The following is a 501802-nucleotide window of genomic DNA, read 5'->3' as shown; positions in this document are numbered from 1 at the left end:
CCATGGGCCTGTCTGAAGAGCGCTGCCATGCTGGGTGGTAGCCACAACAACAGGGATGACAATGTGGCCAAGACCTGGGCTGCAAGTGTATGACAAATGGTGGGACTGTGGAGGTATCCCTGTGGAAGGACAGTGAATGTCTGCTGCTGGCCTTCCCACATGAAGGCAAACTGTCCGTAACTTTCCTGTGCTATGTCAATAGAGAAGAAAGCATTAGCAAGGTCCACAACATAATGAGATGTCCCTAGCTCATGACTGAGGATGTCCATAAGGGCTCCTACAGAGGGGACAGCAGCATGAGAAGGGGGTGTGATTGTATTTGATTTCCTGTAGTCTATGGTCATACGCCAGGAGCCATCTGGCTTTTACACTGGCCACACTGGGGAATTAAAAGGGCTATGAGTGGGCTTTATGATGCCCACCTTCTCCAATTCCTGTAGAGTTTCTCCAGTTTCCTTGTGCCCCCCAGGCAATTTATACTGCTTAGTATTTGTCTCCCACTTAGGTATAGGCAGAGCTACAGGTGGGTGCTTAGCATGTCCCCTCAGAACTGCTTTTACCACATGTACCCTCAGTCTAAACTCATCTGCAGTGGTCTGTAACCACATGCCCTGTAGGATATCTACTCCCAAAATATATTCAGGATTGGGAGAAATGTACACAGTTTACTCCTTTGGGGTAAACACCCTATTTTCAATGGGATTTGGGCTTTCTTCACTCTAATTGCCTTACCCCCATAGCCATCTATCACAGCAGGGATCCTGAGAAAATGCTCAGGGTTGCCATGAACCAAAAAACACTCAGCTCCTGTGTCCACCAGCGCCAGGACATGTTGTACATTTCCAGGGGACTGATGAATTGCTAATTCTACATGTGGCCTCTGGTTCCCACCACATCCCCCAAGGTGGGGACTTTGATCCTCCTCTCAGTTGAACCGTGATGCCCAATTGTCCTCCTGTGGGGATGAGGGCCCAGGCGGAGGCTGAGTACTGTCCCCCAGGATACAGACCAGACATGGGGTTTTGCCTCCGGCTTCCATGTCCTGGACCTCAGTGGCTAGAACTGCTGCTCTGGCTTTAACTGGTGCCACAGTTCTACAATCCTATTGGGCTGTTAACCAAGTTTTCCCCAGCCTTTATCAAGTCAACCCACATCTGGGTCCTCCAGACCTTCATGGGGCCCTTTGCACCTCTCCTTTCAGTCGCAGCCTGTACTTCCTCCCGTGCTCTTATTGTTTCAACCTCCCCCAGATCTGCTAAAGTACGAGTAGCCTCACTTATGGGTTGCCCTATATTGGGAACAAGAATAGTCAAGAGGAATGGGGGAGCTGTGTGGAACACCAGGTTTCTCATTCCTATGATGAACAACTCCTCATTGTGGCCCTGAGGGTCCATATTATAGATGGTATTTTTCATGCCTAGCTACCGTAACACCTGCTGGAGCTCTTCAAATGTTTTTCAGCTAGTGGGAAAGAATGGGAAATCATCCTAATTAGGCCAAACTGCCCTGATGGCTGCTGTCAGCCAATCCAGAAGCACCCAATTCCCTGGGGTGTGACGGGCACTTTGCAACCACTGCCAAAGGGAAGGGTGAGTCATCAGGGAAGCCAGTTTACTCAATTCAGAGCCCAACATAACAATGTTTTCCACCAACATATCCCAGAGATGCAAAAGCCATGCAATTCTCCGGCTGCCTCCTCCCTCACTAATAACATATTTTCCAGGAGCATGACCTGTCTTCTCAATAACTGTCTCTCTTTCTTAAGGGAATCCCATAGGTCATTGCCCAGCTCCTCCAAGCGATGCTGTGGTGTGTCTCCTGCCAAAGTCTCTCTCTCTCTCCTCGATTACCCTTTCCACCATCTTGAGAAAAAGACATCCCAGCTGCTACACAGCCACGCAGAGCCTCTAAGTAGTCTTCTATCTCATGGAGGCTAGTTGCACAGCTTCCCGTGCTTCCACCCTTCCCCAGTTCTGGGAAGGCCCCACTCCTCTAGGAGGTGCTGTACCCTAGACCAATTCCCCTCTAGGGGCTCCCCAGTTGGAAGCCCCACAGATAGGGGGCTCCCGAGTGAAGCTGCACCCTCCACCGGGGAGGTTCTGGGCATCTTCCCACCATCTCTGAGTGCAGCCCGCCCAAGGGTCACACCCATGTAGACAGATTTTGGGTTCAGAGGTCCTGCCAACTACTACCAAATGTAACTCTGGGGGAAAATCCCAGGGCAAAATACCTTGAAACCAAAATCAGTTAAAAGGAGAAATAAAATGGGAGAAGCCTGTTTATTGCCTACAAGCAGTTGTCCACTTCTGCGATCCCATGTCTCTTGAGAACCTGCTGCAGGAAAAAGGGAAGCCACCCGACTTCTCTGGTCAAGATACGCGCTAGCTCACTCTTGTAATCACCTACTGATATGGAGATGGACTACTTCTCTCCAACCCTTGGAAACACCTATTGATATGGAGATATACTAAAGCCAGGGGAGAGATTCTGGAAATATTGCAAATTTACCCACAACCTCATAATTCCTTTTTTAAAAATGTGTCATTTTCTATGCTCAGTCTATAGGTCCTGTGCTTTCTGATTTATTTCTAGAATATGGTGTCCTTGTGGTAGCCTTTGAAGCAAATCCTTCCAAATACAAAAGAGAAAAAGGATATTAAGACTGGTACAAAAAGAGAGAGAAATAACAAATGATACAGCTGTTCACAAGAAAGAACTCTCCAGATAAGGTCAAAGGCCAAAATTTACAAGAATAATAACATGTTCTAAACTTAGTAATCATAAGAGTGCCCCTAAAATTGCCTACAAAAGTCCATTTTTGAGGCAGGACTTCAAAAGTTAAAGTTTCTTTTGTGGAATAAAGCCTTTTATTCTTAAAGGTCATTTATGCTCATTTTTCATTGTTAATAACAGTATGAAATTAGCAACCATTGTTTTAGAGTATGCATAAACAAACTCCCATTGTTTTGCTTGGAGCACAGGATCTTAAGACTCTGTCTTTGCTCTTCTTTGATTTATTTCTACCATCTTATTATACACTTTTCATTTCATTTTTTTTTCCCTTTCTTGCCATCTTCTGAATAGATTTTTTTTTTTAATTCTTTTTCTTATTCCCACCTCCAACCCCTACTTAGATGCCTTTGGAAGTAATTATCTCTATTTTTAGAAGTTACCCTAGACATTTTAACACACTTAACTTAATTTCTTGATGTTCCACCCAAACAATGCAAGAAGCTTAGAATATATTAAACAGTTTTTCACCCTGTTCCAATTTTTATTTTGACTCTATCTTGACTCTATATTTGAATTCTATTTTGTTTGTTTAATCTCACAAATTAGACATTACTATTATTTCTGCATGTAGTCAATGTCCATCTAGATTACTCAACATTTATCAGGTTCTTTGCTTGTTTCTTCTTGTATCTCAGACTTTCCTCCTCACAATTTTTCTTCATCAAGCAGTTTTTTATTTCTAAAAGTTTTATTCAAGTTCTTTTCAATCTGCTGGATTATTTCTAAAAGTTTTATTCAAGAAAAATAGCAGATTATTTCTAAAAGTTTTATTCAAGTTCTTTTCAATCTGTTGGATTTGTGTTTTTAAAAACAATCTCTTATTCCTTGCTCACCCACTTTTCATTTCTTTTCCATACCACCCATGCTGATGTGACATTCTGTATCTGATCATCTTTACAGACTGATTTTGCTGCCTGTTCCTTCTGCTGGCTCTTTATTTTCTTGTGTATATGTGGGAGGGCGGAGTATGCCTCTGTGTGTTTTTATGGGCTTATGTTTCTTGCAACTTTATCTGCAGGAATTCTTTGAGACCTGGGTTGAGATCGCATTCTTTCAGCCAAGATTTGCTTTGCTCCTTCCAGTTGATTATACAAACATTCTGGGAATACTTGAATTAAAGTTCTCCTCTTTCACTTTTTCAGATACAGGTGATATATATTCATACAAAAAGCCACCTGAGGGCCTGGATGTCATTATAGATTTTCTGTGAGATTTTCTCCTACTCTCCCCCAGCATAAAGATCAAATCAGGTGGGGTTGCAGCCCCTCTGCATAGCAGGTCATTTTTATTCACGCTCTTCTGAATGTAAAGCCCTTTTAGGATCCATCTTTATGTGGGAGTCTCCCATGAGATTTCCAGTTTTGTGTGGGCCCAAGGCTTTATCTCCTGTCCTTTACTGCCAAAACAGTTCAAAAAAGTTCAAAGTTTCCAGATTTTAACAGAGACACTAAGACAGCTAGTGTTGATGCTCCTCTCCCAAAGTTGCTACTTTTATCTCTGCAGATTCCTTACCTTTGTGTCATCTCAACCATGTCTTTTGAAAGCATTTTCTTTGTCATTTTTATCTGGCATTTTGGTTGCTTCCACTGCGTAAATCTTTTGCATATCTAGTTCAACAAACCAAAGGCAATACTCTGTGGAGACGGCCTTCCACCCTCCAGGACTCAATAAATGGGCTGAGCTGAAGACCTCTGTAAAGCACTGTGCCAGAGAGCATGGAGTTCTGGGAACCAAAGCTGAAAACAGGAGTGGCCCCACTTAACGATCATTCCAATGACCCACTGGCACAAGTTTTCATACTGTTTCTACAATTGTGGGATCTTCAGATTCAAAGTCCCAATCCCCAGAGGGGTGCCCATTCACCCAAAGACATATCAAGAGTCCCACTGAATTACAGGCTACAGCTGCCACTAGGCACATTCCCTGTGTGAATCCAGGTGAGAAAAGGCATCACCCTACTGGAAACCACTAGGACCAGGCGAGGTGACAGCAGAGGGTGGGGGAATTTAGAATGGATAGTGGAAGATGGTAACAATGAGTACCAGTTTTGACCCCTAGACCAACTGCCCTGGCTTCAGTTTGTCCCACTAAGCTCCTCTTTCTAAGTATGCCCTCAGGGAGGGAAATCCATGGGAACTGCAATAGCCAGTTTCCACGATAGCCCCCGGTGATTCATACTCATACCTTCTGTGGTCCCCTCCCACACTGTGTCAAGGTTAGTGAAAACAATAGAATATAATGGAAGGGATGGTATGCAACCTCCAAGATGAGGTTATAAAAGACTATGCCTTCTGTTTCAGTGTCTCACTTTTTCTTGCTCACTCCCATCACTTGCCAACTTTTCAGCTGCTATTCTCACATGAAACCAGAAGAATGGCAAGGCCAGATAACAATCATGGGATTGAAGCTCTTTGCAAGTGACTGAAATAGCCAGTATTCAATTCACGAATCATTCGGGTTATTGCACAACCTATCACACAAGTTAGTCACGCAAGAAGTTTACAAAGTTAGCGAAGCCCTCTGAAGAGGATCAGGGGATGTGGCGTCTCATACATAGTCAGCAGTCCTCTGCAAGCATTGGCCTCATTTGCATCAGGGTGCCTTCTGTGCCAACAGAGCTCTGGCAGCGTCTGGACAGGTACAGCATGGATGGTCCATCAGCCCCGGAGCCTCTGCTAGACAGGTCCTTCTGTTAAGGATCTGCCTAGTTGGGTGTGAGGGTTACACCTGAGGGTCTTTGCCATATCTGCTCAGTCCATTTGGTCTCCCTGAAGTCTTTCCGAAGACATTTCCAAGCAAGTTTTACTTGTTTATCTGTTACATAGCTTATCTATGGGGACACACTTGATATCCTACCTCTGACATTGACAAACAAACAATATGGGAGTTCACACTGGCCACTGTGACTCCATTTTATCCTACTCTAACTTGGCATATTCTCTGTCTTCTGAGCAGGAATCATATTCAAAGTATCACACCATAGCCTCATTAGTTAAACTCAGGCAGCTTTCAAAGAGGTCCACCGGAGGAAGAACAGGTGCCTCAGGCCAACAGCCAGCAAGAAACTGAGGCCAGCCAGCAACCGCATGAGTGAGCTTGGAAGCAGCTTCTTTAGCCCCCCAGGTGAGTCTTGTGATGACTTCAACTCGGACCAACAGAATGAGGCAACCTCATGAGAGACCTTGAACCAGAACCATGTGGCTAAGTTACTCCCAGTTCCTGGCTCTTGGAAACTCTGTGAGATAGTAATTTTGTTCTTGAAGTTGCTAAGTTTGGGGATAATTTGTTACATGGCAGTAGTTAACTGATACAGGAACCATGGTGGATCTATGGCCCAGATGTATAAAGGAAGTAAATCCACGCAGCACAAGGAGTAAACTGTGGCAGCCACATCAGAGTCCTGCTCAAGGCTCCAAGCAGGTGCAAACCCTAAGGGATGCGGGTTTGCCAAGAGCCTCCAGCTTTGGGAGTCTTCATGCTCTGCCTGATTTTCAAGCCCCGCGCTTCAAGGAAGGCCCCAGGCAATGACGGTGCAGTGTCGTAATCTCCTTCCCGTGCAGACTCCTCAAAGGCTGCTGCACCCTGTGGGGCTGAAACTTGCTCACAGCCTGGAGCCCTCCCCACCCCTCCTTCCTGCTCCCTCTCTGTTCTCAGGCCTCAAACCGGCACTGGCTCTTAAGGTTGCTCCCTGCCTGCTCTTTCTCCTCCCCTTTACCTCTTATAGGAATTTACCCCAAATTGTCTTGTGTCTACTTCCCAGAGAACGTGAATTTTAATTTTATTATTGTCTTCCTTTTATTTATTTTCTCTTTAATTTTTCTCCCCATTCCGGCTCATGAAGGTGCAAACTTAGCATAATTATTTTAAACCTTCCTTTGTTTCCTAATTTTAAGAATTCAAAGCTAGAAAATTCCTTGAGTCATCTGTTTCTGGGAGAAACAAATCAATACAGTAGGTAATGTAGATATATTTTTCTGTTTGGAAAAAACCCAGGATATATGTTTTTATTCATTTTGATTCTCCTGTTATTTTTAGTCTATAGAAAATTAGAACAAACATTGCTATCTAAAACTAATCTTGAAAGGAAATGCTGATTTTTAAGTAAAGTTGCCTATACTTTTAACTTTATTCCTTGTCTGTTTATTCATTTATTCATTCAACAATTTTAGTAAGGTCTTTGTGCCAGTCGTTATGCTGAGGTTGTGAATTAAGAAACATCTTTGCCATGTAGTTAATTTTGTGCTTTAAATACTATAAACATTTTTAGAGAGGAAGAGCAGAACTCTGCTTTTCTGCAGATAACAACTCTATGTTTCACCACAAAGCATTGATCCGTCTGGTTTCAAATCACTTGTAAACAATTCTCCAGCACATACTGAAATGAACCCCAGGATCTCTACTGACTGTCATTAATAAACTATTGAACTCAATTATTTTACAAAGAGATAAATGGGATAAGAAATTTCTTTAAGAGATTACCTGTTCAATCAGTAATTCACTAATTCATTCTGTATTGATTCATGGCTTCAGGAAAGAATATAAAAAATAAATTTAATCAAAAAAGTCTACATTAAAAGGACAAAAATTTGTATGGGTACCCCTCACTTTTGAGGCATTTCCAGTCCTTCACATTTCACTTACTATCATTGGCCATGGGCACACACATGGATACTGTTTGCCTTTCCCCTTCTGTGCACATGACAAAGGCCTGAAAATGCTTACCTGTATGCTGAGCTGGGTGTCTGTGTGAGTGGAACTCTCCCTGCTGTACCCCAAATGCTATGTGACTGTGCAGCATGTATTTCTCATTCAAAGTAAACCTAAAGTTATCTGGTACAGAAACCCTTTGAAGTCACCAGGCAAGTGCGGAGAGCTGAGAGAGCTGACACTCTTAACGCTGTCTTGGTTTGGCCCTGGGATTAAACACTACACCTGTCATCTGCAGAACAATAGTATTTTGACTTCTGTCCCTTTATACAGCATTTATGCAAGAAATGGACTCTGTAAAGACTTCTTTATCACACTCTGCCCCATCCTGGATAGTTTTGATGTCATGATATCAATTTTACTTACTTCCAATTATTCTTTAATCTGTATGTCAATAACATGTTCAGATATGCTGGTTTCCCTTCCATAATTAGCAGTTGACTAAATGCCATACCTAACGCTTACTAAGTAACTACTTGGGCTATGTTTTAAGAAAACAACTCTAAACTGCCTGCTCCTACCCCTTTGTCCTGCTCGGTGAAACAGACTCTCCTGTATTAATCTACAAACAATTTTAAAAGTATCAAAAATCAGAGTTTATCAGGTTCATGTTACTATCTTTAGTCATTGGCATTTGGAAATGTCTCTAGTCATTGTTTTCCATTATCACTGTGAATTTTAAAGCCTCCAATACGGTCATTTCGGCAAATGAGTGAATAACAGTAACTGCATGAAACAAAGGGCCTCACTTTGTAATGTGATGTGGGAAATATTTTTTAATTTTCTAACAGGTGCTGGGCTATGAGTCTGACTCATAGTAATTATACCTCTTTTCTTACGTGAAGCAGTGGAGAGAGAACATGCTAAAATTAATGAAGAAAGCAAGACTTGGGTTCATTCTCTCTATTCTCTATCGTGATCCTGGAAGGTTTTTTAAAAATGAATCATTGCTTTGTGAAGTAGAACACAGGAGCAGATATTTGTCTTTGTGTCAAAAACAAGGCCTCTTAGCAAATTGAATCTCTTCCTACCTTTAGACAATTCAAGGAAGATAAAATCTTGAAGGAGTGTTGAGCAGAGATAAAGTCTTCTTACAGATTGGAACAAAGTTTCTATCAGTTTCAATTGGCAGGTAAAGTGTGTTGCAGAACTGATCTTGACATAAAGAACATTTTAATATCAGAACACCCCGTACAGGCAGGGTGCTAATTGTGTAAACATGCTACATTATGCGGAAATGAGCACAAACTGATTCTTGGGGAGCATGTGTTGGTGAGCAAATCCAAACACGAACTGCTTTCTGATTCCTTAAGTGGTGAGAGGAAGGGTGGGGAGAGGGCTTGTGGCCGGCGAGGCAATCGGACAAAGACCAGATGAGGACAAGGGGGACACTGCAGATGAATACACTTGCATTTGACTTGCAAAGGGCCAATGTGCAGCCTTGAACATTTGCTCTGTGGCTTATTCAACACCTGTAGTTCACAGATAAGAGCATAAAATAGTCCCAGATTCAATCCAACTCTGTAGAAGAGTGTGCTCTCCCCCCCAACCCCCTTTCTCTCTCCCAGAACACACACATACCTCATTCTATCGCTCACTTTACTGAGCCTCACAGATACTGCATTTATTTCAAATCGAAGGTTTGTGGCAGCCCTTCTTTGACCAAGTCAGTCAGTGCCATTCTTCCAATAGCATTGATGCCGGGGTTCTTATTCACGGAGCGGAAGAATGAACTTCGCAGACACTCAAGGTAGGAGAGCCAGGCAGAGGCTTTTATTTAGAGAGAAAGCAAGAGGACAGAGCTCCTGGCTCAGGCCAGGGGGGACAAGAGAGCCCCAGGGTGGTACCTTGTCTAGGCATTTTGTAGGCAGTTGAGAGACAAAGGGCTAGGGATTTTCATCTGCTAAGTGGTCTCAAATACTTTAGAAAAAACACTAAGTTTCTTTTAAGTCATCCTGGTTATTTATAAGAATTTTACTGCTCTGATTTCCTCCCAGGATAGCAGCTTCTTGGTCTGGGAGCATATCACTCAAGGCTGCCTGCTTTGCTCCCCAGGTGGGCTGAGTTACTGTCTGTTTGTTAAGAAACTTTAACTAATTGGGTTTTAAGATGGAATCCTTCCTGTTTTTACTATGTTGTTTTGGGTTTGCTTGCTATATTGTCTAAGGTCAACAAATCATTTGTTTAGGGCTGGAGGAAAAGAAAAGCAGCACTTGGGTAAAGTTAGAAAAATAAGCTGGGCCCCTCTCAGTAGGACAAAGCAAATCTCACAATAGTTCTCTTGCTTTGTTTTTTTCCAGAGGCCCTCACCCTACTCTGTCTAAGCCCATGGTCCCTGTCTCAGTATTTGCTCACTTTGTGTCTGTGTCGTATTTTGGTAATTCTCATAATATTTCAAATTCTTTCATTATTAGTATATATATTGTGGTGATCTTTGATCAGCAATTATAACTTACAGCTCAAATGATAGCAATTTTTAGCAGTATAGCATTTTTAATGAAGGTATATACATTTTTTAAGGCACAGTGCTATCACACACTTAAAAGATTACAATATAGTGCAAACACAAGTTCTACAGGCACTGGGAAAACAAAAAATTCACTTGGTTCATTTTGTTGTGATACTTGCTTTCTTGCAGTGGTTTGGAACCAAACCTGCAGTATCTTCTATGTGATATAAAACAATAAAAACAGAAATTGGCAAAAAAGGAAATTGCTAGGAATTAATTGGAGAAGAGAAATTCCAGAGAGTAGTTGCTGGTCACCCTAAGCTCCTGGCATTCCTGCACATCCTTAAATCATTGTCCGATTGCATATGGCAATTTCTTGGCACAAGCCCCTCTACTGATGCTTTTCATTCAGCTTCAGTACATGGATGGGGTGCAATGGGGGAACAGCCACTTCCACACAGCAATGCGTCATGCATCAGTTTGCAGTGCACAGTGTTTGGTGGCTGACAAGGAGAGTGAAGATTTGTTGGAGGTTTCCTTGGGCACCAAACAGAAAACAAGCAAACAGACAAAACCTACATGAAATCTGATCTTGTCACTTGCTGTGGAAAAGGGCAGGTTGTCAGAAGTCTGTCACCTAAGCAGGCTATTATTCAAAGAGCTGTGAGAGTGAGAACAGCAGCAGCCTGGAAGTTACAGCCAGGAAAGTGTTTATGGATAGAATGTGGATCACTGAGTTTATAATTTCTTTTCATTGACATTTGCAGCTCCAGGGAGTGAAAACAATGATTAAGAATCCATTGTGTCCTCTGGTATTATAGATTGACCTGTGTCCCTCTCAGATTCATACATCAAAGCCCTAATTCCTAATGCAACTGTATTTGGAGATATGGCCTTTAAAGAGGTTAAATTAAATGAGGTCAAATGACTGTCTTTATAAGAAGAGGAAGAGACACCAGGCTTGTGTGTGCACAGAGGAGAGGCTGTGTGAGGGCAGAGAGAAGACAGCCCTCTGCATGCCAAGGAGAGAGGCCTCAGGAGCAACCCAAGCTGCCAGGGTCCTTGACCTTGGACTTGCAGCCTATAGAACTGTGAGAAAAGATGTATCTGCTGTTAAGCCACCCAGTCTGTGTATTGTGTTATGGCAGCTCGAGCTGACTAAGACAGTGGATAATTTTCAGGCATAAGGCCACGCCATTGTGCTATCAAGCTGCAGCCCCGAAACGTGGAGGCAGCCATAATTCCATGAAAGCCTGGTGTACACACAAATTTGGCTTCAGTTTTCATCTCTCTTGTGCATTGTACTAATATCAAAAGGAATAGAAGTACCATCAATTAGAGTCGGTGTGCTGGACACTGTGCTCAGGGCTGCGAGCATGCAAAAATGACTCAGTTACTTCCCCTAAGGAATTCATCATCTCCGGGAGAGAGACAAGATGAGTCAGTACCCTGATATAGGGATAAGGAAGGGCTTTTGGAGACAAGCATGACTAATTTTAATTTGGGGCTTGGGACTGGGGGGAAGGATCATAGAAGGTTTCACAAAGAGAGAGAAGTCTGAGGAAGACTGTTTTGGTATCTACTGCTGTCTAACAAACCACTCCAAACTTCATGGCATAAAACAACCACCATCTTAAAATGCCCAGGGCATCTGTGGGTCAGGAATTTGGCTGGTATACAATGTGGACAACCTGTCTCTGATCCATGCTGTCTGGACCCCAGTGGCTGGAAATGAGTCAAAGGACAGGGAGCTGGAAGCATCCACTTCCAGGATGGCTTCTTTATTCATGTACTGGGTGCCTGGGATGAGGGACAGGCTCAGCTGGAATACCATCCAGGGTGCCCCCAAATGGCTCCCCAAGACAGAACTCTCAGGGTTTCCTCTTACACCGAGATCCAGGGCATGGATATCAAGTACTCCCAGCAAACGCAGCAGATGCTGCATTGCCTTTTATGACCGGGCCTCTGATGTCACATGGCATCATTTCCTCTATGCTCATTGGTGGAAATGGTCCCATCCCCAAAGGAGGGGACACCAACCCCACCCCTTTCTACAGAAGGAATATCACTTCTCAGTTGCCATTATTTTAAAATTTGGACCTTGAAGCATAAATAAGGTTTCAGTATTGCACTGAAGCTTTATTGCCTAAAATACTTTCTTCTGATTTTACATGGAATGCACATTCATTATTTAAAAAAAAAGAAAGAAAGAAAACTCATTCATTATTTCACCAGGCAAACTATGTGCCTGGACCTGAGCTACAAATTTGAGCTATAACCTTAAGTAAGACACAGTTGCTACCCTGAAGGAGTGTACAGCCTACTAACCCGCCCATGATCACCCCATCAGGAGATACCACTGCTGGTATGTTGCAGCAGTCCTGCCTAATTTGAATAAAACAAATTGAGATTATCTTGTTCATACAATTTTGTGTCCTGATTTGTTTGTTCCCCCTGGTATACAAGATAGTGTGAGAATTTTTCTTTTATAGAATAGTGTTCAATATTCTATAAAACTGTGGCTTTGAATGGAGGTATCACATATCATCATATAAACAGATTGCTGTTTATTTAATTGTTTTCCTACTGCTGGACATTTAGGTTGTCTTCAAGTTTTTGCTACTACAAAATAATACTGTAATAAATATGCTTATCATCTTTATGCCTCTCTGACAATTTTCTTAGGATAAATTCCTAAATTAGTTGAATTACTAGTTCAGGAAAAAAGGATATTTCAGAAGCTCTTGATTATAGTTTTTCAATTTGGTTTGAAAAATGCCTGGTTTGCATTTGCCTAGCATGTGTTTGGGGAGCCTCAAGCAAGCCTCTTACCCAAGTATGGGGTAAAGAGATTTGGCCGCATCTGAACTGAACTAAAAAATACTAAAAGAAACTGAAAGGTGGGTTATAGCTACAATCAACTAATTACCAACATAGTCTGACAACTAAAGAGACAGATTCTAGGAAATGATTACTCTAGTGTCTGGGTAAATGAAAATACTTCACTGGCTTCTAGAATAGCTTTATGGCAATACATCTGAAAACAAGATGCTCAGAAACCCAGGTTCACTGGGGGTGTGAGTTACGGTTCCTTAGGTGTTAAGCAACAGAAACCCACCCTGGCTAACCTAAACCAAAAGGAAATTTACTGGAAAAACAGCTGATTTCTCAATGGCTGGGAAACCAGGCTCAGAAACTGGGACAGAATGGACAAAAAAAGGAAGAACTCCATGGGCAGGAAGCAGCATAGAATCAAGGATCTAAGACATAGCAACCCTCACCAGGGTCACCTGGGTACACCGTTGTGGATAATAAATGAGCTCCAATTGGTTTCTGGCTTTTGATGGCATTGCCCAAATTTTAGATTCCAGGGAAGGCAGATCCGACTGGCCTCCCAAGGTTTGAGTTTCTGCCCTTGGACCAGGGATAGGCAGGACACCTTGACTAACAGCTTCCCATATGTAGGAGAAGTAATTCCCAGAGGTAAGTCAATGCACAGCCAGCCTAAACCAAAAGCTGCCATAATGTGTTACCTAGAAGGGGAGGTGTGCCACTGTTAACCCCTGAGCCCAGTTTCGTTTACCACACTGCACCCCTGTCTTCACCCCGTCCCCACCCAAGTAGGAATCTGTGAGAAAAACAGAGACCCAGAGATGATTAGGCTCTGATGAGAGATGAATGAGAAACTGTAAAGCTACAACATATGGGAGCCCTGCAGCCCTGTGGTTGGGGGGAGGCCACAGAACCAAGGACGGGCCAAGCATCTGAAGGGGCATCAGGGATGGGCTGTCCCCACAGGAACCTCCTCCTCTGTGACCCTCTGTCTGGCTCAGAGGGCCCCGCGTCCAGAGGTGTCTGTGTTCACCATGCAAGCCCTGCCGCTCTGGCTGTCCCGGGGGGCCTCCTACAGAGGCTCTTCTCTGCTTTTCCCTGGATCCGATCCTGCCCTCCGCGGAACTCAGCCCCAATCCACAGCCACCAAAAGTCCATTACCTACTTCCGACTTTATGGGGCCCTGAAATTCCTCTGACCTCTCAGCTCACATTGTCTGTGGTTACCTTTCCTTTCCTACTTTTGATCTATTTTGGTCTCATGTTCAAAAGTCGACACATATACTCCAGGAAGCCAAAAATGCTTTCTTAATTCTCTGTGTGTACCGCACAGACCCTAACACATGGCAGGTGCTCCTCTGTGCCCCTTTCTCCTCAAAAATCTTTGTTGATAGCAGCTTAATTTTGGGGTGGTTACAGTTATCCATCATATTTTCATGCATGATCCAAACCAGTGGTTCTTCATCTTTTAAGAGTAACTATATTCTTCGAGAATGTAGGGAGAAAGCTCTGATCCTTCTCCCCAGGACGATGGACATACATGCATAGACACAAGTGTTCCTGCTAATTTCAGGGCTTCACAAACCCTGTGAAACCTGACCAGCCACTGACTTCAAGCTAGGAGCTACTGTTTAAACTAGTTCTTTCAACCGTGTGGCAACGGCACTACCACGGGCATTGTGGCCTGTCTTGTCGGTGGGGAAACTGAGTGGGGAGAGAGATCCCTCCAGCCTGCCTGAGAGGTGAGTTGCTGTAGCTCTTTGCCAGGCTCCATGTTTCCTTTGGTACCTGTTTTGCACATTTTCCCTTGGAAAGGCAGACTCAACACGGGAAACACCTCCCCATCAGTACCTGCGCGCAGTGCAGAAACTGTCATTCTTGTCGTTCTTGCCCTTGTTACAAAGTTTGGCTTCTGCATTTCTTACTGGGACTTAAGTGAGATTCTTTCCAGGTGTCAGAGAGGAGAGTGGGATATCAGCCACCTGACTGTCGCCTCAAATACTGGATTCCCTGGCTGGCTCTGCTGCTGACTGCAGCCAACAGAAAGCCGAATGTGAGAGCAGCCAGGTGGTTATCGTTATGCAGGTATGACCCTCATCCCAGCAGCTGTACCAGGCCTTCTTGCGTCTGGGCCTGAGATGCTCTGCACCAAACCACAGGCCTTTCCCCAGCTGTCCACCTGACCCTGCAGGCCACAGACTCTGGCAGGTGAATAATGGGGGTGAGGAGGGGTCCATGCATGGAAGAGCACCAAGCCAGTGCCTTTCAGAACAGCTCCAGCCTCCACCTTCTGCTCATGAAATGTGAAATCCATAACGCCTCAATCACCGCCTCAAGAATCAATCTTCACTGCCTCAGTGACGAGAAAACAGTCCCACAGTGCCCCCAGAACCAGACCTGAGTCTGACCTGGCCACTTGGGCATGACTCAGACTCAGCTCCCTGACATGACACAGTGTAATAGCTACAGAGCAAAGCCAGAGTGGCAGTTTGTTCAAACAGCATTCTCCATGTTTGCGCAAACGCACTCCTTCCCAGCTCCTCCTGCCTGCGGGCTGCTCTGTAGCTTATGGATGGTCCCGGCTGGAGGCCAGGGTGATGGTACACAGGGTCACCACCCTGTAGGCCAAAAGACGCAAGCCATCTCCACCCACAGCACCAGGGCTTGTGCTGGAATAAGTGTGTGCCTCCCCTGAATTCATATGTGTTCATTTATTTAGTGGCGATGGTTCCCCACAACCTGCTAAGGAAAAATAGGCTTCGTGGTCCTCAGAGTAGGCCCCCAGACACCCCAGACAGCTGTTGTGCTATCTCCAAAACGACCTCCCCACAAAATATTCACATTTTGGAGGAGGTGGGCATCACCCAGTTGTCTTTTTCCCCCACCCCACTTAAGAAAATTCCAGTGTTTGACTAGCATGTGGCAGCCTGGCAGGGTGAAATATTTGGCCGGAAGGTACATGCAGCTGCCTTATGCTGATGTATTAAAACAACGATGGCTAGAATAGTAAGAAGCCAGTTGGCGTGGGATCCTCATTGGGCAAACTGTTGATAGTCCTTTCGGCCCCCTTTGGGAATCACCAACATCTATGGTTCTCACCTCAGCCGGTTCTGCCCCCAGGGCACATGGACAATGTCAGGAGAGATTTCTGGTTGTCACAACTCAGGAGGAAGGGGAATGCTATTGGTCTATAGTGGGTAGAGGCCAGGGGTGCTGTGAAACATCCTGCAGTACCCAGGGCAGACCCCACAGAGAATGATCCAGCTGCAACAGTGGGCCAGCAGTGCGACGGTAAAACCCTGAGGACACCAAGTAAGCGACTCCTGTTCCTGTGACATTCCAAGTAACCTGTGGCGTATACACACAGCTGGAGTGGGGGACTGTCACCCTTCTTCTATTCACTTGTACTCCGTAAAAATGTACCTAATGTGTGTAACCTGTGTAAGGGCCTGTGGGGGAATGATGGCAGGAGAGTGTCTCCACCTTCCAGAAGCTGAAGTCCAGCAGTGGAGACAGACATGTACAAACTCCACAAGGTCTTACATGTCCGAGGATGGCAAGAGCTGGCCCAGCATACAAAGGGCTAGGAACCCAACAATGGCAGGTGAGCTCTGCTGGCCTGGAGACTCCTGTGTGGAGTCTTTCCAAAGGAGGATTCACACTGGGGACCTTATCGGCAAGGGAATGTTGGTGGACAAAGTGGGCGGGGAAGGCCTGAAGGCTTGGGGAAGAACTGAGCACACACAGGGGCCTGCCTGGCGGAGGAGGCCTCGGGGGCAGTGCAGTGGCCAGCTGCAGGCTGCCTGGTGCATGGGGATGGATGATGTGGTCCAACTTCCTTCTTTTTGTTGCATTTACCTTTTTGGAATAACAGACCACATATTTCCTGATTTTCATTGTCTCCTCTTCGTTTGCTATGGTAACATTAATATTCAGTGGAGAATCTTGCCAGTTGTATGCAATGTGTAATGGGGAAAAGAGTTTTCATCTAAAAAGCAAATTACAAAGTTCCTCCTGGGGCCAAAACTTAGTAGGATTCCAGACTTGGTTCATCATCAGTAATTTTGTGTGGGCCACAATTGATTTTTAGAAAAACTCACTTTTAATGTGTATGTCTGGAAGGATCTTGGAATCATGGCTCCAGGGATGGAAGAGAGCTGGAAAATGCTCAGGTTCCGTTTTGTTCAGTCCAGCCAGGTAAGCTCTGGTCACCACCATTTCACATCTCTGCCCTGGCCACAGCTTGACCCTAGATGGCCTCAAATTTCCCTGTCAAAAATATACCGCTTGTCATTTCAAAACACCCAGTGGGGGCTCATGGTGACATCATTTGTTGCATTCCAGAGCAGGGCCAACCCAGGGAAAAGCCTGGCTTTCTTTCCAAAGGCCCATCCTAGTTTACAATAGCAGATGGAGTATTCCTTCAATACAAGTCCATTCGGTGTGTGACTCAGAGAGTTGTTTTTGCTTTTGTCAGACCATGAGATGAGGGAGGCAATGGTATGGGGAATTCCCAAACCCTTGGCTACCGTACTTTCAAAAGTGAGCCCTAACCCTGGTGTCATTAATGATTTTGGCAGCCTTCTACCTGCAACAAATGAACACAAAAGACAGATTTGTATAACCAGATCCTTTCTGTGGGACAACATAAATGCTTTACGAGGTCCTTTAAGGCAACCAGCAATCATTGACTCACCTTTTCCTCGACCCAGGGATGGTCCCCTTCTGCTCAGAAGGAAGGCAACTTCCTATAAAACAGGCTTGGATGGGATCCCGGGCAGGGAGAAGAAAGCAGTGAGATCATTCCTGGGCATGGCTTCTAGGGAATCAGAGATAAGGCCAATCTGGGTCAGAGTAGTGCCAGCAGCTGCCTCCTCTTCCCTCCATGCTAAAGAGTCTGTGTCACCCTGTAGACTTTCAGGCTCCTGGTCACCGGCTCTCTGCAAGAAGTCAGTATGAACTTGCACCAGAAGTGAACACTTTGGTCAAAGGGACTGACTGTGACTGGTTGATGTTTCTTTGGAGAATGCACAAGTACCCACAGAATCTGTACACATGGCCTTGTTAAAACAAGAGCCATCTATTGGCCTATCACATTTCTAGCCCTCCTGGTGGCAGAGGAGTGATTAACCCAAAGCAAAGGGGATCTGTTTCCACCTTCCAGGTCTTGGGGGAGTTCTATGGGCCTGTGTCCTTATTCTCAGAAATCACGGTCTCAGGGAGCACCTTCTTCCTCAGACTGATCCTCTAAGTGCTTGGCTGCTATAGCGACCTTGCTTCTGACCATCCCTCCTGGAGTCTGAAATGCAGATTACTTGTCAGAATCTATGTGATGCCCTGAGTGGTCTGGGACGCCCCTGCTCAGAGCTACCATTTACCAAGTGTTGACACTTGCAAGGTGTTTACATATGTCATCTAATTGAATCCTCACAAGGGTCCTGTGCTTGTTTCACAAGAAAGAAACATAGGATGGAATGAGACCCATTACTTTTTCTCATGAAATATACTTTTTATTAGAGTGTATTAAAATTCTCAAAATTCAGAACAAAGTTCTAAAAAAGATGCTTGATTTAGTCACTAGCTTATTTTTCATACTAATGTCATCTCCTATTCATATGACGGTTTCCATAGTGCATCGAGTATCATCCCATGTACTGCTCACAAGGCAGCTGTGAGGTGGACACTGCTTCTGTGGTGCTCATAAGGACACTGAGGCTGAGAGAGGCTCGGTGACTGACTAGAAGCTGATGACCGTGGTGGCAGCCTAAGTTCCAGCCAGGGATTCCTGACTGTGATTTTCACTCAATAAACCTTGATTTTTAGTTTCTTCCACCAATGCTATTATACCAATAATTATTCCACTCCAGGTCACATAATTTTTTTCCAAGTCAGTTGTAGTCTTTGAATAGAAAAGAAGTGATAAATGCCCGTTGAACCAGCACTTAGGTTTTAGTAAGGGGTCAAGAAGGTGGAAGGTGATGGCTCTTACCATGAAGCTGGGGGACCTACGAGTGAGTGGAAGGAGAACCTGAGCCCCCACAATTGTTTGCAGCCTTTTGATAAAGGTGTGTTGAGTCATGTTTTGGGGAAGGGAATCTGTAGCTTTCTTCAGAAGGGATCTGACTTTCCCGGAGTAGACAAGATCCATGCAGGTTTGACCCCAGCCCTTGATCTTTATCAATACTGAATCATAACTTAGGCAACCTTCCTTAATCTGCAAAGCGAATTTCTCCCTAGTGCCTTTGCTCTATCAGGAAGATGTAACTCGGGCAATTTCGAGTTAGGAATTAGTCACCACCAACTAATTTGCTCTGCTGTGTATTAGGAATTAGGACTTTGATATATTTTGGGGGACACTATTCAATTTACAACACTACCCACTTCAGTGGTATGAGGGGGTGGCTTATAACATCTGCTGTAAGCATAACGTTATCTTTGAAGTGTGCATTATCTTTAAATTCACATAAATTGCCCATTTTTTAATTAGATTATTTGTTTTTTGGTGTTGAGTTGTATGAGTTCTTTATGTATTTTGGATGTTAACCCATGGAATATAAAAAACCAGAATCAAACAACCAAACAAAACAGAAATAGGCTCATAAATACAGAGAACAAACCGGTGGTTGCCAGAGGGCAAGTGGGTGAGATTTGGGAAAATAAGTGAAGGGAATAAAAAGGTACAAACTTCCAATTATAGAATAAATAAGTCATTGGGATGAAAGATACAACATAGGGAATATAGCCAATAATATTGTAATATCCTTGCAGGGTGACAGATGGTAACTACACTTACCATGTTGTATACCTGAAACCAATATAATATTGTATACCAACTATACTTCAATTTTTAGAAATTTATACAAATTGAGTGCTCACCTCCACTATTACATCACTATTTAGTATAAAAACATTTTCAAAAGTCTGTGAGTAAAATTAGTGATCCACAGGCTGTTCCATGTTGATCCTAAGGATCTGGGACCCCGCTGCCAGGCCCCTGCACTGCATCTTTCTGTGTCCTTAGAGGACGTTCACACCAAGTGTGAAAGCCCTGAGAGGTAGAGACCCTGTCCGGAGGGAAAGGCACATTTAACCTAAACATGGGGGATGGCTTCTGACTTAGTTTGGTAAGGCTGAACAAGAAGCCATGTGAATCAATTACACAGAAAAAACATGGAGTATCCCTGACCGACGTCAGCACTGAACCAGACCAGCAGGGCACGCCCGGAGCGCCCTCCCGGAACTGTGCAGTTTTTCATCCTTTTCTCTTTCCTTTTTAAAGGAGATCAGAGTCCTACAAGCACTGTTCCTTCTGCTTCCCCAGCACAATGGCTTTTAAAGAGCAGGCTTTTGAAGCTCAGGTACCGTGGCGTTTGGGGACAAAGATGCTGGATGTGGTAGTCACAGGCTTTGTAACACGCTGATCAGATTCATATTTTTCTATTACGGTAAATGTGCCTCAAGTAATAGAACTTACCAGCAGCACTAACTGTGGCCATACTGTTCTTTTATTTGCTAGGAAATAACATTTTCAAAGTGACAAAGGGCTCCAATAAAGGCCCAGCAATGGGGGTGAGAATGACTTAAGTGGTCAGAAGGCCTTCTCAGTGTGGTGGGCTTTTTGTCCCACTTGGTTCATGATAGGAAAGCCAGCTGAGGGTATGCATCTCCACTCCCCTAGAAACCCCTGCTGGCCCAGTGGCTGCTCTTCTGCCAGGGCCCAAGCCAGAGAGAGCCCCTTGGACAGAGCTCAAAGGGCACCACCAGGCACCTTGACAGCGTGGAAGAAGAGGTGGCTCTCCTCCACGGCAAACATGCAGAACCCAGTGCTCCTTACTTTTTCCTGTGTCTCTATGAGGAGAAATAGGAACTCTCAGAGGCATTCGCCATCCACTTAGAAGAAATAGCTCTCAGAGACAGCCTGCAGTCAAGGTGAACACGCCACTAGGGAAGGGGTGCACCACAGGGGCTGGCCAAGCGTCAAGTCTGGAGAACGTGTTGATCCGGGGTTACCACTCTGAGCAGCCGCGGGTCTGCAGCTCCATTAAGGAGAAACCCTTCCCGATCACAGGGTTCTAGAGGCTGTGCTAGGCTAGCACAGAATGCCAGAGGTCACTCATGTGAGACGCAGGGTAACCAGACCCTTGAGTAGAGCATGTGACAGAGGAGTAGGGTGGTCCACAAGGGCAGGCGGGCAAGGGGATGGTGAGCCAGAGCCCACCCGCCAGGGGCGCTCAGCCCCCCTCAGTCCCTCACCCTCAGGCAGCAGTGACCATTCCCAACTCCAAGGAGATTAGCGTTCGCAGAAGCCAGGCTATTTCATCAGGCTTTTCCACAGCCTTCAGAGAGTATCACATGAGATTTCCCGACCCCCTCTGTCCGATTCGTGTCTGCCACAGCTACTGCAGTTTCAGCCATCCTGACAGCGGGAAGCTTGCTGGAAATCTACTCGGGAGGGCAGCTGGCACATGGCCTCAGGACATCGACATTTAAGGGAAGCAGAAATGGAAAGTGAATTCCAAAGGTTGGGCATACATGTCAGCTCTCACTCCCGTCGGGCCCCGGCCTCCCTGCTCTCTCCCCCACTAGCCCACAAGGGCCATCCTCTTTGTGCCAAGACGGACAGAAGGGTCCTGGGGCCGGCTGGCCTGGGGGCCCATGTACACTCTGGACCACACTTCATACTGCCCTTCCTACATTCCAAGCCCTGGTTAGAGCTCCAGGGAGATCCACATTTTAAAGCAGTCTGGTTTGTAGCCTAGTTTCTGGTGAGTTCGGTTTGTGTGAATTATTGTCCAAAAGCCTTATTGATTCTGGGGAAAGGAGAAAAATTTAATTCCCAGATGGACAAAGTGGAGGAGCAGGTCCCAAGCACAGTGTCCTCACTGCAGCAGTGTCCAGGCCCTGGGACAGCGGGCACCCTGCCCAGGGCCTCCAGCCTGCTGCCTCTCTTAGTGGGTTATCATGTGCCTCTCAAGAGTTTTCTGAAAGCCAGCAAGATTCCCTAAACAAGATGGGATCAAGCCACAGAAAGCAGGGCCCAGCCCAGTGGTAATGGTTTAAAAAAAAAAAGAAAAGGTCCTAAGGGGAAAAAAGGGCAAAGTGATGAAGTACTATATAATTTAAATGCATTTTGGGAGACTCCCTAAGGCGGGCTAGGAGAGAACACCGTGCTGGTTACATTAAAAAACACAAACAAAACCCTCCAAAGAGAGGAAGAGCTCCTGCTTAGGATGTTTAATCCCTTCCCAGCCTTTTAGCCCTTAGGGCAGTGGCTCCTAACCAGGATGTCGGCTCCCCTCCCAGAAGGAATGTTGGACTATGTCGGGGAAACATTTTCAGTTGTGGCAGCTGGGGCCTGCTACTGGCACTAGTGGGGTAGAGATGAGGCCTGCTGCTAAATACCCTATAATGTACACGACAGCCCCCACCCCGACCCCTGACCCCCAACGCCCGCGGCAAAGAATTATCCAGGCCCAGATGTCAAAGTGCCGCTGTTGAGAAACCTTGCCTTTAGAAAATGACTCCCCTGATAGCTCACCAACTCACCTGCAGTGAAACCAAATGAAATTTTTGACAAGGGAGGACACAACAGTGACTGAGGACACACAGCAAGTCCTGGACCGGTAAACATTACTTTTAAGAGGACTAGTGATCAGCTCTAGGGAGTTGCTTCCCTGATTAGAGCATCATCTTCTGAAGTCCATTCAAAATCTAGCTGCTCTGTGTTACTGTCAAGTGAGAGGTAAAGGGAGGTCAGGGGACCCCAGTCCCCAAAGAGTTTGCAATATGAGACAAACAGCAATACAAAGGCAAGATGGACAAATAATGAACCTGAACTGTATGGTCCTACCAATTGTACAAGCTGGGAGCTGATTTTATTCTGAGAAATGGTGAGGGAGGATAGAATTATCGCAGGTGAGTCAGGCGCCATTAATGGAATGTAAGAGCAGCCTGCGGAGAGCATACGTCTGTACCTTCATTTACCTGCACTTACACTAAACATGCACCGTGGGCTTCCAGGCATACAAAGATGCAGGAGGCACAGTCCCCGTGCTCCAAGCACTGGCACTCAAGTCAGAGTGATAAGATACATATGCAAACAAGCAAAAATCCAAAAAAGTCAGTTTGAGAGGTACAGCAGGCACACATGGCATAGTGCCCCGTGAAAGCAGTGATGCCAGCGCATGGGAAAACTTGTGTTTGACCTGGGCCTTGCAGCCTGGGAGCTGCTGGGGGAGCTGAGCCTGCCTGAGAACCCCAGACCCTGGTTACTGGCAGGGGGTTCGTTAGCATGCTGATGAGTATCTCTTCTCTGTAAATGGGGTTCTGGCTTAAGGTATTTGTCCTGGCTTATCTCTGGTCACTCAACAAAACCCTCGGTGCTTCAGGTTCTCTCCCCTTCCCATTTCCAAGCAATACGACCATACCTCCTTTGAGGAACCATGGACTGTGTGAAGCCCTGAGGAGCCAAATGGGGCTACGATCAATGATAGTGAGGTTCTGGGGAAGATGCTAGTGGTTATAACTCTCAGGCTATCTAGTGTCACTCTCTTTCATGTGCCTCTGGCCTCACTCAGTAACAGCAACTTAGAAAACTACACAGGCGAAAAGTCATATGCTTTGAAGATGTCCTAATATTTCAATGGCCTAAACGTTTTCCAGGACCAAATGTTCAGCAGAGCTGCTAACAAGCAATCAGATGGACTGCCCTGTGAGCCTTCTCTTCTGACAATGAACTCACAGAAAGGTCAGCAGCTGGACACAGAAAGAAGAGAAGGGTCCTGAATAAACACAGACAGTTTAATCACCCATGAAGAAATCCAAGAATTGACTGGAAGTGCTTTGTCAGGAAGAGGAGTGAGGCCCCTGCCCTCACAGAAAGGCATGGAAGGTTGGAGGTCATTTAGAGACAGAAACAGCCGCTGACCACAGGGGCCACCGTGGAGGCATGCAGGGCCTGGAGGGGATGTCAGTGGAGAGACTTGAGAGCCGAAGGACAGGGAGAGATGGGGGAGCCCGCACTTGGACGTTTTCCCAAGGACCTGGCAAACAAATATTCCCTAGAAAGAAGGTGAAAATTATCTCAATGAGAAAGAAGACACTGTTTTTAAAACTGCTATAATTATTTGAGAGTTGGTTATTCCCTCAAGCTTATGTCCATCAAGTCTGTCATTTCTGATTCCAGACTCCTCGGAGTGTTTGAAAGACTGTTTACTTGAATTACATCAATGTCCTTTACTTGCATCTAAAAAAGCAAGGTCAAGCTATGTTGATATATGAAAGGGAATTTCGAGGAATGAGGGCTGGCTCCCAGTCTCTGGTCCTGTAATTACTTTCTTTGTAAGATTGAATACACAATCAGATGAATGCCTTCTCAATATTTTCTGTCACATTTATGGAATACCCTTAAACAAAGGAATCTGGAAACTCCAGCAACATCTGTGTCCAAATATATCCAAGCCTGTTTAAGGTTTTAATTGAAAATCAAAACAATTTTAGATGAACTAATCTATGGCATCACTGAAAATGCCTTTTTTTAGGTAATTCTTGAGAGCATTTTGCAAACCACTGAAGTAACTTGACATCATGCTTTATCATTAAAAGATATTTCTCAGCTGTGGTTACTATTGGAATGAAATCAGGGGTAGCATTTAAAATGTCTGCAGCATGCAAAGGTTTGCATGAGAATTCTGATTTAGAAAACCACTTCATTTAGGACTGTTCTCCCATTACCTATTGACTCATGTATCTGGTTGGTTTCTTCCCATTCCAATTCAAGATGCAATTCATTATAGAGTCTTTAACTTCATTAAGGCAAAGCCTTCTATTAATGCTATCAAGCCTTTATGGCCTTCTGATCGGACATTGTCAGCAGGCAGGAGAGAATGCTGCTTTCAAACCCTCTGATTTTATTTGAAGCAAATGAAAGTTTGAAACAAATGAAAGTTGCTACAGAGACTTTCATTTGTATGGTCTAGCCTGGTAAAATGTTTATTTCTTTGTGCTCAGTCTAGTTTATTTTAGGCCTAGGTCTGTGAGCCCGATAATTTGTATAGAAGGACATTTGTGAGGTTTTTGTTCAATCCTTGAGGATTAAAAAAGACTTAAAGCAATTAAGGATACTATCACCTGGAGTTTCTTAGGAGGAAATGACTTATTGAGGCATGTGGGAATTATCAAGAAAATAGTTTTCACTTGAAGTGATATGTTGGTACACAAGAGGAGTATTGGGCAGGGTATCAAGAAGAAGAGGTAACTGGCACATAAGGAAATGAGTTGCTCTTTTCAAGGCTAGATAAACAGAAGATCACATTGTCTGCATTTATCTTTTCATTTTAAAAGATGGCGGAATTCAGATACATCTTAATTTTCAGGTTAAGGAAGTGTGCGGGAGGCATGGATAGAAAAATCGCAAATAGAAAAATAAGAAAACCAGGGATCACTTCTTTTCCTGTTTATTAACATTCACACCGAGCTGTGTACTTTTGTTTCCATGGTTGCATAGTATCTGATGTCACAGGCCACACCATATAAAATCACAGAGGCCACGACAGGCAGGAAGAGAGGCCTGGCCTTGTCTGAGTAATACAAACCGCCCAGCGTGTTGGCTATGAGCCTGGGTGTACTGTGGCCTGGTGAGCCCAGCCTAGAGCCGGCTGCCTCGCTTCTTCTCCTGCCTCTGCCTGCCCCCTAGTGGTCAACCATGGGAAAGCGTGGGAGTGTGCCGGGTTGTTGGGGGAGCTGAAATACTGCTCCCTGTTCCTGGGCATTGCCTGTCAATTTCTTGGCGATCCGGGCTCTGCCTAGGATGCTCTGTCTTCTCCCTAGGATGCACACCTCCATTACCTGTGTCATTTTCCTGGGGTCTTTGTCAACCTCTGCCTGCCCTGATCTCCAACTTGCAGGCAGCTTCCCTTGTGCAGACCCCACACGAGACATGCCTTTTCTAGAAAGGACCAATTATTTTTTGGGTCCTACAAACTGTAGAGAACAAACAGAGAACCACGTTATTGAATGCATTCCCACTACAGGAGCCTCCTGTGCCTCTTATATGTCCCTGTAGCCATTTGTTAACCTACCAGATGCCATGCCCTGTGCCTGGCCCTGGAGACATGGAAGAAACTGAGCCAACGTTCCTGCCTGGAGAAGCTCACAGTCCAGAGAAGGGACAGCTTGTCTCAAGTGCCATGTAATGAGGTCCATGCTGCTAAGAAGACATCAACACTGCGTTGCAGAAAAAGGCGGTGGGGGAAGAGGCATTTGGATTTGCTGTGGGTTCTTGCCAAAGCAAGGTTAGCTCAACACTGCTTTGTTCAAATGACTCAGGGAAATAAAAGAGGCTGGCACAGGCCATTCTGACACCGCACACCTCTAGAATACCCTGGCTGTGCTGGGTGTTTTCATCACTGCTCAAGTCACACTGATCTGGTTCCAGCCTCTGTGGATGCTGCTAAGAGGAGCCAGACAGCATCATGAGCTCCCTTAGATGACGCACTGCGTGATCCTCCCACTGGGCGACCCTCGGCTCCTGCCCACATTCTGCTCTGCTTTGCTCACTTCCAGCCTCTCTTAATTTCTCTGAAGTCCCTGGTTTCCACAGTGCTGATTCACAGATGCAGAAGACCTAGAAAGAAGGAAAGGTAATTATCTCAAATGACTCAGGAGCCCTCCTGGACTCTGATCTGTGTATGGACTTGCACTTTTAATGTCAAGAGTAATAATACTGTCATCTGTGTTGGAAACACTGGAAGAAAATTAATGCTCTAAACTCCTAGATCAAAAATTAGTGTAGAGAGGACAGATTGTCAGACCTACTCTGACAGCTGAATGCCTCCCCCGGAGGTGAGGGTGACTGTGAAGAGCCCTGGAGGACAAGGTTCTGGGGTGTGGGCAGCATCTTTCGAATCTCTCTCCTGAAGCAGTAAATGTTTGCAGGGTGAACAGTCACCACCTGAAGTCCTGTCGGGCCCCCTGGGCCCTGGAAGAAACAGGGATTGGGAAATGAAACCAACTGGCAGGCCCTAGACTCCTCTTTTTAAGATTCATGAGCAAACAAGGGGAAATGACTTATCTGCTACAAAACTGCTGAGAGAGGTGACGAGTGAGGGGATCCTAAGGGCGAGGAGAGGTGAATGGATCATCACTCCCTTGTAGCAGTGTCCGCACTGGGAGAACAACACATCGCCCTCCCAGGGCAGGCAGAACCACCAGCAGGGGCAGCCACAGCACACCAGCCCCTGCAGAGGACGGGGGAGCTGTGGATCAGTAGCAGATGATGCCTGGGAAGAGGGCTGTAGGGGCCATGCTGAGCTGGCAGCGACACAAACACATTGAGCCCCTGAGAAAGGGGGCGTCTGGCTCAGCCCATCACCCCTCCCCAGAGGAGAGCTGGCGTGAGTCCCCAGAGAGAACTGGCGTGGCTGGATGGAGTAGAAGAAGGGGGAAGGCAGAGTCAAAGACCTCCCAGACTTGACCTGAAATCCTTGGTTTTCCCTGAGGCCATTGTGGCCTGGGGGAAGGGGAGTTACATAGAACTATAAATGTTGTGCACTCTGCAAATTTTGTCATTAGTCGAAAGAAACTCCAACATCCTATTTTAGAATGGTGTACATTCCAATTATCTTTCTGCGCCCAGTTTTGGGTTCCATGAAATCATCATTCTTCCTGCATTTCCATTTTCCCTCCATGTACCTTCATTAGCACCACCCTTCACTCAACAAATACTGAATGGGTGCTCTTTGCCAGGTCATACTAGGTGTCGAGGATACGATATCAGCCAAAACAGACATGGTCACTGCCTTCATGGAATTTACACAACAGAAAAGAGATCTTGATCACATACCCACATGAATTTACATAACATCGCAATGTGTGGTGCCTGTGTATGTAATAAGGGGTTAGATTTAATAAGGGATGTCAGGGGAATCTCTGAGGAAATGATGTGTGAAAATGAAATCTGAAGGAACAATAGGATTAACTAGGCCAGGCAGGTCCGTGCATTTCTCTGGTGGGATGACACCCGTGTCTGTCTACAAGGCCATGAATGGCACAGGGGTGGCCACAGCACAGACAGCAAGGGGGTCAGGATGCCTGACAAGGCTGGGCTCGAGAGAGATGAAGCACACAGAGCCACAGAAGGGTTAAGAGGGCAGTCACTGTGATCCAATGTGCACTTCAGAAAGATTGTTCTGGCCGCCTTGTAAAGAAGGGGTTGGAGAAGGTCATAAGTGGTTGTCAGGAGCCCATAAGGAAGCTGTGGCAGGTGAGTTCAAGACAGGGAGAGCGACAGAGGAGAGAAAGGAGGACGATGCTCTTCCGGGGGCACAGGTGTCAGGATGTGTGGGGAGGGGGTAGGGTCACGATCACTCCACACCTGCGCTGCCCTCCAGCAGTCTCCCCACAATGAGCGCCTTGCCTCATGGGCTACATTACTCTCTCAGACGCAAGGACAACTTTCCCCTCCTTCAGGTTCATCCCTGAGGATGCTTCCGTGGTTTCTTTCTAGCTTTCTCTGAAAAGGAAGGGAAGGAATGCCCATGACACCTGGAACAAATCAACTCAAAGGTCATGGTTTGAAATGAGGATAAACAGCTCAGATTATAGGACTGTTAACTGCCAAGTTTCCATGACTTTGACTTAAGAGCCTAGGAGTTGGGACTAGACCAAGAGGACTTAACGCCACAAGCTATGCTAGACCTGGATCTGCTGACTGAGTGCTCAAAATTCATGCTCTGTCCAATGAATCAAAGTATTCTACCATACGCTCAGAAGAAGCTATAGGAGGAGCCCTGCATCTTCCGGGGTGGAACCAGCTGCCACGTTCCCTCTTCTGCCTAGGCTCCTTGCTTCGGTCACGGAACCCTTCCAGGAATGGTGTTTCATTGCTGTGCAGGGCTAGGCACCAAGGACTGGAAGATAAAGAAAGGGTTCCTGCCCTCCCGGAATTGCACCCTAGCTGGTCCACCAGTCAGGACAGCTCAGTGTGACATGTGCAGTGTGGGAGAGATGGAGCGCTGTAAGGCCCTACACAGGACAGGAGCTCTGCCTGGCTGCGTCACGAAGGTTTTCCAGAGGCCACATCTAAACCAGGCATCCAAGGGTGAGCAGAAATGTATCTGGAGAAGAGGAGACTGGTTGTTTTAGGCGAATTAAACAGCTCATGCAAAGACACAAAGACACGTAAGAGAAAGGTGGTCCCAGGGATGATGGTGGGGCTGTAGCAGGAGGTGAGACTGGAGTCAGTCTCTGGCGGGGTCACGGGAGGTGCTTAACTACTGCTTTGGATATCAGTATTAGCATTTCAACTGCTGCATAACAAATTGCCCCAAAATTCAGGCACTTTAAACAACAAACAGGCATTATCTCATAGTTTCTGTGGGTTAAAAATCTGAACATAGGTTAGGTGGTCCTCTGGCTTGGGGTCTCATAGGCTGCAATCAGGGTGTTAGCCAGGGCTGTGGTCATCTCAACATTCAACTGGGGGAGCATCACCTTCCTGGCTCACTCATGTGGCTGTTGGCCAGACTCAGGTCCTTGCTGGCTCTTGGCTGGAGACATCAGTTCCTTGCTACATGGGCCTCTCCACAGGGCAACTCACAACATGACAGTTATCAGAGAGAGAGAGAAAGAGAAAACATAGTCCTTTGTATCCAGATCTAGGAAGTGACATCCCATCACTTTTGTCATATTCTATTTCTTTAAAAAGAGTCACCAGGTCCAATTCCCATGAGAGGGGGTATACAAAGGGTGTGACTACTAGCAGTGGTGATCATCGGGTTGTTTTAGAGGCTGCCTACTACATATATCAGAGCTATCTGAGGCCCAATCCCAGCCTCATCCCATTCTGCATAAATTATACAGAGAGATGTATAATTTCACTGCATATTAGCATATTTTTGTTGATGGGTACACTCTGGCCCTAGGAGCCCTGAAGAGCAATGTGTTTCATTTCACATCTCTCCCTGAGGATTTTATACAACCCACTTAGCGCTCACACTGTTATTATTAGATGGATTCCGCCAAAAGCTGCCTGTGTGGGTAGAAATAGGTGGGAACGTAAGAAAGCAGAGTAAGGAAGTGATCAGGACCTCAAATTGAATAAAGGAAAAGGTCACATGCCAACTGAAAATTAGAAATGAATCTGAGTGGAACTAAGTATCGTGGTTGACAGCTCACACGAGATGCGGCGATGCCAGCATGCCACAGCTTGGCAGCGGACCTTGATTTTCCCACATGCAGCTGAAAATAGCTTGCATTCATCCTGAGGGAGTGCTACTAAAATAAGTAACTACTGGGAGCTATACCTCACTGCTCATTCAAGCTGAAAGCAGTCTGCAATTATTTTGCTGAAATTAGATACAAATTAAGTTGCCACTTCTGGAACCCATTCTTCTGTACTATATTACAAAAAAGAAACTCATTTTTGGACTCTGACAGTTTAGATTTTGTTTCTTTTCTCAAAAACAAATCTGATATCTGATAGAATATCCAGAGAGGCAAATTATTGATACAAATCTCTTACGAGACCTAATATCTTCAGGAGCCTGGTTTTCTGCTTTTCAGACCTAGGTTTAGTTGCTATGGACACAGAAAGGCCAGTAAAGGTGACCTGAGAGAGTAATGACTTGCTCACATATGAAGTTTACAGTGTGGCACCACCTTTAAACCTGTTGGGGGGCTGGAGGAGAGCAGACTGGCATAGGACTGTCCCCTGGGATATATGTGGATGGCTTTGCTCCTGCTTTTTATTTTTTGGTGTTCTGAAAGCTGTCAGGGTCTGCACCCATTTGACATAAAAGCTCTGCTATGTTTTTAAAAGCAAAATAGAATAAACAAACACTGAATGAAACAAACAATAGTAGTAATTTTGGGGGGTCTTCCCTCAAACTCAGCTAAGATAATGGGGGTGTTTGGTGGTTTCTGCTGCAAAAGAGCCTCTGAATTGTTTTACCTCCTTAATAAAACACCATCTTCTTTGACCAGCCATTGGAAGAAGTGGATGACTGCGAGCCACTCTGGGCTGGAACCTAGGAGGCTATGGTGGCTTCTAGGGTAGAATGCTTCTGCACAACTTTGAATTCCAACTTCCCTTTGCAGAAGGGAAGATTACTTTCTTCTCATTATTGGAGAATGAGTCAAAGTTGAAGCACATTAAAAACTCCTCCCCCTTCTCATCTGCCGCACACATTCCTACCCTATATCCTTCCTCTGAACTGGGGAATCTCAGGAGTGGCAAATTAAAGAGCTTCCCAGGTACCCTTTCCTCCTTGGTAAAGGCTTTCTTTTATTTTTACTCTTGGTCTCTATAATTCTAATAAAAAGAAAAACTGCTAAAAGTTCATCTAAGCAAACTTAAGATGGTGCATCTCTGCAGCCTCACTTTAATTTTAGGGGTTATTTCATGCCTTCTTTAACTTTCAAAACTATTTTCAGAGTCTCCTTTTCCAGACCTATTAGGGCTTGGGAAGAAATTCAACGAGGTTAAATGAAATCAGAGCAAACTGAGTGATCTGAGGTGAACTGATGTCAGCAGATATTCCCCAGCAGCTCTCTCCCACATCACATCTCCTGAGAGTGGTGAGCTCAGCACTGAATGTGTTCTGACAGAGGAAAGCGCAGACACAGGTTCTGGCTGACCCTGAGCAGCTGAAAATTCAAAGCAGCCGCCCTTTCTGGACAACTTCCTGCCTTCCCAGCACTTACCATGGTCTGAAAATCCCTGTCTGAAGCAGTGGGGACTTTCTTTTGGGTCCTGAGAGGACACTCACAGTGACAGCCTGAAAGGCACCTGGTAAAAGGACTCCTTTCCCCCTGGGCCTTCCAGCCCACGGATTCAAGCCTCCTAGAGGCCATTCCACCTTCTGAGCGGGGAGAAAACTCAGATCCCGTGACTTCCTACCTGGGCATTCAAAAGATGGCAAACGACAGGAGAAAGGGCTGCGGGGATCCACAGGGGCCAATTCAGAATGCTGACATCTCATTTATTTTCATCATTGAGGGAACTTTTTGCTTAGTTTCCTTTTTCCTTCCCAGATTTCTAAAGAATAAATAATTATTAAGTTCTGGGGAGGGACTCTGCAGGAAGAGGAGTAAGACCACAGTATGAGTAGGGAAAAGGTTGCACGTGTTCTCCCCAGGCACACCCACACACACACGCACACTCCGTGTTCCAACCAGTGTAAAAATAGCTGCCTAGGGTTTGTTATTCATCCCTAAGCAGCGATGAAGGGAGGCCCCCCCTCCAGTGCCCGCCGCCCTTTAGCAGCTTGAGCTACGGGATGACGCCTCCCAGCTTCCCTTCCCCACGCCTAGTCGGATCAATGTCCTCAGTGACCTTGTAAGTTTTTATTTCAATCAGCAGTCTCGGCTTTTAAAGGAAAGCCCTCCCGGGTTTTCGGGTGGGCGGGGCATGGGCGGGGCAGGGGGCCCCGGGGCCCCCCCTCCCCTCCCCTCCCCTCCCCCCCCCCCCCCCCCTCCCCTCCCCTCCCCTCAGCCGGGCGGCGGCTCCAGGGCCGCGTCTCCATCCGTGCCGCCCGGCACGTCCCACGCGGAGGCGCAGAGGCTGGAACCCCGTCTCCGCTGCTCTCCCAGGGGCTCTGGGCGAGCCCCTGCCTTTCCTGAGGAGGGCCAGGCGCCTCCCCCGTGGGCCGCGGCCGGTTCCCGGCAAACCCGCCCTATCCGTGCCGGGGGCACCCACTGCGCCCGCGCCAGCGGAGGGAGTCGCTTCAGCCCCCACGCCGTGCCGCGGCGGCCGGGACGTGCGCTTGTGCGGAGGGCGTTCGCGCCGCTGGGGCTGGGGCTGGGGCTGGGCGCCTGCGAGGGCGCGTGCGTCAGCCGCGTGGCCAGGGCCCCCCGCGGGCGGTAGAGCTGCTTGTCCCGTTTCCTGGCAGCGCGCTGGTGACACTGCACAGGCACAGGCTCCTCAGAGGGCATCTGCTTCATGCCTCCATTTCACAGATAAGGGAACTGAGGTCCAAAGAGGCTATGGGAAATGCCGAAAGCTGCATTTCTAGATTCTGGCACCTGGGCCAGGTCCAGCTCTTATCGGCACGAATTAAGACACTCCTTCAGTGAGCATTCATCAAGCTCCTGGATACCATGTACTCGGTGTACGGAAGGTAGGAAAGATAACCACAAGTGCTTCAGCAGTGGTACCATGGCCTCTGGTACTTGGGTATAGAATGAGGCAAACCTGGGTTTGATTTGCAGCACTACACTGCTAGCTGGATGGCCTTAGTGAAACAGTTAACCTCTCTAAGCCCTAGTTCCCTGGTGTGCAAAAGGAGATAAAAATAAGACCTACCTGCTAGGGGTTGTCTGGGCTTAACTGAGATAAGGGGCACATTGCTTACTTAGCACAGTGCCTGCATGAGGAAGGCACTCAGATAAATATTTGTGCAATGTTTTGAGAAGCAGGAAGTACTAGGCACATAGGCATTTGTGAGACAATCACAGTACTCATTTCCAGACACAAGTCATGTGGAGCGGGAGGGTAGGTACTTTCCCGTGTGCAGCCCCTGGGGAGACTCACACAGGGTTATATGACATGGCACCACAGGGAAAGGAGGAAATGGCCTCTGTTTATCTTTCCTGCAGCTGCTCCTACCCCTGCACCCCCCCATCCCCATTCTCACTGTGACTCATGTAGGCAGCAGAGTTACATCAGGACCTCTTATCAGAACAAAATGTGCTCTGCAAGGTGGTGTAATGTATGTTTGAAGTCCCACTTTACCACAGGTGCCTCTCTCCTCTTTTCCTAGGCGAGACAGACACAAGAAGGAGCAATGGAGTTAAGTTGATAAAAATGAATGGTAGTTAAGTACCTAAGGTATCAGATCATAGATCATCAGAGTTGAAGATAATTTGGGACAAGTCCCTCATGTTAATGAAGAAGCAGTGAGACACTGTGAAAGTAAAATGGAATCAAGTTTTAAACTCCAAGTAGAGCCCTGATTTTCTGTGTCCACATAGTCCATCCGTTCACACACTCTGCTGTGGTGTATGTGATATACGCTGCCAAGGGCAGGGTCCTGTCTCAGTGAGCATGGAAAGGGGAAAGGAGCTTAGGAATCCAAGAGGGTCCCCGGGTTCGTGGATGGTGATACCATTTACCGTGATAGTACATGAAGGAATAGAAACTACTCTATGGAGAAGACAGCATGTTTTGAACATTTCTTTTATGTGCCTGTGGGACTTCCAGGGAAGACCCGCAAGAGGCAGTTAGGAACATGGGTGCCAAGCACTGGAGGGAGGCATGGAGTTTCCCACTGGGGAACAATCAACATAGAGGTGGTCACTGAAGCCAGGGCATGTTGAGAGAGAGTGGGCAGGATAAGAGCACAAGATGGATGAGAACCGAACTCTGACCCGCTTCTACGGCTCAAATAAGGAGCCTAGGAGGGGCCAGAGAAGTGGAGATAGAAGGGGACAGAAAGAACACGGCATCAAGCAGTACAAGGGAAGAGATCCTCTAGGGTGGGGAAGTGGTGAGGAGTGGCAAGTGCTGCAGAGATGTCCAGTGCACGAGCGCTGCGGTGTGCCTGTTGAACTTGGCAATGAGGAAGTCATTGACAGCTTGTGCGACCCCAGTTTCAGTGGGAACATGAGAGCAAAACCAAGCCTCCGTGGGGTAAAAACAAATGGAGTCACAGGAGAGGAGGAGCAGGGGGAGTGGGTACAGTCCACTGCTCCAGGAGAGCTGGCAGGGGAGGGGAAGTTACAGCCCGGGCCGTGGGGTGAGTTTGTCATCGTCTTTTACTAAAGGAAACTGAAACACACTCACAGGGTAAGGAGAAGCAGGAAGGGTCAACAGGGAGTTATCGTGTGGGCGTCTCAGCGCGACCTCCACACATGTGAATGGGAGGAGAGGGGTTTCTGACCCCAGATAATCCGAAGGATGGATTCTTCTTCCTTTGTTCTTTTCCTTCTATCATGTGAAAGGAAGCAATGCACTTGAAAGGTTTAGGAATGGTCTTGGGGAGCAATTCAAAACAAGCTTTGTCTGTTTCAGGATCGAGCCATGGCAGCAATCTGACCATCAGATGCATTTAATCAGCCCCATTTGCGTGTGGAGCTATGCCCAATGCCACACAAATAATGTGAAATGATGCTGATATTACCATGTTAGTCAGGACTCCAGGGAGCAAGTGACTGAAACCTAACTCCAGTCTCCTAAACCAAAAATGGAATCCATTGGTTTGCTCAACTGGGTAGTAGACTGGCTTTAGGCATGACTTGGTTTTCAGGTGCTTAAAAGATGTTGTCAGGAATAATAGGGATTGTGTTTTGAAATTACCAATGCGCTTTTTCTCTTTTGCCTTTTAGAGCATAGGAATTTAGGCTCTCAGTGCATTCATATGCCTGGAGGGGAGATGAAGATTCTTTCTAGAAGGTATGCAAAGAGAAAGCAAAGGTAATAACACCCAGCTCCTGATATTCAAAAATAGAGTTTGTAGCAAGACAATAGCCATTTAATTCAAGCTGTTAGCTTCAGAAAATATCTACATTCCATTGCCTTCCTCTTTAGAAGATCAAGAACTGGGTTAGGTAGACTAAATCTTGGGGTTTTATGTGTGGGAGGTCCAAAGAGGAAGAAAGGGCAGGACGTGGGGTGGATTGTGAAAGGACAGAAGCATCAGAAAAAGACAAAAAGCCTAGGGGGAGCAGTTGTTTGGAAAAGTAATGATTAGCCCCACAGGCATGGAACGACATTATCCCCCACACAGTCCCCAAATTATGAGGTGGAAAACCTGGTTGGCCTTGTGCTGGTCAGGCAGAGAGAGGCGCATTAGGGACTTTCCAAGCCGTGCTTGTCGCCATGTAGCCTGGACCCTACCCATACATAGCAGTAAGTCAATGGCCAGCTTGCCAGGGGTGATCACGGCAGCCAGGTGACTCACTGGTATGTGCTGCTGAGTGGACTCCTGGGGCCAGGACTGATAGGAAGTCATGGGCAGAAGTCAACAGCTCCTAAAAGAGCAAAGGAGCTAAGCCAGCCAGGGAGCACCTTTAGGAGCGTTGTCTCGGACTAGAGGACGGACCATCTGCAGATTTCCACATCAGAGGCTGGCAGAACACGCAGGACAGGTGAAAAGTGGACACTGCCCTGAGATGGGTAGGCACCAGAACAAGGCTAGGAGTTCTCTTCCCTCAACACCATGTGGACACAGAAGCCACACACTGCCTTCTACCTCCACCCTGTACACCCTACAGGAATGATGACCAGAACACTTAAAAATCCCACTCAAGCTCTGACCCGTCTGAACAGAGGTATCCTGTTGTGTCCAGTATTATCCTTTTGTTGATGGTTTGTGGGGTGCTTGGGTAAAAGTCCCGGGGAAGGGGCAATATGAGGGGCTCAGGGAACTCAGGGAAGCACCTATTTACCAAATGCTGCAGGCAAATTTCAGTGTGTTATCAACCAGGGCAGCCATAGTGGTGTGTACAGGTGAATGTCGGCCAGACACTGTGATCTTTATTAGCAGAGCAGGAGAAAGGGTTGGCCGTCTGAGAAACTGAACATGGTTTCATAGGGGATGTTGAAACTATTGAACTGGACCGAGATTTAAACCAGTTTCTCCCTTTACTGACCTGTGGACAGCCAGATTGATGATGGGAAAACTAGAGAAATTACTTTTTATTGATACCTCCAAGTTGCAATGTGAGTTGAATTTACCATCCACCAACTTTCCTTTATGTTGGCTTTACTCTTGGGCAGCAGTTCCAAGAGATGCAAACCCAAAGGGCAAAGAGGTCTTTCTCAGTAGTACCAGCAACAATCCCAGGTTACATTCTCAATGGCCCAGTGAGACTCACATACCCATTCTGAACCAATCCTTCCTTGATCAGCTAAGCCCAGGTCACGTGGCCAAGCCTAACCTCATGAACTGAGAGTGGAGAGGGACGTGACTCCCCAGAGGAAAGTTGGGATGCTGTAAGCAGAAAATGGGGCACAAGTTGATGGGCAGGCAAGCCCAACAGAGGCATACCACTTTGCCTTCTGGAGTTTAACTTTCTAAAGACTCTCAGGAATGAGTGGAGAGTCTGCATAGTATGAAATGAATTGGCACCTGAGCACTTATCCATCAATCGATCATTTTAGATAACAAATGTTGAAAATCAGAAATTAAAGCAGAAATTTTCTCCTCCTTAATTTTCCCCACACTGATTAAATCAATTTTTAGTAATTTAATTTGAGGAATATAATCGACTGAATGTCCAGTGTGGTTTAAAGCATAATGTAATCCATAAATAGTTCCATTTAGAAAATGCTCAGTCTCTTCTCCTGTGGATGTGAAGACAACTATCTGCCTTTTTCTGTGTGTAATATTTCCTTTTTAAAGTAAAATTACCCTCTCCTAAATCCAATAGAAACTGGATAATTAGTTATTGCCTGTAAACAGCAACAACAAAAAAAACCTTTTAGTAAAAAATTTTAAGTTGAATTATCCCAGGATAGTAAAGACAACATCAGTTTCTCCTCACAGAGTTTTATTTCCAGTATCATAAACCACTCTACTCCACTCCATAATTCAGAAGAAAAAAAAAAGTCAGCCCAAAGTAAGAGATATTTAAAGGCTAGGGAAAGGAAACACAATCATCAATTTTGCTCTAAAATTTATGCTGTGTCTTTTTTGAAATAGTATTATTCCTAAAGGATATCTTAATATTTACAATAGATAAAAACTTAAATCTCAGAATTGAAGACCCTTTGGGGGAAAAAAATCATTAATCACAATAAGTAGAACTAAACTCATCATACCCTGGCATTTGAATCACATAACTAATTCAGAAGGGTCTGGCTTTCTTTAAACATGAAATCCAGTTATTCATCCATTTATTCATCAAATATTTATCACACCCATCATAGTGTCTCTGCACTATGCTGGGCACTGGGGATGTAAAGGTGAGTAAGACAGGATCGTGTCTGGGAAGGAAGGAGACAGGTGGGTAACAGATCCACTGAGGGCTTGCAAGACAGAACAGCTGATTTTTCAGTGGGGGAGGGGATAATGGCTCAGAGGCTAGCCGGCATAATAAGCTGCCTGAAGGCTTGGCATTTCTCACAGTGCCCAGAGCTGTGCTGGGAAAGTATCTGTGGACATTTTATTGTCCTGGGAAAGATGGAGGATCTTTGGGAATCCTCTTTGCAGCCCTGAGGCAGCTGGGCTTCATCGCAGCTGAGAAATGCAAACTTCTGGTCTTTCCAGTGTGTTGGAATAGCACTCTAGCACTGCCTGCCAAGGCCATGGGCATCTCAGTCTCCCACTCAACAGACAATCATGGAGCTCCAGCCACGGCCAGATGCTGTTCAAGCAAAGCAGACCACACTCTCTGGGAGCTTAATTCCAGAGGAAGGGAGGGAGGACAACACACAGTACATCACAAAGGCAGTAAATGCTATGGAGAAAAAGTAAGAGTGGGCGAAGGGAACATGGGGTAGAGTTGTGTGGTATAAATAGGGTTTTTAAGAAATCCAGCCAGAGGACCCAATCCCTCCAGTTACCTGAGCATCTGAAAGCGGCAGCGAGTGGTGCATTAGGAGCCTGCCAAGGGAAGTGGAAAGCTGCCTGACCAGAGCTCCCTAGAAATGGCCAGCCCAGGCCAGCCCAGGCTCATGTGCATCCCTGCCCCCCAGAGAGTTTCCTTATCTGGTCAGTGGAACTGGTACAGCCAGAGTCTGGGAGCTCATGCTTGGGGAAGAAATGGGGTCATTTATTTTAGAGGTGAAGGGAAGGTTTGTTTAGGTGTAAGCAGTTCCCCTGGCAGCATCTAGGGAAGAAAGACATCAGCTTCCCAGAGAAAGCTTTGGCATTGCCAAGATAGAAGTTCAAGGCCTGGGCCAAAAGGGCTGGGGCCAGGGCTGGGTGTAGACCCCCAAGGTTAGTCAGTAAGGAGGGCCAACACCAGCTCATTGAATGAGCTGGGAGGGTTAGCTGTGTTGGGGTGGGTACATGGGGCACAGACTGACCCCACTGGGGACAGAGTGAAGAGAGTGCAGAGTCCTGGACCCCTAGGCAGGAGCAGAGGGTTGGTGTAGAGTAGCCAGGTGTAGGGGCTTTGGGAACTAAGTCAAGGGATTTGTGTTTTGCTCAGATATGTCAATACTGGCTAAAGTGGCTCTTTGCTTGTAGTCAAGACCTGCCACAGTGCTTTTAACTATGAGCCAAATAACACTGAAATAAACTGTAGATTTATTGGGAGGGCAGCTAGGGAAGAGAAAGAAGGTGAAATGGCAAGGAATCCGCAATTTTTTATGCCTAAACCATAATTCCCGATAGAAACCAAGCAAAAAGAGACTTCAGCCCATGGAGAGAAGATAAGTATGCCCAGTAAACAGTGATCAGCACATCGTGCTCTCCTACCGGGGCACCAGGGTCAGAACAATGTGTCATGGTGCTGCTTTCATCACGAGATTTGGAGCAGAACATGCGATTTGGGCTATGCTCTGGGTTTGGCCCTTATCTCTGCTGCCTGTTGGTTGTGTGGCCTTAGGTAAGTCACTTGACCCCCTGAGCCTTCATTTCTTCAACTGTATAGTGGGAGGGAGTAAGGCGGAGCCTGGGCCAGGATTCAGTTTCCCTGGAGAGCTAGTGGACAATCCCCCTGGGGTTGGAGACGCTGCGGGCCTGGAAGAGCTGTGAGGAGCCGCTCTCAGCTCACCAGGCGGCTGTGGTGGGGAAAGGAGTGGCCCTGAGTGACGGTGGTAACGGTGGCTGCTTCTGTTCTTGCGCCCAGCCCATGTCGGAGCCATGTCTGATTCCTGGGCAGAGCTGTCACTAAAAGTTAAATACTAAATACTCTATAAGACACTGAGGTGCAGGGTCACTGTGATGCGACCTCCATAAGCGAGCGGAAGAGGAAAGGCCTCTGCTCCACAGGGCAGCTTTGCCAGGGCCGATGGCAGTGGGAGGGGTGGCGTCGGGGGGCGTCCGCTGTGGGTGAGCACTGTTGGCGGTCCGTGGGTCAGAGAGGGTCCGACGCAGGGTGGGGCTGGGGTGGACTCAGCCGATGTTCCCACAGCACGCCCAGACGTACTCCCTTCTCCTGCACGGCCCTGGGCCCCTGGGTGAGCTCACTGTGCGGCGCTCCTTGCGGCTCTCAAGACGGGCAGACACCCCCCCTCCACCCCCAGGCTCCGCAGAAGATCACGGGGAAGGCGCTTTGCTGGGACTAAGCTCTACGTGGAGATGGTGGCAGGGGCAACCTCACATTTGGGTTATCAGTCTTGATGTGGCTTCTTTTGCGCCAAAGGAGGTGAGGGAATCTCGGTGGGCACCTATCTCATGGGGTTCAAATGAGGGGCACCCAGGCACGAGCCTAGGTGCGTTGAGTGCCAGTGAGTGTCGGATTCCCCCAGAAACCAACCAGGGAACCCACCAGAGCCCTTGGAGGACTGCTCAAGGCATACCCTGGTGTGTTCAAGAGCTGAACAGCATTTCCACGGCAAAGATTTTAGTCAAAAAGTAACCTGACATACATCTTTGAGCACTTATGTGCCAGTAAGGTATACATGCTAAAAGGCATTTGGATTATCTTGTTTTTTCAGCACTCTACAGTTTATAAAGCACTTTGATATGCATTTTATTCACTTTAGTCTTAACAACAATCTAACAAAATAGGATCCTATTTATAGAAGGGAAGATTGAGCTTCAAAGAGGTTAGGTAATATATCCAAACTAACCCACTAACCAGGGGTACAGCTGGATTCAAGCCTATTTTCTTTCTTTGGTGGAAAGCTGAGACCAAACAAATGAAAGACTGAGGGAGAAACCCCAGCAAATACTAAAACCTGAGGTTCTGACTAGCAGAGCTGGAGAGACAGATCCCTATGGCTACACAGCTGAAAGGGCTCAGCTGGGACTGGAGCTGGATCTAACCCCAGGTGGGAGGCTGCGGAAGGTGTAGGAAAGGAGGCCACACCTGGGGGCGGGGGTGGCTCCTGGGGTCCTTGTCTGTGCCTGTGGGGCTCCCTGGCTTGTCAAATTTCATAGAAAATTTTTATAGGCTTTTCAAAAGGCACCTGCAGCTCACTCTCCCCAAGTCTGTGAAAATCACAGCGGAGGCTCTGCTCCTGTTCCTCTGCCTGGGCCGGCCCAATCCCCTCTCATGACTTCGGTGACTACTGGTCTCAGAGCCTGCACCCCACTCATTCCTAATTCTTCTTGGAGAATTACTTATGACATTCTAAAAGTGTGCAAAGCCACATACTGAAATGTGCATTATTAGAACATTACTAGCCAGAAATGATGTTCATTTCAAACTGCAGGGAAAAAAAATGGAAGAATCAGTAGAAAAAAGTGAGCTTTTATGGGATGGACTCTGTACTGGCACCTTTCACATTCATGATCTCTCTTAATACTCACTACAATGTGATGTGAGAGTTGATATCAATTCCACTTTGGCAGTTGAGGAAACAGATGTTCAGAGAGGTAAAGTAACTTGGCCAAAGTCACACAGCTAAGTGGTGAGCCTAGGATTTGAATCTAGGTCTGACTTCAGCGTATTTTCCAATATGCCACAAGCTACAGTCTGTGGAATTTGTGTGGAATTGAGAGGACCAATCAATACAGTTTAGTTGATAGTAAAAATCTTCAGCCTGTTTTTTTATTATTTCAAATTTACAGACCATGCAGTTTCCAATTACCAGCTTCAGAGAGTTCTTAAATCATTGAGGTACTCAGGAGTCATAGTATCCTGACCTTTAGAACTTGACACTGACTGAGATACCACCAGAGGATCCAGCGTGGTGCTGAGTGACTCTGCATGGAAACTTTCCTTTTAGACAGTAAGCAGGACGCGCATTGCATGGGGTGGAGGATGAGGAGAAGATTCTCAGGTGAACTTGCAGATTTCCTCAAACTCTGTTTAACACAAGTGCCAAAGTCTGACACATCCTAACTCCTTTACTTCCTTTGGCAACTCCACCTTTGATAAGAGAGCAAGAAATACATCTGCCTCTTGACAGGAACAATGTGTGAAATGAAAGACCTCAGGTGCTTTGCTGGTTTTTGACAGGGCTTCAGAAGAAAGCACCTCCTGTCTGTTGCATCCAATCCCAGTCCAGGTAAGTCATCACATTTTCAGTGAGGCAAGTATCTGCCAGGAGCTGCAGAATCAGGCAAGGGTGCTGCCCAGGGGAAATGACTGGACATTGTTAGGCAGCATTGCACAGCCTGGTGTTGCCTGGAAGGACCTCCTTAGCTGGCACCTATACTGCAAAGCTCTGAGCAGCTGCACTGAAGGGGACGAGAAGGCTGGCTTTGAGCAGAAAACAGATACTAGCATAGCCCTCTAAGGATAGGAGCCATCAGGGTGACCTGTGCCCCCAACTCACACTTCCCACTGGGCTGCTGCCCTCTCTCCTGCTCCTCTTCACCAGCCCTTACCTGGGGGACTGCAGTGACAGTGGGGTGGGATGGGGGATGGGGGCTGCCTCGATATTTGGCTTTTCCTGAATCTCCTTAAACTAAACTTTCATGAGATATAAACAACAGGCAGGCCCCATACCTGAGCCCTGTGCTCCCCTCCCCTAAATTCCGACTCAGGAGCTTAAGGCAGGCTTATATTGATTAAGGGCTCAAGTGATTCAATTGCAGGTGATCCTGGATCACTTTGAAAAACACTGGGGCAGCAATAAGCCAGCAAGGGTATGAGATCCATTTGGTATGAGTAGTAATTCATCTACTTTCTTAAAATAGTGTCATGAGTTAGATTCATAAGTTGAAGTGCCCCAGTACCTCAGAACATGGTGCACTTGGAGACAGGGCCTTTAAAGAGGTAATTAAGTGAAAATAAGGTCACTGGGATGGGTGTTAATCTAATATGCCTGATGTCTTTAGAAGAAGAGAAGGGTAGACCATAGGTGCACACCATGTGAGGACTCAGAGAAGACGGCTGTTTGCCAGCCAAGGGGAGGCCTCAGAGGAAACCTGCTGACATCTTGACCTCAGACCTCTGGCCTTCAGAAGCATGAGAGCATAAACTGTGGTATCAGCCACCCAGTCTGTGGTGCTTTACTATGGCAGCCTTACCAAACTCATAAAGATAGGAACCTGATGTCACCGAACAATCCACAGAAGGTAGAGAGATTTCTGCACTCAAAGACCAGAACCTTATCCACTAGCTTTTCCTCTGAGTGACTTTAGACAATTAATATTATAGTTACTTAACAAATAAGTATGTAGTGCTTACTATGTGCCAGTGTTCTAATCACTGTACAAATGTTGACTAATCCCCACTATAAACCATACATATATATATATATGTGGACCTGCAGGTCTATAACCCCTTACTCAGCCCCCTTGGGGTCTGCAGAGGGATTTGAGAAAGATGACACAGTGCAGGTACTGTAGCTGAGTAACATCTGTAGCATGGGCAACAATGGCCTGTAATCAAACATACCAATATTTCTGCAGAGACATGTATATGTTGCATAAGTAAAAACTAAAAGTAGCCTTGTATCAACTCAAGACAGACTTTTCCATAAAATAAGTTTATTCCAAGTCAGGCTTTGCTGTCAAATTAGTTATAAACACAGTTTTTGGGATTTGGAACTTTAGGGTTTTGAAATTGTGGACCTGTATTGTCCGTGTCTAACAGATGAAGAAACTGAGGCATAGGGAGGTAACACAATTTACCCACATTCGTTAACTCACAGGAGGCAGCCTGGCTCCAGACCCCATGTCCTTATGTTGACCTGGCTGTGCCCTTCAGTACTGCCCACCTCTCAGGGCCTGACCCGTCCATTGCCCACAGATTACACCAAGCTGGCAGCCAGATACAGTGAAGGTTCTGTTATGGGTTGAATTTATATGTTGAAGTCCTAACCCCAGTACCTTAGAATATACCTTTGTATGGAAATTGCAGACATAACTAGTTAAATTAAGATGAGGTCACTAAGGTAGGCCCTAATTCAATGTGACTGGTGTCCTTATTTAAAAGAAATGTGGACACAGAAACAGAGATGTACTCAAGGAGAGCCCCGTGTGAGGATGAAGGCAGAGATCAGGCCCTGCCTCTGCATGTGGGGGGTGCCCGAGATGCCAGCGCAGTCCGGGGCCAGGCATGGGGCAGATTTTCTTGCCCAGCCTTCAGAAGGAACCAACCCTGCCAGTATCTTGATCTTGAATTTCTAGCCTTCAGGACTGTGGGACACATTTCTGCTGCTCAAGCTCCCCAGTCTGTGGTACTTTGTTATACCGCCATAGCAAACTAGTACATACAAGTTCCTGATACTACCACTGGATTTTGAGTGAGAGACTAATACGTGGCAGCTTCCAGTCTTACTACTTCATAGCAGAGGCTGCAGAGTCATCACTGAAAGAGAAAGCCAGTGAGTTACATGATTTCCAAGGCCTCTTCCAGGTTCTGAGTCTAATTTTCTATGTCTACATAGAAACATAAGGACAATTCCACTCCCCTTGTCATTTGCACCAATGGTCTGGCTCTTCTTCATTTCTTTACTGTTTTAAAGATGGGCTAATATAAAGATGGTTTTAAAAAGCAAAACAAAAATAAAACAGGACATCTTTTCCTCTGTTGTGGATTATGTCCCTGTACATTAAAACTGAAACCACGTGGGCCCGAATTTGCCTTCTGATGTTCCTGTTTGTCTCATGAACTCACTCAGCTGTGGGTTTTTCTGCCTCCCTTTCACTTGCTTTGGTCTGCCAGGTTTAACCCACAGTATGTGCTGGGGCTACAGATTCCGCAGAAGACAGCAGAAATCTGAGTTAGAGGTTGTTTTCTGTGAGGTAAGAATATGGAACTGCATTTTGGCCTGGAAAAGTTGGGTTCTTAATGTGGAAAATTTTCACCTCACTGCCATCTCACTAAGCAGATAAAAGCTACATTAAAAGAGTGTAAAAGGCTGATAAATACTTTTTCTGTTCATAGAATAGGGCATGGTAGACCCAGTACAGGGACAGAGGTACAACAGCAGTTTTCCTCAAGCTTTAGTGACAGGATGCCTGTGTCCAGGCTGGCTTGGACCTCTAGACCTCTGCCTTTAAGATTCTGCATATCAATTCAGAAAATAATTTTCTGTGGGTGGACTGTGGCCCCCAACTGTCCGTCTGTGGAAACAGGACGTCAGTGACCCTGAGAGTTCAAAGAATGGGCTTCAGGTTACTCTCCAACAGCCCTTGGCAGCTCTTCCCAAGGCTGCTCTCCAACTCCTTGGCAGCTCCTCATCCCCTGTCCCAGAGGCTGCTCCCGGCTGCCATCATGGAAGCACCTCCTCCCCGAGCCAAGAGGCCTCTCTCCACTCCCCGGAGCCAGGCTGCACCCCAGAGCAGGGGCGGCTTCAGCGTCTGCCTACGGAGTTCAGCTTGGCTCCTTGCTCAGGAGAAGTGTGTCTTCTCCTACCACAGACGCAGGCCCCGAGAAATTCTGTTGGAACATGAAGATGGCCGCAGGGTAGGAGGGGCCACTTTGGGGATCTCACGGTGTGAATTCTATCCAATGTCAACATGGGAGATTTAATTATGCAAGTGCAGGGAGCTGCTTGGATGTAGAGACCACATCATATTCGCTGTTGAATCCTCAGTGCCTAGCCCAGAGCGTGGCTCATAGTAGGCACTCAAGGCAATCACTTGTTGAGTGAATGCATTCTGGTTTTCTTCATCAGAAAGGTGTCTGACGTGGGTTAAGTCCAAGAATCATGGCCACAAACAGGGTTGGAGAATGCTTCTGTTTCGTAGTACTCATGTCCAACGTAAAGGCTCTGAGGCCAGGCGGTAGAAGACAGAAGTCTAGGTCCGGCTCAGCCATTATCCAAGGGACCCCAGGGTCTTTGGCCTCCCTGGGCCTCAGTGTCCCCCCACTGAAACATGGACGTCATTGTATCTGCTCTGCCTGCCTCACTGGATGGCTATGAGACACGACCAGAGAAGGGATGTGAAAGTTCTCTGAAAATTTCAAAGACCACACTAAGGTAATGTTTTTGTCATCAGTTCTATTATTACAGATACTAGTAGAGTTGAGCTGCTCATAATTATTTTCAACTTCCTCAATCTCTTTCTTTCAATTTTTTTAATTGAAGTATAGTTGATATACACAATATTATCTTGATTTCTCTTCAATAAATGGTGTTGGGAAAACTGGACAGCTACATGCAAAAGAATGAAACTGGATCTGTCTTACACCATCCACAAAAATAAACTGGAATTGGATTAAAAACCTAAATATAAGACTATAAAACTCCTGGAAGAAAACATAGGCAATAAACTCTTGACCATTGACATTAGTAATTTTTTTCTAGATATGTCTCCCCAGGCAAGGCAAACAAAAGCAAAAATAAGCAAGTGGGACTACATCAAACTAAAAGCTTCCACACAGCAAAGGAAACTGTCAACAGAATGAAAAGGCAACCTACTGAATGAGAGAAGATATTCGCACATGTTGGACACAACAAGGGGTGAATATCCTCAATCTCCTTTCCTCTGCATGCTCACGTGCTCACAGAGCAAAGCCAGGTTTACCTCCTACCCACCTAAAGAAACACCCACCTTGGTAGGCCAGTGCTGCCAGAGCCAGCCTCCTTGGAGCTCAGTCATCTGCTGGATCAGCAAACATTTCTGCACCACAGGTGGCAAGTGGCAAAGTCACATAAGGCTAGCTGGCAGATAGTTGCCCTGGGGCATTTTCTGTGCCTGAAGCCCAGAGCAGAAACAGTAGGGTCTCCTCCCCAGGGAAGGAAGGGACTCTGCTCCTTGACAGCCTCCTTGAGCCATCCAGAGAGCCTTGGCCCCCATCCCATTTACATCAGGCCCAGGGAAGCAGCTTGCAGAGAGCAGCCAGCCGGCGGCCAGCAGTGCCCTGGCAGGAACCCTGGTCCCCTGACCACCCCGTACTCCCTGTGCCTCTCAGTGAATGGATCCGGCCTGTGGTAGCGGCTGCTTTGCCTTCTCTTGTTTCCTGTTGCTAAAGTAACTGGATGGGTAGAAAGCAGAATCAGCCCCTGAGGTCTTGCTGCTCCACCCATGTGGCCAGAGAGTCCCCATCTTAGCCAGAGAGCCCCAGGCAGGCTGACCGATTTGAGCTGAGCCTGTGCTCTGAGGTCAAGGACCCCTTTGGAAGAAACTCCCAAGCTTGATATTCTCTGAACACTCTTCCTAGGCAGACCAGATCTGAAGCTGGGCTGAGCTGAGGAGCAGAGGATGAGGCAGTGAAATTAACTGAGAGGGCCGTCTGTCAGTGTGTGGCATGGCTGAAATTGTCAGAGGCCTGTGGTTCTAGCTGCTCATCACTGGTCATAGAATGAGAGGGCAGGGGGTATGGCCTCTAACCCTCACCTCTGAAATTGTGTCTCCACCCTTCCTGCTTAACCCAAGATGGGCCCTTCCAAGTTTTCAGACAAGGCGGTGCCTTTCTTCAGGAGCAAAGTGGCACCCTGGGGATTAGGACAAAGTCGTCGGAGCACCGTGCAGCTCCATGTGAGCCACAGAGAGGGGAGACTGTCAGGAATGAGAAGAGTGCTGGGTTTGGGGCATATCTTCATGATGATAAAAATAATTATCTCACAGATGTCCACTGCAAGCTTTCTTCCCAACTTCAAGGCTCAGGTCAATGATGGCCTTTTCCAAAAGCCTTTTCAAATCCACCTGTGCTGGAGATAACACTTTACCCACTCTATTCTCCCAGTATTTTCAGCTGCATCTCCCCCTGCACTGCACTTAGCACCTGCTTACCATGGACTCACCTTTTGATTGACTTTCATTACACAAATACTCGTATATGCTCTTTGAAGGAAAAAATTAGAACCACAGAAAGCTGCAAAGAAGAAAATAAAGACCACTCTTAAATCTGCCACCTGGAGAAAATCACTCCATTTGGGGGTTTTAGCACTATTTAGGTTCATGTCTTTTTTCTCTGCCTGCATTTAGCTCTTCAAAAAATAAGTCCACATTTTACCTGCTCTGTGTACCCCAGCAGCCACCACAATGCTTCCCATTCAACAGGGATTGAACTCGTGCCATGTTTTAAACAAGTAGGTGAATAAAATAAAAGAATAAATGACTGAGTGGACAGAAGGTGGGAGGAAAAGTTCTATCCAAAAGTTGCCCCAGCAAAGGAACTAAAAAGAGAAGAGCCAGTAGGCATCAACCCTCAGAGGCCACGTGCAGCCTGCCTCCTCCTCCATCCACAGCTCCTCCTGCTCCCATCAGGGCAGGAGCTGTGCCAGGGAGGGAGCAGTGCCCAGGGAAAGGGCCGGGCTTGGACAGTGATCATTAGTGGAGAGACAGAGACGTTCCCTGCCGTGTGACTTGGAAATATCAGCCATGGCTTAAGGGAAAAGAGGATTCATGGAAACAGGCAAGTCAGGGTCACCACATGTGTGCAGTATTTTAGGCTCAGCAAGCAGTCTGGCAGACTCAAAGCCTCTCATAAATGGGTTCCAAGAAATCTGCTTTTAGCAGCACTGTTGACACAGGAGTGCGTCCCCATGACTTGCCCCTCACTGGGTTGAAGATTTTCATTGATTTATCTGGAGCAGAAACAGCAGGATTCCACATCACATCTTGGAAGGCAGCCAGGGCAAAGGCAGAGAATTAACAGATCTTTATTATTAATTCCAATACTACTCCCCATGGGTTCTGCAGTAAATCAGGGTCTCTCTTAAAAGGAGTTTCCCTTATTTAAATGGAGCTAATGGGTTATTTTTGTTTTTGTTTTTGGCCTTTTTATGGGGCATATCCTCATTCTTAACTGTAAAGACAAACTGGAAATCACAAATATTCATTAATCAATCACAAGTCCAGAACATGCCAGGTGCTGCACTACCAGAGATGCAAAATAAATAGAACAACCCCTGTATTTGGTCCATTCAAACATCAAGCATCTATTGAGGCCCCTCTATGTACCAAATACTGTGCAAGGTGCTAAGCTGAGAGCACATTACACTTACTGTCCTTTCAAGTGAAGAGGTGAGCCTCAGGGAGGTCACACAACTTACCCAATTGCCCATAGCCACGCAGTTTGTAAGAGACTTGGGATTGGAATAAAGAGAATGAATCTGACAGTTTGTTATTTTCATTATCAACTGAGTGCCATTTAAGAAGGCTGAGCAATACTCGGCCAGCCTTTGTGTGAGCCTCCCTCTCACTAACCCAGAACACGCCAGTTCATGCCAGAGGAGCAGGAAATAGGCTTGTGACCATTTTCTCTCCCACCACTGAGCCTCTTACGTGTAAAACCAAATGTCAATTGGCCCTGCTCTGTACTTACTCACAGTGGTCTGTTGATGCCTGCTCTCCCCATAGTGCCCCAAGAAGGCCCTGGTACAGGGGCTGATTATAGGCCTACAGCCAGCAGAGATGAGCAGGAGGAGAGAAGTTTTAGTGCCCCCACAGTGTTTTGCTTCTGACCCTAGTGTTTTTCTTCCTTAAACTCAAAGCAGCATTGGGGTGCTGAGGGAGCCTGAGCTCAAATCCTGCAGATAGGTTCAAACCCCATCCCAGCCTCTTGCAACTTGTATGAGCTTGGACAAATCTCTTTGAGGCTTCCTTTTCTCCCTTACTAAATGGAGGCAATACCTACCCTGCAGAGAGGTTCAACTAGGTAATGTAAGTACAATGTTGTTCAATCAATAGTAGCCATTTATTATTGCCCAGGCTAAATTCCACCCAAGAAGTGGAGCATGATTATTTAAACTGCGAACTAACCAGTATTTATTAAAGATCTATTAAGCGGGAAGATGCAGAGAAATCCTGCCCACAATCTACAGGAGTGAGGGACCTAGGCAGGGAGTAAATAACACCCAACAGTTCAAGATAGGAGACAGGAAATGAGGGAGGAAATTCTCTAGGGGGTCGGCAGCTTTGGCCATAAAGACCGTGCATGTGGGCAGGTGGAAGCTCCTAGTTGACCCCCAGCTGAGACCCCCAAGGCCACATCACAGGTCCCCTTCACAAGCTTTATTTTTATGCCTTGTTTCTTTCTCCTTCTTTCCCGGAGTTTGCCTTTTTGCTCCTGCAGCCACCTTCCTTCACCAGCGCCACCAAGGACCCAGAGCATCCACAGGTTATCTGCTGCCGGGCTCTGACCTCACCTTGGCGTCAGCCTTATCAGGTGTGGACAGCATCGTTTCCCTGCTCCGGGGGCTCTGAGCCCAGGATTCTTCCCAGCCCCTGGGTGAAGGAGGGCCAGGCACCTCTGGGGTGGGACAGGTCAGTCACCTGCCTAATCAGGGGTCTGCAAATGCAGCCAGGAGGTCCAGAACCAGCGGACAGGGGATATCCTCCTAAGTGTTGACAAGAACAGAGCAGTTGCTGAGCTTGCAGAGCAGGAGAGGGAGGAGGGTGTCTGGGAAAGAGCACATTTCCAGCTTGAGTCCTCGTGGGGACACTTGGAACATGCTTCCTCCCAGGGAGCGGGAAACCCAGCTGAGCCCAGCCTTTTGAGAAGTGGGTCTTGAGATGACTGAAACAGGCAGTGAGGGAGCTGGCTGGGGACCAGAGGTGGGCTGGCCCTTCGCTCCAGGTACCTCATTCCATAGTCAATAAGGACATTTCATTTCAACTGCAGCTCTGGTTTGTTCAGTTTCAAGGGCCTGAGGGCTTCTTGGAGTTAACTGGCCTGGGTATGAGGTGTAGGCCACGTGTTGAATTAGAATTCATCCCCCACTGGCTCCTTTGTCTTGCTGCTCCTGCCACTTGTTTGTTTGCAGCTGGCCTCTGGCCTTTCTTGGACTTGTAAGGGTCTATCAGTGAATGAAAACTCATCTGAACTGTCCCCAGAATCACAGTTGTGCAGTTCCCAGAAGCTTTGCACTCCAGTGTTTTCAGGTTTTAGGGAAGGGAGGCAGGGGTCAGACCACCTGTCTCTGCTGGAGTCCCGGGGCTCGCCCAGTCTCCCTCACTCTGGGGCGGTAGAGGGCCAGGTGAGCTGGGCAAACCTGAGAGGGCTCAGCAAAAGAGACAAGTGAGGGCACTGTGGGGCTGTACAACTGGACGGCAGTGGCCCAAAGAAGACTGGGAGTCGAGGAACAGAAAGCATTTCCTTCCCCACAGGTCCCATTCCTGTGTGGCCCTGCTGTGTTCCTATGTTGTGAGCCACAGCCAGGAATTCATCCTGCAGAAATAGTGTACGGGTGGTACTGGGTAAGGTCATTCACCGCAGCATTGTTGGAAAAAGCAGAAGACTAGAAACAATCTAGCTGCCATTAACAAAGGCCTGATTAAATGACTTAGGTTCTGTGCATACAAGGGCCTCCTATAAAGGAAGGTCTCCATGTACTGGTAGATGATGATCTCCAAAATGCATGGTTATACCAAACAAATACAACTAGGGCAGGAAGTATGTGCTATCATTTTTTTTACAAAAGTGGGGGAGTGGGGACAGGAGAGGAATATATATTTATATGCTTGTTTATGCATAGACTGTCTTTGGAAGGACTCACAAGCTGATAATATTGTATTCCCCCAGGAAGGAGGGCAGTGTGGAACTGGGAGTTACTAGTGGACTTGTGCTGTATAACCAACCCAGCCCAAAGTTAATCACTTAAAACTACCACCATTCTATCCAGCTTACATTCCCGTGGGCTGGGGTTTCCTCACATGGCAACAGGAGAGTCCCCGGAAGCCAGAGAGCAAGCCCGTGCACACTTTTCCTGTGTGATGTTGGCCAGTGTCCCTTTGGCCAGAGCAACTCACATAACTGAGCCCAAATTCAAGGTTGAGAAATAGATTCCATGTTTTAGTAGGAGGAGCTACAAAATACAGTAGGCATTGGTTTTTATCTGCCCCATGGTGGAGCAGAGGTGAGGAGGGAGGGAACGAGTTTCTTTTTTAGCCTTTTGCATTTTTAAAATTCGAATCATGTCAACATTACCTATTCAAAAAGCACTAAAATTTTGAAATTAAAATGGATTCCCTGAGATTAATTTTGAAATAATCCAGTTATTGAAGGAAACACAGGGAGAACGGGTTGAAACAAGATTGGCTGTGAGCTGATAATTGCTGAAGTGGGGTGATGAGACTCAAAATACCCTTCTACTTTGTGGATATTAAAATGTCCTGCAATAGCCCCTGTTTACCACAGCACTATTTACAGTAGCTAAGATATGGAAGCAACCTAAGTGTCCATCAATAGATGAATAGATAAAGAAAATGTGGTAGATATACAAAATGGAATTTTATTCAGCCATAAAGAGAAAATAAATCATACCATTTGCAACAACATGGATGGAGCTAGAGGGTATTATGTTCAGTGAAATAAGCCAAGTGGAGAAAGACAAATAGCAAATTATTTCACTCATTTGTGGAGTATAACAACAAGGCAAAGCTGAAGGAACAAAACAGCATCAGACTCACAGACACTGAGAAGGGGCTAGAGGTTACCAAAGGGAAGAGGGTGGGGAGGGAGGGAAAAGGGGATTAAGGGGCACTATAATTAGCACACACAAATATAGGGAGGTCACAGGGAAGGCAGTATAGCACAGAGAAGACAGGTAGTGACTCTATAGCACCTTACTACGCTGATGGACGGTGACTGTAATGGGCTGGCTGTGGGGGACTTAATAATATGGGTGAATGTTGAAACCACTGTGTTGTTTATGTGAAACCTTCATAAAATTGTGTATCAATGATACTTTAATGAAAAAAAATGTCCTGCAACAGAAATTAAAAAATAATAAAAACGATGAACACTCAAATTTATTCAGGCTTACTTACATGGCAAGGGCATGCCTGCATCATCCCCTTTTGCCTTCCCAGCTACCCTGGAGGTGGGGACTGCCTTGGCCCCGATAGCAGCCTTGCTGAGGATGCTGATGCCCGAGGGGCAGCCCCAGGGCAGCTCCAGGCAGAGACACTGGGCCTTGAGGAAGCATGGGAGAGCAGGGAAGAAAGAAGCCTTAGGAGTCTGTCTTTACAGTGTGGGCAGGACCAGCAGCTGATAACTCTCAAGGATTGGGGTGGGGGGGATTGGTGGCAGGGGAGGTGCAAAATACTCAGCTGTTTAAGAAACACACTCAGAGCTTTAAGGGTAGGGAACAAGAAGGGAGCCTTTCCCAGGGTTCCAGACAAAAATTATACAACATAGGGGCGTATCTAAAGGAAAAGAACTCAGTGAGAAAGAAAGGTACATTTTCTTGCCTCTTGCTCATCACTCCGGATGGCCGCGTGTGTGCACGGCCATGTGCTCAGGGTGGCCTGGAGGTACCCCGTGGCCCAGGCCTGACTGTGAGGGCCCCCCCTTGGAGCAGCTCTGAGAATGCTAAGCACCCTTACCAAGCTCTTCTGTGGGCAGCCTGGGAAGTCCTCGCCACCTCTGCCCAGTCATTTGGCGTCCCTAGCTAACCGTAAGAATATCCTCCTCCGTTTCAAACATCTAGTGAGCCTTACCAGAGGCTGTACCCTCTGAGGCCATGCTCGATCCCTGTCATGTGTGTGTCTGTGATTGATTATATATGTCCCTGGACACTAGTCCTGTAGCTGCTACGAGACAGAGAAGAGAGAGAAATGACCATGGCACTTCCTAGGTGTCCATCAGTGTTCCCTAACCCCACTCCCGGTCCGGTTAGGTGACTCTCCTTCTCATAATGCCCTATGCCTGTCTTTATGGCTGAATTTCCACCTTGTTCACCAATTGTTCATCGCTAGTTAGAGACTTAGTCTTAAAGAATTACTATTACATTTTTAGGTGTGCAGTGGTATTGTGATGTTTTGTCTTTTTACTGAAGTATAATGTATACACTGAAACAAATCTGATGTGTTTAGCTGATGAATTTTTTAAAAGGGAAAACCCCTGTATGGCCAGCTTGCAGATCAAGAATCAGACCATTGCATGCATTATAGTATGTTGTTTTAAAAAGAACCAATTGTTTTTTTTAGTACCACCTTTGTAAACATCTACAGATGAAATGATAAGATGTCATCGGTTTGCTTCAAAATAATACCAAGTTGAGGGAAGGTTGGTCACAATTTGATAATTATTGAAGCTGAGCAACGTTTACATAAGGCTTTATGTATCCTCTCTCTCTCTCACACTCTCATATTTAAAATTTCCATGATAAATATTTTAAACCGTCAATAGAGAGCAGTGCCATGACATCAAAGCTGAGCAGTGGAGTGAAAGATGTCTCTTTGGTGTATTACTTTGTAATTAATATGAGAGTCTAAAGAATTATGTAAGTTATTTATTTTTTTAATGAGTTTTCATGTTTCCTCTGTGCAACTGAGAGCTCCTTACAGTGCTGGATTTATTCTTCTCTGTATCCCTGCCCCTTATCCAGTGCCTGGCCACAGCAGGTGAGCATGTTTGTTGAGTGAATGAATGCTTGAATGTTGTATCCTATCTGACACAAGGCCTGACACAACACCAAGATGGCATAGGTACCCCCAACTCCTTGACTTGAATGGAAATCCAAACTTCTTTTCTCCTTTGAAGCTGCTTCCAAATGATAAAATGTTCAAATCTAAGATAACAGAATTGAGAGGGATGTAGAGACCACTTTGTATAAAATGGTCATGTTATAGATGAGGAAACTGGGGTCCAGAGAAGTGAGTGACTTTTTCAAGGTCCCACAACTGATAGGAAAGAGCCCAAGCTGAAACTCAGGCTCCTGGACCCCATTCTGGTCTCTTTTTGCTTTACTATCCAGCAATGAGTTCAACACATATTTGCAACCCTATTTTCCAGGTAAAGAAAGAGAACTTCAAAGAAGTGATTGTAATTTTTCCACGGTCTAGGGTCATGGTGACTCCACAGCTCTCTCAAGAACAGCATTTTCCACATGGGTCTATGTCCCTTACTTCAGAAAATTTTAAATTCAAAACCTTAATTTTCAAACAAACAAAAGGGTGATTATTCTCATTAGAAAGTGCTTTGGTATTCATTTTTTTTTCAAATAGGTGAACTCTCTCAAATGTCTGAAATATGAGTCCATTTTTAACAATTCCATCTGTATGCAGCTTGTTAGGAATGAAGAATCAAATCAGTTACAGTCCAAGCCTCGGCCCCACCGTTCTGTCAAGTGTCACTGGGTGCTTTCAACATGCCCAAGCCAAGAAATAAGTCAGTCCATCAAGAGTGGGAATAATTGGGAGAAAACAAAAGCAAAAAAAAAAAACCACACAACAAAAACTCAAGCTTTTTGTAACATTGTATCTTTTCAGAAACATGCTGATTTTAAATGTCTTTAAATTCAAATGTTAGGATAACTGTGTCTCCGAGTGTAATTTCTTTGGCACTTAAAGCAGCATAGCTCTAGTGGTCTTTTGTGTCATTCATGTTCTGGGCTTTTCCAAGGAAAAGTTTTCTGCACTGCGTCCAGTGTGTCTTTCAAGAATCTTGTGACACTTCCATCCCCCTCCTTAGCCGGGGTGGCCGGATTTCTCTGCTGTTAAGAGGATTACTGAGAAATTCCCCTTTATATAACCCAGAAGACTCTGTGACTAACAGGAAAGACCAAACAAGAGATGTCAAGGAGAGAGGTTACAAGCAAGGGGTGACCTCACTTCAGGGAGGCCCTCTGTGTAAGGAGAGGTCAGAGAATGTTCTTAACAGACACTGATAAAGCCGGGGCCCGAGAAGCCAAGCATTGGGCACCATTTCCGTAGGCAAGCAGGGGGCTTAGCTTACATCCATCCCCCTAGAGTTCAGCTTTAAGCCCAAAACCTTTGGTGAGCCAGGGCCAGAGTCCTGTGAAGAAAGGAGGCAACTTATCTCTAATCAGCCCTGCCTCAAAATAGCTCTGTCTTCCCGCAGGCAGAGACTGTCATCTGCTCTGCTCAGCACAGCAGCCCAGGATGCCTGAGCCCAGCTGAGTCAGAAAGTCAATGAGTATGCCTTATTCATCGCTTGCACAAAGTTAGATCTCGCTGGGTGAAACAATGCATAATTTAACAACCTTCAAGATGGCTTGCAAAGAATCAGGATGCTCCAGCGGGGAAGAACCTTACAATTGACCTGGATCAAACCATCTTTCTACCAATGGATAAACTGAGACCCAGGGATAGGAAGTGATTTGCCCAAGAACACACAGAGGTCCGTGGCTGTGCTGGCACCTCAGTCCCTGGGCTAGAGCAGATGCTGCTTTTCTCTTGGCAGTGCTGCTGTACTCAAGAGTTTCCAAATCTGCACTTTCACAGGCAGCTCTTGTTAAACCCTTTTATTGTGAGTCTCTCAAACTTCCCTTCTATCTTCATAATCCAGACAGCTTTACTTTTGAGGTTCACTATACGGGCTGCTGTTGTTTTTATCCTCTGCTGCGGGAAGAGAATGTTACCAGTGGGGAACTGAAGTACTCAGAGACTTGCTTAGACTGGAGTCAGACAAAAATGCCCACTAGTCTGATAGCTGCTCACCCCTGCCAAGGGCTGTAACTCGTGGCTCAGGACTTGCCCTCCTGGTGGCCATCTATGAGATGGAACAGCGTGGACATTCCTGCTGCCACGCTTCCTACACAGCCATTTGCATACTGTGTCCCCTTTGTGTGTCCTCTACACAGCATGGGCTGTGTCAAGAGCTGTACGAGGCACGCGAGGTCTTAACGAGAGGGAGCAAGCCTGGGGCTTGCAAAGGCTGCTGGAACCCAGACAAAGTTATGGGGATGGAGAACATGGACAAAGAACTGGAAAGTGCTGTGTGGAGAATGCCTGGCTCTATCTTGCTTCAAACGGTTTTGTTTCAGGTTATTACAATCCAGGACTTTGTGTCGGAAACTGAAGAGAAATAAAGCACTAAGGCAAAACTGAATTTCAGCCCCCTTCTGCTCCCCAGTGATTGTTATCTCTGAAAGGTTCCCATTTATGTACTCTTGCATGAATCACTTGGGCTAAAGTTATCACAGCTCTTAGGTGGAAACTGGTCCCTAGGTGTCCCTCGTATGTAGGCTCTTTCTCTTCTAGATATACTCCCCATAAACCCAGGGCTTTGTAATTCCCATAGGGCCTGCTACCCGAGTGCTGGGCACACAGCAGATGCTTAATAAATATTTAACAACTAAGTCCTACTGGGTCAGCATCACAATTTCAGGCTCACTTTGTGCTAAAGTTGTATTGTGTCACAAAGGCCTTCATTTTATTCATAAGAAGGCAAAAGAGAAAAGGAAAATGAGCACCCTAAGTTCATACACAGTTAGTGACAGAGCCAGGTCTCAATCACAGGTCTTTTGAAATTAAATCCAGTTCTATCTATCATAGGGTAGAAACAGAATATATTATGCTAAAGGCCTTAAGGTAAAATCAGCAAAAAGTGGCCAGGCAGAGAGAGACAAATACCATATGATTTCACTTATTTGTGGAGTATAAAAACAAAGCAAAACAGGAGGAACAAAATAGCAGTAGACTCATAGACACTGAGAAGTGACTAGTGGTTACCAAGGGGGAGGGGTTAAGGTGGGTGGAGAGTGTGAGGGGGGCAAAGAGGCACAAAAATTCTCAATCATAATGTAAGTTGGTCACAGGGATGGTAGTACAGCATGGAGAATATAGCCAGTGGTTCTGAAACGTCTTCCTGTGTTGTTAGATAGTAACTGCACTAGTGGGGATGAGGATTTAATCATGTGGGTAACTGTGGAACCACTGGGGCTGTATATTTGAAACCAATATAAGATTGCATTCGATGATGCTTCAATGAGAATTTAAAAAGCTCAATGACAGCCATATTTATGTTAAGATGTGAATTTCAAAAGTAATAGAAGGTGATATACTATCCCCACAAATACTATTTATTAGCCTTGAATGAACTATTCCATTTTAAATTCTCTCACATTCTAGAAAACAGAGCCATATAACCTCATGTCCCCATTACCAATTACTTCTGTCAATGCAGTGCAAATGATCTGTATGGAGAGCTCCATGAGAGCAGGCTGCGTTGCCCTGCCATATGCCCCGTCTCTTAGGCTTCAGCATGTGCAAGGCCCTTTATAAAAGTGTTGAATGGACAAATGAAGGCTCAAAAATAACTATTACATTGATTTAAATAATCTTTGATCCTCAAAGGCTGTCTTTTTATTTAAGTCCTTCATGGATTTTAGAGTGCAAAATCAATGTAAAAAAACACACTTTAAAAATCTCCAACTGTTAGAAATTCTAGAAATGGTTGTATGCAACTGATTAGAAATCTGTTTTCATAAAGCTGCTTGAAACCTGCTTCATTCCACCAGTCCTTTATATCTGTCATATATAACTACAGAGTTAACTGCATTTTAAAATGATGCCCATGTTGAAATAATATTGTATTCCACATTAATGCACATTTTTGGGGATGAAGTTTAAATCCAATATTTTATTTCAGAAGAAATAAAACTGTGTTTACATAAAGGAAAGACAAAACAAAACAAAATCAGTGAGAAGTGAAGTAATATTAGCTCATTGCTCAAGGGGTCTTACAATTTTCCTGTCAGTTTTTCTAAAAAGATATTTTAAGGATATATCCTTAGCTTATTACATGAGTTACATAAACATTCTCATACATTTGTGTAATTATAAAAGTATAACTTTTCTTCTAGCAGTTCAATAATAATCAATTGTTTTATCAGACTAAAAATAGGTTCCTTTTTAGCTGAAGAACGAAAGGCAAGATGCAAATTAATTCCTGGTAATGAGATAAATCTGTCTCTGAGATAACGCCCTATTCTTCTGATTAACATCAACACAGCATGGAGCTTGAACTTCTTGGTAACATGCATATTCATGTTTAAAGATTATCCTACCAAAGGAACATTAGCAGGCACTCACTGGGTGTCTACTGGGTGCACAGCCTGGTCCTGACTGGTCTTCTAGTTCTGCCATTAACTAGCTATGCAATCTTAGGTATGCTCTGAAGGACCCAACATTTTTGAATACCAACCATGAGCCAGAAAACTTGAAATATGCTTTACTGTTTTTTCATTTAACCCTCATGACAATGTTGTGATTTACAAATGAGGACTTTGTGGAGGAAAGAAACCATTAATCTACTCAAAATCGCACAGCCAACTGGGATTTGACCCAGATATTATGACTCAAAAGCTCATACTTTTCCTCCTATACCAGAGCTTTTCAATCCTATCCTAGGTAATAGTAGCATCATGTAGGGAGCTTTTGTACTGATGCCTGGGTCCCACCTCAGACCAGTCACATCAGAATATCTGAGGGTAGAACCTAGGTTTTTGAGAAGTCTCTCCAGGTGATTATAATATGCAGCCAGGGTTAAGAACCACTATACTAGTACTTCAGTTTCTTCAACTGTAAAATGAGGAGTTTAGACAGACACCTCTAGGATCCTTTCCACATGTATATTTACCAAAACTATGACAACAATTAGGTGGGGCCAGTTGGTACTTAAGAAGCCCCAGTTTGCCTTTGGAGTAAGCAGTTGTCACCCACACTGCCAGATACTTTCCCAACTTTCTACTTAAGTATAGGCTTGAGCTGGTTAAACATCCAGGGATAAGACCCTAAAGCACACAATTATTTCATATATTCATGAAATTTTATATATATATTTCAGAACAAAGCCCTAAAGCTCTAGAAAAAGTCCCCATGCCATCCTTCTCTCTTTCTTTTAGCCAGTTGTCAGTCATAGGTATTTGATGAAATCCCCATTGCTCCAAACTATTTTAATGCTACATTATCACATGAAAAAGTCTTTGAAAATGTTCATTATCTTTGATGCAGAATTCCTCTCTAAGAAATCCATTCTAAAGAGGTAAGCAGAGAACAGAAAAAACTTTATGAAGAAAGATATTCACTGCAGTATTATTTATTTGGTGGAAAAATCAGAAACCACTCATATGTCTAACTGTAGAAGAATGATTTAGTAAAATATGGTATGGCCTACTAACTGGAGGAATGGCCATTACAAATGATGTTTACAGACTTGTAAATGATGTGAGAAAATTATTAACGCACGTTGTAATGGTGAGTGAAAAAAATGTAGGGTATAAAATTACTTAATCTATGAGTTAGAGTTGAGTAATCTCAACTATGTACTTATTTTTATACATAGAAAAAAAGGAGAAAAATACTATTATGCAAAGGTTAAAATATCTGAAAGTATTTTCACTATCAACCCAATTCTAAATGTTTGAAGAACAGATAGAAGGGGTTCTGAATCTGGCCCTGTTCAGAGACGTTTTCTGTGTGGCCTTAGGCCTCTGCCTGTGTAGCTGTGGGACTTACAAGCAGCAGAGTAGGAACACTACACCACAGGTCAAGTGATTCTTTTAGGTGTAGGAAGCAGAGGTAGATTTAAAGTTAGAGTCAATATATGGGAAGAGAACCTAGGAAAACCTAAAGTCCAAAATCAATTCTACTTTGATCTAGGAGACCATCAAGAAGGAAATGGGATTCACACGTGAGTTAATGTCAATCAAGGTTGCCATTTTCACGGTATTTTCATATTGGTTGTTTCACAGGAGCCTCTTAACCCTCTTAGTGTTGGTTTCAGTCCCACTTCACAGAAGAGGAAAATAAGCCTCGGGAAGGCGGAGTGACTCCCTTGGCGCCGTGGCGGCGGCTGCGCGTGGCCCAGACCCAAAGCCCCTGCCCCTGGCCCTGCCCCTGCGGCCGAGGTCGGCGGTCGGAAGGCGGGGGGCCCGCGGCCGAGCTGCGTGCGCTCGCGGTGACCAGACCGCCGGGCGCGAGGTAAGGAGCCGCGGCCGAAATTCCGCCCCCGGGACCGTGCTCGGCGGTGAGTCCCGAGCCTGAGGCCCGGCCCCTCCTCCGCGGCCCGCCCGTGGGCCCATTCCTCCCCGAAGCGGCCGCGCGAGCCCGAGGTCCGCTCCCGGGGCGGCATCCCGACCCACCTCAGCGCCGACGACCCCAGACGGCGGTGAGCCCCGCACGCCTGTGCTCCCGTCTTACCAACTGAACTTTGTACTCTTGCAAGCAACCCATGTTTGCTCAGTAATCCGAGCGCATCGGGAAGGTTGCAGGTGGCTGGCCCCGGGCCGCTGGCCGGCGTGAGAGGCGCATTACAGATGAGGGAGGCCCTTGAGTCCCTTGGGGATGCGGGTGGCTTCGGTTGAACCCCAGGTCCCTACTCCCGACTCTGAAGGTTCCTAAAGTTTCCTTTAGGCCAAATTTTATTAGAGAGGGTGTCCTGGGCCACAATTCAGTGACTAGCTACCTAAATTTGACCACCTGCAATCCCTCTTAACCCTTAAGAAGCTAATACATTTAATGATAGTGATAACAATATATTTCAGAAAATTATGGTGACTCTTTTGTTCTTAACTTTTGTCTCACCCTGCTTCTTTTAAATTCAAAACAGGCCCCCCCCATTTTGCAATTGTTAACTTGGGAAACCAAAAGAAAGCTATTCTGGTTTTTGTTTGAAATAGAACTTAATCTACAATTGAGGTTTTGTTTTTTTAGATTTGCAAATCTATTTGGAATTTTCACAAAGGCCTTTCACCTCAATACTTTTTGTCCAAATAAAAAGCACAAAATTGTACTCCTCTTTCCTTCCACAGACTGCATTTCAGATAACTTGGATATACATCAAATTGTTCACCCTTAAACATACTCTTATTAAAGAGCTTATTATAACAAGGTGCCCTCAAATAATGTTTGTCTTTGCATTTAAAAGGGGTAAGATGTTTCCAGAAATCAGCCATGGTAATATGTAAGGTATTTGCAGTTTTCTAAACTTTTTCTCTCTGGAATCACAGCATTCCTTCCCTGGATTACTCTGGTACTCAACAGAACATTCAACATTATGCCCCCAAGCTTTTATCCAGTGTCATTTTAAGAAATGGTCAGGTGAAGACCAACTTTAAATTCTCTCTAAAACTGGCATAGACATTATGTTGCTTAATAAAGAAACCTCTGCAAATAATTTCCACTTGGACTTCAGTACTAGGCTAAAGTTTGGCTATGCTTTCTTTCATAGAGTAGTGACAGCCATGGGATGCATTGTTGAGTTCCTTTTGCCTTCACTGCTGAGTCTCAGAGCTTCATTTTCTGTTCAATTTCAAAGATCCCTCCTAGCCTAGATTTGCTGGATTAGTTCCCATTCCATACCCTTTTTTCTCACAGCCACCACCAGATTTTTCTTTCTCTAATTTACTTACCTCATTTTTGTGGAAGGCACCTCTATCTTCCTTTATGATTCCTCTCAAAACTTAACAGAGGTAAGAGGATATAAAAATTAGTTATTCCAGATTGCTTCAAAATGTTCTTTCAGTCTGTCTTAACCAGAGTATGCAGTCGTGTTTAGTTTTGGCATCTGTCCAGGTGACATTTACTTGCAAGATTCCCAAAGGCCTATCCAGAATTGTGTATGATTCTTGCAAGCGAGGCTCTGCCCCTCTCTCCCTCGGGAAAGCATATGTAGTCAAATGTGTTACTGCTCTGAGTGAGTTGCTACTCACAAGCTTCAGTACTTTTTTTTATTAGTAACAACTGACTTGCAGCACACCTTGTGGCTGTGGGTGCCCCACAGCTGCTCTGGGATATGCTGGGACACCACAGCTTGGGAATCATTCTTTATTTTCCCTCAAATTGGAGCACAGAGTTCCTCAATTTCCAGTGTCATGATTGTTCAACCCATTGTGCAACAAAGCCTAACATCTGTACTTCCTTCCATAGAGAACGAAAACTTTCTCATTTCCCCAGAATTTATTTGTTCAGTCAAAGATGTCTGCCAACTGTGAAAGGAGTATTTGCAAAGTCACACAAGATGCAACTGGGACAAACTCCTTGGGTTCTGAGGACCCTTAGAGGAAAGGCCGGTGGAGCAGAAGAGGGATGAACATTTCTTAAACCTCCGCTAAGTGTCAGGCACTATACGGAGTACTTGGAAAATCTTTTAGCCTTCTCAGCAGGCCTCTGAGGTAGGCACATTTATTCTCATATTCCAGATGAGAAAACAGGATCATCTTAAAAAAACAGGCACATTTATTCTCATCTTCCAGATGAGAAAACAGGGCTAAAGGACTTGCTCGAGTTACATCACTATTAAGGGGTAAATCCTGGATTCTAACCCAGTTTGATAGCTGATGGGGCTCATTCCATGTTTGTCATGAATACTGCTCACAGAGAGCAAAACTGTTAAAATGCTCCCACGGATGGAAGACACAGGTCCCCATAGTACAGGTTTCATACAGGGACTGAGACCACCATGACGGGTTCAAATCCCAGCTGCTAGGGGCATGACCCTGGACTGATCATGTAACTTCACCTGGTGTCTCATACATCTGTAAAATGGGGATAGTAGCCTCCAAAGCCCCAGCCTAGGCAGGGGGGTACTGTATGTGCCTGTTAAGCTATACCCTTACCCATACTTATTGCCACACCAGAGGCAGCTACCACAGGGATACTTTATCTTTGAGCAATGCCACAGGCATGGGTCTAGGGGACCTATAGCCTGTACCCTAGTGGCACTGGAGGCTTTACCCCTGCACGGTCCTGTAGTTAGCAGTTGCTTCAGAAGAATCTGGTTGTCTGACACTAACCTTATAGCTTATTTGACTCCTACCTCTATGATATCACAGGGTTTCCTTTAAGAATGTTTTTTTTTGTGCAAATACAAAGAGCTTTCATAATAACCTAAAAGGAGAGTTGTGCAGGAATAATCAACTCTCACCTACCTCTGAATATTAGTAGCTATTACCTTCCACCAACCAGTGGTCGTGCCTGGCCAAATTGGCCTAGGACAGCTCAGAATGGAACTTCCCTGGAAAAAGCAAAAGGTGAGACTCTGGCTGGAGTTGCCTGGGACAGGTGAGTGGAAAGGAAGGGCTGAAGGAGGGTGGCATGCACTTGCAGTGCTAGGCAAAACAAAGAGGTGCCATCAGCATTGGTCAAGTGGAGACTGTGGAAGGCATAACCACTACAGAGACACCCCCCCCGCACCCCCAGGAGGAGGGAGTGAGGTGCTCATAACAGAAAACTGGCCTCTTTACAGGGTGTGTCGTTGGTGGAGGAGCCGGGGAGGGTGGTTAGGAAGCAGCCGATGGTTGGGACACTTTGCTGGAGAATTAAGTGGTTGGAGGCATCCCAGTGCTCCCGGAGTAAAGAGCTATCATTTGGCCATCTCACACTCCGAGTCACCTGCCTCTGACCTCCCCACCTTGAAGGAACCAGAGCCAGCAAAGCAAGGGGAAGACCCAGGTAGGAAGCTAGTCAGGAAGCTGACCACCTTTGACCCCAGCTCACCCTCTGCACTTGTGCAGGCTTCAGGGACTTCTTCAGGCCCAAGTTAGGGTGGGAAAAAGCTTGATATTCCATGAGTGATTAAAGCTTGGATGTGAGACCAGACTGGACTATCCATACCTAAAAGTGAGGTGTTATACATACCTGAAACTGACCACAAAAGCTCTAGGATATGCCCAGCATTTCACCTAGGAAAGTAGGATAATGCAACAGAAGGGGCTGAAGAGGGTGAGGATGAGTGAAAGACTCGGTTGTTTATTTTTTCTTGTATCCACCGGAGTCCAGCTTGATCAAGTCTCTACAGCTTTCATTATTGAATGAAAGGGACTTGGTTTTTTTACTATAACTTTCCAGATTATTTATTTTTGTATCTACATGGTAATCAAGGGGTGGCAAATTAGTTTTCAAGCATATTCTTCAAAACCACAACTACATAGCAGTGAGAAGGAGAGGTAAAGAGGCATGCATTAACTTTCTATCACTGCTGTAACAAATCACCACAAACTTAGTGGCTTAAAATGACACAAATTTATTCTTACGCTTTTGGAGGCTGGAAGTCCTAATGGGTTTCCCTGGGCTGAAATCAAGGTGTAGGCGGGTCTGTGTGCCTCCTGCAAGCTCTGGGGAGGAATCTGTGTCCTTTTCCAGCTCCTAGAGTCCAGGCCGCCTTCATCCCCTGGAGGGAAGCCCTTCCCCATCTTCAAAGCCAGTAGCTGAGCATCTGACCATTTCTGATTCTGCTTCTATTGCCTCCCTTTTTCACTTATAAGGACCCTTGTGACTGCACTGGATTCACCCAGATAATCCAGAATAATCTCACCTCAAGATGCTTACTCATATCTGCAGAGTCCTTCTGTGTAAAGTGTACATTCAGAGGTTCCAGGGGTTAGTGGGTGGACATCTGGAGGAGGGGGCATCGTTCTGCCTTCCACAGGACAGGCCCAGGTACAGCAGCTGGGCCCTCACTGCACCTCAGAGAATCTCTTATCCTGGCCTACCAGTTGGCAAAGCATAATAGGGCCTCCAGGAAAGAGGCTTTGTGTAATCTTGGGAAAAGCATATAATCTGTCCATACTTTGGTTTCTTCATCTATGAAATCACAGAATTAGCTGTTCTCTGAAGTATCTTCCAAATCTAAACCTTCCTTTTCTTTTTGGCAAAATAAGCATTTGAAGAAATCTATCTGCTTAACTCAAGAAACCAGCTGACGTTGTTCCAGTGCACCACCCTGACCTGGGCCTGCACTGTGGGAGCCCCAGAGGAAGGCAAGCAGCCCTCTGTTTTCCCAAGGGCAGAGGGAGGGTAGGAAGACCCAGGTGGGAGGTGCAGCTGAGAGGCCTCTCCGAGCAAGGAATGCTTGTCCTACCACTTTCTGTGGAGTCACTACAGGAGACCCTGGGCCACAATGCCAGTCTCAGAGATGGCTGCTGACTCAGAGCTGTGGGAGTGGGCCAGGGAAGCCCAGTGTGCTTCTCTCAGGTTGGCACACAGACTCCCTGGGATCCCCTTGGAACCCCAGGCTTTTAGAACAGCAGGTCTCAGACCACTGGGATGGAAACATCCTCAGAAATCACGTCACAGATACCCTTCCCGCCAACCTCCCCCTGCTGTGGGATTTTGAGCTGACTTAGGTGTTTTGTTTCTCTAGCTACTCTGATAAATTGTTTTGGTGGCCTACCTGCCTCTCCGGTCTGGCTTAAAAGTTAAAGTTCACTTTGCACCCTCAGCCCCATGGGCTTCAGAGAGACACCAGAGCTCCTCAGGACTCCTCTAGATGACCTTTATCGTCCATTTTCAAGGTAGTGTCATGCACCAGCAAGAGCTCTGGGCCACAAATCAGGAAAGTAGGAACTTCCTGTTCCTGTCCTCTGAGCAGCTGTGGGGCATGAGGCAAGTCACACCATCCCTTTGGGACACACTAGGGTTTGATTCTATTTCCTCCAAAGTCCCTTTCAGGGCTGATATGAGAAGCTCAGAGTAGGCCATCCTGCAAGTCCTCTTTAGTTCTGGAAGTCAGTCATCCTCCATCACAGAGAACTGAATATGGCTCATCTGGCTCAGCCTGGGGAAAGCCACTGGCACCCCCCAAACACAAGCTTTTGGATTAGGCTTTCCTGCGGCTCATCACCACCACATCTGTCCTTCCCCCAGGAAGGTACTGAATCCAGAGCCCCAGTAATGCCCAGGCATTCTGCTACGGGTTCCCTTCCTCTCCTGAGCAGGCTTCTCTGTCCCTCTCCTCCCACCCTAGATTAAACTGTCACCTCTCCTCACCAGTCCTGTGGGGTGGGGGTGAAGGTGGCAGGATCCAGAAACTGAACTGTGACTCTATTCTTCATCTATGTGACAGGCCTGTCATCCCCCTTCAGGTGGGCATGCCTCAGCAGACCAGCACTGGGGTCTCTATGTGTGAGTGGGGAGAGATTCCTGACTATTTGGTGAGCCCCAAAGGGTGGACACTGCTTGGTGGGTGGTGTGACTCATTCCCTGGAGCTCTGAAGCACCCACCCTTCTACTTCCAGGGCCTCTGTGTAATGCCCCGCCCTCCCGCCTCAGGCCCTGCCACACTTTGCCAAGAACATACTCCCAGAACTTTCCAGGCTCCTTTGAACCACAAAGTTGCTATCTGAAAGAGAACAAACTACCCCAGGATTGCCTTTTGTCACATTCATTTCAAAGTCAGTTGGCATGTTTCCCCCAAAAAAATAGACAATCCTTTTTTGCTCCACCAAGAAAAATTTGCCATTTATTTAGCACATGGGTTTTTGCACCACGCTCACCTCTACAGAAGGAAACTGAATGCAAATGTTGTAAATTAGCTTCCCATACAGCCAAGGCTCTGGCTCAGATGTGGCCTCCTGGGGAGGGTCTCCTTCCTCCTGGGTGTTTTTAGCTATAGAAGGAGAGAGGCCAATTGTTCCTGCCTGGCCAGCTCCCTGCACTCCACCGGGCAACACGCTGGGTGTTTGCCTGGGAGGTAGCCACTTCCAACACAGAGCATCTCATTCCTTGTGTTCTGTTTGGTTCTGTTTCTGGCCTTTCCTTCTTGCTGTACTTCCTTGTCCAGGCACTCAGCGCCCGTGTAGCACTTATTTCTTCCTGGACCAGTTGCACAGTGAATGCCTTGTGCGTGCCGTTGGCATTGTTGCTCAGTTCCCCAGGGAGTGGAATGAACTCTCTCCCTTCAGGAGGCTCATGCTGCCAGTGGGTGGGAGTGAACGTGAACAAAGGCACGCTTGGCTGGAGGGAGGCTGGGGGTAGGGCCCAGTCTGGAATGTAGGGTCCCCTCTGCCTGGATGTGGAAGGCGGGGGCTGCTGCTCCCAGCGAGTGTTGGGTGCGGGGGCGTAGAGCTGAGTCGCCAATATGAGGGTGGGGTTTTAGCCGTGTGCGCTGAGTATCCAGCCCGGCTGACGCTCCGCGGTGCAAGGCTCGTAGGAGGCGCCAGGAAATTCTGGTCGGCCTGTCTCTGCCACTGTAACCTGCGCGACACTGCGCCTCCCAGGTTAGACCTCCCCTGTCTGTCCTGAGTAGGACAGTAACTCCCGCCCCGCCCGCCTGCTTCCCGGGCTTGACGTGCGCAGCAAGCACAGCGCTCTCCGAGAAACCGTGGTGAGAAGCGAAAGCCCTTTGTGAGTCGGCGGTGGGAGCCGTCGCTCATTCCCCCTCCTCCCCCGAGTTCCCGTAAGCATCTACTGAGCTCGCGCTGCCCCCTAGTGGCCAGACTGCTCCTCATAGGACATTTCTTTTCAATTAAATTTAAGGTCTGTAAAAATCCTGAGAAATTAATGATGATGAATATGTAATAATGAACCCAGCGTGGCTTATACCCACTTTCATACCAGTGCAGTTATAAAACATACTTTTAAATATTATTGTAATGGAGGAAGTGACCCACGGAAGCGAAAGTAGGTAAGGCGGCTCTGGAGACCCCAGATGGGAGGCATGTCCCAGCTCGCCCTTCCCCATCTTGCTACTCAGCTTCTGGCTGCTCCTCTGGACCTGTTCCCATGGCCTGAAAGAGGCTACTTGCCAAGGCTTTACCCAAAAGGCCCATATTCCCCCCAAGATGATGGGGATAGGATGGAGGAGGAACAGGTGAGAAATCAAAGTACTTACTACTTTTCTTAAGCCTTTAAGACCTTTTAAAAAGCCCATCGATTTGATTACAAGCTGCCTTGATAAATAGCTATCTTTATTGAGACAGTACTACTTGGCCTGGAGAGAGGTTGGAGTGCCTGCATATTAAAAACAACAAGTGACCCGTAATTGCTATGTTCCCCCTTTGTGATGAGCCTCCTCACACGTGTTCTCACAGACTTCTCACCACAGCCCTGAGGTAGCAACTGTCCTAATTTTCAGATGAAGAATTTGGGGTCCAAGAGGCCATTCTTGGTGGTGAGAGGACAACAGCAGCTTGAACCTGGGGATTCTGCCTTCAATCCCCTCACCTTCTCACTGTGTTGAGCATGTGGTGTTGAACTACCCTGGCACTGCAGAATGAGAACAGTCTGCGTAGTGGCGAGGAAAATGCTGCAGAAAAAGTAACAAGCCTTTTTCCTCATACCTGCGGAAGACCTAATCTAGTCAACAGTCATCCTCTAGTCATGATGAATACCTGGCTAAAATCATGTCCTTTGGCTGGTGAACCATGTTCCTTTTCCCTTCTTATCTGACAGAGATTCCTACAAAGCATTCAACATTCCAGATAATTCTTTACCCCTTTACAGGCCTTTTCCCAGGCCTCTGGGAGCTTCCTCTTAGATTCAGCTTCCTGGCATTGGGATGAGGATATAAAGTCCCTGGACTTCTGGAGGTTTCCCTCTGCATCCTCTTCATGCCCCATGCCCTTTCTCTCCTCTTCCTAAGCAGGCAGAATGACGGGCGTCTAGAAGCTCATCACAGAACTGAGAATAATCTTGCTGACCTGGTGCCAAGTATCATCTTGCTTGGCAGAAAGCAATGAGCACAATGCTGAAAGGCTTGGCGGGGCTGACAGTGGAACGGCCGGTGGACAGCTGTGTCACAGAGGCCTGGGGACCCAGGAAGGCAACCTACAACCCACCACAGGTGCTGCTGCTGGCTGCAGGACCGGAAGTGAGAAAGGCTTCTGATACCCATAGGCAAACAAGTGACATGCAGGCTTACTTTTAGCTGAATGGAGCATGAACATCTCAGCAAGTGTGAAGACAGCCTTTGTCCAGATCTTCTGCATCTGGGAAAGGACCAAGTCAGGTCATCCTTAGGTTCTGACATTTAATAAACATCTTTTGTGTGCTAGCCCGTGGCGGTTTTGTGCATATCATCTCATTTCACCATTAAGAAAACCCTGGGAGGGAGGGATTATTTGCCTTGTTTTACTTATTAGTAAAATAAGGTTAGAGAGGCTGAGAGATTTGGCTAAGATAACAAAGCTAATTAGGTAAGTACTGATTCAGGGCATAACATAAACTCCAGAAAGTACTGTACCCTTGAGATCATAGTTTGCCTGACTCAAGACACCTGGGCTGAAGGAAGTCCCTCACAGGCATGTTAGGTAAGTACATACAATCTTCCAATGGATTGGATTTGTACATGGCATGATCAGTTTACTTAATTATGCAGGTGTGCCTACACCCAGCATTGGCCTTTGTCCCAGTTTCCTGTCCCCATCCTCCACTTTACATGAAGCTAAGTCATGACTGTGTCAGTCCCTGTGCCTCTTTTCTGTCTGCCACCTATGTCTGGGCAGCTGTGGGACTACTGACCAAGATAAGAATAGAGAGAATATGAACTTTGGAACCAGGTGGGCTTGGGTTTAAATTCCACTGCTGCCATATTTTTAAGAAAAATTACCCAATTCTAACCTACCCAGATGGGGTCAAGAAGGATAGTTAGAATTATGTGGTCTCACCTACTTCTGCAGAGAGGAGGCAAGTGCCAGAGCCAGCCCTCTCCCAAGAAGTCCTTCCTGCCCAGAGATGGGGAACAGGGCCACTCTCAGTATTGGCCACCCTCAGCTCACCGGACACAATTTCAGAAGCCTCAATAAGACTCAGGTGGCTTCTGTTCTCCAAATTCTCTTCCACACACTGGTTAAAAATTCACTTTTAAGGCTGGGAGCCACTTATAACAATCCCCAAGAGGGTAGGGTACTTTACAATGCTGAAGAGGAGCAGCACGGAATTAGGGGAGAGCATTTACATGGAGCCCACCAGAATTCTGTCACTGGGGAAGAGAAGCATTCTTCCCACCACCTCCTCTACTGCAGCAAAAGATTTGAGTCCACTCATGGGGTTTGGGGAGCACTGCAGGGTGGTAGGAGGGAGAGGGCGGCTGGAGTGAGGAAACAGGACTGATCTGTTCCAGACCTAAGATAGCCCAGGCCCATACCCAAGCAGTAGCTGCCCCACCCTTGCTCTGGCCTAAGTCATCCACTGGCAAATGGAGAGTGTTTCTTAGAACCCAGAAAGTCTCTGTAGGGTCAGACAGAGCCCAGCTCTATGATGGGGTGTCTCCAAGCTAACCCAGTGCAAACCCGGCTTTCCCAGCACAGGCTGTCTGGGCAAAGGCTGCTGAGAGGCATTCATTTCTGTTTATCAAGATTGCATGCGCCAAGGCCAGGTGTTCCCGGGCCAAAACAAGCAAACCTTGAACGGGCAACATACCAGCGTGTTGGTTTCACCATGTTCTCTCTGAATGTCCCTGAGCTCAGCTGATAGATCGTAATGGGATGGTTTCAGGTGCTGCTCCTGGCTCCCACTTACCTATTTCTGTTTCCAGGCATAGCCTACACATGGAATGCAAAGCAAAAGAAGATTTTTTTCTCCACAAAGTGGAGCCACTGAATCCCAATTGCTTAGGTGTTTTGGGAGTGGTGGTTTAAAAATCCTACCCGCTGCTCTAGTTTGCTCTGCTCTTTATGAGTACAGCCACAACATCAGACTCCAGGAGAGATTAATCCACTGTCCTTTTTCTGTTTCCGTCCACATGACCAGCTGAACCAGGCTTTTCTTGTTCAAGATTTGAAAGGCTAGTCAAGATCCTGCTTCAGTCACTGGCATTTCAGAAGGGTTCTTGAAATAACAAAATGGTTCCTTTGCACTGTCGACATTTTCATCACAAATGAGTTTTTATGAAGTGCCCACTCTGAGGCTGCTTGGCAATTCTGAGCACAGATGAGAGGGAAGGTTCTTTATTCTTCTGCAGAGGGAATCTTCGGCAGTAAACTGCATTTACTTCTGAAAGCCTTCCTTTTCCTGGAGGAAAAAAAGGTCATTTTGTTTTTGCAAATGAGAGAGTAAAGCTTCTGTTAATGCACAGTATTTCTTCAATATATCCTTTGGGTCTTCAGACAGTGCTTGTTTTCTGAAATCCTCAAATTACCTTATTTCTTTGCATTAAAAATATTTAATCAGTCGAACATTAGTTGAACTCATGATTTGTGGCAACTTGTGAATTCCAGAGATGTTTTCCTTTTTCTAACCTGTTCTCTTCTCATCTGCTCCACCAAGAACACTGCATTCAGATACGGCTTTGCCGGAGTAACTGGGGGATCCACCGTGGAGCCAGTCCTGGGCCACCCGCGGTCTTGCTCTGGCCTCCTTGTGGTGAGGAGCCCAGGCTCGCTCTCACCCAGCCGAGCACAGCCTGCTAGGCTGGTCTTAGGGAGCAGGTGGCTAGGAACAGCTTGTGAGGTCCTAAATGGCCCCAGGGTCCTTGGGCACTAGATGCCATGTTGTGTACTCTCCAGGTGGAAAGGCTCTGTGTCATGGATGTGGTTTTTGCCTCTTGTATGAGACACAGTGAGCCAGACTACCTCACCAAAGAAAGCCATTCCCTGGGAAAAGGATGTTTGGAAAGGTGCATGAGCTGTTTCAGGCCTTTGCAGAAACTTTTGGTCAGAAGTTTGGTGGGGGCTGGATTTTCATCATCTTGCTGTTCTCAGAGCTTGACCCATTGCTTGACACTGGTAAATATTCCATAAATACATGTGAACTGACCAGTTAGTCTCTGTCATCAACAGTCATCTGCTGAGTGCTTACTATTTTTGGATCCTTGGCTAAGACTAGGGCTACAAAAAGGCATAAAGACAGTCCCAGCTCTGACTGGAGTCTAGTTGGAGAAATAGGCCAGGCACAAAAGATGATGCTGGCCCACGTAGAGCAATGTGTTTTCACCACTCAAGGAAAAACATGGGCAGTAAGAAGCACTGGTGTCTGGGGAAAAGGAGAGAGCTGAGTAGGACACATCAGGGCTAGTTTGCTGACTGTTGGGACCTGGGGTGTGCCTTTAAGGAAGTGATGACAGTAAAATCTGCCAAGTACTTCCTACCCTATGCCAAATACTCTGTATGTACATTGTTAATTCTCACAGCATTCATGCCAGGGAAGTCTGATCATCTTCTACTCACAGTTGAGGCAACTCCGCCTTACAGGAGTGAAGCAGTTCTGCACAAGGCCACACAGCCTGGAGCCGGAGGACCAGTTCTCACACAGGTCAGTCTATCACGACCGGCCCCCTCCCACCACACCCTGCCAAGGCGGGAAAGTCTGAACCCTAGCAGGTACCACAGGGCTTAATAAAGCAGCTTCTGAAGCAGCTGCTACTGCTTTTAGGAAGCAAGGACTAAGCTGGGGACAACTGGTGGCCTTGGGTGCTCTGAGCACAACACTGAGCAGGGTGGCGTGGAGCCTTGGGTTGCTGGGATCAGCCCCAGGGCCTGGCCAGCCTGTATCTGCAGACAGCAGGCAGGGCTGAGATGTGGGCCTCAGCATGACTCTGCTGGACAGGTTCTCAAAGGCACCCAGTAGATAGCAACATCCACTACAGAGTTCCGAAAGATCTCTGATGATTTCAGATCTCATCATGCAGATGCTTTATAAAGAAACCAGTGATTCCAGGCTGGGAAAGAGTCAATTAAATTGACACACTAGCAAAGTTATGCAGATTGAGACACAGTATCGTGGTTTTAAGTATGTGGACTCTGGAACAAATTGAGTTGAATCCTGGCTGAACCACCTGCTAACTGGGTGAAATCACCTCCTCATGGGCAATTTCCCCCACACTGTAGAGTATTTGAAAGATGTTAAGTGAAACAGAATGGTACCTGGAACATAGTGCTTACATAAATAGGTGTTGCTGTCTTCATTCTGAATTTAGTAAAGACATGTTCCTTTGTAATTGTTTTCAAGAATTCAAGTCTGGACTCAGGGCCTAAATGAAGCTTAAGTGGACAAGTCTAAAGATAGGAGGGGTCTTTTGGAAACAGACAAGGCCTTATTGTGTTCAGAACAAGGCTTTCTGGTCAGCTGATGAGAGATTTACCAAGTGGGTCCTACACAGCCGAACAACAGTGGCCTCTAGTGGCACAAATACCTATTACTAACTTGAACTGCAAATGAAAAGGCTCTCTTAAGGAGAGAACAGATTGCGAGGTTAGGTAGGGCAAATGACCCTGCGTGGGGAAGGCTGTCCTGAGGTGAAATGAACTGACAGCCGTGAGAAAGCCTACACATTGGCTGTGGAGTTATCTTGACCTTTCAAAGTCCCTTCATCCCTCTAAAGCCAGTGCTGATGAGAAAGTCCAAGGGCTTCTAATTATACATACATATCTAGAGAATGTACAAATGGTGTGAATCTTTTGGAAAGTCACACATGTGAAGAAATGTCTTAAAATTTTTTTATTTCAAAGGAAATGACTAGCTTTAAAAAACTAGCTTTAAAAAGGTTCCTACTGTTCACATCTGGGATAATTTAGGCCACAAAAATAAATGATAGTAATGGCTTATAACCCACAAAATGAGCCCATAGCGGTGTATATAAACAGATGAATAAATGAAGGGAAAACTCTTCCTTACAGTGAGAGTCCAACTAATAAAGGTAGAAGGAATGCTGGAATTAGAAAATCATTTTCAATAAATGTTTCAAACAAAATTTAATGGATGCAAAGATTAGTAGGCAGAATTATAATTAAAAACAATATTTGTATGATCTTAAGGTATCTCCCCAATAAGATACTTGTTAATTACAATGGTAAAATAGTCACATTTAAGTGGAGAACACTGGCAGATACCACCTTAATCAATGGTCAAAGTTAAAGCTATCACTAATGGGACAAGCTGACATAATGCCCTGAGGACACAACCTCACCTCTGTGGTATTCCTCCTAAAAACACAAAACGCAAATCTACTCACAAGGAAATAACGGAGAAACCCCAAGTAAGGGACATTCTACACAAGCACTGATTTATATTGGAAGGAGGGAAAGGACCCTACAGTGATGGATTGGAATTAGAGGTGTCATATGACAGGATGGAGAGGCAATGACACCACAGTAGCAATAAGCATATTTAAAGCCAGAATTTGGTCACACACTGAAAGGAATCTGTACTTCTTAGAGGAATGGCTTGTTTCAAGGTTGAAGCAGAGAAAATACAAGGTCAGCCTGGATTATACTGTTGTATAAGAAAGTAGCATAATACCCCCAAATTAATGGGGACATAGCAGAAGGTCACAGGAGTAAGCTTACAGGAGCTCCCACTGGCCTAATTTGGATAATTTCAGCATTATAATGAATGATGATATGAACGGATTATAGCACATTGAATTTTTAAAAATCTTGAGTCCAAAGATACTTAAAATAATAAGAAGTGAAGAGAAAGATCTTCTTTACAGAAGAATGCCAACCAATAAATGTTTAAGCAAGCTAGAAACAGAAAAAACACCATTTCCAATTACTATAGTACAAACAAACAGGAAACAAACAAAACTTGCTCCAGGCAAGACCATTAACAGAAGATAAAGCCACTGGTGAAAATGATCAAGAATAGGGAATTCATTTGGTCTTCATGTGCCATCCCAGACTACAGATTAAAGGTGGGGAAATGTGGTATCACCTTAGTCAAATGATCAAACTCAACATCACTGATAATGGGACAGTGGACATGTGCCCTAATAGTGATACACTGAGGACATAGCACCACAAATGGGATAAGCCTACCAAAGCTATTTCACAAGAATCATATCATGGGGCATTTTCTAGATTAATGCAGCCTAAGAGGTAGTAAACCACATACAATATATAATCTTTGACTGGGTCCTGGGTCAAACCAATCCACAGTTACAAGCTGTATACAACAATCTGGAAAACTGTAGCATAAACTGTGTATTACCTAACTGTGGCTATGTAAGCAAATGTTCTTCATCTTTAGTGATACATACTAAAGTATTTAATGGTAAATGGTTCAAAAAACATGTGTCTACATACATATACATAGAGATGTGATGCAAGTGTAGCAAAATATTAACTATTAGTGAATCTTAGGTAGTAAATATAAAGGCATTGGTTGTACTGATTATAATTTTCCTTAGAGTTGGAGTTTATTAAAATTATAGTATTAGGAAAAATAAATCTCCTCAAAGCAAAAAATGGCAAGGTCATAAAAGACAGACTAAGGAGCTGTTTCAGATAAAAGGAGACAAAAAACAATGTGATTCTAAATTGGAGCCTGGACTAGAAAAGGGCATTAGGAGGAAAACTGGAAATATTTTCATATAGGCCAATCGATTACAGTTTGGGTCAATATGTTAATTTCGTGACTTTGATAATTATATTGTGGACATGTAAGAAAAATGTTTTGTTTTTATGGATTATACACTGAAATACTTACAGGTAAAGGGACATCATGACTGCAACTTACTCTCACATGTACCAGAAAATCCATTAGATACACAGACATATGTAGAGGGAAAGTGATGAAGCAAGTGTGGTAAAATGTTAACATTTGGGGAATGTAGGTAAAGGATATACAGGAATTCTTTGTACTATTTTTGCAATTATGTTATGTCTGAAATTATTTCAAAATAAAAAAAGTACAGTTTCTTTCAACATTATTTTTCTTATGTCACTGTAGCAGGTTGAATAGTGCTTCCCCGCCCCCAAATTCATGTCCACTTAAAATGCAACCTTGGTTGGACAGCAAGTCTTTGCAGATATAATCAGTTAAGATGAAGTTGTACTGGATTGGGGTGGGTCCCAAATGCAATGACTGGTGTCCTTATAAAAGGAAGAGGACACACAGAGAAGATAAGGCCACTGTGAAGACAGAGGTAGGGAATGCAGTGACAGAGCTACAAGCTAAGGAATGCCAAGGATTGGTGGAAGCCACAGAAGCTAGGAAGAATCAAGAAAATATTCTTTCCTAGAACCTTCAAAGGGAGCATGACCTTGAGAACACCTTCATTTCAGACTTCTAGCCTCCGTAAGTGTGGGAAAATAGATTTGATTTAAGCCAGCAAGTCTGTGGTAATTTGTTACAGCAACACTAGGAAATTACTACAGTTACATACCTACTTATAGCAATGGGTCTCTGGTCTGCAAGACACCTTAGTGTGGTATCCACAAGCCTCTGATGATGCTAATCATGATAATACCATTTATTGAACATTCAGTACAAGTCGAACACTGCACTAAGTGCATTATACACATCGTTTCCTTTAATCCTCATAACATCTGAATATAGCAATTTCAATGACAAACTCTTTAGAATGGGAAATGGAAGTTTGGAGTTGTTAAGTAGTGTGTGCAATATTAGAAAGCTACTAAGTTTAGAGGAACTAAACTGACCCCAGGCAGTCTGCTCTAAGTTCACTGTTCCCCACCCACATGAGCACCTCTGGCCAGGGCAAACAGGCCTAGTGTCTCCCAGCACACACTCCAAGTTGCCCGGAATGTGCAGCCCAAACCCTGCCTCAATATTTACCCTGCCTCTTCCTTCTTGGCCTTTTAAGTACTTCCTGTCCTAGGCCAGCCCACGTTCTCTATCCTCTGTGAAAACTCCAGGGTCCTCTAGGCCATAGCGGTTCCTCCTCCTTTCAACTCAGCACACATTGTACTGCTTACTTGGCACCAAAATATATTCAGGATTATTTTTTGGCTTTTAAAAAACTGTTTGCCTCCAAGTGGATAACAAGTACCCTGTAAGCAGGTATTAATTATATGTATTTGCCACATATCTAGACATGGAGACTTTGCTTACCATCATTTTCCTAGGTAGAGATCTTTTGTGATAGCCCTTATCAGGTTATATGCAGTTACAGCAGACACCTGACACTTGCAATTTGACTCTTTTGTCAAAAGTTCATCTTCTGACTCCTCATTTCAATTGGTAAAACGTTGTCTGCTAGGGGCTGAGAGCCTGGCTAATTTCAACATGGCGTTGTTGTACATTGTCAGTCTACAATGCAATAATTGTTAAGTGAATTAAACTTGGTTACTTCAAAGTCCAAGAAAATAGTACTTTTTGAGCAGAAAATTAGTAATTTAGGGTGGAATATTGAACCCCACGGTGGCTTAGAGTTACAATGTGCCTTGTACTCTGTACAAACATCTGATTACATCATGTGCTCTGTATAAGAACAGGAAGGATCCATCTGTGGAATTTTTCTACACATACTCAGACCATATAAGAGCTACTCCAAAATTCTACTTTCAAAAGATTATTAGAAGATAATACAAACCACATTATACTATGGTTGACTAGTGGAGAGATGTTGGGCACGGTAAACAATTTGATTTTCAGCTGGCTCAGGAGCCTATACAACAATGCTACATTCATAGATGTGGGAGGTACATATAGGCCTTTGATTATCCTGAGATGGTGGGGGCCTATCTACTACAAGAGCCAGGAGATAACATCAGTGAGCAAAAGAATTCAAGAAAAATACCACTGGGGCAGCACACTGATAAATGCAAATTGATAACTGGCTTGTGTTGCGATTGAGGAAGTAGGGAACTATAATGGGAACTATACCATAGTGGAACATGCACACCCCAACCAGAGGGCTCCTTGGTACCAATTGCTGCCGTGAGGGATTGTAGATTTCATGTATTCTGATTTCTAAAGAGAAGCTGGAAGTTTAGGTTTTTATGTGACTATATCCAATTAAAAAATATTAGCAGCTAGTTCATTTAAAACAAACAATGCAAAACCAAACACATGTGCAAGCTAGGATTTGGCTCACAGGCCCACCAGTTTGCTACCCCTAGGCTGCTGTGGAATTTTTCTACACGTACTCAGGCAATATAAGAGCTACTCCAAAATTCTACTTTCAAAAGATTATTAGAAGATAACACAAACCACATTACACTTCTATCTGCCTAAAACATACTTTACAAAATACTGTGAGATAAGGGCCAGTCTGCAGACAACTATAGTTATATAAATTATACAAAATAGTTTACATAACTATTTTCCCACTTTAGAATGAGCTCCAGGACCTAGAACTTTGTAAGAGGAATATATACATTCACTAGAAGGGCAGTTGGATGAAGAGCAGATGCTCAAACTTGAAAGATGAGAGCTCAAAGGTGTCACTTGGAAAATTAGCATGATGTGAATGAAATTCATTCAATCCTCAGTACTTACTGCATACCCTATTATGGGCCAGACACTATTGTAGAATTAGGTAAGGGGCATATGGTAATGAATAAACCACTTTTGCAGTTCTCTGGAAACTTTTATTCTGGATATGACAGTCAATGGTAAAACAAAATTAATCTGATAGTGGTAAGCATTATGAAAAAATTAGTGCTAAGGAATAGAACTTGATGGGAGCATCTAGAGTGGCTTTTTTGACTGAGTGTAAAAAGAAGTCCCCTCTGAAGAGACTTCCTAATGGGGAGCTGAATGATGAAGCATATAAGATCTGGGAGAAGGGCATCCCAAGCAGGGAGGGCAGGAAGTGCAAAGGCTCAGGGATAGATTATTTGTGAAGAGAGAGAGGATGGTGACAGAAGAGGCTGGCAAGCATCAGATCACATACAGCCAGTCAGGGGTTTGTAGTCTATGCAGTGAAATGGGAAACCACCGGAAACTTTGTTAACATGTGATGAACGTTTTAAATAGATCATTAGCTGCCATTTGAAGGATTGTGGCAAAGGTATACAAATAGAAATGCTACTACCCATACTATTGATATGAAAGCTGACATGGAGGGAAGGAATTTGATGACAAATAAAAGCAGGCAGGGTAGGAATTCCCTCTGTACTTAGAACTGGGTTGGATTTATATGAGCGGAGGTGGCAAAAGCAGAAGGGTCAAGAGGACACCTGAAATCAAAGAGCCCAATGTTTTCATGGTTTAATTATTAAAATCTTGCACCATCCACAATCAGATCTCATCTCAGTGAGGTAGCATTCTGAAACAGCTGTATTTTGAATTGTGTTCATAGGAAACACAGAATTCAAACTTTTCTTAGGCATTTTTTAATATGAACTGTTTGGATTACAGGGATGGAAATATCCTTCCATCTGCCTAACACATACTTTACAAAATACTGTGAGATAAGGGCCAGTCTGCAGACAACTATAGTTATATAAATTATACAAAATAGTTTACATAACTATTTTCCCACTTTAGAATGAGCTCCAGGACCTAGAACTTTGTAAGAGGAATATATACATTCACTAGAAGGGCAGTTGGATGAAGAGCAGATGCTCAAACTTGAAAGATGAGAGCTCAAAGGTGTCACTTGGAAAATTAGCATGATGTGAATGAAATTCATTCAATCCTCAGTACTTACTGCATACCCTATTATGGGCCAGACACTATTGTAGAATTAGGTAAGGGGCATATGGTAATGAATAAACCACTTTTGCAGTTCTCTGGAAACTTTTATTCTGGATATGACAGTCAATGGTAAAACAAAATTAATCTGATAGTGGTAAGCATTATGAAAAAATTAGTGCTAAGGAATAGAACTTGATGGGAGCATCTAGAGTGGCTTTTTTGACTGAGTGTAAAAAGAAGTCCCCTCTGAAGAGACTTCCTAATGGGGAGCTGAATGATGAAGCATATAAGATCTGGGAGAAGGGCATCCCAAGCAGGGAGGGCAGGAAGTGCAAAGGCTCAGGGATAGATTATTTGTGAAGAGAGAGAGGATGGTGACAGAAGAGGCTGGCAAGCATCAGATCACATACAGCCAGTCAGGGGTTTGTAGTCTATGCAGTGAAATGGGAAACCACCGGAAACTTTGTTAACATGTGATGAACGTTTTAAATAGATCATTAGCTGCCATTTGAAGGATTGTGGCAAAGGTATACAAATAGAAATGCTACTACCCATACTATTGATATGAAAGCTGACATGGAGGGAAGGAATTTGATGACAAATAAAAGCAGGCAGGGTAGGAATTCCCTCTGTACTTAGAACTGGGTTGGATTTATATGAGCGGAGGTGGCAAAAGCAGAAGGGTCAAGAGGACACCTGAAATCAAAGAGCCCAATGTTTTCATGGTTTAATTATTAAAATCTTGCACCATCCACAATCAGATCTCATCTCAGTGAGGTAGCATTCTGAAACAGCTGTATTTTGAATTGTGTTCATAGGAAACACAGAATTCAAACTTTTCTTAGGCATTTTTTAATATGAACTGTTTGGATTACAGGGATGGAAATATCCTTCCATCTGCCTAACACATACTTTACAAAATACTGTGAGATAAGGGCCAGTCTGCAGACAAGAGGTTAAATGACTTGCCAAGTCACCTAAGAGGAATGAGTGGAATGCTGAGCTGACATGGAAGTACATGTTCCTTCCATTCCAGAAATGGACAAAGTTCAAATGGTTACAAATGAAGTTAAGCTGTGCCTTCCAGACACACAAATAACCACTCTAGGGGATATGGGGGAATCAAGGCCCACTCAATGAAAGCTGCTTCCTTTCCAATTTTCCCAGTGGGAGAAGTGATAGTTTTCCTTATCAAATCCCTGTATAGTGTCAATCTCTCAAGCTAAATTGAGTGTCTGTGTTTTTAACGATTCTTGGAAAAATCTGCTCTTTAAAAAAAGCCATTAACCTTCATTAATTATCTGTTACAGCCCACGGTGAGTTAAGAAATGGCTCTTAAGACATAGAATATTTGTTACTATAAAATTACCTAGTTCTTGAAAACTTTCATGAAAGCCAACATAGAATTTTAAAATAAGGCTTTTAATGCAGATTGTAGGCTTAATAATGGGGTTAGTAACCGATGTTAACAGTGACAAAAGCTATAAAGTAAAACTTAATTTCAGTAAAAATGTAGTCATTTTTATGACTATGTATTCTTTCCATTTTATAATGGAACCATGATCAACAATTTCACTGGTCTTCCTTTAGGGTTAAGAGACCAATTGTAAAGGACAAATGTTAACATTCTATAAAAGGAAACTCCATGAAAGGACTGTGTGTTAAAAACAGGGATCATTAGCACAAATACTTAACAACAGCTTTTCCACATTAAGATTTACGGCTTTAATGGAAAACAAACATGGTAATGACACAAGTGGGGAACATGCATACAAGGCTGTTGACTTTCAAGTACTAATGGATTGAGAATTGGGGACTTAGTCAATTATCTGATGAATGAGGCAACAATCTAGTACTAGTTCTAAAATAACACATAGCCTGGGCCCCCAGACATCTGAATTTTAGGCCAGTAAGATTGTCAAACCTGTATCTGATCAAACCTTGAACTCTACTCTACAGGTTTACAGGGAACAGAAAAACAGTAAGTGACCATAAGGTTACAGAGAACCAACAATGTCACAAATGTCTCAGGAACAAATGACCTAATTTCTTTAAATTACAAGGGAAAAAACAAACATGGAAATCTGTGATGAAAACCAAGGCAACGACCGACCTTATTTGAACAAACCAATTATAAAATCATTAGAAACAGTAAGGGAAATCTGGATACTGATGTAGTAGGGCAGTACTGTTAAGTGTATAATCAAAGTACTGTGGCTGTTTGCCTTTACCTTTTGGACTGAAATACTTGATGAAACTATTTGAACGGGATTTTCTTCCAAATAAAGGTGGAAGGTGGAATGAATTGCTGAGGTAAAAACAAGGTTGGCTGACCATGAATTGATCGTTATTTTCTGAGCTGACAGGTACTCTACTTCTATTTGAAATTCTCTTAAGAAAAGTTTGAAGATTGCTTTTTCTGTAACAGAAACATGTTTTTAAAGGCATACAAAGCAGTAAGTTTTTCAGTTTGACAAACACCTCGTAAACTTAGCAACAAAAGTTAGGCCACATGGGAAAAGATACTAAAGCCATCTCTAACATAGAAGCCTCACTCCAGATACAGATCTGTCTCCATTTCCACAAGTCATCCTCAGTTATTCCCAAAGATGAAGGCAAATCATTTTCAAGATTAGTTTGTTAAATAGGGCCTCTGCTGACATCTGCCATTGTCTTTCTTCATTGTTTATCTTGTAAAGGACAAACTGTTTACTATTTAAGGCAGTTGAAGCTCCTCAGAAACTGTTACAGCTCAGCAACATGTACTATAAAATCATACAGAACATTCATAATTGCTTTCCCTCCCTCTTTCAGCTCATTCATGCTAGGCCATATTAGTTGTTTAGAGTTAGATAAAGAACTGATTTAAGTAGCATACCCGGCATTTTTATATCCAAATGAGTCTTGTCTCCGTCACTGTGGTTGCCTTGTGAGGCTTTCTCCTTTCTAGCCCCACTGCCCGCCACTGGTGAACATGTTTGCGAATCTTCTTTGTAATCGTCTTCAGAAGCTGTAACTATTTTTAAGCATCCTTAATGGCAGTAAATCTTCATCTCTCTGTGGGTGTATTTGGTTTTTTGAAACAGCAACAAATCATTTGGAGCCAAGTCTAGTAGACAAGGTAAGTAATCAAGATGGGTAAAAAAATGTAAAGCTTTATGTAACTATAAAGTAATGAAAAATTTTACTATGGCCTTCTAAGATTTCTAAATTTACTTCCAAAATATTGGGAAAATAACTTGATAGGAGTAAGAAAAATACTCATTTGGATATGATTTCTGGCTTTTCCAACAAAACTTTATTTTCTGTGGTCATTTACTTTACCAGCCAGGTCTGGCAAAGGAGGGTGGGGGACAGGCCCCACTTTTAGTTAACTCTCCTAGCCTAGATAAAAATGATCACTAAATACCTAAGGAGATTCTTTAAAGCTCAATAACTGGGTCTAATTTACTATCATGTTAAATGTTTTGATTTGTTCAAGAGCACAGCTCACTTTAGGAATAGATAATATTTATAAAGACTTAAAATAACCTTATGGTACCACTTGTGTGCAAATAGGTTTCAACTTGGAGACTGGTTTAGTGCTACAATAGAACATTTAATATTACCCTGTTTAGCCAGTCCCATTTGTTTTTTCCATATGTAGGGTGAAACTATTACTAGTTCCCTATGCGGATTAGAATTGCATTTTAATAATCTCAAACTATGGCTCATGGAGGAAAGAACAGGTTTATGAGAAAATCAGTACAGACATTTTACTATTAAAATTTTGCTTTTTAATAATTTATTTAAATAAGATATATGAAGCAATTTAGAAAAACAAGATTTGTATTTTATTTCCTTGTAAAAATCTTTACACATGCAGACAAACCAGTGTTAAGAAAGTATTCACCATCATTTAAACAAATAACCACTTAAATAGAACAGTGTCTGCAATTTGATTTGTATAAAAATAAGATACATTTTTACAGAATTCACTCTCCAGTTCTTATAGCAATAAACAATACACAACTATAATAAGCACAATTGAACCTGACCATGGTTTTCAATTAGATACTGCTAGGGCATTTTAATGTGCAAAAAAAAAAAAGTTAACATAGTTCTTTCCAAAAAGAAATATCCCCAAGTGTTCTAGAGACCTAGAGGGTTTTCAGAAATCAAATCCTAATCAGTTTGCTTTTAATGTTCTGATGATGAGTCCATACACCACACTGCAGACAGGCAGAACAAGAGCTGATGCAGGCTTAAAGGAAGAAGGTCAGCGCCTGTGCCTGCCATGTCCTGATCGGCTGCCGCCGTGGTGCTTGCCTTTATGGGACCTCTCAAAGGAGCGAGATCTTTCGCGCCTGTCCCTATGATGTCCCCTTTCATGCCTGTGTTTCTTGGCAGCATCTGAGTGATCTCGAGACTTGCTCTGAGATCGAGAACGAGATTTTTTCCTTTTATGACCATGTCTATTTGAGCTTTTTAACTCATCTCTGGTATGCTTGGCCTTAAGGTGAGGAGAACCATGATTATGATGTCTTCTTGGGCTTTCACTGTGACTGCGGGACCTGCTTCTTGATCTTGAGCTGTATGTTCCAGATCGACTCCGCCTATTATTATAACTTAGATAATAAAAATTTGAGGTTTAGATTCAGTCTCTGCCGGGAACAGATTATTTTTTTGGTGGTGCTAAGAGGTTCAAAACAGAACTACTGACCTGTGTCAACAGGTTAGACTGAAGAATTTTATTAAATTTCCCCAACCCTTTACCTCCCTTCCAGCCTATTAACATACTACACAAATATTAAACAAATGTACTATGTCTATTCCAAGGAGGGGAGCAATTAGTAATTTTTACAAAGTGTCCTAGACAGCTACGCTTATTATTTCCCAAATGCTCAACAACTCCACTAAGAACCCCAAGTAACTATCTCATTACAAAGCTACCTAGGAAGAAGATTCTTTGGCAATGGTTGACTTGATTGTTGGTCACTAATAAATGGTTAATATTTGTATTTTCTAATTGAAACTGGAGAAAGAATGATTACAGAATGCTATTAAGCCACAAGACAAACAAAACTGCCACATACACACAGTGCATATTTCTAAACTCATTTCTCATAATGTGCCTCCTGTTAAATGCCTAAATCTAGCATACCTTTCAAAAAATGAATGTTCAATTTTTTAAAAAAGCAATTAAGTACTCTGGATAAGACTGCTTTCCCTAAGAGTATTTACTTACTGTCTTCTCGGAGTATGTGATCTAGAATGTGATCGTGTTCTTGACCTTGATCGACTTGCACTTCTGCTGTTTCTACTTCTCTTGCTGTCTTTTCTTACACTTCAAAAGAAACAATATTTTAGTTATACACTTACTGTGTTAGAAATTGAATACATAAAAAGACTCCTTAGACCAGTTTTCTAAATTAAGTATACTCACCCATTATAAGGGCTTTTGGAAGCCTGTTGTCTATCCTCAGGTTCTTTTTTGACTGTCTTCACATTAATAGAGATTGGTGACTTCTCTTCAGTTTTTACTTCTCTTGGTGATGCTTTTTTAAAAACATAATAAAGACATGCTAACTATTGGATTTAACAGAGGATCAAAGGTTGTTTTCAAAGTACCATGCTTTCAAGTATTAGTCTTTGGCTGAAGTAATGAAACAGTAACAGCTTCTTAACATCATTGTTGCCGGGCTATTGTTAAATGCTAAAGCTTTCTAATAAACCATACACCTTCAGTGCCAAATTATTTCAATTCTGAATCAATCTTACATGGTTTAGAAGCTGGAGAAAATCCACCAAGGGTCGAAAGGGCTGGAGTTCCATCAGGATTCAATCCCTTTGCTTTTAATTTGGCTTCTTGTAGGGCTACTTTTCTTTTCTCTACTTCTTTTTCCAACAATTCATAGTTTGGCTGTGGCGTAAAATGGAGTTAACACTTCTTTTACAATAGCTTAGATTCTTAGCATTGAGAAAGTACTGGTACACACATACACAAGTAAACAGTTACCTTTTTTCTGGTATAAAGCCTGAGTGTTTCTATGCAGATTTCCTGGATCTCTTCTTCTGTAGTACCAAAAAGAAGAAACCAGTGGGGACGAGTTGGCAGTGGAATCTAAACCACAGAAAAAGAATGTTTTAAATTTTCAGTTTTTATTAGGATTAGTAATTCTAATTCTTAGGATTTATCTACCCTATAGGACAAAACACATTCTAATACCTACCTGAAGTGCTCTAGCTGCAAGGTAGATGCAAGCACATGCTATAGTCTCTGGTTGAAATCGAACAAATACATTGGTTCGAAGACTGTCATTCATATAATTCCTGAAAAATATTTCAACCATAAGCTTTGTGCATAAACAAACCAGCTCTTCTGAAACTTACATAAAATTGGAGACTCAATCTATTTTATTCTTTTTTCTTCTCGTATTTATATCCACATTCTGATATTCTAGCATATCACAATTCTTAACTCAAAAATCAATAATAAGAGATAAGAATTTAACATGAGAACCACCCTTCAGTGTTCTTCAACTTCTTTTGGTATATGAACTAGGACCTTTAAAATAAAATAATTGCAATTATTCCAAACAGAACTTCCAAGTTTTAAATATACTTCTATAAAAAGCATTGCAATGCTTTTTTAAAAAGTCACTTCTGAGAGAACTGGTTTCAGAAATGACACACCACTCCAACAATACTTCAAGCCATTAATTATTGACCATCTCTCCTTTATCCACAATGAAAAGCAGTGTCAACAAGTTCTTTCAAAGACTCAAAAAATAGTGTAACAGGGGTAAAAAGGCATTTTTATTTTTAGTATGCAATCACTAAGTTATATTTCAATTAAGAAATCTAATCTACTTCAAAAAATCTAGGTAGGGAAGTAAACAGCAATAAATATATACAACAGCCTCGTTTACATACCTTTTTGTGTATGACTAGTATCAATAAAGGCGATGAACTACTTCAGTTAATAAATTGCTGGACTATTAGTGAACCCTCCCAACATTCCTAAAGTACTGAAGAAACTGTTTAAAAGGTTAAATTGAAATTAAACACTATGTCTTAAAATTCCTTACCCACAAAAGCTGCTAAAATCTGTTCTATGGAACATATATTAAAAATGACATGCATTTTATAAAAGCAATGAGACTTCCCAGTATTAGTAATATTCACGGAGTCCAAAAGAAGCATGGTAGTCATGTCAAGAATACAAAATTTATGTCCCTTCAGTCCTGCACATCAACAGTCTTGAGAAAGTAGTTGTGGTTGGACCACACTCATTTTACCTTTAAATAAGCGAGTACTCCAAATTACACACCTGCATGTCAAAAGTCCAAGTTCTAAAGTGCTTCTGTTAATATTAGCATCTTTTAAAAATGAAGTATTTCTTACTTCTTTATCATTGCCTGCAACAGCCCAGCAGCTATAAATGCATCCAATATGGGAATGGTGCCCATTTTAAACTGTAAGTTATAGTTTCCTTGGTAGAATTCATGCTATACATACTAAAAATAGAAATCTATCAAACTTCTAACAAAAAAAATCATTTAATTCATAATGGCTGGACAACAAATCTATCAAAAATGAACTATTCATTTTGATAGTTACAAGGTATACATTAAATACATATGCATGTTGAATAGTTACTTCTAGAAGCAAATATACAAATCCTTTAGACACCCCGACAGAACTAGAAGATGCTGCCAGATGGATATGGACCACTTCAGTGAATCTCGGATGAGAGCTTGCACTGGATTGGCTGGAGAGCAGGGCAGCCAATCAGGCCATCCTGAGGTCATGGGCTGAAGTGCAGAGGGCAGAGTTCTATGACTTACCATCATGGACTACCCTTTAATTAAAGAGTAGAAAAAAGAACAAAGTTAAATTGAGTCCTCCATTAAAAGCAACAAGTCAAGCCAAGAAAACAGGAAGCAGAAATAAGCATTATTTACCTTTTGATTAAAAAACAAAAAAACAAAAGCACCAAACCAAACTCATCTCATTATTTTGGAAAGGGAAAATGAAACTTACTTTATTTCTGCTTCTGTTTTCCTGGCTAGGAAAGAAATGTAAAAAAGCAACTTACCAGGCAGTTTGAACCAGGGTTTGATTACGTTCACATTCTAAGACTTGTAAATACATAACAATGATCTGAAGAACAAGGGAAAAAAACTGAATTTAGCATACCAGTGGTTCTTTCAGAGTACAGAGTTCAATGAATATAAGTGAAAAATGTTAGGTCCAAGTTGTAGTTCTTTTATAAACTACAAATAGGACCAACCTAAAATGGACCTGACAGTCAATGTGGGTTTATCATATGCTATAGGATTTTGTAAGAATTATGTTCCAAGATCATACAGGAAAATAATGGGAGTTCAATTAAAAACAATGCCATAACTTTTCACCAACACTTTACTATGTGACAGGTACGGCACTAGATTAATTTTCTAAGGTACAATTCTCATGTTAAGGAACTCTAAAATCAATGCTTTTTTAGTTATAAAATGGGGATCACATTACTGTAACACTCAGAGTGGATAGGACAGTAAGCAATCAAACACAATGTATCTATAATGAAGCTTATCAAACTACAGTGTGATAAATAAAATATATAAACAGCTTTACCTCAGTTCAGGTCAGATCTTTCACAACCTCTATAATCAAATCATTCCCGTTTCACAATTGTATAGAGATGTGGAATCTGAGGACCAGAGGTATCTGCCAGGTCACACAGCTAATGGCAGAGACAAGCTTGTACCGCAGCTAGTTCTGCCCCTAGAGCACCCATTCTCATAACCACTGTGCTATTATGACCACACACAAGCCAAGAGATGCCGGAAAACCTATCTATGTCCAAAAAGAGTAATAACGAGCAGCTACCACTCTGAGGATTTCACCTGGTCACAGACAGTGTGCCAGGTACTTTGCAGGTATAATTCCTTGGAATGAGGTTATTTCAACAATCTCCCATTTTCTAGGTAGCAAAAATAGGTTAATTACAGGGACAAAAAGAACCTAACTATGCTCACACAATAAAGGTGATGATTTGAACCTACGACTTTCTTACTCCCATTTTACTGATAAAGTTCAATATCCAACAGGATGCTTTTTAAACCAAGGTTAGCTCTCAAATATAAACATATGAATTCATGTAAAGTAAAATTTAAAAGAAACCCTAATACTTACGAATGTAATTTCTGCACTCTAAAACTCACCTTATGGGGATGCTTGACATGAACACAAAATCCCAACTCCTTTAGCACCCTTCTCTCTGCCTTGATAACTTGATTTTTGGTGTTAATGTAGTTCTGATCAAGAATCAGGGGGCTTGGAGTCCTATAGTTTGTAAGAAATAAAATCAAAACTGTTTTGCACATCCAAAAAATTTTATTTGTGGCATCTCCGTTTTCCCTTCCAACCAACTATTGGCAACAGAAACCAGCTTTTTAAACTCCTGCAAACAAGTTAAAGCATTAATCTTGTGCTGTCCAAGTTATGCTAATTAAATATATACTTTTCTAGACTCAATTCCTATAGAAAATAACACTGCAGTGAAAAAAATTCAGTCTAATGCTCTTTGGGTTTATTCTTGATTTTTTCATGTAGATTACATTTTAGGTATACATGTTAATTAAGCAATCACTTGATTTATTATCACAAATCCCATTCAGTCTCCAGATCCTTCCAATGACAAAACTAAGGCACTCTTACTGTAAAGATATTTTAAGATCATAGTGATGTTTTCACTCATTCTTATGAAGTATCAACTCTTGGCTAGTTTATGGCTAAAATAAGAATTAGGGGAAAAATGGTGGGTTGTTAATCCAGGTTCCCCGAAACAGGCAATTAATTTAAACAAACTGCTCCAAGAAATCTACCTCTATTAAAGAAAATGATCTGAAAAACTAAAAATTCAGCTCAAATACCAAAGAAATGTTTTTAAAATCAGATTAAAAAGTCAAAATGATCAATAAAAACCAAGCCTAAATTTGGCCAATTGTAGTTACTAGGCCATTTTCTTAAGTATGCAATGCATAAAGAGAAAGGAAGATCACAATGAGTGAACCAGAACACTCAAGGTCTCTGTGCCAGACTAAATTATGACAGCTTCAAAAGTTATGATGCAGAAGGCCATATATGTATCAATGGTTCAATACTTGGGATGTAGTATGTTCAATTAAATAACTATCTTACAAAATTCAAAACTTTTTTTACTGAGAAGTTTGTTTTAAGTCAGGACTTAAGACTTTCATTTAAAAGCCTAGAAACTGTACCAATTATCTTTTATTTGATACATTTTTAGATCTAACCAACAAAAAGTTCATTTTTATTAAGACTGGTTATATGGTATGTTATGTGAGAAGAACATTTAAGTATTTTCTCCCATACTCAAATTCATTTTCAGTCAAAAAAATTCAAGAGTTTTTGCTCTGGGCAAAACACAAGCATCTGTTTTTGAAAGCAAGTCATTCTGAATATTATCCCAACTCACAAATCATTTTACCATGCACACCAAATCCAGAAAAATGTGTTGTAAAACCAAAAAACCTAATTAAACATATTCACTTGAACATTAGGAAACAAACTGAAATGAGCTATATTAACCACCCAAACAGAACATCTCAAGAGTAAAAATCACCTGTTTATTTTTCTTACTTTCACCCACATAAAGTTACAGAACTGGAATGCCTAGTAGGCTATTTCAAATTATTCTACACTGTATGATTTCTATCAAATAACATGAAACAGAAGTTGGCAAAACAGACAAGATGGAAAACAGCTGTCACTCTTAAAAGCTGAAACTGGCCTTTGCTCTCAATTGTCATCACACAGAAAGGTTTGAGGAATGAGGCCACCAATTGGGAAGATGATTGATTTCTAACATAAAAATGTTAACATTGAATTCATTTTATCAGAACAATAGTTTACAACTTGATCGTGTCTTCAGGAAAAAGTCAAATACAACTCAAATGAAAGCAATCAAGCAATACATGAAAATATCCATAAAGATCTTAGGTTTATATTTCAGATTTTATCTTAACAGGAAATTTGGAAAGTCAAATCTACCTCAGACTAATTGGTACTAGTTTTTGATGGCCCTCCTTCAACAGGCATCAGGATAGAATACCTGACATGACAGCTGCACACCACCCTCTGTGATTTGGAGTAAACTGCACCACTACAATCCTTACACAATTTTATCAAAGCAGTTTTCTCATTTTCCCCCATTTATGCTGAGCAAACTCATCTATACCTCTTAACTAATCTTGCTTTGAAAGTTGCCTTTAAATTCTATTAAAATTCATTTTCTTTCACTTAACCAGCTAAATACTTGTTTGAATTACGCCTTATTATCTGACACCAAATCAGGCTGAATCTTTCATTAATTCCACTCAAATGAACTGTTATTTCCTATCTGTCTTGCCACAATCTTTCCTTTTCCTTTTACTCTATCAAAATCTCAGAAAACCAAACCCATTATTTACTGTAATTCAGTTACATACTTTACATTCTTTCTTAGGCCTACTATTACCTACAGTTTTCCAAGTTAACTTTGTGGGTGTGTAATCTGATACTTTCATTTTGTTCAAATCCAGGAAGACTGAATGAACATATAATTTACAATTACCTCATAAAATTATTTTGTTACCAGAAACAGAAAACTGTATCCCTTTAAGTAAGCATAAGAAAAGTTTCAAGGAAACTGTCTCAGCAAGTAGTGGTTTCTTACAGTAACAGTATCAATTAGTACTACTTTCCTTGGCTATAACAAGCAGGTTAAATTGGATTAAAGCTTGCTAGAATTTCTTCCTTCTCAGTTAGGTAAACTTTCCTTTCCAAATGATGTTTGGAGAGGTTCATTTTTGTATCTCTTAAAAAGAAACCTTTGTATATTTAGAGAAAAAAATAATTTTCATTCATCAATTAAACCTAACTCTACCTCCCATGCTTTAAAATTTCTCAGATTAAATCGTATGAAAAGTTTTCAAATTTTAGTCTTAATAGGAAATCATGGGCTTTGGCCATAGCTGTTTTTCCTTTAGCATGATTAACTTAGTTGAAACACAACAAAAAAAAAAGAAACTGGATTAAAAAAGCCAAACATGTTTAGTCTCATGCCTGTTGTACACAGACCAAGATTTGGAACTAGCTCTTCAAAAGATTATACTAAAACGAGATGAGAAGTTTTAAAAGGAAGCAGGCTGCCGCTCAATACTCTGTATATTGAAATTTATGCCTACTTCAAAAAATATTTAGTGATGATTAAACAAACCGAAGGTCACCCCGCCTTTAGAGCCAGCAAAATAAACTGCAGAGGCTGGACTAAATGACAAAATCACTTACGATCCTTCCAACTCCAGTGTGTGATCTATATACATGTTGAAAATACACCATATTCTCCAATGAGTGATTGCACCAGTCTGAAGATTTAATTATCCTCTTTCAGACAAGCCTTATAGCATGAATATGGGCTCCTTAACACTTAGAGAAAACCTTTAATTTGCTGGGAATATGCTGCATCTCAGAAATTGCAACCAGAAACAAATGAAATGAAAAAGCCATCTCCCCTTTAAATTCAGCCATATTCTGATCTTAAAGATAATTAATCAAACTACCAAAAAAAAACTGAAGGGGGAGAAAGAAAATCAAGTAAACCAGGATGGGGCTTGGGCACTGGTACTTTCTAAAAGCTCTTCTGTTGATTCTAATGTGTAGCCAGAACTGAAAAAGTGACCTAAATAAAGACTACAAAAGTGATGCCTCCTCTGTACTACACCACAAGATCACACTACAATTTAAAGCTATGCATAATTTAAGTTAAAACAAATAGCATTATTAAGATAAACTGATATACTACGTTACCTAACTTAAGTGTAATACTGGTACTTTTTAACGACAATCTATGCAAAAAATAGTAAGCAATAGCTCTAATAACTTGGACAGCAAAGAAAAAAGCTTGTAACAAGAAACAGGAGTTTTTCTAAATGGTTCACCAGTGGCCAACCTGTTAGTCCCCGATTCCAGTGACCTATTCTCAGAGCACTGGCTTCTCCTTGGGGATTTTCGATACTTCACTCACTGTTGCCATGACGACAGCTTCATCTCTATGTACCACTCCACATCACCCAGGCTTTGGTAAATGTAGCTGGTCGCTGTATAGTCGGTTGCAAGGGAAAAAAGAGTTGAAGTTAATAACATATACAAGTTACGTGTCTGAGTAAACTTGTAATATGCATAGAAACACTTTTACATCCTGCTTTAAAAAAAAAAAAGGCTTCCATGCAATTAACAACTCCTTTTAAATCTCATGCTTTAAGCAGACTTCTAAGACTGAGACAAAATCAATTTCTCTGTGATAATGACCAAAAAAAACCACTTATATCAGACACAAGTCAGTCAGATAAAGTATTTTAAATTCCAAGGTTAATATAGTTAAGACCTAATCTGATATCAAAGAATAAGAAGAATACTCTAAGTCTCATAGAAAAATTTCTAAGTAGGTAATCGTGAAAACACAATAGTTCGTTCAATGGTTCAAAGAATACTAACAGAAAGTTATTTCCTTTAAACAAATTCCTTTAACTGAAAATAAAGAGCCTTTTGATTAGTGTCATTTTGTTTTAAACATCCCGAGGAATTTAGGTTATCTAAATACAAATTTTAGCTCAAACCATACTAAATACCAACTTGAAATCTTCCCAATTTCCAGTGATTCCTCACCAAGAAGCCAGCAGATATATTTAAGTGAAATAAAAAATTAGTCTATCCCTGGATATGGTTAAGGTGAATGAAGGATGTCGTCAGAAAAAGGAATCTAAGAAAACTGAAAAATGCTGTGGAAACTGAGTAGCAATGTTTCAGACTTTTTAATTAGACTAATCGTTTCAAGGTTACCTTACTATTTGCTTGTCTCTGAATAGGTCCATTACTGCCAACTTACAGATTCAGCCAACGAAGACCACTCAGGTAGGACACTTATTTGGCACCAACCAACACCCAATCCCCCAAACAACTTAAAATCCTTTTCTATCTAACCTCCTTTCAAAGCCAGTACAAGTTTGTCTAACACCCCAATTTCTGAAGAAGTGAACACAAGAGCTAATCTACACCAAAGACATCCTTCTGCAGTATGTAACAGAAATCACCTATAGAAAAGGAAGCTCTGCAACTAAACCTCTTTGGTACAGCCTCACATGAACACAAAGGTCCGCATGAAGTGTTATCACGTAGCCACACCACCTATAAAATGACACTATTTTGGCCCATTTTCTTACAAGATCAAATAAATGGGCCTTATCTAAATGCAACCCCGTTATTTTTCTAACCCACTCACTGAGACTGTATCTGACCAAAACAAAATACCTGTTTAATCCCTTTGACTTCAAACTTCAACCTTTATCATCCTGCAGTCCTTTTCAGATCCGGTATTATGCGATATATCGTAGTTCAATGTTGAGAAGTATTCTAACAAAAGCCAACCTCAATTGATAAAGAATTAACTGGGACTTCGAGTAGAAAAACAATCTACACAAAACTTTGCCACAATAATAACGAGCTGCGGTGTTTCAACTTCCAGCCTTCAGTCTTTCAGAGAGGGGAGGGGAAAAATAACTTACAGAATACACTCACACTTGAGCCAAATGCACTCCCTTTCTTGTTTAATCTTAAACCACAGGACTGGCTTCACAGCACTGTTAGGATTGTCCACAAATGTAACTGCCTCTACAAACTTCAGATAGCTGGTTAATTGTGTTTTTTTCCAAATTAGTTTAAGTATCAGTGTGCTCCTATGTGAACACCTAAATTAGAGTCAGTTTTCCTTTGCATCAGGTTTTAACTTGAGAGGAAAGAATGTTTTGATGATTGGTGCACAGTACAGTAGTAGCAAGAGAGGCTGTTTTCAATAGTGCCAATCTTACCTTTTTCCTCTTAACTGGCGAAGGTGGTGAAATACATTAATCACATCTCTTATTCTTCTTGGTGCTTCTTCAATTTTTGATGCAAGATTAATACAAGCCATGGCAACAATCTGAAAAATAAAAAAATCCGTGATGCATTAAACACAGTTGGTAGTTTATGGCAACATCAGGTTAGAAAAAAAATGCCCTTCTCAAAATCTAACTGCTCTGATGAAGAAATGTAAGGGCATCACTGGGACAACCTCTGGTGAAATAAAATCACAACTGATGCTTCTAGGCCATAGGCTTACTAGCTACATTATTTTGCTTTCTTTTGCTGTTTAATTCCTCTTAATTTTGAATCCAGAGTCAAGCTCAAGTCTCATAAGTTTTCAATTTTGTTTAAAACTGACTCTTGAGAAGAGGGCACCTGGGCTCAAGAGTTACTTTCTAGTTTCTGTAAGTCTGAAAGTCCCTACTTCCCGCTGGGTAGGGCTAGGTACAAAAAACTCAACTAACCACTCCCTTTTTTAGAAAAGCTGGCTGATGATGACACTACCCCTTCCTTCCCATTTCCGGATGAAGAAATCCCCTTTCGCCCGCCCCCGCTATACTTACCTCGAAACTGTGTTTGACGAAAGACTTGGAGTAGAAAAAACGGTGAAACAACACCTGCCCCGTTGCCATCGCCACCTGCAGACAAGAGAGAAGAACGGAAGCGCAGGGGTCAGGCGGGCTCGCACCAGGCACCGCCGCCATTTTGTGCCGCCGCTCGCTCCCCTCCCCCGCCCCGCCGCCAACAGCTCGCTGCCGGGTCCTCTTCTGGCCCCCGCGCCCTTCCGCCCTCGGCACGCCTGGCCCCGACTGGGGGGCCCGAGAGAGTCACCCCACGCCGCCGGAGCACGGCGGGACCGGGCTGAGGCGGAGGGCATGGCCCGGAGGAGAGGCGCGCCCGGTCGGCGCGGGGCCGGGCACTGACCTGCGGTAGCCGGAGGAGAATACCCGCGGCCTGGATGAGCTCGCAGCCCAGGATGCGCAAGTCCGTCTCGCTGGGCAAGTCGAGCCCGTCCTGCATGGACGGGGTGGGCGACAGCCGCTCCTCCGGAATCAGCGAGTGGTCGATGGTGAGTGAAACTTCCGAGTAGAGGCGGTCGCCGATCAGGATCCCTCCCGTCGCAGTCGTCGTCGTGGTCGTCGTCCCGGAGCTGGAGCCGCCCGCGCTCGGGGCAGCCGACGAGGCGGCTGCAGCAACGGTAGCGGTCGGGTGAGGCCCGGACGCCATAGTCTCAGAGAGCCGCACGCACACCCAACGCAGCCGGAACCCGGAGCGAGACTAACCGGCGTTTTCGACGCGACGTATATTCCCGTGACCGCCGGGGTCTGGGCCGCTTCACGCAGCGTGCGCTTCCGCCCTGACGTCACCACGCCCTTTTGGCGCGCGCCAGCTAGTCCCTTCAGGCCTGGCCTTCGCCAGCCGCGCCTTCCCCGGCGCCGCCCGGGGGTCGGTGGCTGCTCCGGGGACCCTCGGGTGACCTGGATGACCTCTCCGCCGGGGCCCCTGAGTGGTCAGGGAGGCCGTGGCTTTAGTTAAAACAAGTCCAAGCTGCCGCGTTTGTAATATTTCTAGCCACAAGAATAGTAAGCGAGCTTTACAAGATACCTCGTTTCCAAGTTAGTCGGCAAAAATTTACAATTTCTGCGTTATTTGGGTCACTTGTCGAGAACGTGCGTCCCTTTGTTCCTATCTCTCCCTCTTAACTTTTCACGTTTGCGTGGCGCAGGTTCAGCGTGTACAAAGGGAAGCGCGTAGGGATGACCTTCTCCCGCATTGGCGGGTGGAAATGGTAACTCATGTCGTGTACGGGCGCACTAGTAATTTAAAGTGACCCTCACGGAATCCGGAGAGGGCTGCTTTATAGTACTTTTAGAAAACAAGAATGTAAACTACATCGGCTCCCAAAAAACGCTGTCCGATGAGCGTGTGGTTCACCGGAGTATCGAAGGAGGGCAAAGGCTTATGACTGGGAGTCTGGCTGCTTTCTCAAACTCAGACCAGAGCCAGTGACAGCGCCACAGCCAACTTTCAGTAATCTGGAAAATCCCTCGTTTGCAAAAATAGGGCCAGAATTTTACAGAAGGAAGTTGATTAGGCCCGGGACTCTGTATTCATACGTAGTCATCTCAGGTAGAATCAGAGAGAACAATCTCATTTAGATTTTTTCCCTCAGTGATACTAACTAGCAATTCCCAGAATTTCCTCACATTTAAAGTAAAAACAATGATAATGATTTAAATTACTGGAGTCTAGAGTTGGAGGGAAAGGGAATAAATCTTGATTTACTCTAACCATCTGTTTTATCCCACACTTGACCCCCTGAGAGTTATCCCCAGATGAGAAGTCCCATTACCTTTTTATTACATAGCTCAGTTTTAAGGTTTAATTTGTTTAATTATGAGAACTGTATTGAAATGTGCACCTGTAGAGCAGAGGGAATTTAAATACATTTCAGTATTTGTCAATGATTGTCATTAAAGCAAAACATATTTAAAAACCTCATTAAAACAAAAAAAGCATTATCAACCTTACTTAGTAAAACCTTACATCAGTAGTTCTGAACCCTAGCTGTACATTGGAATCCTCTGAGGAGCTTTTAAAACATCCTGATGCCTGGGTCTTACCTGCAGAAACTGATATAATTGATTTGGGGTGACCCAGATTGGTTGGATTTTGCCCATCTTCCAGTGATTGCAATGTTCAGCCCCAGCTGAGAAATATTATTCACCCAAGAACGTGTAAACCTGGTGCTGGTTAAAGCACTTAACCTCTCTGTGTGTCACCTCTCTACTTTTCTGACTAGGCTGCTTCCAGGGCAACCTCCCTTGCCAATGATCAGGAGGGTCTTAAAATACTATAACAGCCTATAATCTTTAAAAACTGATTGATAATATGCTATTTCCCTGGTTCTTTTAATCTATGGTTATGTAGGGTAGGGAAAGCTGGGTGAATGGTGCACAGGAACTCTACTATTTTTGCAACTTCTTGCAAGTCTTCAATTATTTAATAAAATTAATTTGTTATATGCTTCAGTGAAATCACCTATGTTTATAATGACCTGAGAGTAATACAGTTTAACTTATTTTTAGGACTATTAATGCAAATTGTTTTTCTCTTTATAGGGTCTTCCATCATGCCTCTCCAAAAAGTTGACTTGGTGATGTCTTGATATACATCATAATATATATTTATTCTCCAAGTCCGTGATTAATCCAAAAAAGTTCACAAGCATACAAAGAAGTTCTGGGAGGAGCAGGGGTTACTTGCTCTACTCTTCATATCTTTTCTCAGTGGACCTCCCTGCTCCCTACCTCCTGTGACCTGGTAATCATTTCCAGAAGATCAGAACCACCACTCTTCCATAGATTTGTGCCTATTTACCACTCCTGTCTGACTGAACCTCAGATTATATCCAAGAAGTAATAACTATTTTCACTGTTCCTCCCTTCAGATTCAACAAATGTGGTTGAGGAGGTGAGCCAGCTGTTTATTTGCTTAGTACTAACTCATCAAACTGATATTTTTTAATTTCTTTTTTTAAAAATCCATGACTAATTCAAAGGATGGAAAGCAATGGGTCTAGTGGCCCTACTCCAGAAGATTGTCTACGGACAAGGTTAAAAAAAAATGACTATTCTTTTCAGAGTCAAATTCCAGAAAAAGCATGGTTTAGAAAAGTTGTCAAAAAACTTCTAAGTCATTTTGAAGAAAGTTGTTTTTCCACATACCTACTTCCAAAAACCAACATTAAAGTGTAGAAAGACTAAGACCTATTCAGAGTTTATAAAGGATCCAGAATCTGTAAGGACAAAGCATGTGTTTCAATTGTATAAAAAGCACTAATACAAATGAGTTCAGGCAAGTGAGACTGTTCCATTAAGAAGGTAAATGACTTGAGTTTTTTGTGGCTTGAAGAAAAAATGTGGAGTCCTAAGTCTGTAATATATTTTATATATTCTTCCTCAACCAAAAGGTCCTTCTAGTAAATCCTGAGTTCACCCCGTCTAAAAGGAAATCAATGATAACTAGAGTGATGTTGCATTTTTAGTATTTCAAACCAGCAGGCTTCAGATGATAACCAAGGAGACAAATGGAATTGTCAGAGGTATTTCTGGGGCTACCAAAGAGTCATATTCCTGATGATTTCAACAGTTCATTCCATTAGTCTTTAAGAACAAAGTCTTTCCAAGGGGCATATTTTTTCATTATTATTTAAACTTTAAGGTTCTTTAATCCTAAAATCACAATTGGTATCATTTCATTAATTTCAGCAATTAATTATTCATCAGCAGACCACCACATTTTAATAATGCAACACTATAATTTAGGCTAAGGGCAAATGAAGTGTAAGTTCCCACCTAAAGGAGCTACACTCTTAATGAAGGAAATGGTACACACAAAGACAAAGGTTAAGGTGACCAGGAAGTGGGAAAACCAGGTAGAGGAGGGAGAAGTCCTCATGGTTAATGTCATCAGAGATTAATTTATAACCTTAAGAAGTTGCTAATGAAATTTCTTTTTGCAGCAGACATCATAGAGTGACTTTACACATGAACTATTCATATAGTTACATGACTGTTTTTCATTTAGTCCCATTGCAGTGATATGACACACATACTGCTCTGGTTGCTCTCATCATTAGAAATGGTCATTCCAAACATGGTTTGCATGTAATTAACACTTAGGCATATAATGCTAGTTAAATCTCATAATAGCACTGGTCTGGGCATTCTTCTGCTGGCTCTGCTGAGAACTAGTTCTGAAACTAAGCAACCACAGTTTTCTCATTCCTTAAAGTGATGGAGTCTGACTTGGACCACTTGCAGGTCTAAAATTCCTTGACTCTGATCATCCAGACATCTTGAACCTCAGACTAATTTTTGGCTTTTCTTTCTTCTGTTTCAAGTCAGTAAGTCCTGTTGTTCCTTCCTTTAAGGGAGGAAATTATTCTTGAATCTGTCTGTTCTACTGTATCTGCTGTTTCCTCATACTTAGACTATTATAGTATCTTTCTAAATGGTCTTCCTGCCTCCACTTCTCTCCTATCCCTCATTCATGCTGGGAAATCTCTAAATTATTCTTGAAATATCAGTTTCCTTACCCCATTTCCTCAAAAACTTTGGAGATAAAGGATAGAAATCGAACATCTTTTGGCAGTTGAAGCTTTCCACGATCTCAATTTACTCTTACCACTCATTTCCTTATTGAATTACCCCCTCACCTTATTCCCTTCTGTCTTCCTGAACCTAAGACCAGCTGGACTTGTCTCCTCACTAGCATACTATTTACACTTTCCCTATTTCTCAGGCCTGCAACATCTTTACTACCCCTCTCTGCTAATCAAATTCTACCAACTTTTTTAGATCCAGATGGTCTACCTCTTGTTAGAAGCCTTCCCCACCAGATTTGGCTGTCATTAATTTTCCCCTTTTTTGGATTCCCTCCTACAATTTATGACCACTGGTACACATTTTGACACGATTCTGTACTATTATGCATTGTTGCTTGATTACTTAATGGTGTGTGTCTTGACTCCTTAAAAAATAGGACTATTTTTGCATTTATTTGGTGTTCTTCACAAAACCTGGTAGATATTATATATATGGAGTAGATACCTTATCAGAATTTGTGGAGTGAATTGCATGTTTTTCTCCTAGTGCCTTGTATAGGCAGCCTGGTTTTGCCTTTTCCTTTCCATCCTCAAGTGTGTCTGTCCTACCACCACAGCCCTCTCTCCCCAGTAGAGCTACAGGTCTCCACTTACCCTGTTTTCTTTGCGGACTTTGTAGCAGATTAGCCATGTTTCCTTTTCTGCCCTTTTTTCTGCCCTGTCAGTGGGCTACTTAGGTAGTTCACAGCTCTGTTCTATGTAGGCATGGGCTGCAGAGACCTGATGAAATTTTTATAACCAGAGTTGTGGGGACAACAGGAGCTCACAGAATGCCTAGGATGTAGTAGTTTGGGGGCTGATTGTGGACATAAGTTCTGAGACAGTTTTTGGAAGAGTACCAAGAAATTGGTCATATGTGACTTAGTTAAGAAGAGTGCCAGTTTGATAAACTGAAATGTAAAGCCAACATGCTTGCTTTTAGAACTAGATTAAAGTTAATATCTAGTCCAATCTCTTCCCTCTCACCCAAGGAACCAAAGTCCAAAGAAGAGGCTGCATATAGGAGCTACTCAATAAATATTTGCTGACTGCAAATAATCCAATCAAGCCAGTCCTTGGATGGGATCATTCTTGATGGTATTCAGTGTCAGAAATTGCCCAGCTAGTCTTGGTTTTAGTCAGAAATTCAAGAGTAAGAAGAGCTTGTTGGCATGCCCTCCAAACAGACCATATTAAGGGAATGTGCCCCTGCTCTCACCTGGAGTTTAGCCTATTGAAACTAATTTAGGACCTCTGACCTAGAGACAATAAGATAATAAATTTGCATTGCTTTAAACCACTAAGTTTATTGTAATTTTAATAGCAGTTACAGAAAACCAATGCAGTGAGATTAGTCATTTCCTGATATTAAGAAATGCTTCTCAAACTTTAAGATGCATACAAATCACCTGGGTGGAGCCTGAGTTCTGTTTCTTAAAAAAACTCCCAGGTGATGCTGAAACTGCTAGTCCAAGGCTATACTAAGCATCAAGGCTTTAAGGCACATTAAATGATTTGTATCTTTAAGCTCAGTATGGGGGAAATAGAGCCCAGCAGTTAAGTGTAGTTGGAGGCTCTGGTGATAACTTACAGAGGAATAAAAAATCCTGTCACTTAATAGCTATTCAACTTTAGGCAAATAACTTAATTTTCTTAAATTATGTAGGTAGTTAAGCTCAGTTTTCTCACCAATAAAATAGAAATTATACCTACCAGAAAATACTGTTGTCAAGTGAGATGGTTATACATTAATTCATCTTCCAGTGGTTGGAAATGCAAATTATTTACCTGATGGTGGAGAAAATGGAAGTTCCTATGGCCAGGATTCTCACCTAACCCTGGTTGGCTCCCTCACTACACACGTGTGGGCAATGCCTTATTATTGACTCAAATAAAGAGCCCCACCCAGTGCTCTGGGCTGCATGGCTGCAGGAGAGTGGAGGCTGGGGTGGTGGCAGGGTGAAGGACAGACTGAGACAGCTGTGGGGGAAGAGAGTCAGAGGCAGAGACTGGCTTGCTGCATGCAGACTTGCTCTGAGGTGGACAGGATTATTGTGCTTGACTTGCCACCATGGGAATAAAGTTGGGTATAAACCCTGTCACCCCGAGAATGTTCCACTGTGAACTTGCCCAGGGCTGAAACCCATTGGCAAGACACCAATAATGCCTGTTGCTCTGGCTGCAGAGACTAGGTTTGCTAGCTATGAAGTTTGTTTTTATTCATTTTTAAGCTCTTATTTATTGACAACTAAATATCAGGCTCTATACCACACATCAGGGTAATGAATAAAACAGATTTTGCCTTTAAGGAGTTTGTAGATGATACACAGATATGCAAATGTGATCATTTTGACTAATGCTTTTGGAAAAAAAGCTGGATCACTGAGATAGTAAGTGAGCAAAAGGAAGTTTCAGCATAATATGTATACTATGACCCTTTTTATATGAAATTAACTGCATATATATGATGAATTACTAATAAAATGAAATTCTAAAAGACATTGAAAATGCAAGTCTAACTTATTAGGTTCAACAGACATGAAGCTGCTGTAATAGTGTCTAGACATTTACTCTTAATTTCTGTACTTAGCTCATTGAGGACCAGTAACAAACAGTTGAGATTTTGGTACCAGTCCATGGGCCACTCTTTCAGTGGTATTACTCTCTGAATTTTCAAAAAATAGTGAATACATATTACTTGTATAATTGCAATTAAATTGTTTTGAAAAAAACTTCTGATTTATTTATGGAAATAGGTTATAAGGATGGGGTCATTTTATAGACAAGCAAAGAAAGTGGCAAAAAAAAAAGAGGTGATCTTGGTTTTATAGGCTATATAGGCATTTGTCAGAAGGTTAACTGTGGAGGAGCATTTTAGGCAGAGGGAAAACATGAGCCAGGGGAGGGAGGTATGAGATTGCTGGGTGTGCTGAGGAATACATCTGTTGTTTCAGCCTGCCCAGCATCCAGTCTCCCTTCTACCATTTTTCCCTTGGGGACCCATAACTTCTTTATTCTCAGGGTAGGTAGTTTGGGTGGGGCTGACCTCTGCCCCAGCTCACCAACTTATCAGCACTTCCCATCCTACAGTCAAGTCCAGGACTTCTGGTGTAACCCTGGCTGGAGAGAGGAGAGAAATGTTTGTTCCTGCTGGGTTTGCTGAGAGGAGGGTGTAAGCCCAGAGCTACAAACTGCCATCTTAATACTGGAGGAGAGAACAAGCTTGAGAATGGAGCCTGCAGAAAAAGAGCACAGACCAGAGATAGAAACTCAATCCAAAAACCTCATTTGTGCCCCTGTATGTAGACATACCTTATATTCTATCCCTGGAATTTTCGGTTACATGAACAAATAACTTCCGTTAATATTAAGCCCATTTTAATTGAAAGACCTAACTCAAGGAATATTATGGTGTGTTAGAATATTTATGTGTGTGTGTATATTAGGGACAAAAGAGGCTGCAGAGGTGGGCAGGGGCTAGAATGTGAAGGGCTGGGGAACAGGCCCTTGTATTTGGAGTCTTACAGGTACTCTGGACATTGTAAAGCAGTATTAAAAAAGGAAACAAGCCCAAATGGAGTCACTTGTACTAAACCCACGTCATCAATCCAAAACTAATACCTAACCTAAATGCAGTTTTAATCTTCTCCAGGAATGTAAACTGAACTGGCCATATAGAATTTCTGGTCAGCACTAATGAGGTAATCCACCTAATAGATCCTACTTGTGCTCCAAACAAAGGTTATGTGCCCCAAACAAAGGTTACCTTACCCCGAATAATCCTTTCTTTCATTTATGACTTCCTTGTCCCACCCCGTCTCTGCCTTTAAAAACCTTTCCTTTTCTGTAGTACTTTAGAGTTCATTTTTGTTTGTGAGATGGGATGCTGCCCAATTATGAGTCATTTGGTAAAGCCAATTAGATCTTTAAAATGCACTCAGTTGAATTTTTGTTATTTAACAGCAGTGATTACCTCAACAAGAAAATCAGAAACTATAAATCAGAACTCTAATATTAACAATATTTACTTTTTCAATCTTTTCTAGCAACATTTTCTAATAACATTTTTGTTATTCCTTGTTTCTTTCCCTCTGGCTAGGGCTAGGCTATTAAAAATAGAAAGGACCTAGAAGTTCTTAAAAATGACATTTAAAAAAATAATTCCATTTTCCTTTTAAGGATTGGGAGTTACAATTTTATTTTGAGCAATGAAGTAATTGACCCCATTTAGTAGTGTTATTTCCAATAAGCATTCAACACAAACAGACTTTCACTGAAGAAACTCAGTAATAATAAGAATTAGCTTTTCTGAAGGTCTCTATACATTAAATTTTCTCAGTAAGAACAAGAAGCAACTCTGGGAATCTGAGGAATCCATTAGCCATTTGAACATTACAAAACAAAAACAAGGCTCATCTCAAGTTCCCTGCGTATAGTTGTCTCTTCAATCTAGAACAGTATCCAAGGGTTTTTGTCTTTTAAGATGTTTCTCATAAATCCAAGCCAACTCAATTTGGATTTGCCTCGTTGTGATTAAATTATAATTAGATTGAAGTTAACTGTTTTTCCAGGGATACTCCATAGATGATGATGTATCCTTCTCCAAGCTTCACAACTAGGGGCACATGATGTCCAGTTGTCAAATTTTGGGTTAGTTTTGATCATTTGGTTAAAGTGGTATCCACCAGATTTATCCACTGTGAAGGTACCTTTATACCTTTGTAATAGGTAACTTATGATCTTTGTAGTAAGTAACCTGTGATTCTTTGACAATAAGTAGCATTCTTAATAGCAGATCTTACATACATTGTTTCAAAGAAGAAAAAATGGCCCGATATGACACTTTCAGCAAACTCCTAATGAGTACACTGTGTTATGCCAGGTGTTAAAACCAAAGTGGTGGACTTACCAGCAGAGTACATCAGATGTTAAAAGGGCAAAATGCCACAGGAGAATTTGGGCGAGTGACAAAGATCACATTAAATGAGGAAAGGGAAGTTCAGAGATACGAAATTGTTTTCACAAGATTTTAGATCGAGTGGCATAAGTGAGATTACTGTTCCGTTTTTTCTGATGCCTGCTCCAGTGTTCTTTCCATGACAGCATCCGAAGGATCTATTGTAATGCTGGTTCTCCAGGATAAGTGTACCATTTGTTATTACAGTGAAAATAAGTTATGATACTTTACTATGCAACTAAGAGAACAAACTTTTTCCACACCTACCATGAAGTGCTTTACAGGAAATTTTATTTGGATTGATTCAAATTATGTACATTGTGACATTAAACTCACCCGAGACCTAGTCTAGTTTTGACTCAGGGAATTGTTTCCTCATGGTGATTGTCACATACATTACAGAACCGGATATTGCTCATACGCCACACCTTAAAACTACCCTGCACAAGATTTGTCTATTTACAAATCAGTAAACAATTCAAACATATGTAAATCCTCTGGCCAGAGAGTACCTGTAGTTCATACATAATTGCTTCATAGTGTACAGAGTGTTTCATAGTATCACTGGACTCTCAGATTCAGTTACTCCTTGAAGTGGGAAGTAGGCATCAGTGGGAGGTATTGGCTGGATTACTGTTTTACTTTGAGATTTAAGAGTTATGTAGTGTCTACCTAATTTTCAGAATAGAGAAATAAGGGAATGGTTTTACAGTCATTCACTGCCTTCCATTCAATCCTAATATGTGTATCTCAACTTCAAACAAAAGTTGGATCTGGAGGTGCGTTTTAGGCATTGTTTGGGTAATGATTTCTTACCATGATATATCAACTTTAGGAGTTTTGGGACTGTAGACGCCGAAATCCCAACCTGGTCTCTTTCCTGGGCTGAGGGAATTCAGGGAGAAAAAGGTGGCTGCAAGGGATGACACAAACTGGAAAAGCGCCAGTCTACTTCCTCAATAGTTTCACGAACTGTTTTTTGTTGTTTTGTTTTAGGCGAAAGCCACGCGATCCTTTGCCCTTTGTTCCCCTTCTCAATAAGGAACCTCGTAACATTTTGCCTGCTTTGGGATAAGCGAACTTAAACAAGGCATTATTATGGCATTTACACTTTTTAGGAGAGAACTCAGGTGATAACTCGCTCCCCCAGTTGTTCAAGCGCGATCTCAGATCTAGAGGACAGGAGTGTTTCCCGAGGGTTGTACCGCAGGAGGACGGCCCGAAGGGGGCCGGTCAGTTGGCAAGTCCGTTTCCTCTTTCAACGAACTCGCACCGTCAGACCCGTGACCTGAGTGTATCCAACCGCCCATCCGGGTCCGGCTGTCCTCACCGAGCCCGACGGTACTCAGCCCTGGAACAGTCGCTATTAGCTCTGCCACTGAACACGGGAAAGACCTGGCTGGGCTGCCCTGGGATCGGGAGGGCGAAAAGATTTCACAACGGTCGAGAGGGCGGAGCGCGCCCACTTCGTCATTTCTAGGAAGCCTCGAGCCTGCCAGGCCGCAGAGGCCAACAGGAAGTGCCGCTCACCGGACCAAGGGACCGTAAGTCTAGGGCCACCTCGCGCACGCGCGCCGCGCCCTTCCTTTCCGTGGCTGCGGCCGAGCGGCTCCCTCCGCCAACTGCCGGATCTAACTTGTCGGCCTTCTCAGTTCCCGGCTTTCCGCCCCAGGGCGGCGCTGACCTGAGCTGTACCCTCCCTTCGCCCCCGCGGCGCCTGCTTCTTGTGACGTCACGCGCAGGATCCTCCCACTTAGTCCTTCCCTGATGCAGAGGGCAGGGCAGGACGGGTGGCCCGGACGGGGAGGTCGCCAGCTTCTCGGCCGTTCACTCTGTTGTAAAGGAAACTTGTTTTGTAATTTCCTAAAACTTCAAATTAAATCTTTAAACTGTGCCCATTTCCTAATAAGGGTGGAAAGACTTCTCACCCCAATTCATCTCTTTCCAAGCTGGGAGTTGTGTTAAAAGTAAACTGAAAAATGTCTTTCTTGTGTTTATTTGGAAGCATTTGCTTGTCGTTTTTATGTGTTTTCCATGTGTAAATTGAAAGAGTGACATCCATAAAGCGACCACTTTGTACATGGAAGCTGGGAAAAGCAGTCGTACCTAGATTGATGAAGTTAAAGTGATTTTAATTAAGTTTAGTTTCCCTTTGGTTATCCAGGAGTGGCATCTGGAAAGGCTACGTATAAAAAGCAATTAAAGGGCTTTGAGGAGTGGTTCATTGTTCTGTTCTCTTTGAAGCCAAATTAAAATGTATCTTAGAAATAAAGTAAGAATTTAAACTTATAAGGGGCAAAGGCTTGTCTACATGTTACAGATAATGAAATAGAGCCAAAGACTTCTGGGACTTGCCCAAGAGGAATGGACTTTGGGACAGCCTGCATAAAGCTCTCTTAGAACCCTTTGGGCCTGGAGCTTTAGTGCCTCTTTTCTTGCCTCCTTCCATCACTCACCTGTTCCCCCTCTCCATGATTTTGGTTCCCTTCCGGAGTTCTTGTCTGCCTACCCACATTTTGCTTTTTCTGTTTCTTTAACTTTCTGTTTTCTTGATACTTGAGCCAGCCTTTCTTCTCGTTGGAATGCCTCTCCTTTAAATGGCCATGAAAAGAAATAGAAGAATTGAAAACGTTTACCTTCTTTTATTAAGGGTTTTTTTTGAGGGGGTGGAGTGTATGGCAAGATAGATATTAAGTTCCTCTCTTTCCCTTCTACTTTCTTCATAGCTGCTCAGTGAAAGAAAGGAGTGTGTGTGTGTGTGTGTGTGTGTGTGTGTGTGTGTGTGTATATAAGAATAGTAAAGAAAAGAGGGAGAGGTAGAAGAGAGGAGGGAGCGTGTGTTGAACTGTTCAGATTCAGAAGCAGGAGTATAAACAGGTGCTCCAAATGATGAAAAACTCAATTCAAACAACACATTACTGTAGGTCCTAAAAAACTCAAGAAAACATAATTTCCAATCAATTTCTGCACATGTCTCTGTGGTGCATTTCCTCATATTATTTGAATCTTTCATGGGATAAACCTGTAGCTTTGGTTGCCCCAGAAGCAGTAGTAACAGGTGCTCTATATGTGAAATAATAAAATAACAGTGTTTTCAGACTACCTGGCTTCTCAACATTGTGGTGTTACGGGTTGAGTTCATTCTCGGTCCTTGTCCCCACCGCAGCAAAGAATTGAAAGGCAGAGACACAGTAGCAAAGCACAGTGAAAGTTTTACTTGAATACACTCCAAGGGAGGAGTGGGTCAGAGTCAAGGTAGACAAAGGCCTCCACAGGTTAAGCAGGAGGCCTATATATTGCATTCTGGCTAGGACGCCCTCTTTGACTGACAGGTGGGTTATTTGATTGACAGGTCCACCTGTATAGCCATCCCTCTCAGTGCACATGGCCTTTCCCATGATGAGGTGTGTTTTGGGCAGTCCTTCGTTTTGTTGGATTGCGCCCACGCTGGAATCAGGTTGGGACCAGTTTGATCTGGTCCTGATGGGCAAAGAAATTATTTCCCTGTAAAGCCTTTGTTGACTTCATGTGGGACCCCCTACCTGGGCAGTTTGGACAACTTTTCCTTGAACTTTATCTTCCCCTTCCCCTGGCTGCGCCTGTCTATCTTTCTATCTAACAGTGGCGCCCGGTTACCAATTCGGCCAGTGCATGTTGTTACTCTGGTGCTCTTCCTGGGGAACCGAAAGCACAGAAAGTCATTTCCCTAAAGTTACAAACCTCCAAGGAGTAGAGCTTCTGCAGCTATTTCCAATTCCCTAGACTTTGAGTGAATATGTCTAGTAATAAGGAATTACTATCTAATTTAAAATGAGTAATAGCATTCACTAAAATATACTAATACCAACTGATTGAAGTATGCTTTATTACCAACTTATCTCCATGGTATTTGTCTTATTCTGCTATATCAAAAGTAACTTGCTGAAATTGATGGGAAACATATTTTTGTATTTTGCTAAAGGCATTTGAAGATGCTACTGAAGTTACTGAAGTTTGGTTTATGTTTTAGTTCCCTATGTTGAGAAAATGCATTGCCCTGAATTCCATAATTTAAAAGTAATTGGAACTTTGAAGGCATTATGCTGAATGAAACTAGTCAGAGAAAGACAAGTACTGTATGATCTCACTTACATGTGGAATCTTAAAAAGCCACTCATAGAAACAGACAGAATGGTGATTGCCAGGGGCTCCAGTGATGGGGGAATTGAAGAGATAGTGGTCAAAGGGTACAAAGTTACAGTTATAGGGGGATTTAGTTCTCTGATCTAATGTACAGCGTGGTGACTGTAATTAACAATATTGTTTTGATATACTTGGAAGTTGCTTAGAGAGTAGATCTTTTTTCCCAGCTTTACTGAGACATAATTGACAAATAATATTGTATGAATTTAAGGTGTACAATGCACTGATTTGATACATTTATAGAATGCAAAATGATTACCACCATAGCATTAGCTAACACCTCCATCCTATCACATAATTACCATTTCTTTTATGTGTTGAGAACATTTAAGATCTACTCCGGCATGATCTCATCTTAACTTAAATATATATGCAAAGACCTTATTTTCAAATAAGGTCACTTTCTGTGGCTCTGGGTAGATGTGAATTTTTGGGAGACACTATTAAACATTACAGACAGGGTCAGTATTACTGATCCTTTACCTTCGGATCCACCATAGCTCAGCATGGCATCCCTAATATTAGCAGCTATCATGGACTGGCCACTGCCAGGTGAGCTGCTTACTACATCAGCTCTGGGACCCAAGACTGGGAGGGCTGCTCTGCATTCTTCTGAGAAGTTTCACTCCACTCACCTGTATACCTATATGATGACTCCAAAATCTCTCCAGCCTCACATCTCTCCTGAGGACTGAACTCCTTTTTCTAATGGCTCCTGGACAGCCCACCTTGTTGGCCTATAAGCATCTCTACTTGTATCTTGCTGAAACTTTTATGTCTTCTGATCTTCTTTCTCTGTCCAGCTTACTGGCATGATCGTCAATCGTGTTCTCCTCCCATCCCCCACCCAACCAATCCATGAGAGTCATTCTCAGCTGGGGTCTCTGCCACTCCCCCAGCGTCTCCTCTGTCTCGTCTGGGTCACCTTCCTCTGCCACGGTTCACAGGTCTTTATCAGCAGATACCAGCCTAAATATGGAGATGTACCTACAGAATATTAGAGTTAGAAAATAAGAGTTGTGACTTTGTCACAGATTTAGATATTAAGTGTATTTTGTCTCAGAAAGTACAATGATTTATAGGTAACTCTGTAGTTGTCAGCATGACTTGGACATTATGTTTTGATGTTTGGTATTGCTAAACTTGATCGCCCTAAGCAAATTTCTTCTATTTTCTCTCTCATCTGTAAATACTCCCTTCATCTTCTCCATTTAACAGAAACTCTGCTCTCCAAGGATACCGCTCCCTGCAACCCTCCAGTGCATAGCTGCTCACAGGTCTGCCACCGCCTCTGTGGTGGATGTCCTTCTTTCTCCTCGTTACTTCCAGACTATTTCTCCCCTTCATGCCTACCCCAGCTCCCAGTTTTTAGTCTTTTCACACTATACCTTGTTCTACTTGTCCACAGTGCAGCTATTTATGCATCCCTGGGTCCTTCCCCCTCATTTTTAGAAGACTTTTATCTTCAACTCACTGCCACCCTCTGAAACAACTCCTTATTTCAATATCCAAGTTGATCTTCCAATGGCCAGGCCTCATGATTCCTTGACTTCTCCTCTTCCAATTTTCATGTCATCTTCCCTTAACAGCTGCTTAGCTCCTATGGGCCTCCCAAAACTTTGTTGTATCACCTCCTCACTATAATCCCAATCCCACTTCACCACCTCCAAATCTTCACAGCTAGCTCCTGGCAGCTCTTTTCATCCTATGTCACATTCTCACTTTTCTTCTTACCTGCATTCAATTCTTTGATGAGTTGTTATAATCATTGCCTTTTATAACTCTCAGCTCCACCCTAAATGCACTCAGCGAGGTGCAGCTACAAGCACATAGCCATGCCAATCAGGTTACTGCAAAGGCATATCTGAAGGTCCCTGGAACATTTACCCCTTCCTAGGTAACCCTTCTGGATAACAGGCACACCTTCCTAGATCACTAGTTTTCACATCTCCCCTTCTTTATTCTGGCCTCCAGAACCTCTCCCATCCTTACTCTTTCAGTTTTCCTAACACAGAAGCAATCTGAATAAAATTTCCACAGCTCCTACCACCCCAACAACCCACCATCCACATCTCAATACTTTGCCTTCTCTCCTGTTTTGGTGGGTGGGTGGACTGTCCATGCTCCTGCTAAGGGTGGCTGCTTCGCTTGTGCCCAAGATCAATGACCAATCAATGGATTATTTTTATCAGTACACAATTTGTGCTTTGTCTAATTAAAAAACAGATTCATTTGGTTTCATATCTCCTTCAGCTACTGCTGCATTTTTCTGTTCTCTTCCACAGCAAATACCTCAACATCCCTCCAGTTTCTCTCTTTCTGTTCTTTCATGGACCCCCACAAACTGGTCTCCATGCCATGCCACCACACCTGCTCTTGTCAGGTCACAGTGACCTCTGCATACTGGCTGACTTTCACACCTTGCCTTTTTTGACCTATCAGTAGCTGTGACACTGTGATCTCCTTTTAACACCTAAGTCATCTCATTTCATTTCTCTGCTCAAAAAATTCAGAATAAAAGTCCAAATCTGTACCACGTCCTAAAAACCTCTCTGAACTGACCTCTCAAGAACTCTGGAAGCTTCTGTTGTGAAGCCACACTAGCTTTCAGCTGTTCTTCCAACAAAGCTGGGTGGGCTTCCCCTTAGGACATTTCTGTAGAGAGTTTGCTCTGCCTGGAAGGCTCTCCACCATTTTTATTTGCTTCTTGCTTTCCTCCCTCCTTCCACACCCACCACTAGAATGTCACCCTTGAAAGGTAGAGAGACTGTTTTCTTCGTTTACTGTAATCTCACTGCTAAAGACGTGCCAGACATGTAGTGGGTTCTCATTCAGTGTTTGTTGAATAACTGGGTGAGTGTCATGCTTTGTTCTGACCCTGTGCCTTCCAACATGTTATGTTGTCTTGACCTGGAATACATTTCTCCTCTGCCTGGAAAATATTCATTTCTTTAGACTCACCTTTTTTTGGTGAAAAGTCTTCTTCCCTAGGCAGTCTCTCTTCTCTATCACCCATATTGGTGATTTTAAATATACTTAACATAATACCTTTATCATACTTAAGAAATTGAATGTTGACACAATAAATTCTTTAATATATAGTCCCTATTCAAATTTCCCCAGATGTCCCAGTAAAGTCTTTATGGCACTAAAGCATTTTAAATCGTGGATCATACATTATCTTGTTTTTAAAATTTGCTTAGTTTTTAATCTATCTATCACTAATTCATGCTCACAATTCCAAAAGAAAAGTAAAATCCCCTGTCAGCAAGGCCAAATAATGCAAAAGTCTATTAGTTCTATTTTTTTCTTTCTCTTGGAGTTGCGCCTCCCGTAGGTCTCCCTCTACACTTCCCTCACCACCGACTAAGAATCCCTTGCACCTCTCTCCTAGGCTGGGTTCCATGTGTCCTGGATCTCAAGTCTTCCCCTGTATTGATTTAGAGCCTTGTCTTGGTAGAAAACATCCTCCAGTAGCTTCCTGTGGCAGGGTGCATCAAAGATAAGTTTCTGAGAACCGTACATGTCTGGAAAGACCTGTGTTCTATCCTCAAACTATTGAGAATTTAGTTGGGGACAGAATGCTAGGTGTAAAAATAATTGGCTCTTAATATTCGGAGGACATTGTTCTTTTGGCTTCTGTTTTCCACTGTGGTTTAGACATCCAGTATGTGGATTACTTGTTCTATATTTGTAACTATTCCCTTCCCCCCACTCCCAGGGCTTTTAGGATTATTTCTTTATCCCTTATGTTCTGAGTTGTACAGTGATGTGCCTTAGGTATTTTTTTTTTTAATTCAATAAACTGGGTAGTTGCTTTCAGTAGATAGATGTTCACAGTAGGCAGATGCTTTCAATCTGGAAACTCATTTCTTTCAGTTTTGGGTAATGTTCTTTTATTTATTTAATAGTTTCCTCCTTTTTTTTTTTGTTACCCTTAAAACTAAGTCAGTTATCCTACCAGCAAAAATAGGTCTATTCAGGAATACCAGAGAACTGTAACCTAGGACATGTCACCTACAGCAGAACCACAGGCATGTCCTGAAAACAAAAGGAGAGGAACACCATTTTATAGAGGAAGGGGTGGAGTTAGGAGCGCTGTTTCTAAGCCAAAAGTCCATTGGAGTAAACTGAAACTCCCATGTATTGTGGCTTCTCATTGGCTGAGCTGTAGCCAGAAGGCAGAAGGTGGAAGTCTTGTTCCTGCTGTGGGGTAGAGTAGATAAAATAGTGTGGCATCTCTCTCTTCTGATGGGATCTGAGATTGATGAGGAATGGTGGGCATGAGACCTTCTGTAGGCCTCCTGACACCACATCAGTGAGGTTTCCCTTAATTAATTTTCACAATTTATTCTCATTTCTTTTTCTCATTTCTTTTTCTAGAAGTTTTATTAGTCTGATGTTGGGGAGCCTTGGACTTACCTTTTAATATTCTTATCATTTTTTTCTTATTTTCATTTATTTATTTATATTATGGGCTGTTTCCTTAAAATTCTTCTCTAAACTTTCTATTGAAATAGTTTTTATTCTTATTATTATACCTTTAATTTCCAAAAGCCTTTTATTTTTCTCTTATTGCTTCTTTATTAAAAAAAAAAACTTTTAAATAACACCTTATTCTGTGTCATGGATCCAACAGCTTTTCTTCTTTTTCATAGGATACTAATTATTATTTTTTTCTGAAATTTCTTCTATTGTCTGCATTATTTCTGTTTCTTTTAAGTTATTTATTTATTTATTTATTCATCTGTCTGTGTCTCTTAAGTTGGAGGCTTTCCTAAAATGTCTGGTGAACTTGACTGTGTACCTGTATTTAAGATCGAGGATTAGAAAAGCTGATTTTGATGGGAAGGGGGAAGCTTGATGAGAGGTGAGCTTCACTAGAGGCTTATAAAGCCAGGAGGGGACAGATTTCTAGAGGGCTTACTCAGTGTTAGAGCACAGAAGGATCCATCACTTGGAGTGAAATGGAGTGTCTGTTTTTGGAGGGACAAATTGGTCTGGTTTGACACCTTTCTGGGAAATGACTAGGTAAAGAGACTGGGACTGGAAGGTCATGTAGACCAATATGAAGATTTCCCCCCATTTTATTCTATTTTCAGTTCACTCCCAGTCCCTGTCTTTCTAGGACTGGGTGATGGCAGGGGGCACTTTAATCTCTGAGCCCCTAGGGTCCTGAGATGGGTAGACTTGCTTCTCACTGGTCCCCTCTCTGTTAGTGCTGGGGTTTCAGATTTTTTCCTAGATTAGTCCTAGATTAGTTACACTCAACCACCGGTTTGCCAGCTTCCTAAAGATGGGATTTGGTCTGCTGTTTTTGTATTTCCTGTTCTTAATTTCATTGTAGATTTATAACTTTTATTTTCCTTTTCTGTCTTTTCAGGGGGATTTGGAAGAGAGTGGGGATAAAAAGCATGTGTTCAATTCTCCATCTCTGTGGGTCATTAATAATGTATAAGATGACCACTGCATGATTTTAGAAGAGAACTTCACACATATAAAATTAAATACGCTGGGTTTTATTATGGCAATAAATGTTCCCTTGTTTAAAGGAGCTCAGTATGTATTAGAGCCATCTAGTGGACAACTTGAATTTAGCACCATAGGTTTAAATTTTGAGAGGGCGCCTTCTGAAATTTATGAAAAAACTAAAAAGCATCATTTACTATGTCCTTGGTGTCTCTATGCAAATTCTCCCCAAATAGAAGTGTCTTCTCTATTAAACGGACAGAACACATACACACACACTTATTTTGTAGTTTTAGTACCTATTTCATCTTTATGGCTATCTCAGTTTTAATGTTGACAATTAAAATGTTTCCCTACTAATATCCTTGTGGGAGATTAAAATAGTTGTCCTAATTGCTCTCCTTTCTTTATAACAGCTTCTTTTTTTATTCAATAAGGATAAGATTCTATTTCTTTCTCCTCTGGGGTGTTTCACTATTCCATGGCTGGCCTAGGAATGGATTGAAAAGTAAATGGCAGATACTATTAGGCTGCTGGACTTGGTCAGATGGCAGAAGCTGGGTTCGGATTACCCATGGCCAGCTGAGACAAGCTGCCACTGAATTATGCTGCTCTGTGGTCATGAAGATGTCATGTTGCACCAGTGATTTGAAAAGACATGTTATCCAGCCTCTCAATCTTACCCTAGATAATTTACTTAAAGAAAAAAAAAACTGATCTAAAGATTTCAGGCAGAAATTTAAAATTACTTCTTTGCATAATTCCAAAAGGATTTTATGTCTGTGGTTGCAGGCTCTGCTGTAGATATTCCAAAGCCTCAATTCAGCCAACTCATGAGAGTTCTTGGAGTGTCAAAATATATGAATTTGACAGTGCTTGAGCCAAGTGCAAACTAATTAAGGTTTTAAATAGATCAAGTGTGAGCTGAAACTTGCTACATAATTTAAATGTCATCTAGTGGCCAAGTGTCATTTTTTTCTCAAACAGTTTTGGTGCCTTCTAGTATTTTTTCTTCGGGTGACTAGACACCAAGTAGTTTTTTGAGTCAGGGATGTTATCGCTGCTTCTGCTCTTGGAGTAAAATGGAATTGGAATATTTCCTCATCATAAAAAATGATTAACAGATTGAAACGTGCATAAGTCCCAGCTTTTATTCAAGGCACATCTGCTCATATGGCTTCAAAACAAAGAATTGTTGCTTTTCTGGCTACTCTATCATTGAACAGCACCAGTAGTTATAATTCATTACTTCGTAATTGAAAAATAAAAAGTATATATGTAATACCAGGTAACTAGTATAGGAACAAGATTCTAAATACTGATGGCCAGAGAATTTAAAGGATCAACCTACAGTCTAAGAAAGTTGAAGAACTGTGAGAGAGACATGTCATTTGTCCATAAATTAATGCCATAAATAATGGACAAGTAGTGCGATAATAACGGTAGTAGCAGGAGCTTACATATATTGAATGCTTACATGCCAGACACTGCTGTGAGTGTTCCACTTGTATTAACTCATTCGATCTTTGAAACAAACTAATGAAGTAGGTACTACTGTCGTACTACTAATTGAGGTACAGAGTGGATAAATTGTGTGGCCACTAGTGAGAGGCTGAGTAGGGATCAGAATATTTGGAGTGTCCTTTGCTCTCTTAGCTGGTTTGAATTTTGGTTAAAACCGGTTTGGTTAAAGCATCCTTGGAGAATCATGAACATCCCTTTACTAGAACCAGGGCACAGTCAGCACCTGATCATCCTGGGCTTGGGCTTCAGGTGGGATTTGGGGATGTTGGTTCAAGGATGAGGCTGAGCAAACAGGGCTTGCTGTGGGTCTTTGCCTTGGTTGACTTGCTCTTTTGGATGGGTTGGGGTAAACTGTCCCTGGACAATGGAGAGTAGATTTTACTTTTGAATAATTGTGGTCTGGGGTTATTTGTAACCTCCTTGTCCAGCTTGTACTTCAGATATTAGAGTTGATTGATTTGAATGTAACCAAACTAGCTGCAGTTACTTAATAAACAGGACACCATTAAGCATTTTTCTTTTTGTTGGCCACAAATCTGGTTCTATTCTTATGCTTCAGGCATGTGACCATTTAAAGCCTTAAGGATAAAAATGAGTTTAATACCTCACATAGTGCTTTGTTGACTTCAGTGAGCCTCACAAAGTGTGTTTGAGTTCCGTAATAATGGGTTTATTATTCTCAGTGTGCAGATAAGGAAGCTGGGACTTATTAAGTGGCTGGCCAAAATTCACATGTCTACAGGCTATAGAATTAAGACAAGAATACTTAAGTACTTAATTGCATTTATTAATATGCATACATGTTTTTCCAAGCATGTAGTATGAATATGTGTGTATGCATAAATGATTGTGCCAATGGGATGTTATGGTAGCCTGCTGTAAAGGTGAAAATGATGCTGATTCCAATTTTATAATCTGTTTCCTACTTTCTCAATTATTGTTCAGAGATCTCTAAAAGAAAGTCAGATAATCAAGTCAGCTATGTAGGACAGTTTAAATGTTTTATAGCCCCAAAGGTGGAATCTAGTTCACCTGTCAAGGTTTATCTTAGTCTTCTAATTTTACTTTTTAATTAAAAAAAGTAGAATTCGTATTCTTTAAAAAAAATATTATTCATAAAATGACACCTCTGTAGCAGTTTCACAAGCTTATCATTGCCTAATGCAGTTTATCCAGAAGGAGGCAGCATATTACTATTAAATTGAAGCTTCTGCAATGATTCAAACAAGTGTTTTGTTTTTTCCTCTTTAAAGATGTAGACTGCCTACTCACACACATCCAAAAACGTTTCAGAGCAGAGATTCTTGGGTATCACTATAGATTTGCATGTTAAATAAAATCCAAATTCTGCTCAGATTAAATTTATCTAAAATTACAAGTAGTATATAGTTGGCCAAATTCATTGGCAGGAGCTGTTTTGTAGTAAAGATATGATCGACTTAGAGAGTTGAACAGAAGATGGAGAAGAAAGGGAAAACATATGATTCAACTACTGGTAACTTGTAGAAAATAAGTAATTGGTGAATTAAAGATCAGCTTTAGGGGGGAAACCTTTAATTCACTCAGAAATAAGGAAAAAGAGTTAGTTTCAGTTATCTACCTAATTTCATATATGTAACTTGCTTCTTTTCTTGTTTCCACGGAATCACAGGATCCTTAGAAGGGACCTTGAAATTTCATGTGACATGAGTCAGTGATTGCAGGTGAGAACTCGTTTCATCCATCTGGGGAAGTGAGAGTGTATCTTATTTCAAAGATTTTGGAAGAAAGGGTTCCCAACATGATAGGGGGAATTCAATTATAAAAATGATGGGGTAAGAAGAGGGAGTTTTTCTGTCTGTTTGACAAAAGGACCCAGAGCTAAAACAGGATTGGGGTCTGACACTTTTTCTAAAGTTTTCCTGAGGGGCCAAAGAACTGGGTATCTGTCCCTATCTATCTATATCCCCTGCCCCTTAGTACCCAGTCTCTGGTCTACAAAAGAAGCCTGGGGAGGAATGGGGTGGGCAATTCTTCCCCTTTCAGTGGGGGCAGACTTCTCCTGACTTCCATTACCAAGTGAAGAAAGAGGCTCCAAAATCTAGACTTCTAGGGACTCCCCCCTGGTGACCTCTGCTTAGGCAGCACTCTTGCTGGGCTACCTACTCTTACCAGGTCAGAGAAGACAGAAGCTGGAGAGAGCTGGCTGGCAGGTGGGAGATGGGACAGGGAACAGTCAGCTTGCCCACCTATTATGTGGCATGACCAGGGTGCAAGAAATTCCTTAGGACAAGAGGACATATGGAAGGCAGCTATTTTTTAGCCACCTTGCTGTACAGCCCTCGTGCTCCCCCCAATCTTTCAGGACTGTGCACCATGAGAGGAGGTCCCTCTCTTCATTCCAATTCTCGAGAGGAGTTGCCCCTGGGAGAGGGAGGTACAGGGGGGTGTTTCAGAGACAGGGCTCCTTCCAGCCTCATCTCATTCCAAGCAGTCAAGGTCCCAGTTTACGCCTTTTTCTAGGTGGTAGGAGATGGAATTTATGTAAGAGTTTGAAACTGAAGTTTTAGATGGTCTTTTTCTTAATAACTAAAGGTGATAAAATAGAAAGTGACACACTCTGCCCAGAATATCATGGAGGGGTAGGAAAGGGAAATGTGGAATATGGATGAAGGCAGCACCATTAGTACCATTCTGTGTACTAACTGTAGTGTGGGTTTTTCCTGCACATCACCAAGCAATTTTTCAGACACTGGCTGGGTGTCCTACAATTCAGTTCTTATAGTATCTACCTGGAGATAGTATCAGATAGGTTTGTGAAACAATAGGTTTGTTAAAAAGAAAAACATGGGGTCGCTTCTGCTAAGCCAAGTCACCAAACTGGGGTTTAATACCCAACCTACTTGCAGTTTCAGCCTCTCTCAGGAGTGGAATTTTAAGCTAGTCAATCTGGAATTTCCTCATCAGTGGTCAGGTCATCTGCATAAGGCCCTTACTCTTCCCCCTAGGGGAGGGTAACCTGGCCTAAAACAATCTCTAATCTTTTCTTTTGGTGATAACTTTTCAGCCCACCTCCTTCCTGCAAAAACCTTCCATTTTGCACAACCTGGGACATCTCTCTACTTGCTAGATGGGGGCTGCCCGTTTCACAAATACTTAAGAAAGCCAATTAGATCTTCCAATTTCCTTTGCTGAATTTTGTTTTTTTAATAGGTTAAGGGCTCATTCTCACAAGACAGCCCCCACTTCAGAAGCCAATTGAAAGTCCAGATCGTTTTCCTGTGCTTCTGCCCAACTGGCTCTAAACTGGAGGTTCCTGCAGCCTCCTCCTTGGGTTTGATTAATTTGCAAGAGTGGCTCAGAGAACTCAGGAAACCAACTTACTCACTGGATTACCAGCCTACTACAAAGGACATTTAAGGATACAAATCAATAGCCACATGAAGTGAGACATAGGGCACAGCCCCAAACAAAGGAGCTTTGTTCCTGTGGAGTTTGGGGCCTGGTGTGGTGGCATGTGGAAATGTTCTGGTTCACCAACCTGGAAGCTCTTAGAACCCCCTTCCTTTTTTTTAATTTTATGGAGACTGCATTACACTAAACCTAAATTACATTAAATTTAAATTACAGTAAAAGGCCTTGGTTGATAGACTCAACCTCTAGCCTCTATCACCTCCCCAGAAGTCACAGGGTGGGACTGAAAGTTCCTCTGATCACAGGGTTGGGTCCCTTGGCAACCAGCTTGCATCCATAAGTGTGTCCAAAAGTCACCTCATTGACAAAACAGAAGACACCTGTACTGCTCATTGTTAAGAAAATTCCAAGGCATTTAGGAACTCTGTGCCAGGAATGAAGAAAGACCAAATACGTATTTCTTTTTTTTTTTTATTTCTTACTATAAATCACAACAGCATAGCAGGGATTAGGGAGAAGATTAATTTACATTTATGCCCCATTAAGCAGAGATAAATCGGTCCCCAAAATATATAATAAGAATGCTATTTTTACATATGTAATTTTTATTTTCCTAATTCCTGTTCTTCCTCCACCCTAACCATTAAGGCTTATTTCCCAGGGAGGGAAAGGACAGTATCAAAGAAGTTCTGAAGGAAATTGTGACACTGTTTCCCATCTAATGGAAAGAGAAAGTAGGTAACACGTCTAGTTTCTGGGAAGCTCTGTGTGCAGTGGGGGTGGGAAGGAGAGAGAGACAGACACAGACGAGCACACACACTCAACACCCAAGACAGAGAGAGAGAGGAGGGGGCAGGAGGAGGAAGGGAGCAGAGCGGTGAAATAAGAGGACTCTGATTTTCTCCTCATACCTTCATAGTGAAAGGAGAGAGGGACTTAAGAATAACCATATAGTTTTTTGGGGTATTCCCAGAGTAGTTTTGTTTTTAGTGTTCCTAGAGAGAGAACAGGAAAATCTCAAGCCTTCTAACAGAATCACTATATCCAGTATGGTACAATCCAGGTAGCAAAGTAGAAACGGCTGAAGGGAGCACCTCAGCATAGAGAGGGAGTCCCAGGGTTCCTTGGCTTCTGAGTGATACGCAAGGATCCGGAAGTTCGCACGGGTCCTGATACAGCAGTTGACAGGCGCCTGCTAGGACTGTGACAGCAACAGAAAGGATGGCCCCAAGCACACCTCTCTCACGTACTGCTGGAAGATGATGTGGAAAGTGACTCGGAGGCCGTAAGGGCCAGCCTGGGCTAAGGTGGAGCCAGTTAACAGAGGAAAAGAGCCCGAGATCCCCAGCTTTGCCAGAAGAACCGCCCATGAATGTCACCAGCAGGGTATGACGAGGTGGTGAGGAGGTCAGCTCGGGCCAATTATCCCCCCTCAGATGCCCTCAGAGATATGTAATCTCTGCCTTACTTTCAAGTCCCCATTTTGGGAAGGAGGAACAAGAGAGATTAGAGGGAGTTTGAACTTTGAACTGACTGTGTATTTATCTGGATAGGATTGTTTAACCAAAGTAACAGATTGATTCTTAAGTGCAAGCTTGTACCTCCTCTTCTCACCCCATTTTACCACCTTACAAAGTGGGAATGAGGGTATGTTAGCTAGCTTGGGCTGCCATAAGAAAATAATAAAATAACATAGACTGGGTTTAAGCCACTAGCAACTCTGTTCTCCCAATTCAAGAGGTTGACAGTTCAAGACCAAGGAAGGGGCCGGCAGATTTGATTTCTGTTGAGCACCTCCTCCCTGGCTTGTAGACAGCCTCCTCCTCACTTCTCATGTCCTCACATGGTGGGGAGAGAGCGAGCTTTGGTGTTTCTTCCTCTTCTTGTAAGGATGATAATCCCATTATAGGGGCCCCATCCTTTCGACCTCATCTAAACCTAATGAACCCCCAAAGGCTGCACCTCCAACACCGTTACAGTGGGGGTTCAGGCTTTACCAAATCAATTCTGGGGAACACAGTTCAGTCCATAGCAGGCGGGTTGCAAGGAAGTTGATGTCATTCATAGAAAACCACGATCCCACATCTTTGCGTATATATATATATATATACAAATTATAGTGTGCCCTTAAAAAACAAATCCCACTACAAGTATTTTGAGCTCCCCACCTCTTTGCCCATGGGAACAACCTGTATGTGGGTAGAGAGACTGAGAAGGTGGAGAGAAGGGGAAAGGAGAAAGTAAAAAGAGCCTATGAGGGAAAAAAAGAGAAAATGAGAGGGAGATGGGTGGGTAGAGAGTGGGAAGGAGGGAGGGGCAAACTGCAGCAGTGCAGTTTGCCAGATGACTGGAGTTTGGAATTAGAGAGGATTCTCAGTGTAACTCTGAGGAAAAAATATTTTCCCAGCCAGGGGCAAATTACCTTTGAAACTGAAATCAGTCAAGGGAGAAATAAAGTGGGAAAAATCCTTTTATCACCTACAAGCAGCCGTCTACTTCTGATCGCCCATGTCTCTCACGACCCAGCTGCAAAAAAGGGACCCCACCCAACCTCTCTGGTCCAGATATGCCCTTGCTCCCCCATGTAATCATCTATTGATATGGAGATGACTACTCTCCACCCCTTGGGAATACCTATTGATAGGGAGATGCACTAAGGCCAGGCGAGAGATTCTGGAAATACTCCAATTTTACCCACACTCAGGTAGTCTTGTTCTGTGATGTGTGATATGACATCCTCCATCTGTGAAGAAACACATTCCCATTCCAGTCTTTTGCAGTTGCTTTCCTGTTTTCATTGTGTTGGGACCTGGTGGCATTCAGGTCACACATTTTTCACACAGTGGTGACCCAGGCTACAATGTGACCAGCCCCATTATTATGAAATCTGCTTGTCTCTACTCCCTTAGGCTGGCATTTATGACATCCCTTCCTGTTTTGTCCCATTGGAGAACACTGTCTCTGACCTGCCTAACAGCCTTTGTAAACTCAAGGCCAATAGGAAATCAGCCTCCAGGCTTTTCTTTCCTGACTGGACTATCCCCAGTTTCTTAGTGCCTTTCTCCTGGGTAGCTGTGGGTTTTCTTTCTGAGTCCTTGAATCAGCGTCAGCCTACCTTGGATTCACCATGTACCTCTTCAGCTCCTCAGTCTGGGGTGGCATTTGCAACCACCACAAAGAGTGCTTGGCTCATGTATTTTTGAGTCACATCCTGTCTTTTTCAACAACTTCACATGCATTTCTTCAGATGATTCGCTTAATTAAATAAAAGATCAAATTTTAGTTACAATGCTCCCAGTGATTTCAATGATTTGATGAGTTTTTCTGACTTAGAGTCCATTTGCAGCTCCCTTTGTGACATTGGCTAGATGACACTGGTGTTACATGATCATTTTCTGAGTCTATTTTCAATGTAAAACTCTTAGCAAACATTTAGAAGTGTGGTTTATTACAAAGTTTAGAGTATATGAGAGAACTTTAAATCCATAATACATGTCTATTTGGGCTGATTACTTGCCTAATGAGGCATAATATATAAAAATGCTGAACATTCCATTCAACCATGTGGGACAAACTGGGAATTCTGAAGGATTAAGTTTCAGCATAAGAAAATGGGAAAATTCCATATAATTAAGAGGAGATGGTAAGAAGGAAATGGTAAGTTTGTAATTTTCTGAGGAAAAACAATTAATGAATTTTTTTTTTTCTGTGTAGAAAAGTAGGGGAAAGAGTTCCAGAATGTATAACATTTATGTCTCAGAGTAGATTTTGTGATCTACTTTAAGGCTTGAAAATAGTGTTTGCAAAAGCTGATTGGATTAGTTCTAATGAGGGCATCTTTCGCAGTAAAAGACTGTCTGGAGATTAGCCCAAAGATGTTTGAGAATATTGTCAAATACTTCAGTACTCATGATCCCAGGTACAAAGTAATAAGAGTAGTTTTAAAGGCTTTCTGGAGGTTATGCTGAAATTTTTTGGACAAGGTTAAAGGTATTTTAAATGTCAAGTATGTGCATTATTTTGGTTTTGATAAAAAGAATAGAGAAGTAAAGCCATGCTAAAGAACATGTTGTTAAGTGCAAAGTAAATTGAAAACGTGAGTGCATTATTTCAGCAATTTATATATGAAAGTCTGAAATATTCATTTGGACACAAAAGCGAGTTCAAATTGAATCTTTTATTGAGGGTGCCTTTGTTCTCTCAATAGAGAATCAGCCTCAAAATTGGGAAGGGATAAGATTAGAAATGTTTTTGTTTGCATCATTTGGTAGCAGATGATTTGATTAGTGGAAGGGTATCTAGCCATTAGAAAATGTTTTCTCTCAATACCCAATTTGGTTGTTTGTCTTTGACTCTTGAATTTCTTTCTGTTAATTCTCTTCAAGATTGAAAGAGAATGGACAGAGATGTGCTTTAGTTCTTAAGTTTGTCTATTTATTTTCCAGCTATCTGTGAATTCATTAATAGTGATGCAATCCTTGGTGAGAGAGGACCAGAGGCATGCATTGTGAGATAAAACAAAAGAGATGAGGGCATAGAAGAAAGATCAGGCAGATTCGTCTCCACTGACAGGTTGGTTATATTAGACTCAGAAAGTATAATTAAATAATTGTATGTCTGTGCCCAGATCACACACATCTACTGGCATACATTTGCCAATACGCAAAATTATTTAATTACATGAGCGATGAGTTACATCTTGCGAAGTATGACATAGATGCAGTTCACCTACCCTGAGTCCTGTCTCTTCTGGCATTTAATTGTGGCTTTTCCATCATTGTAGGCAGACCAGAGGTGACATCACATTTGAGGTATAATCAACATGGTTGGTCAGCACTGAGATGGCTTATATCAGACAGTGCCGGAGAGCTGGACATGAGGTCAAGGGAGAGCAATCCTGTAAACACAGAAGGAATATCAAATAGTGCACTGTTTTGGGGACTTTGACCTTCCAATTAATTGCATCATGGCATACCCACCACTATAGTATTTTACATATAAATAACAATTTTGGTCTAAATATCTTGCATATTTTTCAAGAAATAGCATTGCTATTTCAGTTCTGTCTTTTTTATAAGTGGAAATAGTGGGTTGCAGGAATTAAAGTAGCTTTTAATGATATTGTTTAGTGCTAATTGAGGCTGGTAGTTGATAAGTGTAAATATTGAGGAAAAATGTGTACATATATTATATATATATATATATATATATATACATAAAACAATATTAGTCAAAATAAACCTGAAAATGTGATTCTGACAAGTCTTTACCTTATTTCATTTTTTGCCTTTTTTCCCTTCCCAACAGTTCAAAATTTCTTTATTTCTTTAAACCTGCTCAAATTTGTGAGTTTCAGTCAGTATGTTACCTTTTCCAGAGGTATATATAGTTTAAATATTTTCTTTCCTTGTGAAAGATAAGCTTTGTCCTCAGTAACAGGAATTTCAAAGTCCAAAGAGGGTGAAGCACTCTCTTTTGGAAGTAGAGAGTCCTTTCTACTATGAATACACTTGCTTTGGCTTTTAGTATTGATGGGTTTAGTCTGTAAATATTTCTTCACATAAGTAAGGTTCAAAAAGACAGAGAGTCCCAGTTGATTAAGTAGAAATTCATCAATTAATCTTGAGAAGTTTAACTATTAAAATAACTTTTGTTTATTCCCTGACATAAGCCAAGAACTGTTCATTGGTTTGTTTTCTAGTAACACTGCTGCAATAGCAAATATTACCAAGTTAGTGACACAGTCCCTCCCCACTGCACCCCAAGAGCATTGCGAGAGACTTTTTTTAAATTAACTTTCAATTAAAGGAGAAAGTAGCAATTTGGAAAAAAGAATATGCTAAACATTTTGATTATTTAAGAACACTGTTTCAAAGAAATAACTCTAATATATCTGTAAAACATCACCCATATTTTTTTTGGTAAAATACAAAAGGAAATACTTGGTTGAAGACAGTATTGGAATTCATGTTTTTGTGATCACATATCTCAAAATAAAATATAAATTCATTAAGTTTCTTCCAAGCATTTGTCGGATTCCATATGATTTATTCTTGTTAATAAGGGCGAATACATTAAATTAAAATTTTGTATCAAAACTATGGGATTTAAAATAAACCAGTCTGGATGACACATGGGTATGATGCAGAAAACCACTAATGAAAATAAGGCAGGATTCCAAGTGTATCAGATGTCCATATTTGTGTATGTTCTATATTAAAAAATGGATTTGTTACTTCATAAATCTAAGGCTTTGACTTGGTTTTAAGATTTTGATACTTTAATGACCCGTGCAGACCCTCTCATCATTCCTTGACTATTCCAAAGCCTTCACTTCTCCACTTCTGCCCACCTTTGGCATGTTCATACCCTAGACCCTGTCAGCACATGGTAATACTTCACCTCAGAATTTACTTTTTCCTTTGGTTACAACCTTTTCTCCTTCAACCTTTCCCATTTCTCAACCCCTCTGAAATGGTTATTCTTTCCATCCCTCCCCGGCACTCGGCCACGTAGCCTATAGCAGGTCTGCTGCAGACTCTCTCTCCCCTAACTTGGGGCCTAGAACCCAACCTGGGCCAGACTTCGTCCTCAAATGTGTGTTTAGAATGTGTATTTAGAAAGGTATGTGTAATTCATTGTGTAGAAAGAATGTGTATTTCATTGTGATGTTCCTTCCCTCTTCACCTCCTTCTAGTCTCTTGGCCACCCACCCATTTCCTTTGCTTTCAGTCGCACATGTGGAATGGAGAGCCTGGGGAAGGCACCTGCTACTCAACCACCTTGGTTCAGAAGTGACCCACAGCCCTTCTGCTCACATTCTCGTCTCGTAGAGCTGTAAGGGGGCTGGAAAACGTAGTGGGGCACAGGTATTGGTGATCACTCGTTGACATCTACCTTGTAAGATTGTTCTGAGAATTAAATACAATAACATTTATAAAGTATTTAGCTATATGCTGGGTGAAAAGTTTTCTCAGTAATTATTTAGTATTTCAGTTAGATAAAAGTTCTCTCATTGTAAGCTGATGAATTAGCATTACTCTTTGTATATTTCTGAGTTTGGTTAATGCAAGTCAAAGTCAGAGAGGTTGCTTCATATTCAGAGTATTGATAAAATCACATTTCTGGGTGTTCCTGTACAAAGACCACTTAGAAACCATCTGAAAACACTACTTTGTGAAGTCACACCTTAGGGTCAGTCAGTTCTGAAGTGAAATTGCTCAGTCACAACTGGTGTATTTTTGCTTTCTGATCTTAGCTGGATTTTCCATATTAAGAGCCACAGAGCAGAGTATTTGTTTATCTGTATGGATTTTGGGGTCACCTTTAGTTATCTCTAGTAGGCTCCTTTGTCCATTTCTCATAGCAGTTCCTGAGCTTTTTGTAGGATGCCTGCTATGGCGTTTCTTCCTGGTGTGGCCTGGAATGGCATTTGCCTGGGGGTCCTGCCTCCATAGCCACTAATACTCCAGTTAGCTTACCCTCTAATACCAACTCTGACTGTACCACCCTTTCTAATAATTTCATACCTTTAAAACCTCTAATCCTCCTGCCATTTGCTTCCCAGGTCAGGGTGTGTCTATCCCCAGGACACAGAGTCTATATTAGACTGTGCAGACACACAATAACAGTGTAGCAAATGTTGGAGACCCTCTCCACAGAGAGAGGGGAGAACCCTAGGACTGTGTGCCTGGGCCTGGTGATGCTGTGCTTAATCATCCTATCACCTTTTTTATGTACATAGCCACTGGCCTCTAATTCCTAGAGGAATTTTAAGCTTATTTCAACCTGTGCTTAGTGGAACATCTTGTGAAATTTTTGTATAAATATCTTTAGAGATTTTCCTAGAATAATTTAACAACTTCATCTGAAGGGAATTCTAGGATTCCAGTTTCCTTCTGTACGCTTTTGTTTACGATTCTAAGAAATACGGTGTAGTTGGGCCTCCTCAAGGTTTGTGGAAGTTTGGGAACTTTTGTGCCATGCTTTTAGGTTTCAGCCTGCACTGTCTGTCCTAGAGCCCTGAATACAGGGACGGACTCCACTAAAACCAAGCAAACAAATAAACACGACAGCTTTCGAGGCTTTGGAAGTAGAAGCAAATGCCACTACTTGCATATCAGCAGTTTCTCTTGGAATCTTTCCCAAGTCACATCTCAGGAGGGGGGTTTGGGGGTCACAATTTTATATTCCCTATGAGCTGAATAATTTTGAAAACATACTCATTGCAAGTGATGACTGGTTAGAAATAAATCTACCGAGTGTGAGCTCCATGTAGGAGTAATCATCAGAGCTTAAAATATCAAAGCCATATTTTTTCTTAGAAAACATTTTCTTCATGGATATGAAACTGAGGCTCTTCCTTTTTTTGTTTCTAATAAGAAAGAGCGCTTTTCATTGTAGCAAGTTTTGACTGTCTTGTGGTTCTTGTTTCCTGTGACAAGCCCTGTCTTATTGTGAGTGTGTGTGTGTGTGTGTGTGTGTGTGTGTGTGCGTGCGTGTGCGTGCATGTGGGGGTGTAGAGACACTAACACAGACATGTTTTTTTGGTTGGTTGGTTGTTTGGAATATTTTGAAAAAATATGGTCTCCCCAGTATCATTCCCATGTCAACATTTATTGACTCACTAATGTGGTAAACACACAACTTTTACCATTACCTAACTTGCATCTGATTTTCTTTTTCAAAAACTGGAAATGGCTACACTTGAATTTCTATGATCATAGTCAGAATTATGTCAAAATTATTCTCTCTCCCTTTTTCCCTCATACTCCTGCCCCCTTTCTTCCCCCACCTTCAACACTGGAAACACATCATTGATGTTTTTATAGTCAGAGAGTACCTTGTGGGAGGAAATAGTTCTGTTTCCTCTTGAGGGCAATCTAGCAAATTCTGCTAACACACTAAGAGGTGTGAATCATTACAGTAAGGCCAAGGGTATACTGTTGAATTCAGATCCTGAAGCAGTTACCCTGGATATAAATGACTTTGCCACTAATTGTTTATGATATATTAAGGGCTATGGGCTACAAACATTATAAATAATAAGAATTTATGTTAGTAGATTTAAAGTACTCATTGAGTGTTACCTGTATTAGACAGATATGGTGTGAAAAACAACTGATTCAACCAAAGATCAATGCTTCACATATTCACAATTAGAATATGTATGTATTCATATATATAATACATATGTTCATATATTTATTTATTTGTGGTCTTTTTTATCCCAGAGAGGATTTAAGATTATTTATCAAAATGTACGTGATACAAAAGATAAAACAGAAAGCAAGTGGATGAGGGCGCCAGGCCCTAACAGAGGGCAGGAAAGATGCAGATGGAGCGCATCTTGGGGTGGTCTTAGTATATGCATTGTGTGCTGTAAGGATGGGTCTTTTTGCTCATGTTAGGCTACTAAGTCTTCTCTAAACTTTTCAACAGCCAATATAGAGACATAGGCCCAAACCTGATTTAGCAGAAACAAAACTACTCCTGATACTAAGAAGAACAGTGAGAAATTTTTCATAAAGAGGATGTTGAAAAATAATAGATGAAGTCCTCAGCAATATCCCATGAGCAAGTGTAGCGATGAGTGTCATTCAGCTGCTCCACGATCATGTGCCTCCTGAGTCTGGCTGATGCTCAGGCTTCTAGATAGAGTTTTCCATCCATGGAGCTGCTTGTAGTTTACCATGGCTTGGGAATCATACGGGAGGGAAGTTGGCAAAATACTATTGTTTTTCTAGACTAAAATAGGCAACAGTATTTTGATAGCCCATGTATAGCCAATGTATAATCAGAAGATCTGCATGTGTATTTTTGATCCCAAAAGTAAACTTACTTCTTTTTAATTTCACTGAATAGTTATTTTATTTTTCTTACTGTCAGTTGATGTTTTATTTGAATATTCCTCCTATACCTTGTAGTATGTGCATGAAGGAGAGAGGGCAGAGGTTAAGAGGTTTTCAAAAAGTTCTTACATGTTTCCTATGTTTGCTTTAGATGCTTAAAAAAAATCTGTACAAGTGAGACATGTTCATTGCAGAAGATTAAGCAATGGCCTAAAAGCTCACCATCTAGAAATAACTGATGTGTTATACAGTACATGTCTGTATGTATGTGGTGTATGTATTGGTTCACCTAATCACAGCGATAGAAACTAGCACTATTGTCTCTCTACTGAGGAGGAAGTAAAACTACTGAATTTCTATTTACTTGGAATGCACAGACAGAACTATCCTAAGATACTGTGGAATGGGAAGAAAAACACAAAATAAAGCATTGAATATAAAGCCAGAGCTTTGAGATAAAGTCTGATGTTCTCTAACTCAGCCCCCAATTCCAATTTTTTAAAAATTAAATCCATTAGGTCTCAGTTTCTACAAAGGTAAAACATTACCAAGGTGATGGTGCCTCAGAAAGTGGGATGAACTGTACATGTGCAAATGTTATTGTTCTTGTTCACTGGTATGGTGGCCTGGAAGCTGGACAAGAACCCAATGACCAGGGTCTGGACAACATACTCCTGACCCTTTAATATTGAGGGAAAAGAGCAAGAAAAAAAGCAGAAACTGGAAGAAACACCCCAAATTGGCGACCAAAAGTCAAAGCTGTGTCCTCCACACAAGTCTTTTCTTTGCTATCCTTTCCCTCTTCTTTCTTCAACTCTGTTCCCACTTTTCTCTTTCTTTCTTTTTTTCTTTGTCTTCCTCATCTCCCCCCTTGTTTTTCTTCTCCTCTTCTTTTTTCTCCTTCTATTCCTACTCCTCTATCTTCTCTTCTATCTTTAGTTGACCTGCATTCTAGATATTTTCTGTTCAAATAGGAAAAAAAAGGAAGGACACAGCCCTTAGAATATTGAGTTTGAATTTTGAATCCCAGTGAAAAACATACATAAATCTATGACAATTTTGGCTTTAACTAGGGCCACAGCTAAAAAAAAGATGATCAGTCCTTTCTCCTTGACATGCATATATGAGATTTATGGGTGTGTGTATGTGTGTGTGGGGGGCAATCTATACAATTCCAGTGTCACTGCTGAAGGCCTTAGCCACCTATAGGATTGCTCCCAACTGTGCCTCCATCCCCAGGCCAGAGGTGCTGAAAACCATAACCCTGGAAAAGTTGTCTGACTTTTAGGAAAGGAGTGGACTTTTTCTCTCCTGGACCCTATAGGTAGTCTGCTATCCTCATACATAACGCTTTTCTGGAAGCAGGAAAGAAAACTGAATATCAAACGAGTAGTATAAGTAAGTCTAATTATACCAACTTGAACACAATCTTCAAAGATGTATTTTAACATATCATATATGTGCTCAAATTTTGTGCTCAAATATGTGCTCCTTCCCTCCTGTATTATAGAACACACTGTCACTTGGGTTAAGTCCAATGAACAACTGAATAAGGTTGTAATCTACAGCTTTGGCATTTCTTTCTTTGTCTCAGCAGTATACTTTTATGAAGCATATTTTTCACTAATATCAACCATTCCATTTCACCATTTTCCCATTATTTTCCATAAAATATGAATGGAAAAATAAAATAAAACAGTAAAACTGAAGGTATAATGTATGTAAAATAAATGTGGGTTACATGGATTTTGGATCTTGGAAAACAGAGGACCATATGTATAAGAAGATGGATATGGTAGAAAAAAAATAGCCTAAAGGTAAGATGAGAACAATGATAAAATGACTAAGTTGTAAGCTTAATAAAGACTTAATTTTATTTGGGGGATGAGATGTGTGTTGAAGGAATGAGAGAAAAGTGAGAAATATTTCTTGAGGCTTTACCAATTTAATGTATTTTTGCTGAAGCATCATTAAAGTTGACAGTAAAAACTAACCACAACATGATAACAGTGACTTCAGTGGGGTGTGGGGGGGACTTGGTAATATGGATGAATGTAGTAACCACAATGTTTTTTCATGTGAAACCTTCATAAGAGTGTATATCAAGGATACCTTAATAATAATAATAAAAAGTAACCACAACAAGAAATATAAATAAGGAGGCTGAGAGTGAGACATTCTTTCTCAGCCCAGGCAACACTCTCGAGCACCTACGGTGTTCCAGGCACTCTGGGGTGAAGAGATGTTTGAGATGCAGTCTTCATGGTGGAGGAGCTCCAGAGCTCCAGTATTTGCTCTTTGAGAATACTGAGGGTTCAAAACAAATGGGAACAACCTGAGTTGAATAAAGAGATTTAGTTTGTTTTTAAAATATGTATTTTATAACTGTAATCTTTTAAAATTTGAAACAGCAATTAACTTTCAGAAAAGTTGCAAGTATAGTACAGAACAGAAAACTTTGTGTTTTTCTGAACAATTTGAAAGTAAGTTGCTGACCTGATATTTCATCATCCCTAAGTACTTTAGTGTGAAGTTCCTTACAAGCACATTTTCCTATATAACCACCAAGTGACCATCAAGACCAGGAAATTAACAATACATCATTGCTAACTTCTAATCCTCAGGCTGCATTTAAGTTTTACCAATTGTTTTAATTGTGTACTGAATGGCAAAAGGATGCAGTTTGGAGTCCCATGCTGGATTTAGTTGTCATGTTAACTTCCTTCAGACTTGAGGAAGTCCCTAGTATTTCTTTAACTTCCACAACTATGACACTTTTAAGGACCACATACCAATTATTTTGTGAAATGCACTTAATTTGGAGTTGTCTGATGTTTCTTCATGATTACATCCAGGCTATATGTTGTTGGTAGGAATATTACAGTGTTCTCATTGCATCCTATCAGGTGATGTACAATTTAATTTGTTCCATTACTAATGAGGTTCACTCTGACCATCTGATTAAGGGGGCATCTGCCACACTTTTCCATCAGAAGTTACTCTTATTCCCTTTGGTACTTTGAAACCATGTTTCTCATCAAACTTTCAATTCATTCATTATTTGTATCTTGGACTCATGATTTCCTATTTTTAGTCATTACTTAATCATTATTTTTATTCTGATGCTCAAATTAACCCTGATTTGGCCACTGGCAGCCCCTGCGGGCTGGCTTCTATGTCCTTTTGAGCTTTCCCCATCATTCTTTGAGCACTTCCTTGCTTTATGATATAATAAGATGATACAGGCTCATAGTATTTCTCCCTGCCCCAGCTCTCGAATCATCTATTTCTCCACAAAATCTAGGCTGCTGTTAGTGGACAATCATATTTATATCCCAAGATCTGGGTGCTAAGTGTATTCTTTGCTATTACAGTGTACCTGTCCCCAGGCCCTCTCAGTAAACAGAGCTAAAGAATAATGCACATATATATAAAACATATAGATGTAAATGTGTCTTTGTACACGTATGGCTTTATTTATGCATGTGTATAAAGACACTTTTGCATCCAGATGCTATTCTGGATCTCCATATGCACATTTATTGTAAATCATGGGTTTCACTGATACCTCCAATTCCAATCCAACACCATGGGGCTCATTGTAGGAAGTTTGCTTCTTTCTCTGACAAGAGGAACCTAATTCTTAATATCCTTAATTTATTTACTTATTGCATCAGTTCCCTTATATGGAACCCATTTCTGCTTCCACCCTCTCTGCCCACATGAACACTCACCTCACTCCAGCCGAGTTACCCTGGGCTGGGTTATGCCCACCGCATGGGCACCTGTTCAGCTTCCTTGGGCTTCAGCACTCTATGCTGGTGGCCCCCTATGACTGGGTGCCTCCCCCACCCTGTTTGTTGTGGACACGTGGGACAGCCATCCTGGGTGGTCACTCCCTTGCTTGATTTGAGCTCTGACACCCTGAGCTGGGCCAGTGTGGCTCTCTCCTTCAGGGACAGGTGCTTACCTTACTCTGCCCACTTTGTGGCTTCAGGACTGTGTTGTTGGGCCAGGAAGGCAAGGAAAAAGGGGGAGGGGTAAGAGGAAAAGAAGAGTGATGTCTATTTTAAATTCTAAAGTTTGAAATAAGTAAAGCCATGTACACTATACATTTGTTGTCCCTACAAACAGCAGGTGAAGGTTTCTCTAGGTTCTCTCAAAAGTCTAAAAGATTGAACGTGGCTTTAAACTGTACATTTATTTTATTCTGGGGACTAATGTAATGCTGAATAATTACACTTAGGTTCCTCATTTATATTCTTATTTGGGGCCAAAAAGGGAGTCTTTTTTAATATACAATCTTTCCTTTTTTAATGTGCCCAGAAGGATTGGAAAGTATTGGGAATTAACAATTATTGGTGAAGAGACTAGATTGTAAGCTTTTAGGGTTTAAAATAAGGGTCAGCATTGCTCCCTTTAATCACTTCATGCCCCAAAGGCATTTATCCTTTTCTTTATCTTTTGAAATGAGCTGTAACCTCTATTAATTTAAACCAGCTGAAGTCAGTTATTTCTGAATCCATTTTGCTGTCCTAGTGAGGTAATTACTAACAAGTGATCAGTGATTGAGTCTGATAAAATGCATTCAAGTATTATTAATTGAATAAACCACTGAGTTAATAAAACTCCTAAGATATTATACTGTATATTAATTGGACATTAGCTACCTTCAAGAAATTATATCTGGAGGGAGATAGTAGAGGAGGAACAATTCTTTCCATTTAGGTAAAAAGATAATAGATGCTCATTAAATGAAATGTTTTCTTAATATTTGGGAGCTGGGGTGGCTTAGGAGAATTAAATGCCAATCTTATTTATGTAGATTCCTAATATGGCAAATATCTCAAGTTAATCAACAAAACCAGAAAATCCAGGAATTTTTCTGAGAATTTTAATATCTAGCTGATAAGCTGGATTTTAAAAAAATGTGTCAATATAGTCTGTTATTTATTTTCTTATGTAAACAGTAGTAATAAGGTCAGGTTAAATTAAGGCAAATATCCCAAAGTCAAAAGGCTTAAAAATGGGCACAAACTCACCCCTTTCTTTTTCTTTTAAAACTCAGGAAGTCAAGCAGTTTTCTTAATACAGTTTTTCTATCTCTCATGGGCTTAACTTTGCATTGTTCCATGATTCTGGCTCAGGATTCTTACTAACCACAATGTGGAAGAACTATATGGCCTTAATGTAAGCCATGGTTCTGGAATTGTCTCATAAATGCACAGACCAGAAAGGAAGGGAGATGTTTTGTACTTGGTAATGCAACAAGAGTTTTTTGAGAGGCTTATCACAAGTAAGTTGAGTGCTTTTGCAGAATATACAGAATCAGGAAGCTAAAATTTCTCATGGAAAAGGAAAAATAACAAAAATACCCAATAATGTGTTTGGTGATTCATTGTGACCTTCAAAATGCATTTCACTTTTCTTTAAATGAACGTGTGTGCGTTTTTAAAAACATTAAACAGAGTCTGAATATAGTTTCAAGAATTCAAGAATCCTTGAAGAGCATTGGATAATAGAATCAAACAAAATGAAGGAAACTGTGAGCAAGGCTGAAAAGACTGAGGTCTCTGGAAAGAGTCAAGAAAAAAGATTACTGAGCACTGAATGAGAACCCCCCAAATTCTGGGAAGACAGAAGAGCAATAAAGGAATGAATCAGTGGGAAGAGTACTGTGCTAAGGGGCAAGAACAACACTTTTGCTTGCAGAAGCAAGCAACTCTGAGACGTTGGAAGAAAACTTTTTTGTCTCCCTTTTTCATTTTTTGTTTAAATCTTTAAGAACTCAGCAACATGGCTTAGTAGACTTTGGGAACTCCTGCCTCATACCTTGTATTTTAAGCCAGTTGTCTAAAATATTCCTTATAAGTCCCTGTCCCCTCTTCCCCCAATACCCTCCTGGGCCATTTTCACATGCACCCCATTCTGAAACTCTATTTGAATTAAAAAATGCCTAAGGAAACCAAGTCCTTATAAATTTATAGAGCTCAAGGATTTCAAACAGGGAAATTTTCCAAGTGCAAAACCAGATTAGGAGGGAAGGAAGAGTTGCCTTTCTGAGGGCTAGCTTGTGTTCAGGTCAAATGTTGTACACATGATACCATCTAGCAGCCTGTACAATATTCTGCAAAAGCACTCAATTTACTTGGGATAAGCTCCCCCAAAAACCTCTCGTTTCATTACCAAGTACAAATATAAAGCCATTGGGGGCCATTTAACAACAATTCAACACCAGTTTAGGAGATTAGGCGAGGGAAGGATTGGGGTTCAGACCATTGCTAATTGTTCTCAACCAGAAGTCCCGACTGTTTCTGAGGTTTCAGATAGATGTTATCATGTGTAATATCAAACTCTCATACATATGAAATCCAAGTCATCTGTCTGTGAAGTCTGTGGTTCTCAGTGATGTTAAGAAGCCTATTTTACCAGCAGTAATCAGGATTATTGATCCCAATTCTTTTCTCTCTCCTAAAATAAAATGATGCATCCCATTCTTTGCCATGAAATTTTTAAGTTTCCTGTGTATTATATTTTCACACACTATTGATATTGGGCTTGGCCACATTACTTTCTTTGGCCAGTAGAATGTGGGAAGAGGTAACACTGTACCAGTTCTGAGTTAAGGCAAGAGGTATTGCATTCTTCTGCACCCACCTCTTGTGCTCTCTCATTGCTATGAGAAAAACATGCCATAGGTAGCAGCAGCCACTTCAGCCTGGGCCCTACAAAGAAAACCTGAGGAGCAGACCTGAAAGACTCAGGTTCCACCTGTACCCCACCTAGTCCAGCTAACCTGCAGACCTAGGTAGGGATATATAAAGATTTGTTGGCAAAGCTACTGACTAATAAAACACACCACAAGCTTGCCTTCAAAATTGACTTATTAGTATAAATCCTAAGAATCAAATAACATTATAAATGGCATCATGATCCTTACATATTTTTAATGTTCCTTGAAAATAAGTATTCTCAAAAAATCTCCAAATATACAAATATAATTGAATCTTAGATTAATTTATGCCTAATGTTGCTTAAACACTTCAACTCACTTTCTTACTATGATGGGTAAGTAGACCATAATTGGACTCCCAGATTCAAAATTTGGACATTTTACACACCAAAAGTAGACTGTCATGCAGCTATTATGAAGGGAAACCCTAAACCTGGGGACAACCCTATTTTCTACCTTCTCCACACCTGCACCTGAGCAGCTGAATGTGGAGAGAAGGAGCAGGTGGAGAAATAAGACCAACCAGCAGACTGGATGGTCTGGTCTCACTTAAGTTTGTTACTGCAGTCAATCATACCACACTTCAATAGTAAGTTAACTTTTTATCTCTCCAAGGGGGATCATTTTACATATTCCCTTTACCCCTCACCTCTACCACCTTCTCTCCTAGCCCCACCTTCGGCTGATAACTGCTTCTTAGTTAACTAAGCAGGTAGAGGCAATCAGGAGAGATCTGCCTTGTCTTCCTACCTCCAGCTCTGCCTACCTCTGTGTCTCCACCGTCTTCCCTCTTCTTATATCATCCCAACAGTCTGCGCCTGTGTGGAACAACTTCTCCAGTGCACACAGAATCACTGAAGGCCCCTATCCTGTCTCCTTGGGAGCTATGCCTCTGCAATCATGCCCTCTCCTTTCTGCACCATCAATTTTCACCTCCTTAAGAGATCGTCTCCATCAGCATACAAATGTGTGATGTCTCTGATACTAAAAAAAATTCTCCTTGTCCAAGTTCTTCTCCAGTATAGATGTTCTTCATTGCAAATCTTTAAAACAGTTGTCTGTATTTGCTGTCTTCCCTTCCTCATGTCCCATCTTTTCTCTAACTCACTCCAATCAGGCTTTTATCCCTACTGTTTCAGTGAAACTATTTTCATTAGGGTCAGTGGGGACTTGTATGCTGCCAAGTCCATTGGTCAGTAACAGGTAATGCTGCTGATTCCTCCTTTTTCTTTGAAATGCTGTCCTCGCTTGGGTTCTAGATCTCTCCCATTTCTCCCTACTTTACTGGACACTTCCCATCTCCTCTGCTGGCTTCACCTGATTTCCTGGACCTCTAACTGTTGGAGGACCCTAGGGATAGCATCCTTGGTTCCCTTTGCTTATCTGTCATACCTTTTCTAGGCAATCTTAACCAGACCCACAGTCATCTAGTTGCAGATTAATCCCTGATTTATAACTCCTCTAAGCTCCAAATTTATACACCTATTTGCCCTCTAGCCATCTCTACTTGTATGTCTAAAAGGCATCTCAAACCAGACAAGTCCAAAACCAAGTTCTTAACTTCAATAACCTAATTCTTTCCCAGGCTCCGAATCTCAGTAATAGTAACTCTATTTAATCAGTGACCCAAGCCAAAAACTTGGGTGTCATCTCTGGCACTTACTTTCTTTTATTCTCCTTATCCGATCAGCAAAACCTATTGACTTTTCCTTCAAATTATTTGACATCTGATTACTTCTCACCACCTCTCGTGCTTCTGGGTTCCTTTTGGGTTCTGCTAATGGGATGCACCTCAGGATCGGCAGTGACTGGGGACAGAGAAAGGCCAGTGTATTTCTTCCCACCTCTCTCTTTGCTTCAGGACTGTATCTGTACCAGGAGCTGTGTCTCCATGACTCTGGGGGCCCCTCCTCCATGACCCCAGTGGGCACTGGGCTCTCCTGTGCCCATGCTCTTTCTTGGTTAGAAATATATTACCGTTCCTCTCTGGCCTTGCTCTCCCTTTGTGACTGTAAACAATGCCTTAATCACAGTCTCTTTCTTTGAGTCACCTGAGGGGGGGGGTTCTTTTCCTTCAGGGAGGTATCTCTCTATCTAAAATACCATTGCTCCCCACTTTTTATCCCCAAACTATTTTTTCATAGTACATACTATTAGCTGAAATTTATTACTTATTTTTTCTTTTTTGCTTTTCATTTTCTGTCCCCACTCCCTTCCTCTAAAGAGCATGCTTTCTAAGGGCTTTCCTTTTTTACTTGCACTTTTGTGTCCTCACCACTAGACTGGTTCAAAGTTTCAGGTAAACATGTTTCTAGGAAATATGTTTCTGATGCATTTTTTTTTAAGTAAGTTGAAGAATATTATGGCATCATTGTTTTTTTTTTAAATTTACCTCTCCAGATATAATAAATGAGCAGTAAAAAGAAAGGTCTGGAGCCTATGCATCACAGTATTGACTGGGGTCACTTCCTGGGGAGTGAATGATAACATTTGATTCCCTGCTTTGTACATGTGTGTGTAACCTGGATCTGTGGAAGTCTATGTGAAATTTTTGGGCAAATTAGAAAAAAGTCATCCTCCTACCATAGGGGACTGGGAGAGTAGATTTTATCCTTTATTACCATTTTGAAAATACAACTGTATGACTTTACCTATTGCCTTGGAGAATACATTTTGTTTTTTAAGGTCAGATAAAAGTTGATTTATGTATACTTTCCCCTCAATTTCTTCTCCAGCCCATTTTTCACTTCTTTTTTGAAAAATTCTTGACAGTACAGAACCAAAGTGAAATATATTAATAGTTCCTTATTACCTTTTCATGACAGAAAAAAATACAGTCATGAGCAAGGACCAAAATAACAGAAATCTTATACAACTAAGTAGGGAACCAAGTGTTAACAGCTGAACATAGAAAGCTATTGTAATACCTTAATAAAAAAATCATAAGTTGATAATAAACAATGTTGAAACTGAAAATTTACAAACTCCTAAAAACTTTTTCAGAAATTCCACAGATGGATTATAAGTGGTGAGCAGCAGAAGGGGTTTTGGGCCAGGTTAATGTTGGCAGCAGATTTAATTTGAAACTGTACCTCAGATATTTGATAGAGCTCATAGAATTGTGATGAATTGACTTCTCATTAGACGGTCAACTATATACCCTAGAAAAATTGAGTTCCTTGGAACTCTAATGCAGAAATACCCAATTAGGCTCAATACCTGTTCAGCCCTGGAGAGTTTAATTAGGTGCCACTGAATTTGGTATAGTCACATACATAGGGAAACAAAATTTTTGTATTTCCATTTTTTAATTAAATCCTCAGCCCCTCTTGTGTGGTTACTATCTGTCAATGTAATAAAATGTTACAAAATCATTAACTATATTCTCCATGCTGTACTACCATCCCTGTGACCAACTTATATTGTGACTGTGAATTATTTGAGTTTCATTATATTTATTGTGCTTCACCTTCCCCCTGTGCCGACCCCTCTCCATTGGTTACCACTTGTCTCTTTTTGGTGTCTATTATTATACTGTTATTTGTTCCTTCTGTTTTGCTTTGTTTTAATACTCCACAAATAAGTGAAGTCATACAGTATTTGTCTTTCCCTACCTGGCTTATTTCACTGAGCATAATACCCTCTAGATCCATCCATGTTGTTGCAAATGGGAGGATTTCTTTTCTTTTTATGGATGAATAATATTCCATTGTGCACATGTACCACATCTTCTTTATCCTTTCATCTACTGATGGTCACCTTGGTTGCTTCCATATCTTGGCTATTTTTTTGCATTTCCATTTGATGCAGCTTGGTCAATGCCAGAGATAGTGTTTCTAGGTCAGAGATGAGGCATATGGATTGTGCCTCAAGGGTGGTGTGGGGGAAGTGTGCCTTCTTGCCTGGGCTCTGTCTGTCCTGATACATGCAGAAATGACCAGAGAGCTGGACAGCCTGGGCTGATACTGGATAGTCATGCCTGTCAGGGGACTGGACAGTCTTCAGCAAGACCATAGAGATCTGGTCCATGTGATCAGTGATGGTGACACGTGAGCAGTAGTGATGGCTGTTCACTTGAGTTGTTTTCAGTCTGCCCTGCCACCTGGTCTCGAGCCTTGTACTCTTTCATATTTACTCCATCTTGTATCCAATTTTCCCAAAGAGACAGCCACACTGGTTAAAAGGGAAAATATTTTGGAAAAAAGTGAGTTAATGGGAACTCAAATGCAAAAGCACTGGGCCTTAGGGTGACTGGGGATCAGTTGTCCTACTCGTCAGAGTGGCTGATGTCCTCTTGCACGTTATCAATGGTAACAGCATTTGCTGTTTGTTTGCGTCTAGGCAAGGCACTGATTCTCTCAAGACAGTTCCCTTCTGAGATGCTGATATGTACATTATTCTCCCCATGCATCTCTTAACTACTGCTGCTTTCCTTCATGTGATTCTGCCAACTTCCTTTCCATGTAATCTGCTTTCAGTCACATGGGAGCCTGGGCATTTGCACCCAGATAAGTGGTTAAGTATGTGGTCAATGGTGGGAGTAAATGTCAAAATTATGGGCACAGGGTGATTGAGAGGAAAAGAGGACCATTTGGGATGAAAAAGGATTCTAGAGATGGATGCATGAGACAGTGGAACAATAAGGGCGGGGGAGAAAGTAAGGGGAATCAACTGTCAAAAGGGGAGAAGGGAGAGAGAGGAAGAGAGAAGTGGAGGAAGAGGCAAAAAAATATAGGGGGGAGGGACAACAAGTGGAGAAGAGACTGGCTGCAACAGCTCTAGCTTTTGTTTTTGCTGGTCTAAGCCAATCCTGATCATTTCAAGCTAATGTTTATAATAATTCACTAGAAACATTTTATTCTAACTCTAACCCAATTTAAATAGTGGGCTCTCTGAGAACAGGGACCATTTAAACTAAGAAAAGATTGCTTAGGTGTAATATTTTGAACCAGTGGCTCTCAAGAGAGGTCCCTGGACAAGCAGCAACAGCATTTCCTGGAAACTTGTTAGACATGCAAAATTCAAGGCCCCAACTCAGACCTACTGAATCAGAAAGTCTGGAGTGCAGTCCAGTGATCTCTGACGTAACAAACCTGGTGTGATGCAGGCACACACTAAAGTTTGAGAGCTACTGTATTAAACTAGTTCATTGACCTGATTCCCCATGCATCAGTCCTTCTCTTCCTTCATGGGATTAACGGGAGGATCTCTCTTCTCCATTTCCTTGACATTAGGCATGTGATTTGCTTTGATGAATAAAATGTTAACTGAAGATTCTGTGTGTTCTTCCAGATGGAAGTGTTTATGAGTTAGCATATGATTTCCATGTTCTCTTTCCTGGTCATGGCTATTGTAGAAGGATATTTTGATAGGGACCTCTGTGTGATTGAAGCATGCAGGAATACCAAGACATAATATGAAGAGCAGCTTCATTAAAGGCCACCTGTCCAGCTTCATGTGAGCAACAAATAAACTGTAAAGCCACTGAGATTTTAGGATTGTTTGTTTCCACAGTACAAATTGGTGTATCTTGATTAATATGCTTACTCATTGTAAATATTGTATAATTATACTGCTTGTCCAGTTTCAGGCACTTCAACAATAAATACTAGTTAGCTAAATGAATTGAATGAAGAATGAATTTGACATTTAATCAACAAACTCCTACTACTGTGGGAGAAGATCAGTTATATTAGCTCAGTTCAGCAAGCATTTATTGACTGGAACTGTCTGATGTACATGGGGGATACAGAGATGAATTAAACACCATTTTTAACCTGGAGGACTTTGGTTGGAAGGTAAAATTGGAGGATTTGGTTATTGTCATGGTGTGGAGGACCTTGAACAAAAGACTAAAGAATATTATTTCACCATGTAGACAGTGGTGGGGTTGGGGGTAGAGTGTCAATGGATTTTGAGTAGGGAAGCACTGGTATTGTCATTTTAGGAAAACTAACCTACTGATGGTGGAGGAGGATAAGGAAGATGAATGGAGAGGCTATTTCAGTAATGGAGGTATGAGAAGATGAGTGCTGGCGACTGGAAAGAAAAGGGAGAATCAGAAATAAGAGAGATTAGAAAATGAAAACAGGATATTGGGTATGTGAGGCGGGTAGGTGAGGAAGAGGAATGACTTAAGAATGACTCTGACATTCCATGCCTGTGATGCCCCTGGGGGAGTCTGGAGGAGGGAGAGGATGATGAGATTCTTTTATCTGGTGCTGAATTTGAGGGAGGACAGCTCATTCATGGAGATATGTCCATAGAGTAGCAATGAGTAGACAGGTGTCTAAGGGAGAGCTTGTAGAGACAAGCTTGTAGTGACTGTACAGGGCTTTGGAAGAAATATACATTTAGAAAAAGGAGAAAGGAGAGGTGTTTGGGAAGTAATCAGAAATGTAGGGTAGGTAGTATAGGTAATTTTTATTGAGCACTTACTATATATTGAGAATTTTATATGTATTTTCTTTTCTAGTCATCACAGCCTCACCTAGGAGGAAGAGTTATCCAATTTAACAGATGAGCAAACTGAGACTGAAAGAAGTTTAAGAATTCTCTCCCAAGGTCACATAGCTACTAACTGGTGGTGCCAGACTGCTTGACAACAAAATCAGTTTTTAATCATTGCAAAAACTTAAGTGATCTAAGTTTTCCAAGAACCAGTGCATGGTAGTGTGTTGTTGAGGGAGGCCAGCAGGGAAGATGCTGTAGGGTTCAGGAGGAATGACATTTGAGAGAAAGCCTTAGATTTGATGAACAGCCTATAACTGTTGAGCATGGAATGGTGGGGCCCGGGCTTCAGTGCAGCAGGTAAAGGAGTGGGTGGGAGAAGCTGACATGGAGGAATTTTGTGGAGCTGACCAATCAAGAAACGTTTAGTTAAAGGAACAAGAGAAAGGAATAGATAGGGCTAAGTTAACAGGGATACTTATTTTCAAGCAAAGAACACTGTCAGACAAAATGAAAGGAGACAGAGTCAGAGAATGAAGGTGCCGCAAAGAGGGTGCCAGTAGTGCTGATAATTTTCTGAGGGGGATGGAAAGGCTGGGATTTAAATCTCAGATCTAAAGGGCCAGCTCTGGAAGGGTGAAGGGGAACTGCTTACTTCCAGACCAGAAAGGCAAAGACCAGCTGAGTGAAAGTATCTATTTGAATTTATTTGAATTTACTGAAGTTCCCTTAATTACACTGATACCAAATAAAGCCACTTTACATTAGCTCAGAATTAACATTTCCAGTTGTAAAAAAAGCTGACAGTATGTGAAAATGTGAGGACTATTCTTTAAACTTATACATAAAAATTGTCTATAGAACAAAACTCTTATAATTCTTCCAAGTTATGCTCTTGAGTCCTTAGTAGTTTTGTTAGGAAACAAAATTTCCTTCACCTGCTGAGCTCACTTCTAGCCCCTGTCTGGTTTGTATTCTGACTCAGAAAAAGTCTGTTTCATAAAATACTCTTATTTTGGATACATCTTATGCAGCTGCTTTCAAACTTTCTTTATTAAAAACATATTTGCAAGTTAAGTTTATTTGTCTTGACAGCTTTATGTCACAACATACAGATCTGAATTATTCTTACAATAACTCATTGGCTGCTTATATAAATTCCAAGGCCTGTCTAAGAGTCTGTCATTGCAATCTGAATTTTTTCCATGCCAACAAATAATCAGAAGGATTAATTACACACTTGAACATTTAGTAACTCCTAAAAAAGTCAGTAAATGAAATGTCCAGAAACCATCCCCTCAGTATTCTAAGTAAAGTTGGCCTTGAGGAACGTCCTTGGCTTTGTCAGGGCTTAAGGAACATGAAGAGCGTTGGGAAATTCTTCCGAGATTTAAAAGAACAGGAACACTGTGCTATAAAACTTAAGGCACTCAGTATTTTTTTCAGAAGCATTTCCTCATACGGAAAAGGAAATGTAATTTAACTTGCATGATTTTTTTTGTCAACTCTGGTTTGTTTTGGTTCTTTTTCATTTATTAATTTTCTTGGAAGGTTTTGGCTCTTGTGCCCTTGGACTAAGCCCTGAAGAGCTCTGAGCTCCACAGCCCTCGACTTGTGAAATGGTGTAAGGAAATTGCATCACTCCTGGAATAGATGAGAGTATACCTCTTACTTTTAAAAAGTGTCTGAGTGTTTTAATATTAAAAAGCTAAACTTTTTAAATATAAAAATGTTTTTAATATAAAAAGTTGTCCCCTCCCCCCTTACCCACAGGGGAGACTTTCCAAGATCCCCAGTGGATGCCTGAAACTGCAGGTAATGCTGAACCCAAGTTACACTATGTTTTTCCCTTTACATAGGTACGTGCACCTATGATGACGCTTAATTTGTAAAATAGGCACAGTAGGAGGTGAACAACAACTGATAATAAAATAGAACAATTATAACAATATACTGTAACAAGAGTTATGTGAATCTGGTCTCTCTCTCAAACGCTGTTGTGGTATACGCAGCCTTCTTGTATGAGAGATGATAAAATGCCTATGTGATGAGGTGAAGTGAGGTGAATGACGTAGCCATGGTGAGGAAAAGCGTTAGGTTACCATTGACCTTCTGATAATTCGTCAGGAGGGTCATCTGCTTCCAGACCGTGGTTGACCGCAATAACAATAAAATCATGGAAAACGAAACTGCTGATAGCGGGGGACTACAGTACTTCAAACTCCAGAGAGCAGCTGGAGAGAATCAGAGCGGGGCTGACGAGGCAGCTGCACTTCGAAACTTCGAGGGGGCTCTGCAGGCTTGCCCCGCAGCCCCCAGTCCAGGGCCGGCTCCTCACGTGACTTCTAGAGCACTGCTTTTACTCCACCCTCTCTGCTCCTCTGCAACCCCTTTCCTTGACCTGGCCCTGAAACGCAGGGATTCTCCAAATTTCTACCTTCACCCTCTTTGCTTCTTGCCTAACCCATGCGGCAGACTTTTTCACTCCAGAGCTTCCAAACACAGTTTCTGAATACCAATCGGACATCTATGCCTGAGTGCCCCATGGGTATCTCAAGCCCAGCGCCTCCCGGCTTTAGTATGTCTTCCAACCTTCCACCAAAATACCTTCCCCCTGGACTCCTTATAATAACCAACGGAGTCCACTCCTCATAATCTATGAAACTAGAAATGCTTTCATCTCCTTTAACTCCCACCTCCAATCAATAACTAGGTCTTGTGAATACTATGTCAAAGGACTTCATCTCGTTCACTTACTAGCCATTTCGGTCTGTACCATACCTAAAATGCCAGTTGTTTTCCTAAAATACAAATTTAATAGTAATAATCATACTAATAATACTAATAATAATAATATAATACTGATCACTTGCTGAAAAAGCAATGGCTCCTACAGCATAGTCTGGCTGCAGCCTCACTTTCTGGCTGCACCACTCCCCTCCCTGCACTGTAATTCATATTTGCTATTTTTGGCTCATCAAGCACACCATGAACTTCCATGGGCCCATATTGTTTGTCCTCTTATAATGTCCTTCCTTCCTTTCCTGCTTGTTCAATTTACACCAATCCTTTAAGGTCTAGCTCCAATACAAATACATGATATAATAGGTTTAGAACATAATAGGGCTCTAATAAATATTTTGAGGGCTGAATTAAGTGACCAAGAAAATACAGAAACCTCATGTACAAATAATAGGATTAGCTAATTTTATTAGCTGAGAAATAAAATTGAATTTCACCTCAGTGTAAAGTTTACTGTCTATGATCCTTCTCCTTCCCCCAGGTCCCTGCACTGGTTTGGCCTGCCTTGAGCAATCCATCCCTAGATCTCTACTTAAATTAGGTAATTTCCATATTACTAAAGATAATATTGAAGCAAACATATTTCATGGGCAGCTTTTTCAAGTATATCTGTAGTATACACTCCTAGTACCAACACTGCTGAATAAAAAGAAACATGAATTGAAAAGTTTGATACATGTTGCCAAAATATACCAGGTATCCTTATAGCAAAGGTGTATGAAATGTCTGATTTCCATGCCTTTAGCAAAGGTAAGTATCATTAAACTTAGATTTTTGCCCATTTTATAGATTAAAAAATATTATTTTGGTTTACGTTTCCTTAATCATTAATGATGTTGAGCTTTTTTCAGATGTGTATTGGACTTTTGTATCTATTTTTCTGCCTTCCCTATTCATGTCCCTTGTCAATATTTTATTGGGCTGGTCATCTTTTTCTTTATTGATATTACCTGTTCCTTGTAAATTTAGAAACTTTGCCCTGTAATATGGTGGTAGATAATAGTCCAAGTTTATCAGTTAGCTTTTGATTTTGTTCATTATTACTTTTTATTGCATAGAAATTTAAAATTTTTTTGTAGTCCAGTTTATCAATCTTCTTTATGCCTCTAAGTGTGTGTCATTCTCAGAAAAATCTTCTCCATTCTATGATTATAAATGTATGAACCCAGTTTTCTTCAAGTGTTATTAAAGTTTATTTTTTAGAGTTTAAATCCTTGGCCTATATGACATTTACTTTGGTGTAAAGAGTAAGATGGATATTTGTCTTAATTTTCCCCACAAGTGGTTCCTAGTTACACCAGTTTCACTTATTGAATGATTTTTTTTCTTCAGTGGTCTGAAATGTAGCTTTTATGCTAAATTCTTGTATATAGTTAGGTGTATTTCTAAATTCTGTACAATTTAATTAGAGAAACTTTATGGTCCCCTAAACCACTAGTTTAGGAGATCCAGCATGAGATCGGTATTAATTTGGATCCAGATCTATTAACAGGTGTAAACTTCACGGTCACAAAATTCAGGTATGAAAAGGTATACCTTTATTTAGCTAGAACTGAACCTAATTTAACCCTTGAGCTCCTGTGTCTGTTCTGTGGGATAACGATTCAACCAATTCAAGGTATCTCTGTTTTCCATGGGTGATGCCTAAAATGTTTTCAATTCCTCTTTCCCTATGTTCTGGGGGTTGAGGATGATGACAGCTTCTTTCTTATCCAACATTTGGTAAAGGGGGGATTGATAGCCACCTTCCTCTCCTGTCTTCTCCTGGCATCTGTGAGATGTGACTCAGTCTGTCTGGCCCTTATCACCATGCACTGGCAGCTGCTTATGCCCCTTCCAGGCATCTTCCCTGCCCTAGGCCTCTCTTAGCTTGGTAAAGTCCTTCAGGTGGTGGCCTGGGAACGCCTGGCTGCTTTCCGTCCACCACCCTGAGGTGCTGAGCGCCTGTGAAGCTGTGCTCACGCCCATCCACCTGGACATCTCTCAGCCTTTGCCATGTCTTGGCTCCAGCCTCATGTTGGATAGGGGCTTCTCCAAGAGGCTTTCTGTGTCTTTAGGGTACACCCTGAGAAGAGAGGTGGATGTTTCCTGTGCTCTCAGGTTCTCCTAAAATCCCATCTGGGACTTAGAGGTCCTCACTCTCGCATCATTGATTTGAACCTGGGATGAGACTCTTTTCTCAGGAATTCATATGAATTAATCATTGTTTTACTCTCTTTTCCAAATCATCTTCTTTCCTCCAACCTGTGAAATTTTCCTTTGGTGCAGGAGTGGACAGTGGCTGTGGGGGGAGGAGGAAAATGGCTTATTCATCACTCTGAAATCTTTCCAACTCCACCGTTTATAGCACAAACTTTGGTGATAGTATAAATTTTTTGTTTAGACCTTTGGATCCTGATATTCAAAGCCAAGCTATTGGACCCAAAACAATCTTTTGCCTCTCAAAATCCCAATTCATACAAATAAAAATATTTTGGCTTTTAATAAGATCATCTCTGCTATGAATTTTAAGAGCCTATTTTGCAACTCATGACCAAGCTGATTCTTTCTTCTTGCTAAATCAGGAAGAGTAATGGGAATGAAGAAGTCCAGCGGGAAGAATGCTTAGGAGAGGCTTTTATTAATATCTCAGAAAAGTGTCTGCAACACCAAGTCCTTGATCTGACACCTCGACCCCTATCTCCATCCCTGTGATCACTCTATTACCTATGAGATCTATTTCAAGTAACTGCTCTCTAGTCCTCCTGTTCCTATCCTCTGTTCTTGCTTAGTTCCTACTGTCCTTTGAGCTGGAGTTTTTCTGCCTGCCTTGCCTTATTACTAATCATTCCAGAGACCAGAGGCTCAGAAATGTTTGGCTGAGCCATTATTTTGATTGCAGAGTTGACTACCTTTCAAACTTTCACCTACTCCTGCTGTAGTTCTTCATCTGCCTCCTGTTGCCGCTGCTGTATCTTCCTAGATCACCCAGCCCCTCTGCCTGACAGGAGGGCAGACAGAGTATTCTAGTGTGGGAGGCAGGGGTGCGGGGTGGGAAGAGGGGTGCAGGAGGCAATATGAGAGAGGACACCAGGGAGAGTTATTGCCACAGAGGCTGCGTGGGCAGAAGGTGGTCACCAGGAATGAAGCATCATAGTATTGCCCATGAGTCCAGACTAGCTTAAAAGCGTTAGTCTGTGATTCATTATAGATTATTACTTTGATGTATTTCTGTAGTTAGTGGTCCTTTTTCATGACATCAACCTTTGCTCTCCCATTTCATCTCCTACTCCTGAAGATTCTTCAGGTCTAACTCTGAATATTTAGTCATCAAGGGATCTTACTAACTTCCTCTCAGGGGGTCAGGAGGTAGCCACCATTTTTTTTGTGTGTGTGTGTCATGAGTAGCTATATCTAATTCTCCAGAATTGTATAAATGGTTGGATCTTTAAAAACCATTCTCTGATCACTTGTTTATGCTTTTCTCTTATTTGTTATTCAGTAAAAGGCCTTTAATGCAAGTTTTTATTTTGAAGCAATAATTAGGAAAGAAAGCACTGTGTGTGAGGGTTGGAGATTGCAAATAGCAGTTTTCTTCCTCAGACCAAAATACGTTGCTAAACAGGCGAGTTCAACTGGATCCAATTTCTCCAAAATAGTAATATTCTCTTTCCCAAATTCTGTCTCATGATATCTGTTAGGAAAATTTTGTCTTTTTGCTAAGTCTAGGTTTTAATTTTTTTTGTGTGTGGCTCAGCTGCTTCTTTGGTTCAAAACAAAGTCAAACAAACCTGGAGTAGAACCTTTAAGCAAATGAGCTCCCACAATGAAAGAACATGGAAATGGCTTGAAATCCCCGAATCGCTGCAAATGGCTCTGTAGTTTGTTGCTCCTAATTAAACTTCCTGGTATGTTTGCACAGGATGCTTTCCACATTCGTCAATCTTTAAGTAATCCAGGAACTCTTAGAGCCTGATAAAGTAAAGGGCTTAGGTGGGAACTTTTCAGATACGAGGACAATACAGGATATGTCTGTCTGTTAACTGGATAGTATCCTTTTCCTAGTCAAAAAAGTTGGTCTCTGACTTGGAGAATAGTGGCCATTATTCAAGATGACTTTGGTGGGAGGAAATAACAGCTCGGGGACCTCTGTTTCTGTCATCGTAACAAACTAGATGCCCTGAAAAACCCCTCAAACCAAAATGCCTAGAAATGATGGATCAAATATAACTGATAGTCTTTTAAGTATTGAGCTCTCAAGAAAATAGAAACTTCCAGACATCAAAAGTGGTGAGGTGATGCTGATTCCAACCCCAACTCTGCTTCAGGACATTTGGTTGCCTTGGTAATCAAGAGGTTTGGGTTTCTGACACGCGGGGACAGGAAGCAAGACCTTGAATCATGCAAAGTGGGAAAGTAGAACCAAGACTCTGCATAACTGTTAGCACCTCAAAGGGCTCTGCCACCAGAAAAAAGATGCCCAAGCAAAGGAAATAACAAGAGACATTGTCTGTTTCATCTGGGCTCTGGGTAGAAAACAAGAATTCAGATCTGCCCATATGTGGTTTTGAGATTTAAATTTTTTTTCCATTTCTAAAAGGCTTTATTCAGATTAATTAACTGGTAACGAGTGATCAAACTAGTTAGGTATACATATGTATGAAATGTAAACTCACAGGTATACAACCTGCTGTTAAGACTTTCTCCTGTCTCTCAAAGCAATAGAATGTTGATTCAAGAATTATGTCATATTGTACAATCTTGTTTAAAACAGAGTGTGCTATTTAATTTTAAAAAGTCTTACTCAGCTGCTTACCCATGCTATAGTGCTATTTGAATTCAAGATTTAAATTTCTGCAGAAGCCCTGGACCCCATCCTTATTTCATAGGACATAAAATACCACGAGGTGCTCTGTAGGGTCTAATTTACCTCCTGTCTCCTCATCCCTGAACCTTCCAAAAGGATGAAAAATAGTAATTTATGAGCACTTTCTAACATGAAACCACTTTGTAAATATTAAAAGGTAAATCAAATTCATTTGTTCCACAACCATATGAAATGAACAACATTTTCATTAAGGTAGGAAATTAAAAATCTCGGGAAACCCACACATCCTAGTATGGCTGAAGCAGAGTTACTAGAATTCCAGAAAAAGGAGAACCCGTCAGGGGGTGAAAAGAGGTCTCTGAGGAACACAGAGAGGCACCTCCATCTGCCTACCAGGTCCCCCAGGTAGCACGCCAAGCTAACATGGATACTGCTTTACCTCTCTAGCCCTACCTTTTACCTTTCTAATAGAGGGGAACGAGACAAAAGTGACTAGTGCAGCACTGTAACACCTACAGACATCTATGCTCCCATTGGCCACAGATTTTTTTTTTTTTAGAGGGCATCTCTCATATTTATTGATCAAATGGTTGTTAACAACAATAAAATTCTGTATAGGGGAGTCAGTGCTCAATGCACAATCATTAATCCACCCCAAGCCTAATTCTTATCAGTCTCCAATCTTCTGAAGCATAACGAACAAGTTCTTACATGGTGAACAAATTCTTACATAGTGAATAAGTTCTTACATGGTGAACGGTACAAGGGCAGTCATCACAGAAACTTTCGGTTTTGATCACGCATTATGAACTATAAACAATCAGGTCAAATATGAATATTCGTTTGATTTTTATACTTGATTTATATGTGGATTCCACATTTCTCCCTTTATTATTATTATTATTATTATTTTTAATAAAATGCTGAAGTGGTAGGTAGATGCAAGATAAAGGTAGAAAACATAGTTTAGTGTTGTAAGAGAGCAAATGTAGATGATCAAGTGTGTGCCTGTAGACTATGTGTTAATCCAAGCTAGACAAGGGCAATAAAACATCCACGGATGCAGAAGATTTCTCTGAAAACAGAGGGGGTGAGGTTCTAAGCCTCACCTCTGTTGATCCTGAATTTCTCACCTGATGGCCCCCCTGTGACTGTGCCTGTCTTAGGTTGTTCCTCCCTTGAGGAACCTTACTTGTCTCTGGCTAACCAGTCATCTTCCGGGGCCATACAGGGAGATGTGAAGTTGGTAAGTGAGAGAGAAGCCATATTGTTTGAAAAGGTTAGCTTTTTACTTCTTTGCAGTTTTATGCCCTGTGGCTTCTATGCCCAGCATTTGTCCTGAGGTATCTTAACCACTTGGAGGAATTATGATACTCAGTAAATTCGATATGAGGCATGCATTCTATTTAAGGGTTGTAATTAGGAAGGAAGAAGAAAAGCTATAGAGGTAGCAGAAGGAAGAAAACATGGGAGGATTGATTATTTCTTTGACGTATCTTCTTGTAGAGTAACTTAAGCATGTATAGGTTTTAAACTACTAATTAAATTGCACACACACACTAACATAATAGGAATACAGTTACATAACCAAAGCAGATCTATAATTACCAGCCATCTCCAGTGAAGCCAAGAAAACCAGTTAGGCACCCTAGGCATTTGTGAAAATTTGTCTATGATATGATGGGTATTGTCCAACTGTACTTGAACAGTCTGAGAGAAATCAGACAAATTAAAACAAACCGAGATTTAAATTTATACAACCTGAGTGTCAGAAACCCCAAGCATGATATTAACACAAAGTGGTTCTAGTTTCTAACATCCGTGCCACCTAGTAAAAGGCAAAATGCAAACACCTCTTCTGGCACCTCTCCTTGCCCTGCTCTCCCCCTTGACATCCCCATGAGATTGTTTTGGCTGTCTCCCCACTGAAGGCAGCCCAGGGAAGGCTGGAGTGCCATGACTCCATGTTGTGGATGGGGAAGAAGGGGGCAGGGGTGCACACAGGCTTCTCATTCCCAGACTCAAGGATAGGAATCCCCACCCAAAGGGCCAGATCCCAGGCTTCCCTTTTCTCCACAAAGAAATCTCTTCAGTTCCCAGGGATCCAGGTTAAGGGCAGAAGCCCAGGACTCAAAGTGGGGGTCAGTCACTACCCTGGGCACTAGCACTGTAAAGCGACAGTTTGGTCTCCCCGCTGTCTCCCCTCCTCTGCCCAGCAGGGACAAGGCTCCCAGGAGACAGGGACCTCTAGGAAATCCTGCTTCTTGTTCAGATTAAGTCCTTCCTGCTGCAGGCCCAAGCTCACTCTTCCTCTCCAATTCCAGAATGGAGGGGAGGACAGGTAATTTAAAGATATGTATATTCAAAACAACAGTATAAATCCCATAAATAAATCCCAACAACATAAACTTACAAGCCAAAATCATAGACATATGAGGAAATAAGCTACTAAGACTGAAAGTTAATAGAAACAAGAAACAGTGTGATCAGAGCCCCCCAAAGATCAGAAAATGAGAATATTGAATGTGAGAAGTTTTAGATATTTAAGGCAGTGGAATTAAATGAAACTGAACAATAAGACAAAGGAATTAGACACTATATAAAAATACCCAGAAGACACAAAAAAGAATGACATAGAAACATTGGAAATGAAAATATAACAACTGAAACAAAAACGTGGTGTATGCAGTAAGCAGCAGGGCAGACAGTTAGAGAAAGAATGAGTGACCTGAGAGCTGAATCTCAAGAGATTATCTATAACATAGTATGAAGAGAAAAAAAATGAAATGTAAATTAAAACATATGGAAGATAATGTGTAGGGCAAACACACGTTTAGAAGGTATTTCATTCCATTCTTAGGTGCTTTATCCCAAAGTCACGAAAATATATGACACACATAAAACATTTGTACAAGAATGTCCATAGTAGTCTTGCAATAACACAAGACTGGAAACAACTCAAATATCCATCTGCTGGAGAATGGATAGACAAATTTTGGTATATTTTTACAATGGAATTGAACTCAACATTAAAAAGGGATGAACTACTGATACATATAACCACGTGGATGGATCTCAAAAACATGTTGAAAGGAAGAGCTAGACATAAAGGAATACATGCTCTATGATCCCATTTATGAGAAGTCATAGGAAGGATAAACTAACTTTTGGAGGTTGCCTCTACAGAGGAGCATGAGGAACTTTTTGGGGTGATGTAATATTCCAAATCTTGATCTGGATGTTGACAGCATGGGCTTATACATTTGTTAAACTGCATAAACTGTACACTTATGTAAGTATGGAAATTATATCTCAATAAAAAAATTGAAAACCTAAATCTGAAAAAAAGAAGAGAAACCGACTAGGATGTCTGCCTAGAGAATGTAAATTAAAAAGAATTAACGTGGAAAGACAAGCAAGTTAGAAGAAGGTGCAAAAAACTATAAACAGGATTTTCAATGAGGACAGTATCTGTAGAGCCAATAAATACATGACAGTGTGTAATTTCACCAATAATTAGAGAAATACAAACTGACACAACACCACTTTGACACCTATTAGATATAAAAAAATTTTAATCTGAAACAATTCCAAAACGCTGACAAGGATATAAGCAATGGGCATTCTCATACACTGCAAATGGGAGTTTAAATTGATACAACATTTTACAGAATAATTTGGAAAATACTTAGTAAAGGTAAGTTATAATCTAACAATTTCAGTCTTGGGTATAGCCTATGTCATCAATTATTAAGTGCTCTGATCCCAGTGCCCCTTTAAACCTTTAAAAATTATTGAGGATACCAAAAAAGCTTTTGTTTATGTGAGTTATATTTATTGATGCTTACTGTGTTACAAAAAAAATTGAGAAATTAAAAAATACATTTATTAAGTCATTTAAAAAGAAATAACACAAACTCATTACATGTTCACATGAATAATATATTTTTATAAAATGATTTTATTTTCCAAAACAAAAATTTTAGTGGGAAGAGTGGTATTATTTTACATTTCTGCAAATATCTTTATGTCTAGCTTAACAGAAGACAGCTGGAGTCTGTTTCTGCATTCACTCTATTGCGGTGTATTGCTTTGATTGAAGTATATGACGAAAGAAGACTCACACAGATATGGAATCAGCGAAGGGAGGAGTATTTTAATGGCCTTTTCTATCCTTTGATACTGTACTGAAATCTCAACAAGTGATAGTTTCTTAAAGGTTAGTTGAAATCTGAAATTTGAAACTGTGTTAATGAACTTTTTTTACTCTGTTAAATTAAAATCTATGGTTTAAATTACACTTTGATTGGACTTTTAATTCATGCATCATTTTGTAACATTTTGCATTGGCTATTCAGAAAACATTGGTTTACTGAATTTACGGATTTTCCAAATGTTGATATATTTAACTACATTATACAATATCAAAAAATCACCACCTATCTCATCAGAGAACTCTTGACATATTGAGAAGCTGTCCAGCTCACAGTTGGCTTCAAGCTTTTAAAAATTCTAAATTTTGCTTGAAAGCTCACATTATTAATTTTTTGAGAAAATGTCTGCCAAATACTCAGGAATGAAATAATCAGTTTGCCTGCCATCATTTTTTTTTTCTTAAATGATGTTTCATGAAAAAAAGTTGGTAGTTCATCTTGCAACTTAAACAATTGTACAAGTGTTTTTCCTTAAGACCCTATTGTGTTTCGGCAGGCAACAGAAGTCCTTTGTGCTGGCTTCCCATTTTGACATACAGCATGTTAAGTAGAAAAGTGTGTAAGTGTTGAATCTGAATAAAACTAATATTCTTCAGTGATTTCTTTTAACCCCCAACATGCAGTGGTAAAGAATATAATGATATTAGTACAGTTTGGTGCCATTCCATTATTTGTATAAGGCACCAGCAGTTTTGCCTATCAATGCTTTTACACATCAGTGCAAATGTCAACACAATGAGAAAGGTCAATATGTCTTTGTATTATTATGAAAATGGTTTTGACTTCCTAGATTGCATGAAAGGGTCTCGGGCCTGTGGGCGGGGAGGGGGGTCTGTGGATCATACTCTGAGACTCAGTGGCCAAAGAAATATTTGATCTTGCACATTTTTTTTTTGTCATTGCTGTAAAGGAGTGCAGAGAGCATTAAGAGTCAGGAAAAAGAACTAATAAAACAGCTAAACCTTAACAGCAGACCATTCTGGAATAGTAAGAGATTCAATGTCTAAACTTAGAGAGAGACCAGATCAAAGGAAGAGAGAGCTAGAGGCCAGCCAAGGGCTATTTGAATCCTAGTTTACTAAATCCCCATGGTTTACAACCCTGATATCCACCCTGGCAGGGCCCTTGCTTATTTTTATACTGCTTCTCACTTTAGGTCCCTGTATCTTAAACCGGCTAATAGCCTTTGTTAGGGAAAGAGTGAGTGCTGTTCAGGTGCTAATGCTGAGACCGCAGTATCATTCACTCACACAGCAGGAAGAAACAAACATTCCATGATTGGAATGGTCAAAGGAAAGTGGGGAAATGTAGAATCTAAGCATTAGTAAGATTAGTAAATTAGCATAAGCATAGCCATCTTAGAAACTTAGAAACAATTTCTGAGAGTGTGACTCAGAGGAAAGGAAAAAAACAAAAAAAACAAACCCTGGGCCTGGGTAAGGCCTTGAAAAACAAGTTAATCATGAGCACCGGGTGGTGGGCAGCTGTGACCCTTGGTCAGCTAACCTTGGTCAGTAAATCTTACATACCAAGCTTATCGTGCAGAACCTCTCTAACCATTGAGGAGTAGTCTTACCCTGCCCTTGCTTAACCCCAGGATATATGTCTTGCAAGAATAATGTATAGTTATAGAAAATTGCTATGAGTTAAGTGCTTTGAAATTGCTATATAAACCCTTGGCTCTGAGTGCTCGGGGTCCTTGTTGAGACCCGCTGCATCGGGCTGACTTGGACCTCAGCTAGCTAGCTGAATAAAGACTTTGCTTGAATTTACATCTCTATGCCTGTGTAGTTTGTTCTCTGGGGAAGCCTCTGAAGCCTGGACCCTAACAATTGCAAAGACCAGAAACAACCATCACCCAGAAAATGGATAAAAAAGTGGAATGATATGCAGGAGAATAATATACAGCACTGAAATTCAGCTCGAGATATGTTTAGATAAAGCTCACAAATATGAGACTTAAAAATAGAGAAAGATTCATGCAGAATGACAACATTTATGTAAATATATATAAAATATACTATGTATTTTGTTGTGATATATGTGTGTGTGTGTGTGTGTGTGTGTGGGTATGTAAGGAGGAGGAGACACATAGAGAACCTCCAGTGCATTTGCAATGCTTTTTTTCTTAAGCTGTAATTGTAAGAGATTAAATACATTAGTCTTCATAGCTATTTCTATTTTAAAGAATTTCATAATAAATGGAGGCTTATCTGCAGTCATATTCAGTCATATTCTTTCAGATACTTACTATGGAGTTAAGCAGTCAAATAGGTGAAATATTATTACTAAAACTTCAGAAAAGTCAAGACTAACTTCACAGTAGCTGTGATTCTCCTTAGTAACACCCCAAAATTATTCAGCTGTATGTGTCTGCTTAAAGAGAATGACCACCCAAATTCATGACTTAGATACTTGCAGATCACCCCCAAGTCATCCATTCTCACTGACAGGAACCCTCTCTCGACCCCTCCTTCCAGCTGCGCAGGGACGCCGCGTGTGTCTGCTCCCACAGGGCCCTGCGCCATCCCTTTTGGCTCTTAATGTCGCAGCATTCTCAGCCCGAAGAGCTCTGCGTGCATCTGTTATTTGACTTCCATCTTCAGGGGACTCCTTGCCCTCTTGAACTCTGTAAACAACTGGAGTGGACATGCTTTGCTGTTACCATCACTGTAACCTCCGCAGCCTCTGAACTTTTCCCTCCCCCATAGCCCCAAGGCCTCTCGTTTAGGGTGGTTTGAAATTTAAAACAAACTGGCTGGGCTTAGTTCTAGGTGACAGAGAACAAAATAAACATGGTTTTCATAATGACTTTCCATTTTGGGAGACAACCTTACGTTTTTCTCAGGGGCTTTTATCAGAAACACCACAGAGACCCTCACAACTCTGTGCCTTTTTGAAGCAGACATCCTAAACATGGAAATATGATATAAATAAATAATAGGAACGCCTGACCCCATTGGGAAAGGTTGCTTGAAGGTTGTACAGTCTATTCTCTCATCTCTGAAATGGATTCCTGACTTAATTATGTCTTCCAGGGGCTCTCTGTCTGGGTCACATAGTTCTGAGCCCTCATTCAATTTACTTTCATTTGTTTTACCTACTAGTGTTGGAATATACACTGTGGAATTTTATTTTTAGAAAATGATAATGATCAATCTATTAACCAATATTCTTTCAAAAATAATCCCTTGTTGTTCACTGGATCTCCTATAGACCCTTTTGTTCTTTCCACTTTTTTATCCATTTTCTGGTTGATCAAGTATTTCTTTGGCTACTGAGTCTCGAAGTATGATCCATAGACCCCAATGGGCCCAAGACCCTCTCATGCAGTCCAGGAAGTCAAAACCATTTTCATGGTATTTTCTTCCCTGACAGGCCTTGGGGCCATGGGGGGAGGGAAAAGTTCAGAGGCTGCTGAGGTTACAGTGATGGTAACAGCAAAGCATGTCCACTCCAGCTGTGGCCCCCACCCTGTCATTCAGATTGTACAAGAAGCATCCATAGCTTCAGAAAAGGGATGTTGAAAAGAAATTAGAGAGAAGTAATGGTGAATTGTCAGCCTTTCAATTTCAGAATATACATCTGAAACTCAGAGCAGAGATAAATGCTTTGGGATAACAGGGCTCTAAATCTCAGGAGGCAGGATTTTGAAGATAAAAAATTCCTAACCCCTAAGAACCAGGTTATGAACCTTGCATGAATAAAATATTTGGGAATACTGTGCTGAAGAGGGTCTAGGAAAAACCTGAATAAATGGAGAATCCATTGAGTTGACTTAATTTCCCCTACATTGACTAAGATTATATTTTTTACCATCAGGTGAAATGGGATCCAGGGCTCAAGGCATAAATAACTTTAAATACAAAGGAATAAAGAAAGTCACTCACATCACTAATGTTTGACCTCATGAGTTGTACCCTTACACATCCTTATGAAACCTGCTGATGCCCTTAGTGGGGAGATGTTGAGGCTGTTGTCAGGTTACAGTGAGGCCCCATAGGAAAAAATGTTTGGGTTCAGTATTGAGAGTATTTTCTTCCTCTGGGCAACTGGCTTATTTTTAGTCTGGGAGACTGCTACTCACCAACCTGATGGAATATCTCTCTTAACTTTGGCTGCATGGAAACGCTGAATCAGCTCTGAACCCTCCCTACCTTTTTTGCCCGTGGGTAGAACTTTATAGCAAGTAATTCATGTACTTCCTTCATCCTGGTGACTATTTTTCCAGCCTTGTTTTCCTTTTGCGCTGTGCCTTCACTTACTCTCAATCTGGTTGGATTCTCTGAGAAGCAGATTCTGAGGGAATTTAAGGTGCAGAGTATTTATTAAGGAGTGCACTTGGAATCAGCACCTAGGAAGGGAGTGGAGAGGAATGAAGACTGGGGAGGGAGAGAAACTGAGCATTGATGCAGCCCCAGTGATGGCCTTAGCTGACCCCATTGGGGGCTTTAGATGTAAAATGGTCCCCCAGAGTTGTCCTAAGTTGGGCCTGAATGGCCAGATCTTTATCCTTCTCTAGGAACCACTCATTAGATGTGAGCTGCTCCAGGAAAAGGTGTGACATTGGTCAGCTGGCTCTCTGCAGCTGAGGCCATGCTTGAAGGGAATGACAAGTGAAGGGTGTTTGTCAACAGCATTCCCAGCAGTGGGAGCACCGAGTCCTTCCTTGGAGGAGGGTCCTGAGGTCACATCAGTGCTGTAGCCTGAATGTGTGTGTCCTCTGAAATTCATGGTTTAAACTTAGCCACCAATGGGATAGTGTTTGGAGGTAATTAGGTGATGAGACACAGCCTTCATGAATTGGGTTCATGTCCTTACAAAAAAACCTAGAGAGTTCCCTCCCTCACTCCATTATGCAAGGGCACCATAAGGAGACAGCTGGCTGTGACCCAGGGAGCAGGCGCGCATCAGACACTGAATTTGCTGGCCCCCTGGTCTTGGACTTCCCAGCCTCCAGAACTGTCAGAAATAAATTTCTGTTGTTTATAAGCCATGCAGTATGGGGTAATTTGTTGTAGCAGCCTGAATAGAGGAATACAATCACTTATTTAAAAAATTTGTGTACATTATAAAAGACACTATAAATATTTTTTTGAAACAAGAGCACAAATAAAATAAGAGGCTGAAAATAAATCACCCTTGTTCTCATCCTTGCCCACTTATGTTGTCTCTTCACATTGACCCTGAACATTTGCATATGCTGTTCTCTAAGACTAGAATACCCTTTCTCTTCTTTGACTGAAACAGTGGGAAAGGAGAGGGTTAAAATAGAAGAAAATTGGATTCCTTTATAGGGCCTCAGAATACTGCCACCTCTTTTGCGAGACACTTGCTGTCCCCTCCACAAAGCCAGCTGCCTCTTCTCTGTCTCCACCATGACCCTGCATCAGTGTCATGAAGCCTTCTCCACAGACCAGACTTCCCCCCAAACTTGGCTGCCTGTAGTGTTCTCTTTATCATGAGCAGTGCCACCACCAATCCACTGGTCCCAGAGCCCGGGGGCAGGCTTGCATCTATCACCAAGTCCTGCGATGTTTATTTCCAGGATTGCTCTCTGACCCTCCTTTTCTCTCCACTTGCCGTGCTGTTCTCTTCTTTCAAGCTCTCATCATCTCCTGCCTGCACTGTCTTAACTGCCTCTTATCATTCTCCCAGTTTGTATTCTTGCTTTCTCAACAACCCATTCTCTCCATAGCAGCTGGAGCTCTCTTCTTAAAATGCTGCCCCAATCATACCATCGTTTTAGGCCCACCAGTGGCTCTCTCTCCATGCCTGCATGACTGGCCTCCCTTCCCAGCCTCATGGCCTTTTTCTCTCCCCACTGCCGTTTTCTGGCCACACTGGCCCTTTTTGATTCCTACCATCGGCTGTGTGCCCTTTCTTGCTGGGATCTCCTTCTCTGGTTTGCTTTTCCTCCACCTCTCCCGTAGACTAGTGTGACTCCTATTTATCCCTCAGAACTCAGGTCAGAAAACTTCCTCCAGCAAGCCATCCCTCACTTCCTGACTAGGTCAGACCTCTTGTTCCACGGTCTATCCAGAGTGCTTCTCTATAGGCCCAGTCATGTGGCAATTTCATAGTTAATGGAGAAAAGACTTTCTAACACCTTTCTCTTCTACAAGAATATGAATTCCATGGAGGGGAGAGCATTTTGATCTCCTCAGCATCCCTAATGCCTACCACAGGACTTTATACAGGATGTACTTTATGTTTTGACTCACTTACTGGGTAAATATTTACTTATTTACTGAGTTTCTTAAAGATGTGGTGACTTGTTCATCATCTTTTGGTCCCCATGCTCTAGCATAGGTAGCCGGCACATGGTGAATGCTCAGTGTTTGTTCAATGGATGCCTGAATCAAACTATTTGAAGGGTTGTCTGGGGAGAGGGAGCAGACATTTTGTGTGGCTGCAGGAGGCGGAACCAGGGCTAAAGAAATCAGAGAAAGGCAGAATTTTCCAAAAACTCATACAGTGATGGGTAACCTAATGGGAATCACATCTGAACACTTCTGTGGCATGTTTTGGATTCCGGGATTAGGAATAATTTTCATTATATTTTAATAGCCTTTCTGTGTTATCTGAAAATTTTTACAATAAATATTATTTTCATAATCAGAAAAAAGTTATTTAAAGATCATGTGAACTGGTCCTGTCCCTTAAAGCATTTGAGTAGTTGGAAAGATACCTGCCAGTGAGGACAAGGAAGGGACTTCTCCATGAAGTGGGGCAGTTGGGGCACACATGTTGTAAGATTCTTCCAAACACCATCAGCCAGCGAGACTGCTGACTGATAAATGGTGAGACCTTTTTGGAAGACCTTGATCTCATTGACTTGGCCGCCTTACATTTTGCCTGTGGCTTCCTGACACTGGAACCTCACTGTGACAGTACTGGCTGCAGCAGAATTTGATTTATATTCACCAAGGCTCATGTAACAGCAAGATTTCAGGAGATGACAGTTTTATATTTATCGATGCCAAGAAAATGAATATGTAGGTGAGGGGTAGGGGGTGTGTATGTGGAAAAGCATAAAATACCTATGCTTGCTTTTGAAATGTTTGAGTAAGCCCTGATTAAAATGTTCACAAATCAGCATGTACATCACACATACTTTGAGTATTATACTTAAAAGCTTAATTTTCCAAGATAGACATTTCCATACTGCTTTTTTGGTTAAATTAAAAAGATGGGGCCTTATTCTGATGTTTGTGTGTATGAGCTACTTTGGCAAACAGGATCGTCATTTTTCTCTCTTAAGAGAAGAGACATTTAGACCATTTCCTCCATAATACAATAGTGCTGAGTTACGAGGGAACAGAGTACTCCCAGAGGAAATCTGGTGTGCAGAAGTGAATCTCTGTTAAGAACAGTGGAGCACACATAAAGTTTTTTTGATAACATGAAATCCAAGCCTAGACAGGCAAAGAGGGAGAGAACTCTAGTATAAGATAATGAAGTAATAAGATTGATTTCCATGAAGCACATACGAAGACAATTGCTTTGTTGTCCTAACACCTATTATACTGACAGGAGTGGATGGGTAGTTAAAAAAAAGGCAAAGAAGATTTCTAATATAATTCAAAATGGAAAAACTAGTATTTACTATTACTAACCACCCTCTACTTTCCAGTGAGATCTTAGGGAGCACTATTATTCCTATGAACAGATGAACCTGTCATTTGTTTGGGTGCTTTGTGACTCTTTAAGGTTCTCAGTACAAAAGTGAATTCTCATCATTTCATTAATTGAAAGATAAGGAAATGCATTTTCTTTCTCTTCAATGCAAGCTTTCAAAAGGTTTGTGCACAAAAGCATAAGAAATTATGTAAACACAATGTGTCTGATTATCATTTTATAGAAAAATGCACAAGAAAGTTCCAGGATTTCTGTCTCTGCCTCCCGAGACCTGCAGCAAGTTTTTCTTTGAAGTAGACAGGTTCAATATGTACTGGCTTGGGGGTGTAGAAGATGAAGAGTGTCAATACCAAAAAGGTCTGTAAGCCTAGGGTTCTCACGACAGGACCCAGCAGCTACTGCCTCTGCTGTTCTGTGCAGGGCATGGCGGTCGGGCCTTGCCTAACCTGGTAATAGAAGGATGCACCTGAGGATGTGGGAACCTGTCTCATCAGAGCATATTGAATAGAACCTTCCTCACCTAGGCAGGTGCCTGGAAAACCCTAGCCTGGGGACTGCCTCGCTCCTCTGGAGATAACACCCCGCTCTCCGTCCCACCCCCTCTGCTCTATGCCTCCCTCTGCTCCCCCTCCTTGGTTCCCCAGCTTCCAGCTTGGCTCCAGGCCTTACCTGCCTACTCTGTCTCTGGCATGTCTCATCTCAAGGACCTCTTCTGGAAATGCTCGTCCTACTTGCTCTTGAATTCCTCCTCAGACACCATCCTAGCTTTATAGGCTCCCCAGTCTGGGACAGTGAGTAGAGGCATGCCACAGACCCCTTGCGCTTCTTTCATCTTGGCCCATTCCCTACCTAGCTTCCCTGCCCAGGAAGGGGACTTGGATAAACAGGAGCACAGGAAGGGGGATATAGAGGCACCAGAAATATGGCTTATGTGTGGACATTAGCCATTTTTACTTCCATCAAAAGAGAGGGTGTGATGGTTAATTTTATGTGTTAACTTGACTGGCCTAAGGGATGCCAGATAGCTGGTAAAACATAATTTCTGGGTGTGTCTGTGAGGGTATATCTGGAAGAGATTAGCATTTTGAATCAGTGGACTGAATAAAGAGCTCCACCCTTGCCAATGTAGTGGGTATCATTCAACCCACTGGAGCCCCAGATGGAACAAAAAGGAAGGAAGGGAGAATTCTTTCTTTCTTCTTGAGATGAGAAGTCCATCTTTTGCCTTTGGACATCAGGACTCCTGGTTCTTGGGTTTTGTTTCCAGGATTCACACCATGGCCCCCAGTCCTCAGGGGGACTGGGAGTTACATCATCAGTTCCCCTGGTTCTTGGGACTTTGGCCCTGGTTCCCTGGCCTTTATACTTGGACTGAATTGTGCCACTGGCTTTCCTGGAACTCCAGTTTGTAGAGAGCAGATTTTGGAATTTTCAGTCTACATAACTGTGTGAGCCAATTCCTATAATAAATCTCCTCTTTGTCTTCTCACTATACATCCTATTGGTTCTGTTTCACTGGAGAACGCTGACTAATTTAGAGAGGAGGCACTCACAGGAATGGCTGATCTCGCACCTTTGAGAATGGATGCAGAAGGGGCATCTTAACCATTTTAAAATATTTTAAGATTTCTTACATTTGGAAAATGCTTTATTGTACACAAAAATGTTGCATACAGTTTTGATTACTGTGAAACAAACCTGTAGAACTCTTAAATTAACACTAACTTTTGTGCATTTCTTTATATTTTTTTCTCCTCTATTTTAACAGTTCTGAAACTGGGATGCATCTTACAATCAGTGTTGTGTAATGATCTACCAGGAATGACTACAAATAGGTGTCATTTAAATTTGGTCCCAGCAATTTGTGTTTTCTTCATTTGAGTTATGTGCATGGTCAACATCATGTGTTAGTTGCTGTTTAGTGTGTCTTTACAAAATTAAAATATGATTTGACTTTGAAACAAAAAATCATCACATACACAGAGGAATACAGAAATAGAGGAGTAGGATAAAATATGACATTAGTGAACCAAAAAGCCATCTTTGGAGGAATGACCACAATTCCACAGGGTCATGCAAAGCAATACAAATGTTTTACTGGAGAAAGGAAGACATAACATGTAGCTAAAGTCAGGTTTCATTTTGTTGCTGAAATAGATAAATAAGAATTACCTAAAACATACCATACAAAGTACCTAAAGTCTGAAGAAGCTGCCAAATTCTAAAAGACATTTTGAAGTAAACAATACTCACTGCACTATTGTTAAGGCATTGCATCATAATTTCATTGGTAGAATTTTTTTTCTGTACTAAAACCATTTACATCACAAATGGAGTGTCATTATTAAGCACATTTTAAGTTAAAGGTCCTCTACTGGATGCTTTTACGTGACATTTAAGCCTCATACCAGTTCTGCTCCATAGATATCATTCCCAACCTAGGACAGGACATGAGTAATCTCTTCAGGTTGTAAATTAGCTTTGGTAGAGCTTGGATTTGAATCCTCCTGTGTCCATGCCCACAGAGCTGTGCCACTTTCTCAGCTTTCTACTCAGCTGCTCTGGTAGAATTTTCCCTGAATTTCCAGGCCCTTTATCTCTTACAAGTGTCTTTGGGGAGCAATGGCCCCAAGATGTCCCTACACCGGTGCTATTCTCAAATTAGATGACATCTTGGGTTTTCCTTGGTTTTGTATCTGAAACTTCAGACTTGTGGAGTTGGAAATCCTAAGTAGGCCATTTAAGCCTATCATTTAAAACCCTGACTTGGGTATTTATAGTATTTTCTCTCTGCAGTGCACCTCAGATTTGGCTCATCTTCTCTCATCTCACCTTGCAGTTGTTTTCTAACGTGGGGAATGCTTTTTCAACCAAGTAATCTTTATTTATGCCTGAGAATAAACTCATAATAAATAGGCCCAAACGTGCCTGCAGAAAATAGGCGAATTGAGGACGACACAGTAAATGTCCCCTTAGCATCCCCAGTCAGGGATTTTCAAGAAAGCCCAATATTAGAAAAGTATTGCCCATTTATTTTTTACTAAACCCCAGGTTCTCAAGAAACAACCATATAAAATCCCTCACATAAATGTTTTGGTTTCCATGGCTATCAGGGAAAGAAAATGAGTCAAAATGAAATAAAAATGAGAACCACTTGAATTTCTGTTCACAATTATGATTGTATTTATATCAACATTTTAAAAGGTTTAAACATGTTTAGAAAAGTGGTTTCTTTGTAGATCAGGATGAGGAAGAGCAGTCCTCTTGGGAAAGGCCAGTCCGTGGTAAGTCAGGCTTGAACGGTGGAAGTGCCAGAACTATCGGGGAAGCTGATGATTCTGAAATTCCTAGTGTGATTCTGAGCCCAGGAGAATTTGTTTGCATTTGGAGTTAATACAACAACTGCATCGTGGGGATGAAACCGGCAAGATCGTTACTTACATTTCACATATTTACTTCTTTTTAGATTTGGTTCAAAGGATCTGAGAGTTGTATTCTAAAGTAGAAGCATACAGTTAATTAAATCACTAGGATTTTGTAACAAGTAGCAAAAATAATTCTTTTCCTCCAAACTGAATGGGTAGAATCACTCCTAGAGTAAGCAGTCGGTGAAAATAGAATCAATATATACCAAGCGTTTTAGTATAATCTCTCTATGAAAGGTTTGAGCACATTTAAAAAGGTTTAAACATTTAAACCATTAATAACTAATGAAATATCACATAATACTCTATTTCTCCATGTCACCAATTTTTCTTAATTGGTTAAACTAGCTAGGGCTACTCACTGACTCTTAAAAATGGGCTGGTAGATTTTAAAATAATATTTAGAAGTCATTTACAATATATCCTATTCTCACCCTTTTGCTGCCCAACTTCATACAAATGCCCCTCTAGTCCAAGGTGGATTACCTATCTACACTCTGAAAGTATACATTAAAATTAAGTTTGCCATCTGCCTCTCTTTTGAACTATTGCTTTAGAATTTCCTATCTCAGTGAATGCCACCATCATGCATCATGTTTCCCAAGCAAGCACTCTGGAGTCATTCCTAAACCCCTCCCCATTCCTAAACCCCAGCTCCGTCCTTCCCATCTCTTAACTCCGGCACCATCCAATGCACCAGTGTCCTATCCATTTTACTAATTCATTATTTTTCCCGCATTTCCATTTCCCTCTACCTCTTCTGCTACTAATGTCCCTCATCACCTACCAAATACCTTCCAAATTCGCTCCTTGCTATGATTTTTGGTATCCCTACAGCCCATTCTCTAAACCACTATCAAAATTATTTCTCTAAATGCAAGTCTTAAAACCCTGTAATGGTGCTTCACCATCTTAAGGGAAAAGCTCAAGATCCCTAACATGGAACCAAGCCCTTCATGCTATGGCCCCATAGGCCTTTCCAGCTTCATTCTGAACCATTCCTAAGAAGGTCCTTTATGTTTCAGTCCTAGAGAAGGACTTGCTGTTTTGCAAGCGAACCACATTTCCTCTTCTTTTTTGCTTTTGCAAGGTGGTTCCCTCTACTGACCATTCGCTCCTAGTTAGCCCACAACACTCCTAGTTCTTCAAGACTAGCTCCTTCTCCAACACTTCTGGGAAACAGTGAGAGAGCCCATGCTTTGACTTGGAGTTCAAAGTCAGTTACAGTGGCACCTTCTCTTGTGTTTCCACAGGACTTGTGCAAACTTCCATCAAGGCACTTGCCACATAGCATTTCAATTTTTGGTTGTATGTATCTGTCTCCTCCATGACATTGTAAACTCCCTGAGGAGAGGAGCTGGGTCCTCTGTTTTTGTGTTTCCAGGCTAAATATGGTACCTATTGCTTGGTAGCTGCTCCACAAATTGTGGCGTAAAGGAATTTTAATCTATGTCCATCACTTCTGTGGTTCTTCCTCTTTCTTTCTGTATTTGAAACTTCTCTTCCCTTCAATTGAATTTCTCTTTAAAACACACAACATTTTAGTTTCTCCATTTTAGTCCCCACATCTCAACCCCACTGTTTTGAAAGGATGGTCCAATCAATCACTGCTTTAAATTCCTAATCCCCTGTTGATTCTTCAGCCCACTGAAATTTGGCTTCTACTTCATTGGCCCAATAAAATTGTTCTCAACAATGATACCACTTTTTTCCAATCACAAAAGTCAGTCTCTATCCTAAGTGAGTATTCTTTAGGAGTTTGCATTGTTGATCTCTACCTTTTTTTCTGAAAACCTTATTTATTTAGCTTTTGTGACATTATTTCCTCTGGTGTGTAACATCTCTGAACACGAATCAGCCAATCCAGCCTGGCTTTGCTTAAATGCTGGGTGTCCCCAGAAAGCCTGTATTAGTTTTTTTTGTCCTATTCTCCCAAAGTCCATCTAATTCTACATCTTCAGTGGCCATATTTATATATTCAATGAGCTTAAATTTTGACCTCCAGAACTCTATTTCCAACTTGCAATAAGTTCTATGACTCACACTATCAAACTTAATGCATGAGAATTTAATTGCATCCTTCCTCAAACTTGACCTTTTTTATATTTCCTATCCTAGTGAGTTAGCAGTAAAGTCAAGGTAGAACTAAAGGTATGGACAAATCTGTCTCCAGGTTTCTGTAGTAGACTACATGGCTATTACATTTTGAGGGAAGAAATTATCCTTTATGTGCAGTCCAAGTAACTTTTGTATTAATTATTTATTGCTAATTAAAAAATCACCACACCCTCACGCAACTTAAAACAGCATAGTTTATTATTTCAAAGATTCCATGGGACAGGAGAACATGCATAATTTAGCTCCGTCCTTTGCTCAGTGTTTTGCAAAGCTGCAGTCAAGGTGTTGGCTCGGGCTGGGCTCTTAACTGAGGCTTGGGATCTTCTTCCAAGCTGGTGGTTGGCAAAATTCATTTCCTTGAAGCTGTAGAACTCAGCAGCTTTCTTATTCAAGGTCAGTGGGAGAGAAAGTCTTTGACTTGTTCACCCTCTTTTAAACTGCTGGTCTGATTAGGTCAGGCCCATCCAGGGTCATATCTTTTTGATTCACTCAAAGTCAGGTGATTAAGGACCTTAGTTATATCTGTGAAATCTCTTCATCTTTGCCATTTAATGTAACATAATCATGGAAGAGACAATCCTATCCCTTTTGCCATATTCTATTAGTTACAAGTAAGTTACAGGACCCGTCACACTCAGTGGGAGGAGGCTATACCAGGACGTAGGTCAGTAGGAGTCATCCTAGAATGCTGCCTATCACACCTAAATTTTTAAAAAAAATTATGGGTAATGGCAAACACCAATACACATTTGTCACTTGAAAGTATTAAAATGTTGATACAAAGAAGAAAAGTATAGAACTTTAAAATATCAAAGTTTAATGGAAATGGCACATGTTTTGAAGATGGAGAAAATGGTTTCCTATGCTTATCCTAGCTCACACTTACTGCCTTAAGTAGGAGATATATCCAAGTATCTAAACTTTCTGTCATATTATATAAACCTAAAAGGAATAATCAGATAAGTAGTTCCGAAAAACAGACATTTAATGACATAACAGGTTAAACTTGAGAATCATTTTACCATGTGTTAGCTTCATTTTTATTAGGAGAGGATAAATGGAATGATACATCTATAAGTAAGTTATATGGTTTTCCTGAGTGTCCATTAATTTGGCTTTTCCTAATAGATTTTTTTTCTTTTATTACTTTAGACAGGCTGTGGTTTTCATCAAAAGTGCCTAATGTTTCCTCAGGATAGTTAGCTCAGGTATCATTTTAAGTTGTTTTCTTTCAGTGCACAATGACATATCTCTAGAAGCTCCTAGATGCCCAGCTCTCTCCTGTCTGGCCCCATGCCATCTGTCTCTCTTTTCCTGTGTGTATCACACAGATGTTCTGGAATTAATGAAAATGCAATTAGGATATGAAATGTATTAAGAATCTTGTCACTTTTAGGTCCTGCTTCTTACAGAAAACGGTTCCACTGGTATTTAGTAAAAAACATGACTTGGTGAACTTATCTCTTTTTGATGACTCTGGCAATGGTAACGCAATGCCCATTGTATGCAATCGGGGTGAGGTCAGCTTGCAAATCCCTATAGATATGTGGTTACTTCTCTATTTTCTCTCTCTTTTGCTTGGGCAACTGCCACGTTGATGCACTGGAGCCACTCTTCTGCATTTTTCTCATCCTTGGCCTTGAAAACATAGGTTTTATTGTCTGTGAAGATTTCGAAAGCCCGAGGGAGAGAGTGGTCCCTGCGTTTTCTGGCCACAACCTTCACACTCTGTACTTTGCTGAGTTCTATTGGTGAGTCATCAGGATCATCTTTCTGAAATGCATATGTGAAGGAAAGAACATGAGCTGACTGCCAGAGTATGGAAAGATCTCTGGCTCTTGGAGAATTTTCCAAGATCACAGTTCTTTCAGTTCATATGGCTCAAGACCTCTATTACTGGGTGCTAGGGCTACAGAGTCCTGACAACAATGGAAGGAGTGGGCTATTAGTTCTTTGTTAGTTTCATAAGTTGGCCCAAGATAGCCAATTTATGTAAAATTATTATGCAGTGCGATTAGGAAAAATGATTAATTCATACTTCTTTGATTTCATCTAATTTTTAAATTGATATTAACATTGTTTTAATACAGAAAAGTGCAACAGTACAATTTAGAGTACTATTAACTCAGATTTTGAGATAGTTTGGGAGGCATAAAATTAAATTTTCCTTGGTCCTGTCTGTGAAAGGAGTATTAATTGAATAGATAGGGTTCCAATGCTTAAGCAGATTGAATTGTTTGTGAAACCCTCTGGAGCTTTGGGAGCATGATTTGTTTGTAAACACTAAGTGAAGGAAGCTCTTGGAGAATTTACCAAGATCAGAGTTCTTTTAGAATCCTATTCATTAACTGAGTATTAAATGAATGAGAGAAAGTAATGTTTTCCCTAATCAGAATTAATTTAGTTGACTACAGTACTTAAATATTGGCCCTTGTTTCTTTCTTCCCTCCTACTGTCCCCCTTCCTTGAATGTGTACCTCCGCATATAACCTACACTCATAGAAGAAATCAGTCAACACTGTAAACTGAAATTTATGTGGGTGATCTATGAGGAAGCAAGAGCACAGTGTTCAAGTCAAGATCACTGGGTATTCCTTCAGCAGTTCATCTTCTGAAACTTGAGTCAACAAAGAGAAAAACTCCCATAATAAACTAAAGAGGGAAACAGGATTAACAGAATAGAGAGCTAAAGGGACATGTGTAATAGAATGACAATGCAGAATTGTGGAACCGAGAAAGAAGAAACTATTGGTGTAAAGAAATGCCAGGCTGGCTGGCGGAGATGAAGACCTTAAAAATGCAAGTGTAAAGGACAAGGAAGGAACTTACACACTTTCCTTTTTGAAACAAAAGTTGATTTCCAGCCAGGGTGAAATAACGGGTTTTCCACCTTTTGATGAACTTCCATCTGACTTGCTTCTCTTTAAGTTTTCCTTCTATGAGAGGCTGGCCATCTTGATTTACAACTGTTGAGGTAACAGAATGATAAGCCATTTATTTTACATTATTTGTTTGGCAAATGATCAGAATTCACAGTAAACCAGAATCCAGAAAGCATGTTTGGAAAGTGGGCTAAAAAATTATGAATTTGGTTAACCTTTCCCCTTTGTCGCTAAAAGAATGTCCAATTTAGATATGATAATGGGAATGTGTTGAAAGCCCTCATCAAGATTTTCAAAAGGAGTATAGTTTACAAAGGAGCATCTGGTTAGCAGTTCTTAAGGTGGATCCAGATTTCTGTGCTTCTTAATTCCTTTGTTTATATATTATGTTCACATGAACCCCTTAGAAATACAGCTTTATAAATAATTACAAACCAAGTGTCTTTAGTTATTTGGCAGCAAAAGTCGATGCTGTGCTCCAAGAGATGTGTTTTTCCTGAAGATGTAACCTTGCAGAGGCAAACTTATTCAGCTCTTTTGAACATATTTTCACTCTCTGGAACACACATACTCTCTCTGCTCCCCATATCCCTTTCTCGGCCTAGTCAACACTAATCATTTCATGTTTCAACTAAAATGTTGCTCCCAGACCAGAGTGGTTTTGCCTGCTGTATGTTCCCATAGCATCTGGTATGTTGCTTTTATATCTGGCATCATTTGTAGATAGTTACTGGTGTTTATCTGATCAATAGCTCTCTTTCCTATTCAACTGAAAGCTCCATGAGGGCAGAGTCTTTGCTTTGTACATGTTGTATCACCAGGGAAGAAGTCCATGGAGAGGGCTTCAAGAAAGAAATGTTAGCAAAACTTTAAAATAGCTTTATGGTAGGGCCCTGATTTAGGCATCAGAGACAGCTTCAGATAATTCCATAAAAGCTAGGCTACTTGCAGCTACAGGATTAATTTAAAAATAGTTTTAAGGACAAAAAAAGAACAACAAATTTTTTTCCAGCTGCTACCCTATGTCTTAAAAAAACTTCTTTTTGCAATTATATTTGGTATATGCATGATTGGCCACGTGTTGTTTTAATAGGTCTGTTGCCCTTGTAAGCTGTAATTCTCATATGACATCACAGTCTCTTCATGGACAAAACAGGGAGCTAATTCTTTCTAAGGATGATCATATTCCATTTGAAAAATAACATGCAAAATGAGAACAAGAGAATGATCATGTATCTAAAACCACCTAAATGTCACTTAATGCATACAGGATATTTAAATATTTTCTCACTTGCCAATTAGCACAGTATTTCATTCAAACCACCCCAATTTGGCTTAGACATTCTCTTAAGTTATTAGAGATGAAGGACCCACCTGGATCTGTTTCTTTCTTTAATTGTCAGTTGGCTGAAAAGCTAAGGGATATTTTGTATTTCTTTTGTGCACCAAGAGTTGGAGGTATTTATATTGACAAAAAAATGAATTTTGAAGGTGCTCATCTTATTCAACATGATGCTGGGGAATAAGAGAGAAATAATACCAGACAGAGACCTTAAAGCTGAGAAGCCCCGCAACAGAGAGAGTCAGGCAATAAAGAATATTCCTATATTTATTTATCAACTGTCTGGTCATCCCACACATACTTTTGAGTACAGATAAGCTGTAAGGCACTGTGGCTGGATCTGAGGTTAGCAAGTCCAGCTCAGAGGGGACTTGAATTTATCATCCTGTAGGGGAGGTAAAGCAATTTACAAATTCTACAACTCAGTGTAGAGTGTGGGGAGTGCAAGTGGGGAGGTAGGAGCAAGTATGATAGCACTCAAAGAAGGGCAAGTCTACTTCGAACTGGGAGGAGGTGACACAAGAGCAGGATGCATCCTGAAAATGGGAGAAAGGATATCCTGGCAAGAGGGCAGGAAAGGACTGAGGGAACAGGGGCATGTGTGAGGGAAAGATTGTGGAAAGCAAAGAACCTAGAGAAGCTACAAGAATCATGCAAAGCTGGAGCAAGTTAGTAAAGCAGTTGCTTTGGGACAAAGTCATGGGTGCAAGGCTGAGGGTGTGAAGGCAATTCAAGCATTTCTAGGTGTAAGATCTGGGAAAGAAATTGTGTATCCAAAAGTCATGGGAAAGTCATATTGGACTTGATTTGAAAATTCTTTAGAAACCCTGTTAGAAAGACCTGACTTTTCTTAAGGGACTTAGGAGGGGCCTAGAGTGTGAAGATCCCGCCAGCACAGGCATGAAGCCTCATGGACCCCAGATGGGATCAGCGATTACCACACGGGGTCCTGGCAGGAAGCAGAGAGCATCTCAAGCTGGGTAACTGAGGTGAGTTAATAAAGGGGCTATTTACACAGATGTGGGCAAGATGTAGGAATAGCATCACAGGACTCTTGGGTCAGGGACCAGGGGCAGGCACAGCACCCCTCTATCTGAAGCAGGAAGGTGGTGGACAGTTAGGACCCAGAGGGAGACCAATACAGAGGCCGCTTCCCCACAGGAGCTGCAGTGGTGGGCTGAGGACCGAGGCAACCTGCAGTGGCCATGCTGGGAGGGAGCCGGGAATCAGTCACCTGACCTCACTCTACCCCCTCCCTCCAGTCTCCTGCGGGTGTGCCCGGGGTAGAATGTAACTGAAAGTCAGAGGTAAGGGAGCCTGGAACACACTGGAGACACACTTCTAACCTGGGTGTGGGATGCAGGAAAACGTCCTCACGTAGATGTGTTTGAGCTGAGTTCAGAGGGACAAGAGGTGGTGATGAAGGTGAAGGGAGGAAGGGTATTCTGAAAAAAAAAAAAAAATTACATGCACAGGGCCAAGGCTCAGAGTGAGGGCATGAAATGCATTCTAGGAATTGTAGGTCATTCTGTGTGAGGGGAACCCAGTGGGGCTTGGAGAGCAGGAGATGAGGGATGAGATCCAAGGAAAGACCAGTCCTAAAGCTCCTCAGACATTATGCAAAGTGGAATCTAATGCTTTGTAATGTAACATAATCAAAAATAATTTCTGTCTTCATGCAACCCCTTTTATCTCAAGAGCACCAGAGTTCAGTAATTCAAGGTTTCCATTTTATTTTAAGCCTTGTTGCAATTCTGAATGTGCCTTTAGCCAATTAAAATTTATTTAAGCATAGTGTGCTGAGCACTATGTATATTCCTTATTATAATAAATCATGTATGGCTGTACCAAAACCTTTCTCTGGTATAGGTCTATAGTTCATGGAGCAAGGGCAGTGACTTTGGGGGCTGACGTTAGTTCAAGTCCAGAATCTGCCACTTAACAGCTGATTGGTCTTGGGCAGTTATTTAACTTTACTGAGCTTTGGTCTCCTGCTTTCTAGCATTGTCATGTTTAACGACATACCAAACATCTGTGCAGGTTGTCCACTGCACAAGAGCACTCATCCAAGGTGTGAGTAGGGGCTGAAATCCAGTCTGAGTTTTGCTATTCAAGCCATATATCCCCAAGTGGGCTTCATCCACCATCAATAAAGGCACAAAAGTGTCATAAAGCTTAACAGTGGCCTTGTTTAACCAAGTGCCTGGTACATGGTGAGGGATCAGTACGTTGTGGCTACTATCATCATGATCATGGTGACCACAATCATCAGCAACATGAAATGATCACCATCGTGCTTTTGCGGTGATGATGAACAGGTGCTGATTATAAATTTCCTATGCTAATGTCTCTAGTATAAAACCTGCCTTCCTCCATCCAATCAAGAATATAATGAAACCTACATGAAATCACTCAGGAATAGTGAGAGAATTCAGAGTGAGACAAGCAACTCTTTTTTAAAATTCAAGGACCATAGGTTTTGAATTTAAAGTGTGAGAGGAAATTAGAGTCCCAACAGGGAGGTAAACTCTTGTGTTTTTGAGTGACTGGCCCCTGTACTCACCCAGACTGCCATTCTCAAGCCCCTGTGGCCATGGCCTGGGCTCACCGGGAGTGGTTCCCACATCTGTGCTGGCTCTGCTCCCTTTCTTCCATGCTTCCTGCTTGTTCTTACGACAGTAGATGTAACTCCCACGTAACTACTGTTCACGTCGCATACTGACTTCCACCCCGACTCAGAAATTCCTTTACCTGTGTGCTTTTTGGCTTATGTCACTTTTGTCTTGAGAGCATTGAATTGTGCACGAACAACCCCTAACTGGGACTGTCATGAATCTAATATGTGATGTTTGAATTTTTTGATATTCTTTCCCAATTGTTAAGTATAAATGCCTTCAAAAGAAGGAATGTTTTGGAAGAAAAAATAGAAATCTCCAGTACTTAAGTTTTAAACAAGAGCTGAGTAAAAGTATGTCTTAATTTCCCTTAAAATCACTGTTTCTGGGAATTACAATTACAGTCTGTGGAGAATTTACTTAAAAAGCCTCAAATTTACTTCAATTCCCTTCCATGGTTTTATTGATTTTTGTGTGCATGGCAGTTCTAGTGAAGCCAGCTATAATTACAGAGGGTATGCTTAAAAAAGGACAGAAACATTAAATGAGGAGGTCATGGGAGCCACATTTAGTAGACTCAGCATCTGTGGTTTCTGAAATCACTAAGGATTGTAATGAATGGCATGTTTCTCATGAATATCCAAGCACTACTTTAGAGTGCCATGTCTCCTTACCAATAGTGAATAAATGAGAGGAATAATCCAGCACTGGAATTGTAACATCATACAAGATGCTGTAGGGACCAAACCCAATGTGATGGTTACCCTCGGAGGGCACTTTGAGGGCTTCTTTTCTCAATAATTCATACCCATCAAAATGCAGTATACTTTCTAGGCTTATCTATCAATTGCTGAAATATTGATCTAAAAAGCCTCAGAGCTACTACTTTAAGTGCACACAGCAATGTTTCCCCAACTATGTTTGAAGGGTCACCTATATTGGAATTATACCTGCTGACTTAGTAAATGGCATATTCCAAGGCACATCCCAAACCTACTGAAACATGATTTTGGGGTGGGGTAAAGGGCCTTGCACTTTTAACAAGGTCACCTACCATGTTAGTCACCTTATGGTAGATGGCAGTAATAGATAACCTACAAAATAGGAAAATTGCAAAACCAACAGTGGGAAGAAAATTGCTATGTCCTCTCCATGAAGGTAAAGAATAGAATAGCAGTATAAGATCATATATATGTCCTTTGTTTAAATTAGTAGAGTTACAGAGAAAATGCTCAGAATCAATGTCTGCAGAATTTGACTCATTTATTGTGTTATCAGTGAAACAAAAATTCTAACACCACTTGCTAAGAAGGTCACTTGTTCAGTAGTTCTGAGCATTAAGTATGGTTACTTTTGTGCCTTTATGGGAAGCTATCAAGGAAGATTGGCCCAGATTTTCTTAGTGATAACTGACAGGGACCAATGGGAATAGATCAAGGATGGTGACAATGAATGGAGATAATTGCTCAGTCTTAGAAATGAATGGTGAACAGGAGAGGGTCCATACACACTTCCCACACTGTCATCCCATTAATATGATCACATGGATAGGTTTTACTGGCAATATCTGGCCATAGGATTTTAGACAGTGTTAAATGTTGAGTGCTTTCCCATACTACCTGTACCTTGCAGAGATTTTCTGGCATGGGGAAAACAGATCTGACATGCATGTACCATATGAGGGTCACCTTAAATGGGTTGTATGAACTGAGCAAATCCTAGCCATTTGTCCCACCTGCCTGAACATTCTTGGTATTTTAGATCATTCTAAGGTGTTGTCTACAATGTTTCTGTGGAATTATGTAACACAAGTTGCATCTGTTATGACTCAACATTTGGCGTCAAACTGAAGTTTACAATGTCTGCATTGGAAGGTTATCTGTCAAAGACACACCATCTCTCTCTCTCACACACACACACACACACACATACACTACCTCACCCTCTGTTAAACAGTCTCTCATAGTACTTTTGAAAAGAACTCATTTAAGAGGATATTGTTTATACAAAGGATACACTGACACAAAAGGTACACTGGAAATGTTATCATAGGAATAATGTTTTTCTCTTAAAACAAATCACTGTGAATTCATTAACTTGTTTTTTTGTCACCATTTGCCTGAGAAAAGTTTTACCAAAATTTTTTTGAGAAGTCACAAACGTTGGAGGTTCAGTTATTTGGTAAATATTTATTGAACATCTATTGTGCACTGGGGCTGAAGATGGATGGATGGATGAAGAATGCTCCCTTTACAGTAGCTACTATTTACTGGAGGAAATGACATTAATCAGATAATCACAGGTGAAAAAACAAGACAGCAGCCATACCCAGTGTTATGAAGAGAGCTTTGAGGTGCTTTGAGGCCCTTAGTCTTAGTCATGGAGGTCACAGAAGGCAGCCCTGAAGCAGTGACTCGGAGTTGTAATGGGAAGGCTAAGATCTACATTAACTAGGTCAAGAGGGGAGAAAGGGCAATCAGGCAGAAAATGAAGCACATATAAAAGACCAGTGGCAGGAAGAGGTGCGGTGTATACAGGAAACTGAAAGAAGAAGGTCCTTTGGCCAGAGCAGAGAGAGAGAGAGAGAGCAGATGACATGTGGGACAGGATGAGGCTGGAGAGGCTGAGAAAGACCACTGCATGTGAGGCTGGGATGAGCATGGAGTTCAGTCTTTAAGCTAAGGGCTGTGGGAAAGTACTGCAAGGTTTTATGCGGTGGATGGCCCCATCAGATTTGTTCTCTGACGAGATCATTCTGGCTGTAGTGTGGGTGGCAGATTGTAAGGATCTGGAGTAGCTCAGGAGACTTATTTCCCTTATTTTAGGTAAGAGGTACCCTGAGGTGATGGAGAGAGGTAGACAAAGTTGAGAGCAAATGAGAAGGTAAAATCCACAATATTGGGTGATGAATTGGATGGAGGTGTGAGAGGGGGCAGTGGGTCTTTGGCTGATGCAATGGATGAGTTTACTGAGAATTCTGGAAGAAGACCAAGTATATTTTAAGGGTGGGGCAAGACAAGCATGGGTTTTAATTTAAGTGAACTGAGTTTGGGGCACCTTTGTAGCTGTCAAGTAGGGGATGGGAGATGTAAGTCTAGAGTTCCAGGGAGGGGCCTGGCTGCAGATTTAAGTCTGGAAGTTGTCTCATAGAAGTGGTTCCTGAAGCTGCCTAAACAGTGAAGATGGACTGGGGGTAGTGGGCACAATGCGGAGAAGAGAGGTGCCCTAATGCTGAAGAGTTGGACAGAGAAAGGTGGGCTCAGAAGGAGGCTGGGAAGGAGTGTCTAGAGAGCAGGAGGGAGGCCAGGGGAGTGCTGTGTCCCACCAGCGAAAGGGAGCAGACGCTTGGAGAAGGAGGAATTGGCCTACAGAACTGAATGCTGCCATAAGGCAAGTAGCCCAAGGGCTGAAACACATACTGTGCGTGGGTGACTTGCATGACTTTGACGACCATCAAGATAATGGACTTTGAAGCCAGATCAGAGAGGGCTGAATCAGAAGGGGAAGGCAGCAAGGAGAAAATGCAGAGACTGAGCACTGATACCTCTTTTGGTCTTAAAGCAGAGGCCAGACATAGGGCTGTCAGTGGAGGGAAAGGAGAGGTTAAGCCACTTGAGTGTGTTTAAAAGCCAATGGGAAGATTCAGCTGGGAGGAAGAAACTGAATAAAGAGAGAAGGATCACCTATACTGTGAGATGGTGGGAAGAATAAGATCCGAGGCAAAATATGACCAGCCTATTGAAATGTTTAATGACTTCATTGTCCTTGGTTGCCAAAAGCACCTGTATGTCTTTTACATAGATGACTTTGTGGCTGAAACACAAATTTCATTCCCAATGTATTTACATAGGAAAATAACAAATTAGGATTACTTTGAAAGGTGATGACTAGAGCTCTTTATTTTAAAAACTACATAAAAATTCTTTAAATCAATATCATCTCAAACCTGTATAGTGATAAGAGACTGACTTACTTATTCTAGTCTGCTTTTCTAAAACATGTTTCTCCCCCTCTGTGTATTGGTTTGACTCAGCTTATTCTCCAAGTAGAAAAGGACACATTTTCATAAATGATCTGTTTGTGGATAACCATGGAGTGACTAATGTTTTGCAGCAAGTATAATGCCTATCAGACATGTTAGCCCTATATAGAAATAAGATTATTGATCCAATATGGAAGGGCAGAAGGATGAGGCAAGTGATGCTGCATGAAAAATAGAAATTAACTCCTGAAGGTTGTCAAGTTACTGATCTTAGCATATTTCTCATTGGGGCTCAAAGGTTATTAGCAAGTTTTCTATGGATTCTGTATGTATGGAAATCTTTTAGTAAAATGTTAAAATTGGGTATCCATAAAGTTTTGAAACCTGTACACAGCAACATTTTCTTCTTATAAAAGTTTATTTTGCAAAGGTTGCTTTTTTCAAGGTTTCAGTTCAAAAGTGTTTTTTTAAAATTTTGAGAAAGTATTAGATTTTAAAATTGCATTTCAAAACAAATCCTATTTCTACCATAGCCATTCCATCACTTACATGATCTGTGAATTAATCATTCATCTATATGCCAAATACTTGTTAAACACTACTCTGTTTCAGGTATTGGGCAGAGCGTACAAAAATGAATAATCCAAGGCTCTTCTCCTCAGTCTGGTGGGGAAGCTTGATGGCAACATGCTGTGTACATACTAGAAGAGTGAACAGAGAACAGATTGGCCAGCAAGGAGAGGAATTTATTGTCTGGGGGTGGTGTGTGTGGGTGACAGACTGAGAGAAAGAGAGATGTAAGCCTGTGGGAAGGTTTAAGAGAAAGAGCATGCCCGTGCCAGAGACTCATAAAACAGGAGGAAGAGGAAAGGGGGAAAAGGAAAAATACTTCCGGATAATAACTGATCTGTGTTGATAGGTGTGTATTTACTTTGTCATTAAGTAATTCAAGGCATCTTCGAAAAATAAGCTGGGGTTTAATTTTATATAATCAATGTGTATTCAGCAGTCACTAGCAGTATATAAATGTGAAAATGTGAAGTTATCCTACACAACCCTGCACTGTTTCTGGTATTCTGAAAGCATTTAACATAGAAGACAGTATTCTAACACATGGTAGGAGGGAAGGCATCAGAAGACAAACCTAGCCATTGGGTAATTCCATAATGGGTTTTCTTTTGTCACCTTTAAAGTTCTATGAAAGTTGACATTGAAACCAAGTGGAAAACTTTCATACTAATGGGCTCATGAGACTATTCGGGTCCTACAGGTCAGGGCCTCAGAGGTCAGTTACCCGTTTTCAAGTGGATGTTTGGTGTGGAAAACCCACGGAGCTCATGCTGAAGGTGTGCATCGAAAGAGGGTCACATCTGCAGTTACGAGTTTGTAGTATCTTAAGAAAATCCTGCAGAGGCCTTTCGTTTCCTAATACCATTTGGCAGCCATCTCTATTTGCCATGTGATCTAATGGACAGCAAGCTCTTCTACCACAAATATATGAAATCAAGTTCTCAGGAAGAATCATGACAGAAGATCACCTGGAAAAAAAATTCGCTCATTTTCTTTTATACCTAAGGAGATCTCCCACAGACAATCACATTCATATCTAAATATGTAGTGACTAAGACAGTGATCACACTGGGGAACCGTCAGATTTATAGAGGAGGACACGAGTGCCAAAGCCAGGCCATCTCCCAGTTGTTTTGTGTGGGGCGTAAGAACAAAGGCATCTTGTGTCTCAAGAAACAAGAGTGCAAGTCATGACCTGGTTGTCCCTTTTCTTTTTAAAAACTGTGACTGAATAGAAAGCCAGATGTGTTCCAGGATGGTTCGGCTGACTAACTCTTACTGTTAAATACACCAGTAGTTCCAAGACATGAGAGCAACTGATAAAGAGGACTGGCTTGTTTTCCAGGCACGAGTTCTGTTCTGTCACCTCTACTTGCTCAATCTCTCTTCTCTCATTCATATGGAGTAATGGGATTGGCAAATCCCTGAGCATTCTTGAGTTACTTCAGTGAGTTTTTAACCTTCTACTCTGTACTTTTATACAATGATTATCAGAAACTGAATCAGCAATTGGCAGGATTGGAAATAGCTTCTACTGTGACTATTTCCCTCATTTAAATCATTTCCCAAAGCCCCTGCTCTTCTTAAAGTACAATAAATCATCCAGGAGGTACTCTGCTTCATGGTATTTCTAATAATTACAACATTATGAATAATTGTTCTTGGAATTTCCAATATTCCATGTCCTTAACTGGAATCTACTCTTAGAAGTTGAAATTTCAGGTTCAGGAATTAGCCTGGATTAAAATCCTGGTTCTACCCCTCGATAGCTGTGTGACCTTAGGAAAATTACTTAACCTCTCTGTATTTCAGTTTCCTCATTAAAATGGAGTCAGTAATGATAAGAAAATGAGAAAAATGCATGTGAAGCTCAGCACATAATCAGCATGATAAATGCCAGCAATAATAAATATATCAGGACCTTGAGACTGTTCTAGCATTCATTTTATCTGTGCATAATTGGGTAAAAAACATAGTTTATTGAACACCAGATATCAAACTCCTATAAATTTCTGTGTGTTGATGATGGAGCTGGTGGGAATATGAGTGGGAGTCAGAAGGGTGAAGAGACTTTTATCTGAAAAGGGGAATGTACTTAAGGTGACCATGTAAGTCTGCTGATTTGCTGTCCATTTCTGAATGAGTCTCATAGTTTATATATAGTGTGGAACCATGAATACTTCACAGCAGTTATGGTATCATTTGTTAGTTCCTTAGAAAACACAAACCCAGCTCCAGTTTCTTTGTCCTTTGTCCTAGCCTCCAGTCCTACTTCCATAGCCCCCTCCTCTTTGAGGCTGCCAGGGCATCCGGACCCTACAGGGCTGCTGATGAAACCCAGAGCAGTAACAGGACTCAGGCACAGTACATCAGCTGCAAAGACTGTCGGAACTCATTGTTTTACATATAGTGACTTCGCTCAAGGAGGAAAGAAGCACTGACCTCCATTTGCCAGATTCAGAAGGCACTGGGTATGGTCTAGTGATGCATTTGATGTGGTTAACACATAATCACAATCTTGAAATATTTTAACATTCATGTGGCCATTTCTAAATGTTATTCATTCATTCACTGACTCAACAAGTAATCATTGCATGCTAAAAACTCACAAGGAAGCATGCCAGATTTTTCCGTATATATGTCTTCTGGCCCTAACTGGATGATGAATCCTTTCAGAGCAAAGATATTGTACCTTATTCACATTTTATCCCAAATGAAGCCTGTAGAAGGCATTTAACCAATGCAATAAGCATGCATTATGTAAGTGAAAAGTGGGTGCAATTACTACACTAGTGGTGCACAACCAGATGACAAAATATTTATTCCTACAACTTCATCATCTTTAATCTTACAATTTAAGCAGAACATGAAGGCAAACATCATCTCCATGAATAATATATGTGTCAGCAATATTATGTTAGACATTTCATTTAGATTAAATATATAATCTATGTGCTTATATAAAAATGAGAAGATGAGCTCAACAAATTATATAAACTTTTCAGGGAGTCAAGAGTTTTGGGTGCAAATAATAGTTTGACATAGGATTCCCCTCAGACACAAATCCCCTTCCCCGTAGCAAAAGGAAGTGAGCAAAGAAATCTAAGTACACTGAAGTTTTCAAGGCTAAACATTTTGATTCAATGTTCTGTTATAAAATATTGGGCCTTGTTTGAATTTTTATTGTTATATGTTCTCAGTCTATATTTAACTGTGAGAAACACAAATAAGAAAGAGGGAATGTGCAAAATATTCTTTTCAAGTACATGGCAGTGAATTTGATAAAACATATACTAAAGGAACACTTTGTGTTTTTAACTTTCAGTCCCTTTTCTCAGGCCTCCCTTGGCCAGATACGGTGAAATGTTTATTGAACTAAGGACTCAGCTTACTTGAAATGAAAATTCTTAAAGGCCTCTCAGAGTCACTAAGATAAGCACATTTACTTTGCCATGCTCTCAAATAAAGTTTCTTTTATGCTCTTTTTCATAGGTGAAATAAGGTCTAAACTGTGAAGTTTTAAAATGGAGACATACAATTCCACAATTCCCTATTTGCTCAAATTAACTTTTTAAAAATCGGGGTGTTGGCTCCGGCATCAGCTCAATCCAGATTCTGTAATCAGCCAACAATCTGTGCCTCACAAAGGCTGCCATCCTTAACTGCCGTCTCCTTCCCTCCATACCCTTTCTGTGGTAATACACTTTAATTGGTGCCTCTCTGTGAGCCCCTCACATCTCCATCTGGCCAAATAAACACATTTTTTCAACTCAGCCTCAATGTCTTGGCAGTCAGCAAGAGGATATAGACTTGCCACAATTGGTAATCTTTAAGATGCACAAAAGCCTAAAACTAAAGGAATGGGTACAGTTGGTATAATCAATGGCTCTCGAGAGGATGGCTCATGAACAAAGTGGCTTTGTGCTCAACAGTATTTTTTCTTGGTCTAAACTGCAACTCCTGAGCAGTGTCAGTGCTGAGAACTGTGTCCTCTCAGAGCACACATTAGTGGTGAAATATTCCATTTCTAAGGAGAGCACAACTTTTTGAAGATGGACTTACTATCACCCTATTTGCACTGGTCAGATCCAGGCAAGTGTAATCAGGAGCAGAATGGTGAAACAGTTAAGACAGTGGGCTCCGGAGTCAGAGCGGGTTCAAATCCTGCTGCTGTTATTAACTGTCTCACCTCAAGCAGTTAACCAAATTGCTCCATGCTTTGGTTTCTCCATCAGTAAAATGGAGATAATATTAGGACGAGCATAAGGCATCTGACAGGTCTAGCATACAGCTTGGCTGGTCGGCACTAAGCAAGGTCAGTCCACCAAATTCCCTGGGCAGCAGGAAGGAGGTGGGGAGGGTGAATAACCAGTTGGGAAGTTATTCCTCAAAGAATTCCTCCCTCTTCAAATGTTTCACACCAATCATCAAGCAAAGTTTAAGGAATGACCACGAGATGATATGGTCTGTGCTCATTCATTCCGTTAGTGTGGTTTCATTTCTTTGGGGCTCTGGACAGACTGCGTGTTTTCTCTAACCCTCAGGGTCATCTGGGTTGAACTGAAGAGTGCTTTCAGGACAAAACGGCCAGTACTGCTCTCTTAGTAGCCATCCCGATGGAAGGTAATGTTTCTCTTGCTCATTTCCGGCCTAGGGATCTCTCCCTCTCAACATGTTTGCTTTTCCTCACTCCCACTTTGGTGAGACGGCCTTCTCAGCATGAAGCAGAAGCGATCAGGCTCGCCTCTGTGCATGAGTACAGCTTAGGGTATTTGGGCAAGGAGCGGGCCAGCCAGAACGGCAGGGCCATAGATCCCGGGGAATCCCAGGGGCACAGATCACTCTCAGCCTCAGGGAGGGGGATCTCACCAGTTGCTTTCTCAGGGTTGTTGCACATGAAGCACTGCCATGCTCCTGCTGCGTCGCTGAAGCCAAACACATCAAAGAACCTCACTTCTTCCAGATGAAGCTGTGCCCGGTCCAGGTCCTGTTTCAGGAACACAAAGCACAAAGAAGATAAGCTGATCTGCCTGATACATAGCATTCTGAGCCTGGATAAAGGGGGACATGGAAGCTCAAACTCAGTGCTCAGGACAAGGGGAGAACATTGCCAAAAGCACTCTTGACCCACCTTGGAAAAGAGCCGTCATCCTAAACTCTTCCAAGGGAGTTCTCTTAAATGCAGAGGGCAGCGAGCGTGGGCCCAGGGCTGGCGGGTGAAGTGTCAGAGCCTGAAGTGGCCCAGAATTTTCTTGCATCTAATGACAACACCAAAGTCTCTGAGGAGGGGCACCAATGTGGCAGTGTGGCTGAAAGGAATGCTGCTAGGGGATTTGCCTTTTACTTACACTTTACAGAATTGAGAATCAATTATCCGTATCCAAAAATTATTTTTATTAGCTTGGCTTTGCAGGGGGCTGATGGAAAATGGAGGGACTCTTTTAGTTTTATACTTTATTTTAAAAGCGTATGCAGATTTTGCATTCTATCCCATCATATGGCTGAACTAGTTTTAGTGGAAAATAATGTCTTCAATTACTGATCAGTAAATTAATTAACTTTTCCCTCTCCAAATGGGTGAGTAGGATCGACACACCCAGAAAACTGCCCATGTTTGATGTGCCCTATGGCACCCTGCCAATGGGTTCCTGTGTAAGAGGCAGAGAGAGGTTCCATTACACTGTAAAAGGATGGAAAACTATTAGCCTAACCAAATTAAATAGCTCTACTGTTCTCCTGAGGCTTTCCTATTATGTAAATGACTTGTATCCTTTGCAACAGGGTGGCCAGAACTGTACTCATAAAGGGTTGCTTTCCTAAGAGAGATTTAATGTTTTTGCATTAAAGACATGGGCACCTGCCCCTCTGACTTACGTGTGTGTCCCCTGTTGAGCTGTGATTTTCTTTCTTTCCCTTGGTCCACACATTCTTATCTTCTACCTGTAATAACTGCTCTTAGTATGCCAAGAGCTGAGGCATGGAGGCAGTGTTTGCACTGCTTATGGTAGATCTAAAATAGAAACGGTCAAGTGGCTACCCAGATCCTACCTGAGGGATCTGGCTCCCCATATCTACATCTTTTTTGACAGAGGTGAGAGGTTTTCTAAATGCTAAGCTCTTTAAGAGCAGAAGCATATTTATTTTGTTCACAATTGTATCCCTAGAGCCTAGTCCAACATCAGGAATGGATGAACAGCATTGGTTTGCAGGCTCAGCACAAAATTTTCCAATGAACTGTATGAATGGTATTATAAAATTTTAAAGGGATTTTTTATAGAGGACATTTGCACTCACTGGAATATAAACACAATGAAGGCAGGGACTCTGTTGTATTGGCTGCTATAACCCAGCACTAAAAAAACCTGTGAAATAAGCAAGCATTAAATAAATAATTGTGGAAAAATGGAAGACAAAAACTGGGACTGGAAATGACTATTTTTCAGGCATCTTTTATTAAGACTGTTACGGCTATGTTCCGTAATTAAATATTTTGGAGTTTCAACCTACTGAATATAGATAGCATTTTGAGTTGCAAACATTTAATACCATCTTTTAGGCATTCTAATAGGCACCGTATGTATGAATGTTGTTTTAGCAAAAGTGATCTTGAATGTGTTCAACGGAATAAAAGGTTTTTTTTTTAAAAAAAATCATGTTCCCAAAATAAAGATTGAAGAAGCACCTGGGAGTTTTGTAGGTTTCAAAGGATGAAATCCATATTAAAATTTATGGGGGAAAAGCAGATGTTCATAAATATCAGTTTCAAAACTGCTAAGTCTCTGAAGTCTGTACTTGGCTCTTGGCATGCAGATCACCTCTCTACTTCTCACATAATTAAGGATCAATTTTTCATTCACCACAAACACTGCTAGCAAATAAAGTACTTAAAATAATACTTAAAGGTTCCTTTATTTTTCCTGTTCTGAGACCAGGTATGTCCCAGGTTGTTGCTTATAATTCACATTTGTCTTGGCAAAAAGTTGCTTAAAAGTTTAAGACAGATGGCAAGCTACACCCAAATGTTTGGGTTCTGAAGTCAAAAGCAGGCTTACTTCTTCAGAGGATTTAGTTTTTGTGCAAAAGGAACTGAGTAAAGAAGATAGGCGATAATTCTATTAACTGTTGAAGTCAACAATAACAAGAGACAGATGAAACACACGTAGTTCCAAATATTGGTGAAAATCAAAGCAAAATAAATCTCAAAACAAACAAATGTAAACCAATAGCTAGTGATACCTAAATTTGTGGACTTCTGACTTCTTCAATGTGCTTGGGGTCATCATCTCTTTCTCCTACTTGCCTTCTTTACCCTCCTGGTTCCTGGTTTCTGTAGCTTCCCCAGCTTTGCCCAAGAATTGCAATGTGGCTTCCATTTTCTTTTTTAAGATAAGAGAACTAGAATTGATTTATTTAGTATTAAGAGCAAGCTTCCTTTAAGACAAATAGACTCCAGAAGAGTAATAAAAATCATTCATGTCTAAGTAGAGTCATGCCCTGAGTATTTTAGTTAAATGGGAGGGACTGTGGTGGACAGACCCTATGATATGACCTCCCCAATAATTCTCATCTCTTGGGGTTCATCCCTTTATACAATCCCTTCCCCATAGATGTGGGAAGGACCCGTGACTTGCTTCTCACCAAGAATATGGAAAAGTGATAAGATATTAATCCCATGATTATGTTTTTATGTATACACACACATACACACACACATGCACACACATAAGACCTGTCTTGCTGGAAGATGTATAGGGAAACTTCACTGCTGGCCTTGAGGAAGCAAGATGCCATGTTGTATACTGTCTATGGAGAGGGCCACATGGCAGGGAACTGTGGGTGGTTTCTAGTACCTAAAACAGCCTTCAGCCAACAGCCAGGACTATAACTCCAAATAAATTATTTCTGACAACAACTTCAGTGAGTTTGGAAGCAGACACATCTCACTTGAACTTCCAAATGAAAGCCCAGCCCAGCCAATATCTTGAATGCAGCCTTGTGAGACCTTGTGAGACCCAGTTAGTCATCAGCAGCCTCTTGCCCCAAGGAAACTGTGAGATAATGAACAGGTGTTGTTTTAGTTTGCTAGGGTTGTGGTAAGCTGTTATGTAGCATTAGGAATCAATGTAAAGATTACACCATGAGGAAGGGCAGGTGACACCCTGTTGGCCAGTCCTCAGTGAAAATCGTGTCTCCACTTGGAGGGGTTACAATTCTTCCAAGTACACTCCAAAGCAGGCCTCAATAAAACATGAAGAATATCAAAGTTCAAATAATTTCTGTTGACTTAAAGAAAAAGATGTATGATCATAGTAAGCATGCACTAAGAAAGATTCTCTTGATAAACACCATCTAATTCAAAAGGGATACAAGCCTCTGGAAGTAAAATGATATTTTAAAATAGATGATTGTTTCTATGGTTTAAAAAAAATCATTAATGGGAATTTAAAAAACTATATTAAAAGCTCTCTTGCAAAGCCTTTTAGAGGAGAAATAAGCCAAGCAGCATGGAAAGATGAGAACATATTTGCAACATTATTTTGATTACAATGACAGCATGAGACAATGCTATGGATTCTATGAAAGTGTAAAGTGGCCTCTGGATCTTATAATGTGGTCTATGTACTGTGAGAGGGTACTGAGAGGGAAGCAATTTTCCAGAAATCAGTGAAAGCGTACATCTGGAAGAACTTTGGGTTCTGGCACATTTAAATTCTGTTCTAAAGTTATTTTTGCACAGATACAAAACATGGGATTGCCTCATGAGCTCTGTGTGCCTATGGTTAACAGGACTAATCCTAGGCACATACCTCAAGTATGTTTTAAGAAAAGAAAACAAGGTTTTTTTTTTAATGATCCCCAACATTTTCATGTAATAGTAAGGCTTTGTGTCTTTATGGTTAATTCCAGGGCACATTTTCTAACTATATGAGACAAGGGTGTGAAATAAGCTTATTGAAGGAAGAAAATTAATGGTTTATCTTTATATTATTTATATTGTCTCACATTGTATAAGCAGAGTGTTTTGTAGGAAACACTATGTTGAATGAATAAACTAGCAAAAGAGACTCTAAAGAATCTTATGCTGTAATTTTTAATTGATTCCAATTTCTGAAAAATATTACAATTGAATTCAATTGATAGCACCTGACATCAAGAACCTGTGATAAATAGATGAAGGAGATACTGTCCTGTATTCCAAGGATTGGAAAAGGTAGTTGATTGGGTCAATGGCATTCCTCCCAAAGGAAGATGGGAATACATCTTTGTGTTTGGGTTGTGATTGTTATTAAGCTTCTTTTGATCTGACCCTTTTGGTCCTCAACTGGATTAAGGCTCCTTAGCAAGAAGACCTATAGTGTTTGGTAGTTTCTGAAAATATTTAGCATAGCACTTTGCCCATTGATGCAGATGTTCAGTTAATTTTTAGAATTTTTTGTTAATTGAGACATATGGATTTTATCTTTAATTTAAATCAAGAATAGCATATTTAGGTTTTCAATTTTCATGTCTATTCACCTATGACCATTAGGCCCCTTCAGAACATCTTGTTTAAAAAAATATGTGTATATATGGAACTCATTTTATGGAATTTTATAAAACAGTTTTTACAATAAAACGTTAATGACTGAAAAAGAATGTTTGTCTGAATCAATCAATGCAGTATGTTGATTGCTTGTTTTCAAGACTCCCAGGTTTTCCAGATCACCAGTTTTCAGGAAATGTTGGTGTCAGGAATCCCAGGGAAACTTCTTACAAAGGCTCAGACACGGGTTCACCCTTGGAAGCCAAACACAGTAAGTTTGTGTTTGGGCCTGGGAATCCGCATTTCTAAGAAGCTTTCCTCATTATTCTGATGTGCACTGACTGGGAAATTAATCCTACACCCTGGGGAACAGATGTCAGGATGGCTGATCTTTCTCTGTTAATTAGTATTTGAGGAATTTGCCAATCCTCATGCTCATACTTTTCCATAATAGCTTGGTTTCATGAGACAAAATATATCATCTGGTTGCAAGAGCAAAAATTCCATTCTTTAAAATCAGAGATGTTATTATTCCAAATTGCGCAATATGGAAGGAAGAGATGAGGCATGAAAATGAACTTGTTAGGCTTATTTGAAACTTGGCAGAAGGTTGGGAGGTAGGCAAAGGTGGGAGATGCACTGAGCCGAGACAGCAGGGTGCTGACCTCAAAGAACTCATACTGTGTTTCAGTTTTCAGTATGGATGTCATACATGTGCTATATCCCATTTTTTGTCCTTTTTCCTTTTCCTTTCTCAGATTAGTAAGGGAGCCACAAATATGGTAGAATATTTGCTTTGATTAAAAAAGTCGCATTTTCACACTTACCTAAGGATCATGAAAAAAATAATGTGGTTACACAATTTTGGCAGAAACATGACAAGAGTTTAAATAAAACATTTATGGGAAAGCCAACATACATATTAGGGTTGAGTAGAAAACAAAGGTGGTAAATTGGGTTAAACTTCATAAATGTTTGATAAACCTACAATTTATTTCTTAACAAATTTATTTTTTTTTTAATTTTAACCCAGTAAGACTGTAAAGTGTTTTTATCAAAGTGGAAGCAAGGGCAAGAAACTACCAATATTTAAAATACAGAAAAACATTGACATTTCTAACACTGGTGACAGCAATAAAACTTAGTCACCAGACCACTGACAATGAAAGCTGGCCTTCACATGGGGTCTTCTTTTGTAATGGAAAGCAAAGAATTGTAGTAACTTTTTTTCTAATTAATGTTAGCCACCTTCATTTAACAACTGTGCAGTGAGCATCTAGTTCTACTATGTACAAGTGTCCCCCCTTATCCGCAGGTTCAGTTACCCCCATCAACTGTGGTCTCAAAGTAGCCTAATTCTTTTCCCCTCAGTGGCTCCATCATTCACCTCCTTCATCTCATCATGTAGGCATTTACCATCTCACACCATCCCAAGAAGAAAGGTGGTACAGTAACATAGTTTGAGAGAAAGAAACCACATTCGCATAACTTTGATTGCAATATAATTGTTCTATTTCATTATTATTGTTAGTCCCTTACTGTGCCTAATTTATAAATTAAACTTTATCATAGGAGTGTAAGTATAGTAAAAAAAACAGAGTACATATAGGGGTTAGTATCCATAGTTTCAGCATCTTCTGGGGGTCTTGGAATGTACCCCCATGGATAAGGGGGGTCCATTGTGCTACTACTTGGTATTGGGCATCAGAGGGTGCTGATGTGGAAAGAGCTCATTGAAGAAGCTTTCTTTTTCTTCCTTTGGAAGTCAGTTAAATAACCATGCTCCTCAGCCATGCAGGCAGTTTTGCTGTGAGCAAGGTCCTCTTGTCTTATTTCACCCCTTTACCTCTGCTACCACTCTCATTCCCAGACTGTTGCTCCCACTTCCCCTTTACATACATTTTCTTTTGGGTTTGATATATCTCTTTGGACAAGTATGTATTCTTGAAAAACATGCAGCAATGTTTAGTGTGCTTGTCATTTTCACAGGTGATGTTTTGCTATAGCCTGCATTCTCTTCCTTGCTGTTTCACCCAAGATCTCTACAAGGCCTCGGGTGTGTATTTAGTTTGTTGCCTCTTCTGCAGCAAAGTGATTCCATAGCGCACATCACTACTCAGCACATTTTATCTAAACATTCACCTAATGCTGGGCAGCCAGGGTACCTCTCTACCTTTGCACTTTCCAGAGCCATGCAACAATGAATATCCTCATACATGCCCCCTTGTGGGTGTGAGCAAGAATTTTTCTGGGATAACTAGGAGTGGAATTGCTGGATCGTTAAATTATGTGTAAGACTGCACAGAAAATGTTTTTATGTTCCCACACAGTTTGGACTCTCCGAACAAATTTTGCTAAAACTTGGGACCTGGCCTAACAGAACAAGCCTTAGAAGTTAACTCATGACTAATTAGAAAGTGAGAGATCATATAGTAGTAGTTATTGGGAAATACCTAAAGATCATTTATCTTTCCAGAAGTAGGTGTTTACGATTCAAGGTGGGGATGAGACCCAGAACTTGGAGGTACCCCTGGGTTGTCAAGCTGGGGTCCTAGTTTTATCTTCCCCCTGGAAAGATGTGTTTACATCCCCAAGATAAGAGTAAGAACCCAGACTCTTTCTCAAGGTGCAAGATCTTTCTACCTCATATATATAAATACAGGTTCATATTTTCATGGTTCTTTACCTATAATACAGACCCTAGTACATGTAGGATGATAGCTGGATCTCATTGTGTTGCCCCAGAGTTAACAGCTGGGCACAGGGGAACTGGTGAGATTATTTGCCATAAATAATAATATCTGCTCTGCTCCTGAATCCTTGTTTGCATGAGACATTAAAAATTTGCATGAAACATTACGCATATCCTTAACTTCACTAGGTTCTGATAAATTATTTTCAGAATGGCTGTCCAGTTTACATTCTCATCAGTACAACAGGAAGAATTCCTTTCCCACACCACTATGGAAGGCTCTCCTAGGCTCTAAAGTTTCTGGAAGAATTATCATCCAAGAACACTTTCTCCTGTCTGAAATAGGCTATAGTTTTAATGACCACAATCATATTGTCTGATTGCCTCAGGGGCTAGCAATAGTCTCCAATGACTTCTTAAACTATGGTAAAAATATAAACCACACTTCTGTGGAAAAGACTGTATTTTTCTCCCTCTTTATTGCCTTCTGCTGTCATGAGAGGCTTTCCAGGTTCTGGGAATCAGACCACCCTCTTTAGGTACAATTATTTTAACACACTAGTGCATACCAACATTTTTCCAAGGTCTAATTTTATTTAAGAACTATCATTTTGTCGACATGTTTACTACTTGGAGGAGTTACAAAAGGGATAAAACTGACTCTACCATGGCTTTAGGGAGAAGGCATTGCTTACCATGATGTGGGAATGTAAAATGTTTCTGTTTAGTCATTCAACAGATAGAGAACAGGGTTAAAAGCATTAATGAAGTAACAGGGATAAGTTAGATGTGACAAGTTGAACTACCTCTCAATAGAGAAATGGATAAAGTAAACTCTGTTCATTTACACAATGGAAAATTTTATAGATTCAAAAGTGAATGATCTAGCTCTACATGTATGAACAGATAAATTCTAAAATCAGCATTAAGCATAGAAAGCATATTGAAGAAGATATGTACAATGTGATACCACATAAATAAAATTTTAAAACATTCATGGAATAATACACACCAACTTCAGGAGAGTATTTGCAACAGTCTCTTTTTTTTTGTAAAGAGAAATATTTGAAGTAAAAATGGAAGAAATGTAAACAACTCTTCCATCTTGAGGTGGGAGTAGGAATCGCCTTTGGGCACTTCTCTGAATTTATGAGCTATTTTTTAATTTAATGAAGAATAAAAGTGAGGCAAAGAACACAGTTCAGGGAAGCAAAGAGACTGGAAGGGGTCAGAATCTGTGAGGAAGAAAGGCTCTACCTGTGGGGGGCTCTGATCCCTTGTGGAGGGGTCCCCTTGTTTTGCCCGCCCGTGAGACTTTTGCGGTGGAGGTCATTAAAAGGTCATCTCTTTTCCTGACTTGAGCATTTATTCTTGATGGGCGGCTTCATATTAAAGCTTCTTTTAATTTAGCTCTTCAAACTCAGAGACAAGCAGATGGACAAGAAATGTGTTTGAAATGTGTTATTGCTTTGTTTTAGAAAGCAAAAACCAAACCTAAAGCCTGCTGATACCAAGTTCTAGCATAAGGAAGTGTTATAGGATGGGTTAAATGATACAAGTGATACTTAGAAATAAGGTTTTTTTGGTGCAGAGTGGTATGGTAGAAAGGTTTTGGAGCCAGAAGATTTGAGTTTGAGCCACTGTCATTCAGTAGAAGTTACTGGGAAATACCTTAATTTCGTGGTGCTTTCAATGCACTTCTGTAAAGTGGCTGTGATCCCTAAGCTGTCTCCTTGAGAGAGTTGCTGCCACAAATCAACTCATGGGTAATTATACTACTTTGTAAACTGTAGGCAGATAATACAAAGTAGTGATAATGATGGTGATTTGAACAAACAAGGAGCTCTTTTTTGTGCATATAAAATGCAGTGTTTGGGGTCTCTAACTATATAAATATATGTAAATTTTTCTGAAATGACTGAAATGTTTTGAAATGAAATGAATTGTTTAAGAAACACTGATGTTAGGTGCCTGAGAAACATATTTCATTTTCTAAAAGCCAGTAACATACTTATCTGTCTGTTTTTGTTAGTTTGTTGTCAAACCTAGGAAAATGGGAAGTAATGAGATACAAACATAGAAGGATATAATGCAACATGAACATTTGAAAGGGGAGTAATGAATGCACATGTTTGATGGGGCCATATGAGATGTACAAACAGAAGTACACATAGAAATGTGCATGGGCAGTGGTCTAATGAGATGCACAAATGGATGGGTGTAATGATCAAGGCATTTAGTGGGAATGTAATGTGATTTATAAATGGAAGCATTAATGGGGAGGGTGGAAAGGGCAGGTTGTGAAAAGAAGCAAAGAGAAAGAATGCACTGCTTGCGTGAATGGAGGCGCCAGTAACACATGCATGGTGGGGATATGACGAGATAAAAATGGAATGGGATAATGAGGTTGCCAGATGGAGGGATGTAATGAGCTGTGCAGAAAGGAGGGAATAATGACAAACATAAAAGGAAGGATTTAATTCTATGAGTAAAGAAATGGCCATAAGAAGATGAGAACGCTGAAGGGAGAAGCAGAATGAAAGGGCTGTTGGTGAAGGGATGGGAAACCACAAGCTGGGCAAATGGAGCACTCTAATGAGAGGCTGAAATTTAGGAATGCAAGGAGGTGTGTCCATTAGGGAAATATTAGACACACATAGGCCTACAGTGACGTCCCTTGGCTCTGATCAGATACAGACCATAGCATTCAGTAAAGGAAGGAGGTAAAAATGGAAAAAATTCAAAGCAAGGCCACTAAGATAACCAAACTGAGTACAGAAAAGAGAAAACTAAACAGGTGAATTAACTGCAGCTTTGAAGCTGAGGAAGTAGAGGTTGTACAGATGCTCTGTATGGGGCACTGACTCTATGCTAGGTGCTCTGCTGTGTGCTTAACTAAATACCTCATTTCATTTCCACTTCTTTGTAGTGAGGTAGGTGGAATTGTTCCTAGTTTAATGGATGAAGAAATTGAGCTTCAGTGAAGTTAGCCAGGATGCCCAGATTCCCAGAGCAGGTTGATGGTGGAGATGTAACTCAAGCCAAGTCGACTGGGTTCCAGTTGCTTTTGCCTCTCTTCTTGTGTTGCGTAAGAGTGGTCTGTGGGACCTCCTGCCTCAGAGTCACCTGAATCACTTGTAAAGGATGCAGAGTCCCAGGCTCACTCCAGCAGTATCATGTGCAAGATCCATAGAGGCCCCAGGAACTTGCATTTAAATAAGCTCTCCAGGGACTCTTGCATGCACTGTCTGGGTACATCTCAGTGAAACTAGCACTAGATTGGGGGGCGGTGTTCTAATGCCTCCCATCAGCTCTGTTGAAAGATCATGAAGAAAGGGGACTACATTCAGCATAAGCAACTGGGGTTGGCTATAAGGGGCACTGTAGAAGGGATAAGCAGACCCTGGAATGAGGCATCACGTGATTCTGTGGACTGTATTAAACAGAGCACTTTTTATCAAGGACCTCTTCCCTTCAGGGGCATCTTTAATAGGAACCCAAAATTAGATTGAGAATCATATAACAATGCAAAAATGTATTGAAAATAGACTCCAGGAAACATCTGCTTGCTGAATAAAACAAAACAAAACAAAAACAAAACAAAACAAAACAATGAAGATGACTCTGCAGTCTGTAAGGAAAAGAGGGTAATCTTTAGAAGCAAGTTGCCAATCTACATGCAACTTTCAAGGTCTTAAGAAAAAGCAAATAATGCCACTGATTGTTCTCTTTATTGATATTCTAGTATTGAGATGTCTGAATTGCTATGATTTATTTTAAAAAGTCAGACTTCATATTTTGAAATAAGTGTCAAATTTGGATGGCTACTCACAGCCTCTGCTCAAAACATTTTTAGCAGCCTCTTTCAGGATTGTTTTTAGAGTATATTCATGAGCCACCCAAGAAAAAGTTCCACTGCTTTAGTGAAACCCGGTTTTTAACTTGGAAAACTATAATTCAGTTTGAGGTCTCCTTTAATAATAGACCTGGGTCTGGATTCATTTTTGGCTATTGGGAAAATAAGGATCATTCTCACGAGATGAAATTTGTCATCCATTTTGTTTAGAGGGGTCTTGCAATGGAAGTACAATAAAATAATACAAGTTACTGTTTTTTGAGCTCTAACTATGTGCTAGTCAATGTTCTAAGAAGTTTAAATGTATTGTCTTCTAAGTCACATGACATCCCTGTGAAGTGGGTACTGGTATTTTTTGCTCTTTGCAGGGAAAGAGAACTTACATCAAAAAGCTAGTAAGTGGTGGATCCAAGATTCCGACCCATCTCCTGAGCTTCTAACTACTACACTTCTACTTTGCTTGAAAAGAGGTGCTATTTATTTTCTAATAGTTTAGAGCCCAGCGTTTGTAGGCATTCATACCATATTCATGACAGCACTGAGAGAAAAAGAAAAAGGTTTTACTCATGCATTGATTATTTAAGAATGGAACCTAAATCACTGTTGGATTAGAACAGACATTTCAGAGGACTGCATACCTCTGGTCCCCCAGGAATAAAGTTATTTCGTTAACTGTTCTCTAAGGATTTTTAAAAAAATTTCCTCGACTGATGCAGAACATCTGGCTGACAGTGAAGGGATGTTCACTACAGTAGTAAAATTGACATGCTTCATTACAGGACAGTCTGGCTTGTGAAACATGAAGGAAATACATGCGATAAGCCAGGATTTAAATTAAATGGAGAAAGTATTTCTTATGCCAATTTTAATTTGTTTAAAAAGGTTATGTACAATCTAAGTACAGGATATTAATAGTGTGTATCAGTTAGCCAAGTGTAAAATAATAATTTCCTAACTTTTTAATAGTGAATGGAATTGTCACTTAGGTTCAATGTGTTTATAAAATCATGTGCAATCACTTAATATGATGAGGTGTGTGTATGGAATTATTTAAATGAGGGGTTCTACAGATTGCTATCATGTATAGTTGCTAAGGCGAAAAAACAAATCCAAAGAAATAGAGACAGTATTTAGGGAGGCAAAGTTTAGAATTTGGCTGGACTTCCAAACTCAGTGGTCCTAAGGCATCAATAAAAGTCATGCTTTGAAAGTCTGCAGAGGACGTGTGTGTTCTCAAGGACTTTTCACCTTTGCTCCTCTCCTCATGCGTTAATGGCGTTAATCCCAGATGAGCTATTAAGTGGCCGTGGAGGAGGGGTGCAAGTGCACTGATACTACACAGACTGTGATAAAAGTTCATCTCATGCTTAATGCTCTCCAGTGCTACCTGGCTTTGCAGGCCCTACATAGGGAGCCTGGTGTAAACGCCCCAGGTCCTCACTATCAGCTTCATCTGGCCTCAAGACCATTGCCTAGCGGCCTCAGCCTTGGGCAGCAGCTGCATGGCTGAGCTTGTGCCCTTGTGTCTGAGTGGAATAGTACAGCATGTGGTAGGGCTAGGAGGTGAAGGTCAGCACAAATCCATCACCTAGTTCATTTAGAAAATAACTGCTGTTTTCTGGGCTCTAAAAACCATCTTTCTGTTTCTTAAATTGGGTTTCCTATGTGTAGACTCTTTCTCTGCAGCACTTAAAATCTTTCCTTTTGGTCTGCCTCTTTACCTCTAGCTCTTCAACATGGATCTTCCTGGTCTTGAAAACTCTCACCATTTCATTTCTCCTCAACCAAAAGACAAAAGCCCAAGAGTGGGTGAACTCAATTTTAGCACCTGAACTGCTGACCTCTGCTGGGAAACATCATATTTCCATTTTGCTTTAAATTCGTCAACTCAGATTCCAAATGGGTGTTCCTCATTACCCACCAGTCCTGCTCTATTTTTCTAGTAAGGTCATGAGTCTTTTCTCTGGGAATTTCATTTCAGACTTGCTCTTTCCTCAAACCTCTGGCATTCCACCCCTCCCTCCCCCACCCCACTTTCAGCTGATGGCCTCACCTCTTATTTCACTGAAAAAGAAAAGCCAAAAAAGGAACTCATTCATCTTTCCACCATCAAATCTACTAAATCATCTGGGTCTGCATGCAATTGCTTTTCCTCTCATCTGCTCATCGTTCTCATCCTCTCCATTGCATCATCCTGACAGCTTACAAACATGCTCTGGGGCTCCCATTTTAAACCATCTGCACATTTCCTTCGTGACCTATCCAGTCAGCACCAAGCTTATACAACAGCGCTCTACAAGGCTGTATCTCCTTCCTCATTCCATTTCATTTCCCTGCCTGCTCTAGTTTGAACCTTGCCCTTAAACTTCCATTAAAACTGCTCTTTCCAAGTTGCCCAATTGGACAGACACTTTTCTATACTTAACTTCCTCGATCTGACTGTCGAATCCCATCCACTTCCCTTCTCTCCCTTTCTTGGACAGTCACTGAGTTCCGTGACCTCTACATTTTCTGGGCTTCTTTGGTCTCTCAGGTGGCCTCTGGACTCAGTTCTGAGTTAAGTCCTTTTCCTTTCACTACTGTCTTCCCAGTGCTGTCATGTCCCCTGGCTTTCACAGTCTCTGTACCCATGTGCCCTCATGTATATTGCTGGCTTAAATTGCTTTGCATTCGCCTACTAGACAGTTCCCTGGGGCATCTCACAGGCATTTTAAACTTAAGAGGTTAAGTCTCCCTCGCTCTTACACCCCTCCCCCCATTCTCCTGCTATTTCTTTTTAGCTACAAAATTTATACTGAATGTGTCATTTCTTTCTTTCTGTAAAAATCATTTAAGCCTTGAATTATTGCAGTTTAAGCTACTCTCTTCTCTCCTCTGGCTTAACTGTAGTCTCCTTTGTGATCACCCGGCGCCTATGTTTGCCCCTTCTGGATGGCTTCCACACTACAGACCCAGTGACCTCTTGAAAACAAGCTGGGCAATGTCTGCTGCTCAAAGTTCTTCGGGAACTTCTCACAGACTGCAATAAAATCGCAGCAGTTCCTTGCCCTGGCTTCTGACCTGGCAGTAAATCCCCTAGATCAACTCTTTTTTTTTGTCCACAGGGTTCCACCCTGATCCTTTCTCTTCTCCCAGCACTGGAAGGGGAGTGAGTTCACTTGGAGGTTCAGAGGTTGGCATGACCATCCAGTGACATAGGAAGAAGAAAATATTAGAACTTCCATTTTTATTTATTTTCATCCTATCCTTTGAAGTTTCTATTTTTGAATATGTTTTATAATGAAAACGAGTATAACGATACATCTATATTATTTGTAATTAAATAAATATAAACACTGAGGGTGCTTGTTCAATTTCTTTTTTCTGATAGGGTGTGTGATTTAGATTTTGTAGAATGCTCTAAATTATTTTGCCAAGGTTTTGCCCTTTTTTTCTTTTCCTCTGGCTGTTGTGTTTTGTTTTGGTTATTTGCTCTCAAGGCCTTTGTGCAAATTGTTCCCTTTGCTGGGAAAAGTCGTCTGACACCAGCTCAGTGGAGGCTTCTCTGACCACCCAAGGGCTCCCGTTCTTCATCACGCTCTTCAGACATTTTATTTTATTTTATTTTTTGCAGCATCTATCAGTGTGGCCTTGTGCCTTTGTTTACTTGCACATTGCTTGTGTCCTTTGGAGCAGGGCATGTTTATGTTCAGTCTCTGCACAGTGCTTGGCAGAGAGCAGACATTCACAAAAAATATTTTTAACTGAATGAATGAACTTAGAGTCATATTTACCATGATGTCACTGTGATTATTTTTTGTTCTTCTCCATATTATTGCTCATGTCATTTTCCTTAAAGTGGAACCATTTTCTTCTTTCTTTCAAAAATCCAGATTCCAATTTAATGTCCACTGTCCTCCCAACCACCTTGCTCACCGAGCAGGAGCATGCCTGACATTTGCACCTGAGACAACATTCCTCCTGCAGTCTGCCCTTTGCACCTGAGACAACATTCCTCCTGCAGTCTGCCCGCCGACTGCCTTGCCTGCAATTTCCTATGATAATTTGTATTCTCATGGAGTTTGGCCCTTAATCACTGGATTTACCCTGTGGCCTGGCTTCTTTGGATAGATTCTTATTCAACCTTCCTTTTATCTCCTTACCTCACCTTTTCATCTCAGATATGGCCTGCCAGATTTTCCTAGATCTGAGCTTATTGTTTAAAAGCCTGAAAACCCCCAGCTCCATCTAGGCTTTTGAAATCCCAAACCCAATTCCCATTTACCCCATTCCCACCTGGCTTGCTCTGAAAGGGAAGTTTCAACATGACTAACCTTTCTCAAACCCTGTGATTCACACTGCTCTCCCTTGAGGCTGACCTGACATCACACATGTCGACTACAATTTCTCTTAAGAATTTGAATAGTTGCAGCCTATGTATGATAAGCCCACTCCCATCTACTTACTTATGCATTTATTTATTCAAGCACCATGTTAACACTGTAACTCAAAATACTAAATCTAAGCCTTTGGAAGCTCAGAAGGTCTCCTTTTGTTCCACCTGGAATTGGTGCTTCAGTTTTATTTATGCTCTGACACTATAGCCAATTACCCTGGGAACTATCAAGTGTGTTTGTAGCACTGTGGACTGAAAACAAATCTCCAAATGTTAGCCAGATGCGGCACATTTTTATTTCAGCAGTAAATTTAGTTTTTCTTTTTTTTCATAATGGGCATAGTTTTGAGACCTCATTTCTATGGCATATGGAATTTCTCCATGCTTTGGGAACTGGAACATGTGTCTCAATAAAACAGACTTCTCTCTCAAATTCTAGTTCTTGAGTGATCCCCCAAGCAACTTTGTCAACTGTCTGATCCTCTGATAATCAGAGGCTGTTCCCTCTGAAGGCCTGGGCTGCACATACGCTGGAATGGAATTACTAATGGTGTCCCTAGTTGCTCCACAGAGGCCATGCTCTTCATTTCTTAAATAAATCAGTGAATTTTTTGTCCTTTTCCTAAAATATTTATTTTATAATGATAATTGATCTTAAATTGGACTTTATTTTTACTAAGTAAACTGTTCAATGACATTAATTTACATAAAGCAATATAACTAAAAATGGTATTTCCATAATAATTTTTTTCCTTGGTTATAAAAGAAATACATACTTCTTAGAGAAAAGTTAGAACATGCTAATAATCCCCTCAGTAAGTGCTAAACATTGATAGTATTTTGGTATACTTCCTTTTTGTTGTTTGAATGGACAAACCTCCAAATAATCTTCTTTATATAAATAATTTTGTACCTTGAAATGTGGTATTTGACATGTTTTTTCATGTCATTAAACATTTTTCATAGGCATGATTTTTTATGGATTCTTAGGATCCTTCCATATGATGGAGATACATATGTATGTCATATATCATATACATTATATATATGTATATATATGTAAATAGTTTTATTCTCTCATCTTTAGATATTTAGGCTTACGAATAACTCCACAATACTTTTTTGGTGTGTGTGTATCTTAAGTTTGTACACATTTCAGATTATTTCTTTTGAACAGATTCTTAGAAATGGACTCACTATGTTAAAGGATATGAATATTTTTAAGACTCTTGACTTGCATTGCTAAATTGCTTTTTAGAAATGTTGAAATAATTTACACTCCAACTAAAAATGTGTGAGAGTGTCTAAACACCCTTGCTCTAACCAGCACTGATTATTGTTTTTAAAGAAATGGATTAAAAAGGGTAAAGTTTTTTTTTTAAATTTCTATTCTTATATCTTTGACTACTAATGAGGCTGGATACTTTTTCTGGACTGAGTGCCCTTTGAGTTGTTTGCTCATGTCCTTGGCTCACTAATTGTTTATTTGCAGGAACTTAACGGTATTTTAAGGATATTAAACATTGTCTTTCATGCTTGTTATACATATTTTCTTTTTAAGTTGTTATGCATGACAGGTTTTGTTTTTATAACCTTTACATTTATTCTAGCCAAATCCATCATTTCTTTAAGACATTACTTACAGATTCAATTAATATTTTTAAGAAAGATCAGCATGTGCAAAGGATAATGTAACAAATACTCATGTACTTGCCAGATTAATTAATACCAACATTTTGCTTCTAATTTTTTAAAAAACAAAATTATAGATGAAATTGAGATCTTAATTCCTTTCCCAGTAAAAATTTCCTGTCTCCTTTCCATACTTCCTTATATCAGAAGGAAACCCCATCATGAATTTGGTATGATTCTAAATATGGTGTATTTTTACCACAAGTATATTTACCCATAAGTAATGCATAATACTGCTTACTGTTATAAAAATTTACATGAGCTATCATACTATTCATATCATAATTTGTAACCTGCTTAGTAAAGCTCAGTATTATCTTTTTAAGATTTAGCCCATTTTATTCCAAATACTCTATACATAAATTTCACTGTATATATAGCATGACTATCCCACATTTTTCTTCATTTCTGTACTGATGGACAATTATATTGCTCCTGATTTTTTGGTGCAAATATCACTTAACATCTCTACATGTCTCCTGGTGCTGGTATGTGAGAGTTTCACCTAGAAATGGAATTGCAAGGTAATAGGGTACATGAATTTATAGTATACCAGCTATTGCCAGCTTGCTCTTTTAAAAAGGTTGTGAAGGAAAGTTGCCTTAAATCTTATCTAGGACAGAACATTTTTCTATGTTATAATACAAAACCTCTTTGTGGTAAAAAAAAAAGAGCATTTCTGATAAAATGTTTAAGCATTTTTCTGCTAAGCTTTAAGTGGAATGAACACTTTTGGAAAGCTAATTGCTCACCCACCTTAAATGTCAGCTAGCTGTCATTCATGAATTTAATTAATTCTTGTATTTATTTTATAAGCACTTTTTTCTAAGTAGGTAAACCTGTTTATTCTCACCTGTGGTGTGTGAGCATTCTCATTTTTTCACATATTTCCTGGAACTTGTCTTGTCACAACTTTTTTTTTTTTGCCAGTCTGCTCATTAAAAAGTGGCTTATCATTTAAAAATATTTAAATCAATTATTTCCATGATTTTTAGTGAGTCTAAACATCTTTTCCTATGTTTTCTGACCATTTGAGTTTCTTGGTCAGTGACTTTTCTCTTCATGCTCTTTGCCCAGTTTCCTCTTGGGTTGTTCTTCTTCCTTGTTAATTTGTAGAAGATTTTGGTGAAACTTGTTAAACAATTATATATATATATATATATATATATATATATATATATATATATATATATACATTAACCAATTATAGGTATATATTTGTGTAGATTTCTGGATTACATAGTCTGTTCCATTTATCTCTACATTCATTCTTACCATAAAGGTGGAATGCTTTAATAATAACACTTCTTAATAGTATATTTTAATATTTAAGGAAGTGCTCTTACTTTTTTTCCTCTCAAAAATTTTATAACTAGTCTCACCTGTTTATCTTTTTGGTTATATTTTCACTCCATACAGTACCAAAAATCATCCTGCTAGAATTTAGATTGGAATTTAGTTATCTATTGAATTGGGAAGTATTAACACCTTTGTCATATTCATTATTTCCAATTGGGAACCTGGTATGTCACTATGTTCATTTAAGTCTTATATCTCTCCATTGTTCTGTAACTTTGAGAAAATTAATCAATCCCTCTTCTACTTTACTGAGTAAGTAAACTAGGAGGTAACAGTGCTCATTTATTTTATTCAATCAATACATATTATTGAGAGCCTATTATATGCTAAGTGTGCACTGGGTACTGGGCAAGCATATGCTCTCATGGGGAACAGTCTAATTAGGGAGACAGACATCAATACAATTTTCATACAGAATGTGTGATTATTCAAAACAGATCTGGAATTTTATCAATTGCTCAATTGCTACGTAAGTATCTAGAGATGATAATTATTTCTTATTAGAACTGTTGAACTGATGCTTTGTAGTAGTATTAAACTTCTCTTCTATTTTTGAAGCTTAAAAATATAGCATTGTATAATATAAGGATTTTCACACTTCCACTCCGGTGTAAAATTAACATATAGTTTGTAAATGATCATTTGAATTCTATATGCAAACTCGTGTTTGACATTTGGAGAATGTTTTCTGATAAAGTTGATCTTGTGAATTTAGAAAAGTACAGCCATCTGAGAGATTATCCTTCAGGTTCATCTACCTCTACTCTGAACCTCTCAACACATCTGAGACAAATTTGAATTTGTGTTATTTTTGAGAGAGAGAGAGAAAGAGAGAGAAAGAAATGCTGGTCAGGAATCAGAATATTAGCTAACATTTATAGAGAAACTACAATAGCAGTCACTGTTCGGAGAGCTTTCTATGTATTAACTAATTCAATTCTCAATCAGCTCTATGACGTACGTGCTAGCATTACCACCTCTGTACAGACAAAGAGACTGGAGCACAGCCCAAGGTCTCAGAACTGGGAAGTGGCAGAGCCAGATTTTAAATGCAGGTAATCTGACTTCAGAGCCAACATGCTTAACTCCTGTGGCAGGCGTATAAATCAAGCTGGGAGGATCATGCTGCCATAGCTAAAACTTGAGCCTTAACAAAACCAAAGACTGTGTCCTCCTCCTGCAGAGTGTGCGGTGGGTCTGGGTGGCTCCCCAGAGCAGCCCTCCTCTCTGGGAGGACTTGGAATTCCAAGCTGTGTCCTTCTTCTGGTAACTCAACATCAACATTTGCTTCTGCAATTGCCCCAGCAGGGGACACTGAGGGACCCGGAGAACCACACGCTGGCTTCTACAAGCTTCGGTCTGGAATGACGCACATGCCTTCTGATATTTCATTGCCTGACATGTGTCACGTGGCCAGACCTTAATTCCACAAGCAGGAATCTCATGTGCCCAGGGTAGAGAAGAACCAGATGTATTGGTGACAGTTGTGATGTCCCATGGTACTTTCATGTGCTCTAGCTCTGCCACTGACAAACTGTAATGACTTCATTTACATATTCAGTTGGTAGCCATTATTATTGAGAGCCTAGGGTGTGCCAGGCACTGTGTGACCTTGCAAATGCAACCGTAAACATGGAGCAATCCCTGCCCTCAAGCACTCTGTAAGTTATTAGATATCCTACTGTTGATTTTTAGTTCTGAAATTACAAGATTCTATTAAAGAGCAATCACAATAGCAGACCCTCCAGAGCATTATATTCTAGAGACTGAGGCATTTTCTCAGGAGTTTCTTCCTTTGTGTACCTGGATCCAGCTGGTTGCAGGATTAATTCATTCACAGCAACGATACGTGTGCGTCACTTTCAAATACTAGTTTGTGTCCTGACTGACACAAAGTGAGAGCAGAGCACGCTTAGGACCATTTTCACAGAGATTTTGACTTTAGCAGACAGAATACTTCATAAAAAGTAGGAGACAATTGATTTGAGAAATACCTAGGCAGATAACTTTGCCACATAAGGTACCATCCCAGATACCAAAGTTCTTTCTATTACTTATGTATAAACCAAATTACTAAACTATAAAGATTTCAAAAACATTTTGGTTTGCAGTTAATTTTTCCCCAGGGGAATATTTATTAGTATAAAATGGAAAAAATATGAATAAGAATACTTGTGAGCATGCACAAAACTGGTTTGCCAAGTTGTTTTTTTTTTTACTCTCTTAGGACTTGAAGCAGCCTGCCAAAGCTTAATTTACTAGTTGTCTCTAGTAAAATATAGTTCACAATGAAAAATGAATAAGATTTTGAGACATTATCTTTAAACATGATGTAACAGTTTAAAATTGGAACAAAATATGCGTTCTATTCTACTTTGCATTGACACCATTGTGGCATTTCCTTTCTCCTTAGGACTGCATGTCTAATTCTTAAACCAAAGCCAAAAAGTAGTGATGCAATAGTTGGATGCATCTTCAGTGTCTTACAGACCGTTCTAAATAAACTTCTGATTAATCACACCCATTTCTCATCCTTTTGTGATCCTTCAGCATGAAAGAGGTATTTAGTTTCACAATGTAACAGTTTCTTATTAATTTTCTACTTATTTGTACTTTGAATTTATGTAATATGGGCATGTTTGTTCTCCTCAATAGTGAAACAAGAACAGAGACCATGACCATATACTCTCAAAACCTCTGATTTGCCCAGGAAGCATCCTGTACTTATTACTAGGCCTAGTACTTCTTACTAGGCAAAATAAGAATAATCAGAACCTTTGAGTATGGAAAGGGCTTAGAGAGCCTGGCAATACTTACTAAGGAGAGAGCAAGAACCACTCTCCATTCTCATCACCCAACTCTCTCTGAGGGATCCGATCTGCTGCCACGGCTCATGTGCTACCTTAGGACTCCCAGATCCAGATCTCCAGGCCTTCTCCCTGAGGCATTTCAGCCACCATCACGGCCTGGTTATCTACACAGATAACTCAGATTCAAATATGCAAACCAGAATGTTCCATCTCCTTCCTCCACATCAGCTTCCTTTGTGTCTCCCTTTTCCCAGATGGTACCCTCATTTATTCAGCCACACAAGGCACCTGGCGTCATCCTTGGTTCTTCCATTCTCCTTATCAGCCACGAAGTCCTGTCAATTCTACAACTTAAATAGCTCTCGAATCTATCCATTTCCTACAATTTCCAACTTTGGTTCAGCCCTTCATTTCCCACCTGCTGATCGCGATAGCTTCCTAAGCAGCCTTTTGAGCTCCAGTCAGGTTTCCTCTACTCATTCTCTCCACTCCCAGGCCTGTGACCTTTGTCAAATGCAAATCTGATCACATCCTTAGGTCCACTTTGGGTTTCACCCCACCGCATGGATGGGTGTAGCTGCACTTCTGGGGCCTCTTCCAGTTCAGCTGCTTGCTTGGAAGGTCTGTCAGCTGTGCCCAGGGAGGGATGCCCCTATTTCCGCACTGCCACCCTGCTGCGTGTCTCAGATCATACTTGCCTGTGTCAGCAGACTCTCACCTGACCATGTTCCCTCTCTCTTCCTGCCCACCTTATCTGCATTTTCTTGCTTCTTGGTGACTGCAGAGGACAAGGAGATGAGGGGAAGTAGGAGGGAAGAAATGTGACGTACCAAAGAACCTGGAGTCCAAGTTGCTCGTGCTCTTCCCCTTTGAATCCCAGAGTCCATGGCCTTCTTTTGTGAAATGTGTTCTGTTGCACACTATGCATGTGGTTCTTGTGTGGCTCTCAGTGGGTGGTACGATGTCAGTCTGTGAGTCTCAGATGGCAGTGCTGCGGGTTTAGCTGAGCTGCTCTGTGATATTGCTGCCTCCGCACCCATTCTGTTTGGCCAAGCCTCAAGCGGAGGCCTTAAACTTACACTAGGCCCCTCTTGCAAGTACATGCCCTAGATAACAGCCTGCAGAGTCACAAGCAAATGTAAGTCCCTGCTATGATTTCCACAATGGCCCTTGTGATCAACAGTCTCCTTGCTTCCCAGGACTGGCCTGTGCAGCCCTTAAATACCTCTGGGGAGCTTACCAAGACCCTGCTCTCTCTGGCCAGGCTTTGGCCTGGGTACCCCAGAGCATTCCATACACAGACCCAAATAGAGGCATGTGCTCCAGAACCTGTGTCTCTCTCTCTCTCTGCCTGCCCCCTGCCTTGCCTTTCCCACGGGGCTGCTAAGGTTTACGGTGTCCTTCCTCCAGGACCTGTGAGTAACACACTTCTCTGTTTCAATTTCTCTTGTGCTTGTTTGTTGAGCAGGGCTCACTGTCTGGCACCCTGTGCTCTACCTAACAGACGTTAACTACCCTAGTCTCCCCAGATTGCTCTGTCCTGATTCCACTACAGCACCACGTGGAAATCATTAATTCACAAGTATTTTTTGATAATGATAAAAGAAGGAAAAAATTGAACTGTGAAGAAAAAGGCAAACTATCCCAAGATAGTCTTGAATCTTGGTTTAAAATAAAATGTCCAAGGAAAGTAACACTTACCTTCTGCTGTGGAAAGGTGGACTCCATCATGGCTGCTTCGAAGCTCTGAGCACCCTCTTCCTGGGTCTTCTCCCATAGAGCTCTGAGAAGCTGCACAGATTGACTCTGTATGGACAGGGGCTCAGGAAACAGGCTCTGAAAGAGCATCAGTGAGAAAACCTAACACATTATCTCCTTTCCCAACAGTACTGTTTGGTTGACTGTAAGGCAGTTTGGGCTTGGTCTGAACTATAACATGGTTTAAATTTAAATAAAATGACAAAGAAATCTATCTTCAAAATCAAACATGATACATTTTAGGCTTTTCACTTTTTAACAGAAAATTTACATTATTGAACAGGATTCTCAAGGTCATTGACACTGATCTCTATAAATTAGCCTAACCTTTATGAGGTAGTGTTTACCTTGATCATTTCCTAAGCATGTTATTTCATTGGAAAATGGCTAATAAAAATATTCATATTTATTTTTTCAAAGATCTGAGAATTAAGTATAAAATTAAAACTAGAATACAAATATAAAGTCAATTTATACACACATCATGAAGAATAGGAATTGAATATGAGTTTATTATACAATGACTCAAATATGAACAGTGTGAGTGGGTGGTGGGGTAAATGAAAACACCTTTAATCCTAAGTGGAGAATGGGTGAATATTCCTAGAGCTTCAAGATACTCTTAAGTTTTGGGTAATATGATTGTTATTTAATGTAAAGCAAATCACATTTACATAGATTTCATTCAAGTCAATGAAAATAAAATTTTCAAAGGAATATTTAAATTTTGTTTGTATATTTATCAATCATGTGCTGTTATAAGTATAAATGTAAGATGTATTTTAATAAAATGCTTGAATAATATAAAACTAATATAAATGTATTAATGTATATATTAATTTAATATGTAAAAAAATGTAAACCTGAATATAAATATAAAATAAGCATGTTAAGGGAATAAATTTATAAGAGCAACAGAACATCAATAAAAGTCAAAAAACATTATTTATATACATATAATATCATATATATTATCCTTCATGAGTGAGATGTGATAAAATAATGATACTGGCTTATAAAATCCTATTTTCTGTGTCAATGACTATCCAATGACTTATGAGACTGTAGGTGATCTGTGTGTACAAAGTTTCTATTAGTAAATGAAAATGTTTTTTTTATTCAGAAAAATCTAACAATTATTAACAAGATGAGCTGTTTCTCATACTGAGTAGGGAAAAATAGAGGATGTTGTACCTCAAGTAAGTGGCTCAAAGATTTAAAAAGGCTAAGAGCCATAATGTAGTTGTGTCCATAATGTGGACACATTTGGGAATTTCTTGATTATTACCAGAAACTTACAGCATATGACTTTTCACCTAAAGAAGAAGGGGAGCTGATTTAATTAATCATCATTAGATTGGAATCTGTGAATTTGAAAACTTCATGAATGTATTAAATTGATAGAGAAGAGAGAGAATCATCACAGCACACAAAGCTCGTACTGGGTTTGCAAGTTTCAAGTCAAAGACTTGATTTTTATTTACCCTAAAGTCAGGATTCACCCAGATCACACATTATCAAAGGTGTGGAAAAGGAAAGGGAACATTATAGTGAAAGGAGCAAAGAAGGACAGCAAAGTAGATGCTTTTTGGTGATTTTGCTTAAAGAGAAAGACAAATAATCAGACTAAGGCAATAAAATAGGGCCACAGGGGCAAAAATAAAATCAAGTTTTCTTGTCTTGTTTTCAGAAAACTGATAACTTAAGAACAAAGCCAAAGATGAGACCAAATACAAAATTGCTAATGAAAACTATTTGAAAAAATATAAGTAGGAGAAAATAAGGTCATTATTTCAAGAGAAGGAAGAAAAAACAATTGCTTTTATATATTCACATACAATTTGATTCATCAAAATGTAAATTGTTCTCAATGAGATATTATTAAATGTTCTTAAGAACACTTACTATAGGAAAAGATGGTATTCCTAAGGCACAGCTAAGCTGTCTCTTTTCTTAATTACTACAGTTCTACCTTTTGATTATGACATATTTGGCATGAAGTTCACTTTTTCTTAATAAATCTGGCTGGGTCTTGTTGGGGCTGTTATGGAAAAATATTTAAATAGAAGTAAATACATTATTTTATCACTTGGCCTAATTTTTAACCATCTTATAACATTGACATTCTGTTTTTTTCTGCCTCTGCTCGCCCTGCCCATGTCCTCCCACTGTATTTTTTAATCCATGCACAGCAATGAAAAGACCACTGAGTCAGATGCTCTGAGTTCTGTCCTTGAAATTTCTTATCTGTAAAATGATGTCTAAGATCCCTTCTATTACTAATATTTTATAATCAATGCTGACATCCTTGCATCAAGTTTTTCATTGTTCTGTAAATTTATCTATATACATAAATTCTATGGAAAAAAAGTGGCACATATCTTAACAATGTCAGAAAGGATATGTTGATATTAAAATTAATTGGAGATTGGAAGACTGTGTAGAAATAAAGGCTAGTTCTGCATAAGGAAAACTATTTTCCCAAATAAGCTGTTTTGTTATTGTTTAACAAAAAGTATTTCCCCTTTCTTTTTTAAACTTATTTTTTAATTTTTAAAAGTGAAATGTTGATATGCAATATTATATTGGTTTCAGGTGTAAACTTAGTGATTCAATAATTATATGCATTACAAAATGTTCACACAATAAGTGTTACCATCTGTCAACACACAAAAAGCATTTTCTTTTTCATTCTGTTTTAAAGGTAAGGATATTCAGGATATTAATAGGTTTGGCCTCCTGATTATGAATCCAGGTCTTTTATAAGGAAACTATCCTAAACTATAGAAAATCCATGTGAGAAAGTAATGAAATGATCAACAAACAATTCAGTAAAAATGACTATAAACTCTTACCTACCAACTCATTAAGGAGCCGAGGTGAACACATAATTTATACATACCTGCTGAAATAGAAACATGATCTGTATCCACAGCTGAGGTTCTTGGCTGATGAGAATAAAACTGGATTTACTGTACAGGCAGTAATGACCCTTCAGGGAGCAGGTGAAGAACAGCTTTGCAACACAGCTTCTAACAGAATCTAGAAACAAATACACACAGTATTGACTATTAGATTCTTCCCAGAGTCACACTTTCAACTTCAACACACAAACACCATTAGAAATACTTTCTTTAATTTTCAGTCTGTGAACTAATAACTCCAAATAACTGTGCATTTGGAAACATGTCAATTTCATGGAACATAGTTTTAAGTGAAGATGTTTTCAACAAGGTGTATTCTATCCGTCTTTCTCTTGCTTTAATTAACAATGCCTGAGGACTCTCCAAGCAATTCTTTGGGAAAAAAACCTCTCACCAATAAACACAGAGATGCTCTGCCATTTCCATCTGACTGGGCATCTTGAAATGACAGCCTGGGAAGAATAAGCAAATGGGTGGAGGAAACCCAGGGATTTCCAGGCAGCGGATGGCATGCCCTCACCTGCTTGTTCTCTGGGTTGTGCACAGGACACAGAGACAGCCCCCAGAATAACTGGCCAAAGGTGTGGCTTCCTGTGAACTGACCTGGTCTAGTTCTCAAAAGTCATTTCATCTTGAAGAGTTTCAGCAGGGAAATTTAATGAGATCGTCTTTTAGGGACAAGAAAGTGGGGCAGAGTAGTGGTGGTGGTGGTGGTGGTGGCAGTGGTGAGCAGAGGTAGTGAGAAGCCACATACAGAAAGAGCCATTTAATTTTTACAACCCTACAAGATAGGTGTTATTATTTCTATTTTAAAGATGAAAAAACTCAGCCCATTAGGGGTCAGTTTAGTGAATCACTGTGAAATGCCTTGTTCGCCTCTATGACCTTGGCACGTGGCATTGAATATATGTGGCTCATGGCACACAATAGATCTGGACAAATGAATGACGCTCAGGCATCCAGAAAAAATTCCTGAAGGCTGCCCAGTTTGTAGCAAAGCCAGGATTTGAACTCAGCTGAGATAATGCCATGTTGGGATCCCTTAGGCTCTACTATACTGGGGCTTTTTAAATCTGTTGAGTCAGGCTGATAACCCATGGAGTGTTTCTTATTTCACAATTAATCTAACATTTAAAATGAAATATTTTGAAAATTAATATATTCAGTATGCCTTACTCTTAAAAATGGAAATGGATTAGAGTTTATTAAAAGTTGATGGGGACCCTGTAAGGCAGCAGAGTCAGTCCCCACCTATAGGAGTCCATTGGGTTCCCTAGGGTGTCAGGGGAGGCTTATCCGTGCAACATCAGGAATGGCAGGCTTGTGGGGAAAAGTCTGGAAGAGTTAAGGTAGTGTGGCCAAGGACAGACTAGAAGAGAAGACACTGGGAACAAAACAAATAAAGCCACAGGGCAATTTGCAACTACATACAGAAATTTCAATTATTAACATCTTTGTGTGATTCTGAAACATTGGTATGGAAGAGAATTCATTTTCATGAAGTTAATTATTCTGGGGGATTAAAAACATTGGGTGTTGAGCATTCCATAACCTTATATAAACTCAGAAATCATTACTGCATTCTGGGGGTGTGGAATAGATCGTGAGATGTAAAGAGTGCTTAAACTCGGTGGGAGAGACCGGGAGGTCTGGCACTGAGGCAGAGAGACGTCAGAGAAGAGAAGAGAGCACAACAGCAGCTTAAAATCGCCCTATCAGAAATTGTTTGACAAGAGTAACTAAAAATACTTTTTTGGTACTGATCTTCTGAAAAATTGAATTTAAATTACTAGATAAATAGGAACCCAAATAGTCCATAAGAATTCTTACACCAAAATGGTATTTGAAATAATTCTAGCTGTATGTCTACATTGAGACAGCAACATGTTTTAGTTTAGTAAAAAGTTTCAAAAGAAAACATTCTTTGCTAAGAACCTCTGTGGTAGTTTGACAGGCGCAAGTTAGGCTTCAGGCCTATGCCAGGAAAAAACAGTTTTTGTCTTTTTCCTTCCTCTAAATTCTTACTGCCCATTCATGTTTTCTTTTGAAAATGAACATTGATTAGATTTATTTAACTCACTCTGGGTCTACCAGCTTTTTATACACAAACCACAGGGATTCCAGATTGTATAAAATGAGCTAAGTGGTAGAAGAGAGACCTTTAATTTAGAAACATATACACTGGCTATAAAAATAAATTAGTTCTGTGATACAAAACTTTCGCTAGTGCTTTGAGTAAACCTGATCTGTATCAATGTTCTTCTCATTTTTTTTTTTTTCAGAGCTTTCTTGGCTTGGGAAGTTTTCCCCATAATGTTAAAGTTTGTTACATTTTCTCTGTAATTTCTCCCTCTTGCTCATTCCATAGTATTGAATAAATGGTTGTTGGATGAATGAATGTCAGATAGTGTGTGGAAAGCAAGAAGGTCCACAACGTGGACCCTGTTCTTAAGAAGCTTACAGCCAAATGGGAGAAACATCTATAAACAACAGTTGTAAATTGTTTTAAGTCAATGAGGTAATGAAGGGACACACAATTATAACAGTTAAGAGAAATAAGCAGTTATTCTTATTGATGAACAAGAGTAGGTTCAAAATGGGGAAATATCTGAGGTGGCCTTGAAAGAGAACCAAGACTTTGAGCTTAGAAAGTATGAGAGATAAAAACTTTGAGTGTAGGAAACACCCAGAAAAAAAATCACATAAGGCAAGGGTATCCAAGGTAATTCCATGTAGTAAGGTTAGTATATCTGCATCATTAAGATAATATTTTTTACTTATACAATTGATGCCTAAAGGGCTATTTATTTTTCTGTTAGTCTGGAAGAGAGAGGAAGTCATGCTTTGCTGAATACAGAATGCTTTCCACTGTCCACCAACTCAGATTGCTGCTTCTTTACAATTTCTATTTTGCTAGATTGTGGCTTATTTTTGTAAAAAAAAAATCAAATGATTTGGTTTTGTCTCCATAAATACTGAAGTTAACATGAGCATCAATAATTATATAAAATAATGTAGATCAGAATATCCAGAGTCTATATGTTATACACCTGGGTAAATTTAAAGGTGTGATGCAAAATATAAGAACATTTGGTCTTTTTGAGAGAAAGTCTTTAAGATTCATTTGGAATTCTTTTCCTCTGCTACTTTTCTCCCATAGTCCATACACTTTTATTCCTGTATAGCATTCATTGTACTGTATTTTTGTTAGTATTTTTAAACAAACTTTTATTTTAGAACATTTAAAGATTTATAGAAAAATTGCAAATATGTACAGAGAGTTCCCATATATCACACACCCAGTTTCCCTTATTACTAACATCTTAAATTAGTATGGTACCTTTGCTACAAGTAGTGAACCAGTATCCGTACATTATTATAAACTGAGATCCATACTTGATTCAGATTCCCTTAGTTTACATTTAGTGTTTTCTGTTCCAACCTTTCATTTAGGATAGTACTTGACATTTATTCATTCTGTATCCTTGGGTTCTTCTAGACAGTGACAAATTTCAGACTTTCCTTGTTTTTGACGACTTTGACAGTTTGGAGGAGTACTTTCCTCAGGTCTTTTGTAGAATGTCCCTCAGTTGGGATTTGTCTGTTTTTCTCATGATCAGACTGAGATTTTTGAGTTTTGAGGGGAAGACCTTTTTTCATTTGGAGGTAAGCACTATTTTCATTTTACCATCTATCAAGAGCACGTTTGATCAACATGACTTATGACTTTGACATTGACCTTGATCACCTGGCTGAGGTAGTGCTGGCCAGGTTCCTCCACTGTAAAGTTACTCTTTTGCTATACTTTCTGCTCTACACTCTTTGAAAAGAAGTCACTGTGTGCACACTTAAGGAGTGGGAGTTAGCTCTACCTCCTTGAGGGCAGACTACCTACATCAATTATGTGAATTTTTCTGAAAAGATTTGAACTTCTTTGTTTTGAGGTTATAAAATGCCAAAGAAAATTAGAAATCCAGGAAGTAGAGCAATTAACACTTTGAAAAACATTTTATAATTAGAAATAGTCCTAAATGACATTCTGAAGTTTCAGAAAGCAGTTATAATTTTATAATAGTATTTTAAAAGTCTAGTGGAAATTCTAAATCAAGCAAAACCATAATAAAAAATAAAAATTAGCTTTTACTTTGTGTGTGTGTGAACTAGTTAAATATTGGAGCAAGTTGGTATGTGGGATAACTAATATCAGTATTTACTTTTGTGCCAATCATTCTGTTATATGTTTTATATAATCACCATTTAATCCTCACAATTATCTACTATTATCTCTTCACTTAAGAGGTTAAAGGGTACTAGAGTTAAGTGACTTAATCAAGTAAGATGCAGAACCAGGATTTGGATTCAAGTTCATTAAAATGCAAGATCCATGTTTTACTCATAGAGTAATACCACCTCCTTCAAAATCACATTGTCTAGTGGACTTGAACCTGCCTCTTCAGCTGAGCTACCTATAACTTCTGCAGGGACAAATGAAAAATAAAAAATAAATTGCCAGTATCCCTAACAAAAGTGATAACTATTCCAGCCCCAGAAATATAAACTGGTATTTTCTGTGCAATTACTATCTAGCCAATGTAATTCTCTAACTGGGGATAGGATAAATCTTTTCATAAATCTAAAGAGCTATATTAAATCTATAAAGCGAAGCTCTTTATAGGCCTGTGTAAAATGGGAATGATTGGTCTCTTTTATCCTCAAATGTGGTAGGGGGAAATGGAAAAGGATTTTAAACCCAGAGGGAGTAATCAAAATGACTGGGTTTAGAGTTCCTTAGAGATGGAGAATGCTGTGGAAGCAAGTGAAGGGGGACTGTGGTGGTAACTTTAGTGCCCTCTGATACTCTGCTAACAGTTAAGTGTGAATATTTTGCCAAATTTCTACATTATGTACCTATATAATATAGATATACAAATATTTATGTTGGGTCTGAGAAACACACCATTCTTCTTGGGAGACTAGACACTTATAACTCATCTCCAAGGGTTATACTTATATGTACTCTATGCCATTATATACTTTTTATTTAGATTTAACTGCCTTTTAAGAATAAATATAGAGTATGACTTTGATTTTCTTTATAGCTGGTAGAAATATCAAAGAGTTGGCTTTATTTTTTGGAGACAAGAATTTTAGCTCTTGTTTTGAATTCTTTGTCAAAATTACACTTTGAAAATTCTCTTCCAGCTAAATAAGGGTCAAATAAATGTATATGGCTTGTTTCCAAAGTTTTTCAATGGAGCTTTTCTTCTCATATCCAAACTGTTATTTCTGGAATGGTTTATAAAAATTCAAACAGAAATATTTTTGCTGAAATTGCTAGGTTAAAAGTATTCACACACAGAACATAAGTTATAAATAAGCAGCAAATTCAGAAAAGGCATTTTGAGGAACAGCAGAAAGGGAGCTAATTTTCATTGACTCCTTACAAATTACACTGAACCTTTATGAAGTAGGTTTTTTGGTCCCCATTTTCTGGAGAAGGCAATCTCAAGATCAAACTTCCAGGAAGCAACTGAGTTGGAATTTGAACCTAGGTTCCAGAGCCTATTCTGTTTCCAGGATATTATTGAATGGTTCAGATAAAGTAGGGGTAATAGATGCAACTAAAAAAGGAAGTGTGGTTCAATGGAAAGATCACTGGGCCAGTGGTCAGACGACCAGGGCCTTAATGGGTAGACTTTTTTAAATCTTTTCCCTGTGTCCTCTGGCCTCTTATTTGTAAAATGGGGGAAGGCCAAAAGTAGATCTAGCATGTATTTTTAAAATTTTTATATTTTCACTTGCTTATTAACTTTCTCTTTCCTAGGTTACAAGCTGCATGATGGTAAAGAGTTTTTTCTTTGTGGTAAAGTATATATAACATGAAATTTACCACTTCACCATTTTTAGGTATACAGTTCAGTGGCATTAAGACACCCCACTGTTGTGCAGTCATCAGCCCATCCATCTCCAGAACTTTTCATCATCCCCAACTAAAATTCCATGTCCATTAAATTATAACTCCCATTCTCCTCTCCCACCAGCTCTAGGCAACCCATTCTACTTTCTGTCTCTATGGATTTGGCTACCCTTGGTGCCGCCTATAAGTGGGAATCACACGATTTTACATCCTTTGTGTCTGGCTTAGTCACTTAGCATGTCTTCAAGGTTTACTTATGTTGTGGGGTGTATCAGAATTCCATTTTTCTTCAAGGCTAAGAACAATTTTCCATTGTATGTATATACACCACATTTTGTTTATTCACTCATCCATTCATGGACATTTTGGCTGTTTCCACCTTGGCTGTTGTGAATAATGCTGCTATGAACATGGGTGTACAAATATCTCTTTCCCAGAATTTCATTGCTTTTGGGTATATATCCGAAAGAGGGATTACCAAGTCATGTGTTAAATCTATGTTTAATTTTTTAAGGAACTGCCATACTAGGATGTACTTTTCAGCTCTGAAACTATATGATTCAATGAAATTATTTGATTCTACAGAAGAAATGTGTCTGTGATGACTGTGCAAAGCAGGGTTGAAGGTTTTCCCAGGGCTACCACGGCTCTCTGCGTTCAGTACAGGACAGAGGGCAATGGGATCTGTTAGAGGAGATTTCCTTCTCCTGCTTGGCACTAGCCACACAGGAGCCACAGAAGCCATTTCTTCTCCTCCCTCCTATTTAATTTTCCTTTGATGAATTTCAAAGACTCAGAATTCAAAATACTGACCCAGAATGAATAAATAATACTGTTATTTAACTACTGTTATTTAAATACTGTATAAATATCCTCAACTGAACAGAAAAGAAGTAGGAGAAAATGAAAGCTTTTCCAAACTTGGTAGAATAAAACATATTTTTGAATTCAACCATAAATTAAAATTTTGGAGAAAAATGTACAACAAGCTTATCACTTTAAAATAGTTTTGTTTTTCAACCTAAATGTCCATCGGTAGATGAATGGATAAAGAAGATGTGGTACATATACACAATGGAATACTACTCAGCCATAAGAAGCGGAAAAATCCTACCATTTGCAGCAACATGGATGGAGCTGGAGAGTATTATGCTCAGTGAAATAAGCCAAGCGGTGAAAGAGAAATACCAAATGATTTCACTCATCTGAGGAGTATAAGAACAAAGGAAAAACTGAAGGAACAAAATAGCAGCAGAATTACAGAACCCAAAAATGGACTAACAGGTACCAAAGGGAAAGGAACTGGGGAGGATGGGTGGGCAGGGAGGGATAAGGGGGGGAAGAAGAAGGGGGGTATTAAGATTAGCATGCATGGGGGGGCACAGAGAAAGGGGAGGGAGGGCTATACAACACAGAGAGGACAAGTAGTGATTCTACAACATTTTGCTATGCTGATGGACAGTAACCGTAATGTGGTTTTTAGGGGGGACCTGATATAGGGGAGAGCATAGTAAACATAGTATTCTTCATGTAAGTGTAGATTAAACATTAAAAAAAAAAAAGAAAGAAAGAAAGAAAGAAAAGGGGGATTACTCTTTGATAGGATAAAACTATTGGTAAATCAAAGATTAACACATGCTTTAAATATCCTTAATGTCGATCACTTAAAGGGTGTCAGATGATCAGCTATGGAGGTACTCTTTTCTGGTAATATGCCTTTCTCTTAAAAAAAAAAAAAAAAAAGCAGTTCCTGTGTGCTGACCTCCAATGAGTTCTACACAGTGGTATAGAGGGCATGTCAAAGGGTGGGCAAAGAGTCTGTTTGTTTCTATGCAGAAGATCAAGGCCTAGCTTGGCTACCCAGAAAATGAACTAAGGTACGATATGAGGAGGAGCTGCCGGCATCAGCACTCTCTGGAGGACTCGTGCCGGGGGATGATCATCAAAAAGCCTCCACAGGAGTCCGGGCGATGCTGCGGTTGTGGCTGCGTCCACCCCACCATTTCCTGGACTTGCCATAGGAATGAGGAGGGAGATGTCTAGGTTGGCATGTGCATACAGTGAGATAACGAATTTGACTGGATCTGTACTGTTGGAACTCAACCAGGAGTTGGGAGGGGTGCAAGTTGTAGCACTTCAAAATCTTACAACTATAGACTATCTACGGTTAAAAGAACATATGGGATGTGAACAGATCCCAGAAATGGGTTGCTTTAATTTGTCTGCTTTCTCTCAGACTGTTCAAGTGCAGTTGGACAATATCCATCATATCATAGACAAATTTTCACAAATGCCTAGGGTGCCTAAATGGTTTTCTTGGCTTCACTGGAGATGGCTGGTAATTATAGATTTGCTTTGTTTATGTCACCGTATTCCTATTATGTTAATATGTGTGTGCAAGTTAGTTAGTAGTTTAAAACCTATACATGCTTAAGGTACTCTACAAGAAGATATGTCAAAGAAATAATCAATCCTCCCATGTTTTCTTCCATATGCTACCTCTGTAGCTTTTCTTCTTCCTTCCTAATTACAACTCTTAAATAGAATTCATGCCTCATATCGAATTTACCGAGCATCATAATTCCTCTAGGTGGTAAAGATACCTCGAGACAAGTGCTGGGCATAGAAGCCACAGGGCATAAATCTGCAAAGAAGTAAAAAGCTAACCTTTTCAAACAATATGGCTTCTCTCTCACTTACCAACTTTACATTTCCCTATATGGCCCGGGAAGATGACTGGTTAGCCAGAGACGGGTAAGATTCCTCAAGGGAGGAACAACCTAAGACAGGCACAGTCGCAGGGGGGCCATCAGGTGAGAAATCGGGGAACAACAGTGGTGAAGCTTAGAACCTCACCCCCCCCCCCTGTTTTGAGAGAAAGCTTCTGCATCCGTGGATGTTTTATTGCCCTTGTCTAGTTCGGATTAGCACATAGTCTACAGGCACACACCTGATCATCTACAATTGCTCTCTTACAACACTAAACTATGTTTTCTACCTTTATCTTGCATCTACCTACCACTTCAGCATTTTATTAAAAATAAAAATAATAATAATAATAATAAAGGGAGAAATGTGGGATCCACATATAAATCAAGTATAAAAATCAAACGAATATTCATATTTGAAAAAAAAATAGTTTTGCTTTTGCCTGAAAAAATGGAATAAGATAGCACAAGCCAGTGTGGACCATTTATTAAATATTAACTCTGTATGATTTGCAGAATATGTTATTATCTTAGACTGAAACTATATTCCCTGTCACTCCCAAATTAATGTTTAGAAATTTTGAGCAGAATAGCAATTATTTCATAACTTTGATGTCAGAAATAGAAGACAAGTAAAAATAAATTAGGTTCTCAAAAACAAAGATTAATTTCTGCAATGACTGGTTGAAATGATAACAAGTAATTCTTCAATAATAGAGATTTCTTTAATCATCTTGTTGTTTCCAGGACTTGGTTCTATAGCAGGTGCTCAGAAATGTGAGTTGAACCCATGTGTGCTTAGGGAGAAACTACTAAATTTCTCATTTGATGAAGACACTAGGACATCTAAGTGATGGGAAAGAAAACTTTGCCTCATTTTCACTAAATTCTGTTTCTGACATTTTTGATTGAGAAATACATGGTCCCTTCTCAGCAGCTGGTTGGCCCCTGGCCATAACATATGCACGTGTGTGCAACATCCCCACCCAGGGCAAAAGTGCTGTGCTCAGTTGCCCCCTCACGGCAGGACTTCCAGGCAGTTGTCAAGAAGGCAAGACAGATGCTTGTGTTTCAAATCATCAGAAAGATGAAGTAAAGTTCCTTTGCAAGTGATTACTTTAATAATGCAAATAAAATTCAGAGAAGCAAAGAGAAATTTGATAATTGTATATTCAGAAATGGACAAGTCATAGGTGTATAAAGTCCTATTCTTTGACCCTGATTTTGGTAAAAAAAGTCAAAATTATGTATTGATATACACATATATTGATATGTTTATGTAAAATATAAAACACTTTATATAAAACATATATTTATATAAAATATAAAAAAATATTTATATTAGTCATGGGAGAAAGGGCTGTAAGGCTATAGATCAATCATGGTTAGTGATTATTCCGGGTTGAGAAGTGGGACTGGGCATGGAGAGCACACACTTTTTATTCCATAGTCTTCTGTATTTTATACTTTTCTCCTAATGGGTTTATATGCATGTGTTACCTATATAATTTGAAAAAATTTACAATGAAAAAGTTGATATTAGTTAAAGCAGGCAATTTAAATAATATCTCTCTAAAATGCCATGCAATGGAGCCCATATTTATAGTTTTAAATATATTTTTCTCTTTTGCCTTCCTGAAATCACAACCTTCGCCCTAATCCCCTTGGGCCTCCACCCACCTGGCAGTCAGATATGGGAGTGGTGGTGGGGTAGACATTAGACAGTCAGAGGCATATGAAGGGAAAGACCAAGGTAAGATAGGATTCAACTGCCAGGACTGGATTATGCAGCATGGTGTTAGCCTTGCAAGCAAAGCTTTTATCTTGAAGGCAGATATTTTAATTCCTTTATCTCCTTTTAGTCTACCCAGTGAGCATGGGAATATACATTACAGACCTGTGTTGTGTAGGGGATGGTGGCCATGTCAGTTCTGTGGTTGGTCGGGAGAGCATGCATAGAAGCAAAAGAGACTTTTCCATTCTGGCAGGGGAGATGGAAGAGAGTGGGAATGGGGCAAGTGTGAAGCCATCAGAAGTGGTCCTCACTTCCCCATCTTTGGGTTTCAGCCCCGGTGAGAGAGAGTGTATTAAATATGTTATGCTAACACTGAAGGCAGTGGTTAAGAAGGAGACCCACCGGTCAGCACCAATACAAGGCAGCCAACTCAGTTAAAGCACAGCTCATGGAGCCACGCAGAGGAGGTCTGTGGTTCAGCTCTTGGGGGCCAGGCTTGCCTCTGGCATGGCGTGGACATGGAGAAGAAGGAGCTGAGACTGTGGCTGGATAGCTTTTCCAAGAAATCCCCACAATGTGTGTGTGGTGGGGAGCACTCCCAGTGAACAGCAGGGGGAGCTGTCCCTGCCAGGCCTCAGAGCCACGGCACCAGTGGGAGCTGAGGTGGGGACAGAAAGGCCAGGTCCTTGGGAACAGTGCCTGGATGATGATACGCCACCCTAGACTTTGGCTGGAAGATGGTGGTAAGGCCAGCAAAGGACATTATCCTTTGGGCAAGAAGATACCCTCTCAGCACCCCCACCACCCCTTCTCCCAGGCACAATGTTTTTCCAACATCCCAAGGAAAAAGGACCCACTTCCTCATGCCCCCAGATGCCACCTTAGGTAGATAAGCATGGGAGGGGGTAAGAAAAAGAGATTGTTTCCTATTCATACCATTCAAATGATCACATTGGATTAATATCCACAAGAACTCTCAATTTCCCTCCCTCATTAAGCCAGTGGTTAGTTGCTTACAATGAATTGTAGGTAAGATGATGGTACATTTTCTCTGCAAATCTAAGATGTACTGTGGGATTTTATAATCCTATAATAAATAAGAAGTAATGACAGGAAATAAAACTACACTGAACAAGAAGCCTCAGATGGAGAAAGGAATCTTGTTTTAATAGAAAGTCAGAAGGTCTTATTAAGAGTCACACAGCAAAGGATAGAGGGTGGGGAGCTGGCTGAGGAAGGATGTCGGACATTTTGCATGTGAGGGCCAAAATCTAATCACAGTGGGATGTAGCATCTCTTGGTGCATATGCCTGCACATTTCTCACGTGAAAGCTCTTCAGAAATTCTACCAGTTTGCTGTTTTATGCTGCTATTAAGGAACAGAATGAGACTTACCATTAACCTTCAGGTAGTGGAGAATCTTGGATGCTGTCACACCCAGTGTTTCTGCCATGAGACAGGGATTGAAAACCCCTTCTCAAAAGCCATTCTAGGACCAATTTCTCTGCCCCTTATCCAGCGCACAGTCTTGCTCCAAAGTGATGGTCAAGAGCACAGATTCTAGACTTAGTCTCCAATTATGAGCTACGTATTCTTGGGCAACTTACATAACCTGTCTGTAACTTAACTGGGAACAATAAAAGCACCTCTCTCTAAGGGTTGTTTAGGGTGACCAACCATCCTGGTTTGCCTGGGACTGAGGTTGCTCCTGGCACTGGAGACTTTCAGTGCTAAACCGAGAAAGTCCTGGGCAGACCAAGAGGAGTTGGTCACTCTGGTTAATGAGAGCATAAAATGAGATAATTTCACGTGAGGTTCTCTGACAGAAGTGTGCTTGGCACAGAACAAGGGCTTAGTAAAGATTGTTGTATTCTCATGATCACTCTCACAGCTGCTACTGTTGTATTTGGAGATAAATGATCCCTCAACCAGGTGGGAGTATTCTAATGTTGCCATAAAACTGTATAGATTAGAGAGAAGGGGATGCCCAATGACCCTTGGGATCTCTAGGTCTCTCAGTGTCCTGAAATTTTCACCTGCTCATTTTTAAAACAAACTTAATACAGAGCTGATATTGAAGTACAGGCTGAAATGAAATTCTATACAATTTAAATAAATTTGTCTGGGGACAGTACAGGTCTAGCAAGAAAGATCTAGTAATGGTGCTTGAAATTATCTGCTTGGTCTCTCTGAAGTCCCCCAAAGTTCTAGTACTCCAGTCAGGAGCAAGTGAGACTTTTGATACTAATGCTATTTTGAGGCTCAGAAGCACAGAAATATGGCAAGAATGCCATCAAGGAGCTCTAAGGAAAGCCTTGGTATTTTGACGTATTCACAGCATCACAAGTGAGAGAAGCACTTTATTGCAGCCGAATAAGGAAAAAAACTAGCTAATTTTACTTGATTGGTTTTTACATGTTCAGCAGTATTCTAAGAGTTTTATGTGTATATTGCTGTTACATGCTCACAACAATCCCACAATATAGATACTTCCAGTTTAGAGAAACTGAGGCTCAAAGATGTTAATAATTCACTATACTTAAACAGCAATTAATAACAGTTGTGGTCAAAGAGGGACTTAACTTATACCTATGTATTTTTAATTATGCAAATCCTAGTATAAATTGTGTATCATTTTCACTTATACAGTATTTAAAGATTTACTGATAATTTATTTTTGGTTTTGACTGCAGTTTTTAAAAAATTGAAGCATAGTTGATATACAATCTTGGTTTCAAGTATACAACACAGTGGTTCAACAGTTACCTACATTATTAAATCCTCACCCCAACTATGTAGTTACTGTCAACATAGGAAGATGTTACAGAATCATTGGCTGTATTCTCCATGCTGCACTGCCATCCCTGTGACCAAACTTTTATTACAATTGAGAATTTTTGTGCCCCTTTATCCCCACCGACCAACCCATCACCCTAACCCCTCCCGCATGGTAACCACCAGTCCTGTCTCAGTGTCTAGTCTATGAGTCTACTTCTATTTTGTTCATTATGTTTTGTTTGGTTTTAGATTCCACAAAAAAGTGAAATCATATGGAATTTGTCTTGCTCTGCCTGGCTTTTTCACTGAGCGTAATACCGTCTAGGTCCATCCATGTTGTCGCAAATGGCAGGTAGTACAATTGGGTTGGTTATATGGCACATTCTTGTGGAGGTGGCATGGGAGATTGACCTATGATATCCCACCTCAAAGTATTACTGTTCCCCAGTGGGAAACGTCACACGTCACATAGTTCTAATGGAAGCATTGAAATCAAGGAAATAAGTCAAGGAGATAAATTGCCTCTGTCAAATTAGCTTTGGAAATTGGAAAGTCTGTAGTAGAAGCAAATGTTTTTGTATGAATTAATATGACCCATGACAGTGGGTGACTTACTTCTGAAAGCCTTAGTTTCATCCATTGCTACTTTAAGGTTGTATTTAAGTGTAACTTGCTCCATTTTTAGGTGACCTACAATCCAGGAATGATGACATTAATCATTATACTTAACATTAAAGATAGTTACCATTGTTATTCTTTCTAGTTCATTGTTTCCACTTTCATTTTCTTGTTGTTGCCCAGAGAAAACATTATACCATAAAATAAAGTAGCGATGTTACTCATCCTTCAGAAACTCAAGCTTCCAGATGTAAGCTTGAAACACCTGGTTATATATTTTGTCCCATAGAGGAAGGTAGAAAGATCTACTGAAGAACTGAAGTGAAAATTAATAGATTTGAATTATCCCTGCCTCAACCTCCTGTTCCCCAAACTTGGGTGGCTGAACTTTGAGGTGAGAAGCCAATCAACATTCATTCAGCAGAGGCTGCAGGAGGGGCCTATTGCCCCTGAAACTCTGGCATCTCACATACTTGGCTGTGTGGGAAATTAGAGGCCAGGTGCTGATTAAAAATCATACAGTTGTTGTGCTGGAGGGGCCCGTGAGTGGTAGTCTCTCTATTGTAAGACAGGGTCGTGATGGAACCAGATCAGAAAGCTATTCTTTCCTTAAAATCTTGAGATCCAACACTTGAAAGCACGGCAAAGCTCACAATTCAATTTGCTCCATGTATTTATATCATTATGGCTTCATTTTGAAGTTAAATAAAATGTTTCCACATTGGCATGGCCTCTATTGTCCCCCCTCCGCACCCCACCCCTTTTTTTTGCTTCACTGAATTCGTACTGCAAGGGGACTGTGCTTCTTATCGTTCTTTCTGGCTTGTGTATGTTCAGTGGTAATAAGGCAATTACATAATGAAGGCAATAGAAAATGCTCATACTTTGTAAATTTGGATAAAAATAGTCTGTTCTTTAAGAACTGAAACTTTATCAACATTGCTCTGACAACCTGAGAACACGCTGCCATAGACACATTTTTGTGAAGGGCAGTCTGAGAATCAGAGTCAAAATAGGAGGTACTTATGATCCAGAATCTGCTTGAAAATGATTGAGATATTTAAAAGCTATCTTTATTGTGTGATAAGGTCTTATTCAAAGGAAATCTCTTAGCAGAAAACCGCTGGGCTGGTGCCTCCAGGAAAGGACCTTCCATATTCGTATATTCATGATCATCTGAGCAACCACCCAGTATCTGGTATTATTCTGTATTAAAAACTAAAAGGGAACACTTCATTATTATTGAGTCCTGGGCTCGCTTCCTGGACTGAAAGGAGCAAAGCAGCACAAGTGGAATAAATGACGAGGAGTCCTTCCTGGGTTTGGATGGCCAAAAGACAAGAAATAGCGACAGTGCTGTTTCCCTAAGCACTTGTGAGGAGCCCGAAATGACGGCATGCTCCAGGCGCAAGCACCACAGAGCCCACCCCTGCCGAGGCCTGCCCGGGCCCCCTGGCGAGAGAAGCAGCCTTTCTGAACTACGTGAGGCTGACATGCTGGTAGCCAGGAGCTGCTAGTGTTACTGGGCTGGACGTTGTCTGGTCGGGACGAACAGAGATGGAGACAGATAAACAGCAAGCCGTGGGTCCTCACTTTCTCCCCACTGGCGGGACATCTCCCACCCTCCTCACTGGGATGAGACCTGTCTCCGAAGCCTGCCTGGCTGCAGTCAGGGCCCTCCCATCTGGGCGCTGGCCCTGTTCATGGATCTCTTGAATGGTCTCTACTGGAACCATGCCCTTGGCATTTGTTTGCTGCCAAGAACTGCATCTGTCCAAGAGCTCTGGTTGCCCTGCAAACTATCCTTTCAGCTATGACTTTAGGTCTTATCTGCAAGGCCACTGCTTTCCACTGCAGGGGTCTAGGTGATGTCATTCCTACAGGCCACAGTATAAATGGTGCCCTTCTCGAATGAACAAATGCAGAGCCCTTTCAGAATTAGCCACACTCCTTGACATTGTGATTGGAGATTGTAAGGAGGAGGTTAACATTCTGTTCTAGCTAGTGTTTTCTTATCCATGATTTCTTACCCCCATTCTCTGTGCTTATGATATTGTTTACTTCTTTCAACCCCCTGTATGCCCAGTGGCCAAGACCTGGCTTTATGACTTAGCCAAACCTCATTTAGCTTACTAAGTCTAGCCCCAGGAGTGAAAGAAGGACAGGGAGGGAGAGATATATTTGATAAATTGCACATAACTCTTTTCCAGCAAAGACTGTCAAGGGCCACAGGACATCTCTGAGCACAGCAAGCAGCCTTACAGAGCAAAGTGAATGTGCCCTGCAAGGGAACTGTGGTTCTTGTAGCACTTTCATGGCACATGTATATTCAATGGTGATGATGCAATTACATAATAAAGGCAATACAAATATGCTCATATTTTGCAGATTTGAATAATAAAACCACAAATAACTGTGAAGGAGATTATAGTAACATTGTTCATATTTTTGGATTAACATAAATTTTGTTTCCAATATTTCCAGAAATTTAGCCAATACTCTCCTAAAATAGGAGTAATGAAAATGTAAATTATGAAACTAATTTAACTTAAATTGAATGTAGCATTAAATGACTGTAGTGATACTTTTATTATATCTCCACTGAATTTTTGGTTACCACTAGAAAGAATGCAACTTTCAACAACAGTGATGAGTCAGACTCAGCTCTGGGAAGAGGAACCTGAGCAATTACACATTCCAAGGCCTCCAGGGGAAGTTCATTTGAAAGAACTCGACTATTTCCTACTCTGTATCTTGATGGTTGCCAAGTACAATTTAGATGTCCAAACAGTAAGACTACAAACTAGTCAACATCAATATGATAAGAGATAAAGCTGGAATATTTTCATAGGAGTTAGCACAGTTTGCAGACGTGAAAAAATTTTGGAATTTATATGAATTTTAAATCAAATACATATACAGTGTGTGTGTATATATATATGTATAATTTGGCATGATGTTAATGTAGCTGATTGCTGGATGGATACAGACTCACTTCGTGGTCACACTGAGTCAGCGGAAGCCCATGTGTTATAAATAAACCTTTGGCTCTACCACGCAGAGATTTATCAAAGTTGTACAGAGGCACACAAGGCAGGCAAACCCTGATCCCCTGCAGGTACCATTCCAATATGCTACCAATTACTCTACAATTCTGCAAAATGTATAACGGCAACCAGATTTAGGGCTCAGAAAAATTTTAGAATGTTTCATTACTAAGCCCCACTCAAATGGGTCTGTCCACATGTTTGCCTCCTGAGAAAAGAAGGATGAGCCTAAGACTGTGTATATGTGAGTTATCTGGATCATTGCCTCTCTCTAGTTGGCAGTTCTGCACTAGGACCTCTGGCCTAGCCACCCCTCAACATCCTCAAGAGCACACTCTTGGGGGATGATTTGCATTTACCAAGAGGTTTGGTGGTGTCAGATAGGTTGGTGCAAGATGCACAGGACCTCCACAGAGTACATATCAACTGTACTCAAAGTCCTTGAAACTCTTGCAAGAAGTGCCCTAGCAATTCCTAGCCAAATCTGGCTTTCCGAGGTTGTCCACTGGGTGTCTATTCTCAGCTGATTCCATAGTCATGTGTCTGACATGGGAAGACTAGAGAGCATCTTGTTCCATAAGCTACTAATAAATGAGATTTCACTGAACAGAAAGCAGATAATTCTGTGTAGCCAGTTCTGGGGATATATCTGGGGATGTGCAGTAGTAAATAAAAAAATGAATTTGGAAGATAATTTTAGAATATAATTCTCACCTTAAGAGAAACTCAGTACTGCAGGTAAAACATGACTGGAAGCCTCTGAGGGAGGTATTTTAATATGCCCTGTACTCTCAGAGCATAAATTCTAAAACAAGTTAAGGATTACTTTTCATTGGAATAATTGCTGTAACAGTACATTTGAAGAAGGTTGATTTTGTTATCTTGCTTCAAGGAAAAGCCTAATATCATCATTATTAACAAATATTCTGGGGATTTATCAAGTATGGAACTTTGAAACTACAAAAAACTTACTGAGAATCTTAGAATTTAACAAGAGCTATTAGGAATAGACTAATATTTAAGAATTCTAATCTTAAGGGAAACTCAGTATTGCAGGTAAAATATGGCTGGAAGCGTCTGAGGAAGGTATTTTCATATGCCTTTAGCAATACAGGATAAGGTGCAAAGTGAGAAGTAGTTGGAATCACTGACCCCAGCAGAAAACTTGCTCTAAACTTAATGAATGGTGAGCCTAGGCAAATGGAACAACAGCACCCAGAAGAGCAACAGCAGGGGCCAAGGCATGGAGATGGGGTGAAAATGGCAGGACCAAATCAGCCATGTGGATAGACAGGCAGCCCCAAGGCCACGAATCCAGGGTTGAGTCCTGTCTCTGCACCTCTTGGCTACATTATCTAGGATAGCCTATTTGACTTTCAGAGTCTATTTTCTCATCCATAAAATAAAGGCAATGATATCTAGACTGCAAGCTTTTCATCAGGATTAAATAAAATAATTAATTCAGTTATTCTTTTATTCAATAAATATCCACTATATACCATAAAAATCTCAGTGAAATTAGTTATTCTTACAAACAGTAAGTTGATCTATTTGGAAAGAGCAAGTACATGTGGGAAATGAGTGGAACCTGAAACTAGAGGCATAAGCTGCCTCCAAATAACAGCAGTCACCTCAGTTTATAACTCCTCAACACTAACAGTGATATAAACCAGTAGCAAAATCAAATGGTGGTCTCTTTCTATTATTCATAATTCACATATTCTTTGTTTGATAATTTACAAGTAGCTCTCTATTTTCCTGTTTGTTCTTTTTTAGGAGAGTAGGGGTTAGCCAGAAAGGTGGTCAAAAAAGTTTTAAAAATAAAATCCAAAATATCCAGACATACAAAAGTTAAATTGGGCTGATAAGAGCTCCTTATAAAGATTTGGTTTTTCTAAGCAGCTAAAAAATAACCAGTAAAGGGGTTTAATACAGTATTGACATAGGCTCAGAGGAATTTTTAAAAGGTCATTTATTTAGCGTGCATTTACTGAGTTCCTACAGTGTAGACATGGATGTGCAGTAGTAAATAAAAGAGGTGCTACTTGTTTTTTCTAGGGGAGGAAACAAACAATAAAGAACAATACACAGAAATACAAATGTGATCAGTGCTATCAAAGAAAAAAAACCTAGGAAAATTCCTCAAACAATATGGGAACAGTTGATTTAGATTGGGGTGGGAGCCAGAGAGAGCTGCTTTTAGGAAGGGACATTTGTGCTGAGACCTCAAAGATAGGTAGGAATGAGCAGGGTGAGGGGTGAGGGCAACGTGCTCCAGGCCTGGGCCCTGGATGGAGAAAAATCTGGGCAATGGGACTAGGGTTCTGAGTCCTTAAAGACAGCACCAGGTCTAGCAGCCTTTTTTTTTTTTTTTAAATTTGTATAAACCTTGGCCTTGATAGATGAATTCAAAGCCAACTTGACCTGTATGACTTTTAAGATCCATTGAGAACTCTCAGAATAGAGCTTTGAAAATTAGTCCTGGCAACAGGGTAGTCTAATTCCCAAACATGGATGGAAGAGTGACTTCTAAAGGCCCCACCGCTGCAAGAGATCACATTCGTGAAAAGCAACTCACATCAGACCCAGTGAATTTACAGGATCATGAGACTACTGTGCTCCAAGAATAGAATAGTAATAAAAACTGTAACAACAGGTGGTAGAGTTAATTTTATTTCCCTTTGAGATTATTTTGCCCCCTCCTAGCTTGAACCACTGTGCACCTCGTTCTGCATGAAACAGCCAAAGCTCTTCCTGCAGGTCCAACATGACAAATGCCTCTCTCTGATCTTGCTGAGTGGGCCTTTCCCCAAACACAACTATCACTTAACATAAATCCAAGGGTAAACAACTGCAGGTTGCTTGTGGATGTCCATATGCATGGTCCGGGGGTTTGTGGGTGCCTTAGGCCTTCCGGATAATGCAAAAGCCAGGAGGTAGAGAACAGATGCCCCCAGGAGCAGACAGCACACAGAGGAAAGTGACAGCAGAGATAATGCTCCACACCCAGCACGGGTTCGTGGCTCCTCCTTTTTCAGGCCTTTCCTAATTTATGTGGGGAGAGGAAGCTCTTGAATTTGATTTGATTTTAATTTTACCTTCTGCCAAAATGGAAAATCAGTAAACAGCCCCCTTCCCTAACTACCTCCTTCAGTATTATGATGTTCTTTGCTCAATGAAATTCTCTCTGAAAAACTGCTGTTGAAAAGCCCAAAGTTTGTGTGTATGGAGTACGGGGGGAAGGGTGGGGCAGTATGGGGGGGTGTGGGGGGTTTCCTTTGACATTGTCAGAGAGTAGACCAACTCAAATAATGAAAGGAATGTACATGGATAAGGCAGTGCAAATACAGAGAACGGAGGTGGTGATGAGAACGTCAAAGAAGATGGGGAAGATTTATTATGAGAAAAGGAAATCAAATCAAAGGAAATACAGTAAGGTGGTGTTGGTAGGAATAACCTGAGAAGTCCAATTTTTTCCCCCTCTGAATAGAGCAAACAGGGCCTGAATATAACTAGTGTCGTCTTTGGGACAAAAGAGAGAAAAGAACACAAAAAGTGTCTGTCTCAAAAAAAAAAACCTCAGTAAACTTTGCATATTTTTTTTCTCATCAATTCCCCAAATACTCTGCTGGGAAAAGGAGATGAAAGTTACTGGCTCAGAATTAGTGAAGCCTGTTATATATGAACCCAGTGACCCTTGAAATTTACATCTGTCACAACAGAGCACACGGCTTCCTAACTCACTCCCTCTGTCGGCCAGACTCATGCAAGGCTGTGGACTGAGACTGAATAGCCCACCGGCACCATAGCTACCAGCCGCCCTCTGTCTGCACCTCCTTCAGTGGATAGACATGCAAATCAGCCTCCCAGAAGTCTCCTTTCTGCTATTTCTTGCCTTCTGATTGTCTGCCCCTTCCTTCCTCGCATGACGGGATCTCATCAGTGTGTGCTGGAAGTGACTCGGCAAATATAAGCCAACTGCTCCCTTAGGAGAAGGGAAAAAGGCTGAAGGGAAGGGCTTTCAGAATAGCTTAATGGCAGTGAAAGCTCTAATAAGTAACTGCCAGTTCTTGGCCTTACTCTTCTCATCCCAAAAGTCCATTGAATAGTAATGTTTGCAGTTGGAGTTGAGACCTGCAACCCCGCCCCCCACCCAGTTACTTTGAGTTGTACGAGTAAGCTAAGGGTGGCATCAGTTTGCTGCCCCTCCAGCCCCAGATCACTGGGTCTCAGCAGAACGGCGCAGATTCCCTCTCACGTGGCTCCTCTCTTGGACCACAGATGGTATACCCAGGCACTGTTAACGACTGAGTTTGCAACTTCTTTACTCTGCCAAACATTTTGTTGACATCTGTTGTCTGCTGTCTTCTCCTCCATTCTCCTAAGCTTACACCTTTGAATTCCTTTATTATCAAGTGGAATCTTAGTGGTAGTGGAGATAAACATATGCTCACAGCCATGTTTACTGGAAGGCTTGTTTGTGGGTGGTTGGGGGAGGGCTGGAAACAAATGCCACCTAACAGAAAACTCCAAGTGAAAACAGCAGCAGTAAAATTGTCTAGAACAGGCTTAATAAACTATGACTGTGGGCCAAGTCTTACTCATTTCTTATTTGTGTAAATAAAGTTTTACTGGAACACAGCTATTCACATCCATTCATGTATTATTTATGGATGCTTTTACACTACAATGGCAGAGTTGAGCTGCAACGGAGACCACACACACTATCTCTGTTCAAAAACATTGACTATCTGGACTTTCACAGTGAAAGTTTGTCAACCTCTGGTCTAGAATGCAAGCTGGTAATGAAGATTACTATTGCAAGACTTGATGTCAACATTTTTCTAATATTTCACATTTGTTTGAATAATGTCAAAATTTTTGGAATTATTACATTAATTTTAGTGTCAAAGTGAATGCCATGGGGGGAAAGAAATATATTTTACTGAAGTATGGCAAAATAATATTTTTTTTTTAAGGAAAGGTACAGAACTAGATTCAATTATCTTGTATCCAATATAACTGCGAGATTGTTATGGAAAAACTGGAAAACCTGGATTGGATCACTGACAGAAGAACCAAGCAGCACTCGGTGGTCTTGGAGGGTGGAGGTTTATTATACACCAGTGGGCCCAGAGGAGAGTGATCTCCAAAGGTCTGAGCCCTGAGTACAGCAGGGCCATGCCTTTTATACATTTCCTTGAAGCTAAGAGAGGAGTCAGCATCTAGAAACTGTTGCAGTAGGAGCTATTAGGTCACTATAGGTGCATTCAGGATGCTAGTTATATTTTAATCTATCCCTGTAAAGGTTACCTGGAGACTGTATTATGAATTAATGGGCTTCCATGACTGTTATCAACAAGCTGTTTCCTACCACTGAGTCCTGGTGGGGCGGGGGAGGGGAATACACTGTTACATTATTTTAATCTCAAGCACCCAAGTACGGTGTGATTCCTTTATATTCTTGAAGCCTTAACAGAAACTTTGTCTCCCTGGCTTCCTTGGCTTCCTACCAAACCCAGAGAGGGGGAGGGATTTGAGAACTTTCTGAATATTTCCTCATCAAGATAAATGTTACTCATACAGGGAAATCTGACAACTTTTCACATATTAAATGAAAGAAATATTAGTTGACCAGAAGGTTTGTTGCTTCCAGTGCTCCAACAAAAATAGTCCACTGAGAAGATTATAGTGTTAAAATTTTGTAGCAAAAGGTAGCTATAATTGCACATTGCTAGCTTAGATTTTTCAATTGTATTTCTAAACTAGTCCACATTTTTCAAACCTGATTTTTCACCATCATGATAAGAAAGTGAAGCATCGTTGAAAAAAGAGCCCCCACAAAAGGTAAAAATATTTTCCAACAGAGGAAAAGTCCTGGAAGGAAATACATAAAGTACTAAATGAATTTCAGGTTAAAAATACTATAAGCTTTGAGGAGTAATATTTTTTGGATGCTTATCTCATTTAATGTTCAATATACAATGAATGGGCCATTACTGTAAAAGAGGGACTTCCAGCTTCTTCTCTGCATGCTGAGCCCAAGCTCCTAATCATTCCACCTGCTGCCTCACTCTTGCACGTTTCCTCTAATTTTATCAATTAATATAATGATGCTCATGTGTTTGAAAATGACTAACAGGTATCAATTCCCACTAATTTGCTGTTTTCTTCAGTATATCAAATGTTTTGAAAAATACCATGTACATATTCCTATATATATATATATATATTTTGAGAGGGCATCTCTCATATTTATTGATCAAATGGTTGTTAACAACAATAAAATTCTGTATAGGGGACTCAACGCACAATCATTAATCAACCCCAAGCCTAATTCTCAACAGTCTCCAATCTTCTGAAGCATAACGAACAAGTTCTTACATGGTGAACAAGTTCTTACACAGTGAATAAGTTCTTACATGGTGAAGAGTGCAAGGGCAGTCAGATCACAGAAACTTTCGGTTTTGATCATGCATCATGAACTATAAACAATCAAGTCAGATATGATTATTCATTTGATTTTTATACTTGATTTATATGTGAATCCCACATTTTTCCCTTATTTTTTTTTAAATAAAATGCTGAAGTGGTAGGTAGATGCAAGATAAAGGTAGAAAGCATAATTTAGTGCTGTAAAAGGGCAAATGTAGATGATCAGGTCTGTGCCTATAGACTAAGTATTAATCCAAGCTAGACAAGGGCAACAAAACATCCACAGATACAGAAGATTTCTCTCAAAACAGGGGGGATGAGGTTCTAAGCCTCACCTCTCATATTCCTATATTTTAATGCTGACTTTGAGATATAATTTATTTGTGGCAGTCTCTGTGGGTTTTCAACCTTTTATGTGGCATTACAAGACAGTTAAGTAAAGCCTGTAAACCTTTTCCTAATTAAATAAAGGCTGTAAAATCTACCTTCACTGAAAAGTCACATGCAGTGTTAAAGGTCACGTGACCAAGAAGACCCCACCCTCTGGGTGTCTCAAAATGGCCACCCATGAAAAAACTGAAAAAACCATCTATTTGTTAACTTAAAAGCTAAATAATTTACATCTGCATTCCTGTTAAAGGATAAGCAAAATGCTTCCTTTCCCCTTAATTCCCTTCTGCTTCAGATGCCCACCAGAATATGTGTTGCCCCCAACTCTTTTTTTACATAACATATCTTTTGTACATGAAATGCATCCCGCCAAAGTTCTCTCTGGCCTGTGTCCTTAAAGATATAAAACCTTTGTGTGACTTGGGCTCTATGGAACATATCTCCTACCCCACCCATGGGAGTTATATTTTCCTGGGTCTAGGTCCAAATTCTAGCTCAAAAAAACCTCTCTTTATTTTCCAGGTGATTTTAATGACTTTCATCCTGATAAGAATATAAAGGATGTCTATATTCCTCTTAATTCTTTTACTATAGATTCAATTGTTTGTAGGAGTTAAAAGGCTTTGTTAAAAAACAAACAATCAAGTAAAAAAACAAAAACCCCCAGGGTATAACTGTATTTATGAACTGGTATGACTGTAAAATAAAAATTCATGAGAAAGATATGATAGAGATACAGAAATACTTTTAACTGTCTACAGTTACTGGAAAAGGTAGTTTTTATTTAAATATTTTCAAGATTCTTTTTAAAAGAAGTTAGAAAAAAATCTGGTAGATTTGGTAAAGAAAAGATGGTCCAAAGTACAGTGATATCAGTTCTACTGAAAAGAATGAAGGCCAATTGGATTAATCAGTGAGTAACAAAAACAGGGGAATTCACATACCGGCACTTTCCATGTTTTTGGTTTAAGAAATCATACATTGCCTCTAGCACATTTTTGCTTGATTTTAATTCTCTGCATACTTTAAGGGAAGCATAATCCATATGTTTCTAATTGAATTACATGACTTGGCCAAGCATCATTGAAGACATTATTTGAGATCCAAGATATTTTGAAGCTGTTAAAACTACCTTCCACGAGGAACTAAATGTCATGTGTTTAAAAAGTCAGGTCACACACTATAAATTCAAATATGTACCAATGAGTAGAGTTTCCTGGCTTCCAAGCCTGTGCAGCTTTTCCTAGACCTAGATCGTATGAGAAGAATCAAAGGGCTAGAACGACAAATTCAGTGCCATGAACAATCCAGATGACTGAGCCCCATATCCCTGAGTGTCCTTGCAAAGAAAAATTCATCTCCTCAATTAGGAGGTGATCCTTAAATGACGAGTCAGTTACTTAAATCACTAATTTGCTATAAGGAAGAAGATTCTTTTCTCTGCTACTGAGTTCCACTAGAATTTCTCATTCCTGCAATTCTCAAACTTTAATGTGTGTATTAATCACCTGAGAGGTCTTGTTAAACTGTAGATGCTGATTCAGTAGGTCAAGGGTGGGCCTGGGGATCTGAATTGCTAAGAAGCACCCAGGTGATGATGAGGTTCCTGGTCCATTGAGCACACTTTGAGAAGCAGGGCTCTGTTGCTGTGTAGTTGTAACTCCTACTGATATTTTGGGCTAGATAATTCCCAGTTTGGGTGGGAGGTTGTCCTACTCATTGTGAGATGTTTAGTGATAGCCCTGGCTTCTACCCAGATGACAAGTAGGACCGACCTCCCCTCTCCCAGTTGTGACAACCAAAAATGTCTCCAGACATCACCGAAAGTCCCCAAGCTGGTGACAAAACTGTACCCAGTTGAAAGCCATTGCTCAATTTCTATGTTTAGTGGTTAAGTATTTGTTGCATAGCATAAACATCTCTTTTGCTGAATTTTTCAGTGAGCACAGTATCATCAACCAAATAAATGAACAACTTTTTTTCCCCCCTGTGCAAACATCATACTTTTTTATGGACACTCTAGATTTTTAACTGATTTTTTTTAACTGATTTTATTTTCCTTCTTACTATGGCCGCTAGGGTGCTCAGAAGTAACTTAGCAAACTGCATTTGGCAATTGCAAAAATTTCCAGAAATAAATTTCTAAAAAAATAATTCAGTGACTATGTTTTTAAATTTCTTTTTGGTTGTTTTTTTCTCTCACACTGAGTGACTCATCTCTTTTTATTTTAATATATATTTTTGTAGGCTCCTTCATATACAATTTGAAATAAGATTGGTTTCCTTTAAGTAAGATGTGCCAAACAATTTGAATAGAAATCTACCAGCTAGAACAGACACACTGAATTAATTTGCAAATCATGATTGGTCATTTGCTGTTTGACTGATATTAAGACATCCAGGTAGATAGTGAGACAAGCCTCAGAAGTATTGAACAATCTGGTCTCTTTTCTCCCAATAAACTATTGTAAATTGATGGATACAGATGTCTGGAGAGCAGACAGCAAATTAACATAAAAGCAAATCTGAAAAGTGTTTGCTTTTTTTAACTTTACATTAGAGATATAAAATTAGCAATAAAGTTGAGGCTGATGAAAAATTTGGCAAATAGCAAACGTTTTATATTTTTCCAGTTCTGACATAAGACACTTAGACTTAATCAATTTAGAGGATCAAGTTCTTTCAAAAAAGCCCTTAAAAATGATCCAGCTGAGTGCTTTTCAAGTTTCTTTAAACAGTGGAATTCTTGGTTTAAACATCTATTAGAAGGCCAATGTGTACCATGAGCTGATGAACTACATGAGAGCATTTCTGCTTGCAGGGCAGGAAAGAAGGCAAGAGGCGGGCCTAGAGCCTTTTGGAGGGGCCCCTCATGGTTTTTAGGGATTACGGGTTGGCCACCTATGACCTGGTGATGTCCTCTTGGATCAAGGGAGGAAGTGGTGCACAAGGAAATGAGGCAACTTGTTTGAGGAGTGGGAACTGCCAACAGCAGTCAGGACTACAGCTCACCTCTGTGGCCCTGGGTGAAGCAGGATGCCAGGGAAGCTGGGCTAGCGTCTGGGCCCAACAAAGCAGCGTCTCTCTTTATTAAGGAAGACAAATACTCTTGCTCCAAAATTTCATAACTCGCAGAAATGTATACTTTCAAAGGTGTGAGTTTCTCCTTCCCTCCCCTCTTCTCCTCCACCCTCATCCCCAATCCAGCTCTTCAGAGAAAACCAGTGGTAATTGTTTGTTTGATGTGTGTCCTTTCCGATCTAACCCCCGCTACATATACATATACATGTTTATGTGTATATCTACACACATATATGTATGTCTCCTTTTCCTTGTCCTAGTTCTTCCTAGCTGGCTTTATTTTTCACTTAGAGCATTAATACTTTCCAACACCCTACAAGCCTTACCCTTTCATCATTTCTATTATGTATGGCATGTCTCTTCCCACTACAACAGTCTCTGTGAAGGCAAGAATATTTGCCTGTTTTGTTCACTGCTGTTTCCCATGTTCCTAGAACTATGCTGGCCTTCAGAAATTTCTATTTGTAGTCTTAATGGCTGAGTGAAGAATGAGGTGTCAGGATGAATAGGCAGAGCACAGAGGACTTTTAGGACAGGGAAACTATTCTGTATGATTATTACAATGGCAGGTACCTCCAAACAATGGGATAGTATTCAGTGCTAAAAAGAAATGAGCTATCAAGATCAGAAAGACATGAAAAATCCTAAATGCATATGACTAAGTGAAAGAAGCCTATCTGAAAGGCTACTAGGAAGTTAGGGCGTTTGATGTGAGAAGCAGAATCACATTCAGAGTCTCTGCGATGCCATCATGTTTCCCGCACTTGCGGCTTATTCTAATGGTGACATAATATAGGAAGGGCTGTTGAACAACTAATGTGAATGTTTCATCTGAAAAATAGTTATTTTCCAGAAAACAGTTTTTAAAAGTCCTCTGAATTTTTCTTCAAGAAAAGAAAAATTACATTTTGTAATTCCTTGTTGGTCTTTAATGTGGACAGGGCAAAAATGATGGAGAGAGGAAATCCAGGAATTCAGTATCCTTTACATAGCTCCCTTTCCCTCTCCCCAAGCTCCTGCCAAGGCTCTGTTGGTTTTGCATACTCCTTTACTCTTTGAAAATTTGCAACTCTATGAAAATGGACTAAAATACAAGTAAATGCCAAGTAAATGATCAAATTCCTGGACTCCTGAATGTTACTGTGTCATTGCCTATGTTTCTGGGAAAACATTTAAAAATCCTCCAGCATCTGAAACTTGAAGGTTGCATGGAGCAAACAAGAGGAAATATCTTTTTTTTTTTCCTTTTGACTTCTTCTCAGTTATAGCAAAACCCTTTACTCAGCCATGTTATCTCTTTTCTGTTTCCTGGCTACCAGCTCTTCATCACCAACAGAGCTCAGAAATACAGATCTGCTCAGTTCTTAAATGAGGTTTGATGATATCCAAGGGCTGTTTTTTTTTTTTTCTCCTACACGACCTATGCTGCCAGTTTTATAATGGAAATAAATGGGAAAATAACATTCACTTTCCCAAAATTTGGTCTGTGACAAACAGTATTAGAACGTACTCTTCTGCTGGGGACCACTGGTGGCTGAGGACCACGTCATGCCGCACTGTTAGGGGTAAAGGGAGCCCCCAAACAACAATAATGGATGACTGATAATAAATCGGAATATGAGCTTCCCTAAAAAGAGATAAAAACACTTACTATAGATATAAAAGCATAATGACATATAACCTTCTACTTCAAAATAATACATCTAGAAGAATATATTTAAGAAATATGCTACAGCAAACTCCTGCTCCTAAACATTCACTTCTTCCTTTTCTTCTCAGATTGAGTGAAAAAACTTCAGGATTTTTTTATGCTTCCAAGCTTTAAAACTCTCCCCACGGATAATGAAACCTCCCCTAGAACCATTAAGTGGATAGTGTTACCATCACCCCCCAGATGGGATCAACTGAAGAGAAAGAGGTAAAGACTGGTAAGGATCGGCTTTGCCCCCTCCGTCATCCCAGTATGAAGTTGGACTTGATTGCATGTAGAATTTCAATAAGGAAACTTTCTTTGTAATTAATTATGAAAATAGCACCTGCTTCTTGATATTGACAATGAACTTTATTTTATTTTTGTGTGTTCTTATATCTGTTCAGGTCAAGAAAAATCAACTCTAGTGCATCTACTAGAAAGAGGGTGACATTACTAGCTTTAAAATTAACTTTCTGCAAGTCAGGCTTGCTGATATGCTGTACAGATGGGATGTATTTTCATCCAATCAGAAAATACTTCAAAGCAAACCAAAGCAGCATTGATGGGTTTTGTAAGCTTTTATAGCATTCTTTACAGAACCCCACTGAGGAGCCAGATTTTCAAGGATTTATTTCATTATCATGAGTTTTTGTTTTTTTAACCTTTAATCAGTTTGTTCACATTAATGAATAACAGTGATTCAGATTTTTTTAAATGCCCTTTGGCAGATGGAGTAAATTCTTTCTGTCTTGTACATAAATACAATCAGGTAGCGATATTAGACCATCACTTTGCCTAAGAATATGTGACTTTCAATGGCTGACAAATGCCTGTACCTGTGCCAGAGGCCCTCTAAGGCCCATGAGAGAATTACTGACTTGGGAATAACAAGCTCTTTCAAACCTAGAATGACACTGCCGTTCAACCTCAGTAAGTCCTGGGCTTTGACAGTTTTTCCAGATGTGATGATAGATTTGTGCTGATGTCTTTTACTCCATTGTCTGCCCCCAAGGTGATCAATATCATGCAATAATAATATGGCTGACTGGGGATAGAAGACTATTTATGACCTTGATTCACATCATACTGAATTCTACTCTACTGTGACTAGTGAGGCACCTGGTCTTTCAGCAGAGTTTATTACTGAAGTTTTAGGTTGAACCACGTGATAGTGATGAATGATGTTTTTGTACGTCAAAACGAGGAAGTCAAATGTCAGTTCTTTCAGACGATTCAAACCAATACACAAGAGCTTCTTTAAAGGGTTGTTTTGTCATGTTCTTACAGTATGGATTTTGTAACATCAGTTTAAACCACTTTTTTGTTGCTTCACACTTTTTTGTTGCTTCCTGCTGGCAATTTGTCTTTTAAACTATTTAATGTTGCGGAAGTACTTTTTATGCTTCTTCCTGTTGTTTCTGGACTACTTTGCATAACTCATCAAGAAAGACCAAAAATGTCTCTTAGAAACATAATTTCTAAGCTCAAATCTTTCTTCAACACATCCTTAAGGGAAGACATATGCTATTGTAGAGCTGAGTAATCTTATGACAACAAGCAAAATTGTGTCAGCCAAATGACTGCTGGCATTTTGCTGAATGGTTTGCACAATCTCTAAAATAGTAACAACATGTCCTCTGTAGTCAGCACAAGTCCTTTTTTGGTAGATGTATTTACAATGAGTCATATAAATCTTCAATCCCTTACTCATGTCTCTATGCAGGAATTTCCCAGGAACTTGCAGGAAATTGCAAAAGTTTGAATGAATTCCTAAGTGTCAACTTAAAAAAAATGCATACTCAGCTGTAGGTCATTCCTGGGAGAAAATATCAAAAGAACATGTCAATCCCCACCCCTTCCCCCCACCACACTTTTTTTAAAGTAAAGATGATGGATTCATTCAGTAGTTTTGAAAAACCCCAGGTCATCTAGTTAACTCTCAAAATCCCCAAATAATTCAAGGCAATAAGGAGTATCATGTGTTTTTGACAACTAGATGCTCAAAGTAACTCCAGGACTTCACATTTTCACAAGATTAAAACTCACCATATAGCATGCTGTAAGCTAAACATAAAAAAACCAAAACCCAAAACAAGATTATTCTAGCATATGGAAACGTGACTAACTTTATATTTGCTACAGAATTCCTCTGTCAAACTGGGAAATTCACTTACATTAAATTCTCTACCCTGCACATTAAACACGTAGAATATTAGTGAAATGGGAAATTGCAAAGAGTTGGTGTTAATTGCATTTTATTGACTTTAACTATTCCCAAATCCTGGTATACATAATTATCCAACTTAGATTAAATATGAGCAGTGACATATTTTTTGTTAACATTTAGGAAAAGTTTTAAGAAAGCTACTTAATAAATTAATGTAAACATTTTGCAAGTGTTAGAGTCTACAGACATGCTAAATAATATTTGTCATTTCAGTTCAAATACTTGAACCTCCTTTTCCCTTTGTTAGCATGTGAATACATTCTTTCCTTTGATTTGGAGTGAGAGAAGGGATAGAAAGTAGAGTATGGAAAATGGGACCCTCCTAGTATCATCCACTAAGGGGGATGATAATCAGTGGGTAGGTGAACATGAATTAGATTCACTATCCTTTGGCTGTGTTTCTTTCTGGAAGACAGGCTGGCTGCCTGGCTTTTCTATGAGGGTGTAGCCTGTAAAGAGATGTCATATCCCATACGAGGGCTAGGACCTTCATCTAAATCTCAAGGGAAGCACAGAACAGCTGCCTAGGAATGACTGTAGGAAAGATCTAATTAGCTAGACAATGCCTTCAAGCCATCAAGACTTATTCAACCCAGTACCAGAAGGGCGAGCCTGTCGCAGACACTCTGCCAATTTAATACCTGGTCTCTCTAACCTATTATGTTCCCAAGTGCAGCACTAGGGCATAAAATTTAATTGAGCACCAGAAAATTTAATAGTCAAGATAAATATTTTTAAAAATTAAAATTAATACAAAAAGTCCATGATGAATAAAATATCAACATTGTAAATAAAGACATGATCTATGCTATGGCTTTTTCCTTTTGCTCTCAGTTTAATATGGCTAGGCAAAACATTGTTACTGAATCTGTCTTGAATTTTTACTTAACTTAAAATTTTACCGAGTTTTTTGGCATCTCCTTAAATTGTGCACCCAAGGGAAGTCCTGCCCTGTCCCTGACATCCTTGACTTGGTCTTCAGTTTCCCCCACTGGTTTACACTCTCACTGGCTCCTGACCTGTATCACCTCCTGGCTGTGGTTTCACTCTCTGCTTTCTATATAATCTCCAATAGGCCAGAGATTGTGTTTGGGTCACAGCTGAATCTCACACAAAGCTGAATCTTTAGCACCAGTGTCTAGTATACAGTAGCTGCTTCCTAAGTGCTGTTGAGTGAATGGAGGGGAAAATCTCTTGGAGCTCAATGCTGCAATGGCTTCTGTGCATAGTTATGTGGATGGAAAATGCCTCTGGCTGAACCCCTATCTCAGAGCTTGTTATGGGGGCCAGAGACCCTTTCCAGTATTTTCTTGAACACTAGGGACAGGGAATTAGAAACAATATATGTTGAGGTTTGAAAAAAATCAGCACTGATGAACTGAGGTACACCTGGTAGAAAGATACAGGCCTGAAGTGGGGTCACTTCTGCTAAGCCAAGTCACCAAACTGGGGCTTAATACCTTAACCTAATTGTAGTTTCAACCTCTCCCTGAAATGTAGTAATTCAGGAATTTTCTAGTCGGCACTGATAAGGTGATGTTACCTATGCTCTCTCCATCTCCAAAGGAAGATGAAGTAATTCACTTACCGAGACCCTCATCCTTGCTTCCTCTCACACACATGGCCAGCATCAGAGTGTATATAGCATGATCTTTTATGACATTAACTAGATGTTACCTCCTAAGTGGTATCCATGCCATATCACTTGATGTATTGGTAAAAAGTAACCCCTTTCCCACACATATCCTCTGCTGTAGAAAAAGTATTTAGGATGTCTCTAAACAAAGGGGCCTTAGAGCAGTTTATCAGATCACACTGATGGGCTGCTCTTGGGTCGTGGTTCTCAGTGAGACAATGAATGAATTATCTTTCTTAAATATAATGGTCAATGTTGATTTCAGTTGACTCACCTAAGTAGATTCAAATGGGAATCAAAAAGGTAATTAATCTAATAATAAGAAGAAAAGCAATGAAAATAATGTAATGTTGTTTTGAAAATGATCTATTTTGCCAAGACCAGAAAAGGGTATGGCAATTTATGTATTTGAGCTATTTTTTTTCTTTTTTTCAGCAATGCCTGAAAATTTTCAGGTTTAGGGAGTTCAGAGCACTTACTTTCAATAGTACACTGATCAGGGACTGGAATCTTCTTTCCAATTTCCACCGCGTATGCTTTCACTTTACTAAAGTTTTCCTTTAAGTGCAAGTAGAGCTTATCTTGGTATTCCGCGGGACTTGTGGTTGGCTCTGGAGTTTCTTCATGGCAGTTTTCTTTAACTGTTTCTGGCAAATTTGCTGATTCTATATGCATAAGGCTTGCGTGTGGAACTAAAGAATTTCGCAGCTGTGATCCATCAATGTCTGCCTTTAAGGGTGGCTTGTTGTTGCCTTGGCCAAGGGGGTCTAGTGCTGAAAGAGAGATGCTGGTTGGAGCAGCTCCACTCTCTACAGCTTCCCCATCATCTGAGCTCATGCTCTTTGCTAGCACAGCGTGCAAAGCCAAACTCCTGGACCTGCAACACAAACCAAGGGAACGCACAGCAAGTCAAGCAGTGGGGCTAGCATCCACCAGCAAGGAAGGGAAAGAACTATAACACTGGGGCAAAAGTTACTTCCCTCCAGAGCTGGACCTCACAATTGCTGCTCTTAGCAGATTCGAGAAATACACAACAGTAACAAATTATGTAATAAGTCAATCCTTTGAAGATTTAGGGGACCTCTGAAAACAAAGATTTAAAAATCAATTTCATGGCATAAATGGCTGAAGAACAGTGGCCTTGCATGTTTATATGTTTTTTTTCCTACTTCTGCATCTACTTTTTCACCAGAAATCAAGAGAAGCTTCTGATAGTCATTCTCACTTTTAGCATATCTGTATTTAACAAGCATTAGAAAAACACAAAAAACCGTAGGTTTGTTTTCCATTTGTATTCTCTTTTTACTATAGTAAGCTTCTTTGGATAATGAAAGCACTGTAGATGATATTTCATTCATGAAAAGATGGCTCTTTGGGCAGCATTATGTAGATGACATTTAAAAATTACCCATAAGAGTGTGAAAATAAAGTAATAGCCAACATGAAGCACATACTTTGAAGAAAACAGCCAAGCAGAATTTATACCTGTTAAATCTGATGTCCTTTCTTTCATCCTTTGAAATTTGGCCCAAACTGTATCTTCGGACAGAACCAGGAGTATTGCTTTCAGCATTTATTTTGTCTTCAAAAGCCTGTATTTTAACTTGGAGCTTTTCATGGTCTTCATTTTCAGTTACAGTAAGCTTGGTTTCTTCCAGCCTCTCAGGGAACTCCATTTCAGTGCTGGTTTTTCTCCTAAAGGAACAAAATTCATTATATTACGTGCTGGCCACATATACCCTTCAAATGGGATTACTCTCTACTCAACCACCTCTTATTCAAAACTGAAAACTTTACCTTATACATTTATTATGAATCATTTAACAAATACTTATTGAGTAACTACTATGGACATAGGTCTTTGGAATTGCTTCTATTGCTTATTTTGCCAGAAGTTTGGAAACATTGATGTTTACGTCCACTTTGTATTAGACATATTTTTTGAATAAGAAAGTTTTTATGGTTATCTACTGTATTCTTATCTAACTATCCAAAAACATGGTTTTCATGTGAATTCATGCTAGACATTTTCTAGAAAATTTACATGCACTAATCTGTTTGTACTGAAATTGATAGAATGAGAACTGTTCTAATGGACTGTGCAAACTCATAGTTTTGTTAATTTTATGGAAGTCAGAGTGACTCTTTCATTTTATGGAGCAAGAAAAATCTTTTGAAATTTCAATATATCAGAGGCAAGAAGTTTTCCATGAGTGATATTAATAGTTCCAAATACCTTTCATAGCAGAATCTACAGCACACTCCATGGGTCATTAAAATTGTATCCTTTAAGGCAGGGACTATTTGTGGAATAGCTTTGGAACCCCTCTAAAGGGTAACACAGTGCCTTAGAATAAGAGCCTACAGATAAGCTGCAGAAAGAGCTTGCTGATGCTCCTGAGGCTCTGAATGCTCACAGAGAAGCAGTGAGCTTTTGTCTTTCCTTACCTGCCTCCTGATATTGAACCAACTTAGATCTACTTTAATTCTTATTGAACAGTCACTATCAATCACATCATATAGGGTTAGTACTAATTATTTCCTTACAAACAAAAGGGCCATTAATTCCTAGAAATCTATTCACCAAGTTGGTGTAATGATCCTGTTCATTTGTGTGTATGTATTTACGTGGCTCACTTTAGCATTTTTCCTAGAGGTTGGGGAAAAGGACTTCAACCTTACAGAAAAATCCTGGCTTTTTTGAACACATGACTATTTTTCCAAGGGCCAAAGTAAACCTGAAAAATAACTTAGGTAAGGATGGGAAAGCACATTTTTAAAAAAATGGCACTGCCTTATAGGTAAAAGCAGCACAGAAGGGCTGTGACAGGTTTTTTTAGTTGCAGCCCACACATTCTGGGGCCATGTCTATGGTGGGCACTGGTGAAGGCTAGTTGGTGGGCTGGGATCCTCCAGCTTTCCTGGCTGGTCCAGAGAGGGGTCCTGGCCTTGAGGGAGGTTCGTGGTTCTGGGTCCTCAGTGGTTAGAATACCCCTGTTAGTGTGCAGCCCAGGGATGGCTAGTGATGGTGAAAGCTGGGGAGGAGAGTAGATCATCCCTAATAAGTTATTGCTGAGAAAATTTAAATATACTTTATAAAATTTGTATAGCCTTCCTATGGTTTTGTATACATCACACAAAATGTATTACCCATACCATGCATGACTGAAATATACATGAGTAGACTTCAGGAGTCAGTACACGGGGATAAAGGCCAATCATGAACATGCTTCCCTTTCTGACATGTACATGACACTGGCAGCCTACAAACAGGTAGGAGGGTTTGACCTCTTCTGGCTACAAGATTCTAAAAGCTGAACTTTTACTGCTGTTACAAATGAAACCAAGATAATTCACAGACCACTGGATGGTCTTTTACAAACCATGATGATTACCAGGTTCATTTGAAAAGAGCCAGGGAAGCCTCTCAAGATGAGAAATTTGGGGATATTTATTTTTATCCATGTTAGTCCATGTACAGTCATCAAACTAAAGTATTTCTCTGGCTCCTTGGAACCTAATCACATTTCAAAAATGAAAGATACCTTGAAATTTGAACTTTTTATAGTTGGGATTATTAAAACTTAAACACTTTTAATGCACAAAGTACACCTCAACATGTACATATCAGATACTGAGCATTGCACAGGTTTTTAAATCTCAAAACAAATGAGTTGTTAGAGGAATAATTTCTCATGAATTTACTTGTTTTTTTCTTTTACAGAAAGCTCTGGATGATAGCAACAGTGAAAATAACAGCTTCTTCTTCCAAAAAAACTTCAAACTTCATATGATACAGTAAATCTCCCTAGATAATTTTATTGGATCAGTTTCTTATTTTGTTTTGAATAAAATGTCTTACTTGTGGAGATCTTTCTTTTATTTGCTGTACTCTTTACATTAATTTCCCCATCTATAAAATGGGGATAATAACTGTACTGAACTCAGGATAATTGGGAAAAGGAAAAGACAAACCAGTGGGAAGCACTTTACATAACAGGCTGCTCAAAAAAATTGGTTTTATTATTATTATTAATTATTGTTATTATTATTATTATTCCTTTGGCAGCTTTATCTGCCCTGATTGCTTTATGTTACTATATAGAGAAAACATCAGTGGCATAGACACGGGCAGATCAATAGTCCATGTCCTGGAGGGCACTGATGTTCCCTGGAGAACGGGTATCCTGTGTTTTTATTGGTAAGTCTGGCAACCGTACTCTGGAGTAAATCCCTGCTGTCCAGCAGCCAGGGAACAGTACAGCTCATCCTTGCTTCCCTGCATCTGCACAGTGCTTGGCCTGCACAGGTGCCTGAAGGGTTTGTGGAATAAATGAATTGCAGCCACCTTGGTTTCTGAAGCCAGCCTGCTACCTACCCCCACCTCACCCCAGAGCCTCCGGAGGTCTACCAGCTGCCCAAGAGCCACTGGCCCTTTCTCCTGACCCACAGAGGGCAGTGGGGACAGGGAATGGTCTCATTTGGTAAGTTTCAAATGTGGAGGAAAGCAAGGAGCAAGAGTGGGAATAAAATGAGGGATTTGCAAAGGGCCGAGTAAGAAGAGTGAAGAAGCAATAACATAATGTCTGGGCCAGAGCAATGGTCTCTAGACAGGAGGCTGACAGGAGCTGCTGATGAGTAGAATCCTCACCGCAAAGACCTTCTCTTATATACAATCTTTTTTGTTCTCATGATCTGGGGATTTGTCTAATACAGGAATCAGGGGACAGGGGCAGCAATGAAGAGTCACCAAGGTAGCCACAGCCTCGAGGTGGAGAACTCCTTGTCGCTGGCCTTCAGTCCACCTGGGCTTGTCACAAGGCTTTGCTGCCAGGGAATTAAGATAAGTTTTGGTTCTGATAGGTTGGAAGGTCAGGCAGCGGTAGATACACATTCAAGTTTATATTAAACATTCACTGTTCCTTATCTTCTCCTGTCTTTTAAGTTTAGTATAAAAAGATAAGGGACAATTTGTTCAAAAACAAAGACCTTTTCTGGAGATAAACTCTGGTTTCCTTCTGGAGTGAGGAAATGCTTCACAAATGCAGAAGTGCTGGCAGAGCCAGTAATCCTGGGTGTGTTTTCGTGTGTGTGTGTGTGTGTGTAGGGGGTTGGGCTCATGCAGGGGGCTGTTATTTCTTTTCCGTTTGTCACTTTTAACTTCAGAGGTAATTTTACAGAAATCTTTGTCAGAGTTATTTAATCCCCTAAATATTAACTTGGCTTTAACTCAACATGCCACATTACAAGCGGCTCAGATGGTTTCCAGTCTGAACAGTTTCTGGTCTCTGTTGCCAAAGCAAAGTTTTTAAAAGCACCTCTAGGGATGCTCGGGGAAGGCCTAATTACCTCCCTCTGCATGAGTGGGACTCCCCTTGGAAACAAATTGGCCCATGGGCAGTTCACTGCTCTCTCTAAACCTGGAGATGAGACTATGAAGCTGGCAGGGGTGTAGAGACTGGCAGCCTCTCTTCCTGGCTCCTTAAATCAATGAAAAATAATATTAGTTAATATTTGACAATCTTGGCTTACTATCCCATGTCCAGTATATGTGTTTTTGCAGAATTAAGTTTGTTAAAGGGGAAGTGGAAGAACATAATGGGTCCAATACACATTGGAGCCCTAGATTCTTAAGATGTTATGTTCCTTACTCTTCAGCAAGTTCTTGGGTCATCAGTCATCCTACGAGTGACAGAGATGATCCGCCAGCTCCATAAGCCACCATCTGCCTGGGGAGCACCATGTGTACTGCTGCAGCAGCCACCGCACACGCTAAGGAAAAGGGCAATGGTAAGTTTAGGTTCCTAGGACTCTATTCTGCCTCTGACTTCTTGGTGGGCAAGAGCAGAGACCAGCAGGTGCCCAGTTATATGGGGACCAGAATGTGGTCACGCCACTGGTACAACCTTGCCAAAATGAAATGACTCCATGGTTTACTTCATTTACACAAGACTTTAAAAAGTGGTTTCAAAAGGAGATTGTTGTGGGGAAATGGGCTAGGTTCATGACTCCAGTTTCCAGTGTCAAAGTGACATGGCAAGTTTCTTTATAACTCTAGTCTCATTTTTGTCATATAAAAATGGGACTAACCAGATAGCTGAAAGCATTACATGAGATAATAGATTAGACAGGGTAGCCCACACAGAATGGGCAATGCAAAGTCAAGTGGGAAAACCCTGGGTGGCTGCTGCCCAGCATGGACATTTGATACCAAAAGAAGGTGGTTTGCGTAGGTGACACCAAACCTGGAAGATGAGCTTCTGCTGCTCAAAACCAGGGAGAACCATACAATTTCATCTATGCGTAGCATCCTAAAGAGTGTGGACAAAGGAACGGTGGCCTTCCCTCCTGTGTGCCCATACAAGAACTGCATATAGAAAGAGTTTATCTAAAAAAATCTCTGTACTTCAAGTATGAATTTTGAGCAGTTGCAGACACAGAGAATTCCCTGTAATTAGAAAGAAGTTTAGAAGCTATGATACAGGAAGCACCCACTTTAACACAGATGCTCGCTCATTTGCTCACTTTTCATTCACCAACATGAGAGAGAATAGGACATGGAAAAAGGGTGAGCCAGGAGCACATATCCTCTGCCCTTGATCCTCAGAGCAGAGCCATCAGACCAGGAGTATCAGCAACACCGTGGAAGCTGTGGAGATGCAGAGCCTCAGGCTCTGCCCCAGACCTGCCAAGCCAGAATGTGCATCTTAACACCATCCCTAGGTACCCCACTGGCACATTCAAGTTTGGGAACACCACCAGCACAGACAATGAAAGAACGGCATCTGACGTGGAGCAGGGCTGAGGTGTTGTCCCTGGATCAGTCAGGCTGCTAACGGTTTTGCTAATTCTGTGGTGTGGAGGCAAAGCTGCATGTGGCATTGGGAGTCAGTGCGTGGTAAGTGGGAGGTAATGCTCATTTCATAGCTCTGTCCTCCTCAAACCTTTCAGGGTCCTTATCAATTCTGAGGTCAAGGGACCTTGTCAGGTTCACCACTGACAGGGGCTAGTGCAGATGTACCCCAAATCTTTAGTCACTATTCCCGAGACCAGAGTGGGTGGACCAGATGAACAGAAGGCTTTGGATCCTCAGTTGTCATCTGGATGTGGCATCAGTACCAAAGCACTTTGTACACTATAGGAGCATCAAAATGTGAAGTAGTAATGCCATCAGAGTGCTATGAATCAGGGATGAGAACTGTGAAAACAACATGCTCCTCTGTGTCTCGGCCAGTGATACTGTCTGGGAACATGAGCAGATAACAGGGTCTGGCAGTGAGGATGAGAGTGGGGGTGTCTGCCACAAAAATGTGACCACTGGGCTGGAGAGCAGAAAAGTTAATGTTATCGTTGCTCCCAGCTTTTGACACTGGGAGAGCAGGAAAATGGTTCAGTTTTCCTTTTTGACACATCCTCTTATAAGAATATAAGATGTATTCCTACCCAAAATATGATACACCCAAAATATGGTATCCTATCCTATTTTTCATAGGTAGAAATGGAACTACCTATAAATGGAGGGGTATAATAAGTCAAAACTCATCAATGACTGAGCTGGGGACAGAAGTCTACACAAAATCCTGTGACTCAATTCTTAGTCTAACTATAATTTAACATTTACTTATAGCAAAGTTAGCTAACAGCCTTCAGGTTGCTAATTATAGAAATCTACCTTTTGCCTGATGGTACATATGAATATCATTAAAAACTATTTTTCCTCAGCTGAGCCTTCCCATAATAGCTGTATCTCAGTCATGGCTAAAGTATGGTGTGTTCATTACCTTCCATTTATTAAATCTTTTTTTAGGTCCCAAAGGAAAGCTTGGGGAGCAAAATGTTCCTCTAGAGAGTCCTGAGGTTTGTTCAGCTGCACTGAGAACCTAATGCAATGCTTCTCAAACTACCTGTGGCAGAGAACCAGTTCCTTGGTGTTTAAATTTTCATATGTCACAGACCATTATTTTTGTAAAATACAATAAAATAAATGGCAGAAAAACAGAGTGAATAAAACAAAGACATACAGGGCATAAGCCCACATATCACACATTCAGATGTCATAGCCATGACAAATCATATAAAAGTTCTAAAGTCTCATTTCTAATCTCTGCAATAACTTTGTTGCTGGCTGGTATGAAGAATCTGCAAACAGGTGCTGGCTCAGGAGCTACCCTGGAGTAGTGGTGGCCTAGGGGACAGGCACAGTGAATTCTCCTATAATGCTCACCTGGAACAGAGTACTAATGCTAAGAGTTAATATTTATTGAGCACTTTCAGTTCATGAGGTCTGGTCTGCTACATGTATTACTTACATAATCCAGTGGGGCAGGCTCTCTTACTACCTCCACTGGAGATGGAGAAGCCAAGGCACGAAGAAGCTGAGTACTTTACTGAAAGCCACTGGTAGGAAGCCCCTACACACACCCTCCCCCACTGCTTCTCAGTAGGTGTTTAGTTCAGGCTGCATCTAAATCCACCCCAGCAATAATACATATGATGAAAATGGTGACAGTGCAGTAACAGACAAGATTTATTGTATCCTGATATCTGCAACGTCCTATGGGAACAGACACCTGAACAGAGTTGGCATAGTCATGAGCAACCCTTTACAGGGATCCGAAAAATGAATTTTGGTATCCTCTCTAACTAAAACTGAAAAGGAGTTCAAAACTCAGGAAGCATCATGGAAACAGTAACTTCAGAGTTCGGTTAGTATGTATGCCAACAAGGAACTGGAGTGCTTGGGGCAACAAAATAGTGAATAGCCAGATCATGGGGTTAAGTAAGAGCTGTTAGCTCTCACCCCTCCCACAGGGGGCTGTAGAGGATCCTGTGCCCGCTCGCTCTTCTCCCCCAGGTGCGTTCTTCCCTTCTCCCAGGCTAAAGCTTGGTGTTCCCCTTCTGGTTTGAAATGGGAGGCCAAGCCACAGGACCTTGATGAAAAGTGATTTTCCTTTTTGGTGTGTCTCGTGTTTTGAACATGCTGTTCCAGGAGAGGGGCCCGGTGCCCCTGGCGGCACTGTACTGCATTGCTGACGCTCCGCGGCAGGGCCACCCTACCCCGTCCCCACCGCCTTGGTCCGCGCCGGCGCAGCCGCCCCGCCGAGGCCTCGTGCTCCCGGGCTCGCTCCATTGTCCCCGAAGCTGCTGACGATGCCTCCCACCTCCATCTCGCGCTGATAAACGAATTCCTGGAATACCTTTACCGACCTTCACATCACCATAAATGCTGCTTTAATGAAGGACAAATGGTGGAGTAAATGAACAACAGATGGAACATAAACGGCACCACATGTCCGGGTTAACCTCTTCGGTAAGAAGAGGGGCAAAAACCCAAAGCCCTTCCTTCCTCTCCTACTCCTGAAGATTGGCGGAAGCCCCAGCTACTGCTCAGACTGTCACGATTTTTTTTTTTAATGCAAGTGACCAGTACAGACCTTCCTAGATTGGAAAGATATTGTTTTTTTTAATTAAAATTCTGGTTACCTTGGTGGGGCAAAATTATATTCAGCTTTTCCTAAACAGGGAGCAGTGCTGACCAGAACACCACATGATTTTAATTATGGTCCTAAAATTCCTCACATACATCGCCTGAGACAACAGTTGCTCTCAAAGAATCAATTTTTATTTGCATAAACACATCTTGCCTAAAAAAGTAGGAATTCTTGTAAGCATTTTTAAGACCTTTTTTTTCCCTCCACAGAGCTTAGGCTCTGAGTATTAGCTCTCTCAAGTTTGGGGGAGATGAGCAGGGCAGACAGAAAGATACGTGACACTTGAGGGCAGGACGTGGGTACAGAGGAGTGAGGAGGCAGCGTGAGCTATAGTGGCTCAAAGAAGAGAAGGTCACTGCAGGCAGGCAGGGAGGACCTCATTCAGAAGTGGTCCCAAACTGGAGTCTTGGAGAAGGGCAGCCTTCGATGGGATGGAAGGTGGGAGAAGGGCATCCTAGAAGGTAATGATAAAGGCTGGTGAGGATACCATTTTTGGGAGGAACAGGCAAAGGACACCCTTGACATTCCTTTAAAATTCTTCTGAATTATCTATGAAGTGCTGTGAGCACTGTAAATCTTGTCCACACTACAATTTGAGATCTCCTGGGCTACATGGCAAAAGGAATGGAATGAAAGGAAACTCTGTGGGTTGATGTCTGGGCATTTGAACTATTGTCCCTACAAGAACTCCATGGACTTTGAGAGGTGTATGGGTTGGGAAGATACTTTATTCTAGCCTGTCCACAAAGCTTACTTCATTATGCTTTAACATGAAATCTCTGTAATCCTAACACACATTTAAAGACTTTGTTGTGAGGATTACACAATATAACATAGTTGGAAGTCCTAGCAAGTAGGAACTAGGGACTACATAAAAGCTTCATAAGACCTAAAGACACAGCCTTCTTTGCAAAGATGCAGAAAAGAAGTTGGCTCCCTGCTCTCTGCAACTTCTGTTGTGGACTCAGGAAAGGGTCAGTGCTCTAGATTTCGGGCAATGCCTTCAGGGACTGTGTATTACTTCACAGTTAGGTTCTTATGTGAATCCCAGGTGTCACGATGAGAACTCTGGAAGACAAGTTGCAAAAGGTCTCAGTTTGGAAAGGGTCTTTGCAGCTTATATTGCTTGATTACACATTAGGACCACACATTGACTCAAATTCCTGGTTCTCCTCTGTAATCCATTTCCTTGATGTACTTTGCATGGAATTCAGGATAAACCAATACTCTGGAGCCACTCCAAGGAGGGCAGATTTCCTGGAGTCTTTCTTCTGTGAACATAACCTTATTCTATTTTCCTCTCATGCCCCTCTATGCACCCCCTCGCCCCCACACACTGCCATTTTCTTTCCTTCCCTTCATTGTGTCATTCCTTGCATTTATAGTGAAATCAGATTTACACCTACACAATGATTTACCATTCATTCTCCTCTTTTTGAGGCCTGGTTTTTAAAAACAAAGAATAAACACTCACCACCATCCACTGAATCAAGCCAAAGGTTTGGGAAAGCTTTGTGTTAAAATTTTCCACATAAGCAACTTTTGCGCCACACAACTGATGGCTTTAGCTAGGGTTTGAAAGCTGTTGCTGAGGGAATTCTTTCCACAGTTTCTATCCCTCAAAGGTTCCATCCCAGTTGGGGCCTAAGCCTCACCTCCTCCTAAGACTACCTGTGACAGCTTGTCCCAGTTCTGATGGAGCCTGATTGGAGAAGCCTCCCTGGCACCACATGCATGCGGCAAAGGTGTCTTGTAGTTGAACAACACTTGGCTGCTCAGCAGACAGACAGTTGCCAGAAGCTTGCCCTCTCCTTCCCCAGCTTCCCCTGGGTCCTGGCATGCAAACCGTTCCTCGGTTGGAGGCTGCTCAGAAGGCTATTTAGAGCTGCTACAGTTTCCAAAGACATACAACTTTCCTCTAGTCCTGACACCTTCTTTTTCAGTTCACAATTGCTGTTATCCCCTTTTGCTTCTCCAGAATTAATTAAAATAATGTTTTGCTTGACTGTCCTGTTATTTAGCTCCTGTTGGTTTATTATTTGGACATAAACATTCTTTCTAAACCACAGGAACAAGAAAAGTGCAAATATGCTTACCTGGTGCATCTAATAAAACCCATCCAATTAATTCAGAGTCATTTGGCACAAAAGGGCTCCTGTCTGCTTTGTTTTTCATTCTCCCTGGGAGGCTAATTGTTTTTCTTTTGATAATCTTGTAGTTTTGGCCTGAAGTCTGAAATTTGGCCTACTGGACCATCTGTCAGATTTGTAAATTAGATGACATCTGTTTGAATTTTATCATCTTTAATTTTCTTTCAGGCTTTCTTCACTTATTCATTTCCCCTTGAATTGTAAGGATCAGCCTTTGCTGCCTGATTTAGACAAAAGTATGGACCTTTCTGCTTTGAGGGGCACAGATTGAAATTACTGAAGCTAGATGGTCACAGTGAAGGCTATTCAGGGAAAACATGTTGGGAGGAGGCCTTAGCAACGATCCAGAGAGGATGAGCAGCTAATACAAAGGGCTGGCTATTCACAGCAGCATTTTGAGGTTCTCACTGAATAATAACAATAGAAGGAGATTGACAGTGAGGGTTGAACTGAAAGAAGTGTTTTGAATTGAGAGGTTGAGGTGGTGGGGAAGGAGATGGTGGGGGTGGTGAGTGTGACCTTTTTATCTCTTCACATTTAATTTTTCTTTATTTTCTATTTTCCCAGACAAATAACAAAGGGAGGAGTAATTTAAATGTCTTCTAATACATATAGACTCATATTTTGATAGTGAGACCTAATTTTTTCCTCCTCACTACATATCTCTTAAATTCTTCTTTTCACAGGGGAATTGTTTATTGCTAATTGTATTGGGAGGCTACTTATTAAGGATCAATTTTCTTATTAGAATACCTAATGAAGCACCCTTGCTTAACATGTTTTATATAAACATGTTTTATATAAGCCTTTTTCACACATATAATCTCACAGATGCCAATTGGCCTCTTGTAATTTGCATTTGTAGAGGCAAGAGAGAATGGCTGGACTGCTGGCCAGAACACATGCCTAAGCTTTCACATCTGATGCACATGTCAGTTATCAAGGAAGAAGAAACATGCAGGCTGGCAGTGCACAGAATGCAGAACGGCTCCCCCAGACACCTGCTGCACAGGCTCTATACCAAATTTCTGAAATCACATCTTGAAAATTGGCCAGCAGTGACTTGTATACAAATGAAAATCATCTGTTCATATTTCTGGCCTTGGATTGCTGGATGCTGTCATGTTTAGTCTGTTGCTAGGTAGGTCATGGGTCTATGAAAAGGCTATTTTTGAGTGGAATATGTATATAGCAGTGGTTCTTTAGTGGGGATTATTTTTATCTTTTAGGGGACATTTAACAATGTGTGGACACATTTTTGGTTGTTACAACTGAGACCGAGGGGGCTGCTACTAGAATCTAATGGGTAGAGGACAGGAATTCTGGTAAATATTCCATAGTGCACAGAACAACCCAGCAACCAAGAATTATCGAGCTCAAATTTTTGCAGTACCAAAGGTAGAAACCCTGGTTTATAGATATTTATACATGGAACCAGGCAACAATGGATTTTTATATGCTGAGCTAAAACTGTGGTGTTGCAAGGAAAGGGCATTACATCAGCCTCCCTCAGATAAATAGCTATTGTTGACTTCTGTGACCATACTGGTCAAGTAATACCCTCTGTGTACAGTAGGGTAAGAGACCCTCCCAGCTGGGCTCCCCTCCAGCTGCCACTTTTCTTGGTCATTGGAATCATCTTCTGTGTGTATCAAGCTAGACATCTTTGGGTTTTATTCACCCTCCACCCCCATTCCTCACCCACCTCCCATCAGTGATCAATTTCTCATAATTCTGCATTCTCTCACTATGATAATCTGCCATGACTTCTTACGTTCCCCACCATCAACTTAATCCAGCCTCCCTCACAGTTGAAGGATCCTCTTGTTAAGACCTCAACAGTAGCATCCTGGTTACTCTTTTTTGCCATCCTGATGCTCCAGCCAAATCCACTCAGTGTCCACAACATTAGCCACTTCCTCATTCACCCAGCCCTTTGGTGAAGAAGTGTTTATTGAGTGCCTACTATCTGTGGATCACTCTGCTAGGGGCTCTGATTATTCCTGGATTAAAATTGTCCCAAGCTTCCCTATTGCTTAAAGGACAAACTCCTCGCTTCCTAACACAGCATGCGAAGCCTCTGCTAATCTGCCTCTGATTTAACTTTTCGGCTTACTCTCCCATCCTACCCTGATGTACTTGCTCCAGCCATGATGGACCAATTGCTTTTCCTTGGCTTGGATCATGAATTCTTAAACACTTGTGTCTTCACACATGCTATTCTCTGTATTTGGAGTGTCCTTTCTACCCTTATCTGAGGGACTCTCATTCATCCTGTGTAACTTAATGTAGTACCTTGAGAAATGCCTGGCACATGCAAGCTACCCAATAAGTATGGAATGAACTTAAATTTCATGCTCTCTGTGAACCATTCCTTAATTCCCTGGCTGTTGGTCAGCACATATCTCATGCTCCACACTGTTGTGTGCACATCTACCAAAACTCTGTCACGTACCTACCTATCTGTGAACAGTTCGAGGGCATGGAAAGTGTCTTATGTCTCTTGGGACCTCCAGGCTCTGTGCCACACTTCAAGGGCATGGAAAGTGTCTTATTTCTCTTGGGACCTCCAGGCTCTGTGCCATGCTGTACATAAAACATGGCCTCTCTGACTAAATACTCACTGTTTTGTTATGATGGCTTTGCATGTTTTTGGAATCCTTATTTAATACTGGAAATGGTATGCATCATTTTTTACTCCCAAAACATAAAACTTGACACTAGTCTCAAATAGGCCCTGCCCCTTCTCCAGAGTTAGATACCTCCCAATGTGTAGGGTCCAAAGTGTGAAGATGGGGCTTTAAGTCTGTCCTCTATCGCCTGGTCACTGTGTGACCTTGGGAAGACATTCATCCTCCATCTGAGCCTCTGTTTCTTCTTCCATAAAATAGGACTAATGATACTTGTCTTTCTTACCTTGTAAGGTGGTCATGAGGATCAAATGAGATTTGTATTTGAAAGCACTTTGTAACTTCTAGAGGTCATAAAATTTTCCAAGGGTTTCACAAAAACCCTTCCTTCTATCTTGTAAGGTCTTCTATATTTTTTTCGGTAAACTTCTTGAAGGGCTTTTGTGCACTGTGTTTACTTTGTCCCTTCAACCCCAGGCATCCTGCTCTCTGCCTACCCATACCGCTGGCTGCTCACTCACCACAATCTTCAGTAATGTCCTTAGAGCCAACACCTGTGGACTCCCTTCTGCCCATCCTTCACTGGACCTGATTCCGGTCTTTTCTTCCTGACATTCTCCACACTAGGGCCAGAGCTTCCCAGAACATGGAATTCTGATCATATTCTGCCATGAACAAAGCCCCACAATGACTCCTCCTAGCCTACAGGGTAAAATCCAAACTCCTTAAGAAGCTGTCAGGCCCACCATCACCTGGTCCCTGCCTACCACTCCATTGGCATTACCTGCTGCTGCTCTCCTTGCAATGTTCACCTTAGCCATACAAATTGAATGTGCCATGCTTTCACATGCTGCCCAGATCAGCCTGGTGCAATCTGGTCATCTTTTAAGACTTCATTCAAACTATCACCTCTTCTGGGAAGCCTTCTCTGAGCTCTTCTTCCCATTCCTCACCATTCCATGCAGAAGAAGACATCCCTATCTCTGTATTCCCCAGACTCCTTGACCTGCCTTGTATTAAGCATAACTTTCCCACTGTTCCCTAATTACCCACTTAAATATTTATTGCCTCAGTGAGCTCTTTGGGTACAAGGAACACATTTTATCTTTATATATATGTCTAGCTTTTGTCAGAGTTCCTGGTACAAAATAAACAATTGTTAAAAGCTGCTTGACTAAGTAAATGCGGGATATAAACATTATTATTTGTATTACCTTCTTATTTCTTTACCATGTTTTGTGTAATTTTTAGAATTTTTTTTTGTTAAATTCTTGTTTTTACAGAAAAAATTAAGCCCTCAAAGGGTTTAATAAATATGTCCGTTAGGTCTGGCAAATGCCATCATTTATTCAGAAGTTACTCTGTATTGAGATAATGGCTTGCTTGGGGAAGTTTTATGCCTACCAAAGGAAGCATCTCTCTCTGTGCCATGCCACCATGGTTCACAACAGATTCTGAAGGCACACAGGAACTCCCGCTCACCTGCCACGTCTGGCCTTGGTGCTTTCCAGTTGCTGGGTAAGGAGCTTTGCAATGGCAGTGAAGCTGTTGCTCATGCGGAAGATGTCTTTGCTCTGATGGCCCAGGATGGAGGAGAAGTCATCAGTGATGCTCTTAATCTCCAGCAGCAGAATGTGATGAAACGAATGTTCCATGTTGGCCAGCTGACTCACCAGGAATGGCAGGCAGCTCCTGGCTCTCTCCTGCCAAGAACAGTGAAGAGTGTACAGCTGTTGGTGGGAATGTAAACTGGTGCAGCTCCATGGAAAACAGTGTGGAGGTTCCTCAAGAAGTGAAAAGCAGAACTACCATATGACCCAGCAATCTCATTTCCAGGGATTCACTCAAAGGAAATGAAATCATTACCTCCAGGAGATACCTGTGCCCTCAGGTTCACTGTAGCCTTATTCAAAATAGCCAGGACATGGAAACTGCGTGTGTGTCCATCAATGGAGGAACTGATAAAGAAGATGTGATGTGTATATCTATATATAATGAAATGTTCTTCAACCATAATCATTTCATAAGCAGGAAGGAAATCCTGCCATTTACAATAGCACGGATGAAACTGGAAGGTGTTGTGCTGAGTGAAATAAGCTAGACTGAGAAAGACAAATATCACGTGGTATCACCTATATGTGGAAAAAAATTCAGGTTCATATAAATAGGGGCTGAGGGCAGTGGGAAATATAGGGAAGTGAAGGTTGGTTGATGGTTGGTTGACCAATAGGGAGGTTGGTCAAAGGGTACAAACTCAGACATAGGATGAATAAGGTCTGAGGATCTAATGTGTAATACAGTAACTGTAACTGATAATGGTGTATTCTATAATTGAAATTTGCTAAGAGAATAGAACTTAAATGCTCTCACTAAAAGAAAAAGAGTAAATATATGAGGTGATAATAATTAACTCAATAGGGGGAATGCTCTCACAATGTATATGTATATCAAACCCTCCCATTGTACATTTTAAATATCTTACATTTATTTGTCAATTATACATCAGTAAAACTGGAAGAAAAAAAAGAACAAAGGTCTATATTGAGAAGAAATTCAGTCTCAAGACCAGCAGATGACAATTCTATGGGGAGTTTAGAAAATTAGCTGAAGTTAAATGAGGTTTCATTCATAGGGTCTCTGAATCAGCTTCTTTGAGGGCTTAATTTTTTTCCTGATTTCCAGGACAGACTTGTTTCTTATTACCCCTTTCTTAAAAGATATGTAAGTAGTCTCATTTGCTTATCTTTCCAGGTCAAAACCTCTCAACCACGATAAATGATGTGACCCCACACATCCACCCATCCCAGCTTTGTGTCCTCCTCGGGCCAGTCTCCATGCCTATGATGCAGCAAGTCCACCTGCACAGGGAGGCCTGGCTTTTGGCACTCTCAGCCAATCCACCTGTCAGATGCAGCCACGTATCACGCTGGCGTGCCAGGTTATCTCCTCTCCACAGGGCACTCTCCCATTTGTTCACTTCAAGCATCTTTCAGTATGTTACAGACTTTATAGGCCTGTTTGAGTGAGTAGATTACATTATCTACTCTTAATCACATTAATTCTCACAAGTTACTTAAATAGCTTCCTTCAAAGGAGCAGAAAATGAAGGACAATATGAATAATGTGGGTGTGAGTGAATAACAAGAAAATGGCTTAGCTGACATGTCTCCTATACTTGTTAAACCTCATCAGACATATTACAAGATGACATGATTTAATCCAACATGACTAGAAGTTAGCCAAAAAAAAATAATGAATTCAAAATTATCAAGGAGGTGATTTGAAATGTAGATTTTTACCCAATATAATAATAATGTACAGAATATAAATAAAATAGTTTAAAATATGGCTTACTTCATCTTTAAGTCCTGTTTTCAGTCCTACTTTTATGAACTGAAAAATGGTTCATGTTAGTGTAATAGAACATGTGTCATTATAAATAAAATTACATACACAGTTATATGTTTCTGAAGTTGATGTTCAAAATTCTTTTAACTGATAGGTGTACAGGTCTAAATTCCTTTTCCAGTTAATAATTTCCTTCCATCCTTTGTTCTAGCACTAGAAAACTTCATTTCTTTCAAGATATAAATCCTGCCCCGTCCCCTCCATGAAGCAGTTCCCAGTGACCTCTTCTGGATGAACCGAACTGAGACTTCATTACTGCATTATAGACTCCTTTCAGAAATCTTGTTAGTACTTGATTGTATTCAGTCATTTGTTTTCTCAGATTTTATTCAATCACTAAATAGGTTCTGAATGCCTATAATATGCCTGAGCTGGATTCTAGATGACAAAGGTGAATGAGAGGTGGTCTCTGCCTTGAAGGAACTCATAATCTCCCCTTTCATTTATAATTACAGTCAAGTCTTCTAAAGAGACTGCTTCTCATACATCAGTCATCAACCTGGCATAGAACTGAGCCTGTAGAGTTTATACCCAGGGTGTATGTCTTGATTCACTGATTTAAACAAAACTTATATGCCAAAATATGACCTTACAAATAAAGTATGTAGTTACAAAGGAATTCTATGCTTTACAAGAAATCTTTATTACAGAACAGATTTAAGTAGTGAAGTTCCCTAGTCTTTAATACTTAACTTGATTTTCAAAGATTCCATGTACAATTGCACTGGAACACATCTCTTTGAGAAGTGGGGGTACATTTGCCAATCAATCCCTTAATAGTTATTTGTTAAGAACCACTAGGGCACAGTGATCTGTCTAGGTATGTGGGAAGAGGTACATGCTTCCACAAGCTGGACAATAATTGAAGAGACATTTATTTTTTAAAGGATAACAATATTAGATGACTGAAAAATAATGACCTTTGGAATAAGTTTCTGGCAGCCAATTTTATCCTTTGACTCATACAATCACCAGGTTGCAGAAGGACACTTAAATGCTCTTGAGTCTCATAGTTTTTTGCAACAGAGACACATTCATTCATGCAAGAGCTCCCTCCATGTGTGAATTCATAGTATGCAAAGCCTCAAAAGGACATTTTCCATTCTCCATTGAAAGACAAAATCTTAATGTGGGGGTCCTTACTACGTGCCAGGCTCTGTTTTAGAAGCTCTGTCCAGCACACAGCACTGAAGGAAAAGGATAAAGACCCTTGCCATCATAAAGAGGCAGACAGACAATAAACAAAATACATATGTAAAATACATAGTGTGTTGGATGGAGTAATGTGCATTAAAGAAAAAGGAAGCAGAATGGGGAGTCTTAGGGAGGGAGTCAATACTAAACAGTGTAGTCAGGCCAGATCTCAAGGGGTGACATCTAAATTCACCTCGGTTTTAGACTCTAACTCAGCATTCTCGGTAGCCATAAAAATAATTATATTAAAATTTGTTCTGCTTGATAGAGGGAGGTAGGAAGATATAAGAGCTGGGATACAGGAAATGTGACACTTTACTACTGAAAATGTAATTTCAAATTTCAAGTAGCTTCCTCACCTTCAGAATCAGATTCTTCTGTAGCGTTTTTTCCAAGCCATGCCACAAACCCTTCATTTGCTTATCTAAGAACTGTCCCTATCATTTTAGTAAGAGTTCTTCTCACTGTAAAAATTAGCAAACGCTTTCCTGAAAGCACATGTCTTCCTAAAAGTGAAAGTGGCTTTGTGGGTGTTTGCTGAAATCAACACAATTCTGGATGATCTGGCAGCCAAACTGAGCTGAAGGGAAAATTAATCACAGTGCGGGAACAAGAAAAATTATAACGGCTCTGGACCTTACATATGAAACCAAGCCAACCTCACATCGTTTGTTTTGAAACCCTGGAGGACGTCCATGTACCTCACAGGGGTAACAGATGTGCTTTTGGATTAGAAAGTGTGATGTTAGGGTAAGAGGGGGGTTAGAAGACTCTGATTTCTTTCTTGGCTCCATGATGTTTTGTCTGCGGGGGCCAGTGACTGCGTGTTTTCTGCTTTCAGTCATTCCACTGGGAAGAGGGTCAGCAGCACCTGTAAAGTCTTAACTGCAGTCCTGACCTCATCCCTCTTGACATAAATTGATTATTCATTGTTAAAATAATAACAACAGACCCAGAGAGAGCACTTAATCTAAGTGCTGAGCCTATTCTACACACTTTTTGGTATTTGTTCATGTAACCCTCATAGCAATAATATGATGAGCTAAGTACTATGACCACTGTCACTTTATGAGGAGGAAACTGGGGCACAGCAGGGAGACTACTTGCTCAAGGGCACCCATGCCCTCCCTGTCTCTGCAGCTGTGTCCTCACTGGCTGCACCCCTGGGCCCTTGCACAGATTTTTTGACTCCTTTTTCCTACATCTTTTTCATCATCAGTTATGTGGTCCTTTTCGTTTAGTTATTACTGATTTAGTGATGGAAACATCACAAATACCCCATAAATAACAAAATAGACCAGCGGGCCTCAATCTTTTGGGTCTCAGTACCCCTTTACTATCTCAGAAATTATAGAAGACTCCAAAGAGTTTTTGTTTATCTGAGTTATATCTATTGATATTTACCATATAGGAAGTTAAAACTGAGGAATTAAAAAAAAATGTCTGGAGACATTTTTTGGTTGTCACAGCTGCGCAATGGGAGGAAGGGATAGAGGTCAGAGATGCTGCCAGACATCCTGTGAAGCACAGGACAGCCCCTGACAACCAAGAACCATCTGGCTCAAAACGTTAATAGTGCCGAGGCTGAGAACTCCTGAGTTAAGTGAGGCTGGCTTTCTGTTCATTTCTTTTCCTGTAAGCTTATGGTGATGCGGGATACGACTGTAATCACATTATGGTCCACTGTGTTGCTTTGTGCTAAGACACAGGCAGCTGCACCCATCACGGCTTTTGTCCTTCCACTGCAAATGTCAACACAGTGAAAAAGGTCAATGGTGTGAGTATCATTGTGAGAATGGCTTTGACCTCACAGATCCCCTGCAGGGTTCTCCGGGGTCCACGGACCACACTGCGAATTGATGAACTAGAATTAAGTGTCAGCAAACTTTTTCAGTAAAGGACCAGATAGTAAATGTTTTTGGCTTTTGGGGTCATATAGTCTCTATTTTGAAAAAAGCCTTGGACAATAAAGTAAAGGAATGTGTGTGGCTGGATTTGGCCCTCAGGCAGGAATTTGCTGACCCCTGATAGATTATACGCTTTCAAATTTGTCTTGGCCTACCACTCTTTTTTATCAGTGTTAGTCATTTTGTCTTTAAAACACTGCTACTCCTCTTTCATAAAGTTTCTCTGTTATTTTTTGCTAGGATAACAATGTAACTCAGAAAATGGTCAAAAACCAAAATGTGGGGGCCTGGTTATAACGATGATTGTTACCCTTTGTTAAGCATCTACTATATGCCAGGCACGTGGCTTATACTCTCTCATTTAGTCCTCACAACCACCTTGCAAAATGGGTATCAGGGTGATAAGAAGACTAATCACTTGAGCACAGTTACACAGGTAATAAAGTCATAGTGGCAGAGCCATTAGTGAACCAAGATCTGCCTGACGCCAGAGTTTGAATGTTTTCACTTTGCCTAGACTGAAAAAGACTGTTTAGCACAGCCCCATGAGCTGCAACCTTCCTCTCTTCCACCCAGAGTGGGCATCGCCAGTTGATTATAGCATTCTTCTCTGCTGAACCTGGAAGCTTCCCAAGACCTTTTATCATCACTATCCTCTTTGTGAGTGGTTCTCACATTAGAATTACCTGGGCAGCTTTTAGAACAATTCTAATGCCCAGTAACACCCTCTGCTCATTCCTATTAATTTCATTGCAATAGGTGGGGTCTAGGCATAGGAAGTTTTTTAACCTCTCAAATAATTCTAATGTGCAGCCAGGAATGAGAATCACTAGTCTGTATATAAAGTCCCAAATCTGTGAAAATTTGATAATTTGCTATTTAGGAAATACAGATTTGGTCCTGAGAGCCACATTTTCTTTCCTCTATCCTTTATCAATTTACAGAAGAATAATAGAAAAGAATATATTTGCCAGCCTGAATGCAATATTTTATTTCCTAAGCATCTGTGATTCTTGCTTTTTATTGGGCCAAAACATTATATTTCTTCAAAGCTCACCTCTTTGAAGTCTCCACACAACAAAGAGATGCTCGTGAGGACCATGAGAAATGTAATCAAATGAGCTTATTGTTAATGCTTTCTCAATGAAGCTTTGCCAGGAGACCCCAGCTTTTGCTCAGGAGCCCTCAGATGCCTGCATGGGGCCAGCGCTTGGGGGTGTATTTATTTCATGAGTCTGTTTCCTCATGAAGGTGAGGTTATTAGCTCCAGAACAAGAGTGGAGGGGTTTGCATTGGCCCCACCTCCCCGACTCCAATTCTTTAGCTTCAGGAAACTCTGGAGTAGGGGTCAACTCTTTCTCATTTATCCCAAGATTTACCTGCATGTAGCAGTGAAAGTCCCTTATCCTGGGGAACCTCTCAGCCATGGGGCAGTTGGGGCAGCCGATCACCCTACTCTGGAGTCTGTGAGAAGGTGAGAAATGTTTTCAGCTCAGAGGACTCTGCTCAATCGACACATATTGCTGGTGAATATGATGAAATATCACTATACATGCCCCTCTCTCTTTCTGTGTGTGTGTGTGTGTGTGTGTGTAGACACACAGCTGATTATCATTATTCATGGTAGCTATGTTCTATAAAGTCACTGTGACCACTGAATCAGTGAACAATGAAACATTGCTTCTAGGGGAAATGAAGGGTTAGCCTCTGGGTCACACACTTTCATCAACTGGCCAATATATAATCCAGTTTTATGTGTATTAAAGACATCTTAACAGATACTATTAATTCATTAAAACTGAATTCACAGCTACCAGCGCTGTAACTCATGCCTGAATGAAGCTTATATAACACAGGCATTTTTCTCCTAAAGGCACATCGCAGCCTTCTTACAATTAAGACATTAGACAGCACTTTAGCATTACCTGTGGGACACTTTAAACAGTGAACTCAGTGATGAAAGGCACAAAGATGACAAGAATGTGACATTAAATAGACCACAAAAACAACAGACACTTGTTTACAGTATGAGAGCAGAACCAAGCAGGCAGAACATCACCTTTTGGGGAATGGCTGTACTGATAGATTTTTTTGTTATGACTGGATTTATATTGAGAAAAACTTGGGATGATTTCTGGCTCTGTATTTTTATTTGCTGTACAACCTGGAGCACCTTATTTAACCACTTTCAGCCTCGGTTTCTTCATCTGTAAATTGGAGGTAGCAATTCAGAGGTAGATACTTTTGAGTGCCTGTCAATAGCCATTTCTCACCCTGTCACCTTCTTTCGCACTAGTAGACCCTCCGTCCTGCCACAAAGTGCAAAACAACAGCTGTTCAATTCCTTAGCCTCCTTTGCAACTGGGGGACGGATATATGACTTTAGGCAATTGGACCTGAGTTGAAGTGTACTGGGGTGAAAGACTGATGGAAAGGCTTTTCCTCCTAAGTAGAAAGAGATACATGGAAGGAGCCATGCCTTTTCTTTAGACAGACACTGTTATATTTGTATCCTGAAATGCCTGGATCTGTGGCAGCCATCCTGGGAGCATGAGGGGACATGCTTATGGGGCCAAGTGAACATACAGAGGAAGGTGGAGAGAGGATGGAAAAGCCTTGTCATCCAGGTCCTTGATGACATTGTAGAACTTTTGAATGAACTTTGGATCCACCATCAGGTCTTCCAGACTTCTTATTATATGAGATGATAAATATTCTTATTTTTGGAGCCAGCTTTAGTTGGGTGTGTTATTACCAAACTCAGCTGACACAAATACTTCATGACATTATTGTGAGGAATAATAATGATACCTATAAAGGAGCTGACATAAAGAAAATGATTTTTAAAAATGGCAGCAATCAACCATTATTATAGGTATTATTTTTCAGACATCTGATACCAGAATACCAATGAATTAAAAAATAAGTCCCTTGGTAAAGCCCTACTGGTTTATTATAAATATTGTTGTTTTCAGGGCCAGTTATACTATTTGGCAGATAGTAAATGTTTAGTGGTTTGGGTTGTTTTGTGTGTGTGTGGAATATAATGGAATATATGCTACATATGAAAGAATGTACATAGATATATTTAAGTAATGAAATAGAACATTGGCGATACCGCTGGAGACACCTGCATGCCTCTACCCTCTGCCTCTCCCTTCCTGTCTCTGAATTCCTCCCTTACAAGAAACCAATACTGGGTTTTAAAAACCATTTTTAATCAGCAGGAATCACTTTGGAGCTGGCAAAGTTCTACTTACTGATGGTGTATGTTCTTCATCCTGTTATACTGGAAGACTTTTGGGGCCCCCATTCCATGTCCACTCAGAGTTTAAGGTGTTAACCATTAAAATAACATTTCAAATATCCTTTTGACAGATGAGTTTATAGTCACCCTTTTTAGAAAATACAAAACAATGGCTGAGTCAAAATTATTAGAAACCTGATGGCACTGTTCTTCTCTAGGATTCAGCTCAGGTCTGGGCCATGTGTTGAGTTTCCCCATCCCAGTCACTGCTCAGACCCATCTTGGAGATTTATAGCCCTTTCTGAGACACTGTCCAGCAATAGCCTACCTTCTTCCATTGCCTAGAGTCTCCCCTTGAAAACAGGACTGGTTAATTTTTGGCTTCCCAGAGGCTTTCTTTACTGCATGTGAAGTAGAATGGACAAATAAGGGACTAGCAAGGCCAATAAGAACTGGCTATTCAAATTGTTAGTGCATGTGAAAGGTTTTCTTTGGATAAATATTCATGAGAAAAGTCTGCTTTCAGAGGACAGAGAGGTGGCAGTACCATGTAAAGCCCTCACAGCTGTGTGTCCTTTGAGCAGCCGTGGGTGGGTGGTCATGTGGTGGGCACAGAGTAGGCATAGAAGCTCCTTCCTGAGTTTGAATCCTTGCACTGTGATGACCACTCGTGGACCCTGAGCAAGCTGCTTAACTTTCCATGGCTCGGTTTATAAAACAGGCTAACAGCGGCGCCTTCTTCACAGAGTGACTGTGAAGAGGCAATGAGTTAAAAACAAAGCATTCAGCACAATGCCTGGCACCTGGAAATGCTAAATAAATGTTAGCTGTTACTGCTTGGGTGACAAAAATCTTAAATGCAAACACAAACTTTTTTGAATTATCACAAAAACTATAAAACAAACTGTCTCAAAAGCAATAGCTATCCTTAATTTTTCCCAGTCAGCTTATTTTGTGAATTGATAAAGGTTTGGAAATTCTAGAAATGTCCAAAACCTCAATAACCCTAGCTCAGTGCAAGCAAATAAGGGTCAGAATTTTGGTGACCTGAAAAAAAATTCACCTAGAAAGGAAATATGCTCAACATTTTATTGGAAAAGACTGTTTCCCTTTTAAAAAAATGGCATTAAAAAATACAATTATGTAAAAACACTATACAATTTAAGATTTTCTTAGTGACTTGAACCCAGGTTTAGCTCATTATCTGTTGATAACTAGATCTTTTCCTCTTTGCAATTATTTCCTAGTCTTTTCAAACTTTTCCTGTGTCTGAAGTAAAAAATAATTTACTATTAGAACATTTTCAGTCCTGCAAAAAGTTGCTGTTATTGAAGTAGGCAAGTCAGTAATGATCAAGCTTTCCAAGAATCTATAAATTCCAAAATAATTACACAATTAATAAATTTCATTCTTTAAAAATTATGTTACCCAGACAAGGATATGCTCTTCTAGCCTTAAAATATTAGCATAAAAATATATGCAAAATGATTTCACAGCAAGTAGACATCACATGTTGTTAGTTTATCGGATTCAAAGCTAAGATCCAATAATTTTTTAATAGAATATTGAGAGAGTAAGCTGCCTAAAATCTTTTTTGTGAAACAAAGTAGAAAATAAAAACACTTTTATGTTTCTATCCTCCAATCTTGACCTGATATTCAAAATAGCATTCTGAAAAGTCATATTCCTCAATTATTTCTTTTGTCCTCTGATTATGCCTCAATGTTTCTGTATATCAGCTTTGAGTAAGTGGATATATTTTTCTTCTCTTTGATAAACAAAAACTCTGTTATAATTTAAACATATGTACATATTGTGAATGGTCATTTAATCCAATGTAAATGGCATAAGTTCCCATCCTTTCCTCATTCTTTTTGATTCAGTGTGCATTATTTCAGGAACACATAGTTTCTGTGGGCACATGGGAGGGCAATAAATCATGCCTACTAAAACAATAGGGTCCAGGCAAAACAATTAAAAAAAATAAATCCCAGTAATGAAAATCAAGGAACAGCTGATGAAAACAGATGTATCCTTTGTTTTGAATGAGCCTCAAACTTTGTAACATGGCAAAAATGAAGGATCAATTGGATTCAGTTCAACACTTTGCATCTGGCACAGAATGCTAAAGTAAACCCCACCCTTGCCAAAAAAAAAAAAAAACACCACAGGTATAATTTTTGTATTCATAAAGCAATTATGGCTTTTATTTAAATGTGAAACTTACTATGTCTTCCTCAAAAAGATGCCTGAATAAAATTGACTTAGGATTTAAAATATAAGTCAGAGAACTTTATATTTTAAAGTTTGAAAACCCAAATCTCTATTTGTCCTGAGAGTTTATTTTTGAGCATCTTTTTGTATTGACCCCTAAATACTTGCAGACGTTAACGCTTGTAGAAATCCATGTAATTTGAGCTTTGAACATAGTGTTATTTTACTGGTTGATAAAAGACTTGGAGGTTCTATAGTTTGGATTTCTCTCTAAAACAGGGGGCTTGGGAATTAAGCTTCTTAAAGGTAAATCTCTTTTGTGTGGGCTCCAGGGACCCAGAATGAATTATACTGAGCCTGAATTTCTTCTCCCACCGCCTAATGGTTCCCTCATGTAAATGACCTCTCATTGATTACCCTGAACAATGGTTCCACTATTTCTTTGCTTCAATTAAGCAAACTTTTTGAAAGACCATTGGGGACTTTAGCATTGAAACATTTCTTGAGAACTCAAAGAAGCAGCCCATCTTTAATTACACAATATCTGTTTAGCAAATGTGGTATAATCACACAGTGATAGAAAAAAGTAACCACAGACCTTCTGGCCCAATCATGGAAATGATTTTGAAGAAAGATGCTCATTATGAGTCCAAAAAAGCAAGAAAAGACATTTAGGAAAAAGAAAAAGGTAAGGGAAAAAGGAAGAAAGAGAAATTGTGTTTGAGCCTTTTGCCAGGAAAAAAAAAAAGTGCCTTGTGCTCCTTAGAAAAGGGACAATGTGGTAAGATTTAACTCAGTTGAACTGTCCATCGGCTACAGTTGAACTTTCCATAATTACTCATTACATTACATAATTTACTCATTATGTAGCTGAACACAAGATAACTTTCTTTGTACCTACTCATTTATAAGAAATAGCCAGGATGTTTTATTTATGGCAGCTGAGATGGAACTCCAAAATACAGTTTAGACAGAAATATTTGGGTTTTATTTCATTACTTATAGGAAGGATGAAAGGAAAAATGTAGTTTCAAAAGTGGAAAGTTTGCCTGAGCTTGGGGATTTCCTTAGCCAGGAGAGTTTGGAATGGTTTTTCTGGTACCTTGCCCTCCAAGGTCTCCCCTTTTTAATGCATGGATTTTACCTTAGGCTAATTATTTTTAGTCTCATAGCAGCTATGTTTTCATTGTGAACTGCCTTAACTGCTTACTGGCAGTAAACAGAGCATAAATAAGTAAGTCCTTAAAAATATGCAAATTGCAACTAATAGGATAGGGTTTTGAAGGTACATCTGGCCAGAGTGTGTGCAAAAGAAAAAGTTTAAAATATATTAGCCTGGAGAATACAATTACTTTCCAAATTGCTTTCCACTCATTTGTGAACTCGCCTTTATATATACAGTGGCAATGGAGTGAAACAGCCTCTTAGGATTTTTAGATAGGGTTATGTTGAGATCTTGAATGGATTCATGGTTTGTCTTAATCCATTTGGGCTACTATAACAAAATATCACACACTGTATGGCTTATAAACAACAAAGTATTTATTTCTCACAGTTCTGGAGGCTGGAAAGTCCAGCATCATGGTGCTGGCAGATTTGGTGTTTGGTCCCATGGAGGAAGGAGGTAAGGGAGTTCTCTGGCCTCTTTTATAAGGACATGAATCCCATTTAAGAGGACTTCAGCCTCATGACCTAATCACCCACAAAAGCTTCACCTCCTAATACCATCGCCTTGGGGGTTAAAGTTTCAGCATTTGAATTTGGGGGAGGGGTTACATTCAGACCATAGCATAGTTCTTGCCTTTTCTCAACAGAAGAACAGAAAAGTCACCTCATTGTATCTACTTCTGTTTTATCTACAACATGGGATGCTAAAACCTACCTAGTGTGCTTTCAAGGTCACTCTCATTTTGTAAGGTGGAGGATGGTAGAATATTTCCTTCTGGAAATCTGTAACTTCACCCTTTCCTCCCATCACCCTCCTTCCCTGTTAACTGAGTTTGTACCTACCAGACATAAAGAAGGAAGAGCTGGTAACCGAGTCCTGTGTTAGGAATGTGGAGCTGTCATACAGAAGGGGTCTCTGGAGAACATCGTGAAGGAAGAAAGGGACTTTTGAGTAAGATAGGGACCATCATCACAGAAAATGCCACCTCTAGCTGAAGGAAGTTGTCCTCCCAAGCAGAAGGCAGAAGCAGGAAGAGAGAATGGAGAGCACATAGGAGCTCAGCACAGCCCAGGGAGTTCTAAAATCCACCATAGTGAGTCAGTAAAGATTTCAATGATGTGAGATAGTTAGGAAGGTTTCTCTTCCACTTTTCTGGGTGAACTACCAGATATTTGAAACTCTATGGATCTAGATAGCACTGAAAGTTGGAAAACAGTACCTCGATCATTTCCATTTACTCATGTTCGGGGAACATTTATTTCCCAGTCATATCAAATTTATTAATCTTAAATAGCCACAACTATATCTTTATCTACTTTAGATTTATTTGTTACTTAGCAAGAACTAAACTGGCATCAAGATACCTTCCTCAGGGTAATTTCTTGTGTGCTATCTGCATGTATTCATGTAGGTACAAGAATCATTCTGGTTAATGCTAAGAACTTATAATGTGAACATTTCAGCATGACAGTCCACTGTTGATCAGCCAACTATCAGATATATCTTTTTTTAGGGGTTTTGGCTCAGTCCATGTGAACTTGTATCAATTTCCCAACTCCTCCTCACCACAAAATAAATCCCTGAGGGGTTCCATAGCAGATAAACCCTGCAGAGCCTGGATCCTGGAAACCAGTGCTCCTAACAATTTTATTTGCATGCATATCACCTGGGGATCTTGTTAAACTGTAGATTCTGATTCAAATTGCCAGGTGATGACCAATGATGCTGGCCTGGGGACCACACTTTGGTCACCACACTGGAAGCTGACTTCCATATCCTGAAAACCAGCAGCTGCCACTTACAGCTGGAACTCAATGCCTATAGTTTTTCTGGCTGTCCCCAAACACAACCTGCCATGTCACCAGCTGCCATTTGCTAGTACCAGACACTAATGCTCAGCCAAGTTTCAGTCTCTGCAGAGCAGAGTGGGTAAGTACCTGTGAGCACCTGCTGTGAGCCCAGTACTGCACTGGGTAATCTGGGGTAGTGGGGTGCACAGGAAGTGTAGGCAGGTTCCCTCCTACACGCTGCTTACAGTGTGTGTGGAGAGGGTGTGTACTCCTCATACACTAAATGAAAATGGAAAGTAGTTTCATTTAAATGGAAAGTAAACGTGAGCAGAAGAAATTAGGTGCTAAACTGCATGGTACAGATGCACACTCTCAAGTGCTCAGAGCAGGGACAGAAGAGCAAGACAGAGAAGGGACGTAAGTCAGAGAGGGTGCCTGGGAATTCTGGGGAAAGGCCACCCCATTTGAGGAGTAGATCCTGACTCTCATTGGCTGAGGGCTGCTGGGGGGTGTTTGTTGATCCCTCACCTACCTATCCTGCTACCCACATTGGCAGAGTGGCTTGTGAAGGTGGGGACAGCCACGGGCAAAGACATGGAGATGCTGGCAGTTGGCGGGATCTGGCTGGGTGAAGTGATTGAGGTCCGAGGGCTGTGGGTGGGGCCAGGGCTCGGCTACAGCAGTAACAGCAGGATCTGAGCTGGAATTAGCAACTGCTTCATCCTCTCAGCGCCCCTGCTGCCAGTGCCCAGTTGTTCTTTCTGGTGAATCCAGGACACTTTCACATCATGAGCTTGAGGCTACGAGGGGCAGTCACCAAGTGGATGCCTTCTGCTTTTTTTGAGGCGGACACCCTGGCCTACTTCCTCACAGATACTGGTGTAAGAGAGCCAGATGGTGCCCCTCTGAAAAAATAAGGTCAGACCTGTGGGGACCAGGCTGAACATTCTTGGGGTTCCGCGTGGAGGGGAGACTGCTCAGGCTGAGGCCGCTTTTAGGCGCTGCTGCTTCGTCGGGGTTTGCCCAGCTGCCCTGCTCACAGAGCAACTGAGAGCCTTTGTGCATTTGGCCTGTATTACAGTTGATATTAACAGGATATTGTTGAAAACTGTTGTAACATGTAACTTTTGTAACCATTATTTCTACTATATGTGGGGACTGTTTGACCTTTTTCCAGGCGCTTATGCTCCTTGGGAACTCTGAGTTACCCAGTAAGCATTTACTTGTCTGCCTGATGAAGGGAAACAAAACACTGTTCCAAGCTCACCTGGGCCCCAGGGATGAATGACTTTAGAAAGAGAAGGTAGAAGGAACTGTCTGCTAATCAATGAGGACTTTTCATAATCCGGCCCCAGTCTACCGGTTACCCAGCCTCATCCCTCTCCCTCTCGATTATTTACTCTATGCTCCAGGCTATAGAGACTCCTGCTGGTTTCCGGAAGACTCAAGGCCTTTTCCCCAGCTGCTACCACTGTATGTGCTGCGTCCTCCTGAGGTTACCTTCCCCCTCCTCCCCTGACACAATCCTGTCATCTGAGAAGCCAAGTTTATAATACCCCCAAATTCTGCTGTGCAGTTAGTTGCTTCCTTCTTAACCCAGTTCAGAATTCAGTGGTAACAGGCACCATATTAAATTCAAATGATCTGTGCGTCTTCCTCACTCCCCATTCACTGTGATCCCCTCTAGGGCTGAGACCATGTCTTTCTACTCTGTGTTCTCGAGACCAGCATGGGGGCTTATGCCCGAAAAGAATTGGCAATTAACCCCACACCATTAAAGGAGAGAGGATATGGAATATCAGCACCATTATTTGAAAGCACATTTTGTATAGACTCAAAGTTTTTTTTTTCTGTGTTCTTTGCACTCTGTAAAGAGGTTTATTAATATATTATTTCCAATTATTAATATTAATTAAATGACCTTTCACAATGTAAAAAACAATGAAGTTATTTTTATTTTGGGGAAATAAAACTTCTCCAATAGATGACAGTTCCATAGTATTAAGCAGCAGCCAACCAGGGCTTGAGAAAACAAGTCCCCAAGGTCACTGAACCCACCCAAGTTTTAGGGAAATTCCCCACCATTGGGGAAATGGTGGTTTTCGGTCCCAGCTTCTTCCTCAGGTAGAGTGACCCCCAGATCCTTCATCTTGATTTGCAAATTAAAGGCACAACTCATCCATCCAATTCCTATTTCCCAGGATGTTTTCCACAGTCAGGATGAGGACAGTAATGTGCTTGTCAGTTGCCTTTGTCATTCTTTTCCTTTTCCTCCTGAAAGTGTTTTTGTGGAAGGCCTGCCGGATGTCACAGAAATGTGACCTGGGCAAGATGTGTGTTACTTCTTACTTGAAAAGTGTCCATGACTCTGAGCCCAGAGAGGATGTAATAAACACACCCTGGTGTTTGGCCAGCATATCTCAGCCAGTTAGAAAAACAAGGCAGAAGACACAGGATTTTACACCTCCCAGGGCAGCCGCTGCTCTTGGAGGGCATGCCATTTGATTTTTCACAGGCTCAGACTGTTAAGTCTCCAGCTAAGGAAAACAACTGGCCACAGCCCCCCTCCATATGCTAGGTCATTTGTAAAGAGCATTTTATACCATCTCATCTCTCTTTCCACCACCTAGGTCTGCTGCCTTGCAGGTCTGGCATGGGTAGGGAAATGTGGTTATGTGTGCACTGTGTACAGTGTGCGCCCTCTAATGAGACTAGGTCCTAACGAGGCTTTGACAATTAAACTATAATTGTTTCAGTTTGTTTGTTTGAGACTTAAGTCAATGGACAGAACACATGAATTCAATTCAGCCTCAAGAAAATCAAAGCCATTCCTAAAAGAGTCTCTTTTCCATGCCAACCCATGTTGGGAAAGAGCCGTAGGAACGCAACACACAAACGACCAGGCTGGGACCATTTGCACGGGGAAGGCAGCGGAATGAGGTTAGAGATGAGGGAAAGTCCCCAGAACTGAAACATTTCAGTTTGCCCCAGAAAAGAAAAGTCAGTCTGGCCTGGGTGTACCTTAAACCACTTCAGATTTAGTTAATGAGAATTGTCAAACATTGCTGCAAGCTTATTTGAGCTGTTTTGTAGGACAGGAGTGGGGACCACTTGCCCTTTATAGAAAGCAAGGCACTTCCAGTGCCCCCAAGAAAACAAGGCCTATTTTAAATAATAAAAGTTTTGCAAAATGTGGCTTTGTTATTGTTTCTATCACTCTTATTCTCCTTAGGAAAAATGGTCTGCAGTATCAATGTAAAGCAGATAAACATTCCACTCAGAAGAGAAGTCTACATATGCCTGCTGTCTCCTAAAAAAGAAAAAAAGATACAGCCAGGTCTGCTTTACTTGGCTACAGCATGCATGTGGTTCCCTAGAGCACCTCATTCCTTCTGTCTGTCCTTGTTTTGACTTGTTACATGAAAAACCATCCATTTTGTCTCTTGCCTTGGTAACTGGTAATTCTTTCCTCTTTTCTTGGCAAGGCAGAGAAGAGGCAAGCCATTCACCTGGTTTCTGTCTTCTCTAATTCCAATCTTTCAGGCTTAAGTTTTAGTCTTTATCCAAATAAATGCAATGAGAAAGCCGTGGGCAACACTGAGGAAGTAATAAATTATCATGACATTTATTGAATGTTTCCCTTTGCCAGGCACTGTTCTACATGGTTTAACTCATTAAATCCTCACAACAACCCTATGAGGTGAATGATACTACTATTCCCATTTTACAAATGAGGACACTGAGTCAAGAGAGGTGATAGAACTTTCCCAAGGCCACACAGCTAGTAAGTGGCCGAGTCAGGATTCAAACAGAGGCAGGCTGGCTCTTGAGCCTGCCCGCTTAGTCCCCATGTCACACTGCGTGGATGCTCCTGGTAAGCAAGACTGTTCATACGATAGATTCTTGCACAGACATGTTCCAGGTGGTGATCATCGCTAAGTCTACAGTGATGACTATTCCTCCTTGGAGCTGCCCTTCCACAAGTTTGCTGCCTGCAGAGACCTCAGTTATGAAAACCTCTTTTTGTGATCCACACAAGGTCATTTTTCTCCTGTGTCACCTCCTAAGAAGGTAGGCTGTTTTGGAATCATAGATGGACAAGCCTTTCTGGTTAATGACTTCATGTCCCCTGTCAGCTCATCCTCATTTTCACCTCTTGGACAGGAGAGATGAACTGTATAGGCTCTGAAGTATCTACAGCCCTCTTCCTCACAGTGTTTTCTTCTCCTTTCTCTTAAGTTATAATTGTGTCACCTTGAAGAATTAGAGACTTGAATGAAAGTGGCTAGTGAGAATCCAACCTTCAAATTCTTAATTAATGGTACTCTTGAGTACTACTCAATAATTCTTTTGGCCACAGGTGAATTCAGGTGGATAAGGTGTGATTTTTTTTCCACTAGGAGCTCAAAGACTCATGGAGCAGAAATAAACACGGATAGGCAGATTAGTCCAAATAACATTGGAGGTACAGCCAAAGTGCGCTGGGAGTACAGAGGGGGGCAACCAATTTCCTTTAGGAACTGGGAAGAACTTAAAGGAGGCGACACCTGGTCTGGGCCAGGAAAGTTGGATAGGAGAAGGGGATGGGGACTATTCAGGCAGAAGAACAGGCTGTGAAAGTGACAACGATGGATGTCAGAGCAAGGCGTGCTCAGGGTGTTACATGCTATAAGAAGGAAGGATGATGGAGTAGCCTGGGCAGGTAAGAACTAGAGAGAGAAGGAGGGTGGGGCTGAGCCAAGGAGCACACATTGTCTCCTACAGGCAGTGGGTAAGCCAACAGAAGGCTTTGCGCAAGGAAATAGGATCATATGTGTATTTTTAGGAGGCAAACAGGTAATTCTACAACAGGTGCATCAGAGTGGCAAGAACATGTTCCTCTCTCATGAGCCCTCCCACTGGACAGGCTTTTATTATACCACTGCTGCCTCTGTTAGCTTATCCTGGAGGCCACGATCTGCAATCCTTGGCTCAGCCCCACCCTCCCTCTCTCTTTAGTTCTTACCTGCCCAGGCTACTCCGTCATCCTTCCTCCTTCTCCTAGCACGGTACACCCTGAGCACGCTTTGCTCTGATACCATTTTTGTGCCTTTCACAGCCTGTTCTTCTACCTGAATAGTCCCCATCCCCTTCTGTCCAACTTTCCTGGCCCGCACCAAGTGTCGCCTCCTCTAAGTTTTCCCAGTTCCCTAAGGAAATTGGTTACTCTCCTCTGTACTGCCATGGCACTTTAGCTGTTATTATTAGGTGCAATGTATCAAGCACTTAATATATGGTAGGCACTGTACTCAGGGCTTTTTATACAATGGATGCATGTTCAGGATTGACTCTTAGGAGCTATTAAGAAGTCATTTCTGCTGTCTGGGAGGTCCCTGCTGTAGTCATCTTATTTGAGAAAGACAAAAGGACCTGAGCATTTTTGCCAAGTTCAGGACACATCTAGTAAAATGATATTTCTTATTTATACATTTGCTTCCACTGAGCATACCACAGAAGTGGGATAACTCCTGGCATGATGAAGAACCAGCTATGCCTTTTACTGGACAGTGCCATGGACCATGTTTTACTCATCAGCTGTCCCAGAAGCAGATTTCTCAGCCCTTTTTTCTCCTCAGTTTTACTCTCCATCTAATAGACATGCTTTGGGTGCCAGCTCATACCTGCAAATGGCCTGTGAGTCGCCATATAATGCTGTGAGCACTATGCAGCTATTAAGCATGGTTTCACTTACATAGGGGCCAAAAAAGATCCCTGAGGTAATTTGGGAGATGAAGAGAATACGTATCTCTTAAAATAAAGATAGGTTTTTATTTATGTATTTATATACAACTCTCCTTTGCTGGAAGTAATAAAGATAGAAAAGTTGTGACACTCCTATCATGCTATCTAAAAGTTTAGCCACTCGTATGGGCCTTGATTTGAAAGACAGGCCCACCTGGTCTGGTTCCCTATAGGCAGCTCTGAGGTTCTCGTGCTTGGCTTTACGCGGCAAAGAAGGTGAGGCATCAGTCCTCTAACAACTCGTGCAGGTGATTCCAGGCTGACTCTGACCCTGAGGTCATCCCTGGCTTGATCACTCCATGCCCCTAGGAGACCCCCTTCTTCCTTGTAAGGATCAGACAATGCAGTTTTCTGGAAGCCAGGTACCAAGGGAGGAATGCAATAGCAGGTGCCAATCAGTCAGACTGTACTTTTCAAACACTGGAGCAAGACACCCAAAGTTGGATTGGCTTTTCGGCATTTCCAAAATGTTTTAAATCCTAGTCACGACATCATCCAATACTTGGAACCCCTGAATAGATCTGAAAATTTTACTTTGGTGGCAAAGAAAAAAATTTTAAATTCAATTAATTTTTAGATGAAACCATGATAAGATAAGAGAGAGGATCCTAGGACCTGAGTCACTAGGGCCTGTGGCTGTTTTATCATTTACACCCTACACATTTCCATGTGTCATATATTCCTGTGGCCCTTCTTATCACCAAAGACCAAGCTCTCCACCCAGAATTCTGTGGGGTCTATTCTGGGTAAAGTTCCTGCTACTCCCTCTATATTGTAATTTCCTCCTCCAGAGGCATCCAGGACCCCATATTCGACTTCTGCCCTCATGCCCACCTAGAAATGTACTTCATTAAGTTCCTGTTTCCTTTTGGAACGAGGTTGGACAGAAATATACATACATATTTATGTTGGATGTTGGTTATGGTCTTTAGAAATATGTCTCCATAAGATTTTTTTTCTTTTTTTGTCTCCACAAGATTTTAGAAAGTTGAACAAGTTCACTCAAATTAAGCAGTTAATAGCTGCTTAGACTACTATACCTTTTCTTGGGACATCTAGGTTTTTATTTATTTATTTATTTTAATTGTAGTATAGTTGGTATACAATGATATATGGTTTCAAGTATACAACATTGTGATTCAACAATTACATACATTATTAAATCCTCATTGGGACATCTGAGTTTTAGTATTTTTTAAAGCTAAAAGAAGGGCTTTCTTTTTCCTTTTTTTTAATTGAGGTATCATTGATTTAAATCTTATGAAGGTTTCACAAGAGCAACATTGTGGTTTCAACATTTACCTATATTATCAAGTCCCCCCAGACCACCCTGTTGCAATCACTGTCCATCAGCATAGTAAGATGCTATAGTCATTGCTTGTCTTCTCCATGCCCTACTGCCTTCCCGTGACCTATGTATATTGTTTGTGCTAATTACAATGCCTCTTAATCCCCTTCTCTCTCTCTCCCTCACCACCAACCCTTCTCAACCCCTTCCCCTTTGGTAACCACTAGTCCCTAAAAGAAGGGCTTTCTAATGTTGATTTTAGAAATAAATAAGAAGAGGCATCATTTCTGAATAAAAGAGACTGACAAACATACAGATAATTTTGTCAGGCTGATCCCAAATGAAATGGAATAATGGAATCAAAGACTCTCAGAGCCAAAAGGGAGGTAATTTAATGCAAAGATAGTATATTTGAGGAGAGAAAGCAGACACAGAGAAATGAAATGACTTAACAACATCAACAGAGACATTCTTTGTTCTCCATCATTCTTTCTGCCTTTCTTGATTAACTGCACTGTCATGGGGTCATGGGGACCCAGACTACATGTTTCAGAATCCCTTGTAGCTAGATAAGGTCTAACACAAGTTTGTTCTATTTAGCCAATGAGATATAAATGGTAGGTTGTGTTTTGACTATCTAGAAGAGTCCTTCTCCCATTTCCCTTCTCTGGTGGCTGAAATACTGACTTGTTGGGTGGAGATGAGTAGTCACCATGTACTGTGATATGAAAACCATGCACTCTCTGGTGCGCTCAATGTGGGTAGAGCAATGAAGCAGGAGCCTGAATTTCTGAAGCAAGGAGCTCTAGACTAACTGACTGTTAGATTTCTTCATGTGAAAGAAAAAAATGCCCATCTTTGTTTAAGTCTCTGTTGTTTTGAATTTTTGTGTTACTATTAACCACATCTAATGTAAACTGCTATATCGGTAGTCTAGAAGTTTTAATTGATTAGCATGACTTGATGAGGGCAGGATGGGTGATGGACAAAGCTTGATTCTGTCTTAGGGAGAAAATGCTTTAAATACTTTATGTCAGAGGATCTCAAATACTGATCCACAGACAGCTGCATCAGAAATATTCTTCCAGAGGGTCCCATAAGCCTATATTCCTGGGTCCCTTTTCTGGAGATTTTGATTTAGTAGGTATTCTATGGGGCTCAAGAACTTATTAAAAAACCTCTTCATTTAATCCTGATGTCCAGATACATTTGGAAAGTATTTGAAGTAGAATTGTTATCTGCTAGGGAGGTGAATCAGAACCACCAGAAAAAACAAATTTTCTTCCCCCAATATAGATGCTTCCTTGGGCACATGAGAAAGAGAGGCTGAGAGAGAGGGGAGTGGAAGAATATTTTGATAATCTGAATTCTGAAGCAAGTGATTCCTCAGATTATTTGGTTTTCCTTTCCTTCTCCCATCATCTACCTAGAGTAAGACAAATGTCACCTAATAGAGCGTTCTCTCTCACGTTAGCCTTGGTTCCGACAAATCGACAGTGGCATAACTGCATGTGGCTAGTGTTCTGTTTGTTTTTTCTTCAGATTAGATTTTCTAGGAGGAGTTTCATTACTTCCAGTGTGCATTACTACATATTAGTGAACTGTAAATACATTTGTGGTGAAAAGAAATACCACTGAAGTGTAGAAAGAACACACTTTTTAAAGAGTGCAGAGCCTTGCACATCAGAGGTTGACGTTTTGGGGCCATGCAAGAATCTGCAAGGTCAGCAGATTCAGTCAAACAGCTGTCAGCTGAAGTTGGCCTAAAGGCACTTGGGCATACCAGTGGCTCCTCCTGGCAGCAAAGGTGACAGGCACGGGCAGATGGCAGATCAAGGCAGGCATGACACATTTCCAACAGCAGTGGAGCAAAAGGGATTATACTAAGCAGCTTGTCTGCACCAAAGCAATCCTCTTTGGAGAGCTACCATCACTTTGACATGTACAGGCTGCTTTGGCGGCTCTCTCACCTTCGGGTAAGTTAGAAGTTAGAGGAGAAAGACCCTCCTCCAAGAGGGAGCCTAGCATTCATCAGGCTCTTTACAAATCTCAGCATAAAGAAAGTAAAACATATCCAAAGATCCATTTTAAGGCAAAATTTGAAGAGTGCCAAGGATACCAAAGATTTAGTTTCAACTAGGTCACCAACTAACCCAGTCTGAGTCTGGATAAGTCACTTAAACTTTCCAGTTTTTTATTTTCTTATGCGTAGAATCAAAGGGTGAACTTGATGAACTAAGAAATCTCTTTTAAGAGTTGTACAGATTTATATTTATCTTATAGGAAACTATATTGTATGAAAGTGGGTGCAGGTAAAAGCTTCCCTCTGTCGATCATGTGTTTGCTTTTCTCTTAAAAATATAAAAATCCTAAATCCCAACATAAAATCATCAGACAGTCATGAACGTATGTCCACACATGCATACACACAACCTTCAGAACTTGAATTTCTGCAAATTCTTAGTCACCTAATCCCCACAAACTCTGTTGGCATCCTGTTATTCCCACTGAAAGATTCCATTATGCAAATATTTAGGCACGACTTTTAAACATCCACAAACGTTTATTTCACTCTCCCAAGAAACATCATCCAGAGAGCTCAAAACATACCAAGTCCAGGCACTTACTGACAGGATAGCTCTGTGTTCTCATTAATAGGTGGTCTCTGAGCCCTAACTTAGTCTCCTTGGTTGGCTAGAATTATAACCAGAAATGAGATGGAACTATTTTCTTGATTATTGATACTAAAAATGGTCTTGAATGTGTCATAGTGATCACTCCATTTTAACCCTCTGCCCTCCTCAGCTGATACTCCAGCAATGAAACCCTCACTTCTTGAACCTTCCATGTAGGCCTGCTGCAATGTATCCTTCATCCAGAGGCCACTGGCCATGCCAAAGGTTTGAAAGAGAAATGGGCACTCTTCGGAGTCTCAGGACAAGTTTGTAGGTCATAGAGCTCCAATGGATTAAATGCCAACAGCAGTTAGTAAAATAGACAGAAAAAAAACAAACTTACTTCATCCACATGGCCAACAGCTCCATAGATTCTTGCCAGTTGTCCAGTGAGGTAGGGGAATCTCTCACCAATCTCTTTCAGCATGGGGAGAAAACTGTTCAAAGCCACTGGTTCATAGCCTGCTATCTCTATGAGAATGTTTAGGATGATATCATTATGGGTTGAATCCTTCAAATGCTCAATTAAGAAAGGTATACATTTCTGAACCACCTACAAAAACGAAGGAGGGGAGGAGGGAAGAGAGAGAAGAAGAAAAAAATTAATTAATTCAGAATAGATCTAATTTTTTTTCTATTAAATGTGAACTCAACATATTCTGAGACTATCACCCTTGTTAGAACTCAAGCAAATTTCCAAGCCTGGAATTTAAAATTGACAGTAATATTTCAGAGGTTTCAGTTTCTTCTCCTTTTTCTTTTAATTTGCGCTTTGCTGTTGGACAGTAATGTTTACAAACTGCTGAGATGCTGCTCTTCATAAATCAAGTTTGGATACTAAGAATGATACACTTCCTCCAAACTACCATAAAAGCTGCAATTTAAGGGACAATATAAATATGCAAGAGATCTTTAATGACTTTAATCAAAGCTCTCAGTTGGAGAAACATGGTTTGGAAATATTTAATAATAAAAATAAGAAAGCAGGGAAGAGTTCTCAGATGTTCTTCAGCTTCCCATTTTGATCACAAAAATGTAATAAGACAAAAAATGCTAAAGTAAAATAATTTCTACCCAATACCCTAATGTTTATTACCTGTTTTTAAACATTTTTATGAATATAAAGATGCAATAGTTCCTATTAAAGAAAATAGGATCTTTTTGTGGAATAAAGTCACCATGTTAATACACAGACATGTTGTATACTGATAATTTAATGAATTGTTTTGTCTGCTTCAATAAAAGAATTTGAAAGGACAGCTTGTGGAAAACTGAGTCAAAAAAGTAAAGACTATTACTCAATTGTTTTTCTACTATGTGTATTTCTCTTGTTTGTTGTTGGGTTGTTTTTTTGGTTTGTTAGTATTTGGGTGAGGTAGTCTTGACTTGCAGCCTCCAGTATTAAAACAGAATCTGATGCTCAGCTCAACATGCTGAACTCATAATCTACACCCTGCCAAACACCTGTTCTCCCACCACCCTCTCTAGTCCCAGGGGTCTCCTCTCTCTATAAATGGCACCATTATCTGCCTGGCCACTCAAGCCAGAAATCGGGCATCATTCTTGAAGGCTGTTTTTCTCTCATCAGCAGCTTCATCCAAGCAACCTCCAAGTGCTATTGAGTCCACCTCTTAAGTATCCCACACATCTGTCCACTTCCCTCCCTCCCTCCATCTACTCATTCACGAATACTTATTGAGTCCTTCCTATTTGCAAGGTGATGTTCTAGATGCTGGTATTACAGCTGCTAACAGGTCCAACAGGCCCCTGCTTTCATGGGACAACTCACTGTCCAGTAAAGGAGACATTCAGTATGACAAATAATTACAACATAAATGCATAATTGTGCATTCTAATGAATGCCATGTAGGGAAAACAGAAAATGAGAGAGAGAGAGACTGTCCTGGGGTCCTAATTTAGGCTGGGGGTCAGGGAAGTCCTCCTCAGCAGGGACATGTCAGCTGAGACCACTGATCCAATCATCCTGCACTGGGCTTATTCTAGCAGCTTCCTAACTATTCCCTTTGCCTTCAGTCTTTTCCATCCAATTCCTTCTCCACCTAGTGGCCACAACGGTGACCCTTCCCTGCTTAAATTACCTGACTAATTTGCCATTGCTCTCAAGGTAGAGGTTTAACATACCTTTCAGACAGACTCCTATCCATCTTTCTAGGTTTATCTCTTCACTCACCTATTTTACTTCCCCCACTATCCAGAACCCATCACATATTACTTCTACCATATTGAATTTTTTAAAACAATTTTCTTGACCTGCAAAGTTTTCTCTTGCATCTAGGATTTTACTCATATAATTCACTCTGCCTGTAATTCTTATGGCTCCTATTTTGCTGGCCAACTCTTTTTCATTCCTGAGGCTTCAGACTAGCAGGTATTTCCTTACAAAGCCCTCCCCAACTCCCCTTGTGCTCCTCTATCCATCTCGTGGCCCTGCCGGAGCTGCCAGCACACCCTAAGTGGCTCTGAGCAGGCCCTTGTTATTGCTCATCACTTCCTTCTTATTGCTGGCCTACATGTCTGTTTTTCAGGCTGGGCTGAAGACTCTACAATGCCAAGAATCAATCTGTACCCCATTGTTTACCCAAAGCTTAGCACAGAGTCTGGCCAGAAAGTAAGTCAACAAATACTTGAGGAACAAATCAAAAGCAAATCTAAATGATTTTACAGGGTACCAACTGAATAACCTCCCCCCATTCCACCCCAGAGTAGTTGAAGAGTTGCACATAATATTTAAACATGTATACATCATGTGTCATATATAACATAGCTAACAGGGACATAAAAGAAGCCAGTTTCAAGATAAGTAAAGTTATCCTACATATAAATTTAAATTTCATATTCATATCCAGTACCTGTGGGGGAAGGAACAGAGCTAGTTTCTGGTAAATGGCACAGATGAATGAACAGTCCTGTGAATGCTGCCTGTGCATTTGGGAGCAGTTGTATGTCCTTCAGGAGGAACCACAGTAGATCCTGGCACACACAGCAGACGTCAGCCAGCTGCTCTGGGCCAGGGTAGCACACTTAACCTGAGGCTTTTAGGAATGGAAAACGCTTACACATTTCCTGCTCCATTCTATAAAATTTCATTTTCCAGTCCTTCCTCTTCATATCCTGTTCCTGGGACACCAAGTCTCTGTGACATGGGCTTCTAGTCATGCCAATTTTATTTACACTCCAGCCATACATCTCTAGCTATGCAAGAGTATATTGTATCTATTGCACTATAAAGAAAGTACAAAAAAGAAAAATAAAGCAAGCAAGCTAGCTAGCTAGTTCAAGGCAAACATATATATGTAAGCAGAGTTGAATCCATAGAAAGACCAAAGAGAACTGAAGTCCTGAATAATGTAAACAAAGCAATAATTTTACCACATTAAATAAATGATTATTTTGCAGTTATTCACTGACAAAACCAAAGTTTGTTCTGATGGTGATAGAAAAGATAGATGTTTCTTGAAGTTTATGACACACATGAAAGGGAAGTGGTGCTTTAGGTTTAGATAGATTATTCTTGGATAAGAAGGAATTTTATTTTCCAAACATAGGGCATTCCCTTAGGCTGGTCTCTTCAGTGATGCTTCATCCAGTGGAGCTACTTCATATCTCAGAGGAAGCCTTGTCTCCTCTAAGAGCAGAGTAGCCACTAAGACAATGTTGATGGCTGACGCAGAGCAAGCTGATACAGCCTTTGCTCAGGCTGTGAGCCCCATTCCACAGACCACTGAAAAAACTTACTTCTAAACTGGTCTTCTAGCCTCCAGTTTCTCTCTTCCATGCAGCCTCCTCATGGACACCAGAGTTATTGTCCTAAAACCCCACCTGATCATGTCAAGCCGTCAGAGATTTCCCATGGCCCGTGGACAGAATTCCAGAGCCACGGCTTTACTGGGCCTTCACTGAGGAGCATATCCGCTGCCTCCTTCCCCGTGGACCCTCTGATCCAGCAACATGCCACTGACTATCCACAGTGGCTTGAACACAGAGAGAACACTCACGCTTTCAAAGCCGATCTCAGCTCTACTTCTGGGAAGTCTTTCCTCCAGCTCACTCTCACCTAGGCAGGACCTGGGGCTAGGGTAGAAGTAGACCCTCCATACAACATACTTCAATATTCAGCAGCTATAAAACATGTTCTATCCTTCTACCTGACACATATACCTTCACAAAAATCTGGTAGGCTTGCTTTGAGTTTAGAATTTTTGGCCTCTGTAGAAAAAAACAGAGAGAAATGACCCCCTTTCTTTGCCTCTCCCTTCTCTGCCCCTCTGGCTTTGTCCTGCAAGGAGTCTCATACGCAAGTATGTGAACACCCCTGCCCACATCTGTGAACTTATCTAGGAAACCCCTCAGACCTAGGGGTCACACTGTTGGCATGGACTGTTCTTGGGAGAACAGATCCAGTGACCAGGCCTGTACAAGTCCTGGTTGAAAATATAAAGGAAAGGGATTCAAGGTCCTAGGTACCTGGACTGTGCTTAGTAGGTGACGGAGTGGATGGGAACTGGGGCACAGTGGGGAAGGGCTGGACCAGAACCCTCAAAGCACATAGCCCAGGGAAGGGTCCTCTCCCTGGCTTCTCTGGTCCTTTCTGAGCAGAATTAATCACTGCCTTTTCTGTGCCCCCATAGCAGTCTGCTGACAGGTTAACACATCTTATCATTGTGCTAAAGTTTTGTGGACATATCTCAACACCCCAGGCCATGGATGGGCACCTTAAGGGTATGGCCATCTGTAAAATAATGGCCACCCTTACTCCCACCATGCTGACACAGTATGTATTCTGAAAACCATAGTTCTGCACCAAAGACGGTTGTACAGCAGGCTATGTATCCATCACTTCATCTTCTTAATGTTCTGCAAACGGCTTCTTATTTGATGTAAGTACCAAAAATGACCTCTGATTCTTGTCAGCCTGAAACGCTGTTAGGTGCTGTAGGATTGGGCATGTGGATAGGTATGCTCTAAGCTGCAGAGAGAAAGTACAAGAAAATGACTCTCTCTCCCAGGGACCAGACCACATAAACAGCATCTCTGGGTCTGGACATGAATCAGCGGACAGCTGAAGTGGCCACTTTCTGCCACTCATCTCTGTATGATTGGGGCTAGAAGCCCAGGTGCTGGGATAGTAATACATGTGCTCATATGTGTTACTAAATTGTTTCTTTTGTTGGCTAGATTACAGTGTGGTTTATGGCAGCCAAGAATACTGACAGTCCCAAAAGGCTACTGGGAAAACTGACCACCCAGCCTTTTCCTATAAATGGATCTTGAGGATTCTCTGTAGGTTTTGAGCCATGAATCACTAGCAAAGAACTGCCTCCCTCCACCTAGGAAGGATAGTTTCCTGAAAGAGGAATACCCAGAGGGCAGAGGCCGAGGAAGTGGCCCCACCCACCTAGCCCGCCACCTCTGAAGCTCACGATTGAGTGGATATTGAAGCTGTGCCACTTGTGCAATCTCATGGACTAATCAGCTGTACATAGAGGATTTTTTTTTGTGGGCCTACTGTTTACCCTCCAACCCCAGAAAGCCAGGTGACCACTGGCCACAGAAGGAGGTAGTGAGGTGGGCATTCAGGAACGCAGGAAACATTCATGCACGTTGCCTTCCTTGGAAAGCCCACTCCACTTACCTGCACGTTACAGAGCATTGGCATGGCTTTTATGTAGCAACAAAAGCTGTATTTTAACCCATACTTCACAGGATCAAAACCCTCATTATTTAGCTTCTTATTTCTGATATTAACTGATATTAGATTAACTATTTCTTATAACTGATATTAGACTAACTAGACTTAAGTTGAAACCCTCAGTCTGCTTTTCTGCTTGTTGCCCGTTACTTCACTTTCCTTTTTCAATAAGCCCTTGCTCCATGCTTCCTCCCCTGCCCCTTGCCCAGTGCCAACTTAGAAACAGGAGAGGTGTGAACCAGGCATTTCTCTGCCTTAGTGCCTGCTCACCTCATGACCAGTGTAGCCATGAAGAGCCCCAGGAAGGGCAAAGAAGGCGAGTGGAGGCAGAGGCGTGTTTTAACAAGAAGGGAAGTGCTGATGAGAAGGAGAGTGATGGGCTGTTCCCCTGTCACAGCTCATCCCCTGAGGTGGGGTCCTGGCACAAGGTCCATTCGCATCACTGTGGGTGCTTCCTAAACCCTTGCCTCTACATCCTGGGGTCCATACTCAGCACCCACAATGCCTACTGGGCTCTGCTTTCACTTCTTCCTCCTCATTCTGTTCAAATCTCCTCCTCCTCTTGTCCAGCTCAACTTTCTGATGCCCATCTTCTGCTGCATCCGTCTGCTTCACAAGTCACAGCCTACCGCCTCAATTTTTTAGTGTGTAGCTGTCAAAAGATCTCATTGGCCGGAGTTAGACTGGGTTTATGACGTTGCTGGGTTTTATCTGTGTGGCTTTGGGAGAGTTACCTAACCAGTCCCAGATTTTCTGTAAATTGCAGTCTTAGGGAGGGCAGTGTGACTGTGTTGGCTGGTGGGAGACAGGGACATTGCTCATATGACAATTGGAGGGGCAGGTAAAGATGTAGGTGGCTTGAAAAGCCACATCACCAAGTCATTCCTTGGCACCCCCACTGTTGTTAACATCCCACATCCTTGATTTTCTGTTTACAAAATGAAACGTTTGCTGTGGGGAACAAGTGAGACAATGTCTGTACGACACCTGCACAGTGTCTGGTGCCTGATGTGAGCTTGGCCACTATTAGTGTCCTTTGTTCCCCATCCCTTGCCTCTTGTAACTTGCTGAAAATGCTATTTTCTGTGACCTTTTCAAGTGGACGCTGCCCCACTACTTCCCCAGGCTTCAGAGTGCAGGGGATTGGGAGTCAAGAGTCCTGGACCTGTCAGAGTTATTGATAGGATTGAATCGGATATTAGATGTTAAAAAAACGTCCTTTGTGAAGGATAAAGTCCTCTGCAAATTAGGCACTAATACTAACTTACCTGTACTGAGAGATATTCTAGGAGGGACCTGTGCACCAGGTACTGTGCCAGGCACTGGGGACACAGTGATGCACAAGATGGTCCTTGTGTCTGAAGCATGTGCACAACTGCCCAGGTGGTCCAGAGGTCGGGAGACCAGTAGAGACAAATACATTACAATGTGCAATTTGCTATGGCAGAGATTAAGGGGAAGGAAGGAGTCAAAGGAGACTCCCAGCAAGAAGCTGACATCTAAGCAGCCGTGTAAAGGACCAGGAACAGGCAGCCCAGAAAGTATGGTGGTGGTGAGGGAAGACCATTCCAGGTGGAGAACTAGCATATATGTACAAACTCAGTGCCCCAAGAGTGCCCGTTTGTGGTCCCTGGGTCAAGGGTTTGGGATTAAAGGACCCTCTGAGGCCAGGCAGTGGTCAGGGGCCCGTTTTCAGTAGCCTACTAAGCTCTTTCTTGAGTCTCTGGGCAGCGTAGAAGGACTGTGACCAGGGGTCTGATGGGACCTCTGAATGCCACCCTCACTCTTGGACAATACCTATTGGGTGGGTGACCCCAAGTCCCTCCCCTCCCCTCCCTGTAGGTGAGCCTCCTCCTGGTTCCGTTTATCTTCACGCCTAGCCTCTCCCCTATGGGAAATAAGTTGGATTAAGTTACCCTTCTCAGATGCTCCTTGGATCTTTACTGAACCTGCCTTTCCAAACACCGCGTGTGGTTTGCTCTTGCTCTGGGCTGCAGATCAAACAGCAGGCTAGCTGCCTCCTTTGTAAAACAAAGTTTGGCCTTTTAGTCACTCCCTCCCCGATTCCCCACATCGCCTGGTCCCCAGACTCCCTCTGTGGTAGGCAGAATGACTCCCGCAAGGTGTCCAATCCTAATCCCCGGAACCTGTGAATATGTTGCCTTACATGGCAAAAGGGATTTTGTGGGTGTGATTAAAGTAAGGGTGGTGAGATGGAGAGATAATCCTGGGTCATTGGGTGACACCAATATAATCACAAGGGCCCTTAGAAGAAGGAAGGAAGAGGGTCAGGGTCCGAGGAGACGTGGTGAGAAAAGCAGAGGTGAGAACGATGTGGCCATGAGCCACAGAAGGCAGCAGCCCTGCTGACCCGCTGAGGGCCTCTGACCCCCAGCACTGCAAGAGAATAAATCTGTGTTGTTTTAAACCGCCAAGTGTATAGCCATTTGTTACAGCAGAGACAGAAAACAGACACCCTTGCCCTGAGCCGCCTTCTGGGTGACCCGGTGGCCCCTCGCCTCTGCCCCTCGCCGGGACCCTGCCGCAGCTCTGCCTGGCCTTTCTGTCCTTGGTCTTTTCCGACACTGGTTCTTCCACTTGTCTCTGCAATTCTCTCCCTGGCACCACATCTGTCTAATATTTTCTCTCACATCTTCAATCTCTTTACTCTTACTAGAATTTTTTCAGGCTCCCTTATTTCTTCTGAACGTCCACACTCATGAGGCCATTTTCTAACCTTCCCTTCCAGACATGATCTGCAGGAGGTGACTGCGCGGGCCGCCCAGCCCCGCAGACGCTGCCTCCCATGGCTCCCTAGTGGTTTCCCAGTTGCCAAATCCAAGGTTGGTTCCCCCTCCAGCCTCCTTTCCTTTCCTTTTCTGCATCTTGGCCCTGTTGAGCCACTCTTCCCTTGGTGGAGACCACAACACATTTTCCCCCTGGTTCTTCAAGGCCATTTTTTTTTTTTTGGTCCTTTGTTCATTTATTCATTTCTGAATTCAGCAACTTTTTATTGAAACCCTACCAGGTGCCCAGTGCTGTGCTGGGCATACAAATATATGACTATGACACAGGTCCTATGCTCCTTAAGGAGTTAACAGTGCACTGAAGAGACAAATACGCAAAAATAATGACAATATATTGTTCTAAGGGCAAAAGTGAAGGTGCATACGAGGTAACAAAAGGGTCCCCTCATCCTCTGCCGGACCTATAGGCTTGCTACTCAAAGTGTGGTCCCTGAGGCAGCCAGAAGGAGGAGTATCACCTGGGAACTTGCAAAAAGGCAGAATCAGGAGCCCCAACCCAGACCTACTGAGTTGAAAAATTTGGGGGATGGGGCTTGATCCTGCTCTTCAGGCCTCCCAGCCTTGTCTCCACCTCCTAAAGGCCCTTCCCCTCTGCTCCACATGGAAAGAGAAACTTTCCATTCTTCAGTGTGTGGCCCTGATGCCACTCCCTTCGTGAGTCTTCACGGCACCTCTTTTCCCCCAAGGCAGAATTCACTGCCCCTCCTTCTCCATTTGTACCATCTGCAGAGCTCTTATCACCCTGTTTCATTCAGTTTGGCTTTATGAATGTTTATTGTTATCAGATACTATGCCAAGGTCTGGGGTCCAGAAGAAGAAGAAATCATTCCTCACCACAAGGAGCTTACTGTGGTTTATTATGCATATGACTATTCTTGCTTGCCTTTCTTTGAACAGTTTGAATGTTGAATACAAATGGTTCAGTTTTCACCTTAGTGTTGACTGGTTTTTTCAAGTGGGGTATATTGACATTATCAGGAGATGGAGCAGAGATGCAACTGTAATTAACATAACATTGGGTTGACCATTATCTTCACTAGGTACATATTTGGGTACCCTCCATAATCCATTTCTACTTCCCCCTTCCAGCAGCCTCTAGTTCCTATATGAATCTCCTTGGGGTTCAGCAGAAGCTCCAGGACTAGAGCACATGTCCTAAACAGAGAATATAAGGACTTTTACTTGTGTGTTTGTGGTGCTGGTGTTGGACATAGAAAAAACATGGTTCCTAGAGGCTCTCTAGCACTTGTGTGGAGCCCACAAGGAGAAAACCTGCAGAAAATGGAAGCAAAAACCTAGAAATCCAATTTGAGAAATGAAGACTGAGAAACTTCTGTTCACATCAGTTGAGCCTCTGAAGACTTTTTCCCCCATATTAGTTTCATTGTTTAAACCAGTGTGGTTGGGTGTTTTGTTACTGATAATTACAGTCATCCTAATTATCATAATCTTTTACTTGAAACCAGAGATCAACTAATTTGCTATCTAGAAAATGAGTTTTTGCTCTCAGTATAAGCCAATTTTCCCATGAATCAAGGCATATGTAGATCCTTTCCTTGGTCCTATCTTAGAAACCATGGATTCCTAGGACTCCATAGCCACACTAATATAGACATGTGTTGTGTTTTTATTACTGTACCTGTCATGTTTAATTTTATGTGTCAAATTCACGGGGTCAGTGAGTACCCAGGTATTTGACCAAACATTACCCTGTGTGTGTCCATGAAACAAATATTATCCTGGGTGTTGTTTACATCCTGGATGTATGAGACCAAACATTATCCTGGGTGTTTCCAGTGAGACTGTCATTTAAACTGATAGGATGAATAAAGCAGATTGCCTTCCCCAGTGGAGTGGGTCTCATCCAATTTGTTGAGGGTCTGAATATGACTGCTTGCATTGGGGTGTTGGTCTGCTCCTGCACTTGAACTAGGGCCCATACCACCAGCCCTCTGGCTCCCAGGCTTTTAGATTTTGGGTAGAACCCACGCCTTCAGTTCTCCTTATTCTCAGGCCTTCGGACTCCTACTGGAGCTACACCACTTGCTCTCTCAGATCTTTGGCTTGCAGATGGCAGATTATGGGACTCCTCAGCCTCCTAACCACACAAGCCAGTTACAATTCTCTCTGTGTATCCTATTGGTTCTGTTTCTCTGGAGAACCCTAAGACAGTACCCAACTTCTGCCATCACCTCCTTTATGATTCCAGATGAGTGCTTTCATTTAAAGATGGCCACGTGTAGACAGGAGAGAGGAAATCTGAAGCGGACATCCTCTTCAGATGCCCAGAAATGAGCCTGGTTGTGTGGACCACCATGTGTATGATGTACTTTTTACCTCGGGTTGCTTTCTCTTTGCAGCTACATGCAGAAGCCGTAGGAGGTGGTACTGTTCTGGTGGTTCCAGCTGCGACATCAAGGCCAGGAGTTCAGACAGGTGTCTGTTAATTGGCTGAGGCTGCTTTTCATACACAGCAGATAACACCCTCAACAGTACAGCATTACCTGTGGAAAGAGCAATAAAGGGAATGATGATCAGCCGGTGAGCAATAGAAATACCATTAAGGTCAACAACCTTTGCATTTACTCACACATTAAATAGCACGAACTGATGGCCAAGTCTGCTAAAAATAACACAGTACCTTATTCTGAAAAATCACTAAAGCATGACTTAAACTGGTTGCATAACAAGGAATATGTTATGATATGATCAGCATTATTATCGAATGAAAATTTTTCCTGAGTAATGCACCATGGGGAAAGAGGAAAATTTCACAATAACCTGACCACACCCTTGAGAAGGAAACAGTTCTGATAAAGAATTCCTGATGAGAAACAACATTTGGATGCTGTTTAAATGAAAACTAAGCAATGCCGTAAGCATGAACCTAAATGAAACTGAACCAAAATTAAATAAATAAATAAAGCGCAGAGGAATGTGTTCATGTTCCTGAGAGATACAGAGGCATGATTTAGACAACTGATGTATGGAAACTGTGCCTTATTTTTATGAATAGCTAGAAAAATAGCAGTGCCAAATTAAAGCTCCAATTTTTGCAGTATTTCAAGAGACGTTTAGACTCTATCACACATGATTTGCCTCAAAGACATGTATGAACAACTGGATTTTAGATGGCATAATCTCAAGAAAAAAAATTGCACAAGCTACAGAGACTTATCTACAAACAGCATATGGGAAACATCTGCCTGTCGCTTGATGGTATGGATTTTTCTAAAAATCCTCTCATGTACTTAAATGCCTCAGGAGAATTGGTTTCTGGGGATTTCTTGAACAAGAATTTTCTTGCCTCTATTTACTTTAAAGTTGGCTTTGTGTATAGAAGATTATACACACGGAGAGTCAAATGGCAGTGACTACACGTACCCAGACCTTTATGAAATGCTGGGGGACTTGTCCATATATAAAGGACATTTAGCCATGAGGATTAAGGAAAGGCCAGCCTTTTCAGCTATCAGTGACTCCATTTAATGAAAGGGTGTTTCTAGATCAAATTGAATGTACATTATTAGTGTACAGTACTCACAAAGGCCCTGGGAACCTTGAAGGGGGAAACTACAGATAAGTCATTTTCAGATGACTTGACTTTTCATCACATAATGCCTAAGAACTTCTTTTGAATTAGAAACTGGTGAAGACACTTTGGTATAGAAATCCTATGAATTTTATACATAAACTAATATATTCTTTTAAATTACAAAATATTTCAAGCCATTAGACAACTGTAGGCAATAATATAAAGAACACTCGTGTAGTAGCTTTGTCGAAACTTAAACTTCCTAGCCTACTTGTCATAATATCCCACATGATCACTTCCTATCCCACTCACTTCCTTTTCTCCCCAGAGGCAACCACCATCCTTAAGTTGGCATTTATCATCTTCATGAATGCTTTTACAGTTTAATTGCATATGTACCAAATAGCATTTTATAGTCTTGTTTTGCATGCTTTAAAATTTTTTATCAATAGTATCCTACTGTACATATCTCTTTGCAGCATGTATTTTTTCCTGTTCAACATCATTTGAAGTTTTATCTCAGAAGCTCTCCTCACTTATTCTCACAGCTGTATGATTTCTATTAAATAAATAAACAACGATTTATTTATACCTGCTATGGTTGAAAGATATTTTATTATTGTTATTATTATTATTGCTATTAGTACTATCATTTGCTTTCACCAACAGTGCTGCAATTTTTAGACCTATTTCTTTGGGCATAAATGGGAGATATTCCCTAGGGTACTGCTTCTGAGTTCAGTGCACTTGGCTATCCCCTGGATATCTTGTTAAAACATAGATATTGATTGAGAAGGTCAAGGGTAGATCTTAAGAATCTTAATTTCTAACAAGCTCTCAGGTGATACTGATGGTTCCTAGACCACATAATTAAGTAGAAATGCTGTGGTTATGTTGCTGGGAATTAAGTTGCTAGATGTTCTAAAATCTCTTGGCAAAGTGGTTGTATTAGTTTTCTATAGCTTCAGTAAGAAATTACTGGAAACTAAGTGGCCAAAAAACCCCACAAATTTATTATCTTATATATCTGTAGTTCAGAAGTAGTCCTAAGTGAATCTCACTAAGCTAAAATGCAGGCATTGGAAGGACTGGGTTCCTTGCTGGAATTGTAGAAGGGAATCTGTTTCCTTGACTTCTACTTTCTAGAGACCATCAGCATTCCCTAGAGTCCCTTTTCTCCATCTTCAAAGTCACGAAAATATGATTTCTCTGAACTTGCTTCTCTCATCACATCTCTTCCTCTGATTTTCTCTCATTTTTAAGAACCCTTGTGATTACATGGGGTGCATGTACAGGATTATCTCCCTATCTTATATAGCAACATTAATTCCATCTTCAACACAATGAAACATAATGCATTCACTGTTGTGGGAATTCAGACATGGATATCTTTGGGGGACATTATTCTGCCTACCACCATGGTTATAACAATTTATACACCCACCAACAGCATGAGTGTTTCTGTTGCTCCACATCCTTGCCAACATTTGGTCTTGACACATTGATTTTTGCCAGTCTGATGGGGTGTGAGATGGCATCTCAGTTCTTTGTTTTGATTTTCATTTCCTTAATTAGTGGTGAGGCCAAGCACCCTTCATCTCCCATGATTTGGCCATATCGCGACTCTTCATATTCTTTGCCTATTTTCCACTGGGCTGTTTATGTTTTCTTATTGGTTAATAGAAGTTCTGTATTTAGTCTTGGACACCAATTTTTTGTTTATCACTTTTAAAGTTGCCATCTTAATTCAGTTGATTTTTAAAATGTCTTTATAATTTATGATTTGTTTATTATTGAGAAATCTTTATCCACTCCAAGTTCATAAAAATATCATCCTGTATTTTCTCTTGAGAGTGGTATGGTTTTGTTTTTCATATTTGTCTTTAATCCATTTGGAATTTACTTTTGTACATAAAAGGAAGGAATTTTTTTTAATGTGCATATAAACAACTGTTTCAGTTCTATTTAATGTGTAATCACTTGTTTCTCTTCTGATTTGTAATATTTCTTTCATTTGTAAGGTTTCCCATGAGTCTGGGTCTGTCTCTGGGTATTCATCATAACTTCACCAATTATACATTTTCTTAATATTATTACTTTATAATAAATCATTACATCTCATATGGCAAATTTCTTCACCTTCCACTTCAAATCTTCCTGGCTCCCTTATATAAATTTTACCATTAGTTTGTTAACTTCCGTGAAAAACTAGGTTGGGATTTCTTTTTTTCACACTGTATATATAGACTAATTTGGTATAATTGTCGTCTTTGTGAAACTGACTTTTCCCATTCATGAACATGAAATAGCCTTCCATCTATGGAGAATTTTCTTATATCTTTCAATAAAGTTTTTAGTCCTCTCAATACAGTGACATTAGCTGTGCCTTATGTATCTTTTATTTGATTTCTAGGTATCCCATATTGGCTGTTGCTATTGTAACTGGAAGTTTTTTTTTTTTTTTAAACAAAAGATATTTTCAATTATCTGCTGGTATTAAAAAAGCTATTGATTTTTGTATGTTGATCTGCCATCTAGCAAAACTTGTTCAAATTAATAATTGAATAATAATAATAAAACTAGGCAAATAAATAATCAAATACATCAAAATAAAAAACATCAAATATCAAGTAAAAATCAAAAAGTTGCTCTAATTAATAATGTCTTAAAATCTCTCAGATTGCTGCATATAGTTAATCAACTCATAATAACTGATGACAGCTTTGTTCCTTTCTTTCCATCCTCACTCCTTATGTTTCTTTTTTTGTCCTATTTTGCTGGCTGGGAACTCTAATACTTCAGTGAGAAGAACCAGTATCTATAGGTATCCCTTTGTTATTCCTGCTCTTATTTCTAAGGATTCACTATTATGTATGAATATATATGTTTCTATAGATTTTTGGTATTTATGTTTTATCAGTTTAAGTTGCTATCTGTTTCCTACTTTGAACATGAATGAATGTTTAATTTTATTAAATGATTTTTCCACATCTGTTGACATGATCATATGATTTCTCCTTAAATTGTTACTGTGATAAATTAATAGATATTCTAATGTTTAATTAATCTTGCAGTCTTGGAATAAACTCAGCTTGGTGGTGATGTATTTTTATGCATATATTCCCGGGTTTGTTTGGCAAATATTTTATTTAGAGCTTTTGCATCTCTGTCCTGAAATGAGACTGGCCTGCAGTATTCCTTTTTTGTACTGTCCTTGTCTCTTTTTGGCATCATACTTACGAGACATATGAAAAGAATTTACCACATTTCTGCACACTCTATTCTCAGCAGCTATTTGTGTAATATGAGGATTATGTGTTCCTTGATGTTTGGTAGAATTGTTTATCAAACCTTCTGGACAATTCTCTATATATTTCATTATATTGAACTTTATGTAGTTTAAGTTGTGTGTCCTTTAGCAGTTTTTTGGGTGGGGGTGGGGTGGGGAGACATTTGAATGATCAGCTATGACCAAAATGGATTTACAGTTACAAAAAAGGATGCTAAATTCTCCCCCCATTGATTATGGATTTGTAGATTTCTCCTTATAATTCTGTCAATTTGGGTATATATTTTGAAACTGTGTTACTAGATAATTCTGACATATCTTCCTGATAAAGTGTTTCTTTCATCATAATGTATTTTCTTTTGCCTTAAAGTCGTTTTTTGACTTACATTAATGTTACCATGTTAGGTTTTTTTTTGAATACCACTGGTTTGGTATATTCTCTCCCTCCCCCAGCTCCACCCCTTTAAATATTTTTACTTTCAACATTTATGGATTCTTACATTTTATATGCTGCTCTACTAACTGACATATAGCTGGGATTTAAAAAATATTCTTAACTGACAACCTCTGTCTCTTAATTGCAAAGTGTTCTTCATTAATATTTATGGTCATCATTGGTATATTTGGTTTTAGTGTCAACCACTTTATGTTGTGCTTTTTATTTATCTTGCTTTGTCTATACTTTCTTTGCCTCTTTTACTGTTTTCTATGGGATAGATCAAGTTGTTTTTAATTCTCTCTATTCCTTCTATTTGGATGTTATATTTCCTTTTAGTTTTGTTGGTTGTCCTTAAAAGATAAATATTCTTGAACTAACAAAGCAAAATTCATTAATTTCTCTATCATCCTCCTGAAAACTGAAATGATTCTGAAATACTTTACTGAACTTAAAGAGTATATTTTGGATAATTTTCTTCAATCTTTCCTTCAGCTCCTTAATATTTTCTTTAGCTTTGCCTAATTTGCCATTTAACCCATTCCTTCAGGATTTTCTTAATTTCAATTCACCTTTTCCTTTTTTATTTCTATATGTTACACTTGGTTCTTTAAACATTTTTTCTAGTCTTTTTATTTTGAAAATATCTTTTTCTTTTTTTCATGTTTCCAATTCCTTCTAGTAGATCTTAAATAATTTCAAAGACACTTATTTTCTAGTTTCTAGCTAGTATTTTAAATAAATGAAGTTCTTGTGGGAGGAGTGTCTAATTCTTTTTAGTTTCTGCTGACTCTAATTTGTGGTGGATCATTTCCACATATGTTTAAATATTTTTTATTGTGAATTTATTTTTACTGTGGCAGATAGCATACAGCTGAAACTTGAACATGTGTGAGGTCAGAGCCAAAGTCACAAACTGTTAGGGAGTTCAGTCAAAGAGAGAAATGCTTACTTCTCATTTACTCGAGCTAGGGCAGAGCGTGGCGCTTTGCCTATTGAAATCCAGTATGTAACTCTTGAGGACCAGGCTGCTGGGCGACGTTCTCACTTCTAACTCCCCATACTTTGCTCCCGCATGGTCTTTTCCAGTTGGCTATTACAGAACTCACAACTCCTAACCCCTTTTGCCTCCCTGCAGGAGGTGCCTAGCAGCAGCTCTTGGGCTTATGGGTCTGGCTATGGTTCCTTCTCCATCTTTGGTCCCTGGATAGGGAGTTCATTCGTAATTTAGAGTTATTATTATTATTATTATTATGTATTACATTTAAAGATCTTTTGTGCAGGAGAGTTTTCAGCGTATATAGACCTCCATATATTGGCAGACGTAAGAATTCCCAAATTTTTACTTTAAAAACAAGATGTTTGATTTTAAGCTTAGAAAAGTAATTTCCCCTAATAACAGGTTATGGGAAAAAAATACCTAAAATCAGTTTATTCCTTTCTCCCAGCTCTTTCTCACTCTACTCTGACCAGTTTTGCTGTGTTTGCCATTTTTAAAAAGTGTGTTTATAAAAATCTAGTTGCAACTCCGGAAGGATTAAAGGCAGAAAAACTCGGAATGGGCTTGGCTTCTACAGCCACAGAAATTCTTCCTAAATTGGTTTATCATGGAGTCTGAGAGTAACTTTCACAGCTGAGACCTATAAAACTGTAGGAAAGTACAAAGGAAAAGTGAAAAAAGTTTTCTATACAAAAGGTTGTGAATTAATAAAAAGCACACACAAAATGCTGAAATGATGATCTTGCTTTCACATCTCTATGCCGCTGATTATTTCTCCCCCTACCGCCCCTCCGCGCTCTTTCATCCCTCAGAGCTACCAATTCATTTTACAACAGCTAATCCCCTGGGGGACAGCGGTAGCCCAGTTTTTCCCCCTCTTTCCCCTCTGACCCTCCTCCAGTTAATCTGACTGCAGCGCAAATCTTTGCGGTCTATTATTGTGCAACGTGTACTTCTCCGTCGCCTCTCCCCCAGCCCCCTCCCCCGCCCCCCAAATTCAGGGGAACTCCCGTACCGCGGTGCCACCGGCATTGCTCATTCATCTCCTTTCAGACTTTCCCCAGCATTTATTAAGAGCTCTCGGCTCCTGCCTCTCATTCTCACCCTCCTCACTGGAGAACCTCTCTCCTTGTTCCCTCCGGCCAGCTGTGGAAGCCGCGGGAGAAAGAACTTCGTCTCTCCAGCAATGCAGCTCCGTGCGCTTGTATTTTGTGCTCTCTGGTCTGCAGTGTTGGCCGAGAACTCGGATGATTATGAGCTCATGTATGTGAATTTGGACAACGAAATAGACAATGGACTCCATCCCACTGAAGACCGTAAGTTCATTTTAACCCTTTCTCTGCTAACCCTAACCACATATCCACCAATTTTGGGCTAAATAGTATAAATATTCTTCGAAGCCAAGGAAATGAGTTAAAACTATAGTTTATTTTGCAAAGGAGAAACACTTTAGAAAAGCGGAGGTTTCAAATGAAAGTTATTTCTGTTACAGATACATAATGGGTTGAACTATATGAAATCGCTGATTTTTGCATTTTTGAGCTGTATGAACGGCAATTTCATAGAGTTCAATTAATACACATCTGCGTGAACGGTTTCTGTCATTCTCGAGGTATTTACACGCCGTTTTTCCGAGGTGTCTTTAAAGGGAAGCGGGGGTGTTGGGGACGGGCAGTAACTTGGAGCCCTGAGGGAGGTCGGCTTTCACAAAGCTCCCCAGGGAGGGCCTGGGCGGGTCAGTAACGTGTGTGTCCCGCGCTCTAGCCACGCCATGTGACTGCAGCCAGGAGCATTCCGAGTGGGACAAGCTCTTCATCATGCTGGAGGACTCGCAGATGAGGGAGGGCATGCTGCTGCAGGCCACGGACGACGTCCTCCGCGGCGAGCTGCACAGACTGCGGGCCGAGCTGGGCCGCCTGGCAGGCAACCTGGCGAGGCCGTGCTCGCCGGCGGCCCCCGCGGAGGCCAGGCTGGCTCGGACGCTGGAGGAGCTGCTGCAGGCGAGCCGCGACGCGGGCCGCAGGCTGGCGCGCCTGGAAGGCGCCGAGGCGCGGCGCCCGGAGGAGGCGGGGTACACCCTGGACGCTGTGCTCGAGGAGCTGCGGCGGACGCGAGCCGACCTCCGAGCGGTGCAAGGCTGGGCGGCGCGGCGCTCGCTGCCTGCAGGTAAGGCCGCCAGGCGTAGCAGGGACATCCCCATCCCGCCCCGAAGACTTTGTTCTCCAGCGCGCCTCGCGCCATGTCTGGCAGCCCTTAAGAGGCAGCTTAAATGGGTGCGCGCGCGCGCGCACACACACACACACACACACAAACACACCCTCCTCCATGCACGGTCACACACACACACACACACACACACCCTCCTCCATGCACGGTCCCAGGGCTCAGACACTCAGACACCCCATAAAAGGCGGGGACATTGGCTTTTAAAAAGTTTTCTTCAGCGCTGAAGAACCCAGAAGATAGCTGAGGATGTAACCATCATAATCTTAAAATAGATGTTGAGGGCCCCTGAGTGACACCTGATCCGACCAGCCGTTGCGGTAAGGTAACTATTGGCCGGTTGGAAGTGTGACCCCTGTAGCTGTACTGCTTCCCTCCGTTAGGGATTTCTACTTCTTCTAATTTTACCTCACCTTTCCCTTTAGGGGAGCTTTAGTTTCCCGAGCTATTTCAGGGTCCAGACTAATTTTTAGGGTGATTTTCCAATCCCTGGGTGGGTCCTTCCTCCATACCCGTTCTGAACAAGAGGTGAGGCTGAAGGTGATCGTCTGGAGGGCTAGTGGACTTCCTGTGGGATACTCCAGCTCCTAGGGACTGTGGAATTAGCGAGAGTGGAGGTCTGAAGACGTGCAGTTTGGGATAAACTAGAGGCTGCAGGATCCAAAGTGGAACAGTCAGATGTAGGAGGCAGTTGGTACCCTGTTGGTACCTAGAGATTTGGAGGATCAGGGCCAAAGAGGAGAGAGGCTGTTCAAACCACATGCAACTTGTTGAAGTCCCATGTGATACTACATACATATGGGCTGGAAATAATACATTTTAAAAATGGTTAAAAGAAATAAAGAGAATATTGGGAGCCAAGTAACAGTTCTTTCAAATCTAAATTTAAAAATTTCTAAGAAATGGTGATGCAACAATCATTTGTGGGTTGTATTAGAAAATCAATGTCCTAGGTAAGAAAATATAACTTACAGTTTTCCTGGACATTTTATGAACAGAAAACAATTACCAACAATACTCTTTCCTTATATTTCCAATAAAACAGCTCTTACTGGATAAGGTAGGAGGGAGAATCATAAGTATGTATTGAGACCGTGTTTCACTTAAAATTACAGACACCATACCAGAATATCAGTCTTTCCTAAATATATAAGGACTACTTATCAGTATGGGGCATATTTTCTTGAATAGTAAGAAGAGTTTCAGAGAGGGGAAAAAGCGTAACATCAAATATTCAATAGATCCTCAACATACATGATAAGGACACAAATTATTATTCCCTGGCTATTTTAATGGATGAAATTTCTTGTTTTTTGCAAACCACGTAAAGTCTTTGTATATTGAATGTAACTGAAAAACTGAAGAACTATGCTAATTCTCACCTTCTGCATACTAGTTAGAGCAGAAGAGGGATGTATTTCTGAATTCTAAAATGTTAATTTATTATTATATCCAATAATACTCTTACCCACATGCTTTGATTTTTCCTTTTGTGGTTTCCTGCCAGCTTGGTTCCTAAGGGATTCCTAATCATTCTGCTGTCTGCCTCCTAAGAACCTGGTTTTAATTTTGTTTGGTATTTGATAATATAATCAGAAAAACCTATTAGATGAAGCCATTTCATGAGAGAGTTTCTGACATTTTAAAGAGATATCAAGAGCCTCAATCACTGGTTCCTAAAAGAAGCCACAAAAAACTTTGAACATGCAGTTCTACTTCAAGAACTCACATAGCTGGTGCAGCCTACAGGGGTAGCATGGGTCTCTACGAGGCAATCAGGGAATGCTTTGGAATGTACTACTGACAGCCTGGGCTTATTTAAACAGGAAATCAGTTAATTAGACTGCAGTAGGCGCCCCCTTGAACACTACTGAAACATTACAGAGAATATCTTAAATGCCCATGCATATGGTAATCTTTTGTTCCATGATATTTAACACAGGTAGAAAAAAAATGTACTTGCCATAGTCATTTGAAAGAATCAATGCCTCATTAACATTAATTGAAAAAGTCTTCAAAAATTCTAATTATTCAGTGAAAAAGTTAATACCAAAGTGTGACAGGACCAATTTTACGCTTTAGTATTGCAGTTGTTTTTATAGGATTTTCTGAATCTCAGTATTTGACTAGGATATTTCTAGGAACACATCTGCTTTTTTTTTTTTTAGGATAGAGCCTAGCCCTTAGCCACTTGCAGCATTTAACTTAGGTCATCATACTTTGCATGGATGTTTGGTGTACGCAGGTCCTGTCTATTCACCAGTTAGTCTGCTGTGGGCATTTGCTTTTCAAAGCTTTGTTATGGCAAGTCTCCTTTAGGCGGTTATAAAGTAAATACCTAGCCCTAATTTAAATTTTTAAGAAAGTATTTCTTTTTCTGGTCTTTCATACATATATCAGGTTAGTGCAAAGTGAACCTCTATGTTAAAGAGCTATGTTAAAGATTTTAACACATGGTTTTACCAGAGGTACCTAGAAGGCCTTCCCCTCGGCATCCCCAGATCCCTGACCGAGTATGTGACCTGGATACTGTCAGAGGTGGGAATTTACTGGGCTCCCAACCCCCAAGTGTGAAAGTCTCTTTTAAGTGCTCTTAAGCAGAAATATGTTCTCCACCAGGCCCCTTGGAAGAATTCACTCTTCCTTAAAGTTTTCCTATTTATTGCCTAAGTAGTACTTAGAAGCATGTGGACAAAGTTAGAGTTTCTAAGCATATCTTTGGTCTACACAGCTTTTCTTGAGTGTTATGTATTTATTGCTTCCAGATTTGCAGAATATTAGAAGGAGAATGGGAGAGCCTTTTACAGATAACTGTAAAGCCTGGAGAAACTGGGGGCTCATCAAAAACTGCACAGCTTACTAATAGCAAAACAAACTGAATTCCAACTCTTCTAGCCAAATCCAGGGGTTCTTCTACAATTAAGTGGCAGTGCAGTGTGCTAGTTAAGGGTGTGGCCTCTGCAGTTGGGGTGCTCAAGGTCAAACCCCAGTTTTACACTTACCAGCCACATTAGCATAGCCAAGTTACTTCATGGTCTATAACTCAGTTTTCTCATCTGTAAAATGGGAATATTAAGACTATAGCTTAGGGTTGATATGAGGATTGAAATGACCTATAGAGTGATTAAAACAGTTTTTGACATATATTGAGTACCCAGTAAGAGTTAGTGATAATTATTATACATTGTTGCTTTCGAAGGTGGTTTTCTACAAGTTTGCAATGTTTACAAAATCAAGAACATGAGGTGTATTAAAATGTATTCAACAACATGACTGTCCTAGAGTTATGTTTAAAATGAACATGTTGACAGTGACTAATGGGGTGAGCTAGAGCTGTGGAATTTCATAGGATTTTATTCTGGGAACTTGGTGAAGTCAAGGAGAGGGAAACAAGTTGGTTCTAAATTCTTGGAAATTACGTTGTCATTGTTTGAAGTTAATGCACATTGATTCGACGTTTCTGAAAAAGCTGTAACAAAGTAAATAAGTTAATTGGGAGGGAAAATAATCATTACTACATGGTTTTCATTATTTTGTGGGTTTGGACAATTCGGTTCATCTGTGTGCCTTGTCCACTGAGATGCTTCATTGACTAAGACAATCGGCTTTCTTTATTCCTGTTTTCTTTGCTCTACAGATTATACTGAAGGCCAGTTAAGTCATGATGTGATACTGCATGTAAACTTCAGTTGTACTCATTAAAATGCCTGGGCTAAAATACCTAAATGCTAGAGTCATTTCTGCATGAATTTATATATTTTCTTTCATATTCTTCTTCCTTGCTACTTCAGGTTGTGAAACAGCAATCTTATTCCCAATGCGATCCAAGAAGATTTTTGGAAGTGTGCACCCAGTGATGTCCATGAAGCTTGAGTCTTTCAGTGCCTGCATTTGGGTCAAAGCCACAGATGTATTGAACAAAACCATCCTATTTTCCTATGGCACAAAGAGGAATCCATATGAGATCCAGCTGTACCTCAGCTATCAGTCCATAGTGTTGGTGGTGGGTGAAGAAGAGAACAAACTGGTTGCCAAAACTGTGGTTTCCCTGGGGAGGTGGACCCATCTCTGCAGCACCTGGAATTCGGCCAAAGGTCGTGCGTCCTTGTGGGTAAACCATGAACTGGTGGCTACTGCTGTCGAGGTGGCCACAGGTCACGTTGTTCCGGAGGGAGGAATCCTGCAGATTGGCCAGGAAAAGAATGGCTGCTGTGTGGGTGGTGTCTTTGATGAAGCATTAGCCTTTTCTGGAAGACTCACCGGCTTCAATATCTGGGATCGTGTTCTCAGCAATGAGGAGATAAGAGAGACTGGAGGGGCTGAGTCCTGTCACATCCGGGGAAACGTGGTTGGGTGGGGAGTCACAGAGATTCAGCCACATGGAGGAGCTCAGTATGTTTCATAAGTGTTTTGAAACTCTACTTGAAGCCAAAGAAAAACTCACACTTTAAACATATGCCCATTGGTTTAAAAACCTTAGTGCATAGTAAGAACCCTTAAGAGAGTTGAGGTCAAATTTTATTTATCTTGGCAAAATACTGAGTAAACAATTGAAGGGAAGACATTGGAGAAGGCTTTTGGGGATACTGTTCCTAGACTTTATGCCATGGTGCTTTCAGATTCATGTTGTGTCTTTGTCAGATAAACTCCTGAATAATTAAAAAGGACTTGTACTGTTCACCTGAAGGACAATTGTTTTACTTTTCTTTGGCTAATTTTGTTTTGGTCAGAGATTACTTTCACATTGGAAGAGTAACATTTGTTGTCCATTGTTTATTGTTATTAGTATGTCCCTTATTATGAAAAAAAATGACTGATAAAGCATATTTATACCACGATGTGACTTAACAAATATAAATGTAGTTTATGTGTCTATAACCGAATGTCACTTTTTTGAGAGGATAGCTATATAAGTTATATTGTAAAATGGTTTTGTATTAATTTTATTAAGACTATTTTTGTAAAGCTCTACTGTAAATAAAATATTTTATAAAGCTACCCCGTGTCATCTAATTATGAATTTAAATGATGTTTTGGAGCAAATGCATACTTCTCTTTTCTCTTTTAAAGTAGGCGATTAGTTTTCAGATACTAATCTATTGTGGAAATAGTAACCATTAATATCATTGGCAACAAGCTTACAGAGTTGTTTTAAGCTTTGGCTTCCTATAAATTACAATCAAGAAATATGATCTTGGCTAAGTCAATTCATCTATCAGGGTTTTAGTTTTTGCAACTGCAAAATCAAGAACTGAGGAAACAATGATCCCTTCCAATTTGATAATTCTATTAGCATATTTAATTTTCTGTCCTGTGTAACATGGAAGAAAAAAACCAACCATGAATTATCAGAGTTCCCAGATACATGTGATGAGGACTGTTATTGGGGAGATCTAAGAATCTGGAGAAGAAACAATGACTGCTGCCCTTAACGCACACCCCATTCTCTTGCTTTCAGAAGGAGAGGACAGTCAAGCCCCTTCACCTGGCAGGTGGGAAGGCTAGTCTGTACCACACCAGTGTTCTCTTCTGTAGAGACTATGCAGGGCTGATAGAGGAGCATTACGAAGCCACTGTGAGTGTCAGTGGGAAATAAGGTAGAACCACAGAGAGAATGTGTCCCCTTAAAGATAGGGCCTGAACAACTACAGGCCATTTCCTATCCATGAGGTTTGGGAAATAGGACCAGTAGTAAATATCAGATCCAATTTATAACTATTTGGGTGTCCTTATACAAGTTACTTAACTCCTTTGGGTCTTCTCAATAAAAGAATGGGTTTGGTCTCCTAGTGCCTTCAGCAATAAAATTTCATGAATCTAGGAATCTTTGAGGATGTTCATGGTATCACTTCATCCTACTCATGAGACCCACAAAATTGGGTTGATGGATCTCTAATAAAATCATTCAGTTATGAGGTGGTGGGCTAGTCTCAGACCCTTGGAGAACACATAACTGAGTGTTGCAGGCACAGGGGCCACATGCAAATCCCTGTATACCCAACGTCTTTATCACTTGAATACTCAGCTGAGGAAGATTGGACCCAACTTGAAGCAGAGAACTAGATATGCTTTCATTCCTTTCCACATTTCAGCATGAATTAGATGTGTTTATGAGATCCAAGATGATGCTGGCCAAGATACATGCAAACTCATATGCTGACAGAGTTAAATGTAAGGGCATTTAACATTTTTTTTCACAGGAGTTACATGTTAAGGGTAGAGAAGAAACAAATAGAGGAAAATAAATATTGGTTTACAAAAGCAGAAATTTCATCTGTTACAGCAGCAAGTCTGAATAGGTGTTTCCGGGACTTCTAATGGTTCCCAGATACCTATTTTTTTCTCTTTTCTTAAATAACAAAATTCTGGCTTTAATGGTACATAAGACCACTCACAGTAAAATTTATGTTTTCCAGGATTAATTGCAGCGAGGTATGGCCACATCACTAAGTTCTGGCTGATGTTGAAATATTGAATGGGATTCTCTTTCCCTTCTTCCTTTTCCTGATCAGAATATGACAGTGATGGCTGGAATTTCAGTAACCATATTAGACCGTAAGCTTCGGCATAACAACATAGAAGAAGCCGCTGTGCCCAATGTTGTGAGGCTGCCTTGCCAGCCCTGGGTTGCCTGTTTCTGCATCTCTTTTACGTAGGAGAAAAATACACTTCTATTTTCTTTAATCCACTATTAGTTGACCACCTAATCTAATCCTGATCCAGGGGAACAATGTTTTAAATAAAATTTAAAAGACCGTGCACTTTATTCCCTCAAAATAATAGACTATACTAAAATAATACATTTTACAAATTCTCTGGAAGTTGGCTTTTTTTTTTTTTACTAACAGCATTCAGTGCATTTTAGAAAGCATAGTGTCAGCAAAAGGAAGAAGTAAGAAATGTGTAAAACTGAGATAAGATATCTAAAAAGGAATGTCAGTATGTTGACTTACTTTAGAATATTGGCAAAGTGTTTCATTCACCAGAATGATTGTTAAGGGCATCACCATATTATGGCATAGTAAAATAATTATGCAAGATGACTCAAGTTGTTAGGAGGAAAAGATATAATGCTTTATATATATACAATATAAAAATTATGTATGTGTGCTAGAATGAGGAACTATTTTGGTTTGCCTAGTATTTTCTCAGCTTTAGCACTGAAAGGTCTATGTCCCAGGAAACCCTCAGGTTCCAAGCAAATTGTGACAGTTCATCTCTCTGTCACTCTGGTACGTATGTATGTATGTGAGTAGAACAACTATTATGCAGAGATAATATACAAACAAAACAGAGTTGACATATTTTCCTTGTCTATTACAATCTAAGAGTATTAATTCCCTTAAAATATGTCATATTTACAAACAAAGAAGAAATTATAACTGGTTTTTATTTAATTTCTTACTAAATATTTTATCAGAAAGCTCTTCTTTGAAAAGATTACTAAGGCCAAATGTTTCCAGAACTATATTTTAGGCAGTTAAGAAATAGCACTCATAAAATTAAAAAATCTTGGTCAAAGTAATTGTGTAAGTTCACATAAGTATATATTCCCAGATTTGGTGAACTTGAAACTCAGATTGATGATGCTTGCATTCAGTTTTATAAATCTGGACTCTAGAAGAAAGCTTGCTGGGCTTGGGGTCAGAAACCCAGCATTCAAATTCTAGCACCACCACTACCAAACCATGAGAGGGCAGGCCGACCAACTCATCTTTATGAGCCTCAACTTGGCCATGAAATTAGGGATACTAGGCCTTGTCTACCTCAACTATTATGAAAATGACGGGAAAACAGATAATCTATCTAAAAGTACTTTCTAAACCATAAAATAACATTTGAAATAAAAATTATCTTTAAAAATGTTTTTCCAAGTTGTTCTCAGTGGACTAAATAAGAAAGAAGCAAGGAAACAAAACTATGAACAAATAAATGAATATAAAGATTCCCTTACATTGCAGGTAAGTCATTCTCAGATTCGGCACACGGATGTTGCTATCCGTGCGTGCCTTCTTCTACTTAGAGCTACATCTGCTGGTGGAGTCAGGAAGTTGCAAACCCTAATGCAACTGATCCAAGACTTGGTTAACAATTCAGAAGATGTCCTTTTCTGTTTCAAGATGTGTCTCTATTTCTGGATTCACATTTGGGTTGGCTTTTTCCAACATTATACTTAATATTTCCCTATGTGTATTAACATCCAGATAGAATATTCTTAATAAGATTTCTTAGTAGCCTGTTTCCTAGACTATTTGATTAATAAATTCTTTCTCAGCAATCTGCAAATATGGTAAGATTAAAACCTTGTCCTTTAATTGTGTAATGGATTCTAATGGTTAAGTATCTCCCCAGGGATTATAAAACTCTACACGTGGATATGGTTCTGCCTTCAGTATTTGGATATGGGTTTGGTACATGGCAGGTACTCAATCAATGATGACAATTATGATGATGATGGTGATGGTGATAAGAATCATGGTAACTGTTGATGAACTATGGACCTGGCACTGTGCAAAGTATAGCTGCTTTATCTGTTTAAGCCTTACATCCACCCTGTGTGCTACATACTACTACTGCCATAACACATGAGAGGTCAGTTTTCTATCTCCATTCTTCTGAGAGAGCTCACCCATCAGTGGTCTGAATTTTGTTTCACATTGAGAAAGAAATCCAGTAAATTTATCATAATTAACTAGACAGTCTTTTCTAGACTATTGCCAGTAAGTCAGAAAGGAATTTGGACTCTTGCTGAGACAATATTACATTTTCTTCCCAAAGACTGTCTACTTAAGTTTCAAATCATTTGAGGTCATCTTGTGATTTGTGCCAGAGGCGTCTGTAAATGGCCTATTGATGGAGAGGCATATTTGCTTTCTCTGATCACTGATTCAGAAATGCAGAGGAAGGAACATCGTTGTTTTGTTTTGTTTTTTAGTAGGGTGTGCATTGTGTCACTGAGTTCCAAATCAAAATTTGGAAAAGGCTTCCCTATAAGCCTTCAAATAATCTCTTACAGTTGGAGATCATCTCATTTCAATAGGGCCGTCAGCTTCCTGGGTAAAAGATACACTAAATCATGCGGCACTAAGAATGGCTGTGCTTTAATACTCCAATATTGGACAGATTTATAAAATATCTTCACATGGCAAAGAACAAGTGTGGAGAATTATTTAGGACCACTGAATAAATATCTCCCACTCTGTAAAAGTTCTGATGCTACAAAATATTAAATTACCTCTGATATAATTTAAGCAGAAAACAAATTCATTACCCAAGTGACTTAACTTGTCATCTTTTAATTCAAGGGGAAACTTATTCAATATTCCTTCATTAGGTATGATTTTAGTTGTAGGTTTTTAAACCAATATCCTATATTAGATTAAGGATGTTCCCTTCTATTGCAGGTTTGCTGTGAGATTTTTATCATGGACAGTGAATTTTATAAAATGAGGATAACAATAGTTCTTCCCTCATAAGATATTGGAAGAATTATATGAATTCAAAGACCAGCACCTGGTACAGAGTAAGCACTCAGCAAATGTTAACTTCATTTTCTTTAAGCATTGCTATAGTCATTTTGCTTAAATTTTATTTTATGACTTGTGCATCTATGTTCATAATTAATATGGGCCTGTATTTTCTTTTCTTATACTTTTCTGGTGCTGATATCATAGCTATACTAGCCATGCAGAATTAGTTAGAAAATGTACTTCTTTTTTAATTATCTGAAGAAATTTAGATAAAATTGTAATGATTCCTTGCATATTTGTTTAAATTTGCCTATAAAACTAAATGGAACACAAGTTGTTTTTGTTTGGTTTTGTGGATTGATTTAACAATAGTGCTATAATCATCTTATGTGATGTTGGGACACTGAGGTCTTCTATCTCCTCATCTTTCAAGTACAATCAAGACAACCCTCAGTTCATGCATTTAATCCTCTCTCCAAAAAGGACTTTCACAATATCCTTCTTATGGCCTAGAGAATACAAAACAGATAAATGGAGTCTAGACAATTTGAATAAAATGAATTTGTGTTTACATTTAATGTAAAAGTAAACATTATGACTTACATGTAATCATTTAATGATGAGAAGTAGTGAAAAATTGCCTTAGTACTACTGTAGTATTTGCCTTCAGGGAAAAATACATAAGCTCATTTGACAAAGTCTCTCATAATTGACTTGCAAGAATAAAGGAGGTATTTGGTTTGAAGTCGGGACAGATATGCACATAAATACAATTGAGAAACATATGATCAATGGAATAAAATCAACCAAATGTAGGGGGCAGTCTCCAACAGTAGACCACAAGGCTTGCCTGACCCCATCTGGTCTACTTTTTCATTAGCTTTAAAATGAAGGTAGAGCAGTTCTGTTCATAAAATTTACAGATGACAAGAACATGGAAGAACTGCAGATACACTGAGGTGGAAGAATCATTACCTCATAAGATCTTGTCATGCCAGAGCAAGGGGCTGAATCTCTTAAGAAGAAAGTATAGAGTGATAGAAGTATTCTTATATATAAGCCTGCTTTTTTGTTACCCAGTGTTCATTTACACCACTGTTGGCAACAGCCCTGAATTTTGGGAGGATCTATTTCCCATCCATGTGGTTCTTCTGCAGCTGACTCCCACCTTCTGCTCTGAGGGTGGCTCATGACTCAAGCCTGGCCAATTGAAGGACTGTATTCCTTCAATGATGGGTCGGTTCAGAATTGGGCATGTGACCCATGGCAGGTCAAACAGATACAATGGGACTGGATATGAAGTTTCTTTTGCTTAACTGCTATTCATGATGACATGACCTGGAAGCTGCAGAGGCCTATAACATGGATCGTGAAAGTAAAATCAGGAGGCACAGGTGAGAATGACTCTGGAGACCACCACAGGGCCCTGAATCAAGCCAAATTGGAAGTCTGATATATTCATGTGCTTTTTAGTGCATTCCAACGAGGGGTTCCTCCTTCTCATCCTCCTCCTTCTTCTTAATTGTCACCAAGCCATTTATACTCTGGGTTGGGTTTCTGTTACTCAAAATACTAATTGGTAAAATAGCATAATAATGAGACTTCTGCTATGGAATTCTTGCGGGTACTAAGTGATATAATTAACATAAAGTTCTTAATAAAGTATTTGGCATAAAGAGAGCATGAAATACATTTTAGCTATTGTAGTTATTACTGTTGTTATAATTATTATTAGTATCATTGAATGGAAGACCACTTGGTGGGGTTTTAAGCATTGCCTGGGTAACTGAACTAAATCATGATTAATGTCCCAACATAAGATTCTACAATTTTATAATTCTAGTCTTGTAAAAACTTGGATAAATTAACTAACAATGAAACTTTAGCATTTTCTGTGGAAGTAGAAAAATGGAAGAATGATGATTAGAATAATATAAATCAAGGAGAAATACTGAAAAGGATAAAAGCTCTAGGTAAAGAAAACAGAGATCCAATGATGGCTACTAAGGCTATTTAGCAGGGGATATACGACAAAAGATTTGCAGAGTAGAAAACTTACTACTCAGAGACAGCAAGATCCCCTCGGCTTTGTAGTTCAAAGTCTGAAGGGCTCATGTGAGTGATTGCGGAGTTTTATGGTCACATCAGTCCCCAAAACCTAAACCCTGAAACATGTAGTCCTAACCTTTTAAAGGTCAAATTATCATTTATTTTATGGCAATTTTCAAAGTGCCAGATCAAATAAACCAAATCATTGTTTATTTCAAATATGTGCAGTGAATTCAGAAAGTGTATTTTGTGTTTCAAAAGACTTATTTGTCATTGAAAGTGCATTTAAAAGACAAAAAAACAAACGCATGAACTAAGTTCTTGGAAGCTGCAAAAAGACACTTCACTTCTGTTTTTTTCCCCATACATCAGTTACTTGCCAGTCTAACAATCATGGTTTTAAAATGTGTGGTGTATAAAAATGTTTGCAATTCTTATAAAATCTGTTCCAAATATGCAGCCAAGGTGGTTACAAAAAAGTAGAATAGCTTTTTCTGGACTTTTAGGGAATAAAGTGATATTAGCAATTCAATCCTATAACCAAAGTAAAGGAGAAATGAATGATACTGGTTAGTATTAACTTGATTGGACTAACGATCTCTTTCACTCAAATGTGAAATAATGAACAGAGATGTCCTGATTTGACTTTTTATGGTTGTATTTAACACAATTATAAATCAGTCCCAAATCATGTTCACATTTAAGAAGTCTTCACATGCTCTCTGGCGTATTTTATCTAACATTTCTTGCTTTTGGAAACCAAAGGAAGACGAGGTTACCCTTCTGCCACTGAGAAAAGTGGGACACATTCCACTCAGTTACAGACAAGCAGGCTCTCCGCAGTCAGGAGTTGGACGAGGTAGCCAGCAGCATGGAAAACACAGTTCTCCAAACGGAGAGATGTAGAAACTGGAAGGAAGCTTACAGCTCATCTAATGAGTGCAAATAATTCATCTGCCCATTGAGCCCACACGGACTTAAGCCAGCCCAAGTAATCTTATGCATGTTCACCAGTCACCTAGTAGCAAACCACAGGATCTAACATACTTTCCAGTGCCCTAGACATCTCTCTCCACAAACCATAACAACTTAATGAAAATACTTTAAAAGCAATTCCTACAACATGCCCCCCCAGCTCAGCCGTTGCACCATACCTTGGAGTATGCTCTTTAGTATAACCTCTGTGTGATCAGCCAGGAGATCTGCCTTGGTAACTGCAGCCAAGGACAGGTAGTTGGACATATTCCTGCGTAGTTCCTTGTTGCCTCTGTGGAGGAATTTCACTGCAATGGGGATGGCTAATGCCATCACAGGGGGCCGATTGTAATTCTAAGGAAATAAAAGAAAGTAGAAAATAACAAATGGCTCCTTATTCATTCATTTAAAAAATATTTATTGAGCTAAGCTCACAGACTGCAGCTGTGAAAACACAGGCCCCACCCAGGGAACTCTGGGAACTGTTGTTCTTGTTAGGGAGACTTAGAGGCAAACAGGCAGTTGAAAGCATAGGTTAATGAGGGCTGTGGTAGGCGAAGGGAAAGGTGCTAAGGGAGCAAGCAAGGAGCACCTAATCCAGTCTCGGGGGGTGTCAAGAAAGACTTCCTGGAGGAGGCGATGTCTCAGCTGAGACCTGATTGGTGAACAGCAAGGCAGAGTAGACAGAAGGAAGGGCATGTGTGGAGGCACAGAGGTGAGGGAGAGCATGTGCATTCGGGGAATCTTTACTACCATCAGCCATTCTCACCATTAACCCCATCCTTTAGACTAACTATAAAGCAAAAATCGCATAGTGTGCAGTGTGTATGACTTCATATTATTATTGTTATAGAAATAAAAAGTAGTTTTTTTTCTCTAACTGTTCATGTGTAAGGTGCTTATATCTTTCCACACATGGATTATTTTCTCTAATACTTCCCACAGTTCTGGGTTTATGGTAGGTGTTCAATAAACACCTGTCAAATGGAATAACTAAGGAATAAAATGTGAATCTATCATAATAGTTTTCACTGGGAACACAATGTGGTGGGAAGGGGGACGGGGAGGAAGGGGTCCTGCATGCTCCCTCTCACTGGTGTCACTGCCAGTGATTGCCGGGTGTAGTCCCCTCCCTCCAGCCTCATCCATTTGCAGGGCTGGTTGACTGGCAAGTGATTTGTTACACACACCTTAGCAGATGCTGACTTGTTGCTCAGGTTCTAGGTACATCTGCTGAAGGCATTTGCACCCTTGACTTCAGGGTGGTCAAATGACTCAGACATTGACCAGAGAATCATATTTCCCTGGTCCAAATGATAGAGTCAGCAATGGGCAAGTTGTCCAATTATAATTAAAAAGCCATTTAAAGTCTCTGTGAAAGAGATTGTCTCTCTTTCCTGCTGGGTTCAAAGTGTTGAGAACGAATGATCAGGAGAAGCTGCTGCTTCCCTGGGAGGTCAGTAGGAGAGAATTTGAATGAGATTCAAGGCAACATAGATCTATTTCAGAGATATGTTGAGAGAAAGCAGGTTCTGGTGACATCATTTGAGCTCCATGCATTTGGCTTTGCCTCAGGTCAGTTCTATCCCTAAATTTTTCCAAGTGAGCCAATTATGTCTCTTGCTTAAACTTTTTCCTCCTAGCTTCTAGAAACAAAGACAGACCTGAAAAATCCATAATGTATTCCTGTAGTTCCATTTTCCTGTCTCAAGCATCAGTCCTGTTCCTGAGCAGAGAAAATAGGTATTTTATACCTCAACCTGATATCCCAACACTAAGTCAGAGTTGCAAGCTCTGACACTATTTTCCGTGACAAATTATATGCTTCTCTAGCAGTCGCATTCCTTAAGTTTCTGTCCTATCCTTCTTGGAGTTTATAACACCATTTAACTATCAGGACCATGGCCTGCTGCCAGACATCTCTAATACCAGACTTTGTTTTTATCTAGAGTGTCTCCCCTCCTGGTGAATTTAATGGTGCCTCATTGGACTGGGTTATTAATGATGTGATGAGCTATGAGGTCTCCCTGGAAGGCTGGCTGCTCCCTGCCCTTTAGTTTGGAAGTCCTTGTGTGCTTGGTCAGGTCACACAGCGTGTTTGAATCCATTGAGGCCAAGCAAGAGATTTCCAAAGGCCGGTGCATAATCAGGCATGCCGATTTACTCATCCACAGTGAGGGGCTTTCGTAGGTCAGAACTTTCATGTTATCAGGACCTCAGGAGCCAGATTACTAACCAGAATATTCTCACTCATAGGCACAAAATCACATAAGAGTAAAGACAGATTCTGAGGTATATTTCATCGTAAAACCTGACTGAAATAACAGTCCTGCTCTACAACTGAATCCACATTGCCAGTAACTGGAAGTTCCCTGTCCATTAGGTTCAGTCTCTACCCTCCCTCACCCATACAGCGCTGGGTAATGTGCCGAAATAATGATCCTACACAGAGCATTCTTTTTGCTGACATACTCTTCAGATATGTGGTGTTTCAAAAGGCCGATTGGTTTGTCCATTTTCTCAATTACAATCCTGTTTTATCCCTGCTCCCTTGAGGTTCTATTCAGGGCACCTCGAGTAGAGCACGGGGCACTTCCCAAAGCCCTCAATCTCATCTGTAGGTTTTTTGGGTTGCTCGTGTTGACAGCCAATCTCTTCATCATGTGTAGACTTTGCTAGTTTAACTTGTAGATGACACATCTTTGTCCCCATCATGGCTGGTTAAAGCCCTAGTGTTGAGGGTGGAACGCAATCACATAATTTTCAGAGCTTTCCAACAAAGAACTTGTTGCCTGTTTATTTTATCCACTCTGAGTCTTTAGCCACAAACAATTGGCAGGTAGAGAAGTACGCATCTCCCATTAGAGGAATATGTCTGCAAGTAGATTTACCTGTAACCTGCTAAGAAACCACTGGTTGGTGGCATTGGGAAGTGGAGCTCATGTGTTCCCCCTCCTAATTGTGGACACAGACAGGCACAATGAAGGATCAATAAAAATTGGTATTTATAACAACTGATGTTTTTAAAGCTTGGGGGTGAGCTAACAGTTGCCAAGGGAAGGACAGGCAGTCTAAGTCAATTTGATCATATTCTTTTTACAACAATTCTCAATGGTCTAGAGAAAAATAATGGGCAGCTGTTAAAGTCTTTGAAATGTGGTTCCAAGTGACATCTATAAAATAATATATATATATATATAATGTCATTTTTTTTAAAAGCAAAACAAAACTTTAACACACTCAACTTTTTTGTTTTCCTCCCACGTATGTAATCTGCAAATCTCTCAAATAATGGGAGTAGTGAAAACATTGAGCAAAGAGCAAATAGTTCATATAAACCCCAAGGCATCACCACTGCAGGCTCCCAGTTTTCACTGTCTAGACAGTTCCTAGTGCCGAGGGCACTGCTGACAACAACGGCGTGTGAGTGAGTGGCTGGGAGGCCAAGGTGAGGCTCGACAGACACGGTGCCACAGACACCATGCAACCTCCTTCCAGTGGCTGACCTTCACTCTCAAGTGAAGCAAAGGGAGTTGCTAATGCAGTAGATCTCAGGTGCAGGAAACTATTTTATCTCTAGGATTGTCTGGATCACAGGAATGTTAACGGCACACATGCAGAGAATGCCCTATGATTGCTCGTACAAGTAAGCCACTTTAAGCAAACTGCTGTGCATGCCAGAGCACATGATAGCCCTTGCCCCTCAGTGGAGATGTGAGCGTGTTGGCGCATGTATCATCTTACACACAATTCAGTGCTCTGTTCTCAAGGAAAAAATTCAGTGAGGTTTACAGAGTAGGAATAAAGACTTGCTCAAGGGGACAATTATATCTAGCTGTGGAAGCAAAACAAGAGGGCTTTGTTTGATGGATGCCAAGAATTACATTTCTTAACTAGATTAGCACCAATGTGAGCTTTCAGTGGAGATTTTTCTTTTGAAAATGCACTTTGGGAACATTTCCCAGTGTTTTAGAATTGAAAAGAATTAAAGAGATACCTATCTGAGGTGATAGCAGCTAAAAAGCTCTTTGGCTCTCATGCCTTGAATTCAACTAAGAGCCATAAAAAAGTAATGTCAAGAAAGATGAAATGTTGCTTATTAAAATCATTATCTTATGCTTTTAATTTGCATCATTGATTAGATAAAGAAGTTTTAGATCTATATATAAAATGTTTGGTTCTGCAGCATGGCTATATATAAAATCTAAATGGCACATACCTCTAACTTTTCCAGTGTATTTTTGCACAGATAATAAGAGAATGAGTCTCAGTAACCCTGTGTAGGGGTTGTGAGTCCCAGTCTCTCCCATTTCTTGCCACTGTTTTGTGTGGCATTAACTGGGAAATAAGTACTGGTACACACTCTGGGGAGAAGTGTAGTGGGTGTGGAAGCCAGAGGGCAGTTATGAGCTATTCATTCGTTCATTTGTTCACTCATTCATTCAATAAACATTTTGAGCACCTACTATGCACCATTCACTGTTTGTAGTGCTGGGACTACATCACAGAACAAGGGAAAGCTTCCATTTTAGGGGAGGGGGATACAGGCAATGGACAACGGCTACAATAAATAATTAAAAGGACACCTTGTTAGAAAGTGTCAAGTACTATTTCAGGGTCTCCTACAGATCATGATAATGATGAGAATACCAGCCAGAGTTAATGCTGCAGCACTCTTGCATTCCTCTGCCCTAAATATCTGATTTCTATTATTTCTGCCTATTTCTCTAATCCTCACAACAAACTCATGAGGCAACTACTCTTACCACCTGCATTTTACAGATGAGGAAATTAAGGCACAGAAAAATCAATTTGCCCAAGATCTCACTGTGAGCAAATGGTAGAGCTGGGATTGCCTAGTGAATAAATTTCTAGACCAACATAACCAGTCTTGCCTGTAAGAATTGCAAAGGGAATGCTTTCAAAACGGTCCAAGACACTTTGTATGTACTACTGGCAAGGGACAGATTTTGAATCTTCACACAGTGTTAACTGGGAAAGAGGAAATAGGAAAACTGAAGTGTGGAATCAAGGTGAATGGACAGTGAGTCCTTCTATAAAGAAGGAAAAAGAAATATTTTCTGGTTTTCCAACAGTGGATTTGGGGGTTATTTCTATTCCTCCCTCCTCCCCCCAGACAGCTCCCTTCGGCTCTCTGCCTCTTCACACAGTCAGCAATAGTGTGAGCGGTGATGAAGAAAAAAGATAAACACTGAGCTTACTTGGCAGCAGCTCTGCTAAGTGATTTGGTCGGGGGTGGACTGTAACTACCAGAACTAGTGGGGTGAGGATAAAACCAGCTCTTGACAGCATGATGGCTGACCTGTCAGTTCTCTAGAAATTTCATTGCAGCATGTTAGCTATGTCAATAATTACAGCCTCCTTGAGGTACATTTTTATTTTCTTCAGTCCTCTCCAGGTTTGAATTTATCCTGGAAAGTAATGTGTCTTGTGGGGGGTATCTTTCCTTTTAGGATTTAGAGGCATTGGCCAACTCCATACAGAAGTTTGGTCAGAGGAAGCTGTGGTTTGAAATATGTACTTCCATGGAGTGGCTAGACTACAAATGGAGATTGCTTTTATAATAAGAGATATTCCTCACGAGCAGCAAGTATTGTTATGCCCATTTTACAGATGGCAGAACAGAGGTTCAGAGAGACAAAATGACTTGCCAATCTCTCATTGATATAAAACCAAGCTCCAACACCCTCAAGTTCTACAGCTCTTAGCTATTCTACCTCTCAGTGTGTCCTAAGGGAGTCAGAATTTCAGACCAGGAGGTGATCTGAGAGAGATCGTCTGGTTCATTCTTTGTCTTATTGGTGACAGGTCAAGAGACTTGTCTAAGGGGTGGGGGTGGGTTGCTAGAAGCACAATACCCACGGCAGAAGAAACCAAAACTCGCTAGTGTGCACCACACGCTTGGGCCAATTTCGTGCTGAGGAAGGTATAGAAGATGAATTCTGGAATTTAAAAAACGATTTTAAGATAAATGGGGCAAGCATATAACTTTAGGAACTAAAAGAAGAAAGAATTCAATGTAATTACTAATTCAAAGTGGAATAGGAATAATCACGTGAAGTAGGTTTGAGTGTAGGTTTTAAAAGGAAATTTTGTGGAAAAAAAGACAGAAGGTTTTTGTGTGTGTGAATGAACATATTTAGCTTGAAATGTCAGTGAGCTGGCCAGAAAAGAAAATTGAGTAAAATGGTCAAGGATGTGGTAGGAACTGGTGGGCCCTTGACTGACTGGACAGGTGAGGGTGGTATTGTTTATCTTGGGAGTTGGGGAGCTGGATGGGGAGGGGGAGTCACTTTTATTTTCTATGCAACCTCAAAATGCTAAGTGTTTGGCTTTGAAGTTGATCTACTGTTTTATTTTACTGGAAAGACAGAATAGATTATGAATCATCTGGATTTCTATATTGTTCCCACAAGAACCTAAATTACAAGTAGGTCAAAATTATCTTTTTAATATTGACTAAAAGCCAAAAAATTCCTTAAAATTGGATAGAGCTAAATTCCAAAGCTCTGGCCACAGCCTTGCCTTCGGTTCCTGTGGTGACTTTGTGGAACCACATCCCCAGGGGAGGCCTGGGCAATCACTGAACATTGCTGAAAGACTCCCTTCCTTCCATTATATTTCTACTCCTCAGAGTGCTCAGCCATCACCTGGTGCCCAAGCTGGGCCTACAATCAAGAGGCCTATCCCTTAGCCCTTTTCTCTGTCCCTTCCCTAAATATCAGTGCTTGTTCATAGGGCGCAGGGCAGTGCTCTCAACAATGCTACAAGCTCATTCACAGGGAGTCATTGATTAGCCAGTCACTGGAGCATTTTTATTTGCTTACCCTGCCCCTACCCCTTTCTAAATAGGAGACATAATGCCTTACCCAGAATGAAACATTCCTTCGTGTTTGAATTTTGGGCATTGTGGAAGAGCAGCCTGCTTATGATTCCCTGACCTAGATCTTTTTTTACAGATCAGGACTTTTGCACAAGTTGTTTTATGTTCTTGGCACAGCCTATCATTCCACCTTTCTGTACTGGTGAAATTCCTGTCCATGCCTCCGAACCCTTTCCAAATGTGGTCTCCCTCCAGAAAGCCTTTCTGACTCTCTAGAGCTGTTCAAAACAGGAGCCACTACCCACAGGAAACTACTGAGCACCTGAAATAGCCTACTCCACAGTAACATGTGCTCAAACACACACCAGATGTGATTTAGCATACAAAAAAGCAAAATATTAATGTTTGAATCGATTACATCAATTATAACAATATTTTAGCTATAATTGGGCTTAGGAAAATATAGAATCAACTTCATCTGTTTCTTTCCACTTCTTTTTAATGTGGCTACTATAGAATTCAAAATTATATACGTGACTTGTGTTTATAGTTACAATGGTTTTGAAATTACAGTGTGAACTGGAGAATACAGCTAATTTGTGAGTTTCTGTCTGAATGTCTGTGGAGTGGTTCTTTGGAGTGAAATAATCTCTGTTTCTAATATGACAATACATATTAAAGATAATCAGCGAACAACAGATGTATTAAGTTTTTGTTGTTAAATCCAAACAGCATTACTCTTTCTTTAATTTTACTAAAACCTCATTTCCTCCTCTCCCATCCTTAATCCTGGAGACAAAGGAAAAACAGTGTGACAGTGTGTATTGAGTCTTTTGTTCATTGAAAAGTCCCTGGACTGGGCAGACAACATGAAATATGCTCCACTTAAGCACAGACAACTGTGAGAGGAAAAAAGAAGCAGGGAAGCTAGTATTAGTTGTCACACACAGTGCTAAACATTACCAAAATGTCCTGACCTGTTCTCAGCAGAACCATAGTTTTGAATGATGTTTCCTAAATGTTGTGTTGGGGCTAGGGAAGGGAAAGGAAGTTCCATTGTCAAATCAGATTGGAAAATGCTGTACTAAGTAAAGTTAACCAGCTTTCTTTATTGCAGTACTTTACAGAGACTTTAATGTGCTACGAAATACGACAGTTCAAAGGGAAAAACTGAATTCAGTGTTTCCCAACTTACTTGACCACAGAATTCTTTTTTGAGAAACAGCTATTAATATCACCGACATTTACTGGCTGGAAAAGTTTGTCATAGACAATGTCATTTCATCAGCATTTTACAGGGAGGACACTGGCTTAGGAAGTTAAGTGACTTACCCCACATTTCAATGCTATATAATGGGTTTGTGGCTGAAGCAAAATTCCAAATTCATGTTTACACCAGACAAAAGAACTTATAAACATGATCAGAGCAGGCAAATGTTATTATCATAGGAAGTTTGCAACACATATAGAAACATGCTAAAAATTATTAAATCACTTTTCTCCATATATTCCAAGCTCATTGTCCTTCAGCTCAAACTCCACCCTCTCTATGGTCTCCTTGGATGAAAGAGGTCTCTTTTTCTGAATTCTACAGTATTCCTCATTTGGATCTTGATATGCATTACTTTATTGTAAGCTTTTTATATGTGTATATCTTATCTCTCAGAAGAGATTAGAGCTTGCTATGGTATTGGAGTCCCCACAGCATGTCCTGCAAAAGTAGGGGCTCAATAGGACCTTATCGGGCTTGGCTGTTGTCCAGAGAACCAGATGCTCGCCTAAGCTGCCTAGCCAGTATCAAATAGCGTTATGCCGAACACTGACATACCTGTAAAATGCAGCTCATGATATCAGAAGCGATTTTTGCATGGGGCGTGTCTTCGTCTTTCCCAGGGTGTCTCAGGCTGTGCTCCAGGCAGGAGTCCCAGAGCCCCACAAGGGCCTTGGCGTGCTTTTCAATCGACTCGGTCTCTCTGATGGCTGTTGTGATTCGAGTGATGCAGATTTCAACCACTGCCTGGTCATTGTTATTGGTTTGGTAATCCTGTTTGGAAGACCCTCATGTTAAAATAATACTCGGGAATGTTATCCTTCAAAGGACCGTCAACTAGAACTAAGTCACTTAGAAAATGGATATGTTACACTGTGTGCTATGGGGTGAGCTTGTAAAAGCCCAAATACAATAAGGGCCTGATTTCTTGGCGATGGGAACCTCGTGGCCGAGGCAGGTGCAGATATGCTATCACAAACACACAGACGGGGCAGGGAAGGTCCAAAGGAGGTTAATTATTTACCTTCAAGTGGGTTTAATCTTCAGGTTATTTCAATGGCTAAATCCATTATTGGTCAAAGTTTGCTTTTCAATCTGACATTTCAGTAACTTTTGCGAAGTTTCAAACTACCCTCCCATGTCCCCTCCTAAGCTTTCTTTCTCTTCCTGTACGCAGCAGAGCACATCTCCTCTCTCTTTTTTTCAACTCAAATAACTACCAAATCCATTTTATCTTTCCCCTACCAAATTTTCCTCCATCCCTCTATTTGAATTCTCCCTCAAATACCTAATTATGTTTATTGAGAGAGAACATGACCCTCCAAACCGTGTAAATGTGAAACAGAGCCCATCGCTTTACTTTGGAGAACAGGTCGGACTGAACTCCACGTGGTGGGCTGGCAACACTGAAAACACAATCCCACTGTGAAGCTGTGGGGTCCTTACACCAGCATGTGCCATTAGAGAGGGAAAGTGATGGGATTTTTCTGTCCTACTGCACACTCCAACTCTAACAATAATTTTTTACCATTTGACTAGTGCTGCAGTAAATTCCACATGCATAAAACCTTCTCCATATATACATTATTTATAGCGTAGGTTCTCCCGAAATAGAAATTTCTGAGACAAGGGACAGGAACAGTTTTAAGGCTTTTCCTACTGCCAGACTATTTTCCAGAAAGGTCTTACTGATTTATACTCTCATTGGCTGGGTGAAAGCATGCTTTCCCCACTGTACATTTGTAAAAATAGGGTATTTTAATGTTGGCTAATTTGATTAGTGAAAAATGATATCTCATTGCTGTTTTACTTGGAATTTCATTGATCAAAAGTGAGGTTGAATGATTTTCACGTGTTTATTGGGCATTTGTATTTCCTCTTCTGGGAATTGTGCACTGTACCTTATGTCTATTTTTCCTTAGATAACTTCTTTTTTGTTTTGTTTTCTTTCTTCAATGCAATATCTTTTTCTATTAAGGATGGTAAGCCAACACTTGGCATACCTTTGTGAATATGTCTCCATGTTTCATTGTTTTTAGTTCGTTTGCTGCTATTTACTGATGCGCTAAGTTTTTAGAGAGCCAAATCTGTCCATCTTTCGGGATTTCATCACACTCCTCTTTTTTCAAGTTGGAAATTTAAGTTATTCAAATTATTCTCGTTTTTGAAAAGATAATTCACAGACATGATAAAAAAATAAAAAGTACAAAGAGAAGGTTTACAGTGAAAACTTATCTCACTTTCACTCCAGTTCCCTTTCCTGGGGGAAACCATGCTCACCAATTTCTCATGTGCTTGACAGGGGTCCCCAAGCACATGCATTTATCCGTCTACACACACACCTTCCTTTCTTTGTGATTCCTTTAACAGAATTTTTTTTTTAACTTTAAAGTTTCCTTTTTCAAAGGTTTAATAAAAATCTACCTGCATTTTTTCCAGATTAAAAAGAAAATTGACAAAGACTTAAACATTTGGGATTTTGGAAATTAATCTTTTAACCATTCACTTAGTTATTACAGACATAAAGATGACCATTTTCTACTAAATACCTAACCTAATTTTCCCACCCATTTATTGAATAATTCCTTTCCTAGTAATTGTTTTATATATTTATATACATTAAGTTCTATTTAAGGGCTGTCTTTTCTGTTTGCTTGTTTCATTTTTCAATTCTTTTATAATTCTAATTTCGCTATTTTCTTCACATAAACTCCACACATTTTTAGAGGTGTTTCCTAGTGTATTTTATGTCTTTGCTGTTGCTATTAACAAAATCTGTGTTTTTCCCCCATTAGAACTTTTAATGTTATTGCTGATTAAGCCAACCTACAACTTTTTTTCTATTTATTTTGTACTCAACTAATTAGCTCAATCCTTTTAATTATGATAATTTTTTTCAGATCATTCCCTTGGGTTTTCTAGAAACATTTCTGTATTATACTTGTACCTTTTACATATCCAATGGCTTATTGTGTCAGCTAGCATCTCCTAATCTATTTCACATAAAAGTGATGAGAGCAAGAATGCTGGCTTAGCTTCTGGTTTTAGATTCTGATTTTTTATACAAAATTTTATAATCAAAAACAAGAAAATACGGTGTTTTTAAATTATATAAGAGGCATCACTTTCTTCCTATTTTCAGTTTATATATTTGGTTTAATTTTTGAATGACTTCTCAGCATCTATGAAGGCAAACCAAGATTTTTTTTCTTAGCCATCTTATGGATGTGAAATGTTACCATACAGTATGAAATTTCCAGATATTAATCCATCCTTGCATTCCTAGGATGAACACCACTTGATTTGTTGAACTGTTTTAGAATATTTTCTTTTACCTTCCTCCTTTGTTGGTGAGTATTTCTTATTCTAAATTATAGAGAGAAATCAGAATATGAAGGAGCAAACATGATGCTGACTTTTCCAAAAATCTCTATAGTGACAGAAAAACTGAAACCATCCTCAGGGGTGAAATATGACAGAGAAAGAACACTCTTGGGCTAAAATGACTATCTTTGGCCACAACTGCCCTTGTAAATTGCAGTTATTTTTAATCACATCATCTTCAAATATGAAACAACACCAGATTGGTCACTTTTATGTATACATAAAGGTAGCTAGAACAGAGAATCAATGCCATCAATAGAAGGAAGCCTGAATTCTGGATGATACCAGCCAAGACTTTGCCATAACCATCCCAATGTGACCCAATAGGTGCATAAATGGAGTAACCTTGGCATCTAAGAATTACCCAACAGCATTAACAGCATAAGCTCCCATTCACCAAGGTTGATCTTGTTATTATTCCCATTGGCTAAATGTGCAGTCTGCTAGCAACAGAGGTCAATGCTGAGCACCCAAAATGGCACCATCCCTGAAGGAAACCAGTCAATCATTTGGTGGCAAGTTATTTACATAAAGCCTTTTCCACCCTGGGTGGGCACTGTGGCACACTGCCCATATTCTGCTTTGAGTGCAAAGGCACTGGTTTCTCAGCTTCTGACTGAAAAAAGTCTTGCAGCTAAGTATGCCTGCAGAAATTGTCCTTAGTCAAAGGGAACCGCCTCACCCGGTTTTACTCCTTGCTTGGAACAGCCATCTGGAATTTGTTTTCTTGGGAACCCAATTACAACAGAGTTTATATAGATGACATTGAGAAACATAGTAAACCATGTCTAAACAACAGATTATCATTTGAACAAAACAAACTTCAGTAAAAGATGAAGGTGTAACTCAAGAAAAGTATGTGACATTACCTGAGTCTTGGTTCATGAACACTGAAAGTCAATTTCCTTGCTAAGAGAGTACTGAATTGTGAGAGGATTCTGAAAAGGTGCTTTGGGATGAAGATGGGATAGTAGGAGAGACTTGTATCAGTGAGATTGTTGAACAAAAGGCATGTACTCTAAGATTTCTAACTGGAAAAGTTAAGCATTTGTCAGTAAGGATAAACTGCACTGGTCATAATTTCATCTAATACATTAACATATAAGGTAGTATAGATGCATCAGTAATGAACTTTGTTATTACTGAGAACCTCTTGAACCTAAGAATTTCTTATTCTATACCACTTTACTAAAAAGAAAGGAGATTTTTCAATTTGGAAAAAAATTTATGCATTCAAATTCCTGCATATGACATGAAGGAAAACATTCTCCAAAAAGGAGATTTCCTCCAAAAAGGGGGAACACCTGAATAAGCGGTTAATTTCTTCCTTCACTGATAGTCAAAAAGACCAAACAAATTTAAAATTATTTTAATGAGGTAATTGAATAGTTTAAAGCTTTTTGGTGAGGGATCAGTTTTGCAATTAGGTGTTTCCTGACTCACATTCCAGGCAACATCCTGTTCTTATGAAATATGTAGTGTGCATACATAGATGTTTATGTTTTGAGTTCAATATTGGGTGAGTCCCTGGGCATGTTAAAATGAGAAACTTCTAAGGACCGGATCTATTTAATATCAAACTCATCCATCTGGGTTTAGAGATTCTCACAGCAACTTGGTCATTGTCAGTTCTAAAGTAATTTATCCTAAAGTGGTATGGATGTCAAACTGGAGATGTAAGACAATGAAAAAGCCATACACGGTGCTGTGCCAGGCCTTGTCATCAGTATGAATCACTCACATTCAGCCAGACACTATACATCATGTCATCATCCATTAACCTTTCTGTCACACTTCTCTGGGTTGGAAACAGTCTTCAAGGAATGGCCCACCGGCAAAAGGGAATGTGAAACATCTGAAATAAGGTTCATAGCTGTGGGAAGGTGTGGAAGTGGAAGCGTGGAAAAGAAGGCAGGCATCTTAAGCCTTAGCTCTCCCTTTCTTCCTTCGAAAACAGCTTAGCACAGTGGTTAAGAGCATGTACTTTCAGGTCAGACAGCCTGTGCTCCAAGCTGCATTCTGCTCTGAACAGCTCTGCAATCTTGGGTAATCACTTACCTCTCTGTACCTCAGTCACCTAATCCTTAAAAATGGAGTATTATTATCTGCCTTCTAGGACTATTGTGAGTATTAAATGAGTTAGTAGAGGAAAAGGATTTACAACAGTGTCAGGCACAAAGGAAGTGCAGACAAATGTTAGCTATGATTATTTTTATTATTCCTCCTAAGGATACCAGCACCCTGAAAGCCAGCCTTGGGTTTATAACACACAGTGAGTTACAAATATTTCCCTATGTGGTTACAATTTTTATACATTTATTCCACAACCACATAGTAATGTACATCACAAAAAGGCCCCTCTCAATGTCACTTTCTATATTGGCATCTGTGATACAATGAGTCATAAGAAATATGTACTTGGTTATTCATATGACCAAATATATATTTCCCAGGTATATTTGGTCTTCATCCACAGTTCCTGAAAACACGGCAGAGTCTTAAAGGTGAAACAGGTATTTTGTTATGTTAATGAGAGACTTTTGGTTGCCCCCCTACCCCCCTCCAACCCCACCATCCAAGGGTAGGGGTTGGAGGCTGAATCAACCAATGGCCAATAATTTAGTCAATCCTGACTATGCAATGAAGCCCTCACAAAAACCCAGAAGAGCTTTTTGCTCTCTCTGCTCTGCTCAGTTGGATCCTGCTTCTTGGCTGGAGAAGCTTCTCTACTTGGGGAACCAGAACGCCTTCACGAGCCACCGAGCCAGGCCCCAAGCTCCACGAGGATAGAAGCTCCTTTATTTGGGACCTTGCCCTATGTCTGCCTTCATCTGGCTGTTAACTATTTTCCTTTATTAAACTAGTAAACATAGATATTTTCCTGAGTTCTGTGAGCTGCTCCAGCAAATTACTAGAACCTAGAGGGGAGGTTGTGGGAACCTCCAGTCTGTAGCCAGTAGGTCAGAAGCCCAGGGAACTGCCAGGAGCTTGTGACCGGGGCGGTACAGAGGGCAGTATTGTAAGAAGGAGCCCTTAACCTGAGAATCTGGTGCTGTCTCCAGGCAGATAACATCAGAATTGAGTTGAGTTCTTCAATATCCTGCTGGTGTTTGAGAATGTTTTGGTTTAAGTATGTGTGGGAAGACTCCCTCCCACTTATTTACACACACTGGAATCAGGTCCCGGTACCTGAATGAAGTTATACCTCTATTACTGTGGTGTATAATATTGTTACTGTTATACATATATGTAGGGAAAAAATACACCATTGCATTTGGTCTCAGAGATGTGACAGCACCCATACTACTAATCTCTTATATTTGTATCACTCTTTCCACTTTTAAAAGCATACATAGGTACCTACCTCATTTATTCTATTATTCCAAGAATCTTCAAAGTTAAGACACTAATAACAACAATAAAAATGGTCCCAGAGCCTATGATATCACTGGCGCTCTCAGTGGAAGCAAACCTAAAACTACCTTAAGGGGTGAAACACTCAACTAAAGCCATTTGGTATTCATAGAAGTAAAATTCTACATAAGCTGAACTCAAAAATCCAAAATTATAAAACTATCAAGGAAGTAAGCCAATATGAGCACATGTCAGCAAATGAAACTTAGAGCAGGTTAGATATTCACAAACTTCAGGTGATACAATTGCTGACTATGCCATTTTATATTCAAAATAATTCGATGTATAAAGGACAATTTATTTTATAAACAGAGACTAAGACACATCAAAAAGCACTAGAAATATGTTTAAAAGAACCTAATGAAACTTCTGGAAATAAAAACTTCAATAAACGGATGACATAGTAGATAAGATGCAGCTGAAAAGATGCAATGGTCTGTAATATACAGCTGAGGAAACAAAAACATAATGTATCACAAATAGATGGAAAATACAAAAGATCAAAAGACATGCAGGATAAACAGGATAGAATATGAAGGATATGAAGGCAATGATTTTTGTCTGCTTTGTTTGTCATTATATTTCCAATGCTTAGAATATTGCTGGAAGATAGTAGGTACTCAAAATATATTGGTAAAATGTATAGAGTCCATAAATAGGATTTCCAGAGAGATTAGGTGGAAAAGATAATCTTTGATGTATTTTAAAACTTTCCAAAATTGATAAAAGGTATTAACTCAAACTCACAAAAGACAATAAGGATTAACTAGGAATACACAAATAAAACCATTATCTAGACACATAATAGTGAAACCATAAAACACTGAAGACACAGAGAAAATATTAAAACAGAGAAAAAGTAGATTAGGTATAAAGATGGACAAACTGTCAGCAGATTTCATAACAGCAATAGTAGAAATTACTAAGAAATAAAAATGTCTTCCAATCTAGAAACCCATACCCAGGTAATTGTCATTCAAAACTAAGGGCAAAACAAGGACTTTTTCAGAAAAACAAACATGGAGAGAGTTTATCACTAACATCTTCACTGAAGGGAAAATAATGTCTAAGACGAACATGAAAATGTTTTATGGTAATAGGAAGAGAATAGAAGTACTGAATAACTTCAGACATAGTTATTGCAACTCATCAAATGTAAGAGAATGTATATCAATTATAGATTTTTCATTATGAAGTAAGAGAAAAGACTATTAATTAAATTGTGAGTTATATCATGCTTTAGAAAGAATACTACACAAGACATCAACTGATGGTACTAGCCTCTCATTTCCTTGAAATTTCTTTTATCTTTTCCCAAGGAATTGCCCATTCTTCTGCCTCAGTTGATTTACTTACTGTAGTAAAATCAACAATATTTTGCCAATATCTTAGTAACAGAAAATTATAAAGGCACACCTCATTTTACTGGTCTTTGCTTTATTGTGCTTTGCAGATACTGCATTTTTTTACAAATTACAAGTGTATGGCAACCCTGTATCAAGCAAGTCTATCAGCAACATTTTTCCAAAAGCATTTGCTCACTTCCTGTCCCTGTATTGCATTCTGATAATTCTCACAATGTTTCAAACTTTCTCATTATTATTATATTTGTTAGGATGATCTATGATCAGTGACTGTGACTCGCTGAAAATTCAGATGATGGTAAATAATTTTTAGCAATAAAGTATTTTTTAATTAAGGTGTGTGCATTTTTTTAGGCATAGTGTTACTGCACACTAAATAGACTACATACTCAAAATAAAACACAGAAACACATACAAGTATGTAATTTATCACAATAAATATTAGTTGACTAAATTTACCAATTAAAAGGCAGATTTTCATTCTGAATTATTTAAAAAGTCTACATACATGGTGTGTACAAATTATATTTAAGTTATAAGAACATAGGAGAGTGAAAAGAGATAGAAAAAAGGAAAAAACGAAACTACTATTCCAAGAAAATAGGTAAAACAATAAAGGTACTCAGTATGTAATAATAAAAGGAAAAGTTCTCCAAGGAAGAAATAATTCTAAACTTGTATGTACATAAAAAAGAACCCCAGATTTATAAAGCAATCTTGACAATATTACAGGGAGAAATTGACATATCATAAATTACAACGGGGAATTTTTAAATACTCTATTAATAATCAGCTGTCCAAGCAAACACAAATTTATTGAGGATATAAAAAATTAGAGAACAAGAGTCCCCTAATCAACCATTATATTACACTCAATAATTAGAGAATACATTTAACTCTTAAGCACATATGAAACACTTAAAGAGGCAGTAGAGTGTAGTGGCTAAGAATGATTTCTGAAGACAAACTCTTCATTCTTGGCGGTACTATATACTAGCTGTTTAATCTTGGACAAATTAAATTATTAACCTCTCTATGCCTCAGTTTTCTCATCTATAAAACAAATATATATTAGTACACTTATCTCAAAAGTTTATTGAAAGGACTAAATATATTAAAATGTGATAAGCTCTTAGAACAATTCCCGGAACATAGTAAGTGCTACATAAGTATTGGCTGTTATTACTTACACAAATAAGCCATAAACAAGGCAAATCTCAACCACTTCCAAGTAATCCATATCATAATGCTCATATTCTCTGACTACAATGCAGTTAAGTTTTTAACTTAATAAAAAGGGTCCCAGAATTCTTTGAGAAATTAAAACACAATCCTCTAAATCACCTAAGAGTTTAAGAGGAAATCACAATCAAAATGAGAAACTATTTAGAATTCATAATGAAAACACTGTACCTCAAAAACTTTTAGAATGATGCTAAGTGGTACTTAAGCAAGAAATCTGTGGTCTTAAATGCTTATATTAGAAAACAAGAAAGTAACACAAAAAAATCAATAAGCTGACCATACAACTGGGGAGACTAGGAAAAGAAGAGCAGAATATAACCAGAGAGAGAAGAAAAAAACAGTAAACTTAAAAAAAAAATTAATGAGATGAAAAAAAATATCCTATAAGGATGATTAACAACTAAAAAAGAGACAAAGCTATGAAAACATTGATGAAAGAAAATATCACTGGAAAAGAACACTTACGCAGATGCAGCAGAACATAAAAACTAAGAATAATACAATTTTATGCAACTAAATCTGAAAACTCAAATCAAATGTACAATTTCTCAGAAAATATGTTTTGCCAAAAGTGACTAAAGCAAAATTCCCTCGATTTCTCTCAAAGAAATTGGATCAATATCTAACCCCCAGAAAAAAAGTCTCTCAAGATGTCCAGAGGGTTTTACAGCTTTCTATGAAATCAAGGAATAAATTATCTTAATGTTATAAAACTCTTGTAGATAATAAAAATGTGGAAATATTTCCTAACTTATTTTATGAGACTAGTATGTGTAACTTGATACCAAAGTCAATTAAAGACAATGGAAGAAAGAGCAAATATAGGTTGATCACATAGTTCCTTTAAAAATAGCAAACCAAATCAAGAAATGTATTAAAATAAATGTCAAATTTTATTTAATCCCAGGAATGCAATAGTAGGTTTTATATTTTAAGTATCTATGACTACAACTCACCACATTCACAGATTAAAAGGGAGCACAGTATTATCTCCAAAGAGCAGAAAAAGCACTTGATAAAAGTAAACAATCCTTAGTGGGGGTGGGGAGAACTTCCTTAATCTGATACAAGGTACTAACCAAAAGCCGGGAATAAACTTTATAATTGTGTTGAAGAGTCAGAAAACTCCCTTTAAGAATGAGAACCTGCTACTCCAATTCTATCCAACATTGTTCTGGAGAGCTAGCTCGGACGATGAGTTAGAGAAAGGAGAAATGAAATAAAAGCATAAGGATTAGAAAGGAAGACACAAAGCCATCATCATTTTAAGATAATGATTGTATACATAAAAGAAACCGAAAAAAAAGAATGTGCTTCTCTCGTTTTAGAAACTCTTCTTGACTTCCTAATTCTTTCTAAGTTACCACCCCATTTTTTGCTCCTGTTTATAGGGCAATGCCCAGAATGATCACTGCTCATTTTCTTCAAAGCTCCTTCCGTTCTGTCTTGATTTAGCTCCAGCCCAGTTGTGGCCCGCGCCCGACCCGTGCTCCTGCTGTGGGCAAGTCCCCAGGGCCTCCCCGGGAAGCTCCCGTCCCCACCTGCCAGCCTGGCGGCTGCGTGCGACCACTCTGGCCCTGTTTCTCCACTAGGCTTCCAGGACGTCGTGCTCCCCTGACTCTCCTCCCCCTTCACTGGCCCTTTCTCTGTCTACTTTACTGGTCCTGCGTCATCTCCTTAATTCCGAGTATTGGGCTCATTTTTTGGGCTTCTTATTTTCCAGTCTATTCTCACTGCCTTGTTGATCTCATTCAGTGTCAAGGTTGATGAGTTCCGAAATGATAATGTCTAGTTATACTTCTCAGCTCTACGCACATGTATCTGACAGTCCACACGGCATCTCCGCTCAGACATCCCACAGCTCAGACCACATGTCTGCCCCAGAACTCGGGATTCCCTCCTAGCTCTGCTCCCAAATCCAGGTCCATCCTAATCTCTATTTAGTGAGTCACTACTTCATCATTCTAGTCTTTCAGGCCGCAAATCTTAGAATCCTCCCTCTCTCTCCCTCCCTCTCTGTCTCTGTCTCCGTCTCCCTCTCTCCCTCTCTCTCTCTCTCTCTCTCTCACCTACAACCGCAAATCCTGTTGTCTCCACCTTCAAAACATATCCAGAATCTGAGCACTTCTCAACATATCTCCATTGCTCCAGCGTGATGATCAGTCTCTGTTGCTCCTTATCTGGATTAGTGCAGCAGCCTTTTGATTGGCCTTCCTGATTCCACCTTTGCCTTTTTACAGATGCTTCTCAAAACAGGAAAGTCAGATCAGGTTACTTCTCTAGTCAGAACTCTGCAGTGGCTGCTCAAGGCCCTAGATGATCCAGCCTCTACTTCCCTTCTGACCTGGAGTCCTATGACCTTCCTGCCTTGTTCTCTCTGCTATGGCCACAAAAACTGCTGTTTTTGTGTTCCGTGCTGTTCCTCAAAAGCTCCTGGCTGTCCCCAGCCTCAGGACCTTTGTAATTGATGCTTCTTCTGCCTGAAATGATTTCATCCAGGTATCCACAGGCACTGCTCCTTCATCTCCTTCAAGTTTTGCCTAACTGTCGGATTCTCAGCATGGCCTATCTTGTCTGCCCTGTTTGAAATTTCAAACCTCCAACCCCTGTCTTCATCCTCTGCTTTATTTTTCTACACAGCACTTATTTATCTTCTTCTAATATATTACATATTTTCCTGGTTTATTTTTTCTTTCTCACCCAATTAAATGGATGATGGCAGAGTTTTTTCAAAAATCTATTTTGCTTACTCCTCTATCCCCAGGATATGATACAGTATCTGGCATATAGTAAATGCCTAAGAAATATTTGTTGAATATGTGAAAAAAATTTATAGGCCATATATTAGGATTAATAAGAGAGCTGAGTTAGTTTACTAGATTTAAGAGCACAATAGAAGAGTCATTTCTGTTATGATCACCTGAAAAAAAAAGTTGGAAAATACTTGAAACTTAAAAAAGAGATGCCATTTATAATCTTAGCTAAAAAGTATAAAATATTTAAAAGTTTAAAAAATGATGTACAAGATTCTTAATATCCTTAAGAAAAAATTAATAAAACTTTATTGAGAGATATTTAAGATCTAAATAATGAAAATATATACAATGTCTACAAATAAAAAAAGGAACATAAAGACATTGGTTTTCTTCAGATTAATCTATTGATATAATAAAATTTCAAATTGACAGTATTGCTCATGAAACTTGAGAAGCTAAAGACAATGTTGTTAATGAACAAAAATAAATAAAAGCAATTTTAAAGAGATTTGGGGAGACGTGTCCTACTAGATAACCAAGAATTTGGTGATGAAAGGGAAGCTACATCTGGAATAAGAGGTGGGTAACATGCATAAGTGACAAAGGATTGATGCAAGAATATACAAAGAACTCCTTCAAATTAATAAAAAAAATTTTTTAACGTCAATAGGAAAAGTAGAAAGAAAAAAGAAAACAACCACAAGCCATAAACAGATACTTTTACTGAAGAGGAAACCCAAATGGCAAGTAGCAAGTAAACATATGAAAAAGAATGGTCTGTGTCAGCCTCCCTAATAATGCAGGGAGACATATTTAAATAACAGTCAGACTTGCTTTACTTAAATTGACAAGAACTTTAACAACCTGATAAAAGCAAGCATCGGTGAGGATAGGTAAAGCCAGCGGGACTCTCACACATAGCAGATGGAATGTAAATCAGTGCGTCCACACTGGGAAGCAATTTGGTGGTATATCAAAAAGCTGAAAGTATATAAAACCCCCAAACCAGTTGTTTCACTCTTACTTGTGTACACTAGAAATACTAGCACATTTGCCCAAAGTGCTAACTAAAAGAACGCTCACTGTAACACTGTTTAAGTAGTAAATGTCCATTAAGAGAGGAATGGGTGAACAGACTGTGGGGTAATCATATAATGGGACACTTTATCCTTCCAAAAATAAATGAATTAAAATTACATCTACCAACACAGATAGACCTCAGAAACATATTGAGCCTCATGACACCATTTATATAAAATTTTAAAACAAAGTTCAATGTTATAAATACTTTTTGAGCCACATATATGTAAAAACATGCATTGGTAATATACCATAGTCAGGGTACTGGTTACTTTGGGAGGAAAGGGGGGAGAATTGGATTAGAGAGAAACATACAGGGATTTTAATGTTATCTAATTTCTTAAACTGGGTTAGTGGCTCAATTATGGGTGGACATGGTGGGAAAGGTGGAGCTGGAAATGGGAGAAGAGAGTGAGCACATAGGGCTCCCCTGAAGTCGTTTGGGAGGAAGGCCAAGGTCATAGAAGAAATCGTTAGTGAAGGTAGTCCAGAAAGGACTTGAAATGAAAAGACAAAACTTAAAAGCACATTTGGGAACATGAAGAGAATTCTGAGTGAGAAGTCACAGTTTCAGAGCAAAGTATAAGGACAAGCAGCGTTTTGGAGTAACTAGTGGAAAAAGAGGCCGTGGACTGCAGAGTGGAACGAATGACTGGAGGTTTGCTTACCAAATTTTCAGATTCTACAAAGCTGGGGATGATACTGACACATTGGGTAGAATCATGATTTTTAAAAGGTATGGAGATTCTGGAAGAGGGCCTAACGACCAGAATATTATTGCGATCGTTTAAAATGTGACACACTTAAATTTTTTTCAAGTTAACTAATTACAAGTCTTGTTCTAACCTGAGGATTTTGATGTATCACAGGATAAAGGTTGCCAAGAACGTGATGTTACTACTGAAAAGAAATTTTAGAAACAGAGTATCTGACTAGTATCAGCAATTGTTCCAAGTAATTTCTTCAAGTACTGAGCAATGGTAAATTCCAATCATAAATTAGGACGATCCCACGGGAGGGGAACCAGAATGTTAAGAATGAAGGCCGTATGGGAGCTATAATGAGGCATCCTCCCAGACGCTGGAGACAGGATTGCCCTTAGAGGATTAAACAGACAAACAAAAATCCACTTCTATGAGTGGAATTAGTCAGTTACTGGGTAACCCAAGATACTATCTGTACCTGATGACTTCACAGGTGAGTTAAGTATAATCTCAGGAAGGTAGAGTGGAATGTGATTATAATAGAGGAGAAAGAAACATAATCAATAATAATATTCCTTGTCTAGAGAAAGACTGGATAAATATAAATAGAACAGACGGGAGCACAAAAGAATTCTTATCAACATGAGTTATAATTTTCATTGGAAGTCAACAAGTCAGCATTCTAACTTAGACTTCTGAGTCTTGCATTTGGATAGCATTGCTCATGTATGACAAAATTCAGTTTCCAGACCTGACACTGGAAATGTGAGATGCTGTAACCTTCCCCTGCCATAGGCTCCTTCTCTGTCATGGAGACAACCAGAGGATGCTAGGATGTTTCACTGGGAAGAGAGAAGTGAGAGGTGAGCCTGATACCTATCTTTGTCTGTTTAAAGTTCTTGTAGGAACAAAGGTTGAACTCTCTAGATTGGTGGGGTAAAGAACAGCGGGTAGAAAAATCAAAGGAGAGAAAAAGAGAAAAGGGGTTAACAGTGACTTCCAGGTTTCAAACTGGAGATCCAGGAAAAGGACAATACAACTGGAGGAAAGATGATAATATAGGGTTTGAGATGATGAATATCAACCAGCATGACTGGAAGCTGAAGGAGAGATGTCAAGGTTGAAAACACAGATTTGGGATTCCTTAATGTAGAGATTAGACTTGAGGTTGTACGTACAGATAGTTTTCTGTAAGGACAGAGTATAATGCCAAAGGGCAATTACTTGCCTTTTTAGAAAGAAGTAATCACTAAGAACATTCTAGAATCACTGAAGGTCAGTTCAGGAGCTATAAACTAGAACTGGCTTTTAAAGGAAGGGAGAGGGAGAAGGAATTCCACACAGGGACATGCTTACCTTAGGATTGAGTAGCAAACACAAAAAAGTGAATCGCTCTAAACAACCCTTTAAAAACCAATTCTTGTTATTGTGCCACCTGTCTGCTCCACACCACATACAAACAGAGAAATGCAAGAAGGGTGATGTGGTACAAGTTAGTAGGTGAAGAACACAGGAGGGGCAGCCTGCTGTTCTGGTGGGATGCTGGCTGGAGGGCTTAAAGGATGGACAATGCTCCTGATGACCGGGGACCTGCCAGCCTCAGTGGTTAAAAGTGGGGAAGCATAACAGGAATCACCAGTCTTAAAATTCTGAATTTGACATCTGTGAGACAAAGCAGTTGATGAAGGAAACAAAAGCAATCACTGACACTAGTGGACCTAGTGACCTCTAGTGGAAATAGGCTTCAGGGAACTTAGATGCATGTATTTTTTTCTAATAGAGTGGATGAAACTCAATGGCATATTCAGCCAATTTATTTCCACAAGACTGTGAAGAAAGGGGGCTGCTGGAACTAAACCCTACCCGGAAAGTGGAAATGCACCAGGAATTCTTGGTGTTTTGAGTTCGATTAAGTTGATTAATGTTCTGGAAAAAATGTGGGTACATAATTGCTATCAAAGAATTACCTGAGACAGGAAGAGTGTTTGGAAAGTGCCTTCACTGGTCATTGGGGGAATTTAGCATGTTAATGGTAGCCAAGAGAATGTGCTGACAGGCTTGAGGAGGAAGCCACGCTGGTTGCTAGTAAGCTTTTAAAAATCTCTTCACATGCAAGAAGGCTGTTCTTTCTGAAATAGGTACACATTTGGTAATTTAGCATTTTATGACTTGAGTTCTGTCCCTTTCCTCCACCTGGTGGGTGTTTGTACCAAGAGTTAGCAAGTTGGGCTGGGAGGACGCAAAAGGATGCCCGGTGGACTTGGCCTCTGACATAGGACCAGTCTCATGGAGGGTCCGAGCACAGCCAAGAGGACCAACATCAAACCACGCACGGTGCTCCTCATCCACCTGCTTTTGAAAGTGCTTTCCAAATATATAATCTTGACACTGAGGAGCAGCAAAGCACTGGGAGGGCTGATGGAGATTTTAGATTTGACTGCAATGGGGGCTAGTAATGGGTGAGTAGAATTAAAGGCAGGTGGTGTAGAAAAAGAAGCAAAAGAAAGATGAAAAGAAAAAAACCAAAAACCACCGAAGATGATATAACTCAAACAGAATCAGGGTTATTAAGCCCTTGGCAACTGTCACTTCTCTCAGCAGAGTGATCCTTGTTCTTGTCTCATCTTACCTGCATGGCAGGAGGTGTCATCCTGCCCTCTTTTATTATTCAGCCTCCACCATATACCTTGCTTTGTTTACTGATACCATTGTGCAGCCTTGCAGGTCTGCTTTTCTGGGGATTTGCTCCCACTCCTCACCATGTCAGCTCAAGGATGCAGAAACAGCCCTTAGAAGGCTGTTGTGAGAATTCCACTCAGGTCTACAGTTTAAAGAGTTCTGGGCTCTGCAGGTAGGGAAGAGGCACCCTTGCTGGCCTAAGTCAATGACTTCTCTGATGTTATGTCTTAGACACCAAACTAAACCACAGAGCAGAGTTAAGAGAAACCCTTCTTAGTGGTCTTTTCTCTTTCCCGAGAAAGATCCTGTCCCCCAGGGTATGTGCAATCATTTGGCTCTGGAATAGGTCATTTCAGGGGTCTAGTCTCAAAACTAGTTTACTTACTGAAGATGAGCTAATTATTTTAATTTGCTCCAGCGCTTCCGTCAGACTGTCTTCAATCTCAGAGCCATCTAAGGAGAAGAGGTCCCCAGCTCGGGAAAGATCTTTTTGTCCCAAGACCAATCTGAACAGCTGATGCATGATGAGGAGTTTAATACTCAGTTGGCTTTCTGTAGGCCCAGAGCCATATGTTTCAGTTATCAGAGTTTAGTAAGGCAAAAACATGCAGCAGGAGGTATATTTCGCATTCCTTGAAAGGTCATTTTTCTCCAGACTGTGAGGTCTTCTTTGACACTCTCTGCAAGAGAAACAAATGACACTATACAGCATTCGTAGAATGGCATCAGCTCAGAGCATGAACTTGGTGCCCAGGGAAGGGGAGAAAGAGACACTCGGAAATGTGCAGAGAGGAGTGGATTCTGGCTTGATCTTCAAATGAATCCTTTCTCTATTTTTGTTTCAAAAAGTCTTGTCAAAAGTTGTCAGGTTTCTCCAGAACTTATTATGAATCTTAAAAACAGCTTAAACCCCATGCTTAAGTTTTCTCCTTTCTGTACCCTTTTTGTTCTCTCTGTGCCACAAGGAGACAGCGGACAAGCACCCCAAATGCCCCACACTTGCCTGATGGGATCCCCCTCACAGATCCCATGGAAACCAAACAGGAATGGGTGATGCCAGGTGGGAGAGAACACAGAAAGCATCTCTCAGACCCACCACCTGGTTTCCTCTTTTTTTCTTCTGCACATGGAAACCAGTGCTCACATTCTTGGCTGGGCTTCTTTTCTATATTGACAACAAAAGTTCCCCTACCCTCAGTCTAGAAAGTACTTTCCTTATTCCTGAGTATTCTCTAAGGAAGTAGCGATTAAATAAAGGACTCTGCCTATGAGTACAAGGCTAGATAAAGCTCTGCAGAACGGGCCTATGAACTTGAACACTTAGCATGAAGGTGATAGCAGTGCAGGCTGAAGAAGAAGGGCTTTGGGATCAAGCAATCCTTCCGTCCCCACAGTTGTAATAATTAAGTCCCACTGTGATTTGTCTTAATTAACAGCCCACAGATAGTATGACAATGGCACAAATTAAATACCTGATTGTTCTTATCAGCTCCCTTCTGGGCCTAGTACAATCGCAGACCATCTCACTGGCAATGACCTTGGCTATCATTTAATGGCCAGTGAGGCTTATTGACTCCCCCAAGGCCCCCTGATAACTGGGGCAGAGCTGTTCTATTTTAGCCAGTGGGCTTCCCCCACAGCTTACGGTGGAGTGGAGTCCTCTAGCACATGCAGGGCCTTACAAATGCAGCCGCATCCCCAGAGAGTGAGGGCAGAGAGCGATTTATTTAATAAAAGCAATAGGTGATTCTGCCCAGCATTTCATTCCGAATGTACTCCCCAAAATGAGTGTGAAAAGGGAGAGGGGAGTCTGCTCTCCTGGGTGGTCTCAGACCTCCCCTCTGAGCTATCACTGTGGGAGAACCTCTCTGTGAGGAGTGCAGTTTTAAAGAGGCTCTTCTCCAGACAGTATGATCCCTAAGCACAAGCCAAATCTTTCCCCAGGCATCAGATTAAATATGCTATCAGGAGTGTTCTAAATGGTGCAGTTTGTAGGCCACTGAAGGGATTTCAAGGATATTATTGCCTATGTGAAACTTTTGCATAATCTACCAGCTTTAGAAAAATGACATCCATTGCTTACAATATGCTTGTCTATGTGCTAGACTGTGGATAAAGTGAAGGTTCCTGTGGCCAGGATTCTCACCTGGCCCTGGGTGGCTAGCTCACTACACCGGTGTGGGCAATGCATCGTTATTGACTCTGTATAAAGAGCCCTGTCCAGTGATCTGGGAGACACGGTGGCACAGCTGCAAGGTTGCAGGAGGGCAGAGCAGAGGCTGGAGTGGTGGCAGCGCCAAGGAAGCTATGCGGGCAGAGGGGCCCAGAGGCAGAGATGGGCTTGCTGCATCCAGACTCGCTCTGAGTTAACGGGATTCTAGTGATTGACCTGCCACTGCAGAAATAATAAAGTTGGGTATAACCCTTTCACTCCAAGAACGTTCTCCTGTCATTCCTTTGGTCACACTGAATCCACAGTGAACTTTCCTGGGGCTGAAACCCATTGGCAAGACAGGGTCCTTTGGCTCATGTTTTTCCTTTTCCTGAGCCTCAGTCTCTTCATCTGAAAAATGGGGCTAATGTATGAATAGTCTATCTCATATGGTTCTTTTGAAGATTAAAGCTAACACGTTGAAGCGTCCTTAGTAAAATAATGACACCAACAGCTGATGTTTACTGTTTGCTTATCATGTGTCAGGCACTACTCCCAAAGACTGAGTGACTTAATTCTCAGTGACGATTCCATACGATGATAACATGATGTTTAGAAAGGAAAGTAAAGAGCCCAGGGGCACTAGGAGAATAAGGTGTGGAGTCAGGATCGAAGGCGGTTGGTTGGCCTGCCAGGACACTGTGTGTAGTTGTATACATGATTGTGTGTGATAATTACTGAGCTGCCGCACTTCCCATCAGTCCTCATTTAAAGAGCACCCCACATGCTACACTATACTGCCCTTTCCTGGATAAGGATCTGTGATGTTATTTATTTTTCAGCAGCTCTGGTCATTGTTTCACTCAGGTGTCTGGCTTCTCCTGCTGGTTTCTTTGAAACAGCAGAGAAGGTCAGAGCCAGATCAAATTCAACTTCATCTTCCAAGAAACTCCCTGCTCTTAGGAATGTCATAGTCCTGTGGCCTCAATATATATGCAGAGGCATCCACTCTTCACACACGGGCACACACATATGCACACACAAGCACATATGTGCACACCTTGGATATGTTGTCTGCACCGAGCTATTACTTGCTAGACATTTTCTTCTCTTACTTCTTCTATTAACCCTGTTGGTAGATATTATTACCAAAGAGGAAACAGAACTGGTGAGGTTAAGTATCGTGCCCAAGGTTACACAGGGCCAAGATTCCCATACAAGTAGGTCAGCCTCCAAATCTTGTGCTTTTTGAATTTCAAAACCTGTTTATAATATTTCTTCTTATTTCCAACTTTCATTCTCATGATTTTACTTCCTAATCCTTAAGAGCCTCTAATCTGAAGCCTCCGTTATCATTATAGAATACATATGTATTTTAAATGTTATATTAAGGTATTATTGATATACAATCTTATGAAGGTTTCATTATTTAGTAGAAATATTTTTACGCAGGAGTTGGTTGACAAGTCAGGTTTCTGTAAAAAGAAACAGACACTACTAAAGAGAAATGATTCCACACCAAGCCCGACCCATTTCAGCAAGTCCCCGCTCTGCCCCCCAAATTCGCTTTACCTGCGTGCTACTCCTCAAAGGCGCGCCTGCTGTTACTCAGCTGTCTGTGTTGCGACTGGGTGGGAGATTTGGGCAGCTGACTCCGAGGGCACAGCGAGTGGAATCCACTCAGCTCAGTGAACCTGAAGTTGTTCATTGCAGTGCGGGGTGGAAGAATTCACGGAATGCGGCCTGATGCCACCAGCAGCTGCAGAGCCGGTCAGGTGACAGGCTGCACCTCGCCCAGTGCAGAGTCACCCCTGAGTGCAATGCTCTGTTTGCTGGGGTGAAACAGAAAGCTTGCTCCAGTAAAGGAGAGTTGTTTTTGACAGAGAAAACAAAACTCCCTGTGTTCGCGAAAATCTATACTTTCCCTGGGAAGAATGCACAAGAAAAAAAAAGCCACACGGGAAACAGTTTCAACAGGTCCTCAAGCAGGTGAATGGAAATGGCTACTGGGAGCCATTTCACAAAGCCAGTGGAAGAAAAAACTGCAGCTTTGCGAACATCTGCCTCCTTCTGCAGTTCACACACATGGTCGGAAACACTGAGCGTTTGTCGGGGAAGTCACAGCTCCTAACGAAGTGATCCTCTCACTCTGCCTCTAAATTAATATTGTTGAAAGTTTCATGATTCAGGAAGTTGTTTAAATGAAACAAACTTACTTAACAAAAAAGTATACGCTCTTCTTTTCCACTTTATTTGCTGGGAGGTTCTTCATAAAAATCTGCTGAGCCCGGATATAAAGCTTTGTACTTTAAATATTGCAGCAATACTCAGAGAAAAGTGTTTGTCCTGCTTTATCTATTGACATTCCAGAGAAGAAACGGGTACTGAAACTCTCCTGTTTTTTTCAACAGGTAACACATGTTTTTAAACTGTATTCTTCTTTACCCCTAATTTCTTTGCTGCGATCATTACCTACTGCCTATTAGATCACCAATCTTCAGGCAAAGTGTTTGGGAAGCCGTGCTGCAGGTAAGCTCATCTGTGTGATCATTAAGATCTGGCCATTGTGAACGTCCCCCAGGACAGCTACCCTACAAAGGTCTGTGGTCAGAGTGGCCACACATGTGCCATTGAACCAGGTCATCTGCTCGGGAGAATGACCTCATAAATCTTCCTAGACACTTGGTGATCAGTCATATTTCTGGGCCATCCGCATGTGGAGAACTGTCCCCTTGAAAAGTTTCTGTTATAAAAACAGAATCCAGTCATGCACGAGAAGGTGCATCCTTTCATTAGTAATTTTCCAGCTTACAGTTAGTGATAAATTTTCCTCTTTTAAAGGAATAGACTATATATCTTTAGCCTTCCCTCATTTTCACCCTCTGTTCATTATTAATAGCTGTTATTACTAAGTTTTACCCAATTTTCTTACATGTTTAAAGAAGTGTGGGGTCCAGAATTGGTAATCTAGGAAGAAGAGCAGAGTGGTAATGGTATGGGAACCTGGACCCAACTGGGCTCAGCCCCGGTGTTACCTGTAGCATAAACCTGGGAAGGTTAGTTAGCCTCCCTGAGCCTCAGGTTGCCTGTTACCACAAACCTGCGGATTGTGGTATGAGCTGTTGGGAGGTTTCGTGAGATTATGTAAAGCACTCAGCACAGGACCTGGCATGTAACAATCACAGAAGTGACAGCAATCATATCCTTACTAATGTCATTATTCTTATAGGTCATTCACTTAACACATCCCCATGACATCTCTTTTACAAGCTAATACATTACTGTACCGCTCCCTAACATTGGGTTCAGTGTTCAAGATGTCTAGGCCTTTTCCATTTGTGTCATATTTATACCCTGGTTGTACTCACCCTAATCTTAAATCTGGGTAGGTCAGGCACTATCTTGAATGTATCTCTATTGTTTTTTGGCAAGCTTATCTTGCTCCCCAGCAAGATAGCCTTCCTGGGATTCTACCTCACCATGGCTAAACAGTAACAGTGAATTTTTTTTTTACAGAGGGGAAATGGACTGAAATGCAGTGTAATTCACACTTTTTGCAGCTGGGTAATGTAAATACCTGTGTTTTAAATAAGTATAGTGTTCACTCCCATGTTTATTAGTGAGGAGGGAGTGTGTAATTCCCTCCATAGCACCAGCAGGAAAAGTTCTTTACTACTTTTCAAGGTGACCTACAACACTTAATAGGTGCTAATAAAACTTTGCTCATTTATTCTATTATACATCAGTAGATTCTGCTAAATGAAAATACACGTGACCTGGAGGACTTTATTTCCCCACTATTAGGATACCACCTGTGTAAAAAATAAAAGCTCTCTGGGGGATTTCAATAAACATAATTAACTCAAAAAAGCAATTTATATTGAGAAAATTAGCCTCCAGCTTCGAACTGAGTTAGGATATTCTCTGGTTTCTTCACTTCAGAAAATTCTAGAATAGCAATATTATACTTTGAGCAGCACAGTTGTGCCTAAAAAAAATTCTCATTTAATTCACCTGTATTCAAAATGCCTACTGACTTAGACCCATTTGGGTTCTAGAAACTTTTAGTAAAGTTCTCAGATTTTCCCTTGAAAGAAAGGATTACAGATTCTTTTCAAGGAGCATCTTTTCTCACACAGTGTGAAAGAACTACAGGCATTCCCATAGGAATTGGCTGCATACATTTCAGCACTTCCCACAAGATGTCAATTGTTCCCTGGTCGTCTCTCAGTTTCCTCTGCCATGACATGTTCCTATGCTTCACTTGGACCGAAAGCCTCTGAGGTTGTTATTCTAAATGATGCTAAACAAGTCAGCACTTGGTCTTTTTGCTATAATTCATATATCCACGTTTGTAGCAGGCTTATGTCATAAACACACACAAAAAATAGGTTTGGTGACCTGTTAGGCAAGAACTCAAAAACATATTTAATTTTGTATATGTATTGCAACTTATTGAAACATAAATAGGTAGGAAACATTTTCCTTCATCAGGAATGGGGAAACATCTTCAAGTATAGCAAACTAAATGAGGAGCTCATGATCTGCATAATGATTTCCTAGTGTAACCATTTTCACCTATAAATTTCAACTCTGCAAGTCATATTTGCTCTGAAATTGATAAAAATGTAGCTTTAAAAATTTTAATTTGAATTCTGTAGGTTTGTTTTTACAAATACCTAGCCAAATGCTCAAATTACAAGTAAAATTCAATGTTGAATGTATCTTTATTTACACTTAAATCCCATATAGTAAACAACTTTAACATCTGGGATTGTATGACCAATCTGAATAATGCTTAAACATTTTTTTCTATTCTTTCAATTGAAAACATATACAAATGTAATGGAATCTTATGGTTGATTACAATAGCAATTTAAATATGCCCTTGAAAGAACAAAAAAGTGGCTAGATTCAGTTCTGATTTATAAGATATTTGAATTATCAAAGGAAAAAATGACAGCAACAAAACAGTAATGGAGACTATGTGACCCTGTGACAGTAATGATGCTGCTGAATTTTCATTGAAAATAAAATGCAGGGCCAGTGTCTTGGCTGGTAGCACAATGCTTCTTGAGGCAAGCAAAAGCATGAAATAGAAATGAGTCTAGACTATTATGGTTAAGACAAAAGTGCACATATTATGAATCTAGAAGCACAGTTTTCTGCTCCTGAGGCCTAGAGATATGACATTAATAACCCACAGAGCAGTGGCTTTTTTACCCTAATAACCAAAAAGCATGCATACGTGGCCTGAAACACAAGTACCAAATGCACTGAATCTGCATAAGCAGCCGCCCCTGGAAGTTTCTCTGCCCCACTCCCACAACCCACTTTTACACCCCTGAAGCTTCTGACATTTACTTTAATTAGCTTTTGTTTTTGCTGAACAAAAAGACAGGAAAGAAGATAGCCTTACCTCTTACCACAGGAAACTCTGGCCTTCTATAAAAAGTAAAGGCAAAATGCTTGATTTTTGGAGCAATTCAGAAACCCCTGGCCATACTCAGAGGCCGCTCGGTAACCCCTTCCCATCCAGTCCTGTCCTGTCCCATTGGCAGCCGCCGTGCTTCCCGGTGCTGTTTGTCAAGCCTGCAGTTCACTTGATTCCCTCCCCTGGACTCACTGTGTGCAATCAGGCAAATGAGTAACTTCGCCTCCCTTTCTCAGACTTGTGCTTAGAGCTAATAATTGGCACAGAGCTCACTGATTTCTACAGTGGATTCACAGAAGCTTCTCTGAGCAGATCAGTGGTTTGAAAGAATTAGAAGATTTGCCTAACAACCAGTAATTTAGATTCTATTAATGAATAACTCACTTTAAGGAATCAAGGAAGTTTCAGATTAATATCAGATGTGGCTCCTTTTATCCGTCAGGCATCAGTGAGAAGGCCTGGGGAGGGATGGAGAGAGGAAAGCAATGTAATGAGATAGTATTTAAGTCAAATATAACGTAAGAGAAATACTATAAGAAATGCAAAACAGCTAATCTAAAGGAGCAAAAAAAAATCTAACTACGTTATTGGTATCACTAGTGAAATCCGGAACAACTGAACGGAGCACGCTTACTAGCACAAGGGATTTTCTGAGCCAGCACTCTTCCCTCCTGGGCCCATCCAAACTGCCAGTTCACTTCCTTTTACCATCCAAATATAGAACTCCGCTTCTCCGTCCTAATACACCAGGGACCCCTTACAAGCAGTCCTGCATCTCCTTACATCTCTCTCTCTCTTTCAAGGAGAATGTTCCCCAAGCCTCTAATGTGCATAAATTAATTTGTGGCATTCAGTGGATTTTATATCTGGAGGCTCTTCTCTCCTCTTTTTGTGTATGATATGGGTTTTTCCCATTATTGATCTGAGGTTTTGCCTACACATAAAGCAGTAGGATATTTCTGAGTCTCCTCTAACTAGCTTTCAGTCAAACTAAGTATAGAAGTGTGTTGGGGCAATGCAGTGGGGGAGAATGAGGTGTAAGGGGTACAACTGGAAATATCAATATTTCCATGTCACTGGCAATTATGCTGCCATGTAAATAAACTGCTGGTTCAATTGAAAGGCATATTCATGGGGTGAGGAGGACTTACCCTTGTGTTTACCACTTAACATCCACTTAGTCTACTTTTGGTAAAAACCATACCAAATTTCCCTTGGGAAATAATGCTCTATGGGCAAACTAGTTGACTTGGATAAACAGGTGGGGTCTTAGCCATTCAGAGGAATTACATTCTCCTTCCATAGAGATTAGTCTAGGGGAAGTGTGTGACCCCTTCCAGGCCAGTGACAATCAGGACAGAGATGAATGTTTGGTGGTTTGGGGGGACAAAGTCTCTATTGCTGGACTTGATAACAAGAATATATAAGATGTGGTTGCTCTTGACATCTTGCCACCAAGAAACCAAATTTTAGGGACTTCATTTGGGCTCCTTAAGCCAGCTGTGCCTGAAGCTGACAAGATCCATCCTTTGCTGTAAACCAATTCTTTAATAGCTTAAATGATTTTAGGTTGGGTTTTCTGCCATTTGCTATTGAAAATGTTCCACCTGACAGAATCAGCTAATCCCAGATTTGTGGGAAGGCTCTTCTGGGTCTGCTCCTTGTAACAGAAGTGTACCAGAGACTCATTAGGAACCAACTATGACAAATAAACCCTTGTCATGACAACCACAGGCTTCCACAGACAGCCGGTAGAGGTGGGAAAGGTCTTGGAAAAAATGTAGTCATTCAAGGTAACTAAAAGTGGGACTTTCCAAATTAATTCTTCTTAACCAACTATACGTTCACTTCCATTTCTGCAAATACTTTCACTTTCACCACTTAACTTGTCTGGTAGTTCTTAGCCACACACTGTTTGGCCTCAACAAACCTGATAGTGGAATCCATCCACCCGTGTACAACATCCATAAATTTCTTTGAATAATTAGTTTCACAGAATATTGCTCTATCTTTATTTTTTATCCCCTTCCAGTCCTGCACAACTCCCACCACTCCACCTGTCTGCCTTGGTAAACTTGAAATAAAGATCAGTCTCTGTAACCACAAAGTCAGACTTACCTGCTTCCTTTACAGAAAACATTTAAATTCTAAAACAGTTTTAAGTGGGTAAATTATATATCAACAGAAAATTCCTCGATGACTGCCTTTTCTATAAATAATTTTTCTTACCTGAAACCAGTGACGCTCCTTCAGGTACACCATTTCTGTGTTCAGCCTCCTAGCTTTTCAAGTGTCTATTATAGGCACAGAAAAGCTCAGACCTTTCCAGGAACTCCTTTTTTAGGTCAGCAAAACAGTATGTGGCTTGAACTGCAAGACTGAAGTTTTTTTTAAGAACCAGGGAATGGAGACCTGTGGCGACGGTGTATTCAGTTCATTTCATTAGTATAAAGAATACTTTGCTAAAAAACAAGATATTAAAAGTAATATATTTTACTCCCAAAGTATAGAGGACTCATTATTCTCCAGAATTAGTTTCTCCTTCTGTGTTTCTTATCTTGATGAAGGCCTTCACCGTGTGCCAAGCACACAAACTGAAGGTTGGGCATCACCTATATTCTTCTCTATCCTTTTCCCACTCACGGCCAATGATCCCATCAGATCCTCGGTTCTGTACATTCTGTTTCCTCAGCATTATTTATAATCTGTTGTGGGTTGATCCCAAGGTGACTCTCAAAGATCTGTTTTCTGTGTTCAAGCCTTGGAGTTTTCTCCACTTCCACATGGGTAGGATATGTAACTTGCTTCTACCAAATAGGATACGACAAAGATGACAGAATGTTATCCCATGATTACCTTACGGTATATAAGTCTCCATTTTGCTGACAGACTCACTCTAGAGATTCTCCTCGGTGTTCTGAGGAGACACTTGGCCATGCTGAGGAAGCCTGCACAACACGGAATCGCATAAGGCAGCCTCCAGCTAACGGCCAGCAAGGGCTCAGGGCCTTCCGTCCTGCAGATAGAAGGAAATGAATTCTTCCAAAAGCCTGAATGTCTTTGGGAAAGAATTCTTTCCTTAGTTGAACCTCCAGATAAGAACATAGCCCAGCCAACACCCTGTGGCATCCTGAGCAGAGGACCCGTCTAAGCGATGGCTGGACTCTGGACCCATAGAGAGTGAAATGATAGATGCATGTCCTTTTAAACCACTAAGTTCATGGTAATTTGTTAGACAACAATAGAAAACTAATATATGACATTTTCCCCTCTCCACTGCATTAGCTAGGTAGCCATTGTTTCTGTTAAATTCTTGTCTGGATATTGACAGGCATATGCTAGCAGGTCTCATTGCCTCCAGCAGGGTCCCTTCAATTCTGCCACCAAATCACCTTTCTAAAATAAAGTATGATATATGACTTGTGAGCTTAAAATTAATAAGTGGCAATCTCTTGCCTGAGGATGAAATCCAAACCCCTTGGCTTGGCACACAAAGGATTTGGCCCTCCCCCCTCTCTCCAGCTTTTCTCCCACCACCCAGACACACACAGCCCTGTGCAGTGAGGTCAATACCTTCCAAATACATCCAGAGCCTATCACTTTTCACTGTCTCTGTTACCACTATTGCTGCAATCAAAACACCATCATCTCCCATGTCTCACTCGGATTATTGCAATAGCTGCCTGGCTTCTATCCTTGCCTTGTTAAATTAAAGTTCAGATAATTCTATGAAAATAACAGTCAGAACTGACTCATTTCCCTCAATACTCTGCAGTGGAATGGCTCTCCATCTCCCCTTTAGTCAAAACCAAAGTCAATGATTTGCAAAGTCCTATATGATATAACTTCCCCCTTCTCTCTCCATGTCTTCAACTTCATCTCCTATCACTCTTGCTTTTGTTCTCCCTGCTCTAGCCACACTGGAGCTGCATAGTGTCCTTGCTAATACTTGGACACAGCAGTTACATTTCCATGAGAGGGCCTTTGCATGTGCTGTTCTTTCTGCCTGGTAGGTTCTGTCCCCACAGCTTCATCTGGCTTGCTCTTTCACTTCCTTCATATTATTTCACCTTAGAGGTGATGTCTTCCCTGACTACTCTCTATAAAATTAGCAACCCTCCCAGCCTCCCTGCATGTCTCATTTCCTGTTTTATTTTGTGCATAGCACTTACTGTCATCTTCTTATGATACATTTATTTAACCCTTTTTTTTATTATCCTTCTCCCTCACCACACCTCCAAAAATATAGACTCCATGGGGACAGGGAATTTATTTGTTGGTTGATTCTCTAGAGTTCAACATGGTATCTGGCACATAGTATGCACCTACATTGTTGCAAAAACTGAATAAATAAGTGAAGGAAATTTAAGTTCAATCAGACTCTCCAGGCAAGGCGGTGATTTAGAAATGAACAGCCCGGTGAAGGATAACAGTGCAGAATTTACTTTGTCATTGGGTTTGGAAACAAAAACATCCATCTTTCATGGGTAGATGAGGTTGCAAAGTCATGATCCTAGCTCAACACTGGCACCCGTGATGTCAAGACAGTGGTGGTTTTCCACAGCGCCCAGGTGCGGGAGCAGCAGGGCCTCCCTCATTAGGCCTGTTCTCCTGTGTGATTTTTATCCTCTAATCCTTCCAGTATTTTGTGAACTTTCAAGATGGATTTTAATAAAACCCACTTCTGTTTCATCAACCAGCAAAACTGCTTTTGTTGCTTCCACAAAAATCCCCAACTGATGGTGCAACCACCATTTTCCCTTTTTTTTTTTTATTGGATTTCTATGGAATTTTATTTATCTATGTTATATTTAAGAACTTCTAGGTTAAACTACATAATGAAATTGGCAAAGATAGCACAGTTCTTTTAGTTAGATTTTTACCATTAGAAAGACACATTCTTCCCAGTTAAAGAAACATTAAATTAACAAGTATTGTCTGTAAAATTATTGTCCCTTCTGTAAACTTTGTACAAAATTTATGACACATTCAAACCTAAAATGATGATGACTTAAAATCGAAATGGTATCTCAATATTGAAAGTTAATGAATCAGCAGTTACTGTAATTGTAGAAACCTTGAAATCAAAAAAACTGTCAAGAAAGAGACTGTGGAAAAGAGGTCACAGTGCCACTTAAAAATATATAAAAATTTCATTATTATGTATTTTAAGGTAAATACATATATATATATATATGTAGAAGAGGGAATGCTATGAATAAATTGGTGATTTTCTATATGGCAGGGAAATTATGCCAAAATCACATTTATAGCAATGAATTCAGGTTTGTAGATGGTGAATTATTTTTACATAGCTGGTGACAGTATAAATTAATATAATCCCCTTGGAAAGTACTTTGTATGTGCCAAGAGCCATAAAACCTTCAGAGCCTTTTTTTTTTTTTTTTTGAGAGGGCATCTCTCATATTTATTGATCAAATGGTTGTTAACAACAATAAAATTCAGTATAGGGGGGTCAATGCTCAATGTACAATCATTAATCCATCTCAAGCCTAATTCTCGTCAGTCTCCAATCTTCTGAAGCATAACGAACAAGTTCTTACATGGTGAACGAATTCTTACATAGTGAATAAATTCTTACATGGTGAACAGTACAAGGGCATTCATCACAGAAACTTTTCGTTTTGATCATGCAATATGACCTATAAACAATCAGATCAAATATGAATTTTCGTTTGATTTTTGTACTTGATATATATGTTGATCCCACATTTCTCCTATTATTATTATTATTTTTATTTTTAATAAAATGCTGAAGTGGTAGGTAGATGCAAGATAAAGGTAGAAAACATAGTTTAGTGCTGTAAGAAGGCAAATGTAGATGATCAGATGATCAGGTGTGTGCCTATGGACTAAGTATTAATCCAGGCTAGACAAGGGCAGCAAGACATCCACGGATGCAGAAGATTTCTCTCAAAGCAGGGGGGGTGAGGTTCTGAGCCTCACCTCTGTTGATCCCCAAATTCTCACCTGATGGCCCCCCTGCGACTGTGCCTGTCTTAGGTTGTTCCTCCCTTGAGGAATCTTACCTGTCTCTGGCTAACCAGTCATCTTCTGGGGCCATACAGGGAAATGTAAAGTTGGTAAGTGAGAGAGAAGCCATATTGTTTGCAAAGGTTAGCTTTTTACTTCTTTGCAGATTTATGCCTTGTGGCTTCTATGCCCAGCACTTGTCTCAAGGTATCTTTACCCCTGGAGGAATTATGATACACGGTAAATTCGATATGAGGAACGAATTCTATTTAAGGGTTGTAATTAGGAAGGAAGAAGAAAAGCTATAGATGTAGCATATGAAGGAAACATGGGAGGATTGATTATTTCTTTGACATATCTTCTTGTATAGTACCTTAAGTATGTATAGGTTTTAAACTACTAACTAATTTGCACACACATATTAACATAATAGGAATACGGTGACATAAACAAAGCAAATCTATAATTACCATCCATCTCCAGTGAAGCCAAGAAAACCATTTAGGCACCCTAGGCATTTGTGAAAATTTATCTATGATATGATGGATATTGTCCAACTGTACTTGAACCATCAGACAAATTAAAGCAGCCCATTTCTGGGATCTGTTCACATCCCATATGTTCTTTTAACCATAGATAGTCTATAGTCATGAGATTTTGGAGTGCTACAACTTGCACCCCTCCCAACTACTGGTTGAGTTCCAACAGTACAGATCCGGTCAAATTCGTTGTCTCACTGTATGCACATGCCAGCCTAGACATCTCCCTCCTCATTCCTATGGCAAGTCCAGGAGACGGTGGGCTGGATGCAGCCACAACCGCAGCATCGTCCGGATCCCTGTGGAGGCTTTTTGATGATCATCCCCCGGCACAAGTCCTCCAGAGAGTGCTGATGCCGGAAGCTCCTCCTCATATCGTATCTTAGTTCATTTTCTGGGTATCCAAGCTAGGCCTTGATCTTCTGCATAGAAACAAACAGACCCTTTGCCCACACTTTGACATGCCCTCTATACCACTGTGCAGAACTCATTGGAGGTCAGCACACAGTAACTGCTTTTTTTTTTTTTTTTTTAATTAAGAGAAAGGAATATTATCAGAAAAGAGTACCTCCATAGCTGATCATCTGACACCCTTTAAGTGATCAACATTAAGGATATTTAAAGCATGCGTTGATCTTTGATTTACCAATAGTTTTATCCTGTTAAGGAGTAATCCCCCTTTTCTTTCTTTCTTTCTTTCTTTTTTTTTTTAATTTTTAATCTAGACTTACATGAAGAATACTATGTTTACTATGCTCTCCCCTATATCAGGTCCCCCCTAACAACCACATTACGGTTACTGTCCCTCAGCTTAGCAAAATGTTGTAGAGTCACTACTTGTCCTCTCTGTGTTGTACAGCCCACCCTCCCCTTTCGCCCTCCCCCCATGCATGCTAATCTTAATACCCCCCTTCTTCTTCCCCCACCTTATCCCTCCCTGCCCACCCATCCTCCCCAGTTCCTTTCCCTTTGGTACCTGTTAGTCCATTTTTGGGTTCTGTAATTCTGCTGCTGTTTTGTTCCTTCAGTTTTTCCTTTGTTCCTATACTCCTCAGATGAGTGAAATCATTTGGTATTTCTCTTTCTCCGCTTGGCTTATTTCACTGAGCATAATACTCTCCAGCTCCATCCATGTTGCTGCAAATGGTTGGATTTTTCCACTTCTTATGGCTGAGTAGTATTCCATTGTGTATATGTACCACATCTTCTTTATCCATTCATCTACCGATGGACATTTAGGTTGCTTCCAATTCTTGGCTATTGTAAACAGTGCTGCGATAAATACAGGAGTGCATCTGTTTTTCTCAAACTTGATTGCTGCGTTCATAGGGTAAATTCCTAGGAGTGGAATTCCTGGGTCAAATGGTAGGTCTGTTTTGAGCATTTTGATGCACCTCCATACTGCTTTCCACAATGGTTGAACTAATTTACATTCCCACCAGCAGTGTAGGAGGGTTCCCCTTTCTCCACAGCCTTGCCAACATTTGTTGTTGTTTGTCTTTTGGATGGCAGCTATCCTTACTGGTGTGAGGTGATACCTCATTGTAGTTTTAATTTGCATTCTCTGATAATGAGCGATGTGGAGCATCTTTTCATGTGTCTCTTGGCCATCTGTATTTCTTTTTTGGAGAACTGTCTGTTCAGTTCCTCTGCCCATTTTTTAATTGGGTTATTTGTTTTTTGTTTGTTGAGGCATGTGAGCTCTTTATATATTCTGGACGTCAAGCCTTTATCGGATCTGTCATTTTCAAATATATTCTCCCATACTGTAGGGTTCCTTTTTGTTCTATTGATGGTGTCTTTTGCTGTACAGAAGCTTTTCAGCTTAATGTAGTCCCACTTGCTCATTTTTGCTGTTGTTTTCCTTGCCCGGGGAGATATGTTCAAGAAGAGGTCACTCATGTTTATGTCTAAGAGGTTTTTGCCTATGTTTTTTTCCAAGAGTTTAATGGTTTCATGACTTACATTCAGGTCTTTGATCCATTTTGAGTTTACCTTTGTATATGGGGTTAGACAATGGTCCAGTTTCATTCTCCTACATGCAGCTGTCCAGTTTTGCCAGCACCATCTGTTGAAGAGACTGTCATTTTGCCATTGTATGTCCATGGCTCCTTTATCAAATATTAATTGACCATATATGTTTGGGTTAATTTCTGGGGTCTCTAATCTGTTCCACTGGTCTGTGGCTCTGTTCTTGTGCCAGTACCAAATTGTCTTGATTACTATGGCTTTGTAGTAGAGCTTGAAGTTGGGGAGTGAGATCCCCCCTACTTTATTCTTCTTTTTCAGGATTGCTTTGGCTATTCGGGGTCTTTGGTGTTTCCATATGAATTTTTGAATTATTTGTTCCAATTCATTGAAGAATGTTGCTGGTAATTTGAGAGGGATTGCATCAAATCTGTATATTGCTTTGGGCAGGATGGCCATTTTGACGATATTAATTGTTCCTAGCCATGAGCATGGGATGAGTTTCCATTTATAAGTGTCCCCTTTAATTTCTCTTAAGAGTGACTTGTAGTTTTCAGAGTATAAGTCTTTCACTTCTTTGGTTAGGTTTATTCCTAGGTATTTTATTCTTTTTGATGCAATGGTGAGTGGAATTGTTTTCCTGATTTCTCTTTCTATTGATTCGTTGTTAGTGTATAGGAAAGCTACAGATTTCTGTGTGTTAATTTTGTATCCTGCAACTTTGCTGTATTCCGATATCAGTTCTAGTAGTTTTGGAGTGGAGTCTTTAGGGTTTTTTATGTACAGTATCATATCATCTGCAAATAGTGACAGTTTAACTTCTTCTTTACCAATCTGGATTCCTTGTATTTCTTTGTTTTGTCTGATTGCCGTGGCTAGGACCTCCAGTACTATGTTAAATAACAGTGGGGAGAGTGGGCATCCCTGTCTGGTTCCCGATCTCAGTGGAAATGCTTTCAGCTTCTCGCTGTTCAGTATAATGCTGGCTGTGGGTTTTTGGCCTTTATTATGTTGAGGTACTTGCCCTCTATTCCCATTTTGCTGAGAGTTTTTATCATGAATGGATGTTGAATTTTGTCAAATGCTTTTTCAGCATCTATGGAGATGATCATGTGGTTTTTGTCTTTCTTTTTGTTGATGTGGTGGATGATGTTGATGGATTTTCGAATGTCGTACCATCCTTGCATCCCTGGGATGAACCCCACTTGGTCATGGTGTATGATCCTTTTGATATACTGTTGAATTCTGTTTACTAATATTTTATTGAGTATTTTTGCATCTACATTCATCAGGGATATTGGTCTGTAATTTTCTTTTTTGGTGGGGTCTTTGCCTGGTTTTGGTATTAGGGTGATGTTGGCCTCATAGAATGAGTTTGGGAGTATTCCCTCTTCTTCTATTTTGTGGAACACTTTAAGGAGAATGGGTATTATGTCTTCTCTGTGTGTCTGATAAAATTCTGAGGTAAATCCGTCCGGCCCCGGGGTTTTGTTCTTGGGTAGTTTTTTGATTACTGTTTCAATTTCTTTGCTTGTAATTGGTTTGTTTAACTTTTGTGTTTCTTCCTTGGTCAGTCTTGGGAGGTTGTATTTTTCTAGGAAGTTGTCCATTTCTTCTAGGTTTTCCAGCTTGTTGGCATATAGGTTTTCATAGTAGTCTTTAATAATTCTTTGTATTTCTGTGGAGTCTGTCATGATTTTTCCATTCTCATTTCTGATTATGTTGATTTGTGTTGACTCTCTTTTTCTCTTAATAAGTTGGGCTAGAGGCTTATCTATTTTGTTTATTTTCTCAAAGAACCAGCTCTTGGTTTCGTTGATTTTTGCTATTGTTTTATTCTTCTCAATTTTGTTTATTTCTTCTCTGATCTTTATTATGTCCCTCCTTCTGCTGACTTTAGGCCTCCTTTGTTCTTCTTTTTCCAGTTTTAATAATTGTGATGTTAGACTATTCATTTGGGATTGTTCTTCCTTCTTCAAGTGTGCCTGGATTGCTATATACTTTCCTCTTAAGACTGCTTTCTCTGCATCCCACAGAAGTTGGGGCTTAGTGTTGTTGTTGTCATTTGTTTCTATATATTCCTTGATCTCTATTTTGATTTGTTCATTGATCCATTGATTATTTAGTAGCATGTTGTTAAGCCTCCATGTGTTTGTGAGCCTTTTTTTTTTCTTTGTAGAATTTATTTCTACTTTCATACCTTTGTGGTCTGAAAAATTGGTTGGTAGAATTTCAATATTTTGGAGTTTACTGAGGCTCTTTTTGTGAGCTAGTATGTGGTCTATTCTGGAGAATGTTCCATGTGCACTTGAGAAGAATGTATATCCTGTTGCTTTTGGATGTAGAGTTCTATAGATGTCTATTAGGTCCATCTGTTCTAGTGTGTTGTTCAGTGCCTGTGTGTCTTCACTTATTTTCTGCCCGGTGGATCTATCCTTTGGGGTGAGTGGTGTGTTGAAGTCTCCTACAATGAATGCATTGCAGTCTATTTCCCTCTTTAGTTCTGTTAGTATTTGCTTCACATATGCTGGTGCTCCTGTATTGGGTGCATATATATTTAGAATGGTTATATCCTCTTGTTGGACTGAGCCCTTTATCATTATGTAGTGGCCTTCTTTATCTCTTGTTACTTTCTTTGTTTTGAAGTCTATTTTGTCTGATATTAGTACTGCAACCCCAGCTTTCTTCTCACTGTTGTTTGCCTGAAATATGTTTTTCCATCCCTTGACTTTTAGTCTATGCTTATCTTTGGGTTTAAGGTGAGTTTCTTGTAAGCAGCATATAGATGGGTCTTGCTTTTTTATCCATTCTATTACTCTATGTCTTTTAATTGGTGCATTAAGTCCATTTACATTTAGGGTGACTATTGAGAGATATGTACTTATTGCCATTTCAGGCTTTAGATTCGTGGGTACCAAAGGTTCAAGGTTAGCTTCTTTAGTATCTTACTGCCTAACTTAGCTCGCTTATTGAGCTGTTATATACACTTTCTGGAGATTCTTTTCTTCTCTCCCTTCTTATTCCTCCTCCTCCATTCTTCATATGTTGTGTGTTTTCTTCTGTGCTCTTTTTAGGGGTGCTCCCATCTAGAGCAGTCCCTGTAGGATGCCCTGTAGAGGTGGTTTGTGGGAAGCAAATTCCCTCAGCTTTTGCTTGTCTGGGAATTGTTTAATCCCACCATCATATTTAAATGATAGTCGTGCTGGATACAGTATCCTTGGTTCAAGGCCCTTCTGTTTCATTGCATTAAGTATATCATGCCATTCTCTTCTGGCCTGTAGGGTTTCTGTTGAGAAGTCTGATGTTAGCCTGATTGGTTTTCCTTTATAGGTGACCTTTTTCTCTCTAGCTGCCTTTAAAACTCTTTCCTTGTCCTTGATCCTTGCCATTTTAATTACTATGTGTCTTGGTGTTGTCCTCCTTGGATCCTTTCTGTTGGGGGTTCTGTGTACCTCCATGGTCTGTTCGATTATTTCCTCCCCCAGTTTGGGGAAGTTTTCAGCAATTATTTCTTCAAAGACACTTTCTATCCCTTTTCCTCTTTTTTCCTCTTCTGGTATCCCTATAATACGAATGTTATTCCTTTTGTATTGGTCACATATTTCTCTTAGTGTTGTTTCATTCCTGGAGATCCTTTTATCTCTCTCTATGTCAGCTTCTATACGTTCCTGTTCTCTGATTTCTATTCCTTCAATGGCCTCTTGCATCTTATCCATTCTGCTTATAAATCCTTCCAGGGATTGTTTCACTTCTGTGATCTCTTTCCTGACATCTGTGATCTCCTTCCGGACTTCATCCCACTGCTCTTGCATTTTTCTCTGCATCTCATCCCACTGCTCTTGCATTTTTCTCTGCATCTCATCCCATTGCTCTTGCATTTTTCTCTGCATCTCTGTCAGCATGTTCATGATTTTTATTTTGAATTCTTTTTCTGGAGGACTAGTTAGGTCTGTCTCCTTCTCAGGTGTTGTCTCTATGATCTTTGTCTGCCTGTAGTTTTGCCTTTTCATGGTGATAGAGATAGTTTGCAGAGCTGGTACAAGTGACCGCTGGAAGAGCTTCCCTTCTTGTTGGTTTGTAGCCTTTTCCTGGGAGAATAGCGACCTCTAGTTGCTTGTGCTGGGCAGCTGTGCGCAGACAAGGCTTCTGCTTCCTGCCCAGTTGCTTTGGGGTTTATCTCCGCTGTTGCTGTGGGCTTGGTCTGGCTGGGGCTGTTCCTCCAAAATGGTGGAGCCCCGTTTGGAGGGCGAGCGGCCAGGAGGCTATTTATCTCCGTAAGGGGTCTCTGTGCTCCCTGCTGCCCAGGGGGTTAGGGTGTCCAGAGATCCCCAGATTCCCTGCCTCTGGTCTAAGTGACCTGTCCTGCCCCTTTAAGACTTCCAAAAAGCACTCTCCAAACCAAAACAACAACAGCAACAATGAGAGAGGGAACAGAAAGAAAGAAAAAAAAAAAAGGAAAAAACAAGCGATTTTTTCTTTTCTTTTTTTTGTCCTCAGGTGCCGGTCCCAGGCACCCGCTCACTGGTCCTGCTGCCCTGTCTCCCTAGCACCAGGGTCCCTGTCCTTTCAAGGCTTCCAAAAAGCACCCACCCACCGGTCCCGCAGGGAAGGAACGCTCGATATTCTTTGTCCTCAGGCACTGGTCCCAGGCACCCGCTCACCAGTCCCACCGCCCTGCCTCCCTAGCACCGGGGTCCCTGTCCCTTTTAGGCTTCCAAAAAGCACTCGCAGAAAAGAGAAGAAAAAAAAAAGGGGAAAAACACGCGATTTCCTCTGTTCTCAAGTGCCGGTTTTAGGCACCCACCCACCGGTCCCGCAGGGAAAAACGTGGGATATTCTTTATCCTCAGGCGCCGGTCCCAGGCACCCGCTCACCAGTCCCGCCACCCTGCCTCCCCAGCACTCGGGTTCCTGTCCCTTTAAGGCTTCCAAAAAGCGCTTGCCAAAAAGAGAAAAAGAAAAGGGGAAAAACGCGCGATTTCCTCCGTCCTCAGGCACCGGTCTCAAGCACCCGTCCGCCGGTCCCGCAGGGAGAAACGCGGGATATTCTTTGTCCTCAGCCGCCGGTCCCAGGCACCCGCTCACCGGTCCTGCCACCCTGCGTCCCTAGCAACAGGGGCCCGTCCCTTTAAGGCTTCCAAAAAGCGCTCGCCAAAAAAAAAAAAACCGCTCCGGTTTCTTTCCACCCGCCGGGAGCCGGCGGGAGGGGCGCTCGGGTCCCTCCGGGCCGGGGCTTGTATCTTACCCCCTTCGCAAGGCGCTGGGTTCTTGCAGGTGTGGATGTGGTCTGGATGTTGTCCTGTGTCCTGTGGTCTCTATTTTAGGAAGATTTTTCTTTGTTATATTTTCATAGCTCTATGTGTTTTTGGGAGGAGATTTCCACTGCTCTACTCATGCCGCCATCCTGGCTCCTCATTTTCCCTTTTGCATCTGTGTCTTGCACCTGCCAGTCCCTTTCTGCTTATAAAATACCAACTCATCCTTTAACCATGATTAGTACCTCTTCTTCTCAGTAGAGTTACCGATGCCAAGTAGAGCTGATTATACCTTTTGTTTCCATGGGGCAACTTCAATAGACCTCTACCACATCATTCTCATTCTCTCCCATTCAAACCCTCATGAGCAGGGACCAGGTTTTAATTCATCTGAGGACATCCAGTGCTAGCCTACTATCTGGCACAAAGGAGAAATTCACTAAGAATTTCATGAATGAAGGTTTCCTTATAAAAGCATCAATAAAATAATAATTCTATAATTGAAAAGAGTTTGGATGCAGAAATAAAGAGATGGATAGCAAAGAAATCCATTTGGCTGAGACACAATTATTTTCTTAAGTTGGTAGAAAAATTTTTTTTTTCATTTCCCAGTATTGGTTAAAAGGAAGACAGGGGCATATCCTTTTACTGAAAAACCTCTGTTCAGACTGTTGGAAAAAACAGAGAAGACACAAATTCCTAATATCAGCGATAAAAGAATTCACATCACTATAGATTCTATAGATACATTAAAAGAATAATAGAGAAATATTATAGAAATTTTGTGTCAACAAATTTGACAACTTAGATGAAATGGACAAATTCCTGAAGGACAAAAACTGTCAAAGCTCACTGAAGAAATAATAGATAACCAGAATGGTCCTATATTAACTTATTTAAAAACTGAAATTATAGTTAAAAACATTCATATGAAGAAAACTTGAAACCCAGATAGCTTCATTGATACATTCTACAAAACAATTAAGAAATAATACCAATTGTGTTAAAAATTATTTCATAAATTTATTTTATTTCTCAGTAAGATGCATTGGGGGCTATTCATATATAAATTATAAATACATAGTTATAGATATATATCCTTTTATGGTTAATAGCATTCCATCCTATGAATATAGCACATTCAGTTTATCCATTCCTCCATCAAGTTGTAAGTGGTGTGCAGGAGTTTGCTAAGAGGCACTATGGAGTTGGGGTTGAAAGAGCACATGCCAGTTAGGCTGCCTGGGTTCACATCTAATCCTATCATTTCCTAGCCACGTGACTCTGGGCAACAGTCTTAACCTTTTTTGTATGTCAGGCCTTTTTTTCTTCAAATTTATAAAGCAGGGATATGATTGTACCTATCTCTTAGAAATGTTATAAGGATAATAGAGGTAATATTTGTAAGGTGCTTGGAACCATGACTGGAATCCATGAGTGTTTGTTAAATACACACCAAAAGGAACACCCTTGGAAATACTTCCTGGTGCACAGTTGCAGAAATTCGTTGAGGATACATGCCAGAAGTAAAGTTTATGTGGTTGTAAGATGTGCACATTTTCTTATTTTATGAGCACTGCCAAATTACACTGCAAATCTTCTTTGTATTAATTTGCCTTTCCTGATAAGTGATGAGATTAAACATTTGAAATTCTTAACGTATTCATAATTTCTCTTCTGCTAAATGTTTGTTCAGATTCATATTCTTTTCATGGATTTATATGAGTGTATTTTTCTTACTAATTTAAATAAGTGTTTTATATAGTATTATAGATACTAAGGCTTTGTCTGCAATATATGTTGCAATTATATTTAGCTTTATGTTTCACCTTTGTTTTTGGGTGAAGTCTTTGCTGTATGAAAGTTTTGTTTTGTTTTAATTTAAAATTCCAAACACATTCACATAGGCTTTAAGGAGGCGGCGCAGTGGGGCTGGGTATGCTGACCACTCTGCGGGCTGGGATTACAACCTCCCAGCATCCCAGCCACGTGGGTCCGCGATGCCAAACCCCCTCACCCTCCAAATAGCAACCGTCACCCCATCAGATAACCTTCAGAACCTTCCTGGGACTCCTGCCCCCCCCCACCCCTGGACCACGACCCTTGCTCCTCCCCTGGATAGCTACTCCTAGTAGCCCCCCGGAAGGCCTGCCTCCCCTTACCCTGGGCCAGTGACCTCCGCCCCCCCACAACCCCCAGCAGCCCCCGAACATCTGCCCCCTTAACTCCGGGTCAGCAAACCCCAGCACCTCTCAGGACACCTACCCTACTCAGCCCGAGAGAGCGACCCCCAGCACTCCCTGGGGCCCCTGACCCCCCTGTCATCCTGGGTTAGCGACCCCTGCCTTTCCACGACCCCCAGCACTTCCCCAGACACCTGCCTCCTTCACACCGGGTCAGCAAACCCCAGAACCTCTCGGTACGCCTGCCCACCCCCAGCCAGGATCAGCGACCCCAGCCTGCGTTGAATGGCGGTACGGTGGAGGCCGGGGTTGCGGGGAGTGGGAGGCGGTGCCTGTGGGGTGGGGCCTGGCAGAGCCGCCGGTTCGCCGTTTAGGGGTGTTGAAGCATAGCTCACCCACCCTGACGGTGGTATGTGGAGGGAGAACAAAGGGTATGTCCACCCCTAGACGCTGCTCCAAGTGACTGATGCCGGCGTAAACACTTGCATGAATTAGGGTTTGGCCCACACACAGGTGTTGTGCCCCACCCAGAGCTAAGAAACTGCAGGTGAAGGCTGGACAGATAGCAAGGACTTGGAGGATAAAAGTCCTGAGGACTGAGGTCTCCAGTACTGAAAGCCTGAACTATTTCAGAAGTGTCTGCAGGTCACTTCCCAGACAACCTGGTGGTCGTGTTGAAATAATTACCCATGCTCCCCAGCCCTGAGCTTGGTTCACCTGCAAATATCAGGACCCTCCAAAGTTGGAGGCTTTGCCCGCTGGTTCTTCTCTTCCACTGTGTTTGGATAGCATGGTGGATGGCTGATGTGTCCATGTCCCCTCACCATGGCCCTGTGATTCAGCTACTACCCCTGCGTGTTGGCATGGATAAGGCAGTCCTTCACATGCAGGGCCATCTGCCTCAGCCCAAACCTCTGATGCCCCAGCCTGCCAGCCAGTCACTCACCAAGCATTTGTGAAGATGAAGGCACCAGGGTGTTCACTGGGTGTAGGCGTTAGTAAGGCACAAACTTCATCCTCCAGGATGGCACTGTCCCCAAAAGGCAGATCAGCCAGCAGTCCCCTTGGTGTGCTGAGTCCTGCTCAGGAATGGCCCAGCCTAGACCTGGGTTCCCTGGGGTTTGCTGCTCTTGGTGGAGTCTGGAGCTCATTCCGTCTCCAAACGCCTCAGTCTTCAGTGTCCTTCCTCTGAGCTCTTCCCTCTGCCTGGAGGGATCCCCCTCTGCTCCACTTCTGGTGAAATCTGGCTTATTGTTCAAGTTACAGCTCAACTGTCAAACACTTAAATGTCTCTTTTTAATAGTTGGTTTGCCTGTGGATCCTCCCAACACTCTTCATAGCTCTATTAAAGCCATGGTGATTTTCCATGTATGTGATTGTCAGCACCACTAAGGGTCAGTTCCACAAGGGCAGAGAGGGTCAGAGCGATGCCTGGCACCATATGCATGTGCACGTTTGGGGTGGGGGTGGGAGTAGTATCTTCTTAATAAGCATCTGCTGAATTGAAAAGAGCAAGACATTCTCATAGTAAAGGCCTATATTTCAGCTAGTATCTGAGAATGTTTCCTTTCATTCTGCCAGCATCTTCTGTGAAAAACACTTTTGCTCTATTGAGTATTTTATCTTTGAAAATTACCTTACCTGTGTGTTAGCAAACTCATTTGTGGCTTAACTGCAGAGCTCAAACTTTATTCCTAATGATTTAAAACTATTCATTTACCCATTAATTAAACAAACACTCAGCAGGTTCCCTACTCCCCCTCAGGGGCTGTGTAGTAAGGGCACTGAGCAGGCAGGAAGGGACTAAGAGGGGTGAGGATATGTGGAGTGGCACAGACCCAGGGGCAAGCACCAGGGAGGGGCCAGAGCCATGGGGGAAGGAACCAGAGAGAGTCAGTAAGCCAGGACCAAAGAAACAAGGCTGTGAGCTGCCATAGCTTTCCAGCATGAAGGGAGAGACCAGGCCAGAGAGCACAAGAATTGAAGATGACAGAACAAAAGGCCAAGGTGGAGAGGTGGTGGAGGCTCAGGAGCCTCAAGGGGCAAGCAAGGCAAGAATCCCAAGGGTCCTGTGAGCCATGTTGGACTTTGGGTTTGATAGTGGAGGAGATTTTATGAGGCAAGAGGGGCTTGGCTCATAAGTTTCTAAGCCCTGGAGAATGGCTGGCTCCAAAAAGCTGGCCCAACAGAAATATAGTAAGGAAACAGCTTGGTTAGGTGGGAGTATCAAAATGAATAGTGACGGCAATACGCTGGGATACACTGGGAAAGGATGCATGAGTTCATACTAAGAAATATAAATAAACAGGTAAGTAAAACAAGAATCCAGAGAAGAAGGAGCAACAAGTGGAGAAAGAATCATTTATAACAGCCCCACAGTGCAGCTGTCACAGAGCTTACCCTTCAGGAATCACCAGTGGATGCTAAATCGTTGTGTGAAGCTTCATTGAGGAGCAGGTCATGTACGCCACTTCACAGCCTATTACTTGTTTATAGCTTATTAAGCAGGAAGGGTGTTTGTACAGTAGATACACTTGGACCCCATCTTCTTCAAGGAATGAAAGTTGGCAACCCCAGTGAGGTGGTCTACTGACATGTGACATCTCAATGATGATATTCCTGCCAAAAGTGTACCCACTAACCAGAGGAACCATCGCAAACATACTGAGGACGCTCTATAAAACCATTGACCCATAATCTTCAACAATGTCAAGGACACAAAGGACTGAAATGTTGAAACCCTTCCCAATTAGGGAAACATGACAGCTGAAAGCAATGTGCAGTCCTTGCTTTGATCCTCCATCCAAGTAGCGTGAGCTAGAACAAACATGATTGCAGTTTCAGTATGGACTCTAGTCTTGTAATGAAGGTTGTTTTCTGGATTAGTCTTATACATTGTTTAATGGCTATGTAAGAAGAATGTCTTTGATCTTAACAGATAAGTGTTTATGGGTGAGGGGTCAAGATATCTGCAAGTTTCTCCCAGATAGTTTAGTAAAACACAGGCAAATATGACAAAATCTTAACTGGTAAATCTAGGTGTGGGATATACAGGTGGTTGTGACTTGTCTTTAGATTTGAAGCTCTTCAGATGGAGAATTATCCTTTAGAGGTATATACTGAATTTATTGATGAATGACATGATTTTATGTCTAGTATTTGCTTAAAAATCTAAAGGGAAGGTGGTTGGTGGGAATGCATAAGAAATAATGGGACAAGCTGGTGGGTTGAGCATTGTTGAATGGGTGATAAGTACATGGGAGTTTATGAAGCTCTTCTCCCATCTTTGTATATGTTTTATATATGTTTTAAGCATGGTGATGGGATGGAGGGTTTTAATTCATCACAGATATTCCATGGGCAAGTACCGCTCAAAAAGCAGTGAAAGAGAAGGCCTGTGTTTTCATCTGTCCAAAGGAGCAGAGGGCCTGGGGAAACCTTTAACTTTCCAAGCCAGGGTTGGGGGCAGTCATACTGGTAGGTACCAGCCCAGGGGGAGGAGGCCTGGGGACACCCCATGGCCAAGGGCCTACAAGGGCGATGCAGGGTCTGCACGAGTATGGAATTTTGGAAAGAGGGACCATAACTAGAAAGAGAGATTCTGAGAAACGTTTTATGTAGGGTGCTTTGGGATACCTCAGGGTTCTAGCTCCTTTATGGAAATCAGAGAAGACCTAGGCTGGTCCTTCAAGGCTTCTGTGGTTGAATTTGCATTTCCTTTGAAAGGAAAAGTCCATTCAGTATGGACTCTAGTCTTGTAATCAAGGTTAAGTTTTCTGGATTAGTCTTATAAATTGTTTTATGGCTATGTAAGAAGAATGTCTTTGATCAGATGTAAGAGGATGCTGCCCAGAACTGCAGCTCAAATTCTGCTTTCTTGCAGATTCCTTCTGGGATAGGTGGCCTACACAGAGCCTTTCTGCATTTAGCTTCTCTTATTTTAGCACCACTCACCTAAAGTGAATCCAGTAGACTTGAAATTTTTATCATTTGCACTCGTTTTTTTCTGGATTCCATGGTGACAGCCCATTTTGTCTCTGTTTTGACAACATTATAACCTTAGACACCATATACAGAGTTAAGTGAATTATCATTTCCCAACATCAGCATTATTATAATCATGTTTTCCTCTGGTTGTATTTTAGTCACTTTGGTCAGACTTAGGAAACATTGTTTCCTAGATTGGGTCTGTGAGACACCAGACTCCCATCAGTGACACTTGGACAGTCATCACTAATGCAGTTACTGCTGTAGAAAGCAAACTCAACAACAGTTTATATCCATCTTTTTACCTTCAATGTCAAAGGATACTATTTTCTACCTTATGCCCGACTCTGGGGGTGTTATCCTATTACAATGTTTGATCTCCGTGCATCTGTTATGTGAATAAATATGTAACATATGTAAAGGAAAAAAAACATTCACATAGTTCAAAAGTTAAAATATATAATAAATATATAATTATATGTGTGTGTGTGTGTGTGTAGTAAAAAGATACTCTACACCTGTCTCCATCTGTTTAGTCCTGACCAATATTCTGCTACGAGAAACAAAGTGTTTCCTTCCAAATTTTCTTAATTCAAATATAAACTAAATACATATTGTATTTCTCCATTTTGACATACACTGTATTTTGCTATATATAGTCAATGTATATATACATTCTGCATATTGCTTTAATCATTTAACATTGTATCTTGCACTCTCTCCATATCAGCATGTAGAGAGCTTACTCCTTTTTAAAGCTGCATATTGCTCTCTCGTGTGGATATGCCATAGTTTACTTAATAACGGACATTTGGGTAATAAACATTTCTAAAAATAAAGCAGTGATATAAATAGATATCTTTTAGCTTTAAAAAGTCAGCTTTCCCTTTATGGTTCATACTTTTTATTTCTTATTTAAGAAATCCTCCTCTACCTTGAGTTCATATTTTTTTCTAAAATATGTAGTTTTTTCTCCTATTTAGGTTTTAATGCAAAAGTTACTTTTTGTTTATAATGTCAGGTAGAAATTCAGATATACAGATAATTATGTATATGCAAACTATATATATAATTATATATGTAGTTTTATATAGAGATATATAATTTATCTATTTCAGGAGTCTCTGTTATGTTCCATTGGTCCCTTTCTTTTCCTCTGTGCCAGTATTACACTGTTTTGATGTTCTTAACTTCTTGGCATGTCTTGATATTGTATGGAAAGAGTATCCTTCCCTTGCTCTTTCTTTTTGAAATTGTCTTAGCAATTCTTTGACCTTTACAGTCCTTTGACCACATAAATTTTAGACTCAGTTACTCATATTTCACAGAAGTCAGTTTAATATCTTGATTCAAATGTTAATTAGAATTGTATGGACTGTAATGAGTTGTATACAGATTATTTGCATGTTACTGATATGTATTCAATGTTGATTTGTTTGATTCATGAGCAAGGGAAAATTTCCACTTTTTCAAGTCCTCTTTTATGTTCATCAATAAATTATTATATATTATTTCATGAGGTTCATGCACATATTTGTAGGGTTTGTTCCTAAGGACTTTATGGCTGTTGTATCTTTTTTATTTGATTCTTTTTTTCAATTACATTTTCTATTTTATTATACCTAGTGTGAGGAAACCTTAAAGATTTTTGTATATTTATCTTGTATCTGTAACCTTTTTGAATCTTATTATTAATTTTAAAACTTTGTACAGTCTCTTGAATGTAGACAATTATTTCATCTGTAAATAAGGGCAGTTTTATCCATTTCCACCCCTCTCCCCACTCATACACCTCTTACTTTGTTTTATTCATTTGTACCCTTTCTGACTTTTTAAACTCACCTTGCCATTAGTCATTTCAAAGAATGAAATTCAGTTTTGTTGGTCAGTCCTTTTTTTCAGTTTCTATTTCATTAACTTCTGCTTTTATCTCTTTGCTACAAATTTTACTGGATTAACCTTCCCCCTACCCCACCAGCCCCTTGGAGCAATATTTTAGTTTATTCATATTCTTTTTAGTTTTCTAAAAATGTCCTCTATATTGTATTTATAGACTTTATACTCTTACCTTACATCTACTTTCTTTGGGTGTATTTTGCTATCCTTTTTTTGTTTTTCTGATTTTGAAGTTGTCATTATTGATTTTCATTCTTCTTTCTTTATATTGTCTTTAAAACAGTAAATGTCCTTTTTAAGCAAGGTTTAACAGTTATCATAAATTTTGGTATGTTGTATTTTCATTATCATTGAGATAAAAATATTTCCTATTCTCATCATGACTTCTTTGACCCATGAATTACTTAGAAGTCTATTGTTTAATTTCCAAACCAAAGACTTCCTGGCCGCATTTTTATTCCCCTATGGTGGGCAGAGAATCCATTCTATTCAATCCTTTAAAATATTTTGGAACTTGTTTTATGTCTCAGCATATGGTCAGTTAGAAAATGCTGGCACTTTGGATTCAGTGTTTTATTTATACACATTAGATCAAGTTTACAAATTAGTTTTCCAAAATGTTATAGTATTACATTTTATATGGCTTTTAAAATTAGATATTTTGATGTGTTACAATTTCCTGAGATATTTTGGAATTGTCCATTTCTCTTTTTTCTTTTTTGTTTGGAAGCTCTATTTTGTAATCATAAATATTGTGAGACTCGGCTGTATTTGGATAGAAAATCAGAATTGTTATACTCTTCCTGGTGGATGGAAACTTTTATCCCTATGAATTGTCCCTAACCTATAAAAAGCTTTTTCTTCTCAAGTGAGCTGATATATTTGTCGACAATAATATAACTGTGCAATTCTTCTTTTAGCTAATTTATTTGCATGCTCTGTCTCTTTTAATTTCAACTTCTCTTTTTCCTCATATTTTAGATATGTCTCTTTTTACATCATATGGGTTCCCATGCCCCTCAATCTGATCATCTTTGTCTTTTAATTAGAACATTTAGGCCATTTTCATTTAATCCAATTACTTACATTTTTGGGTTTAGATTTATCATCGGTATTTATTTTCTATTTGTTCTATTTGTTTTATGATGCTTTTTCTCTACTTTCTTGCTTCTGTTTTCATTGAGCATATTTTATTCCTTTATTTCTCCTCACATACTCATTTATTATGGTTTTTAGTACTTCATTGGAGAATGTAAATAAGTATATATTATACAATGTGTATGTATTTGTATCTCCACAAGAAATTATTTCAGCAATTACAATATAATGTACTTACATGTGTATTTTTCTTGATTTATCCTGCACATGAGATTCATAAGGTTTCTTGACATTGTAGTTAGAGGTGATTTTGGAATGTTTACAGCCATTGTCTCTTAAATATTACTCCTAACTTATTCTTTATCCCTCTTTTTCTCTGGGTCATCAATTACATGTATGATAGAATTTTTACTGTAATATTTAAGTCTCAATTTTACTTACAGTGTCATCCCTTTGATGGTCTTCATTCTGGATATTTCCTTCTGGTCTGTGATCCAGTTCATTAATTCTCTCTTCATCTGTCTAATAATACTGTCCCATTCACTAATGTTTTCATTTTAGTCATTGTATTTTTTTGTTTCTAGTATTTTCATTTGCTTCTTTTTTATATATATATATTACAATTTTCTGCCAAATTTTTGTCCTTTCCTTTCTCCTTGCATATAGTAAGCACAGTTGTTTTAAAGTCTGTGCCTAAGAACTCCAATATCTGGAGACTTCATGAGTCGATTTATGTTGGATGGGCTTTTTCTGCTTATTTTCATTCATATTCTGTTATCTCATTGGAAACTTGGTTATTTGTATGTATGTGAATATGTTTGTGTGTGTGAATGGACATTGTATTTGAAAAATTGATTGTAAAAATAATTTCAGGCTTAGGATGTCTTATTCTAAGGAAGAGGATTTATATTTGCTTATACATTAGCGTTAATATCACCTCAATCCAATGTTAGGTATTGAAATAAATTGAAACTGAGCATTATTTCCTCTATTTCCAGGTAACCCTGCTCCTAAGGTCTGGCCCTTCAGGATTTCTACAGTGGCTTCTACTAGTCCCCTTCCATTCTTGATAGTCCTTGATTGTAATGCCTATTTTCCTTTCTCTGTGAAGCTGTGTACAGTAATGTCTCTTGTACTTTTCAGTGTCTTTTTCACTCAGCAGAAGCATCAGGGAAAAGTGGCCCCAAAGCCGAGATCACCTCCCTGGGCTTCAATCCTCCTCCACATCTTGCCTCACTGATACTTTATTATTGTTTTGTCTTTTTAATGCCTGAAACACATTTTTTCCAAATACTTAAAAAAAATGTTTTGTCCAGATTTTACAGTCTTCAGCAGATGTATTGATCAGATTTATCCAGACTAACAGATAGGAGTCTAAAACAATTAAGTTTTTATCTCTAAAATGCATTTTTATAAGATTAAAAAATTAGTCTACATATGCACTGATACTATATTAAAATGGCATTTATGGATTTTTTTTTATCATTTCTTCAACATTAGTTGTAAAGGTTCAAGAGTTCACACAGCAAAGACACTGAATAAAACAATAACTTGCCTTGAAAAATGTCTGAACCCCAATTATGAATTACTAGCATACGTAACTTTGTTCTTTATCAACAATGATATTAAATTTACCAGGCAAACATTTTACCTAGTTCCTTTATACTTGAGCCATCATAATAGATTTTCACCTAAATTTTCAAGGATAAAACAATGGTTAACTGTCTTAACTGAAAGAGATTTCAGACTAGGAAGGCCGATATGAAACACATGCTAAGAAGGTAAAACCATGAAATTAAATATATTTTTTATGTCAGTACTATTGTCTATCTTTACTACCCCATAAAGAACGGTTTACAGGCTGGATACAACCCCCATCCCTAATGTGCTTCATTATTAAAACAACACTTAATTAAGTGGTGGACAAAGCCAGAAACATGCTATGGTTTAAGGAAATTTCTTAGGTTATTTTCAGATGTTTCTAGTTTGGCAAAAGCCAAAGCATATTTTGTTGAGCACATTTTATTCCTATGTGTATTATAAGGGAAATCTAACCCATGTGTTTTATTTCATTAAAATTTTGCCAAGTTAAATGGTTCTTTTGCAAGATATATTTAATGTGAAGTTATTTTTATGAGGCTTTTTCCCTTGGATTATGAATTCATATGTCACCTAAAGTAAGTATACTTTGATCCAAATATCTTGTAGTTATGAAGTCAGAAACCCACAAAACTTGGGTGATTTCCCAACAGTGCCAAACACAATATTTCATTTCTACTACTAACATTACAATTTTTTCCTCATATTTGTCAATCAGCACTTTATTGAGAAAACAACAAAGTTGTTCTCATTTTTAAGCTGTGCCTTTTTATAAATGTCCAAGTGAGGCCATTCCTCAATTCAACATGGGTCACTAACTTCAAATTGTGGGTGTAGATCTAAATGTATTGTTTATGTACTGACTGAATCACATTTGCAGTGACTTAAAAGTATGACATAAGTTGGCACATCAGAAGACTTGATGAATACTAAGCAATGAGAGTGGCAGAAATGACATGTGAAGATATGAGGCAATGGCGATTTTCAGTCAGTGCTGATGGGAGTGCAAATTAGTAAACTGCTACAGAAAACAATCACTGTCTGGTAAAGCTGCGTATGCACATGCCCTCTTAACCAATAACTGCACTGTTAGTTATAGTCCCAGAGAAACTTGCTCATGCGAACCAAGAAAGTTCACAGTGTCATAATAACAAAAGTGATTTAAATACAATCAATAGGAAAAATGGATAAGTATGTTGTGGTAATCATATGATGTGATTGTAAAGAGAAATGGGAATAAATTATTATTTATTATCAGCATGGACAAGCCTTAAAAACAGAGTACTGAGTGATAAAAAACAAAGTCATGGTAGAAAAAAAGTATCATTATTGTATTTATATGAAGTCAAAAAATCTATAAAAGCAAAGAACTTAGTGTTTAGAATATATACAAATATGAAATACTATAAACAAAAGCCATGAAATATAAATAAAATTCTGGATAGTCATTACTTCACATGAGCTGATAGAAAGTTATATGGGAAGTGATAAGAGATATGGGAAGAGCATCTAAGACTGCATTAATATTCTATTTTTTTAAGTTGTATAGTGTATATACAAGATTTTGCTTTTATCATTATTTTTATACTTTGAAAATGTGTTATGAATATTATTTTGTATTTATTCAACATTAAAAATTAATCTAAAAATGCAGATGGAAGCTTACAATCAACATACTAGGGTATTTACCTACTACCCAATTCTCAGGAAACTAAAGCAAAAGGTACAGTCTGTCAGAGTTTAATTATATGCTTAATGCTTCCTTTCCTATCCTGACTTTTCAAAAAAAATTCCCTTTGGGTTCTTTTTGTCTTACATAGCTGGGCTATTTCTTATATTTTCAGATTAGATTAAACACTATCAGGCAGCTTCTGTCATTCCACATAAGTAGAAGTGATTACTCTATCAGAAAAAAAAATCTATAATAACATGGCATAGTAGTGAATGTTTGACAAGCAAGTCTCAGTGGTGTACTGTAGCCGTCAGTGCAGCCATTAGTAACATGGAGACACAATGGGCTACATTTTGCAAGAGAATGGAGCTCTCCCTCAATCAAGACAAGACTGAACTCTTTCCAAACAACAAGGAATGTGTTTATTATGCAGACTTAATTATTCACAAATCCAGTGTGGCCAACCTTCTTCCCTCCCACACCCTCCTCTACCTTTTAATTCCTTCCTCTCCCTCTACTTCCTTCTTTCTCTCCCTTCTTGCCCATCTTTCTTTTCCTTCTTTCTTTCAACAACTGTATTAAGTATCTATTATGTGCCAGGTGACAAATATTCATGTCTGCACTAGTGTCCCAAAAGTATTAATGGAACCTTTGGCATTGCATATACTGCAGTCACATATCCTTTTTCTTTCTGGCACAGAATGACCCTTACTTTGGTCAATCAAGTGATACCTTCACAATTTTTCCATATTTGTTAACTGTATAATTTCTTTTGCCTTTTTAAAACTGTAAATTCTACAATATATACAAACAAGGGTATAAGAGGTATATTTTTATATGTACAATTTAAGGGATGATAAAATCAATACTCCTGTACTGCCAGGTCAAGAAATAAATGTTTACTGAAGTTAGAATGTGTGCATCTACGCAGTTTTTCCTCCCTTTCATCATCCAGAAATAATTCACTACTTGAATTGTCTATCATAATTCTCTTGCTCTTCTTCTTTATAATTTTTATAACCTATGTGTTCATCTAAATATATTATGTTTTTAAAGTAGTAACTCAATAACATGGTGTATATTCTTTATTCTTTTGTGTCTCAGTGTTTGAAACTCAACAGTCTGTTTTTGCAACTTACCTGTGGAGCTGTGGTTGATTTACTTTTTACAGTTGCATAATATTCCACTGTATGCTATTGTCCTTTATTTATACTTTCTTTGCTGATGGGGATCTGATTTGTTCCATTTTTGCTATTACAGGGAATCTGCTCTGGATATTCTTATGCATGGTTTCCTGATGCAAATGTGTAAGTGTTTCTCTTGGGTATATGCTTAGGTGCAGAACCATTAGGTCATAGGTTATGTGAATTTTCCAGTGTGCTGAAAAATGGCTGTTTTCCAAAGAAGTTATTCTGATTTACATTCTATTCTACAGTGTGTGAGAGTTCTTAGATCTACACCATCACAAACAGATGACTTTTTAATTTTTGCCCATTTGGTGAGCCTGAAATTGTATCTCATCCTGGTTTTAAATTGTGATTCCTTAATCACCAGTGAGTCTGACCATCTTTTAATATTTATTCACCATCCATATTTTTCTCCTATGAAATGCCTGTTTATGTCTTTGCCTGTTTTTCTGTTTGGTTATTTACCTTTTTCTTAATGACTCCAAAGAGTTCTTTATATGTACTTTTGATGTGCATTCTTTTCTACATATATGTACCATATATCATGTCCACCTAGTTCATCATTTGAATTTTCCTCTTTTTTTTTGATATTTTTAAAAGACTTTTGCTACCTTGATTTTAATATAGTCAAAACAACATATCTTGTTCTTTATGTTTTGTGCTTTCTGTTGTTTAAGAAACCCTTTCCCTGCACAGAGATTATAAGTATATTCTCCTTTCCTGTTTCCTAAAGGTTTAAAAATTTTGCATTTCACATTTAAGTCCTTAATCTGCAAGGAATTGATTGTTGTGTGTAGTGGTATTTAGGAACTGTTTTATTTTTCCTCAATATAGTCAACCAATAGAGTAACGTGTACTTAGGAGTTTATCCCTTTTCCAGAGACCTGTACTACCACCTCCATCTATACCATTTCTTTCTAGGGAGGGCTGTGTCTCCAAGTTCTACATTTCGTTCTTTGAGTATGCAGTCTATCTTTGCACCAATACCACCTTGTTTAATTAATATATCTAGTAGTGCAAGTTGCTTCATCTTTTTCTTCTTTAAAATTGTACTGGCTGTTCTTGACCTTGTGAATTTCCATGTAAACATTGAAATCAGATTCTAACCTCCACATAAAATTCTATCTAAATTTTGATTGGAATTACATGAAATTTACAGTTAATTTGAAGAGAATAAATATTTATACAATGTTAAATTTTCCTATCTATATCATGCTATAATTCCAAAATTATTTAGATCTTCTTTAATGTTTTTCAATGAATTGATTTTTACATTTAAACTGTGTACTTTTAAACATGTTAAACACTTTAAAAATAGTGTTATTAAGGTATAGTCGATATACAAAAACTACATATTTAATGTACACAATTGAGTGGGTTTGGACATATGCATGTACCTTTTCATGAAACCATCACCACAATCAAGGTAACAGACATCCATCACCTCTAGAAGTTTCCTTGTGTCCCTTTGTTTCTGGTTTTGCTTATATGGTAAGAATATTTAATATGAGATCTTACCTCTTAATAAATATTTTTAAGTGCACAGTACAGTATCATTAAGTATAGGGACTTCATTGTACAGCAGATCTCTAGAACTTATTTATCTTGCATAACTGGAATTTTATACTGATTGAACAAAACTTATACCCACTCTCCCTGCCCTCAGCCTCTGACAACCACCATTCTATTCCCTGCTTCTATGAAATTGACTATTTTTGATACCTCATATGAATGAATCATGCAGTATTTGTCTTCCTGTGATGGCACTATTTCACGTAGTACAGTGTTCTTCAGGTTCATCCATGTTGTCACATATGGCAGGATTTTATTTTTTTTAAGACTGAAAAATATCCCATTATATGTGTAGACCATAATTCCTTTATCTAGTCATATCACATATTCTATTATATATGTAATATTTTTCTTTAAACTTACTTTAACTAGACTCACTTTTGCTATCTTTACCTTACTAGAAGAAATAATATTAGTCAAATCATGAGTTTGATGTGCTATTTCTATTTTATCTAATATTCATGAGAATAGAATCATTAAGTATTAGCATTTTAAAAAGTTTGTCCATATACCACATGTGGCCAAAAGTCATTCTGGGTCTGCCCAAGTGCTGCACTTTGGGAAAGTCTAATCAAATCTAGAAAGACAAAAAGAAGTCTAGCTCTCTCCCACCTCCTCCGCCCCAACAGTACACTCTCAATGGAAGGGCAACAGGCAGCCAGCTCCACCTCAGCCTTCGCCAGGCTGCCAGCCTCCTCCTTTGTCTGCACAATTTTCCCATTTGGATTTGTTCTATGCCTTTTATTTGGGATTGCTATCTTTCCACCGCCCAGTTCACTACAGAAGGGGATAAATTTATGCCTTGGGAAACCGACACTCCATCAGCTGCAATGCCCCCTGGTCAGCCAAGCTAAACTAGCAGAGCAGGATCAACAGGCTGGTGTTTAAGATCCCGTTTATACATGGGCCAAGTCACGAAGCGCATGTGTGCTATGTTAAAAGTGGGTTGTCAGCTTCCCCATAAGTGTCCTGCCAATAGCAGGGTGACAGCAGACCCTATAGTCTTCTGTGACGGCCCAATTCACATGTTTCCTCAGCGATCATCAATGACTCAGACTTAATTTACTCATATTCTCTGCCAACCTTCTAGCTGGGGCCTTCCTGGTTTATGAAGCCTGGCTTTTCTCTCAATGGCATGGTGCATCTCTGATACAGTTTGATTAAAGAGGTTTTTTTTCCCTTCTTCATTTTATCTGCTCTTCAAGGTCAGATGGTTTAGATACATCCAGAAGGCTGCCACTGCCGCTTAGTTGTACACATGCGTATATGATGCCATTGGCAGGGGCTTCCAGGCGCATGGCTGAGTCCATTAAGACTTAGCGAAGCCTGAAATGGAGAATCAATGTTTCATTTACATCAGAAGGCTGGACAACATCTTAATACTAATCAGCTCTTTCTGACACTGAATTCTAAGGACTGGTATTTTGAAAACCAACTGTATTAACTCTGGCCTTCCCAGCTTCTCTCAGACAGTCACCTGCCCCCTTGCCAGACTGTACAATTTGACACTCCTGTTCAGCCACTACTTACTCATTAAGCTGATCAAGATACAAAAGCTGTTAGTTAATTTTTCATGCACTTGGGGGATATGGTTGCATATTTTAATGACCTGCTCTCAGAATGTGCTGATGAAGCTGCATATTTTGTTGATTTGCTGTGACATATCCTTAACTACAGCGTTGCTCACGCAGGGTCCTGGGTGATGTGAGCTGCATCCAGGAATCCTGGAGTGGATGCTGCATGTGCTAAATGAGCTGTGCTGCTCCATGAAGATGTTAGTGTGCTCTTTACTGATTGATCTGAATAACAACCATTTGTAATCTTCACATTCCCTACCCCAGGGCTCAGATGGTATCAGACCCAATATTTACTAGAGTAGCATTTACCCTAGTTAGACTTTAAGGCACTTTTCTCATTTACTTAAGATTTGGTCATGAAAGCTAGCCACCCCCCTCCACACACACACCATGCATAAATAAGATAAAGAAAGAAGCCAAGGAGTAACAACAATCCTTAGCCAGACTCTCTGGATCCTGTTGATGTTAAAGGCTTAGAATTGGCTTTCTGCATTTGGAAAATAAGTCATCCAAACTTGCTGTCTCTGACCCCAAGCTACTGATTCCCAGTTGACTCCCTCAGTTGGAGTGGGTGCTCAGGGAGCCCTGCCAACGGAAAAGCAGAGAGCTGGGCCACCAGGGCCTTCGTCAGAAGGTCAGTGGACCCGGGTTCTTGTCCAGACCTCACTCCTGGCCTCTTGTGTGACTCTTAGGAAATAAATCAGTGTCTCTAGACCTCATTTCCCAATCCATTTTTTTTAATGGTGAGAGAGGCCCCAGGCACCTTCAATTTCTAAATTCTATAAAGTAGAAACAGCAAGATTATGGGTTTTAAAAAAACTTCCACCAAGAGAAATTACTTTATACAATGGACATATTTTGCCATGCTATACTATCAAAACCAAACAATGCTAAAAAATGGAAAATTAAAAATTAAAATGGAGCTTGAGGATTGTCAAGGTTGTCTTTTTAGGATATAAACAATAGACAGCATAAATACACAAGATTTTCTGCGTGCTTCAGATGAAGACTTTTTGGGCAAATGGCCTATATGAACCTACAAAGAGCCAGATAGTATATAGTTTGTCTTTGTGGGCAATACAGTCTCTATCACAACTACTCAACACTTCCATTATAGTGGGAAAACATTCACAGAAGATGCTTAGAGCAATGCACGTGGCTGTGTACAGTAAAACTATTTACAGAGTTAGGCAGCTGGCTGGATATGGCCCAAGGGCAGTGGTTTGCTAAGTGTCAGTCTAAAACATTATTCTATTTAATCCTCTATAAAACAAAAACATGAAAACATGCTAGTACCTACCTTTTGAGGATGTGGGAGAATTAAATAAGTTAAATAGTACTTAGTACTCAAGTACTTAGAAGTATGACTCACATACAGTAAATACTATGAAACTGTTAGCTACTGTTTTTACTTTGGTTAACTTGTCTTGTGTAACTCATTTAATTCATTGTCTTCATAAGCCTCTATTATTTGTCATTTCCTGTACTGGGTCTGGGACTTCAGTGGTGACCTAACCAACCAGAACCTTCTTGTTTTGGAGCTCACAAAGTGGTGGGGGTCAGAGATGAGGAAAGACATCAGTATACGTCGTGATAACTGCTATAGAAGGGCTCAGGAGGACCTATGTAGCGGCATCCAACTGAGACATGGGACATCAAGCAAGACTTCCACAAGGAAGTGATGGCTAAACTGATTTATGAAAAACTAGCAGGACTTAGCCAGTCAAATGGGATAATGAGGGATGGGGTGGGGGGCATAATGGGAAAAGCAGAGGAAGAGTATTTCATCATAGAAAACAGCCTGAAAAGTAAAGGACCACTGGATTATGAAGTGGATGGGAAGCCGTGAAGAAAGAGGCTTAAAAGGTGGACACAACCCCATAAAAATTTGGAGTTGATTCTAAAACTGGAGTCTTGAATGGTTCAACCAAAGGAATGTCATAAGATTTGTAATGGAGATAAAATCCTTAGGCGGCCCCTGGAGAATGGATTGGAGATGTGAAAAGCAGAAAGCAAACACTAAGGCAAGGCAGGATTGAACGAACAAGGGAACATCAGAAAGGAAGATGCCTTAAGAGAGGTAAAGGAAGACAAGGTCTGAAGACAGTTGGTCAATGGCCTTCAAGAAAGCACTGGAATAGAGTGGTAAGGGCCAGCCTAGGTGGTAAGGCCCATAGTCCTGGGGCGTTTGCAGGGAGATGTATTTCAAGAAGTTTGAAAGAGAAGTAGAACTTAAGTGGTAGGTAGGTGTAGTTGGAACTAATAAGAGGAGAAGAAAGCATAAAGCAAGAGACTGACAAAGGGACAGAGAGGGGGTAATTGATGTAGCAGGACACTGAAGAAGTCTCCGAGGGTCAGGATCCAGAGCAGAAAGTGAGACTAGAAAGGGGTGGCAGAAAGGAAGGACCACATCCCCCTGAGACACACATAAAATGCCTACAATGACCACAGTTAATTTGTTATGGACAAAGGAGAGCCCAAAGAGATTACGCTGGGTGGCCTTCTAAAGTGAAGGGTGAGAAACTGGGGCTGGTACTGGGGTTGGGAGCTGGAAGGCAGGGGAATCCGTCTGACTCAGATACCATGGGGAATAAGAAATGAATAAAAGATTTGAAAGAGGCCTTGAGGACCCAGATTGGATTTGAGAGCCCAAATCCATGATGGACTCTAATAGCTCTGTCTATTTGGGAACTTTTTCCCTCCCAAGTAATGCTTGTCAGCCCAGATCAAGGAAAGACAAAAACAGAACGTGTGAGTTGCCTAGAGATGTGAACAGCTAGGTGGGAACTGCAGAAAGCTAAGGTGCTACAGAGAGTGTGTGGGGACAGGAAAAGAAAGGCCAAGGAGCCAGCCGAGTGAAGCCAGAGGGTGGCGTGGTGCAGGGGAGGACACAGACACCCAATATCAATGATTAGAATCATTAAGTTGGATTTGTTGCCTTTTACAGCATTCACTAGAATGAATTAATTTCCAAAGCTTATTGAGCTATCATTTGGTAATATGAGAAAACAAGAGAAATTTAGCCCTTACAGCGATTAAAAAGAGGAAAAAAGCCAGTAGCTTCCAACTGTTAGTTGATGGAAATGGAATTCCCCATCTGATAACTATTTCACAACCGTTGTGTTGATAATCCAGCTTGTGGACTCCTTCACTGAATGGGAGGGCTGGGCAGAGCCATTCTTCAGTGGCTCCCTGAGGCCTCCTTGCATGGCACATACCACCCCATCTCCGTCCTTCCAACTTGTGAATCTTGGTTGCACCAGTGCTACCTGACATCTTCAAATACCTGAATTTTTGGCAGCACATTTGAGGGAATTAAAAAAGACAAACACTTAAGAAAAATTATAATTTAAGGCAAATTTCAGAACACCCAGTGAACTTCCTATAATTGTCCTGCTGTTCTTTCGTGTGCCCATTGCAGCACATTGCTCCTTGAGCAGTTGCTACCCTGAGAATGTTCTCTGGTGTCCTCCTGAAGTACAGCTCTTCTGTGTGCCAGTAAACCTGCACCCTCCCCCTTGTGATTCTGGCTGGATTTCCTACTTCTGCCTTTACCTGTCACTCACAGCAACTTGACCCCTGCTGCACATCACCCACTGAACCACCCCTGCTCAGTCACCCATCCAGCCCTGACCTCCCCCCAATTGTAGTAAAGACGATCTGGCTACATTGATCCAAATGTGTCTGGACACTTCTGGCTATACACACACACATGGCAGATGAGGAAGTGGGACCTGGTTTACCATATCTGGTGTATTTTGCAGAAAGGTTCAAAAAATCTTTAGTCTCACCACTTTCACACAGCCACAGAGCCTCCCTCTGTAGTTGATAAATGTCTGTATCTGGAAGCCATTTTTAAAGGCAGAATGCAAATGTCTTTCCCTGACTTTAAATGCACACGCTGACAGGTGACAGTGACAGCTATTGTAGTAGAATGGTCACTACACCAAAAGCACTTTGTATATTCCTTCATTTACTCCTCACAACAGCCCTAATCTACACCACCACCAGCACTTCCTAGAGCACTGCTCTGACCCTGGTCTGCACATGGGGTGAAAGAAGGTTAGGGAAGATCAAAGTGACTCCCTAAAGTCACACAGCTACTAACAGAGCCAAAATTTGCACCAAGCCAGGCTGAGCTCAGAGACAACACACTCCTTCATCACTTTACAATTCATTCAGTGGCTTTTTCATTTATAATTCATTGTAAATGATTCAAGTTTTCTAGAACTGAAGCCTGCAAGCTTAATTGCCCCAGGCTCTCCTTTCCACCCGGCTGCACTCATTTCCTTATTTGATGAAGTGCCTTCTTCCTTACACAGCTCTTTAGAAAATGTGGTCAACAAACATTTTATTCATTGCCTCTTAGGCCTCTCCCAGCCTGCATTTCTCTTAGAAGATCTTGAGCGCAACAGTGCTCCCTCACCACCTTTTCTTACTCACATCTTCCACAAGGGGGCACGTTCTGACCGTAAAGCTTGGGATGTTCTTGCCAGTCAGCTAAAATACAACCGGGGTCGCCCTAATGCTTTCATTGTGTTATAAGAAATGGCTTTATTCAAGCTACACTCCTCATTGTTATTTCATGGAGGGGGAACAACAGTAAAAAAGGAAACTGTAATTTTTGTGGACTGTTTCTCCATAATTCATTCACTGGATTACTATGTTATGCTGTATGGAATCCATTAAGCAGGATATTGAAGCTTATTAATGGAGACCTAGTAATTCCTCTTTAATAAACATGAGTTACTTTTATTTCTTAAACTTCATTAGGCACTTACTCAAAACATTACTCAAAAATGCTTGTTAAGAATATAAATGATGATTTTAATTCTGTTTGCATTATTAGTATTTCTAAAGGCCTAAAATACAAAGTCTGGATTGTTCATAAAGACCAAGAAAATGGCTGGCATTTGAATGTAAATCTTTGTGCCTGAGTTTAATTCCATCTTGACACTTCTCACCAAACCTTGTAAGGAAGGTGGTGGCTGCTCCCACAGGGGCCTTTTTGTGTAGCTGCAGAAACGAATACCAGAGGAGACTTACCCACAACCTTGGGAGGAAGTCAGAGATGAGGAACAGGGCTATTTGCCTTGGTTCCCTGTCTCTCTTTGCCAAGCAGAGCTACCACAGAGAGGAGGGGAATGTAAATACATTACTCATTTTAAACTACAGCTTACCTTGTCCTCCTTCCTGGCCAGACCTCTAAATGTTGGGGTCAGGCTTAGTTCCAGACCGTCTTTCTTCTCCATCACACTCTACACCTAATCCATCTCACCCATGCCCATGGCTTTGAAGACCATTTGTAGAGCGTTGACTGCCAAGCTGCATCTCCCCAGACCTCTGGTCTGAAGCCCTGACTCATACATATCTAAGCATCTTCTGGACAACGGCGTGGGCAGCATCTTGCCAAATCTAACTGGACAAACCCAAACAGGGCAGGTAATTTCCACCACAACTGCAAAAAGGTATCACCTTCCTTCCAGCCTCACCTCTTCCCCACCTGCAAAAAATGGCCCTAACCTCTAGGTCAGGCTTAAAACCAGACACCTGGGATCATCCTGCTGTCTGCCTTTGCTCAAACTCAAATGCACCAGCTAGTCCTCTTGATTCTACACCTAAAAGATATCTTATGTTTTTCTACTGTTTTCCTTCCAATCTGAGCTCCACTTTAGTTCAAGATTCCATCATCTCTGTCCTAGCCCACTGCATGGGCCTCTCACTGTACCCTCACACCCATCCTGTCCCTCTCCCCAAAAAGCCAGGCCCACACAGCTGCCCTATTAATCTTCTTAAAATATGGGTTTGACTCTGATTTTTCCTGCTTAAAACCCTCCAATGTCTTCTCCTTGCACATAGAATAAAGTCCCAACCTCTTCTTGGGACCCACAATGTTCTGTAGCCATCCCAACCTTATCCCAGTCATCACTCCAGCCAGCTGGCCTTCTGTAGGATCCAGAACAAGCCAAGCTCTTTCTTACCCAAAGGCCCTTGTGCTGGCTGTTCCTTCAGGCCTTTCCTGACCATCTGAGACATGATGTCCTCCTGGTTACTCTTCAGAACCCTATTTATATCTTTCCTAATGCTTTCTACATCCTACAATTATTTTATTAATTTCTTTGCTTGCTCTCCCTCCAATTGTGAAATCCCCAAATCTAGTTCTGTCCACACATCACTGTCCATAGCACAAAGTCCCATTCTGCCAAGGTAGACCAGTTTAGTCTAAATCAAGGGGGTCTCCCAACCACTTCCCTGGGGTTATACCCAAGTTGCAGGGTGATTACACAGGTGCCCCCTCAAGATCTCCATGTTTTCTGTTCACACTAGTACCTGCCAAGACAGCTCTTGTCCTTCCAGGCCTCAGTCAGTGATTCACAGAGGCCACCAGAGAGACGTCTTCTTCCTACTTACAAGGTCCTTCCCCTAGTGGTTCTCATCACTCTATCAAGTGCTGAACAAACCATTCTGAACTCCCACACCTGCCGGCGTCCGGACAGGCTGGGCAGTGCTGGCTGAGGCTCGGTCTGTCTCAGCCTGACTCAGACATCAGTCCTACCTGGTGAAGGGCACAGGGCCCCTTTTCAGGACCTGCAGTCTTATTACCTTCCTCCAGTTCTCTCTGTCCAGAGAAGCTTCTCCTAGAAGGAGCGGGAAAGGGGATAGATAGAAGTTTGGCTCTTATTTTTGAGGTTCCTCTCTCAAATATTTTGTGTATATGGAGCCCTGGGTGTTCCTCTGTGGGCCTCATCTTCTGAAACTCAAAAGCAAAGGGAAAGTTTTCTGTTTTCATATCACTTCCCTGGGTCTTTGAACAAAGGAAAGCCGAAGTGGATGAACTGGAAAAAAAGAGCTAAAGAATGAGTGGGGAAGAAAATTTAAGTAAAATAGTGGTTCATCACACTAGTATTATACCTGGTATATTATTGATGTATAATAGGTATTTATAAATTTAAAAATTAATAATAAATGAATGAATGAATGAATTAAGCTCAATGTTGTCAGAAACTGCAGTTTGTAAATAGAGAAGTCAGGTCACAAATTAGGAATACAAATGCTGTTCCTTATGTTCCTGCTGTTTGATCTCCACGGCTCACTTGTGTATACTTTTCCAAGCCTTCAAAATAGAGACAGAATTACAGTTGATAAGGTTGCTAGATGATGATCACCACCTTGCAGAGTTCTTTGACATCCTTATAACAAAACGCAAGAATGTGATGGTTCATAGAAATCAGTTTCTTTATAGAAGTCGGTTTATCATATATCTTCTTCATGAACAAAATATTTGCCAGGATTCTTAGATTAATTTTTTTGATCTGTCTTACAAGACCATGCAGACTAAAAGTTTGCATTTATAGGTTTACCTCAAGGTTTATTCAGAATTTCGATTCTTCCAAAAGTAGTTCAAATTGAAAGATACATATATATTCCATGTCAAATGACCCCTTGTCACTGGCAATTGGGAAAAAAGCAAAAATACTTAAGAAGAAATAATGTAGTACTAGTTATGAAAATGTAAGACATTTTGTGCTCCATGAGGTTACACCTATGTCTTTATGCATCAGTTTGTGCATCTATAAAATGGGATTATAGTAAATATCTACTTCAAGGGCTCATGAAGATTAAATGAAAAAGTGCTGAAATTCCCTACATGTTGGCAGCCCAAATAAGTGTTTAGCTTTCATCACTATTTTATAACAAAGCACCAAGCTTCTTTGCCACTTATCTATTCCTTTGTAAGAAACCATCCAAAATCAGTGGCTTAAAACAAAAAATGTTATATTCTGCTCACAGATTCTATGGGTCGGGAACAGAGTAAGGGCACAGTGGGGATAGCTTGTTTCTGCCCCATAATGTCTGAAGCTGCAGCTGGACTGACTCTGAAGGCTTGTTCACTCGATGTTGGGCAGTCGATGGTAGCCTGCTGGGATCTCAGCTGAGGCTGTGGGCTGGATTGCTCACGCCCGGTCTCTGCATTTCCTCATGGTGGCATGGTGGCTGAATTCCAAGGGCCCGCAACCTAGAATCCCCTGAACATCAAGTGGAAGTTTGTATCATTTTTTATGACCTGCTCTTGGAAGTCACGTCACTTCTGACCCAGTCCCAGGCCCACCAAGATTCCAAGGTACTAACACAGACATGCTTTCTTAATTGGAAGAGTGCCAACATCACACTGGAAGAAAAGTACAGGGCGATCTTCAGTGGCCACTTTGGGAAATACAATCTATCACAGCTTCCAAACTGACAGATGATGGGACATGTGCACATTATTCTTGTTTTCTTTCATTTGTGCACAAAACTGTGTTTTTGTAATTGAGGGGCAATTTTACATAATTTATACTGTTGAAGGACTTTCACTCATCATCACCATCCAGAGAGACAGAAAGAGTAAAAGAATCCATAGGGCCTACCAAACTGATAGTGGCATAAACACTGCAAGAGTTCACTGGCCACAACACAACTGTAAAAATACTAGCACACCTGCATAGCCTCAGGCACTGCACAGGTGCCTCAGTGAAGGCTCTGCAGGGTTCTGAGGAGCCCAGAGTGGGTGACTAGCCATCCTGTAACTAAAGAGGCAGATTTATGCTCTCTTCTCTTCTGCTGCTTCCTGTGTTGGGCTCAGAAGAAAAGGAAATGGCTCTCCATGTGGGACCCTGTGTGTTCCACTAGGGCAGTGGGACTGAGAAAGCAGATTTGAGGAGAAAAAAAGACAGACACCTGAGAGGAAGCCTGGGTAGCCCCTGGTTTGCTGGGGCAATGGTCTATCCAAGGCAGTTTCTCATCTAGTTAAGAAATATGATTCCAAGACTTTTGGAATCCTAGAAGAGCAAAAAACAAAATAAAAACAAAGAGCAACAAAAATGAAAGAGAACAAATAAACAACTACCAGCTCTTAACATTTTCCTAAATGTGAACATTTTACCAAAAAAAAAGAAAAAAGAAAAAAGACATAACTAAAAATTTTCTACTTTCCCCATCATTTCATAAAGCACCAGGTGTTTTCACACACTCTTCCCCTCTCCATTCCCACCCCAGCTCCACCAAGAGATGGAGGACACTTCACTAGACCATTATCAGCCAATTCATTAAGCTGAATAAATGTAGTTTTAGGAGCAACATTCTACATAGTCTGGATCATTCTGTCTGACTTTTGGACCAGTGAAAATTCCATTATGCTTCTGTATGGAACCAACAATTCATGTTCATGAGCCATCGGTGTTAGCACTCCAACTCTCCTGAGGGCATTTGAGACACAGAAGCCGACTCACTGCTGGCAAGAGTTGCCTACATTCACTGTCTCCTCTCCCTCACCCTCTCAGCTGTACCGCCTTCCTCATCTCTCACACTAAGCCTCCCCTCTCCTGTCATCTCACCAACGATGGTCTTGCTAAGGTCACCAGTGACTTTTGACTGGCCCAGCCAAATGGCCACTTCTCAGGCATCTTTATTCTTCTCACCAACATGGGAAACTGTTGATTATTCCTGTCATTCTTGTATTTTTTTCTGTAGTGTTATTACACTTGACCCCAGAGGATTAGGTTTTGCTTTTTCTGACTTTTCACACACAACTGAGCCAGAAAAGATTTTAGCTACAAAATATTAACCATAATAAGATAAACATGTTTTATATGGGAAAATGTTGGAGAAAGTCTTTTTTTTCTATGTGGTAATATACATGTAATACTGTCAAGTACAAATTATTTAGGAAAATGAATAGTTACTTCTTTTTTATAGTTAGAAGAGGGTATAATTATGTTTTATGTCTAATTACTTACAGAGAGAAAAACATACTGAAAATGGCTTTATATAAGCCCTGGAAGATGATTTTATTTTTCCGTGCAGCTGCTGAATTGAATTTAACTACATAATTACAAAAACGATCAAGTTCTAAAGGCACTAAAAGCAATTATTTATTGGCAGAATTTTTGACCCTTTTCTCTAAAGACTGCATTGCAACTCTTATATCTCCACTCTGCTTCTTAAATTTATGTCTAAAATGTATCTTTGTGGCTGAGTTTCTTTTCTTAAAGCAATATTTTCCATAATACTGATAAAAGATATCATTTTTGGGGTACTGTCCATTTTCGAGGTTAACAGTATCATGGGGATAAAATTTACCTTTTCCTTTTTTTAAAGCCTTAGAGCTTTAAGTGCTAAATCATTAAATAATCAAAGTGCTGAACACGCATTTATCCTCATTACTAACCTAAGAGTTTATTCCTTTATTATTTAGAAACGTTTCTAAGATTAAAATAATCTCCTTATAGAGCCTTCCCTCAACCTTGCACAGAGCAGGTACTCAATATTTATTTATTGAGTTGAATCCTTCAAGGACATGATGCAACATCTAAATTCTTGATTTGTATCCTCCATTTGTCACTTTTCAGTCTCCTCTGTATTAACACTATTTGTATTTCATATCACTAATGACCCTGTCTGTTTCTTGAAGTGGGAATAATGTCCTGTATATCTTTATCTACATCAGAGCAGCCAGCAGAGTTCCTTTCATTCTGCAAATGTTCAACAACTATTTAAGCTGAGGGGATGAAAGGGTCCAGTACAGGACCTTATGAAAACCTATAGCAAATCTCAAACTGGTGAAATGTTAGAAAAATTATCTTTGAAATCAGGAAGGAGACAAGAAGACCTGCCATTACCACTTGTACTCAGTGTTGATCACTGAACTAGAGATTGAGGTCAGTGCAGTGAGCTGGAGAGAGAGGGAGGGCGAGGCCGAGGAGGGGAGGAAGAGAGGGCAGAAGGAGAAAAGGAAAGGAAAAGGTGGAAAGAAAAGCTATAAAGAAGGGAAAGAAGGAAAAACATGTCATTGTACATAGGTAATATAATTATCCGCATGCAAAATCCAAATCTCTAGATAAGATATTATAATTCAGAAGAGTTTAGCAAGGTTGCTAGATTTAAGACCAGTGGTGAAATCAACTACATTCTAAAACATTAACCACAAAAAACATAGAAATACAGTTTTAAAAATAGCTTTTACAATAGTAGGAATACATTAGAAGAATTAAGAGTAGATCTAACAAAAATGTGCAAAATTTTAATTATTAAGACAAAATTATAAAACTTTGTTTATAAAGCTTTAGAAGTTGAGATATACTATGTTTGTATTAGTTATCTGTATTTATTATATACCACTAGTAAGTAGACTCAATATCACAATATTGTCGTTTGTATGAGTTCAATGTCATTCTGATCAAAATCTCAAATAGAGATTTCATGGGTGTTCACCATTGGGGTTTCAAATGGAAATTGACCAGATGATTGTTTCCAGTCAGTCAGATTGGTGTAATAAGGACCAGATATATCTGATACCTGAAAAACCAAAAAGTGGACAAAATATATGAAAAACTGGTGTTCATGATATTGAACATCAGGCAATGAAGGAGAGTAATTCCTGAATATGGGAAGAAAATGAGATGAGCCCTATACTTACCCTAGATTATTGCCTTAAGAGTCTCCACATGAGGCTGCAGAGATGCAGACCCAAGGGGAGTCAGGTGGGCTCTGAGTTCAGGAGCTGCAGCTGGTCATCCGGAGGTGCCAAGGTGGCTGGGGCTGCAGACAGCACCTCAGAGGAAAGAGCTGCGCTGATTCCCCCTCTCTAGGGCCTATGAGTACTATAGACTTTGTTTTCCTGGGCCCCCTGGGCCTCCTATTGAGCCTGCACCCACCGGGCCATCACATCAAAGGAATGGGAAAACACTGGCTCTTCCACTGTTTCATTGGGTCACTTGCCTATCACTTTGTTAATACTGCACCAACTCAATGATGAAAGCTGTGATAATTAAGACTGATTTATTGACAGAATGATAGATAAGTGAACTAGCAAAAACGAATGACAGAGCCAAAAAAGATTCTATCGATACCTGGAAATAATACACTTCAGATCAATGAAGGAAAGCAGAACTGTGGTGTTGGAACAAATGATTAGTCAAATGGTAAAAAGGAAAATTGGAACCTCAGCTCACATTGTAGACAAAATTTGTGTATAATTAAGTGAAATATTAAAATATGAAAAACAAAAGTTTAAAATTTTTTGGAGAAAATAGAAAAAATTTTTAAAAATGGACAAAACAGAAAGTTTATAGAGAATGAAACATAGATGGTCAATGAATACATCAAACATGCTCATCTACTCTAATACCAAAGAAAATGAAAAAGAAAACTGCAATGGGAAGCTATTTTATATTCATCAAGACAAAAATTTAAAAAGTATCTAAATACCAAGTATTATTTGAGAAGTGGCATGCAAGGTACCCCCTGACTGCTGGAAGAGCATGAAATGGTCCTATCCCCTTTGAGAAAATATTTTGTAAAGTTGAAGAAGTATATACCCCCAATCCATCAACTCTTCTTCCCAGTAAAAGCCCTAGAGAAACACTCATATGTATGAACCAGAAGACATGCAGAGAATGTTCACAGCATTATTTCTGCAAAAGCTTCTTTTCACCACCCCAGAGAGGGAAAGACAGAGACTAAAAATAAATAAATTAATTTAATTTAATATACTGGAGACTGAGTAAATAAGTTATAGAATGTTCACAAAATGAAATAGCGTACAGCAGTGAAAATTAATGAACCAGAGCTGTAACTTTCAATGTGGATGAATCTCAAAAACACACTTAAGCAAAAGACAATATTTTTAGACCATGAATTTTTACAGTTACTTAAGCCATTCTCTACTTCCTCATTGTAATAGAACATCAATATCAGTTGGCAAAATGCATCCCAGAAAAAAGAGGACCTTTAGCTTGGTGTGGTCATGTGATTTAGTTCTGGCCAATGAGCTGTAAATGAAAGTGATGACTAGGACTTCCAGGAACTTCTTGAAGGTGTGCACTCAGCTGCTAATGACATTTTTTTTATCCTTCTGCCTTTTCCCCTTCTTCTGACCAGCAATGTGAACATCTGGCTGAAACTCCAGCCAGGTGATGCTGACAATGGAAGCCATGAGCTAGGATGAAATGGATTCCTAGGTACATAGCTGTGCAAGTTCTACTATCAAATTTTGTTTGTCTTAGAAGAATAAGTTGTATTCTGTTTAAGCTGTTTTCATTTTGATTTTTCCTGTTACATCTATTTGTTTTTATTTACATTAAGATGTAAATACGGTTGTAAATCATGTAAAGCAATTAACATGTAGCAAAGGTATGCAAAAACATGCAGTGGTGACAAACAATAAATTCCCCAGGAAATTACTTTAGGGGTGGGCTACAGGGGGAGGAGATGGGACATGTATATACATCATATATTGAATTTTGTTTTGTTCTGTTTTATATTTTATACCTTTCTTGTATGTGTTAAAAACTATTTAAGACTTCAGAGGCTGCAGAGCTCCTGGAGCATAAAGAGTGAGGAATTACCATCATGGACTCTGGATTTGATCTGCCTCCCTCAATTCTCCTTTCCCTTCAGTGACCTGAGTCGGACAAACAGAATGTGCCTGCTGATTCTCTTTACTCTTTTCCTTGAAGGACAAAACAGTCACTCTGTCTCCTTCCTCTCCTCCTTTCTCCCTTTGCCTCTCAGAGATACTCAGAGAAGCCTTCCTTCAGCCAAAAGTCTTTGCATTCTTACAACATTTTCATACTTTCTTCCCAAATGCCATCTCAACCTGTATTCCCAGAAAGGGAGTGATGCCGGGGTTCTTGTTCACGAAGCCGAAGAATGAGCTTCACAAACACTCAAGTTAGGAGAGCAAGGTACAGGCTTTTATTTAGAGATAAAGTAAAAGGACAGAATTCCCAGCTCGTGCCAAGAGGGGACAAGAGAGCCCATAGTGATGTGTTGTCTAGGGGGTTTTATAGGCAGTTGAGGATTTTTCGAGAACATGAAACAACTTAGGGGTGGGGACTTGCATCACCTGCCCTGTCCTCAAGGTGGGCTGGGTCATAGTCTGATTGCCAGGGCTGACAGTGGAGTCACAGGTTATGCTGATGCCCTTGCAGAACACTCAAACATTCCAGGCCAGGTTGCTTCTGGCCTTTTGACCTTTAACTGATCTCACTGAAGATGTCTATATTCTTAGGTATCTTTCCCTAGAGAATTAGTGTGACCTTGACTTTGCATAATGCTTTACAGAGTTTCACTAGGGACTTCTTTGTCCATTGTTACATTGCTCTAACTGCAAATATTCCACCCTGCTTTTCCCAGAGGCCATCACCCTACTCTGACTACACCCACCATCCCTGTTTCAGGAGCAGGGGGAGAGGAGGGTGGGCATGTATCATCCATGCACCTTGGGGTGGAGTTTGGTTCTACTTCATGTTAAGCTTGCCTTTTCTCAGATGGCAACATTCCAAAGAGCTGAAGAGAAGAGGCTTTGCCCTGGGGCTAGCTGTTGCTTTGTGCTTGGCACATCAGGCTGCTGTCTCCCCACCATGCTAAGGGGATGTCAAATCTGTTGGGCATTTAGGAGTATGCCAAGAGCAGAACAGCTTCTACAATGACAGTGTAACAGTTTCCCTCTGGAACGTTTGACAAATGGGCTGATGGGATTAGACAGCATGCCTTTCTTAGAAGACTTCATAGACACAACGGCTTCTATAAAGATGAAAGTGGTGTTTTGGGGAACACGCCAAGTTGCAATCTAAGGTGGAGAAGATATTCCATTAACCTTGTATCTACGAGGCTGTCTATTAATTTCAAATGATAAAGGGATGTCAGATAAAACCAGTTAGCATAAAACACTCTTAGTCAGCTTTGCAAACCTTCAACAAATAGCAAAAGAATGAAGGACATTTGGGGATGGAGTTTTTCCAAGGGGCTATTAAAAGTGACTGTGTCTTCACTTTCTTTCATCTTGTATATTCTATGTGCAAGTCCTGAGGCAACTACTAAGTGATTTCCTCAATCCACTTTTCTTCCTGTCTTCTCTCTCCTTTGTGATTTAATGCCTTGGATCTCTTTGCAGAGAAAAGACAAATGGTGACACATTATTTGGGGAAGGAAACACTTGATTACATTTGATATCCAGAAAGGCTTGGAATCCTTTGACCTGCTGGGAAACTGTGACTTTTAAATTCTTCACGCAACTTTAGAGATGAGGTTTCCACTAGGGATTATTTCAGTTCTTAAGAGTGAGAAATGAGGTATAGTAACAGATGAAGACTGTACAAATCAAATTTGTGTGGTGGCAACTCTGTTTTCTAAATACATCCCTCGGTACACTGTTGCAGGTAAGTTTTTTTTTAAGCAAATTATTTCCATTTTATTGATAAGAAAAGCAAGTGTAGTGATTAAGTAACTCACCCAATATCACCAAGCTTATAGTTGGATAAGGAATTTTTTTTCATGGATCAGAAGATTTAATATTCTTTCCCCTCCTAGTTTTACTGAGATACAATTAACATACATCCCTGTATGTGTTGAAGGTGTTCAGCGTAATGATTTGATTTACATATATTATGAAATGATTACCACAATCGGTTTAGTTAGCATTTGTCATCTCACACAGATAATAAAAAACAGGGAAGCAAAAAAAAAAAATGTGAGGAAATCTTTTTGGACTTAGTCTCTCCTTAATCATTTGCTGAATGTCATACAGAAGCATTAGCTTCTTATAACTGGAAGTTTGTACCTTGACCACCTTTATCCAATTCCTTTCCTCCACCTGCTGCCTCTGGTTGCCATAGATCTGATCTTTTTTCCCTATGAGTTTGGTTGTTTGTTTTAGATTCCACATGTGAGATCATACAATATTTGTCTTTCTCTGTCTGATTTATTTCACTTAGCATAATGCCCTCAAGGTCCATTCATGTGGCAAATGGCAGAATCTCCTCTTTTTCTATAGCTGAATAATCATGTGTGTGTGTGTGTGTGTGTGTGTGTGTGTGTGTGTGTATGTGTGTATAAACCACAACTTCTTTATTCATTTATCCATTGATGAACACTTAGCTTGTTTCCATGTCTCAACTATTGCAAATTATGTTTGTAACTCCGGGTGGAAAACTCCTGGGGCAAAATACCTCTGAAATTGAAATCAGTCAAAGGGAGAAATAAAGTTAAGAAACCCTTTTATTTCTTACAGGCAGTCGTCCCTGTCTCTCTCTTGACTAGGCTGCAGCAGAAGAGAAGAGAGCTCCACCTAACCTCTCTGGTCCAGATAAACTGTCACATGCCCTTGTAATTACCTATTGATATGTAAATGAACTAATCCTCTCCACCCTGTGGAAACACCTATTGATATGCAGATGAGCTAAAGCCAGGCAAGAGATTCTGGAAATATTATAATTTTACCCCCAGTGTTATTGAAGGTAAATTTTTAAATGTTCACCTTATGCTTGACTCTGGACTGACCAACATGGAAGGCACAGGAGGCATCTGAGGTGTGGAATTTTCTACTGCTGTAAAGAGCTTAGAGGCAAGGACCATGCCTTGTGCATTTTTGTTTCCCCAGTGCCTGGCATATAGTGGGTGCTCAATAACAATTTCTGAGTGAATAAATCTATATGTGTCAAACTATTGAACAAAGAGCAGTAGCACCATATATAAAAACTATCAAAATATGATATTGACCTATTAAATAAGAGCTAGTGAAGCTCCAAGAAGAGGAAGGTCATGCACAGAGATTGCTTCATGGAAGAAAATAGAATTGAGTAGAAATTTGAGTACTGGTTACAAGAGAAGAACAAAGGGCATTTTAGGGGGCATGACTAACATGAAGACAGGCATTGAGGGAGATATGAATAAAGGATGCTTGCAGGGGAGTAGAATAGGCTTGTTTTGGAAGTAGAAAGCATTACTGTGGGGAAAAAATAATATTAACAACAACCAACACTTTTCTAAGCATTTTACATCTATTAAATCATTTAATTGTCACAATAACCTTATGAGGTAGTTTCTTAAATCATAATCCGATAGATGAGGAAACTGAAGGAGGAGGTTAACTAACTCATCCAAGGTTACTTAGTTCATATGTGGCAGAACTAGAATTTGAATTTGTTATGGACTGAGTGTATGTGTCCCCCTCCCACAAATTCGTACGTGATGGTATTTGGAAAAAAAAGTGATGGTGCCTTTGGGAGATAATTTGAGTTAGATAAATTCATGGGTGGGGCCCTCATGATGGGATTAACGCCCTTATAAGAAGACACAAAAGAGCCTCCTCCCTCTCTCAATCTCTCCTCTCCCTCTTTCTCTCCCTTTCTCTCTGCACCACAGAGGAAAGTCTGTGTGAAGCCACAGTGAGAAAGGTAGTCATCAGGAAGCAAGGGAGTGTGTTCTTACCAGAAACACAACCCTGTCAGAAACTTGATCTTGGACTTCCCAGCTTTAATCCCTTCTTTAGTCTATTGTCTACTCACAATCCTTCCACAGGTGGCCAAGCAATTATAGCAATAGAAAAATCAATGTTCTCATTCAAATGAGAACTCAACAGAAAATATATCTTTCCTGCCCATAAACTCATGAGGGGAAGGCAGAGTGGAAACCTATTACAGAGGCTTAGATAAGGTGGCCAACCTATTCCAAGTTTCACATTGAATGTTCTGTGTCTCAGGAAACCCCTCATTCCTGGGCAAACAAGGGCAGTTGGTCACCTTAGGCCGAGTAAACCAATTTAGTTCCATAAATAATAGATGTTGAGCACCTACTATGTATCAGGTACTGTATGAGGTGCTAGAAATAAGAGGATGGTTAGCATGTCTTTGACCCTGAAAAGTTTCCATGTAACAGAGAGAGCCAATGGGATTTTTTATTTTCTTGTAACAGAGAAGAGGTATGAAGAAAGTGTTTGAAGAAGGTAACTGTGGTAAATATTGTTGATTGCTATGTCCCCTACTTATCCTTTCAGGCTGTCCTGGCTTGGTTTCCCTGGAAGTAGATCCTATGACAAGAACTGTGTTATAGGTAGTTTATTTGGGAAGTTATTCCAGGAAACATCAGTAGGGAAGTGGGGAGACAAGGGAGGGAAAATGACTAGTAAAGAGTCTGTAATTCATCAAGCTTACTACCAGAAGGGACTGCATCTTAATCCCATGGGAGCAGAGATGGGTCATATACCTCAAAGTTATCCCATCAAAGGTGATGAGGGCCTTGGTATTTCTATACCAACCTCCACGAGCCAGAGTGTTATTTCCCTGGCGCTTTTCCTGTTGCAGGTCCGAGCACAGCAGGCTCTGGAGTCCAGAGGAATCCCTCAGCCAGTGAATGTAGGTGTTGGCACTTAAAAGTCAGGTTAACATGCTCTGAAGTGGGAAGGGCAAGAGGGGGACAACTAGAGCATCTGGTACAGAGGGCCAGTTCATCTTGACTGCTGACTCCTCCATATGCTCAGGGAAGGTGACCATTGATGATGGTTTCATTTTCTTTGCCAATGACTAGTTTTTGTCATGGGCATTTAGGCCAATGCTGGAGAAGGAGTTTGGGGTCCTCTGGAAAAAGGTCTTTTTTATCAATTAAAGGGAAAGCCCCTTTTCTTCACTGGGCATTGTCCTGCCTGGATGTGATCCCTGGAACTATGGCAGCCACCTTGCACCCATGAGGAAAGCCATTATATTGAGGGTGATAGGGGAAAAAAGTGGACAACACTAGGATCTGTGATAATAGGGTTCAGCCAATCCTGAAACCATCAGCCTGAAGTTACAAAGTGAGACAATATGTGCTATTATCATGTAAGCCATTTTTGGATTGAATTTTCTATTGCATCTGAGAGCATCCTACACACTTGATTTCCCCAGACAGATGAGGAGACCTTAGTGCCTTTGGCCCCACGAAGCAAGACTGAGAGACAATAATAATTATAGTAAGTACAACTAGCCTTTATTGAATGTTTACTATGTACCAGGAACTTTCCTGAGAGCTTTACATTACCCAATACTTTCGCTAGTTAAGGCAGCACTACCTACTGTAAAAAACTCCAAAGTGTACAGGGGCTCAAACACAATAAAAACTTCTTATCCATCCAAGTCCAATATGAGTACTCTGGAGAGGCAGGCAGTTCTCCAAACAGAGATCCAGGGTCCCAGGCTCTTTCCTCATTGTTGCTCTTTCATTTCCAATGTGTGGCTTCCTAGAGTGTTCTAGACACTGACATCTAGCAAGTGAGGAAACAAATACAGAAGGTGCATCTACTGTAACTCACATTAGCAGAAAAAAACACATTTCATTGAACAAACCACAGAGCCCCACCTAGATTCAATGGGAGCCAGGAAATGTCATTCCTGGATGGGAAGTCACTTCCCAAAACAATTCTGTACTATGGAAGAGAAGCAAGAATTGTCTGTCCTTGAGAACCCTTCTCATCTCCAGTTTGCAGGTGAGGAAACCAATGCGTAGAGAAGTGAAGCAACTTGCTTAAGATCTCAGTGGTGGGGTGCATTTTTCTCCCTGGAAACATTCTCTATCTTAAAAGTCGCTGCATATTCTTGGGTGTTTTCTTTATTTATAATTATGTATACCTATTGCTAAATCAAGAGCTATTAATCAGGAGGAAAACGTGGAGGCTAAACATAACTGAAAAATTTAAACTTAATGAGGATTGCCCCACCCATGTAGCTGCACCTCCCCCATCTGTTTGGAAATGTGTGGTCAGTTCTGATGGTCACAAACACTGGGGTCCTACTCAAATTAAGTAATCAAGGCCATAGTTGCTAGATGTTTTAGGATGCCAGAGACAGTGTGTCACTATGGAGAACTGTCCCGTACAGAAAGCCAATGATGTTCCTTTGGGACAGTAGACAAAGGCTGTACCTTCTATGTAGAAAAGATGTGTGTACTGAGAACAAGCTATTGGAGTGGTTTAGATGGAGCATAGAGGGGAGGGTTTCTGCTTGAGTTATATCCCACCACTTACATTCTAGGTTAGGGGAACTCAGGTATGGCAATAGCTCAAGTAGGAGATGGAATCACTGAAGTGGAATAAGGAGCAGACAGAAAAGAGAGCCCGGCTGGGAAACAATCAGTTCTCTGTGGATACAGGCTGGGCTTTTGGTAAGAACATGGAGCTCATTTAGCAGACAGCCACAGGAATCAAGCACAGATCCTTTCCTCTGGGTGTTTCAGTCTTGAAGGGAAGCATATGCAGCATTGCTGGAGGAAAAGGTAGAAAGTGACTGGGTCTTAAAGAGGGCCGTGAGAACAGTTACTGTGTTCTCATGGCTTTTTTCATTATTATTCCTTTCAGGTTCTCTCTCCGTAAAGTGTCAGTGTGAACTCCTATAAAAGTGAGGCTCAGTGTTTGGACTCCAGTAATGATGATTGAAACATCTGTGTGCCAGACAGACGTAGTTCTGAGAGCTGTAGTTAAGCTCTGTACCTCCGTACTGGTGTCTCATTCAGCCCAGCCTCTAGAGCAGAGTGGGAGGTAGGTGGTTTACTAATCGGAATGAAGCATGAACGGTGTATGAGTGGAGCTCACAGCAGCCTCGTGTGGGAGGCAGCACCGTCTAGGTTTTCAGCATGATGAAACAGACTGCTAAAGGCTCACTAACTTGGCTAAGGTATAAATGACATGATCTTGATTTTGACCACTAGTACTCCAACGTGCAGAACCCCTGTGGAAAGTGTGAATGAGAAAGTATGACTTTCTAGTGGTTTCTGTAACAAGTTACTACTTGGTGGCTTAAAACAACAAAATGTTCTCTCACAGTTCTCCAGGCAAGAAGTCAGAAGTCAGGTTCACTGGGCTGAAATCAAGCTGTTTGCAGGGCAGTGCTCCCCTGCCAGGCTCTGCTGCGTCCTTGTCTTCTCTTCCCACTTTGGGTGCCGCTCCCATTCCTTGGATGTGGCCACAGCACTCCAGCTTTGCTTCCTGCTCACCTTGCCTTCTCTTCCATGTCAATCTCCCTCTGCTTTCCTCTTGTAGGCATGCATGGGATTGCATTTAGGACTCACATGAAAGTCTTGGATAATCTCCTCATCTCAAGAACCTTAATTTAATCACACCTGCAAAGTCCTTTCTTGCCATAACAGATAACATTCATAGGTTCCAGGGACCTGGATATCTGGGGGAGGGTCCAGAGGTCTACCACAGGAAGCCTAGCTTTTTACTGAATGTAGTAAAAAGTTCATAGGTGTGCAAGTGTGTGTGTGTGAGCATATGTGTGTGTTTGCAATGTGTATGTGTGTCAGCGTGGGAGTGTGTGTGTGTGAATGCGCATGTGTCTCCTGTGTATGTAGGAACATGTGTGAAAGAGCTTGTGTGCATGTAACTGTGAATGTGATGGTGAGGGTCATGACTGTAGGTTTGGTGTACATGTGATGGTGTGTGCCCTAGTGGAAGTGCATGTGCCTGAACTTGATGTGACTGCAGAGTGCGTCCCCACGCACAGTGCCTTCCATTAGCAGGGTGCCAAGGTGGACTGGTGAATGTGGCCATCGTCTAGCTGCCTGCAGGGGTCACTGGGCTCCCGCTGGCCCTCTCCAGGTCCCTGGGATTCTTGTGTGCGATGGAACTGACCCAGAGCTGTTCAGGCGCAGGGTGGGTGGGCTGTGGCCCCTCGTGGCAACAGCAGGTGTTTCGGGAAACTGGGGTCGGGCTGCACTTACTGGGTCTCCTGGGTGGGTCCAGGGAGTTTGCCCAGCGGGAAAACAAGACTGAACGAGACCTTAAGTCCTTCTCCGGGAGGAGCCATTGCTAATTCCATCCCCAACGATGGACTTCGTAGAATGTAGGGTGCCTACAGGGCCCTGGAAGAGATGCCTGGGTGTCCTAGGCCGGCAAATCTAAACTTGACCTGCGAAGAGGGCGGTGTTGGGTGGTTAGACCCTGCGAGGGTGGAGCGGGCAGACTCTGAACCTTGCTGGATGGAGGCGTGCTTCCTGGACAGCCCGCAGGGGAGGGCTGTGGGCTCCTGACCCGAAATCTCAGCGGAAGCTGGGCGACTTTGCTCCAGCTCCCTGGGGTCGCCGGCGGTGCGCGGCACACTGCGGTCTCCTGCGTACAAGCAGTGTCTTTCCCTCACAGTTTCCTCAGGTTCTATGAGGTTTGTCCCGCAGCGCGGTACCTCTCTGTGAGGTTGCTAAATTGGCCATGGGCCACTCTGAATGTTGCCTGGGTAATTTGGGTATTATGGTGGGAGACCCAAGACCACCTTTTCGTAGAATGACCCCTATTCACACTGAGTCTCCTAAGCATCTGAGAATAACAGAGTGGGGGCTTGTGGAAAATTAAGATTCCTCGGCCTAAAATGCAGGTCCACATGGACCAAACTATGAGAATCCACCTGTAGAAACATGAAAATATCTTGAGCCCAGTAAGACTCCTGGAGCCCTGTCATCTTCGTAGATCACTTGGTGAGGTGGGAAGAAGGGCTGTTTGCCCCAGGAGCTTATAGCGTGTTGTCTGACCTCAGAGAGGCAATGTGGTCTGGTAGCGTTTAAGGGAATTGAAATTTGAGCACACCCCTCCCCCACCTCGCTGCTTACTAGCTCTATGACCTTGGGCAAATCACTTAAGCTCCCCAAGTTGAGTTTTCTCCTATTTCTGTGAGAAATGTCAAAGATATCTTCTGAAGGCACCTTCTACAGTATCTGGCACTTAGCACTCACTAATGGTAATAAATAGTGTTACCAATTTGCACAGTTATCCTACTGAATAAGCCCTCATTAAACATGTGGACATATATGGGGAAAGGTAGAAGATGGAGAAGTAGGAGGGGATGTCATGGTTTGGAATTCATTCCTGACTTACTTGCCATGAACAGCCTATGGATGGCTGTGTATGCTTTCAGGGGATGGAGATGCACGGAATGTGATTTTGTGATGACCAATTTGGGCTGGAAGACTTTCCAGTACCAAAGAGATTGCATGGCTGGTTCTCTGCATCATAGTTTCTAGACCCATTCTTCTCAAACTTCCCTCCCTCAAAATATGAGGAGCTATACCCAGTGATATCTGACTGCCTAAAAGGGCCAGACATGGTCTTCATCCAGAGTATAGGGGAAAAAACTTAACAAAATTGTCTTATCTTTAGGTATTTCTTCATACACGCTTCCTAAAGCTTTGGCGCCTGTTAAAACTTCTTGGCGTGTGAGTGTGAACAGAAGGCAAAGTGACTAAGAAACAGATGAATATTAATGGCAAAATACAGATGCAGCTAACTGCAAAGTGTGACAGCTTGCTTTTTCTTCATGCCCCTGTGATTTATATTGCAAACACATAATTTAGTCCTGTATCTTGCTAGTCAAGGTACTTCTCATTCATGTGATAAAATCATATTTCTTGTATTTAATGGTATTCTTCAGAGAGAGATTACCATAACTTTCAGGCCCTATATCCTAAATCTATTTTTTTTGAGAGCTTCAGCTCTAGAAATGAGGGTTAAAAGTTTGCTAAAGAGACCCGTGATCTCTTCTTAACTTGTCTTTCCTAGGGAAGACACTCAAATTCTCTGATCCCCAGTTTAAACATGTATAAATTAATAATCATAATTTCTACTTTTGTGAAGATTGGACAATACTGATACAGAGTATCTAATACTGCTTAGCACATAGTAGGTGCTCAAGGAACAGCCTGAACAGAGAAGTGCTCAATTGATATAGTGTATCTATAGCAATGCTTCTCAAACTTTAATGTGAATAGGAAACATCTGGAAATTGTGTTTAAATGTAGTTTCTTCTATAGGTCTTGGCTGGAGCCTAAGATTCTGCATTTCTAATAAACTCCCAGCAACAATCCAGCAGACAACCTTCCCAGGCATGTGTTTTATTGTTACATTCCTTTCCAGAACTGGAATTGCTAACCTAGAACCTTGTGTGGTGCGGGTAAGGAATGTACTAGGTGCCCTGGAATGAGAAAATGTGGAAATCGGTTTGGGTGGGTCCCTTGTGCTAGATTGTGGCCCTAGACCTTACACTAACTGCTGGAGTTGAAATGTTCACAGTGCCTTTCTGCATTGTTTCTGGCATTGACAACTGTGTGCTTGGCAATTTGTACCTGACTATCAGACACCACCAGATCTCAAATATGTACCCCACTATGAATTTTAGACTCCGTGAGAGAAAATGGGACATAGCATGCTGTAAGGTATTTGATCAGCACAGCACAGATGAAGAACAGAGCATGAAATATTGTTCGCTGCTGAAATTCCTTATCTGAAACTTATAACATTGTCTTAATTGGTGTCTTCCATTCAATAGTCTGTAGTTCACTATTTTTATGTAGTCTGAGAAGATTGTGAATGTGTATAAAAGTTAGCAAGTGAAAGGATAAGTCCAGAATTTCCAGTGAGTAATTACTTTTCTGAAGTTTGAATAGTATGATCATTCATATAATGATCACAACCTAATAAGATTGGGTTTTATTTAGAATCTCTGGGAAAATACCGATGTCACAGCTCCACGTCACCATGGAGGGAGTACTGGGAGATCTTTAGAAAAATCTGTACACTTTTGTTAGGTAGAAAGATAGACATGAGCAGCTGGAGAAGGGAAAGATAAGATTCAGAGAAAAACCACCCAGTTAAGGGGTCCATGTAAAGATAACAAAGGCTTTGCAGGGAGATAACTTCCTTGCCTATTAGAACCAGGCCAAACCAGTTCCAGGCAGGATCACAGTGCGAATGTGTGAATCATGTGGGTGCATGAATTTTCTCTTTTAATACTACTCAGAGAACAAAACATTAAATTGAAGACTTTTGTCTTATAATAGTTTTGTTTTTTGTTTTTTGTTTTTTCTGGGGGGAAAATAAAACAGGTGGCTGTTTTTTTTTATGTTTCTATTTTGTTTTATTTTGATATAGTTAATGTACAGTTACAATTACTTGAACAACATTGTGGTTACTAAACTCCCCCTATTATCAAGTTCCCCCCACATACCCCATTGCAGTCACTGTCCATCACCATAGTAAGATGCTACAGAATCATTACTTGTCTTCTCTGTATATACTGCCTTTCCCGTGTCCCTGCTGCTACATTATGTGTTCTGATCGTAATGCCCCATTTTCCCCTTTATCCCTCCCTTCCCACCCATCCTCCCCAGTCCCTTTCCCTTTGATAACTGTTAGTCCATTCTTAGGTTCTGTGAGTCTGCTGCTGTTTTGTTCCTTCAGTTTTTTCTTTGTTCTTGTACTCCACAGATGAGTGAAATCATTTGATACTTGTCTTTCTCTGCCTGGCTTATTTCACTGAGCGTAATACCCTCAAGCTCCATACATATTGTTGCAAATGGTAGGATTTGTTTTCTTCTTATGGCAGAATAAGATTCCATTGTGTATATGTACCACATCTTCTTTATCCATTCATCTACTGATGGACACTTAGGTTGCTTCCATTTCTTGTCTATTGTAAATAGTGCTGTGATAAACATAGGGGTGCATCTGTCTTTTTCAAACTGGGCTCCTGCATTCTTAAGGTAAATTCCTAAGAGTGGAATTCCTGGGTCAAATGGTATTTCTATTTTGAGTTTTTTGAGGAAACTCCATACTGCTTTCCACAATGGTTGAACTAGTTTACAGTCCCACCAGCAGTGTAGGAGGGTTCCCCTTTCAATAGTTTTGTTTTCATAATAACATTACTGACAAGTTGAAAATGGAGAGTAAAATGTGTGTGTTTCTCAAAACTAAATGTGATTTCAAAAACAAAAATATAGCTGTTGATTACTAGCTCCAAATGAATCCTATTGGATTTTATAGATAGGATCTGAATTTTCATAATAAAGTTGATAGTGTCACTTAAAGGTGATTAATTGCTTATTTCTGCATTTTGTGTGTGGGAGAGTGAGTTTCACGAGAAATATGGTGATGAAACATGATCTGAACCTTTTAAAAATTGTTTTTTTCCTCCTTGTTTGGCACTGTTCTTTTCTTTAATACACATGTTAAAAAAGTGGCATATTTGGGATAGGTCAAAAAGAAGAGGTTTCAATCTTGAAATTCCAAGAGAAGCTTCCCAGATGCTTATTGTATGAATTGTTTTTCCTATAGTTGTTTCTTTGATTTTGAAACATGGTTGGCTTTACCTTTTAGATCTTTTAAAAATACTATTTCTTCTGATCACACTCATTTTGAAAACACGTTTTTCAGGACCTAAGCATGTAGGGCTTTGATGAATAAGACAGGCCTCGGTATCATTTCAGATTGTGAAGCAACAATCATGTGCTATGTTGTTGAAGGTCAGGAAGTTAGAAGAAGGAGTGAACAGTACATTAAGCTGCTTTGCTTTTATAATTTTTTTTCTCAGTATTAGAATTTTAGAAGCTAACCAATACCCAAAAAGCTACTGAAAAAGAGGTCAAATAAACTCACAAGGCTCTCCAAATGCATCACCTTCTCTAAACCAGCAGTCCTTCAAAAGTGGTAACTTACGTCTGGGCCTTTTCTCAATTAGGGAAAGAGCTCTGAAATAAAACTTTGCTTTTTAGGAGGTTAGTGGCCGAATTTTTTGTACCTTTCTCAGAAACCCTCCCAAGAGTCCTTACTTAGAATTGATTTCTGTTTTGTATGTCCTTCGCACTATTAAAAAAAAACTGTTTCATTAGAGAATAAAAAAACAATGGAAGGAATCAATGAGCCAAAAGTTGGTTCTTTGAAAAGACCAACAAAATTAACAAACCTTTAGCTAAACAGACAAAAAAAATAGAGATGCTCCAGAAAACCAAAATCAGAAATGAAAGTTTGTTACTACCAACCATACAGAAAATAAAACGGGTTGAAAGAGAATACTATGAATAGTCGTAGTCCAACAAATTAGTTAGTCTATTTGAAATGGACACAATTCCTGGAAAGACACAAATACGAACAGATCTATAACAAGAGATTGACTCAGTAATTAAACCTTGCAACAAAGAAATGTCTGGGACCAGATGGCTTCACAGGTGAATTCCACCAAACATTTAAAGAAGAATTAATACCAATCTTACTCAAACTGTTTCAAAATATTGAAGAGAAGGGTTCAATTCCCAACTCATTCTAGGAGGCCAATATTTACCCTGATACCAAGACCAGACAAAGACTCCACAAGAAAACTACACACAAAATCTGTTATGAATACAGATGTAGAAGTCACCAACAACATAGTAGCAAACCTTATCCAACAGCATCTTAAAAGGATTATACACCATGGTAAAATTTGATCCCAAGAATGCAAAAATGGGGTCAACTTAAGAAAATTGATGTAACACACCACATTCAGATAATAAAAGGGGGAAAAAAATACTATCATCTCAGTTGACACAGAAAACACATTTGACTTTTCCAACACCCTTTCTTGATAAAACAGTCAGAAAACTAGAAGGGAACTTCCTGAACATGATAAAGAACATTTGTGAAAAACCCACAGCCAATATCATGCTTAATAGTGAAAGACATAAGCTTTCTCCCTGAGATGAGGAAAAATATAATGATGCCTCATTTTACCACTGCAATTAAACATTGTACTGAAAGCTTTAGCTTCTGTAATTAGATAAGAAATAGAAATAAAAACACCCAAATTGGAAAGGAAGAAGGGAAATGCTCTATTCACAGATAGTATTATTGTCCTATATACAGAAAACTCAAAAGAATTCACACACACAAAAAAAAACCTTTTAGACCTAATAAAAACCAGCAAAGCTGCAGAATAAAAGATTAATACACAAAAAATAGTTGTGTTTCTTATATAGCAATGTACTAGCCAAAATGGAAATTAAGAAAACAATTCCATTTACAATAGCATGCAAGGAATAAAATACATAGCAATAAATTTAACCAAGGAGGTGAGAGACTTGTACACTGAACACTATTAAACATGGCTGTAAGAAATTAAAATGTACCTAAATAAATGGTAAAATATCCATGTTCGTGGATTGGGAGCGCTAATATTAAGATGGCAATACTACTCAAAGTGCTCTACAGAGTTAATGCCAAACCTTACCAACATTTCAATAGCCTTTTTTGCGGAAATGAAAGAGATGATCCTTAAATTCATGTGGACATGTAAAGGACCCTGAATAGCCAAGAACAAAGTTGGAGGATTCACACTTCCTGATTTCAAAACTTATGATGAAACTATAGTAATCAAAAGACCTTAAATGTAGGTCATTGATTCATTTTGAGTTAATTTTGGATATGTTGTGAGATTAAGGTCCATTTTTATCAGTTGTATGTGGATATCCAATTGTCCTATCACCATTTGTTGAAAAGGCCATTCTTTCCCCATTGAATAGTCTTAGCACCCTTGTCAAAAATCAATTGCCCATAAATATATGGGCTTATTTATGAATTCTCAATTCTATTCCAATAACCTATGCCTATCTTTATGCCAGTACCATATTGTTTTGATTACTGTGACTTTGTCATAAGTTTTAAAATCAGGAAGTGTGAGCCCTGTAATATTGTTCTTATTATTCAGAATCATTTTGACTACTTGAGCTCTTCTGCAATTCTATATGAACCTTAGGGTCAACTTTTCCATTTCTTCAAAAAAGGCTTTTGGAATTTTGATAAGGATTTCTTTGACACTGTAGAGAGCTTTAAGTAGTATTACCATCTTAACAATATTAAGTCTTCCAGTCTGTGATTATGAGATGCCTTCCCATTTACTTAAGTCTTTAATTTCTTTCACCAATGTTTTGTACAAAATCACTTAAAACAATATCCAGTTTTTGTACTTAATTTTTACAGACTTGGAAACAGTTTGTTGCCAGACTTCATTCTGAATTAAGATGTACTTTAAAGAGGGAAGATTTGATTCTGAAATGAAACTATATCTTCCAAGAAAAAGTACCATGATTTAATGATGGATGTGCAGGTGAATCTGCTCACTGCCAGTATCTCTTCAATAGAGGACAGGAAGTTGTGTGTGAAGGGACATCATAGATTTGGCATCTCCTACAAGACTGTGTGTCCAATTCCTGGGAACACTGTTATGTGGTTATAGGATTGGTTTCCATTGTTTTCTGTTTGCTATTCCACTGTAAGATAAGAACCTTGAATTTCATGTCCATACTTAATACTTTTGTCCATAATAATCTTGTATAGTTTAAAATATGTAAGTACTTTTATTTTCAATATGTTATATATTTAAACTATTTACATTGGGCTTGTTATTGAACAAATGTTCTATTTGTGCTGCATTTTTTGCATGTGCCAGAGAAGCATCATTCTAAAACATTTTTTAATATTACAAGGTTGTTGATATATTGCACTGACTGCTTTTTTCTTGATTAATATATATATAAATCTTTTATATTTAGTAAAAAGATGACAATAGAACATATGTTCTTATCTCTTCACATCCTATTTTGAATTCCTTTTGAATATGTACTTTGATGAATACAAAATTGAAATCATCTTTAGTCAGATATTTCATTATGTTATTCTTCCCTAGTGAACAAGGGTATACTTTTCAGAACAGTCTAAGAGTCTGAGACATTCTGCAGAGCAGAGTTATCCATCCTTGCTGGATTTATTTATGGAAGTTAGTCATCAACCATATCCACTATAGAAATAATCTCAAGCAAGGGAGAGCTTCAGGGGAAACTGTAAAATGTGACAAATGCCTAGATTGGTCATCTGTTAATAACATATTGTAAGGAGGTACAGAATACAATCAGCCCTTCGATGCATTGGACATCTGGAATATAAGGAAATGCATTTTGAAAAAAACATTGATATAACATTCACTGCCACTTACTGGAGGTATGACTCAGCATTGAGGTTTTTGGCCTCAGATCCCAGTGCTGGCAATGTTAACTCTTAGGTAGTTTATGTGATACTAAAAGATGCACTGGAGAACCTTACTTAGGTTGATACCCAGCTCTACCACAAGCTTGGAATCATCATTTAATCTCAGTTTATAGAGACAGAAACTGAGGTTCAAAGAGGTTAAAGAATTGTCTGATTTCCTACAGGTGACAAATCATGGCTTCATGTCTTTTGGACCCCAGAGCCCAAACATTTTTTATAATCCACATGAGTCAAATAGATTTTTATATTCATCTCCCTATTTATACTAGTACACATGGACAATTGATTAGAAATGATTCTGTTTTAAAAAGATGCTGGTTTAAAAATCTAACTACTGATAGAAATTTTGAACCTGTGGTCTTATTGATGTTTTAATGACATGTCTCATCTCCCTAATTACCTGTCATAATATCTGCTCCATTATGAGGCCAAGAAAACATAACATGTACTTAGGACATATATATGAATTTCCATACAAATCATCAAATAAAAAACAAAGAAAAGGGGTAGATAGATTTTTTAGGATTGTCACTGGGTTTCTTTTAGATCTTAAATATGTTTGCTGCTTGCTGTATAAGAAGACAGGTTAGAGAACAGTCCTAGAGCCTTGACTGGGCATGAATGTGGTGTTTTATTGCTGTATATCATCAGTTTCATTTGTAATTGCTACTGAGTTACAAAACTGGCTTATTAATTTCTGTGCTCAGAATGTTTATTTATCAATTGTTACTTTACAGCCAGCTTTATGTGGCTTACAGAAATGAGAAAGTGGACGAAGCACTTTCTCTGAGCTTTCTGATGTGCAGGGTAGGTGGGACCTGGCAGATTCACAGACTGCTGCCTGACCAACAAACACTGCCTATTCAGATAAACATTTCTCATGATTTAGCCGCAGAGAATGATAGCTCAAAGTTATGTGCACATGGAGGGCTTCATGTGTAGGATTGCCATATTTAGCAAATAAAAATACAGGACACCTACTTAAATGTGACTTTAACATAAACAATGATTAACATGTTAGTATGAGCATGCCTATAACTACTGCATGAAAATCTTTTATTTTACCTGACAACCCTCATAATATTGCAACTTGTTAAGAATGGAAAAAAGGGCAATCTATTTTCAGATAATCTCTCTTTTTTTTAAATCTGCATCCAGTTTTAATTTCTTATCTTCATCCAGTTTTAATATTTTCTTGCCTGAAGGTAGTTGAATGTGATATGTTGCCATTAGGGGCTATCTTATTGTTTTCTATACTAAGACTGAAGAATGATCTACAGATTTGACAGTCCACAAAGAGAGTAATCATTAAAAATTTAGTCAGTGGCCACAGGCAAACATCTCTGTAACAGTATTCAAATGGAAAAAAAATTAAAGTGGAAGATTCATAAGTTTTTTAAATATCATGTTAATGTATTTAATCACATAAATAACTGTCACCTTCCTACCCCACATATAGTCATTGGGTAATTGTGCCTTTGGATATTATTTTTGTGGCTGTCCATCCCTATTTACCACTCCAAATTTTTACATCAGTCTTCTACAGGCACATGGGTGTAACCATGCTCTCACAATTTGTGTACTACAAGTCAAAGAATCAGAAGAAAACATATAAGATCTGTAACCATTCATTCTAATAATTCTATTTTTAAATGACATTTCTCATTTAAAAACCAATAGAACATTTTAGAGTTACTTTCAATGAAATAAAGTATATTTTGATAAGATGTAACATTTCTCTTAACCATCCCAATGAGTTCTTTGAGAATTTTTGTATGTGGCACATTTAGGTTCTATGTTATTACCATTTATTTCAATTGGTCTGTGTGATTGAAATGTGAACAGAAATGATAAATCACAAATATTTGGTTCTTCTAGGTGAGAAAGAGATTGGCAGGAAAAGTCAAGTACTTTTAGAAATTTCTGTAGGTGATAAACGGCACCATTTTTTCTCTCATGGCTACTCTAAAAACACCTCTTCCCTCAAATCATAACTGGAAATAGTTCCTTAGTGTTTACTGTTTGTTAGTACTGTTGTAAAGCATTTAATCCTCATACCACTAGATAAGGCAGGTGCTATTTCTATCCTCAGAGGCTGGCACAGAATAAGACTTCGACATACTTTTGTTGAGTAACTGAATACCATTATTTTTACCTTTGCTTTAATTGCCATTTCTTTAAATATTGTTTAATTTGTTTTTCTTTTTTCTTCTTTTATTTACTTATGAGCTAGCACAGAAACTAAATTTGTTTTAGCTATGTGTCAATGCAAGTGGCCCCATTTCTCTCCTTGGCATTGTTGGGGCACATTTCCTACTGCCCTCTGGTGGCTGCAACTCTTACAAAGGCCAGAACAGCTACCCAAATCTGCAGTCAGCTCCAAATCCCACTGGATACTCTTATGAGGAAGGCAATGGGACACCTTCCCTGTTGAGTAGCAGGCACTGTTCCAGGCCTTTTATATGTGCTCTTTGCTCTAACTTAATTCATCATAGCAACTCCGTTTTACAGGTGAGGAAACCAAGGTATCAAAAAACTGGGCCAAGGTCACATAGCTAAGAAGGAGAGTTACTAGATTTCCAAATCAACATTAGGTGCTGTGAGGAATTTATCTGAGTGACTCACAGTTTAAATAGTGCTATGTGAATCATGACCTTCATAAGAAGGGGGTCTATCTCTGTTCAGCACTGAGTCCCAAGCATCTAGCACATAGCAGGCATTCAGTGAACAGTGGTGGAATGCAATGAATTATAAAATAGGTGGACATACCCAGTAAAGCACTTGGTACTTAGAGAAAACCCAGTGTCCTCCCCTACATCACCCCCCTGGCAACACCAAACCCACTTAAGTGTATCAAATAAGACACAGTATCAACTAAAGTAAAGGAACTGCTTGGTAAAAGGTCACTAAAATAATGGTGCGTGCATGTGTATGTATGGTCACCACCGTAATCTGTTCAATCAATCTAGAGCGAATCCTGAATTTCTGTGGCAAATAGTCTAAAACAATATGACAGGCTAGCTTTCTTCAATTTACTCCCTCAGGCCTAAATTGAGGAGCTCATACAATTTATGAGGTTTCTGGTGCAGTTTTGCTTAGCTGCAATATCTTGTGTGGGCAAAGTAGACTGAATTTGGAATGATGTTAAACTTAGGGTCAATGCAGGTCCAAAGAAAATTAAGTTTTGCAGAGGAACATTTGTTCAATGGTCTCTCTAACTTAGAGTGTTAAAGGATAAAGCAAATCCCCTAAATACAAAACATGTTTGAAGGTCATTTTTTATTGAAGCCTATTGTCTTAACATGTGGTTGTATTATGTAAGTAACCATGAGTCCTACCTCTGCAGTTAGAACTCAACAAATGTTTTGAAATAAATGCTTCATCAGTTTGATGTTAAACAAGATTTACTCTGAATCTTGCATTCAGATGTCTGTGTGTCTGGCATCTCCTGATGCTAAGCCTAATACAGATGCAACATAACTAAAAACTGAGGTTATGACTGCATGGACTTAACTCTGCAACCCATGGTGAATGATGGTGGTTTCTAGAACTTGGTAGACCAAGTTTTCTACTTACACATAGATTTTTGTATGTTCACTTTTGTTTTTTGTTTTGCCTTTCACATTTGCTAAGGCTCTGTATTCCAGTATTTCCTAGTTCTCCAAACAAGAGTATTTAATTTGATCACTCCTGGAAGCTCTCATGCTTTATTATTACCTGGTGGAGTAAGAACATAGCCGGCCAATGCCCACAGGGAATGAGCTGTTCTCTTCCATGGTTAACAGTTCATTGACCAGCTGCTTTCTGTTTATTTCCTTGGCATGCTTTCCAAATGAACCTTCATGACCTCTGCTGACTTAACTTCAAGTCATATGCAGATATGTGAGATGGAGTCCTTAGGCTGTAATAACTTAATTTGTAACATCTTGGAGCACCAGTATGAATTATTCAGTTTTTTATTCTGGAACCCTAGAAGTGTAGATGTTTGTTAAGAATTGGTTGGTTAAGTGACTCTAGCGCAGAATCTCAGCTCCCAGGTTCATACTGGATTTGGGAGACCAAAAAACAATAACAGAGTGTTAGGGAGAGAGTCATACCAATCTTTAATCTCCCAGTATCAGGTCAAGCACTGAAATCACATCCGCCAAAAAGGTATCTGGTGGCCATCCTTTTATAGCAGCGTGGACAGTAGTGGCTGTTGCCAGCAAATACATAAGCATGTGCCTGTGCAGTGGGCCAGGTGGTTATATAAGCATGAGACCACAGTGCATGTATGCAGTGGGTACAGGCGTGAGTTAGCACTCAGGTGAGCATCCTGGCTATAGTGACTCCATTTTCCCTGCAGTGACTCTTCTTTCCCTGTCACAGGACCACTGCTTGACATGTCCCAGTGGTGCCTGGATTCCTCTCTGTCACTCCACTTTTCATCTTTCTCAAGAGCAGGTCCTCTGATGCCTCTCTCCTCATCTCAGAGGCCTAGGTCACCCTCCCTGTTACTGTTCACAATGTCTGCTGGCCACTGCTGCCACTAACACCACTTTTAATCTCTGTCTTGGTCTGCACTATTTTCCCACTTCATCTCTGCTGTGTTCTTCTGTCTTGGCTGCTGTCCCCTCCCACGGCTGGTCAGCACTAGTCTGGAGGTATTGAGCTCATAAAGTGGAGGTGGGCAAGTCCTTTCCTACCACTGACCCAGCCAATCACCACAGCCCACTGGGCGCCACCTGTGCACGTCCTCTTCTCATATGTGCTTAGTGATCCTGAGTTCTAAGTAAAGGGCATATTTGTTTTCCCCGACACCTTTTATTGTGGAGCCATTCCAGAAAAGCAAGTACTCTGGAGATTAAATACCAGACAAGATCTCTTTAGCTGCAGAAATTTCTTTCAGGATGCAATTTGGTGTCAGCTCAGTTGCTTGGGCACTTGTTTACCCTTGCCTTACTTGTTTGTCCTTAAGCCCTAGGGAGTAGAAGCCTGCAGAATGTATATGTGATCAGAGTACTGGTGTTCATTGTGCTTTCAGTGACAATACTAAGACTATTATTGATGAATAATTGACATGCGACTTCAACAGAAGTGAGAAAGGTCATCTTCATCTGAGAGCTATAAATTCTTACTTTTAGATCCTCTGTTGGGGTCATTTTAGAAATATTTTTTGCCAAGTTATTCATTGTTGTTAATCTTATAATCTCTACAAAGATATTATAGATGTGCTAAAGTTAGTCTAGGAAATGTTTTATTTCAAACAAGAAATGAGGGTGTGCTGGGAAGCAATTCCCACCCTCTCCATGTTCTCCCAGTAAAAAAATTTAAGAAATAGTTTTTATTAACTTTCTGAAATACATCTAAGAAACATCAAGCCTTTGGAATTCCACAGGTAGTAAATTTTAGTATACCATAACTGACCAGCGGTCTGATAAGATCCAGATCCATTAAAAATCCAGAGAGCATCTTCTCCCCTTATGGGACAGAGGCTGGTGGGCAGAAAGGCCTGACCCAATGTGAGGAGACCCATCCTGCCGGTGATTCTTCCCGCTTGGCCCCTCCTATAGGCAGATCATTTTATATTGGTCAGAGAAGGGGTTCCATGGAGCTGAAGCAGAAATCCAGATGGAAATCAGGTAAATAAACCACTACTGAAGTCATTTAGAGAAGAAATTTGATATTGCTGTTATTCAAAACAACTTAGTGTAACTGAGTGGGTAGATAAATGATTTTGCTATCTGATTGGAGACTACCCACCCTAGAAAGAGATGCTCAATGTTCATTGGTCTCCAATATAACAAGGACAGAGAGAAAAAACATACTTCCATCCCTGTTTTCTCTAACGACTCCTAGTTCCCTTTAAAATGCTCAGATCCTAATGTATGTTTAGATTACCCCTTAATGCTATCATTCTTTCTGTTACTGCTTTTAGGATACTCTTGGCATAATTGAAATGTCAGGCTTTATTTGTGGCTGTATATCTTGTATATTGTACTTGGGATCTTGATTCCCCCAACTATATAGAAATGTAAGTACATTATTTGCTCTGTATGCACTGATCAATCAAAAGTGCTTCTTACTGCTTTGCCTGCCTTGGGAAGATGCCTTGGCATTCTGAGAAGTGCTTTGGGGGCCATCAACATGGATGTCACAGTGTTGAATTGATTCTTGCTCAGGTTTTTTTCTTATTGTTTGTTACACTCCTTTCAGCTGAGGCTACAGGATACAGATCAGCCAGAATTTTAGTCTAAATATGTTTTGCTAGGCTTGCATATTAACATCAATATTACGAAGTCACAATAAAGTATACAAAGCATTTGGCATGGATATTGTGGTTGTTTCAAAGTTGCTATTCCCTTGCATTTTGCAGCTGATAATACTTCATTGTGGCAACCTAGAAAAGACCCAACTTAGAGATGTGCACCTCCTTATCTTCCTGATTTTGTTAATCATCCATGGTTTATTTGAGTTTCCTATTGAATATTCTCTCATTCAGTCAGGTCCTGGAAATTGAAAACCTCTAACTACATTTCTGAATGCTTAATAGGAGTAAAATGGTATTTTTCTCTAATTAATGCATTTGAATTCCCACATGGTCAGATAGGCTTATATCTTTGTCAGCATTTTGAAGTGAAGTATTGCAAAAGTAGCATATACACATATATGAATAGGAATAAATAAGCCAGGTAAGCCAGTAATCAGCAACACTACAGGTTCTGAATAAAGAAGTTCCATGGAGACCTTTCTTCAGGGGAGGTTGTTATGGTCCCTCCCTTAAAATTGCCTTAAAAATGAGTCCAAGAGGCAGCTACACAGTAGGTAAGCATTTACTAACCCCCAATCCAATATTGGAGCTAAGTGATAGGTGCTAAATGGCACTTAAAAAGTCATTGACTGTCACCAATGTCACACATATTAGATATTTCACATATTTAAATCTTAGTACTTTCTAAATCTTGAAGGAAATGAATGGTAAGAGAAAAGAGTTGTTGAATTAGCTATAACTGTTTTACCTGTCTGGACAATCAAATATAGATATAAAACCAAAACATTAAGGACACATTAGGAAATACATATGGTGAATAATAGAATGTTAAAAGGAATTTCCATAAACCAAGAAGAAAAAATAGCCAAATAGAGAAATTATGTAGGTCTCAAAAACAGATAATTGAAAAAATTGAAATAGCACACACATGAAAAATAACTTCTCTAGGAATTGAATAAATGCAAAATGAAGTAATAGACTATTTTAGTCTATCAAATTAACAAATATAAAGAAATCTTAGGGACCAATTGATAAGGTCAGGGTTTATTTGCACTATTCCTATTGAATATTCTTTAAAATGCTCATGCTGCCGAGTAGATCATGTAAATTGCTGGAGCCCATCTGGAAGACATTTTAGCAGTTTGAATTCCTCATCTAGATATCTATTCTAAAGAAATTACCAGAAAAATGAAGAAAGATACATATACTCAGAAATTTGTTGCAATGTTTTCTGCAAGTCTGGCCGCAGACAGTGAAATATTCTGAAATAATTTTAAAATGTTGACAAAGAATTTTTAATGACGTGAAGAAATCTTCATAATATATAACAGGAGAAAAGAGCAGCATAAAATAATAGATATGCTGTATGTATAGTCATGTGTATTGCATAAAAAGACAGAAAGAAATGAACCAGAATATTACCTCTGAGTATTGAAAGAATGGGTAATATTATTTTAATCTCCATAGTTTCTACAACTTCCAACATTTCCACATGAGTATATCATATTTTTATAATCAGAAGATGTCACTGATACTAATGAAATGCAGTTTAAAACTTTGATGAGCTGTGAAGCTATATATTGTGTAGTGAAAAAAAAAGAACTTATATCATGTTCGCTTCTCTTGTTAGTTCCAAAGAAGAGCTACTGAAGCAATTTCCCTTCTGTTGTTTGCACTGGCCTGGATCAGGAACTGCCTGTATGGACTTCGTGTGGTTTTAAAGGCACGAGCGGCCAGATGCCACAGGAGCACTTGGTGTATCATCTGCCTTGGCTTATTGGAAGCTTTGGAGTCTTATTTCTGGAATGTTTTGTACCTTTTGCTATCAGAATGCCACTGGGGGATAAACGTGTACTTTATATATTGTCTCTTCTAACAAGTGTAATAGCTAATGGTATAGCCAGTTCATTACTGTATTTGAGAAAGTCATTCCTAAGGAAAGCACTCTCTTTTCCAAAGTCTCCTAGGTAATTAGCTCGTTAGCATGGGATCAAATGCAAAGGCGGGTTCCTTGCTTATCTTTGATTTATCATATAAAAAAAAATTTGAGCCAAGATTAAGCATCTTAGATATTAAATTCTGGTTAGATTATAACAGCAGACATTAAGAGAAAGAGATATCTCACCTCTGGAAATCTATACAGAGAGCACATTGAATTAATAAAGAATAACTGGTGGGTGCTCTACCTTCTGTCAATAAATGTGAATCTTATGAATTAATAGTTTAGGGAACATAAAATATTTGGAATCATTGGCTAATGAATTTAATGAAAGTTAACAATAGTGATTAAAACTACATCCTTTGAGTATAGGGAATACATAGGAGGGCACTTACTATTCTCAGTATCTTAGCTTACTAGAATGCACAGTCATTACATAGTGAAATGACAATACTGTATTCTGTGTTCTTGTACTCATTAGTACTCTGAGTTGCAAGCATGCAGGAGTGCTCATTGTTGATCAGCGACGAGAGCTGCCATTTGGAATTGCAAAGCGAGGGACCCAACGCTCATGTTCTGGATTGCCAAACAGTGTATCAAATAATTGCTTAAGAATTCTTGGCATGAGTTTTACTTTTCTTTTCTTGGGCTCAGCCATTAAAGAAAATCAAACTAGCCTCTTGCACTTCAGCAGTTCTTTACGATTTTTAGCACTTTGCCGTAGATCACTAATGAGTACTCCCAAAATGCTTCCGTGAAGCAGAAAAATAAGAGCCTTGCTTAAAATTGGATACTTGGAGGCAGAGAGCGTAGGAATGCACTATGAGGGAATGATAAGGCTAGGACGGGCCTCTGAGCCCCTGTCCTCAGCAGGTGCGGGAGTGCAGAAAGGCGGTCCCAGAGTCTCCGCAGGGGAATCGCTGAGTCAGCCTCCTTTCGTCCCTCTGCTAAGAAGGAGCACAGAGAGGAGCTCCAAGCCATTGCAAGACTGTGCTGGGGAAATTGTGGGTAGGCGACAACATAATTGTTTCAATTTCTTTCAGATTGGTAGAGTGGGGTTGATTTATGATTTCTTCAATGAACAGCTAAAAGTACTGTTTTTATTCTGATTTGACCATATGAATGCTTAATCTCTTGCTCCATGTATTGGAATGCATGGGACAGTATTGTCCTCCAACTGACCTTTTCCAAAACCGAATCCTGAGCCTAAAAGCTGTAACCTAAAACCCCAAATCATTGATTGGCCTTGAAGAACTTGCCCTGAGAGAATTAGGCCATTCCTTTTTCATCTTTAAGTGCATGTGCCTTGTGTGTACATCCAGAAAGTGGTATCCTTGGCCTCAGGCCTCGCTGAATTTGGGGATTTGTGGATGAGCAATAATCTCTCAGTCACAACTTGACTGGAGCCTGAACCCAATCTCACCCAAAATTAGTTTTCAAATCCAAATGCAATTAAAAACAGATGTTTTCAAGTAAACTGAAAAAAGTTGTGAAAAAAAAAATGAGATTCACTGCCTTGGTTGAATTTTCTAGGTATATGTAATCAACAGGAAGGGAGAAGAAATGTGTTGTTGCCAGAGAGTTTGCTCTTCCTTGTATCTACACTGAGCCCTTAGGAGCCTGGAACCAGTGCCCTTTGAGGAAGTGTGTTATGATTTGCCAGGCTGGACTTCTCTGCCTGATCCACTTTCTGACCTATTTACATGTCAAGACAAACGTGCATCTTGTGTTAGGCACTTAATAATTCTTATTGCGGAGAATTATGTTTTACACACAGAGGAAGGGGCACATAAAAAATAACTTGTTTTCCAAAAGTCCTAGAATATTAAGGATTCTTGCACAGGAAGTTTCATTTACTGCATGCTTTAAAACTTCTTCTAAAGCTAGCCTAATGGCTATTCAGGAAACATTAATGAGTTTGGGAAGGTTTCTCCCCCACTGAATCAGAACCCCATTCAAGTATGCATAGTGGGGAAATGGAGGAGAAAGCTTACTTGTGGACAAATAATACCCAGGAACTTTAATGTATTAAAATGGATTCATAAGTTCTTTTAAGATGAAAAACATGTGTCCAATTATTCTGAGATCCACCACTCCTTACAAGTTCAGAACAGACAGTCCTCATCTCCCTGTCTTAAAATGAGTAGGTCTATTTTCAGAATAATTTTCAGCATTAAGTCTGGTCCACCATTTGATTTTTAATCTCCTCTTTTATCCCTGGAATCTTGCATTCCTGGTACACTTCATCTCTTTTGTGTGGAATAATATCCTTCAGAAATCTTTGATGCATTGGTGAATTAAAAGAAAAAAAGATGTAAGTGCTTGCTCTATTTGTCATTTTTAATATGTTTTGAGCCATATGATTTATGATTAAGTGTTTCTTGGGAGAGGAGAATGTTTAAGGTGGTATTTTGAGCTCCATTTAAGGCAATTTAGTTGTCATCAGGCCTCCTCACCCCATAACCTTCCTAAGACCTTGCTTCATAAATTGGACCCAAACAATTGGCTTGTGTTTCGAGTAGACAAAGCCTTATGGAAATGATACTTGCTAAGTATTTTTATTGGACATCTGGGTAAGAGTTCACCTTTGTCAGACCAGTCACAGACCACAGCCTGACTCCTATACCCTTAGTGGCAGTTTCTGCTCTTGGCACACTCTTTTAAAATTCCTTTAAATTGAAAGGGAATGAGATTTGGATCATTTTTTCCCCAACTTTCTGCTTTGACTCCTGATTCAGTAGCTGAGATTAACAATGTCCCTCCCTTATCTTTAGGTCATGACTCTGCCTGTAGGCACTCCCCTGCCTGCCAATCTGTATACCCTGGTACTGGGTGGACTCCCTATAGCTCACATTATGTCCACGTATGGCCAGGATGCTGAGGCCCGGAAGATGCCAAGTGAAGTTGGCAGGTGGAAAGAATGACTGCGCTTGCTCCATCTCCACTGATTCCTCTCGGTGTGTCACCTGGACCCGAACTGAAGTTGGATGCCAGGGCATGGAACTCCTCCTTGTTGAGCTGACCTTAGATGAGAGAGAGGAGAAGTTAGTATCATTTCACTTTATTTCTTAATAGCAAAGCTTATCCTTTATTTAAGAGACGTAAAGGCAACAAATACAGTGTCCCTTGGGGTTGATAACCAGATGAAAAAGATTGAGGAGCTCTCTGTAGTATTTTTCATTATTTGTACCATAATATAAAATTGTATGTTTGGAAAATATTTCAGCCATGAACTTAATTTTAGAAATTCCTGGACTGAAGGTAGAATATCTTTGATGAAAATTTTTGGGACAAAGTCAGGAAGTGACTAGGCCAAATATGAAGGGAATAAATAAACAAACAAATAAATGAAATAGAAGAAAGGGGTATGTTCAGAGTATTCCAAAGATGAATTGTATTCTTGTTCAAACAGAGAAAAATATCCATTCCCCAAGAGAGAATGGATTCGGCATGTGATTCCAGGTGCTAACAAGAATAACAGAGTCTTAGCACGTGGGCCCCGCCCTCTGTTCATTATTGCTCTCCTGAGAGTGCTGGCACTGTTCTAAATGTGAGGCTTTAAAAAGTGTGCATCCTATGGAGATGTTCATTTAACTCCTTCCAGTGAGGAGATACACACCAGAAGATCTTATTAAATGAAGTTTCACACAAGTCTCATGTGCCTGGGTGTGACTTCAGGATCGAGGAGATTTAAATGTCATTGCAGTATATACTGATGATCAAGAGAGTTTTTTAAATGTTTAAAATGTTTTCCAGTTGACAGAGCAGTTTCACACCTGACATCCCAGACTTGCTGTCCTTTGGAGGGCAGGCCCTCGGAGCACTCAGAGAGCAGAGTGGGGCTCTGGTGTTAGTAAGCCCCTGTACCAGTACCGTCCAGAGAGCTGTCCGTATGAATGCTAGAGCTGAGAAGCCTGCCATTACTAGCTTTCATCTCTCTGCACCTCAGTGTGCTTGTCCATAAGGGAAGGAGTTGAATTACATCTTTAATAGCCTTTCCAGCTTGAGAATTCTTAGTCTATTCTCTATTTCCAGCTCAAGAGGTTTTAAAACTTGTTTGTTCATTTTAATTCCTTTGGGTATAGAGCTAAAGAACAGCAAGCAAGCCAGGGAAGGAGGTGAGGAAGGCAAAGATCAGGAAGGGCAAACAAGAGTGAGAGAGAACTGGGAGAAGAATGAAAGGAAATAGGCTTATAGATAAGTAATGGGGTGGCAGGAGCCGGGCAGGCTGGCTAATTTCCTGTATCTCAGATTTAATCTGAGGGGGATCTAGCTGATGATTTGCAGTGTAATTCTGTAAGTAGTGTCAGAGTTAATAATATTTTTGACTTTTTCCTTAAGAAAAACACAGCCAGTGACTGCACAGTTCATTCTGCATGGAAGACAGAGACCATGACAGCCCAGTGTGGCGGTGCTGGAAGGAGAGCCATTTCCGGCTAACGAAGAGGGTCCTTAAGGGGGGATCTGCAGCCTCTGTCCTGGGTGTGGCCAGGAGCCTCGTCTTGTGGGCGCTCTGTGGGTGGAGGGGTGAGCTCATGCCTTTTCCTCCCTGAAGCAGTCATTCTATGACATTCAGCCCCAACCAGGTCCTTTGGTCACAAAATAAAGAATGGTTTCCCATCAAGGTTTTTGCCACTAGCTACGTTTTAGTTGATATGAAAATCTGTAGTCATTACTATCTCTGTTTTTCACCTTATTCAGTCATCAGCTGTGGTTGTTATTTCTTTACACAGAAAAACAAAAACCCCTCTTGTGTGCTCTGGTGTGACACCTTGGTCTCCTAAAGTGGACAGGGGTTGAGTAGGAATTAGGTGTCCTTTTCTTGTGGGCGATTGTAAAATGTTTCATTTCCTCAGGGGCTGTGAGGAACACATTGATAAACTGTGGAGTAAGCTGGTTCTGGGAAAGATTGCAAAGCATTTTCAAAGCAGAACTGCCTAGTGGGAAGCAGGCGTTCCTCGTACTTTCAATCCAGTGCTATGAGGGTGGCCTGGTCTCGGGAGTGGGGGTGGCTTGGCGGAGTCCCAGAGCACACAGTCCTCTCCAGGCTAGCGGGGCACTGGGGCTCTCATGACAGCTGCAGCCACTCTCCAGACAGTGTGTCTCCATTTAGGACTTTGCCTCTGAGGCAGTTGCCTAGAGCTCTTTGTCTGGAAAGAAATGTCATAGCTCTTCAAGCCGTGGTCTGTCAGCGGCTGCCCAGAATTTAGCGCATCCTATGGGGCTCTTGTGCCTTCTGCGTTTATGAAAACCCCACCTCAGTACAGTCCTTCACTGACGTGGCAGCTTATTCAGGTGGGTCCCTCTTGGAGTATGCAAGAGGAATGGGGAGTTGGATTGTGGATTAGAAAAGTTAAATAAAATAAAGAATCAATTAAAAAGAAACCAACACATACATACCATAAACACTTTCTCTTAACTTAAAAAATGTTGTATTCTTTCAGGAATCATTTGATGTAGGAGGAAAGAAATATTTTCTCTTTCTTATTGAAATACACAACTTTTACAATATTATACAACAATATTTACAACTTTTATGATATTATATTAGTTTCCGGTATACAGCAGTTATTTAGCAACTATATACATTGCTAAAATGCTCACCGCAGTAAGTGTAGTTGCCATCTATTAACATACAAAGATGTTACAATGTTATTGACTATATTCCCTATGCTGTACTTTTCAGACTAATTTATGTTATAATTGGAAGTTTGCACCTTTTTATCTCTTTGCTCAGTTTCACCCATCCCCTTACTCCTGTAAAAGTCATCTTTGAATCTGGGTATGATATTAGAATCATCTTTCACAAACCGCATTAGTAATGCATCATCTACAATCTCCATTTGGGTTTTTTTTTAAGTTATTGCTTCATTAGATTAGAGCACACATTTAAAGGCAGTCACAGAATCATCTGAGAAAACAGGTCTCCAGATGGTAGTTGCTGTTTTTCCCTGACTTTAACAGTTGTTTCACTTGCATGTAATTCAACGTACAGTTGGGAGCTCCCCTTGGAGAGCCCTTCCAAAGTAGCCATCCTCATTTTGCGTAAATAGTTCTTTCCTTTTGCACTCGTATTTCATTGCTTCCCATAATATTCAGTTACATTGTGTAAATATATTAAGGCCAATGGTGTTGGGGGTAAAGTACAACTGATCCTTGGTGAATTTACAACAACTAGTCAGAGTGGAAGCCCAGTGGCTCTAGAGACAGACCTGCTCTCTGCTGGCCGTCAAGGTTGAGGGCCAGGAGGAGGAAGGCCGACAGAAGGCCTGAATGCCCACTCACCTGCAGAACTGCTAAGGGAGTCTGTGAAGCAGCTTCTGCTCTAATGAACTCCTACCAGGCAGAGTGCAAGGTGGCAGTCCCCAACAGGGGGCAAAGCTGGGAGTCCAGTTGCTGCACAGTGTTAGGTGCAGTAGAGACAATCCACACAGAGGAGGAGAAATCACTTCTCTGAAATGTGCAACCAGGAGGCAGGGGCTGAATTGTGTTGCCCCTAAAGTTTGGATGTGGAATCCCTAACCCCTAATACCTCAGAACATGACTGTATTTGGAGATAGGGTCTATAAAATATTGATTAAATTAAATGAGGTCATTAAGTCCTACCCAATATGAGCGTTCTCTTCATAAAAAGAAGCTATTTGGACACAGACGCTGACACAGGGAAGGCGATTTGAGGATGCAGAGAAAATGGCCATCTGTAAGCCAGGTGGAGAGGCCCGTTGCAGACCCTGCCCTATGGCCCTTAGAAGGAACCAACTCTGATGACACCTTGGTCTGGAGCATCTAACCTCCAGAAGGGCGAGAAAATAAGTATCTGTTGTTTACCAGTATGGGGTCTTTTGTGAAGGCAGCCCTAGCACACTACTACAGAGCCTTCATGGAGGAGGAAGCATTTGATGCGGGCTGGAAAGGATGGGTGGTTTATTGATAGCCTAAGATAAGAGGAAGGAAATTGCAAGCAGATGGAAGATCTCGAACAAAGATTTAGAAGTGGGCACGTATTTGAGAAATAATAAGACGACCTTTTGGCTAGAGGAGAGTTCCTGTAGGGCAGGAGGAGGATAGGAAGTAGGTCAGATCAGGGTCTTCTGTGGGCACTGGGGGGGGAACCTGCTGAAGGATTTGGAGCAGTGACACAATCAAAGTGGCATTTAGGGTCATTATCTTGTATGCAGTTGCCAGAGAAGTCTGTCTAGCACCTGCTGAAGGCCCTCATGGCTGTCGGCAGTGTGGATGTGACCAGCTCCTAGATGAGGCTGATGGTACTGCTTAGGGAGCGCAGAACTGGTGGGAGAGACAGACTCACCCTGACATAAGAGTGACAAAGCATTACTGCCTTATTAAGCTCCCATCCCTTGGCCTCACCACCACCCTGCCCACTCCCAGCACCCTGCAAGTGAAGAGACTTGCCAGGTTTCCTGACATCATTTGCTTCTTGAGCAGGACATAGACAATGTGAGCAGGAGAATTCAGGAAGAAGGTTTGGCTCTGGGCTGCTGATGGAAGTGCCCCCTCATCTCACACAGGGGCAGTTGGACTTCAGCTCATCTTGGGGTTTATATCAAGCTGAGTGCTGAGCTGAAACAGCATTTTATCTTGCAGTCTTAAAACACTATGTATCTGTATGTAGTAACTCCTACGAGGCCTAATTACCAAATCATTGGTGCTCAATAAATATTTTTAATAAATGCAGTAATGGCCTGTTCCATGGCTTTTGATCATGCTTATAGCCTGTTGCATTAGAAGAGGTTTCTCAGCCTTCCGTCAGCATTAACTATTCTGGAGCCCTGTGATATTGTTAAAAACAATTGCCAGAAAAGGCTCAGTTAAGAACAAGGATCCTCAAAGAGAGATTCTGTCTCTGTAAGTCTGAGATAAGTCCTGGGTGTACCTATTTATTAAATGTGCTGTACATGATTCTGACTTATTGCTAGGGTTCCAAAATCACTGATTATGACCTTTTATAACAGTTCTGAGATCAAGGTTAAATCTGATACCAAAGAAATTTAATCCTTATGATTCTAATTTTAGCAAACTTCATTAGCTTATCTAGAAAAAGCTTTGCATTCCAAGATTCAAATGAGTGACTTCAAAGCAACTGCTTCTGCTTTCCAATTTAATTTAAAGAGAAACTCTTCTCTTCCTCGTGATTCTTTCACACCAAACAACAAAACTACCCAAATAAGAGATAGAAATTCTTTTACAAAAACAAGTTCATGCTCAGAACCACCCCCAACTAACCCCAATTAAGCTGAAATACCAAGTTCTTTATTAAAAAAAAAAAAAAGAGCAGGTGGGAATATTGTCCATAAACTTCTGTGTACAAGAAAATGGAACTTCACTTTTCTATAGCTCAACTCATTTTCTACTTCAAGTTTCCATTTCATTAGATGGCAAAATCTTAGTTTAGTCAATAGAGTATTTTATACCTCTTCCCTAGGGGTTGCACTAAGTCATTGGGAATTTAAATGATAGCAAGGCATGGGGTGAACGGGGTGGCTCAGGAGGTCATCCATCTGACCTGAGTCAGCACCTGTTCCCACTGGCATCACTGAAATGTCCTCATTTCTATCTGGTCCTTGTTGCTACATCATCTTTCATCCCCCATTGCAAAGCTTTAGGTCTCCACTGATTTCCATACCTCTCTCAGGCATGACTGGATGAGTCTCCTACTTCATCCAAATCCTGGGCAGGGATAGATCATGTGGTTGCCTCTGTAAATTTATGTTGATACAAGAGGTAGTCATTTCTACCTTGAGATGATATTGTCCTTCCCCACATGCTGCCCAAGAAAGAGGGGTGGGTTTCTTCCATTTCAGTGTGTATGAGATTGTAGGGCCCTTGCACAAGGCCCCCAGCATCTTCTCCTTGCTGCCTCTCCCTCTGCCCTGGGAAATCTTTTCTAATCTCTGGGGCAGCAAACCTTGCACTTACCTAATCAAGCATTCTCACAAATCTGTTAGATTGTTTCTGCACAAGATTCCGTTCAGTTTACCTTTGAGGGTTGGACTTTTGAACAAATCACAGAAAATGTCTAGTTTTTCTCTTTAGGCCCCATCACTTGATCCCTGAGGCAATAAGCACCTAGCTGAAATCATCAGGGTGGTACTATGGAGCAACAGAAATAGAATGCTAGGCCTCCTCTGAAATGTATTTGATTCAGCCTTGGCTGAAATTGTAATCAAAGCCAGAGAGTCACAAGCTTCAGTGATCAGTTTAATGAAGAATTTTGAAGAATATTGGCACAGGGCTTGGTGAATCTAGAGCACTGAGTTAGCCAGAACATCTTAATATATAATAGCTAGAAAATAGAAGATGTTTACTTGAAACTCACTGAGAATATAAACAGCAAAGTTAGAGTGAAGGTCTTATTTTTTCATGTTTATATTTATTCTGTATCTTGTTATCATGAAATCATTCTTTTACTAGTTTGCAAGAATTTCCTTGGAGAAATATTGACTCTAAACTTTATTGTTATCTTCTATGGACTGTATCCTTAATCTCAGAAACATGCTTGCTTGGAATGGGAAATTGCATTTACTCACTATAAGTTTGTGGAAGGAAATTGAATTTGATAGAATGTTTATTGCTGGAAATCAAGTTTACTCACCTAAAGTTATAATGTATACACCAGCTTGTGGCCTCTCTAGCTTCATTCTGTTACTTTACTCTTATTTAAGGGCCTTGACTTCATTTAGTTAAGAAGCATCAAGCCCTTTACTTAGCTTTCTCCTTGAAAACCTGTTTGAAAAACTTCAAGATTCCAATGAAAGTAGTTTTAAAGAGTTTTATGAATTTAAGTTTTTCTCCACTAGCGAAAAAAAGAAATGGCAAGGAATAAAACCATGAATTAACATTTCACACTCATTCTGCCACAAAAGTAGAAATGTCTTTCTAACACGTCTTAGTGACAGAAGCACAACTTCAGAGTAATACCACTAAAGGAGATGCAGACAGGCCAGAGAAAAGCATAGGGATTAGGACACAGATATATTCAGTTTACTAGGTCCAGTGCCCAGTTCTATCTTGGTACCCAAGGTGTTAGTCCTATAGAAGAGACTAATTTGATAAAGTGCATTTATGTGAATGCATTGGCTATGTTTTTACTACCTTTGTTTCCCCTGTTATTACACATATTTCCTGAGGGCAGAGACCTTGTCTATTTGCTGTATCTCCAGGACATCCTACCAGGAGAGTGGTAGGCAGTCAATAAATACTTGTTGAAATAAAATTATAAAAAAATGAATGTGTTATCCTAGGATTCTGGGTAGACTTTCACCCTATGTTTTTGAAAGTATTGTTAGAAAAAAGTCAAATTTTAGTACAAAGATTAGTTAGAGTGATTGACCTGCCAGCATTAGTCATGGCTGTCCTTCGAGCAAGCACTCTTCCCTGGATCCCTCAAACTACACACCTTTAATGCTCTGATACAAGAATTCTATGCAAACCTCGCTCCGTGTCTGCCCATTTTTGAGTAGGTGAGCTCAGTTCCTCTGTCTGGTAGGACACAGTGCATATTTACAAATAGGTATATCCCTATGAGTAGTTGTTATAATTTTGCTGTGTGGATGGTCAGTGAATTATGTGGATGGGTCTTGGAGAAAGGAGCAAGAAAACACCGTATTCAGACTGCAAGGTCACATGTCTGTCAGGGACTGAAGAAGGAGACACAGCTATCTTGGGTCATTCTTAAAGGATACAGTTTTCCCTGAATGTCTTTCCTTTCATTACCCCATCATTACCCCAAGATTTTTCAGGCTTAAATCTGAATGGACAAGTTTAAAATTTATTCCTTGTATTTTCAAATGTTTAAAAGTTTTGGAAAGAGAGGGCGGAGCCAGGATGGTGGCGTGAGTAGAGCAGTGGAAATCTCCTCCCAAAAACACATAGAGCTATGAAAATATAACAAAGAAAAATCTTCCTAAAATAGAGACCACAGGACACAGGACAACATCCAGACCACATCCACACCTGCAAGAACCCAGCGCCTTGCGAAGGGGGTAAGATACAAGCCCCGGCCCGGCGGGACCCGAGCGCCCCTCCCCCCGGCTCCCGGCAGGTGGAAAGAAACCGGAGCAGTTTTTTTTCTTGGCGAGTGCTTTTTGGAAGCCCTAAAGGGACAGGGACCCCGTTGCTAGGGAGGCAGGGTGGCGGGACTGGTGAGCGGGTGCCTGGGACCGGCGCCTGAGGACGGAGGAAATCGCGCGTTTTTCCCCCTTTTTTTTTTTCTTCTCTTTTTGGTGAGTGCTTTTTGGAAGCCTTAAAAGGACAGGGACCGTGCTGCTAGGGAGGCAGAGCAGCAGGATGGGTGAACGGGTGCCTGGGACCGGCACCTGAGGACAAAGAATATCGCATGTTTTTCCCTGCGGGACCGGTGGGCGGGTGCCTGAGACCAGCACCTGAGGATGGAGGAAATTGCACGTTTTCCCCCCTTTTTTTTCTCTTTTTGGCGAGTGCTTTTTGGAAGCCTTAAAGGGACAGGGACCCCAGTGCTAGGGAGGCAGGGTGGCGGGACTGGTGAGCGGGTGCCAGGGACCGGCGCCTGAGGACAAAGAATATTGCGTGTTTTTCCCTGCGGGACCGGTGGGCGGGTGCTTTTTGGAAGCCTTGAAGGGACAGGGAATCTGGTGGTAGCGAGGCAGGGCAGCAGGACCAGTGAGTGGGTGCCTGGGACCAGTGCCTGAGGACAAAAAAAAAATCACCTGTTTTTTCCTTTTTTTTTTTTTTTTCTGTTCCCTCTCTCATTGTTGCTGTTGTTGTTTTGGTTTGGAGAGTGCTTTTTGGAAGTCTTAAAGGGGCAGGACAGGTCACTTAGACCAGAGGCAGGGAATCTGGGGATCTCTGGGCACTCTTACCCCCTGGGCAGCAGGGAGCACAGAGGCCCCTTACGGAGATAAATAGCGTCCTAGCCGCTCCCCCTCCCACGGGGCTCTACCATTTTGGAGGAGCAGCCCCAGCCAGGCCACGCCCACAGCAACAGCGGAGATAAACCCCATAGCAACCGGGCAGGAAGCAGAATCCCTGTCTGCGCACAGCTGCCCAGCACATGCCACTAAAGGTCGCTATTCTCCCAGTAGAGGAAGGCCACAAACCAACAAGAAAGGAAGCTCTTCCAGCGGTCACTTGTACCAGCTCTGCAAACTATCTCTATCACCATGAAAAGGCAAAACTACAGGCAGACAAAGATCACAGAGACAACACCTGAGAAGGAGACAGACCTAACCAGTCCTCCTGAAAAAGAATTCAAAATAAAAATCATGAACATGCTGACAGAGATGCAGAGAAAAATGCAAGAGCAATGGGATGAGATGCAGAGAAAAATGCAAGAGCAATGGGATGAAGTCTGGAAGGAGATCAAGGATGTCAGGAAGGAGATCACAGAAGTGAAACAATCCCTGGAAGGATTTATAAGCAGAATGGATAAGATGCAAGAGGCCATTGAAGGAATAGAAGCCAGAGAACAGGAACGTATAGAAGCTGACATAGAGAGAGATAAAAGGATCTCCAGGAATGAAACAACACTAAGAGAACTATGTGACCAAGCCAAAAGGAATAATATTCGTATTATAGGGATACCAGAAGAAGAAGAAAGAGGAAAAGGGATAGAAAGTCTCTTTGAAGAAATAATTGCTGAAAACTTCCCCAAACTGGGGGAGGAAATAATCGAACAGACCATGGAATTACACAGAACCCCCAACAGAAAGGATCCAAGGAGGACAACACCAAGACACATAGTAATTAAAATGGCAAGGATCAAGGACAAGGAAAGAGTTTTAAAGGCAGCTAGAGAGAAAAAGGTCACCTATAAAGGAAAACCCATCAGGCTAACATCAGACGTCTCGACAGAAACCCTACAGGCCAGAAGAGAATGGCATGATATATTTAATGCAATGAAACAGAAGGGCCTTGAACCAAGGATACTGTATCCAGCATGACTATCATTTAAATATGATGGCGGGATTAAACAATTCCCAGACAAACAAAAGCTGAGGGAATTTGCTTCCCACAAACCACCTCTACAGGGCATCCTACAGGGACTGCTCTAGATGGGAGCACCCCTAAAAAGAGCACAGAACAAAACACACAACATATGAAGAATGGAGGAGGAGGAATAAGAAGGGAGAGAAGAAAAGAATCTCCAGACAGTGTATATAACAGCTCAATAAGCGAGCTAAGTTAGGCAGTAAGATACTAAAGAAGCTAACCTTGAACCTTTGGTAACCATGAATCTAAAGCCTGCAATGGCAGTAAGTACATATCTCTCAATAGTCACCCTAAATGTAAATGGACTTAATGAACCAATCAAAAGACACAGAGTAATAGAATGGATAAAAAAGCAAGACCCATTTATATGCTGCTTATAAGAAACTCACCTCAAACCCAAAGACAAGCATAGACTAAAAGTCAAGGGATGGAAAAACATATTTCAGGCAAACAACAGTGAGAAGAAAGCAGGGGTTACAGTACTAATATCAGACAAAATAGACTTCAAAACAAAGAAAGTACCAAGAGATAAAGAAGGATACTACATAATGATAAAGGGCTCAGTCCAACAAGAGGATATAACCATTCTAAATATATATGCACCCAATACAGGAGCACCAGCATATGTGAAGCAAATACTAACAGAACTAAAGAGGGAAATAGACTGCAATGCATTCATTTTAGGAGACTTCAACACACCACTCACCCCAAAGGATAGATCCACTGGGCAGGAAATAAGTAAGGACACACAGGCAATGAACAACACACTAGAACAGATGGACCTAATAGACATCTATAGAACTCTACATCCAAAAGCAACAGGATATACATTCTTCTCAAGTGCACATGGAACATTCTCCAGAATAGACCACATACTAGCTCACAAAAAGAGCCTCAGTAAACTCCAAAATATTGAAATTCTACCAGCCAATTTTTCAGACCACAAAGGTATAAAAGTAGAAATAAATTCTACAAAGAAAACAAAAAGGCTCACAAACACATGGAGGCTTAACAACATGCTACTAAATAATCAATGGATCAATGAACAAGTCAAAATAGAGATCAAGGAATATATAGAAACAAATGACAACAACAACACTAAGCCCCAACTTCTGTGGGACACAGCGAAAGCAGTCTTAAGAGGAAAGTATATAGCAATCCAGGCACACTTGAAGAAGGAAGAACAATCCCAAATGAATAGTCTAACATCACAATTATCAAAACTGGAAAAAGAAGAACAAAGGAGGCCTAAAGTCAGCAGAAGGAGGGACATAATAAAGATCAGAGAAGAAATAAACAAAATTGACAAGAATAAAACAGTAGCAAAAATCAACGAAACCAAGAGCTAGTTCTTCGAGAAAATAAACAAAATAGAGAAGCCTCTAGCCCAACATATTAAGAGAAAAAGAGAATCAACACAAATCAACATAATCAGAAATGAGAATGGAAAAATTACGACAGACTCCACAGAAATACAAAGAATTATTAAAGACTACTATGAAAACCTATATGCCAACAAGCTGGAAAACCTAGAAGAAATGGACAACTTCCTGGAAAAATACAACCTCCCAAGACTGACCAAGGAAGAAACACAAAAGTTAAACAAACCAATTACGAGCAAAGAAATTGAAATGGTAATCAAAAAACTACCCAAGAACAAAACCCCAGGGCCGGATGGATTTACCTCGGAATTTTATCAGACACACAGAGAAGACATAATACCCATTCTCCTTAAAGTGTTCCAAAAAATCGAAGAAGAGGGAATACTCCCAAACTCATTCTATGAAGCCAACATCACCCTAATACCAAAACCAGGCAAAGACCCCACCAAAAAAGAAAATTACAGACCAATATCCCTGATGAATGTAGATGCAAAAATACTCAATAAAATATAAGCAAACAGAATTCAACAGTATATCAAAAGGATCATACACCATGACCAAGTGGGATTCATCCCAAGGATGCAAGGATGGTACAACATTCGAAAATCCATCAACATCATCCACCACATCAACAAAAAGAAAGACAAAAACCACATGATCATCTCCATAGATGCTAAAAAAGCATTTGACAAAATTCAACATCCATTCATGATAAAAACTCTCAGCAAAATGGGAATAGAGGGCAAGTACCTCAACATAATAAAGGCCATATATGATAAACCCACAGGCAGCATTATACTGAACAGTGAGAAGCTGAAAGCATTTCCTCTGAGATCGGGAACCAGACAGGGATGCCCACTCTCCCCACTGTTATTTAACATAGTACTGGAGGTCCTAGCCATGGCAATCAGACAAAACAAAGAAATACAAGGAATCCAGATTGGCAAAGAAGAAGTTAAACTGTCACTATTTGCAGATGATATGATACTGTACATAAAAAACCCTAAAGACTCCACTGCAAAACTACTAGACCTGATATCGGAATACAGCAAAGTTGCAGGATACAAAATTAACACACAGAAATCTGTAGCTTTCCTATACACTAACAATGAAGCAATAGAAAGAGAAATCAGGAAAACAATTCCATTTACCATTGCATCAAAAAGAATAAAATACCTAGAAATAAACCTAACCAAAGAAGTGAAAGACTTATACTCTGAAAACTACAAGTCACTCTTAAGAGAAATCAAAGGGGACACTAATAAATGGCAACTCATCCCATGCTTATGGCTAGGAAGAATTAATATCGTCAAAATGGCCATCCTGCCCAAAGCAATACACAGGTTTGATGCAATCCCTCTCAAATTACCAGCAACATTCTTCAATGAATTGGAACAAATAATTCAAAAATTCATATGGAAACACCAAAGACCCCGAATAGCCAAAGCAATCCTGAAAAAGAAGAATAAAGTAGGGGGGATCTCACTCCCCAACTTCAAGCTCTACTACAAAGCCATAGTAATCAAGACAATTTGGTACTGGCACAAGAACAGAGCCACAGACCAGTGGAACAGATTAGAGACTCCAGAAATTAACCCAAACATATATGGTCAATTAATATTTGATAAAGGAGCCATGGACATACAATGGCAAAATGACAGTCTCTTCAACAGATGGTGCTGGCAAAACTGGACAGCTACATGTAGGAGAATGAAACTGGACCATTGTCTAACCCCATATACAAAGGTAAACTCAAAATGGATCAAAGACCTGAATGTAAGTCACGAAACCATTAAACTCTTGGAAAAAAACATAGGCAAAAACCTCTTAGACATAAACATGAGTTATCTCTTCTTGAACATATCTCCCCGGGCAAGGAAAACAACAGCAAAAATGAGCAAGTGGGACTACATTAAGCTGAAAAGCTTCTGTACAGCGAAAGACACCATCAATAGAACAAAAAGGAACCCTACAGTATGGGAGAATATATTTGAAAATGACAGATCCGATAAAGGCTTGACGTCCAGAATATATAAAGAGCTCACACGCCTCAACAAACAAAAAACAAATAACCCAATTAAAAAATGGGCAGAGGAACTGAACAGACAGTTCTCCAAAAAAGAAATACAGATGGCCAAGAGACACATGAAAAGATGCTCCACATCGCTAATTATCAGAGAAATGCAAATTAAAACTACAATGAGGTATCACCTCACACCAGTAAGGATAGCTGCCATCCAAAAGACAAACAACAACAAATGTTGGCGAGGCTGTGGAGAACGGGGAACCCTCCTACACTGCTGGTGGAAATGTAAATTAGTTCAACCATTGTGGAAAGCAGTATGGAGGTGCATCAAAATGCTCAAAACAGACCTACCATTTGACCCAGGAATTCCACTCCTAGGAATTTACCCTAAGAACGCAGCAATCAAGTTTGAGAAAAACAGATGCACTCCTATGTTTATCGCAGCACTATTTACAATAGCCAAGAATTGGAAGCAACCTAAATGTCCATCGGTAGATGAATGGATAAAGAAGATGTGGTACATATACACAATGGAATACTACTCAGCCATAAGAAGTGGAAAAATCCAACCATTTGCAGCAACATGGATGGAGCTGGAGAGTATTATGCTCAGTGAAATAAGCCAAGCGGAGAAAGAGAAATACCAAATGATTTCACTCATCTGAGGAGTATAGGAACAAAGGAAAAACTGAAGGAACAAAACAGCAGCAGAATTACAGAACCCAAAAATGGACTAACAGGTACCAAAGGGAAAGGAACTGGGGAGGATGGGTGGGCAGGGAGGGATAAGGTGGGGGAAGAAGAAGGGGGGTATTAAGATTAGCATGCATGGGGGGGAGGGAGAAAGGGGAGGGTGGGCTGCACAACATAGAGAGGACAAGTAGTGACTCTACCACATTTTGCTAAGCTGATGGACAGTAACCGTAATGTGGTTGTTAGGGGGGACCTGATATAGGGGAGAGCATAGTAAACATAGTATTCTTCAGGTAAGTGTAGATTAAAAATTTTTTTAAAAAAAGAAAGAAAGAAAGAAAAGGGGGATTACTCCTTAACAGGATAAAACTATTGGTAAATCAAAGATCAACGCATGCTTTAAATATCCTTAATGTTGATCACTTAAAGGGTGTCAGATGATCAGCTATGGAGGTACTCTTTTCTGATAATATTCCTTTCTCTTAATTAAAAAAAAAAAAAAAGCAGTTACTGTGTGCTGACCTCCAATGAGTTCTGCACAGTGGTATAGAGGGCATGTCAAAGTGTGGGCAAAGGGTCTGTTTGTTTCTACGCAGAAGATCAAGGCCTAGCTTGGATACCCAGAAAATGAACTAAGATACGATATGAGGAGGAGCTTCTGGCATCAGCACTCTCTGGAGGACTTGTGCCAGGGGATGATCATCAAAAAGCCTCCACAGGGATCCGGACGATGCTGCGGTTGTGGCTGCATCCAGCCCACCGTCTCCTGGACTTGCCATAAGAAGGAGGAGGGAGATGTCTAGGCTGGCATGTGCATACAGTGAGACAACGAATTTGACCAGATCTGTACTGTTGGAACTCAACCAGGAGTTGGGAAGGATGCAAGTTGTAGCACCCCAAAATCTCATGACTATAGACTATCTATGGTTAAAAGAACATATGGGATGTGAACAGATCCCAGAAATGGGCTGCTTTAATTTGTCTGATGGTTCAAGTACAGTTGGATAATATCCATCATATCATAGATAAATTTTCACAAATGCCTAGGGTGCCTAAATGGTTTTCTTGGCTTCACTGGAGATGGCTGGTAATTATAGATTTGCTTTGCTTATGTCACCGTATTCCTATTATGTTAATATGTGTGTGCAAATTAGTTAGTAGTTTAAAACCTATACATACTTAAGGTACTATACAAGAAGATATGTCAAAGAAATAATCAATCCTCCCAAGTTTCCTTCATATGCTACATCTATAGCTTTTCTTCTTCCTTCCTAATTACAAACCTTAAATAGAATTCGTGCCTCATATCGAATTTACCGAGTATCATAATTCCTCCAGGTGGTAAAGATACCTCGAGACAAGTGCTGGGCATAGAAGCCACAGGGCATAAATCTGCAATGAAGTAAAAAGCTAACCTTTGCAAACAATATGGCTTCTCTCTCACTTACCAACTTTACATTTCCCTGTATGGCCCCGGAAGATGACTGGTTAGCCAGAGACGGGTAAGATTCCTCAAGGGAGGAACAACCTAAGACAGGCACAGTCGCAGGGGGGCCATCAGGTGAGAATTTGGGGATCAACAGAGGTGAGGCTCAGAACCTCACCCCCCCTGCTTTGAGAGAAATCTTCTGCATCCGTGGATGTCTTGCTGCCCTTGTCTAGCCTGGATTAATACTTAGTCCATAGGCACACACCTGATCATCTGATCATCTACATTTGCCTTCTTACAGCACTAAACTATGTTTTCTACCTTTATCTTGCATCTACCTACCACTTCAGCATTTTATTAAAAATAAAAATAATAATAATAATAGGAGAAATGTGGGATCAACATATAAATCAAGTACAAAAATCAAACGAATATTCATATTTGACCTGATGGTTTATAGGTCATATTGCATGATCAAAACCGAAAGTTTCTGTGATGACTGCCCTTGTACTGTTCACCATGTAAGAATTTATTCACTATGTAAGAATTCGTTCACCATGTAAGAACTTGTTCGTTATGCTTCAGAAGATTGGAGACTGACGAGAATTAGGCTTGAGATGGATTAATGATTGTACATTGAGCGTTGACCCCCCTATACTGAATTTTATTGTTGTTAACAACCATTTGATCAATAAATATGAGAGATGCCCTCTCAAAAAAAAAAAATAAAAAATAAAAAAATAAAAAAAATAAAAAAATAAAAATAAATACTCAACATAACAAAATTCAAATAATCAAAGAATATTAGTTTCAAAGTAACAAAAATTTTTACATGAGTGATATACATATCAAAAGTTATCAAGCTGTATACAAAGATTTGTGCATTTTATTGTATGTACCTCAATAAAAAATTAAACATTAAAAAAAAAAATTGGCAGAGGAACTGAACAGACAGTTCTCTAAAAAAGAAATACAGATGGCCAAGAGACACATGAAAAGATGCTCCACATCGCTAATTATCAGAGAAATGCAAATTAAAACTACAATGAGGTATCACCTCACACCAGTAAGGATAGCTGCCATCCAAAAGACAAAAAACAACAAATGTTGGCGCGGCTGTGGAGAAAGGGGAACCCTCCTACACTGCTGGTGGGAGTGTAAATTAGTTCAACCATTGTGGAAAGCAGTTTGGAGGTTCATCAAAGTGCTCAAAACAGACCTACCATTTGACCCAGGAATTCCACTCCTAGGAATTTACCCTAAGAACGCAGCAATCAAGTTTCAGAAAGACAGATGCACCCCTATGTTTATCGCAGCACTATTTACAATAGCCAAGAATTGGAAGCAACCTAAATGTCCATCGGTAGATGAATGGATAAAGAAGATGTGGTACATATACACAATGGAATACTACTCAGCCATAAGAAGTGGAAAAATCCAACTATTTGCAGCAACATGGATGGAGCTGGAGAGTATTATGCTCAGTGAAATAAGCCAAGCGGAGAAAGAGAAATACCAAATGATTTCACTCATCTGAGGAGTATAGGAACAAAGGAAAAACTGAAGGAACAAAACAGCAGCAGAATTACAGAACCCAAAAATGGACTAACAGGTACCAAAGGGAAAGGAACTGGGGAGGATGGGTGGGCAGGGAGGGATAAGGGAGGGGAAGAAGAAGGGGGGTATTAAGATTAGCATGCATGGGGGGAGGAAGAAAGGGGAGAGTGGGCTGCACAACACAGAGAGGAGAAGTAGTGACTCTACAACATTTTGCTAAGCTGATGGACAGTAACCGTAATGTGGTTGTTAGGGGGGACCTGATATAGGGGAGAGCATAGTAAAAATAGTATTCTTCATGTAAGTGTAGATTAAAAATTAAAAAAAAAAAAAAGAAAGAAAGAAAAGGGGATTACTCCTTGATAGGATAAAACTATTGGTAAATCAAAGATCAACGCATGCTTTAAATATCCTTAATGTTGATCACTTAAAGAGTGTCAGATGATCAGCTATGGAGGTACTCTTTTCTGATAATATTCCTTTCTCTTAATAAAAAATAAAAAAAGCAGTTACTGTGTGCTGACCTCCAATGAGTTCTGCACAGTGGTATAGAGGGCATGTCAAAGTGTGGGCAAAGAGTCTGTTTGTTTCTATGCAGAAGATCAAGGCCTAGCTTGGATACCCAGAAAATGAACTAAGATACGATATGAGGAGGAGCTGCCGGCATCAGCACTCTCTGGAGGACTTGTGCCAGGGGATGATCATCAAAAAGCCTCCACAGGGATCCGGATGATGCTGCGGTTGTGGCTGCATCCAGCCCACCGTCTCCTGGACTTGCCATAGGAATGAGGAGGGAGATGTTTAGGCTGGCATGTGCATACAGTGAGACAACGAATTTGACCGGATCTGTACTGTTTGAACTCAACCAGGAGTTGGGAGGGGTGCAAGGTGTAGCACTCCAAAATCTTATGACTATAAACTATCTACCGTTAAAAGAACATACGGGATGTGAACAGATCCCAGAAATGGGCTGCTTTAATTTGTCTGATTTCTCTCAGACTGTTCAAGTTCAGTTGGACAATATCCATCATATCATAGACAAATTTTCACAAATGCCTATGGTGCCTAAATGGTTTTCTTGGCTTCACTGGAGATGGATGGTAATTATAGATTTGCTTTGTTTATGTCACCATATTCCTATTATGTTAATATGTGTGTGCAAATTAGTTAGTAGTTTAAAACCTATACATGCTTAAGGTACTCTACAAGAAGATATGTCGAAGAAATAATCAATCCTCCCATGTTTTCTTCCATATGCTACCTCTATAGCTTTTCTTCTTCCTTCCTAATTACAACCCTTAAATAGAATTCGTGCCTCATATCGAATTTACCGAGTATCACAATTCCTCCAGGTGGTAAAGATACCTCGAGACAAGTGCTGGGCATAGAAGCCACAGGGCATAAATCTGCAAAGAAGTAAAAAGCTAACCTTTGCAAACAATATGGCTTCTCTCTCACTTACCAACTTTACATTTCACTGTATGGCCCCGGAAGATGACTGGTTAGCCAGAGACAGGTAAGATTCCTCAAGGGAGGAACAACCTAAGACAGGCACAGTCCCAGGGGGGCCATAAGGTGAGAATTTGGGGATCAACAGAGGTGAGGCTTAGAACCTCACCCCCCCTGCTTTGAGAGAAATCTTCTGCATCCGTGGATGTTTTGCTGCCCTTGTCTAGCTTGGATTAATACTTAGTCCATAGGCACACACCTGATCATCTGATCATCTACATTTGCCCTCTTACAGCACTAAACTATGTTTTCTACCTTTATCTTGCATCTACCTACCACTTCAGCATTTTATTAAAAATAAAAATAATAATAATAATAAAGGGAGAAATGTGGGATCAACATATAAATCAAGTACAAAAATCAAATGAATATTCATATTTGACCTGATTGTTTATAGGTCATAATGCGTGATCAAAACTGAAAGTTTCTGTGATGAATGCCCTTGTACTGTTCACCATGAAAGAATTTATTCACTATGTAAGAATTCGTTCACCATGTAAGAACTTGTTTGTTATGCTTCAGAAGATTGGAGACTGATGAGAATTAGGCTTGAGATGGATTAATGATTGTACATTGAGCATTGACCCCCCTATAATGAATTTTATTGTTGTTAATAACCATTTGATCAATAAATATGAGAGATGCCCTCTCAAAAAAAAAAAGTTTTGGAAAGAATAACAGTAAGCTTTTTCCCTTTCTTCGTACTAGCTTCGATACTAGGTAGTTAAGCTTAATTTTTGGCAGGGGTGGGGGGCACATAGGTACTCCTGTATGTACATGTTGTTTTTTCTGTAATAAAATTTTGAAACTAAATTAACACTGATGACCTTTAATGTCTCCTCTCAGTATAGAATTTCACATCCTTTCATAACTAAGAAGTTGAGCTCCATAATCTTTAGTTTCTGTCTTGTTTTTATTTTTAGTGAAAAAGGTAATCATAATTTGAGGCAGAATGTTCCAAAGTTTGAACATACTATATCTAAGACAAATTTTTCTATTCAGGAAATTCTGGGTTGATAATTATCATCGTATGTGTTTATCATTCATTGTAACTTGTTATTCAATTGACTTTTCAAGGATCAAAAAGTTTCCACTGGCAGCACCTACCATCAATACCAAAATGTGCAAAGCCAGCTGTTCTTATACAGCTCTGTGCCGGCACCTCAAGAACCTGTTTTAAGTGGGCAGAGGTGCAGATGCCAAGAAGGTCAAAAAGGATGTGATCTTCTGGACTTTAGCATATTTAGTCCATTAAATTTCCCATGGAATATTGGCAAGACTTTGCAAGTTAGTTTTGGGATGTTTTGGGATGGAAACCAGCAATCACTCAAATTGAAATGTAAACATTGGGTAATATTTTATTATAAATGTTTGCTTTCTTAGAATGTTCTAACATTAGTTATTTAAAGATTGTCACCAGGAAGAAGGTTGGATCATCACTTCTGGGTGCCCTGTGTTTATTGTATTTCTTGTATTCCATCAGATAAGTACAATTATCATATCTGAGGATTACATGTGCTTATACCATCTTATTATGTATATGCCTAAAAGGAGATTTTCTTTATAAGTCATGTCAAAGGTTTACATGGATCCTTTATACTTTCAACCTTGTCAAGTTGATGTATGCATGATATATGACCATAAAATAAATGTGATTTCCATATTGGCTGGGTCAAGCAGTGTGCATAAAAACAGTTGCAGGGCATTCAACACTGAAATGTGTAAAGTAAAAAAAAGAAAGAGGGAGAGTCTCAAGATGGCAGCATGAGTAGGGTGGCAGAAATCTCCTCCCAAAATCATTTGTATTTTGAAAATACAGCAAATACAACTATTCCTAAAAGAGAGACCAGAAGATACAGTACAACAGCCAGGCTACATCTACATCTGTGAGAACTCAGCATCTCATGAACGGGGTAAGATACAAAGCTGTGACCCAGCAGGACCTGAGCACTCCCCCCACCGCAGCTCACCGGCAGGAAGAAAAGAATCAGAGTGGGGAGGGAGTGGAAGCACAGGACTGCTAAATAACCAGCCCTAGTAATCTGCACCAGGACACACATTGCATGGTGTACTGAATATTAGAGAAACAGAAAGTAAAATCTGAGACTACAACTGCAAACAGGTCCCCACAGCCAGCTACCCTGGGACAAAAGAAAAGTGGGCACTTTAAAAGTCGTAAAGGGACAAGGGTTTAACAGGTGGACAAAATTGTCCCAGCACACTCAACCCAGCAGACTGGGAACTTTAAAGAAATTCAGGCACCTTAAACCCCTGGTGGCAATACAGCTCTGAAGCCCCTCATGGTGATAAGCAGCCTGCCATTCATTACCCCCAACCAACACTGCGAGCAAATTGGCTGACCCACCATTGCTGAGGAACAGCTGGGGAGCAGCCCCACCCATAGCAACCACACAGGTTCTTCTCCCAGCATGCAGGTCACAAGGCCAGACCCAGAGGTTGCCCCCTGCACGCAACTGCCTGGCACAGACAGTGGAAAGACGGCACAGAGCCTGGAAGGCAAAAAGGAGCTTTATTCTCACAGCACACATACGCTGCTAGCCTGCACCCCCTGCCAGTGCCCTAGGCTATCCTGAGGGCTGCCCAACCCATGGCAGCTCAGGGGATTAACCGAGAGGCTGTCCCCTGCACCCAGTTGGCTGGCAAAGGCAGAGGAAGCCAGCGCAGAGTCCAGAAGCCAAGTACAGTCTCTGCTTTCACAGCGAACATGCACTAATCATCTGCAGCCCCCACCAGTGCCCTAAGCCATCCCAAGGGCCGCCACGCCCATGGAAGCTTAGGGATTAACCCAGAGGCTTCCCCCTGCACCTAGTTGACCAACACAGGCAGAAGAAGCCAGCACAAAGTCTGGAAGGCATGCAGGGGCTATGTTCTCCCAGCGAATATGCGCTGCTCACCTGTAACCACCACCAGTGCCCTAGGCCATCCTGAGGGCTGCCCAACCAACAACAGCTAAGGGGATTAACCCAGAGGCTGCTCCCTGTGTGTGGTTGACCAGCACAGACAGTGGAGATGGGCAAGGCAACCAGCAAGCAGGAAGGGACTTTGTTCTCCCAGAGACAGGGCCTGCTGAGACTGAAATAACCAATCTTCCTAAAAAGAATTCAAAATAAAATTCATAACCATGCTGATAGAGCTGCAAAGAAATATACAAGAGTTAAGGGATGAATTCCAGAGGGAGATAACAGAAATGAAACAACCAATGGAAGGATATAAGAGCAGACTAAATGAAGTGGAAGAGACTATTAATGGAATAGAAATGAGACAGTAGGAATACAGAGAAGCTGAGGCAGAGAGAGATAAAAGGACCTTTAGGAATGAAAGAATATTAAAAGAACTGTGTGACCAATACAAACAGAACAAAAGTCACATTATAGGGGTACCAGAAGAAGAAGAGAGAGAAAAAGGGATAGAAAGTGTCTTTGAAGAAATGATTGTTGAAAACTTCCCTGAGCTGGGGAAGGAAATAGTCTCTCAGACCATGGAAGTCCACAAATCTCCCAAAACAAGGGACCCAAGGAGGACAACACCAAGACATATAATAAGTAAAATCGCAAAGATTAAACACAAGGACAGGGTATTAAAGGCAGCCAGAGAGAGAGAAAAGGTCACCTACAAAGGAAAATCCATCAGGCTATCATCAGACTTCTCAACAGAAACCTTACAGGCCAGAAGAGAATGGCATGATATATTTAATGCAATGAAACAGAAGGGCATCGAACCAAGAACACTGTATCCAGCACGATTATCATTTAAATTTGAAGGAGGGATTAAACAATTCCCAGATAAGCAAAAGTTGAGGGAATTTATCTCCCACAAACCACCTCCACAGGGTATGTTAAAGGGACTGCCCTAGATGGAAGTACTCCTAAGGCTTAATAGATGTCACCAAAGAAAATAAAATCACAGCAAAGAAAGTAGACTAACCAAATACTCAATAAAGACAAAAAATAAAATTAGCTATCCACAAAAGCAGTCAAGGGAAACACAAAAGAGTACAGAATAAAAGACCTAACATATAAAGAGTGAAGGAGGAAGAAAAAGAAGGGACAGAAATAAAGAATCATCACACTGTGATTATAATAGTGTTATAAGTGACTTAAAGTTAGATGGTTAGATAGTAAAGAAGCTACCTTTAAACCTTTGGTAACCACAAATCCAGAGCCTGCAATGGCAACAAGTAAATATCTATCAATAATCACCCTAAATGTAAATGGACTGAATGCGTCAATCAAAAGACACAGAGTAATAGAATGGATAAAAAAGCAAGACCCATCTACATGCTGCTTACAAGAGACTCACCTCAAACTCAAAGACATACACAGACTAAAAGTGTAGGGATGGAAAAAAGATATTTCATACAGACAATAGGGAGAAAAGTGCAGTTGCTGCAGTACTTGTATCAGACAAAATAGACTTCAAAACAAAGAAAGTAACAAGAGATAAAGAAGGACATTACATTATGATAAAGGAGTCAGTCCAACAAGAGGATATCACCATTATAAATATCTATGCACCCAACACAGGAGCACCGACATATGTGAAACAAATACTAACAGAATTAAAGAAGGAAATAGAATGTAATGCATTCATTTTAGGAGACTTCAACATACCACTCACTACAAAGGACAGCTCAACCAGACAGAAAATAAGTAAGGACACAGAAACACATAAGGACATAGAACAGATGGACCTAACAGACATCAACAGAACTCTACACCCAAAAGCAGCAGGATATACATTCTTCTCAAGTGCACATGGAACATTTTCCAGAATAGACCATGTAATAGGCCACAAAAAGAGCCCCAGTAAATTAAAAAAGATTGAAATTCTACCAACCAACTTCTCAGATCACAAAGGTATAAAACTAGAAATAAATTGTACAAAGAAAACAAAAAGGCTCACAAACACATGGAGGCTTAATAACATTCTCCTAAATAATCAATGGATCAATGACCAAATTAAAACAGAGATCAAGCAATGTACAGAGACAGATGACAACAACAGCACAACACCCCAACTTCTGTGGGAGGTAGCAAAGACAGTTCTAAGAGGAAAGCATATAGCAATCCAGGCCTATTTAAAGAAGGAAGAACAATCCAAAATGAATAGTCTAAAGTCTATTATTGAAACTGGAACAAGAACAACAAATGAGGCCCAAAGTGAGCAGGAGGGACATAATAAAGATCAGAGAAGACACAAATGAAATTGAGAAGAATAAAACAATAGAAAAAAATCAATGAAAGCAAGAGCTGGTTCTTTGAGAAAATAAACAAAATAGATAAACCCCTAGCCAGACTTATTAAGAGAAAAATAGAATCTACACACATAAACAGTATCAGAAATGAGAGGAAAAATCATGACGGACACCACAGAAATACAAAGAATTATTAGAGAATACTATGAAAATCTATATGCTAACAAATTGGATAACCTAGAAGAAATGGACAACTTTCTAGAAAAATACAACCTTCCAAGACTGACCAAGGAAGAAACACAAAATCTAAACAAATCAATTGCCAGTGAAGAAATTGAAGCAGTAATCAAAAAACTACCCAAGAACAAAATCCCTGGGCAAGATGGATTCACTGCTGAATTTTATCTGACATTTAGAGAAGACATAATACCCATTCTCTTTAAAGTTTTTCAAAAAATAGAAGAGGAGGGAATATTTCCAAATTCATTCTATCAAGCCAGCATCACTCTAATACCAAAACCAGTCAAAGACCCCACCAAAAAAGAAAATTACAGACCAATGTCCCTGATGAATATAGATGCAAAAATACTCAACAAAATATTAGCAAACTGTATTAAAAAATACATCAAGAGGATCATACACCATGATCAAGTGGGATTCATCTAAGGGATGCAAGGATGGTATAATATTTGAAAATCTATCAACATTATCCACCACATAAACAAAAAGAAGGACAAAAACCACACGATCATCTCCATAGATGCTGAAAAAGCATTTGACAAAATCCAACATTCATGTATGATAAAAACTCTCAACAAAATGGGGATAGAGGGCAAGTACCTCAACATAATAAAGGCCATATATGAAAAACCCACAGCCAGCATTATACTTAACAGTGAGAAGCTGAAATCTTTTCACCTAAGATCCGGAACAAGACAGGGATGCCCACTCTCCCCACTTTTATTCAACATAGTTCTGGAGGTCCTAGCCACAGCAATCAGACAAAACAAAGAAATAAAAGGTACCCAGATTGGTAAGGAAGAAGTCAAACTGTCACTATTTTCGGATGACGTGATATTGTACATAAAAATCCCTGAAGACTCCACTCCAAAACTACTAGAACTAATATCTGAATTCAGCAAAGTTGTAGGATACAAAATTAATACACAGAACTCTGTTGCATTCCTATACACTAACAATGAACTAGCAGAAAGAGAAATCAGGAGAGCAATTCCATTCACAGTTGCATCAAAAAGAATAAAATACTTAGGAATAAACCTAACCAAGGAAGTGAAAGACCTATACCCTGAAAACTACAAGACACTCTTAAGAGAAATTAAAGAGGACACTAACAAATGGAAACTCATCCCATCCTCTTGGTTAGGAAGAATTAATATTGTCAAAATGGCCATCCTGCCTAAAGCAATAAGCAGATTCAATGCAATCCCCATCAAAATACCAACAGCATTCTTCAATAAACTGGAACAAATAGTTCAAAAATTCATATGGAACCACAAAAGACCCCAAATAGCCAAAGCAATTCTGAGAAGGAAGAATAAAGCAGGGGGGATCTCGCTTCCCAACTTCAAGCTGTACTACAAAGCCACATAATCAAGACAATTTGGTACTAGCACAAGAACAGAGCCACAGACCAGTGGAACAGAATAGAGAGCCCATATATTAACCCAAACATATGTGGTCGATTAATATATGATAAAGGAGCCATGGATATACAATGGGGAAATGACAGCCTCTTCAACAGCTGGTGTTGGCAAAACTGGACAGCTACATGTAAGAGAATGAAACTGGATCATTGTTTAACCTCATACACAATAGTAAATTCGAAATGGATAAAAGACCTGAATGTCAGTCATGAAACCATAAAACTCTTAGAAAAAAAAAATAGGCAAAAATCTCCTGGACATAAACATGAGCAACTTCTTCATGAACATATCTCCTCCGGGCAAGGGAAACAAAAGCAAAGATGAACAAGTGAGACTATATCAAGCTGAAAAGCTTCTGTACAGCAAAGGACACCATCAATAGAACAAAAAGACATCCTACAGTATGGGAGAACATATTCATAAATGACAGATCCAATAAAGGGTTGACATCCAAAATATATAAAGAGCTCATGCACCTCAACAAACAAAAAGTAAATAATCCAATAAAAAAATGGGCAGAGGCTCTGAACATACACTTCTCCAAAGAAGAAATTCAGATGGCCAACAGGCACATGAAAAGATGCTCCACATCACTGATCATCAGGGAAATGCAAATTAAATCCACAATGAGATGTCACCTCACACTAGTTAGGATGGCCACCATCCAAAAGACAAACAACAACAAATGTTGGCAAGGATGTGGGGAAAGAGGAACCCTCCTACACTGCTGATGGGAATGTAAATTAGTTCAACCATTGTGGAAAGCAGTATGGAGGTTCCTCAGAAACCTCAAAATAGAAATACCATTTGACCCAGGAATTCCACTCCCAGGAATTTACCCTAAGAATGTAGGATCCAAGTTTGAAAATGACATATGCACCCCTATGTTTATCGCAGCACTATTTACAATAGCCAAGAAACGCAAGCAACCTAAGTGTCCATCAGTAGATGAATGGATAAAGAAGATGTGGTACATATACACAGTGGAATATTATTCAGTCATAAGAAGAAAACAAATCCTACCATTTGCAACAACATGGGTGGAGCTAGAGGGTATTATGCTCAGTGAAATAAGCCAGGCAGAGAAAGACAAGTATCAAATGATTTCACTCCTCTGTGGAGCATAAGAACAAAGCAAGAACTGAAGGAACAAAACAGCAGCAGACTCACAGAACCCAAGAATGAACTAACAGTTATCAAAGGGAACGGAATTGGGAGGATGGGTGGGAAGGGAGGGATAAGGGGGAAAAGGGGGCATTACGATTAGCACACGTAATGTAGGGGGCGAGTACAGGGCAGCCAGTACAACACAGAGAAGACAAATAGTGATTCTACAGCATCTCAGTACGCTGATGGACAGTGACTGTAATGGGGTATGTGGTGGGGACTTGATAATGGGGGGAGTCTAGTAACCATAATGTTGCTCATGTAATTGCACATTAGTGATACGAAAAAAAATTAAAAAGTAAAAAACTTCCTACTTCCCAATAGTGTGATGGGGTATGAAGTAGTTAGGATTTTGGTTGGCACATTGTAGGTCCTCAGTGAATGTTAGCTCTTTTCATTAGAATCTGTAGAGGTTTCTGTTATTTAGAGATTCGTGCCTTTCTCTTGACTAGCAAAGGTACTTGGCAAATAATATGCAGCATAATCTAGAAAGCTAGTAGTAAAAGGAATGAGTGGATCTCTCCATTTTATAGATGAAGACACTGAGGCCCCAGAATGTTATGTGACTTAGACAAAGTCATATAGGTAAAGTGAGAGGTCTGAGATGAATCCCCTGACTCCCAGTTTGCTTGATTCCCAGCAGACCCGGTCTGGAACTTCTCAAACAAGTGGAGCTTACAGGTATGTCTGAGTAAGGCCCCTGGCACTGCTCTGACCATCTACAAACACAGAGAAAAGCAAGATTGGGTTAAACAGCTTAAAGGAAGGGGAAACATCTCACAAGACCAAAAAAGGTCCACATCTGTTTGGGCTCAATTTTAAAGCTCTAATAAGACTGCAGTCTTTTGGAATCACTTCATTTTTGGTCATGTAGGGTAGGAACAATTCATTACTTTAGATGAATTGCCAAAAAGTTGTTTTGTCTGTAAATTCAAGTAAATTGAATAACAAGTCATCATGGGATATAAACACAAAATAATGTTCTGCTGTTCCATTTTCTTTTTTCCTGAAAATGTGGGTGACAGACATCTTCACATCCAGCATTGCTTTTGGAAAAAAAATTAGTTATTAGGAAGCAGTTCTTAGGAAGAAAGCCATTTCCCCACTCTATAGGAGACTGGATCTAGAGAAACTGAGGGCAATGGAGACTGATTTTTCTCCATTGCCCTCAGATGATTTTTCTTCATCTTGTTTTTCCCCACTGTGGTTCATTTTGAAAAATGTAAATCTCTAGTTTTGGATACCCTCTAGATGCTCTATTTTTAAACCAGCATCTCTTCAGAATATTCTTTAACATCCAGGGAAATTAAAATGTTATATTGTCTTTGCTTTCCTGCCTTGGGATTTGGAGTTTGATTTAGCATTTTTCTTTCCAAGATAGGAGATTGTCCTAATTTCATTCCTCACTTGGGCAGAATAAATTGAGACCGAGTCTGGTAGAGGGACACCAAACATGCCTCTGACAGCAGCACCATCAAGGAATTTAGATGCAAAGTTCAGAAAACTTTAGACAGGACATGGTTGGAAGAGCCTGGAAAGGAACCCTCTCAGATGTTTTTAAATTTTAATTATTATTTTGAAATTAGAACCTCAGAGATGGTTGGTGGCTTACCTTGGCTTTTGGTGAAATTTTATTTAAAGGGAAATATATTTACTTTCATTCACCAAACTTCCAAATGGCTCTGCTTTGAGCTGTACAATAGTTTGATTATGAAGTCACATATGACAAATGGGTTTCAAGGTGGAATTTCCTGAAAATAATGGGTAAAAATCTCCAGCAGTCCACTAATGCCAAGAGATGCTATAATAATTGGCAAATACCTTGTCTGATGCCCTGGACTGACTGATAGAGCAAATCACCAAGTCCTCTCTTAAATTTTTTTTTTTGATCTGATAAACCAATGACAGATTTTAGAGAAACATGTATGCTTCCTATTGTTTTCCTCATCTTTTAAAACTTTGAGGTAAGTATAAAATAATGACTGTCACAAAAACTGGCAGAGGAACCCTGGGATTTTATTACATATTTTAAGTGAATATTTCAGATTTTCTTCTTTCTCTCAGATTGCAATTCCTGCCACTTATATTATGCTTGGGAGGTCTCATTATTGCAGAAATGACTGTTGGGTTTCCTTTGAGTTTGGGGTCTATGAATCTTTCTAATAAATTGTTTTTTGACATTGCAAATATTAAAAAGCCTCTATATATTATCAGGAAGGGGAAATCCAATAATTTTTTTCTAGGCTGTATCTTTTCTGTTGTTAGAAGTATCTCTGAGTAGATTATTACTTGTTAGTCTACTCTTCAATCTATTTCTTCATAGTTAATGTGAAATGTGCTTATGAATATTGCTGATGCTTTTCTCAGCTAGACTGATGATGAAGCACCTTCTCTTTTAACATACAACTTTTGAACCCTTTAAAAAAACTATGGGAAAGGTCTGAGAAAGATGGTACTAGGACCACTATCAGTGATCATTAAAATAAGCCTAGCCTGAGGTAGTCATGATAATTTCCAAATAGTGTATATTTGTAGTAGAAGAATAGAAGTGGCCTTAATTTTTAATGACGAAACTCTTATCAACAGCCTGACATTCACAAGGGGCTGGGAAGAATTGAAGAGCATATGGCATTGTTTCCGAGCAGCCTGGCATACAGTCTACAGAATACCTGCAGTAAACCTCCATTGAAAATGCAGATTCAAGGGCTCCACTTAGTTCGAGTGAATCAGAATATCTAGAGTTAAGCCCAGGAACCTGATTTGCATTTGGTAATAGTCATGTGCACTCAAATTTTCCGATGATGAAGCTAGAGGCTCACGTTTTCTACATGTGGGCAAATAATGCACATTCTTTAAAGCCAGGCAGATGAACTGGGCTAAAGTTATGAAACCTTTTAGGACAGAACAACTCAAGAGAAGAATATTCTCCATAAACCCTTCCCATGGTTCTACACTGAGTGGCAAAGCTTTATCCAGGTGGAAGCAGGGGATCACCATCAGTATTAAACAGTGTCTGGGATGTTGAATATTATAGCCCAAGGAGCATAGTAAATGTCCAAAATCGTCTAGCCAGGATACCTGTATGAACTGTCCATACAGTCCCCTTTCTATCAGTGACATGGTCAGCCTGCTGAAGCCAGGCTAAAGCTTCAAACAATCAGAATCTCCTCTTGTCAAGCCAAAACCCATGGAAATAAAAAGGTGGGAGCATCAGTAAGTGAAAAGCAATTAATGTGTATAATTTAATATGGTGTAGATGGATAAAGGCCTGGTTTCTGGATCCAGTAATAACTATGTGAATGTTGGTGCAATAATTCCTCACTGTCTCAGCTTCATTCCTTGTGAATGAAGTTATTCATGATTCCTCTGCTGCATTTCAGCTCTTAGACTGATTTGATTAGGGGTCGTCAGCTTCTTATCTAATTGCATGGCTGTTTAGACAAGCAAAGTCTAGGGTCTCACTGGCCATAGGCCTCTCCTGTAATCTAGTCAGGAATTCAAATGTCAGCATCAGTGTCCCCTTCTTTTGATGGCACAGTGGTTAAGAGAACAAGCCTTGGAGCTAAGTAATCCAGTGTCAGCCCCAGCCCTGTCACTCACCAGCTGTGTGTGTCACTTCCTAGCTGTGCGTATCACTCACTAGCTGTATGACCTAGAGACCTCCCAGCCTTAGTTTCTTTACCATTTAAATTGGAATAATATAACCCATCTCATTATACCATTGTGAGCCCTAAATATACAAAAGACCCTATTAAAGCAGTTAGTGTTATTTTTTAAAGCTGCAGATTCAGATCTTCAGAAACACTACAGACATTCAGTTCTTCCATTATGAGCTTCTATCTTGAAGGAATGGAGATGGGCCACTATATGTGTCAATTACAGTTTAAAAAAAACCCCTACTGTGTAACCCATTGCAATGATGAACCTCACATATTTGACATCTAGAGCGGATCGTTTTTAACATTCCCTTCTCCATATGATAAAGATATTTTCAGTAATTATCCCAATAATCAACAATGATCATTATTTCTCTATTCTTTCATTTAAAAATATAATTAACAGTTTAAATAATCACCTTCAGGATACTGAATTCACTAAAATATTTCCTGTATGTACCAAAATGTCCACTTGCCAGACAAAAATATACTACTTCACAGTTCACAGTTTTCCTTGTTTTAAATTTGAAATATAAAACCTCCAAGAGGTTACAAAGAAATGACAGAACTCATATAATTCAAGATTTTTATTTGTTCATTTTTACAATCACTGAGTGGCTATTATTTTTTTTAAATAAATGAATTTATACTGTTTAAAGGCAGGATAGAGGTGGTACCACCAGGATTGGAGGTGAAGCCATGCCAGAACTAGCTGCTCCCGTAATTTCCAATGGTTGCAAACCTGCTCTAGAACAAACTCCTGTGGCTGAGTCCACATGTGTTGGGGGAGAGAGGAGGCCTACTGTATAGTGGGCAGTTCTTCAAATTAACTTCCATATAGAATACAATATATGTTGGAGGACAATTGATTTTTAAAATAAGATATAGGAAGCTTACATATATTATTAAACCCAGCAGTAACCACAATAGTTCTTCAGAACTTAGACAAGAGATTTTTTGGGGAAAAGAGTATTTTATCACTGACATTGTTCAGAATTGTTGAGACATGTTGATACTAAAATGCAGATCAACTTTTCCTCAGCTTTATTATTGTTTTTAATTCTCCACAGACAACACACCCACTGTTACCTGAGCCCCATGGCTTTCTCTGTCCTGCCCTTGGCATACCATCGATCCAGTTGTTTCCTTCACCTCTGAGTTTCCAGAATCCTCTGGATTCCCAGCACCCAGTGCAGCCCCTTCCACACACTAGGTACATAATGATTTGTTGAATTCTGAATGCCACTAATGTTACATTTCCCTAAGCTCATTATTTTTAAAATGTCCAAAGGCAAGTATTGTTATCTGCATTTTGCAATCAGGCTTTCAGAAAGAATATAACCTGCTCAAATTCACACAGTTTGTTATTGGCAGAGCTGGAATTTGAACCCAGAGCTCTCTGGCTCCTGTGCATTCAGCACATGGCCATGTACACAGCTTCTCATCTGTGCCATAATTTGCTGACACCTGACTACTAACTTTAAAGTTTATAATGCATAATTAAAGACATAACCTTTGTGGGTATGATTCAAACTTGTTTTCATCCTAAATGCAAGTTAGAAAAATATTTGGCACTGATGACTGTCACATTCATTAGGAGCCTTAAACCCATCTGCAGCTCTATTGGTATTCATCAGCCCTGCTAAATCATTTACACCATCAGGAAATTAGTCTAGAATGACACTCCTTTTCAGAGAAAGGAACTAGGAAAATCCAGAGAGGCAAGAAGCTGAGCCCTGATGAGAGGCAAATAATAGCAGGTAACTGCTCCAGGCCCCACTGCCAGGGGAACCAGGGAGCGGCTGTCATCCATAGGTTGGAGAAATAAAAACCCAGCCGTGGCGGGATTTTCATTCATATGGCAACACAATCCAGTGCCTGGCAAGTCACAGAGACTGCACAGCCAACCATCTGTTTCAGAGTCTCCTGCATTTTCCCATTCATGTAGCCATTTAATCTGCCCTTGGCAGGACTGAAAATAAAAGCTGGAAGATTCGCTGAGAAATGCGTGGCTCAGAGGATCCCTGACTGAGATAAACCCTAGCCTAAGACCAAGACCAGCGGGAAGCAGCACAGAGGCCCTCCTGGCCCACTAATCAGAAGATGTCCCACGCGCCGCCACCAGGGGGAGCCTCACAGGCAACAGCTGGCTTCCATGGCACCCAGGAGATGGTTCCAGTAACCCCACGGAACTTCTGGTTCAGGATTTTCCCCGCCTCTGGTGGTGATTGGAATGGGAAGGAAGATTTGAACCTCTCTTACTTTGGCTAGAGGTGGCATGCATCAAGAAGGGGAAATCAACTTGAACGGCTGAGTTATCTTACCACAAGTTCTGTTTGAGGGCTCAAGAGTTGAGAGAACACCAGATTGGAAATTAAGAGCGTGAATCCGTTGTGTAATTCCCACTCATCAACCAAACGTCATTTTTAAAACAAGAACTTAAAAAAATAAAAATACGTGTAGAAATGCTCCATCACCATTAAATTTCCTCATAGTAGAGTTCCTTGTGCCTCCTATGTAATTATAAATCAAAAGATTCAAGCTTTTATAATTCTCTCAAGTTATAAATCCTCCCAGGTTCTGAGGAGCATCCAAATGACCTATGAAACCTTTAAAAATATATAGATATGGTTCGGTGACTGTGATTGAAATCTGGGAAACTGTATTAGAAAAATACATAAACTTCATGATTCTAATGATCAGTTGGGTTTTGGGAACAACCACCTGGAACACCCCCATATCATTTTATCTGCCTAAGCCATCAGGGGCTCTGAATTCTAGTTTGCTGATGACAAACAAATGAGGCTTTTAGTTCTCCTATTTAGGCTTTTATCCCTGAGTCTGATTTCCCCAGACTTGCCTGATTTATGTTATCTGGGCATTGGGTTTCAAACTTGTCTGCATAATGGTATTACCTGGAGCTCTTTAAAAAGCCCACATGCAGTGACTCTGATTTGGTTGGTCTCAGATGGTACCTGAGCCACTTTAAAGCTCCCCAGTGGCTCTAATGCACAGCACAATTTGGGAACCATTGACCAAGGGAGCCTTTTAAAGCACAGATGCCCAGGCTCCAAGTTGGACTCACCAAATCTGTATCTTAAGTGCAGGATCCAGGGTGCCTGAATTGTTAAAATGCACAACCAGAGGGACATATGTCTGGTATTCTACAAACTGAAAGAACCTCACGTTTCTTTTTCCTGGTAGACTGTGGCCCTTCCTCATCCCTGCAATTGAGGGACAGCCATCATTTTGTTAGCTCTATGGCTGGGACAACCGGTGGCTGGTAGAAGCAGAGACATGCAGAGGGGCCCTGAGGGCTGGGGCCAACTCTGAGGCTCCCTCCTTCTGTCACCCACACACACACTTGTGGATATTTCTATAAATCACTTCTGATATGTGGTTCGTATTCAGGAAGTGTTCTGACTGCCTACCCACGTAATGATGGAGTGGAGGAAAGGTCTAATTTTGGAACGACTGTGACTTAGGCAGCGCCGTGTTCCCTGCAAGTCTGAATTTCCTCAACACAGTGGCTCCACTGCTCCACCTGCTCACAATTACACGGGCAGTGTGAGGTGTGTCATCCATCACACCAGATTACTGGTGCGATCCACTCAAGAATAAGGCTGGATGGCCTTGCTAATGGCAATCTTTGCAGAACCTTCTTGAATAACCAAAAGAAAGGCAAGGTGGGAGGAAGAGCTGGTCAAGGCTGCTGAATCAATAAGCAAGAACCCTGCTGGACTTACCACTTCCGTGAGGGACAGGGCTGTGAAAGCTGCCAGAACACAGACAGCATTATTCCATGGTGTGCATTTTTGTCCCTCTGGTTTTAATGAAACATTACAATTGGGAAAGGAAGTTAGCATTTGTGGAATGTTTTGTTAACTGCTACACACAGTGCTAAGCTCAAACACACATTATTTCATGTAATTCACTCAACAGCCCCGTGAGACCTCAACACTCCCATTTTACAGGTGAAGAGACAGAGGTTCAGTTTATCCAGGATCACAGGTAGGTACAGGCAGAGCAAGGCTTAAGCCAAGATTGCTCTGGCTTCAAAGCCCTTGCCCTTCTCAGTATCTTAGCCAGGTGAGGCCCCATAGAGCTGGGGAACCACCTCCTCAAAGGCCAGCCAGGGAGGCCAGGAAGGGAGGTTAGTGTTAACATATTGGCAGTGATAATCTGTGAGTGGGTGACAGGGTTACCTTCCCAGAAGGACAGGACAGGAAGTGGAACTCCACAGTTCTTTCATAAACACAGAACACTGCCTCTTCCAATCCAGGGCCCCTGGTTTTGGTGAACTAGTAGCAGGACAGTAATGCTGAGTCCTTCTCCCAGGAGAGTCTTACCAGCCTTAGAAGTCTTTCTGTTGCTGAGGTATTTAAAATTCCCAGAAACTGGTGTGTTAGGACTCCTGATATCATTCTGCAGGTCATGGTTCTGTATCTTCCAGGAAGTCCCCTATGCATTTAACCTTTGGTGATTTGTGGGAGCTAAGGTGACTGGAGTGACTGAAAGGAGATAGGGGACATTTGGCTTTGCACTAAGTGGCACACATTTGGCCTAAACAAGCTGAATGTTAATCATGAATCTGGGAGCAGGGAGTTTTTTTGGGAGGAGGCTTAGTATGCACTGGTCAGAGAAGCAGAAAGTGAGACAGGGAAGAGAAGAGAGAGAATCCCGTAAGGAGGGTATTGTTAGGGGTTACTGCTGTGGGTGTTCCAGGGTCAGTCCCACTGCAGAACGAGGGGACAGTGTAGAAGAGAACAATCACCTCTGATTTATCACCTGCCCCCACCCAGGGATGACAGAGCTGAGTCATTGATATTTCAACTCTCAACTCCCAGCCATCAATGCTAAGCACTGTTCCTGGTGGAACTCACTGCCTGCCCAAAAGGGGCCCCTGGGCTGAGAGGAAGTCCTTAGCCATTGGCATATACTGACCCAGGAATGAATGATAGAGGAGATATGAGGACGGCCCCTACAACATCTGTGACAAGCCCTGAATCTGTTTGGTGTTGAAGAGCGTTTTATCATTCACTGGTTCTGTGAGGACATCTGATCCATCACCACATGATGCGGACATACTATATGCCTAGGGGTACATGAAATATATGGCACCCAGTTAACTCTGAATTTCAGATGAACAATGAGTCATTTTTAATTATAAGAATATCCTGTGCAACTAATTGCTGTTCATCTGAAATTCAGATTTAACTGGATGTTCTGAATTTATATTTGCTAAATCTGGCACCAATATCTACGGCTCCTCTATGAGAGGCGGACGGTGCAGGGAGAGGCTCCTCTGGTCTCCAGTGTGCTAGTGTCCCTGACACAAAGCAGATGGCGTAAGACTTAAGGCAGCAGGACATTCCTCAGTTATATTAAGAGGAGCTGGGAATGTTTAAAGGTAAAAGAGTGAAGTTTTGAAGGGCAAAATGTACAGGGAAACGGGAAAAGAGAAATTACTGAGTTACACAATGTGTAAATAATTCGCGGAGCTCAGGGCATCACGTATTACTCTTTTCTGAATTCATATTCAGCTAGCAGTTCTTGAGTACCTACTATGTACAAGGTTCTTCTCAATGATCATGTCACGTCATCTTCACACCCATTCTTGTTTTACACTTGAGGAAAATGAAGTCTCCCAGAGGGCAGCAATATCCGATGTGGACCAAAAACTGTTGAACCCAGATTTTTGGTTCCCAAATCCAGGATGCTGTCTGCTATAGCACTGCTTCTGGTGACGAGGGTGTATCTGACCTCCTATCCCTATGCTGCCAGTGTTTGTTTATGTCACATATCAGGCAGAGGCTTGGCTCAGACAGGAGGAATGTTGGGCCCATGTGCAAAACTGGACTACAGCTTTCAGCCCACTGATGGATTTCCATCTAGACCATTCCTCAGAAAGCATAACAGAGCTGAATTATATTCCTCTTAGTAATAAACAACACACACTCCCTTGGAAACATTGTCTCTGTGAGAGAACATACCCTGAATCTGAACTTGGAGGGCAGCACAACCTGCTGCTCACATGGTCCCTGTGAAAATAAGACTTTTTCATTCCACAAGGCAGACTCCTCCAGGCATTCTTGCAGGGAAGGGCTGACATAGTAGAACCACACACCTGGTAAAAGGCAGGTAGGGCTGGAGGCCTGTGGGGTAGAGGCCCCAGGTCCGTGAAGGGTGGAGAGGTGGTGGCACGGATGGGAATGTTGGAGACTCCAGATACACAGCATCTGTGGGAGGCAAGGGGCTGAGTAATGAGGAGGAAGTCATCGCTGTGTGCCTTGGGCTTCTCACCTGTAGCCTTCAGAATTCTGGGGCTTTCCCTGGAGAGAGAGAAAGAGAGAGGACTGAGACAGATGAGGGGCCCTCCTGCGGTTTGTTCCAGCTAAGAGTTGGGGGACAGACACTTCCAGAGAAGAAAGAGGGGAGAGCAACAGCCTCATGGCAGCCCCCCCGGCATGCAGCAGCCCTAACCTGTGAAGACAACGTGAGAATGTTGGTTAAGAGGATCAGGGGCTAAGATCACCTAGGAATTTGCAAGGACTGACTGTACTTAATTGTAGAGGTTATTCCTGGATCCTGGATAAACTGATGGGATCAAAGAATCTGATGTCATAAAAAGTTTGCATCCATTCTCTGTGACCCTACACCAAATCCTGAAATTAACCAAACAGTCAATGATGTGGTGTCTAATGGGGACAGGGGCAGCCCCATGTCAGCTATTGATGAATTCAGGGAGTCACTTTATATCAGAGAAGGATGAGTCATGAGCTCAGCCTTCCAAGAAGGTTTGTGAAGGGGGAGACGGAGAGGGTGAATGTAATTATCTAATGCAATGGCAGCTTCAATAAAGGATGACAAGGGGATGAGCAATAAGAGAAAGATCCCAGAGCATCTGATTAAGGCCCTAAATATAAAAACAATAGTAAGCATCCTCTAGAGAGTGGCGACACAGCTTCCTTCTAGAGGATTTTAAGGGAATAGCCCCTGTGCCTCTCTCTCTCTCTCTCTCTTGCCTGGAACCTCCATGGACTAACCACAAAAGGAGCCGAGCTGAACTTTAAATCCAATATCAGGTTTGCATGAAGGACAGACACTGGCTGAAAATCATGGGATTAAGCGGCAATGATTTTGGCTTTGACAAGTCAGGTAAAATATTTATCCTGATAGAGGAAATAGCACCAGATGTCTTTCTTCTTGAGGGTAATCCAGGTAAGACTGGTGACAGCTTCTTGTTCCATAAGGTGGCCTTATGGGGAAATGAAAATGAAAGGCAGTTCTCCTAATCTGGTACCCTCTCACATGTGATGCTTGGGAAACAAGCTTATTTTCAGAAGCAGATCAATACCCCAAAAGGGCGTGAGCAACAGGAGTCTACAGCTCCTTCCTGGCCAGGCTGACATGGCTCCCCACCTGCCTGTCCCCTCCCCTGGACTTGTGCTTCCTCCATTCTGGTGCTACAAGTAGCAATAATGCTCCTGAGGAGTCTGTTCCTCCATCAGCTCTTAGGCTGGGTAAGGGCTCAGAGCACGAACTGTGTTTCCTGTACAGCATGGGCCAGGAGGCCAAGCAGCTGCTGTGCCATCAGTGGGAAGGACTGTGGGACATTCACCCTGCCAGCTCCCCTGTGGGCTGTTGCAGGGCAGCAGGTCCTCCGTGGACACAGTGTGGCTGTGGAAAGACTGGCTGCTTTGATGAGGGGTGGATCTGAGTTGCCCTTGTTGAAAGGAATCATGTCCTTTGCTAGTGAGTGGCCCTAGCCGGCTGCTCAGCATCACATCTCACTGGTTTGTTTTCTCTGCTCAGGTGGAGAGCAGGCAGTATGTAATTTATGTCCAGGAATGTGCCATGTTCTGAGAATGTGTCCCTTAGGCCAGTGTCTCCTGCAACACTCTTTAAAGATCCTAAGACTGAGAAGGAGTTTCAGAGGGGGGAAGCTAAAGGTGTGTGGACAGAGGTGCTTCTGTTCTCAGCCCCCATAAAAATGTCATGGCACCGCCCCATAGTCATGTAAATCTGATGAGACAGAGATGTTTTGGACAGTTCATTTGATGAAGATGTTGATGATGATGATAATTGTCCTTGAAAATAATCTTCCAGAGAGTCGTAGGTTTTATTTTTTCTGTGGTTTGGGGATCAAGCAGAGAGAAAAGACATCTGACCAATAACTGCCCCTTGGGGAGTTAGACTATCCCACTGCGTTGCCGGGAAGCCTGCATCCGTCAGCCCCAGATGGGCTGAGGGGCAGCTCCTGGCTCCGCCAGAGCCTGTTCTCTTGATTCATGTTTTTCTTTCCCACAGTCCCTAGCTTTTCTCCTGAGTTATCAGTCAGGGAAAAGGATTGGGAATAAAACTAAAATTGGCTATATGACTATGTCAGGCACTTGCTTTTTTAAGAGTGGAATCAAATTTTAGACTTTAAGAGTCCCCAGGCCCCATCATCATGCAGACGAGGACATGAGAACTAGGAGGTGGCCCTTGACGAGGGGCCCCCAGCACTCTGCCCCTGGCTCTGCCTCCAGTGGCCTCCCTGTGGCTCTTCGGGGTGGGGGGGGTGCTGCAGTTCTCTCACTGACCTTGTGGACTGGAGGGGGGAGGAGGAGGGACTTCAGGTCATCACTGACTGCCAGATTTTTAGACCTAGAATACCAACATCTTATACTACAAGGGGGGAACTGACACTCTTTTCCAAATGAAAATAAACCAATACATAGATGTGAAGATGGATATTTTATCATCAGGTATTTCCTACACCACTCCATGCATGAGTCAAATTAGAATCATTGAGCATTGACCCACACCTTGTCAGCATTGTGACGGATCCTGTCAAAAGATTCACTTCATCTCGTAGCTATGTGGGGACTAGTGGACTTTCCAGAGGACAGGCTGGCCAAGCTGGGAAGGGAGGTGGCTCTCCATCTCTCATGAGGTCCCCCATCAGGTGGCACCACTCATCACACACCTGGTGAAAGGAGGAAAGGGGGTCTCTTGAGAGACTGTGAAAAGACCAGGAGCTGGTTTTACACCGGGATCCTTATTGCCTGTGGAAAGGTCAAGGGTGCTTACAAACCTTCATCTGGACTTTGTCTCTAGGAAGGACTAGAAGCCACAGTCTTTGAGGGAATGGACCTGGATATTCATTAAGTTTCTCCAGTATGGAGCTTTGGGCAATGGGGAGTTCCCATTGCTCTGCCTGAGAAGAAGCCACACTTCAGAGGAGGAAGCAGAGAGTAACGATGTTTACCTTCTTGGGCTGCCTTGGTCAGGACGCACCAGAGCCAGGTGCTTACCTGTCATTTGGATGCTGTAACTGCCGCCTGATTGGTCTCCTTTGCCCTGATTTCCCCTTCCTTTCCTCCTTCACACAAGGCCCAACTTTATCTCACCCCAATCAAAAGGCTTCAGAGGTGGTCTGCATGGCTTAGCAAAGCTCCCTGGGAGCCGCAGGCTCCCTGTCACTAGCTCACTGCTCCCCTCCACCACCCGCTTCCCACACAGGCGGGCCCTCCTGCTAAGCCAGGTTTCCCTAAACATCCCCTTTCTCTTTTGAACTTCCTTACCTCCTGATTTTTCATGGATTAGCTCCCTTACGGAGAATGCCCACACAGCTCTACCTGTCAGACTCCAGCCAACAAACCTCACTCCAGATGTCATCCAAAGTCTAACACTTTCATTTTTCCAGGGATGGTGATGAGAAGGTGTTGGTGCGAAACATTTATTATGATGTTCCCGGCCATGTGTTAAGTGTATGGGTTTTCTGTTTAGCCCTCAAACCCACCCCAACGAGGCAAGTGGTGTTAATATCCCCTTTCTGCATCCTCCCTAATAGGTCTTAAGAGCAGGAGGAGGATATTTTTACCCCTTTCATCTCCTTTTGCCCCACCTGCCCAGTGCGGGGCCTAAGGCCGGGTTCCTGCCCAGCTCATTGGGTGGCATTTCTGAAGACTGTAACAATAGAGCTCATTGGGTTTCCTTGTGATTGGCTATACTTCTCACCTGGTGTCTTGTTTCTTTATCCACAGATCAGGTCTGAGGTGAACAAAGAAGGCCCATCTGGCCTTGCAGAAGAAAGCATTGTGCAGGTTCCTGAGGAGACAGGGAGGAAGGGGAGGGAATCTGGGCTTCTCCTTATGGGGTAGAGGCAGTCTTCCATGTGTCCCTCTGTGACTTAGGCCAGCACATAACTGAGTGGCTCAGTTCTTCAAGCCCAGGCAGGACCAGCCCCATCCTGATGGGAGCACGCAGGTAGAGGTGGGTGAGGAGGAAGAAAACAAAAGGTTGGAGCTGGCAACTCTGGGCATCACAGCATGAATGCTAGAGACTTGGAGCTGCTGAAAGGACCCTCAGGCAGAATCAGGGCTGATTAAGTCAGTTGTGCCCCCAATCGGTGGAAGGCCAGGACCTCTGTGCTCCACTGCCACTGTTTGTCGTGGAAAGGACAGGGCAGAATCAGCATTCCCAGGATCACAGAGACCTCAACTCAAACTTGGCATTGCCACTTATAAGCCAGGTGACCTCCGACAAGGAGCCTACAGGTTCTGTGGATCTGTAACCTGAGGTGACATACCTGCATTGCAAAGCTGGTGTCAGGACTGGACAAGATGGTGTACACAGACCATGAGAACAGGGCCCAGCCTTCAGGGCTCCATTAACCCCAGACCACTGGTGGCTCAGTGAAGGGAGAAGATGGAGTCACATCTCAGGCCCGGGAGGCCTCATGAGCCCAAACTGGGCACTACCTGCTTTTGCACTTGGTGTTTCTCTGTTGAGGCCTCAGGCCCCCCAGGCCCAGATCTAGCTGGTCTCCTTAGACCAACACGCTTTCCCTCAGCACCAAGAAAGGTCCCTCTAAAGGGGCCCCAAAAGATGCATAAAATACCCATTGGACAGCCCTTTGCATGGCTTTGATATAGGCAGGATATTGCTGTATTCCTGATACCCTATAATAAGAAATAATGTGTTTTGATAGTTCTTTGATTTGATGGGTCATTAGCATGCATGAGATAGAACTTTGGAGAACGTGACTATAATTTGGGGTTTGCAGTCAAGTACAACCCAGATGCTGGATGTAATTCACCACTACTCTGTACTCTCTGGTCTTCTATTGTTCTCCCTTATTCTTTCATGAAGGCTTTCTTAAGACATTCTATGTCCTTTCCCATCTCCCCACCCATCTTATGAATTCAGACAAGGAATAATTCTACTTTAAAATTGCTTTAAGAAGCTCTAGTTTGATTGCTGTTTTTGAGCTCACCTAAAACCAAATGCTCACTCTACTGGTGAGTCAAGAGAGATTAAGTAACATGCCAGGTAATAGCTGAGGGCAGGGGGCAGATCCAGATGACAGACCAGGCTCAGGTGTTCCCAAGCACTGTCTGTCCTCACACCGTGTTTCCAATCATCCTGCATCCAGTCCCACCTTTTTGATTTCTCCTGTATCCATATACTTCCTATGCTATTACTTATCCAATACCTTTTCTTCAAAGTAACTCACATTTTTATTTAAATAAACTTGTTTTAAAGGGAAGTCTTATACTGTCATTTGCCATTGATAGAAAGTTATAACTAAAGACAATGTGCAATAGAATTTCATGGAAGTGTAATGAGATATTGTTGCCTGAGCAAAGAAAATGAGTTAGAAGCTTGTTCTCTGTGATTCTAAAGGATGATGGGGAACTTTCAAAGGTGCCAAAGACTTAGGAAGACTAAATGACAGTGGGTTCTGGACCTGATTCCAGTGTGATCTAATGCCATCTTTATATCAATGAGAAGAACTTTTCTCAATCAGTAGGATATTCACACACTTGGAGACCATTGCAGTCCACAGTGCTGCCACGCCAGGCCCCTTAGAGGTCAGCACACTCCTCTCCTCCTCTGCTTAGCAAGGCCCTTCAAGGATATTCCACTAAAAGTGTTTCACACATATTTTGTTTTGTCACCAAATGCCAAATGAATGCCAGACTCTCCTGCATTTTCACAGTGGAATACGTGTTGGATTTAAGCATAAATGTTAGGTAAATTTTCTTCACCCCAGAAACAATGCCAAGATAATTAAGTTTTAGATAAAGAATCAGGGAAGTTGATCTCAGCAGTGGAAAAAAGCTGTGATTTAAATTGCCAATCCACAGATCCTTTCGATTCTTGTAAGCCACTGCCAACTGAGCCTGCCGGAAGTAAAATTCTCAATAACTTGCTATGATTGATGCAGGCATTAGTCATTAAAAAAAAACAAAAACCAACCAACTAAATAATTTGCATCCAAGTAACACGTCGGGCTTGTTGTTTCAGGAATAGACCACTAGGTGGAGTACTTGCAATTCAGAAATAATAAAATTTCATCCCCGGAGGTACTCTAATTTTACCGAAGGATAACCGTGCAGGGACACAAGCGAGAAGGCACCGCTTGCCGTGAAGATGGGTCTCTTTTCTTTCCTCCCAGACTTTGAAATGACTCTCCCTCTTTTCTCAGGACAGGTCACTTCTCCCCACAGGCAGTATCTCTGCAGGAGTTCACCTTTTTCAACTTCTACCATGTCATTCTTCTATTTCTGGCCTGGTGACTGAGTAGGGAAATGTGTTCCTTAAAATGCGGTTTCTTTCTTCCCCGTTCCTCAGCACTACCCGCTCCTGAGCACTAAGGCATCGCTTCTTCAAGGCCGTGCCTGGATGCTAGTGGGACGCATTTTGCAAAAGTACGTCGAGTTTTACAACATTCATTCGTCTCCACGAATCACACACCACCTTTATTCTCCCCCATGATCACAGCGATATATTTTCTTCAAAGTTTTTTTTTAAAGTAAGTCCATTTCAATGGTGTAGTTGTTCTTGTACCAATTCTTTAAATATGGCCATGGAAGGCGTATGAGCCCAGTTCTTAGAGTGAGGACAGGAGGTCGGGGGGGTGGGGGGGGGACACGTCAAGCAATAGGGCCTAAAACAATAGAACACTCTGAGACACTTGCAGCAAATCCGTGAGTTTCTTTGCAAATTCTAATCCAGGGCTCTACACCCCACCCAGCCAATGAATGGAACGGGAGAGAGCGTGTGTGTGGACGCGGCACAAAGGGGGAAGACGGTTGCTCATTCTTTACACCAACAGGAACGTGCACAAAAGCAAGCACAAAAGGGTCCTTGTGGCTGGGGTTTCCTGGCTGCAGACCCAGAATCCAAGCACCCAGAGCTGCGTTCCCAGGTGGCCTCGGCTAATCTGCCAAACAACCTCGGGCAAGCCCCTCAGCCCTCCCGGACCCGGCCTCTCCGGCCGTAAGCGGAGGCGCCGGCGCTGTCTCTGCTGCTCCCCAAGTCGCGAGGGTTAATGATGAAAGAAAGGCAGCCAAGGACCCAGAGTTTCTCTAAGAAAGGTGCTGCTTACCCTTGGATTGGAGCCCTAAAGGTAAATCGAATAAATACACACCAGCAGCAAAGGCCGAAGTCACTGAGGGCTCCGTGTCCTGTGGGCGGCCACGTTTTCCACTGCTCAAAGAGGGTTGGCAGGGACGAAACTAAACAAAAATACCTAATAAAGCCTTTGTTTGACAAGTTTCTCCCTGGGTTTTTATATGATTGGTCTGTCTCTGTAGATGAAATGATTTCAGACATCCTGAAGGAGCGGAAAGGGAAAGGGGGCTCTTAGCGGAGCCGCGGGGCATCCCGCCCAGCCCTTCCTCGTGGGGAGGCGCATCACCGCCCAGGGCGGAGAGAGGCCCTCTGACCATTAGCCTCCTAGTTTGGTGACAGTAATTATCACCATTAGCAGCTTTTCCTTCCCTCTTATGATGAAATATATATTCATGCTGCGGAGGCCCTAGTCTGAAGACTGTTTGGGCAGAACCCAAAATGCAAGGAATGGATCAATTTTAACCTATTTTAAAACATTTGATCTAATTTGATATTTCTAGTTTTCAACAGCTTACAGCAAATAGATGAAAATAAATGTCTTGTCACATGTTGTGCTGCAGACGATGCCTTTTGGTTTTCAAAGACTCCTGACAACAGGAGGAGAATCCTCTATTAGCTATGTCTGATGCCTCAGGATTTTCCAGCTGTCATTGTTCAAAGGTCTGTGTTTCGGAGCCTGGAGGAACGACCAAGTGGATTATTTGCTCTAAAACTCTGTAAGTGATCTGTTTCACAGAGTCCCTAGGCTGTAATAATGGAAAGGCATGAGGCAGAGGGGTGAGTAGCAGGCATGTGGGGCATATATGCATTTCTGGGTATATTTTCAGGGCTAGACACCTAATTCTGATATTTGGAGAGGAGGAAGGAGAATAAGTAATCATGGATTGTGTTGCTGTTAGCTTTCCTTCCTGAAGCCTAATTACTGTAGCGGCCCACTGCCTTGATTACGCCTTTCCTCCCTAAATAATTAATTTGCCCTTATGCAAGTATATTTGCCTCTTACAAATCTTAACACATAACACTGAGGACCCAAGCTCAGCAAACCCACTTTCAAGCACATAAATAATTGCCTTGGAATAATGAACAATTAACCTTGGTAAAGGAGGTCTAAGCATTAGTATACTATATTAATTTAAAGCAGATATTAGCCATTTGGTATTAGAAAATACTATAAACACACATACATTTATAAAGCTCCATGGTCAATAAGTTTAGTTAGCTGGAGTATGTTAACTAGTTCGAAGGAATAGTTTCAATGTAAATATTTAACCAATTTGTTTTGATCTAGTTCGCAAGCATTTACGTAACTAGACATGTTTTAAAAATAAGTGCCCAAATCAAGAAGAACTGGGACTGAGAGTATAAATGGATGCTCAGGGTTCCTTGGCCTTTTGTAGCAACAATGAAGCACACGTGGCCTCTCCACAGTGGGTGGGTAGGGTCTGCCTCAGATATCAAGAATTTGGATGTGAAATACGCGTAAGCAAAGTCCCACCCACTGGGCTGCTGAATCTGTGGCCAGCAGGGCTTTTGTAAGAGAATCTTTGATTTCCTAATGCTTGTCTTTCTCTGCCACCATTCTCACTGGGGAACAGATTCTTAAGTGCTGTGGACTCCCTCCTTACTATCCAGGTGAGGAGATGGAGAACTAGACAGTCCCCACCCCAGCATCATTCCTATTCCCATGTCTGCTCCATATTTGGATATTACCTCATTTCCTTTCAACTCAGTCAAGAGAGCTTGGGAGGGAGTAGACAGGGCCAAAGGACACTCCCACTACAGCAGGTTATGGTGCCTTTCCTTCTCCATGGTCCCCAGCCCTCAGCCAGGGAGGTCAAATTCCAGAGCCTCCTTGTCATCCTCCTAAAACTGACTCAGTCTCACCAACTCTTCTGGCCAGGGTTTGATTTTAACCTCATCTGATACTGTTCTGTCTCTGCCAGACTATTCTAGGTGATAGCAAAAGCAGTTTCCAGCTGCAGCTGGGGCAGCTGATCAAGCCCAGCCCCCTTTCAACCAGTCACCAAAGGTATGGTGCCAGACAATGCTCTACTGGTGTTTGTGATTTCTGTTTGTGTCTGGAAGACACTTTCTTCCTGCATGTGCAAAGTTGGTGATGCCTCTGGAAGCCTCACATGTTTTTGTGGTGGTGGATTTGGTCAGTTCTTTTCTCCTTTGCTTTATTGTTTTTGATGTTCTTATGAATTGGATCCCAGAGGAGTGTGTACCAGGCAGAAACACCATACTTATGATTTGAAAACAGTCCACATAGGTTTTTCCTTTTCTTTCTCTGCAGAAGAACTTCCTTTTTTCACTGGATTCAATCCTTAAAGATAAGGATGAGAAAATACCTAGGAGTAAACCTAACCAAGGAGATGAAAAGCCTGTACTGTGAAAACTGTAAGATACTAATGGAAGAAATTGAAAAAGACACAAATAAATGGAAATCTATCCCATGCTTGTGGATAGGAAGAAGTAATATTGTCAAAATGGTTATCTTGTGTAAAGCAATCTGCAGGTTCAGCAGGTTCAATGCAATCTCTATCAAAATACTAGAGGCATTTTTCAACAAACTAGAGCAAATAATTGTAAAATTTACATGGAACCACAAAAGATCCTAAATAGCCAATGCAATCTTGAGAAAGAACAAAGTTGTGTCTATCATGGTCCCTGACTTCAAGCTATACTACAGAGCTACAATGATTTTAACAGTATTGTACTGGCAAAAGAACAGACCCATAGATCAATGGAACAGAATAGAAAGCCCAGAAACAAACCCACACACATACAGTCAGTTAATACATGACAAAGGAGCCATGAATATACAATGTGGAGAAGACAGTCTCTTCAATAAATGGTGTTGGGAAAACTGGAGAGCTACATGTAAGAGAATAAACTAGATCACTGTCTAACACCATACATAAAAGTACTCTAAATGGATAAATGACCTAAATGTGGGACATAAAACCATAAAACTCTTAGAAGAAAACATAGGCAAGAATCTCATGAACATCAACATGAGAAGGATATATTTCCCTGGGCAAGGGACACAAAAGCAAACATCAACAAGTGGGAGTACATCAAACTAAAAAGCTTCTGCACAGCAAAGGAAACCCTCAACAAAACAAAAAGGCAACCTACCATATAGGAGAATATATTTGCAAATGATATATCTGATAAGGGGCCAATATCCAAAATATATAAAGAACTCAAAAAACTGCACACCAAAAATAACAACAATAATAATAATCCAATTAAAAATGGATGGAGGACCTGAACAGACATTTTTCCAAAGAAGACATACAGATAACCAACAGACACATGAAAAGATGTTCAACATCACTAATCATCAGAGAATGCAAATCAAAACCACAATGATATATCACCTCACACCAGTCAGGATGGCTACTATTCAGAAGACAAGAAATAACAAGTGTTGGCAAAGATGAGGAGGAAAAGGAACCCTCCTACACTGTTGGTGGAAATGTTAATTAGTGCTATCACGTCCCGCCATCTAGTGCGACGGCAGGAGAACGATCACCGAAGGCCTGGTTCGTTAGGAATCTTTATTATGGGCGTCCGAGCATCCATCTAGCGAAAGGCAAAAGCAAAAAACAACAACCACAACCACTTCCTCCAGGGCAGCAGCTTATATAGCATATCCCAACCAATCAGCTGACTGATCATGCGCCAGGTTCAGTCTTATTGGAAGCATGTGAAAAGCATGCTATGAGCACGAGCACGGAAATGGGGACAAGCCAATCATGGAGACTTCTTATGCGCTGAGCTGTAGGGCCAGGAAGGGTGGTGTCTAGGAAGCAGGCGCCATCTTTAGGGCATTGTCCAGCTAGAGTGGGGCTCAGCCTCGGCTGTAGGCCGGGCCCCCACAGTGCAACCAGTATGGAAAGCAAGATGGAGGTTCCTTAAAAAACTAAAAATAAAAATACTATTTAACCCAGTAATTCCACTTCTAGGAATTTACCTGAAGAAAAAAAAATCACTCATTCAAAAGGATATACGCACATCTATGTTCAAGGCAGCATTATTTACAATAACAAAGATATGGAAGCAACCTAAGTGTCCATCAATACATGAATGGATAAAGAAGATGTGGTACATATACACAAAATAATATTACACAGCTATAAAAAAGAAGGCAATCTTACCAAGTGACAGCATAGATGAACCTAGAGGGTATTAGGCTAAGTGAAATAAGCCAAAGACAAATACCATATAATTTCACATATATGTGGAATCTAAAAGACAAAACAAATAAAAAAAGAAATAGACCCATAAATATGGACAACAGACTATTGGTTACCATGGGGTTGGTAGGTGAGGGGAATAAAGAGGTACAAAATACAAATTATAAAATAAGTTAGTCATGAGAATGGAAGTACAACTTATAGACTATAACCAATAATATTACAGTATCTTGTATGATAACAGGAGGGAACTATACTTAGTGTGACAGGCATCTAGTAATGTACATAATTATTAAGTCAAATATTATACATCTGAAACCAATATAATATTGTATATTAACTTTATTCCAATTTTTTAAAAAGTGCAAAAAAGGGAACAGAGCATAAAGACAAATGGTGACATGATGAAACTTGTGTTGGGTGAATTCCTTTGTGTTGGGTGTACTCCTTTGTGTTGGGTGTATTCCTTGCTCAAAAATTTTTCAACAAATGGGCTTTTAGGAAACAATTGTCTTTGAATTTTTGCTAAGCACACCATTGTCTTAAATTGATTTTATCTGGTCTGTATCAAGAGCAGGACAAGGTAAGAGGCTGCATTAATTTCCCCTGGATGAGCTGTATCCTGAAGTGGTATTCCCAGCAAGGGAAAGGGACAAATGGAGAGAGCCAGAAATCATCAGCGCTGAGAGGTAGTATTGATTGTGTGTCTACCTGGTGCTGGCCAGCTAAGAAACAGGGGTGAAGATCAGAATGCAAAGGGACAGGGTGGTTTGGAAACTTTATAAATAGTTGTATTAAACGGAAGTAGCTCCTGAGACTGGAAATAAGGTATCAAAGGGTAGAAGGGGCAGGTAGACTCTCCCAAGACCATAATGTCAAGGTATTCCTTGAAAAACCAGATTGACAAAGGAAGCAGCGAGTTGGAGGGCGTGGAATAGAGTATTTTAGCTGGTGATTCGTTGAATATAAGAGCATTTATTTTGCTGTTTGCTTGCTTTCTTCTTTTTGCCAGACTGCACATTAAAATTCCTTTTTTTGATCTTTAAATAGTCCTGAGGGAAATACTTAAAAGACAGACAATATATTTGCAAACTTTTTATATTTCATTAAAAATAAATATTACAGAGGAGGTTGCCCGCTGGATCAGTTGTTATAATGTAGTTAGCTAAGCAAATCCACCCTTCCCTCTGTTATGATTACAGTGAGGTCATTCACCTTAATTTTTCTATCAATAAACTGTGGACACTATCATTTTACCAACTAGTCAGTTGGTATTTAAAAGAATTTTATACATTTCTGGAACTATGTTACATTATAACAAGATTTATAGCTCTGTACATTTTGTATAGTGAAAGAAAGTTACTTCTCTATATCGTCATTATACTGAAACTTGAGTCTGCAATAATTCAAGACTTTGACTATGAAGGATTTAGCCAAAGAATCTGGCATATTGCTCTGTTCTTATTCTGGGTAAGATTTTGAATTAATCCAATTGAAATTTTAAGAAAAGGTACCTATATTTTTTCAATATCTAGTGTGATTATTAAACCTTTATACTTCTGCTATATTTCTTAACCCTTTATGAACATTTAAAAATGTGCATTTCCTATTGTTCCTCCCCAGCAGGTTTTTGTGGCCATTACTAACCCACCAATCGTTTTGCTGGCTAGCTGCCATTCAGTATTTACCAATAAGCAGACAGACATGAAAGGCCAGCTTTGTTCCCATGACAGAGATGCCTGTTGTGATAAGCACTTGTAGCACATTGTTTTTCCAAGTTGAGGGCAATTTCACTTCTACTAGAAGGAAAAGCTGAGTTGCAGATATTTCTTTATATTTTGGTATATCTTTCCCATTACATCCCTAAGCAAGATGAAAAAATACTCTTGAAATTCGCAGATTTCCAGTCAAATATTAGTTTCATGCCTGTGATTTTGAAACACAACCTGACACATATGTTGATTACTGAATAGTTTAAAGAAGCATCCTTTTTTTTCTAAAAAAAATCACATTATTAGGGGAAGGGAAGCAGCACTTACTGGATAATTACTGTGAGGCAGGCACTGTGTTAAATGTTTCCTTAAATTGTCAAATAAGATACTAATTACAAGCCCTTGGAGTTGTGAAGCGGGTTGGATTGTGTTCCCCAAAAAGATATGTTCAAGTCCTAATCCTCCATAACTGTGAATATGATCTTTTTTGGAAACAGGATCTTTAAAGATGTAGCCAAGTTAAGATGTGGCTATACTGGATTAGGGTGGACTCTAAATCAAAAAGTGGGTGTCTTTATAAGAAAAAGGAGAGGGAGATTGGAAAGAGAGATACCAAGGTTATACATGGGAAAGAGGGCTTTGTAATGACAGAGGCAGCAATCGGAATGATGCAGGTGTAAACCAAGGAGTGCCACATTCCCAGCGATCATGAAAAGCTAGCAGGGAGGCGGGTACTATCATACAGATTCTCCCCAGCCTCCAGAGGGAACTAACCCTGCCAGCACCTTGATTTAGACTTCTGGCTTCCTGAACTGTGAAGGATAAGTTTCTGCTTTGTTTTTGGGGTAAATTTATTTTTAATTTTTAAAATTTTTTAAATTTTGGTATCATTAATCTACAATTACATGAGCAACATAATGGTTACTAGATTCCCCCCATTATCAAGTCCCCACCACATACTCCATTACAGTCACTGTCCTTCAGTGTACTAAGATGCTGTAGAATCACTACTGGTCTTCTCTGTGTTGTACAGCCCTCCTTATGCCTCCCAGCCCCTACATTATGTGTGCTAATCGTAATGCCCCCTTTTTCACCCTTGTCTCTCCCTTCCCACCCATCCTTCCCAGTCCCTTTCCCTTTGGTAACTATTAGTCCATTCTTGGGTTCTGTGAGCCTGTTTCTGTTTTGTTCCTTCAGTTTTTTCTTTGTTCTTACACTCCACAGATGAGTGAAATCAATTGGTATTTGTCTTTCTCCACCTGGCTTATTTCTCTGAGCATAATACCCTCTAGCTCCATCCATGTTGTTGCAAATGGTAGGATTTGTTTTCTTCTTATGGCTGAATAATATTCCATTGTGTATATGTACCACATCTTCTTTATCCATTCATCTACTGCTGGACACTTAGGTTGCTTCCATTTCTTGGCTATTGTAAATAGTGCTGCAGTAAACATAGGGTTGCATATGTCTTTTTCAAACTGGCCTCCTGCATTCTTAGGGTAAATTCCTAGGACTGGAATTCCTGGATCAAATGGTATTTCTATTTTGAGCGTTTTGAGGAACCTCCATACTGCTTTCCACAATGGCTGAACTAATTAATATTCTCACCAGCAGTGTAGAAGGGTTCCCCTTTCTCCACATCCTTGCCAACATTTGTTGTTGTTTGCCTTTTGAATGGTGGCCATCCTAACTGGTGTGAGGTGATATGTCATTGCGGTTTTAATTCACATTTCTCTGATGATTAGTGATGTGGAGTATCTTTTCATGTGCCTGTTGGCCATCTGAATTTCTCCTTTGGAGAAGTGTCTGTTAAGATCCTCTGCCCATTTTTTTATTGGATTATTTGCTTTTTGTTTGTTAAGGTGCGTGAGCTCTTTATATATTTTGGATGTCAACCCTTTATTGGATCTGTCATTTACGAATATGTTCTCCCATACTGTAGGATGTCTTTTTGTTCTATTGATGGTGTCTTTTGCTGTACAGAAGCTTTTCAGCTTGATATAGTCCCACTTGTTCATCTTTGCTTTTTTTCCCTTGCCCAGAGGAGATATGTTCATGAAGAATTTGCTCCAGTTTATGTCCAGGAGATTTTTGCCTATTTTTTTTTCTAAGAGTTTTATGGTTTCATGACTGACACTCAGGTCTTTTATCCATTTCGAATTTACTATTGTGTATGAGGTTAAACAATGATCCAGTTTCATCCTCTTACATGTAGCTGTCCAGTTTTGCCAACACCAGCTGTTGAAGAGGCTGTCATTTCCCCATTGTATCTCCATGGCTCCTTTATCGTATATTAATTGACCATATATGTTTGGGGTAATATATGGATGTTCTATTCTGTTCCACTGGTCTGTGGGTCTGTTCTTGTGCCAGTACCAAATTGTCCTGATTATGTGGCTTTGTAGTAGAGCTTGAAGTTGGGAAGCGAAATCCCCCCTGCTTTATTCTTCCTTCTCAGGATTGCTTTGGCTATTCAGGGTCTTTTGTGGTTCCATATGAATCTTAGAACTATTTGTTCCAGGTTGTTGAAGAATGCTGTTGGTATTTTGATAAGGATTGCATTGAGTCTGTATATTGCTTTAGGCAGGATGGCCATTTTGATGATATTAATTCTTTGTACACAAGAGCTTAGGATGAGTTTCCATTTGTTAGTGTCCTCTCTAATTTCTCTTAAGAGTGTCTTGTAGTTTTCAGGGTATAGGTCTTTCACTTCCTTGGTTAGGTTTATTCCTAGGTATTTTATTCTTTTTGATGCAATTGTGAATGGAATTGTTTTCCTGATTTCTCTTTCTGCTAGTTCATTGTTAGTGTATAGGAAAGCAACAGATTTCTGTATATTAATTTTATATCCTGCAACTTTGCTGAATTCCAATATTAGTTCTAATAGTTTTGAAGTAGAGTCTTTAGGGTTTTTTATATACAATATCATGCAATCTGCAAATAGTGACAGTTTGACTTCTTCTTTACCAATCTAGATGCCTTTTATTTCTTTGTTTTGTCCGATTGCTGTGTCTACGACCGCCAGTACTACGTTGAATAAAAGTGGGGACAGTGGGCATCCTTGTCTTGTTCCTGATCTTAGCTGAAAAGCTTTCAGTTCTTGCTGTTAAGTATGATGTTGGCTGTGGGTTGGTCATATATGGCCTTTATTATGTTGATGTACTTGCCCTCTATACCCATTTTGTTGAGAGTTTTTATCATGAATGTATGTTGAATTTTGTCAAATGCTTTTTCAGCATCTATGGAGATGATCATGTGGTTTTTGTCCTTCTTTTGTTGATGTGGTGGATGATGATGAATTTTCAAATGTTGTACCATCCTTGCATCCCTGAGATGAGTCCTACTTGGTCATGGTGTACGATCCTCTTGATGTATTTTTGAATTTGGTTTGCTAATATTTTGTTGAGTATTTTTGCATCTATGTTCATCAGGGATATTGGTCTGTAGTTTTCTTTTTTTGTGGAGTCTTTGCCTGGTTTTGGTATTAGAGTGATTCTGGCTTCATAGAATGAGTATGGAAGTATTCCCTTCTCTTCTAGTTTTTTGGAAAACTTTAAGGAGAATAGGTGTTATGTCTTCTCTAAACGTCAGGTAAAATTCAGCAGTGAATCCACCTGGCCCAGATCTTTTGTTCTTGGGTAGGGTAGCTTTTTGATTACTGATTCAATTTCATTGCGGGTGATTGGTGTGTTTAGATTTTCTGTTTCTTCCTTGGTCAGTCTTGGAAGGTTGTATTTTTCTAGGAAGTTGTCCATTTCTTCTAGGCTTTCCAGCTTGTTAGCATGCAGATTTTCATAGTATTATCTAATAATTCTTTGTATTTCTGTAATGTCCATTGTGACTTTTCCTTTCTCATTTCTGATTCTGTTTATGTGTGTAGATTCTCTTTTTCTCTTAATAAGTCTGGCTGGGGGTTTATCTATTTTGTTTATTTTCTTAAAGAACCAGCTCTTGGTTTCATTGATTTTTTTTCTATTTTATTCTTCTCGATTTTATTTCTTCTCTGATCTTTATTATGTCCCTCCTTCTGCTGACTTTGAGCCTCATTCTTCTTTTTCCATTTTCAGTAATTGTGACTTTAGACTATTCATTTGGGATTGTTCTTCCTTCTTTAAATAGGCCTGGATTCCTATATACTTTCCTCTTAGAACTGCTTTCTCTGCATCCCACAGAAGTTGGGACTTTGTGTTGTTGTTGTCATTTGTCTCCATACATTGCTTGATCTCTGTTTAATTTGGTCATTGATCTATTGATTATTTAGGAGCATGTTGTTAAGCCTCCATGTGTTTGTGACCCTTTTTGTTTTCTTTTTTACAATTTATTTCTAGTTTTATACCTTTGTGGTCTGAGAAATTTTTGGTAGAATTTCAATCTTTTTGAATTACTGAGGCTCTTTTGTGGCCTAGTATGTGGTCTATTCTGGAAAATGTTCCATGTGCACTTGAGAAGAATGTGTATCCTGATGCTTTTCGGTGTACAGTTCTGTAGATGTCTGTTAGGTCCATCTGTTCTAGTGTGTTGTTCAGTGCCTTTGTGTCCTTACTTATTTTCTGTCTGGTTGATGTGTTCTTTGAAGTGAGTGGAGTGTTAAAGTCTCCTAAATTGAATTCATTGCATTCTATTTCACCCTTTAATTCTATTAATATTTGTTTCACATATGTTGCTGCTCCTGTGTTGGGTGCATAGGTATTTATAATGGTTATATCCACTTGTTGGACTCACCCCTTTATCATTATGTAATGTCCTTCTTTGTTTTGAAGTCTATTTTATCTGATACAAGTACTGCAACAACTGCACTTTTCTCCCTATTGTCTGCATGAAATATCTTTTTCCATCCCTACACTTTTAGTCTGTGTATGTCTTTGGGTTTGAGGTAAGTCTCTTGTAAGAAGCATGTAGATGGGTCTTGCTTTTTTATCCAGTCTCTTACTCTGTGTCTTTTGATTGGTGCTTTCAGTTCATTTACATTTAGGGTGATTATCAGTAGATATGTACTTGTTGCCATTGTAGGCTTTGTATTCGTGGTTACCAAAGGTTCAAGGGTAGCTTCTTTACTATCTAACCATCTAACTTAACTCTCTTATTAAGCTATTATAAACACAGTCTGATGATTCTTTATTTCTCTCCCTTTTTCTCCCTTCTCCATTCTTTGTATGTTAGGTCTTTTATTCTGTACTCTTTTGTGTTTCCTTTGACTGTTTTTGTGGATAGCTGATTTTATTTTTTTGTCTTTAGTTAGTATTTGGTTAGTCTGCACTCTTTGCTGTGATTTTATTTTCTCTGGTGACATCTATTTAGTCTTAGGAGTGCTTCCACCTAGAGCAGTCTATGTAAAATACCCTGTAGAGGTGGTTTGTGGTAGGTAAATTCCCTCAACTTTTGCTTGTCTGGAAATTTTTTAAACCCTCCATTAAATTTAAATGATAATCATGCTTGGTACAGTATTCTTGATTCAAGGCCCTTCTGTTTCATTGCATTAAATATATTATGCCATTTTTTCTGGCCTGTAAGGTTTTTGTTGAGAAGTCTGATGATAGCCTGATGGGTTTTCCTTTGTAGGTGATCTTTTTTCTCTCTCTGGCTGCCTTTAATATTCTGTCTTTGTCTTTGATCTTTGCCACTTTAATTATTATATGTCTTGGTGTTGTCCTCCTTGGGTCTCTTGTCTTGGGAGATCTGTGGACTTCCATGGTCTGAGAGACTATTTCCTTCTCTAGCTTGGGGAAGTTTTCAGCAATTATTTCTTCAAAGATACTTTCTATCCATTTTCTCTCTCTTCCTCTTCTGGTACCCCTGTAATATGAATATTTTTCCACTTGGATTGGTCACACAGTTCTTGTAACATTCTTTCATTCCTAGAGATCCTTTTGTCTATTTCTGCCTCAGCTTCTCTCTATTCCTGTTCTCTAATTTCTATTCCATTAATAATCTCTTTCACCTCCACCAGTCTGCTCTTAAGCCCTTGTGTCAATTGTTTCATTTCTATTATTTCCCTCCAGAATTCATCCCTAACTCTTGCATATTTCTCTGCAAGTCCATCAGCATGGTTATGACATTTATATTGAATTCTTTTCAGGAAGATTGGTTATATCTATGTCATGAGGCCCTCTCTCTGGGATTATCTGAGTAATTTTTTAGTGGGCCAGATTCTTCTGCCTTTTCATGGTGACAGAAGTGGTCGCAGGCAGGTGGCATGTTTGTCAGCTGGGAGAACAAAGTCCCCTGCTGCTTGTTGGTCACCTTGCCCTTCTCTGCTGTCTGTGTTGGTAACCTGCACACCAGGAGCAGACTTTGGGACAATCTCCTGAGCTGCCGGGGGCAGGGCTGCCCACAGGCTAGCCTAGAGCACTGCGGGGAGTTGCAGCCATGCGGGGTGTGTTCTCCTGAGAGAAAGGCGCCCCCTTGATGCCTTCCGAACCTTGCTCCAGCTTCTCCTGCCTGTCCCAGTTAGCTGCACGCTGGGAGGAGACTCTGTGTGGTTGCTATGGGCAGGGCCGCTTTTGGCCTGCTTCGCAGCTGTAGCGGGTCAGCCAGTTTGCTTGTAGCACTGGCCAGGGGGAATGAATGGGAGGCTGATTATCACCTTGAGGGGCTTTGGGGCTGCTTTAATCCCCCAGGGGGTTAGGGGGCCCAAAGTTCCTCAAGATCCCCAGCCTGCTGGGGTGAGTATGCTGGGATGATTTTGTTCAGCTGTTGAGCCCTTGTCCCTTTAAGACTTTTAAAAAGCACCCACTTTTCTTTTGTCCCAGGGGAGCCAGCTGTGGGGACCTGCTTACTGTCTCTGTCTCAGACCCTACTCTTCCATTTCTCTAATATCCAGCACACCATGCAATGTATGTCTTTGCTCCCAGTGCAGATTATTAGGGCTGGTTATTTAGCAGTCCTGTGCTTCCACTCCCTCCCCACTCTGACTCCTTTCCTCCCACCAGTGAGCTGGTGTCGGGGGAGTGCTCGGGTCCCATGGTCATGGCTTTGTACCTTACCCCCTTCGTGAGATGCTGAGTTCTCACAGATGTAGATGTATCCTGGCTATTGTACTGTATCCTCTGGTCACTCTTTTAGGAACAGGTGTATTTTCAAAAATATATATGGTTTTGGGAGGAGATTTCCACCACCCTACTCATGCTGCCATCTTGAGCTGGAAGTCAAGTTTCTGCTTTTATGAGTCACCTAGTTTGGGTATTTTGTTACAGCAGCCCTGGGAACCCAAAACATGTGAGTACTATGATAATAACTCAGTGCCTTGCAAGAACCTTGTCCGAGATCCTCTAGTTAGTAAGTGATGGGTGCTGCATTTAAACCCAGGTAACCTCTCTATTTTTCCTAACACTTGGAAGAATTTTGGGCACAGGACTCTGCAGATTTGATTTCTCCTCTCTGTAGTCTCAATTCTGTGGGAGTAGTTAACAGCCTCATGCCCATAGGTGGGGAGACTGCTGTAACACATCGAGCAGTTTTCAGTAATTAAAAAAACAAAGACCCCACAGACTGCAGGCAATTCCTGGCATATCATAGTATCCCTGATGTCAGCAAAGTGATGTGAAATTATGCATAAATGGGTTTAATATTTGAAACATGCAACCTAGACTAATTGAATTTTCCATCTTTGATGAGGCCTATAAAGATGTTTTTTACTGTCGCTAAACCCTTATACCCACTGAGTTCCTGAGAAAAATAGCAAAACCAGGGAAAATAGCTCTTAAATGTCAGATATGTTGTTTTCAGTGTATGTTGCCTCTCCCCAAAATTTAAAATTTAACTCTTGTTTCCTAAGCCTTATATGAAAATTCAGTATTTAATTAAGGCTTTTGTAACTTTATATGATGTCAGTTTATTCAGAAGGAGTTATACATAAAATAAACTTAATGTGGGCCTTTTTTGTTTTATCATTAACTTTTTCAAATTCAGAACATTTGATTTTGACAAATAAGGGCTGACTTTCTAGTTCTAGGAGTTGTTGCTACAGGTATTTGTCTTTCTTCCATATGAGTGGACCATAGTACAAGGACCCCAGATCATAAGTTGTGAGTCAACAAGCCAACTTCAGTGCCAGTAGAGGCAGACGAGGAGGGCCCAGCACAGAAGACTCTTCAGGATGTGATTTCTCTCCAGTTAGGAAGGGGATGAAGCCTACTGATGATGTAGTGAGGTGGGTGGGGTGGAACCTCCCTACTAGCTTCCTTGTCTCCAAGAAAACCAGGTTCTTCCTTGCCGATCAGTGAGGCTCAGGGAGATCCAGAATGCTTAGGTTATGATAAATCCTAAACCTTTAAAAGCTTGGAGAAAACACCAATTATTAACTTTCAAACACAGCATTGGCAACTAGCATCAAACTGATGTATTATAATCAGGTTGTATCAGCAAGCTACGTATTCAGGTTTTATAAACTTTAGTTAAGGGGACAGGCAAGTTACCAAAAAAGAAAGTCTTGAAACAGAGTCTCTTTGGAGAATCTCAGGTTCTACAAAAGGAATTTTCTGAAGCTCCTACCACAGCACTCAAGGTACAGAATTTTTAATCATTTATTCCCCAAACCCCAGTTAGCCTTTTGTGCACCATGCAATCTCTTCCAGCCTCATTTGACCAGACTTTTCAGATAGCTTCTCCTGGAGCACCATTGTTTTCCTACTCACCCCACATTTCCAAGCAGGAGGGCAGGCAGATTTATCCCTTGCTCCAGCAGTCTGTAGACTAGCCTCTGGCATTCTGAACTGAGTATCACAGAAGCATTGCTCTAGATCAGGGATACGCAGTGGGGCAGAGGTGGGAACAGTGATGTCAGATCAGAGTTCCCAGGATGTTTACAGGGCACTTCAGAATACTGGGTGGGCTGAAGAGACATGCAGATGTCTAGCATCCCCCAGGTGCTTCTGATCTGCTTTGTCTTTCCTGCAGAGAATGATTTCCACTCTCTTCAGAGCAAAACTTATCAGATAAGGGGCTCCAGGAAAGCAGGCCCTAGCCTATAGTATCTTCTTAGTTCAAGAGACAAATAGGAGAAATAAACCTTTCTTGCTCAATGTTTCTTTTTCCAACATATGAGCAAAATATTGGGCAAGTGGATGGTTTGCTTGATGATATACATGACAATCTGAAGGCCACATGGGGGAAATGCTGCCCACTTTAGTTCCCTCTTTTTGAATGGTCATCTATATTCTCTTTAGGGTGTCATTCTCTACCCATTCATTTCTTGTCTTCTGTGTTTTGATTTAGAAATATTTTTGTGAATGTTTGGACAAGTACAGAGAATACTAAAACAGACATTCCTTATATCATTTCCCAAGGACCAATCAACATTTACCATATCTACTTCACTTTACATAAAAAACTTAATTGTTATAAGTCACTTGCCATACAATTCACCCATTTAAAGTTTACAATTTAATGATTTTTGATAAGCTATTCATTTTTTAAATTGTGGTAAGATATATAATGTAAAATTTGCCATTTTAGCCATTTTTAAAAGTACAATTCAATGACATAAACTTCATTCACAGTGTTTCACAACCATCACCACTCTCTATGTCCAAAACTTTTTCATCAACCCAAACAGAAACTCTGTAACCATGAACAGCAACTCTTGCTTTCCTGTTCCCAGTTCCTGGTAACTTCCAATACACTTTCCATCACTATGAATTAGCCTGTTCTGGATATTTCATACACATAGAATTTACACACTATTTGTTATTTAGTGTCTGGTTTATTTCCATTCACAAAGTGTATTCAAGGTCCATCCATGCTGGAGAATGCCTCTGAACTTCATTCCTTCTTACAACGAAGTAATACTCCTACTGTATGTAAATGCCACTTTTTAAATCCACTCATCTGTTGATGGACACTGGGGATGTTTCTATCTTTTGTTATTGTGAATGACATGGTAACAAACATTGACATACAAGTATCTGTTAAATGCCTGCTTTCAATTCTTTTGAGCATATAACTAAGAGTGGAATTGCTGGATAGTATGGTAACTCTATTTTTAGCTTTTAGAAGAACTGTCAATCTATTTTCCGTAGTGGATACACCATCTTACATTCCCACCAGCAATGTAGAAGAGTTCTAAGTTCTCCATGTCTTCACCAACACTTGCTGTTTTCCTTTTTCCTTTCTTTTAGAAATAGCTGTTCTAGTAAGTATGAAGTAAAATACCTCATTGTGGTCTTGCTTTGCCTTTCCCTAATGCCTAATGATATTGAATATCTTTTCATGTGCTCATTGGCTATTTGTGTATCTCTGTTGGAGAAATGGTTTCTGAAGTTCTTTGCCCTTTTTTAAAATTAGGTTGTTTGTCTTTTCATTGCTGAGTTGTATGAGTTATTTATACATTCTGGATTGTAAACCTTTATTAGACATATGACTCGAAATATTTCCTCCCATTCTGTAAATAGGTTGTTTTCTCATTTCCATTGCTGTAACTGTATTCAGTCAAATGATCAGGGCATGATTTTCAAAATGTTTAACAACTGACATGGCTCTAGCATCAACCAACACACATGGGTGTTCATCACAAACAGCATCTCTGGATACCTGTGTGTACTTAAGTGTACCTGTGCACATCTGGTTGAATACCAAATCAGTTTCTACATTTTATTTACCCATCCGTTATTATGAAGTTTAGATTGTTTCCAACTTTTCACTATTATAAGCATACTGCTAGAAATGTTCCTGTAGCCATGTTCTCATGCACATCTGTGAGTTCTCTAGGATACATACTTAGGAGTAGAATTGATGGGTGGTCTGCTACACACATGTTCCATTTTATTTTTCCTGTTGTATCAGAATTGTGGCTAAGGCCTAAAGCTGAGGACAAAAGACCTTAAGTGCCCCACATTCCATTTACCCAGCATGATGTCATAGGCAGTTACCAGTTGCCTCCCAGGAAAGCATAGTGAGAGGCACCAATGCTGAGGAGAGGTCTTTTCCCTAGCCACTGCCACTCGGGTCCACCTAAAGCAAGAGCAGGCAGAAAGGAGGAGATCTTTCAGAAAATACCAAGTTCACAAAGAAAGAATATTGTCTCTCTTTACACTTCTACAATATTTACCATGAGAGCAAGGAAGGAAGACCAAAGATAATCAATGATAATGGTTTTCTGAGTATTTATCCAAATAATTCTCCTTCCCTTCCATGCATAAACTAAGTCAGAATTCAGAGGTCCTCGCCTATGCAAACTGGATGAGGGCTTGACTTGCAGTGTGCCTAATCTTCCAGGGTAGGAAGAAAGAGGAAGAGACAGAAGGTAAGACTGAGAAAGAGGCAGCAGGAAGTCCCACCATTTGGCATGACAAATACACCAGTGATGGTTCGTGGGAACTCAGGGGCCCCATGGAAGGTGGCTGTGCTTAAGCCATCCTGGTAGTATTCCCATGAAAGTGCTGTCTTCTGGGAGAAGGTCATGCTCTTTGGAGACCCTGAGGCACTATGAAAGAAGTTCAAGCATATTGAATCCCATGTCAGAACATGAGCCAGGGCCCAGGGCCCCATGGAGTCCCTCAAAGATGAGAGCCCAGTGTTTGGATCCTGCTGCGTGGAGGTGGGGTCAACAGCTCATTGCTGTAAGCCAGAGAAGCACCCCAAACCTCAGAGAGAAGTTTACAGAGCAAAGACTGTTATCTCACCAAATTCTGCAAAAAAGAACTCTGGTATTTTCCTTTTCCTTTTCCCCACCCGAGAGGGAGAAGCAGAGAGAGGGGAAGACGGTGTGTGAGTGTTACATGACCCCACGTCCTTAACAGTAGCTTCTGTTGAGAGAGGGGAGGAAAAGCTCTGCATAAGATAGGAAAGCTAAGCTTTGAAATGAGCAGGACTGAGTTTCAAACACACCAAAATCACTGTAATAAGAAAAAGTGTCCCAGAGCTGGAGAAACTGGCCAAAGGATGTTAAAGGAGACTGTTCCTCAACTGGCAGGGAGGCCCAGCCTGGTACAGTGGGGCATTTGTCAGAGAGAATAAAATCTTGTCATGTTATCAACCCAGTGACACTAGGCTGCTCAGTAACCTGGTGAAAGTCGGCGTGCTAGGGGCCGTGGTGCCCTCCAAGCAGGGAACGCACTTACATCCCCCAAGAGGGATATGAGCTCTGCTGCCAATCCGATGGGTGTGCAGCAATAACTGCTATTTCTACTCGTTTCTGTATTCTTTTCATTCATAACAGTCATCAATTCTGACCAAAAATAAAACCAAGAAAACAAATTTTGACCAAAATGAAGAAAATTTCCTAAAGAGTCATCGCTAGTAAATGCATCCATTTTCATTCTCACAAAGAGAAATGAGTGAGCCTGCAAATATTAACACTGAAAGGGCCAAGAAACCTAGTTCAGTATTTTCCCTTCATCAGAATCCTGGCTTCCTGGGGGCCTAAAAGCTCTCCCTGCCTCCCTCCTTTTCTGCCTCCCTCCTCCAGGTGGTGGTCAGAGGCATCTGCCACATGAGCTTGTGGTCCTGGAAGGCCCAGAGGCTCAGGAAACCAGACCAGGCTCCCCCTCTGGCCTTTTGTTCAGAGACTTCCTGTTCTGGTTCTCCTGCTCTCAATTTTCCCTCCATTTGCCTCACGCTGGTCCCGTGCCCCAGCCAGTGCTTAGTTTCTTCAGATGGACAGCTGGCTGGACCGTCAGCCGGGTTCCCCTGTAGACCTGCCTCTGTGGCGATGGCTCATGGCTGTGGCTCATCTCCCTTCCATCGCCAACCCCCCCAGTCCAGCTTCCTGGGTTCCTATGTCCCGGGTTGAATGGACATACATTGAATCCACCAGAAGCGAGGTTGAACACACCCTGCATAAAGCCACCCCACATTTTATTATTAATTAAAATGGTAGACCTGCGGGCTGATTGTTATTCTGCCACTCTCAGCTGACAGACTTTATAGGAGGACTGTAAAGGTGAAAGAGCATTAGAGCAGAATTTAAATTGCAGCTTGATGAAAATTACAATCACACCTTGTGTTGTAAACTGCTGTTTACTAGAGAAAAGAAAAAAAATCCTTTAATAAATAGAAATAGTATCTGAGACAACCTGGCCTTGGCAGGGTGCTTGGAATCGTTATGATGTGTAAGGAATTCCTTGACAGTGACGGATAACCTCGGGAACATCTGAGCAGGGCCTTTTGTTTATCTTCACTTGCCTTTGCATTTATGTCATGTTTTTTCACTTGGGGGTGAAATTTCGGCTTTGAAAGTTGAAACGATTTTTAACTCAAGAAAGGGGTTTACTGGGTCTTTCATGAATTTGTTTCTCGTGTTCCCCTACCCTGTCCCTTGCCTCCCTCCCCAGCTGGCTCCCTTCCTGCCGGCTGGGGTGTGTCAGTCCTGGGTGCCAGATGCAAAATGATGAAGCCCGTGCAGCTCCCACAGTTGAACTTGTTATTGATTAGCACTTCCTAAATCAAACAGAATTGCTGATTACTATCGCAGGGCGGCCGCCACTTGCTCCGTGTCCAAGCGCTGCCAAAGGGAGCCTGAGCAGGCAGAGGGGGACTTTCGGGGTGTCTTCCCCCACCCCCTTCTTAATCACTGCTGTTGCCTGCAAGGAGGAAAAAGGGCAACATTCTCTGACAGTCTGAGGGTCTCTGGCACTGACAGCGTGTGTGGCAGTGTGCAGCCACGGAGGGGATTTTGACAATTAGCAGGGGCTGCTGTCCTAGCTCTCCTTAGCTGCAAGAATTAATGCCTCAGGACAGTTTAATGAGTTGGTCTGTGACTGGCACATGGAACATAGTACTGAAAGCGTCAGTGACATACAACTCTTTTAAAAGGATGGGGAATTCAACACAGAGGCCATTTTATCCATTTGGTGCATAGATACTTAAGCAGGTAATTTGCAATATTAGTGAGATAAAATTTGAGAAGAGGGTCTGTTAGCAAATCAGCCACTATCAGTCATTTGTCCAAAGGCATGAGGAATAACCTCACTCATGGGTCACCTCCACCCAGTTCCTGCTTCTGCTGATGTATCAAGACATACACAGAGATCATGTGTACATGTATGTGTCTTTTCATTTCCCCACCTAACCCACACTAGAAAGATACTGTGGAGTTTTAAGTTTAAAAAATTTTTTTTAAATACATCCTATTTTTGAGAGCAGTTTTAGGTTCACAGCAAAAGTAAGGGGAAAGTACACAAATTTCCCAGATGACCCTGCCCCCAGATAGGCACAGTCACCCCCACTATTGACATCCTGCACTAACGTGGTACCTTTGTTACCAAAGATGGAGCTATACTGACATATCATTATCACCCAAAGTCTGCAGTTTACATTAGGTTTCACTCCTGGTGGTGTACATTTTATGGGTTTGGACGAATGTGTCATGACATGCATCTATCATGATGGTATCATACAGGGTGTTTTCACTGCCTCTTCTCTACCTATTCATTCCTCTCCCTCCTAATCCCCAATCCCTGGAAACTGCAGGTCATTTTACCATCTCCATAGCTTTTACTTTTCCAGAACGTCATGTAGTTGAATCATACAGCAAGTAGCCTTTTCAGATAGGACTCTTTCACTTAGTTACATGCATTTAAGCTTCCTCAATATGTTTTTGTGGCTTGATAACTCATTTCTTTTTAGGGTTGAACATCCACTTCCTGTGTGTATTATGGCTTATTTATCTACTCACGAACTGCAGGAAATCTTGATTGCTTTCAAACTTTGGTTTGCTATAAACATCTATGTGCAGGTTTTTGTGTGGATTTAAGTTTTCATCATCTTTGAGTAAACACCAAGAAGGACAACTCCTGGGTCATATGGTAAGAGTGTGCTTAGCTTTGTAAGAAACTGCTAGACTGTCTTACAAAGTGGATATACCATTTTGCATTCCCACCAGCAATATCTGAGAGTCCCTATTGCTTCATATCTTCACCAGCATTTGTTGTTGTCAGTATTTTGAATTTTGGCCATTCTAATAGGTGTGTGGTGATATTTCACTGTTGTCCTTGTTTGAAATTTCCTCATGATATATGATGTGGAGCATATTTTCATATGCTTATTTGTCACCTGCAATCTTCCTTGGCCAGGTGTCTGCTAAGGTCTTTTGCCCATTATCTTAATGGGGTGGTTAGTTTTCTTACTGTTAATGTTTAAGAGTTCTTTGTATATTTTCTATAACAGTCCTTTATCAAATATGTCTTTGGTAAACATTTTCTCCCATCCTGTGGTTTACCTTCTTATTCTCTGGACAATGTCTTTTTTTTAAAATTAATATATCACTGATATACAATCTTACAAAGGTTTCACATGAATAACACTGTGGTTTCAACATTCAATATTGTCAACTCTCCCCCCTCCACCCCATTGCAGTCACTATCAGTGTAGTAAGATGCTATAGAGTCATTACTCGTCTTCTCTGGGCTGTACTGCCTTCCCCGTGACCTACCTATATTGTGACTGTGAATTATAGTGCCTGTTAATCCCCTTCTCCCTCCCTCCTCACTCAGCCTCCCTAATACTTTCCTAGGTAGTTTAGTCCCTTCTTGGAGTCTGTGAGTCTGCTGCTATTTTGTTCCTTCAGTTTTGCTTTGTTGGTATACTCCACAAATGAGTGAAATCATTTGGTACTTGTCTTTCTCCACCCGGCTTATTTCACCATGCATAATACCCTCTAGCTCCATCCATGTTGTTGCAAATGGTAGGATTTGTTTTCTTCTTATGGATGAATAATATTCCATTGTATATATACCACATCTTCCTTATCCATTCATCTATGGTGAACACTTAGGTTGCTTCCCTGTCTTGGCTATTGTAAATAGTCCTGCAATAAACATAGGGGTGCATATGTCTTTTTGAATCTGGAATCTTGTTTTATTCAGGTAAATTCCTAGGAGTGGAATTTCTGGGTCAAATGGTATTTCTATTTTTAGTTTTGTGAGGAACCTCCATATTGCTTTCCAGAATGGTTGAACTAATTTACACTCCCACCAGTAGTGTAGGAGGGTTCCCCTTTCTCCACCTCCTCACCAGCATTTTTTATTTCTTTTCTTGTGGCTGTTGGCCATCCTAACAGGTATGAGGTGATATCTCACTGTGGTTTTAATTTGCATTCCTCTAATAATTAATGATGTGAAGCATTTTTCATGTGCCTGTTGGCCATCTGAATTTTTTCTTTGGAAAAGTGTTTGTTCAGATCTTCCGCCCATTTTTTAACCAGGTTGTTTGCTTTTTGGGTGTTGAGGCATGTGAGTTCTTTATATACTTTGGATGTCTACCCCTTACTGGATCTGTCATTTATGAATATATTCTCCCATACTATAGGATGCCCTTTGTTCTGCTGATGGTGTCCTTTGCTGAGCAGAAACTTTTTAGTTTGATATAGTCCCATTTGTTCATTTTTTTGTTTCCCTTGCCCCTGAGGCAATGTGTTCAGGAAAACTTTGCTCATGTTTATATTCAAGAGAGTTTACCTATGTTTTCTTCTAAGAGCTTTATGGTTTTGTGACTTACATTCAGGTCTTTGATCCATTTTGAGTTTACTTCGGGATATGGAGTTAGACAGTAATACAGTTTCATTCTCTTATAAGTAGCTGTCCAGTTTTGCCAACACCAGCTGTTGAAGAGGCTGTCACTTTCCCATCATAGATCCATGGCTCCTTTATCATATATTAATTGGCCATATATGTCTGGGTTTATTTTCTGTTCTGTTCCATCAGTCTATGGGTCTGTTCTTGTGCCAGTACCAAATTGTCCTGATTATGTGGCTTTGTAGTAGAGCTTGAAGTTGGGAAGCGAGATCCCCCCTGCTTTATTCTTCCTTCTCAGGATTGCTTTGGCTATTCGGGGTCTTTTGTGGTTCCATATGAATTTTAGAACTATTTTGTCCTAGTTCATTGAAGAATGCTGTTGGTATTTTGATAGAGATTGCATTAAATCTGTAGATTGCTTTAGGCAGGATGGCCATTTTGAGAATATTAATTCTTTTTATCAGTGAGCATGGGATTATTTCCATTTATTGGTATCTTCTTTAATTTCTCTCATGAGTGTCTTGTAGTTTTTAGGGTACAGGTCTTTCACCTCCTTGGTTAGGGTATTCTATCCTTTTTGATGCAGTTGTAAATGGAGTTGTTTTCTTGATTTCTTTTTATGCTAGTTCATCATTAGTATGTAGGAATGCAACAGATTTCTGTGTATTAATTTTGTATCCTGCAACTTTGCTGGATTCATTTATTAGTCCTAGTAGTTTTTGGTGGATTCTTTAGGGTTTTTGTATGTACAATATCATGTTGTTTGCAAATAGTGACAGTTTAACTTCCTTGCCAATCTGGATGTCTCTTATTTCTTTGTGTTGTCTGATTGCCATGGCGAAGACCTCCAGAACTATGTTGAATAGAACTAGGGAGAGTGGGCTTCCTTGTCTTGTTCCCAATCTTAGAGGAAAAGCCTTCAGTTTTTTGCTGTAAAGTATGATGTTGGCTGTGGGTTTGTCGTACATGTCCTTTACTATGTCAAGATACTTGCCCGCTATGCCCATTTGGTTGAGAGTTTTTATCATGACGAATTTTGAATTTGTCAAATGCTTTTTCAGCATTTATGGAGATGATCATGTGATTTTTGTCCTTTTTGTTGTTGTAGTGTATAATGTTGATGGATTTTAGAAAATTGTACCACCCTTGCATCCCTGGAATAAATCCTGCTTGATCATGGATGATCTTTTTGATGTATTTTTGAATTCAGTTTGCTAGTATTTTGTTGACGATTTTTGCATCTATGTTCATCAGGGATAGTGGTCTGTAATTTTCTTTTTGTGGTGTCATTACCTGGTTTTAGTATTAGAGTAATGCTGGCCTCATAGAATGAGTTTGGAAGTATTTCCTCCTCTTTTACTTTTTTAGAAAACTTTAAGGGGGATGCCTTCTCTAAATATTTGATAAAATTCAGTGGTGAAGCCATCTGGTCCAGGAGTTTTATTCTTAGGTAGTTTTTTGATTACCAGTTCAATTTCATTGCTGGTAATTGGTCTGTTCAGATTTTCTGTTTCTTCCTGGGTCAGTCTTGGGGAAGGTTGTATTTTTCTAGAAAGTTGTCCATTTCTTCCAGGTTATCCAGTTTGTTAGCATATAGTATTTTAAAGTATTATCTAATAAGTCTTTGTATTTCTGTAGTGTCTGTAGTCATTTTTCTTATCTCATTCTAATTCTGTTTATGTGTGTACACTCTTTTTTTTTTCTTTGTAAGTCAGGTTAGGGGTTTATCTACTTTGTTTATTTTCTCAAGAAAACAGCTCTGGTTTCATTGATTTTTTCTATTGTTTTATTCTTCTAAGTTTTATTTATTTCCACTCTGATCTTTATTATGTTCTTTCTTCTACTGACTTTGGGCCTTGTTTGCTCTTCTTTTTTTTAGTTTCATTAACTGTGAGTTTAGACTATTGATTTGTGATTGTTCTTCTTTCCTGAGGCAAACCTGTATTGTTATATACCTTCCTCTTAGGATTGCCTTTGCTGCATCCCACAGCAAGTTGTTGTTGTTTCATTTGTCTCCATATATTGCTTGACCTCTGTTCTAATTTTGTCAATGATCCATTGATTATTTAGGAGCATGTTATTAAGCCTCCATGTGTTTGTGGGCTTTTTTGTTTACTTTGCATAATTTATTTCTAGTTAATACCTTTGTGATCTGAGAAGTTGGTTGGCACAGTTTCAATCTTTTTGAATGTACTGAGTCTCTTTTTGTGGCCTAGTATATGATCTATTCTAGAAAACATTCCATGTGCACTTGAGAAGAATGTGTATCCTGCTGCTTTTGGGTGGAGTGCTCTGTAGGTATGTTTTAGGTCCATATGTTCTAATGTGCTGTTCAGTGCCTCTGTCTCCTTACTTATTTTCTGCCTGGTTATCTGTCCATTGGAGTGTGTGGTGTGCTGAAGTCTCCCAAAATGAATGCACTGCATTCTATTTCCCTGTTTAATTCTGTTAGTATTTATTTCACATATTTAGGTGCTCCTATGTTGGATGCATAGATATTTATAATGGTTATATCCTCTTGTGTTGGACTGACCTCTTTATCATTTTGTAATGTCCTTCTTTGTCTCTTGTTACTTTCTTTGTTTTGAAATCTATTTTGTCTGATGCAAGTATTGCAACTCTTGCCTTTTTCTCCCCATTAATTTGCATGAATATCTTTTCCCATCCCTTCACTCTTAGTCTGTGTATGTTTTTGGGCTTGAAGTGAGTCTTTTCTAGGCAGCATATAGATGGGTCTTGCTTCTTTATCCATTCTGTAACTCTATGTCTTTAATTGGTGCATTCAGTTCATTTACATTTATGATGATTATCAATAGATATAAACTTACTGCCATTGTAAGCTTTAGACTTGTGGTTACTAAAGAATCAAAAGCAGCTTTCTTACTATTTAACAGTCTGTCTTAACTCACTTATTACACTACTTCCAACACAATCTAAAGGTTCTTTTTTCTTTTCTTTCCCTTCTTCTTCCTCCTCCACTCTTTATTATATTAGGAGTCATATTCTGTACTCTTTCTGTATCCCTTGACTAACTTCATGAGTAGTTGATTTAATTTTGCATTTTCTTAGTAATTAATTTGTCTACTTCCTTTACTCTGGTTTTATTTTCTCTGGTGATGGCTACTTAGCCTTTGGATCACTTCCATCTAGAGCAGTCCCTTTAAAATACACTGTAGACATGGTTTGTGGGAGATAAATTCCCTTAACTTTTGCTTATCTGGAAATTGCTTAATCCCTGCTTCAAATTTAAATGATAATCTTGCCATGGAGAGTATTCTTGGTTGGAGGCCCTTCTGTTTCATTACATGAAATACATCATGCCACTCCATTGTGGCCTTTAAGATTTCTGCTGAAAAGTCTGATGATAGCTTGATGGGCTTTCCTTTATAAGAGATCTTTTTTCTCCTTCTGACTGCTTTCACTACTCTCTCCTTGTCCTTCATATTTACCATTTTAATTATTATATGTCTCAGTGCTGTCTTCCTAGGGTCCCTTGTGTTGTGAAATTGCTACACTTCCATGACCTGAGAGACTATTTTCTTCCCCAGATTGGGAAAGTTTTCAGCAATTATTTCCTCAAACAGGCTTCCTATCCCTTTATCTCTCTTCTTCTTCTTCTTCTGGTATCCCTATAATTCAATATTGTTCCATTTGGATTGGTCACACAGTTCTTTGATTATTTTCATTCCTGGAGATCCTTTGTTCTCTCTGTGCCTCAGCTTCTTTTTTTTCCTATTCTCTAATTTCTGTTTCATTTACCATTCCTCTACCTCATCTAATCTACTTTTAAATCCCTCCACTGTATGTTTCATTTCAGATGCTGTAGTTTTCCAACTTTCTATCTCTTTCTTGAAGGCCTCCTTGAGATCTTGAATATTTTTCTGAAGCTCCATGAACATGTTTATGATTTTCATTTTTAAAACTTTATCAAGAAGATTGATGGGTTCAGTTTCACTTAGCCCTCTTTCTGGCACCTTTTCCTGCAGTTTTGTTAGGACAAAATTCTTTTGCTGTTTCATTTTTTTTTAGTGATTCCTATGGAATAACTTTGTGTAGGCAGTGCTGTCTAGTGCCCAGAAGTTCTCTCTGGAGCTGCAGAGCACCTGTAGCAATGGTAGGGTCACAGGTAAGTGGAACCAGCACCTGCTGGGAGGAAAGAGCTCTTTCCTGCCTTCCTGGTTGTAGAGCCTGTCCCCACTGCCAGGTCCAGTGAGCCAAGTGTGCAGGGAGGAGTCTCTGTGCTACACCCTTGTAGCTGCCATAGGGAGGGACACCCTCTGGCTGGCCCGGTGTGATGGTGGGGGCAGCATGTGGGACCAGTGCTAGTGGGACGAAGGAGTGGCAGGCTGCTACCACAGTGGGGTATCTCAGGCCTGTGTTGCCATCCAGGTGGATGGAGCATCTGAAGCTCCTGAGAGTTCCCAACCTGCTGGGCTGAGTGTGCTGGGATGATTTTGTCCACCTACCCTTTGTCCTGAGTGATGAGCTCTGTGTAATCTTTGCCCCTTTAGCACTCCTATTGCTGTTGGGAAATCTTTCATAGTGCCCACCTTTCTTGTATCCCAGAGGAGCTGGTTGTGGAAACCTGTTCTCCACAAGAGGCTGGAATCTCAGTCTTTCCCAGTGTTCTTCCTGTCTTTGCTTTCCAACACCACTAATGTCCAGAGCACCATGTAATGTGGGTTCCTGCTCCTAGAGCAGATCTCCAGGGATGTGTGTTGAGCAGTCCTAGGCTTCTACTTCTTCCCCACTCCATTTCTCTTCCTCCCACCTGTGGGTTGGGGTTCGGGGAGGGTTGGTTCCTGCTTGATTGTATGTGGCTTTGCTACTTTACCATTTTCTGTGAGGTATTCTCTTTTCCCCAGATGTATGCAGTCTATTCTGCAGTCTTTGGTTGCTTTTTCAGGATTAGTTGTATTTACTGTATTTTTGTGTTTTTGTGATTTTCGGAGGAGGTTTCTGCCTCACTTCTCATGCCACCATCTTTTCTATGACTCCATGACAGTGCCTTTTATGCAGAAAAAAATCTTCATTTTAATGAAGTCCAGATTATCATTCTTTCTTTTGTGGATCATGACTTTGTTGTTATATCTAAAAAATCATCTCCATACCCAGTGTCATCTAAGTTTTGTCCTATATTAACTACTAAGAGTTTTATAAGTTTGTAATTTACATATAGGTCTGTGGTCCATTCTGAGTTTAGTTTTCAGGAAAGGTGTAAAACATGTCCAGAATTATTGTTTTTTCATGGGATAGATGTCCAGTTTTTCCAGTACTATATGCTGAAAAGACTATATCTTCTCCATTTTATTGCTTCTGCTCCTTTGTCAAAGATCAGTTGTTTGTATTTAGGGGGTCTATTTCTGGGCTTTCTCTATTGTATTTGCCTATTCTTTTGCCAGCACCCCATTATCTTGATTACTGTAGCTTTCTAGTAGGTCTTGAGATCAATAACATCACTACTCCAACTGCATTCTTCTTCTTCAATGTTGTGCTGGCTATTCTGGGGCTACTGCCTCTCCATATAAACTTTAGAATCAGTTTGTCAATATTCACTAAATAAGTTGCTGGGATTTTGATTGGGATTGCACTGGTTGTATAGATCAAGTTAGGAAGAACTGACATCTTGACAATATTGAGTATATTGATTCATTAACATGGAGTGTCTCTCCATTTATTTTGTCCTTTGATTTCTTTCATTAGAATTTTGTAGTTTTCCTCATACACAAATTTTTATATTATATCTAAGCATTTTATATTTTGGGGTGCAAATGTAAATGGTATTGTGTTTTAAATTTCAAATTCCACTTGTTAATTGCTGTTGTATGTAAAGTTTTTAAGATAACTTCAAATTTAAAGAGAAGTTACAAGAGTAATATAAAGAAGTCCTATGAATCCTTGACATATATTCATTTATTATTAACATTTTGGCATTTTGGCCACTTCATTATTCTCTCTCCCTCTCTCTCTCTACACACACACACACACACACACACACACACACAGAATTGATTTTCTTAACCATTTGAGAGTAAGTTGCCAAGCTCCTGTCCCTAAAGACTTCAATCTATATTACCTAAAAAGAATAATATTTTACATATGAATAGTATAATTATTAAATTCAAGACATTTAACACTGATACAATACTATTAAGCTTAGCACATGTTCAAATTTTATTAATTGTCCTAATAATGTCCTTTTAGTATATTTCCAGCCCAAGATCTCATTGTGAATAATGCATTACATTTAATTTTCATGTCTTTTTAGTCTCTAATCTGGAGCAGTTCCTTAGCCTTTTAATATTTTGTCTTTTTTCACTTTGGAATTTTTAAAGACTTCAGGGCAATTGTTTTGTATATTGTGCTTCAATTTGGATTTGTCTGATGTTTCTTCATGATTAGATTCGGGGCATGAATTTTGGGCAGGCATTCTACATAAATAGAATTATGCCCAAGTGAGGGCATCATATCAGGAGGCATGTGATATCACTCTGTCTCATTTTTACAGTGTCCTCTAAGGTAAGTTTTTAAAAGAGTTTGTAAGCTCACTTTTTAAAAAGCTTTCAGTAAAGCTGGCTAGTGGACAGTGTTAAAGACCTTGAGTCTCATCTCTAGAGATTAAAGAGCAATGAGCAATATGTGATATTGGGTCCAACACTTGAGATAGACCAAAATGCCAAAAAGCAATCTCTCTTACTCCTAACCACAGCACAAATCTAATAGCTCATGAATCGGAGTATTGAGTATGAATAACTATTCCAAAACATGGTTAAAGCCTGAGCAGAGAACAACAGTCATGTTTTTGCTTTCTCCTTCATCTGTCTCCATCCACATGCACCAGTACTCTTACTGTTGTTGTTTAATCTGGGCTTCAGCTTACTCTTCTTTAAAGTAAAGGGTTGGACTTGATGATTCATCAAGTTCTCCCAATGTCTTGTTCACAGTAACACTCAAAGCACATAGAATTTGTAAAATGTAGTGCATAAGATTTGTGAAATAGAAAAATACACTTATAGGAGAAAAAGGAGAACTTTTCCCTAATGCTTAGCAGCCAGCAATGGAAGGCTCCATGTCAAAGGTTGTCTTGACACAATTTGGAACATTCTTATCTGTAATTCTGTTTTCTTGACCACCAGAATATCTCACAGGAGTTGAACCTTGTGCTTAGTACAGCATAGAAGTTTTCATTTTATGAAATTTGAAAGTAGCTATTTCTGGAACCCAGAAAATAAAAAATCTAAGTTATCTATTCTCACTGGAGATGACCTGAAATACCTTTATATCTTATATTAGTGAAAATATTTGATGTTTGAGGTTTTTTGTCTCTTCATTTGGTGTTTTAACTTTCCCGCTTTGCATAAATCTTTGGTTTATTCACTTTAAATCAAAGCCTTACTTGCTTTCACAGGTTGATGTCAAGCTTTCTAAGCAATTTTTGGGGAAAACTGGCCAGTGCATTGTTTCCTGATGACTGCTGGGTTTTCAGATAAGGAAGAATTCCACTTTACTACAAAACAGCCTCTGTTCAGAGCCTAAGGACAAGGAAGGAAAACTACTTGACTCAGAAAAGATTCTAAAATATTCTCAGTGTGTCACTGAGAATGGGGCAAGTAGATCAATGGGAGGCATTTGTGCAAATTCATTGCCTTTGTGGAAATTTACAAAGGGATATTATAAATAATCCCATTACAGATAAATAAACTGAAGTCCAGAGGGGCTGTCTTGCCTAAGAATAAACAGTTAATAATAATCATAGGTACTTTTCTAAGCATCTACAATGCACCTTGCATTTCACATACATTATTTTTATTTCTCATAGTATCCTTATGATGTGCAGTATGGCTCTTAGAGGATAAAAGTCATATTGAGCAGAGTTAACTTGTCCATTCTTATGCAGCGAATAGGTAGCAGAGCCTAGTCTTGAAAGCAGGCCTGTCAGACATCAAGCAGCCTGTATGTTTCTGCACCACATCATGTGCAAAGGGGAGACTGGCCAGAGTATTTGCTACTTCCTCTTATCTCTTACTCTCCTGTGAGAAATGTATGAAAAGTGTGTCAGCAGATGCTCTCTAAATTCTTCAAATGTACTTCCCCTCTCAGAGTACTCATATATTGTTATTGCTTACCAGATTTTCTGTCTGCCCTCTGCTTGATCACAAGTTCCCCTGAGGCAAGAATCCTGCCTTTTGTTCACAATACCTTATACACAAGCACAGTGCCTGACACATAGAAGGTATTCAGTGAATGCTTATTGAGGAGAAGGAAAGATGGGAAGAAGGGAGGCAGAGAAAGAAGGAGAATGAAAAATAGAGTAGTGGGGGGAATGGAAGGAGGAAATAACTAAAGAAAACTGTAAAGCAAACAAATGAAGCTCTGACATTGCATTATTATTAAGGCTTTTATCCTTGTTGTGCATTGCCAAGGAACATAATTTGGTGATTTCTCAATACACACACACACACACACACACACAAATAATATTGTATTTATAGCTTTATCTTAGTGGAGAAAATTGCAAGCAACTTAATTACTCAAAAATTAATTCATGATTAAGTAAATTAGGGAAGAATACACACAGAAAAAATAATGTTGCAAAGACTAGAAGGAAATGCAGGAAAGTATATTGGATAGGATTACTGGTTTAAAAAGGAAGCAGAATATAAAAATATAGAGATGTGCAAAAGGATAAAGACAGAGTACAGACACAAATAAAAGAACCACTTTATCATTTACCTTTTTATTTCATATGGTCTAATACAGTGTTTTGTACAAAGTAAAAATCAAAAATAAGAATAACCATTATTTGGTACAGCCATTATAGAAAACATTATGAGGTTTCCTCAAACAATAAAAATAGAACTACTGTATAATCTATCACCTGTACTCCTGGGTATATATCCAAAGGAAACAAAATCAGTAATTTCAAGAGGTATTTGCATTCTCATTTTAATTGTGGCATTATTCATACTTGCCAAGATAAGGAAATAACCTGTGTCCATTAACAGATAAGTGGATAAGAAAAATGTGAGACTATATGTATCTCACATAAACATTATACACACACACACACCACACACACACACACACTGGAATATTATACAGCCTGATAAAGGAAGAAAACATTGCCATCACAACAACATGGATGATGAACCTAAAGGACATGCTAAGTGAGATAAACCATATGCAGAAAAACAAATAGATACTGCATGCTCTCATACGTGGAATCTAAAAAAGTTGAATACATAGAAACAGAGAGAAGAGTACTGGTTACCAGGTGTTAGGGGGTGGGAGAAATGGAGAGGTGCTGGCCAAAGGACATACACTTTAAGTTATAAGATGAATAAGTTCTGGAGAACAGTGAGTAGCGGGAAAGCTTCAAGGAGCCTGATATATATGGAACTGAAGTCCCTAAAGGAGGGGTAGGGATAAAAAAAATGTTTGATGGAATAACAACTAAAAATTTTCCAAATTTCGAACTATAAACTTGCAAATCCAAAAAGCACAGTTGACCTTCCAGCCCAAGAACCCTGATTCAAGCTACTCCAATGCACATAATAATCAAATCACTTTAAAACAGATAGAGAGTCTGGAAAACACCACAAGAAAAAAGATTTATTATGTACAAAGGAACAAAGTTAAGAATGAAAAAATTCTTATTGGATATAATGCAAGCCTGAAGATAGTGGATTTGACTCTTATAGTACTAAAAGGAAAAAAATATTGTTTTAGAACCCTATACCCAGCAATATCTTTAATAAATGAAAGTGAAATAAATACTTTTTCAGGCACGCAAAAGCTGAAAGAATTCATTACAAGCAGACTTACTCTAAAAGAAATGTTAAAGGAAGTCCTTCAGGCAGAAGGAAGATCATGCCAGATGGAAATATGGATATACAAAAAGGAATCAAGAGCACTAGAAATGGAAAATGTGTGGGGCAAAAAATATAGTTTTTTTTTGTCTGAGCATTTACTATGTGGTAGGTACTCTGCTAGGTGTTTTGTATACATAATTCATATCCTTACATTAACCCTGTATGGTGGGAATTGCTAACCCAATTTCACTGAAGAGGAAACCTAGCCTTACTGAACTCAAGGCCACACATCTTAGCTAGTATGAATGTCAGACAAGAAATAGAAAAGCCATAGCAAATATCAAGCCCAGAAGGTGACCACAGAATTTGACAATCTCTAGGTCAAGCCTTGGATTAAAAAACTTCTAAAGTTCCTTATATAACATTTCCCATGGAAGTAAGAGGATGTACAGAAGTAGTCCCTGTTTTCAGAATAAGATAGTAGATGGAGAACAAATGCAGTAAATCCCTCAGACATTTAAACACAATGAAGGGTTGCCAGTGGACCAGAAGCTATTAGGATATCTAAGCAAAAAGCTATAATATGAAGCTTCCATTCTGGTAAGAATGGAGAAATCTATTGCAAAAAAAAAATGTGTGTACAGTCAAGAATCAGGAGCATTTGCAAAATGTCAGTGTCTTGAAAAAGAGAAAATAGACAAAACAAATAAATAAATAAAAGGCCCTACATATAAGGAAACAGAGTTACTAAAGCAGTCAGAACAAGAATTTAAAATAATTAAATTTAATATCCCCAGTGAGATAAAAGAAAGAATTGTGTCTGAGAAACAAGAAGAGGAGGTTCTAAAACAAGAACAGGTTGTAATGAAGAAGAAAATATTTAGGAAAGAAAAGTAAATCTTATTTTACAGGCTGCTTAGTGTGAAGGGGTCGTGTTTCTTCAATTTTCTAATGGAAAAACAATAACTATTCTAGAAGCTATAGCTGATCTGATGAAAAATCTGAAAACTATAAAGCAAAAACTATAAAATCTATAAAGTTTCTCCAGAACCAAATAGATAAGGAGACTCCTACAGAGGCTGCCTTGTTAACTTTCTATCCAATGTAAAAAAAAGCACAAGTGATTTTCCTAAGTACGTAGAGTTCTCTTTAATAACTGACACTAAATATGACAAGAGAGGCAAGAGGCCTGGTGGACAATGGTGTCATGGGACCACACAGCCAATCTGGCCTACTTAGTAGCAGTGGATGGGAATGAAATGCTGTGTGAAGTAATTCCATGATCTCTTTAACCTTCTTATTATGATGAATCATGCAAATTAAAGATTATGAAGGAACAAGAAAATGAGTGACTTTCTGGAATTTTAATGAGCTCTCAAATGAAGGCTAAGTCAATGTGAGCCAAAGGAGCTCATTTGAGGGGGCTTTTGAGGAGGTCATTTCATATCTCAAAATCAGCAAAAGGGAATACAAACACAACAGTGCAAAAAATGAAAGATTTGGATTAAGCAGCTTGATTTATACATGCTGAAATGCAAGACAGTCAGGGCTTGGAATTTCTATTGGCTTTGAGACAACAACTTTCTCCCATCTGAGCTGAACAGTCACCACACATGATGCACCCTGGAGCTAGTTGTGTGATCACAGGAATAATCCTAGAATGTGAATGGTCATCAGACTACACAGGCAGCCCTGAAGTGTATGCAATCAACCTGCAATACTCCTGCACACCGACATGTACCAGAGCCTCCGAGATGTCAGGGACCTCATTTCCTACCTGCTGTCCTTGAAATGTGGTTTTAATAAAGTTTCCACAACTTGTTGAGAGAAGATGATCTAAAAATATAGGTGGAACACCATTTTATTTCAGTCAGATTGGGTCCATTTCTTATCAAAATAGAACATTTTTTGAAGAACAATTGATAGGTCCACTTAGAATTCTATAAGCAAGTCTTCACCATGTAGTCTTGATATTAAAATGTCATGTCTGCATAATGGTAATGATATTCCAGCTATTCTGGATAACTCGTGTAAGAACTAAGCAACCAGAACTAAGCAAGGTCCATTTATTTCTATCTATATCTGCAGGACATTGGTACCTTTAAAGTACTCAAAGGAAAAAAAGAGTTTTGTAAACCAATAATTTGGGGCAGTACTATATAAGTTTCTCCTGGAGATTTAAAATTCACATTTGAGTATTGAAGGCTCTGAGAGGCCTACAGTAAAGAAATTTTTGAACTCTATTAAACCCAGCATTTCTGAAACTTATTTGTCCATGGATCTGTCTGTATAACCATCCAGCTACATTGACAGTGATTACATCTCATGACACTAGTGTTTCATGGAGCACACTTTGGAAGGCATGGTATATAAGACATACATTCCCTAGTTATTATCTCTCTGGGACTTCCCTCAATGACCCAGCCAGAATGAACCACACAGTCCTGCGCATTCCCACAGAACTTTTCACAAACTACCGGGAGGATATATAATGAGATTAAGCAAGTTAGAGGAATGAATTTGATAAATACAATAGCTAATCGTGTATGTGTGTCTCCTTTGACTACACATTTCCTTCAGGCAGGTATGTTCTTATTCACTTTAATATTCTTAGCAGCTAGTGGATTGTTAAATACTTGTTCAGTCATGTGGCTATATCATTCTCTCATCTTTGCTTTTACCTGTATTTCTGCTCCATTCTCTTGACAACTGTTTTCCTCTGGGCTCATAGTTTCTGCTTCCTCATGACTTCTGCTCATACTGACTTAGACTGGAGTCAGCTTTACTCCTGTCTTTCTATGATTTTTGAGATCTAGAGAACACCACTCTTGGACTACTATCTCTGTGTCTTTTGGTTCAAATTATGAGTAAGTCTGGTTTAACCCAATCAATGTTTTGGTTCCCTTTAATCAGTTGCCTCCCCTGGGTTGAATCAGTGGTGGCCAGGCCATGTATAATGAAGGATTGATTCCCTAGATGTGTAAACAGGGTAGTTTAGGTGAGAAGAAAAGTCAAATATAGCTGGAAAATTGACCATCTGCCCCATTCCACTGTCATGTGTGCCAGGCACACTGGCTACAGAGAAGCCCACAGCTATCAACAAGGATCCATTTTGTCTCTTTTCAGGTTTATATTTCCACTTTTCAGAAAGAAAAGAAGCAATGAAGAGTGGTAGTACTTACAAGACAATAGCCAGGTAAGGTTTGGGGGAAATGGGAATCCCTGGTGTTCAAGTGAGGTAATTACCCACTGAGTAATCAAAAGTTAACACAACACCAAAAAATATTATGTAATGCATATTTTTTATTTGTTCAACATCTACTCCGGTGGCTCTAAGGGAGTAGACAAAAGGGTTTCATCTAAAAACACAATGCTTTTTCCACATATGTAGGATTCTCTGAATGGTCTAAACAACAGTTACGGTCCCTAAAAAGTTCCCTCTCATAATCACTGTTAGTTTTGAGTACTTGCAAAACATATATATTGGTTAAAACAAATTATATAATTTTTCTTTAATATTTATCCCTCTTCACCACTGCCAAGAATTTTATTTTTAAAAAAACCTTCCATTCCATTTATAATTTAAAATGATAGAAGGTTTATTTCTTAATGTTAGAAGAACCTTGGAAACTATCTAACTCGGTAGTCCCATCCATCAGTTCCCATCCCCTAATTTCAAAGCTAGTCGTGGGGATCTATATTTTCATTGCTTTAAAAAGATGAACAAAACCCAGCATTTATCCCTATTAAAATTCAGGGGCTGGCTAACTCACCAGTTTTCTTTGCTTTAGGTTTAAACATTATTTGCTCAATGATAGCACCGACAATTTTACATTAAATTGCATGTGATGGATTTACATTAAAGAGGACCTGATGGACAGTTATAACCACAAAAGTCCAGTTTTTCTTTCCTACCACATTCTTGCCTCAGTCCACAAAGAAAAGACCATCTGTGAAAGGCAGCCCTCCTTCAGACAGCTGGGGATACGATGGCATCCCTTCTCCATCCTTCCTTACTTCTCTCCACAGAAAGAGGGACGGGCAAGGCTTGCTGAAGCTGACAGGAGCCTGACCTTTCCTGGGGCCCTACTCGGCTCAGTGCCTTCAGTGTTTTGTTGGAGGCAGGATTAAATTGCATGCTTCCCCCCCGGAACTGCCTGTGTCACCCCAAAAGGTACAAAGACTGGTCCCCCTGTTCTTAGGCTTCCCTGGTGGTCATGGCAGAGGTGTGTGCAGTCGGGATGGTCAGTGAGGGTGGGCCAGCCATGTCCAGCTCCTAAGTGGGAGGTGAGTATCCCAGCCATATTTTCTAAGATAAAATGAAGGGTAACAACCTGTAGGGAAAATGGAAATTCCATGGCCAGGATTCCCACTGCGCACGTGCGATCCTCACAGGCTCACGCTTGCACACCTACAGGCAATGAGTTATTACTGACACTTTATAAAGAGCTCCACCCAGTGCTCTGGGGCTGCGAGGAGGCAGAGAGGCTTGGGAGCAGAGCTCGGCTTGCCGCATGCAGACTTGCCTTGAGGCAGACAATATTCCAGCGTTTGACCTGCCACTACTAGAATAAAACTGGGTATATAAACCCTTTTACCCCCAACATTACGTTGTCATTTTTCTCAGCAAATCTAGGGTGGACTTGCCCAGGGCTGAAACCCTCAGATGAGACACATCTGATGCGCACTCACCTCTGTATTTTATCACCCAGGGTTTGCCCAAATGTAGAGCAGAAAAGTGGTGTATGGTAGGATTTAAGCATCAGCCCCTTCTTTAAACTTCTGACAATGTCATCAACTTATTTAATTAGTGAAGGGGTAACTAACACTTTAAAATGGAGTTTGAATATGAGAGATGCCCTCTCAAAAAAAATAAATAAAAATAAAATGGAGTTTGATAGATGAAGTTTTTAAAGATGTTATATCCATTTGGGAAGAGAGGGGTTGAAAGTGGTCATAGATGATAAAAAGTTTGGAAAACCTGAGTCAGTCAATTTCTTCATTTCTCAGACCAGAAAGCTGAGCTCCAAAGCATTCAAGTCAAGAGAAGTCACATTTTTGGTGAGCAGCTGAGCCAGATCTCGAGCCGAGATCTCTTGACAACGCTCTCTGGGGTGTCTTTCCACCACAGCACCCTGTCTCAAATCCAACTGGTAAACTGAGTCAAGAAGAGCTTGAGAGAAGGAATACGGAGATAATAATGATTCTGATTCCTGGTCTACAGGAAGCAGTTCAGGGGTGGGATCCTGAGCACAGTGGTTTGTAACGTTGCCTGCACATATGATCCACTTGGGAAACTTTTAAAAATCCCAATGTCCAGGTGACATCCCAGACCAATTAAATGAGAGTGCAGGAGATGGGACTCAGGCACCACTATTTTTAAAAGCTCCCCAGGTGATTCCCATGTGTGGCCAATTAGAGAAGCACTGCCCTTACATTTTCCTCAGTAAAGACAGATGCAAAGGTTTTGATTAAGAATTACTTTAACCTCAGCCAGCCAGAGGGCAATTAGGAAGCACTCAAAATTAGCTCACCTCCCACCAGCACAATGCCTCTTGCATAGAGATAATCAATAAATATTTGTTGCTGTAGGAAAATGTGACACATAGACATCAGCTTTGACTTAAATAAACCACCAAAAATAAGTGACTCTTTATTGAAATTTTAAGAGAATTTGGATTGGTGAGGCAGACTGGAGACTGTTCTCTTGAACACAACCTTTGTGGAGAACAAAAAACACCTCATTCACTCTGTGGGAGCTCAGAATTTGTTCCTGAAATCTACAAAGACCAGACAGGAACTAAATTTGGGTGATTCTCTCTTCCTTTCTAGTCTTCAAATGGTCCCTTTTTAAAACAGAGAAGACATTTTAGCTAACTGCACCCCTTAATCCCAAAGAAAGAGATGATGGATTCAGTGTATCTCCCCAGAAGAGTGGTCATGGTGAGCAGATGAAAGCTGATGCCAAGAAGGCTTTGGGTGAAGAGGAACAATTATTTTCTGTCTTCTCTGGGATTGAGGTCAAGGATAGGATAGAAAAGAACCCTGAACTGGGCACCAGAAAGTCAAAGCTTTCATTCTTTCTTTGCTGCTGAATAACTGTGTGAGTTTAGGGAAAAAAAAATCTCTCTGGCATCAGTTTTCTCATTTACAAAATGGCGATTCCTCTTCATTTCACAGAGGTGTGTGTGCAAATTGAATTAAGTATTAAATAGGAATGTTGTGTAAGAGGCATCATGTTTTCTAAAGATGTAACCAATTTGGACCTTGCAACAGTTGATAATTCAATCTAGCATTCAACAGAGCCACAGGTACACATTCTTACCTTCATTGAACAAAACTTAGTGAGGAATGACTAGGCGGGGATCTACTCTAGAAAGTAATGAATTGCAGTGGTGAGTTAGACATGCTCCCTGGCCTCAGATTGTTTCCTGCCTAAGAAATAAAGGAGACTACACAGAGCAGTCAGCCTTCCCTGGGTTATCCTACAGCGACAACTCCCAAATCTCAGGTGCCTTACAATCGCAACTGCTATTTATTTTCCATTCATGTTTATGATGTTGGTTGTGACTTTGCCCACATTTCTTTTCACGCTGCATTCCAGACTGAGGGAGACATCTTTACATGCGATATGCTGTCTCTGTGGCCAAGGAAAAGCAATTGGGCTGGTGTAGATATGTCAAGGCTTGTAAAGCTCCCATCAGGCACAATTTACCACAGTGGACATTGTATTGCCTTCCATTGGCTAAAGTCACATGGCCAAGCCTGCAATCAATGAGGCAGGCAAGGGTACTTTGCCACCAAACCCTGCAAGTTAAATGGCAATGGACAGAGAGATAAAATCCTCATGTAGAAGCAAGGGAATAATTGAGAGTGATAAGAGAATCTGTTTCTCAGCAAGCATTCTCAAGATGGTGGGATAAGCTGAGGTAAAGAAAGTTTAGGTTGTGATGGGAGGCCAAAGGAGGCCCAACTAACTCTGCTAGAAGTGGGAGTTTAAGGAAGACTTCCCAGATTGAACAGGAATTAGCCAAGTGAGCAGGGTTAAAGAGGGAGGAATGTTTTATGCAGGAAAGAAATGCATGCACAAAGGGTCCCAGGCAAAGGGAAATGTGGTGTGATTTATATTCTGGAGCACAGAATTTAAGGATAGAGAAAGGATAACTAAAGGTGGAGGATTTGGGCATTATAAATAGGGTGACCACAAAATTCATCTTCTACTGTATCTTCTCAATCTAGCTGCTTTTGAACGTGAAAGGAGACAGTGTTAATAACATACTGGATAACAGGAATGAATGAAGACTACCCCAGGCAAACTAAGGAGCAGGTCATCTGACTAACAAGCCAAACTATGACTTGGACTTGATCCTATGGACAAGGCTTTGAAAGGTTCCAAGCAGGGAAGGGGCAGGTTGACATTTTAGGAAGCTTGTTCTGAGTATAATGTGAAGGATGAACTGGCAGGAGGAAGAACAGAGTCAAGGAGACCATAGATCCTAGTAATGATCCAGATGCGAGAAGATGGAGGGCTGGACACACATGCACATATATGTATGCAGATATGCACACAAGTGTTATCTGTCACATATTTATACACACACACACACACACACACATAAATGGGCTCCTTTATGCCAAATGAAATATTTCTGGCTGACAAAAGTTATGTGTTTATTCTCAGAGTCATCAGGAACTGAAGGAGAGACTAACATATTCAGATCATATTATACAGTCTAAGGAATACTGTAGTGATCAAAGACTCCTCCAGTCACTACATGCAAGGAAGACTCAGATACATGTAAACACTTACACGTGACTCTTACGTACAGGAGGCTGACTTTCCCTAAGGATTTCTATGGTAAAATGTGGTTGTTATGCACATCCAGCAGAAATAAAATACCACCTGCTTTGTGCCCAAGACAGGTCAGAATCAGTGTGGGTCACTTCTGCCTGGACTGGTAGCACTGTTGGTTCATGTCTGAGATCTGCTGTGTTGAGGCTGAGTGCCCTAAAGAGAAAGGGTCAGCATTACTGTCTGGACCCTTTCAGCTGGGGCAACTTTGAGACAAATACACTTGCTTCTCTGTGGTTCATAAACCAGCCAAGACTGGGGAAGATGAGTTCGCAAAGTTGCATTGCATTCTGAGAACCTGGAGGTGAGAAGCAATTCCTAACTTAGCAATTCTGATCAGGGAGAATTAAGCCTAAGTGTTGGCGGGACAGAACATCAACAAGGAATGATTGTAAGTCTCCAGGGTGCCTTCCCACCCCCTACGTGTGGCATTCTTCTCACATCAGGCTTGGCTTCCTTTCTCTGTTTCTGGTTGTTTTTTGTTTTTTTGCACATTTTGTTTAGCACATATTCCATTCTATCAGCCATATACAGAATTCTTTGAAACAGAGGTATAGCAAGAATGCTCATCCATTCATCCTAAGTTCTGACAGACAGCAGCAATCACATTCTTTTGTGAGGCTACTCCCATCAAACACATCAGACCCGGTACGTGAAAACCTTCCATTTGCTTATTTTGCAGTTTCGTAGTTCTGTCTGATACGTGCAAATGCAACGCCGTGTGGCTGTTGCCCTCACCTCTGCCATTCTGGCCCCTTTCTTCCTCCCAGGGCCTTCCCTGTCAGGCTCTGTGGCTGCTGTGATCTCATGGAGTTTCTAACCCACACCTCCAGCCCCTTGTCTTCTTGCCCCAAGGGCTCCACTGAGGACCTTCTCGTCCCTTTGCCTTGGCCACCAGCCAGCCTTATACAGTTCCAAAACTTTTTTAAAGCAAATGCCTTTGAATAATAATGATAGCTACCACTTTCTGACAGCTTATAATGTGCCTGGATGATCAATGGGCGCTCTGCATGGGCTGCTCATTTCATCCTCCCCAGAGTGAATGACATGGTGCTTTTATTAACTATGTTGTTTTCATCCTGGCAGCCTGCCTCAGGTGGAGGGCCCTTGTAGACAGCACGAGGGGAATCTGAATCCAGGGTAGTGTCAGTCAGATTTTTGGACAAACAACTACCCAGTTGTCTCTGTTCCTCTAAATACTCATGAGTATCTGAGTCAAAGGGCATCATCATTCAGCAATGTACTTTAAAAACTCTAAATATTTTGTGGAATTGTTGACATTACTGACATTGATTGTCTAGTAATTTGAAACATCAAAGACTAACCATATTCCCCTTATTTTCATCTCTAATTCCAGCCTCTGTTTGATGCTACCAGATGTGAATACAGATGTGAATCCTGGAGATGCAGCAACCATCTTGGAACCATGAAGCAGCAAACATGAAGAGGAAGCCAGTGCTAAGAAGGGGAGCATAAAAAATTAGCAAGAGACTGAGACACTGGTGACATCACATAGCTGCGGAACAGGCCTGGACTATCTACTCTCAGACAACTTAATAGCTGAAAAAACAACGTACGGTAAAACCAAGCCCTGTTGGTAAGTTCCTGTTACCAGGAGCCTGATAATAATTGCAAGTGATGTCAATTCCAATTGTGTGACAGTTAAAATAATTGCCATGTGGGTGGGGATGGGATTTCAGAACATTTTGGGGTCAAAGGAACCTTGGGCTTTTGTTTCACAAGGGAATTAGGTGCTAAAGTTAGTACCTGGTCCAGAGTACAAGTGAGCCTGAAAGGACATTTAGACACTGAAGATATGGCAACAAACATGACAGGAATCCTGTTCTCATCCTACAGGGGCAATCAGACCATAAGCTATTAGCATAGGAGCCAACCAGATCATGTCTGCTGGAGTTTAGTGCTACTAAAAAGCCATATCAGTGCTGTGATAGAGAGGCATAAACAAGGGTTTATTTTCGTTTGGATCAGGGAAGGCTTCAGGGAGGAGGTGACATGTGAGCTGAAGATGAATGATGATTGCAAGGGAGGCATAGAACTCAATATGTAATTATCCTGTTATTTATTTACATTGTTTTCTTGCTTAGCCTCACAACAACTTTATTACATTATTCCCATTTTACAAATTGGGAAAGCTGAGGTCTAGTAAGGTTAAGTAATTTGCTTGAGATTACAAAGCCAGTATGTGGCAGAACCAGCATGTGAACCACAGTTTAGCCTGAAATGAGACCA

General features: G+C 40.7%; 2 protein-coding genes and 5 long non-coding RNA genes across 27 annotated transcripts; 4 read left to right on the top strand and 3 right to left on the bottom strand.

Moving 5' to 3' along the window:
• Positions 1-23679: 23679 nt before the first annotated feature.
• LOC140848472 (uncharacterized) lies at positions 23680-31885 on the bottom strand. The gene is made up of 3 exons (XR_012129410.1): positions 31679-31885; positions 25860-26404; positions 23680-23840 (listed from the first exon to the last, which is right to left on the bottom strand). It is a non-coding gene; the product is annotated as an uncharacterized lncRNA (long non-coding RNA).
• Positions 31886-31986: 101 nt separating this feature from the next.
• Positions 31987-35091, top strand: LOC140848471 (uncharacterized). Its single transcript, XR_012129403.1, has 3 exons — positions 31987-32116; positions 32737-32897; positions 33540-35091. It is a non-coding gene; the product is annotated as an uncharacterized lncRNA (long non-coding RNA).
• A 43875-nt stretch (positions 35092-78966) lies between these two features.
• CCNL1 (cyclin L1) lies at positions 78967-95993 on the bottom strand. 3 transcript variants are annotated; one of them, XM_073232178.1, is made up of 11 exons: positions 95292-95950; positions 94931-95005; positions 94334-94443; positions 88628-88748; positions 87499-87563; positions 85631-85730; positions 85417-85521; positions 85179-85320; positions 84844-84955; positions 84646-84744; positions 78967-82527 (listed from the first exon to the last, which is right to left on the bottom strand). In XM_073232178.1, exons 1-11 carry the CDS (start codon positions 95592-95594, stop codon positions 82512-82514), a joined length of 1248 nt encoding a protein of 415 aa, XP_073088279.1. In that variant the 5' UTR covers positions 95595-95950; the 3' UTR covers positions 78967-82511. The 3 variants fall into 3 exon arrangements, 2 of the variants coding, with proteins under 2 accessions (XP_073088279.1, XP_036853845.1); XM_036997950.2 differs by lacking the exon at positions 78967-82527 and adding an exon at positions 83229-84025 and having other exon boundaries at positions 95292-95744; XR_012129402.1 differs by lacking the exons at positions 78967-82527; positions 84646-84744; positions 84844-84955 and having other exon boundaries at positions 85238-85320; positions 85631-87261; positions 95292-95993.
• A 70-nt stretch (positions 95994-96063) lies between these two features.
• On the top strand, positions 96064-155670 carry LOC108409958 (uncharacterized). Of its 3 annotated transcripts, none has more exons than XR_012129405.1 (5): positions 96064-106017; positions 117300-117351; positions 118841-119775; positions 123487-123613; positions 153720-155670. It is a non-coding gene; the product is annotated as an uncharacterized lncRNA (long non-coding RNA). The 3 variants fall into 3 exon arrangements; XR_012129406.1 differs by lacking the exon at positions 153720-155670 and adding an exon at positions 123825-124251; XR_012129404.1 differs by lacking the exon at positions 153720-155670 and having other exon boundaries at positions 123487-124251.
• A 9040-nt stretch (positions 155671-164710) lies between these two features.
• On the bottom strand, positions 164711-346779 carry VEPH1 (ventricular zone expressed PH domain containing 1). Of its 15 annotated transcripts, none has more exons than XM_073232173.1 (16): positions 344476-344674; positions 340629-340888; positions 337290-337584; positions 320837-321052; positions 312344-312518; positions 291525-291691; positions 281014-281223; positions 257481-257701; positions 243213-243422; positions 242207-242604; positions 209441-209580; positions 206482-206616; positions 205499-205558; positions 183343-183460; positions 169912-170048; positions 164711-165035 (listed from the first exon to the last, which is right to left on the bottom strand). In XM_073232173.1, exons 3-16 carry the CDS (start codon positions 337425-337427, stop codon positions 164973-164975), a joined length of 2388 nt encoding a protein of 795 aa, XP_073088274.1. In that variant the 5' UTR covers positions 337428-337584; positions 340629-340888; positions 344476-344674; the 3' UTR covers positions 164711-164972. The 15 variants fall into 15 exon arrangements, with proteins under 15 accessions (XP_073088274.1, XP_073088271.1, XP_073088269.1 ...); XM_073232170.1 differs by lacking the exons at positions 164711-165035; positions 340629-340888; positions 344476-344674 and adding exons at positions 167259-168855; positions 344875-344948; positions 346720-346779; XM_073232168.1 differs by lacking the exon at positions 164711-165035 and adding an exon at positions 167259-168855.
• On the top strand, positions 168696-245585 carry LOC118968266 (uncharacterized). The gene is made up of 5 exons (XR_012129407.1): positions 168696-168833; positions 183018-183096; positions 216419-216663; positions 237951-238099; positions 245452-245585. It is a non-coding gene; the product is annotated as an uncharacterized lncRNA (long non-coding RNA).
• Positions 334307-417445, top strand: LOC118968267 (uncharacterized). Of its 3 annotated transcripts, XR_005055840.2 has the most exons (5): positions 334307-335088; positions 341468-341585; positions 371941-371987; positions 415606-415875; positions 417173-417445. It is a non-coding gene; the product is annotated as an uncharacterized lncRNA (long non-coding RNA). The 3 variants fall into 3 exon arrangements; XR_012129408.1 differs by lacking the exon at positions 371941-371987; XR_012129409.1 differs by lacking the exons at positions 334307-335088; positions 341468-341585; positions 371941-371987 and adding an exon at positions 412909-413839.
• Positions 417446-501802: the final 84357 nt, after the last annotated feature.

This window comes from Manis javanica, chromosome 3, assembly GCF_040802235.1.
Source record: "Manis javanica isolate MJ-LG chromosome 3, MJ_LKY, whole genome shotgun sequence".
NCBI classification, from domain to species: domain Eukaryota; kingdom Metazoa; phylum Chordata; class Mammalia; order Pholidota; family Manidae; genus Manis; species Manis javanica.
This window is presented reverse-complemented; position numbering and strand designations above follow the sequence as displayed.

Bases quoted from the DNA above. Each gene is read 5' to 3' on its own strand.
- CCNL1 (XM_036997950.2), bottom strand. From the start codon at position 95,594: ATGGCGTCCGGGCCTCACCCGACCGCTACCGTTGCTGCAGCCGCCTCG. The intron at 95,006-95,291 runs GTCAGTGCCCGG...TCTTGTCTGCAG, and splicing joins TTCTCCTCCGGCTACCGCAG to GTGGCGATGGCAACGGGGCA. The intron at 84,745-84,843 runs GTGAGTATACTT...TTTCTTTTGAAG, and splicing joins TCCAAAAGCCCTTATAATGG to TGTAAGAAAAGACAGCAAGA.
- VEPH1 (XM_073232170.1), bottom strand. From the start codon at position 337,427: ATGCATCAGCTGTTCAGATTGGTCTTGGGACAAAAAGATCTTTCCCGA. The intron at 312,519-320,836 runs GTATGTCAGTGT...TTATTTCCTTAG, and splicing joins TCATGAGCTGCATTTTACAG to AATTACAATCGGCCCCCTGT. The intron at 243,423-257,480 runs GTGAGCGGGAGT...TTGTTCCTTTAG, and splicing joins ACCAAGGCCAGACGTGGCAG to GAGAAAAACCAGCACTGAAA.